We start from the raw sequence: 574,260 nt of genomic DNA on the forward strand, positions 1-574,260 counted from the left end.
CCAGCACTTTGGGAGGCTGAGGCGGGCAGATCACCTTAGTTCGGGAGTTCAAGACCAGCCTGGTCAACATGGTGAAACCCCATCTCTACTAAAAATACAAAAATTAGCCAGGTGTGGTGGCGCATGCCTATAGTTCCAGCTACTCAGGAGGCTGAGGCAGGAGAATTGCTTGAACCTGGGGGGCAGAGGTTGCAGTGAGACGAGATCCTGCCATTGCACTCCAGCCTGGGCAACAAGAGCAAAACTCCATCTTAAAAAATAAAAATAAATAAATAAATAAAGTAGTTTCCTGTGTACCCCTTGGGTTTGCAGCATGTCACAATTACCAAGTGAAATATAGTTAATGGAATAAACTATTTTCAAAATTATTTTAACAATTTTTGAAAATATATATAAATTCCACCATGATCTCAGGGAGAATTCTTGAGAAGGGTTTTTTTTTTCTATCAGTATTGACTACTCAATATTACTGTGTCATTTCTTGTGGCTCAAATAAAGTGAAAACGGTATAAATGGTATAGGTTCTACCTTCTTTTTTTTTGAATCTCAGCATGTTCTTTATTTTTTCTTGTTTGACATTCCCCTAGAATATGTCTACAATTGATTCTCTTTTACATTTTCACTGAGAACCCAGCAGGCAGCCATTTTTCGGAAAATGTATTTGACTCACAGCTGTTATCTCCTGCCATTTCTGTGATTATTGCTTCCATCCCATTCTCCTCTATAGGAATTCGGCTTCTCCCAAGTTAGCTTCAATAGATAAATGAAATAACTACATAAAAATAACTCTCAATATATAAAATCATATAAACTAAATGGCTAAATAAAAATACTTGTGAATATATAAAAAGATATCAACAAAATAAAAACAAGTATAAATGTGCAAATATGCATAAACAAAATAAATACAAATAACAAATATATTTCAATATATAAATAATTATAAATATATAAATAAAATATAATATATAAAAATATAAACTAAATAAATTATCAACATATAATACACATAAACAAAATAAAAATAATTACAAATATATTAAAATATAGAAAATAAAAATAGATATAAAAATATACATGAAAATAAAGATATGAAAAATATAGAAACTAAATAAATAAAAATAAGTATATAACAATTTATGTAAACAAAATAAATAATTATAAATATATAACAATTTATATAAACAAAATAAATTAAAATATTTATAAATCTATAAAAATATGGCCGGGCGTGGTGGCTCACGCCTATAATCCCAGCAGTTTGGGACGCCGAGGTGGGCGGATCACGAGGTCAGGAGATCGAGACCATCCTGGCTAACACAGTGAAACCCCATCTCTACTAATAATACAAAAAATTAGCCGGGCTTGGTGGCGGGCGCCTGTAGTCCCAGCTACTCGGGAGGCTGAGGCAGGAGAATGGCGTGAACCCGGGAGGCGGAGCTTGCAGTGAGCCAAGATCCCACCACTGCACTCCAGCCTGGGCGACAGAGCAAGACTCCGTCTCAAAAAAATAAATAAATAAAATAAAATAAAATAAAAATATATATCAACTAAATAAAAATAATTAAAACTACAAATTTTTATAAGCTCAATAAATAAAAATATGTATAAACCTATAAACATATGAACTAACTAAGTAAGTAAAAATAATGATAAATACATAAAAATACATATGAGCTAACTAATATAAATCTATAAAACTGTAAACTAAGTAATATAAATATATAAAAATACATATAAGCTAAGTCATATAAATCTATAAAAATATATAAACAAAATGAAGAAATAAAAACATCATAAATATATGAAATGTATGTAAACTAAATAAAAATATTTACAAAGGTATAAAGATGTATAAACACAATGAATAATAACTGAATAGCAAATAAAAATTGTTACACTATAAAGCCCTCAGAAGGAATGAAGCCTGCCAGCACCTTGATCTGGCACCCCTGGCTCCCAGCATTGTGAGAAAATGCATTGCTATGGTTCACGTCACCCTGTTGATGTTACTGCGTTGTGGTAGCCCCGGTGAACTCATCCCACAAATCATGAGTTCCCGGCTCACCTGCTTCCTCTTGTGGGGGTCGAGACTCTGTATCTCCCTGGGCAGAACCTTTTATGCTGAAAGGGAGGCCTTTGCATTGGCTGAGCTTGACCGTGAGAGCTGGAGCTCCTGGGATGTTGGACACTCCTGGGATTTTGAACCTCCGTGGATGGAGGGAGTGTAGCTGAAAGGACCCAGCCGTCTTCCATCGTTAGCACGTAAGTCGCCGAGGATCTTCCCCAGTTGCCTGCCCCAGCTGAGTTTGTCAGAATCTATTCCGAGCATCACACGGGCGTGTAAATTACTGGAAGTTCCTTGCTCTTGTTCTAATGAGAGGCAGGTGAGGAGGAGGGACCATCCACAGGTGAGAAATGGGCAGAATATTTGTGGCAGGGATGGTGATTTTTGTTGCCAGCAGACTCTGCCTGGTGGCGGTGCGGGGGACTTGTGAAACATTTGCAATTATCTTCCAAATGTTTAGAGATTTCTGGAGGAAATTAAAATAGAGGCCAGGCGCGGTGGCTCACGCCTGTCATCCCAGCACTTTGAGAGGCGGAGGCGGGAGGATCACCTGAGGTCGGGAGTTTGAGACCAGCCTGGCCAAAATGCTGAAACACCGTCTCTACCAAAAATTCAAAAATTAGCTGGGTGTGGTGGCAGGTGTCTGTAATCCCAGCTACCCGGGAGGCTGAAGCAGGAGAATCACTTGAACCTGGGAGGCAGAGGTTGCAGTGAGCCGAGATCTCGCCAGTGCACTCCAGCCTGGGAGATAAGAGCAAAACTCTGTCTCCAAACAAAAACAAAAAAGAAAAAAACAGAACTATGTCACCCAGCAATCCCATTCCTGGAGCTCTGTCCTATCACAAAGACACACGCACCTATGTGTTCATCACAGCACCAGTCACAACAGCAAAGAGGTGGAGTCGACACAGGTACCCATCCATGGTGGATTGGATAAAGAAAAGGGGCTATATCTGCACCATAGGGTACTTTCCAGCCATAAGAAAGAATAAAAACATGGCCAGGCACGGTGGCTCATGCCTGTCATCCCAGCACTTCAGGAGGCCGAGGCAGACGGACCACGAGGTCAGGAGTTCGAGACCAGCCTGGCCAACACGGTGAAACCCCGTCTCTACTAAAAATGCAAAAATTAGCCAGGTGTGGTGGCGCATGCCTGTAATCTCAGCTACTCGGGAGGCTGAGGCAGGAGAATCACTTGAACCTGAGAGGTGGAGGTTGCAGTAAGCTGAGATTGCACCACTGCACTCCAGCCTGGGTGACAGAGCAAGACTCCATCTCAAAAACAAAACAAAACAAACACATGGATGAAGTCAGAGGCCACAGTCCTAAGTGAACTAAGGGTGGAACAGAAAGCCAAATACTGCATGTTCTCATGTATGAATGGGATGGAAACAGCGGGCCATCAACATCAAGATGAGGGCATTGCACTGGAGAGTACGAGAGGGAGGAGTAAAGGGGTGAAAAACTCAGTAGCACATGCTGTGCTCAGTAGAATAGACTAGAATTAGTCTATTCTACGAAATAGACTAGAATTGGTCTATTCTACGAAATAGAGTAGAAATAGTCTATTCTATTCTACGAAATAGACTAGAAATAGTCTAGTCTGTTCTACGAAGTAGAAGATAAATAGTCTATTCTATGAAATAGAAGATAAATAGTCTGGGATATCACCAGAAGTCCTTTGTCTCAGAGCCATGGAAATCAAGGACTTGGATGCACTAAGAGTGAGGTTACGGGCCGGGCTTGGTGGCTCACACCTGTAATCTTAGCACTTTGGGAGGCCGAGGTGGGCAGATTGTCTGAGCTGGGGAGTTCGAGACCAGTCATGGCAAAACTCCATCTTTACTAAAATACAAAAAAAAAAAAAAAAAATTCGCCAGGTGTGGTGGCATGATCCTGTAATCCCAGCTACTCAAGAGGCTGAGGCAGGAGGATCACTTGAGCCTGGGAGGCAGAGGTTGCAGTGAGCCGAGATCACGCCATTGCACTCCAGCCTGGGAAACAGAGCGAGACTCAGTCTCCCCCGCCCCGAAAAAATAAACCAATAAAACAGGCTGGGCGCAGTGGCTCATGCCTGTAATCCCAGCACTTTGGGAGGCTGAGGCGGGCAGATCTCCTGAGGTTGGGAGTTCGAGACCAGCCTGACCAACATGGAGAAACCCCGTCTCCACTAAAAGTACAAAATTAGCCGGGCGTGGTGGTGGGTGTCTGTAATCCCAGCTGCTCCGGAGGCTGAGGCAGGAGAATCGCTTGAACCCAGTAGGTGGAGGTTGCGATGAGCTGAGATCACACCATTACAGTCCAGCCTGGACAACAAGAGCGAGACTCCATCTCAAAAAAATTAAATAAATAAATAAATAAATACAACAAAAAACAACCTGCGTTTCTAAGGGAGCAGAATGCAGGCAAAAGAAGAAGAAGGGGTGGCCGTACGGCAGTAAAATGTAAGGGTTTTTATAAATGAGCTAGTGGGGAGGAGGTATCTTAGCTACACAGGGCACAAAAAATGGAAAGAAATGTGCTCAGTCAGGCCCCCTGTCTTTACTGGGAGCTGTTGTACATAGGTGAAGTTTGGTGATGACGTAGGATGCTCCTGCTCTGTGCCGGACCTGCTTTTCTGTGAGTTTGGGCTCGATCTTCCAGGCTGCTCTTTGTTAGAAGAGAAGTGATTTCTTTGAGTGGCGTGTAGTTAGAAAGGAAGCAATTTCTCAAGCTGCCTTTTTTTTTTTTTTTTTTTAGGTGGAGTCTCGCTCTGTCGCCCAGGCTGGAGTACAGTGGCACAATCTCGGCTCACTGCAACCTCCGCCTCCTGGGTTCAACCTATTCTCCTGTCTCAGCCTCCCGAGTAGTTGGGATTCCAGGTGCCCACCACCACACCCAGCTAATTATTTATTTATTTATATATTTATTTATTTATTTTTGAGATGGAGTTTCGCTCTGTGGCCAGGCTGGAGTGCAGTGGTGCGATCTCAGCTCACTGCAACCTCCGCCTCTCGGGTTCAAGCGATTCTCCAGCCTCAGCCTCTCGAGTACCTGGGATTACAGGCACGCACCACCATGCCAGGCTAATTTTTCTACTTTTAGTACAGACGGGGTTTCACCATGTTGGTCATGGCTGGTCTCGAACTCCCGACCTGAGGTGACCCGCCTGCCTGAGCCTCCCAAAGTGCTGGGATTACAAGCGTGAGCCACCGCGCCCGGCCACACCTAAGTGATTTCTTTCTGTCTCCTGTATCACTAACAGGACCCAGCACACAGGCAAGATGGTGACTCTTGTAGGTACAGCCAGCCGATAGGATTGTCACCCTGCAACATGGACTCAGCCCACAGGTGAGGTTCTGAATCTCACAGGCAGATTCAGTCCAAAGTTGGAATTGTACCTGTCCTATATGGATCCAAGTCCACAGGTGAGATGATGACTCTTACACCTGGATTCAGTGTACCTGTGAGGCTGGGACCCTCGCACAGTCCATAGTTGGGACTGAGGTTCTCACGCACGCGTCCAAACCACAGCTGAGGCAGTGACTCTTGTACTTGGGCCAAATCAATCCTCTTCTGTCAACTTAAGAAAGAGAGAGGCAGGCGTGGTGGCTCACGCCTGTAATCCCAGCACTTTAGGGAGGCCGAGGCAGGCGGATCACTTGAGGTCAGGAGTTGGAGACCAGCCTGGGCAACATGGTGAAACCCCATCTCTACTGAAAATACAAAAAAATTAGCTGGGCGTGGTGGCACGCACCTGTAATCCCAGCTCTTTGGGAGGCTGAGGCAGGAGAATCGCTTGAACCTGGGAGGCGGAGGCTGTAGTGAGCCGAGATTGCACCACTGCACTGCCAACATGGTGAAAACCTGTCTCTATTGAAAATGCAAAAAGTTAGCTGGGTGTGGTGGCACACGCCTGTAATCCCAGCTCTTTGGGAGGCTGAGGCAGGAGAATCGCTTGAACCTGGGAGGCGGAGGCTGTAGTGAGCCGAGATTGCACCACTGCACTGCCAACATGGTGAAAACCTGTCTCTATTGAAAATGCAAAAAGTTAGCTGGGTGTGGTGGCACACGCCTGTAATCCCAGCTCTTTGGGAGGATGAGGCAGGAGAATCACTTGAACCTGGGAGGCAGAGGTTGCAGTGAGCCCAGATCATGCCACTGCACTCCAGCCTGGGTGACAGAGCAAGACCCCATCTTGAAAACACACAAACACACACACACACAAGAAAGAGAGAAAGATGAAGAGCACATGCTCTTACTGCTACGTGGAATCTAAAAAAGTCAAACTCACAGAAGCAGAGTAGAAGGGTGGGTAGCAGAGACTAGTGGAGCTCACGGGGAGAGATGTTGGTCAGATAATTCAGAGTTTTGGTTAGACATGAGGAATAAGGTCTGCACAACTATTGCACAGCACGGTGACATAATAATAAAACACTGGGCATTTCAAAATTGTTCAGAGTAGATTTTTGTTAATAATAAAGCACTTTGCATTTCAAAATTATTCAGAGTAGGTTTTATTTTTGTTAATTAATAATAAAGCACTGTGCATTTCAAAATTGTTCAGAGTAGGTTTTATTTTTGTTAATTAATAATAAAGCACTGTGCATTTCAAAATTGTTCAGAGTAGGTTTTATTTTTGTTAATTAATAATAAAACAGTGCATTTCAAAACTGTTCAGAGTAGGTTTTATTTTTGTTAATAATAAAACAGTGCATTTCAAAGCTGTTCAGAGTAGGTTTTATTTTTGTGACTTAAAACACTGTACTTCAAAATTCTTCAGAGTAGGTTATTTTTGTTTTTGTTAATTTATAATAAAGCACTGTGTATTTCAAAATTGTGCAGTATAGGTTTTTTTATTTGTGTTAATATAAGCTAACAAAAATAATTTAGTAAGTTAATAAAGTACTGTACATTTCAACATAGTTCAGAGTAGGTTTTATTTTTATTTTTGTTACTAATAAAAGTACAAATAGGCTGGGCGCAGTGGCTCACGCCTGTAATCCCAGCACTTTGGGAGGCCAAGGCGGGTGGATCACCTGAGGTCAGGAGTTCGAGACCATCCTGGCTAACACGGTGAAACCCTGTCTCTACTAAAAATGCAAAAAAAATTAGCCGGGCGTGGTGGCGGACGCCTGTAGTCCCAGCTACTCAGGAGGCTGAGGCAGGAGAATGGCGTGAACCCGGGAGGCGGAGCTTGCAGTGAGCCGAGATAGCGCCACTGAACTCCAGCCTGGGCGACAGAGCAAGACTCTGTCTCAAAAAAAAAAAAAAAAAAGTACAAATAATGCACATAATGCAGAGTTTTGTTTAGACAGGAGGAATAAGGTCTGCACAGCTATTACACAGCATGGTGACATAATTAATAATAAAGTGCTGTGCATTTCAGGATTGTTGAGAGTCGGTTTTATTTTTGTTAATTAATAATAAAACACTGCATTTCAATATTGTTCAGAGTAGGTTTTGTTTTAATAATAAAGCACTGTGCATTTCAACATTGTTCAGTATAGGTTATTTTTATTTTTGTTAATTTATAAAGTACTGCGCATTTCAAAATTGTTCAGAGTAGGTTTTATTTTTCTTAATTAATAATAAAGTACTATGCATTTCAAAATTGTTCAGGGTAGGTTTTATTTTTATTTTTGTTAATTAATAATAAAACACTGTGCATTTCAAAATTGTTCAGTGTAGGGCCAGGTGCACTGGCTCATGCCTGTAATCCCAGCACTTTGGATTATCTGAGGTCAGGAGTTCAAGACCAGCCTGGCCAACATGGTGAAACCCCGTCTCTACTAAAAATACAAAAATTAGCTGGTTGTGGTGGTGCTTCACCTGTAATCCCCTGTACTAGGGAGGCTGAGGCACGAGACTCGCTTGAGCCCAGGAGACGGAGGTTGCAGTGAGCCCAAATCACGCCACTACACTCCAGCCTGGGCGACAGAGTGAGACTCTGTCTCAAAAAAAAAAAAAAAAAATTGTTCACCGTAGGTTTTATATTTTTTTTAATACTAAAGTACTGTGCATTTCAAAATAGCTCAGAGTAGATTTTATTTTTAGTTTTATTTTTGTTAATTAATAATAAAATACTGTGCGTTTCAAAATTGTTCAGTATAGGTTTTATTTTTATTTTTGTTAATTAATAATAAATCACTGTGCATTTCAAAATTGTTCAGAGTAGGGCCAGGCGAGATGGCTCACGCCTGTAATCCCAGAACTTTGGGAGGCCAAGGTGAGTGGATCGTCTGAGGTCAGGAGTTCGAGACCAGCCTGGCCAACATAGTGAAACCCCATCTCTACTAAAAGTACAAAAATTAGCTGGGTGTGGTGGTGGGTGCCTGTAATCCCGCCTACTGGGGAGGTAGAGGCAGGAGAGTCGCTTGAGCTCGGGAGGTGGAGGTTGTACTGAGCTGAGATAGTGCTACTGCACTCCAACCTGGGCGACAGAGTGAGACTCCATCTCAAAAAAAAAAAATGTTCACAGTAGGTTTTATATATATATTTTTAATAATGAAGTACTGTGCTTTTCAAAATTGTTCAGTATGGGTTTTATTTTTAATTTATTTTTGTTAATAATAAATTATTGTGCATTGCAAAATTGTTCAGAGTAGGTTTCATTTTTTTTAATAATAAAGTACTGTGCATTTCAAAATTTTTCAGAGATTTTTTATTTTTGTTAATTAATAATAAAGTATTGTACCTTTCAAAATTGTTGAGAGTAGATTTTATTTTTATTTTTGTTAATAATAAAGTACTGTGCATTTCAAAATTGTCCAGAGGAGATTTTATTTTTATTCTTGTTAATTAATAATAAGGTACTGTGCCTTTCAAAATTGTTCAGAGTAGATTTTATTTTTATTTTTGTTAATAATAAAGTAGTGTGCATTTCAAAATTATTCAGTATAGGTTTTATTTTTATTTTTGTTGATTAATAATAAAGTACCGTGCATTTCAACATTGTTGAGAGTAGATTTTTTTTTATTTTGGTATGTTTTTGTGTTTTCTTGTTTTGTACAAATTTAGGGGTTCCATGAGAAATTTCGTTACATGTATAAAATGTGTAATGATCTAGGTATTTAGGGCGTCCATCACCTGAATACAGTATTTTTGTGTTAAGTCTATACACATTATTGTGCTATGGAACCCCAAATGCATTCCTTATATCTATTTTTTTTTGTTTTGTTTTTGAGATGGAGTCTCCCTCCGTCGCCCAGGCTGGAGTGCAGTGGCGCGATCTTGGCTCACTGCAGCCTCCGTCTCCCAGTTTCAAGCGATTCTCCTGCCTCAGCCTCGAGTATCTGGGACTACATGTGCCCGCCACCACACCGGGCTAATTTTTGTATTTTTAGTAGGGACGGGGTTTCACCATGTTGGCCAGGCTGGTCTCGAACTCCTGACCTCAAGTCATCCGCCCGCCTCGGCCTCCCAAAGTGCCGGGGTGACAGGTGTGAGCCACCGCGCCAGCCTAAACGTAGGATTTTAAATGCGTGCACCACACACACACACACAAAAGAAAAGTAGGTGAGGTGATGGATATGTTAATTGGCTTCATGCAATTATCCCATGATGTGTACATATATCAAAATTTCACACTGTACCCTACAGATAGATGCAATCATTGTTTGTCCCTTAAAAATTAAATTTTCCAAAGGAAAGAGACCAACAGTGGCTTCTGAAGTAGAGGACAGAGCAAGGCTTCGCCCCCTGGGTAAAACATGAATAACGGGAAATGGAATTTTAAATGTCACTGCAGGAGGAATTTACTCATTCAGGGCCGGGGGCTTCCTTTGACGTGATAAAATGATCTTCAGCTGATGGGAATATAATGACAGCCAGCATTATCAGCAGAGAACGGCAGCTTTGAGTGTCTTTATATATTCATTGTTGTCAGTATCAGGGTTCAGAACCTGGGAGGTGGAGGTTGTGGTGAGCCGAGATCACGCCACTGCACTCCAGCCTGGGCAACAAGAGCAAAACTCCATCTCAAACAAACAAACAAACAAAAAATACAAACAGCCCAGCTAAGGTGAGCTATGAAATGCAGACATTTATAATCAAGATGTATGCATTTTTATTTTTTTTAATTTGTATTGTATTTATTTCTTCTTTTTTGAGATGGAGTCTCTCATTCTGTTGGCCAGGCTGGAGTGCAGTGGCGTGATCTTGGCTCACTGCAACCTCCGCCTCTTGGGTTCAAGTGATTCTCCTGCCTCAGCCTTCTGAGTAGCTGGGGTTACAGGCACCCGCCACCGCGTCCAGCTAATTTTTGTATTTTTACTAGAGACAGGGTTTTGCCATGTTGGCCAGGCTGGTCTCGAACTCCTGACCTCATGATCCACCCACCTCGACCTCCCAAAGTGCTGGGATTACAGGCGTGAGCCACTGTGCCCGGCCTATTTCTTGTATTTTGAGACGGAGTCTTGCTGTGTCGTCCAGGCTGGAATGCAGTGGCATGATCTTGGCTCACTGCAACCTCTGCCTCCTGGGTTCAAGCGATTCTCCTGCCTCAGCCTCCCCAGTAGCTGGGGTTACAGGTGCCCACCACCACGTCTGGCTAATTTTTGTATTTTTACTAGGGACAGGGTTTTGCCGTGTTGGCCAGGCTGGTCTTGAACTCCTGACCTCATAATCCACCCACCTTGACCTTCCAAAGTGCTGGGATTACAGGCGTGAGCCACCATGCCCAGCTTATTTCTTCTTTTTTGAGACAGAGTCTCCCTCTGTCGCCCAGGCTGGAGTACAGTGGTGTGATCTTAGCTCACTGCAACCTCTGCCTCCTGGGTTCAAGCCGTTCTCCTGCCTCATCTTCCCAAGTACCTGGGGTTACAGGCACCCACCACCACACCACGTAATTTTTGTATTTTTACTACGGACGGGGTTTTGCCATGTTGGCCAGTCTGGTCTTGAACTCCTGACATCAGGTGATCTGCCTGCCTTGCCCTCCTAAAGTGCTGAGATTACAGGAATGTGCCACCATAACTGGTTAATTTTTGTATTTTTAGTAGAAATGGGGTTTCCTCATGTTGGCCAGGCTGGTCTCGAACTCCTGACCTCAAGGGATCCACCCACCTCAGCCTCCCAAAGTGCTGGCATTACAGGCGTGAGCTACCGCACCTGGCCAATATATGCATTTTTACTAAAAAAAAAAAATGTTGAAATGCTGAAATATGCGTCCGTTCCCCTGGCCTGGATGAGAAGTCACAGGTAGAAAAAGGACGGGAGATGCAAATCACGCACAAAACTGTCAGCAACAACAACAACAACAAAATGTGCTGTCATGTCCCCAGAGCGGCCTCAACACAAATCCGAGCATCTGGGGTTTCTGGAATCTGGACTCTGATACATTATCACACTTCCCCTGCTAGCAAATGACAATGGTATCCTGCAGAGTGGAAACAGTGAGAGAGGAGGGCAGTCCCTGGCTGTTTAACATAAGAATGTCCATGTGCCAGGAGGACGGGATACATTTTTTTCCTGAGAGCAGTAAGGGTTCAAGTGTAATAAGCCAGTAATTATCCTGGGGGAAGCGAGAATCGTCAGGGGGAGTAGGGCAAAGAGCCGAGATGGTGTCGATGGTGATAAAAACCGCGGCCTCTCCATGAACACCCTGCCTTACCCACGGGGCCCTCTTGCATTCGGCTGAGGGGATAATTACAAATAATGAGAAGCCTCTGATCTCAATGCATTTAAGGCTTTGGCGATTGCTAAAGGAAGAGAGGAGTGTGAAAAATACACATTTTACTATGAATGAGACAAACTAAGATTTCAGGACAAAAGAGACCAGCCAAGAAAGGGAGAATGTTAATCCTTGTCCCAGACCCTTTTATAAAAGTTATCCTTGCTCCAATAATTAATGTATTTGATTTGGCTCAAAGAGACAAGGGTTAAAATAAAAAAATAAAAAAAAAAGAAGCTTGGTAAGATCTGAGAAGAAAATGAAAGAATGAATTTACAGTCATCAAAGTGGGATACATTTGTCCATGGCGCATATGAAGTCAAAACGGAAATTCAGATCAGAAACTCACATCCTCTGGCCGCGCATGGTAGCTCATGCCCGTCATCACAGTACTTTGGGAGGCCAAGGCAGGTGGATCACCTGAGGTCGGGAGTTCGAGACCAGCCTGGCCAACATGGTGAAACCCCATCTCTACTAAAAATACAAAAATTAGCCCCAGGCATGGTGGCTGACGCCTGTAATCCCAGCACTTTGAGAGGCCAAGGCGGGTGGATCACCTGAGGTCAGGAGTTCGAGACCAGCCTGACCAACATGGAGAAAGCCCGTCTCTACTAAAAATACAAAATTAGTCAGGTGTGGTGGTGCATGCCTGTAATCCCAGCTACTTGGGAGGCTGAGGCCAGAGAATCACTTGAACCTGGGAGGCAGAGGTTGCAGTGAGCTGAGATCTTGCCACTGCACTCCAGCCTGGGAGACAGAGCAAGACTCTGTCTCAAAAAAATAAATAAATAAATAAAATTTTATCTCATGGACTAAACGACTTCTCTGAATCCAGGTACATTTGGGTTTTTCTTGGAAGGAAGCAAGTTAACCTTTTCAGACTATTTCTAAACCTGGGCGTGTCTGCTTGGTGTGTGTTTCTGGGATCCTTGCTTCCTCTCCCTTTTCTCCACCTCTTCTCTACATTTAAATAGTGGGATAGCCTCCATAGCCTTCACAGTGTCACTCCTTGTTAGGGAAACTTTAGTTGTCATCTTAAATTTCTTTTTTTGAGATGGAGTCTCACTCTGTCACTCAGGCTGGAATGCAATGGTGCAATCTCAGCTCACTGCAACCTCTCCCTCCCGGGTTCAAGCGATTCTCCTGCCTCAGCCTTCTGAGTAGCCAGGATTACAGGAGTACGCCACCACACCTGGGTAATTTTTTATATTTTTGATACAGATGGGGTTTCACCATGTTGGCCAGGCTGGTCTTGAACTCCCAGCCTCAATGGATCCGCCCACCTCAGCCTCCCAAAGTGCTGGGATTACAGGCATGATCCACCACACCCGGCTGTCATCTTAAATTTCTTACGGAAAAAAAAAATCACGATGTATTCTCACGGGAACTACCTTTCACCTTTGCCAACTTGCAATTTTGCAGTGCAATAAACAAAGGCAACTTTCAGGGGAGAAAGTGACAAAGTATTAATTATATCTTGCAGAAATCCACAGCTCTTGTACAGGAAAACTGCCTTGTCTGTCATTAGAGGGCAGAACCGTGATGAAAAGAATTGATTTCCATGGCTGAGCTTCTACTCAATGCTGGGTGTTTAAAACATGGTGTGGACTCAGCGGTTATAAACAGGCCTGATAAATCCTGTTAGAAGGGTAGCTTTCCAGGTTCATGGTGAAAAGCAGGCTCCACGGCACTTGTCACAAAATGCAAAACTGTAATATAAACATCTGCAAGACATTTAGAAATAGCAATTGACATGTTTGCTGACGAGGAGGGAAAACAAGCATAAAGGTATTCTCAGCCTTCTGGGTGTATGAGAAGTCAGCCGTTCCGACCTGTCTCTGATGGCTAAATTTTCATTACTGGGTAAGAAAAGAGCAGTCCCTGGAGATTCCATCCTGTCACCAATTGACTGAGGACCAAGTTCTTTTCTTCTTCTTCTTTTTTTTTTTTTTTTTTTAAGATAGAGTCTCACTCTGTAGCCAGTCTGGAGTGCGGTGGCACGATCTCGGCTCAATGTAACCTCCACCTCCCGGGTTCAGGCGATTCTCCTGCCTCGGCCTCCTGAGTAGCTGGAATTACAGGCACACACCACCACCCCCAGCTAATTTTTGTATTTTTAGTAGAGACGGGGTTTCACCGTGTTGGTCGGGCTGGTCTCAAACTCCTCGCCTTGTGATCTGCCCGCCTCGGCCTCCCAAAGTGCTGGGATGACGGGCGTGAGCCACCTCGCCCAGCTTTCTTAATGAGCCATGGAAAATCAATGGTTCTAAGAACAGGACCGGGATATATTATTTATGTAAATAGGGATTTATAATTTTCATGTTTATTAAAACTGTTTTTCAAAGGCAGCTTTCTGCTTAAAAAAAGGACTGAGAAAGAATTGCACAGGTCAAGGGTCTATGCTGGCTCCCGTTGGCTGTATTTTTGTATCTGCTGGGACAGGTTGCTTCCCAGGAGGTCTTCTGCCTTTTCTGTCTTTATTATTTTCTCCATCACAATTGACCTGTTCTCACCCTTTCCACCTGCTCACCTACCCTTATCCTCATTGTCCCATGCTAGAACCCTGCTGAACTGTGAGACTCTTTTTTCTAAGACAGAGTCTCATTCTGTCACCCAGGCTGGAGTGCAGTGGCACGATCTCAGCTCACTGCAGGCTCCGCCTCCCGGGTTCAAGAGATTCTCCTGCCTCAGCCTCCCGAGTAGCTGGGATTACAGGCGCACACCACCATGCCTGGCTAATTTTTGTATTTTTAGTAGAGATGGGGTTTCAGCACGTTGGTCAGGCTGGTCTTGAACTCCTGACCTCAGGTGATCCGCCTGCCTCGGCCTCCCAAACTGCTGGTTTTACAGGCGTGAGCCGCCGCGCCTGGCCCAACAGTGAGTCTCTTAAGACCCAAGGGAACTGTGAGACTCTTAAGACCCCCCCGCCCCGTAAGGTGAGTATCCTACTGGACCAGTTGGGTTTAGAGCTACCCTCTAAAATTTCTACTTCTGTAAATGAAGTAGTTTTTGATACTCACCCCTTGACAAATTGTCAAATGCCACCAGCATCCCCTCTTTTTTTTTTTTAATCGAATTCCAATGTCAAACATATTACTAGGAACAATAGCATCGGGGAAAGAATAAGTTCTTCTTGCTTCGTGTCTGGTCTCAAAAGCCCGCAGGGCCATTGTGTTTAACCATGGGGATTCTGAAGATCGTGCCAGCATACCTGTGTGAAGTTATTCTCTTTGTATGAGCTGGTATAGACTGAAGCATTGTCTGGGTAGAGAAAGGTCATTAATTGTATCAGAGAGCGTTGAAAACAAACAAACAAAATAAAGAACAGAAAAGCCCCCTGCTAGTCTATGTATTTATGTGCTCCAGCTCCTATCAGGTCAGGTTTTAATTTTTTAATATAGACCACCAATTTCTTTAAAAGCTGTATGGAAAACTAGTATTTTTTCATAAAGTTTTTTATTTAAAAACCTGGATGAAAGACTACTTTTTTTTTTTTTTTTTGAGACGAAGTTTCACTCTTGTTGCCCAGGCTATAGTGTAATGGCACGATCTCGGCTCACCGCAACCTCCGCCTCCCAGGTTCAAGTGATTCTCCTGCCTCAGCCTCCCAAGTAGGTGGGATTACAGGTGAGCACCACCACACCTGACTAATTTTGTATTTTTAGTAGAGACGGGGTTTCTCCATGTTGGTCAGGCTGGTCTCAAACTCCTGACCTCAGGTGATCCACCCGCCTTGGTCTCTCAAAGTGCTGGGATTACAGGCGTGAGCCACCACGCCCGGCCAAAAAGCTAATATTTTTAAAGATCCTTAATTAAGCCACATAATTGCAAGAAAGCACCAAGGAATATTCATTAATTTGGTCAGTAGGCTATTCAACAAATGCAGATTTATTTCCTGCTCATTGACTGATAATACAATAGGTAAAGGAGATAAAAAATCAATAACTTCTGGGCTGAAGAAGGTCACGGTTCTAAAGGGATTCTGTAGTTCATTCTCTAATTTCGAATTAATGTGGTTTAAATAACCACAGATGGTTGGTTCATATAGGTGTTCAAATTTCAAGGGTTTTGTAAACTGCTGAAATTATGGTTTTATGTCTTAGTGTTGGCAGTGACTAAAAATAAGAACTAAATATGTTTAAGGGATGTGAGTTTAAAAATAGAATGCTATAATAATTTAAAATGGGCCGGGCACGGTGGCTCACACCTGTAATACCAGCACTTTGGGGGAGGCTGAGGCGGGAGGATTACCTGAGGTCAGGAGTTTGAGACCAGCCTGGCCAACATGGTGAAACCCTGTCTCTACTAAAAATACAAAAATGAGCTGGGCATGGTGGCAGCCACCTGTAGTCCCAGCCACTTCGGAGGCTCAGGCAGGAGAATCGCTTGAACCCAGGAGATGGAGGTTATAGTGAGCAGAGACTGCAGCACTGCACTCCAGCCTGGGTGACAGAGTGAGACTCCATCTCAAAAGAGAAAACCAAAAACTTAACAATGGCCAGTGACATTCATGGTTTCTTTTCCGGTAATTACTTATTTAGTGATTTGTGACATATTATAGGGATAAAGCAACATCCTGAGAATAACTCTATTTGGCCATTACTTACAGGGTTCAAATGGCTGATAATATCTTTGTATTTGAAGAAATCACAGAACAAGCTCAGAATTAGGATTCTATTTCTGCTTCTACTGAAAAATGTATTTATTGATGAGATCAGCTGTGCTGTGGGATCTTTTTTATTGGTACACGAGAGTTGATAGATGTCTGCCTTCCATGTGATTTATTGCTGCCTGCCTAGAAAGTGTAATGATTAAGTTGGGGTATTTGGCGCATCCAGCACCTGGAGTCATTTCTGTGTGTTGGTAAAATTTCCAGTTTTCTCTTCTAGCTGCTTTCAAATATATAATACATTCTGGCTAACTATAGTGACCCTGCTCTACCATAGAACATTAGAACTTACATCTTCTGGCCAGGCACGATGGCTCACGGGCCGGGCACGGTGGCTCACACCCGTAATCCCAGCACTTTGGGAGGCCGAGGAGGGAGGATCACGAGGTCAGGAGTTCGAGACCAGCCTGGCCAATATGGTGAAACCCTGTCTGTACTAAAAATACAAAAATTAGCCAGGCGTGGTGGCGGGCGCCTGTAGTCCCAGCTACGTGGGAGGCTGAGGCAGGAGAATCGCTTGAACCCAGGAGGTGGAGGTTGCAGTGAGCCGAGATTGCACCACTACACTCCAGCCTGGGTGACAGAGTGAGACTCTGTCTCAAAAAAAAAAAAAAATAAGAACTTATATGTTCTATGTAATTGGATCTTTGTGCCCATTAACCAACCTCTTCATCTAACTGCTGTCTCCACAAACCATTTCCAGCATCTCTTATCCATCATTCTCCTCTATGTCCCTCAGATCAACCTTTTTAGCTCCCATGTATGAGTGAACACACAGAAAACGTGTCTGTCTGTGTCTGGCTTATTTCATGTAACATAAGGACCTCCAGGTTCATCCATGTTGCTGCAAATGACAAGACTTCCTTCCTTTTGATGGCTGCAGCATTGTATATATATAAAAATTGTCTTTTTTTCAGACAAAATAGACTTTAATTCAAATGCTATCACAAGATACAAAGAAGGTCATCATGTAACTCAAAATGGTTGATTCCACAGGAATACATAACAATTGTAAATATACATGCTCAAAACATCAGAGTTCCCAAATACACAAAGCAAACTTTTTTTTTTTTGAGATGGAGTCTCACTCTACCACTCAGGCTGGAGTGCAATGGCACGATCTTGGCTCACTGCAACATCTGCCTCCCGGGTTCAAGTGATTCTCCTGCCTCAGCCTCCGAAGTAGCTTGGATTGCAGGTGCCCGCCACCATACTCGGATAATTTTTGTATTTTTAGTAGAGATGGGGTTTCACCATGTTGCCCAGGATGTTCTCGATATCCTGACCTCATGATCTGCCTGCCTCAGCCTCCCAAAGTGCTGGGATTACAGGTGTGAGCCATGATACATTATAAGGGAGACATAAGACCAGTACAATAATAGCAGGTGTCAAAGTCTCCTAACACATTTTATTTATTATTATTATTTATTATTATTTAGACAGAGCTTTGCTCCTGTTGCCCAGGCTGGAGTGCAGTGGTGCGATCTCGGCTCATTGCAACCTCCACCTCCCAGGTTCAAGCGATTCTCCTGCCTCAGCCTCCTGAGTAGCTGGGATTACAGGCACCCACCACCATGCCCGGCTAATTTTTGTATTTTTAGTAGAGACGGTGTTTCACCACGTTGGCCAGGCTGGTCTCAAACTCCTGGCCTCAGGTGATTGTCTCTCCTCAGCCTCCCAACATGCTGAGATGACAGGCGTGAGCCACCACACCCGGCCACATCTTCTTTTTCTTTATTCATTGATGGACAATGAGGCGGATTCCGTGTCTCGGCTGCTGTGCATAGTACGCAGTAAATACGGGTTTGCAGAAATCCCTTCGATATACTCATTTCCTTTCCTTTGGATAAATTCCCAGCAGGGGAATGGCTGGATCGTATGGTAGTTCTATTTTTAGCTTTGTGAGGAATCTCTTTACTGTTTTCACACAGTGCCTCTACTAACTTACATTCCTACATATGCTCTGAAGTCTTAATTTTAGATGTTGGTCTCTTCAGCACTCCCAGCTGTAGAACGTACAATGGGCAGAAGCCCATCTAGCTTAGCAAAGATGCTCATTTTCCGGAAGGATGTTTATGTGGGGAGATGAAGCAAGCCCTGCCATATTTGGGGTTTCTCCTTATTATTTAGTTGTTCATTGTGACATGCCCCATCTGACAATGTACTGGAAGAAGCTTCGCCATTACTGGTCACAATCCCTACTGTAACAAAACCTGAACAAAACAAAATATTTGAAACACTTCTGGTCCCAGGCATTTCCGATAAGGGGTATTCAACCTGTATTAACTCTCTGGTTTGCTGGGAAAATAAAATGAATAATTATGAATCAAGAATTGAACACAGCCCCCGTCTCTACTAAAAAAAATACAAAAAATTAGCCGGGCGTGGTGGCGGGTGCCTGTAGTCCCAGCTACTCAGGAGGCTGAGGCAGGAGAATGGCGTGAACCTGGGAGGTGGAGGTTGCAGTGAGCCGAGATTGCGCCAGTGCACTCCAGCCTGGGCGACAGAGCGAGACTCCATCTCAAACAAACAAACAAACAAAAAATTGAACATGGCACTTGGTTCTTAGTAAGTCCTCAGTAAGTTCTTTTAAGTTCCTTTTGTCTTGTTACAATAGTCCTCAACAATCCTAAAGATTGGTATTCCACATTTCTACGTACTTATCAAGAGCAGGAACAAACCACGATGATACGAAGGGTGGTGTGTGTTGGAGGACTCTTTGTTCATTGAAGATGGACAAGGAACTCTTGGCTTCAAAGAGCAGACAACTGGACAACGATTTAAACATGTTTACTGAGGCCAAGCACAGTGGCTCACCCCTGTAATCCCAGCACTTTGGAAGGCAGAGGTGGGTGGATCACCTGAGGTCAGGAGTTCAAGACCAGCCTGGCCAACATGGTGAAACCCCGTCTCTACTAAAAAAATTAAAAATGCAAAAAAGTAGCTGGGCATGGTGGCCCATGCCTGTAGTCCCAGTTACTAGGGAGGCTGAGGCAGGAGGATTGCTTGAACCCAGGAGGCAAAGGTTGTAGTGAGCCGAGATTGCGCCAGTACACTCCAGCCTGGTGACAGAGCAAGACTTGGTCCAAAAAAAAATTAGCTGGATGCGGTCGCTCACGCGCCTGTAATCCCAGCACTTTGGGAGGCTGAGGTGGGCGGATCACAAGGTCAGGAGTTCAGAGCAGCCTGGCCGACATGGTGAAACCCCATCTCTATTAAAAATACCAAAAAAAAAAAAATAGCCAGGAGTGGTGGTGGGCGCCTGTAGTCCCAGCTACTTGGGAGGCTGAGGCATGAGAATTGCTTGAACCCAGGAGGCAGAGGTTCCAGTGAGCCAAGATTGGGCCACTACACTCCAGCCTGGTGACAGAGCAAGGCTTTGTTTCAAAAAAAAAAAAAAAAGAATTTGCCAGGCGTGGTGGTGGGCACCTGTAATCCCAGGTACTCAGGAGGCTGAGGGAGGAGAATCGCTTGAACCCAGGAGGTAGAGGTTGCAGTGAGCCGAGATTGTGCCATTACACTCCAGCCTGGACTTTGTCTCAAAAAAAAAAAAAAAAGAATTAGCCAGGCGTGGTTGGTGGGCACCTGTAATACCAGATACTCAGGAGGCTGAGGGAGGAGAATCACTTGAACCCAGGAGGTAGAGGTTGCAGTGAGCCGAGATTGTGCCATTACACTCCAGCCTGGACTTTGTCTCAAAAAAAAAAAAAAAAGAATTAGCCAGGCATGGTTGGTGGGCACCTGTAATACCAGGTACTCAGGAGGCTGAGGGAGGAGAATCGCTTGAACCCAGGAGGTAGAGGTTGCAGTGAGCCGAGATTGTGCCATTGCACTCCAGCCTGGGCGACAGAGCGAGACTCATCTCAAAACAACAACAGTAACAAGAAATCATGTCTACCGCTTTGTATCTCAACCCATAGAAACTTCATGTTCCCTGACTCAGGGCTCAGAGAATATCTTGAGTGGTGTGTGTGTCTGCCCATGAGCACAGTTGAGGTGGGGGGGGTCCTATCCTGCCTGCGTATCCTCAGAAATTTTCCTGAAAGCGTTTGTGACAGGTGAATCATGGCCACTCTCAACAAGGGAAAGATGTGAGATTCCCTTGATTTTTCAAACCAACATAAACTAGTGTCCAGCCAACATCAGTGATCTCTGTGTATTCATGCCAGACCATCATCCATCGAAACACAGACAGCAAGTGCTCCGGGCGTGGAGTGTTGAATGATGATTTTCTTTTTCCCACCACTGTGTGACTTTCAGCATCGTATAATTGGAATCTTCTGGTTGTTTTACAACAAGGATTTAGAGAAAAGAAAATCCAGACGCCTGTCTTAATGACTTTCACAAAGCTGGAGATTTAAGAACAAAAACCGGCCAGGCGTGGTGGTTCTCGCCTGTAATCCCAGCACTTTGGGAGGCCGAGGTGGACAGATCACGAGGTTAGGAGTGCGAGACCAGCTGGGTGAATATGGTGAAACCCCATCTCTACTAAAAATACAAATAGTAGCCAGGCGTGGTGGCATGTGTCTGTAGTCCCAGCTACTTGGGAGGCTGAGGCAGGACAATCGCTTGAACCTGGGAGGCAGAGGTTGCAGTGAGCCAAGATTGCACCACTGCACTCCAGCCTGGGCGACAGAGCAATACTCTGATGAAAGAAAGAGAAAGAGAAAGAAAATAAAAGAAAGAGAAAGAAATAAAGGAACAGAAAAGAAAGGAAAGGAAAAGAAAAGAAAAGAAAGAGGGAGGGAGGAAAGGAAGGAAGAAAGGAAGGAAGGGATGGAGGGAGAGAGAGGGAAGGAAGGATGGGAAACTGTCTCAAAAAGAAAGAAGAAACTGTCTAAAAAAGAAGAAGAAACTCTGTCTCAAAGAGAAAGAAGAAAGGAAAGAAAGAAGAGGAAGAAGAAGGAAGAAAGAAGGGAGGAGGGAGGGAGGAAGGAAAGGAAGGAAGGAAGAGAGGGAAGGAAGAGAGAGAAGGAAGGGAGGGAGGGAGGGAAACTCTGTCAAGAAAGAAAGAAGAAGAAAGAAGAGGAAGAAAAAGGAAGAAAGGAAATAAACTCTCTCAAAAAAAGACAAAAGAAAGAAGGAAACTGTCTCAAAAAGAAAGAAAGAAAAAAGAAGAAAGGAAGAAAGGAAAAGAAAGAAGAAAGAGAAAGAAAGAACAAGACAAGACAGAACGAACATAAGCCATTGCGACTGCAGAACCTCATTCACCTTTCACGAGGTGAAGGCAAACACCCATTCCCTTTGTCTCCAGATTGCAGTTCCCAAGGTCATAGCTTAAAGTCCCTGGAAGGAATTATTTATCTGTTGAGCCCTTTCCTCCCAAACTTGAGTAAAGCCAGGAATGTCAGTTGCAGCTTCTCACATGTCTCCAGTGAACTGTGTGGAAGGGAAGACATTTTCCACATCGATTCTTTTCGGTGAAGATAAAGATGCTGTCAAAGACGGGTGGAAAATAAGAATAACTTTTAAAGAGAGAAAGGACTTTTGGTGATGCCAGCCTAAACCTATTTCTTCTAATTCCCTTCTACAAAAAAAGAGCAGATGGGCCCAAAAATCTATTGGGGGAAAAAAAAGTACATGGGTATTTTATAGAGAAATCAGCAAACCAACAGGAATGCATATATGGAAAAGATGTAATTTGTTCCTGCTATTGACAAGTAGGTAGAAATATGGAATAATCTTTAGGATTGTTGACGAGTATAATAACAACGACAAGAACATTCTGAGGACTTACTGAGAACCAAGCCCTATGTCCAGTTCTTGATTTAAAATCATTCATTTTATTTTCCCAGAAAACCAGAAAGTTTTCTTTCATGGAGGAGGTTCTTTCAGCATGCAGGACTCTTCCAGTGGGATTTCTCCAAACTCAGGTCTGCTGTCTAATGCTAGACCACTAGGACCAGAAAAAAGGAGGACTGCTCACACCATCACTAACTGGACAGAGGGGAGGGTGCAACCAGGGATGCCTGTTGGGTTTGAAATTTTTTTACGTCTCTATTGCAAAGCAGGGAAAGATGAATTGCACCAGCACCAACAATGAAAGGAGATTCTGGAGGAGAGGATCTCATTCTGTGAGGTGCTCCCACTGCATCCCGGTATTTCCACTACACTGTTTACGTCACTTCTCATAAGGCATTCACAAGGCAGAAGCCACTTGTTGTTGCTATAGATACATTGATCAAAAAGACAAAGCAAACCCACAACAGGCAAAGTAAAATTTCCACAGTCTGAAACTCATGATGCTGGCGAGAGGCAGAGAATGCATCGTTTCCACTTCAGATCTGCTTTTCTGATAGTTTCTATGAAAATGATGGTTTCGGTTGCATGGTTTCAGGAATGCTATGGTTTGGATGTTTGTACCCCTCCAAACCTTGTGCTGAAATTTCATCCCTAGTGCTGAAAGTGGGGACTAATGGGAGGTGTTTGGGTCATGGGAGTGGATTCCTCATGCATAGACTAATGCCCTTCCTTGAGAGTAAGTGAGTTACCTCTCTTATGAGTTCCTATGAAAGCTGGCTGTTAAAAAGAGGCTGGCACCTCCCCACACACACTCTCTCTCTTGCTTCCTGTCTCTACGTGTGGTCTCTGCACACACAGCTCCCCTTCCTCTCTGTGTCCCCACCCAAATCTGTGGTTTGGCTCTGTACCCCCACCCAAATCTCATCTTCTAGCTCCCATAATTCCCATGTGTTGTGGGAGGGACCCAGTGGGAGATGATGGAATTATGGGGGCGGGTCTTTCCCATGTTGTCCTCATGATAATGGATGGGTCTCACAAGATCTGCTGCCATCCACGTAAAATGTGACTTGCTCCTCCTTGCCTTCCACCATGATGGTGAGGCTTCCCTAGACATGTGGACCTGTACGTCCAAAAAACCTCAGTCTCAGGTATGTCTTTATCAGCAGTGTGAAAACAGATTAATACACTCTGTCACTCTGAGTGGAAGCAGTCTCAGAGATTCCTTCATAGAAACACAAAACAGACTCAGACGGAGAGTTTGTGTGGAGCAAGTGAATTAGGTCAGAGTGACATGGGGCTCCTAGGAGTTGGGGATTTACCACATGCACCTGAGTGGAGGTAATGCTTGGAGATTAGCCTGAAAACCCAGAAGGTCTGTCCTGTTGGGGTAAAACCTCCCCTCCTGGAGCTCAGTCTTGATGTAAATGACACATGATGTGTCCCAGACACAAGATGCAAATAAAAATGGCCTGGGGGTTAAAATTAGCCTGTGCTTTGGGATGAGATGCACGCAGGTTGGAGTCAGTGCTTAGCTGGTATATGATTCCTGCCTGACTTTGCAGATGAGGCTGATCTCCACTCTCCGACTTTCCCTCTGTGAGGATTAAATCCAGTACACATAGTTCAAGAAGCATTAGCTGTTCTAGTGATAAAAGGTAATGATAATATGGAAATTGCTATCATTTCTATTGCAGCTCAGGTTTCTTCTGCAAAACCAAGGGTGATATGTCTACATTGGAGGACAGGGGAGCCAGGAATGGTGGGATTCTAACACTAACACAATTGAACACTCTCAGACAAGTGCATCAAACATGTTTATTGCTGCCTCTGCAGGTAGTTAGTTCTCGAAAAACGTTACCTGATGCTCTTCCTTGAACACACTCTTTCTTAGAAACTCCTTGCATATAGGCCAGGCACGGTGGCTCACACCTGTAATCCCAGCACTTTGGGAGGCCGAGGCGGGTGGATCACCTGAGGTCAGGAGTTCGAAGCCAGCCTGACCAATATGGTAAAACCCCATCTCTACTAAAAATGCAAAAATTGGCCAGGCGTGGTGGCAGGCGCCTGTAATCCCAGCTACTCGGGAGGCTGAGGCAGGAGAATCCCTTGAACCCGGGAGGCAGAGGTTGCAGTGAGCCAAGATTGCACCACTGCACTCCAGCCTGGGTGACAGAGCAAGACTACATCTAAAACAACAAACAAACAAACAAAACTCTTTGCATATAAGCCTGTGATGGAAGACAAACCCCATGAGCAACTTTCATATGTTCCCCAACAGCAGGCTGAAAGCTGTCACTTTGATGGCAAGGGGAGAACTCTTATTATCACATTGTCCAAAAATGCTCAAAGTCAAGTCTCAGTAAGGTTGGCTATAGGAAGCTCTATGTGCTGTAATAAGTTATCATTTATCAGGCTGAAACAGCATCAATTTATGGTCCTACAGTTCTGGAGGTCAGAACTGCAACAGTGAGCTTCCCTGGGCTAAAATCATGGTGTCAGCAGGGCAGTGTCTCTTCTGGAGGATCTAGGGGAGAAGCTATTCCTTTGCCTTTTGCAGCTTTTAGAGCTGTATTCCTTTCATTTCTTGGCCTGTCGCCCGTTCCTCCACCTTCAAAGCCAGCAACATCGTACCTTGTTTTAGTCCTGACATCGTGTACTCTCTTGCTAGTCCAGTCTCCCTCTGCCTCCTTCTTAGAAAGATGCTTCTGATGACATTGAGGATCCACCTCAATAATCCGATATCATCCTCCCATCTCAAGATCATTAACTGAACTGCATCTTTAAAGTCTGTTACCATATAATGTAACCTATTCGTGTTTTTATTGTTGTTGGTTTGTTTATTTTTGTTTTTGAGATGAAGTCTTGCTCTGTTGCCCAGGCTGTAGTGCAGTGGCGTGATCTCAGCTCACTGCAACCTCCACTTCCCAGGTTCAAGCGAGTCTCCTGCCTCGGTGTCCTGAGTAGCCAGGATTACAGGCTCTCGCACCACCACACCCAGCTAATTTTTATTTTATTTTATTTTTTTTGAGACGGAGTCTCACTCTGTCGCCCAGGCTGGAGTGCAGTGGTGCGATCTCGGCTCACTGCAAGCTCTGCCTCCTGGGTTCACGCCATTCTCCTGCCTCAGCCTCTCGAGTAGCTGGGACAACAGGTGCCCGCCACTGGACCCAGCTAATTTTTTTTTTTTTTGGTATTTTTAGTAGAGATGGGGTTTCACTGTGTTAGCCAGGATGGTCTCGATCTCCTGACTTTGTGATCCGCCCGCCTCGGCCTCCCAAAGTGCTGGGATTACAGGCGTGAGCCACCATGCCCGGCCAATTTTTGTATTTTAAGTAGAGACGGGGTGTCACCATGTGGGCCAGGCTGGTCTTGAACTCTTGACCTCAGGTGATCCACCCACCTCAACCTCATTACAGGTGATTCATGGGTTTTAAAGATAAGGACCTGTATATGACTGGGGGCTGTTATTCAGCATCCCACAGCATTATTTTGTGGATGCACTCTGGCTACAATTCCAAGAAGGCAGCATGAGAAATTTCACAGCCACCCTCCAGCAGGGAGCTGACAGGCACAGCCCAGCCCAGGGCATCCTACTGGCAGGGGAGCTGTTGTTGTGTTGACTTCTGTGAGATCAACATAAGTGACACAGCTTCCTCCGCACACACTGAGTGGGGCATGCTTAAGAATGTTGTTAGGAGGTCCAGGAAATCACAGCACTAGCTTAGCTAAACGGGGTTTTGGCAGGGAGAGTCTGGTGCCAACAAGATGGGGATTATTTAAGATTTTTAATAAAGCAGGGGAAACAAAGAGAACTGGGAAGGAGGAATAAAGTGCTGAAAAACATTTATCTGCTCTTAAGCAATTTCATCTAAAGGACAAAGAAACGGAGGCTCAAACCAAAGGTGAATATTGACAATGATGTTTTTTGTTTTGAGACGTGGTCTCGCACTGTTGCCCAGTCTGGAGTGCAATGGCACGATCTCGGCTCACTGCAACCTCTGCCTCCCGGGTTCAAATGATTCTCCTGCCTCAGCCTCCCGAGTAGCTGGGACTAGAGACGCCCGCCACCACGCTCAGCTAATTTTTGTATTTTTAGTAGACACGGGGTTTCACCATGTTGGCCAGGCTGGTCTCGAACTCCTGACCTCGTGATCTGCCCACCTCGGCCTCCCAAAGTGCTGGGATTACAGGCGTGAGCCACCAGGCCTGGCCCTGACAATGATATTTAAATAGGCAGAAAAGTAAGGGTGGTTTTGGCAAAGCAGAAAGCATTAAAAGGCACTGGGCTCAGTGTGTACAGCTTTGACTACAAAGGGAAAAAGTCACAGGGAAACTGGTTTATTTACATTATGAATACAAAATGTTAAACTGGTGAATTGATTAAACTTATCAGCAAAAGACTAAAGAAAGACATTTTCTGGAAGCATTTGCAAGGGTTGGGTAAGCCACATGGTCACTGGGCCGAGTTTGAAGCACCTGCTCCTTGGAGAGCTCTGACCTGAGTAAAAAGATTTATTTATTTATTTATTTATTTATTTATTTATTTATTTATTTATTTAAAAACTTGAGGGTTTGTCCAGGATGGGCTTCAGGGAAGTACATTAAGGATCCAAACATCATTTTGCTTTACAAAAAATCATTATGAAGAACTCAAAATATACAAAAAAAAATAGTCAAAAAGTAAAAAGAAACCCTCATGGAAAAAAAGAAAAAAAATTGTCTCTATTTGACGATGATATAATTGTCTTGATAGAAAATCTCAAATAATTTGGAAAAAACTTTCTAGGACTAATAAAAGAGCTCAATAAGTTCACAGGATACAAGATAAATGTATAAAAATCAATTGTATTTCTATACAGTGACAATGAACAAGGGGAAGCCAAAATATAAACTATAATACTATTTTAGGCCGGGCATGGGGGCTCACGCCTGTCATCGCAGCACTTTGGCAGGCCGAGGCAGGTGGATCACCTGAGGCCAGGAGTTCAAGACCAGCCTGGCCAACACAGTGAAATCCCGACACTACTAAAATTACAAAAAATTAGCCGGGCATGGTGGCGGGTGCCCATAATCTCAGCTACCCGGGAGGCTGAGGCAGGAGAATTGCTTGAACCCAGGAAGCAGAGGCTGTAGTGAGCCAAGATCATGCCACTGCACTCCAGCCTGGGAGACAAAGCAAGATGCCATCTCAATAAATAAATAAATAAATAAATAAATAAATAAATAAATAAATAAAAATAGAAGGATGAGAAAAACAGACACTAGGGATTTCAAAAGGAGTGTGGATGGACAGCGATAAGGGTTCAAAAACTACTAATTGGGTGGTACACTCACTACCTGGGTGATGGGATTATTAGAAGCCCAAACCTCAGCATCACACAATATACCTATGTCACACACCTGCACACATACCCCTTCATCTAAAATTTAAAACTACGTCGGGTGCAGTGGCTCCCGTCTGTCATCCCAGGACTTTGGGAGGCTGAGGCAGGAGGATCACTTGAGCCCAGGAGTTTGAGACCAGCCTGAGCAAGATACGGTAGACCTCGTCTCTATGAAAACATTTTTTTAAACATTAGCTGAGTGTAGTGGTGCACACCTGTATTCCCAGCTACTTGGGAGACCAAGGCAGGAGAACTGCTTGAGCCCAGGAGTTCAAGGCTGCAGTGAGCTATGATCACACCACTGCACTCCAGCCTGGGTGACAGAGCAAGACCTTGTCTCAAAATGAATAAATTAATTAACTAAATTTTAACATAAAATACAAAACATCTATAATATAATCATTTTTAAAAGTTAAACAATCTCTAAAAAAGGAGTTGTATTTTTCTATATGTATACCTGTAGAAATAAATATATATATTTCCTGTGTCTGTGTATATATAAAATATATTTTTATAATATAACATATATTATATAAACATTATATATGTAATATATAATATACAAGTATATAATATAAAATATATACTACATAATATAATATATAAATACATTTATATTATATATTTATATATTATATTATAATATAAATATATTTATATATTATATATTATATATTATATTATATATTATATTATATATTATATTATAATATATATTATATATAATATTATATTATAATATAAATTATATTTTTTATATATTTATTATATATTATATTTTTTATATATTTATTATATATTATTTATTACTTATATATTTTTATAATTATATTATTATTTTTATTTTTATTATATATTATTATTATTTTTATTATATATTTTATATATTTTTATAATATATATTATAGAATATATATTATATGAATATATTATAATATAAATATATATTATAAATATATTATATCATATATAATACATATGTAATATATAAATATATAATACATATGTAATATATACATATTTTATAGTTAATATTATTAACTATAATTAACTATTTATATATGCATAATATAATATATTAAACATATTTTATATATATTTGTAATATTTTTATATAATATTGTAATATTGATTACAATATTGTAATATTGTAATATTTATATATAATATACACACAGGAAATAAATATTTTATATTATGAATATAAAATACTTATATTTTTATTTTATATTATTTTATGTATATATATGCCATGCCAACTCTAACAGGTACGTTCTTTAATCACATTTTTTGTGTCTTGTTTTACGGTTCCATCTGGACTTGGAGCTGCCCTTTCAAAAAGCCACAGCTGCTGTGTTAAGTTTGGTGAATGTCACATCCTGACTAAATTCTCGACAGGAAGGAGATGAAACTCAGGGACATGTACCTGGGTCACCTGGAGAACCAGCAGTGGAGACCGTCTGTGGTTGGTTGCCTTTGTAACCTACGTGTATATATATATATATGCACACATAGCATGTACATTGCTCAAAGCCCAGGTTTTTGGACATCAGTGTAACTGACCTGCTGATTAGCATATGGTGAAGGCTGCCAGCCGGAACACACCAGGGAAAGGATAAAAAAAAGTTAGCTGAACAAGGAGCTATTTTAGTCCTGGTTCACCGTCCACCACCATGTGGCTCCATTTTAATGAATCACGCGCCTCACCCTCCCAGATGCTGAATTCACCTCCAAAATCACACTCTTCAAGGAGATGTTTAGCAGATATTATCTGAGGGCTCCACGCAGGGCAGACCTTGGTCACTGAGTGTTTTCTTAGGAAAAGATAGATGCAGAAGGTAGGGGAAGGACCTGAGTCCCAGGGGAATCAGCCACTAATAATTCAGCATCTGGCCAAGTCACTCAAACAAATTGTTCTTGTTTAGCCTCTCTCTTCAATCAGTGGATGGTTACTGGAACCTAGAAGGAAAGGGAAGACAGCCAGAAGCTATGGTGTATGTGTGTGTGGCTGAGCAGGGAAAGGAGAGAGGTGGAGAGAAGGAGAGGAGAAGAAGGAAGAGGAGAGGGGAGGAGGAGAAGAAGGAAGAGGAGAGGGGAGGAGGAGGAGGAGAGGGGAGGAAGAAAGAGGAGGAGAAGAAGGAGAGGGGAGAAGGAGGAGGAGTAAAAAGAGAAGTGGGAGGAGAGGGTAGAAGGAGAAGGAGGAGAGGGAGGCGGAAGAGAAAAGGAGAGGAGAAGGAGAGGAGGAGAAGGAGAGGAGGAGAAGGGGAGGAGGAGAGGGGAGGAGGAGGAGGAAAGGAGAGAAGGAGGAGGGGAGGAGGAGAGGGGAGGAGGAAGAGAAAAGGAGAGGAGGAGAAGGGGAAGAGGAGAGGGCAGAAGGAGGAGGAAAGGAGAGAAGGAGGAAGAGAGGGGAGGAGGAGAGAGGAGCAGGAGGGGAGAGGGGAGGAGCAGGAGAGAGGAGCAGGAGAGGGGAGGAGGAGGAGAAGGGAGGAGGAGGAGAGGAAAGGAGGAGGAGAGGGGAAGAGGAGGAGAGAGGAGCAGGAGAGGGGAGGAGGAGGAGAAGGGAGGAGGAGGAGAGGGGAGGAGGAGGTGGATGAGGAGAGGAAAGGAGGAGGAGAGGGGAGGAGGAGGTGGATGAGGAGAGGAAAGGAGCAGGAGAGGGGAGGAGGAGGAGAGAGGAGCAGGAGAGGGGAGGAGGAGGAGAAGGGAGGAGGAGGTGGACGAGGAGAGGAAAGGAGGAGGAGAGGGGAGGAGGAAGAAGAGGAGGGGGAGGAGAGGGTAGAAGGAGAAGGGAGGGAGGAGAAGGACAAGGACAGACAGTGGGAGGAGGAGAAATAGAAGTAAATGAAGAAGGAGAACAAGAAAAGATGAAAAAAGAGAAGGAGTAGAAGGCAAAGGAGAAGGAGGAAGAGGAGAAGAAGGAGTATCAAATGGTACAATTTCTACAATCCAGCCTGACCACGTCTAGCCCTTCTCCAAAAGAAATTGCCAAGTAAGCAGTAACAAGTAAAATAAAAGAGAGGATAGTCTTTAACAGACAAACCTAGTAGGTCAGATTTTTTTTTTTAAGGAAGCTTAGTTTTTATTGGATACAGTTTCATCTTTATAGCTCATTGATTCTGAAAAGGCTTATGGAATAATATAATTACCAAACAAAATAAATAAACAGTTGTAGACTTATGCTACACAATAAATGACAAAACCGCACACACACAAAAAAGGTGGGGAATATTTAAAACTTAGTTACGTTTCCTTCGACACATTTTTCACTGGGTGGAAGGAAAAGCTCAGCATCAAATACTTTCTTTGAAGTCTCTAAAAGCTTTCTCAATGATGAGATTAAACTTGCAAAAGCTTTCTTGCTGTGGGGAGGCAACAATGACAGCTCTAATTACAGGGCTTCTGCACTCAGGGTGTTATGGTTCTCTGAAACAAGGAAGAGAGGCGTGCATACATTAATCCAAGGATACATCCCAGCCAGTAATTAGCCACCGCTTGCAGTGAAAAGCAGGGAGTTGAGAGCTTGTGTCATAGAATATACAATTTCCTTGTGATGTCCCACAAAAAGCTATCTCCCATTCAGATTGTTCCCACGTGGTTGTGCCAGTCATAACAAGAACCAAGATCTACAAACAAAAGAAAAGAAAAGAGAAAAAAAGAAAAGAAAGAAAGAAAGAAAGAAAGAAGAAAGAGAGAAAGGAAGAAAAGAAAGAAAAAGAAAGAAAGAAAGGAAGGAGGGAAGAAAGGAAGAAAGAAGGAAGAAAGGAAGGAAGGAAGAAAAGGGAGAAAGAAAGGAAGGAAGAATGAAGGAAGGAAGAAGGAAGGAAGGGAGGAAGGAGAAAGGAAGGAAGGAAGAAGGAAGAAAGGAAGGAAGGAAGAAGGAAGTCCTTCTTCTTGTAAGTGCCCTATCCCAACTATTCCCTTTGTAGGCCAACTCCATGGTTAGTTTATCTAAGAAATTAATAGGAATGAAGTAATCAACATAATTGGTCTTGTTTCATATGTAATATGTCCATGGTTTAACTATTTGTGTGTGTGTGTGTGTGAGACAGAGTCTCACTCTGTTGCCCATGCTGGAGTGCAGTGGTGTGATCTCGGCTCACTGTAACCTCTGCCTCCTGGGTTCAAGCGATTCCGCTGCCTCAGCCTGCTAAGTTTCTGGGACTACAAGTGTGCACCACCACGCCCGGCCAATTTTTTTGTATTTTAGTAGAGACGGGGTTTCACTGTGTTAGCCAGGATGGTCTCGATCTCCTGACCTCATGATCCACCCACCTCGGCCTCCCAAAGTGCTGGGATTACAGGCGTGCGCCACGACGCCCAGCTGGTTTAACTATTTTTAAAAATAATTTGAAGGCTGTCTCCTGGCAGAATTTCCTCTTGCTCTGTGGATGTCAGATTTTGTTCATGTCTTCAACTGATTAGACAAGGCGCTGCCACATTATGGAGACAGGGTCATCTTGACTCAAAGTCACTGATTTAAATATCAACCCCATCCAAAAACACATTCACAGAAACATCCAGAATGACGTTCGCCCACACAGCTGGGCACAGTGGCCCAGCCAAGTGGACACATAAAATTAACCATCACAAATATTATTACTTAAATGAAATGCTTAAAAAGAAAAGCAAGAGGAAACATAAAGCAAGGGATTAGAAGTAAACAGGGGGCCTATTCATTAAAGCAGCTGGGCAGAGAAGGGGCTGATATAAATGGGAAACAACGTCAGAGCAAACTCTTGGAAGACAGGGGAATCTGGCGTGCTTGTGGGCCAAGAGTAAGAGCTTAAGAGAGGTATATTGAATGTCTTCCTCTCCTGTCAACCTGAAGCCAGTGACTGCTGTAGTTTGAAGGCAGAAAGAGAAATCCCATACAAATACCTAGAAGTCCACTGTTGTGCCAGGTTTTACGTCTACTTTGGGACACTGGCTTCAGGATAGTCTAACTTGCCCTTACAACTCTGGTTCAAGCAGAGGTAATTGATCCAAGTCAGTGTGAAATATCAGTGTGTGTGCACATATGCAAGTGTGTTACCAGGAAATAACTCAGCAAGAATGAGAGCACTACAGCCATAACGTAGATTAAAATGTAGACCTCACAGTGTTATCAGGATCAGCTTTTTTCAAGAGACCATGGGCTTCATTCATTCAAAAAGCACAATTGCATGGTAGACCATTACCTTGCCTGCTCATTTATTTGTATATCCCTAGCTTCTCACACTGAAGATATGCACACTAAACGTTGGTCAAACAAAAATGAGTGGATAAATGACTAACCAATTTGTTTCATCCTCCTCACAAGACAAGCACTGGTCATTTTACCTGGTGCCCAAAACTGACTCTAGTGTGTGCTTTTAAACCCTATTTAATAAGACCAACCAGGCCAGACATGGTGGCTCACGCCTGTCATCCCAGCACTTTGGGAGGCCAAGGCAAGCAGATCACCTGAGGCTGGGAGTTCGAGACCAGCCTGACCAACTCGGAGGAATCCCATTTCTACTAAAAATACAAAATTAGCTGGGTGTCGTGGTACATGCCTGTAGGAGAATTGGTTGAACCCAGTAGGTGGAGGTTGCAGTGAGCTGAGATCACGCCATTGCACTTAAGCCTAGGCAACAAGAGCAAAACTCCGCCTCCAAAAAAACATAAAAATAGAAATAAGACCAATCAAAGGAGATCTTGTATGAATGGCCCAAAACTAAAGTATGCATGATTTTATTTTCCAAGTCAGATGGGCCTCAGAGCTTAGCAGAATGTATCATCATTATCAGCATCATCATCATTGTCATCATCATCACCATCACCATCCTCACCATCATCATCACCATCATCTCCATTACCTCTCCCATCATCATCGTCACTACCAACATCATTATCATCATCACCATCATCATCTCCATTATTATCACCATCACCATCTCCATTATCACTACCATCATCACCATCATCATCTTCATTACCACCACCATCATCATCACCATCATCATCTTCATTACCACCACCATCACCATCATCTCCATTATCATTACCATCATCACCACCATCCTCACCATCTTCATCATCATCACCATCATCTTCATTACCTCCCCCATCATCATCACCATCATCATCTTCATTACCACCATCATCACCATCATCATCACCATCACCATCTCCATTATCACTACCATCATCATCACCATCATCACCATCATCATCACCATCCTCACCATCATCATCATCACCATCATCATCTTCATTACCACCACCATCATCATCACCATCATCATCTTCATTACCACCGTCATCATCATCACCATCACCATCTCCATCTCCATTATCACTACCATCATCATCACCATCATCTTCATTATCACTACCATCATCATCACCATCATCTCCATTATCACTACCATCATCATCACCATCACCATCTCCATTATCACTACCATCATCATCACCATCATCATCACCATCATCATCTTCATTCCCTCCCCCATCATCATCACCATCATCATCTTCATTACCACCATCATCATCACCATCATTTCCATTATCACTACCATCATCATCACCATCCTCACCATCATCATCATCACCATCATCATCTTCATTCCCTCCCCCATCATCATCATCACCATCATCATCTTCATTACCACCATCATCATCACCATCTTCACCATCGTCATCACCTTGATCATCTTCATTACCTCTCCCCTCATCATCACCATCCTCACCATCATCATCATATCATCATCATCACCATCTTCATTACCTCTCCCCTCATGATCATCACCATCCTCACCATCATCAACATCATCATCACCATCTTCATTACCTCTCCCCTCATCATCATCACCATCATCATCTCCATTATCTCTACCATCATCATCATCATCTCTGCTATCACCAGCATCATCATTATCATCACCATCATCATCATACCATACCATTGTCATTATCACATCAACACCATCATCATTATCATCATCATTATTACAATGTTGATAATCAGCTATAAGACTCTGAATCCCACATGACGAGTCAGCAGTGCTGCCACTGGGGTCTCTGAGAACAATATGCCCTGGAAGGATTTTCTCCCTTACTTTTTTATCCCAGAATCACAGTGGTTTGACTGATGTTCTCTTTTGGACTATGAAGCATCTTCTGTGGCCTAGAAACAACTTAGAGTGATGACTGGGCCTCTTTGAGAGACACCACCTAAGTGGCCTTATAACAATTTGGTCTTGTTCAAGAGTCCTAAATAATTTTAAATGCCACTTCAGTGCCTGTACACCCATTTGTTGTGCTGTCACTCTGGTTTCTTGGGAATAAATTAACGAAAACAGAATTGGAGATTGTCTCTTTCTGTCTTCACTTCCCTTCAAAAAGTATCATTTTCTCCTCCCCCACTGGAAGAACTTGTTGTCCAGAACAAGTGTAGGCATAGAAATGCTAATTTTTGTTACTTCACCTTTCTGGGAAAATAAGGGGGAGTGGAGCCATCTGTGGCTATGGCCATCACTTGGCCAATAAGTTGATTTTGAAATAAACTGATTTTGAATTAGATGTGCCGTGTGCATCTTTGAGATTGAAGTTAGATGTGCGTAGGAGAGGGAAACCAACAAAGCTGTGAAGATACAGTAGGAAGAAGGGCTCTATGAGAAAATGTAAAACAATGGCATTTATTTGGATCAGACACAGCTATGTCTGAGTGGACTAAAGACACAAATCTGCTCATGGCCACAGCAGATGTCACACCTGGGTCCCATGGATAAGCAACAGAAAATCAAAGGTGGCAAGTTTATCAAGCCTTTCTGAGCTTCTATGATGGACGTTCTATGATGGACGTTCTATGATGGACGGTTGGGTCCTAGTGCCATCAGTGAGGATTGGCAGTGTCTTCTTAGCAATGTGAGAGTTTGAACCCAAGCCTCAGTGAATTTGGGAGGACAGCCCAGCTGGAAGCTGTGACTCAACAAGGCCAGCCTGAGACTCCACAAGCTCAAATAATTGTTCAGGCAGATACATGCCATTAGGCTGCCAAGGTGACGTGGTAAGGTGTTTGTCAAGGTAGATGGGGCCTGGTGAGGGAAAGTTAGGGTGGAAAACTTCAGAAATCCAGGCAGGAAGACTTCAGGCATCTGGATAAGCCATCCATCCATCCACCTGCCATTCACCCATTCATTCACTCATGGACATATCCATCCATCCATTCATCCAACTATCCATCCCTTTATTCATCCACCTACCATCCACCCATCTATCCACCCACCCACCCATCCACCCATCTATCCAGACAGCCAGCCAGCAACCCATCCATCTACCTATCCATCCATCTACTTATCCATCCACTCATGCACATATCCATCAATCCATTCATCCAACTATCCATCCCTTTATTCATCCACCTACCATCCACTCATCTATCCACCCACCCACCCATCCACCCATCTATCCACACAGCCAGCCAGCAACCCATCCATCTATCCATGCATCCACTTATCCATCCACTCACGCACATATCCACCATCCATTTATCCAGCTATCCATCCATGTATCCATCTATCCACTCATCCATCTGTCTATCCATCCTTCCTTCTATTCAACATGCATATATAATGTGTCAGAAACTTCCTTGTCCTTGGGGACACCTGGGCATAAAGATACAGTCCAGTTAACAGAACTACAAGCTCCAGGCCAGAGTTGGAGAAAGAAGTTTCTTTCTTCTTGGGAACAGAGAGGAACGTGAGTTTAGTAATTCAGACACAACAATTCCTCACTTAAGAAGACAAGTAGACCCCAAAAGGCAGAGCTCAACTTAGCATCCATTGATACATACCAAGGCACCCCCTTCTCAGGTAGATTTATGAGAGCAATGACATCATTCTACCGTCTCCCAAAAGTACTGGTACAAGAAGGCCTTTCTCCATGGCTATCTGAAGAGATCCCTAGCTCAAGTTCAGATTGATCTAGGAATAGTCCTGAAAATGACCCTCTCAGTGGAGATGCTAGGAAGGGGCAGTGAAGGACTCTTCAGGAAAAGGTAAGGACCAAGAGAAAGAACATGAAATCCAAGGACGAAAGTTAAAGACAAAATGCAGAAGCGAGGTTGAACTTGAGTAGAAGCTGTAATGAGGGCAGCATTTGCATTGGTGGAGGGAAGAGAAAACTGCCTGGGAGGCAGAGGGTATACCAGAAACACAAGGCAACTATTATTCATGAAGATCTTGCTTGAGGAAAAATATGGACTCCAGAGAAGGTGCAAGACACATGGTACGTCGTGGTGGATGAGTGATCTGTCGAAACAAAGGCTAAAAGGCCATGAACAGATGGCCAAGGGCTTTCGCTTGTAGGCAATGAGAGAGTGGTGAAGGGGTGGAGGAATGGAGGATTGCTCTAGTGCATAGAGCCCAGTGGGGGCCCAGTGGGAGAGGCTGGAAAAAGGAGAGACCTAGAATCCAGTGGGAGAGGCTGAAAGAATGGAAACCAGTTGAGACACCATTGCTCTAATTGAGCTTTGGAAACAACTTCACGTAGTAGGTGGGCAACAATGCAGAAACAAGGGCATAAGAGAGATTTTGAAAGAAGGCATGTGAGATAAGAAATCATTGTGGAAAACAGTGCGACGATTCTCCAAAGAACTAAAAAGTGAACTACCATTCAACCCAGCAATCCCATTACCGGACATACACCCAAAAGAATATCAATCATTTTATCATAAAGACACACGTAAGTGTATGTTCATTGCAGCACCATTCACACTAGGAAAGACATGAAATCAACCTAAATTCCCATCAGTGGTGGATTGAATAAAGAAAATGTAGTACATATATACCATGGAATACTACACAGCCATAAAAAGAAAGAGATCATATCCTTTGCAGGAACATGGATGGAGCTGGACACTCTTATCTCAAGACAGATGGAAATATAGATGATAGATAGATAGATAGATAGATAGATGATAGACAGACAGATAGATTAGATAGATGATAATCACATGAGCCCCTGACGATATTGAGTTATATATGTAACTCAATCTATTAACATAAACACCCATCATGTTATTAACTTATTAACATCCATCATATGAATTATCTTCTAATTAGCACAGCCTCTCGACACACCCAGAAGGACACAGTATGTCCTAACTATTGGAGGGAAGAAGATGGGAGGAGGGAGAGGATTAGAAAAAAATAACTAATGGTATCAGGCTTAATACCTGGATGATGAAATAATCTGTACAACTAACTCCCATGACCCAAGTTTACCTTCGTAACAAACTTGCATGTGTACCCCTGAACATAATAGAAAACTTATAGAGAAGACACCTAATTTTCACAAGTGTTTTAAACTTGCTCCCCTCTTCATGGGTAGCAGTGAGTGTGTTCTTATCCTTTGTTTCTTTCGAAGAAATCAGTGTGTTTCTAAGAGAGTATAAGCTGATAGCCTATGTGGACAAGAGGAGGAGGTATTGCATTATAAGGAATTTTTTTTTGTATAAACCAGAGAGAGCAGAGAGAATTATTCTGTGAGGACACAAGACTTATCCACGAAGGTGTGTTTAAGACAAATTTGAATTTCTACAGGAAGCTGACCCTCTACAAGCCAAATGTATGGATTATGACAAAGCCTGTGATTGGGTCCAGAAATCCATCAGCTCTTTTTGAAGCTTAGTTTTTAATTTAGTTCTGAAACAAAACGAATGAGTAAAATGTTTCTCTGATACAGTGTCCAAAATGGTGAGGCAAACTACACCAGCAGAGAAAGCTGTTGGCCATCATGCAAGCTGTGCAGAGTTTATGAAATTAGCATGCAGAGGCTTCAGTGCTATATTAGTCCATTTTCATGCTGCTGATAAAGACACACACGAGACTGGGTAATTTATAAAGAAAAGGGGGTTTGATAGACTCACAATTCCACATGGCTGAGATGGCCTCAAAATCATGGTGGAAGGTAGGTCTTACATGGTGGCAGGCAAGAGAGAGTAAGAACCAAGTGAAAGGGGAATCCCCTTATAAAACCATAAGATCTCGATGAGACTTATTCACTACCACGTGAACAGGAGGAGGGAAACCACCCCCATGATTCAATTACCTCCCATTGGGTCCCTCCCATCACACATGGGAATTATGGGTGCTACAATTCAAGATGAGATTTGGGTGGGGACACAGCCAAACTATATCAAGTGCGAACAAAGTTTCTGACTTCTCTTGAGGGAAAAGATACTTTAAAGATTTGAGTAGTTGGGAGCCAACCACCATGATCTGCTGCCCTCTGAATTAACAGTGTAATCAACAACCACCATCTTTGAACAGTGTTAGAGTTGAAAAGCTAGAGGAAAAATGTCTGACTTTCCTCTAGCTTTTCTCTTCCAACACTATTCAAATTTCTTTGCTTATAAATGGTTAGGTGGATGTGAATGAGGAGGTTGAGCTGGTTCTTACAGAGGAGTGGGGGGTCTGAAATGACTTTCAGTCTGGGAAAGGAAGCGAGAAATCACTTCTACAGTCTTTTCAGGATGAAGCTTCAGATAGGTGCATCCGTGCAGCATTCTTCCCTAAAGAACTTGACAGTACAAGAAATAAGCCTGCCCGTGGACTAAACCACACATTGTCTCACCAAATGGATGCAACTGAATGTTGAATGCAGACCAAGAGACTTTCTAGAACTGTCTAACGGAAGAGTTGAGGACTTTCTAGAACTAACGGAAGAGTTGAGGACTTTCTAGAACTAACGGAAGAGTTGAGGACTTTCTAAAACTGTCTAAGGGAAGAGTTGAGGACTTTCTAGAACTGTCTAACAGAAGAGTTCAGGACTTTCTAGAACTGTCTAACGGAAGAGTTGAGGACTTTCTAGAACTGTCTAACAGAAGAGTTGAGGACTTTCTAAAACTGTCTAAGGAAAGAGTTGAGGACTTTCTAGAACTGTCTAACAGAAGAGTTGAGGACTTTCTAGAACTAATGGAAGAGTTGAGGACTTTCTAGAACTGTCTAATGGAAGAGTTGAGGACTTTCTAGAACTGTCTAACGGTGTTGAGGACTTTCTAGAACTAACAGAAGAGTTGAGGACTTTCTAGAACTGTCTAATGGAAGAGTTGAGGACTTTCTAGAACTGTCTAAAGGAAGAGTTGAGGACTTTCTAGAACTGTCTAACGGTGTTGAGGACTTTCTAGAACTAACGGAAGAGTTGAGGACTTTCTAGAACTGTCTAATGGAAGAGTTGAGGACTTTCTAGAACTGTCTAACGGAAGAGTTGAGGACTTTCTAGAACTAACGGAAGAGTTGAGGACTTTCTAGAACTGTCTAAAGGAAGAGTTGAGGACTTTCTAGAACTGTCTAACGGAAGAGTTGAGGACTTTCTAGAACTAACGGAAGAGTTGAGGACTTTCTAGAACTGTCTAATGGAAGAGTTGAGGACTTTCTAGAACTAACGGAAGAGTTGAGGACTTTCTAGAACTAACGGAAGAGTTGAGGACTTTCTAGAACTGTCTAAAGGAAGAGTTGAGGACTTTCTAGAACTGTCTAACGGAAGAGTTGAGGACTTTCTAGAACTAACGGAAGAGTTGAGGACTTTCTAGAACTGTCTAATGGAAGAGTTGAGGACTTTCTAGAACTAATGGAAGAGTTGAGGACTTTCTAGAACTGTCTAACGGAAGAGTTGAGGACTTTCTAGAACTGTCTAACGGTGTTGAGGACTTTCTAGAACGGAAGAGTTGACTTTCTAGAACTAACGGAAGAGTTGAGGACTTTCTAAAACTGTCTAATGGAAGAGTTGAGGACTTTCTAGAACTGTCTAACGGAAGAGTTGAGGACTTTCTAGAACTGTCTAATGGAAGAGTTGAGGACTTTCTAGAACAGAAGAGTTGAGGACTTTCTAGAACGGTCTAATGGCGTTGAGGACTTTCTAGAACTAACAGAAGAGTTGAGGACTTTCTAGAACTGTCTAACGGTAGAGTTGAGGACTTTCTAGAACTGTCTAATGGAAGAGTTCAGGACTTTCTAGAACTGTGTAACGGAAGAGCTGAGGAAAACCCAAAACTCTCATCGAGGGACCTGGCTCCAGTCTCCTGGAGGTAGGTGGGAGCATGACTGTGATTTCATGAGTGGGAATCCAGTTAATTACATCCTTCTGAGTATGTCGAGAGGCTCTGCAAATTAGAAGAGGATTCATATGATGGATGTTAATAAGTTACATATATAACTCAATAGCCTCAGAAGCTCATGTGATTATGTATCTATGTATCTATCTATGTATCTATCTATATATCATCAATCTATACACATAAATATATATATGCATGCAATCAATATATACATACATACACAAACTATATATTACAAGAATATATAAATCTTATATACACATGTTCATGTGTCATTTATATATACTTGTGTGTGTATATGTGTGTATATATATATATATAGATATATATGTAAATGTAATCACATGACCCTTTGAGGATTTTTTTTCCTGATATGAAGTCTCACTCTGTCGCCAGGCTGGAGTGCAGTGGCACAATCTCGGCTCACTGCAACCTCCGCCTCCTGGGTTCAAGTGATTCTCCTGCCTCAGCCTCCCTAGTAGCTGGGATTACAGGTGTGTGCCACCACGCCCAGCTAATTTTTGTATTTTTAGTAGACAAAGGGTTTTGCCATGTTGGCCAGGCTGGTCTCGAACTCCTGACCTCAGGTGATCTACCCGCCTCAGCCTCCCAAAGTGCTGGAATTACAGGCGTGAGCCACCACGCCCGGCCCCTTTGAGGATATTGAGTTATTTTTACAATTCACTGATATTCTGCCGAGTGAAGATTGTATTGTTTTATCTTTTATACATATATTGATGTGGCATATGTATATGCCATTACTTCCAATGGCAAAAAACACAATTACTTTTGCACCAACCTGATACCATTTATTTCACCTCAACCTCTATTGACACTAACTTCTTCTCTGGTCATTTGTAGCTCCCCAGACAAATCTGTCTCCCCAGAGAGAGTATGACCACCTTGGCTGGATGGCACCAAATTAAAGAGTAAAGTGTGGGTCAGAAGTTGGTCTCTTGTAAGCTGATACAACAGCTGATGGCTATACTATTCTTATCAATTGTAGCTTGTAAGCCTCCAAAACTGAGGATCATATGCTGGTTTCTGGTGAATTTATGCCGGTTTCATGACTCGGGAGCACTGGAGATTTCATGATATTGAATTGTTCCTTCTGACTGAGCTCTGATTGAGCTAACTGATGCTACATTTAATTTCAGGATGGACTGAATCAAACAGCCTTACTAATAAGAACAGGAGGCCAGGCGCAGTGGCTCACACCTGTAATCCCAGCACTTTGGGAGGCCGAGGCGGGTGGATCACGAGGTAAGGAGATGGAGACTATCCTGGCTAACACAGTGAAACCCCGTCTCTACTAAAAATACAAAAAATTAGCCTGGCGTGGTGGTGGGCGCCTATAGTCCCAGCTACTCGGGAGGCTGAGGCAGAAGAATCACTTGAACCCGGGAGGCAGAGGTGGCAGTGAGCTGAGATCACGCCACTGCACTCCAGCCTGGTCGACAGAGCGAGACTCCATCAAAAATAAAAAATAAAAAATAAAAAAAAGAGCAGGGATATTCCTGACCAGGTCTGGAAACTGGAGGTCAAAGCAAAATTATAATGATGATGATAAGTGAAAAGCTGGTACACATTGACTTAGTGGTGAAAATTTCAAGCCAAATTGGTATTTATAGAGAAGACTGGCTGGGTGCGATAGTTCATGCTTGTAATCCCAGCACTTTGGAAGGCTGAGGAGGGCAGATCGCTTGAGCCCAGGAGTTCAAGGCCAGCCTGGGCAACACAGCGAGACTTCATCTCTATGAAAATTACAAACATTAGCTGGGCATGGTGGTGTGCACCTGTACTCCCAGCTACTTGGTAGGCTTAGGGAGGAGGATTGCTTGAGCCTGGGAGGTGGAGATGGCAGTGAGCCGAGATCACACCACTGCACTCCAGCCTGGGTAACAGAGCAAGACCTTGTTTCAAAAAAAAAAGGAAAGAAAAAAAAAATCTGTGGTCTTAAGGACAGTCCAGGGCCGGGTGTGGTGGCTCACGCCTGTAAACCCAGCACTTTGGGAGGCCGAGGCAGGCAGATCACGAGATCAGGAGATTGAGACCATCCTGGCTAACACGGTGAAACCCCATCTCTACTTAAAATACAAAAAATTAGCTGGGCCTGTAGTCCCAGCTACTCAGGAGGCTGAGGCAGGAGAATGGCGTGAACCTGGGAGGCGGAGCTTGCAGTGAGCCAAGATTGGGCCCATTGCACTCCAGCCTGGGTGACAGAGCGAAACTCTGTCTCAAAAAAAAAGAACAGTGCATGGTGAGAGATAAAGTTTTGACAGTTATTTGCACGTTGGAGAGTTAAAGATTTGAAGTCAAACGCATCATATTGGAGCTCATAGTTCATGAGACCTTAGCAAGTATCAGACTTAGATGTGAGTGAGTTACATAAAGTTAGTCACTCAGTCTTCAAGAAAACCCTCTGAGTTGAATACTGTGACTATCGTAATCTACAGATGTCTATGGATAGTCCAGAGGGCAATGTGACTTGCCCAGGGTCACAGACACATCCTGGGGAGAATTCGGAATTTGAACACTAGGATCTCAAGTGCAAAAGTGTACACTCTTCATGTGGCCCAGAAGAGAAGGACCCAAGTATGAAGGAGTCCTGGCCTTTGGATGAAGAAAAGAGATAGACGGAGATCATAGATAGCAAGAGATCATAAAGCAGAGAAGGTAGAAGTGGCTCCAAGACTGAGCAGAGTCATGGCAGCCCAGACTAGGAGCTATAGGAGGATGGGGAAGTCAACAGAGAGAATGCCCAAGAGAGATGGAGTGGGCGGTTGGCAGGAAGCATATCATAGGAGCATTCAGCGATGCATGCTTGTGAGTAGAATGCTTGCAAGTCAAGTTGCAGAACATTGACTTGGAACTGAGTGTCATGGAAAGGGAGGTTTGAGTGTGGCAAAAAATAAAATAACAAATGCAATTTTCATGGGACAGTAAACTGCAACTATCGACATGGTGTTAGTTTGGAGCTTAGCAAGAACTTCTGGCTCATTAGCATAATGAGGTCATAGTATGAATTTCCAAGAGAGGTGTTACGTTTCATCCTCTGGGTGTTGTGTTGCTTGTAAACAGTTAAAATATTTCTTTTCTAGGCCAGCTACGGTGGCTCACGCCTGTAATCCCAGCAGTTTGGGAGGCCAAGGCGGGTGGATCACCTGAGATCAGGAGTTTACGACTAGTCTGACCAACACGGTGAAATCCCATCTCTACTAAAAATACAAAAATTAACTGGACCTGGTGGTGGGCGCCTGCAATCCAAGCTACTTGGGAGGCTGAGGCAGGAGAATTGCTTGAACCCGGGAGGCAGAGGTTGCAGTGAGCCGAGATCACGCCATTGCACTCCAGCCTGGGTGACAGAGCGAGACTCCATCTCAAAAATAAAATAAAATGAATGCAGTTTTCACTGGACAGTAAACTGCAACTATCGACATGGTTTTAGTTTAGAGCTTAGCAAGAACTTCTGGCTCATTAGCATTATGAGGTCACCGTATGTGTTAGGTTTCATGCTCTGGGTGTTGCATTGCTTGTAAACAGTTAAAAGATTTCTTCCAGTTGTGTCGTGAATGCATCCCTAAAACAAAGCACGGACTTCAACAAGAAATCCCACGCATGAGAAAGATGTGTGAGCTTCTTCCAAAAACGAGTGGCAGAAACTGAAGTTGCTCTGAGCTGCCAGAAATCTGACTGACAAACAGCCCACTGTCAATTACTTCTCATGGGTTTCTCGTTGCTTTGTGAAGGCTTATTTTAGCTTTCGGGAAAATCTGCGGATCCCAAAATAAACGACTGCAATGGTGCAATGGGCTGCGGTAAAGGGAAATAGAGCCGCGTGGTTGAAAGGAGAAAGGGCATGAGTATGAGCTTAGCTGCGATGGGTTGCTGTGGAGGGAAATAGAACCGCACGGTTGAAAGGAGAAAGGGCATGAGTATGAGCTTAGCTGCGATGGGTTGCTGTGGAGGGAAATAGAACCGCATGGTTGAAAGGAGAAAGGGCATGAGTATGAGCTTAGCTGCGATGGGTTGCTGTGGAGGGAAATAGAACCGCACGGTTGAAAGGAGAAAGGGCATGAGTATGAGCTTAGCTGCGATGGGTTGCTGTGGAGGGAAATAGAACCGCATGGTTGAAAGGAGAAAGGGCATGAGTATGAGCTTAGCTGCGATGGGTTGCCGTGGAGGGAAATAGAACCGCATGGTTGAAAGGAGAAAGGGCATGAGTATGAGCTTAGCTGCCATGGGTTGCCGTGGAGGGAAATAGAACCGCATTGTTGAAAGGAGAAAGGACATGAGTATGAGCTTAGCTGCGATGGGTTGCCGTGGAGGGAAATAGAACCGCGTGGTTGAAAGGAGAAAGGGCATGAGTATGAGCTTAGCTGCGATGGGTTGCTGTGGAGGGAAATAGAACCGCATGGTTGAAAGGAGAAAGGGCATGAGTATGAGCTTAGCTGCGATGGGTTGCTGTGGAGGGAAATAGAACCGCGTGGTTTGAAGGAGAAAGGACATGAGTATGAGTTTAGCTGACTGGGCGTGAGTACCAAGGAAGCTAAGCTACCATACACTTCACAACGAAGAAGAAAATGCAAGCAGTGCACTCTTGCTCTTAGAAACTGCAAAAAAAGGATTAAGTCCCTAAACTGTGTCAGGCAGAGTCAGGATTGCAGACAACTCACTGGGTCTTAGGAATCGTACCATGTGCCCATGGTTTGTCTAATCTTAACAACAGAGAGTTGAGTGCAAAGGTATATGAGATATCCATTCCTATTTCTTTTCTACTTTACTTTAAAAAAAAATCAGGTAGAATCCATCCGGTTAAAAAATGAAGTCAATGAGGTGAATGTCTGAAACCAGTGAATATTTCAAATTTCTGTCCTAGTTGAAGATGACACAAAACATCAAGGGGACAGACACTCAAATGATACCGTCAGATGTCGAAATTTTATGAGATGGCATCCCAGCTAGTGATTTTATATCTGACATCAGACATGGCCCTAACAATACAGCTTAAAATCATTTTGGAAAAGTATTGAAGATGCCACAGTCTAATTCTCAAACTGGAAAATATTCAAAGAGACCCGTAGAGACCAAACTATATGCCAACTTTTCTTCCTCATTTTATGATCAGAATCACATTTTGTCTATCTTGACAGAGTGCCCTGTCATTTTTTTTTTCCTTTTTTTGGGGGGGGACAGAGTCTTGTTCTGTCACCAGGCTGGAGTGCAGTGGTGCAATCTCGGCTCACTGCAACCTCTGACTCCCGGGTTTAAGCGATTCTCCTGCCTCAGCCTCCCGAGTAGCTGGGATTACAGGCACCCACCACCATGCCTGGCTAATTTTTGTATTTTTAGTAGAGATGGGGTTTCACCATATTGGCCAGGCTGGTCTCGAACGCTTGATCTCAAGTGACCCACCCTCCTCGGCCTCCTAAAGTGCTGGGATTACAGGTGTTAGCTGCCACACCAGGCCCAACATTCTTATTTTTTTTGAATCACTTTGTAACTGCTCTTTTCAAATCTTGAGTCCCCAAGAACGTGTCACCTTTACCTTACCAATTTTCATAAACTCTAAATCTCATAGACAGTACATCGTAACCAATATTTCTCCATCATTGCAGGACGCAGATGATGATCTGTCTACTGAGGTCACCTGGGGAGAGTGTAATTGACATAAACAGATAGTCTCCCCAAGCCAGCCTTACCTAACGCTCCATTGAGTCTGGCAGATGGATATCAATGGCCCTCTCAATATTCACTAAGGCAAATTAAGTATGGATGAATGAATATCCCAAGAGGGAAAGTCGCTTTGGTGAATTTTATGTTCTATTGTCCAGCATCCAGATAACAGGCAAAATACAGAATATTTCCATGGAGATACGGTGCCTGCTTTTGCTTCCAATACGCAAGATCTCTCTCAAGAAAGAGAGAATTTAGAGTGTTCTTTGTTCTTCAAAATGGACATTCCAACCTGAGCCATTTGAAACAGTTCCACAGTAAGCTCTTCCTGTAAATATAAATGGGGATGTTTCATGACGCATCTCTCCAATTATTTTCATCTGTGTGTTTAGGTGTCTCTTCTCTATCACCAGGTTGCAAAGCAGAGCCTTTTCTGTCTGCGTAAAATGGAGACCACCCATGGCAACTACAAAATGTCAGATTCTATTAGCATTATCCAATAACCCCATGAGAAGGTCATTCATATTCACCAGCTATGCAGTTCAGTTTCCGGAAATTGTTAATGTACTCAAGATGCCAGCTTCCACACAGCCGACTGCCATCAGGAACCAGAGAGTCAGAAGCAGAGGAGAAAACTTATCAGATCTGGCAGGAGACTGTTACTGAGGCTAAAATTAGCCTTGGACGACTCACAGAAAAAATTAATTGCTGGTGACTGCTAGATTTCTGTCAGTGGCAAAGGTTCATTATTACACAGGACACATCACACTCTGAGCATCTGCCAATTTATTTTCTGCACAGACATTTGTTTATCCTTTCCCATGCGTGAGGCATGATTATGAGGGAAGAACTAAAACCGCATTCTCCTTTTCAAGGGGTTGACATTCATGAATGAACAACACTTAAATCACCTATGTATAAAGGACCCATCTCATGTCTGGAATAGAAGTACAATAGCCGGGTGCAATGGCTCACGCCTGTAATCCCAGCACTTTGGGAGGCCAAAGGCAGGCGGATCACCTGAGGTCAGGAGTTCGAGACCAGCCTGGCTAACATGGTGAAACCCCGTTTCTCCTAAAAATACAAAAAATTAGCCGGGTGTGGTGGCGTGCTCCTGTAATCCCAGCTACTCGGGAGGTTGAGGCAGGAGAATCTCTTGAACCCAGAGGCAGAGGTTGCAGTGAGCCGAGATCGTGCCATTGCATTCCAGCTTGGGCAACACGAGTGAAACTCCATCTCAAAAAAACCAACCAAACAAACAAAAAAACCCAAATAAACTCACAAAAAAAGTTTGGAAAAAAAAAAGTACAATAAAGAGGGGTATTTCAGATGGGGGAATGATGTATATGGGGTTCAGAGGATCTTCAAAGAGAAAAATTTGGGTTGGAACTTGAGTTCCTTTCCTGAATTTGCTGTAACAAATTTATATAAATTGGGTGGTTTACAACAATATAAATATGTTCTCTCATAGTTCTGGAAGGCAGAAATCTCAGATCAAGGTGATGGGAAGCATGGTTCATTATGAGGGTTGCAAGAGAGGAATCTGTCTCATGGCTATCTCCTGGCTTCCAGTGGCCCCAGGTATTCCCTGGTGATATGGTTTGGCTGTGTCTCCATCCAAGTCTCATCTTGAATTTCCACGTGTTGTGGGAGGGATTTGGTGAGAGGTAATTGAACCATGGGGGCAGGTCTTTTCTGTGCTGTTCTCATGATAGTGAATAAGTCTCATGAGATCTGATAGTTTTATTAGGGGGTGTTTCCCTGCACAAGCTCTCTCTTTGCCTGTTGCCATCCATGTAAGATGTGACTTGCTCCTCCTTGCCTTCTGCCATGATTGTGAGACCTCCCCAGCCACATAGAATTGTAAGTCCATTAAATCTCTCTTTCTTTTGTAAATTGCCCAGTCTCGGGTATGTCTTCATCAGCAGCGTGAAAACAGACTAATACACTTGGCTTGTAGACGTATCACCCTGATTTCTGCTTTTCTCTCCAAAATGACCTTCATTTTGTGTCTTTTCATCTATCAGTTAGAATGACACCTGTCATTGGAGGTCATACCCACTATATGATCTCATCTTGTGATCTTTACCTTAATTGCATCTTCAAAGACCCTTTTCCGTCATGAGGTCCCATTTCCCAGGTTATGAGGGTTTAGGACATAGACATATTTTTAGGGATATGTGTATGTCCCAAAGGTCTGCACCTGAATGCAGACCTTGGGCAGAGTACAATTGAAAGGGGAGAGAAAAATAAATACAGAAATGTTTAAACCCATCAATCCTTTTAATTCTCCTTGGATTTTGAGAGAAGTATGGCATTTTGAGCATCCAAAAGCTACATAGAGACTTCATCGACAATTCTTAAGATTCTCATGCTTTTCATTATGTCCAGGACTTTTGAGTATGTTCATGATTGGAGTATGACCAAAATGTTAAAAGCTGCACCAACTGGTATTGACAATGTCTCCATGTCAAAATAATTCATTAGAAAGGCCAAGAATATCACTGTTTAGCAGGGAGAGATGGAAAGAAAAGGCTACCTAGAAAATGCTCAGGAAAAATCAATACACGATAAAATTAAGATACCAAATGAAGCGTTGGCATGCTTATTGATGTTCCCTTCAGGTTTGATTTCTGCCTGGTTTACTACTCTCTCCTCCTCACTCACTGGGGAAATTAACTTTATGGGTTCTTCTCCTATTCTTGCAGGTCTTTCTTTTATTATTTTATTTTTTAATTATTTTGTACTACATTTGTTATTATTTTTATTTTATTTTATATTTTTATTTTTATTTTTTATTGAGACGGAGTCTCACACTGTCGCCCAGGCTGGAGTGCAGTGGTGCAATCTCGGCTCACTGCAACCTCCGTCTCCCAGGTTCAAGCAATTCTCCTGCCTCAGCTTCCTGAGTAGCTGGGATTACAGGCACCCACTATCACGCCCAGCTAATTTTTTGTATTTTTAGAAGAGATGGGTTTTCACCATGTTGGCCAGGCTGGTCTTGAACCCCTGACCTCATGATTCACCCACCTCGGCCTCCCCAAAGTGCTGGGATTACAGGCATGATCCACTGCGCCCGACCCTTTCTTTTCATTTCTGTCTATGTGGGGCATAACAACTGCCTGTTTAGAGATTCTCAACTCACTCTTTCCCTCGGTCCTGAGCCTCTGACTGTCTCCAAAAATGGTGTAAGCCTTGATTATATTCTGCTTCTCAGCTCTAAATAAATAGGTAACGGTGAAAGGATTCCAAGCCTGCAAAGAAAGGCTAACCATTGTCTACTGGAACCTTCCTTTGCTGCACAGATGGAGAAATGCCTGCCATGAAGTTAGTTCTGTTCTGCAGAAATTTTTTTGATCTTGAAAATGCAAGTTCTGTTGAGGAGGTTGAGGTGGGGGAGTCAAACAGGAGGTGTGAATGAGCAGGAGTTGGCAGCGAGTCTGGGTGCTGACAAGTGGAGACTCAGAGACGCCAACCTCACAGGTGATGAATTGCTTCTATTACCCTGCAGAAATTTGTGACTTTCTAAATCCAATTACCCAACCGTGGAAAGTCCCCACCTTTTCTCTCTGACTTTGTCCCTGAGAGAATGAGCTTTGCTGGATGGAGAAAAAGCTAGCAATGCCATGTGTGCTGGTGTCTGAGTTTTGGGTATGACTCTGCTTCAACTTGCCTGGTGGTTTCATGCTATTCTGATTCCTCTACAATGTAATGCTTTGTGAGAAGATGGCAGACACAAGGCAGATCCTTAGAATACACTCCCGATGATATTAGCTTCTTATGCAATCAGCCAACACCCAGAACATGAAGCTTGCCCCCCATGTTTGCCACAGCACAAGTTCAGAGCTTTAGGAGCTGGTGAAAAGTAATGCTGGTGGTGGTCATGGAACCACTGGGCATGATAGCTACGGGGGTGTTATCACCCTAAAGAGATGAGTGTTGTTGAAATTGTCCCTCCGTCTCACCTCTCCCTGTTTGTCTAAGCCAGAAGATATCCACCTGTGCAGGAATCATCCTGTACCTGGGATTTGTACCTATCGGTCATCCACCTGGCAAAGTAAAGCCGCTTAATGATGTTTCGTTGGATGGTCCTACAACTCAACATCAACGATGAAACGGGCTGAAATGGTTCCTAGCCCTGTTTGTTCATAACTTTTGGAGGAGACTTGTTCCCAAGGATAATGAAGATTCTCTCATCAAAATTCCTGGACACTATGATATGCTTATGCAAGCCAACAAACCCTCGCCTCCTGAGGCAGCAAATGCATCATTAAGCAAGAGCTCTCCTGAGCACAGTGAGGCTCTCTTCCAAGTCATAAACTGCAAGTAGAAAGCTGCCTAGACCACGTTCCTCACAAAGCGTTGACATGTCTCCAGTTAGCTGGCTAGAGATGATGAAAAAAAAAACAAACCCTTTAATTTACACAATTACAGTTTGGGTACAATTTCCATACAATGCTTTGAGTGTTTGTTAAGAAGTATTCTGGGCTGGGTGAGTTGGCTCACGCCTGTAACCCCAGCACTTTGGGAGGCAGAGGTGGGTGGGTCATCTGAGGTCAGGAGTTCGAGACCAGCTTGGCCAACATGGCGAAACCCCGTCTCTACTAATACTACAAAAATTAGCTGGGCATGGTGGTGCACGCCTGTAATCCCAGCTACTTGGAGGCTGAGTCAGGAGAATTGCTTGAACCTGGGAGGCGGAGGTTGCGGTGAGCTGAGATCGCGTCACTGCACTCCAGCCTGGGCGACAAGAGTGAAACTCTGTCTCAAAAAAAAAAAAAAAAAGAATAAAAAGAATAAAAGAAAGGTGCATAGACGATGTTCCTCACAAAGCATTGACATGTCTCCAGCTAGCTGGCTAGAGATGATTAAAAAAAAAAAAAAACTCTTCAATTTACACAATTCCAGTTTGGGTACAATTTCCATACACTGCTCTGAATGTTTGTTAAGAAGTATTCTGGGCCTCAAATGTGTTTTCAAATGTTCAGAGATGAGACGCGTCTTTGTGGCTTGAAGATTCTCAATATCGACCCATTCTAGGTAGATGGGGACTTCTTTCTTGGATGGACACATGCATTGGAGATCATAGTTAGGCATTCAGGGCAGATGAAGCCAACCGGATACAACTGCTTATGCTAGGAACAACCACAGGTGGCGGTATCACATGTGCAGATGTCTGTGTCTGCATGCTGCCATCTTGCAACTGTGGTCTTGACTCCCTGCACTGGGGGGATGACAGTTATAGCAAAGTCAGCTTATTATCTTGATAGTGGCACGATCTTGGCTCACTGCAACCTCCACCTCCCAGGTTCAAGCGACTCTCCTGCCTCAGCCTCCTGAGTAGCTGAGATTACAGGCATGTGCCACCAAGCCTGGCTCATTTTTGTATTTTTAGTTGAGACGGGGTTTCACCATGTTGGTCAGGTTGGTCTCGAACTCCTGACCTCGTGATCTGCCCGCTCGGCCTCCCAAAGTGCTGAGATTTCAGGCATGAGCCACCGCGCCCAGTCATATATGTTTTTTTTTTTTTATTGATGAGCATAAGATAGGTTTGAGGCCATGAGCCCCCAAAAGCCACCCTCATGGAGAGTTTACTGTATTGAATAGTGCTCCTCCTAAGAAAAAAATAATGCATGTCCACCGGGAAGCTCAGAATGTAACCTTATTTGGAAATAGAGCTTTTGCAGGTCATCCTGTTAACATGAGGTCATCCTGGATTAGGGTGAGCCCTAAATGCAATGACAGGTGTCCTTCTAAGAAGCAGAAGACACAGAAACAGAGGACAGTCTGGGTGTGGTGGCTCACGCCTGTAATCTCAGTGCTCTGGGAGGTCGAGGTAGGCGGATCACAAGGTCAGGAGTTCGAGACCAGCCTGACCAACATGATGAAACCCCATCTCTACTAAAAATACAAAAAATTAGCCAGGCATGCTGGCGGGCACCTGTAATCCCAGCTACTTGGGAGGCTGAGGCAGGAGAATCACTTGAACCCGGGAGGTGGAGGTTACGGTGAACTGAGATCGTGTCACTGCACTCCAGCCTGGGCAGCAAGAGCAAAACTCTGTCTCAAAAAAAAAAAAGAAAAGAAAAAAGAAATGCATGTCCACCTGGAACCTCAGAATGTAACCTTATTTGGAAATAGAGCTTTTGCAGGTCATCCTGTTAACATGAGGTCATCCTGGATTAGGGTGAGCCCTAAATGCAGTGACAGATGTCCTTCTAAGAGACAGAAGAGGAGACACAGAAACAGAGGAGAAAGATATGTGGAGATGAAGGCAGAGACTGGAGTGATGCAGCCACAAGCCCAGGGACGCCTGGAGCCCCCTAGAAATGGAGAGAGGCAAGAAAGATCCTCCCCGAGAGCCTCCTGAGGAAGCACAGCTGTGAGATACCTTAATCTCAGACTCTGGGACTCCAGAACTGGAAAGGACAAATCTCTGTTGTTTTAGCACCCCAGTTAGTGGCAATTTGCTTTGGCAGCCTAGAAAACTCATCTATCAGATGATGGTCTTTTCTCTCCAATACTTTCTCTATTTTACTGATTCAGGTTATCAACTTGAAAGGAAAATATTTCCCTTCCTTCCTTCTTTCCTTCCTTCCCTCCTCCCTTCCTTTCGTGTCTTTCTTTCGTCTCTTTCTTTCTTTTCTTTTTCCTTCCTCCCTTCCCTTCCCTCCCTTCCTTCCCTCTCTTTCTGTCTCTCTCTCTCTCTCTCCCTCTCTCCCTCTCTTTTTTTTCCGAAGTCTTGCTCTGTCACCCAGGCTGGAGTGCAATGCCGCAATCTCAGCTCACTGCAACCTCCGCCTCCTGGGTTCAAGTGATTCTCCTGCCTCAACTTCCCGAGTAGCTGGAATTACAGGCACGCACCACCATGCTTGGCTAATTTTTGTATTTTTAGTAGAGACGAGGTTTCACCATGTTGGTCCAGGCTGGTTTTGAACTCCTGACCTCAGGTGATCTGCTTGCCTCGGCCTCCCAAAGTGCTGGGATTACAGGTGTGAGCCACCGCACCTGGCCTGAAAGGAAAATATTTCTTATAAATTATTGTAACATCTTCTACTATTCAGCTTAGAAAAAGCAGATGAGAGGCCAGGCGCGGTGACTCACGCCTATAATCCCAGCACTTTGGGAAGCCGAGACAGGCGGATCACCTGAGGTCGGGAGTTCGCCAGCCTGACCAAGATGGAGAAAGCCAGTATCCACTAAAAATACAAAATTAGCTGGGTGTGGTGGTATGTGCCTGTAATCCCAGCTACTTGGGAGGCTGAGGCAGGAGAATCGATTGAACCCAGGATGTGGAGGTTGCGGTGAGCCGAGATCGTGCCATTGCACTCCAGCCTGGGCAACAAGAGTGAAACTCCGTCTCAAAAAAAGAAAAGAAAAGAAAAAGCAGATTATTCCCCCGAACAATTCACTCAAGTGATGGGAGTTATTAGTGGGCTAGAGTTGGTAAGAGCCCTAAACCTCAGAGAGGGAGGATGTAAGGAGGCCACCTCGGCACGTTGGGCAGAGGCAATGTCTGTGCTGGAGTGTTCACAGCCTGCCCTCCCTTCCCCAAGTCTCTGGTTTGTCTTGACCAGTCTCTCATGCTGCTCAACTTCTGGGCCTGTTGGTGACATCAACCCCAGTGGGAAGCCATTGTAGTTGTTTCTTGAGTCCATTTTAACAAATGATTACAAGTTCTGTGGCTTTAAACAGCAGCAGTGTACTCTCTCCAAGTCTTGGAGACCAGAAGCATGAGATCAAGGCGTGGGCAGGGCTGTGCTTCCATCCAGAGGCTCTAGGGGAGGATCCTTCCTGCCTCTCCCAGTTCCTGGAGGCTCCAGGTGTCCCTGGGCTTGTGGCCACATGACTCCAGTCTCTGCCTCCATCTCCACGTGGCCTTCTCCTGTGTGTCTGTGTCTCCTCTTCTGTCTCTTAGGAGGACACCTGTCATTGCATTTAGAGCTCACCCAATCCAGGATGATCTCATCTCAACATCCTCAATTTGATTACATCCGCAAAGACCTTATTTCCAAATGAGGTCCTATTCACAGGTTCTAGGGGTTAGGACATGGACAGATATTTTGGGGATCACCATTCAATCCATTGCAGTTGTGTTTGGTTCCTTCTGGGGGCTCTAGGGGAGGATCCTTCCTGCCTCTCCCTGCTCCTGGGGGCTCCAGGTGTCCCTTGGCTTGTGGCTACATCACTCCAGTCTCTGCCTCAGTACATGGCCTTCTACTTGGTGTCTGTGTCTCCTCTTCTGTCTTTTAGAAAGACATCTGTCATTAGATATAGGACCCACCTTAATCTGGGATGATCTCATCTCAAAATGCTTTACTTAATTACATCTGCAAAGATTGTATTTCCACATTAGGTTGCATTCACAGGTCCTGGGAGTCAGGACATGGACATATATTTTGGGGGCCACTGCTCAATGCATTACTATTATATCCAGTTGCTTCTGGATGCTCTATGGGAGGATCCTCCCTGCCTCTCCCAGCTCCTGGGGGCTCCAGGCATCCCTGGGCTTGTGGCCACATAACTCCAGTCTCTGTCTCCATCTTCACATTGATCTTTTCCTCTTCTGTGTGAAATCTCCTTCTCCTTTCCTCTTATAAAGACCCTTTGAGGCCAGGCATGGTGGTTCATGCCTGTAGTCCCAGCACTTTGGGAGGCTGAGGTGGGCAGATCCCCTGAGGTCGGGAGTTCGAGACCAGCCTGGCCAACATGGTAAAACCTCATCTCTACAAAAATACAAAAATTACCCAGGCATGATGGCGGGTGCCTGTAATCCCAGCTACTAGGGAGGCTGAGGCAGGAGAATTGCTTTAGCCCGGGAGGTGGAGGTTGCAGTGAGTCGAGATCGTGCCATTGCACTCCAGCCTGGGAGACTCAAAAAAAAAAAAAAAAAAAAAAAAAAAGACGATTTTGATTATATGGAGTCCCCCTGGATAATCCAGTATAATCCCTCCATCTCAAGATTCTTAATTTAACCACACCTGCAAAGTGCAGGTCCTGTGAGATCAGAGATTAGTAGGCTCTAAGGATTAAGACTTTGATATCTTTAGGGCTCATTATTCAACCCACTCTACTTAGTCCAGGAAATTACCCTCAGAGCTGACCAACTCATTCCTGCCAGGCAGCCTAGGCAGGAAGCTCAGAAATGTGAACTGTTTTCTTCTCCATGGAACAAAGTTGCTATACTAGATCAGAGACATCGTCTTTAACAACCAGAAACATTCACTGAACTGGGATTTGGTATCTCTGAGTGTTCTCCGTGAGGCATTTATGAGTGCAAAAAAGAGCAGCATGAGGCCAGGCGCGGTGGCTCACACCTGTAATCCCAGCACTTTGGGAGGCCAAGGTGGGTGGATCACGAGGTCAGGAGATCGAGACGCCCCTGGCTAACACGGTGAAACCCCGTCTCTACTAAAAATACAAAAAAATTAGCCGGGCATGGTGGTGGGCGCCTGTAGTCCCAGCTGCTCAGGAGGCTGAAGCAGGAGAATGGCATGAAGTTTTAAGGAAGCACTAAGAAATTTGGAGCCTTCTGGATGGGCACGGGTGGCTCATGCCTGTAATCCCAGCACTTTGGGAGACCAAGGTGGCTGGATCACCTTGTGGTCAGGAGTTCGAGACCAGCCTGGCCAACATGGCGAAACCCTGTCTCTACTAAAAATACAAAAATTAGCCAGGCGTGACAGTGAGTGCCTGTAATCCCAGCTACTCGGGAGGCTGAGGCAGGAGAATTGCTTAAACCTGGGAGGCAGAGGCTGCAGTGAGCCAAGATCGTGCCACTGCACTGTAGCCTGGGAGAGAAGAGCAAAACTCTGGGGAAAAAAAAAAAAAAAAAGAAAAGAAATTTGGAGACATCCAAAGTAATTCCAGATTTTGAGGGTGTTGTAAAAACATACAAGAATGACAAAAATCTCCCTGGACATAACTAGGAAGGAATCCAGTCAATAGTCAAGGTAGGTCATTCTCCTAGTATCTAGTCATTAAAAGCCAGACATTTCTGCTGCACGAGGAAAGCCATATGTGTACGATGAGCTGTTTCCAAAATGGAGGGATAAAGCAAGTGATATGGTTTGGCTGTGTCCCCACTCAAATCTCATCTTGAATTCCCAGCTGTTGTGAGAAGGACCCTGTGGGAGGTAAATGAATCATGGGGACAAGGTCTTTTCCATGCTGTTCTCATGACAGTGAATAACTCTCATGAGATCTGATGGTTTTATACGAGGGCATTTCCCTGCACAAGCTCTCTCTTTGCCTGCCGTCATCCATGTAAGATGTGACTTGCTCCTCCTTGCCTTCTGCCATGATTGTGAGGCCTCCCTAGCCACATGGCACGTGTGTCCATTAAACCTCTATTTCTGTGTGAATTACCCAGTCTCCCAAGTATGTCTTTATCAGGTACGTCTTTTCCTGAGTGGAAATAGGCATTTATGAAAGTAAAGGAGAACAGCACAGCTCTTCCATTGCTTTGTGTGTTTTGTGGCTCTAGTTTTCTTTAAAAACAGCTAGGAAATGAGACATGGGGATTTGTAGTCACGGCAGATTTACAGAAGTGGAAGACATACCCAGGTATGTCATTATCAGCAGCATCCAAACGGACTAACACAGCAACACTCACTATGCAGTAGAGCTATGCTTTAGAAGCACAAGTCCATGTATTTTGAGAAGATTGCATTCTTCCACAATTTGGTAGATCTGAGGACCCCCTCCCCCTCCACCAAGCATCTCTTTGAAAGCAGCTAAAGATTGTGTAAGGGTCCTTTGGCAGGGGAATGTTCCTATCATTATTGCATTTCCTGATTTCTGTACGTGATGCTTTGACGCTAGGGGGTCTTGCTGCCTCTAGAGAAACTGACCATCTCAGGGTTAGGCAATTTCTGGAGAATGTGAACGACTCCTCTATGAGCATGTCTTTCATAAGCAAAACCATCAATCTAGATTCCACACCCCAACAACATTCTGTGTGGGAGTCTCGCATCCCAGGGCCACTCTCCACTTGCCCTAAGGTCTCCTGAGCCAGGTACCAGGCGAATATGGAGAGCCCTGGTATTATCGGTTTTCTTGCAGCTTATAAAGACATACCACAGGCTGGGCAGTTTACAAAAGAAATACAGGCTTAATGGACTTACAGTTCCAAGCCACACAATCATGGTGGAAGGCAAGGAGGAACAAGTCATGTCTTCCATGGATGGCAGCAGGCAGAGAGAGAGCTTGTACAGGGAAATGCCCCCTTATAAAACCATCAGATGTTATGAAACTTATTCACTATCAGAAGAAAAACACGGGAAAGACCTGCCCCCATGATTCAATCACCTCCCACCAGGAACCTCCCACAGTGAGTGGGAATTCAAGATGAGATTTGGGTGGGGACACGGCCAAACCATTTCAGCTCCTGTACCCCCAGAGCTTGCTGAAATCATTCAAACTAGGCAATCCTAAACCTGCTCATCTTACCTCACCTGTTCCTTCCTACAGAAACCACAATAAAGCCTCTCACCCATATTTTTTCTTCCTACTCCTTCTGTTTCCTGAGCTCCTCCAGGAGGCCCAGCATGATATGACACCCCCGCCTTCTTGGGACCTTCTTGGGAAAGTAACGAACCTTTCTTCTCGAGAGCAGTCGTCTCCTGGTCTGTTGACCTTACTCTACCTAAATCATGATAAAGCCCATATTTTAAAACCATTCCCTGCCCTGGATTTTCTGGTTGCAGCATCAAGAAGTTCTGCCTGGAGCAGATGTTATTCTGACAATGACAACTCACGTCACTCGACATCAGAACTTATCTCAGGAACCATCTGCTGCCAGCAGCTCCACACACATCAATCACTCTGAACCATATTGAGTAACATAGCTCCTTTTGGATATCAAAAAAAAGTCATGCAACCCCACATGATTGAAGGATATCATACTATTCTTAGAATGAGAAGATGCACAGTGCCCCCAAAAGCTACTATTCTTTTCTCATAATTTATGACGTTTGTGTTTTATTTGCAAAAATGAATGACGATGCATTGAGACGAGACATGTATTCTACATGCATATTATCAATTCTATGGAGTACTCTTGGGGTAGATAAAAATCCACAGTCCCTTGTGGCTATTTTTCACACTTTTCCTTGTTCCCTTCTCATATTACGGGTCCACAGCCTTCTGATTGAAGACCTTTCCTTAGCATATTATCATCTACGCTCACCGCCCAGTCTACACACAGCAGTAGAGATGCTATTTGCCCCACCAAGGACAAGGTTTAAAATACAGTGTGCTCAGCTCGGAGTGTTACAACTGGAGCACTCAGGAAATCAATGCATGCAACAGTGGTGTGGAAACCCTGCCTGGCATTATTGAAAGAGGCCCAGAAGAGGAGACCTTGCTCGGCAGTAACTGTCAGACATAAGTAGGTTCTCATTTGCTCATTTTCTTTTTGAATAGATGCTCCCATGATTCAATTACCTCCCACCAGGTACCTCCCACAACGTGTGGGAATTCTGATGGTCTTATAAATAGCAACTGTGATGACCTATTTCGGGAGCCTGCCCTGGCCGGAGACTCCCTTCTGTCTTCTGAGAAGTTCAGATGAACATCAGAGTTCAAGGTGGAGTCAGATCATGGCAGGAAGCCAATGAGGTGGAGTGTATGGCCGTTTGGAGCAACTTCACCTTTCTTGGGGAGCTAGCTATACTCTTTAGGAAGAATCTCTGGTAAGTCGAGGGGATCCTGGTACACACTATGATTTGGTTCAATGGCTCCACACACCTCTGAATTACAAAATGTTTTGGTTCCAGCCAGGGCAGCCTCCTGTAAGAGGTCATCACAGTTGCTATTTATAAGAGGCCAGGCATGGTGGCTCACACCTGTAATCCCAGCACTTTGGGAGGCCAAGGCAGGAGGATCATGAGGTCAAGAGTTCGGTACCAGTCTGGCCAATATGGTGAAACCCTGTCTCTACTAAAAATGCAAAAGTTAGCCAGGCGTGATGGTGCGCACCTGTAGTCTCAGCCACTCAGGAGGCTGAGGCAGAAGAATCGCTTGAACCTGGGAGGCAGAGGTTACAGTGAGCTGAGATCGCACCACTGCATTCCAGCCTGGGCAACCCAGCAAGACTCTGTCTCAAAAAAAAAAAAAAAACCATCAGAGTGTCAAGGACAAAACTTACCAGTAGGCTGGGGACTGGAGCGAACAGGGGGTTGCTTGTTAATGAGTCCAAAGTTTCCATTTTGCAAACTGAAGGGAGTTCTGAAGATGGTGTTGATGGTTCTACAGCTCTATAAATGTATTCAATGACACTGTACAGTTTAAAAAATGGTCAAGATGGTACATTTTATGGTATGCTATTTTACCGCCATGAAAAGTAATTTTTCAAAGACAAATTAAGAGGAAAACTCATTAGCAAGTTCTAAGTCAGAATGACATAAAGAAGGCATTGAGGGTGGCACCAGGGAGCAACAGCTTTCATCTCAGACTTGGTATTTCTTCTGAAATCTACAGGAGATTTGTCCAGATTTTGCAACGTTAAGACAGAGCTTTACTACATGCAGAACAGAGAGAAGAGACAAAGCTTATTATATACGTTCACATGATTGGTTTGCAGTGGGTGCCATATTGGTGTATGATCTTCCAATGAGTTTTTACCATGAGATTGCTGGAAGATGGGGAAGATAAAACGTCAGAATGTCTTCAAGGCTTTCTTCAGTTCAGCAAAAATAAATAGGCTTTACAAATGCATCACTGTGCAAGAGTGTTGTATAAGGAATCACACATATTTTGCATTTGATCTTTCAAACAACACAGCGAAGGAGGTCTTATGACTTCCATTTTCCATACAGATGAGTTCAGATGCACGCTTGAGAATATGTCATTCTACTGTGTGTTTGACAGCTCTGCAGAGCTGTGTGCTGGTCTACAAGCAAAATTAAGTTGGCATTGAGCTCCAACAATGAATGAAGGGTACGTTTCTTGGGCCACTTTAGTCAAAGTGTCTGTCACCTGAGGGCTGCTTAACGGCCTTAGGGAACGAGCTTTGGAAGCACCTTTTAAAGACAGGCAGAACGCTGCAGGAGGGACGACTGTCATTCCGTCCTAATGAGCACGGGCGTTAGAACTCAAGACAGCACAAGCCCCAGGCAGCAGAGTGAGCGGCCTCCAACTTCATGTGTGCTGCTGTGCAGACAGGATTTCCAGACACATCCTGCTTTTCAGCCGCTGCCTCAGATGAAAAGCTGGCAGCTGCATACATTTTGAATAGAGAACAAGGTAAAATGATTTTAAGCAATGCTTTCTGGCTCAGGGAATGCTGTTGTTCTTTCCTACTGAGAGTCTTTCTCGAGTCTGTCTTCCAGGAGGCAGGTGAAGGTGAGAATTCTATACTGACCATTTGAGTGAACATTTAGCCTAGAAGAACCTCAGTAAAACATTGAGGCTATTTCTGCATCCTGTCTCTGACTCCCCAGGATGGTAGCCCAGCTATTCACAGTCAGGTCCATTTTTTTCATGAGGTTAAAATCCAACAGACTGTTGGTCACACAGCGGTTGGAGGCTTGCTGGGCTGTGTCTAACGGCATCTTGGAAGATAAGGGCTGGAGGAACGGTAATATGTTCCTCCAGGTTCTCACGAGCTGTCTTGCTTTTTATTTTTATTTTTCCTTTTCCTGGTAAATGTGCACACGAGAAATGGAAAACATAGACATACATTATGAGCATGTTCCTGTACCCAACTGAGGTTGGGTATGCTATTTCTCATGGCCCAATAATGAGATGCAGAGGAACTGGGGAGGAAGAGAGTTTTTGTTGTTGTTGTTGTTTTCAGACGGAGTCTTACTCTGTCGCCCAGGCTGGAGTGCAGTGGCACGATCTCGGCTCACTGCAACCTCTGCCTCCCAGGCTCAAGCAACTCTCCTGCCTCGGCCTCCCAAGTAGCTGGGATTACAGCCGCACACCACCACACCCAGCTAAGTTTTGTATTGTAAGTAGAGATGGGGTTTCACCATGTTGGCCAGGCTGATCTCAGTCTCTTGACCTCGTGATCCACCCACCTCAGCCTCCCAAAGTGCTGGGATTACAGGCGTGAGCCACCGCACCTGGCCAGTTGAATGAGTTTACACTCCCACCAACAGTGTAAAAGCGTTATTTCTCCACATCCTCTCCAGCATCTGTTGTTTCCTGACTTTTTAATTTTAATGATTGTATTCTAACTGGCGTGAGATAGTGTCTCATTGTGGTTTTCATTTGCATTTCTCTAATGACCAGTGATTTTGTTCTTTTTTATGTCTGCATAGTATTCCGTGGTATATATGTACCATGGTTTCTTTTCTTTTTTCTTTTTTTTTGAGATGGAGTCTCACTCTGTCGCCCAGGCTGGAGTACAGTGGCACGATCTCGGCTCACTGCAACCTCCACCTCCTAGGTTCAAGCGATTCTCCTGCCTCAGCCTCTCGAGTAGCTGGGACTACAGGTGCGCACCACCACGCCCGGCTAATTTTTGTATTTTTAGTAGAGACAGGGGTTTCACCATGTTGGCTAGGCTGGTCTTGATCTCTTGACCTCATGACCTGCCTGCCTCGGCCTCCCAAAGTGCTGGGATTACAGGTGTGAGCCACCGTGCCTGGCCAAAGCACATGATTTTATTCTTTTTTATGTCTGCATAGTATTCCATGGTATATATGTACCACATTTTCTTCCTTTTTTTTTTTTTTTTTTTTTTTTTTGAGATGGAGTCACTCTGTCGCCCAGGCTGGAGTGCAGTGGAGTTAATAATTTGCTTCACATCAGGGGACTGAATACACTTTGCTTTGTGCGTTTTTCCTTCCATTTTTCAGTGCAAGATGATGAGAATGTTGCAACTCTAATGTAACAATCACAGGTGCGTGTTTTCTGCTTTTGTTTCATATTTAAATTACATGCTCCCAATCTTCCTGAAAAGGACTCTTACAAAGTTTACCCATTGAACACAAAGTTTCAAATTTATCTTCTTCCTTTTCCACCCTCCCACCTTTCCTAAGTAAAACTGACTATGGATTACAGGGAAAGAAGAGAAATAGAAAGAAAAAGACATGGCCTCAAAACCTAGATTAAGACCGGGCACGGTGGTTTGCACCTGTAATCCCAGCACTTTGGGAGGCTGAGGCAGGCTGATCACTTGAGGTCGGGAGTTCGAGACCAGCCTGGCCAACATGCTGAAACCCTGTCCCTACTAAAAATACAAAAATTAGCTGGGTGTGGCGGTGGGCGACTGTAGTCCCAGCTACTCAGGAGGCTGAGGCAGGAGAATCGCTTGAACCCGGGAGGCTGAGGTTGCAGTGAGCGGAGATTGTGCCACTGTACTCCAGCCTGGGTAACAGAGCGAGACTCCGTCTCAAAAATAAAAAAGTAAATAAAATAATAAACATAAAATGGTATTTATCTAAGAAAAGCAAGGGTGGAGATGAACAAGTTCAGCAAGTTTTTTTTTTTTGAGACAGAATTTCACTCTGTCACCCAGGCTGGAGTGCACTGGCGCCATCTCAGCTCATTGCAACCTCCGCCTCCTGGGTTCAAGCGATTCTCTTGCCTCAGCCTCCTGAGTAGCTGGGATTACAGGTGCGTGCCACCACGCCCAGCTAATTTTTTGTATTTGTAGTAGAGACAGGGTTTTGCTATGTTAGCCAGGCTGGTCTCAATCTCCTGATCTTGTGATCCTCCCGCCTCGGTCCCCCAAAGTGCTGGGATTACAGGCATGAACCACCGCACCTGGCCAAGTTCAGCAAGTTTTAAGGGACTATGAACAGAGACTGATGCAACATATATTTCTGTTCAGAGATATCGAGTTAATTTGTTTCATTATAGAAATTAGATTCTCTCTTCTTGCAAAGAGTTAGACTGGCAGAAGAGCTTCAGTACCGCCCACAGCTGTTGGCATGTTTATTAGCTCACTACGGTTTCCCCAGTAGCCGTGCTATTCATTGCATTTCAAAGACTTTCTAAGGGTCTGTTACCACAACTAGATACTATCCATCTTCTTTAAATAGAATGTCATGTGATTTTCTTGAAAATATATAATATTAGATGATAAATAACATGCTTAAGCCTTTTAAAAAATAAAAACGTGGAATGAGCAGGCTTCCATTCAGAGTCAAGAAATATTTCAGATATTCTCCTCTTAATCACTTCTAAAAGAACTAGCATGCTGGGCGTGGTGGCTCACACCTGTAAGCCCAGAGCTTTGGGAGGCCGAGGCTCAGGTGGATCACCTGAGGTCAGGAGTTCGAGACCAGCCTGGCCAATATGGTGAAAACCTGTCTTTACTAAAAATAACAAAAATTAGCCAGGCGCAGTGGCAGGAGCCTGTAATCCCAGCTACTGGGGAGGCTGAGGCAGGAGAATCGCTTGAACCTGGGAGGCAGAGGTTGCAGTGAGCCGAGATTGTACCACTGCGCACACACACACATACACACATACACACACACACACACACACACACACACACACAGAATGATCGGGAAGACAGAACAATTCTTTTTTTGAGATGGAGTCTCGCTCTGTTGTCCCAGGCTGGAGTGCAGTGGCACGATCTTGGCTCACTGCAACATTCACCTCCCGGGTTCAAGCGATTCTCCTGCCTCAGCCTCCCGAGTAGCTGAGATTACAAGCATGCACCACCACACCCGGCCAATTTTGTATTTTTAGTAGAGACGGGGTTTCACCATGTTGGTCAGGCTGGTCTCGAACTCCTGACCTCAGGTGATCCGCCCGCCTCTGCTTCCCAAAGTGCTGGGATTATAGGCATAAGCCACTGTGTCCAGCCGACAGAGCAAATTTTTAACAAACAAGCAAAACCCCCAGAGGCACTAAACTCACATCCCCTAGTACGTGAGACATGTCTGGTGTCTGTCTGGAAAACATTTGCAGTCCTGGGAGCTGAGAGAAGAAAAGTATTACTGAGACAACGCTTTGTGTCAGGATCAATTGCTATTTAGTAAAATAACGAGGGTAAACTGAAAGTAAAGGCCAGCAAGAGTAGTCTAAAAATTCAAGGACCTACAAAGTGAGGAAGGTGGGTCTCGGCTGGGCACTGTGGCTCACGCCTTTAATCCTAGTACTTTGGGAGGCCAAGGTGGGTGCATCACCTGAGCCCAAGAGTTCAAGACCAGCCTGGGCAATGTGGGAAAACCCTGTCTCTAGAAAAACACACAGAAAATAAGCCAGGCATGGTGGCATGTGCCTGTAGTATCAGCTACTCAGGAGGCTGAGACGGCAGTGAGCTGTGTTCGCACCACTGCAGTCCAGCCTGGACCACAGAGTAAGCCTCTGTCTCAACAACAACAAAGTGAGGAAGCTGGGTCTCAACCCATGTCAGTGGTAGGGCACGGAGCTTTTATGAGAAATCTGCAAACTGCCAAATGCACCTGCCATGATGTGTGTGTGTGGCACACATTTTCCAAGCATGTGAAAATTCTGTCGAGATTAATGAAGGGAAAATGTACTGCAGATATATTACCGAATGTAGTAGTTTTAGTCATTAACAATTAGCTTAATGCGGCCGGAGGTGGTCCAGAGTCTCGCTCTGTCACCCAGACTGGAGTGCAGTGGTGCAATCTCAGCTCACTGCAACCTCTGCGTCCTGGGTTCAAGCGATTCTCCTGCCTCAGCCTCCCGAGTAGCTGGGATTACAGGCATACACCACCACAGACAGCTAATTTTTGTATTTTTAGTAGAGATGAGGTTTCACCATGTTGGCCAGGCTGGTCTCAAACTCCTGACCTCATGATCCGCCCATCTCAGCCTCCCAAAGTGTTGGGATTACAGGTGTGATCCACTGAGTCTGGCCAAAACTTCTTTTCTTTTCCTTTTTCCTTTTTCCTTTGTTTTTTTTTGAGACAGAGTTTCGCTCTTGTTGCCCAGGCTGGAGTGTAATGGCATGATCTCGGCTCACTGTAACCTCTGCTTCCCAGGTTCAAGTGATTCTCCAGCCTCAGCCTTCCGAGTAGCTGAGGTTACCAGCATGTATCACAACACCTGGCTAATTTTGTATTTTTAGTAGAGATGAGGTTTCACCATGTTGATCAGGCTGGTCTCGAATTCCTGACCTGATGATCCGCCTGCCTCAGTCTCCTAAAGTTCCGGGATTACAGGTGTGAGCTACTGCACCTGGTGCAAACCTCTTTTCTTTATACATTACTGAGTCTCAGGTAGTTCTTTACAGCAATGCAAGAACAGACCAATACACTTCCCCATTATCTGCAGGACAAATTCAGTTTCCTGGTTCAGGCTACAATCTGATATGCTTCAACTTCTATTTCAAAGATATCTTCCTGTGCTCGGCCAAATGGATCTTGTGATCACTGTGTGCCTCATTGTGACTTCATGTCCAGAAGCTTGAAATGTTCTTCCTCCACCTGTCCACCTTCTTGGATTCCGCCTGTCCTTGGAGATGGAGTCAAGGGCAATCCTGAGTCAAGACCCACTGGTCTATGATGCTTTCTTGCCAGCTCATTGCACGATGAGAAGCAGTCCTGCTGTAAAAAGAATCCAGAGACCTCCAATCAAACACCAGCGTCTTCACTCACTAGCTGGCTGAATGAGTCAGGGTTAAAGCTCTACAGCGATACCCAGGAGATCCAGAAATACAGTGAGTGGCCCAGTCAAGATGAAAGTTTACTTTCCAACCATTCTCCATCCAATGAGGTGGGCTCTGTCAAGCCTGAAATATTTTCTCTCTGGTCCTTTACACAAATATTTTGCGAGTTCCTGACCTCCAGTATCTAAAATGTTCCCAAAGTTACCTTTTCAGTTAAACATAAAACCAAAAGGTTCATATTATACCCTGTGTACTGTGTTGAATTTTTAGAGACTAACAAGAAAAAACTAGCCAGGCACAGTGGCTCGTGCCTGTAATTCCAGCAATTTGGGAAGCAGAGGTGTGAGAATTGCTTGTGTTCAGCAGTTTGAGACCAGCCTGGGCAACATAGTGAGACTCTGCGTCTAAAAAAAGTAAAAAATTAGCTGGGCATACTGGTCCACACCTGTAATTTTAGCTACGGTGGCTGGAGGATGGCTTGAGCCCAGGAGATGAAGGTTGCAGTGAGTTATGATGGTACCACTGCACTCCAGCCTGGGCAACAGAGTGTGATCCCATCTCTCAATAAAGAAAGAAAATAGTGTTTTTATCAATAGTTAAATCTTTGCCTCCAAAAAGTTAAGCATTTTGGTGATTGTACTGGAAAAAGAAAATGCTGAGAAGTTCAACTTTGTTAATATACTAAGCACTGATTTAATGTTTATAATTATAGAAATGGCATCAGAAATGATTACTGTTTACAAAAACAAAATCAGGTGATATATATAACCGTCCAATTAGGTGGGCTCTGTAAAGCCTGAAATATTTTCTATCTTGTTCTTTATACAAATATTTTGTGAGTTCCTGACCTCCAGCATCTAAAATGGTTCCAAAGTTACCTTTTCAGTTAAACATAAAACCAAAAGGTTCATATTTTACTCTCTGTACTCTGTTGAATTTTTAAAGACTAACGAGAAAACACCAGCCAGGCACAGTGGCTCATGCCTGTAATTCCAGCAATTTGAGAAGCTGAGGGAGCCGAGATTAATATGCTAAGCACTGATTTAATGCTTATAATTACAGAAATGGCACCAGAATTGATTACTGTTTACAAAAAAGAAAAAAAAAAATCAGGTGATACGTGAGGTCTGTCAACAGTGGTTGTGTGTGACCTTGTGCCAATAACTCCGTTATTCCCATTTTCTCATCAGTAAAATGGGTAAAATTAAACTTTCCTCATAAAATGTTGATGGGGTATCAAGTAAAATCGTTATGTGGAAGTATCTAGCAAAATTTAAGGCAAATAACAAGGCACTGATAAATGGTAGCTCTTTTTTAAAAAACTGATCTGAAAACATAATTTTCTCTCTTTTTTTTTTTTTTTTTTTTTGAGATGGAGTCTCGCTCTGTCACCCAGGCTGGAGTGCAGTGGCGCGATCTCAGCTCACTGCAAGCTTTGCCTCCCCAGTTCATGCGATTCTCCTGTCTCAGCCTCCTGAGTAGCTGGGACTACAGGCACCTGCCGCCACGCCCAGCTAATTTTTTGTATTTTTAGTAGAGATGGGGTTTCACCGTGTTAGCCAGGATGGTCTCGATCTCCTGACCTCGTGATCCACCCGCCTCGGCCTCCCAAACTGCTGGGATTACAGGAGTGAGCCACCGCGCCCGGCCCTGAAAACATAATTTTGTTTTCACGTGTTGGGGCTCAGGTTTGTCCATCATCACAAAAACACTATCCATAAAATGTAAATGTAACAATACCACGAAACCGGAAAAACGCTTCCAGAAATGACCGAGGCAGTAATGAAAGTAATTACACCTGTCACTTCTTTTTGTTGTTGCTGTTATTGTTGTGTAAAGTTTAGCTTTCTTCATTCTTTTCCTTAAACTGTTATCTTACGTTTGGGGGTACACGTGCAGGTTGGTTGTAGGTCAATTTGTGTCAGCGGAGTTTGTTGTACAGATGATTCCATCACCCAGGTATTAAGCCCAGTACCAATAGTTACCCTTTCTGCCCCCTCCCTCCTCCCACCCTCCGCCCTCAAGTAGACCCGGGTGTCTCTTGCTCCCTTCTTTGTGTTCATGAGTTCTCCTCATTTAGCTCCCACTTATTTATTTATTTGTTTGAGACGGAGTGTCACCCTGTCGCCCAGGCTGGAGCGCAATGGCGTGATCTTGGCTCACTGCAACGTCCGCATCCCGGGTTCAAATGATTCTTCTGCCTCAGCCTCCCAAGTAGCTGGGATTACAGGTGCCTGCCACCACGCCCGGCTAATTTTTGTATTTTTAGTAGAGTTGGGGTTTCACCATGTTGGTTGGCCAGGCTGCTCTCAAACTCCTGACCTCAAGATCCACCTGCCTCGGCCTCCCAAAATGCTGGGATTACAGGCCTGAGTGACCGCACCCGGCCTAGCTCCCACTTATAAGTGAGAAAGTGCAGTACTTGATTTTCTGTTCCTGCATTAGTTTGCTAAGGGCGACTGCCTCCAGCTCCATCCATATTCCTGCAAAAGACATGATCTCATTCCTTTTTCACAGTTGCATACTATTCCATGCATGAAGCATGTAGAAATATTACAACACGATCCAGTGGCATAAAATGTGATTTGAGCCCACCCCCATCCTTTGGTTTTTCTCTTTCCTCCCTTCCCTTAACCTCCTCCTTTTAGTTTTTAGCGTGCCTCCTTCTGTTTCTTGTATGCTAAGGTTTGCATTACAGCTGGGAAAGTGGAGAAGAGACAATGTTTCTCCTCCAAGGGAGTAAACAAAATTACGGGGATTAGAATGTGCATGCTAAGAGCTCAGTAAACGTCATCTAGTGGTTACTAAGTGACCAAACAGGAAGCTGGGTATTCATGCAGTCATGCCTGGATTGACCCACATTGCAGCCGCTGGTAGGGACAGATACAGCAGGGTTGGGACAGATTTGGTGGAAGAAATCATAAGCTAAAGAGAAACCCTGGCGTGCAAAACAATCTTTCCTGGCCAGGCGCAGTGGCTCATGCCTGTAATCCCAGCACTTTGGGAGGCCGAGGCGGGCGGATCACAAGGTCAGGAGTTCAAGACCAGCCTGGCCAATATGGTGAAACCCCGTCTCTACTAAAAACACACAAAAAAACCAAAACAATTAGCCAGGCATGGTGGTGGACGCCTGTCGTCCCAGCTACTCGGGAGGCTGAGGCAGGAGAATCGTTTGAACCTGGGAAGTGGAGGTTGTAGTGAGCCGAGATCAGCCCACCGCACTCCAGCCTGGGAGACAGAGCAAGACCCTGTCTCAAAAAAAAAACAACAACAACAACAAAAAAAACACTCCTTCCTGGTAGCAGGCCTGATTCATTAGCATGCCATGAAGGAATCTATTGACTTTTTGTCCTAGGTTAACTACCAACTGTGTTCCAGAAACTGCAAAGAGGCTCCCTTCAGGGTTCCCACGCTCATCCACATATACATTCACCCATGCACACAGCTATTCACACTCGTGCATACACATATACATAAATATACATTGCAGGTGTGCACAGGTTTTCACACTCATCTGCACACAGATGTACGCAGCTAAAGGCATATGTGCATTTTACACACGCACACATACATTCACGCACGCATGAGGCATTTGCACACGTGCACAGGTGCACTCCGTGGTCTCTGCCCTTCTCTCAGCACTCCTTCTCCTTCGTGGATCCCTTCCTTTTGTGATTTCAAGAAAGCCTCTTTGGAGAAGGTCTTCGTCTCCAACACCAACCTGTCAACCAAAATCCTGCCCCGTGTTGGCGGCACGGCCTTTGTAGATTGCATGCTGGGTCCAAATCACATTCTCTGTTGTTTTCGGCAGTGCTTCCCTCGATGTGTGCCACAGCCCACATCAAGAGGAGTCCACAGCTGTCATCATCAGCGCTACGATGCTGATCCTACCTGTCTTTGCCCTCTATTCTCCTCTTTGCATACACAACCAGCTCATCTACCGAAATGAGAACTCTTGTGTGTCAGGGTCTAAGTGTTTCTCCTCTTTGCAGCCCTGCTTTCCTCATATCCACTCAAACCCAGGCATACAAGATGCATGTACAGATACACTCACACTTGCATGTACACACATGTGTATACATGCATTGCACACATGCACACATTGATTCACACATACACAGGTATGTACACCCATGCACATAAATACTGCATATATGTGTACACATTTTCACACATACATGAGGCATTTGCACACGTGCACAGATGCACTCAGTTTTTCACACTCATGAACACACAGGCACACATGCATGCACACATATGCACATACATGGATAAATGCATAGCCCACGCACATATTTACACATGCACGAAGCATTCTGATACCCATGAAGACACGTTCATACATGCACACACAAGCATCCACTCAACTACATACATATTCACACATGCATGTACACAAATGCACAGAAATACACACATACATGACACACATGCAACCCTTTCACAGTGCATGCATGGTGCATGCACACACATGCATACATGTGTACATAAATGCATATGTGCATTGAACATGCATTTGCGTATACACAAGGCATTCACACAATCGTGCATACACATTCACACCTTCACGCACACAAGTTCACATATGCATTTGCAGGCATGCAGTGATGTGTGCACACGTGCATTCAGATGTGTGAATTCATGCAAACACACACAAACAACACGCACACATACGGATGCATACACACACATGCATGCATACTGAGACACCCTGAGGCACACTAAGATGTCTATAACATAATAAAAACTGGGTGGTTACATTTGGCCTCTTGAAATTCAACAAAACCACAATACAATCCATCATCTTTGGTCCAAAGCAGCTCCTGCCTCCTGACTTCTTCTCCAGTGGTGCCTCTGTTTTCCTAGAGTGTCGTCTGGGGCAACAATGCTTCTTTCAACTTTGCAAAAAGGCTTGGGATGTGTTGACCTAAGTCCAGCTCTGCGACCTCAAATAACTTAGCCAGTCTCTTTTGTTGCTTGTCTCACTAAAGAGAATAGGTTCCACTAGAATTTGACCATGGCAACCACAATCTTTTTTGTTTGTTTGTGTTTGAGACAGAGTCTTGCTCTGTCACCCAGACTGGAATGCAGTGGCAAGATCTCAGCTCACTGCAACCTCCGCCTCCTGGGTTCAAGCAATTCTCCTGCCTCAGCCTCCGGAGTAGCTGGGATTACAGGCACGTACCACCATGCTCAGCTAATTTCTGTATTTTTAGTAGAGACAGGGTTTCACCAAGTTGGTCAGGCTGGTCTCGAACTCCTGACCTCACGTGATCCACCCGACTCTGCCTCCCAAAGTGCTGGGATGACAGGCGTGAGCCACCGCGCCTGGCTGGCAACCACCGTCTTGAGCAGTTGCTCCGATTTTATTCTCATAACTTAGGGGTATTTGTTGTTACCCCAGTGCAGAATGGAAAACTGGTGCATGGGGTGGTTTAATAACCCGTGCAGGGTCACGCAGGTGGAAAACAGCAGGTATGATTAAACCTCGTTTCTCTCTCTAGGTGCTTCTGTCAACCGTCTCTTGACCTGGCGGATTCCGAAGCTGCCTTCCAGCGCAGACATCCTACTGACCTGGCTGATTCCGAAGCTGCCTTCTGGTGCAGACATCCTACTGACCTGGCTGATTCCGAAGCTGCCTTCCGGCGCAGACATCCTACTGACCTGGCTGATTCCGAAGCTGCCTTCTGGCGCAGACATCCTACACTGCTGGGTTCCTCCTCCATCTTTTGCTCCTCAGTTATCAGCCTGAGTTAATCCCTTCCGATGTGGAGGGAATCCCTCCCTCTCAAGTCATTGCCACCTTCTGTCCACGTTACCAAATGAGGTCACTGGTCCTCATCTGTGGGTTCCTTCATGCAGCGTTGCACACCCCTCCACAAGCACGTTGCTGTTTCGAGAACTCTAGCTAATGATGTCACATCCTTGATGAGACACCACGTGGTCCTTCAGGTGGAAGCTGTGAATGAAAATCCTCCCAGCCTGGATGTGGGGAAATAGGGACGCTTTTACACTGTTGGTGGGAGTGTTAATTAGTTCAACCATTGTGGAAGACAGGGTGGCAATTCCTCAAGGACGTTGAACCAGAAAGACCATTTGACCCAGCAATCCTGTTACTGGGTATATACCCAAAGGATTATAAATCATGCTACTATAAAGACACATGCACACGTATGTTTATTGCGGCACTGTTCACGATAGCAAAGACTTTGGAACCAACCCATATGTCCATCAATGGTAGACTGGATAAAGAAAATGTGACACATAGACACCATGGAATACTATGCAGCCATAAAAAAGTGTGAGTTTATGTCCTTTGCAGGGACATGGATGAAGCTGGAAACCATCATTCTCCAGAAACTAACACAGGAACAGAAAACCAAACACTGCATGTTGTCACTCATAAGTGGGAGTTGAACAATGAGAACACATGGACACAGGGAGGGGAACATCACATACCGGGGCCTGTCAGGGGCTAGGGGCCTAGAGGAGGGAGAGCATTACGACAAATACCTAATGTAGATGATGGGTTGATGGGTGCAGCAAACCATGGCACATGTATACCTATGTAACAAACCTGCACGTTCTGCACACGTACCCCAGAATTTAAAGTATAATTAAAAGAAAAAAAAAAGAAAGAAAACAAGAAAAGAAAATCATCCCAACCTGATATGGTGTCAGGTTGGGGTGGTCATTTTATCATGTATCTCACTGGGATCTGAACTCATGCCAAGCTGGCGACAAGCCCCTCTGTGTGCAAGACACTCCCTGCAGCTTCACGGAGGTCAGAAGCTACACACACACACACACACACACACACACACACACACAAATCCTGTATAGCTCCATCATCATCAAATGTCTGGAGGCTCCAGACATGCATGGTGCCCCCAGGGTGGTCGAAAGACTCAGCCACGGGGCTCCAATTTCTGTTCCCTCCCCTAAGCAACCAACTTCCCTTTTTTTTTTGAGATAGAGTCTCGCTCTGTCACCAGGCTGGAGTGCAGCGGCACGATCTCAGCTCACTGCAACCTTCGCCTTCTGGGTTCAAGCAATTCTACTGCCTCAGCCTCCTGAGTAGCTGGGACTACAGGCACCCGCCACCCCGCCTGGCTAATTTTTGTATTTTTAGTAGAAATAGGGTTTCACCATGTTGGCCAGGATGGTCTCGATCTCCTTGAAGGAAGAGAGAGACCCTCTCATATTGTTTTATATTGTTTTATATACTCAGTACCTGTTTTAAGAAGAAACAGCAAAGAAGTAAAACCAAAGACAGGCAGCCTGGCGCCAGGCCTGAAACCAGGCCTGGGCCTGCCTAGCCTAAACCCAGTAGTTAAAAATCAACTCATGACTTAGAAACCGATGTTATTCATAGATTCCAGACATTGTATAGAAGAACACTGTGAAACTCCCTGCCCTGTTCTGTTTCTCTCTGACCACCGGTGCATGCAGCCCCTGTCAGGTACCCCCTGCTTGCTCAAATCAATCACGACCCTTTCGTGTGAAATCTTTAGTGTTGTGAGCCCTTAAAAAGGACAGAAATTGTGCATTTGGGGAGCTCAGATTTTAAGGCAGTAGCTTGCCGATCCTCCCAGCTGAATAAAGCCCTTCCTTCTACAACTCGGTGTCTGAGAGGTTTTGTCTGCGGCTCGTCCTGCTACATCCTGACCTTGTGATCCACCCGCCTTGGCCTCCCAAAGTGCTGGGATTACAGGTATAAGCCACCGCGCTCAGCCCTTCCCTCCTTTTTATCTGGTCTCTCTACTCTCAGCCGCACCCCAACAGTGTGCCTTTCCTTCCTCAGTGTTCATGCCCTGTGTTACCCTCAATTCCCAGATGCTTAGATGCCCTGTCCAGCCTGGGCAATGTCAGTCCACTGCTCCAGCACCTCCGCCTCCCCCGGCTCCTGGAATGAAACTCAGCCCAGGGCCCTGACATGCACGAGTGACTCTTGGATTTGGCCACAGTGCCCTCCCTCGCTCCTGGAATCGCTACGTCATTTCTTGCCTCGGGGTCTTTGTGTGTGCTGTTCCCTCTGATTGGAGAACTCTCCTCTCACCACCTCCATATCCGTGTGGCCCTCACCTTCTCATCAAGAGGGTCTTTGGCTTCAGGGTCAACCCTTCCCGCTCCCTCTCTCACCACTCTGTAGAAGCTTCTCCCCAGTACCTTCCTTCAGCTTTCTTCTTGGCTCTCAACATTCTCTGGCTATATTCACGTCTGCGACTATGCCTGTGTCTAATTCCACATCCACACTCACATCTACCTGCATTTACACCTGTATCTATCCATCTACCTATCCATTTATCTATTTACCAACATATCTGCCTACCTATCTAGCTATGCATTATCTATCCATCTATTTCTCTATCATCTACATAGCTATCTATCCATAATCTCTCTATGCATCATCTATGTATCTATCGATCTATTGTCGGTCTGCCTATTATCATCTATATATCTCTCCATCATCTATCTATGCATCATCTATTATCTATGATCTATCATCTATGTAGCCCATCTATCCTTTATCTATGTGTCTGCCTATCTATCTATATCTATCTGCCTATTGTCATCTATGTATCTATCTATCTATATCTATCTATGCATCATCTTTCCATTATCTGTCTATCCATCATCTATCATCTGGCTGTCTGCCTATCTATATCTATCTGTCTGCCCGCCTATCTATCATCTATCTACCTATCTATCTATCTATCTATCATCTGTCTGCCTATCTATATCTATCTATCATCTATCTGTCTGCCTATCTATATCTAATCTATCATCTATCTCTATCTAGCTATCTATCATCTGTCTGTCTGCCTATCTATATCTATCTATCTATCTATCATTGGTCTGTCTGCCTATCTATATCTATTTATCTATCATCTGTCTGCCTATGTGTATCTATCATCTGTCTGCCTGTCTATATCTATCTATCTATCATCTGTCTGCCTGCCTATCTATGTATATCTATCTATCCATCTATCATCATCTAGGTATCTATCCATCATCTATTTATCATCTATGTATCTCATCTATTATCTGTCTCTATCTCTAAATTATCTATCTATCTAATGTCAATGAATCTATCTATATCTATTTTCTAGTTATTAATCATCTAATATGCTTATCTATTATGTCATCAAATCTATTTGTCTATTATTTATATCCATCTGTCATCTATTGCCTATCTATCTAATCTATGTATATCTAACTACCTGTTATCTATTATCTGTCAATCATCTAATCTATTTTTTTTTTTTTTGAGACGGAGTCTTGCTCTGTTGCCCAGGCTGGAGTACAATGGTGTGATCTTGGCTCACTGCAACCACCACCTCCCTGGTTGAAGTGCTTCTCCTGCCTCAGCTTCCTGAGTAGCTGGGATTACAGGTGCACGCCACCACGTCCAGCTAATTTTTTGTATCTTTAGTAGAGATAGGATTGCAGCATGTTGGCCAGGCTGGTCTTGAACTCCTGAACTCATGATCCGCCTGCCTCGGCCTCCCAAAATGCTGGGATGACAGGCGTGAGCCACTGCACCTGGCTAATCTATCTCTTATCTATGACTATCAATCATCTATTATCTATGTATATCATCTGTTATTTCTCTGTTGTGCATCAGTTATCTAGTTTAAGTATTATGTATCTATATCATCTATCATCAGTCATCAAATCTATAAATCTATCTTATGTACCTATGTATCTATGTACATCTGTATCCAGACCCAATTCTGTATCTGTATCCATGTCTGTGTCTCTTTCTATATCTCAATCTATGACCGTATCTATTTTACACCTGTTTCCGTAGTCATCTCTATGCCTCTGTCTCTCTGTTTCTATGTATTTATGCCCATATCTGTATCTGTACCTAGGTCCATTTCCATTCCTGTTTCATATCTGTGTCTAGATTTCCTTTCCCATTGCCTCTCTCCCTTTTAATCCTGGCTCCATTTCAGGTGAAAAACCAGTATCTGGCTCATAGTTGACAATATTTGTGGGAAGAATAAATTCATCATTAAGTACATTCATGGATCTTCTCAATTAATTCTTAGTATTTCTCACCAGAAAACAGGAGACATGAGGTTTGGAGAAGGAGAATTTCATGCGAAGCAGAGGCTGTAAGCAGGCTGCTTCCTTGTCCTAGGGGTGACTTTAGGGTTTAAAGCATTAGCCCTGGGCCAACACTGTAAGCACCGTGAATTACAGTTTGTTTGTTTGAGATGGAGTCTCACTCTGTTGCCCAGGCTAGAATGCAGCGGCGCAATCTCAGCTCACTGCAACCTTTGCCTCCTGGGTTCAAGCAATTCTCCTGCCTCAGCCTCCCGAGTAGCTGGGATTACAGGCGTGTGCCAAGACACCCGGCTAATTTTTGTATTTTTAGTAGAGACAGGGTTTCGCCATGTTGGCTAGGCTGGTCTTGAACTTCCGACCTTGTGATCTGGCTGCCTCAGCCTCCCAAAGCGCTGGGATTACAGGCGTGAGTCACTGTGCCGGTGCCCGGCCAAGTACAGTAATTTTTATCTAACTGCATTCCTCTGTCTGAATAAGGAGCCGAGTTCCTGCCTTTTTCTTTGAGTTCTTACTGTCTTTGTGTAGCAGACTGTCTCCAGATCTCCTCCAACAAAGAAAAGGAGGAAGTTGGAAAATAAAAAATAAGAGCTTAGTGGCGTCTCTGCATGATTCCCTCACAGTGTTTTGTCCTGAAGCTTCTCAGAACCTGCTGTTCACCGCAGGACGTCTTGGTGAAACAGTCTCTGTATTATCTGCCTTATCTGTTAGGCAAATGCCAAATTCTTCCGTCTCTAGGAGGACCAAGTTGTGCTCTGCTCTTAAACTGAGGAATGTCTGGAATTCAGGGGTCAGCCGAAGTCACACCAAGGAGTAAAAGAAACTCTTAACATTCTCTACGTGCAAGTCTCCATTCCCAAAATGCTCTCCTTTAAGCTCACGTTGCCTGAAAAATGAAGACGTGTGGGATTAACACAGCCAAGTAAACCTCTTTCATAGAGGTAGCATGGGTTTGCGTTAGGTATTATGTACCTATTACATAGACGCAGCATGGACCTGCGTTATGTATTATCTATCTATTGTATAGACATTGCATGGACCTGCATTAAGTATCTTTTGCATAGGTGTAGCATGCATTTGCATTATGTATTATGTGTCTCTTGCATAGACGTAGCATGCATTTGCATTACACATTATGTACCTATTGCATAGACGTAGCAGCATTATGTATTATCTATCTATTGTATAGACATTGCACGGACCTGCGTTATGTATTATCTATCTATTGTATAGACATTGCATGGACCTGCATTATGTATTATCTACCTATTGTAGAGACATTGCACGGACCTGCATTATGTATTCTGCATCTATTGCATAGACGTAGCATGGACCTGCAGCTCTATGTTTCACGGAAGGCATCACGGTGGCAGCCTCTTTCTCAATACTGGGGTGCTGGATGTCCCCAGATCCTCTGGGATCATTTCCTGTAACTATGTGCATGACCGTGCCTCATCCCTGAATGCTGCCCGATGCTGCGGCTTTGGTGTCTCTGCGATGATTCACACTGACAGATTTAAGTCCCTAGGAGCGGTACCTCCGGTCCTGGAGGCGGGAAGGACAGACTCAGTGCCTGCTGGAACGTGACCAGAATGCATGCAGAGCTCTGCTTTGTACCTGATGCAGAGCTAGGGGTCAGCACCATGGTGTAGACAGGTGTGTGTGTGTGTGTGTGTGTGTGTGTGTGTCTGGTATGTTATGGTCAGGGGAGTCGTTCTGATATTTTTTACATGCAAAGAATACCTCATTCTATAGCAGTGATTCTCATCTGGGAGTGGTTCTGTTCCCTAACCACCACCCCTCTCCCCCAATCCCGCGACACTTGGCAATATCTAGGGAAATTTTTGGTGGTCACAACAAGGTAGGGATGCTATGGGCATCTAGTGGGTGGAGACCAGGGATGCTGTACAGCACAGCCTCTTAATTATCCATCCCACATGGCAATAGTGTTGAGGTCAAGAAACTCTGGTTTAGCATGAGAGGCTCTGTCTATCTGTTTATGTCTCATCTGGCCATCACCTAGCATCCATCTGTATCTACCTATCAATTTTCTTTATCTATCTATCTATCATTATCATCTATCTATCATTATCATCTATCTAACCATCATCTATCTATCATCTATTATCACCATCATGTGTCTAACTATATCATCACCATCATCTATCTATCCACCTATCACCTACCTAAGCATCCATCCACCCACCTATCATCTATCTATCCATCCATCTACCCATCCACCTATCTATCCATCCACCTATCATGTATCTATCTATCCATCCACCTATCATGCATCTATCTATCCATCCACCTATCATGTATCTATCTATCCATCCATCCACTTATCCATCTATCTAATTTATCCATCCATCTACCCATCCGCCTATCTATCCATCCACCCACCTATCATGTATCTATCTATCCATCCACTTATCCATCTATCTATCTAATATATCCATCCATCTACCCATCCACCTATCTATCCATCCACCCACCTATCATGTATCTATCTATCCATCTACCCATCCACCTATCTATCCATCCACCCACCATGTATCTATCTATCCACCTATCTATCCATCCATCCATCCATCTACCCATCCAACTATCTATCCATCCACCCACCTGTCATGTATCTATCCATCCATCCATCTATCCATCCATCCATCTACCCATCCACCTATCTATCCATCCATCCACCCACCTATCATGTATCTATCTATCCATCCATCCATCCATCCATCCGCCCATCTATCTATCTGTGGCAGTGGCCTGCAACCAAGGAAAATTCTGCCCTTGAGGACATACTGCCTAACATCTGAGGGCATCTTTGGTTGTCACCACCCGATGGAGGAGATCCTGGCCTCTGGTGTGTGGATCCCAGGTACACTGCTCAACACCTTACAGTGCCCAGGATAGCCCCACCACAGAGAGTCCTCCAGTCTGAAATGTCAGCGGTGCTGAAGTTGAGAAACCCTGACATCAAGGTAATGGCTGGGCATAAGAGATTCTGTCTGTCTATTTAACTATCAATCATCTATCAATCTATCAATCATCTGTCCTTCAATCTATCATATCCTATCTATGTAGCTATCTATCTTGTTTATTATCTGTGTCTCTATCGTCTATCCAGCATCTATTTATCTATCATTTAGCATCTCTGTATCTCTTTATCAATAATCTTTATCTATCTGTGTATCATCTCTCTATATCTATCCAGCTATCACTATCATTTATCTGTTGATGACAGTGGTTTTCAATTCGAGGTGATTTTTCTCCCCTAGGGTCACTGTGTTATATCTGAGGTCAGCTTTGGTTATCACAACTGTGGGGGTGCTCCTGGTATCTGGTGGGTGGAGCCCAGGGCCGCTGCTCAACACGCTACAGTGAACAGGACAGCCCCTCCCCAGAGAATCCTCCAGCCCACACATGCCAGCAGTGCTGAGGCTGAGAAACGTTGTTTCAGAAAATGAAAGCATCTTAAGAGACTCAATGTTTGATGCAAAAACAGCAAACTTGGTGACACCCCTCCTGAAAGTGGAAGTTTCAGCACAAAACTGCTGCCGAATCAGCCTCTGTGTCTCAAAGGCTCAACTTACAATCCCTATGACCTTGGAGTCACCACCTTTGGTGGAAGGTAGCATTTCCGGGCAAGTGGGTCACTGCCTTCAATGGAAGGTACCATTTCCGGGTAAGTGGGTCACTGCCTTCAGTGGAAGGTACCATTTCCGGGCAAGTGGGTCACGGCCTTCAATGGAAGGTACCATTTCCGGGAAAGTGGGTCACCGCCTTCGGTGGAAGGTACCATTTCCGGGCAAGTGGGTCACTGCCTTTGGTGGAAGGTACCATTTCCAGGCAAGTGGGTCACCGCCTTCGGTGGAAGGTACCATTTCCGGGCAAGTGGGTCACCGCCTTCGGTGGAAGGTACCATTTTCAGGCAAGTGGGTCACCGCCTTCAATGGAAGGTACCATTCGCGGGCAAGTGGGTCACTGCCTTTAATGGAAGGTACCATTTCTGGGCAAATGGGTCACCGCCTTTGGTGGAAGTTACCATTTCTGGGCAAGTGGGTCACCGCCTTCAATGGAAAGTACCATTTCCGGGCAAGTGGGTCACCGCCTTCAATGGAAAGTACCATTTCCGGGCAAGTGGGTCACCGCCTTCAATGGAAGTTACCATTTCCGGGCAAGTGGGTCACTGCCTTCAATGGAAGGTACCATTTCCGGGCAAGTGGGTCACTGCCTTTGGTCGAAGGTACCATTCCCGGGCAAGTGGGTCATCACCTTCCGTGGAACGTACCATTCCCGGGCAAGTGGGTCACCGCCTTCGGTGGAACGTACCATTTCCGGGCAAGTGGGACCCCACTGTGGGATCTTATCTGTCAGGTCTCTGAGCCAAAGCTCAGCCATTATCACCCCTGTGACCTGCACATATACATCCAGGTGGCCTGCAGGAGCCAAGAATTCTGGAGTAGCCAAAGAAAAAAACTACAAAGAAGTAAAACAGCCAGTTCCTGCCTTAACTGATTAACTAACATTACAATATTTTACTATTGTGACTTGTCCCTGCTCCACTTTAGCTGATCAATCAACTCTGTGACATTCTTCTTCTGGACAATCAGTCTTATGACCTCTCCACCATGCACGTTGCAATCCCCTCCTGTGCTAACAACAGAGAACCACCTTTTGCTGTAATTTTCCATTACCTACCCAGCTCCTACAAAGCCACCCCTTCCCCATCTCCCTTTGCTGACTCTCTTTTCGGACTAAGCCCATTTGCACCCAAGTGTATAATACACAGCTTTATTGCTCACACAAAGCCTGTTTGGTGGTCTCTTCACGGTCACACGTGACACTTATCCAGCAGTGCTTCCTGCAGAACCCTGACGTTTTACAAAAATCGACCACTTCAAAATGTATTGTGTGGACGGCTTCAGGATGGAAACAGTCTCCACTCCTAAGCTTTGGGTGAGGAAGGGCTGAAAGTGATCGCTTAAAGCCCCCTCTACCCCATCCAGCTTTCCCTTGTAAATGAGATCCTATGCAGACTTTGGATAAGGTGTTACAGATCCACAGGTGCACATGCCTTTACCTGGAGCTATTGCATCTACATTGTAAGGTTTTATTTAATTTTACAGGAAGGCCCTTCTTTTTCCTTTGCTTTCTTTTCTTTTTTTGTTTTGTTTTGTTTTTCTCTCTAGCTTATCATTCATACTGACAGATCCTGATATCCACAGTGACTTGGGGAATTTTCAAAGGACAGCGCTAAAACCTCTGCTTGGGAGGCAGGTCGGGGTGTCAGTGACTAACGTGGTTTGCAGCAAACGCCTGGAGGGGCAGGGCTCTAACTGCAGGCTCCGTGTCTGTGCCCTTGGACAGAGGCTCAACCACCGCGTCCGGGACTTTGAAGTTAGAAATGATATGTCCGTGTGAAAGTCGCTAAATTAATTTCCGAGGGACCGGCAAACACTGCGGGGCAACTGATAGGAAATTGGTAGGAATTTGAAATGGAAATCCAAGAAGGAGAGCCGCGGGAAAGGAGGAGGGGAGCGGGGAAGGAGGAGGGGAGAGGAATCATCACAGCAAGGGAGGGAAAGAGAGGAGCAGGAAAATGCGGGGGGGAGAGGGGGGCGCAGCTGATTTTCACCAACAGACTGTTTTGCGAGCTCTCCTTCCGTGCAAGGAGATCTTGCATTTTTGTGTCCTGATAGATTTCAGTGCTGGACCATATCAAGGATAAGGAGAAACTCAGGCCATAGTAAGAAATGTCCGGCGTGTGGGGCCATTTCTTCTAAACTGAATGAGCGCATTTGGAGGACTGCTTGGGCCCAGGAGTTTGAGACCAGCCTGGGCAATACAGCAAGACCCTGTCTCTACAAAATGGAGCCTCTTAAACGTGCATTACAGCCACCTGGACAGGGTGGGATTTGGGAGGCAGTTGCACGTCCAGTAACTGCTGTGACAAATGCCCACAGCACTAAGCTGCTTTAGGTGACTTCAAGCAACATCAACAGATGATCTTGCAGTCCTAGAGGTCAGAACTCCGAAATGGGTCTCCCCGGGGTAAAATCCAGGTGTTGGCATGGCTGGTTCCTTCTGGAGACTAAGGGAGATCCCATTTTCTGACCACTTCTGTCCGCTACGGAACGCTTTTTTTTTTTTTTTTTTTGAGATGGAGTCTCACTCTGTCACCAGGCTGGAGTGCAGTGGCGCGATCTCGGCTAACTGCAACCTCCGCCTCCCGGGTTCAAGTGATTCTCCTGCCTCAGCCTCCCAAGTAGCTGGGACTACAGGCATTCATCACCACACCTGGCTAATTTTTGTATTTTTAGTAGAGATGGGGTTTCACCATCTTGGCCAGGCTGGTCTCGAACTCCTGACCTTGTGATCTGCCTGCCTCGGCCTCCCAAAGTTCTGGAATTATAGGCGTAAGGCACCGCACTCAACGTAATTTTTATTAATAATGGTTTTGAGCATGCAGTGTCCCATTTGGTTATGGATAGAGGAATGGCAGAGTATGAATAGGTTGATGTGGTTACTCTGTTGAAACGCTAAGAACATTTCTGGGAATTGTAGAGGGTAGGTAATTGCAACTGTCTTCTGTCTTCTAGGTGCTATGTCTGTGGACACACCCTAGGATATATTTTCTTCTCTGTCTTTCCAATCAAGTCCACGTAAACACTAGGCAAGAATCTTAGATGGGAAAATAATGAAAAAGCAACCAGTGACCCAAGGCAGGGGTAAAGAAAGGAGAGAGAATTCCTTGGAGTTGGTGTTCATTTCGCAGAGTAAAAGCAGTGTGCAATTTTTCTAAGCACCGTCTTAGTGCTTAGTGCTTAGATGGTGGGTCCAAACACCATCTCCTTCTTTCCAAAAGGAATATCTTCCCATCCACAGGAAGGCAAGAAAAAGGAGTGGACCGTTGTTTCAGGTAAAAACTTGGCTGCATCTTTTGAGAAGTGTCTGTTCCTATCCTTTGCCCACTTTTTGATGAGGTTGTTTATTTTTTGTTGTTGTTGTAAATTTATTTAAGTTCCTTGTAGATTCTGGATATTACACCTTTGTCAGGTGGATAGACTGCAAAAATTTTCTCCCATTCTGTAGGTTGCCTGTGCGGCCAACAAACATATGAAAAAAAGCTCATCGTCACTGGTTATTAGAGAAATGCAAATCAAAACCACAATGAGATACCATCTCAGGCCCGTTAGAATGGCAATTATTAAAAAATCAGGAAAAAACCGACACTGGCAAGGCTGTAGAGAAACAGGAATGCTTTTACACTGTTGCTGGACATGTAAATTAGTTCAACCATTGTGGAAGACAGTGTGGCGATTCCTCAAGGATCTAGAAGCAGAAATACTATTTGATGCAGCCATCCCATTACTGTGTATATACCCAAAGGATTATAAATCATTTTACTATAAAAATGCATGCACGCATATGTTTATTGCAGCACTATTCACAATAGCAAAGACTTGGAACCAACCCAAATGCCCATCAGTGATCGACTGGATAAAGAAAATGTGGCACATATACATCATGGAATACTATGCAGCCATAAAAAAGGATGAGTTCATGTCCTTTGCAGGGACATGGATGAAGCTGGAAACCATCATTCTCAGCAAACTAACACAAGAACAGAAAACCAAACACCTAATGTTCTCACTCATCAATGGGAGTTGAACAACGAGAACACATGGACACAAGGAGGGGAACATCACACACCAGGGCCTGTCGGGGATTGGAGGGCAAGGGGAGGGAGAGCATCAGGACAAATACCTAATGCTTGCAGGGCTTAAAACCTAGATGACGGGTTGACAGGCGCAGGAAACCACCACGGCACATGTAACCTATGCAACAAACCTCCATGTTCTGCACATGTATCCAAGAGCTTAAAGTAAAAAAAAAAAAAACAACTTAACTGCATCTCGAATACATATTACCAAAAGAAAGAAGCCACTTTCCAAGGGGTACTTACTGCATGAAGGCATGTATATGACTTTGTGGACCCAGCAAATACAGAGACATAAAACAGACCAGTGCTTGCCAGAGGTTAGGGCTGAGGATTGGGGTTGCCTGTGGATGGCCAAGGTGAGGGAATTCTCTGCAGTCATGGACTTGTTCTGAATCCTGATGGGGTCTTGGGTACCTGAATGCATACATGTATTAAAACATATGACTGTGCACCAAACAACAGAGAATGGCATATACTGAAAGAGCGCAGGCTTGTCTTGTACCACAAGACAAGGGCTTGCAATTACCTGCCCTCTGCCATTCCCAGGAAGGTTGTTCTTGGCGTTTCAACAGAGTAAGCACATCAACATTAAAAGGTTGAAGATTGGATTCCCACAGGATCCAGCAAATGCACTTCTGGGTCTATACACCCCCTCCCCCAAGTTGGGACTTGATCCAATATTCACACACTTGTGTTCATAGCAGTGTTACTCACCATAGCCCCAACATGGCAGGCCCCCCAAGTGGTCATTGGCAGATAAATAGCTAAGCAAAATGTGGTCTGTCTATATGGTGGAATATTATTCAGCCTTTAAAAAGGACAGAAGCTCTGGTCAAGCGTTGACAAACCGTGAGGACATTACACTGAGTAAAAGAAACCAGTCCTAAAAAGGAAAAATACTCTATGATACCACCTGAGGTCAGAGTTTGACACCAGCCTGGCCAACAGGGTGAAACCTTGTCTGTACTAAAAATGGTGCCTATAATCCCAGCTACTCGGGAGGCGGAGGCAAGAGAATTGTTTGAACCTGGAAGGCAGAGGTTGTAGTGAGCCGAGATTGTGCCACTGTACTCCAGCCTGGGCGACAGAGCGAGACTTTGTCTCAAAAAAAAAAAAAAAAAAAAAAAAAAAAGAGTTACAATGGTAAATTTGATTCTATGCATATTTTATCATAATTCATTTTTTAATTAAAAAAAGACACCTACGTGCAAAACATGTTACTTCAGAGAGAGCATACAAAGTCACCCTTAGGGTTAGGAACTACATATTGGAAGTGCTATCTGCATTTCTTTATATGTCATCGTTTTAAAAGGCTTATCTATGTGTGGTGCAGCATCAGGGGCATCCATAATGGGTACGTATAACATCTGTACCCCTGCAGATGTGCACTGGGGTACAGGCTAGAAAGCTCTGCTGACAAAGGTGTGCACCAAACCTGGGAGCCTGCAGGTGCAGCCAGCACCCCACACCTAACTCTCACCGACTGGTCCAGAATCTAGCTGAGAATCTAGCACAATCTAGCTCCAGAATTGAGTTGAAAGTGCTGCCGAGAAGTTCTGACTGGAGAAAGGCCAGGCATGTAATTGTCACTGGGTGCTTGACAAAGGCCAGCCCTGATGTCTTCCATCCCCAAGTCACTCTCCCCGGAGTAGGTATGGAATCAGCTCTATGCAGATGTGGGAACTGCTTCTTAGAGAGGGATGGCGGATCCCGGCCAGCATGGATGCTACCAGGTGGGGGCCGGTGGGATGTTCACACCCACCAGCTTCTCCTCTATGCCTCTGCATCCCAGACCCTGGGAGATGCCCAGATTCCTGCCCCACTGCACTCAAGACAGGGAGAAACCTCTCCTTTGAAGATTAAGCAGTGGTGCTCAGGGGCTGCTGTGGATCTCAGGGGTATTTTCTTTCTTTTCTTGTTTTGGTCTCGAAGAGTGTGATAACTCACTTGGAATTTTAATGTGTTCTGTAGTTATGCAAGTCTAAAATCTTGCGCATATAGTTTTAAATGTTTGTTATGGTTGGTTCTTCAAAGGGAGTGATTCGGACCTCCCAGGGCTTATCTGTAAATGTCTGCAGACATTTTCGGTTGTCACAAGGGAGGTGGAGGAGATAGGTGCTCCTGGACCCTGGTGGGTGGAGCTCGGGGACGCTGCTCAACACCCAACAGTGCACAGGATGGACAGCCCCACCAGAGAGAGTCATGCATCCCCAAATATCAGCAGCACTGAGGCTGAAAAAGACTGTGTTAGCATGAGTGACTCTCTCACATTGCTCCTTCTCTCTTCTTTTCCCCTCCTTCCTTCCTTCACCCATCTCTGTGTATCAATCTATAGCTCTTTCCCTTAACCTCTCTCTAATCAATCTACCCATCCATCATCTATCTAGTCCGTCCATCCATGCATCCATCATGTATCTGTCTATCCATCCATCCATCATCTATCAATCCATCTATCCATCTTTCTATCATCTATGTATCTAGTCTATAATCTATCTATCTATCTATCATCTATCTATCCGTCTATCTATCATGTACCCATCTGTGCCTCTGTATCCCACACCAAGAAAGCTGCCCAGCTTCCTGCCTGTTGGCACTCAATGATAGAGAAGACAGGCTGGGAAACCTCTGTCTTCTATCTATTACCTAGGTATCTATGTATCTATCCGTCCGTCCATCCATCCATCCATCCATCCATCCATCCATCCATCCATCCATCCATCCACCTATCTCATCTATCTATCCACCTATTTATCTACTCTATGTATTTATCTATCTTGCTATTATCTATTTATCTATCTAGGTATCTATCTATCCATCCATCCATCTACCTATCTCATTTATCTATCCACCTATCTATCTACTACTCTACATATTTATCTTGCTATCATCTATTTATCTATCCAGGTATCCATCAATCCATCCATTGATCCATCCATCCATCTATATAGTCTATCCATCTATCTACTCTGTATTTATTTATCTAGCTAGCTGTCATCTATTTATCTATCTCCCTATCTATATCTATTTATCCACCTATGTACCCATCCATCCATTTCTCTATCATGTATCTAATTATCTATCCATCCATCCATCTATCATCTACCTACCTATCTACCCATCCATCTCTAATCCATCTATCATCTATCTACCTGCCTGTCTACCCATCCTTCTATTTCACTATCAGCTATCTATCTATCTATCTATCTATCATCTATCTATGTCTAATCCCTCTATCATCTATGGCAGTGGTTTGCAACCAGGCACAATTGTACTTCCCACAGGACCCTTGCTGATGTCTGGACATATTTGGTCATCCTGACTCTGGGGTGGAGGGTGTGCTTCTGGCATCTCCTGGGTAGAGGCCACCAGGGACGCTGCTAAATGCCCTCTAGTGCACAGGATGGCCCCACCATAGATAATCATCCAGCCCCAAACACCAGCACTCCCCAGATGGCAGATACTTTGAGTAGCCAATCATGTCATCCCACAAACGTTATACATTTTTACATATTCATGAAAGGAATTTGTGAAAAAGCCAAGGTCTAGGTGCCTGTCCACTTGCTGCTGTTTACTGCTCCGTCCTGGCCTCCAGCGGGTAGTTTATACACTCTCTGAAATGCATCCATTCCTTTGTTTGATATATTAATGCTTCATTCACCCCTTTCCAAGCAGAAAGCTGCCGTTAGTCCTGCCTGGTGACACTTTCTGTCACTTCTGCAGGGGAATTATTCTGCGTATATAACTTAACCGTGAGCCGTCTGTCCTAACACCTAAGGCATATTCTGTAAGCAATCCTTGTACCGTTGGCAGCTGCCTGAGTGCTGTCAATCGTCTGGGACACTTTACGACTTCCTCCAGCCACAGGAAGGGTACATCACAATTTATGCCACCTCCTTGGAGGCCCTGAATTCTAAAACATCGATTGCTGTATTTTTTTACTGTGCTTTCACACTTATACAAATTTCCACGGCTAGAATTTCAAAGACTTGCAGAAAATGAAGAAACCGAATTGGATCAATTCATTTCCATTTTTTTTGAAGGTTGCTAGGAACACTTCACCAACTCCTTCTCCCTTATCCTTTAGAAAGAGGGTGCTGGAGCTTTCAACGAAGCAGGACTTTTGCTAGAAATGAGCTTTGAAATCTGCTTGCCTGGGTCAGGATACCTGAAGGTCAAACAAGAAAGTGAAGGCAGGTGAAAGTCATTTATATTCCAATCTGTGGTCTGGGTTACTTTAAGGCCAACCCAGGAGATGGGGGAAGGAGGCTTGGCTCTTAGCCAGGCAAAATTGCGAGATTATATTGCCTAGATGTTACATGTTTATACATTGAGAAGGGTAAAAAGCAGCATCGTAGGAAGACAGGCTAAGACCTTGAAGAGGTAGCTATGTTTTTTTCTTTTCTTTTTTGAGACAGAGTCTTGCTCTGTCGCCCAGGCTGGAGTGCAGTGGTAAGATTTCAGTTCACTGCAACCTCCGCCTCCTAGGTTCAAGCAATTCTCCTGCCTCAGCCTCCCGAGTAGCTGGGATTACAGGAGCCTGCCACCACACCCAGCTAATTTCTGTATTTTTAGTAGAGAGGGGTTTCACCGTCTTGGCCAGGCTGGTCTTGAACTCCTGACCTCGTGATCCACCTGCCTCAGCGTCCCAAAGTGCTGGGATTACAGGCATGAGCCACCACGCCTGGCCTATAGCTATCTTTTTCTTTCTGGAGCATTGGCTTGACATGGAAATTAGCTATTTGACAGGAGTCTTCCACAACTTAATGTCTAAAGGTCAAGATGTGATTCTGTGGAGCACGTCTCAAAAGCCCCGTCAGAGGTACCCAGTATTGGAACATTCCGGATGAAAATACAGTCATGTGTCATTTTTTCTTTCTTTCTTTTTTGAGATGGAGTTTTGCTCTTGTTTTTTCTTTTCTTTTTTTTTTTTTTTTTTTTTTGAGATGGAGTTTCCCTCTTGTCGCCCAGCCTGCAGTGCAATGGTGCAATCTCGGCTCACTGCAATCTCCGCCTCCCGGGTTCAAGCGATTCTCCTGCCTCAGCCTCCTGAGTACCTGGCATTACAGGCACCTGCCACCACGCCCAGCTAATTTTTTGTATTTTTAGTTTAGATGGGTTTTTGCCATGCTGGCCAGGCTGGTCTCAAACTCCTGACCTCAGGTGACCTGCCCGCCTCAGCCTCCCAAAGTGCTGGGATGACAGGCGTGAGCCACGGCGCCCGGCCATGTGTTGCTTAATGATGGGGATACATTCTGGGAAATGTGTGATCGGGGGATTTCATTGCTGTGAAAAATCGTAGAGCACACTCACACAAACCTAGGTGGTATAGCCTACCACACACCTAGGCTATGTGGTACTGCTCATTGCCCTTAGACTGCAAACCAAATTCCAGTGTAAACCAAAAATAAAATTCTAAGCCCCAGCCATCTCAATGGACCCTTCCTCTCAGTTAACGGCATTCCAAAGTTAAGCTGAAAAATTAGTTCAGAGGCCAGGCCCAGTGGCTCACGCCTGTAATCCCAGCACTTCAGGAGGCTGAGACGGATGGATCATGAGGTCAGGAGTTCAAGACCAGCCTGGCCAACATGGTGAAACCTTGTCTCTACTAAAAATACAAAAATATTAGTCAGGCGTGGTGGTGGATGCCTGTAATCCCAGCTACTTGGGAGGCTGAGGCAGAGAATTGCTGGAACCCAGGAGTGGAGGTTGCAGTGAGCCGAGATCACGCCATTGCACTCCAAGCCTGGGCAACAGAGCGTGACTCTGTCTCAAACAAACAAACAAACAAAGAAACAACTAGTTCAGGCCATGACAGAAGTGTGGGTCAGACATGTCTCCTAATACCTTCCTCCTTTGTGGAATTCAGGAGAAGGCGAGCAGCATTCACATCAACACAGACCTCAATTCTGGTGAGAAATGTTGATAATCTATCGAAGCCTGCTACCTAGAGGCTTCATCTGCATGATAAAACCTTGGTTTCCACAACCCCATATCTTAACCCACCATTCTTCTTGATAATAACTCTTTCAACCACCAACTGCCAATCAATCAGATTTTTTTTTTTTTGAGGTGGAGTCTCACTCTGTCACCTAGGCTGGAGTGCAATGGCACGATCTTGGCTCACTGCAACCTCCACCGCCTGGGTTCAAGTGATTCTCCTGCCTCAGCGTCCCAAGTAGCTGGGCCTACAGGCATCCATCACCATGCCTGGCTATTGTTTTTTTGTTTGTTTTGGTTTTTTTTGTATTTTTAGTAGAAAATATTTAAATCTACCTATGACCTAGAAGGAACCAATGTACATCCTACACGTATTGACTGATGTCTCATTAAAATGTATACAACCAAGCTGTAGGCCCAGCCACCTTGGACACATGTCATCAAGACCTGCGGAGCCTGTGCGACAGGTGCATCCTTAACCTTGGCAAAATAAATGTTCTAAATTTTGATTGAGACCTGCCTCAGGTACTTTCTTTTTTATGTTTTCCCCTACACATACATACCTATGATAAAGTTTAATTTATTAATTAGGCACAGTAAGAAATTAACAGTAACTAATAATTGGTTTTTTTTTTTTTTTTGCTTTTTTTTTGAGATGGAGTCTTACTCTGTTGCCCAGCTAGAGTGCACTGGTGCGATCTCAGATCACTGCGACCTCCACCTCCCAGGTTCAAGCGATTCTTCTGCCTCAGATTCCTGAGTAGCTGGGATTACAGGCATGCACCAACACGCCCGGCTAGTTTTTGTATTTTTAGTAGAGATGAGGTTTACCCATATTGGCCAGGCTGGTCTCGAACTCCTGACCTCGTGATCCACCTGCCTCGGCCTCCCAAAGTGCTGGGATTACAGGCATGAACCACTACGCCCGGCCTAATTTTTGTATTTTTAGTAGAGATGGGGTTTCACCATGTTGGCCAGGCTGGTCTCAAACTCCTGACCTCATGATTCGCCCACCTTGGCCTCCCAAAGTGCTGGGATTACAGGCATAAGCCACTGCGCCTGGCCTAATTTTTGTATTTTTAGTAGAGACGGTGTTTCACCATGTTGGCCAGGCTGGTCTCAAACTCCTGACCTCGTGATCTGCCCGCCTCAGCCTCCCAAAGTGCTGGGATTACAGGCGTGCACCAACACGCCTGGCTAATTTTTTGTATTTTTAGTAGAGATGGGGTTTCACCATGTTGGTCAGGCTGGTCTCGAACTCCTGACCTCGTGATCCGCCTGCCTCGGCCTCCCAAAGTGCTGGGATGACAGGCGTGAGCCACCGCGCCTGGCCGGTGGAGAGGTTTAAATGAAATGATGCTGGAAGTATCCTGGCATAAAATAAGGGCGTCATGGGTAGAAGCAATGCCTTCTTGAAAACGGAAACCATATCTGCATTGATTATTTTCAAGGAGAATGAACCAAAAAATAACTCAGCTTGAGGACTGGCCTGTCTCTGTGACAGCCTGTGGTCATAACTCATGCGTCAATCCCTGGCACACACCGGTAAGCCCAGTGCTTCCGGAGGCCAAAGCAAGAGATTGGTTTGAGTTCGGGAGTTTGCAACCAGCCAGGGCAACACAGTGAGATCCCTGTCTCTGCTAAAAACAAACATTAAAAAATGTTTTTGTGTTTGAGATAGGGTGTGGTGGTGTGCACCTGCAGATGTAGTGAGATCCCCATCTCTGCTAAAAATAAACATTAAAAAAGTGTTTTATGTTTTGAGATAGGGTGTGTGGTGTGCACCTGTAGATATAGTGAGATCCCCATCTCTGCTAAAAATAAACATTAAAAAATGTTTTATATTTTGAGATAGGGTGTGGTGGTGTGCACCTGTAGATGTAGTGAGATCCCCATCTCTGCTAAAAATAAACATTAAAAAATGTTTTATGTTTTGAGATAGGGTGTGGTGGTGTGCACCTGTAGATATAGTGAGATCCCCATCTCTGCTAAAAATAAACATCAAAAAGTGTTTTATGTTTGAGATAGGGTGTGGTGGTGTGCACCTGTAGATGTACTGAGATCCCCGTCTCTGCTAAACATTAAAAAAGTGTTTTTATGTTTTGAGATAGGGTGTGGTGGTGTGCACCTGTAGATATAGTGAGATCCCCATCTCTGCTAAAAATAAATATTAAAAAATGTTTTATGTTTTGAGATAGGGTGTGGTGGTGTGCACCTGTAGATATAGTGAGATCCCCATCTCTGCTAAAAATAAATATTAAAAAATGTTTTTTGTTTTGAGATAGGGTGTGGTGGTGTGCACCTTCAGAATCAAAGAGCACCTTCCAGGGTCTTCCCTCCCCTGAAGGTTAATTTGTAGGCAGACGAATCAGGTATTGATCCCTGTCCTTGGAATAATCAGGATGATGTTCAGGATTCATTAGGATGCATAGAACCCAAGAGCCTCTTCCAGGGTCATCCCTCTCCTGAAGGTTAATCCATAGGCAGATGAATCAGGTATTGATCCCTGTTCTTGGAATAATCTAGAGGATCTCTGGAATTCATTAGGATTCATAGAACCAAAGATCCCCTTCCAGGATGGTCCCTCTCCTGAAGGTTAATCCATAGGCAGATGAATCAGGTATTGATCCCTGTTCTTGGAATAATCTAGAGGATCTTTGGAATTCATTAGGATTCATAATCACAGCTATGCCGATGCCGTCATCGCTGGCTTAGCCCTCTCTGAAAACACAGTCATCATCTACCCCATTGGAATCACAATGCAAAAGACCTGTCCCAAAGCAGTGGTTTCTTATGTGATTCTTGCATCCAGGACAAATGACAGAGTCAGCAGAGAGGCACCTGTTCCATCTTTTGGTTTGATCCAGTTAAAGGCACACACGTGAGCACCCAATGTTTGCCAACTCAGCACTGGGCAGAGCCTGGCCTCTGAGGAAATTGGCATCTTGGTAATCAATATATTATTATGTTTTATTGAAATGTAAGTCATGGCCGATTCAGTCAGTGGCTCATGCCTGTAATCCCAACATTTTGGGAGGCCAAAGAGAGGGGATTGCTTGAGTCCAGGAGTTTGAAACAAGCCTAGGCAACATACTGAGACCTCATGTCTATTAAAAAACAATTAGGTGTGGTGGCATGTGCATGAAGTCCAACCTACCATGGAGGCTGAGGTAGGAGGATTCCTCAACCCCAGGAGGTGGAGGCTGCAGTAAGCTGTGATTGCACCACTGCATTCTAGCTTGGGCAACAGAGGGAGACCCTGTCTCAAAAAATAAAAAGGAAATATAAGTCACATAACATAAAATGAACCATTTTAGGCCGGGCGTGGTGGCTCATGTCTGTAATCCCAGCACTTTGGGAAGCTGAGGCGGGTGGATCACAAGGCCAGGAGTTCAAGACCATCCTGGCCAACATGGTGAAACCCTGTGTCTACTAAAATACAAAAAAAAAAAAAATTAGCTGGGTGTGGTGGTGCGTGCCTGTAATCCTAGCTACTCGGGAGGCTGAGGGAGGGGAATCACTTGAACCCGGGAGGTGGAGGTTGCAGTGAGCCGAGATCGTGCCTCTGCACTCCAGGCCTGGTGACATACCAAGACTCTGTCTCAAAAAAAGAAAAGAAAAAAATTAACCATTTCATGTGTACAATTCTGTGACATTCAGGATGTTCACTATGTTGGGCAACCATCATCACTCTTGAGTTCCAAAACATTTTCATCACCCCAAAAGAAACGCCACACACGACGGCAGCCACTCCCATCCCCCGGGCCCTATTCCACAGCAACCACTAATCTAGTTTCTGTCTCTTTGAACTGAACTATTCTGGCTACTTTACAGACCTGGAATCATACAGGTGACCTATTGCATCTGGCTTCTTTCACTTACGATAATACTTTCTGAGGTTCATCCGTGTTGTGGCATGTATCCACATTTCATTCCTTTTTTATGGCTAAGTAATATTCCATCGCATGGATGTACGATGATGCATTGTTTTTTTAGAGACCAGTTCTTGCTCTGTGGACCAGGCTGGAGTGCCATGGCATGATCATAGCTCACTGCAGCCTCCACTTCCTGAGCTCAAACGATCCTCCCACCTCAGCCTCCTGAGTAGCCGGGATTATAGGTGCACATCTTCACATCCAGCCGACTATTTTTATGTTTTGTAGAGATGGGATCTTGCTATGCTGCCCAGGCTGATCTCAAACTCCTGGCCTCAAGCAATCCTCCTACCTCAGCCTCCTGAAGCACTGGGATTACAGGTGTAAGCTACTGAGTCTGGCCTATATATGTATACATATACACACACACACACAGGTACATATGTATACAATATGTATATATACACACATACTGTATATACATATATACACACATACTGTATATACATATATACACACATATTGTATATACATATATATATATATATATATATTTTTTTTTTTTTTTTTTTTTTTTTTTTGAGACGGTGTCACTCTGTCACCCAGGCCGGAGTGCAGTGGTGCGATCTCGGCTCACTGCAACCTCCACCTCCCGGATTCAAGCAATTCTCCTGCCTCAGCCCCCCAAGTAGCTGGGACTACAGGTGTGCACCACCATACCTGGCTAATTCTTATATTTTCAGTAGAGACGAGGTTTCACCATGTTGTCCAGAGTGGTCTCAAATTCCTAGACTCAGTGATCCACCCACCACGGCCTCCCAAAGTGCTGGGATTACAGGTGTGAGCCACTGTGCAAGGCCCCAAAACGTATTTTTAATTCCCGCTTTACTCTTCTAAAAATGAAATAATCCTTACTATCACCATAAGAAAATTTAATAATATACTAATATCCACATAATGCAAATTATAATAAAGGAATATGTGGCAGGGCACGGTGGCTCACGCCTGTAATCCCAGCAGTTTGGGAGGCCGAGGCAGGTGGATCACCTGTGGTCGGGAGTTCGAGACCAGCCTGACCAACATGGTGAAACCCTGTCTCTACTTAAAAAAAAAATATATATATATATATATATGTGTGTGTGTGTGTGTGTGTATATATATGTATGTGTATATATATATGTATGTGTGTGTGTGTATATATATGTATGTATGTGTGTATATATATATATGTATGTATGTATGTATATAAAATTAGCCAGGCGTGGTGGTGGGCGCCTGTAATCTCAGCTACTCAGGAGGCTGAGGCAGGAGAATCACCTGAACTCGGGAAGCAGAGGTTGCGGTGAGCCGAGACTGTGCCATTGCACTCCAGCCTGGGCAACAAGAGCAAAACTCCGTCTCAAAAAATAAATAAATAAATAAAAAATAAAGCAATATGCGTTGGTACATCTCAACTTTCGGGCCTACCTCTACCCTGGAAATAACGAGGCAGTAATATGCGTGCCTCTATGTGTTGAATCCACAAGATGACACGACCATCATCTAACCCATTACACGACTGGGTGGCCGACGGCAATCACAGGCCGCCCAGGCCTGGTGTCCTGGTAACTCGAATGCCGTGAGTCCTCTCCTGATGTCTGATTTCCCCAAATGGTGATGAAACGCAGCCAGTCCAATCGTCTCTGTTAACGCTGTGTTTTTTGACTAGAAAATCAATCCCTTGTATTTATGTGTAAGCCGAGTTAAGTGCTAGGCTCAGGTGAATTGTAAACAGGTTTTTTGTCTTTGTGGCCATCTGGGTTACACACTCACGAGTCATGTGGGTCGTGGGTGTGCTCTCTGCTAGGTAGCATTGCCCTGTACTCTGCGACGAGTTGAAGTCCCAGGCTTCCCCCAACCAAATGCCAGTGGAGGCACTTGATTCTTTTGCCCACCCAGCAACCCACCCACCCCCAACTTCCCATATGTTCCTGCAGAGAACAGCCAGCGCTCCCTCACCACATATCGAGAAAAAACACCAGATCATCAGGACAATTTCATTGAACCAAACCTCCCACTGCAGCCAAACTCACATAGAAAACATCCTTTGCAGCCTGAAAACCCTTTTAGGACCTTTCTGTCACTGAGTCTTATAAACCTATAAAGATTCATTGAACAGAACCGGAGATTCGGGCTCCTGGAAAAGCTTGACAAAGTGACACAATGTATTAGTCCATTCTTGCATTGCTATAAAGAAATATCCGAGGCTAGGTAACTTATTTTTAATTTTTTGGAGAGAGAGTCTTGCTCTGTCGCCTAGGCTGGAGTGCAATGGCACAATCTTGGCTCACTGCAACCTCCGTTTCCCAGGTTCAAGCGATTCTCCTGCCTCGGCCTCCCGAATAGCGGAGATTACAGGCGCCCGCCACCATGCCCAGCTAATTTTTCGTATTTTTAGTAGAGACGGAGTTTCACCATGTTGGCCAGGATGGTCTCCAACTCCTGACTTTGGGTGATCCACCCACCTCAGTCTCCCAAAGTGCTGGGATGACAGGCATGAGCCACCATGCCCGGCCCAAGTCTTAACACACCTATGAAGATTCATTGAACAGAATCAGAGACTCAGGCTCCTGGAGGAGCTTGACAAAGTTACACAGTGTAATATGCCATTCTTGTATCGCTATAAAGAAATATCTGAGGCTGGGTAATTTGTTTTTTATTTTTTGGAGATGGAGTCCTGCTCTGTCACCCAGGCTGGAGTGCAGTGGTGCGATCTCGGTTCACTGCAACTTCCGCCTCCTGGGTACAAGCGATTCTCCTGCCTCAGCCTCCCGAGTAGCTGCGATTGCAGGTACCCGCCACCATGCCCAGCTAATTTTTCATATTTTTAGTAGAGACATAGTTTCACCATGTTGTCCAGGCTGGTCTTGAACTCCTGAGCTCAGGCAACCTACCCCGTGAGGCTAATTTATAAAGAAAAGAGGTTTCATTGGCTTGGCTGATAGTTCTGCAGGCTGTATAGGAAGCATGGTGCCAGCATGTGTTCAGCCTCTGGTGAGGTAAGAGGAAGCTTACAGTCATGGCGGAAGGCAACGTGGGAGAAGGCACGTCACGTGGTGAGTGTGGAAGCTGGATATGGGGGAGAGGTGCTACACACTTTATTTTATTTTTATTTATTTATGAGATGGAGTCTCACTCTGTTGCCCAGGCTTGAATGCAGTGGAGCAATCTCGGCTCACTGCAACCTCTGCCTCTCGGATTCAAGCGATTCTCCTGCCTCAGCCTCCCAAGTAGTTGGGATTACAGGCGCCAGCCACCACGCCGGGCTAATTTTTGTATTTTTGGTAGAGACGGTGTTTCACCATGTTGGCCAGGCTGGTCTCAAACTTCTGACCTCAGGTGATCCGCCTGCCTCGGCCTCCCAAAGTGCTGGGATTACAGGCACCTGCCACCATGCCCAGCTGATTTTTGTATTTTTAGTAGAGACGGGGTTTCACCATGTTGGTCAGGCTGGTCTCAAACTCCTGACCCCAGGTGATCCGCCTGCCTCAGCCTCCCAAAGTGCTGGGGTTACAGGCGTAAACCACCATGCTCCCAGCCTTTAAACAACCACATCCCGAGAGAACTGACTAACTACCGCAAGACCAGCACCAAACCATGAGGGATCTGCCTCTCAGATCCAAACATCTCTCACCAGGCTCCCAGCTTTGAGGATGACAACTGAACACGAGATTGGAGCCAGGACAGATATCCGAACTTTTATCATGCCATCAGCCATAGACAAGCTTCTGTTGTTGTTTTATTTTCCTACACAAATCACATGTTCCTCCTACGATGCCAGAGACTTTTACTTTATTATTATTTTATTTATGTATTTATTTTTTTGAGATGGAGTCTCGCTCTGTTGCCCAGGCTGGAGTGCAGTGGCGCAATCTCTGCTCACTGCAAGCTCTGCCTCCCGGGTTCACACCATTCTCCTGCCTCAGCCTCCCGAGTAGCTGGGACTACAAGCGCCTGCCACCATGCCCGGCTAATTTTCTGTGTTTTTTAGTGGAGACGGGGTTTCACCGTGTTAGCCAGGATGGTCTCGATCTCCTGACCTCGTGATCTGCCCGCCTCAGCCTCCCAAAGTGCTGGGATTACAGGCGTGAGCCACCACGCCCGGCCTTTATTATTATTATTATTTTGAGATGGAGTCTTGTTCTGTCACCCAGGCTGGAGTGCAGTGTCGTGATCTCGGCTCACTGCAACCTCCACCTCTCAAGTTCAAGAGATTCTCCTGCCTCAGCCTCCGGAGTAGCTGGGATTACAGGTGTGTGCCACCATGCTGGGCTAATTTTTGTATTTTTAGTAGAGACAGGGTTTCACCTTGTTGGCCAAGCGTGTCTCGAACTCCTGACATCAGGTGATCTACCTGTCTGGTTCAATTATACAGAGAGTGCACTGTTTCTTTACTGCATGCCCCAAAAAGAAAAAAAAAATGCAAAACCTCTTTGCACTAAAGATTGTCTGAATATGCAATTACTGTAAAAAATAAAGTCTTATATATTCTGTTCAATGGGTCTGTATAGGGTTATAAGACTCAGTGTAAGAACAGAGCTAAAAGCGTTTTGAGACTGCAAAGCATTCTTTCTACATGATTTGTGCAGCAGTGGGAGGTTCAGTTCAATCATATTGATCTGACATCATAGTCGTCTTTGATTAATTACCAGCTCTAATCACTGTCTCGATGCTACTCTTTATCTTGGAGTAGCCACTGGTATTGGTTTGATATCAAAGCTTTCATTCTTAGATCTGTCTCTCTCTTTCTTTCTGTCTCTCAAATGAAAAGATTTAGATACAGACACACAGAAGGCAGAAGACAGGCATACACCAAGATGGAGGCAGAGACTGCAGTGATGCAGCGTTCTGAATTATCTGGGTGGACCCTAAATGTAATGACAAGGGTCCTTCTAAGAGACAGAAGAGGAGACACAGACACAGAGGAGAAGGCCACATGGAGATGGAGGCAGAGACTGGAGTGATGTGGCCACAAGCCCAGGGATGCCTGAAGCCCCCAGGAGCTGGGAGAGGCAGGAAGGACCCTCCCCTAGAGCCTCCAGAGGGAACTGGATACACCTGGAGTGGGTTGAACTGTGATCACCCCAAAAGAGGGGTTCATGTCCTAATCCCCAGAACCTGTGAATGGGACATGTTTGGAAAAGGGGTCTTTGCAGATATAGTTAAATGAAGGATATCAAGATAATCATTCTGAATTATCTGGGTGGACCCTAAATCTAATGACAAGGGTCATTCTAATAGACAGAAGAGGAGACACAGACACAGAGGAGGCGGCCACGTGGAGATGGAGGCAGAAACTGGAGTGATGCGGCCACAAGCTCAGGGACACCTGGAGCCCCCAGGAGCTGGGAGAGGCAGAAAGGACCCTCCCCTAGAGCCTCCAGAGGCAGCATGCATGTCTGTGTCTTAATGCCTAGAGACACCTTGATCTCATACTCCTGGTCTCCAGGACTGAGAGAGGAGAAGTTCCTGTTGTTAAAAACCCCCCTGTCTGTAGTCATTTGCTAAGACAACCCTGGGATAGTGAATCAGAAGGAGTTTTTGCAGTGGTAAAAACTGCTTTCAGCCCCCGGGGGCCTGGAGGATTTGGGGGCTGCTGCCAGACGTGAGCCTGAAAGTCAGTGGGCAGTGGTCAGAAGAGGACGCTTGTGATGGGCGTTGAAGAGGCTGAACCATGATTGACTGTCGTGTCTGCAGCTCGGCCACGGCAGCAGTGAGGGTGGAGACAGACTCGCTGAGAGAAAATTCGATGCCTCTAAGGAGCCTATGCCACCCTCTTCTGATTTCTCAGCATCCTCTTGAACACAAGGAAAAAAAAAGGGCAATGTCTGCAGTGCACAGAAAAGGAAGCAGATGGAAAATGACCTGCAGGGTGCAAGGGGACTCAGGAAGCGGTGGCAGGTACGTGTATTCATCAGGGTTCTCTAGAGGGACAGGACTGATAGGGTGGATGAATATAGGAAGAGGAGTTTATTAGGAAAATTGACTCATACGATCACCAGGTGAAATCCCACAATAGCCTGTCTGCAAGGTGAGGAGCCAGGAAGCAAGTCCGAGTCCCAAAACCTCAAATGAAGGGAAGCCGACAGTGCAGCCTTCAGTCTGTGGCCAAAGGCCCGAGAGCACCTGGCAAATCACTGGTGTCAGTCCAAGAGTCTAAATGCTGAAGAATTTGGGGTCCAGTGTGTTTCAGGGTAGGGAGGATCCAGCAAGGGAAAAAGACAGAGGCCAGAAGACTCGGCCAGTCTAGTCCTTCCACGTTCCTCTCACTGCTTTTGTTTTTTGTTTTATTTTTTTGAGACGGAGTCTCGCTCTGTTGCCCAGGCTGGAGTGCAGTGGTGTGACCTCGGTTTACTGCAACCTCCACCTCCCAGGTTGAAGCAATTCTCCTGCCTCAGCCTCCTGAGTAGCTGGGATTACAGGCGTGTGCCACCACACCTGGCTAAGTTTTATATTTTTACTAGAGACAAGGTTTTACCATGTCGCTCAGGCTGCTCTCGAACTCCCGACCTCAGGTGATCCGCCTGCCTCGGCCTCCTAAAGTGCTGCGATGACAGGTGTGAGCCCGCCTCGGCCTCCTAAAGTGCTGGGATGACAGGTGTGAGCCCGCCTCGGCCTCCTAAAGTGCTGGGATGACAGGTGTGAGCCACCGTGCCCGGCCCTCTGCCTGCTTTTATCCTAGCTGTGCTGGCAGCCGATCAAATGATGCCTGTCCAGATTGAGGGTGGGTACGCCTCTCCCAGTCCACTGACTCACATGTTAATCTCCTTTATCAACAACCTCACAGGAACAGCTATGATCAATACTTTGCTTCAATTCAGCCAAGTTGACACTCAATAGTAACCATCCCAGTAAGGAAACAGCAAAATGGAATGCAGACCCCATGGGCTGGGCACAGTAGCTCATGCCTGTAATCCCAGCACTTTGGGAGGCTGAGGCGGGTGGGTCACCTGAGGTCAGGAGTTCGAGATCAGCCTGGCCAACATGCGGAAACCACCTGTCTACTAAAAATACAAAAATTAGCCAGGAGTGGTGGCGGGTGCCTGTAGTCCCAGCTACTCGGGAGGCTGAGACAGAAGAATTGCTTGAACCCGGGAGGTGGAGCTTGCAGTGAGCTGAGATCGTGCCACCGCACTCCAGCTTGGGAGACAGGGTGAGACTCCTTCAAAAAAAAAAGAAAAAGAAAGAAAAGAAAGGAAAGGAAAAGCAAAAAGGAAAGAAAAAAAAGAAAAGAAAAGAAAAGGGAAGGAAGGAAGGAAGGAAAAGAAAGAAAAGAAAAAAAAGAAAGGAAAGAAAGAAAGGAAAGAAAGAAAGGAAGGAAGGAAAGAAAGAAGGAAAGAAAGAAAGAAAGAAAAGAATACAGATCGTATAAGGATTGTTGCTATGCTCTGCAGCCACCTCCTCCCAAATACTCCAGTGCTGAAATTGCAGAAAACAAAACTATGTGGTGTGGGAGTGGCAAAAGTCAAGGTCCTTTCTTGTGGGGAAGGATGGTGTTGATGTTGGTTATCTTGGTGGGGGGGAAGTTAGTTTGGGAGTAAATTAAAGGGAACCAGTGGAAAGGGAAGTAGATGAAAGAACAATCAGGAAGAGAAACTGAACAAATGGAACAAAAACATCGGCCAGGCGCGGTGGCTCATGCCTGTAATCCCGGCAGTTTGGGAGGCCAAGGCAGGCAGATCACGTGAGGTCAGGAGTTCGAGGCCAGCCTGACCAACATGATGAAACCACGTCTCTACTAAAAATACAAAAATTAGCCAGGAGTGGTGGCGGGTGCCTGTAATCCCAGCTACTCAGGAGGCTGAGGCAGGAGAATCGTTTGAACTGGGGAGGTGGAGGTTGCAGTGAGCTGAGATTGCGCCTCTGCTCTCCAGCCTGGGAAACAGAGGGAGACTCCATCTCAAAAAAAAAAAAATCTTCATTCATCCATTGATGCAGGAACTCTGTGTGTGTGTGTGTGTGTGTGTGTGTGTTGGTTGACAATAGTCACCCTATTGTGCTATGTCTTATTTATTCTTTCCATTTTTTGTACCTATTAACCATCCTCACCTTCCCCACTCCAACCCCCTTTGTAACTGCAAGGATAAATGCTTGAGGGGATGGACACCCCACTCTCCATGATGTGCTTATTACACATTGCATGCCTGTATCAAAACATCTCATGTAAGTATAAATATATACACCTACTATGGACCCACAACAATTTTTAAAAATAATTCAACTTTTCTTTTTTGGGTTGAAACTGAGTCTTTCTCTGTCGCCCAGGCTGGAGTGCAAAGGCGTGACCTTGGCTCACTGCAACCTCCACCTCCCGGGTTCAAGTGATTTTCCTGCCTCAGCCTGCCACGTAGCTGGGATTACAGACGCCTGCCAGTATGCTCCACTAATTTTTCTATTTTTAGTAGAGACAGGGTTCCACCACGTTGGTCAGGCTGGTCTCGAACTCCAGACCTTGTGATTCGCCCACCTCGGTCTCCCCAAAGTGCAAAATTTTTTTTTTAATTGCATAGGATGAAATACTTGCAAACACACCCACAACCACATACAAATAAAACAGAAAATCTGAAAAGGCGGCTGGGTGTGGTGGCTCATGCCTGTATTCCCCAGCACTTTGGGAGGCCGAGGCAGGTGGATCACAATGTCAAGAGATCAAGATCATCCCGGCCAACATGGTGAAACCCATCTCTACTAAAAATACAAAAATTAGCCGGGCGTGGTGGGGCTCACCTGTAGTCCCAGCTACTCAGGAGGCTGAGGTAAGAGAATCGCTTGAACCTGGGAGGCGGAGGTTGCAGTGAGCCGAGATCTCGCCACCACACTCCAGCTTGGCAACAGAGTGAGACTCCGTCTGAAGAAAAAAAAAAAAAAGAAAATCTGAAAAAGCAGGTCAGATTGTATCAATGTCCATATCTGGTTGAGCGATTTACTGGAGTTTTGCAAGATGTTCTAATTGTAGGAAGCTCGGTAAAGGTACATGGGATGACTCTGTACTACCTCTTACAACTGCATGTGAATTTACACATCTTTGCATACAATTTCTGTGTTAGTTCAGGCTGCTGGGATAAAACACCATAGAGTCGGAAGCTTAAACTGTTAACATTCCTGTATCCCACTTCTGGAGGCTGGAGATCTGAGACAAGGGTGCCAGTATGGTTGGTTCCTGGTGAGAACTCTCTTCTTGGCCACCTTTTTCTTTTTGTTTTTAATTTTTTTTTAAATTATACTTTAAGTTCTGGGGTATATGTGCAGAACGTGCAGGTTTGTTACGTAGGTATCCACGTGCCATGGTGGTTTGCTGCACCCATCAACCCATCATCTACATTAGGTATTTCTCCTAATGCTCTCCCTCTCCTAGCCCCCCAACCCCCGACAGGCCCTGGTGTGTGATGTTCCCCTCCTTGTGTCCATGTATTCTCATTGTTCAACTCCCACTTATAAGTGAGAACATGTGGTGTTTGGTTTTCTGTTCTTGTGTTAGTTTGCTGAGAATGATGGTTTCCAGCTTCATCCCTGTCCCTGCAAAGGACATGAACTCATTCTTTTTTATGGCTGCATAGTATTCCACAGTGTATATGTGCCACATTTTCTTTATCCAGTCTATCATTGATGGGCATTTGGGTTGGTTCCAAGTCTTTGCTATTGTGAACAGTTGGCCGCGTTTTTCTTGTGTGCTCACAAGGCAGTGGGAGAGTGAACTCGCTCTGAGCTCATCATCCTTTTATAAGGGCAGGAATCCCATGCATGAGGCTCCATCCCTCATGAGGCTGTACCCCCATGACATCATCATCTCGCAAAGCCGCCACTTCCTAACACCATCCTCTTGGGGGGGTGACAATTTCTACAAAGGAATTTGGAAGGACACCAATGTTCGGTCGATAGCAGTAGTCAATTAAAAATAGGAGATGATATAGAAAGATGTTAAATTAATATCTAATTGTCAGTGGATGTGTGAACTATCTGATGGTAAATATCAGATAAAAGATAGTTAAGGATAGAACATGAAAGAACCAAAGCTAAATCTATTTATTTTTTTTTTTTTTGAGACAGAGTTTCGCTCTTGTTGCCCAGGCTGGAGTGCAGTGGTGTGATCTCAGCCCACTGCAACCTCTGCCTCCCAGGTTCAAGCGATTCTCCTGCCTCAGCCTCCCAAGTAGCTGGGATGCTAAATCTTTTACAGTAATAATAATAAAATAACAAACTAATAAAAGAAGCATTACACCAAGAAGACAGTATAATCATGAACCTGTAGGTCTCTAGTACTGCAGCCCTGAAATATCTAAAGCAGAGAGTGACAGAGATTTCCAAAACTCTCTCTACAAAAGACAGGATAAATACATTACATAACATGATTAAAATTTCAATTTATAGAAATTTCAATTTATAGAAACATAAGTCTATAAAACCATAAGTCTATAAAACCAGGAGATTGTGTCCATCCTGGCTAACACGGTAAAACCCCGTCTCTACTAAAAATACAAAAAAAACTAGCCAGGCGTGTTGGCGGGTGCCTGTAGTCCCAGCTACTCGGGAGGCTGAGGCAGGAGAATGGCATGAACCCAGAGGTGGAGCTTGCAGTGAGCCGAGATCGTGCCATTGCATTCCAGCTTTGGGGAGAGAGCAAGACTCCGTCTCAAAAAAAAAATAAATAAAAAATAAAAAGGCAAAAAAAATCACTAATTTCAATTCTATGCCTTTGGAAATATTAAAATACCCTCTTCACTCATTGGTCAAATCAGGGAAAATGAAAACAACGACTTCATTGTAAGTCTATGAAATGCAGCCCCAGGGGTCAGGACAAAAAGGAGTTCACAATACATTTGTTATGATTAGAAGGAAGAAAACAAACAAACAAAAAAGGATGGCACGTGTCAAGGCAAGAAAATAGACAACATATTCCAGAATGAAGGCAAAGAATTATAAGAGGATAAAACAGCAATAACTAAAAATGATAAGTAAGCGATAAACACAATGATTAGTAAAATGTCTATTCCTGAATCCGAGACGGTGCTTCACAAAGACAGCTTCAGAGGCCAGAATTCCAAAGCTTTTTTCTACGTACAGATATTCTCCACAATGCCTGGATTAATGGCGCCCAAACAGCAGAAAATACAACCTCAACTGAGTTTTCTGCTTTAATGACAAATGACACCAGAGCACCACCACCAAACCATGGCTGGCATTTATTTAGTTCTGAGCATTGCTCTGACAGAATGCATCAGTCTTGCTTTGCTCTCAGCAAAACTGGGTGCAGAGGGGACGGCTGTTAGCCTGGTCGTGCATAGATGAGGAGTTGGAAAGATAGAGACGCAATGGCTTAACTACGGCATCTGATGCAAGACTTGCTACCTCCCCAGTTCCAGCCCAAACGGAGAAATGGGTCTGATGCACCTTCTGTGATCTGGGGATCAGTTCTGACGTCTGCGGTCCAGCCCCCCAACCTGTCCTGCCTTTGAAAATGTGGGGTGTCCCTTCTATGACAGTTTCTCCTAACAGCCAAGATGAGAGATACCACATGTTCATGACAAAGACACTCTCAAAATCAAGGTGGCATCCAGACACACATCTAGACTGTGATGTGTTCCCCACACACCAGCCTTTGTTGACTGCACAAGTTCCTGCTAAATGTCCCCCACCAGCCTTTGCTGACTGCACATGTTCCTGCTAAAAGTCCCACACCAGCCTTTGTTGACTGCACACATTCCTGCTAAAAGTCCCTGTGACTACATGAGACAATACTGCCAGTTTCCAGGCTGTTAGGACCTGCTATCTTTGGGGACTTCCTCTGTTGACTACAGCCTCCAGCTCCTTTAGGACACAAGCCCTGTTCTACCGATTTTGAGTCCCAGTATTTGGGTATAACACTTAACACTTATTTACTGAAAACATGACTACATGGATGGATGGATGGATGGATGGATGGATGGATGAATGAATGGATGAATGAGATGGTCCCATCCATTGCTGGACCTGAATAAAACCTATTCATGCTACTGAAAGGGCATAAAAGAGTACCTTCACTGGGAAATCCATGCACCCTAGGTCCAACTATTGAATCAAGGTTTGCCAAAAAAAGAAACTTATTCCTTCTGGTTCATACAGAGCCCTAATGGCACACATGACATCAGCTTCAAGCTCAAACCCAGGATCCCAAGAGCTCTGGCCACACCTTGGATTCAGCTCTACTCACCCAGCAATCCACGCAGTTTCTCTGCCTGCTGGGAAGAGTCTCCAGGCTCCAGGAAATTGCACAATCAGGTGTCAAGGAACACAGGCGAACTTCTCCAGAATCACACTCTTGGTTTCCCTCAGAGGAACGGTCACATAAGGGTTACCATGAAACACAGAGGAATAGTCTGAGGCTGGAGTTGTACAAGATTGAAATTGCTCTCAGAGCTCATCTGCTCAGCCTGGGGAATGCAGTATCTGTCATTTTCCAGAGTGCTTGTTCAGTCAGCGATATAAATTGTCAGCTTTAGGAGATAGGAGACATCCTATCACCCCATCCAGAGCCTGTACTTGGAACTACCTTTATGAGGATGATTAAGAGCAGCTGCGGCCGGGTGTGGTGGCTCACTCCTGTAATCCCAGCACTTTGAGAGGCAGAGACGGGGTGATCACTTGAGGCCAGGAGTTCGAGACCAGCCTGGCCAACAAGGCGAAACTCCGTCTCTACTAAAAATACAAAAAAAAAAAAAAAAAAAAAAAAACTAGCTGGGTGTGGGGGTGGGCGCCTGTAATCCCAGCTACTTGGGAGGCTGAGGCAACAGAATCACTTGAACCTGGGAGGCAAAGGTTGCAGTGAGCCGAGATCGTGCCACTGCACTCCAGCCTGGGCGAAACGGTGAGAATCCCCTAAAAATATAAATAAAATGAAAAATTAAAAAAAAAGCAGCTGGCACTTCTTGCAAGAGCTTCAAGCTGCAAAAGGCTCTTGGATGATGTGCAACTGTACAGAGGTGGAGATATTTTTAGAACTGAAGATTTGGTGCATAGTCCTGGCTGTTTGGAAACACTTTTCAGAGGAACGCATGCCGGGATCCTGGTTTAATGGAGGAAGTCATTCCCGTTCAGAAACACATCTGTCTGGGCTCCACGGCTTAGCAGAACCTCTGGGCAGTACAAGGTGTTTGAAATGATCGTGCATGAAAGATGCCAGAGGTGTTGATGCCGAGGGCTGGAAACTGCAGTTGACATTTGCCTGGCTCAGGGAATCTCAAACTTGGCTGAACAACAAAAAAACATGACCTGGGGCCGGGTGCAATGGCTCATACCTGTCATCCCAGCACTTTGGGAGGCCAAGGCAGGTGGATCCCTTCGAGCTCAGGAGTTCAAGACCAGCCTGGGCAACATGGCAAAACCGTGTCTCTATAAAAAAATACAGATAGTCAGACGTGGTGGTGCATGCCTCTGGTCCCAGCTACTTGAGAGGCTGAGGCAGGAGAGCTGCTTGAGCCTAGACGGTCGAGGCTGCAGTGAGCGGAGATTGCACCACTGCACTCCAGCATGGGTAACAGAGTGAGACCCTGTTGAAAGAAAAAAAAAAGGAAGAAAGAAAGAAAGAAAAAAAGGAAAGAAAGAAACAGAGAAAGAAGAAAGAGAGGAGAGAAAGAGAGAAATGAAAGAAAGAAAGAGAAAAAGGAAGGAAAGAGAGAGAGAAAGGGAGGGAGGGAGGGAGGAAGGAAGAGAGGGAGGGAGGGATAATGGAAGGAAATAAGGAAGGGAGGGAGGGATAACGGAAGGAAATAAGGAAGGGAGGGAGGGAGAGATGAAGGAAGGAAGGGAGGGAGGGAGATAAAGGAAGGAAGGAAAGAAGGAAGAAAAGAAGGAAGGGAAGGAAAGAAGGAAGGAAGAGAAGGAGGAAGGAAGGGAAGGAGGAAGGAAGGAGAGAAAGGGAGAAAGAAAGGGAGAAAAAGAGAGAAAGAGAAGAAAAAATGAGGAAGGAAAAGAAAGAGAAGAAGGAAGGAGAGAAAGAAAGGAAGAAAGCAAAAGAAAAAGAAAAGAAAGGAGAAAGAAAAATAGAAAGTAAGGAAAAGAAAGCAAAAAAAACTTGGGGAATTCAAAACAAATGCTGATGACTAGAAGAATTAACTGCAGAACTTTCTTGGGGACAGGGCTGACCGTCAGTCATTTTCAGAGGTTGGCCCAGTGAGCATCAAAAGCCCACTAGCTTTCCTGGATATTTGGGGAGACTGTCACAGATAGTGAGAGGCCTGAGCTCACCAATGGTTCTACACAAGGCTCACTGGAGAATGGGGATGTCCAGTTTCAGACCTGCTGCGTGTCCTTGAAGAGGCAAGAGGCATGAGCAGAGATGGCTACACCAATTGCAAGCTCAGTGCAAAATGAGAAGACGTACTCCTTATTCAAACCTAATTAACAATTTCCAGGTGGGGGCAGCAGACAGTTAAACCAATATGGCGCCCTTCCGTGCGCGGGGACCCTGTGTGTTACACAGGGTGCAGACTCATGAAACTTGGGGTATAGATAACAGAAGCTATCCACCTCCGTGGCTTTCCAGGTCTCTAGAAATGGAAATAATATTTTCCACACTCTCATGGCATCTGGTTCCTGTGGCCAATAGTAGATTGAATAGTGTCTCCCAAAAAGATATGAGCAAGGCCTAATCCCTGGTATCCGTGAATGGGATCTTATTCACAGAAAGGGTCTTGGCAGGTGTCATTGAGTAAAGGATCTTGAAATGAGATCATCTGGATTATCCAGGTGGGCCATAAATCCAATATCAAGGTGGGCCATAAATCCAATATCAAGCGTCCTTATTAGAAACAAGAAGAGACACAGATACAGGGAGAAGGCCACGTGGAGATGGAGGCAGAGACTGCAGTGATGCGGCCAAAAGCCCAGGGATGCCTGGAACCCCCAGGAGCTGGGAGAGGCAGAAAAGATCCTCTCCTAGAGCCTCTGGAGGGAACTGGACACAATTGTAGTGGACTGAACTGTGGTCTCCCAAAAAGATCTGTCTATATCCTAATATCCAGAGCCTGGGAATGAGACCTTATTTGGAAATACGGATCTTTGAAGATGCAATGAGTTAAAGATTTTGAGATGAGATCATCCTGGAGTAGGGTGTGCCCTAAATCCAATGACAGATGTCCTTCTTTTTTTTTTTTTTTTTTTTTTTTTTTTTTTTTTTTTTTTTGAGATGGAGTCTCACTCGCCCAGGCCGGACTGCAATGGTGCTATCTCGGCTCACTGCAAGCTCCGCCTCCCGGGTTCACACCATTCTCAGCCTCCTGAGTAGCTGGGACTACAGGTGCCCACCACCACACCTGGCTAATTTTTTGTATTTTCAGTAGAGACAGGGTTTCACCATGTTAGCCAGGATGGCCTCGATCTCCTGACCTCATGATCCGCCTGCCTCAGCCTCCCAAAGTGCTGGGATTACAGGTGTGAGCCACCGTGCCCAGCCGAGAAGTGTCCTTCTAAGAGACAGAAGACACACAGACACAGAGGAGAAGGCCATGTGGAGACAGAGGCAGAGACTGGAGTGATGTGGCCACAAGCCCAAGTAATGTCTGGAGTCCCCAGGAGATGGGAGGGGCAGGAAGGATCCTCTCTTAGAGCCTCTTGATGGAACTGGACACAATTGTAGTGGACTGAACTGTGGTCTCCCAAAAAGATCTGTCTATATCCTAACACCCAGAGCCTGGGAATGAGATCTTATTTGGAAATAAGGATCTTTGAAATTGCAATGAGTTAAAGATCTTGAGATGAGATCATTCTGGAGTAGGGTGGGCCCTAAATCTAATGACAGGTGTCCTAAGAGACAGAAGACGACACACAGACACAGAGGAGAAGGCCACGTGGAGACAGAGGCAGAGACTGCAGTGATGTGGCCACAAAGCCCAGGGATGCCTGGAGCCCCCAGAAGCTGAGAGAGGCAGGAAGGATCCTCTCCTAGAGCCTCTGGATGGAACTGGACACAACTGTAGTGGACTGAACTGTGGTCTCCCAAAAAGATCTCTCTATATCATAATACCCAGAGCCTGGGAATGAGACTTCATTTGGAAATAAGGATTTTTTTTTCTTTTTTTTTTTTTGAGATGGAGTTTCACTCTTGTTGCCCAGGCTGGACTGCAATGGCATGATCTCGTCTCACCGCAACCTCCACTTCCTGAGTTCAAGCAATTCTCCTGTCTCAGCCTCCCAAGTAGCCATGATTACAGGCATGTGAGACCATGTCCAGCTAATTTTATATTTTTACAAAATTACAAAATTCTGTAATGATGAGGTTACAAAATTTTGTAATGATGGGGTAGAGATGGGGTTTCTCCATGTTGGTCAGGCTGGTGTCGAACTCCTGACCTCAGGTGATTTGCCCACCTCGCCCTCCCAAAGTGCTGAGATTACAGGTGTGAGCCACTGTGCCTGGCTGGAAATAAGGATCTTTGAAGATGCAATGAGTTAAAAATCTTGAGATGAGATCATTCTGGAGTAGGGTGGGCCCTAATTCCAATGACAGGTGTCCTTCTAAGAGACAGAAGAAGACACACAGACACAGAGGAGAAGGCCATGTGGAGACAGAGGCAGAGACTGGAGTGATGTGGCCACAAGCCCAAGTAATGTCTGGAGCCCCCAGGAGATGGGGGGGCAGGAAGGATCCTCTCTTAGAGCCTCTTGATGGAACTGGACACAATTGTAGTGGACTGAACTGTGGTATCCCAGAAAGATCTGTCTGTATCATAATACCCAGAGCCTGGGAATGAGACTTTATTTGGAAATAAGGATTTTTTTTTTTTGAGACAGAGTTTCACTCTTGTTGCCCAGGCTGGATTGCAATGGCGTGATCTCAGCTCACCGCAACCTCCACCTCCTGGATTCAAGCAATTCTCCTGTCTCAGCCTCCCAAGTAGCTGGGATTACAGGCATGTGACACCGGAGTGATGCAACTACAAGCCAAAGGGATGCCTGGAGCCCCCAGGAACTAAGAGAGGCAGAAACGGATCCTTCCCTAGAGCCTCCGGATGGAGCAGAGCCCTGAGACACCTTGATTTCAATCTTCTGGTCTCCAGAGCTGGGAGAGGAGAAATAATTCCTTTTGTCTTGAGGCCCCTAGTTGTGGTCACTTGTTACAGCAGGCCTGGAAAACTGATCAATGTCATAACCTGCAATGGGCTGTTTGAACACACAGCCATCTCATGGGACCATCTACATCATCTTCACACAGAGACCTAAGCCCCATGGGAAGCTTGGCAGACGTGATGTTGGGGCCTCTACAGATCCAGATGTGGGGGTTTAGTCAGGCTGGTGGGGAAAATTTTAGTTATAATAGCCACAAACCCTCTGGGAAGGCCTGAGAGTTTGCATAACTTCAGTAATAAACCTGGCTGAAGGCAGCCTAGTCCCCTTCCCTTTAGTTAAATAAATTAGAGTAGAAGCAAAGGAATGTGGGGAGTTTATCTAGCTAACTTGTTTACTCATGTGGTCCTAAAACTAACCTTTGATCTATTGCAGGTGCTTAATTGCTTTCTACTTAGGGAAGTCCACAATGTCAATTTCCCTCTAGTGGTGTTGACTCACGACCTTTGTCAATTAGTCTTTACTGAATAAATGCAAGTCTTGCTGACTGATGGAAGCCACGGCTGCTACTAAGTGGCTAGGACACTCAGCCAAACGGGCAAAGCAGAATAGCTGTGTGTCAGTGTACTTTATTCATCCGTCACTTGGTCAGGGTCTGCGGGACAGACCCCCACACCATAAATCTTGTTGCAGGTTCTCACCATTGGGCTTCACGTCTCCCTGCAGCACCATGAGTCCAGCAACACTAGGGAGGTCAATATCACGCGTGTATCCTGCAAGTTTCACTGTCCTTGTAACCTCTGGCAGGCTCTCCTTCCTGGAAGCTGTTTCCTGGCCTGTTAGCCTGGTTGTATCATTCATGGTTTTCCTATGAAGGGTCCTAAGATCTAAGCAGACATTCTGCACAGAGACTGCATCTTTCTGCAGAAGGGGCTTGAGCTCATTCTCTCTGCATTGAGAGTCCTGTGTGTTGAGGTCTGAGGTCTGAGCTCTGCCCGAAACAGAAGCATACCGATTGTTAGGGTTACCCCGACCAGACCATTCCCTTCCCTTTCCACAGGCCTTACAATACAGTCCGTTGCACTCTCCGCACAGCTCCCCCAGGGCTAAAGACAAACGCCCCCCTTCACTGACCCCCTCCAGTAACTGTCTGTACAGACAGTTACAGGATATGGCTAGCATGTCTGTGAACCTCGCATAACAAACCTGGCAAAAAACATCTCCAGGATGCGGTCAAGACACCTGCACCCCCTACTCAGCTCCCCCACCCCAACCCAGTCCTCCTGCACCCTTGACTCAGCTCCCCCACCCCGACCTGGTTCTGGCCCTATAAAACCCTGCTATAGTCTGTAAGTGGGGCTGCCTCCTCGAACTGTGGTGGAGCAGCCAAGCAGGTCAGTAAAGCTTGCTTGCCTGATTTTAGGTCTCCTCATCCTTTCTCTCGGCTGACCTTACACTGATGATGTAGTGAGCATCTAATGTGAATATCTCAGGGAACAAATCCACATTTCTTATCCTTCTGTACCAAGGAAGGTCCCCTGTCTAGTGGGTCCATGACATAGAATTCCTGGTTTTCTGTAAAGGAACAACAGAAATCCAGGCATCCTGGTTATCTACCAAGGAAAATCACCATCTGTGGTGACAAACCCATTCCCGGTGGATGACTGATGTTTTTTAAAGAGGCCAAACAATACGTTTATTATTTTCATTTAAGTTGCTTATCAGGGCAACCTTACCCATCTGGGAACAATCTAGCAGTCATGTAAGAAGCACGTGCCCCCGCAATTAGTTTGAACTCCATCCTGGAATTGCAGCTGGTTATGATTCTAAGGTACAAGCATGCCCGGAGCTAATGTTGGATTTGAATAGTCAGTGGAATTTTTTCACTTAGGGGAATGGATAATAAGCCAACCAATGGTCATCAGTCTCACACATAAGGAGTGCAGGCTCGTAGGGTATACGCAGTACTTCCTCAAAAGCATTGCAAATGACTCATTTCTCCATGTTGAAATTTGAAAACCCAACACCTATCTCTCTAACACCAGACACAAGATTGAGCCTTCCTTGCCTAGCTGGTGAGTAAGAGTGAGCCTCTGTACCAAGGATGTACCCTTTGGCCGTGTGAGGCTTTCAGAAGTATCAGAAGCTGTATACATTTCCTGTGGTTGGTGTAACAAGTGACTACCAATTTGTTGGAGCCTTGAAACAAGAAAGATTTGTATCTCTGTCCGTTCTGGGGACCAGAAGTCTAAAGTCAAGATGTCAGAAGGGCCGAGATTGCTCTGAGGGGTGTAAGGGAGAATCCTTCCTGCCTGTCCCAGCTCCTGGTGGCTCCAGGCATTGCTTGGCTTGTGGCCGCATCACTCCAGTCTCTGCCTGCATCATCACATGAACATCTTGTCTTCTGTACTCAAATCTCCCTCTACCTGTCTCTGATAAGAACCCTCGTGATGGCATTGGGTTCACTGGGATGATCCATAATGACCCATCTCAAAATTCTTAATTCTATCTGCAAAGATTCTATTCCAAATAAAGTAATATTTATAGGTTCTGAGGGTTAGGGCATGAACATATATTTTGAGGGCTACCATTTGATCCATAGCAGTTCAGTGATTTACATTCTCGGATTTGACAGTGGCATGCTTCACTTGTGACTGTGCCATTCTGGAATGAGGTTGACCAGATGGTGCTGCTGGCCACATCAAAACTCATCCTACAGGCTGTGGCAAGCAAGGCTCACACCTCCCCATGTCTGACACCTGTGAATCACAGCTAGGTCTCTGAAAAATGAGTGCAGGAACAAAATCAAACAGGAGACCTCAACCACCACCAGGTCTCAGAGAGGATATTGCAGCCCCTGAAAAGAGGTCATCTCTCTTGGAACTTTTGCACTCAGTTGTACTTAACGCGGCAAGGAAAACGGCACATTTATGTTGGAAAATGTAATTATTTATGGCACCTGTGACAATCGGGCACTTTGGAATCACAAGGTTTATGGCTGAGGACCACCTGGGGTGATTATCCTCTAAAATGTTTCTTTGGCTTCTTGAAGTCCTGCAGAGGTTGAGGCAGCTGTCTCAAAACTAGTGGACAGAGCCCTTTGGGCAGGTGGCTGTGAGAAACTCAAACACCGCAGTCTTCACAGACCCACAAGCTATTGGCAGGTGCAATGTGTTTCTTGGGGCAGCAGCTAAACTGAGACAGGATATCACAGGGTCACATCAAGGACCCCAGTCATCTCACAACTCTTAGACCACAGCTGCTGCTGCAGTTTCTGGTTGTAGGTGACGTGGAGGGACTTGGTCTCTTTCTCGTTGTATAGGTAACGGCCACCAATTCCTTCCAGCTCTGGGGTGAGCACTGCGTAGATGGAAGTCCACGCTCCTTCATCAGGGGTCTGGTGGAAGAAGAAAAGAAGGCTACGATGAGTTAAATTTCTGAGCAGGAAACAGGATTCTCAGGACTCACATGGATGCTGCAGGGACAGGTGGAATATACTCATCAGCTGCACTGAGAAATGTATGCAGAAAGCGAGGTTGGGTGATCGATCTGAACCACGGCTTCTCTGCTGTTGGGTTTCTTTACAACAGGCACTGACAATAACGCACCCAAGTGGGTTGCATTTCAATGGTGGGTTAATCCATCTCACTAGGCAGATGCATATTAAAATCCCTGATGTACGTATTTAATCACGCACTCTTTATTGGACCAAAATGCTTATTAATTGACTAGAAGCAGATGAGTGAGTGCTTGGCTTCTGTATTTGATAAACAATATTTAGCAATTAGATGAAACACCAGGACATCAAAAAGATTCTTGTTTTCAATTCAGCAAGGCATGCTACATCGGAGAATTGAGGCATTTATGAGTTGTGATTGTATGCTTCATGGAAACAGACGGTTCAAAAAGGACCTTGAGATGCAGAAAAAGGTTTTTCAAAGACTGGGGATTTTACCCGAGTGGAAGGCGATAATCTTGAAACACAGCACACCCTGGTTCTCTGCAGTGGGAGTTGGCCCTTGGTCATGGTCAGTGGGATGGAAGAAATGCAGGATTCTCAGAGGAATTAGAAGTTGTGGGACCTGAGAACCTTCAGAGCTAGGATGCAATAATCCAGGAACCAACACAGTCCCTCTTAACTTCTGTCACAATGAAGATGTTTCAGAAGTTGTGTCTTGTAATAAGCTTCTGGGAATCTGGTGAACGTATCCACCATGTGAGGACACAGTAATGAGGCACCGTCTGCGAACCAGAAAGCAGGTCCCTGCCAGACACAGAATCTGCCATGCATTGATCTTGAACTTCCAGCCTCAAGAACTGTGAGCAACAAATGTCTGTTGTTTACAGGTTGCCCAGGCTATGGTGTTTTGTGATAGCAACACAAACAGACTAAGACATTTGACATCCAGAGTTTTTACTGGGGTCTCATTGCACAGGTATGATTAAGTCATCGGCCACATAATCAGATTCAACCTCCAGTCCCGCTTTCCTTCCCAGAGGTCAGGCTGGCCTGAAATTCCAACCCCCTAATGAGACGGTTGGTGTTTCTGGTGGCCAGCTCCATCTTGAAGCCATTTAGGAAACAGCAAATGTCACCTCATTGTACAACCAGGGCATTGCTAGCATTTGTGACATTGCAAGAGTTTTAGAAGCTCCTTCTTGTTACAGAACCAGGAATAAAGACCAGATATTGCCTTTGTTATGTCCCCTCTAGTTTTCTGGGAGTGATGATCCATTTGCCCGAACTGATTTCACCTCTCACCAGTGCCCCTAGCACTGCAGTGGCTCATGCCTGTAATCCCAGTGCTTTGGGAGACCAAGGCAGGAGGACTGCTTGAGTCCAGGAGTTCAAGATGAGCGTGGGCCACATGGCAAAACCTAGCACTGGTGAGAGTTCAGGCACACGCCCTCCCAAAAGGAAAAGGGCAGACTCTGTGGGGTGGCCTGTGACACCCAGTCACTTCAGAAATTCTCCTGCTGTCAGTTCATTGCCTCCTGGTCTTGACTTCAGCAGCCAGTGTGACGTGGAAAGGCATGGCAGACAATCCAGTGTGCCCACCAGCCCATCCTCTGGGTGCCGAGCAAGGGGAACAGGAAGGCTGGACCCCAGTGGAGGGACAGAGCTGCCAGACTCCTGAGATTGTTTCCCACTGACTTGCCTCTGCTCTTCTGCTGCCTAAAAAGAAATGGACGGAGCTAGAGAACTTCCCAAGTCTGGAAATCACCTAGGGGTGCCTGGAGATCTTGCAAACCCAAAGTGTCCTGGGACATTTGGAGGCTGCTATGGTTTGGCTGTGTCCCCACCTAAATTTCATCTTGAATTGTAGCTCCCATAATTCTCATAATTCTCATGTGTCAAGGGAGGGAGCCACTGGGAGGTAATTGAATCATGGGAGATCTTTCTCATGCTGTTCTCATGATAATGAGTAAGTCCCATGAGATCTGATGGTTTCATAAAGGGCCGCTCCCCTGCACACACTCTCTTGCCTGCTGCCATGTAAGGCTCCTCCACCTTCCGCCATGATTGTGAGGCCTCCCCAGCCATGTGGAACTGTGAGTCCATTAAGCCTCTTTCCTCTATAAATCGCCCAGTCTTGGGCATGTCTTTATTAGCAGCATGAGAACAGACTAATACAGAGACTGTATCTGAAAACATCTCAGGGGTGGATGCAGGCACCATGGCTTGGGTCTTGCAGGGGAGCCCTGTGTCCCGTGTCTTGCCCTGGGCATCTAAAGACCAAAAGTAAAGGCGAAAGGGATGGAAAGAGGAAGGGAAGAAGGACAGAACAGAGCAGGAGGAAAGGGAGAGGGAAGGCAGGGGGCAACTGAAGGCACCCATGGTGTTTGAGGGTCTTTCTCTGGGGCAGCCTTCAATGCAGAAAGAGGTTTTATTGATCTGTTTCATGCTTCTCTCTTTTGCAGCTGTGTTCTGCCCAATTTCCAGGCAGGATCTGCCCCCAAAGCCAGCAATCTTCTTCCTTCCCCATCATCTTGCAGTTGGAAAATACGGAGTCTTTCTGGGGGCCAGCCCACTTCCATATAATAGGCAGGGACACCAATCACTGCAGCTCTGAATCCAACATGGTGCCCCTTCCCACGCTGCTGCTCTGGACAAAGTGATCGGAGAGGCCAGAAGGGGGCCACCCTGGGTCCCCAGGAGAGACCGTGGCTCCTGGTGCGCAGAAATGAGCATTTACACCTCATGCTGGTGCCTGAGACGTTCACCCACACTGTGTTATATTTAGTGCTGTGCCTTCTTTGCAAACAAATCCTTAAATCAGCTCCTGGAAAAAGTTTTGTGTTGTAGTCTGCCATCACTGACACTGGGGATTCAAGGCCTCATGCCCCAAATACCCGACCTGTGTCTTGACCATGTAGTATGATGCCTCCAGGCAGAGAGGCCCCTGTGTTCTGCAGCTGCAGCTTAACCGCTCCTGGGTTCTCCTGCATCCTCCCTATTGTTGAACAAACTCAGCACTCTCTGGAAGGAGGCTTCCTCTTTGTGGTTTCCCTGTGGGCAGTGTCTGGGGGCTTCTGTTTCCACCATATTTTGAAAAATCCTCTTATCTGAGTGAGAGTTCTTCGGCTATGCATATTCAATTGGGGTACAAGTACTACCATTTCAGGGGGCAAGATGCCACCTGCGCTATGTTGAAAATGAGCTTGCGATTTCTAGAAAACAGCAAGTGCATTGTGCTGAAAATGTAGCTATTTCTGGGGGCACAGAGAGGATGACGTGATGAAGTTCTATTGGATGATTTTTTTTCTGTAAGAAAAATACACGCACACACGTATTCATATGTACCTGCTGACACGCACACATACATTCGTATGTACTCACATGCACACAAACACATATACACACGGACACATACTCATGCATACGTGCACACACATGCACACCTACTTGCTCATGCATACTCAGTCACATGCACACACGCTCATATAATCATTCACATGCACACACGCTCACGCTCACTCACATGCACACACGCTCATTCACATGCACACAAACTCACGTGCACACACACTCACGCTCACACACACGCTCATATACTCATTCACATGCAAACTCGCGCACACACGCTCATACACTCATGCACACACCCTCACGCTCACATGCACACACGCTCACGCTCAGATGCACACATGCTCCTACACTCACATGCACACAAACTCGCACACACACGCTGACGCTCACTCATACACACACGCTCATACATTCATTCACATGCACACATGCTCACGCTCACATGCACACACACACATATACTCATTAGCATGCACACGAGCTCGCTCCAACACACACATGCTCATACACATTCGCATGCACATGAGCTCGTGCACACACGCGCTCACGCTCGCTCCCACACACGCTCATACACACATTCGCATGCACACGAGCTCGCGTGGGCACGCGCTCACGCTCGCTCCCGCACACACATGCTCACTCATTCACATGCACACGAGCTCACGCGTGCATGCGCTCATGCTCACTCCCATGCACACACGCTCGTACACTCATTCGCATGCACACGAGCTCACGCTCGCTCCCATGCACACACGCTCATACACTCATATGCACACGAGCTCACGCTCACATGCACACACGCTCATACACTCATCCAAAAGGGCCCGAGCTCACGCACGCACGAGCTCACGCTCGCTCCCATGCACACACGCTCATACACCCATTCACATGCACACGAGCTCACACGCAGACGAGCTCATGCTCACTCACATGCACACACGCTCATACACTTTCACATGCACACGAGCTCACACGTGCACACACACTCATACACTCATCCACATGCGCCCGAGGTCGCACGGGCACGAGCTCACCCTCACTCACGTGCAAACATGCTCATACACTCATGAACACGCGCCAGAGTTTGCGCAGGCACGAGCTCACCCTCGCTCATACACTCATCCACATGCGCTCACACTCGCGTGCACACACGCTCATACACTCATCCACATGCACCTGAGCTCATGCTTGCGTGAACAGATGCTCATCCACATGCGCCCGAGCTCGCGCAGGCACGAGCTCATGCTCGCTGGCGTGCAAACATGCTCATACGCTCATCCACATGCGACCGAGCTCGCACGGGCACGAGCTCACGCTTGCTGGCGTGCAAACATGCTCATACACTCATCCACATGCGACCGAGCTCGCACGGGCACGAGCTCATGCTTGCTCGCGTGCACACACGCTCATACACTCATCTACATGTGCCCATGCTCGCGTGAAGAGACGCTCATACACTCATCCACATGCGCCTGAGCTCGCGTGGGCACTAGTTCACCCTCACTCGCGTGCACACACGCTCATACACTCATCCACATGGGCACGAGCTCACGCTCACTCGCACACACGCTCATACACTCATCCACGAGCTCACGCTCGTGTGCACACACGCTCATACACTCATCCACGTGCGCCCGAGCTCACGCTCGCATGCACACATGCTCATACGCATCCACATGCACACGAGATCACGCTCGCTCACGTGCACACACACTCATACACTCATCCGCGCACACGAGCTCACGCTCACTCGCACACGCTCACTCATCCGCATGCACACGAGCTCGTGCCACGCTCACATGCACACACGCTCATACTCATTCACATGCACACGAGCTCGCGCACACACGAGCTCACGCTCACTCACGTGCACACACGCTTATACACTCATTCACCTGCACATGAGCTCACACGCACACGCTCACACCACATGCACACACGCTCACTCATTCACATGCACGCGAGCTCACGCTCACATGCAAACACGCTCACTCATTCACATGCAGACATGCTCACACTCACTCATGCACACACGCTCATAGACTCATTCACATGCACACATGCTCACACTCGCACACAGCTCACATGCACACATGCTTACATACACTCACATGCACACATTCACATGCACACATATGCACACATGCTTACTCATTCACAAGCACACACTAATTCACATGTACACAGCTCACACACATGCTCACATTCACATGCACACACTAATTCACATGCACACTCACATGCACACATATACATGCTCACATGCTCATTCACATGCACAGGCTCACACTCATTCACATGCACATAGCTCACACACATGCACTCGTTCACATGTACACACATTCACATGCACACTCATACACATGCATGCACTCATTCACAAGTACACACATGCTCACACATTCACATGCACACACTCATACATGCTCACATTTACACACATTCACATGCACACACGCTCATCCACGTGTACACACATTCACATGCACACACATTCACATGCACACACTCATACACATGCACACATTATATTTATCCTGATATAATATTGCAAAATACGAAACCAAGGAGAGAGGCCTCAGGAGGAACCAGGCCTGCCCACACCTGGATCTTAGACCTCCAGCCTCCAGGACTGCGGGAGAATCAATGTATGCTGTTTGTAAGCCACCCAGTCTATGGTATTCTGTAACAGCAGCCAAAACTGGACTAAGACATGTCATAAGAAGAGGAGATGAGGACACAGACACACACCGGGACAACCCTGTGAGGACACAGGGAGAAGACGGCATCTCCAAGCCCAGGAGAGAGACCTCAGGAGGAACCAGCCCTGCCCACACCTTGATGTCAGACTTCCAGCCTCCAGGACTGTGGGAAAATCAATGTCTGTTGTTTATAAGCCACCCAGTCTATGGTATTCTGTGATAGCAGCCTGAGATGGACTAAGACATCTCATAAGAAGAGGAGATGAGGACACAGACACACACAGAGGGACGACACCATGAGGACACAGGGAGAAGACGGCGTCTCCAAGCCCAGGAGAGAGGCCTCAGGAGGAACCAGCCCTGCCCATACCTGGATCTCAGACTTCCAGCCTCCAGGACTGTGGGAGAATCAATGTCTGTTGTTTATAAGCCACCCAGTCTATGGTATTCTGTGATAGCAGCCTGAAATGGACTGAGACAGCTCATAAGAAGAGATGAGGACACAGACACACACACAGGTCAACCCTGTGAGGACACAGTCAGAAGACAGCATCTACAACCCAAGAAGAGAGGCCTCGGGAGGAGCCCGCTCAGCTCACACCTTGATCTCGGACTTCCAGCCTCCAGGACGGTGGGAAAATCGAGTGTCTGTTGTCTAAGCTGCCTGGTCTATGGGACTTCAGGCTGGCAACTCCGGCAGATGGAGACCTAGCCCAGGTGACTTCTCCTCTCCTGACTGGGATCGGTGCAGGCTGCTGTGTGCGTATGTCAAGAAAGCCTCTTTTCCAGGAAACAGGCAATTATATCCACACTTACCTGCTACCTCAAGAGTCAGGGAGGGGAGAGACTTCAGGTGCATGAGCAATTACTCGAGTTCCCCTCCCAAGTCATCTCAATCACCTGTTAGTTACCCGGCTCATTCAGTCTGCCACACAGCTCCACTGCAAACAGAGCCCTCTGTGTTCATGGGACTGTTCACGAACACCAAGGATTCCTGCCAGAGTTTGTCTCTCTAATGCCACGTTCTGCAAAGCAGACCTTTGACTGGCCCAGCCCTTTGTGATCTTTTTCCCCAAAGAAAACACCCGGACCATGGCCAGGCGCAGTAGCTCACGCCTGTAATCCCAGCACTTTGGGAGGCTGAGGCAGGCAGATCACGAGGTCAGGAGATCGAGACCATCCTGGCTAACACGGTGAAACCCCGTCTCTACTTAAAAAAATATAAAAAATTAGCCAGGCGTGGCGGCGAGTGCCTGTAGTCCCAGCTACTCGGGAGGCAGGAGAATGGCATGAACCCAGGAGGCAGGGCTTGCAGTGAGCTGAGATGGCGCCACTGCACTCCAGCCTGGGCGACAGAGTGAGACTCCGTCTCAAAAAAAAAAAACACCCAGACCATGGCCACGGTTTCTCGTGTTAGGGCAGCACAGAGAATGTGACAGGTAGGAAAAACAGCAAAGCATCTCCTATCGTCCTCAGAGTTGCTTTCGTTAGAGGAGAAGCTCTGGGACCTGCCTCAGAGCTGCTGCAGAATAAGAAGGGTTCGAGTCAGCCTTCCTCCTGCTGACACTGAAGTCCTCAGTTTTCCCTCCGGAGGCAGCCCCTTTTCCTCCTAACTCCATGAAAATGTCTCTCCAGAAGGTACAGCTGGAGCACCCTGCACCTGCACCCCAGCCAGCCCTACACCCACATCTGTACATGCCAGGCAGTGCTGAGAACCAGGCAGGGAGGGAGCGGACGGACGTGTCTGCACACAATCCTGCACCTGCTGGGAACAACTCAGTGTCATCAGCTATGGCCTGGGTCAAAGCACCTTTGTTTTGGGTATTCAAAGGTCAGTGAAGGGTTGAGTGAAAGGGAAGGAGAAAGGCAGAGAAAGAAAAAAATATCAATGGAAGGAAGAAAGAGAACGAGAAAGAGAAAGAGAAAGAAAAAGAGGAAGAAGAAAGGAATAAGGAGAAAGGAATGAAGAAAGGAATGAAGGAAGGAAAGAAGGAAGCAAAAAAGGAGGGAAGGAAGGAGGGAAGGAAGGAGGACACAGAGAGGAGGGAGGCAGTAAGAAAGGAAGGAAGCAGAGAACAAGAAATAAAAGAGGGAAGGAAGGAAGGAGAGAGAAAGGAAGCAGAGAAGAAAGGAGGGAGGAAGAAAAAAGGGAGAAAGGGAAGAAGGGAAGAAGGGAGGAAGGGAGGAAGGGAAGAAGGGAGGAAGGGAGGAAGGGAAGGAGGAAGGGAAGGATGAAAAAAGAAAAAAACAGGCAGGAAGCAAAGAAGGAAGGGAGGAAGGAAGGAAGGAAAGACAGAGAAAGAAAAAAAAAGAGAAACAAAGAACCAAAGGGAAAGAACAAAGGACAGGAGGGAAGGATGGGAGGGAGGGAAGGATGGGAGGGAGGGAAGGATGGGAGGGAGGGAGGGGAGGAGGGAGGGAAAGAAGGAAGCAGGGAGGGAGGGAAGGAAGGAGGGAGGGAGGGAGGGAGGGGAGGAGGGAAGGAAGGAGGGAGGGAGGAGAGGAGGGAAGGAAGGAGGGAAGGAGGGAGGAGAGGAGGGAAGGAAGGAAGGAGGGAGGGACGGAGGGGAGGAGGGAAGGAGGGAAGGAGGGGAGGAGGGAAGGAGGGAAGGAGGGAAGGAGGGAAGGAGGGAGGAGAGGAGGGAAGGAAGGAAGGAGGGAGGGACGGAGGAGAGGAGGGAAGGAAGGAAGGAGGGAGGGACGGAGGGGAGGAGGGAAGGAAGGAAGGAGGCAGGGACGGAGGGGAGGAGGGAAGGAAAGAGGGAGAGAGAAAGGAAGGAGGGAGGGAGGAAGGAGGGAGGGAGGAAGGAGGAAGGAGGGAGGAGGGAGGAAGGAGGGAGGGAGGAGGGAGGAAGGAGGGAGGAGGGAGGAAGGAGGGAGGGAGGAAGGAGGAAGGAGGGAGGAAGGAGGAAGGAGGGAGGAAGGAGGAAGGGAGGAGGAAGGAGGAAGGAGGAAGGAGGGAGGAGGAAGGAGGGAGGGAGGAAGAAGGAAGGAGGGAGGGAGGAAGGAGGAAGGAGGAAGGAGGGAGGAAGGAAGGAGGAAGGAGGGAGGGAAGGAAGGAGGGAGGGAGGATAAAAGGGAAGCAAAAGGAAGGACTGGAGGAAAAAAGAGAAGATAAGAGGAAGGAAGGGAGGGAGGAATTTATTCCTCAGAGCCTTTGCTGCATTTACCAATTCTGGTTCTGCCCCCATTTGACCAAATATCTGGGGTGACTGAGAATTCTGATTTCTAAGATAAGGCAGATATTGTGAATTTGAAATAGCAAATCCCTTTTGTGTCATTCAAACCACTATTTCCTCTTTGTTAGAGCTCCTGTTCTCCAGAGAGCACCCAGGGTACACAGAGATATTTGCCTGTCACTCTTTTCAAAGAGCTTCAGAAAGCTGTTCCCTCTGAACTCCACACTTAACTTGTATTAGACGTGCTGGGCTTTGCAGAAGAGACACACACAGGGCTTCCCTTTGTCTTTGGGACGGGTCCCCTGTGCTGTCTGCAAGGAAACTTCCTAACGCTCCACTGCCAGGAGCAGAGGGCAGTAGGAATGGCATCACCCAGGATGTCTCCTAGGGAGGAGGCTAGCAGGGCTTGAGCGGCAAACGCCCAGCTCTCTGCAAGGCACCCCAGCTCTCTGCAAGGCACGCAGAGCTCGTTCACCTTCTGTAAACGTTGCTATTTGAACGCAGACGCTGTTGGTAGATCCTTGAGATGTGCTCAGAGAGATCTGAGGGCACATGTATTTATTTTAGCACCATCCACATCTTAGGGCAGAAACTCACACTCAGGGAAGTGGCTGGCAAGTAAACAGACTCCTAGCTGAGCTTCCCAAGGAGAGTTTCCACGTCCCAAAGTTGTGGAAGAGGGGACGGAGTAATGCTGTGGTCAAAGAGAAATTCAGAGACCTCTGCCCAGGCTCAGCTGCCTTCCTGGAAGAATGTTCTGAACATTCTACAAAGGCCACACTTCTTCTCCATACCTCTGCTCCAACCACCCAGGGATCCTGCTGCTTCTGCCACAATGTCCCCTGCCTCTTGCCTCTCTGTACCTGCTGCTTGCTTCTTCTGGAATGTTCTGGAAAATAGGTTTCCCAGGGCTGGATGTTTTCTGGGATGCTGACTCACATGGAAATCATAGGGTGATATAACGTGTGCATGTGTGTGTGCACAGATATGCGTAGGTACGCATGGCTGTGTGTACTTGTGGGTAGATGTGTATTGTGTGAGCGTATGTGCATGTCTCTGTATATGGATATGTGTGAGCATAGGGACGTACATGCACGTGCACGAATGCACGTGTGCATATGTGCATGTGTGTATGGGAATATACGTGTATTTGCATCAATATGTGTGCATGTGTGTGTTTGCTCATGCATATGTGCCCACATGCATGTGGGCACAGATGTGTGGATATACGCATGTCTTTGTGTGCATGGGTTGGCACGTGTATATGTGCATGTGTGTGCATGTGTGTCTGCATGTATGTGAAGGTGTGTGTGCATTTATGCACGTGTGCATGTGTACACACAATGTGCATGTGGGGGGGTGCAGGTGCGTGCATGTGTTTGCATCTATATGTATTTGTACATGTGCATGTATATGTGTGTGCATCAGTGTGCACATGTGTACGTGCACTCACGTGCTCTCAACTCCCCAATGAGAGCTGTGGGTTGTGCTAAACTTCTAGGGATGTTTCATGTCTTCAGTGACCACCTGAAGCAGAGAGGATTAAGAAAACCTTCCTTTAACTACAATCTCATAAGACACACACGCAAACTTGCTCTTACTAGGAATAAACACTCACCTGACAGACAACACAGGGGAGATGGCTTGTGCTGTTTAATGTCAGGTAACATAGGTCTTAGGTGGTCTCTGTGATGATTGATTTCATGTATCAATTGGCTGGGCTATGGTGCCCAGACATTTGGTCAAGCACCAGACTGGGTACTTTGTGGATATCATTAACATTTACAAATCAGTTGCGTTTAAGCAAAGGAGAGGACTCTTCACAATGTGGGTGGGCCTCACCTCATCAGGAGAAGGCCTTCACAGCAAACACTGACACTAGAGAAGAAATTCCACTCCAGACTGTAACAGGGCAATCCTGCCTGAGTGTCCAGCCTGCCCTGCAGATTTTAGGCTCAAGGCTGCAATGTCAAATCTTGTCCAGGTCTTCAGCCTGCCAGCCAGCCTACCAATTTTGGACTTGCCTGCCCCTACAATCCCAAGAGTCAATTAGTTAAACTAAATCTTTCTCTATGCATAGATCCTATTGGTCCTGTTTTTCTTGAGAACTGCGACTAATATAAAATTGAACGGTCTCAATGGCAGACACTCTGGGCATTCTGAAACCAGGAAGAAATGCCAAGCTCCAGGAATGATCTTGGCTCATCTCTTAGCTTGAGGCACTGGAAGGTCTTCCAGTCAATCAAAGCACAGAGACTGCTGGCTGGTTTTTAAGGCTGCACCAAAGGAGGGCAGTTATCCACTGAAGGGAAGAAGTTTCCCATCCAAAGAGGATGCTTCTTTTTAGGGTGGCAGCCTCAGAGCCTATGACGTCTTTGTTCCTGGGGAGTCTGTTAGAGCCACCAGACATACCCTGTGGAAAGGAGAGATGGCATCTCCTCGGACAAAACGACGCTTCCCAGTTCTGAAACGTCTGTGGCATTTCCAGTGTGTACCTCAAATTGATCCAGGTGGCATCACCTCTGAGCCCGAGAGAACCTCCTTCTTTCCCTCCCTTTCTCTCACGCCCTTCTTCTTCCTCCTTTGCTTCCTCTTCCTTTTTCTTTCTCCTCTTTTTCTCTATTCCTCTTTCTCTTCCTCCCCCATCTTATCCTCCTCCTCTTTCATTTCTTCCTCCTCCTTCTCTTTTCCCCCTTATCCTCCTCCTGTTTTTCTATCCCTTCCTCTTCCTCCTTTTTTCTCTTTCTCCTTTTTCTCTCTTCTTCCTCCTCCTTCATCTTATCCTCCTCCTCCTTTTTCTTTTTTCCCCTTATTCTCTTCTTTCCCCCATCTCTTTCTCCCTTTCTCCTCTCTCTCCGCCTTCTCTTCTTCCTTCTTTCTTTTCTCCTCTTGCCTTTTCGCTCTCTATTCCTCTTTTTTCTCCTTCATCTTTTCTTCCTCCACCTCATCCTCTTCCTCCTTTCTCCCTTATCCTCCTGTTTTTCTATCCCTCTGTCTCCCTTCCTCTTCCTTTCTTTCTCCTCTTTCTCATCATTTTCTCCCTCTTCTTCCTCCTCCATCTTCTCCTTCTGTTCCACTTCTTCCTCCTCCCCCTCTTTCTTCCCCTTATCCTCTTCGTTTCCTCTTTCTCTTCCTTCCTCTTCTCTCTCCTCCTTCTCTTCTTCCTTTTTTCTTTCTGCCCTTCTTCCCTTTTCTCTATTCCTCTTTTTCCTCCTCCTTCATCTTCTCCTCCTCCACTTCTTCCTTATCCTCCTCCTCCCTTCATCTTCTCCTCCTCCACTTCTTCCTTCTCCTCCTCCTCCCTTCTTACTTCTCCTCCTTTTTCTACCCCGTCTTCCTCCTTTTTTTCTCCTTTTCCTCCTCCTCTTCCTCGTTTTTCTCTCTCCCCCTTCCCTTCCTCCTCTTCCCCTTCTTCTTCCTCCTCCTCTCTCTCTGCCCCCTCTATTATCAATTTACAGTATAATCCAGGTTTTCGTAAAAAAAAAAAAAAACTGGACAACCTTCACACTATACTCTTCTGTTTCTAAAAGTCTTCTTCTGAATCGAAATCACTCTTGTTCACTTGTGTGAGGCTGGGGGATTCCTGAATGAACTTTTATCCACTTGTTTTGAAAACAACAACAACAACTAAGGCAACACAACTTCCTTTAGGATTCATCTGGAGGATTCATATGGAGTTACCGAGAGCTATCTTCTTCTGTCCACAGCCCCAAAGCTGGGGCTCAATCCCCTGCAGTCCTGGGGTCAGGGGTCCTCACGCTTAGCACTCAAGAGAATCGGCCAGAGAGCTTGTAAAAACAACTGCACCCCTGGTATTTCTGACTCAGTGGATCTTAGGAGGCCCAAGAATCTGCATTTTTTAATTTTTTATTATTTATTTATTTTTTTGAGATGGAGTCTCACTCTGTTGCCTGGGCTGGAGTGCAGTGGCATGATCTTGACTCACTGCAACCTCTGCTTCCCAAGTTTAAGCAATTCTCCTGCCTCAGCCTCCCAAGTAGCTGGGATTACAGGCGCCCGCCACTACACCTAGCTAATTTTTCGTATTTTTAGTAGAGATGGGATTTCACCATGTTGGCCAGGCTGGTCTTGAACTCCTGACCTCATGATTCGCCCACGTCAGCCTGCAAAAGTGCTGGGATTACAGGCATGAGCCACCGTGCCTGACCCAAGAATCTGCATTTCTAACGAGCTCCCAGAGGCTGCTGGTCTTAGAGACCACGCTGGGAACCCTACTCATTCTAGCTTCTTATGCAGCTCTGCAAACTATACACCATGGGCAAAATTCAGCCCGTACCTGTTTCTGTACAGGCTACTAGCTAAGAATGGTTTTATACTCTTAAAGTGTTGTTAAAAAAAAAAAAAAAAAAAAAAGAAAGAAAGAAATATGCCAAAGAGACTAGAGGTGGCCCACAAAGACTAAAACACTTCCTATCTAGCCAACCTCCTGTATAGAGCAAGGAACTGTGGCTTCGCGGCAGAATTTAATTATCTGCCCCTGTGCAGCTGCGGCTGACAGGTGCTGTCTTCCACACATTCTTGGAATGATGAAGTGCGCCTGCTTGGTGGCGCCTTGTGCAGGGAAATGAAAGTTGCCTTCTGAATACACAACACGGTCCTGTAAATCATGCTCCCTGTGGCTTAAATAACACATCCCGTTTTATCTACAGCTTTTTTTTTTTTTTTCAAATGACAATCTTTAGAGACTGGCAAGAGGACAGAAGATGTATAAATGTGAACCCAAATCCAAGAACAAAGTGTGTTCCCTTTTAACAAACACAAGGGTATCTTTGAAGTCCCAGACACCCGCCGGGGGGCCGGGGAGACGGTGCAGCAACATTTATCGTAAAATCTGCATAAAGCCACTCTTGAGTCCTGGAGACTGTTGGAGCTGCAAGCTACACAAACCATTTCAACTTCATTCAGTCCAATGAATGTTTATTAAATGCTCACCCATATTTTGCCAGCTCTTGGGGCAAAGGAAGACAATTTTAGAAATAACCCCTGCTGCCCAGGAGCTTCCAATAGACATGGGCAGTGGGTGGATGGTGAGGCACAAGTGCAGGAAAAAAAAAAAGATGAAACACACACAAAATAGAAGATAGAATTTCAAGTGTACTAAGTAGAGCCACAAGCAATATAGTCAGCCAGAGGAATGAATGGCTCATAATTACATAATTACATAGAGCTTTACAGTGGAGAAAATGGTTTCCCATATATTCTGTCAGCAATGTTCACAACAATCTTATGTGATATTATTATCCAGAATTAACAAATTAGAAAAATGAGAGGCATAGCAGGGAAGGAAAGGAGAAGGGAGCTGTTGCAGGAAATAGCCACTGCCTGATTCTTCCAGGGACCCCTCCCTCGTCATCTCCCTTCTTTCTCTGCTTTGCTATGATGAGCCCTGATCCATGCACACAGCTGGATCCATGCACATGCATTCAATATCTCCCTCCTTGCCTTCACCCATGCACACAGCCCTGATCCATGCACACAGCTGGCTCCATACATATGCATTCAGCATCTGCCTCCCTGCCTTCATCCATGCACATAGCCCTGATCCATGCACACAGCTGGCTCCATACACATGCATTCTGCATCTGCCTATCTTCTTCCACGCACACAGCCCTAATCCATGAACACAGCTGGCTCCATGCACGTGCATTCAGTATCTGCCTCCCTGCCTTCATCCATGCACACAGCCCTGACCCATGTACACAGCTGGCTCCATACACATGCATTCAGCATCTGCCTCCCTGCCTTCATCCATGCACACAGCCCTGACCCATGTACACAGCTGGCTCCATACACATGCATTCCGCATCTGGCCTCTCTGCCGTCATCCATGCACACAGCACTGATCCATGCACACAGCTGGCTCCATACACATGCATTCAGCATCTGCCTCCCTGCCTTCATCCATGCACACAGCCCTGACCCATGTACACAGCTGGCTCCATACACATGCATTCCGCATCTGGCCTCTCTGCCGTCATCCATGCACACAGCACTGATCCATGCACACAGCTGGCTCCATACACATGCATTCAGCATCTGCCTCCCTGCCTTCATCCATGCACACAGCCCTGACCCATGTACACAGCTGGCTCCATACACATGCATTCCGCATCTGGCCTCTCTGCCGTCATCCATGCACACAGCACTGATCCATGCACACAGCTGGCTCCATACACATGCATTCCGCATCTGGCCTCTCTGCCGTCATCCATGCACACAGCACTGATCCATGCACACAGCTGGCTCCATACACATGCATTCTGCAGCTGCCTCCCTGCCTGCATCCATGCACACAGCCCTGATCCATGCACACAGCTGGCTCCACGCACATGCATTCAGCATCTCCATCCCTGCCTTCATCCATGCACACAGCCCTGATCCATGCACACAGCCCTGATCCATGCACACAGCTGGCTCCATGCACGTGCGTTCAGCACGTGCCTCCCTGCCTGCATCCATGCACACAGCCCTGATCCATGCACACAGCTGGCTCCACGCACATGCATTCAGCATCTCCATCCCTGCCTTCATCCATGCACACAGCCCTGATCCATGCACACAGCCCTGATCCATGCATACAGCTGGCTCCATGCACGTGCATTCAGCACCTGCCTCCCTTCCTGCATCCATGCACACAGCCCTGATCCATGCACATGCATTCAATATCTCCCTCCCTGCCTTCACTCATGCACACAGCCCTGATCCATGCACACAGCTGGCTCCATACACATGCATTCCGCATCTGGCCTCTCTGCCTTCATCCATGCACACAGCACTGATCCATGCACACAGCTGGCTCCACACACATGCATTCCGCATCTGGCCTCACACACATGCATTCCGCATCTGGCCTCTCTGCCTTCATCCATGCACACAGCACTGATCCATGCACACAGCTGGCTCCATACACATGCATTCCGCATCTGGCCTCTCTGCCTTCATCCATGCACACAGCACTGATCTATGCACACAGCTGGCTCCACACACATGCATTCTGCAGCTGCCTCCCTGCCTGCATCCATGCACACAGCCCTGATCCATGCACACAGCTGGCTCCATGCACATGCATTCAGCATCTGCCTCCCTGCCTTCACCCATGCACACAGCCCTGATCCATGCACACTGCTAGACCCACACACATGCATTCAGCATCTCCATCCCTGCCTTCATCCATGCACACAGCCCTGATCCATGCACACAGCCCTGATCCATGCACACAGCTGGCTCCATGCACGTGCGTTCAGCACCTGCCTCCCTGCCTGCATCCATGCACACAGCCCTGATCCATGCACACAGCTGGCTCCATACACATGCATTCCGCATCTGGCCTCTCTGCCTTCATCCATGCACACAGCACTGATCCATGCACACAGCTGGCTCCACGCACATGCATTCCGCATCTGGCCTCTCTGCCTTCATCCATGCACACAGCACTGATCCATGCACACAGCTGGCTCCACACACATGCATTCTGCAGCTGCCTCCCTGCCTGCATCCATGCACACAGCCCTGATCCATGCACACAGCTGGCTCCATGCACGTGCGTTCAGCACCTGCCTCCCTTCCTGCATCCATGCACACAGCCCTGATCCATGCACATGCATTCAATATTTCCCTCCCTGCCTTCATCCATGCAGACAGCCCTGATCCATGCACATAGCCCAGATCCATGTACACAGCTAGACCCACACACATGCATTCAGTACCTCCCTCCCTGCCTTCCAGGCACAGAGTCCTGATCCACACACACAGCTGTTGTAGGTTTTCTGCAGTAGTATTCAGAACAGCAAAGATATGCAATCAACCTAAGTGTCTGTCAGCAGAGGACTAGCTAAGATAAAGAAAGTATAGTATAGTATATACACACCATGGAATATTATGCAGTCATATCAAAGAATGAAATCATGTCTTTTGCAGTGACATGGACAAACAGTGCACGTTTCCACTTTTTATTTTATTATTTTACTTTTTATTTTTATTTTTTGAGATGGAGTCTCACTCTGTCGCCCAGGCTGGAGTGCAGTGGTGCGATCCTGGCTTACTGCAGTCTCTACCTCCCGTGTTCAAGCGATTCTCCTGCCTCAGCCTCCCGAGTAGCTGGGACTACAGGCATGTGCCACCACGCTGAGCTAATTTTTGTATTTTTAGTAGAGACGGGGTTTCACCATATTGGTCAGGCTGGTCTTGAACTCGTGACCTCAGGTGATCCACCCGCCTCAGCCTCCCAAAGTGCTGGGATTACAGGTGTGATCCACCATGCCTGGCCTGTTTCCATTTTCTAAGGTCCCTAGAGTCGTCAGACTCATCAAGACAGAAAGCAGAATGGTGTTGCTAGGAGCTAGGAACAGCAGGGAAACTGGAAGTTGTATTTTAATGGAAACAGAGCTTCAGTTTGAAAAGCGGGCCGTTCTCCTAACAACTCAGATACCGAAAGTCAAACACTGATCCTGCCATGTTCTCACTTGCAGGTGGGAGTTCACCAGTGGGTCTACACAGACAGAGGGTGGACTGACGATGAGGACCCTGAAAGGTGGGAGGTTGGCAGGAGGTGGAGGATGAAAAAAATCACCTACGGGTATAGTATTCACTGCAGCGGTGAGGGGTTCACTAGAAGCCCGGACTTCACCACTGTGCAATGCCTCCATGCAAGAAATCCGCACCTGTACTCCTTAAATGTATAATCAATAAGCAAATCAATAAATACATAAGCTGGGCCGGGTGCGGTGGCTCACACCTGTCATCCCAGCACTTTGGGAGGCCGAGGCCGGTGGATCATGAGGTCAAGAGATCAAGACCATCCCAGCCAACATGATGAAACCCCGTCTCTATTAAAAATGTAAAAATTAGCTGGGTGTGGTGGGACATGCCTATAATCCCAGCTACTCGGGAGGCTGAGGAGGGAGAATCGCTTGAACCCGGGAGGGAGGGGTTGCAGTGAGCCAAAATCATGCCACTGCAGTGCAGCCTGGGCAACAGAGCATCTCAGAAGAAAAAAAAAAAAAAAAAAGGAAACAAGAAAAGAAATCCGCACCTGTACTCTTTAAATTTTTAATAAATAAGCAAATCAATAATACATAGGCCAGGACGGGCGCGGTGGCTCACGCCTGTCATGCCAGCACTTTGGGAAGCCGAGGCGGGCGGATCACAAGGTCAAGAGATCAAGACCATCCCGGCCAACATGGCGAAACCCCGTCTCTATTAAAAATATACAAATTAGCTGGGTGTGGTGGGACATGTCTGTAATCCCAGCTACTTGGGAGGCTGAGGAGGGAGAATCGCTTGAACCCGGGAGGCAGGGGTTGCAGTGAGCCGAGATCGTGCCACTGTACTCCAGCCTGGGCGACAGGGCGAGACTCTGTCTCAAAAAAATAAAATAAAATAAAATAAATAAATCCGCATCTGTACTCCTTAAATTTATAATAAATAAGTGAATCAATAAATACATAAGCCAGTTGGTGAGATGACCCATAAAGACAAACAAAGCTTTGTGGGGGGAAAGCAAGCACCCAGGAGAAGCCCTATCTTCAGAGGTTTTGACACAGGCCTGAATGAAGCGAAGGAGAGGGAATGGACACCTGGGGGAAGGGCATGTGTGGAAGAGGAAACAGCCAGGGCTGAGGTTTGCACATTGCACGGAAGGGGTGAAGTCCCTGGTAGCTCTACCTGGAGCAATTTCTTATTTATTTATTTATTTATTGTATTTTTTTTGAGATGGAGTTTCACTCTTGTCACCCAGGCTGGAGCGCAGTGGCGCGATCTCGGCTCACTGCAACCTCCTGCTCCCGGGTTCAAGCGATTCTCCTGCCTCAGCCTCCCGAGTAGCTGGGATTACAGGCGTCCGCCATCACGCCTGTCTAATTTTTGTATTTTTAGTACAGATGGGGTTTCACCACGTTGGCCAGGCTGGTCTCGAACTCCTGGCCTCAGGTGATCCACCCGCCTCGGCCTCCCAAAGTCCTGGGATGACAGGCGTGAGCCACTGCGCCTGGCCACCTGGAGCATTTTCAGTGGAGCACGGGGGACTGGAAGCAAAATGTATGAGCAATTCCTGTATGGGGATTTGCTGCAGAAGAGACTGTGGTCAGGGACAGTCCCCAGGAAAAACAGAAGGTCCAGAGAGGGTGGTTAGATTTGTTTCTTTATTAATAAAGAAATGTGGGAGCTGGGTATGGTGTCTCATGCCTGTAATCCCAGCACTTTGGCAGGCCGAGGCAGTTGGCTCACTTGAGACTGTGAGCTTGAGATCAGCCTGAGTAACATATCAAAACCCTGTCTCTACTAAAAATGTAAAAATTAGCCAGGCATGCTGGGAGGTACCTGAGGTCCCAACTACCCAGGAGGATGAGGCAGAATTGCTGGAACCCAGGAGGTGGAGGTTGCAGTGAGCCGAGATCGCGCCACTGCACTCCAGCCTGGGCGACAGAGCGAGGCTCCATCTTAAAAATAAAAATAAAAATAAAAAAATTCCCAGTACCTGCATCCTTGACTTGATTAATTAATCCGTCACCCTCTCGGCACATCAATCCAAGTTCCAATCAACCCTAAGACACAGTTTCATTAGACCGCATGGCAGATACAAATACATGCTTAAAACAAGCAATGATACGAGTGGTCTACTTCATGGTGAAGTGGGCGCAGTCTACACTGCAAATTTGTTCATTTTGATGGCAGGCCTGATCACATGATTTCAAAGTGGTCAGGACTTGCTGGACATGAGCCCTGTATGGTGGAGCTGATACACTCAGCATTTACAATAGCTTTCTTTTTTTTTTGAGATGGAGTTTCGCTCTTGTCGCCCAGGCTGGAGTGCAGTGGCACAATCTGGGCTCACCACAATCTCCGCCCCTGGGTTCAAGCGATTCTCCTGCCTCAGCTTCCTGAGTAGCTGGGATTACAGGTGACTGCCACCATGCCTGGCTAATTTCTGTATTTTTAGTAGAGATGGGGTTTCTCCATGTTGGTCAGGCTGGTCTCAAACTCCCAACCTCAGGTGATCCTCCCCCCTCAGCCTCCCAAAGTGTTGGGATTACAGGTGTGAGCCACCGTGCCCGTCCCATAGCTCTTTTTCGTAACACCCACTGATCTTGAGACAAGCGGGGTGGGAAGAGAGGTAATAGCCACATTCATTTGCTCCCTAGGAGGGGTATACAGTGTAGGGGGTTACTGAGTTTCATTGATGAAGCTGCAAGGAGCTTCCTAGAGGTCTGAAGACCACACATGCTCTCTGAAATACTAAGCTACTCTCCTACTGAGGCTGAGACCATCTGCTTGTCTCAGCATGAAGAATGGCCTGATGCATTTGTATACAGGACAAATCAAAACCTCTCATCTTTATAAATGCACAAATCATAATCCCAACACTTTGGGAGGCCACAGCAGGAGGATCGCTTGGGGCTAGGAACTGGAGATCCGGCTGGACAACAGAGCAGGACCCTGGCTCTACCAAAAATTTTTTAAAAATTAGCCAGGTGTGCTAGTGCATTCCTGTAGTCCCAGCTACTCAGGAGGTGGAGGTGGGGTGATCGTTTCAGTCCAGCAGAGGTCGAGGCTGCTGTGAGCTGTGATTGTGCCACTGCTCTCCAGCCTGGGTGACAGGGCGACACCCCATCTCAAAAACAAACCAATCAACCTCCTAGTTTTTCTTCTGGTACTGACTGGTCGCCCAGGTTAGTGGCGGTGAATTTGGAATCGAGTCCATGTGTTCTGATGAGACAGAGGATAGAGGTTTCAGAGTGACATACAACCATGCCCTCAGATGATATGAAACATCACAGAGATATGAACTTCCCACAGATTCTTCCCAAGGACCCTGGGCAGATCCTGCAAGGTTTTTCTTCTTTCTTTCTTTCTTTTTTTTTTGAGATGGAGTTTCACTCTTGTCACCCAGGCTGGAGTGCAATGGCGCCATCTTGGCTCACTACAACCTCTGCCTCCCGGGTTCAAGCGATTCTCCTGCCTCAGCCCCCCAAGTAGCTGGGATGACATGCAGGCGCTACCACACTCGGCTAATTTTTTTTTATTTTTTAATAGAGATGGTGTTTCCCCATGTTTGACAGGCTGGTCTCAAACTCCTGACCTCAAGTAATCCGCTCACCTCGGCCTCCCAAAGTGCTGGGATTATAGGCATGAGACACGGCACCCAGCTGATCTTCCAAGTCTTAATATACAATGCATACATACATGCATACACACTAGTAAATAATACATATACAGCAATACAGAATTATCATTATAAAGAGAGCATCAAGCTACTGATGCCGTATAGCCTTTTCTTTAAAATTCTTACATTATTTTAATTTCATTTCCAGGCTAATGCATATTCTTCTGCTCTATAATTTTAAAGTTTCCACAATGTTGTCTCTTATATAAAGGCAGTATCACTCAAGCAATGCCCCGTGGTTATTTTTAATCCAAATTTGCAGATGATGATCAAAGGATTAAAGAATGATTCATGTGGCTAAAGTTCCAGTTTGCTTGTTAAATATTTAGAAAGAAATATTATCAAGGCCAGCCATGGTGGCTTATGCCTGTCATCCCAGCACTTTCGGAGGCAGAGGTGGGAGAATCACTTGAGGCCAGGATTTCAAGGTTGCAACCAGTGATTGCATCATAATCCCAGCGCACAAGACCACCGTGGGCGAACAGCAAGATCCTGTCTCTAAAAAAAAAAAAAAAAAAGCACTGCAGCCAGGGTGACAGAGCAAGACCTGGTCTCTAAAAAATTTAAAAGAGGCCGGGTGTGGTGGCTCATGCCTGTAATCCCAGCACTTTGGGAGGCCAAGGCGGGCGGATCACGAGGTCAGGAGATCAAGACCATCCTGGCTAACATGGTGAAACCCCGTCTCTACTAAAAATACAAAAACAACAACAACAACAAAAAAACAATTAGTCAGGCGTGGTGGCGGGCGCCTGTGGTCCCAGCTACTTGGGAGGCTGAGGCAGGAGAATGGCGTGAACCCGAGAGGTGGAGCTTGCAGTGAGCCGAGATTGCACCACTGCACTCCAGCCTGGGCAACTGAGCGAGACTCCGTCTCAAAAAAAAAAAAAAAATTTTAAAAGAAAAAAACAGCAAATGCTCTCCTTGGATACTGAAGTCACTCTGAGGGATTCATGGGGGTTTTATAAGAATGTATCCTAGTGTTGGTGTCTTGCTAGAGAAAACTTAGTGCTTAATAAAATAACTAATATTTTGAAATTCCTTTGCTTGAGAAATTAGAGATGCAAAGAACAATGGATAAGAAAGCAAACTGCAAAATAAGGGAGGTACAGCTGAGCACGGAGGCTCACGCCTGTAATCCCAGCACTTAGGGAGGCCGAGGCGGGCGGATCACCCAAGGTCAGGAGTTCGAGACCAGCCTGGGCAACATAGTGAAACCCCATCCCTACTAAAAACACAACACTTAGCCAGGCATGTTGGTGGGTGCCTGCAATCCCAGCTACTCAGGAGGCTGAGGCAGGAGAATCGCTTGAACCCGGGAGGCGGAGGTTGCAGTGAGCTGAGATCGGGCCAGTGCACTGCAGCCTGGTGACAGAGCAAGACTCTATCTCAAAAAAAAAAAAGAAAAAGAAAAAGAAAAAAAGAAATTCCTTTGCTTGAGGAATGAGAGATTTGAAGAACAACTGATAAGAAAGCAAACTGCAAAATAAGGGAAGTAATTAATCCCCTCAAAAAGTCCGCGTTGGGGGCGGGCAGCTCGTATCATGAGAGACTTTCAGACGACATCAAGAGCAATGCCAGGAGTCCAACAAGGAGAAAAGGGAATTTGTAACCAAGCTCATTAATTCCAAAACTTGATGAAACAGACAATTATCTAAAGGGAAAAGCTGTCTAAACTGATTCAGAAAGAGGTGGGAAACCTCAACAAAGCAGTAGACGCCCAAGGAATTTTGAAAGCTGAGTTAGACTCGCTCTTCCGAAAATTCCTCAACCCACGCAGTTTTGAAGGCGAATCGTGTCATTGTTTCAAAAGCAGACAGTTTTAAAAATGCTAATTAGACGATTCTGCAATGTAAAGGGAGAAACAGAAAAGCTTCTCAAGGTTCTTTCTTTGTTTTGTAAACAAATTATTAAAACTTTAGTATCCCGACTTGAGATAGATAGAAAAGAAAGTAAATCTATAGCTCCCAGATACATATCACTTCAAAAGACCTCAAGGGGGACAGGCACGATGGCTCGCTACTGTATCCCAGCACTTTGGGAGACCAAGGCGGGTAGATTACTTGAGGTAGGCCAGGAGTTCGAGACCAGCTTGGCCAACGTGGCAAAACCCTGTCTTTACTAAAAATACAAAAACTAGCTGGGCGTGGTGGCGCACACCTGTAATCCCAGCTACTCAGGAGGCTGAGGCAGGAGAATCACTTGAACCCAGGGGGTGGAGGTTGCAGTGAGCTGAGATCAAACCACGGCACTCCAGCCTGGGCGACAGAGCTAGACTGCATCTCAAACAAACAAACTCAAAGGAATGGCTGGGGCATGAAATCTTGCAGTGCTCAAGAAGATAATGCATCATGACAACAAAGATCGTTGCAGAAATCTGGGAGCATTCAGTTTCTGGGTCTTAAAAACCAAGACCCCAAAGTACGGTGCTTTGTCCTGCTGAACTGAAGAAGCCCCAAGATCTCTCTTGCCTCCCCCTTTCCTGGTCCCTCTGTGTCTCCCGATGTACAGGATGAAGTTGTTCTCTGAAGTTCCCTGAAGTCTGGACACGTCAAAGAAGGAAAAATGACCAGTGGCCCCTTCCCTGAGTTTCCGAACCCACATCGCAGGAGGAAAGACTGATGTCTGTCAACAGCCCTGCAGAGGCTCCTCATAAACCATTGTCTGTTCTGCCGGCTCCACAGCCTCTGTCCCTGCACAGACTCATCAGAAACCATTATCTGAGGCCAGGCGCTGTGGCTCACACCTATCATCCCAGCACTTTGGGAGCCCGAGGCGGGTGGATCACCTGAGGTCCAGAGTTCGCGACCAGCCTGGCCAGCATGATGAAACCCCGTCTCTACTAAAAATACAAAGTTAGCCGGGTGTGGTGGCGCACGCCTGTAATCCCAGCTACTCAGGAGGCTGAGGCAGCGGAATCGCTTGAACCCAGGAGGCAGAGGTTGCAGTGAGCTGAGATTGCGCCATTGCACTCCAGCCTGGGCGACAAAAAGTGAAACTCCATCTCAAAACAAACAAACAACAACAACAAAAAACATTATCTGTTTTTGGGCCACTGTACATGTTCAAACCCATTGACTTCCCTTAAAAATCATTTACTATTCCCCTGAATTCACCCCCAATTCCCCACTCCCTTTCCCCTAAGAAGAAGAGGACACAAGCATCTGTACCCCCTTGTGTAATGGGGCAATTCCTCTGACATCCTCCATGGATGAGAATACATTTGCCTGTCATTTCCTGTATTCATCTTTCAATAAAGGAAACTGTATTTTGTGCGTGGATTTTTCAGCAAACCTTCAAATGGCAAAGGGGGATGTTTTTCCCTTGACCCCTACCACAGCATCCCCAAAGGGTCTCCAGTTCCTAAGAAGATTCATTTATGGGCACTACATAGCTACACAGCGTCACCCACCGAGCTCGCAGACAACCAAGGCTTTGGGTTGAGAATGTACAAATAAATCACCGAATCCAAGCACCCAACACCGCACACGCAGCCTGGAAGTGGTTGTGTCAGAGCTGTGTGAACCAGAGTGACTCCATCTTGAACAGGAGCTGGGTAACATGAGACTGAGACCTACTGGGCTGCATTCCCAGACGGTTAAGGCATGTTAAGTCGCAGGATGAGATAAGAGATTGGTACAAGGTACAGGTCATAAAAACCTTGCTGATACAACAGGTTGCAGTAAAGAAGCCAGCCAGAACCCACAAAAAGCAAAATAGCGACAAGAGTGACCTCCGGTTGTCGTCACGGCTACATTCCCACCAGCTCTATGACAGTTACAAATGCCATGGCAATGTCAGGAAGTTACCCTCTATGGTCTAAAAAGAGGAGGCAGGAATAACCCACCCCTCGTTTAGCATATCATCAAGAAATAACCGTAAAAATGGCCAACCAGCAGCCGTTGGGGATGCTCTGTCTGTGGAGGAGCCATTCATTTATTCTTCTACCTTCTCAATAAACTTGCTTTCTCTTTGCACCACAGACACGTCCTGAATTCTTTCTTGCATGAGATCCAAGAACCCTCCATTGGGGTCTGGATTGGGGACCCCCTTTCCTGTAGCATCTTCAGGTGTAGCCGTGAATCAGAGAAGCAGAAGGGACTTACCTTGAAAAGCAACCAGCCGAGAAGCTTCTTCACCAGACGGGTGCCCCAGAACACATGCTGGTAGAGGTCCGTGTTGACCACACCGGGGTCCACCACGTTAGCAGTCACGTGGCTTCCCTCAGCCGCCAGCAGCCGCTGGAGGTGATAGGTGAACAGGACAAGGGCCAGCTTGCTCTGGGCGTAGGCTGTGTGGGGTGAGTAGCAGGCACTGTGGGGCAAGCAGGAGAAGGTGTAAGAGGCTGACGGCGTTCACGCCTAAGTGCTTCATCCTGGCAGCATCTGTACCTGCGGCCACGGCCACGTCTATAGGCAGCCACCTCCCCTAGGCCCATGTGTGATTATGCCCTCTGTTGGCCAGTTTTCCAACGCGTGTGGACTTTTCTAGTTCACCTTTTTATTACAAACTCATCCCTTAATTATATTGGGGTCAGAGATGTTAAATTATGTTACTAATTCTTTATTTATTTTTTTTTGAGACAGAGTCTCGCTGTCGCCCAGGCCGGAGTGCAGTGATGCAATCTCGGCTCACTGCAACCTCCACCTGCCCAGTTCAAGTGATTCTCCTGCCTCAGCCTCCCCAGTAGCTGGGACTACAGGCGCCCGCCATCGCACCCTGCTAATTTTTTGTATTTTCAGTAAAAACGGGAGTTTTACCATGTTGGTCAGGCTGGTCTCGAACTCCTGACCTCAAGTTATCCACCCACTTCAGCCTCCCAAAGTGCTGGGATTACAGGCAGGAGCCACCGTGCTTTTTTTTTTTTTTTTTTTTTTTTGAGACAGATTCTCACTCTGTCACCCAGGCTGGAGTGCAGTGTCGCAACCTCTGCCTCCCGGGTTCAAGCGAATCTCGTGCCTCAGCCTCCAGAGTATCTGGGATTACAGGCTCCCATCACCACGCCCAGCTAATTTTTTGTATTTTTAGTAGGGACGGTGTTTCACCATGTTGGCCAGGATGGTCTCGAACTCCTGACTTCGAGTGATCCACCCTCCTTGGCCTCCCAAAGTGCTGGGATGACAGGCATGAGCCACCATGCCTGGCCACATGTGGTCTTCTTGATGAGTCTCAAATCATGAAAGACAACCACACAAGCAATTTGGCAAACTTACCAAGCTATCATAAATTTTCCTCACATCTACTGCAAGCTCTGTAGTGTGCTCAGCACGTGTTAAACTCTTTGCACCTTGGTTCAAGCAGTTTAGAGAAATGTTTTAGTATCACAGGACATAGTGATAAAAATCGATCTGATAACCGTGGTAAAGTGAGTAACATGCCTCTCTCTCTCTCTCTGGTAACCTCAATCACCAGAAACACAGAAAACTGGATGTTTCCAGCTTTGCTCCTGTAAATATGTTCTACTTTTTTATGCCTTAGAAACACTTTTTAAAGAGATGTTATTTGCGGTGTTACATAACGTCCCTTGAAGGCGCACAACCACCATAGACTCCTTTTAGAATTTAATGCTAGGAATAGATAATTGGCCTTAGAATCAGCCTCATAGTTCTTTTCAATAAGACAAGGAGAAGTATTTGAGCAGTAATGTTTTTCTTTCCTCTGGGCTCCGAAGATGCCCAGAGGCGATCAGTTTGCTACACAATTATCGTAACAACATTTCAGGGTGGCTGAAGGTTCATATCTCTTGCTTCTTTTATATATATATATATTTTTTAATTTTATTTTTATTTATTTTTGAGACAGAGTCTTGCTCTGTCACCCCAGCTGGAGTGCAGTGGCGCGATCTCGGCTCACTGCAAGCTCCACCTCCCGGGTTCAAGTCATTTTCCTGCCTCAGCCTCCCAAGTAGCTGGGACTACAGGCGCCCACCACCCGCCTGGCTAATTTTTTGTATTTTTAGTAGAGACGAGGTTTCACCATGTTAGCCAGGATGGTCTCGATCTCCTGACCTCGTGATCAGCCTGCCTCGGCTTCCCAAAGTGCTGGATTACAGGCGTGAGCCACTGCACCTGGCCTAATTTTCTGAATTAACCACACGGTATATGTATCCTGATGGAAGCTGTGAAAGGAAAATATCTGAGCACCCCAAAATCACGAAGCTCAAAGGAAAAGTCCAGCTGGAGCCTGCTGAAGGCAAACGTGCCTCCCATTCTGTTCAAAGTCACCCCTGTGCTCTCTGAGATAGATGCAGATCTGATCACCTCCTTTGGGAAGGCTCATCAGAAACCCTAAAGAATGCAACCATCTGTGTCTCACCTACCTGTGAGCTGGAAGCCCCCTCCCTGCTTCCAGTTGTCCCTGCCTTTCAAGGACTGTACTTCTTCTTCTTATTTTTTTGAGACAGAGTTTTGCTCATGTTGCCCAGGCTGGAGTGCAGTGGCACAATCTCGGCTCACTGCAACCTCCACCTCCTGGGTTCAAGCCATTCTCCTGCCTCAGCCTCCCGAGTAGCTGGGACTACCAGCGCCCGCCACCACGCCCGGCTAATTTTTTGTATTTTTAGTAGAGATGGGGTTTCACCATGTTAGCCAGGCTGATCTCGAACTCCTGGCCTCAGGTGATCCGCCTGCCTCGGCCTCCCAAAGTACAGGTATTTACAGGCGTGAGCCACCGCACCCCCCCCACCATGTAGTTCTTACATATATTGACTGATGTCTCATGTCTCCCTAAAATGTATAAAACCAAGCTGTGGCCAGACACAGTGGCTCACGCCTGTAATCCCAGCACTTTGGGAGGCCAAGGTGGGCGGGTCACAAGGTCTGGAGTTTGAGACCAGGCTGGCCAACATGGTGAAACCCTGTCTCTACTAAAAAAAATTTAAAAATTAGCCAGGCTTGGTGGCAGGTGCCTGTAGTCCCAGCTACTCGGGAGGCTGAGGCAGGAGAATGGCTTGAACCTGGGAAGCGGAGGGTGCAGTGAGCTGAGATTGCACCAATGCACTCCAGCCTGGGCAAGAGAGTGAGACTCCAACTCAAAAAAAAAAAAAAAAAAAACACAAACAAACAAAAAAAACAAGCTGTGACCTGACCACGTTGCACACGTCATCAGGACTTTCAGAGGCTATGTCACAGGTGCACGTCCTTAAATTTGGCAAAACAAACTTTCTAAATTAACTGAGACCTGTCTCAAATGTTCAGGGTTCACAAAGCCATCTCAGATATATTTTGAATATGAGCATGATATTTATGCTAAGTAAATACAGATAAGATCAAAAAGCCTAAAAGAATGTTTAACACATTCAAAAGATTAAAAGAAAGACATCGTCATCATATGCGTTTCAGAAGAAGCATCAGTGAAAATCCAGTGCCTCTTACCAACAAAGGCTGTTCCTAAATAAGAATACAATATTGAGGGTCGGGCGCAGTGGCTCATGCCTGTAATCCCAGCACTTTGGGAGGCTGAGGCGGGCGGATCACCAGGTCATGAGTTTGAGACCATCCTGGCTAACATGGTGAAACCCCATCCCTACTAAAAATACAAAAAATTAGCTGGGCGTGCTGGCGGGCGCCTGTAGACCCAACTACTTGGGAGGCTGAGGCAGGAGAATCACTCGAACCCGGGAGGTGGAGGTTGCAGTGACACGAGATCACGCCACTGTACTCCAGCCTGGGCAACAGAGTGAAACTCTATCTCAAATAATAATAATAATAATAATAATAATAATAAAAGAATAGAAAATTGAAATAAATGAAGTAAACTTTGACCTAAGGATCTGGAGAAGAAAAATAAGAATGCTTTCCCAAGTAAAACACATAAAAGAAAACCAAAAAGATCAAAGCAAATCAGAAATACAGAAAGAAAACAGTGTAAACATAAATGATACCACTGGGGAAGAGAGCCTGATGTTGATTTTTGTTGTTGTTGTTTGAGAAGGAGTCTTGCTCTGTCACCCAGGCTGGAGTGCAGTGGCGTCATCTCAGCTCACTGCAACCTCTGCCTCCTGGGTTCAAGTGATTCACCTGCCTCAACCTCCTGAGTAGCTGGGATTACAGGCATACACCACCATGCCCAGATAATTTTTGCATTTTTAGTAGAGATGGGGTTTCATCAGGTTAGCCAGGCTGGTCTCGAACTTCAGACCCCAAGTGATCTACCCGCCTTGGCCTCCCAAAGTGCTGGGATTACAGGCGTGAGCCACCGTACGTGGCCTTGGTGTTGGTTTCTAAACCTCCTCTCCCTGTTATAAAATGTCCAATATACACTATATTTTCCAGATGAAAAGTAGAATATTACAATTACAGAGCAGACCTTGAAACTATAAAAAAAATTAGGGCTGGGCACAGTGGCTCACGCCTCTAATCCCAGCACTTTGGGAGGCCAAGGCAGGCGGATCATGAGGTCAGGAGATCGAGACCATCCTGGCTAACATGGTGAAACCCCATCTCTACTAAAAATACAAAAAATCACCCAGGTGTGGTGGCGGGCGCCTGTAGTCCGAGCTACTCAGGAGGCTTAGGCAGGAGAATGGCGTGAACCTGGGAGGCAGAGCTTGCAGTGAGCCGAGATCGCGCCACTGCACTCCAGCCTGGGCGATATAGCAAGACTCTGTCTCAAAAAAAAAAAAAAAAATTAGATAACCTCTATATTCATGTATTCATTTTTTCATAAAATAAATGAACAAAACCAATAATGCATGCCTAGTTGGGGCTCAGAGAACAATAACCTAAAATGAAGACCTCAGAAGCAGCATCAGAAGCAAACCTTTCTCGCTGACCTTCTCCCACCCTCCTGTCTCTGAGCCATTTTGCCCCAAGGGCACCACAGAAACTGCAATCCTTCTTCCCCAAGGTGGGTCACAAAAACCAAAGCATCTTTCCCCCAAGGCCAGCCAGAAACCCTATAAACAGGACTCTAACTTTCCCTACACCCTGAGTATATAAAAACTGGCCATAAAGAAATTTTCTAGCTAGACTATAGTCACGACTATAATCCCAGCACTTTGGGAGGCCAAGGCAGGTGGATCACTTGAGATCAGGAGTTCGAGACCAGCCTGCCCAACACAGCGAAACATCATCTCTAGTGAAAATACAAACATTAGGCCAGGCACGGTGGCTCACGCCTGTAATCCCAGCACTTTGGGAGGCCGAGGTGGGCAGACCACACGGTCAGGAGATCGAGACTATCTTGGCTAATACCATGAAACCCCGTCTCTACTAAAAATACAAAAAATTAATTGGGCATGGTGGTGGGCGCCTGTAGTCCTAGCTACTTGGGAGGCTGAGGCAGGAGAATGGCGTGAACCCAGGAGGCAGAGCTTGCAGTGAGCAGAGATTGCGCCACCGCACTCCAGCCTGGGTGACAGAGGGAGACTGTCTCAAAAAAAAAAGAAAAAAGAAAAAAGAAAATACAAACATTAGCCAAGTGTGGTGGTGGGCACCTGTAGTCCCAGCTACTCGGGAGGCTGAGGCAGGAAAATTGCTTGAACCCAGAAGGTGGAGGCTGCAATGAGCCAAGATCGCGCCATTGCACTCCAGCCAGGGCAACAAGAGCAAGACTCTGTCTCAAAAAAAAAAGAAAAAGAAAGAAAAGAAAAAAGAAATTCCTTGACCTGCCTTATTTGAATGTAGGTTCTACAATCCCCTTCCCAGAGAGGGTCCCGCCCCACCCCCAGAAGGAAGGTGCGCTGCTCAGAGGCCAAAAAAAATCTAGACAGGCCTATCTGTGTTTCCCCACTCAGACCATCAGCCTTAGATGAGACCCTTTTCCTCCAATCCTATTCCTACACGGATTTTGTTCAGACTTCGTTGAACCTAAGCATAAAAATAGACAGTTTCCCCTGTACCTCTGGGTCTTCCCTCTGAAGGCTGCTGTATGTATCCATCGAGTAAACTTTGTATGCCTTTTCTCCTGTTCATCTGCCTTTGCAAGTTGATTTTTCAGCTTGCAAAATCAGAGGGAATGACCCTCCACCTGTTTTCCTATCACACTGGCAATGTTCCAAGAAGTCATCATTTCCACTGCAAAGAACATGGGGAAAATTGGCCAGACAACCAAAGGAAAGGTGTGCACATACATTTGTACATCTTTTGGGAGGGCAACTTTACAACGTGCAACTCAATCTTTAAAATCATAAATCTTTTTTTTTTTTGAAACAGAGTCTTGCTCTGTCACCCAGGCTAGAGTACAGTGGTATGATCCTGGCTCACTGCAACCACCCTCTCCTGGGTTCACACCATTCTCCTGCCTTAACCTCCTGAGTAGCTGGGACTACAGGCACCCGCCACCACGCCCGGCTAATTTTTTTTTTTTGTATTTTTAGTAGAGATGGGGTTTCACCGTGTTAGCCAGGATGGTCTCGATCTCCTGACCTCGTGATCTGCCCGCCTCAGCCTCCCAAAGTGCTGGAATGACAGACATGAGCCACCGTGCCCGGTCCTTTTTGTGGTTTTTTTTTGTTTTTTTTTTGAGACAGAGTCTCGCTCTGTAGCCCAGGCTGGAGTACAGTGGCGCAATCTTGCCTCACTGCAACCTCCACCTCCCGGGTTCAAGCGATTCTCCTGCCTCAGCCTCCCAAGTAGCTGGGACTACAGGCGCCTACCACCACACCCAGCTAATTTTTGTATTTGCAGTAGAGATGGGGTGTCACTGTGTTGGCCAGGCCAGTCTCGAACTCCTGACTTCAAGTGAACCGCCTGCCTTGGCCTCCCAAAGTGCTGGGATTACAAGCGTAAGCCACCTCACCTGGCCTATGAATATCTTTTACTAACATCACTGCTTGAAATTAATCTTAAAAAATTAAACCTTGGGCCGGGCACGGTGGCTCACGTCTGTAATCCCAGGACTTTGGGAGGCCGAGGCTGGCAGATCATGAGGTCAGGAGATCGAGACCATCCTGGCTAACACAGTGAAACCCCATCTCTACTAAAAATACAAAAAATTAGCCAGGTGTGGTGGCGCATACCTGTAATCCCAGCTACTCGGGAGGCTGAGGCAGGAGAATCGCTTGAACCCAGGAGGTGGAGATTGCAGTGAGCCGAGATCGCGCCACTGGACTGCACTCCAGCCTGGGCAACAGAGTGAGAGTCTGTCTTTAAAAAAAAAGAAAAAGTTAAGCATTGATTCAAAAAGTCTTTTCTGGCTGGGTGCAGTGGCTCACATCTGTAATCCCAGCAGCACTTTGGGAGTCAGAGGAGGGCAGATCACCTGATCCTTTCAGGGGTTTGAAAGGGTTCTTAGATCTTGCGAGAAAGAATTCCGAGTGGGCCCATAGAGTAAAGTGAAAGCAAGTTTATTATGAAAGGAGAAGAATAAAGAATGTGTACTCCATAGATGGAGCATCCCGAGAGCTGCTGGTGGCCTATTTTTATGGTTATTTCTCGATGATATGCTAAACAAGGGGTGGATTACTCATGAGTTTTTTGGGACAGGGGTGACCAATTCCCGGAGCTGAAGGTTCATCCCCCTTTCAGACCATGTCATGGCATCTGTAAACCGTCTCTTAGCAGCGAATGCATTAGAATTAGCATATCATGACCAGAGAGGATGACCCGAGGTCACTCTTGTCGCCATATTGGTTTTGGTGGGATTTGGCTGGCTTTACCACAACCTGGTTTATCAGCAGGGGCTTTATGACCTGTGTCTTGTGCTGACCTCCTGTGTCATCCTGTGACTTAGAATGCCTCATTCACCTCCAGGGAAGGCAGCCCAAGCAGGTCTCAGCCTCATGTTACACAGCCCCTATTCAAGATGGCAGAGTTGCTCTGGTTCTAATGCCTCTGAAAAACTTAGGGGATTGCTTTCTGAGCCCCAACACTGTGATCTTAGCAACGGAGCAATTCTCCCGTCGTCACCTAACCAAAGACAGAGTGGATCACACAGCTTGGAAAGCTCGTACCAGGGAAATCACACCCTGCAGCTGAGATTTTCTGAGATGTCCCTTGCCATTGTGCAGAAGGCATGTCTGAATGCTTGCATAAGGACAAGTGACTCCCCATTAACCTCTCCAGGGGCTCAGTTCTGCCTCCAGACGCTGTCTCATCATACAGCCACGGGTAGCAGAAAGCCACACGCCAAAATCTGACATTGGGCCTGTAAAAAATAAAAGTTCCTGTTCAAAGACTTCCCTCCCCATCTAATTAGGAATAAATAGTAACTTCTCTGAGAAGCAAACTTTATTCAAAGACTTGTGCTAACATTCTTAAATATCTGCTAGCCGTGATAAAGAAATCAATGTACTTTATGCTCTTAGCTCCCAAAATTTAGCCTAAATATCAGCTCTGGCATGCTTATACTGGTCCAAGCAAGCATTACGTCATAGCCTGTTCCTCTTCTTTAAAAGTGCTTTTACCTTTCTCAGCATTCCACAAGTTACTTCCTCCTCCCTTTCTTCTCCTCTGCCTTTGCCTCTTTTAAAAGTTCCAAGTTGCTGGCCAATCGGGACAAATACAGAATGTGAGGTCCCGTTGCAGCCAATGGAAACCGGACACAGCAGTAGGGTGGACGCATCAAGTTGTAAATGACCCTGTCCCCTTTGTTCGCTGTACTCTCACGGCAAAACTGCTGGAGAGTGTACCCTTTCTGCAGAAAGTAAAAAAATGGCCTTGCTGAGGAAATTAATGTTCAAGTGCTATTTCTTTATGGCACTGGGGAACAAGCATTTCAAATAGACCTGAGGTCTACCCGATTTCTGCTGGCAAATAAACCTCAGGTCTGCTGCCTTAGAAATAAATAAGGGCAGGACACAAAGGGTGACAAGGGGATCCTTAGCCATGGAGACTTTGCCAAATAATAAACAATCAAAACATAACTTTTTGGGGGTTGGGGTGGGGTAGGAGGGGATTGGAAAGGCTGACTACATAATAAAGAGACTGAAAGAATTGGCTGGGCATGGTGGCTCATGCCTGTAATCCCAGCACTTTGGGATGCTGAGGTGGGTAGATCACATGAGGCCAGGAGTTCGAGGCCAGCCTGGCCAACACGGTGAAACCGTCTCTACTAAAAATACAAAAATTAGCAGGGTGTGGTGGCAGTTGCCTGTAATCCCAGCTACTCGGGAGGCTGAGGCAGGAGAATCCTTGAACCCGGGAGGTGGAGGTTGCAGTGAGCTGATATCACGCCATTGCACTCCAGCCTGGGTGACAAGAGCAAAACTCTGTCTCAAAAATAAATAAATAAATAAAAAGAAATTTAAGAGACTGGAAGAATTAAGACAGGGAAATTGAGTAGTTCAGAGCTCAAGTCCCGTCTCTGATCCAAGATAAACTGTAAACCCCCAATTACTGTCAAGATATCTTTTTATGGCAAACTTCTCCAATCTCCTCACCCCAGGGAAAGAGAAGAGTCCAGGAAACAGATAGTTATTAAGTGCAGAGAAACAAAGACTGGCTTTCCTGCTGGCACGAGCGTCTTTTAAATATCAGCTACAAGCATTCGGTTCTGAATCTCCAGCATTTGATTGATGGGTAAGAGGAATGGTTACTTGAAAAAGCAGAAAACGCATCATCCAAAGGCAGATTTTTCCAGAGTAAATGGAGGGGTTGGTTCTGTAATTATGGTTTTACACAGTAGCGTGGAGAAGAGACAACTAAGATTGTTTAAAAATACCGTGTGGGGGCAGGGGAAAAGCCAATACATTTCTCTACAGGAGGTGAAAAAATAAATCCAAGAGGGGCACGTAGTTTCAGGAGAGATTCCCTGGGGTTGGGGTTAGGGATGAAGAAATATCCACACCAGAAATGGGAAAGAATGAAAGCAAATAAGTAGGAGGACATGCCCATTAAGGTCTGTAAATGAAACCCTAAGGACTCTGACAAAAGTCGTTGGTACTAGGCCGGGAGTGGTGGTTGACGCATGTAATCTGAGCACTTAGGGACACTAAAGCAGGCAGGTCGCTTGAGCCCAGGAGTTCAAGACCAGCCTGGGGAGTATAGTAAGACCTTATCTCTACAAAAAATACAAAAAGTACCTGGGTGTGGTAAAGCACACCTGTAGTCCCAGCTAGTTGTGAGGCTGAGGTGGGAGAAGATCATTTGAGCCTGGGAGGCGGACATGGCAGCGAGCCAAGATGGCGCCACCGCACTCCAGCCTGGGAGGCGGACATGGCCTTGAGCCACTGCACTCCAGTCTGGGTGAGACAGGGAGACTCTGTCAAAAAACAAAACGAAACAAAAATCATTCAGTGAGCTTTCCTGTTGAATAAGAAACTGAACAAAAGCCACCTGCTGCTAAATCTGGACCTTATAAAAGGGTATTTGAGTTCTCCATTTTTTGCTGATTATATAAAGCATTACTCTCTTCTTGTTATTAAAAATCGTGACGACTGAACATACTTTTGAGTGTTTATAAGACCAGGCGCGATAGCTGACGCCTGTAATCCCAGCACTTTGGGAGGCCGAGGCAGGCGGATCATGAGGTCAGAGTATCGAGACCATCCTCGCTAACACAGTGAAACCCCATCTCTACTAAAAATACAAAAAAATTAGCCAGGCGTGGTGGCCGGCGCCTGTAGTCGCAGCTACTCGGGAGGTTGAGGCAGAAGAATGGTGTGAACCCGGGAGGCGGAGCTTGCAGTGAGCCGAGATCACGCCGCTGCACTCCAGCCTAGGCAACAAAGCAAGACTCTGTCTCAAAAAAAAAAAAAAAGAAAGGAGCCCTTTATAAGTTATTGTGATGGATACTGTAGGATGTAAACGTGTCATATCTCGGTGTCCCAACAGCCAGTCTCCGTAGGCGGTGTCCTTTTATATGGATCAACAGGCAGTTTTTGCATTGATTATTTATCCACTTTGAGAAGTACTTGTGTAGAAGCAAAGACAATTGAGTTTTTATGTTAACTTCCTATGAATCCGTTGCATTGCAACGTATTTCCATTGCAGGACATTGATGCATAATCAAATTGCCAATGCAATTACAGAAACTCAATCGACTGCTCATAACCTAGTTGACTGGAGCTATTTTTCCAGTGATCATTAAACCTGATGACAATCACTGTTTTAATGAGCAAGTATGGGTGGCATCCAATACATTTATAAGTATTATAACAATCCTTCATGTCTAAATTGAATTTTTCCTTTGGCAGTACAAACAACTCCATTACATTCTTTCTAGGATATCTACGTTTCATATTCTTGATAACTATTATCTACATTTAATATTCTTGATAACGATCCGCCCACCAGGAACTCAGAAAATACTGTGAATAAAGAGAGGTCTTTTCTTTTTTTTTTTGAGACAGTGTCTCGCTCTGTTGCTAGGGTGGAGTGCAGCGGTGCAATCTCAGCTCACTGCAAACTCTGCCTCCCAGGTTCAAGTGATTCTCCTGTCTTAGCCTTCCAAGTAGCTGAGACTACAGGTGCCCGCCACCGCACCCAGCTAATTTTTGTATTTTTAGTACAGATGGGGTTTCACCACGTTGTCCAGGATGGTCTTGATCTCCTGACCTTGTGATCCGCCCCCCTAGGCCTCCCATAGTGTTGGGATTACAAGTGTGAGCCACTGTGCCTGCCCTTTTTTTTTTTTTTTTTTTGAGAGGGAGTCTTGCTCTGTTGCCCAGGCTGGGCTGGAGTACAGTGCTATGATCTTGGCTTGCTGCAACTTCCACCTCCCGGGTTCAAGTGGTTCTCCTGCCTCAGCCTCCCGAGTAGCTGGGACTACAGCCACCCGTTACCACGCCCAGGTAATTTTTGTATTTTTAGTAGAGACGGGGTTTTACCACATTGGCCTGGATGGTCTCGATCTCAAAGAGAGGTCTTTGACTTTTTCCGCTAAGAGAAAACAACCAAAACAACCCAGGACATTGAAGGTATCTTGTGAATTCCAGCTGCATCCAAACACCCTGATACTTTTGCTCATAGACACAAAGTGAGTGTGTCAGCTGTCCGACGTATCTCAGAACACAGGGGGAACATGTGAAACCTTGAGTGAAATCCAAATCGAGATGGGATACCACACTCAAAACACATGTGACACAACTTACAGTCTATACAGGATGATTTCACAGGATGTGAATACATGGTTAGGAATAAAATAATGAAGAAGTCACCCAAAGTTACGTAAGTTGAGAAACTCAAACCAAGACAGCCATGTTCACGGTGAGGCACGCCCATGCCTATAACACCTCCATGACTGAGGAATATCAGAGGGAAATAAAGAATTTCTTAAATAGGTAAAGAATCTATCATGGCCAGGCACGGTGGGTCACACCTGTAATCCCAGCACATTGGGAAGTCAAAGTGGGCAGATCATTTGAGGTTAGGAGTTCGAGACCAGCCTGACCAACATGGTGAAGACCCGGCTCTACCAAAAAATACAAAAATCAGGCAGGTGTGGTGGCGGTGCCTGTAGTCCCAGCTACTTGGGAGGCTGAGACAGGAGACTCACTTGAACCCAGGAGGCAGAGGCTGTAGTGAGCTGAGATTGCGCCACTGCACTCCAGCCTGGATGCCTGGGTGACAAGAGCGAAACTCTGTCTCAAATAAAATAAAATAAAATAAAACAAAACAAATTTAAAGGTCTCACAGGAAGAAATCTTAAAGAATAGAAAATAATTTTGGAAGGTATGTGTCCCTCTTTTTTTTTTTTTTTTTTTTTTTGTCTCCAGGCTGGGGTGCAGTGGCGCGATCTCGGCTCATTGCAACCTCCACCTTCCCGGTTCAAGCAATTCTCCTGCCTCAGCCTTCCCAGTAGCTGGGACTACAGGGACATGCCACCACGCCTGGCTAATTTTTTATATTTTAGTAGAGACGGGGTTTCACCATGTTGGCCAGGATGGTCTTGATTTCCTGACCTCGCGATCCACCCCTCTCAGCCTCCCGAAGCGCTGGGATTACAGACATAAGCCACTGTGCCTGCCCTTTTTTTCTTTTTTTGAGAGGGAGTCTTGCTCTGGAGTGCAGACTGGGCTGGGCTGGAGTGCAGCAGCATGATCTTGGCCCACTGCAACCTCCCCCTCCCGGGTTCAAGCAATTCTCCTGCTTCAGCCTCCTAAGTAGCTGAGATTACAGGCACATGCCACCATGCCTGGCTAACTTTTGTATTTTTAGTAGAGACGGGGTTTTGCCATGTTGACCAGGCTGGTCTCGAACTCCTGACCTCAGGTGATCCGCCCGCCTCGGCCTCCCAAAGTGCTTTCCATTGAAATTTATTTCACCATGGGGATAGTTCGGTACAGCCAAGTTGAGGAGACAGGTTCTCTCATGTGTAAAAAGTCTTGGATTTTCCAAGCCAGTAAATCAATCTTGGCAATTAACACTAATTACTGGCAATGATTATATCAGGCAAAAGCCAAGAACCACATCTTTCATACAAAAAAAAAGCAGTATATTTTAAATTCAAGTGGTTCTCATATTTTAGCATGCCTCAGAATTCTCCAAAGACCTTCTCCTTGCCAACCCCTGCTCTCCAAACTTCAGGTTTAGCAGATCTGGAGGATGGTCTGAGAATGGGAGCATCTTCATTTCTTTTTTTTCTTTTTTGAGACAGAATTTTGCTTTGTAGCCCAGGCTGGAGTGCAGTGGCGCAATCTAGGCTCACTGCAACCTCCGCCTTTCAAGTCCCAGTTGAAGCAATTCTCCTGCCTCAGCCTCCTGAGTAGCTGGGATTACAGGTGTGCGCCACCACGCCCAGCTAATTTTTGTATTTTTAGTAGAGATGGGGTTTCTCCATGTTGGCCAGGCTGGTCTTGAACTCCTGACCTTGTGATCCACCCGCCTTGGCCTCCCGAAGTGCTGGGATGACAGGCTTGAGCCACCATGCCCGGCCCACTCACCGTATATTTACTGAACTTCAGTCATATGTGACGCAGGGGTGACATAAGAACAGAAAAATCAGGGAGATGGAGATGGAGCTAACCAAGGAAGCTGAAGCTGGTCGGCCAGATGACCCAATGCACAATAATTCAGGGAACACACATCCAGGCAACTGCACCTGACTGGGAATACCTGGCTGTCCTACCACCATCTGGTCATCTAGGGGCTCCTCTTATAGTAACGCAGAAGACGCTGGCTGAGGCATGTTCTATTCTACCAAGGGGACCTGGGCGTATCTCCTGGACTGAATTATGTCTCCCCAGATTCCTATGAAGTTCTAACTCTGAGGACCTCGGAAAGATGACCTTATTTAGAGATAGGGTCCTTTTATTTTATTTATTTATTTATTTCGAGACAGTTTTGCTCTTGTCACCAAGGCTGGAGTGCAATGGTGCAATCTTGGCTCACTGCAACCTCTGCCTCCTGGGTTCAAGCGATTCTCCTGCCTCAGCCTCCCTAGTAGCTGGGATTACAGGCACCTGCCATGACGCTTGGCTAATTTTGTATTTTTTAAGTAGAGACGGGGTTTCACCATGTTGTCCAGGCTGGTCTTGAACTCCTGACCTCAGGTGATCCGTCCACCTCACCCTCCTCCCAAAGTGCTGGGATTACAGGCATGAGCCACCGCACCCAGCTGGAGATGGGGTCTTTAAAGAGGTGATTCAGGTAAAATGAGGTCACTAGGGTAGGTCCTGATCCAATAGGACTGAGGTCTTTATAAGAAGAGTAGATGAGGACACAGACATACCCAGAGGGACAACCAAGTGAGGACACAGGGCGATGATGACATCTCCAAGCCCAGGAGAGAGGCCTGAGGAGGAACCAACCCTGATCACACCTTGATCTCAGACTCCCAGCCTCCAGGACTGTGGAAGAATCAATGTCTGCTGTTATAAGCTACACAGTCCATGGTATTCTGTGATAGCAGCCTGAGATGGAGTAACGCACTGCATAAGAAGAGGAGATGAGGACATAGACATACACAGAGGGACGACCCTGTGAGGACACAGGGAGAAGACGGCGTCTACAAGCCCAGGAGAGAGGCCCCAGGAGGAACCAGCCCTGCCCATACCTGGATCTCAAACTTCTAGCATCCAGCACTGTAAGAGAATAATGTCTGCTGTTTATAACCTACCCGGTCTATGGTATTCTGTTATAGCAGCCTGAAATGGGCTAAGACACCTCATAACAGGAGGAGATGAGGACACAGACACACACAGAGGGACGACCCTGTGAGGACACAGAGAGAAGACGGCGTCTACAAGCCCAGGAGAGAGGCCTCAGGAGGAACCAGCCCTGCCCATACCTGGATCTCAGACTTCCAGCCTCCAGGACTGTAGGAGAATCAATGTCTGTTGTTTGTAAGTCACCCAGTCTATGGTATTCTGTGATAGCAGCCTGAAATGCACTAAGACACCTCATAAGAGGAGGCGATGAGGACACAGACACACACAGAGGGATGATCCTATGAGGACACAGGGAGAAGACAGTGTCTACAACCCAAGGAGAGAGGCCTAAGGAGGAGTCAGCCACGCTCACACCTTGATCTGGAACTTCCAGCCTCCAGGACTGTGGGAGGATCAATGTCTGCTGTTTAAGCCACTGGGTCCGTGGTATTTTATTATGGCAGCCCCAGCAAAGCAATGTTCTCTCCTTTAAGAGGTCACTCCTAAGCTATGAACGATGAAAAAGGGGCCTATTTGGAAAGAGTCAGTGCCGTCAACAAAGAACAGTTTCCAGAAAGCTCAGAGAAGGCATCTGTTAACACTCTCTCATTATCCTCTGCAGAGGAATCACACAGAAATGAAACGTGGCTCAGGTGAATGCCTGTCATCAATATTTATTTTACATAATCAAACTGGTGAAGCAAAACAGGAGAACAGGAAAAGAAAAGCAGTGTAAGTTGAACTGTAAGTCTCGAAAAAATAGGGGGAAGTGGCTGGGCGCAGTGGCTCATGCCTGTAATCCCAGCACTTTGGGAGGCCGAGGCGGGAGGATCACGAGGTCAGGAGATGGAGAGCATCCTGGCCAACATGGTGAACCCCCGTCTCTACTAAAAATATAAAAATTATCTGGGCGTGATGGCGCATGCCTGTAATCCCAGCTACTAGGGAGGCTGAGGCAGGAGAATCACTTGAACCCAGGAGGCAGAGGTTGCAGTGAGCCGAGATCGCACCACTGCATTGCAGCCTGGGCGACAGAGTAAGACTCTGTCTCAAAAAAAAAAAAAAAAAAAAAATATATATATATATATACACATAAAATAAAATAAAAACAATACAATACAAATAAATAAACAAAAAATGTTAGAGCCGGCTCTGAGCTGGCTCTGGGTCTCAAGCCCTTTGACTCTGAAGTTCCTTGATCTGCTTTGCAATCTGTATTACTTTCCTGGGATTGTCCAAACAAATGAGCACAGACTGGATGGTTCAAAGTCACAGAAATTCATCCAGTGAATGGATGCCTTCTGGAGACCAGAAGTCTGAAATTCAGGAGTGGTCAGGGTTGTGCTGTCTCTGGATGGTCTTCTAGGGCAGGAACTCTTCCTGCCTTTCCCAGCTTCTGGGGGCTCCGGGCGTCCCTGACCCTCTGGTCAGATCACTGCAGTCTCTGCCTCTGTGTCCACATGTCCTTCTCCTCTGTGTCTGTCTTGTCTTCTCTCAGAAGGATACCTGTCAGTGGATTTAGGGCCTACCCTACTCCAGGATGATGTCATCTCTAGATCTCTAACTAATTACACCTGCAAAGTTCCTTATTTTCAAATAAGGTCTCATTCTAGGTTCTGGGCTTTAGGATGTGGACAGATCTGTGAACCACCATTCAATCCACTATAATTGTATCCAGTTCCCTCCAGAGGCTCTAGGGGAGGGTCCTTCCTGTCTCTCCCAGCTTCTGGGGGCTCCGGGCATCCCTGACCCTGTGGCTGCATCACTCCAGTCTCTGCCTTCATCTCCACGTGGCCTTCTCCTCTGTGTCTGTGTCTCCTCTTCGGTCTCTTTCCAAGAACACCTGTCATTCCATTTAGGGCCCTTCTATATAAGAAGTATATAAGTAGAGTGCGGTCGGAATAGTTAATATTATGTGTTAACTTGACTGGATCATGGGGCGCCTAGATGTTGGATTGAATGTTACTCTGGGGTATCTGTAAGGGTAGAGGGGAGGGTCCTTCCTGCCTCTCCCAGCTCCTGGGGGCTCCAGGCATCCCTGGGTTTGTGGCCGCATCACTCCAGTCTCTGCCTCCATCTCCATGTGGCCTTCTCTGTGTCTCTGTCTCCAAATTTTCTACTTTTTTTTTTTTTTTTTTTGAGACAGAGTTTCGCTCTTGTTGCCCAGGCTGGAGTGCAACGGCATGATCTCAGCTCACTGCAACCTCCACCTCCTGGGTTTAAGCAATTCTCCTGCCTCAGCCTCCCGAGTACCTGGGATTACAGGCGCGCAGCACCACGCCTGGCTAATTTTTTGTGTTTTTAGTAGAGCAGAGGTTTCATCATATTGGTCAGGCTGGTCTCGAACTCCTGACCTCAGGTGATCTGCTCACCTTGGCCTCCCAAAGTGCTGGGATGACAGGCGTGAGCCAGTGTGCCCAGGCATTTTCTACTTCTGGTAAGGCCACCCATCATACTGGATTAAGGGTCCACCCTAATGATCTCATCTTCACTTAATTCCATCTGCAAAGACCCTATTTCTAAATTAGGTCTCAGTTATACATATTCGGAGTTAGGATGTGGACACAACTCTTCAGAGTTCATGGCGGTCGGGTGCGGTGGCTCATGCGTGTAATCCCAGCACTTTGTGAGGTCAAGGCAGGCAGATCACTTGAGGTCAGGAGTTTGATTACAGCCTGGCCAACACGGTGAAGCCCCGTTTCTACTAAAAATACAAAAATTAGCTGGGTGTGGTGGTGCATGCCTGTGATCCCAGCTACTCGGGAGGCTGAGGTGGGAGAATCATTGGAACCCAGGAGGCGGAGGTTGCAGTGAGCCCAGATAGCACCACTGCACTCTAGTCTGGGCAACAGAGTGAGACTTGTCTCTTTCAAAAAATAAAATAAAATAATAGTTAATGGCATATAAGCAATACCGTCAAAGCCTTTCTTTAATATGTGTTTTTATAGGAATAAAAACTCTCTTGTTAATCGCACTTGGTAATATATGCTTCCTCAGCTTTCTTAGGTGATAATGAGGCTCAATTCTTATTAAGTGCATGAATCTGCTTTGTAACACCTAAAGTGTTTAGGAAGTAGCTGTCATTTCTGTTGGGTGGGGTTGTTCTGGATGTGATCTGCTTATCTTCATTATTTAAAACAGAGATCGCGGCTGGGCACGGTGGCTCATGCCTGTAATCCACCCACTTTGGGAGGCCGAGACGGGAGGATTACCTGAGGTCAGGAGTTCGAGACCAACCTGGCCAACGTGGCGAAATCATGTCTCTACTAAAAATAAAAAATTAACCGGACATGGTGGTGATGCCTGTAGTCTCAGCTACTCGGGAGGCTGAGGCAGGAGAATTGCTTGAACCCAGGAGGCGGAGGTTGCAGTGGGCCGAGATCACACCACTGCACTCCAGCCTGGGAGACAGAGTGAGACTCCATCTCAAAAAAACAGTGAGTAAATAAAACAGAGATTGCGTTGATCGACAATATCAACCTCAAAGTGAGCTCTCAAAATAACAGACAGGCGGCCCTCCACCAGTGCTGTATGAGGAAGGGGTGTTCTGTGTGTCTTTGGCGAGCGGCAATGCCTGCCAAGCAGCTCACATTTCCCAGGTTCTCCAACCCATGCCTTGCCTTGCTCAGTGAGTCGTGTCTGCAGCAAGTGCTGCTGGCTGTGCCAAGACTCCTCGTTCCCTCCTCCCATATAGCAGGCACCACACACATGCGTGGAGTCCCGAGTGGGCATCACAGAAGGCTGGCCCCCACGCGCCCAGCCCAGCCTCATGCCTGGAGTTAGGGAAGCCAGTCATGGCAGGGCTGTTCTTGCCAGTGGGTCCAGGCACACCCTTCAGCATGGAGCCCAGGGCAGGAGAGCTACACAATCCTGCAGAGAGTCCTGAGCTGAGAAGAAGCCTGAGAAACATGCATTTCTTCCTCTGGGTGTTGTCATCATGGGTATAAAAACAGGAAATGCCCCAGCCAGCACACACACCTCACCTGTGCACACAACTCACCTGTGCACACGAGCACTCATGTACCTTATCTGTGCACACTGGCACGCACCTCAACTGTGCACACCGGCACACGTAGCACACACACCTCACCTGGGCACACTGGCACGCACACTCACCTGTGCACACGAGCACTCATGTACCTTATCTGTGCACACTGGCACGCACCTCAACTGTGCACACCGGCACACGTAGCACACACACCTCACCTGGGCACACTGGCACGCACACTCACCTGTGCACACGAGCACTCATGTACCTTATCTGTGCACACTGGCACACACCTCAACTGTGCACACCGGCACACACAGCTCACTTGTGCACATGGGCACACACACCTCACCTGTATACATGGACATGCAAACCTCACCTGTGTACACAGGCACGCACATCTCACGTGTATCCATGGGCACGCAGACCTCACCTGTGCCCACGGGTACACACACCTCACCTGTGTATACGGGCATGCACGCACCTCACCTGTGCGCATTGGCACACACACCTCACCTGTACACACAGGCACGCACACATGCCCTTGCTTCCTCAGGGCACCATGATGGAGAAGCAGCCCCTCCAGGCCACAGGCCCTGCTCTCCGTGCATTCCTCTCACCCGCCCTTCCCTGCACAGCCTGGTGCTTCCTCAGCTGCCCGGAGAAGATGAAGTCCTGGCCAGCCACGCTCCTTCCCTCCCACGACCGGCAGGGTTCATACTTCATGCAGGATCCCATCGAGGCCGTCTCCCTCATCCCACACCCTTCAGCAGAGAGGCTCACAGATGCAGGAGCTCAATCCGACAAAACAGATGGGCCAAGGTATCCTAGGAGGCCCCCGCGGCCCTCCCTTTGTTACATCCTGCCCCTCACTGTGCAGGGAAATGAAAACTGTTAGGAGCTGGCAGGGCCTGTGCCCCTGGGCTCACCCTCCTCGCAGTCCTGAGGGTACTCCAGGGCCTGGGGATGGGGAGGGCGCCCACCTTGCTGTACATTCCAGAGTCTGGCCCCAAAATCTGATGCTGGCACAGCCAAGCAGCCAGGTCTTTGTGAGCGTGGCGTTAACGCTTTGTGATCTTAGGGCTGCAGAGAAATTCAAAGGCAAGTCCTACTGTGTGCTCTGATGTCTCTGTCTCCAAATTCCTACGTGGAAATCCTCATCCCCAGTGAGATGGTGTTAGGAGGTGAGGCCCTTGGGAGGTGATGAGGTCACGATGGGGGAGACTCAAGTATGGAATCAGTGCACTTATAAAAGGGACCCCAGAGAGCTCCCTCGCCCCTTCCACTGCCTGACAACACAGTGAGAAGGTGCCATCTGTGAACCAGGAAGCGGGTTCTCGCCAGACCCTGGCATACTTTGATCTTGGACTTCCAGCCTCCAGAATCGTGAAACATAAATGTGCATTGTTTATAAGCCACCCAAACTATGGAATTTTTCTTTTTTCTTTTTCGTTTTTTTTTTTGAGACAGAGTTTTGCTGTTGTTATTTAGGCTGGAGTGCAGTGGCGCGATCTTGGCTCACCACAACCTCCGCCTCCCGGGTTCAAGCAATTCTCCTGCCTCAGCCTCCCGGGTAGCTGGGATTACAGGTGTCCACCACCATGCCCGGCTAATTTTGTATTTTTAATAGAGACGGGGTTTCACCATGTTGGTCAGGATGGTCTCGATCTCCTGACCTCGTGATCTACCTGCCTCGGCCTCCCAAACTGCTGGGATGACAGGCGTGAGCCACCACACCCGGTCTGCTGGAATTTTTCTTCTATCAGCTTAAACAAAGATGATTATTCCCATAGAGGAATCGTTTTTATCCTTAAGGCGGAGTTAGGAGGAATTCACAAGAGAGACCTGTTGATGGACAGACAGTACATTGCGTGTCGACAGGAGTCCACACCAATGCTGCCTGCAGATGTACTGCCTGACATTCCCATGGGGGCACAAGAGAACGTTTAAATATATCTGTTATCCTTTTCTATGTCTGACCTCTGTGTTTCTTGTCCCTTCTAAAAAATAAAGTAACGACACCATGGCACATTGCTAAGCTGCCCAAGGACAGCAAATGGCTGGGGATGTACATATCCCACAGCACCGCGCCAGGAGCACCTGTGCCCAGCAGATGCAGGGAGCACCATTTCCAGAGCATGTGTGCCCAGCAGACACAGGGAGCAGTGTGCCCAGAGCACCCGTGTCCAGCAGATGCAGGAAGCACCGTGCCCAGAGCACCTGTGTCCAGCAGACGCAGACAGCACCATGCCCAGAGCACCTGTGCCCAGCACATACAGGGAGCACTGTACCCAGAGCACCAGTGGCCAGCAGACACAGGGAGCACTGTCCCCAGACCACCAGTACTCGGCAGACGCAGGGAGCACTGTCCCCAGAGCACCAATGCTCAGCAGACGCAGGGAGCACTGTCCCCAGAGCACCAGTGCTCAGCAGACGCAGGGAGCACTGTCCCCAGAGCACCAGTGTCTAGCAGACGAAGGGAGCACTGTCCCCAGAGCACCAGTGTCTAGCAGACGCAGGGAGCACTGTCCCCAGAGCGCCAGTGCTCAGCAGACGCAGGGAGCACTGTCCCCAGAGCGCCAGTGTCCAGCAGACGCAGGGAGCACTGTCCCCAGAGCGCCAGTGTCCAGCAGACGCAGGGAGCACTGTCCCCAGAGCGCCAGTGTCCAGCAGACGCAGGGAGCACTGTCCCCAGAGCGCCAGTGTCCAGCAGACGCAGGGAGCACTGTCCCCAGAGCGCCAGTGTCCTCAGACGCAGGGAGCACTGTCCCCAGAGCGCCAGTGTCCAGCAGACGCAGGGAGCACTGTCCCCAGAGCGCCAGTGTCCAGCAGACGCAGGGAGCACTGTCCCCAGAGCACCAGTGTCCAGTAGATGCAGGGAGCGCTGCACCCCACAGACAGAGGCAGATAAATAACCTTTAACTCACCTGAGATGCTGTTATGATTATTCACAGGGTGCACCCACCTGCTCTGAAGGTCGTCCATGTTCAGCTCAGCAACGTAATGGGTGGCAGAGGAGACGGTGACCACCCTCGCACAGTGGCCAGGGGACCCAGACTCTCTCAGCGTATCCAGGAGAAGGTTGGTCAGCAGGAAGTGCCCCAGGTAGTTCAGGCCGAAATGTTCTTCGAATCCATCTCTGGTTTTCCTCTGAGGGACCATCATCACCCCAGCTGGACAAAAGAGAATATCAGAAGGAGTCAGACTGGGGAAGACAGTGGAGAAATCTCACAGACAGATTCCCGAGATGCGCAAATGGCCCAGGATATCGGAGGGTGGTGTGTAGAGCTGGCGGCCATGTCTTCCTCCTGGGCCTCTGTTTCCTGCTTTAGGTGTGATGGAGAAGATTCTAGAAGATCACTGAAGTCCCTTCCTGCCTTCTGTCTCTGCACCTCTGTGCCTTGAGTTTAAAAATAATAACCACAGGTCGGACGCGGTGGCTCACGCCTGTCATCCCAGCACTTTGGGAGGCTGAGGCGGGTGGATCACCTGAGGTCTGAAGTTCATGCCTGTCATCCCAGCACTTTGGGAGGCCAAGGCAGGCACATCATCTGAGGTCAGGAGTTCAAGACCAGCCTGCCCAACATGGTGAAACCCCTGTCTCTAGTAAAAATACAAAAATTAGCCAGGTTTGCTGGCAGGGTCCTGTAGTTCCAGCTACTTAGGAGGCTGAGGCAGGAGAATCACTTCCTGGGAGGCGGAGGTTGCAGTGAGCCGAGATCGTGCCATTGCACTCCAGCCTGGCGACAGAGCGAGACTCCGTCTCAAAAAAAAAAAAAGGAAAAGAAAAATAATAACCACAATGATAACACAGCAACACACACAAGAGAGTGAGAATCATCCAAGTCACCAAACGGAGTCCCCTGGACAATTAATTATTCTGGGCGGCTGGGTGTGGTGGCTCATACATGTAATCCCAGCCTTTGGGTAGGTGAGTAGGGCAGACTGCTTGACGTCAGGAGTTCGAGACCAGGCTGTGCACCACAGTGAAACTCCGTCTTTACCAAAAATACAAAAAATTAGCTGGGTGTGGTGGTGCATGCCTGTAGTCCCAGCTACTCGGGGAGGTTGAGGCGGGAGGATTGAGCCCAAGAGGTGGAGGTTGCAGTGAGCCGAGATTGTGCTACTGCACTCCAGCCTGGGCAACAGAGATGCTGTTTCCCCCCAGAATTCTGGACAAGAATAGCTGCTATGGCACCCCTTCTTCACTGAGTATCCCACAAACAAATTGCTCAGATGTCCTTTGAGAAATACTGACCTCAGTATAAACATGGCCTGTCCTTACCCCTAGACCACAGGGCAGCCCTGTCGGTCATCATTCTATAGACATCATCATCACTGCAGGTTCTGTGCTTGACACGTTCTATCTGCCAGACACAGAACACCCCCACCCCTGTCAGGCCAAGCCCGGCTGAGCGCCTGCCCTGAAGTCCTTGCTGTGGGGGCCTGACCTCAAAGGTGATTTGTCCTAGAAACATGCATGAACCATATTGCCTTGTACTTAGAGCAGACCAGTTTGCTTGGATATTAATGCCAGTGTATATATGTATTTGTATGTACATGGATAACGTAGATGTGTATACACAGGCATGTTATATATGTACCTGGAATTCTGTATCTATCTACACGTAAACTGTACATGCAAATACAAGCACATCTACGTACTTGTGTTTGCGTGTATTTTATATGGAGCTATCTATACATATACGTAGGTCTAGTATTTCTCTGTGTGTTTGTATATGTAGAGGTGTATCTGTAGGTGTATACATTTTTTGAGGTATATGCATTTCTATATGCGCTTGCTTTTGTGTGTATTATCTGTATGTATTTGTGCCTCTGTACATGGACCTATTTCCCTATAAATTTTTGATGTGTGTGCATTTGTGTACATGCCTGTGTTTGTATACACAAGCTTTCCAGTTGTATTTTATGAACACTCATAAACCAAAGCTGGCTCCTCCCAGACTCAGCATTCTCAAGAACCAAGCAGGAGCCACGTGGCCTTATCAACCCAACTTTGGAACTCCTACAGAGTTGTCACCGCTGCCCATTTTCTAGGAATTATGAGACAGTTAATGAGGCCAGCCGAGATCCAAGAGAGGGAGCAGGGACTCCAGCTCCCGAAGAGACGAGTGTGAAAAGAATTTGCAGGCCTGTTTTACAGCCTCTTGAATCCGCCTTTCAAAACTGTGGATGCACAGGCCGCACTGGATGCCCCATTGCACGGATGGCCAATGGAAGACGCAGCAGTGGGTCCCACGGCTCTACACGTCCCTGGCCCCAGTGGAGGCTTGACAATTGTGAGGTCCTTGAGGAAAAACCAACGTCTTATTCTGGCTGTAGCCTCCACAGTGCTTTGGGTACAGCAAGGGGGAAATAAAAAATAAACGTGGATGGAGGTCGATTGCTGCTTTTGAGATGTGAAGCCAGCTGGACTTCCTGGGTCGAGTGGAGACTTGGAGACCTTTTCTGTCTAGCTAAAGAATTGTAAAGGCACCAATCAGCGCTCTAAAATGGACCAAGCAGCGCTCTGTAAAATGGACCAGTCAGCGCTCTGTAAAATGGACCAATCAGCGATCTGTAAAATGGACCAATCAGCAGGATGTGGGTGGGGTGAAATAAGGGAATAAAAAGCTGGCCACCAGAGCCAGCTTGGGTCCCCTTCCACCTTGTGGAAACTTTGTTCTTTCACTCTTCACAATAAATCTTGCTGCTGCTAACTCTTTGGGTCCACACTACCTGTATGAGCTGTAAGACTCACTGCCAAGGTCTGTGGCTTTACTCCTGAAGTCAGTGAGACCGTGAACCCACCAGAAGGAAGAAACTCCAGACACATCTGAACATCTGAAGGAACAAACTCGGGACACGCCATCTTTAAGAGCCCTAACACTCACCGCAAGGGTCCGCGGCTTCATTCTTGAAGTCAGCGACACCAAGCACCCACAAGAAGGAATACATTCCAGACACACACTCACAGAGAATGGTGGCAAGGGAGAGGGGCCGCCAGGCCATTCCAGGCCTGTGGCGTGCTGAAATCCTCAGGGAGAAATGAGCAGACAGTTCAGGTGCAGTCCTTGCTTCTCACCTGCACACACTTTCCGGCCAGACTCAGTGCTTCCCCCTCCTACGTGAACATCTAGCTTTCAAAAAAACTTCCAGGATACGGAGAATTTATTCCCTGAGCTTATGCCTGTAAAACATCAGGAGTATAAACCAACTGGGAGGGATCCAATATCAATCAGGGTCCAGTATCAATCAGTCCACAAGACACACGTATATTAAACATTCAACAAAATGTACATTCAACACTCCTACAGTCCTCAAAGCCCATCTAACAAAACACTTCTGAGAAGCGTGTCAGAATTCACCTCAGGAGTTATCCAGAAAAAAAGCCCAGCTGGGTGGGTCATGCCTCTAATCCTCCCAGCACTTTTGGAGGGTAAAGCGGACGGATCAGTTGAGGTCAGGAGTTCGAGACCAGCTTGGCCAACATGGAGAAACCCCGTCTCTACTAAAAATACAAAACTAGCTGGGCATGGTGGCGGGCGCCTGTAATCCCAGCTACTCGGGAGGCTGAGGCAGGAGAATCGCTTGAACCTGGGAGGCAGAGGTTGTAGTGAGCCAAGATCACACCACACTGCACTCCAGCCTGGGCGAAAGAGTGAGACTCCGTCTCAAAAACAAACAAAAACCAGTAACAAAAAAACAAAAACACCAGAATAGGTTGCTGTGGGTGGACGGGAAGCTTTGCACTTGATGAACTATAAACATGTCTTTCACGACACCATTTTCCTCATATTTGATGTGAAGAATCTGGAGACACACAGCTCAATCCGTGCCTGAGCTGTCGTAAATTCCCAGCTTAGGAGAGACAAGCTCATCATGAACACCTGGCTTATGCTTGCGTCGTTTTGAAAGGCAGCTTCAGGGGACTGTAAAGCAGGCCTGCAAATTCTTTTGACACTCGTCTCCTTGGGAGCTAGAGTCTATGCCCCTTCCCTTGAATCTCGGCCATGCTGATTAACTTTCCTGTTAACTCTTTCGTAGAATGCCACAGTGGTGTAAACACTGTGTGACTACCAAAGGTGGGTCGATAAGGTCACGTGGCCCCTGCTTGGTTCTTGGGAATGGTGAGTCTGGGAGGAGCCAGCTTTGGCTTAAGGAGGCTGAGCACCTTCAGCCTGACATTCTGGAGAGTCCACAGGTACCTGTTCTTGTCGGCCCTCCCAGCTAAGCGCAGGTGACAGGCTGTACCAGCTTCCCGCCACCAGAGAAAGCTATCCTGGACATCCAACCAGGTCAAGCCTTCAGATAAAGTCAGCCCCAGCTGTAGCCTCACAGGAGACCCCCAGGCAGAACTGCCCACATTCCTGTGCCCTGAAAGAAAGTGAATTCGTACAAGCTGTATAGAAAACAGCACGGATGTTCCTCTCAAAGAACTAAAAGCAGATCATTCGCTCGATCCAGCAATCCCACTCCTGGGTATCTACCCAAAGGAAAACAAGTCCTTATATCAAAAAGACACCTGCAGGCCAGGCATGGTGGCTCACGCCTGTCATCCCAGCACTTTGGGAGGCTGAGGCGGGCGGATCACCTGAGGTCAGGAGTTCGAGAGCAGCCTGGGCAACATGGCGAAACCCCGTCTCTGCTAAAAATAAAAAAATTAGCCAGGCGTGGTGGCACGTACCTGTAACCCCAGCTACTTGGAACATTGAGGTAGAAGAATTGCTTGAACCCAGGAGGCGGAGGTTGCAGTGAGCCGAGATTGCACCACTGCACTCCAGCCTCGGTGACAGAGCGAGACTCCATCTCAAAAACAAATAAATTAATTAATTAAATAATCAAACAAAACAAAAGAAAACAAAAATACCTGCATCTGTGTGTTTCTTGCAGCACAACTCACAATTGCAAACATACGGAATCAACCTAAGTACCCCTCCGTGGAGTACTGGATAAAGAAAATGCAACGGAATCCTGCTGAGCCATCAAAAAGAATGGATTTGTGTCATTGGCAGTAACTTGGATAGAACTGGAGGTTATTTTCCTACGTGGAGTCACTCAAGAACAGAAAAGCAAATACACGTTCTCACTTATAAGTGGGCGCTACGCTCTGGGGATGCTTCTGGCATCGAAGGGGCATATGGAATAGAGGAATACACATTAGAGACTGAGGGTGGGGCTGTGAGTGAACCTGTCACCCAGGAAATGGCCACGGTACCCAACAGGTGATTTTTCATCCCCTGCCTCCCTCCCCCTACCTTCTAGCAGTCAAGAATTTCTGCTCTTTCCATCTTTGTGTCCATGAGTACCCGCTGTGTACCTTCCAGGTAAAAGTCAGAACATGCAGTATTTGGTTTTCTGTCTCTGTGCTCGTTCTCTTAGGATAATGGCTTGCAGCTCTGAGCAAATTCCTGGTGACAACAGCATCGTTAGGGAAGGTATCTTTCGCAAGAGCACAGGGGACAGTGCTTCTGTGCAGGCAGGTGACCTGTGCTCCAGATGAATCCGAGCCATGCTGGGGACTCGCCTGATGGGGAAGCTGCGTGCGAATTCCTGCACCGTGGTGAATGCACCAGCCATGTGCAGGGGCCCTGGATGCTGATAAGTCATTGTTAGTGAGCTACTGAGAGTAATTACATTTATTCCTATTTTATTATTATTATTATTATTATTATTACTTTGAGGTAAACTCTTGCTCTGTCACCCAGACTGGAGTGCAGTGTTGTGATGTCGGCTCACTGCAACCTCTGCCTCCTGGGTTCAAGCGATTATCCTGCCTCAGCCTCCCGAGTACATGGGATTACAGGCACCTACCCTGATGCCCAGCTATTTTTTGTATTTTTAGTAGAGACGGGGTTTCGCCATGTTGGCCAGGCTGCTCTTGAACTCCTAATCTCAACTGATCCTCCCGCCTTGGCCTCCCAAAGTGCTAGGACTACAGGTGTGAGCCAGCCCTAGTAGGGCACCCAGCCCTACTAATATCATTATTTTTTTTGGAGACAGAGTCTCTCGCTCTGTCAACCAAGCTGGAGTGCAGTGTGTCCGTATTTTTTATTTCTTTTTTTTTGAGATGGAGTCTCACTCTGTTGCCCAGGCTGGAGTGCAATGGGTTGATCTCGGCTCACTGCAACCTCTGCCTCCCGAGTTCAACTGATTCTCCTGCCTCAGCCTCCCAAGTAGCTGGGATTACAGGTGTGCACCACAACACCCGGCTAATCTTTTTTTTTTTGTATTTTTAGTAGAGATGGGGTTTTGTCATATTGACCAGTCTGGTCTCGAACTCCTGACCCCAAGTGATCTGCCTGCCTCAGCCTCCCAAAGTGCTGGGATCCCAGGTGTGAGCCATCGCGCCCAGCCACGCACCCGTATTTTAAACCACAGTGTCACGGAGATGTTTCTAGGCAGCAAACACACCTGAAACGCTGATGTTTACAGAACGAAAGCCTGACACATGCTGAAGGAGAAATTGTTTTGTTGTTGAGTTCTTTGCCAATGGCTTTACGTATTAATTTTCCTCTTCCTATGTAAGCAGAGCATTGAAAGACCAGATTGGTGCCAGGTAGAGAGACTGAATGGGTGCCTGAGATGCCTGTTAGGAGGCCATTATCGTGGCCTAGGAAGAGATGATGGTACCCCAGAGGAGGGATCGACAGAAGTCAGACATGCAGAATTGAGTACTAGTTAGACAATCGATGGCAAATTCAAATGCCTGTAAGCTTTTGCATGTGTTTTAAATTTTCCATAATCATGTTTTTTTCAGCATCAATAAAATTCTATTTATTTATTGTTGTCAAGTTATTTTTTTCTTTTAAATCAAAGGAACGTATAAAAAAGGTGCACAGGGCTGGGCACGGTGACTCACACCTGTAATCCCAGCACTCTGGGAGGCCAAGGCAGGCGGATGACCTGAGGTCAGGAGTTTGAGACCAGCCTGGCCAACTTGGTGAAACCCCGTCTCTACTAAAAACACACACACAAAAAAATAGCTGGGTGTGGTGGCAGGCACCTGTAATCGCAGCTACTTGGGAGGCTGAGGCAGGAGAATTTCTGGAACCTGGGAGGCAGAGGTTGCAGTGAGCCAAGATCATGCCACTGCACTCCAGCCCCAGCCAACAACAGTGAGACTCCATTTCAAAAAAAAAAAAAAAAAAAAAAAAGTGCACTCTCCCCTCTCAGGTAACTGCCTCCCACATCTGCACCCCGTAAGCCTTTTGATCCAAAATTAATTATCACATTCTTCTAAGATAACTACAATTCCAATTTCCATTACCATAGATTTAATTTGCCTGTTTTTTTCCGGGAGGCGGAGGTTGCAGTGAGAAGAGGTTGTGCCACTGCACTCCAGCCTGGGCGACACAGCAAGGCTCTGTCTCAAAAAGTAAATACATAAAATAAAATAATAATTTGCCTCTTTTTTTAAATTTTAATTTAATTTTATTTTTGAGATGGAGTCTCGCTCTGTCGCTAGGCTGGAGTGCAGTGGCACAATCTCGGCTCACTGCCACCTCCGCCTCCTGGGTTCCAGCAATTCTCCTCCCTCAACCTCCTAAGTAGCTGGCATTACAGGTATGGGCCACTACGCCCAGCTAATTTTTGTATTTTTAATACAGACGGGATTTCACCGTGTTGGCCAGGATGGTCTCGAACTCCTGACTGACCTCATGATCCATCCACATCGGCCTCCCAAAGTGCTGGGATTACAGGCGTGAGCCATCGCGCCCGGCCTGTTTCTTAAAATTTCAATAATTTTTGGGAAACCAGTGGTTTTGGGCTACATGGATACATTCTTTTGTGGTGACTTGTGAGATTCTGGTGCACAAGTTTTAATCATCAGCAAATATACCGATGTTTCACTGTGATTTTTCTAAGGAATAAAAAAACCCTGTGGCCATGTCAGTGTATTGGGTGCCGTCCACGTGAGGCGCATTCACGGAATCTGTCTCTTCGCCAATTCTCTTCACCAATTCAAAGGTGGAGAATACACAATAGAACTATTGTTCATTGATCTGCCAATTGAACGGTGGAAAATACACAGTAAAATTATCATTCATTGATCTGCCAATTGAAAGGTGGAAAATACACAGTAAAATTATCATTCGTTGATCTGCCAATTCAAAGGTGGAAAATACACAATAAAATTATCGTTCATTGGTCTGTGCACCTAATGGCATTTTCCTGGGGAGTGGACGCTCAGGGTCACAACCACATGTTGTGCCTCAAGCAGTGAACGCAGGTGAGGTGTATCCTGAACAGGGGAGGAGAAGGGAGAGTTAACCGCTCTCCAAGCGGAGAACTCCAGAGAAAGGAGAGTGGTGGGGATGAAAGAGCAGTCAGAGAGAGAGAGGGAGGACAAAGAAGAAAGGAAGAGAGAAGGAGAGGGAGGAAATAGGGAGAAAGAGAGACAGAGAAAAAGAGACGGAGAAGGAACAGGGAGAGAGAGGGAGAGCAAACACGAGAGGGAGAGAGAAGGAGAGGGAGAAAATAGGGAGAAAGAGAAAGAGAGATGGAGAAGGAACAGGGAGAGAGAGGGAGGGCAAACGAGAGAGGGAGAGAGAAGGAGAGGGAGGAAATAGAGGGAGAGACAGACAGAGAAAGAGAGACAGACAGAAAGAGAGAGAAAGGGGGAGAGAAGGAAGGCAAAAGGAGAGAGGAGGAGAGACAGGGGAAAGGAGGAAAGAGAGAGAAGGGGGAGAGAGAGGAAGACGAAGGAGGAGATAGAAGGAGAAGAGGGAGGGTGTAAGAGAGGGAAACAGAAAGGGAGAGAGAGAAGAAAGGGAGAGAGAGAAGAAAGGGAGAGGGAGAAGAAAGGGAAGGGAGAGAAGGGAAAAGGAGGGAGAGACGGAGAGAGAATGGGAGAAAAGGAGAGAGAGAATGGGAGAAAAGGAGAGAGAGAATGGGAGAAAAGGAGAGAGAATGGGGAGGGAGAGGGGAGAAAGGGAGGGAGGAGGACAGGGGGAGGGGGGAAGGGAGGGGGGAGGGGAGAGAGGGGTAGGGGGAGGGAGAGGGAGGGGGAGGGGAAGGGAGAGGGAGGGGGAGGGAGAGGGAGGGAGGGGGAGAGGGAGGGAGGGGGAGGGGGAGAGGGGGAGGGGGAGAGGGGGAGGGGGAGAGAGGGAGAGAAGAAAGAGAGGAGAGAGAAAAAGAGAGGAGAGAGAAGAAGGGAGGGGGAGAGAATAAGGGAGGGAAAGAGAGAGAGAAAGGGAGAGAGAGAAGGGAAAAGAGGAGAGAGAATAAGGGAGGGAGAGAGAGGGAGAAAGGGGGAGAGAGGGGGAGAGAGGGGGAGAGAGAGGGGGAGGGAGGAAGGGGGGAGAGAGAGGGGGAGGGGGGGAGGGGGAGGGAGGAAGGGGGGAGAGAGAGGGGGAGGGGGGGAGGGGGAGGGAGGAAGGGGGGAGAGAGAGGGGGAGGGAGGAAGGGGGGAGAGAGGGGGGAGGGGGGAAGAGAGAGGGGGGAGGGGGGAAGAGGGGGGAGGGGGGAGGGGGGAAGAGGGGGGAGGGGGGGAGGGGGAGAGGGGAGGGGGGAGAGAGATGGGGAGATGGGGGGAAGAGGGGGGAGAGGGGGGAGGGGGAGGGGGAGGGGGGAGAGAGATGGGGAGATGGGGGGAAGAGGGGGAGAGGGGGGAGGGGGAGGGGGAGGGGGAGAGAGCAGGGAGAGGGGGGAGGGGGAGAGGGGGGAGAGGAGAGGGGGAGAGGCGGGAGGGGGAGAGGGGGGAGAGGAGAGGGGGAGGGGGGGAGAGGGGGGAGAGGAGAGGGGGAGAGGGGAGAGGGGGAGAGGGGGGAGGGGGAGAGGGGGGAGAGGAGAGGGGGGAGAGGGGGGACGGGGAGAGGGGGGAGAGGAGAGGGGGAGAGGGGGGAGGGGGAGAGGGGGAGAGGAGAGGGGGGAGAGGGGGGAGGGGGAGAGGGGGGAGAGGAGAGGGGGAGAGGGGGGAGGGGGAGAGGGGGGAGAGGAGAGGGGGGAGAGGGGGGAGGGGGAGAGGGGGGAGACGGGAGGGGGGGAGAGGGGGGAGGGGGGAGAGGGGGGAGGGGGAGAGGGGGGAGAGGGGAGGGGGGGGAGAGGGGGGAGAGGGGAGGGGAGAGGGAGGGGAGAGGGGAGGGGAGAGGGGGAGAGGGGGAGGGGGAGGGGAGAGAGGGGGGAGAGGGGAGGGGAGAGAGGGGGGAGAGGGGAGGGGAGAGAGGGGGAGAGGGGAGGGGAGAGAGGTGGTAGAGGGGAGGGGAGAGAGGTGGTAGAGGGGAGGGGAGAGAAGGGAGGGGAGGGAGGGGAGGGGGGAGGGGAGGGAGGGGAGGGGGGAGGGGAGGGAGGGGAGGGGGGAGGGGAGAGAGGGGGAGGGGGGAGGGGAGAGAGGGTGGAGGGGGAGGGGGAGGGCGGAAGGGGGAGGGGGGAGGGAGAGGGGGAGGAGGGGGAGGGCAGAAGGGGGAGGAGGGGGAGGGCGGAAGGGGGAGGAGGGGGAGGGCGGAAGGGGGAGGAGGGGGAGGGCGGAAGGGGGAGGAGGGGGAGGGCGGAAGGGGGAGGGGGAGGGGGGAGAGGGGGAGAGAGAGAGGGGGAGAGGGAAGAGAGGGGGGAGAGAGTGGGAGAGAGGAGAGAGAGGGGGAGAGAGGGGGGAGAGGGGGGAGAGGAGAGAGGGGGGAGAGAGGAGAGAGAGGGGGAGAGAGGGGGGAGGGAGGAGGGGGGAGAGGGGGGAGAGAGGGGGTAGACGGGGGGAGAGGGGGGAGGGGGGAAAAGGGGAGAGGGGGAGGGGGAGAGGGGGAGAGGGGGAGGTGGGGAGGGGGGGAGGGGGGGAGAGGGGAGGGGGAGGGGGGAGGTGGGGAGGGGGGGAGGGGGGGAGAGGGGAGGGGGAGGGGGGAGGGGGAGGGGGAGAGGGGGAGGGGGAGAAGGGGAGGGGGAGGGGGGAGGGGGAGAAGGGGAGAGGGGAGAGGGGGAGAGGGGGAGGGGCGAGTTGGGAGAGGGGGGGGGAGGGGGACGGGGGAGGGGGAGGGGGAGAGGGGGAGGGGGGAGGGGGAGAGGGGGAGGGGGGAGGGGGAGAGGGGGAGGGGGAGGGAGAAGAGAAGTCAAGAGCAAAATAGAAGCAGGGACAGGGGTGGATTGAGGAAAGAGACAGAGAGAAAGAGACAGAGATAAAAAGCAAAAGGGAGACGAAAACTGAGACAGTGAAGAAGTGGAAAGAGAGAATGACAGAGAGAATAACAGAGAGACGGGGAGAAGGAGGAGAGAGAGAGACAGAGAGTTACAGAGAGAGAGAGAGGAGAAAAGCATTTGAGTAACTGAAAAACCACTGCTTCTCAACCCACTTCCTAGAATCTGGGGAGGGCGGTGGGAAGGATGGAGCCAGTCCAGGGAGGCTATGGGACCGACGCCCTGAACATCCAGCCTTCTCTGGCAGGGAACAGCCTGCCGCAGAGTCACAGCAGACCACATCCCATGCTGCTGCCAACACCAACACTAAAAGAACATCCAAATGCCTCCTGTTCAGAGGAGGTGCCATTGGGAGAGGCAGGGGAAACCACTACAGAACAGAAAGCTACTCTATCCACAGGAGAGCAGCTCTGGAAGAGAAGCAAACAGAAGGCACGCAGAATAAATGGTCTACACCTGTGCAGACTCAAGGATCCTCTGACAAATGCATGAGCCGTGATGCAACACTTTCCGTCTTCCCAGGAGGGAGACCAGATGACTGTGGAGCCTGATTCACATAGAAAATGCCAGGCGCCCACAAAGACAGGAGATGGCTGCTCAGGTGTCTGTCCACCAAAAAGTGAGTCCTCAGTGAGGACCGGCTCCATTGCACCTCAGTCTTCTGTCGATGCAAAACTGCACACCTGGGCTTCCCCTGAATGAATCTTCCTTAACTCTCATGGGTCTTCTAGGTGCCCTGTGCCCATTTGCTCATTTGAATGAACTCATTAGAATTCATTCATTCATTTGATTTCATTCATTCATTTGCATCATTTGAATTCATTCCTTCCTTTGAATTCACTTGTTCCTTTGAATTCATTCATTCATTTGAATTTATTCATTTAAATTCACTCATTTGAATTCATTCATTCCTTTGAATTCGTTCATTCCTTTGAATTCACTCATTCCTTTGAATTCACTCATTCCTTTGAATTCATTCACTCCTTTGAATTCACTCATTCATTTGAATTCATTCATTCATTCCTTTGAATTTATTCGTTCCTTTGAATTCATTCGTTCCTTTGACTTCATTTGTTCATTCATTGAATTCATTCATTTGAATTTATTCATTCACTTGAATTCATTCCAATTCCCTCATTTGAATTCATTCATTCATTCCTTTGAATTCATTCCTTTGAATTCATTTGTTCATTCATTTGAATTCATTCATTCATTAGAATTCATTCATTTGAATTCATTTGTTCATTCCTTTGAATTCATTCATTTGCATCCATTCATTCCTCTGAATTCATTCATTCATTTGCATTCTTTCATTCATTCAAATTCACTCATTTGAATTCATTCAAGTGAATGAATGAATTTGAATGAATGAAGAACTGTACCAAAAAAACAGAGTCTTTAGGTCTCTGGCCAGGGAAGAATCATTGTTATTTTTCAGGGTCACCCTGTATCATGGATGTATTTCTTTGGTGGTAGGAAAAATAATGCTTAGTAATTCTTTGTCTCAGAAAGAAATTCATCCATTAGAGTTAGGGGAAGATGTCTGACAAGGATAAATCTATAAATCCTCTGCAGTTATTAAAAATCTATCAATTTTCAGACATGGGGATGGGAAGCTAGATAAATACAATTTTGAAGTGAATAAACCATAAATAGTGGCTCTGCAGGAGGTCTATTGTTGATTTATTCTTGTGCTTGATAAATCATCACGTTGCCTCTGAGCTTCCCACAGCAGCCAGACAGAGGCAGTTGGGTTCTATTTTCAACCCAATAGCAAATGAAAAAATATTCTATGTCTGAAGTATTTAATGTTTGCAAAACCTTGATTGCTCTAAGAATAAAAAAAGGAAAGCACAAAGTGTAGCTCCTTCTTGCTTTGGAAGTCACCCTTGCTGAGCTCAGCTGGGGCTGTTTTCCATGAGACTTGAGGCACGTGGTTGACTAGCAGGAGTTTTGGAGGGAAGGCTCTGGGGAAATAGTTTAGGGCAGCAGTCCCCAACCTTTTTGGCACCAGGGACCACTTTTGTGAACGACAATTTTCTGGAGAGAGATGGTGGACGTGGAATGTGGGGATGGTTTTGGGATGATTCAGGGGCATGACATTTATTGTACACTTTATTTGTATTATTATTACATTGTACTATATGATGAAATAATTCTACAAGTCACCATCATATAGAATCAGTGGGAGCCCTGAGCTTGTTTTCCTGTGACTAGACAGTCCCATCTGGGAGTGATGGGAGACAGTGACAGATCATCAGGAATTAGATTCTCATAAGGAGCGCACAACCTAGATCCCTCGCATGCACAGATCATCAGGCTTTAGCTTTTCATAAGGAGTGCACAACCTAAGTCCCTCACATGCACAGTTCACAGTAGGGTTTGTGCTCCTATGAGAATCTAATGCTGCTGCTGATCTGACAGGAGGCAGAGCTCAGGCAGTCGTGTGAACAATGGGGAGTGGCTGTAAATACAGATGAAGCTTTGCTTGTTCACTTGCCACTCATCTTCTGCTGTGTGGCCAGTGTCCTAACAGGCCATGGACTGGTACTATGACCTGGGGGTTGGACAGCCCTGGTTTAGGGGTCTGCAGACCCCCTACTAGCCTCTTAGACACTAAAAGTACCACCACTGGAGTCCTTCCCTGAGGCTGCCTGTAAATGGAAACTCTATTCACGTAAGTTGACACCAGCAATATCCCAAATATACAATCCAGCAATCTCATTTGCACACAACGAAGAAGAATTCTGATGCACAAACCAATGAGAAAAATCCTTGATTTCTTCTCTAAGTCAAGGTACATCTGGCCCAAACTTCACACACGGGCTGGTGATGAACCCATTCTCAGCGCTGACTGTGTAGAATCCAGCCTTCTCATTTGCACACCACGAAGATGAATTCTGATGCACAAACTAAGGCATGCAATAAATGAGAAAAATACTTTGCTTCTTTCCTAAATTCAGGTACATCGGACCCAGGCCTCCGGCACACGGGCTTGTGCTGAATCCATTCTCAGTAGTGCTGACTGTATAGAATCCAGCCTCGTCATTTGCACACCATGAAGATGAATTCTGATGCACAAACCAAGGCGGAAAATGCTTTACTTCCTCTCTAAATCAAGGTTCATCAGGCTCAAGCCTCCAGCACAAGAGCTGGTGATGCATCCATTCTCAGCACAGACTGTGCCATCCGGGCTACTTCTGGCTTGAGGAGCACTTACCCCTGCAGCTTTCCATCCACCCTGGGTACCTCAGGAGGCCCCTTTCCAAGCACATGGGGTTCACGAAGCTCCATGGTTCTGTTGCATTTCCAAGAGAACCAAGAGGATTTGTCAACAAGAGACTGCCTCTCTGCATTTCTGTCTTCTTGCGAAGAGTGCGCAATGGGTATTCAACACAGCCTCCAAAAGTGAAGTCTCCAGCTCTTTTCTAGAAGCTTCTGTCTGAACCCACAGAGGGAAAAAAAAATCCAGACCCTCTGCAACTGAGCTCTTCTCAACAGTGACCCCAGGGACAAAATGAACCTTAGTCAGCCACAAAAACCTACAGGGAGTCCAGGAAAGCCACAGCCTGAGCAACCTCCTGAAAGATGTAGAACAAAAAGATAAAAGGAAGAAAGCGCAAAGTGTTATTTCAAGCCATCATCTTGTAACAAATGGATTCTCATTATCACCTCCTGGAAATGGTGTTCTGAGCAGCACAGGCTGGGGAATTCCAGGGAGGCGTGTGACTTGGGGTGCAATCTTCTCTGTACTTTACACGACTGTGTTGTCATATTGCAAGAGGTGTGTTTTCTAAGGCAGGACATTTCACAGAATGATTATTAATCCAATGTTTGCTTCCTTTGCTAGAGTATGATTTCCATGAGGTCAAGAACCTTGTTTATTATTTTATTTTTCCTGCAAGTGAAGTACGTGAAGGGCAGAGTAGGTAGGTATGGCGGGCTAAATAATGCACAACTCAAGATGTTCAGGTCCACATTATTCATGTAGGAGACAGAATCATGACCCCAAAAATGCCCACATTGTAATCCCCATGTGGCAGACAGAATCATGGCCCCAAAGATGTCCACATCCTAATCCTCATGTGGAAGACAAAATAATGGCCCCGAAGACGTCCACATCCCAATCCCCATGTGGTACACAGAATAATGGCCCCGAAGATGTCCACATCCCAATCCCCATGTGGTACACAGAATAATGGCCCCGAAGACGTCCACATCCCAATCCCCATGTGGTACACAGAATAATGGCCCCGAAGATGTCCACATCCGAATCCCCATGTGGAAGCAGAACAATGGCCCCAAAGATGTCCATATGCTAATTGCCATGTGGTAGATAGAGTAATGGCCCCAAAGATGTTCACATTCTAAACCTCATGTGGGAAACAGAATAATGGCCCCAAAGATGCCCACATCCTAATCCCATGTGGTAGACAGAATAATGGCTCCAAAGATGTCCACAGCCTAATCCTCATGTGGTCGACAGAATAACAGCCCCAGAGATGCCCACAACCTATTCCCAATTTGGAAGAGTAATAACTCAAAACATGAAAAAATGTCCATGTCCTCATCTCTGGAACACATGAAAATGTGACTTTCACGGCAAAAGGGCCTTTGTAGATGTGAATCAGTGGAAGATCTTGAGATGAGGTGATTATCTGGGATGATCCTGGTGGGCCCCAAATAATCACAATGGTCCTTCTACAAGGCAGGCACAAGAGCAAGAGTAAGTGAAGGAGATAAAAAAAGAGAAGGCAAGATGAGAGAGAGAAGGGAAGAGAAAGGAAGAGAGGGAGGGAGAGAGAGAGAGAACAAGAAAGAGATTCAAAGGTGTCTCATTGCTGGCTTTGTTGTTGTTTTTGTTGTTGTTTTGAGATGGAGTTTTGCTCTTGTTGCCCAGTCTGGAGTGCAATGGCATGATCTCGGCTTACTGCAACCTCTGCCTCCTGGGTTCAAGCAATACTCCTGCCTCAGCCTCCCAAGTAGCTGGGATTACAGGCATGCGCCACCATGCCCAGCTAATTTTGTATTTTTAGTAGAGATGGGGTTTCACTATGTTGTCCAGATTGGTCTCGAACTCCTGACCTCACGTAATCCACCTGCCTCGGCCTCCCAAAGTGCTGAGGTTACAGGCGTGAGCCACTATCATTGCTGGCTTTAAGGCCGGGTTGGAGGCCATGGGTGAAGAAATGCTGACAGTCTTCTAAAAACTGGGGAAGGAAATACTCTCCTCTAGAACCAGTGTCAGCCATAGACTCAGGAATTTCACACTGGACTTACTGGCTTGAGGTGCCTCTGAGGCATTGAGCGAAGGTAAAAGGTCTTAGCATGGAAGAAAGATCTAGATAAGTCTAGGAAGAAGTAAACACAATATGTGCATGAGATTTTCCACAGAAGAGATAGGGTACAGAGAGAATCCAACAACAAGACCCTTTTGATTCAAATTCAACCCTCTCCCAGTTTCCAGAATATTTTTGTTTGTTTCTGAGAGCCCTGTGTGCCTTGTTTAAAATCTGTTGAGAAAAGGAACAGAGGAGAATCCTAGGAACGCGATAGCCATTTCAAAAGGTAAACGTGGTGGTTGAGTGATGGAGTATACACCGGTGAGCCTGTGTCAACTGGTGTTAGCCTGTATCCACAGTCACAGATGTGGTTCATATACACATTGCTCAGTAAAATTCTGTTCCCCCCAGAACAGAGTAAGATTCTGCTGGAGAAACATATATCTGAGATTCCTAATTTTTTTTTTTTAAACAGTCTTGCTCTGTTGCCCAGGCTGGAGTGCAATGGTGTGGTCTCGGCTCACTGCAGCCTCCACCTCCCAGGTTCAAGTGATTCTCCTGCCTCAGCCTCCCGAGTAACTGGGACTACAGATGCCTGCCACCACGCCTGGCTAATATTTGTATTTTTAGTAGAGACAGGGTTTCACCATATCGGTCAAGCTGGTCTCAAACTTGTGACCTCAGGTGATCCGCCCACCTCAGCCTCCCAAAGTGCTGGGATTACAGGGGTGAGCCACCGCGTCTGGCCTGAGATTCGTAATTTTTTCTGCTTACTGGTGGATGCAAGCCCATACCAAATGGATGGAAGTAGTTGCACAAAAGTCCTAAGAGGACAGACAGTTCTGTTTTGTGTGTCTTTGTGAAAGGGCACCATGTCATGTACGCATTTCCATCTCCAACTGCTCTGTGATAAAGTGCTCCCATTACTAAGGAGTAAGGGTGTTACACAGAAAGAGGAAACGAGACGTTGGGTTGTATAGGATCTCCACAGTGCCTCTAAGTGGTCTCCACATTTGGCGACTTATAATGCTATAATTCTAATCACTTATAATACTGATGGGTCTTCAACAAAGGAAGTCCACACCCAGTGCTGAGACAGAAGATTCCAAATGGCTGTTGACTGGGAAATCATTTATTCCTGCATAGAAGCTTCAGATCCCACCAGGATGGCAAATGTGAAAAATGTTATTCATCTCCAAAGAAGACACAGAAAGTTAAAATCATTCCGGACCTTCCAACAAGAGCCACTAGCATTGATAATACGATGTTTCTTACCAGGCTAACTACATGGAAATGGTGTTGTCTGTAGCTATTTGAGTGGCACTCACACATCACAGCTATGTCTGCACATATTTTTATGCATAAATACATATACATCATACATCAAATATGTATACAAATACATATGCACTCACACATCATAGCTATGTCTGTACAAATTTTTATGCATAAATTGGCGTCACACTCTATGTATAGTTTTATATCCCATGCTTCTCCTTTAAGCTCTAGCATAATAATTTCCAATTAAACAAGTGGGTTGAGGGGGAAGCGTGGGTATTTCATCCACTTTCCTATCCTCCAATCCCATTAATGTTATAGAAAAACATGAAACACATCGAGACAAAAAGAAAAAAAATTAGATGGAAGCTACCACATCTTGGCAGCTGGAAACAGACAGGTATTACAACTTTAGTACAAAGAATAATGCTTTCTCCCTCCTTACAGACATGTCCATATCCTAATCTCCAGAATTTATGAAAATGGTACGTTAGATAGCACAAGGGGTTTTGCAGAATTAAGAATCTTTAATGGTCTAGGTGGGTAATGGAGTAATTACACTGGGTAATCACAAGACTCTTTTGCTGATTTTTTTGTCTGCCATCTGAAGTGTCAATACTTGATAAATATTTCATGTATTTGAAAGGAATGTGCTGTCTCTATGGGCTCACTGTTTGACGTACGTCTGTTCTATCCACTGTATTAATGTCACTATTTATTTCCTCTCTGAATTTCCATTTGGTCTCCATCTGTGAAAGTGAAAGTGATGTGTTAAATTCTACTAGCACACATGTTTTTTGGTGTATTTCTGAGAGCTTTAGTTCTATGTATTTACTTAGTTTGGAGATGTCAATAACTGTACCTCCTCAGTGTGGAGGGTTCAGGTTAACTTTTATAAAAAAATAAAATGGACTGTAGCAGGGGATGAGGGTAATGGGTATCAGTATTATGAGGAGAAACATTAAGTGTTGCAATGACCTTAAGAGCTCAGCATGGCTCAAAGAATGGCTCAAGGTCAACAGTAAGTGTTGCAATGACTTTAAGAGCTCAGTGTGGCTCAAAGAAGGGCTCAAGATCAAGGGTGGTTTGTGTTGAAGATTGGCAGATGGGCAGATTGAAGATGGGGAGGGGGAGATATTGACTGCACCTGTCTGGGTGAGAATGTTGAACAGGGGGTAAAATCAAGAGATAAATGGTAAGGAGCTTCTAGTGCCCAAATAATGACTCAGGGGAATGTGGTGATGGTTCTGTAAGATAACATTTGGGAAAACCCCAACCCTTAGCATGTGCCTAATACACTTTAGTCCAAGTGGACAAGTCAACATGTCAACTCCATACAACATGTTATCGCGTTTACCATTATTTCAAAGTAACATGCTAACAAGAATGATGCTCTTCCAAAGCTATCTGTGAAATGAAGCAGTGACTAGAAATAGCAGGTATGTTCAATAATTTCCATGGATATCCTGTTTTGCTGAGACAGTTCTCTCCCATGAAAGCTAGAGTTCCTGTTTGCATTCAAATTAACCCCTGGCTTGCAGCATTTTCACCAGGACTCACCATTGTTGATCAGGACATGGAGAGGAATCTTCTTCACCTTGAATTTCTGCACAAACTGCCGGATGGACGTCATGGAAGCCAAGTCACAGTATAAAAATTCCACTGGAAAAGGACAACAACAAAAAATAGTTGGTTATCTTCCAACCTATTTCAGAGACTAAGAAAATTTCTAAACAGGTCAATTTCATCTAGGAAGTAACACTTTTTTTTTTCTGCTCTTTTTGAGATGGAGTCTCGCTCTGTTGACCAGGCTGGAGTGCTGTGGCATGATCTCAGCTCACTGCAGCCTCTGCTTCCTGGGTTCCAGTGATTCTCCTGCCTCAGCCTCCCAGGTAGCTGGGATTATAGGCACATGCCACCACGCCCAGCTAATTTTTGTATATATATATATATTTTTTTTTTCTTTTTTTTTAGTAGAGACAATGTTTCACCACATTGGCCAGGCTGGTCTCGAACTCTTGAACTCAGGTGATCCGCCCACCTCGGCCTCCCAAAGTGCTGGGGATTACAGGCATGAGCCACCGCGCCCGTCCAGGAAGTAACACTGAATTGGACATGTCAGTAGGGTACAATAAGGAGATCATACTGTAGGGAGATCAATGAGTCACATCCTTGTAGTCCCCTTCCCTTGAGTCTGTGTGGGACCTGTGACGTGAGCTGATATTTTGTGAGAGCGCCTTGGGGCCAGAACCTGGGCATGGCCTCTCTAGGAGCTGACAGCAGCCCCTGGCCAAAAGCCAGCAAGATACTCAGATCCCCAGATCTGCAGCTTCCAGGAATTGGATTCTGCATATAACCATGTGAATTTCAAAGATCCTCAGCTCCAGAGAGGACCTCAGGCCAGATGACACTTTGATTGTAGCCTAGTGAGACCCAGAAGAGAGAACGCAGTTACACCTGCCCAGATTCCTGACCCACAGCAGCTGTGGGATAGTAAGTATGAGCCCTTCCACGCTGCTGAGTCTGTGGGTTATTTTGTTACACAGCATATGTAACTGATACACAAAATGACTCAGAAGCAAGGACTTCCTTCTTCTGCAGTAGAATAATAAAAGAGGGTTAGTACTTGCTTGTATTTATTGCTTGTATTTTCGTGTGGTTCCTGCATTTTGCAATACCGAAGCACAAAGCTGGGGAACATACGCACATTTGTTTTGATTGTTATCGAAGACCATAAATAGTTCCCTTCCTCCCATACGTAGCCCATTCTCTTGACTTTCCTTTTCTAGGAGGGACTGTGGGGTTCTCACCAAGAGATGCTCCTGTGCCTCACTTGGGGATCGTAAAGGCAAATGTGTCACCTCCTTCAGGAAGTTTTCCTGAACCGCAAGCCACGCCGGGCATCCCTAGATCTGGCCTCGCACGAAAGTACCCATCATTGCACCTCCTCACTTGCACGACCAGTATGTTTTTAAGCATGTCTCATACGCCTTGGATGCTATGTAACTTTGGAACATACATTGAAATGAGGCACCTTTGAGTGTCTGGAGCTGGGCTCTCTGGGCACACCCAGAAAAAAATCAGCGGAAGAGGTAAACAGAAGATGTATGGGAGCTTGGGCCACATCCTCTGCTGTCACTCTGCCGCATGCCAGCTTCTGCCCCAGACGGAGGGGAGGGAAGGAGAGGGAAAAAGAGAAAAGGAGAAAAGAAGAAAAGCGGAGAAAGGTGAAGTGAAAAATATCAGCATGAAGCAAAAATGTGTCCTCAGACAAAGAGAAAATGCATAGACCCCAGGCAGATAGGAATAGGATCCAGGCAGATACACCCCAGGCAGATAGGAATAGGACCCAGGCAGATACTCCCCAGGCAGATAGGAATAGGACCCAGGCAGACAGGAATAGGACCCAGGCAGATACGAATAGGACCCAGGCAGATACGAATAGGACCCAGGCAGATAGGAATAGGACCCAGGCAGATACGAATAGGACCCAGGCAGATACACCCCAGGCAGATACGAATAGGACCCAGGCAGATACGAATAGGACCCAGGCAGATACGAATAGGACCCAGGCAGATACGAATAGGACCCAGGCAGATACAAATAGGACCCAGGCAGATATGAATAGGACCCAGGCAGATACGAATAGGACCCAGGCAGACAGGAATAGGACCCAGGCAGACAGACCCCAGGCAGACAGGAATAGGACCCAGGCAGGCACTGCAAGCTGTGAGCATCGTCTTGGGAATATGCAAATATGTTTGTGCTGAATTACTTTCCTTTTTAAGATTATTTATGCATTTATTAAGACACGGTCTCGTTCTGTCACCCAGGCTGGAGTGCAGAGGTGTGATCTCGGCTCATGGCAGCCTCCACCTCCTGAATTCAAGCGATTCTCCCTCCTCAGCCTCCCGAGTAGCTGGGACCACAGGTGCGAAACACCACACCTGGCTACTTTTTGTAGTTGTTGTAGAGATGGGATTTTGCAGTGTTGCCCAAGCTGGACTCGAACTCTTGGGCTCAAGCGATCCGCCCGCCTTGACCTCTCAAAGTGCTGGGATTACCATCGTGAGCCACCTCGCCTGGCCATCCTTTCCTATGGTAGTAAGAATGTGGTAGGCTAAATGATGGTATCCTCCACTCCATCCCTAAAAATCTCCTGGTCCTAATCTCTAGAACCTGTGAAAAGATTACTTGTATGAAAATAGGGTGTTTAGACATTAAAGGTTTTAAAATGAGGAAATTATCCTGTATTAGCCTAAATATAATGACAAAGATTTTTGTTTTTTGTTAGCTTGTATAGAGACAGGGGTCTATGTTGCCAAGGTAGGTCTCGAACTCCTGGCCCTGTTATCATACTGCTGCCCAAAATGCTGGGATGACAGGTGTGCGGAGTTGTTTTTTTTTTGTTTTTTTTTTTTTTTTTTGACAAAGTCTTGCTCTGTCACCCAGGCTGGAGCACAGTGGTGCAATCTTGGCTGACTGCAACCTCCACTTCCCGAGTTCAAGTGATTCTCCCTTCCTCAGTCTCCCGAGTAGCTGGGATTACAGGCACCCGCCACCACGCCCGGCTAATTTTTGTATTTTTAGTAAAGATGGGGTTTCACCATGTCGGCCAGGCTGGTCTCAAACTCCTGACCTCAGGTGATCCACCTGCCTCGGCCTCCCAAAGTGCTGGGATGACAGGCATGAGCCACCACGCCCAGCCTGGGGTTTTTATAAGAAGGAGGAACAGGGATGCTTGAGACAGATGAGAGAAAATGATGATGTGAAGACAGAGGCAGAGACTGGAGTGATGCAGCCACAAGCCCTGGGATGCCTGGAGCCCCCAGGAGCTGGGGGAGGCCAAAAGGATCCTCCCGTAGAGCATCCGGATGGAGCTCAGCCCTGAGACCCCTTGGATTTAAACTCTTGTCCTCCAGACCTGGGAGAGGATATATTTCTATTGTGCAAGTTCCCCAGTTTTGTTTTGTTTTGTTTTAGTTCAATATGATTTTATTCAAAAATGTGTACAGCTGAAGGAGGAATCTGGTCTTTTCTTAAAAAAAAAAAAAAACAACAATTTTCACAGTATGTATTTGGCCATTTTAGCTCTGTAGTGAACAATACCAGAAAAGGAAGTTTCTGTTCAAGATCCTGACTCCAGCACACTCAGCCAGGTTGATTGGCAAGATGACACATTTCCTGGTCTGAAGCTCACAGCCAATCCTCTCACCCAAGTGGAACACCAGTTCTTCTCCAGGCGCGTGCACACGCACACACACACACACACACACACACACACACACACACACGAGGTCTTATTTTCACTGCTCTACACAGGGCCCTGAGAACCCTTAATTTTAAAGTTGGGAAAAATGGGCCAGGCGCGGTGGCTCACGCCTGTAATCCCAGCACTTTGGGAGGCCGAGGTGGGCAGATCACCTGAGGTCGGGAGTTCAAGACCAGCCTGGCCAACATGGAGAAACCCCATCTCTACTAAAAGTACAAAATTAGCCGGGCATGGTGGCACATGCCTGTAATCCCAGCTACTAGGGAGGCTAAGGCAGGAGAATCACTTGAACCTGGGAGGCAGAGGTTGCAGTGAGCCGAGATCGCACCATTGCACTCCAGCCTGGGCAACAAGAGTGAAACTCTTCTCAAAAAAAAAAAAAAAAAGAAGTTGGGAAAAATGTGGAAGGATTCCTTAACTCATTGTCTGCGACAAATCCAACTACTTTTTAACTCTTAACAATTGCAAGTATAAAATACTTGAAATTGGCAAGATGCTCCATTTAATGGAATGACTCAAATGCTAAACAATTAGGTCAAGTCACATGCTTGAATACGTTTAAATGTCACTTAACACTTACTGACAGAAGATAAGATGTGCTTTTTACAGTAACCCTAAGGAACTTACACAGAACAAAAATCTTAACCCTAATGCAGTGTGAATCCATGGTAACAAATGCCTTCTGTCACTGTGATTCTGACAGTGAGACAGTATCATATGAAGACGGGAGATTCACGCACCTGCTGTGTCTGATGCCCCTTTCGGCACCTAGCACAGTGAATGATGTCCACCCTTCCCGTAGCCCACACACCAGACCCTCCAATGGAGAAAGTGATTCTACAATTCTCACTGTTGCTCTTGAGGCTGCCAATAACTCATCCAACTTTTCTTTTATTTGCAACTCAGTGACAGACGGTAAACCCTGAGACTCAAGAAGATAACCTCATCTGGTCAGGTGTGGTGGCTCACGCCTGTAACCCCAGCACTTTGGGAGGCTGAGGTGGGTGGATCACCTGAGGTCAGGAGTTCGAGACCAGCCTGGCCAACATGGTGAAATCCGGTCTCTACTAAAAATACAAAAATTAGCCGGGTGTGGTGGTGCACGCCTGTAATCCCAGATATTCGGAAGGCTGAGGCAGGACAATCGTTTGAACCCTGGCGGTGGAGGTTGCAGTGAGCCGAGATCACAGCACTGCACTCCAGCCTGGGCGACAGAGCAAGACTATGTCTCAAAAAAAAGAAGATAACTTCATCCACAGAAGAATTTCTAACATCTAAAGGGGTTTCCTGAGGGCAAGTCAGAAATACAGATTTCTGAAATTAATGCTGCCCAAGAGATGAAGTCAACTGGAAAGACACAGAGGCATGTGTTGATAAATAGGGATCAAGAAGAAAAAAAAAATTTCTTTTGTTTGGAGTTCTGGCAAATCGCCTGGTTTGGAGGAACTGAATTACCCTTTCCTTTCTTCTTTGCGATAGAGAACACTGTTATGGAATGAACTGTACCTCCCTAAAAAATCCTTTTGTCTGAGGCTCTGGCAAACCTCCTAGTTTGGAGGAATTGAATAGCGCCTTCCTTTTTTCTTTGCAATAGATACAGCACATCGTTATACACTGAGCCGTGCCCTCCCTCACTCATCATCAGAACCCTTAAACTCCAATGTGACTTTATTTTCAGATAGGGCCTATAGGAGCTCATAAGGGTGAGGCCTTCGTCCAGTAGGACTGGTGTCCTTATAATCAGAGAACCACACACCAGGTGTGATGGTTAATGCTGAGTGTCAACCTGATTGGATTGAAGGATGCAAAGTATTGATCCTGGGTGTGTCTGTGAGGGTGTGGCCAAACGAGTTTAACATTTGAGTCAGTGGGCTGGGAAAAGCAGACCCACCCTTAATCAGGGTGGGCACCATCTAATCAGCTGCCAGCACGGCCAGAACAAAAAGCAGGCAAAAGAATGTGAAAAGGTTAGACTGGCTTAGCCTCCCATGTTACAGCTTTCTCCCATGCTGGATGCTTCCTGCCCTCAAAAATTGGACTCCAAGTTCTTCGGCTTTAGGACTGGGGCTGGCTTCCTTTCTCCTCAGCTTGCAGACAGCTTACTGTAGGACCTTGTGATCCTGTGAGTTAATACTGAATAAACCCCCCTTTATATATAGCTATTTATCCTGTTAGTTATATCCCTCTAGAGAACCCTGGCCAATACAGGGTCCCTCACCCCCTACATCTATAACCCCGCTGCCTCAGTTGATAGGAAAGCAGAAAGAGCCCCTTTTTAATGTTTAATTTTATTAAGTATGCAATTTCCCCGTGCTCAAACTCATGTTGATTTCAAAAACTATCCGTTTAAAACATGTGGACAGGGTGACAATTCATAGCAGGTGACAAAAATGTTTTATAAATAATATCCACAGAAACAGAAGGTGTCACTGTCTGCAGAATGCAGCCAAAATATTCAGAAGATTTGTATCACTCTAAGTTCTTGTGCTAGTAAGAAATAAAAAAGCAGGCCAGGCATGGTGGCTCACGCCTGTAATCCCAGGACTTTGGGAGGCTGAGGCGGGCGGATCACCTGACTTCAGGAGTTCGAGACCAGCCTGGCCAACATGGCAAAACGCTGTCTCTACTAAAAGTACAAAAATTAGCTGGGCATGGTGGTGCATGCCTGTAATCCCAGCTACTTGGGAGACTGAGGCAGGGGAATCGCTTCAACCTGGGAGGTGGAGGTTGCAGTGAGCCGAGACCATGCCACTGCACTCCAGCCTGGCGACAGTGCCAGACTCTCTCTCAAAAAAAAAACCTGGGTAAATACATGAATCATTAGATATTAGCCTTTCTTTGCTAAGCCTTGCACATTTCCACAAGGTGTCTCTGGAAGCAGGTTAGCTTTGGTCTTATCCAGAGATGAGAGGGATGGGCCATGACGTGCCATCCTGCAGCATTCTGGTCTTTGCATGATCACAGCTGGTTGCACTGCAGGAGCACTCCAGGTCTTTTCACCTAGTTCTTTGTTGTTGTTTTTGTTTTCTGAGACAGAGTTTCACCCTGTTGCTCAGGGCTGAACTGCGGTTGTGCGATTTTGGCTCACTGCAACCTCCGCCTCCTGGGTTCAAGCGATTCTCCTGCCTCGGCCTCCTGAGTAGCTGGGACTACAGGCACCCACCACCACGCCCGGCTAATTTTTGTGTTTTAGTACAGACAGGGTTTCACCATGTTGCCCAGGCTGTTCTTGAACTCCGGACCTTGTGATCTGCCCACCTCGGTCTCCCAAAGTGCTGGGATTATAGGTGTGAACCACCTCGCCCGGCCTCATCTAGCTCTTGATGACATACTCAGACCAACCCCTAGGGTACTGGGTCCCCAGAACAGACGTGGGCATGGCTCCTATATCACAAGAACTGGCGCTTTCTGCAGCACACACCTGAGGTCGAGACACATCAATTAGGTTTTGTTTTATTGTGGCTGATCTAGGACACTTTAAATACCACAACACCCAAGAGTCAGCCAAACGTGGCAGCCAAAAGTGCTCCTGACCTTGTGATCTGAAATATATACTTTAACCTTCTCTTGGCAGGCATGTTTTAAGATAATCTAACAGCTTCCTCCTCATGGAGAATGAAGCCCATCTGTGCCAAGTCACCAGCCCATCAAGGAAAAGGAAATAAGTACTTTCAATATTTTCCTTAGAGAAATACAGTTGGGTGGGCAGGTGCGGTGGCTCACACCTGTTATCCCAACACTTTGGGAGGCCGAGGCGGGTGGATCGCTTGAGGTCAGGAGCTCAAGACCAGCCTGGCCAACATGGTGAAACCCCGTCTCTACTAAAAATACAAAAATTAGCCGGGCGTAGGGGCAGGAACCTGAAATCCCAGCTACTTGGATGGCTGAGGCAGGAGAATTGCTTAAACCCGGGAGATGGAGGTTGCAGTGAGCCGAGATCACACCACTGCACTCCAGCCTGGGCGACAGAGCCAGACTGTCTGAAAAAATAAATAAATAAATAAATATATTGGACGGTATGATGGTACGCACACTCCTGAATCAGACGGCTGCCACTGTGTGAACTGTTATTGCAAGTTGTCTGTGGTGAGATATGTTCAGAAATTGAAAGTAAATGTTTAGAAACTTAACAAAAAATAATGACAGTCATTTAAGCTTTGCTCAATCCAATGACTTAAAAAAAACACACTGAGAGCTTCTAGTTTCCATGTTTCTTAAATGCCTTTTTTTTTTTTTTAGTAATTCATTTTTATTGTATCTACGACAGTTACCAATCTGCTGCAGATTAGGGGAGAGGCAGTTTTGCCATGGAGAGTTTGAAAGCACTGCTTCTGAGCAGTGTCATCTGGATAGAAATTCCTGAGGTACTGCTGTAATTTTCTGCAAAAACACTTGTGGGGATGTAAGAAAGAGGAAAACCCATACTACTGCTAATAATTGGAACCAGTGATCAAAGGATGGGTAAAAGCACACGCTGAGCTTCCAAAAACAGCAGTGTGATTGGATTTTTTTAAAAAAACTAAAAGATGCATTTTCCTTGCTCCTTGAGAAAAAAGGCTTATAGCCACTAGCAACATGAACATCACCATTCTACTTGAGATCACTGGCTTGTGAGGCAGTGATATAGTTTGGATCTGTGCCCCCACCCAAATCTCATGTTGAATTGTAATCCCCAGTGTTGGAGGAGTGGCCTGGGGGGAGGTGATTGGATCATGGAGGTGGATTTCTCACGAATGGGTGGGTTAGCACCATCCCCTTGGTGCTGTTCTTGTGATAGCGAATGAGTTCTCTCAAGATCTGGTTGTTTAAAAGTGTGTGCACCTCCCCTCCACTCTTTTTTTTTTTTTTTTTTTTTTTTGTGAGATGGAGTCTCACTCAGTTGCCCAGGCTGGAGTGCAGTGGCACGATCTCAGCTTACTGCAAGTTCTGCCTCCCAGGTTAATGCCATTCTCCTGCCTCAGCCTCCCAAGTAGCTGGGACTACAGGCGCCCACCACCACGCCCAGCTAATTTTTTGTATTTTTAGTAGAGACGAGGTTTCACCATGTTAGCCAGGATGGTCTTGATCTCCTGACCTTGTGATCCGCCCGCCTCGGCCTCCCAAAATGCTGGGATTACAGGCGTGAGCCACCGCGCCCGGCCGCCTCCCCTCCACTCTTGCTCCTGCTTTGACCATGTAAGATGTGCCAGCTTCCACTTCACCTTCCATCATGACTGTAAGTTTCCTGAGGCCTCCGCAGAAGCAGAAGCTGCTCTGCTTCCCGTACAGCTTGCAGAACCATAAGCCAATTAAACCTCTTTTCTTTATGAATCATCCAGTCTCAGGTACTTCTTTATTGCAATGCAAGAAGAGACTAATACAGATGGATGCATGGATGGATGGACTGAGGGATGGATGGATGGATGGATGGATGGATGAATTGATGGATAGATGGATGGATGGATAAATGGATGGATGGATGGATGGATGGATGGATAGATGGATGGATGGATAGATGGATGGGTGGGTGGGTGGATGGATGGATGAATTGATGGATAGATGGATGGATAAATGGATGGATGGATGGATGAATTGATGGATGGATTGATGGATGGATGGATTGATGGATGGATGGATGGAAGAACTGATGGATAGATGGATGGTTGGATAAATGGATGGATGGATGGATGGATGGATGAATTGATAGATGGATACAGATATGGTTTGGATCTCTGTGCCCATTCAAACCTCATGTTGAATTGGAATCCCCAGTGCTGGAGGTGGACCCTTGTAGGAGAAGATTGGGTCACGGGGGTGGATTTCTCAGCAATAGATTAGCACCATCCCCTGGGTGATGTTCTTGCAATAGTGAATGAGTTCTCATGGCATCTGGTTGTTGAAAAGTGTGTAGCATCTCCCCAGCCCACCCCAACTGCATCTCTGTCTCTCCTTCTCTTGCTAGGGCCATGTAAGACACCTGCTTTCCTTCACTTTCCACTATAATTATCCATTTCCTCATGCCTCCCTAGAAGCAGAAGCTGCTCTGCTTCCTGTACAGCCTGCAGAACCATGAGCCAATTAAACCTGTTTTCTTCATAAATTACCCAGTCTCAGTGCAGCAATTCCTCAAAGACCTAGAACCAGAAACACCATTTGACCCAGCAATCCTATTACTAGGTATATATCCAAAGAAATATAAATCATTCTATTATAAAGGTACATGCACACATATGTTCACTGCAGCACTATTCACAATAGCAAGGATGTGGAATCAACTCAAATGTCCATGAATGATAGACTGGATTAAAAAAAAATGGTACATATACACTATGGAATACTATGCAGTCACAAAAAGGAACGAGATCATGTCCTTTTCAGGGACATGGATGGAGCTAGAAGCCATTATCCTTGGCAAACTGATGCAGGAACACAAAACCAGACACTGCACACTCACTCATAAGGGGGCACTGAACAATGAGAACATATGGATACAGGGAGGGGAACAACACACACTGGGGTGTGTTGCAGGTGGGGGTCGGGGAGGGGGAGAGCATCAGGAAAAATAGCTAATGCCTGGTCAGTACAGAAATACAAGTCAAAACCACAATGAGATACCATCTCACGTCAGTTAGAAGGGCGATCATTAAAAAATCAGGATAAAACAGATGCTGGAGAGGACGTGGACAAACGGGAACGCTTTTACACTGTTGGTGGGAGTGTAAACTAGTTCAACCATTGTGGAAGATAGTGTGGGGATTCCTCAAGGATCTAGAACTGGAAATACCATTTGACCCAGCCATCCCATTACTGGGTATATACCCAAAGGATTATAAAACATTCTACTGTAAAGACACATGCACACATATGTTTATTGCAGCACTGTTCACAATAGTGAAGACTTGGAACCAACCCAAATGTCCATCAATGATAGACTGGATAAAGAAAATGTGGCACATATAACACCATGGAATACTATGCAGACATTAAAAAGAATTAGTTAATGTCCTTTGCAGGGACATGGATGAAGCTGGAAACCACCATTCTCAGCAAACTAACACAGGAACAGAAAACCAAACACTGCATGTTCTCACTCATAAGTGGGAGTTGAACAATGAGAAAACACGGACACAGGGAGGGGAACATCACACACTGGGGCCTGTTGCAGGTGGGGTGCAAGGGGAGGGATAGCTTTAAAAGAAATACCTAATGTAGACGACGAGTTGATGGATGCAGCAAACCACCATGGCACGTCTATACCCATATAACAAACCTGCATGTTCTGCACATGTACCCCAGAACTTAAAGTATAATAATAAAAAGAATAGCTAATTCATGCTGGGCTTAATACTTAAGTCATGGGTTGATAGGTGCAGCAAACCACCATGGCACATGTTTATCTATGTACAATCCTGCACATGTACCCGGAAGTTAAAATTTTTAAAAATTACCCAGTCTCAGGTATTTCTTTAGAGCAGTGTGAGAATGGAGTAATACAGGCAACCAATGCACTTTGCTCTTTCTTGCAATCAGCATTTGTGCATTCTTGCAATCAGCATCTTTTTTTATTTTTTTTGCATCCATTCAGGAGCTTCCTTGCACCAAGGGTAACACTGGTAGGAAGGATAAGGGGAACAGGGTATGGCTGGCATCACTAGGGGAAGATGAGCCGATACATCAAGCCCTGCAGCAGGGGAAGGCAGAATGCTCACTGCGTGCTAGAACTTGAACTTCACCCCTGACATTCAGAAAAATCTGTTTGGACAAAGAGCAGAGCAGGAATGAAGCCCACTTAATTGTGATCAATTATCTTTTTTTTTTTTTTTTTTTTTTTTGAGGTGGAGTCTTGCTCTGTTGCCCAGGTTGGAGGGCAGTGGTGTGATCTTGGCTCACTGCAACCTCCACCTGCCAGGTTCAAGGATTCTCCTGCGTCAGCCTCCCAAGTAGCTGGGATTACAGGCACGCACCACCACACCTGGCTAATTTTTGTATTTTTAGTAGAGACAAGGTTTCAATGATCAATTATCTTTTTGATGCACTGCTAGATTCTATTTGCTAGTATATTGTTGAGCATTTGTGCATCTATCTTCACCTGGGATATTGGCCTGTAGTTTTCTATTTTTGTCATGTCCTTGTCAGATTTTGGTATCAAGATGATACAGCTTTCGTAGAATAAGTTAGGGAGGAATCCCTCCGCCTCAATTTTTTAGAATAGTTTCAGTCAGATTGGAACCAGCTCTTCTTTGTACATCTGGTCGAATTGAGCTGTGAATTTGTCTAGTCTTGGGCTTTTTTTTTTTTTTTTGGTTGATAGGTTTTTATAAATTACTGATTCAATTTCATAACTCATTATGAAATGAGTCTGTTCAGGATTTGATTTCTTCCTGATTCAATCTTGGGAGGCGTGAGGGAATCAAAGCAGGTGTCCATCACTTACGTATTGGATCAAGAAAATGTAGTTGGTGGACATATACCATAGAATCGTACAGAGCCATAAAAAAGAATGACATCATGTTTTTAGCAGCAACACAGATGCAGCAGGAGGCCATTATCCTAAGTGAATTAAATACCACTTCTTCTCAATTACACATAGGAGCTAAACATTGAATAACCAGGCATAAAAATGGGAAGATGACACACCTGCGCATTCCAAAAGCAGGGGAGAGAAAGGGGTGTAAAGGCTGAAACTCTACCTATGAGGTATTCTGTTCACCATTTGAGTGGCAGGTTCAACTGAAGCCTGAACCGCAGCATTACACAATGTATCTTACAACAAACCTGCACATGTACCTCATGAAATTTTTTTAAAAAGAAAACAAACAAGACCGGGTGGTGGGTGGCTCACAACCGTAATCCCAGCACTTTGGGAGGCCAAGGCGGGTGGATCACGAGGTCAGGAGATCGAGACCATCCTGGCTAACACAGTGAAATCCCGTCTCTACTAAAAATACAAAAAATTAGCCGGGCGTGGTGGCGGCGCCTGTAGTCCCAGCTACTTGGGAGGCTGAGGCAGGAGAATGGCATGAACCTGGGAGGCGGAGCTTGCGGTGAGCCGAGATCGCGCCACTGCACTCCAGCCTGGGCGACAGAGCAAGACTCCATCTCAAAAAAAAATAAAAATAAAAAAATAGAAAACAAACAAGGAAAAATAAAAGAGTAAGAGGCTTCAAGCCCACTGGACCAAGACACCAGGGTGATCTGCACATAGGACACAGGGAATCCTACTTGCTAGGAGCTCAGTGGCTGCATTCACCTGGAACTCAACCTACGTAGGAGCTGAATCTCTTCCCCAGGGCACCATAAGAGGGACCAGGGAACTGAACACAGGAGGATCTCCAGAAGACCTGAGGTATGTTTTTTCATTCCACCTGGAGTACCTTCAAGGATACCTTCATTCTATTTAGATAATTCAGACAAATGAAAGTTAGAGTGCTTGGGAGTATTTAATGCACCCCTATGAGCTACAAAATGAGTGGCTGCCACGTAGCTCATGGAATAAGATGGAGTATACCAGTTATCCATGTGGAAAGAAGAGAAAAGAACCAAGAAGTACAGCTTCAGCCAATGAGTGCACTCCCAGTTACTGGTCATGATATAAAACCAAAATGGTGGCTTCCTACACTCAGAGCCTGTGAAAAAGGTGATGTCTGTATCTTGATGGTAAAGATACAGAATATTAAAAAGGAGGAATTACAATTGTTAAAACGATTGTTTAACAATTGTTAAAACGATTGTTTAACAATTGTTAAAACGTTCACATTTATCAGCCAAACAAGCAAAAACCAAGTAGAAATGGCCCTAGTCACACAAGACAGCAATGATTCAAGTCTAAAACGTTAACAGAACAAGGAGGATCATCACCTATGAAGGCATGGTTTGGATCTGTGTAACCAACCTTGTAACCCAACAGGGCTAACTTGAAAATCATAAACCAAAAGCTGAATTGAGATGAAGCTATAATGTGCCATTTTCACAGCGTTTTCTTCAGAATAACACAATATCCAAGTATATTTTTCAAGAATTCCTAGACAGGCAGGGAGAAATGAACAAAATCAACATTGTGGGGGAGGGAAGAAAGGAGGGAGGGAAGGAGGGAAAGAAGGAGGGAGGAAGGAAGAATGAATGGAAGGAGGGAAGAAAGAGAGGGAGGGAGAAAGGGAGGGAGAAAGGGAAGAAGAAAGGGAAGGAGGGAAGGAGGAAAGGATGGGTGGAAACAGGGAAGGGGAGGGGAAGGAAGAAAAAATGAATGGAATAAGGGAAGAAAGAAAGGGAGGGAGGGAGAAAGGGAGGGAGGGAGAAAGGGAGGGAGGAAAGGATGGGTAGAAAGAGGGAAGGGAAGGGGAGGGGAGGGAAGAAAGAATGAATGGAAGGAGGGAAGAAAGAAAGGGAGGGAGGGAGAGAGGGAGGGAGAAAGGGAGGAAGAAAGGGGAGGAGGAGAGGATGGGTAGAAAGAGGAAAGGGAAGAGGAGGGGAGGGAAGAATGAATGGAAGGAGGGAAGAAAGGGAGGGAGGAAGAAAAGGAGGGAGGAAGAAAGGGAAGGAAGAAAGGATGGGTGGAAAGAGGGAAGGAAATAAGAGAGGAATGAAAGGAGGGAGAGAGGAATGAAGGGAGGGAGGGAGGCAGGAAGCAAGGAAGGGAGGGAGGGAGGGAGGAAGGATGAATGGAAGGAAGGAACAAAGAAAGGAAGGGAGGGAGGGAGAGAGAAAGGGAGGGAGAAAGGGAGGGAGAAAGGGAGGAAGAAAGGGAGGGAAGGGAAGGAGGAAAGGATGGGTAGAAAGAGGGAAGGGAAGGGGAGGGGAGGGAAGAAAGAATGAATGGAAGGAGGGAAGAAAGGGAGGGAGGGAGGAAGAAAGGGAAGGAGGAAAGGATGGGTGGAAACAGGGAAGGAAGGAAGGAAGGAAGGAAGGAGAAACAACGTCCCAGAAAATACTGTGAATAATATATTTAGTGAGGCAGGAAATGCAAAATTACAAATAGGAAACACTGTACTGTATGAAAAAGGCTTTAAAATGATAGGTTTCTGTTTCTTAGTATCTTGATAATATGTTACATTTGTAAGTAAAATGTGAAAATCTCAAGGAAGTAATTTTCTCAGAGATACTAATTATCCCAATTCAATCAAGGAAATTAGGTCTAATCAGACCAATAGCTATAAGAAAAATAGAGAAAAATAATGAAAGAATAGCATGAAGAAAGGGTAGATGAGTGCAGAGGGTATTTTAGAAAATTCTTCTAGACTTTGAAAGAACAGATAAGTGCCCTGATACTGACTGGTTGGACAAAAAGAGTCTGAGGTGGTTTGTTTTGTGAAATTTATGTTGTTCTGATAGAAATTCTGAAAAAAGCATAGCAGAAGAAATTTGCTAGGAGGGCAGGAATTGCTTGATAAGTAACATTTATATATACAGATGAAAAAAAATCATAAAAATGTAAACTTAAAAAAATCTTCCACTGAGACATAGAAAAGCAAATGTATTTAACACTAAGAAAAAAATAAGATAATTTCCAGAAATGCTGTCCATTCTGAAATATTATTAAAGAGCTCCTAGAATAAATTTGATAAGTGTGTCCCATAACCAATACCTGAAAATCAGATCTTAGTCAACCTTGTAACCCAACTGGGCTAATTGGAAAATCATCGTAGCCAGGTGTGGTGGCTCACCCCTGTAATCGCAGCACTTTGAGAGGCCCAGGTGGGAGGATTGCTTGAGGCCAGTTCAAGACCAGCCTGGGCAACATAGCAAGGCCCTACCTCTACAAAAGGAAATAATAAAAAATTATCTGAGTGTGGGGGTGCATGTCTGCAATCCCAACTACTTGGGAGGCTGAGGTGGCAGGATTGCTTGAGCATAGGAACATAGGAGGTTGAGGCTGCAGTGAGCTATGACAACGCCTCTGCACCTCTGCACTCCACCCTAGAAAACAGAGCAAGAACCCGTCTCAAAATAATATAAAATAAAAACCCATCATTTAGACAGGGAGGCAGCGCTTGTGGAGAAGGCATTCAGCTCAGAGCAGCAACAGCTTTCAAGCATCTACCAAGAGCCAACAAAGCCCCTGAATCAGTCTGCACCTGCCCTGTCCCTACACATCCTAATAAATTCACGAGTGTCCTAGGAAGCCAGAACCTCCATGATTCAGCAGCCAGAGGACAATTCTTCCTGCACTTGTGGGTAGCAAGAGCCGTCCTGCTACACAAAAAGCCCAGTTCTTGGAGCGAAGAGCTGATACAGCCACATCCTGCAAAGTCTTGAGCAGGGACAGAGCTCTTGATGGCCTCTGGCCTCTCTTCATTCAGGAGGGAAGGAACATGGGTGCCTGAATTGCCAGAATTTGCCAAGAAGGAGGGCAGATTGGTTGTCACCCCCTGTGTCTCTCGTTTCTATATATTTATCAATTTAAAAATAAAGGTGAAATACCAGTATCTCTTAGTTGTTATGCAGGTATAGAGCTCCTCTCTTGCGACCTGAAATCCTATTTTCTTTGTATGAGGCAGCTATCCATCTGCCCCTAAGACCTACTGTGAAAGAGGCTAGAGCAAGATTATTCTGTGTGTGTTTGTGTGTGTGTGTGTGTGTGTGTGTGTGTGTGTGTGTTAGAGAGAGGGAGACACAGATAAAATAAGTGAGAGAAAGAGGGAGAAAAAAGAACAAAAGACAGAGAAAGTGACAGAGAAAGAGAGGGAGAGAATGGGAGAGAAAGAGAGAGACAGAGGGGAGAAAGAGAATGAGAGAGAGAGAGAGAGAGAGATGGGAGAGAAAGAGACAGAGGGGAGAAAGAGAATGAGAGAGAGAGAGAGAGAGAGACTGTGATCCAGAAATAAAAGCAGAGAAAGAGAGATTGAAAGAGACAGAGAGTGTGCCAGAGAGACAGAGAGAGAGAGATATACAAATAAAGAGAGAGAAAGAAAGAATAAGAGACAGGCTGGGCGCAGTGGCTCACACCTGTAATCCCAATAGTTTGGTAGGCTGAGGCGGGTGGATCGCCTGAGGTCAGGAGTTCGAGACCAGCCTGGCTAATGTGGTGAAACCCTGTCTCTACTAAAAATATAAAAATTAGCTGAGCATGGTGGCGGGCACCTGTAATCCCAGCTACTCTGGAGGATGAGGCAGGAGAATCTCTTCAACCCGGGAGGCGGAGGTTGTAGTGAGCTGAGATTGCCCCATTGCACCCCAGACTGAATGAGAAGAGCAACACTCTATCTGAAAAAAAAAAAAAAAAAGACGGAAAGAGACACAGAAACTGAGAGATGGAGAGAATAAGCGAGAGACAGAGGGAAAGAGGAGAGACACAGAGAAAGTGACAGAGAGGGACAGAGAGGAATAGAAAGAGAGAGGATGTGACACAGAGAGGGAGAGAAAGAAAGAGAGAGAGAGACATACAGAGGGAGAAAGAGAGATGGGGGGAGAGAGCTGCCTGGCATAGAGGGATAAAATTAAATAAGTGGGTGACGCCTTTGTTTTCATTGTGTTTACTACGATAACCCTCCTCTCCCTCTTGAGCACTTGGGATACATCACTATGAGACAACTCAAGTTAAAACAATGCTCCTGGGATACACAGCTGTCCTCAGAAACCACCTTCAGGATAAACTCTGTAAATATTGTTGTCAGAATGGTAAAGTGTTCAGATAATTAAAATTGTCCTATGACTCCCAGGTCTAGTCTAGAAAAGAAGATTAAAATGAAAGCACCGTTGACCCACCCGCGAGGCAAAGAGCAGATGCCCCAAAGAGCTTGTGTAAGTAAAGAGGAAAGAAAGGCTTTGGAAGACGAGGCACTACTCAAGGGCGAGAAGTCAATCTTGATGTTGCTGTGGAAACGGGGACTTGTGAAAAGCTTTCAAGAACAATATTCTGCCTCCAAGGAGGTAAATCATCCTCCTGGGAATGCGTTGAAAGCATTATCCACCCACAGGACTGGGCTAAAAGTAAACTTCAGGGTAGCTTGGATGAGCAGCATAGGTTGGTAATGAGCATCGATTTAATGCTCTGACTTGTTTATACATTGGGAACATCAAAAAGAAGTTACCAAGGGTCTACCTGTCTGCTGTTTGGATATATTGGAAACCAGTTAAAACCTAATTCCTAAGAAGCCATTTCCCCCTATGTTCAAATTTATATGCTTGAAGAGTAATGCTCCTGGGCACAAAATGGAAAAAGTGGGGAAAATCCAACTGCAACAAAATCCCCACACCACCACCCACGCTGCAAGCACTGTAAGCTGTGATAGCATCAGTCTGCTAAAGGTGCTAAAGAGAAAGCTTGAGGAACTGAGACCGGGCAGGGACCCTTCTTAGGGGCCTACCAGGAACCTCCCTCCACCCCCGACCAAGCATGGAAATCAAGAGTAATCTTGAGTTCCTTCCAGGAGGAAAATTCCAGGCACTTCGCTGGTGGGGAGAAGTCAATGAGCAACTTGATAAACAAGAACGTCATAGTAGCTTAAAATAATAACTAAGGAAATTAGAGTCAGGGATGTTGCTTCCCTATAGAAACTAAAGAGAACATCTTAGCATCTGTCCCTGAGTTAGTGTGCAACACTCACACCTCGTGTAAGTTAGTTCAACCATTGCGGAAGACAGTGTGGCAATTCCTCAAGGATCTAGAACCAGAAATACCATTTGATCCAGCAATCCCATTACTGGGTATGTACCCAAAGGACTATAAATCATTCTATTATAAAGACATATGCACACATATATTTACTGCAGCACTGTTCACAATAACAAAGTCTTGGAACCAATCCAAATGCCCATCAATGATCGACTATAAAGAAAATGTGGCACATAGACACCATGGAATACTATGCAGCCATAAAAAAGGATGAGTTCATGTCCTTTGCAGGGACATGGATGAAGCTGGAAACCATCATTCTCAGGAAACTCACACAAGAATACAAAACCAAACACCGCATGTTCTAACTGATAAGTGGGAGTTGAACAATGAGAACACATGGACACAGGGAGGGGAACATCTCACACCAAGGCCTGTCGGGCAGTGGGGGGGCTAGGGGAGGGACAGCATTAGGAGAAATACCTAATGTAGATGACAGGTTGATGGGTGCAGCAAACCACCATGGCACGTGTATACCTATGTAACAAACTTGCACGTTCTGCACATGTACCCCAGAAGTTAGAGCATAATTAAAAAAATAAAAGAAAAGAAACTCACACCTCTACCCTATGGAATCCTCTGGCATGAAGACCTCAGATGTGGGAGAGCTAGGGACTGAACTCTGATCCCTGTTCCTTGTTTTAAATTTTTTCCTGAGGGTCCTGGAGGAGGTCCTGCCGATGGGCCAGATCCAATGTGCTTTTACTGCTGACCCCAAGTCTTAGACAAAGCTCCACTTCCTTAGCCAATTGCAAGTCCAAAAGTCTTTGAATCCACCTCGCTCCTGTAAGCAACCCCACTCTCGGCCCAGCTTCAAGATATCTTTTTTTTTTTTTTTTTTTTTGAGATGGAGTTTTGCTCTTGTTGCCCAGGCTGGAGTGCAGCGGCGTGATCTTGGCTCACTGCAACCTCTGCCTCCCAGGTTCAAGCCATTCTCCTGCCTCAGCCTCCCAAGTAGCTGGGATTATAGGCACCTGCCACCACACCTGGGTAATTTTTTGTATTTTTTTAGTCAAGACGGGGTTTCACCATGTTAGCCAAGCTGGTCTCCAACTACTGACCTCAGGTGATCTGCCTGCCTCAGCCTACAAAAGTGCTGGGATTACAGGCATAAGCCTCTGTGCCTGGCCCAAGATATCCCTTTTTAGGCCAAACCAATGTACAACTTCCATGTACTGATTTATGATTTTTTTTTTTTTTTTACTTACTTATTTTTGAGATGGAGTCTTGCTCTGTCGCCCAGGCTGGAGTGCAGTGGTGCCATCTCGGCTCACTGCAACCTCTGCCTCCTGGGTTCAAGTGATTCTCCTGCCTCAGCCTCCAGAATAGCTGGGACTACATGCACATGCCACCATGCCCAGCTAATTTTTGTATTTTTAGTAGAGACAGGGTTTCACCATGTTGGCCAGGATGGTCTTGATGTTATGACCTCGTGATCTGCCCACCTCGGCCTCCCAAAGTGCTAGAATTATAGGCATGAGCCACCACGCCCAGCCGTGATTTATGATTGTTGATGAAAAGAGTCAAACTCTGTAAAATATTTGAAGAGATTTATCCTGAGCCAAATATGAGTGCCCATGGCCCGTGACACAGCCCTCAGGAGGTCCTGAGAACATGTGCCCCAGGTGGTCGGGGTGCAGCTTGATTTTATATATTTTAGGAAGGCATGAGACATCAATCAAATACATTTCAGAAATATATTGGTTTGGTTCAGAAAGGCGGGACAACTCAACCTGGGGGCTGCCAGGCTACAGGTAAGTTTAAATATTTTCTGGTTGACAATTGGTTGAGTTTATCGGAAGACCTGGAATCAACAGAAAGGAAATGTCCAGGTAGAGATAAAGGATGTGGGAACCAAGTTTTATTTTGCACAGGAAGCTCTCAGGTAGCAAACTTCAGAGACAGCAGGTTGTAAAACGTTTCTTATCAGACCTAAAAGGGGGCCGCTCTTAGTTGATTATGTCCTAGATCTGGGAAGGAATGAAGGAAAGAAGGGAGGGAGGGAGAGAAGGAAGGAAGAAAGAAGGGAAGGAAGGAAGAAGGGAAGGAAGGAAGAAGGGAAGGAAGGAAGAAGGGAAGGAAGGAAGGGAGGGAGGGAGGGAAGGGAAGGGAGGGGAGGGAGGGAAGGGAGGAGGGAGAGAAGGGAGGGAGAGGAGGGAGGAAGGGAGGGAGGGAAGGGAGGGAGGGAAGGGAGGGAAGGGAGGTAGGGAAGGGAAGGAGGGAGGGAGGAAGGGAGGGGAGGGAGGGAGGGAGGGAAGGAAGGGAGGGAGGGAAGGAAGGGAGGGAGGGAGGGAGGGAAGGAAGGGAGGGAGGGAGGGAGGGAGGGAAGGAAGGGAGGGAGGGAGGGAGGGAGGGAAGGAAGGGAGGGAGGGAGGGAGGGAAGGAAGGGAGGGAGGGAGGGAGGGAAGGAAGGGAGGGAGGGAGGGAAGGAAGGGAGGGAGGGAGGGAAGGAAGGGAGGGAGGGAGGGAGGGAAGGAAGGGAGGGAGGGAGGGAAGGAAGGGAGGGAGGGAGGGAAGGAAGGGAGGGAGGGAGGGAGGGAGAGAAGGGAGGGAAGGGACGGAGGGAGAGAAGGGAGGGAGGGAGGGGGAAGGGAGAGAAGGGAGGGAAGGAAGGAGGAAGGGAGAGAAGGGAGGGAAGGAAGGGGGAAGGGAGAGAAGGGAGGGAAGGAAGGGGGAAGGGAGAGAAGGGAGGGAAGGAAGGGGGAAGGGAGAGAAGGGGGGGAAGGGAGAGAAGGGAGGGAAGGGAGGGACGGAAGGGGGAAGGGAGGGAAGGGAGGGACGGAAGGGGGAAGGGAGGGAAGGGAGGGACGGAAGGGGGAAGGGAGGGAAGGGAGGGAAGGAAGGGAGGGAAGGGAGGGACGGAAGGGGGAAGGGGGAAGGGGGAAGGGAGGGAAGGGAGGGACAGGAGGGACGGAAGGGGGAAGGGGGAAGGGGGAAGGGGGAAGGGAGGGACAGAAGGGGGAAGGGAGGGACGGAAGGGGGAAGGGAGGGAAGGGAGGGACGGAAGGGGGAAGGGGGAAGGGGGAAGGGAGGGAAGGGAGGGAAGGGAGGGACGGAAGGGGGAAGGGGGAAGGGAGGGACGGAAGGGGGAAGGGAGGGAAGGGAGGGACGGAAGGGGGAAGGGAGGGAAGGGAGGGACGGAAGGGGGAAGGGAGGGACGGAAGGGGGAAGGGAGGGAAGGGAGGGACGGAAGGGGGAAGGGAGGGAAGGGAGGGATGGAAGGGGGAAGGGAGGGAAGGGGGAAGGAAAGATAGATGGGAGGGAGGGGAGGGAGGGAAGATAAATGGGAGGGAAGGGAGGGGAGGGAAGGGAGGGGAGGGAAGATAGATGGGAGGGAAGGGAGGGAGGGAGGGGAGGGAAGATAGATGGGAGGGAGGGGAGGGGAGGGAAGATAGATGGGAGGGAAGGGAGGGAGGGAGGGAAGATAGATGGGAGAGAGGGGAGGGGAGGGAAGATAGATGGGAGGGAAGGGAGGGAGGGAGGGAAGATAGATGGGAGGGAAGGGAGGGAGGGAAGGGAGGGAGGGAGGGAGGGAGGGAAGATAGATGGGAGGGAGGGGAGGGGAGGGAAGATAGATGGGAGGGAAGGCAGGGAGGGAGGGAAGATAGATGGGAGGGAAGGGAGGTAAAGGAGGTAAGGGAGGGAGGGAGGAAAGGCGATTCTCTATAGAAGGCGGATTTTTCCCACAAGAGACTTCTCAGGGCAATTTCAAGGTATGGCAAGGAAATATATTTTGGGGTTAAACACATTGTTTTTCCTTGTCTCATAATGTTATGCCAGAGTCACATTGGAAAGTAAGTTACGATATTTAGGGTTAAATAAAACCCATCTAATGAGAACTCATGGCTTGTAAAGAATGACTCCCTAGACCCCTTAGACAGGAATTTGGGCAAGATAAAAAAATCAGAACTTCGTCCCCATGATTTTGCCTGGAGCTTCTTCTGTCCTGAAATCTACCCGACTTGAAACACTATGGCTCGGAAGTCATTGAAAAAATTGGGTCTTGGGCCAGGCGCAGTGGCTTACGCCTGCCATCTCAGCACTTTGGGATGCCAAAGCGGGAGAATCACCTGAGTTCGGGAGTTAAGAGACCAGCCTGACCAACACGGAGAAACTCCGTCTCTACTAAAAATACAAAATTAGCCAGACGTGGTGGCGCACGCCTGTAATCCCAGCCAGGCACACTCGGGAGGCTGAGGCAGGAGAATCACCTGAACCCAGGAGGCGGAGGTTCAATCACGCCATAGTACTCCAGTATGGGCAACAAGAGTGAAACTCCGTTTCAAAAAAAAAAAAAAAGTTAGGTCTTAAGCGTGAGCTGCCTGAGTCTCGTGGCTTGGTGCTGTCCAAATAAACACTATCCTTTCTCTTGCGGCGAAGCCTCATTGTGGAGGTTTGACCTAACTGCACCAGGCGAGTGGACACCAGTCCAGGTTGGTAACAAAATAGGCATCAGTAACGTGGGGTAAAGGGTGAGAAAGGCCTACCTCAGCAGCTTTTTATGAGATGAAAAGATTTCCTATCAGGAGAACATAAACAGACTTAGACTAAGGTGTTGGACTCTCTTTGTCTGAGGATCCTGTTTCTTCCTGCCTGGTGAGCAGGTAGTGAGGTCATTTGGGTATAGATAGCAGCATTAACAGCTTGAACCTAGTGAATATAGATGCCCATCTGTCTGCAGAACTTGCCTCCCTCTGCCCTCGAATGAGCCGCTTAAGGAGCCATCTGTCTTAGCTAGCTCTCCTGCGTAACAAAACAGCCCAAATAGTAGCTTAAAAAACAACACCTCTTTATGATCTCACAGTTCTGTAAGTCAGAAGATTGGGTGTAGATTAACTGGGCTGTCTCTATTTAGGGGCTCACAAGGCTGGAATTAAGGTGCCAGACAAAGCTGAGATGACACTTGTAGCTTAGGATGCTCTTCCAGGCATGTTGAATTGGGAGACAAAATTCAGCTTTTTGTGGTTGTGAGACTGCGTCTCATTTTCTCTTTTTTTTTTTTGGAGACAGTGTCTCACTCTGTTGCCTAGGCTGGAGTGCAGTGGTGCGATCTCAGCTCACTGCAACCTCCGCCTCCCAAGATCAAGTAATTCTCTTGCCTCAGCCTCCCCAGTAGCTGGGATGACAGGTGTCTGCCACCACGCCCAACTAATTTTTGTCTTTTTAGTAGAGACAGGTTTTCTCCATGTTGGCCAGAGTGGTCTCAAACTCCTGATCTCAGGTGATCCACCGGCCTTGGCCTCCAGAAGTGCTGGGATAACAGGCGAGAGCCACGGCGCCCGGCCAAGTCTCATTTTCTTTTTGGCTGTCAGACAATGGTGGCTCTCTGCACCTTGTCATATGGGAGTCTGCTTCTTCAAAACCAGCAAAAAGGGCCGGCTGCAGTGGCTCACGCCTGTAATTCCAGCAATGTGAAAGGCTGAGGTGGGGCAGATCACCTGAGGTCAGAGTTCGAGACCAGCCTGGCCAACAGGTTGAAACCCTATCTCTACGAAAAATACAAAAATTAGCCAGGCATGGTAGTGGGCGCCTGTAATCCCAGCTACTTGGGAGGCTGGGGCAGGAGAATCTCTTGAACCTGTGAGGTGGAGGTTGCAGTGAGCCGAGATCGTGACACTGCACTCCAGCCTGGGTGACAGAGCAAGACTCTGTCTCAAAAACAACAATGATAACAACAAAAACCAGCAAAAGGATCTCTGAGACCATCTCAAGTTTATTTGAAGAAGAATTACTCATTCATCTCACCCTCTTTGAGGCAGATCCACCACAGATGATCTCTCCTTTGATTAAATCCACGTATGCCTAGTGTTCCATTATTGGAATGCTAAGCATGTGGACTTATTTATATCCTACTGCTCAAGGTCATCGCCAAAATCTGATGGCAAAAATTCAAAAACTTGCAACTTCAGGCATAAATGGATTAACTCAAAGTTTTGAATCAAAGAAGATGAGAGAGGCAAGGCTCCATTAGTTTAGAGGTTAATTTTGCCACGGTTGAGAATGTGCCCCAGCCCAGGAAAAATAGACGCAAGTCACCGTAGGATGTGTGCTCCATGCTTTTTCTTTTGTTTTTGAGATGCAGTCTCCCTTTGTCACCCAGGCTGGAGTGCAGTGGTGCGATCTCGGCTCACTGCACCCTCCGCCTCCTGGGTTCAAGTGATTCTCCTGCCTCAGCCTCCTGAGTAGCTGGGATTACAAGTGTGCGTCACCATGCCTGGCTAATTTTTGTATTTTTACTAGAGATGGGATTTCACCATGTTTGTCAGGCTGGTCTCAAACTCCTGACCTCATGATCCACCTGCCTTGGCTTCCCAAAGTGCCGGGATTACAGGCGTGAGCCACCGCGCCTGGCTTTTTTTTTTTTTTTTTTGTGAGACGGAGTCTTGCTCTGTCACCCAGGCTAGAGTGCAGTGGCACAGTCTCAGCTTACTGCAACCTCCACCTCCTGGGCTCAGATGATTCTTCCGCCTCAGTGTCCCAAGTAGCTGGGATTACAGGCATGCAACGCCACGCCCTGCTAATTTTTTTTATTTTTCAGTACAGACAGGGTTTCGCCATGTTGGCAGGCTGGTCTTGAAATCCCGACCTCAGGTGATCCACCTGCCTCGGCCTCCCAAAGTGCTGGGATTACAGGCATGAGCCACTGCACCCGGCCCTGTGCTTTTTCCAAGGACGGTTTTGAGGGCTTTGGTATAGAAAGGGAAAAAAGCAGGCAGAAGAGAAAGAGGAAAGAAAAAAAAAAGGAGAGTAGATAAAAGAGGCAAATGATTACATTCTCGTGAGTCTTTGATTGGCACTCTCTGAATCCACATTTTACATGGCAAAGTGCGGGTGGAGGAACAATCAGTCACGCATTCATTTCATGCACAGTAAATCCACTTTTGCGTAAGACAAAGTCAACATACAGAAGAGGAAGATGTCAAACATGCATTTGTCTCAGGGCGGGCGGAAAGATCATTTCTAGTCTTATCTTTGTCCCACACTTGTGAAGACAAGTTGTTAATTTACATTGTCAGGGAGAAATTCAACAGAACTCTGTTTTAGGGGAAAGATTTTGTAGCCCACAAGAAATTTCCTTATGAGCGATTTGTGAGAGCATCTCCGCTGGGGAGGGATGTGCAGAAATGAAGAGGCTACAACAGGTGTCTGCAGATAGTCCTGAAGGCCAGGTGCAGTGGCTCATGCCTGTAATACCAGAGCTTTGGGAGGCTGAGGCAGAAGGATTGCTTGAGCCTAGGAGTTCCAGACCAGCCTGGGCAACATGGTGAAACCTCATGTCTACCAAAAATACAGAAAAAAAAAAAAAAAAGTAGCTGGGTGTGGTGATGGTGGTGCACGCCTGTAGTCCCAGCTACTTGGGAGGCTGAGGTGGGAGGATCACTTGAGCTGAGAAGGTCAAGGCTGCAGTGAGCTATGACTGTGCCACTGCACTCCAGCCTGGGCAACACAGTGACACCCAATCTCACACACACAAAAAAGATACCCCTCCAGCCAGATCAATGCACATGACCACTGGCAGGAGAGGCGGTCAGCGTAAGATACAGGTCATAAGGACCTTGTTGATAAAACAGGTTGTGGTAAAGAAGCCGGCCAGACCCCACGCAAACCAAGATGGCGACGAGAGTGACCTCTGGTCTTCCTCACTGTTCATTATATGCTAACTCTAATGCATTTGCTGCTAAAAGACACTTCCATCAGCCTCGTGGCAGTTTACAGATGTCATAGCAATGTCAGGAAGTTACCTTATATGGTCTAAAAGGGGAGGAACCCTCAGTTCCCAGAACCGCCCACCCGCTTCCCAGAAAACTCGCGAATAATCTTTCCCTCGTTTCACACAGAATCAAGAAATAACCATAAAAATCACCAACTGGCAGCCCTCGGAGCTGTTCTGCCAATGGAGTGGCCACTCTTTATTCCTTTACTTTCTTAATCAACTTGCTTTCACTTTACTCTGTGGACTCACCCCAGATTCTTTCTTGCATGAGATCCAAGAACCCTCTCTTGGGGTCAGGATCAGGACCCCTTTCCAGTAACAATGCCTCATGTTTTCTATAACAATTTCATTATTTTGTGTGCCCATCGACAATGGTAATGCTCTAACCCAGGGGTTGGCCAACTGCAGCCCTCCAGCAAAATCCAGCCCCTTGCCTATTTTTGTGCACCTTGTAAACCAAAAAACTATTTTCACATCTTTTAAACAACGGGTTAAAAAAAATCAAAAGAAGGATAAAACAGTTGAGTGTTAGACAACATCCATCTGAACTGAGCAAATTCACCCATTTGGACTTTCACCCCTGAGATGACTCGTCCTCCCTCTTCATCCCCCCTCCTTCCCCCAGCTTCTCCCTTCTCCTCCCCCCTCCTCCTCCCCCTCCTCTCCCTACTCCTGCAGAGTGCAGTGGCTCACGCTTATAATCCCAGCACTTTGGGAGGCTGAGGTGGGCAGATCACGAGGTCAGTAGTTCAAGACCAGCCTGGCCAATATGGTGAAACCCTGTCTCTACTAAAAATACAAAAATTAGCTGGGTGTGGTGGCATGTGCCTGTAATCCCAGTTAGTTGGGAGGCCGAGGCAGAAGAATTGCTTGAACCCGGGCGACTGAGGTTGCAGTGAGCCAAGATCCCGCCACTGCACTCCAGCCTGGACGACAGAGCAAGACTCCGTCTCAAAAAAAAAAACAAAGAGGATGAAGATGATCCACTTCCACTTAGTAAGTAGTAAAGTATTTTCTTTTCTCTTCCTTAGCATTTTCTTTTCTCTGACTTTATTGTAAGAATACAGTATATAATACACACAACATACAAAATATGTATTAATCGACTCTATGTTATGAATAAATCTTCCATTCAAGAGTACACTACCAGTATTTAACTTTTGGGGGAGTCAGAACCTATATATAGATTTTCAGCTGCATGGAGGTCAGCATCCCTAATCCCCGTGTTGTTCAAGGGTCAGCTGTATTTTTTTTTGAGACGGAGTTTCACTCTTGTTGCCCGGGCTGGAGTGCGATGGCATGATCTCGGCTCACCGCAATCTCCACCTCCCGAGTTCAAGCAATTCTCCTGCCTCAGCCTCATGAGTAGCTGGGATTACTGGCATGCAGCACCATGCCCAGATAATTTTTTGTATTTTTAGTAGAGACAGGTTTCACCATGTTGGTCAAGCTGGTCTTGAACCCCCGATCTCAGGTGATCCACCCACCTCGGCCTCCCAAAGTGCTGGAATTACAGGTGTGAGCCACTGTGCCCGGCCGGATCAACTGTATTTTGTGCCACGTGATAAATATATACATTTAAATCTCAGTGTTCCTCAAGATTCTTAGAACACAGAACATGCCCATTCATTTACATATTGAGCTGTTGTGGTAGCGATCATATGACCAAAAGAGCTTCACATATTTCCCTATGTGGACTTTTTTTTCTTTTTTTTTTTTTTTGAGATGGGATCTTGCTCTGTCACCCAGGCTGGAGTGCAGTGGCGTGATCTTGGCTCACTGCAACCTCTGCCTCCCGGGTTCAAGAGATTCTCCTGCCCCATTGTCCTCAGTAGCTGGGATTACAGACACGCACAAATACACCTGGCTAATTTTTTGTATTTTTAGTGGAGGTGGGGTTTCGCCATGTTGGGCAGGTTGGTCTCAAACTCTTGACCTCAGGCGATCTGCTGGCTTCGGCCTCCCAATGTACTGGGATTATAGGCGTGAGCCACCGTGCCCGGCCTACTACCTTTTAAGAAGTTTGTCCACCCCTGCTATGGTCAGAGTTCATAACTGGTACCTTGAAATCTGTCTGCTATGTTCTCATGCAAAACTTCAAAAGAGTTATACATTATGCCAGTAGCAAAAAAAAAAAAGAAAAGAAAAAAAAAAAAGGGCCAGGCGTGGTGGCTCACACCTGTAATCCCAACACTTTGGGAGGCCAAAGTGGGCAGATCACAAGATAAGAGTTCAAGATCAGCCTGACTAACATGGTGAAACACTGTCTCTACTGAAAATACAAAAATTAGCTGGGCGTGGTGGCAGGCATCTGTAATCCCAGCTACTCAGAAGGCTGAGGCAGCAGAATCGCTTGAACCTGGGAGGTGGAGGTTGCAGTGAGCCAAGATCGTACCACTGCACTCCAGCCTGGGCAACAGAGTGAGACTCTGTCTCAAAAAAAAAAAAAAAAAAAGAAAAAGAAAAGAAAGATGAAGTTATGAAAATAATAAGCCCAAACAAACCAATTTTGATTTTTGTCTTTATAGCACTATTCCTGGAGATTAAAAAACATTGGAGGTGTGTGCTGTGGCTCACGCTTGTAATTCCAGAACTTTGAAAGGCAGAGACAGGCAGATCATGAGGTCAGGAGTTCGAGAGCAGCCTGGCCAACACAGTGAAACCCTGTCTCTACTAAAAATACAAAAATTAGCTGGGCACGGTTGTGCACACCTGCAATCTCAGCTATTCAGAAGGCTGAGGCAGAAGGATCGTTTGAACCGAGGAGGCGGAGGTTGCAGTGAGCCGAGATTGCACCACTGCACTCCACCCTGGGCAACAGAGCGAGACTCCGTCTCAAATAATAAATAAATAAAAAGATGAAGTTATGAGATGACGTTACAAAAATAATAAGCCCAAATGAACTAATTCTGATTTTTGTTTTTATAGCACTATTCCTGGACATTAAAAAAAATTTGCAAGCTACATGCTACAAAGTTGCCATGTGTTTAAATGTGCTGGTGGCCAGTTATGGATACTAAGCACAGAGGCAGCCCCAGCCGGCACCAAAGTGACCACTTGGAGGCTGAGAAATAAATAAAATGGCTAAGCTCTCCACAGGAGGCCGTAAGGTCCAAACACAACTGATCAGTAAAAAGGTCACTCCTCCTTCTCTGAACTCCTTTCCTGACCACTGGAACAAAAACCTGCATCTTAGATTCATGTTTCATTTATGCCATCACATCCAGCTCATTTTTATATTTTCAGTAGAGGCAGGGTTTCACCATGTTGGGGGGGGGGGAGGAGGGGGGGAGGAAGGAGAGGAGCAGGGAGAAGGAGGGAGAAGGAGGGGGAAGGGGGAGAAGGAGGGAAGGAGGGGGAGAAGAGGGAGGGGAGGAGGGAGGGGAGGAGGGAGGGGAGGAGGGAGGGGAGGAGGGAGGGGAGGAGGGGGAGGAGGGAGGGGAGGAGGGGGAGGAGGGGGAGGGGAGGAGGGGGAGAAGGGGGAGGGGTGGAGGGGGAGAAGGGGGAGGGGTGGAGGGGGAGAAGGGGGAGGGGTGGAGGGGGAGAAGGGGGAGGGGTGGAGGGGGAGAAGGGGGAGGGGTGGAGGGGGAGAAGGGGGAGGGGTGGAGGGGGAGAAGGGGGAGGGGTGGAGGGGGAGAAGGGGGAGAAGGGGGAGGTGGGGGAGGTGGGGGAGGTGGGGAGGGGAGGTGGGGGAGGTGGGGGAGGTGGGGAGGGGAGGTGGGGGAGGGGAGGTGGGGAGGGGAGGTGGGGGAGGTGGGGAGGGGAGGTGGGGGAGGTGGGGAGGGGAGGTGGGAGAGGTGGGGAGGGGAGGTGGGGGAAGAGGTGGGGGAGGAGGTGGGGGGAGGTGGGGGGAGGTGGGGGGGAGGTGGGGGGGAGGTGGGGGAGGAGGTGGGGGAGGAGGTGGGGGAGGTGGGCAGGTGAGGAGGAGGAGGTGGGGGAGGTGGGTAGGTGAGGTGGGGGAGGTGGGTAGGTGAGGAGGGTGAGGTGGGGGAGAGGGGGAGGTGAGGAGGGGGAGGAGGGGGAGGTGGGGAGGTGAGAAGGGGGAGGTGGGGAGGAGGAGGGGGAGGAAGGGGAGGAGGGGGAGGAGGGGGAGGTGGGGAGGAGGAGGGGGAGGTGGGGAGGAGAAGGAGGAGGGGGAGGAGGGGGAGGAGGGGGAGGTGGGGAGGAGGAGGGGGAGGTGGGGAGGAGGAGGGGGAGGTGGGGAGGAGGAGGGGGAGGTGGGGAGGAGGAGGGGGAGGAGGGGAGGAGGAGGAGGAGGAGGGGGAGGAGGGGGAGGGGGAGGAGGGGGAGGTGGGGAGGAGGAGGGGGAGGAGGGGGAGGTGGGGAGGAGGACGAGGAGGAGGGGGAGGTGGGGAGGAGGAGGAGGAGGAGGGAGAGGTGGGGAGGAGGAGGGGGAGGAGGGGGAGGTGGGGAGGAGGAGGGGGAGGAGGGGGAGGTGGGGAGGAGGAGGGGGAGGTGGGGAGGAGGAGGGGGAGGAGGGGGAGGTGGGGAGGAGGAGGGGGAGAAGGGGGAGGAGGGGGAGGTGGGGAGGAGGAGGGGGGAGGAGGGGGAGGGGGGAGGGAGGAGGGGGAGGGGGGAGGGGGAGGAGGGGGAGGGGGAGGAGGGGGAGGGGGAGGGGGAGGAGAGGGAGGAGGGGGAGGTGGGGAGGGGGAGGGGAGGGAGGAGGAGGAGGTGGGGAGGGGGAGGGGAGGGAGGAGGAGGAGGTGGGGAGGGGTAGGGGAGGGAGGAGGGGGAGGTGGGGAGGGGGAGGTGGGGAGGGGAGGGGGAGGGGAAGGAGGGAGGAGGGGGAGGTGGGGAGGGGGAGGTGGGGAGGGGGAGGGGGAGGGGAAGGAGGGAGGAGGGGGAGGTGGGGAGGGGGAGGTGGGGAGGGGGAGGGGGAGGGGAAGGAGGGAGGAGGGAGGGGAGGGGAGGGGAGGGGAGGGGAGGGGAGGGGAGGGCAGGGAATCTCGGCTCACTGCAACCTCCACTTCCCAGGGTCAAGCAATTCTCCTGCCTCAGCCTCCTCAGTAGCTGGGATTACAGGCGCCTGCCACCACGCTCGGCTAATTTTTGCATTTTTAGTACAGATGGGGTTTCACCACATTGGCCAGGCTGGTCTCAAACTCCTGACCTCAAGTGATCTGCCCACCTTGGCTTCCCAAAGTGCTGGGATTACAGGCAAGAGCCACCATGCCCGGCCCTGCGAGTCTGTTTTGATTGGATTTGACTTTAAACCCATGCGGAAGAGTTTTCCTGGAATTGCTACACTCGGAGACATGAGGCAATGCTTACTTTTGATGTTTTCAAGTATACAGTTGAAAGTCAACAACATGGGTGAATGTGGCAACCCCTACTTACACAATCAGAGACAGTCACTGCCAAGCCGCTTCATGGATTGTCATTAGCTTTCAATGAGAAACAGGTGCATAATCAAGGTCTAAAGATAAAGAGGGTTAAGTGCAAGACACCAGCCACGACGTGTCAGTCGGCGTACAGCCTGCCTGTTTGAGGGCTCAGGGATCCAAAAAGACAAGATGCTGCAGGTCAGCACTTCAGAGTGTTCGGAACATCCAGGGTTACTTAACCCTGTAGCTTGACAAGCAGCAGAGATTTGCAAACAATGATAGCTTCTGTGCCACTTCAGCCGAACACTGGCTCTGAAAACAGCCTCAGTATCTGACAACCTCTCATTCCTGGGCTTGTGGCGTGGCTGTCAATTGAGAGAGCCTAAGTATATCCTCATGCCGAGGGGATGGGAGCATTTATATAAATAAATGTTTGCAATGATTACAGCACTGCTGCCAAAGAGCTTGATGGGCGATGACAATCCGATTTCACCATGGCAGCCTACGTTTACAGAACCCGGCTCCATTGCAGACAGGACATCGAATGTGTAACACAATATTTAAATGTCCACTGACATTTACAGCTCGTGTTAGCCCAAGAGGGAAGAGGCGTTGGTGTCCCAGTCTGCCTATGAGGGCTCCTGCTATGGAATGAATGGTGTTGCCCCGAAACTCATGTGTTGAAACCCTAATGCCAAATGGGATGGTATTTGGAGACAGAGCCTTTGGGAGATGATGATGTTTACATCAGGTCGTGAAGGTGGGATCCTTAGGATGGGATTCGTGCCCTTGTAAGAAGAGACACCAGGGCACACATGCTCCCTCGTGCTCCACCCTCTCTCTCTCTGCCATGCAAGACCATCCGTAAACCAAGAAGAGGAACCTCTCAAGTACCCAACCATGCTGGTACCTGGATGTAAACATTTCTGCCTCCAGTACTATAGGGAGATAAATTTCTATTATTTATGCCACCCCATCTATGGTACAGTTAACCCTTAAATAACACAGGTTTGAACTGCATGGGTCCACTTCTATGGGCATTTTCTTCTACCTCTGCCACCCCGGAGCCTGCAAGACCAACCCCTCGTCTCCGTTCTCGTGTTAGGCTACCCAAGGTGAAGACGATAAGGATGAAGACATTCATGACCATCCACTCCCACTTCAGAAATAGTAAATATATTTTCTCTTCTCTACGATTTTTAAACATTTAGTTTGCTGTCCTTTTTTGTTTTTAATTATTTTTCCATAAGTGATTGGGGTACAGGTGGTATTTGGTTACCTAAGTTCTTTAGTGGTGATCTGTGAGATTTTGGTACACCCATCACCCGAGCAGTATACACTGCACCCTATTTGTAGTCTTCATCCCTCACCCACCTCCCACTCTTCCCCCGCAAGGCCCCAAATTCCATTTTATCATTCTTATGCCTTTGTGTCCTCATAGCTTAGCTCCCACATATCACTGAGAACATACAATGTTGGTTTTCCATCACTGAGTTACTTCGCTTAGAATAAAACTTCCTTGCCAGGCGAGGTGGCTCAAGCCTGTAATCTCCACACTTTGGGAGGCCGAGGTGGGTGAATCACCTGAGATCAAGAGTTCGAGACCAGCCTGACCAACATGGCAAAACCCCGTCTCTAATAAAAATACAAAAATTAGCTGGGCGTGGTGGTGCGCACCTTTAGTGCCAGCTACTCAGGAGGCTGAGGCAGGAGAATCACTTGAACCTGGGAGGCGTAGGCTGCAGTGAGCCGAGATCATGCCACTGAACTCCCGCCTGGGCAACAGAGTGAAACTCCATCTCAAAAAAAAAAAAAGAATAAAAGTTCCTTATGATTTTTGATTCTCAAAGTTCCTTATGAGGCGATTCTCCTGCCTCAGCCTCCTGAGTAGCTGGGATTACAGGTGTGCACCACCACGCCCGGCTAAAAGAAAAAATAGCATTTTCTTTTCTCTGGCATCCTTTAATAATACAGTATACAATACATAAAACATACAAAATATATGTTAATCAACTTTATGGTATTGATAAGGCTTCTGCTCAACAATAGGATATTCACAAGTTTTGGGTGAGTCAAAAGTTATCTTTGGATTTTCAACTGTGCCAGGGACGTGTGTGATGCCCCTAACTCCCACACTGTTCAAGGGTCAACTCTTATTTTGTTTTGTTGTTGTTGTTTTGAGATGGAATCTTGCTCTGTCGCCCAGGCTGGGGTGCAATGGTGCAATCTTGGCTCCCTGCAACCTCCGCCTCCCAGGTTCAAGCGATTTTCCTGCCTCAGCCTCCTGAGTAGCTGGGATTACAGATGCCCCCCCCAACACCCAGCTAATTTTTCTATCAAGGTCAACTGTATTTTCTTGCGACAGCCAGAGCTGACTAAGACAGTCTTGAAGCTCAAAGAGGTACAAGAACCTGCCCAAAGTTATCCAACCAACAAGCACCTGGAAAGCAGAATAAAGACTCAGGTAGCCAAGCGCCATGCCCACACCATGGTAGAGCTATTCTGCCTTGCAGAGATGCATTGAATCTGTCACAGGGTGAATACATCTCTAAATGCATTTGAAAACTCCTAAGGGATGCTACAGAAACACATGAGGGAAGAGTGGGTGTGGACATACTCTCCATCTGTTACACTCAGAGTACTCCAACTACAGGAATGAGATGCCTCAAGACAGGCCAAGGCAGAAAGAAGCATCACTATGAACCCCAGAACAGATATGTTTTCTGGCCAGACATGGTGGTACACGCCTGTAATCCCAGCACTACAAGAGGGCCAGGTGAGAAGACTGCTGGAGGCCAGGAGTTTAAGATCAGCCTGAGCAACACAGCAAGATCCCATCTCTACAAAATATTTTTAAAATATATATATATAGCTGGGGATAGTGATGCATACCTATAGTCTCAGCTACTTTAGAGACTGTGATGGGAGCATCACTTGAGCCTAGGAGGTTGAAGCTGTCGTGACCCACAGTCACACCACTGCACTCCAGCCTGGGTGACACAGAGGTCTGGTCTTGAAAAAATCATCATTATAATCACAGTAATGTGAGGGGAATTTTAGGTGACAGGTGGTTACTACTTCAAAAATAAGGGCTTCCGGTTTCTGCTTTAATGATATAGGGGTTAAGAAGAAATTACTTAAGCAGATAGTAAAAATTAGCTGGGTGTGGTGGTGCACACCTGTCGTCCCAGCTACTTGGGAGGCTGAGGTGCGAGGATCACCTGAGCCTGGGAAGTTGAGGTTGCAGTGAGCCATGATCACGCCACTGCACTCCAGCATGGGTAACAGAGGGAGACCCTGTCTGAAAAAAAAAAAAAAAAGATTTTGCACAAACTTTTACGATGATTCTGCTCTATAATTCCAAGTAATTTCTACTTTGTTGGTGTTTTCTCACATATTTATCTGGTTGACCATATACCTGCATATGATAGAGTAAGAAGCACCCATTTCCCTCCAAGAAGAACAGCATTGCAAGGGGGTTGAGGATGCATGCGTGTGGAATCCAAACATTGAATGCACTGAGACGATGGTGCATGAAGCCTGTCTGTGAGTTTATGATGAAGCTGCACAGAGCTTCGTAGCCAGCTCTCACTCCTCTCTCTCACCCTTTGGTTTCAGTTTAATTGCATACACACCCTTCAGAGCTGCTCGGGGCCCCCACTTCCTCAGCCTTCTGGCATTTTTCTAAGAAACACCAAACCTCTTTCCAATGTTGCCCTTGGATTTTATGTGCATGTCTTCCAGCCCTTGAGCTGCTTGACCTGTACTTGCATGGGTTCCATAACACTGGATAGGACAGAAGCTGCACCCAGCCCCACGTGAGAGCTCTGTTCTCTTCAGGGACCATGTTCTGTTCACATCTCCCTCACATCTAATACATCTCCCTCACATCTGTTCACTGTCTCCCTCACATCTAATACAGCCATGATACTCAGCAATATAGTACTCCACCCAACAGGCAAGTGAGAGTCTGCCAGTGATACAGGAGTTAAGAAGAAATCACTTAGGCAGACAGTAAGGGTATGGGAGTCCTCGGTAAGGCTTTTCTTTCCTTTTTTTTTTTTTTTTTTTTTTTTTTTGAGATGGCGTCCCGCTCTGTCGCCCAGGCTGGAGTGTAGTGGCCTGATGTTCGCTCACTGCAACCTCCGCCTCCCGGGTTCAAGCAATTCTCCTGCCTCAGCCTCCTAAGTAGCTGGCATTACAGGCTCGCACCACCAAGCCCGGCTAATTTTTTTTTTTTTTTTTTAGTAGAGACGCGGTTTCACTGGTCAGGCTCGTCTCAAACCCCTGACCTTGTGATCCACCCGCCTCAGCCTCCTCAAGTGCTGGGATGACAGATGTGAGCCACTGCGCCCAGCGGCTTTTCTCTTTAATGAAAAGCAGCCCCAAGTCATTTTTTAACAATGAACAGCCTGTCAAGTCGAGCTGCAGACATACACAAGCCAACTGGGAGCTTGTACGGGTGCATGTCCGCAGGACCTAGGGACTAGACACGTTCAAGATGGCGGCTCCATCTTCCCGGGAGGAACTAAGGACTAGACACGTTCAAGATGGCGGCTCCGTCTTCCGGGCAGGAACTAGGGACTAGACACGTTCAAGATGGCGGCTCCGTCTTCCCGGCAGGAACTAGGGACTAGACACGTTCAAGATGGCGGTTCCATCTTCCCGGCAGGAACTAGGGACTAGACACATTCAAAACGGCGGCTCCATCTTCCCAGCAGGAACTAGAGACTACACATGTTCAAGGCAGTGGCTCCATCTTCCCTCCTCTTTGTCAGCCACATGTAAAGTAAGAAAAACAGGACCGAGAGCCCCGACCGACTACAAAGCCCATTTGCATAAACGATTAGGGTGGGCAACCAGCCTTTCCTGTGGGCTATGTAAATGCCATGCTTGATGGAACCAAGCTCTGAGCTCTATGTAAATGAGACACCGCCTCCTCGAACTGGACTATAAAATCCATCACATTTGGTGCCAGCTGGTCCTTTCCGCTTGGAGACCCCTTTCTCTACAGAGAAAACCATTTCTCTTTCTCTTCTCCTGATTAAACTTCCACTCCTAAACTCCTCGTGTCTTTGTCCTAAATTTTCCTGATGCCCAATGACGAACCCCAGGGTATATACCCCAGACAAGGTAGCCGCTTCACTAACGTGTAGAGAGCTTGCGCATTGTAATTCCCATCCTCACAATAGGCAAAGAGTAGAACAAACCGAAAATCAGCAACTCTTCAATCCATCAGAAAATAGAGATCACAAGACGAAATGCTGCCTGAAGACTGGACAGACAGGTGGTAAGTGGAATTCTGCTTGTCTAGGAGTTCCTGCTAGAGCCAGCACCTGATGGACACATTTGCAGGGTAATTATTAAACAGCTGCAGGCTGACAGTGGACAAGCCTAAGTAAGTTAAAAACTCCTGGCCAGGCGTGGTGGCTCGCACCTGTAATCCCAGCACTTTGGGAGGCCAAGGCAGGCAGATCACCTGAGGTCAGGAGTTCGAGACCAGCCTGGCCAACATAGTGAAACCCCATCTCTACAAAAAATACAAAAATTAGCCAGGCGTGGTGGCAGGCGCCTGGAATCCCAGCTACTCAGGAGGTTGAGGCAAGAGAATTACTTGACCCTGGGAGGCGGAGGTTGTAGAGAGCCCAGATCGCACCACTGCATTCCAGCCTGAGTGACAGAGCGAGACTCTGTCTCAGAAAACAACAACAACAACAACAACAGAAAAACTTCTCGGGGCCCATCTTAGAGGGGACCTTGTACTTTCACAAATTTTACCTCCGGGAGCTCCACCAGGTTCCCAGGGTGAAGATCAAAGAAATATCCAGTTGTGTGTTATTGGGGGAAAGTAACCACTTTGCAATATTCATAGGGAGACAGTAGCATTTTGAAATATGCCCAAAGCAATCTGTGTCCTCTCTACCCTCAAAGTAAATTACTTTAGCACAGGCAAAGCAACCTGGGGGGAAGGGAAATCTTCTATTTCATTTTTTTTTTTTTTTCAGGCAGATTTTCACTCTTGTTGCCCAAGCTGGAGTACAATGGCGCGATCTCGGCTCACTGAAACCTCCGCCTCCAGGGTTGAAGCGATTCTCCTGCCTCAGCCTCCTGAGTAGCTGGGATTACGGGTGCGCACCACCATGCCCAGCTAATTTTTTATATTTTTAGTAGAGATGGGGTTTCGCCATGTTGGCCAGGCTGGTCTCGAACTCCTGACCTCAGGTGATCCACCCGCCTCAGCCTCCCAAGGTGCTGGGATTACAGGCGTGAGCCACCGCGCCCAACCAGATTTCAGTTTCTATTAGCTTTCAACAACACTTTTCGTGCATGAGTGATGCTGGCGGCCATGTACTCAGCTGTTCCATCAAGGTTCCAAGCAGCAAAGCTGCAAAATGGTTCTGACTCCTTCACTGAAAAAGAAAGAGTCTCCCTGAATGCATTGGAAAGACTCATGAGATGCTATGGAAGCAAGTAAGGAAAGACTGACTGTGGATATGCTGTCTGTCTGTGAGGCTCACAGTACTCCAGCCACAGAAATGAGATGCCTCAAGGGAGGCAGAGTCAGAAAGAAGCCATCACTATAAACCCAAGAATAAATAAAGCCAGCAGAGCTACAGTGATGGCCTGTGTGCTGCAGGTGAGCATCACCTTGTTGGAAGGCCACAGGCTTTCCTGGCTACCCTGCTCAGTGGGCCTCCTGGTGGGAGTCACTAGACTGAAGATAGGCCCAGCCAGACCATCTGGTTGGAGCTACCCAAAGAAAGGCCATTGTCAGCACAAAGTCACTGGAGTCTTAGAATGCGCAGCTGTGATAGGCTGATTCCTTCTCCCAAATCCCTGTGTTAAAGCCCTAACGCCCAGGACCTCAGAATCTCACCATATTTGGAGATAGAGTCTTTAAAGAGGTGATTAAGGTAAAACAAAGTCACCAGGGAGGACCCTAATCCGAGAAGACAGGGGTGCTTATAAGAAGAGGAGATGAGGCTGGGTGTGGTGGCTCACGCCTGTAATCCCAGTACTTTGGGAGGCCGAGGCGGGTGGATCACAAGGTCAGGAGATCAAGACCATCCTGGCTAACACGGTGAAACTCCATCTCTACTAAAAATAGAAAAAATTAGCCGGGTATGGTGGCACGCGCCTATAGTTCCAGCTACTCGGGAGGCTGAGGCAGGAGAATCGCTTGAACCTGGGAGGTGGAGGTTGCAGTGAGCCAAGATTGTGCCACTACACTCCAGCCTGGGCAACAGAGCGAGACTCCATCTCACAAAAAAAAAAAAAAAAAAGAGGAGGCGATGAGGACACAGACACACACAGAGGGATGACCCTATGAGGACACAGGGAGAAGATGGTGTCTACAAGCCCAGCAGAGAGGCCTCAGGAAGAACCAGCCCTGCCCACACTTTGATCTCAGACTTCCAGCCTTCAAACTGTGGGAAAATAAAAGTCTGCTGTTTAAGCAGCCCAGCCTGTAGTATTTTGTTATGGCAGCCCTAGGTAACTAATACAACAGGTGTTTCATACTGTTCCTTTCCTCAGGTGGTGTTGCAAAGTACCCCACCATCTTTAGGTGGTGTTAGAAGAGATTCCAACATCTGCCATAACCCCCGGAAGAGTGTTCTGTATGTTACACTTTGGGGAGGTTTTCCTCAAAGCATTAGAGTTATCTGAACAATGGGAATCTTTGCACAATGGAGGATGAGTTCTACTTGGGGATAGTACCTACTAAGAGAGGCATGTTCTCTTCTTCTCTTCAATTGCCCTTTAATGAAGAAATAAAAAATTATTTAATTAGTTAGTGAAGAAATAAAAAAAGTATTGCATTCTTTCAACAGATTCTGCACTTTTACTCCCAGGTATTTATGAAACCTCATGTTGATGCCTGGTGCATAGGCCAGGCAGTGAGGCTGTACCTGAGTAATGCCTGGTGGCTGGCCATGGGTAGCTGGAGCACCAATAGCATACTCTAATAGTCCATGACATCAGTCTACTGAAGGGCTATGGCTCAAATAGAAGGCTTTGTTTGGAGGAATTCAAAAGAGGTTCTACTGAGAAGGAACCTATGAATCAGAGCTGCCACAATACTTTTGGATTGTGCGGTTCAAATGCCATATTGGTTTTCTTCCAGCTCTCCAGCTCCAGCAGCACTGAGGCAGATCTGACTTTCTCAAAGCTGGGCCCATCACCAACAAGATAGTGATGGTGAAAGCAATGACAGAAGAAGTCCAATTTAGAGTAATATCAGGAGCAGTGGTTTTGGTCTAAGGATGTGGATGCTTTTCTCAGCTCATCATGATCACCAGCAAGGATCAGGATGGATAGGTGGGCACATCTATGCAACCCTCACCTTTCTAAAACTACCTAGGCATAGATATTTTTCTGAAGACTAGTCTCAGCCTGCCTGGATGGTCCCTCATGGCTACTGTCTGATTTGAAAAGTAAACTTATGAAAAGTGGAAAACACTGTATGATATCCGCCACTGTTTTGTCACACCAATTCTTGACATTAAATCTCTCGAAGGACATTAGTATGACCTTCAAATCCTAGCCCCCAGGAAAGCTTCAGTTTAGTTTTTTGTTTCCTGGGTGTCCCTTCCTACAATCCACTAAGCAAATGCCACACACCCTCCTTACATGCATAGAACAGTGCTGATAATGGATGAAACACACAGGTATCAGCTCATGCCTACACTTTCAGAGAAAACACTCTTGCTTAGCCCATGGGTATGTGAAGCTGCCAAGGATACAAAAGGTAAAACAATCCAAGGGCAACAGGTGGTTCATGACAAAGAACTAAGAGGGCAGCATTGTGATTCCAAAACTTTGGATATGGACGTCAATGAGAGTGAATGAGAGAGAAAGAGAGAGAGAGAGAGGGAGAGAGAGACGGAGAGAGAGAGGGGGAGGGGGAGAGAGACGGAGAGAGAGAGGGGGAGGGAGGGAGGGAGAAAGAGAGAGAGAGACAGAGACAAAGAGGAAGGAGGAGGAGGAGAAGCAGGAGGAGGGGGAAGAGGAGGGGAGGGGGAAGAGGAGGTGAAGGGGAAGGAAAAAAAAAAAGTAGAAGGGGCCAGGCACGGTGTCTCATGCTTGTGATCCTAGCACTTTGGGAGGCCGAGGCAGGTGGATCACGAGGTCAGGAGATTGAGATCATCCTGGCCAACATGGTGAAACCCCATCTCTACTAAAAATACAAAAATTAGCTGGGCAGGGTGGTGCATGCCTGTAATCCCAGCTACTCAGGAGGCTGAGGCAGAAGAATCGCTTGAACCGGGGAGGCAGAGGTTGCAGTGAGCTGAGATCGCACCACGGCACTCCAGCCTAGCAACAGAGTGAAACTCCGTGAAAGAAAAAAAAAAGAGAGAAGGGAAAGGAAGGGAAGGGAAGGGAGAGGAGGGGAGGGGAAGGGAAGGGAGAGGAGGGGAGGGGAAGGGAAGGGAGAGGAGGGGAGGGGAAGGGAAGGGAGAGGAGGGGAGGGGAAGGGAAGGGAGAGGAGGGGAGGGGAAGGGAAGGGAGGGGAAGGGAGGGGAAGGGAGGGGAGGGGAGGGGAGGTGAAGGGAAGGGAGGGGAAGGGAGGGGAAGGGAGGGGAGGGGAGGTGAAGGGAAGGAAAGGGAGAAGTAGAAGGAGGAGGAGGAGAGAAAGGGAAGGAGAAGAAAAGAAAGAAGATGGAGGAGGAGAAGGTGGAGGAGATGAGGGGGAGGAGAGGGAGAGGGAGGGGAAGGAAGGAGGAGGAGGGGAAGAGAAGGGAAGAGAAGAGGAAAGAAGACAGGGAGAGAGAATAAGAGAATGAGAAAAACAGAGAGAATGAAGGAAAGAATAAATGAAAGGAGAGAGACAGAGATGACAAAACCTACTTGTGAAAGAGGCCTCAGTAGAAGAAAAGAGAATGAGCAAAGAGCCTGGTCCAGGCCACTCTAAATGTCTCTAAAATGTTAAAGACTGATGAAGGAGGAGCAGGAAGACCTATCACACGTCCAAGGAGACAATGTTGAGCGACCCGCAAACTTACAAGGGAGAACAGGCTCTGGAGATGTCCAGTAATGGGCTAGAGCCCAGGCTCCCACACTTGGTAGTTGTACCCTTCAACCTGGAGAGGCCTGAGTTTTCTTATCTGTGAAATGGGCCCAAGAATAGTATCTATCTCAAGAAACCAGAAACTCCTCTTCCATTGCAGTTTTATCATGAGATTGCAGGAATTCAGTCCCATCTTCAACCTGCACCTCTACTTCTTCTGCTATTTTCACCATAGCAGAAGTGACTTCCTCCACTGAAGTCTCGAATCCCCTCAATGTCATTCATGAAGATCAGAATTCACTTTTTCCCCAATTTCTGTTAATGTGGATATCTTAACTTCCTGCCATGAATCACCAAGGTTCTAAATGGCATTCAGAATGCGGAATCCTTTCAGGAAGTTTTTTTGTTTGTTTTTTTGGGTTTTTTGGGGTTTTTTTGAGACGGAGTTTTGCTCTTGTTGCCCAGGCTGGGGTGCAATGGCATGATCTTGGCTCACCGCAACCTCCACCTCCCAGGTTCAAGCGATTCTCCTGCCTCAGCCTCCCGAGTAGCTGGGATTACAGGTGCCTGCTACCATGCCCAGCTAACTTTTTTGTAGTTTTAGTAGAGATGGGGTTTCACCATGTTGGTTAGACTGGTCTCGAACTCCTGACCTCAGGTGATCCACCCGCCTTGGCCTCCCAAAGTGCTGGGATTACAGGCGTGAGCCACCACACCCAACCCTGACTCAAATTTTGAAAAAAGTTCTACTCTGGGTAAAATCCTATCAAACAGCATCGCTTGATACAGAAAAATCTTTCATGACAGAAAGGGTCAATTGATGTGACAAATTTCATTGTTGCCTATTTTAAGAAATTGCCAAAGCCCCCTCTACCCTCAGCAACCACCACCCTGACCAGTCCGCAGCCAGCAACATTGAGGCAAGACTCTCCCCCAGCAATAAGGTTTTGACTCATGAAATGTTCCGATAATTGTTAGTATTGTTTAGCAATAAAGTATGCTTAAATTAAAAAATATATATATCGTTGGAATGGTGTATGGATACACCACAAAACACTCTTAGCATAATGCTCACCATTCACTAAGTGCTCAATAACGACATTATTAACTTTGCCAATTCCTCTGTTTATTGCTCAGAAGGATGATGCATTTGTCAGGAGAAGCAAAGAAGAAGATTCTTGAAAAGGTCATGGTGACGTTGCTGCAAGGTCGGAGAGAAAACACAGACAGACTGAATGGGTCCCGTTAAGCTCAAGGGTGTGGGCAGCTCGTAAGAAAGGCAAGGAGCAGAGATTACGCTGGAGAAATATGCCAGGAAGGGAAGGGATGTTCAGAAGCTACGTAGCGTGTGCAGTGATATTTTCACAGTGCTTTTGAAATCAGGGTGTTAATTGGCTAAATGAGCCACTGGCTGGATGACAGTATGTGAGCATTAGCTGCTCTATGTCAGCTGGGATTCTAGGAAAACAGATTGTGCCAAACATTTGGATATCCAGAGGAGGCACAACAACTGTGCATTAGAAATAGGACTTATGTTTCCCACCCAGCTACCTCTCTCTGGGGCATGACCTGCCATCTAAAAACAGTCCACCCCAATGCAGCCTCCAGTCTCTCTGCCAGGTATTGACCCAGAGTCTTGATTCTATGCAACAAGTAAGATCTTTGGATTTTAACCCATTGAGTTTCAGTAAGAATCTGCGACAAGAAGATTTCTTCCAGAGAACCAAAGCAGGAGTTGCAAGATTGCAAATGGCACACTGAGGTCTTAAATATCCATCTGATTTGGCCAGGAATGTGATCGATCAAAAACTCAGGAATTTTCCTGGTCATCATTGTCTAACGTGTATTCAGAATGTACTCTGCGGTGAGCACCATTTTACAGAAAGACTCACTGGCCAAGAATATGGGCGTGAGGTAACTAACAATCAGGGGGCGTGGTTTCATTTTGTTGAAAAAAAGTTCAACAAAGATGTCCACAAAGAAATAGGTGACGGGCCTTTGCCTACTCATTTCTTTGCTCGTTTTGCTATTTACTTGCTCCCCTGTTTTCTTGCCCTGTAAAATGGACACAATACTCAAGCTTCCCCTTGGTGTCAATGTTTACATTCACAGTGGGTAAAAAAAATGTATTTCATGATTTGACAAGTGTGATGTATTTTATTCTTTTTTTATAACTTTAACAACTTTTTAATTTTTTGAATCTTTTTGAGTCTTTCATAACAACACATAGCTTAAAATACACACGCATTGTGCAGCTGTACAAAAATGTATTTTTTTAAACTTGTATGTTAGATTCAGGGGGGGTCCACGTGCAGGTTGCACAGGCAAATTACGTGACATGGGAGTTTGGTGTACAGATTATTTTGTCACCCACATAATCAGCACAATATCTGATACACAGTAGAGACAGAGTGTCACTCTGCCGCCCAGGCTTGAGTGCGATGGCGCGATCTCGGCTCACTGCAACCTCCGCCTCATGGGTTCAAGTGATTCTTGTGCCTCAGCCTCCCGAGTAGCTGGGATTACAGATGCCCGCCACTCTGCCTGGCTAATTTTTGTATTTTTAGTAAAGAAAGCGTTTCACCATCTTGGCCAGGCTGGTCTCGAACTCCTGACCTCGTGATCTGCCCACCTCGGCCTCCCAAAGTGCTGGGATTACAGGCGTGAGCCACTGCGCCTGGCCAATAGGTAGTTTTTTAATCCTCCTCTCCTCCCACCCTTCACCCTCAAGCAGACCCCAATGTCTGTTGTTCCTTTCTTTGAGGCAACCTGTATTCAATGTTGAGCTTCCAATTATAGGTGAGAACACGTGACATTTGCTTTTATGTTCTTGCATTAGTTTGCTAAGGACAATGATCTCCAGCTCCATCCATGTTCCTGCAAAAAATAATATGATCTTGTTCTTTTTCACAGCTGCATAGTATTCCATGACGTATATGTACCACATTTTCTTTACCCAGTCTACCACTGATGGGTATCTAGCTTAATTCCCGTGTCTTTGCTATTGCAAATAGTGCTGCAATGAACATTCACGTGCAAGTGTCTTTACAGTAGAATAACTGGTATTTCTTTAGGTACATACCCAGGAATGGTTGCTGGGTTGAATGGTAATTCTGTTGTTTTAACTCGGAAGTATGCTTTTTTTTTTTTTTTTTTTTTTTTGAGACAGTCTTATTCTGTCACCCAGGCTGGAGTGCAATGGCATGATCTTGGCTCACTGCAACCTCCACCTCCTAGGTTCAAGTGATTCTCCCTGCCTTAGCCTCCCAAGTAGCTGGAATTCTAGGCACCTGCCACCATGCCTGGCTAATATTTGTATTTTTAGTAGAGACGGAGTTTCGCCATGTTGGCTAGACTGGTCTCAAACTCCTGACCTCAGGTAATTTGCCTGCCTTGGCTGGGATTACAGGCGTGAGTCACCGGACCCAGCCGCCTATTTGCTTTTTTTAAGAGACAAGGTCTTGCTCTCTCAGCCAGGCTGGAGTGCAGTGATTTGAGCACATCTCACTGCAGCCTCAAACTCCTGGGCTCAAGCGATCCTCCCGCCTCAGCCTCCCCAGTAGCTGGGACCACAGGCACACACCACCATGCTCAGCTATTTTTGAAAAATTTTTGTAGAAATGGCATCTTGCTGGGTTGCCCAAGCTGCTCTCAAAGTCCTGAGCTCAAAATAATCCTCCATCTTCTGAAAGCATTGCGATTATGGGTGTGAAGTTTCTTTAATATTTTAACTTAATTCATAACAGTATTTTTGAATAGGGGACCCTATCCATCAATATTTAATTCTATAATTGTATATATTTGCAGGCCTCTCCAAGCCTTTGTGAACCCTGAATATCTGAGATGGTGTCAGTTAATTTAGAAAATTAAGTCCGGGCGTGGTGGCTCACGCCTGTAATCCCAGCACTTTGGGAGGTCGAGGCAGGCGGATTGTCTGAGGTCAGGAGCTCGAGCCAAGTCTGGCCAACATGGTGAAACTCCGTCTCTACTAAAAATGCAAAAAAAAAATTAGCTGGACATGGTGGCGGGCACCTGTAATCCCAGCTATTGAGGAGGCTAAGGCGGGGGAATCGCTGGAAACAGGGAGGTGGAGGTTGCAGTGAGCCGAGATCATGCCACTGCACTCCAGCCTGGGCAACAGAATGGGACTCCATCTCAAAAAAAAAAAAATTTATTTTGCCACAGTTGAGGACACACCCATAACACAGCCTCAGGTGATCCTGATGACACATGCCCAAGGTGGTTAGGGCACACGTTGATTTTATACATTTTAGGAAGACATGAGACATCAATCAGTATATGTTGAGAAGTACACTGGTTCCATCCAGAAACACGGGGACAACTCGAAGTGGGGAGGGGGCTTCCAGGTCATAGGTGGATAAGAGATGAATGGTTGCATTCATTATATTGTTGTGTGTGTGTGTGTGTATGTGTGTGTGTGTTGTTTTTTTTTTTTTTAGACAGAGTATCGCTCTGGCACCAGGCTGGAGTGCAGTGGCGTGACCTCGGCTAACTGCAACCTCGGCCTCCCGGGTTCAAGCCATTCTCCTGCCTCAGACTCCCGAGTAGCCGGGACTACAGGCGCCCGCCACCATGCCCAGCTAGTTTTTTTAATATTTTTAGTAGAGATGGGGTTTCACCATGTAGGCCAGGATGGTCTTGATCTCTTTACCTCATGATCTGCCCGCCCTGGCCTCCCAAAGTGCTGGGATTACAGGCATGAGCCACCGCACCTGGCCAGGAGTAACTTTGAATACAACGGGAGGCAAGTTTGCTCTGAGAAGTTCCCAGCTTGACTTTTCCCTTGAGCTTAGTGATTTGGGGACCTCAAGATTTTCCTTTCAAACCTTAAATTATTGTTACTGTCACTATGCTTCCATCTTTCATGAACTTAGGCGGCATCCATGGAGGTATCATTTGCAGATTCAAAGTAGCTCTTTGAACTTCTAAGTCATGGAGCACAGTGTTTTTAATATCACACTGTTTTTGTTGTTGTTGTTGAGACAGAGTCTTGCTCTGGTACCAGGCTGGAGTACAGTGGCACGATCTCAGCTTATTGCAACCTCTGCCTCTCGAGTTCAAGCCATTCTCCTGCCTCAGCCTCCCAAGTAGCTGGGACTACAGGCGCCCACCACCATGCCCAGCTAGTTTTTTTGTATTTCTAGTAGAGACGGGGTTTCACCTTGTTGCCCAGGATGGTCTCGATCTACTGACCTCATGATCTGCCCGCCTCGGCCTCCCAAAATGTTGGGATTACAGGCGTGAGCCACCGCACCAGACTGCAGTAGTGAGTCTTAGTCAGTCACTGTGAAGTTCCCTGCGGAGTTTCTTTTTCAAAAGCAATTTGCTGTGGATAACGCATTCTCATTATGTCAGACATCTGCAGTAACATTTGTCTAGCAACAAGGTTAATTGCCTTCACATCAACAAAAACAGGTTATGTTGCCAGCGAAGAGGGATGCCAGTTCTCTTTTCCATCCTATAATACTTGTCATCAGTACTGGGGTATCCTGGTCACCTTTTCCCATGCTGTGAGATTAATTTAGAGAACATATTCATGGTTGTTTTTGTTTTTTTGTTGTTGTTTTTTTTTGAGATGGAGTTTTGCTGTTGTTGCCCAGGCTGGAGTGCAATGGCACGATCTTGGCTCACTGCAACCTCTGCCTCCCAGGTTCAAGTGAGCCTCCAGAGCAAGTGCAGTCCTGCCCACACCGTGATTTCAGACTTCTGGTCTCCAGGACTGGAAAAGAATAAACTTATTGTAGCTTTAAGACTTCCGAGTGTGTGGTCGTTTATTACAGCAGCCCTAAGATATATATATTTTAAGTTCCGGGATACATGTGCAGAACGTGGTTTGTTACATAGGTATACATGTGCCATGCTGGTTTGCTGCGCCCATCAACCCGTCATCTAGGTTTTAAGCCCTGCTTGCATGAGAAATGGGGTTTCGCCATGTTGGCCAGGCTGGTCTTGAACTCCTGACGTCATGATCCACCCACTTCAGCCTCCAAAAGTGCTGGGATTACAGGCGTGAGCCACCGCGCCCAGCCTTTATTGCTCTTTCTACATAAAACCAGAAAAGCTAACAAAGCTATTTCCTGTAATGACATGCCCAAGTCCTAACCCCCAAACACTGTGAATGTGAACTGATTTGTGAATAGGGTCTTGGTAGATGCATTCACAGTAAGGATATCAGGACAGGATCATCCCAGGTTCAGGACTGATGGACACTTCAAACTTTCATTCTATATTCTTTCACACAAGTAGTGTTGTTTGGCTCTGAGAATCAATTTTTATTTCCAGGAAATTTCATGTCATTCTCTTCAATTCAGTGAGTGCAAAAGAAGCAAGACAGGGAATGATATAAAATTACTGCTAATAGAAAATTCACTTTTAATCTTGCTTAAAACAAGTTTGTTTTTTGTTTTTTTTTTTGTAAAATGAAGGAGAGAGCTGAACTTCAAGGATGAGAATTTATTTCCACACATGGGAGAAACACTGATTGGAGAAAATTTACAGTTGCTGTTTAGACACTTGAGCCTCAGGATCTAGAAAAGGTGCACCTCTTAGATGGGGCTTAAATTGGAGATGATGATATCTAATCACCTGGAGACAGGAAAGTAGGTGTCACTCAACGCTGAACGGTGCTACTCATCTGCGAGATTGTATGATGAAGTTTTGAAGACCGAGTCTGTACCTTCATCTGTTCTTTAACCAATGCACACTTAACAAGCACGTCATGTTTAGCTGCTCAGCAGAGCTTCCTTCTTCAGAAACAGAGATGGGGTGCGGAGGCATTTTACAACCCAGGGGGCTCCAGCTTCATAGACTGTCCTGTGGGGATGTGTGCTGTTACTCTGAGGATCAGCGTTGGTTTTGCAAGTCCTTCATGAACATAACAAGTCAATGATAATAAGACAAGTTCCACTGCTGTGCCTCAGCTGAGACCAAAAAAAAAAAAAAAAAAGAAAGCTGGAATCATTTAGAAATAACAATCCCAGGCCAGGCATGGTGGCTCATGCCTGTCATCCCAACATTTTGGGAGGCCGAGGCCAGCAGATCACCTGAGGTAAGGAGTTCAAGACCAGCCTGGGCAACATGGTGAAACCCCGTCTCTACTAAAAATGCAAAAATTAGCCAGGTGTGGTGGTGCGCACCTGTAATCCCAGCTACTTGGGAGGCTGAAGCAGGAGAATCGCTTGAACCTTGGAGATGGAGGTTGCAGTGAGCCGAGACAGCGCCATTGCACTCTAGCCTGTGCAACAGAGCGAGACTGTTTCAAAAAAAGAAAATAAAAATTAAAAAAAGGCAGTCACAAGCATTGTACAAGCAGGAGACCCACAACATTTTGCTTTAGAATCTACAGGCTCTGCTTTAAAATTCCTCCTCTCCCAAACTCACGTTAAAATATAAGCCTCAGTGCTGGATGGGAGGTCGAATGGGAGGAGTTTGAGCAACAGACAATGCATTCTTCCTGAAGAGATCAATGTCCTTTCTTGAAGCATGAGTGAGTTTTTACTCTATGAGTTCCCAACAGGGCTGGTTGTTAAATAGAGCCTGGCGTCTCCTCTCTGTCTTCCCTCCTCTCTCTTCGTGTGGTCTCTGTACACATACCAGCTCCCCTTCCCGTTCCACCATGAGTGGAAGCCTCCTGAGGTCCTCAGCAGAGACAGATGCTGGCCCTGTGCTTCTTGTACAGCCTGCAGAATCATAACCCAAATAAACCTCTTTCCTCTATAAATTATCCAGCCTCCGATGTTCCTTTCTAGTGACACAAAACTGACGAAGACACCCCAGCTCTCTCTACCATGGGGTATTTATGTCACTAGTGATGACCGTCCTGATGAGGGGCCAGCCCTGTAGTTCCCACGAGACCACCTACTTCCCACTCCCCGTATGAGCTCAGAAACTTCCAGAAGCTGGTACACTCATGGAATGATAATCCATATAATTTCTGCAATGAGATGTGATGTAGTATCATGCTTAAGTGATCCTGAATATACTCTTTTTGTGTGTTTTTTTTTCCTTTAATTTTCCATAACTTATTGGGTTACAGGTGGTATCTGGTTATATAAATAAGTTGTTTTTATTTTTTTCTGAGACAGAGTCTCGCTCTGTCAGCCAGGCTGGAGCACAGTGGCATGATCTCGGCTCACTGCAACCTCCACCTCCCACGCTCAAGCAATTCTCCTACCTCAGCCTCCCAAGCAGCTGGGATTACAGGTGTGTGCCACCAGGCCTGGCTAATTTTTTTTGTATTTTTAGTATAGACGGGGTTTCACCATGTTGGCCAGGCTGGTCTCAAACTCCTGACTTAAGGTAATCTGCTCGCCTCAGCCTCCCAAAGTGTCGGGATTACAGGTGTGAGCCACTACATCCGATCACAATTAAGTTCTTTAGTGATTTGTGAGAATTTGGTGCACCCATTACCCAAGGAGTACACATTCCACACTATTTGTAGTCTTTTATCCCTTGCCACCCCCTCCCAAGCTTCTCCCCAAGTCCCCAAAGTCCATTGTAACATTCTTATGCCTTTATGTCCTCATAGCTTAGCTTCCACATATCAATGAGAACAGACGACGTTTGGTTTTCCATTCGTGAGTTACTTCACTTAGAGTAATAGTCTCCAAAGGACATGAACTTGTCCTTTTTTATGGCTGCATAGTATTCCATGGTGTCTATGTGCCACATTTTCTTTATCCAGTCTATCATTGATGGGCATTTGGGTTGGTTCCAAGTCTTTGCTATTGTGAACAGTGCCGCAATAAACATACGTGTGCATGTGTCTTTATAGTAGAATGATTTATAATCCTTTGGGTATATACTCAGTCATGGGATTGCTGGGTCAAATGGTATTTCTGGTTCTAGATCCTTGAGGAATCGCCACACTGTCTTCCACAATGGTTGAACTAATTTACACTCCCACCAACAGTGTAAAACCTTTCCTATTTCTCCACATCCTCTCTAGCATCTGTTGTTTCCTGACTTTTAATAAAGCTGGAAACCATCCTTCTCAGCAAACTAACACAAGAACAGAAAACCAAACACCACATGTTCTCACTCATAAGTGGGAGTTGAACAATAAGAACACATGGACACAGGGAGGGGAACATCACACACTGGGGCCTGTTGTGGGGTGGGAGCTAGGGGAGTGATAGTATTAGGACAAATATGTAATGTAGATGACAGGTTGAGGGGTGCAGCAAACCACCACGGCAAGTGTATACCTATGTAACAAAAACTGCACATCCTGCACATGTACCCCAGAACTTAAAGTATAATAATAAAAAAAGTAATAGTCTCTAGTGTCTCATCCAGGTCACTGCAAATGCTGTTAATTCATTCCTTTTTGCGGCTGCGTAGTATTCCATGGTGTGTGTGTGGGGGGGGTGTGTCTCTGTGTGTGTGTGTGTGTGTGTGTGTGTGTGTGTGTGTATATATATATATATATATATATATATATGACGTCCATCAATATATACGACATCCAGTGTTCTGGAGTCCACAGGCAGTAACGTCCATTAAGGTACATACACACGTTGATGGACGTTATTGCCTGTGGACATCAGAATCTTGATCCACACCTAGGAAATGACTGCATTCAACGTCAGGCAACTGGACTCCCCGCCAGACACCAGCCATTGAGAACAAATAATAAAAGCCACAGTCCTCACCTTGAAAATTGATATTTGGACTTTTGTCATTCAAGGATGCTTTCAATGGTTCATGTCTACTAGGCTTGGGAGAAAGACAGGCTCGTGAGAGAAGACATCAGACAACTAGCAAATCAGAGGTAGATGAAGCAACAAAAGGAAGGAAAAAGGGTGTGGGAATACCAGCCAACGTGCTGGTGTTCCCAATGGGACCTATGGAAAGATGTTTTGCAGGTGGAGAGAAGAAAGAGGAGACACAAGCATTTGAGATGAGCAAGGAATATTGCCTGCATTGTGGAGGACCAAGAACGGACAATATCACCAGGTTAGCCTCCCGGGAAATGCTGCGTGTGTGGTGCGTTCAGCAAAGCAAGGCGGGGGAGAAAATGGCCGCTGCTCTCTCTCTGAGTTGTGATCCTGGGAAGTCAGGGTGCACGTGTTTACTGGGCTTTTGTTTCCTGAGAGGACTGGTTTTACTTACACACAGCATGAAGCCGTAACACAAGGGGCTCTTTTCCCACCACAGGCATCAAGCTGAATCACTGCACGTGCTTGCATTCCAGACTCAGGTTCTCCAGAACTTACAGGTTGGGATGGGACCACTGTAACCCATGACCCCAAACTAGGGAGCTTACAAAAGCAGCCATTTAACCTCTCCCAGTCCTGGAGACTACATCTGTGAAATCGAGGTGTCTACAGGGATATGCTCCCTACTCTAGGGGAGGATCCTTCCTGCCTCTCCGGGCTCCTGGGGGCTCCAGGCATCCCTGGGCTTGTGGCCCCATCACTCAAGTCTCTGCCTCCATCTCCACGTGGCCTTCTCCTCTGTGTCTGTGTCTCCTCTTCTGTCTCTTACAAGGACACCTGTCATTAGATTTAGGATCCACTGCAATCCAGGATGATCTCATCTCCAGATCCTTTTTTACATCTGCAAAGACCCTATTTCCAAGTAAAAAATCACATATACAGATTCAAGGTAAACTTGTCTCTTTTTTTTTGGTGGGGGTGGGGGTAAAATAGAGGCACCATTCAATCCACTGCAGGGTTTGAGAAGAAATAAAATATTACAAAATGCTCCCTGAATGTGATTTAGAAGTTTTTGTTTGTTTTGTTTTTAAATGGAGTTTCACTTACTGTCCAGGCTGGAGTGCAATGGCGTGATCTCAGCTCACCGCAACCTCTGCCTCCTGGGTTCAAGTGATTCTCCTGCCTCAGCCTCCCAAGTATCTAGGACTACAGATGCCCACTACCACTCCCGGATAATTTTTTGTATTTTTAGTAGACATGGGGTTTCACTATGTTGGCCAGGCTGGTTTCAAACCCCTGACCTCAGGTGATCCGTCCGCCTCGGCCTCCCAAAGTTCTGGGATTACAGGCATGAGCCACCGTGCCCGGCCGATTTAGAAGCTTTTCTTTGTGCGCATGAAGGTTCACTAAGAGCTTCCTCTAGTCCTTGTCAAGATCAAAATTAAAGGTATTATAAACAGAGATGCCCATCTGTAGGCCACATATCCAGAAAATAAATGCTGAGATGAAAATTCTGGCCTCTGAATAGGAGTCTGATATCTCCATTTGGTGTTGCTAAAGCAAGCCCTGACTTCTGTCTTCTCTCATTGAGACAGAGCACAAACCCTCACTCCTTATGTCTCTGAGTCACGTGTATCGGGCCATACTCACCTGATACCTCACGGATTGTCCCAGGGATAGTTCTATTTCTAGCTCCTGGGCAGGAGGGTGAGCATGAGTTCGACGGTGCCCACCAAGCCCATCTGGCCAGCACTTATCTGCCTTCGGGTACAGCCTGCCCTTTCTCCCAAGTGTCTGAGCATAAAAATAGCCCACCATGTCAACCCCACAGATGACAAGCATAGGAGTGGCTAGTTTCTGCCTGAGAACTCTCCCGACGTCTCCCTGAAAACTCACGGATGCCTGGGCTGGCCCAAGATGCAGCAGTAAGTCACTGACAGACTCTCTTCCATTTATTCACAGTTTCCATGACTCCCAAGCTCATAGCATTGACATAACAAGAGCAAAGTAAGCTACAGACTCTGCTCCCACCCCAACCTCTCTAATAGCTGCTAACAGAGCCATTGGATTGTTTTTTTTTTTTTTTTTGACTTGCAACTTAAACACATCTTTGCCTTCTCCCCGAGTCTTTTATTTCAAATGTTCAGTCATTCTCCATCAGGTATGCACAGGAGATACAAAATCAATATGATAATGGTCTTCAAGTTGTGGGTGACAGAGCGGGAGCATCGCCATCTTGAAAAACACCACCATTCTAGGCTCCCCTTGATTAAAAACCGCCTAAATCCAGCCCCAAAACATCAGCCTCATGACTCATGTCAGCATAACCAGAAACATTCCAACCCTAAGATAAACCCCTCTCCGACCAGAAACATACCAACCCTGAGAGAGCCTCCCCTCTGACCAGAAACATTCCAACCCTAAGATAAACTCTTCCTCACATACAAACATTCCAAACCTATGATAAGCACCCCCTTCCAAAACCCTTAAATGTGCTTAGTCTATAAGAGAGATGGGCTCTGACCTAACTCAGCCAGAAGCCCCTCTCAGGTTTCTCTGACATAAACCTGTGCTTAACTGTCAAGTGACATTTCGTGCTTCTTTCCTCTTTCTTTAATTCTTCCAGTGAGTGTGTAGAGCATGCTTGACATAAGTGACTCCATCTTAGAAAAAGATTCCATCTTACATTTCATTCAAAAGGCATCATGCCTACAGGGGCCAGATGTTCACCTGATCAACAAAGACTGCATCGAACCAGTTAAGGACACAACCAAACACCCTCTTCCCTTGTCAATCCTCACCAGAGGACTCTGTGGTCATGAAAGAACAGGGCTTCAGAAGCTCCAAATGGCTGCCTTAACAGACGCCATCTTGCTGTCACTTGTAATCGTTACCCAGCATCCACTGCAAAAGGCTCTGCCCAGTGATATCAAAGGCTCTTCCTTCCAAGATGGCGACCACTGATGGTCCTCCAGGGCCAGGCCAGGAGACTTTTTTTTTTTGTCCACATCAATATCCCTGTGCTCCTTTGTTAAGCTTTATCCTACCCCTTTTCTCTTGATAAACATTGCTTTGTTTGATGTAGAATGTTTAATCTATAACATGTATATATTGGTGAAGTGTATTAGTATGTACAGGTTGCAATATTGACTGACTTGGGTCACAGCAGGAGCCTGAGTGCCTGGAGCTTTGACTAAATGCTGCCGGCACGTAGGTTCCAGCTACCCCAAAGGCTCAAACCATTTCAATACTAAATGGGAAGTCCTAAGGAGAATTGCCTCCTTGAAAACTCCATGCATCTCAGGGCTTCTGTAAACTGAAATAGCACCAATAAAAGCCTGAACTTGTGAAAAGACACAACCATACATGGACTTGGTTATCTATCCCTGACCTTGCACCACTCATGAGAGTGGGCTCCAGCAAGCCAGCCATAAGGAAAACAGAAAAAGGTGAAAATTGATTCGACAAAGGAAGGATACTTGAGCTAAATTAAACATTGTATTACATTTTCTCTGAATTTTTAGCCCATCATCACTGGTCATTAGAGAAATACAAATGAAAACCACAATGAAATATCATCTCATGCCAGTTAGAATGGTGATCATTAAAAAAGTCAGGAAACAACAGATGCTGAAGAGGATGTGGAGAAGTAGGAACGCTTTTACACTGTTATTGGGAGCGTAAATTAGTTCAACCATTGTAGAAGACAGTGCGGCGATTCCTCAAGGATCTAGAACCAGAAATACTATATGACCATAGACTGGATAAAGAACATGTGGCACATAGACACCATGGAATACTATGCAGCCATGAAAAAGGATGCATTCATGTCCTTTGCAGGAACATGGATGAAGCGGGAAACCATCATTCTCAGCAAACCAAACACCGCATGTTCTCACTCATAAGTGGGAGTTGAAAATGAGAACACATGGACACAGGGAGGTGAACATCACACACCAGGGCCTGTTGGGGAGTGGGGGTTATGAGAAGGAGAGCATTAGTAGAAATACCTAATGTAGATGATGGGTTGATGGGTGCAGCAAACCACCATGGCACGTGTATACCTGTGTAACAAACCTGCCTGTTCTGCACATGGACCCCAAAACTTGAAGTACATATATAAAAAAGCATACATATATATTATATACATATATAATATATATAAAATGCCTATAATCCCAATATATTATATATATAATATATATAAAATGCCTATAATCCCAGCACTTTGGGTGGCTATATTTATTTCATAAAGTTTCCAGTTAATGATTTTAAAAAAAGGATTTTGAATTTTATAAATTTGAATATGACTTGGCCTATGACAGAGACAGAGGCCACAAGAGCCCTGCAGTCTACCCTATACCCTGCTGCCACAGTGACCTCCCTAACATACACACCTGATCACAAGTCCCCTCAGAACAGCTTCCATGGCTTCCCCTGCCTCTTGAAATACTGCCCAACTCGTGTTCTGTCTGGGCACTCTTGTTCTGAGGCACCCTTGATCCAAGCTGGCATGGTTGATTTTATAAGTCCACTTGGCTGAGTCATGGTGCCCAGATATGTGATCAAATGTTCTTCTGGGTGTTTCTCTGAAGTTTGAGATAAATACCGAAATTAGTAGACTCTGAGTAAAGCAATTTGTCCTTCATATGGTGGGCAGGCCTGGTCTAATCAGTTGAAGGTCCTTATAGAACAAAGACCAGGCCGGACACAGTGGCTCACACCTATAATCCCAGCACTTTGGGCAGCTGAGGTGGGTGGATCATCTGAGGTCAGGAGTTTGAGATCAGCCTGGCCAACATGGTGAAACCCTGTCTCTACCAAAAAAAAATTAAAAAAATTAGCTGGGCGTGGTGGTGCATGCCTATAATCGCAGCTACTCAGGAGGCTGAGGCAGGAGGATTGCTCAAACCTGGAAGATGGAGGTTGCAGTGAGCCGAGATCGCAACATTGCACCCCAGCCTGGGCAACAAGAGTGAAACTCTGTCTCCAAAAAAAAAAAATCTAAATCAGTACACTTTTGAGTAAAGCAATTTGTCCTTCCTATGGTGAGTGGGCCTGGTGCAATCAGTTGACTAGAACAGAAGACTAATGTTCCCTGAGCAAGAAGGCTTTCTGCCAACAGATGGACTTTGCACTCCATCTACAACATCAGCTCCTCCCCGGGTCTCCAGCTGGCTGGTCTAACCCCATACCTCTTGGGACTTGCCAGCCTCCATCATCCTATGAGCAAAATTCCTTAAAATAAATGTGCTTTCTATCAATACACACTTCGTACTGGTTGTATTTCTCTGCAGTATCCTGACTGATACACACAGTTCCCTGGTTCTGTGGTATCCTTGTTCTGTAAGAAATTAGTAAGTTTTAGGTGAACGCCAAGGAGGAATTTTGTCCAGGAAAGCTCTTTTCCTCCTTGTAGACCTGATGAATTTCTACTCTCTCTCTAAAATTCAACTCAAATACATGTATTTTCTGATAATGTTTCTACCTCTATGGGCAAAACCAGGCATCTCACTCCACGGCATCCGGACATGCAGCTACAGAGGTGCATCTGATATGCCCCTAAGTTGTTGTTATGTACCATCTTCCCCTGACTGTGAATCTCTTAGGAATGACATCCACAAAAATGCAATGTGCCATCCAGGATTTAATACGTGCTCAAATATTGCCGAGCGTGGTTTTTCTCTTCTCTGTTTTCACAGTCCAGGCTGGCACCATTTCTCTGCAAATCAGTGTATTTTCCACCCACCTGATTTTCCTGCCCCCAGCCTCCCCTCCCACAAGGCGCCTTGAAGCTGCTGTCAAGCTCAATCTCCTGAACATAGCCCAAATCCTTCCCGCAGCCTTTGGAAAGCCTCCCATAGCTTCTTCTCACAGTAAATCTAAGTAAACTACAAGTTGACTCCCAAGTTCCCCTCCCCATTTTTCATTCCTGTTTGTAGGGATGTTGTATGGGTCTGGTTTGTTGTTGTTGTTGAATACTTTAAGTCCTGGGATACATGTGCAGAACATGTTACATACGTATCCATGTGCCATGGTGGTTTCCTGCACCCATCAACCTGTCATCTACATTAGGTATTGCTCCTAATGCTCTCTCTTCCCTAACCCCCCACCCCCCAACAGGCCCTGGTGTGTGCTGTTCCCCTCCCTGTGTCCATGTGTTCTCATTGTTCAACTCCCACTTATGAGTGACAACATGCGGAGTTTGGTTTTCTGTCCTTGTGATAGTTTGCTGAGAATGATGGTTTCCAGCTTCATCCATGTCCCTGCAAAGGACATGAATTCATCCTTTTTTATGTCTGCATAGTATTCCATGGTGTCTATGTGCCACATTTTCTTTATCCAATCTATGGTCAAATAGTATTTGATATGGATAGGAGTGGATAAAGAAAGTATGAGTCTGTTTTCATGCTGCGGATAAAGACATACCTGAGAATGGACAATTTAGAAAAGAAAGGTTTAATTGGACTTACACGTGGCTGGGGAAGCCTCACAATCATGGCGGAAGGCAAAAGGTGAAAGGCACATCTCATGTTGTGACAGACAAGAGAAGAGAGCATGTGCAGGAAACTCCCCTTTATAATAACCATCAGATCTCATAAAACTTACTCACTATCTTGAGAACAGCATGGCAAAGACCTGTCCCCATGATTCGGTTACCTCCCACTGGGTCCCTCCCACAACACGTGGGAATACTAGATGGGATTTGGGGCTGGGCCTGGTGGCTCACGCCTGTAATCCCAGCACTTTGGGAGGCCAAGGCAGGTGGATCACCTGAGGTCAGGAGTTCAAGACCAGCCTGGCCAATTTGGCAAAAGCCCGTCTCTACTAAAAACACAAAAATTAGCCGAGCATGGTGGCGGGCACCTGTAATCCCAGCTACTTGGAAGGCTGAGGCAGGAGAATCATTGGAACCCAGGAGGTGGAAGCTGTAGTGAGCTGAGATCATGCTACGGCACTCCAGCCTGAGTGACAGAGGGAGACTCCGTCTCTAAATAAATAAGATTTGAGGGGGACACAGCCAAACCATATCAGATGTAATGACCTGTACATTTTCCCAGGCATTTAATGCCGTTTTATTTTTCAGTTGCCATAATGCGGTGTCCAGCAACATACGGTACATGGATGTCATACATGGGACATGTAAAATGGTAGCATCCATCTGCAGTTGGACTGTAGGCTCCCTGTTGGAACCATCCTGCTCGTGGACAATCACTGCTCTGTCTTGGTAATGAACCCCCCCTCCATATCTGCTTCACTATAGAGCTGCTGCCTCCAGAAACCCCATACACCCATGCGTTCTGGGAGTGCCAACAGCTGGAAATTGCTGCCCACTCCTCAGCCAAACCCACAGTCAGGCAGGGAACCCAAGCCAGGCCAGTTGGGTCCCTGCCTTGGGATAGTCCCACGTAACATGAGAAAAAGACAGTGTGTTAGTATTACAGGCAAAGCAAGGCAAAGGAGAATAGAGAAGCAGCTCGGGTAAGAGACTAAAGCTTCTCTGCAGGAAGGGGAGAACCCAGAGATAGGAAGCTGGCATCCTGGAAAGGTTGGACTCTGTGTTCTGGCCTCTGAGAAGAAAGTGATCACTAAGCTTGGTGCAGATTAAACATAGAAGCAAAGGCTCTTCTGGCTTAAGTGGATCAAGCTGGGGTCAGTCGCTTGCAGCCAGGGTTTTGATGCATTTGTTCATTCTTTCTGAATGGGGTCAGCCCCTTTCAGCCAGAGTTCTGAGGTGTGTGTTCCTATTGTCTGGATGTGTGGGGTTTTATTTACTTTCTTTCAAAAGAAAAGTAGATAGAAAGGCTCAAAAGGATGGGGGCAGGGGAAAGACCTCCCAGCAATAAGGAAGAGGTCCAGGCAGCAACTGTACAGGAAGAAGCAAAAATGAAACTGGAAAGTCAGAATGAAAAACTGCCCAATGTCTGCTATATTGTTTTCGTGCCTTGCAAAGAAAGGAGGTCCAAAGCCCTTGTGGGTCTCTTATTTTTATTTTTATTTTTTTTTTATTTTGTTTTGTTGAGAGAGCCTGTTGCCCAGGCTGGAGTGCAGTGGCACGATCTCAGCTTATGGCAACCTCCACCTCCCAGGTTCAAGTTATTTTCCCTCCTCAGCCTCCCACGTAACTGGGATTTCAGGCACCCACGACCACGCCCAGCTAATCTTTGTATTTTTAGTAGAGATGACGTTTCACCACGTTGGCCAGGCTGGTCTCAAACTCCTGACCTCAGGTGCTCCGCCTGCCTCAGCCTCCCAAAGTGCTGGGATTACAAGCATGAGCCACCGCACCCAGCTGTGGGTCTGTTTTTGCACAGCTGGGACAGGGAAGCAGCAAAACTTGTGTTCCTCTGCCACTGTTTCCTGCAGAAATGGGTGAATACAGTAAATGGTACGGAGGTTCCTCAAAAAAATTAAAAATAGAACTACTCGATGATCCAGCAAGCATGCTTCTAGGTATTTATGCAAAAGATAAATCAGTCTATGAGAGACATTTGCACCCCCATGTTTATGGCAGCAGTATTCACAATCACCAAGATATGGAATGAACCCAAGCGTTCATCATTAGATGAATGGATAAAGAAACTGCAGTACAGCCGGGTGAGGTGGCTCAGGCCTGGCGACAGAGTGACACTCAGTCTCAAAAAAAAAAATAAGAAAACGTGGTAACGTGGTACATACACACAGTGGGATACTATGCAGCCTTCAAAAGAAGGTAGTTGGGCCGGGCATGGTGCCTGGAATCACAGCACGTTGGGAGGCTGAGGCAGGCAGATCACTTGCAGTTATGAGTTTGAGACCAGCCCGGCCAACATGGTGAAACCCCGTCTCCACTAAGAAGTACAAAAATTAGCTGGGCACGGTGGCAGGCACCTGTAATCTCAGCTACTCGGGAGGCTGAGGCAAGAGAATCACTTGAACTTGGGAGGCAGAGGTTGCAGTGAGCTGAGATCACGCCACTGCACTCCAGACTGGGCGACAGAGTGACAGTCAGTCTCAAAGAAAAAAAGAAAATGCTGTACATACACACAATGGGAGGATACTTTGCAGCCTTAAAAAGAAGGTAATTGGGCCGGGCACGGTGGCTCATGCCTGTAATTCCAGCACTTTGGGAGGCCAAGGCGGGCAGATCACAAGGTCAGGAGATCGAGACCATCCTGCCTAACATGGTGAAACCCCATTTCCACTAAAAATACAAAAAATTAGCTGGGCGTGGTGGCGGGCACCTGCAGTCCCAGCTACTTGGGAGGCTGAAGCAGGAGAATGGCGTGAACCTGGGAGGTGGAGCTTGCAGTGAGGCGAGATCACGCCACTGCACTCCAGCCTGGGCGACAGAGTGAGACTCTGTCTCAAGAAAAAAAAAAAAAAATGTAATTGGCCAGGTGCAGTGGCTCACGCCTGGAATCCCAGCACTTTAGGAGGCTGAGGCGGGCAGATCACTTGCAGTTACGAGTTTGAGACCAGCCTGGCCAACATGGTGAAACCCCGTCTCTACTAAGAAGTACAAAAATTAGCCGGGCATAGTGGCGGGCGCCTGTAATCTCAGCTACTCCGGAGGCTGAGGCAGGAGAATCATTTGAACTTGGGAGGCGGAGGTTGCAGTGAGCCGAGATCACGCCACTGCACTGCAGCCCGGGTGACAGAGCGAGACACCATCTCAAAAAAAGAAAGAAAATGCAGTACATACACACAATGGGATACCACGCAGCCTTAAAAAGAAGGGAATTCTGTCGTTTGCCGCAACATGGATGAACCTGGGGGATGTTAACGTGAAATACACCAGACACAGAGAGACAAATACCACATGATGTCACTGACATGTAGAATCTAAAGTAGTCAAATTCACAGAAGCAGACAGCAGAATGATGGTTTTCAGAAGATGAGGAGAGAGGGACGTAGAGAGACGTTGTTCCACGAGTATAAGGTTTCCGTATATAACATGAATCAGTTTTGCAGTCTGGGTACAACTGTGCACACCACAGTTGTACAATACAAGACCGTATTATACACGTAACACTTTGTCAAGAGGGTGGTTCTCATGGTAAGTGTTTGACCGTGATAAAATAAAAATTTCAACACGTATGTCTATTGCACTACTATTTATAATAGCAAAGACTTGGAACCAACCCAAATGTCCATCAATAATAGACTGGATAAAGAAAATGTGGCACATAGACACCATGGAATACTATGCAGCCATAAAAAAGGATGAGTTCATCTCCTTTGCAGGGACATGGATGAAGCTGGATACCGTTATTCTCAGCAAACTAACAGAGGAAGAGAAAACCAAACACTGCCTGTTTTCACTCATAAGTGGGAGTTGAACAATGAGAACACATGGACACAGGGAAGGGAACATCACACACCGGGGCCTGTCGGGGGGTTGGGGGCAAGGGGAGGGACGGCATTAGGACAAATACTTAATGCACGCAGGGCTTAAAATGTAGATGATGGGTTGACGTCTGCACACGTATCCCAGAACTTAGAGTAAAATTAACAAAGAAAGAAAGAAAGAAAATCAAAGACAGTTTTGTAAATGTTCAGCTACATCGTATCATTCAAAATGAGACTGGCCAACTTTCCCTATCTGCTTTGATGAGTCCATCAGAATGCTTGTAATATGTGGACTAAGTCTTTAAATGAAAACACCTGCTTATAAATAGATGCCTGAATCACATGAGCTCTGGCACTTGCCAGCCTCAGAGAGGTCATGGCTCCGTGAAGGATGGAGCACTTCTTGCTGACTCAGAGACCTGGAGATTGACAAAACAACACAGGCCACCCAATGGGAGAAAGAGGACACGGTACAGTGAAAGGCCAGTGTGCTGGACATGGGGAGGGCTGTGCTATGTACTCTGGTGTCTGGATTAACCACTGGGACCAGCCCTGACTTCCTGCATGGCTGAAGAGGAGGCTAATGATGCTTTGGGTGTTGGCTTCCTGGCTGTCAGTGCTGGAACCCTGGACCACCTGGGTGATACCACCAGACTGAGAGCCCTCCCTGCCCTTACTCTGTCGCCAGGCTGGAGTGCAGTGGCGCAATCTCGACTCACTGCAACCTCCGCCTCCTCGGTTCAAGCGATTCTCCGGCCTCAGCCTCCTGAGTAGCTGGAATTACAGGTGCCCAACACTACGCCTGGCTAATTTTTGTATTTTTAGTAGAGACGGGGTTCCACCATAATAGCCAGGCTGGTCTCAAACTCCTGACCTCAGGTGATCCACCCGCCTCGGCCTCCCAAAGTGCTGGGGTTACAAGCGTGAGTCACCGCGCCCGGCCTGGAACATTTGTTTTTTCAATAAATAGCTGTGCATTTTTGCCCCCTAAAAGCACCATTGGACCACCACAATCCCAGGCCTGATGCTACCAGTCATAGGGGATCAGATGTCCTCCCGTATTCTCTATCCACAAAACAGGAAGCTTAGCTGATGACTCTTGGAGGCACACTGAACCCTAAACTATGATATGATCCTGCAGGAAAATAAATGGTATCCTAAGATGTTCAGTATGAAAATGCATGTGGCTTTGTGGGTATTTTGCAAAGAAGCAAACGGGATAATATCTGTTTTCTTCACTACAATCTCAGAAAATGACTCATGGAAACATCAGTGATCCGCAAGCAGATTATGGTTAAACTAAAACTCCTACGAGGCTGTCTCCAAAGACTTGAGCTATCTGAGGTGCTTCATCAACAGAGGTGTCAAAATACCTTCCTACTTGCCGGGCTGAGGCCCTGGGAGCTTACGGGTGACTCAGCTTTGCTTAGTATCACTGCTCACCATGCGACAATTCTGGCAAGTTCTTCAGACATGCAGGATCAACCCACAGTGTTACAGATCATCTGACACTTCTTCGTACCAACAAGTTTCTGCAGGCATAGCTGCTGGGCTGCCTTGCTGGAACTTATCAGGGTGGAAACTCTTTGGGGTGAGAATACCACGTTTCGGCATCTTCAGGGGATAGAGCAGAGGTGTGTTGAATGCTACGGTGATAGCTACAAGCACCGGCAAAGGCTCCTACAGCAAATCAAACAGACCTACAAGACCAGCCACAGTAGATGAAGGGCTATAGGGACCAGCATGGGCATTGAGAACAGCAGTTCAGCTTAAGCCACAAAACTTCAATTCTCCTCAAAATCTACAAGAGTCCATCTGAACCACCAAAGTTTTGGCCAAACCCAAGACCAAGAGTCCAAAACCAGGCTGGACGCAGTGGCTCCTGCCTGTAGTCCCAGCACTTTGGGAAGCCACGGCAGGCAAGATGGCTTGAGCTCGGGAGTTTCAGACCAGCCTGGGAAACATGGCAAAACCTCATCTCTCCAAAAAAAAAAAATATACAAATATTAGCAGGGCATGGTAGCACGTGCCTACAGTTGTGGCTGCTCGAGAGGCTGAGGTAGGAAGATTGCTTGAGCCCAGAGGCAGAAATTGCAGTGAGCCAAGATTGCACTATTACACTTCAGCCTGGGCGACAGAGCCAGACCCTGTCTCAAAAAAAGAAAAGGGTCCAACACCATCTTCCTGAAGCCATGTGTATGTCAGTAGAAAACCTTCAACCCCCTAGAGAATCCAAAGGGGCATGGGAAACTCAGATGCTGTCCTCATTTACCCCGAAATGAAGTTGTGCAGGAAAAAAAGAAAAGAAAAAAACATGCAGGAATTCAGAACATGCTTATTACCCTAGTGAGACACAAGTTTCCATTTGTTGCAGAAGCCTATGAAATAATTCCTAGGACAAAGGATCACGAAGAAATCATTCATCTTTTGAGTAATAGTTGAAGGAGTCAGAAAACAGTCACACCAGTAGTTTAGGGAAGGATTATAGTGATCTGTAATTTTTTTTTTTTTTTTTTTTTTGAGATGGAGTCTCACTCTTGTTGCCCAGGCTGGAGTGCAGTGGCGCGATCTTGGCTCACCGCAATCTCCGCCTCCCAGGTTCAAGCGATTCTCCTGCCTCAGCCTCCTGAGTAGCTGGGACTACAGGCATGCACCACCACACCCAGCTAATTTTGTATTTTTAGTAGAGATGGGGTTTCTCCACGTTGGTCAGGCTGGTCTCGAACTCCCGACCTCAGGTGATCCTCCCGCCTTGGCCTCCCAAACTGCTGGGATTACAGGCGCCGGGCCTATACGTGTTTTTTAAGGGCCAACAAATTATATGTATGCACACACCTGAGTTTGGAAGGAGAATGACTGAGTACCGGCGGGAGACCAGGAGAGCCCAGGAAGAAGGGAGCATATCCCTTCACAAGCCCCTTTCCATGACTTTTCTACGTGACTGCAGCAAGACTGTGCTGGGGAGGAGGAGACACAGGGCCTCGCCTGAGTATGGGTGCTGACTTGGTACAAGAAGAGAAGGGTAGGCATCGTCTCCTGGTGGGCATTCACACCCTGGAATGGCTACAACCCAATGGGGCTGGAGCTCTAGTGCTTCCAGCCACTGAAAACACCACACGTAGCACAGAAATAATGAACTGTTGTTGGACGGCCATCTACTCCAGATGTCCCATCACTGAGCAGCTGTCCACTGGGGCCAAGTCATCACCGGATGGCCATCCACTTAGGCTGCACCATGTTCCTGGCCTACAGCAGCATGGAACACGCCATCGCTGGGATGACACGCCATCGCTGGGATGACACGCCATCGCTGGGATGACACCAGGGATTCCCTCAGCTTAGAGAGCAGGGGCTCACAGACAGGGCTCATGGACAGCGATCACTGCCCACAGCCTCCACTCCCTGCCCATCCATCTTTTTTTTTTCTTTTTGAGATGGAGTCTCGCTCTGTCACCCAGGCTGGAGTGCAGTGGCGCAATCTCGGCTCACTGGAACCTCTGTCTCCCGGGTTCATGCCATTCTCCTGCGTCAGCCTCCCGAATAGCTGGGACCACAGGCACCCACCAGCACACCTGGCTAATTTTTTGTATTTTTAGTAGAGATGGGGTTTCCCCATATTGGCCAGGCTGGTCTCGAACTCCTGACCTTGTGATCCGCCCGCCTCGGCCTCCCAAAGTGCTGGGATTACAGGTATAAGCCACTGCGCCCGGCCTCTGCCCATCCATCTTAAGCAGCTAAAGAACTGAACGGATAAAACAAAGCCCTCAAAACCACAGATGTGTGTCCAAGTCTGAGGTCCATGGGGCAAGGAGAAAAAAGAACCAACTCGCGTCCTCCAGGGGTGAAGAGTGGGCATTAAAATAAATGCCTGTATGGAGGGAAAATATCCATCTTGGGACTCATGGGAAAAACAGGCAAACACAAAAAACAGCAAAGTAATAGTCCATAAAAAAGAAATGAAGAGCATCAGTTGAAATGAAGATTTATGCGGGGCGAGGCAGGACCTGAGACCACTAATCCTTCACCTTCTCAATTATAGCAAGAAATAGGTTGGAAGGAAAACACAAATATACAGCCTATAAAAGACTCCCACAGAGGAGTAATTCAGGTGGAACATAAAAGAGATTTAAAGGTAAATAGAAACAAAAAGAAAGCCAGAGTCAAAATATTATCAGGCCAGGCACAACGGCTCATGCCTGGAATCACAGCATTTTGTGAAGCCAAGGAGGACGGACTGCTTGAGCTCAGGAGTTTGAGACTAGCCTGAGCAACATACTGAGACCCTGTTTCTACAAAAAATTCAAAAATTAGCTATGCGTTGTGGCGCATGCCTGTAGTCCCAGCTACTCGGGAGGCTGAGGTGGGACGATGTCTTCAGCCTGGGAGGCTAAGGTTGCAGTGAGCCAAGATGGTGCCACTGCACTCCTGCCTGGGTGACAAGAGCGAGACCCCATCTTAAAAAAAAAAAAAAAAAAAAAAAAAAAAAAAAAAAAAAAAAAAAGGCTCTATCATTACTTTTAATGGCAAAAACAGCAATTACTTTTGCACCAACCTAATATATTCATATCAGATAAAAAATAATAAATTCAGAGCACAAAAATATTAAACACTTAACAAAAGGGTTAATGCTGTAACATAATAAGAAGGGTGCCGGAAACGAGTAGGAGATATCACATCCTAGAGAACCCCGGACAATACTAGACAGAGGGAACATCAGAATCAAGAGTGAGGAGAATCAGCTGGGTTGGTGGCTCACACCTGTAATCCCAGCACTTTGGGAGGTTGAGGTGGGCGGATCATCTGAAGTCAGGAGTTTGATACCACCCGGGCCAACATGGTAAAACCCCGTCTCTACTAAAAATACAAAATGTAGCCAGGTGTGGTGGCAGGTGCATATAGTCCCAGCTATTCGGGAGGCTAAGGCAGGAGAATTGCTTGAACCCAGGAGGCAGAGGTTGCAGTGAGCTAAGATCATGCCATTGCACTCTGGCCTGGGCAATAAGAGTGAAACTCTGTCTCAAAAAAGAAAACAGGTACACATGGATTTTTGACTGTGTGAGGGGTTGGTGTCCCTAACCCCCATGTTTTTCAAGGGTCAATTGTAAATGGAAAGGTTTCGTGCAAAGAAAAAAAAAAATCCCTGAGATAAAAACCCAGATCTGCCATTATAAGATGTATAGTAAGCCATACAATTTATTTTTAAATGCCCATATGTCCATCCACCTCATCCTGATAAAACTGTGGAGCTTTAAAGATCAAGAGAAAATCCTAAAAGCATCAAGGGAGGAACAAAAAGGACATCTGCCAATGGAAAAGCAAATCAGGTGGAAAGAGCTCTTCGTCAATGTGAGATTTCAGTAAGGAATAAAGAAAGTGCTACAGAGTCCTGAATGACAAAGGATCTCAACAAATAACCCTAGACCCGATGTGGGAAAACGAGATTTGTCTCAAACACTTTGGGACTCGGGAAATTTAAAAAAAAAAAAAAAAAAGAATCATTGCTTGTTTCTCTAAAACTGTGCCCAGACACACACACACTACAGCAAGCTGAAACTTCCACGCAAATCACTAACCCATTCATAGAGAAAGACAGGCACAGTGTGTCAGATCAAGGATTCACCTATATAACGGTGGTTATTAAACGGAAAATAAAGAAACACATGTACATCACTGTGGTGTGGCTACCATAGTCAAAACGGGGTAACTCTTGAGAAAAACATCCTATCTACAAGACGCTTATTTAAAAAAATTACAGACTGGGACAAAAAGAATCCTCAAAACACCAACCAGAACCAAGTGATAGTATGTGGAGGAGGGCTAGGGTTATGCTACTTTCTTTGTCTTCAAAAGGCAGAACCTGTCATTCTAATTTAATTTCTGAAGTTACTCAATTGAGAAACGGAGTAAGCTAACACTTGCTTTAAAGTTACAAAGGTTTCAAAGAGCTTCTGCACAGCCAAGGAAACTATCAAGAGTGAACAACCTAGAGAATGAGAGAAAGTATCTGCCAACTATGCATCTGATAAAGGTTTGATATCCAGAATTTATAAGGAACTTAAACAAATTTACAAAAAAAAACAAAAATAAAAACAAAAAAACATCCCATTGAAAGCACACCCTTTGCCATGTCAGGCAAAGGACATGAACAGACACTTTTCAAAAGAAGATATACATGCAGCTGGCCGGGCGCGGTGGCTCACGCCTGTCATCCCAGCACTTTGGGAGGCCGAGGCAGGCGGATCATGAGGTCAGAAGATCGAGACCATTCTGGCTAACACAGTGAAACCCCATCTCTACTAAGAATACAAAAAAAATTAGCCAGGCATGGTGGCGGGGTTGAGGGCTTGATATGTGGGAGGCATATTACTAAACAATTTGATTACCTTGTTTAACCTTTACAACATTCTTTTGAGGTAGATCTTACTATTCTTCCCATTTCATAGATGAGGAAAATGAGGCTTAGAACAGTTAACTAAACTGCACAATATTCCTTAGTAAATGGCAAATTTAAATCCAGTTTGGAAAGACAGATGTGCTTTGCTTAGGCATACGTTGATTTCTGAAAAAGTGCATGTAACTTAAGTCTTAAAAACCAAAGCTACTCGGGAGGCTGAGGCAGGAGAATGGCATGAACCCGGGAAGCAGAGGTTGCAGTGAGCTGAGATCGCTCCACCGCACTCCAGCCTGGGTGACAGAGTGAGACTCTGTCTCAAAAAGAAAAAAAAAGACATACATCCAGCCAACAAGCATATGAAAAAACATTCAACATCACTGATCATTAGAGACACGCAAATCAAAACCAGAATGAGATACCATCTCACACCAGTCAGAAAGGCTATTACTAAAACATCAAAAACCAACAGATGCTGGCAAGGTGGCAGATAGAAAAGAACACCTAGACACTGTTGGTGGGAGTGTAAATTAGTTCCAATGTTGTGTAAGACAGTGTGGCCATTCCTCAAAGACCTAAAAACAGAAACGTCATTCCACTCAGCAATCCCATTCCTGGGTATATACCCAAAGGAATATCAGTCATTCTATCATAAAGACACATGCACGTGTATGTTTGTGGCAGCACTTTTCACAATAGCAAAGACATGGGATCAATCTAAATGCCCATCAGTGGCAGACTGAATAAAGAAAATACGGTACATAGGCCAGGTGCGGTGGCTCACGCCTGTAATTCCAGCACTTTGGGAGGCCAAGGCGGGTGGATCACAAGGTCAGGAGTTCGAGACCAGTCTGGCCAACACATGGTGAAACCCCGTCTCTACTAAAAATACAAAAAAATTAGCTGGGCGTGGGGGCGTGCACCTGTAATCCCAGCTATTTGGGAGGCTGAGGCAGAGGAATTTTCAAGGGTGCAAGTGAGCTGAGGCAGAGGAATTTTCAAGGGTGCAGTGAGCTGAGGCAGAGGAATTTTCAAGGGTGCAGTGAGCTGAGGTTGCGCCACTGCACTCCAGCAGCCTGGCTGACACAGCGAGACTCCATATCAAAAAAAAAAAGAAAGAAAAAGAAAATATGGTACATAGACACCATGGAATACTATGCAGCCATAAATAAGAACAAGATCATGTTCTTTGCAGAAACACAGATGGAGCTGGAGGCGATTATCCTCAGCAAACTAATGTAGGAACAGCAAAACCAAATACTCCATGTTCTCACTTATAAGTGAGAGCTAAATGATGAGAACACAGGGACACAGAGAGGGGAATAGCATTCATTGAGGCCTATCAGAGGGTGGGAGGAGGGACAGGATCAGGAAAATAACTAATGGGTACTGGGCTTAATACCTGGGTGATGAAATAATCAGTACAATAAACCCCCATGACACGAGTTTACCTCTGTAACAAACCTGCACCTGTATCCCTAAACTTAAAAAAGGTTTTTAAAAATTATGAAAGTTTCAACCACAGGAATCAAAATTTCCAGAAGGTTGGGGTGATGAGGCATGAAGCTTCCCTGGGTGCAAAAGAACTCACCATTGCCACCCATAGCAAAAAGAAAAGTGACATAGAAGCAAAAAAAAAAAAAGATATAAAGCATATTAACATTTATTCAACATCTCATTAAACATTTAGCAAGACTGAAGGATGGACTATGCAAGAGGGTTATAATGGGGCCGGGCATGGTGGCTCACGCCTGTAATCCCAGCACTTTGGGAGGCCGAGGCAGACGGATCACGAGGTCAGTTCAAGACCAGCCTGACCAACATGGTGAAACCCTGTCTCTACTAAAAATACAAAAATGAGCCAGGTGTGGTGGTGCATGCCTGTAATCCCAGCTACTTGGGAGGCTGAGGCAGGAGCATCGCTTGAATCCAGGAGGCGGAGATTGCAGTGAGCCAAGATCGCGCCACTGCACTCCAGCCTGGGCAACAGAGTGAGACTCTGTTTCAACAACAACAACAACAAAATACATATCACCCACCATTTCTTGGGTATCAACATCCACCTCTGGAATGACTGAAGGGTTATTAATCTAGGACAGTAATGGAGCCAGGTTATCGCCAAGTTTGGTAAGAACATCCTGGCCATTGTCACTCACTGCTCTCTTGGTGGGGTTGGTAGCGAGACATGGCCCGACGTAGGCAGACGCTTAGACAGGGAACACGGCTTCCTTTTCCTGGAATGGCAAGGACTTCGAATTCTGCCCCTCAGTGCCAACGTTAGGTATGTCACAGTTAAATGACTAAACACCAAATACATCTCTGGAGCGAGAAATGGCGTGATGCTTTGAGAGGAAGGATGGAGCTGGAATTTGGGGAATGAGGAAATGGCTTTTCCCTCTTTGTGTGTTTAGTGATAAGAGCAATCAGTTCTGACAGCTCCTACTGGCTGCTACCTACTGGCTGGGTGGAGCGTTGGCTTTGGTTAGAGAAAATGGAACATTTCAAGAGGGGACACTTTCCATACACATTATCATAAAAATTTGTTTGTGAGATGGAATTTTCACTCTGTCGCCAGGCTGGAGTGCAGTGGCGCGATCTCAGCTCACTGCAACCTCCGCCTCCCGGGTTCAAGCGATTCTCCTGCCTCAGTCTCCTGAGTAGCTGGGACTACAGGCGCCCACCACCACACCCAATTTTTGTATTTTTAGTAGAGATGGGGTTTCACCATGTTGGTCTGGCTAGTCTCAAACTCCTGACTTCGTGATCCACCCACCTCAGCCTCCCAAAGTGCTGGGATTACAGGTGTGAGCCACTGCATCCAGACCAATAAAAGTTTTTAAAATGCTATCAGTAATGCTATAATGATCATCATAACTTATGATAGGTACAAACTATAGAATCCACAACTGCTTACCAAGGTCTTATAAAGACCTAAATCTGTGGTTTATTGAGGTTCTTTGAAACCTCTCAATTTTCTTCTTGGTATTAATGATTGAATTTTTAATGGTGGGGGGGAATCTGCCCAAGTATTAAGAGGGATGAAGAAGGATACAGAGAGCTGGAGTTCCATCAGTTCAGCCTGGTTAATGTGTCCTTCTGAGCACACAGCAAGCCCTACCCTGTTTTTGTGGTAAGGTCTCACTCCTATACAGAACGTGGCATGATTCAAATTCTAAAAAGATGTCGTCTGGATAAGCACTTTTGATTGACTGTCTGATTAGAGGTACTTTTAATGGAATAGGCAGAAAATGCAAATATCTAATGAACATGCTGGAGAAGTTCACCATCGGCAAGCATTTCATTTTCTTTTCTTCAAAAATTAATTACAGAGTGTGGCTGCGTTTCTGCAGATTCAGTGTTTCTAATTCTTTCTTCAATTAGTCCTTTAATTTTCTTCCCAAGGAGACACGTGGATATACAACACATAACACAGTGACATTTTCTTGTCACTAAAAGACATTTCAAAGTTCGTTTTCAAATTCAAAGAAAAGGAAGGCTGGAGTGGAATGGAAAAGAGGCTACAGGCTAAGAACTTTTAAGAGTCCTAGAGAGAGTGGGGTGCTGGTGTCACTGTTATTTCATTGATTTTCCTTGTCCACAGACATTTTCAAGACTCATATTTCAGGGGCTTAGATGGTTTGTCTCATATCCCTGCTGTGTGTAGCAACAATCACTCTATGGAAGGCTCCCAGGGAAAGACCCATAAGGTCTACCTTGTTTTTGTTTGTTTTTGAGACACAGAGTCTCGCTCTGTTGACCAGGTTGGAGTGCAGTGGTGTGATCTTGGCTCACTGCAACCTCCGCCTCCCAGGTTCAAGCGATTCTCCTGCCTCAGCCTCCCGAGTAGCTGGGATTACAGGAGCCCACCACCATACCCTGCTGATTTTTGTATTTTTAGTAGAGATGGGGTTTCCACCATGTTGACCAGGCTGGCCTTGAAATCCTGACCTTGTGATCCGCCCACCACAGCCTCCCAAAGTGCTGGGATTGCAGGTGAGAGCCACCATGCCTGGCCAGGTCTGCCTTGTAAGTGATATGAGCACAGGTGGAGGAGTTGAACACTGGAGAAGGATGGATCAATAACTCCACACAACCACAGGTGCTCCCATTTCTGGGTGTCCAATCCCAACCCTTGAGATCATGCCGCCATTTTGTCACTGTTCTATATCATGCCGCCATTTTATCACTGTTCTATATCATGCCGCCATTTTGTCACTGTTCTATATCATGCCGCCATTTTGTCACTGTTCTATATGATGCCACCATTTTATCACTGTTCTATGATATCATGCCACCATTTTATCACTGTTCTATGAATAATAACACATCGGCATCGAAGGAGATGAGGTAACACGCATGATGGAGCTGTGGGAGAAGAATCCCCGCCACAAAACCGGCCCAGGATCCTGGGCACAGAGATATTTCCACACTCAACACACGGGGACTGAAGTGAAAGGAGAGGGCTGGGTGGGATCGAGGAGATGGGGAGGAGACCCCTGATCCACAGCACAGCCATGTTTCGAGGGGAATCATAATGCTACGTAGGATGTCTAAGCTCTCCTCCAGATGTGACGCTGGGAGTCCCTTTCCAGAGCCTCAGAGAGCATACTGGTCTTAGGTCCAGGTTACTGCCATTGAATGCTAGTAGGCATGTCCCCACAGAACTGGGCTGGCCTCTGTAGGGATCTACATCGGTGGTTTTCCATTGGAGGCCTTTTTGTTTCCCCCTCCCCCAGGAATATATAGAAACGTCTAGAGGTATTTTTGGTTGTTATAACTGTGGTGGGGGGTATAGTGGGTACATCTATGTCAAGTGTGTGGAGCCCAGGGATCCTGCTCAACACCCTACAGTCCACAGCATGGCCTCACCACAGAGAATCATCGAGCTCCAGATGGACATACTGCCAAGGTTGACAAAGCCTGCCTTAGCATGACAGATTGTATGCATATGTGATCCATTTGTCTGTGTGCCTATCATCCAACTCGCTTCCTATCATCTATCACCTACCATTTATCTATCAACTATTTATAGAACACCTATCGACCTATTTACCACCTATCACCTACTTATCTACCATCTATCATTTATCTATTTACCATTTATCATCTACTTATCTATCTACCATCATTTATCTATTTACCATTTATCATCTATCATCTACTTATCTATCATCATTTATCTATTTACCATTTATCATCTATCAAGCACTTATTTATCTATCACTTATCTATCTTTGATTATATAGCATCTGTTTATCTATTCTCTATCTACTATCATCTACCTATCATCTATTGACCATCGATCATTTATCTACCTGTCATCTATCACCTATCATTGATCACAATCTATCACTATTACTATGTATCTAGCTATCTATTATCTATCATCTATCTAGCTAGCTATTTTCTGTCTAATATCTGTCTATGTATCCATCATCTATCTATATCACAGTGGTTTTCAACTGAGCAAAATTTCGCCTCCTCAGGGACAATTGGCATATCTATCTATCTATCTATCTATCTGTCATTTCCTCATTTATGAAATTGGGGTAATAAAAATGCCTGCCTCAAAAATTGACAAATGAGATCTAATTAAACTAAAGAGGTTCTGCACAGCAAAAGAAACTATCATCAGAGCAAACAGGTAACCTACAGAATGGGAGAAAAGTTTTGCAATCTCTTCTTCTGACAAAGGTCTAATGTCCAGAATCTACAAGGAACTTAAATAAATTCTCCTGCCTCAGCCTCCCTGGTAACTGTGACTACAGGCACCCACCACCACGCCTGGCTAATTTTTGTATTTTTAGTAGAAGCAGGGTTTGTTTCACCATGCTGGCCAGGCTGGTCTCGAACTCCTGACCACAAATGATCCACCCATCTCGGCCTCCCAAAGTGCTGGGATTACAGGTGTGAGCCACTGCGCCTGGCCAGGTTTTGGCCTTTTTCATGCCACTTTGCTTTGACCTTTACTACTTTCTCCTGTATGCCTAGAGAGTTCATCCTGAGAGCTTGTCCTCATATCACCTCCCAGAATATGCAAACTTACAATCTCTTTACTTCTTAAAATTTTACCTTGGGGCTACCAAGCTCTGAAGACGGAAGTGAGATTTCCTCAAAATGCACAGAAATGGGTAAATCCTCACATGCTTTCATAGGTATGCAATCTTTAACCTGAGGTAGCTCAGGGATGCCTATGGTTCCCAGGATACGCGACCATAGCAAAGGGTGACTGCCTTGGGTGAGCAGCAGGTGGACACTAGAGCACTGTGAACACCGGGGCCTGTCAGGGGGTTGGGGGCAAGGGGAGGGAGAGCATTAGGACAAATACCTAATGCATGCGGGGCTTAAAACCTAGATGATGGGTTGATAGGTGCAGCAAACCACCAGGGCACATGGATGCCTATGAACTAGTTCTAAGAACAGTTCACTGAACACTAGCGTTCTATGAACCCCCTCTCCCTGCCTGAAATGAATGCTTTCTTCACATGACATCCTACCTCTGCCCAGTGTCTTTCCCGAATGGGAATCTCTTCACCACACGGCCAATTTATCACAAACCCTTCTCTAAACCCTTACAATAGGCAGGAAACTGCTCATACCCCTATGACGGCTGATGGCAGAGGATAAAATATTAATTCTAAGAAAATAGGCTGGGTGTGGTGGCACACACCTTTAATCCCAGAACTTTGGGAGGCCTAGGCGGGTGGATCATCTGAGGTCAGGAGTTTGAGACCAGCCCGGCCAACATAGTGAAATCCCATCTCTACTAAAAACACAAAACTAGCCAGGAGTGGTCGGGCATGGCTGTAATCCCAGCTACTCAGGAGGCTGATGCAGAAGAATTACTTAAACCCAGAGGTGGAGGTTACAGTGAGCCGAGACCACGCCACTGCACTCCAGCCTGGGCAACAAGAGTGAAACTCAGTCTCAGAAAAAAAGAAAAGAAAAGAAAGAGAAAATATTTCAGGAAATTAGTTCAGGAAAATAGTTCAGGAAAACAGTTCAGGAAACAGTTCAGGAAAACAGTTCAGGAAAACAGTTCAGGAAAACAGTTCAGGAAAATAGTTCAGGAAAATAGTTCAGAAAATAGTTCAGGAAATAATTCTTGGAAATTGTATTTTTATACCCTCTAATATTTAAATAACCGTTAATATACAACCAGGATAGGGGGTTAATAAACAAAAGATAGCATTCTTTGCTGCATCCTGGATTTATTTTTTTCTCATTCTTTTTCCGTGACACTGTCTCATTCCATCAGCCAGGCTGAAGGGCAGTGGACCAGTCACAGCTCACTGCAGCCTCAACCTCCTGGGCTCAAGCAATCCTCCTGCCTCAGCATCTTGAGATGCTGGGACCAGAAGCATATGCCATCATACCCGGATAATTTTTTTTTTTTTTTTCCTGTAGAGACAAGATCTTGCTATGTTGCCCAGGATAGTCTCAAATTCCTGGGCTCAAGTGATGCTCCTGCCTTGGCCTCCCAAAAGTGCTGGGATTACAGGCAGGAGCCACCATGGATCATTTGTGTTTACAATATTCTCACTCCTTTGCACCGGAATAAAACCCAGCCCCCTGGAAAGCTGACTCTGAGCCTGTGTGAGGATGTGTATGTGCGATTTCTCATCTGAATGCAGCCATTTCACAAACACCAGCCATTCCCCAGGCTTCGGATAAGCCATTCCCCATCAGGAAGATAAAGGGCCCCCTTTCAAGAGGAACCACAATGGCTAAAACTACAATCTTCACAGCTCACATGGCTTCACCAAATAGAGAGAGATGCTAGCCGGGCACAGTGGCTCACGCCTGTAATCCCAGCACTTTGGGAGGCAGAGGCGGGCAGATCACAAAGTCAGGAGTTCCAGACCAGCCTGATCAACATGGTGAAATCCCGTCTCTACTAAAAATACAAAAATTAGCCAGGCATGGTGGTAGGTGACTGTAATCCTAGCAACTCAGGAGGCTGAGGCAAGAGAATCGCTTGAACCTGGGAGGCAGATGATGCAGTGAGCCAAGCTTGTGCCATTGCACTCCAGCCTGGGAGATAGAGCAAGACTCTGTCTCAAAAAAAAAAAAAAAAAAAAAAAAAAAAAAAAAAAAAAAACAGCGATGCTACATTCTCAGATAATTAGTTTTACCTTGAAGCTTCATTTGGGAATTGAAAATAAGAACAGGGAAAATACATTTTTCTTTTCTAGAGAAAATAAACAAGGACAAAGATGCATGGAAAATAATATTTTAAATGTCTATTGACCTAAGTTATAAAGTCATTTTTTATGTAATAACAAAATAATTGGAGAGGTGTACCCAAGAGCACAATAGTCTCTGAAATGTCTTATTTCATGTATACTCAGGCACACAAAGACACATACATAATTTATAACTAATTTAGCAAAACATTATGATTTGATACAACTGGATGGTGGGTACACAAATGCTGTTCAAATTATTCTCTGCATCTTTCCAATGTGTGAAATGTTTTATAATGAAACATTTTTAGAAGGCACATTGAAGTTCAAACAATTGCTAAATGATGAAAAAGATCAATGGTTGTATTCAAATGCTTATGGGAATTTACTCATTAAGAATATTTTGAGGCCAGGCGCAGAGGCTCACGCCTATAATCCCAGCACTTTGGGAGGCCGAGGAGGGTGGAGCACTTGAAGTCAGGAGTTCGAGACTAGCCTGGCCAACATGTCGAAACCCCGTCTCTACTAAAAATACAAAAATTAGCCGGGTGTGGTGGCGTGCGCCTGTAATCCCAGCTACTCGGGAGGCTGAGGCAGGAGAATCACTTGAACCTAGGAGGCAAAGGTTGCAGTGAGCCGAGATTGTGCCACTGAACTGCAGCCTGGGCAACAGAACAAGACTCTGTCTCAAAAAAAAAAAAAAAAAAAAAAGTCTCCTATTGACCCATGTTATAAAGTCATTTTTTATGTAATAACAAACTAATTGGAAAGGGGTACCCAAGACACATACGTAATTTATAACTAATTTGGCAAAACGTTATGATTTGATACAACTGGATGGTGGGTACACAAATGTTGTTCAAATTATTCTCTGCATCTTTCAAATGTATGAAATGTTTTATAATGAAACATTTTTAGAAGGCACACTGCAGTTCAAACAATTGCTAAACAACAACAAAGATAAATGGTTGTATTCAAATGCTTATGGGTATTTACTCATTAAGAATATTTTGGGGCCAGGCGCGGAGGCTCACGCCTGTAATCCCGGCAGTTTGGGAGGCCAAGGAGGGCAGATCACTTGAGGTTAGGAGTTCAAGACCACCCTGGCCAACATGTCGAAACCCCACCTCTACTAAAAATACAAAAATTAGCCGGGCATGGTGGCAGGTGCCTGTAATCCCAGCTACTCAGGAGGCTGAGGCAGGAGAATCACTTGAACCTGGGAGGCAGAGGTTGCAGTGAGCCAAGATCATGCCACTGAACTCCAGCCTGGGCAACAGAACAAGACTCTGTCTCAAAAAAATAAATAACCTGGGAGGTGGAGCTTGCAGTGAGCCGAGATGGCACCACTGCACTCCAGCCTGGGCAAAAGAGCGAGACTCCACCTCAAATAAATAAATAAATAAAAGTAAATAAATAAAGAAAAAAGAATATTTTGAAACTACACGTTGCCTTCTGTGTAAATTAAAAGCCAATGAAAGCCTTCTGATTTTCAGGGCATCTCATTTCCGCCCTATAGAAGCAAACCTACCACACCCTTCATTGAGGAGCCTTCGTGACCCTACCAAGGGGGAAAGAGCTTGGCTTCTGAATGGGTTTAAGAGCTTTGCTTCTGCAGTTGAGACTTCTCCGCAGCCAGCATTCCATGTTGAGAGACAGTGGCTAAGCTGATGTGGAAATAACAGAAGAAATCTTGTCTGAAGATGGGTGATACCAACATTAGAACTGGAGACAGCAGGTACTGTGATTCAGGCGAAACTCTCACCACTAATTGGTGGAGAGAGGAAAAGAAAATGAGCAAATGAACTCTAATTTTGAAGAACTTCATTTGAATCAGGCTTATCTTGATGTCTTGTGAGTCAACAAGATGCAGCTGGACTAGATGGGTGTGTGGAGTATTCGTGAGGGGCTAAGGGACTCTCCTATGTGTTTGTTTTTTTTTTTTTTTGGAGAGAGTCTCGCCCTCTCACCCAGGCTGGAGTGCAGTGGCACGATCTCAGCTCACTGCAACCTCCATCTCCCAGGTTCAAACAATTCCCCTGCCTCAGCCTCCTAAGTAGCTGGGACTACAGGCTCGCACCACCAAAATTAGCCAGGGCTAATTTTTTGTACTTTTAGTAGAGATGGGGTTTCACCATGTTGGCCAGGCTGGTCTCGAACACCTCACCTCAAGTAATCCACCCACTTCGGCCTCCCAAAGTGCTGGGATTACAGGCGTGAGCCACAGCACCCAGCCCCAGCTAATTTTTATATTTTAGTGGAGACAGGTTTCACCATGTTGGGTCAGGCTGGTCTCAAACTCCTGACATCAAGTGATCTGCCCGCCTTAGCCTTCCAAAGTGCTGGGATTACAGGCACGAGCCACTGCACCCAGCCCGGACTCCCCTACTGAAACGTGCATGATAGAGATCCCAAGGCCGTCTTTTCCAGCAGGAGCACCCAGTTCATGACTGAGGATAGATGCTTCCCAACCTGCTCACTCTCCAAAGAGCCTGCAAGTGGGCACAGATGAACCAAGCTCACCTTCCTGACAATGAGACCTGCAGAATGGCACACCATGAGTTTTGTCTCCAAATGCACCATTCCCCCAGTTTGAGGAGTCCCCGTTCGTCTCTTTTTTTGTTTGTTTTTTTTTTGAAACAGAGTCTCACTCTGTCTCCCAGGCTGGAGTGCAGTGGCGCAATCTCGGCTCACTACAACCTCCGCCTCCTGGGTTCAAGCGATTCTTCTGCCTCAGCCTCCCCATTAGCTGGGATTACAGGCACCCGCCACCATGCCCGGCTAATTTTTGTAGTTTTAGCAGAGATGGGGTTTCACCATGTTGGTCAGGCTGGTCTCAAAGTCCTGACCTCAGGTGATCCACCTGCTTCAGCCTCCCAAAGTGCCGGGATAACAGTCTGAGCCACCGTGCCCAGCTGAGGGCTTTGTGTTTTACAGAGACACAATCAGTCCATCATTCCACACAACTGTGCTTCTGGGAATCTGTGAAGGTTAAGAATTCCCCACTGCCTTTGTCTTCCAGAAAATGGTTTTACCGAAAAAAAAAAAAAAAAAATCCCTTCCTCATGACTCACAGATGCTTCCAAGTCAACCTAGGACAAGGCTGGCCACATCCTCCAAATTCACATTCTTTATTTGCCCCTTCAGGGATGGACTGAATTCCTCGTCTTCCTTGACCTGAACAAAATTCTCATCTAATGTGATCACATTTGGGTTGGGTTTCTCTCCTTCCTATCAGGCCCCAGGATGGTGGGCTAGCCTCACCTGGTGCAAACGTCAGAAGATCAAGCAACGCTTCCTCAGGACCTGCTCAAAATTAGCTGTGCAGCCACAGGGTTTGGCAGCTTCTATCCATGACTGAACCCCACATCGAACGACCCCAATCACGGTTGTTCCGAGCATCACGTGCCTGTCCCTAGAAAACTGTATGCTGCCTGCCCTCAAAGAGGCTCCCAGATGTCACGGCTAGGGTGTGCTTCATGGTGCTATAGGCAACGTCCACCAGTGGATGCATTAGTACCGCCTCTTCCCGTTATCATACTCCCTCCTCCTCTTGTTACAATAGTTCCTCTCCTATTACCATAATCCCTCCCCACCATTATCATAGTCCCTCCTCCTTCCATTACTATAGTCCCTCCCGCCTCCTTCCATTACCATAGACCCTCCTCCGTTACCACAGTCCTCCTTCTCCCGTTACCATAGTCCCTCCTCCATTACCATAGACCCACCTCCTTCTGCTACCATAGTCCCTCCTTCCGTTACCATAGTCCCTCCTCCCATTACTATAGACCCTCCGTTACCACAGTCCCCCTTCTCACATTACCATAGTCCCTCCTCCATTACCATAGTCCCTCCTTCTGTAACCAGACCCTCCTCCTCCGTTACCATAGTCCCTCCTACTGTAACCACAGATCCTCCTCCTCCCGTTACCATAGCCCCTCCTCCGTTACCATAGTCCCTCCTTCTGTTACCATAGTACCTCCTCCCGTTAGCAGTCCCTCCTCCCGTCATCACGGCCCCTCCTCCTCCCCTTACCATAGCCCACACTCCTCTCCTTACCATAGTCCCTCCTCCTCTTATTGCAAAAGCTCCCACCTGTGGGAATGATCTTTTCAAATGAAACTGTTGCTACCTGTGTATCTGGTGTCTCTATCACCGTCATGGGACATCCCTGCAAGGTGTACCTCACTGCTGCAGAGTAGCACTCTCTGCAGGAAAGTCCATATCTTCCCTGCCCCAGACAACCGTGCTGTCCACAGCTGGACACTGGGCACTTGCCAGACAGTGCAATGACGCACTGAGTTTTTCTTTTCCCTTAATTATCACTTATTTAATTTTCACGCATCACACGTGACCCTTGACCCCTGTTCTGGGCACCATCATCGGAGAAATTTTCTTGAGCCTCGGGTTTCTTCTTTCTTTGCTACAAACTCCCAGGGCTACTTACTAAGGTGAAGAAAACACACAGTTATGTAATCCATTATACAGTCAACGTATCTTTACCAGAACCAGAAAAATTCACAATTTTAATGGTGAATCGGGTTGGGAAATATATGCTTCTAGTTTTAAGACGAAATACATGACTGATAAAACCCTTTTGTATTCTACAAGGGAACCGGAGTGGATGGAGTTTTGCTATGGATCTCCCAGACGCACCCCACAATTCCATGATTGACAGCGTGAGTTGTCTATCACAGGAACCGCTGGAGGAAGGCAGGCAGTTGTGTCAAATTGGAACTGAATCACAAATGAAGCATAAATTCCAGGATCCCGTTGAGTACAAAAACCCAGGACCCAACAAGGGCAAACGTAAGCAGCGAAGCCCCAGAGACCCCCTAGAGTCTCTGGGGTTTTAGGTTTGGAAGCGAGGGGTTGGCATTTCTTTTCTTTTCCTTTTTTGTTTTCTTTGAGACGGAGTTTTCCTCTTGTTGCCCAGGCTGCAGTGCAATGGTGCAACCTCGGCTCACTGCAACCTCCGCCTCCCGGGTTCAAGCGATGCTCCTGCCTCAGCCTCCCGAGTAGCTGGGATTACAGGCACCCGCCACCCTGCCCGCCTAATTTTTTGTATTTTTAGTAGAGAGACGGGGTTTCATCATGTTGGTCAGGCTGGTCTCGAACCCCTGACCTCAGATGATCCGCCCGTCTCGGCCTCCCAAAGTGCTGGGATGACAGGCGTGAGCCACCGCGCCTGGCTGGGGGTTGGTATTTCTTGTAGCTCATAAACCGCGGCTCTACTTTCCATCTGTATTAGTTCATTCTCACGCTGCTGACAGACATACCCAAGACGGGGTAATTTATAAAGAAAAAGAGCTTCAATGGACTCACCGTTCCACACAATCAGGACGGAAGACGACAGCCATATCTTCCACGGCGGCAGGCGAAACGGCTCCTGCAGCGGAACTTCCTTTTATAGAACATCAGATCTCGTGAGAACACACTCACTACCACGAGAACAGTATGCGGGTCACTGCCGCCAGGATTCAATTTCCTCCACCTGGCGCCACCCTTCACGGGTGGGGATTATTACAATTCGAGGTGCGATGTGGGCGGGGACACAGCCATCCCATCGTTACAGAGATTGTTGCAAGTTTGCCAGAATCCTCACACTCTTTTCAAAGGAGACCTTTCAAAAGAAACATCACCTAGGGAAGCTAGGCTGTGTTCTGAAGCGAGGCTGGAATTTCAAAACCAGCTTTTCCACTAAAACACCTCCTACATTTCCTCTGGGGCCTCTATTCTCCCCACGCCAGAATTAGGGGGTCTTAGTCCCCTAGGTCTAATGCCTTTCCAAGCGGGGTAACCCTCTACATCCCATGGAAACCACAGCTGCTGCAAGGAAGAGCTGAGGGATTGCAGTGCCGCTGAACCGAGTCACCCTGAAGTTATAAATTATCAGGTTGGAGAAAAGGGGAAGGGGTTGTTGTATCTGGAGCTGCCGACATGTGATACTTCAAGGGCCCCTGCGTACCTGATGCAGTGTGGACAGGTCGCATCCACATAGAGTTTGCAAGCCAACAGGAAACCTAGGCAGGCTTCCTGGAGGAGGCATCATCTGGCCAGGAAATAGAGGTGAGATGTTGACAGCAGGAGATGGTGAGAAAGGAGCCCAGGAGGAGGATTATCAAAAATAGGGCACACAGGTGAGAGAGTGTGGGAGGAAGAAGCCACAGGAAGGAATAAAAAAGGTCAATGATATTGTGACGTAAAGTAAGTTCCTGTAGCATCTTAGCATAGCAAGTCTGAGAAACAGTCGTGCATGGAATGAGGACAAAAAAGACCTCTGCACCTGCACACCTGCCCTCTACTCACCTGTCCAGCCCAGGCAACGGCCTACTACCCTCATGTGATTAGTATTACTCTAAAGAAAAGGAGTCTCACTATGTTGTCCAGGCTGATCTCAAACTCCTGGGCTCATATGATCCTTCTGTCTCAGCCTCTGGAATTGCTGGGACTACACAGGCATGCCACCGTGCCTGGCTGATTTGGATTCTTGACAGAAGAGTTGCCTCTGAAATACCAACATGTGGTTCTGTTTAAAAACAAAGGCTTCTCAAAACAGACCACAGTGAGGCCAGGCTCAGGGCTGTAATCCCAGCACTTTGGGAGGCCGTGGTGGGAGGATTCCTTGAGCTCAGGAGTTCAAGACCACCCAGGGCAACATAGTGAGACCCCATCCAAAAAATAAAAATAGCTGGGTGACCGGCCGGGCACAGTGACTCACGCCTGTAATCCCAGCACTTTGGGAGGCGGAGGTGGGCAGATCACCTGAGGTTGGGAGCTCGAGGCCAGCCTGACCAACATGGAGAAACCCCGTGTCTATTAAAAATGCAAAAATTAGCTGGGCATGGTGGTGCATGCCTGTAATCCCAGCTACATGGGACGCTAAGGCAGGAGAATTGCTGGAACCCAGGAGGCGGAGGTTGCAGTGAGCCGAGATCACGCTGTTGCACTCCAGCCCGGGTGACAACAGCGAGACTCCATCTCAAAAAAAACAAAAAACAAAAAACGAAAAACAAAGGCTTCTCAAAAGAGACCACAGCGAGGCCAGGTTCAGGCCTGTAATCCCAGCACTTTGGGAGGCCGTGGTGGAAGGATCCCTTGAGCCCTGGAGTTCAAGACCACCCAGGGCAACATAGTGAGACCCTGTCTATAAAAAATAAAAATAGCTGGGTGTTGGTGGCATGTATGTGTAGTCTCAGCTACATGGGAGGCTGAGGTGGGAGGTTCGCTTGAGTCCAAGAGGTAGAGGCTGCAGTGAGCCAGAGAGCACCACTACACTCCAGCGTGGGCAACAGAGTGAGAACCAGCATCTAAAAAAAAAAACATAAATAAACAAAAATGAAAATAAACTATCCTGCATTCTTCAGACAACACTGTGACTACAGGGCAAGCTGGCCACGCTGTCATGGAAGGATGGAGCCCATCACAAGGGGAATTTCTGGAGTGTAGAAAGCAACCACAGCAGGTGGGAATACACCCTCCCAGTCAGCAGGTGCGTTCTCAAATTTCCAGCGGGTAATTATTGCACATGACACAATGAATGCGCTTCCGATAAGTGAAAGTATGGTATGCACACTGCAGCTGTGAGATGCGCTTCGTTCTTGGATATCATGGACAGCATTGAAAAACTAAACCTTTTTCTTCCTGCAGAAAAGGCTGGGGCTTGTCATCATCGTCTCCTCCCTTCCTCTCACAGTTTATATTTAGCTGGGCACACGCCGCGTGGATCCCCGTTTTCTTCCTCCGAGGGGAGAATCCTCAGCTACAGTGTTGTTTTGGTTTCCTTGTGTGTTTGTTTCTTGATTTATTCTCTCTTGAGTCAGCAAGAGAATGGCTCGATGGGATGGTTGGTTGGTTGGTTGGTTGGTTTTTGAGACACAGTCTCACTCTGTCGCCAGGCTGGAGGGCAGTGGCACGATCTCAGCTCACTGCAACGTCTACCTTCTAGGTTCAAGTGATTCTCCCGCCTCAGCCTCCCGAGTAGCTGGGACTACAGGCATGCGCCCCCACGCCTGGCTAATTTTTGTATTTTTAGTAGAGACGGGGTTTCACCATGTTGGCCAGGCTGGTCTCGATCTCCTGACCTCGTGATCCACCCGCCTCGGCCTCCCAAAGTGCTGGGATGACAGGACGGAGCCACTGCACCCGGCCGGCTCAGTGGGTTTTAGGAGCATCCCAGCATTCCCCGGAGATAAAGTGTGCCTCTCTGTGATTTTTACTAACTTGCTTGGAGTCAGCAATGTTGTTGCCATATTTTGACCAAAACAGTAATAAAAGGGGCAATTTTCCTAGGGGCTCTTGCTCTGGTAGAAGAACGACTTCCCGCTGCCTGCATTGCAGGTGCCTCTGACTCAGGAGGAAAGGCGGAATTTGGTGACCACGGGAAGTCTTTTTTCGCTGAATCTAAATTCTACAGGGTGGCTGGGGCCGATTGCAGCATGGATCTGAGGCATTGTAGATGGCAAGAGTGCCTGTGTGTGTGTGTCTGTGTGTGCATGTGTGTCTACACTTGCCATAAACGAAAGCACAAAAGGGAAATGTCAGAAAGGAACCAGCAAAGGAAGCCAGCATCATTTGCAACCCTGGTGTCTGTTATCCACAGAGGATGACATCATCATTCAGGTGGCCATGAAGAAAGGCTTTGAATGACACTCCCAGAACAAAAGCCTGGAGATTTAACATCCACTCTGATTCTGCCCCTAGCCTTGGGTGATGTGGGTTTAACTGTGACCTCACCAAGATGTGTCCACCCAGAACCTAGGAATGAAAGCTCATTTGGACTCAGGGTCTTTGCAGATGTCGTTGCATACAATTAGGTTGCATTAGAGTAGTGTACGCTGTTAACTGAGTAACTGGTGTCCTTATAAGAAGAGGAACATTAGAGTCCGGGTACAGTGGCTCACACCTGTCATCCCAGCACTTTGGGAGGCCGAGGCACGCAGGTCTTGAGGTCAGGAGATTGAGACCATCCTGCCCAACATGGAAACCCCGTCTCCACTAAAAATACAAAAATTAGCCGGGCATGGTGGTGCGTGCCTGTAGTCCCAGCTACTCAGGAGGCTGAGGCAGGAGAATGACTTGAACCTGGGAGGCAGAGGTTGCAGTGAGCCGAGATCATGCCACTACACTCCAGCCTGGGTGACAAGAGCAAAAACTCCGTCTCAAAAAAAAAAAAAAAAGGAACATTGGGACATAGAGACACAGAGATGGCCACGACAAAGGCGGATACCGTATTGATGCTTCTACATCAGCCGTCCCCAGCCTTTCTGGCACAGGCACTAGTTTCATGGAAGACAATTTTTCCACACACACAAAAAAACTGTCTTCATAGAAAGACAGTCACTGTGAGTGCAGGGGGAAGGATTTGGGGATGATTTGAGCATATGACATTTATTGTGCACTTTATTTCTATTATGATTACGTTACATGAAGTAATTCTACAACTCACTGTCATGTAGAATCAGTGGGAGCTGTGAACTTGTTTTCCTGCAAGTAGATGGTCCCATCCGGGGGGTGATGGGTGACAGTGACAGATCATCAGGCATTAGATTCTCATAAGAAGCATGCAACCCAGATCCCTGGCAGGCCCAGTTCCCAATAGGGTTCTCAATCTTCTGATAATCTAATGCCACCCCTGATCTGACAGGAGGCAGACCTCAGGCAGTAATGCAGTCCACAGCCTGGGGATTGGAGTCCTCTGTTCTACAGGACAAGAAACAACCAGGATTGCTAGCAAGCGAAGGAAGCCAGAAGAGATAGTGGAGGATCCTCCTCTAGAGCCTCCGCAAGGGGCACAGCCCTGCCTTAATACTCAAGAACGAAATGCATTTCATAATTGCAGTGTGCACACAATACTTTTTTTTTTTTTTTGAGACAGAGTCTTGCTCTGTCACCAGGCTGGAGTGCAGTGGCGTGATCTCGGCTCACTGCAACCTCCGCCTCCAGGGTTCAAGCGATTCTCCTGCCTCAGCCTCCCGAGTAGCTGGGACTACAGGTGCATGCCACCACACCTGGCTAATTTTTTGTATGTTTAGTAGAGAAGGGGTTTCACCATGTTGGCCAGGATGGTCTCGAGCTCTTGACCTCGTGATCCACCCGCCTCGGCCTCCCAAAGTGCTGGGATTAGAGGCGTGAGCCACCGCGCCCGGCCGCGTGCACACAATACTTTAACTTATTGAATGCTTATTCTTTGTGTCTGGTGCAATAGTGACCTGCTGGAGATTTGCGAATGTACTCAGTGAGTGGAAGGTTCTATTTCCACCTGGATGTGTTGGCTTTCTGCGCTCCAGGAATGTCCTTTGACACGGGCTCTGCCCTTGGATGACCAGGTGCTCAGCCTGCCTTGGCTGTGGACTTCTGGTGTCCAGAGCTATCAGAGATTTGACTTCTGTGGCTTTCAGCCAGCTGGTTTGTAGAATTGTGTTGCAGCAGCTCCAAGAAGCTAAAATATTGAGCCTCCCCTATGACAGCGGACCCTTGAACACCACGGGCTTGGATTGAATGGGCATCCCCTTATATGTGGATTTTCTTCTGCCTCTGCCACCCGAGACACCCCCTCCTCTTCCTCCTCCTCAACGTCAAGATGACGAGGATGAAGACATTTATCGTGAGCCACTTCCACCTGATAAACAGTAAAGATATTTTCTCATCCTTACGATTTTCTTAAGGAAAATCACAGCTTACTTTATTGTAAGAATATAATATATAATATTTACTATATTTTTTCTCTAGCTTACTTTATTATAAGAATATAGTATATAATATATACTATATTTTTTTCTGTTGCTTACTTTTTTTTTTTTGAGACGGAGTTTTGCTCTTGTCACCCAGGCTAGAGTGCAGTGGTGCGATCTCGGCTCACCGCAACCTCTACCTCCCAGGTTCAAGTGATTCTCCTACCTCAGCCTCCCGAGTAGCTGGGATTACAGGTGTACACCACCACGCCTGGCTACTTTTTTGTATTTTTAGTACAGACGGGGTAGCCCCATGATAGTCAGGCTGGTCACGAACTCCCAACCTCAGGTGATCCGCCTGCCTCAGCCTCCCAAAGTGTTAGGATTACAGGCATGAGCCACCGCGCCTGGCCTCTGGCTTACTTTATTGTAAGAATATTACTATATTATTTGTGTCTGGTACAATAATGACCTGCCTCATGATCTGTCACTGTCTCCCATTACCGCTAGATGGGACTGTCTAGTTGCAGGAAAGGCTTCCAGCCAACAGCAAGCTATTAGTTAAGTTTTGGGGGACTGTAGAGTTACACAAGGTCTTCACGTGCCCCTAACCCTCATGTAGCTTCAGAGTCCAGTGTAAATGAATGTGTGGCAAGCAAAGAAAGAAGAAAATGAAGAAAAGAGGGAGAGGAATACCCTACCACTACACCAGACCGTATATCACCAACGCCATTAATGCTTCTTTCTATGTGATAAGCCGGCAAAGTCCCTGTCCTTGATAACTGTGCCAATGACATCTGACTCCCAGTAGATGGATGATGACTAATTAGTCCTACATGGCAAATAAACAAAGGGTTAATTAATCTGAGCCTGCCTGAGTTATCTGTGAATGAGGATAGCCCAGCGACTTGACAGTCATCTTAAATAGGTCAACGGATGATCAATCAAAACTGAAATTCCCCCATGAAAGACATGTCCACTCAACTGGAATTTATTTCTAGGAAGTAAATGAGCGATCTGTGGGCTGGCAGTGGAGGTTGTTTTTTTGTTTTGTTTTGTTTTTTTAATGATGCTGCTGTTTCTTAAAATGGGCTTTGACTTTTTTGTGTTATTCTATCCAGTAGAGCTCCTGAAGGACCCTGTTGGTGTGGGGGCATCCAAAACACATTAAGGCCAGATTCCTAGAGAAAGTTCTTTTGCCAAAACAAAAATGATGTCTGGTGGCATCACAGGTTTTCTTTAATCCACTTGGGCTTAGTCGTAATGACAAAGCTAATGAACACAGAGGGATATTTGCAGTATAAAAACAATTAGAACAATTATGAGGGCAATTAACTGGCTCAACACACTCGTCATCACATCTAGCAGGACCGCCAGAATCTGAGACTCAAAGACCCAAGGTTTTTCTTTTCTGTTGATTCCAAAATCCTGGATGGATTTCCTGCTAAAAGATTGCATCGGCCGGGCCCATTTGCTCATGCCTGTAATCCCAGCACTTTGGGATGCCAAGGCGGGCAAATCATGAGGTCAGGAGTTCAAGACCAGCCTGGCCAACATGGTGAAACCCTGTCTCTACTAAAAATACAAAACTTAGCTGTGCATGGTGGCACGTCCCCATAATCCCAGCTACTCGGGAGGCTGAGGCAGGAGAATTGCTTGAACCGGGACCCCGGAGGCGAAGGTTGCCGTGAGCTGAGATCGTGCCACTGCACTCCAGCCTGGGCTACAGAGCAAGACTCCGTCTCAAAAAAAAAAAAAAGACTGCATTGCAGGATGAGATGTCTTAAAAAAAAAAAAAAGTAGCTGTAATCTCTCATGGAACTATACAACCTTAGAAACATATGATAAGGAAGCAGTATGTTGAAGGAATACAGGGAAAGATGGTCTCTGCAGGTCCTACTGAGTCTAGCAGGAATGGTTCAGGAAAGATGTCTAGATATGATGTATGAGTTTACTATTGCTGCTGTTATGGTTTGGCTCTGTGTCCCCACCCAAATCTCACGTTGAATTGTAATTCCCAGTGTTGGGGGAAGGACCTGGTGGGAGGTTATTGGATCATGGGGGCGGATTTCCCCCTTGCTGTTCTCATGATAGTGAGTGAGTTCTCACGAGGTCTGATGGTTTAGAAGTGTGTGGCATTCCCCCCTTGCTCTCTCTTCATCCATCACCGCCGAGCATTCATGCCACACACGTAAACTCAAAGACTCAAGGTCACCATGTGCTATGGTTTCAATGTCTGTGTCCTCTCAAAATCCCCATTTTTTTGTTACTGTTTTGTTTTGTTTTTGCTTTTGCTTTTTTGTTTTGTTTTATTTTTTTGAGGTGGAGTCTCACACAGTCGCCAGGCTGGAGTGCAGTGGTGTGATCTCGGCTCACTGCAACCTCCGCCTCCCAGGTTCAAGCAATTCTCCTGCCTCAGCCTCCTGAGTAGCTGGGATTACAGGTGTGCACCACCACACCCAGCTAATTTTTGTATTTTTAGTAGAGACGGGGTTTCACCATGTTGGCCAGGCCGGCCTCGAACTCCTGACCTCAGGTGATCCGCCTGCCTCGGCCTCCTAAAGTGCTGGGATTACAGGCTTGAGCCACGCCCGGCCCCAGATCCCTGTCTTGAGACATAACCTACAAGGTGATGGTGTTAAGAGGTGGAGCCTTTAAGAGGTGATGAGGTCACGAGGGTGCAGCCTCAGGAATGAGATGAGCGTCCTTCTAAAAGGGATCCCAGAGAGCTCCCTTGACCCTTCTGCCATGTGATGACAAGAGTGAGAAGGCACAGTCTGTGAACTGGGAATCGGGTCCTCACCAGACACTGAATGTGGCAATGCTTTGATCTTGGACGTCTAGCCTCCAGAAGTGTGAGCCATAAATCTCTTCTGTTTATCAATTATCTAGTGTGAAGTATTGTATTACGGCAGCCCAAATGGATGAAGACACCGTGTTTAGAGCTTCTAAAATTAATGTGGGCAGTGGATAAAGGATGAGTATAAAAGATGAAGAGGCGGCCGGGCATGGTGGCTGACGCCTGTAATCCCAGCACTTTGGGAGACTGAGGCAGGCGGATCATGTGAGGTCGGGAGTTCGAGACCAGTCTGACCAACATGGAGAAACCCCGTCTATACTAAAAATACAAAATTACCTGGGTATGGTGGCGCATGCCTGTAATCCCAGCTACTCGGGAGGCTGAGACAGGAGAATCGCTTGAATCCAGGGGGCGGAGGTTGTGGTGAGCTGAGATCACACCATTGCAGTACAGTCTGGACAACAAGAGTGAAACTCTGTCTCAAAAAGAAAAAAATGAAAAAAATAAAGAGGCAAAAGAGCCAGAAGCAAAATGGGCATCAGCCTATTTCCCCTGAGGGCACTGTAAGTTCCCTAAGAGCGACAGGAAGAGTGACTAAAAGCACCTTTGTTACAACAGCGGCAGGCTATAGCGTCCCCGTTCTCAGGAAGAAGCCACAACCAAAAAAAAAAAAAAAAAAAAAAGCCAGCAACACACATGAGGTGACAAAGATTTTCCTGAAAACTTCCAGCCTGACAGCTGCATGATTATTTTAAAAGCAGAGCCTAGATGTGCAAATCTGCAGGAGGGGTAACATGAAACTAAAGCATGGTACTTTTTGCAAGCTATGTGGCTTCGTAGGAGAGTCTGCTCTATGGGGGGCCGTGGCTTGCATAGCTGACAGCATCGCTTCTCCTGCATAGTGCAAAACATGGACAAGAAGATACTTGAAGAGGTCCTGGGGGCCTGCCTAGACTCATCTGGCTTAATTACAATATTCAGAAATGCAACATCTACTCTCTGGAAAAGTATTCCATTCCCTCTTTCTGGGCTCTCACAAGCACAGTCTTTGCTTGGCTGAGCAAAGGGAGCTGACAGCAGGATCCCTAAGTCTTCGGATATTAGGGCTGTTGTTAGCTATGGAAGGAGGGCAGAGTGGAGGGTGTCAGACTTGGCCAACCTACCCACCAGAAGGAGGACGTGCAAGCCACAGAGACTTGGGAGGAAGGACACAGAACAGTCCACAGATAGTCAAGTAGAGAAAGATTGTTTCAGGAAAAAGGGTTGGTTCTTTCACAGAATCCATGAACAGCAATCATTACCATTTTCATAATCATCACTATCACCATCGTCACCAACATCATAACCACCACCATCATCACTACCATCATCACCATCACCATCACCATCACTACCATCATCACCATCACCATCACCATCACCATCGTCATCATCACCATCATCACTACCATCGCCACGAGGATAATTATCACTATCATCATCACCATCATCATCACCATCATCATCACCGTCACCATCACCATCACCACCATCATCATCATCACCATCATCACCATCACCATCACCAACATCATCACCATCACCATCATCACTACCATCGCCACGAGGATAATTATCACTATCATCATCACCATCACCATCACCACCATCATCATCATCACCATCATCACCATCACCATCACCAACATCATCATCATCACCATCATCACCATCACCATCACCATCATCATCACCATCACCATCATCACTACCATCGCCACCAGGGTAATTATCACTATCATCATCACCATCACCATCACCATCACCATCATCACCATCACCATCACCATCACCACCATCATCATCATCACCATCATCACCATCACCATCATCATCACCATCACCATCATCACTACCATCACCACCAGGATAATTATCACTATCATCATCACCATCACCATCACCATCACCATCATCACCATCACCATCACCATCACCATCACCACCATCATCATCATCACCATCATCACCATCACCATCACCATCACCACCATCATCATCATCACCATCATCACCATCACCATCACCATCATCATCACCATCACCATCATCACTACCATCACCACCAGGATAATTATCACTATCATCATCACCATCCCAGAGGAATGTGTTAGTTGCTACCTTTACATGACATTATAGCAGTGACATTCCCCAAAGGAAAAGAATCGGTGAAGAGATGTATGAATTTGAAATAAGGCTAACTAATGTAGGCAAAGTTTCCTTTCCTGCAGGACATTTTCTTCAGGTAGTGAAAGAAGGAGGTATAACAGAAAGTATTTGCTTATTAGAATTCACGTAATTCAGATTTGGACAAAACAGATTTCAAGAAAAGGGGGAACCAACTATTCCCCTGGAATTTCTTTGCAATGCTAGGACTGTTTGTCCCTTAGAGAGAATGAAGAGAAAATTGATTCTCTCTGACTTGCATTTCCTTAAGGGAGGTGTCCTTTCTTTGTGCCTATGTGTCCACATGCTAAAGTTACCTGTAATGCAATTGATTTCACTGAGAAAAGGCATTAAAAATCAGCATTTTAAATATGCAAATCCAGCTACAAGAAGAATGGGGGGGGTTACAACTGCAGCTTATGTGATAAAGTTGCAAAGTGACTGAAGAACTTCATATTTTATATTGCCTTGGGGAATATTTTAGTCAATACAAAGCACCAGCTACAATATTGCCTATGAACATGTCTGATGAATACTCTTTGCAGAATCAAGTCTGTGAAGTCACAAAGGCGATTTCAGATAATATTTCTTACCAGAAGTGTTTTTACCAAGTGACAAAGATATCAATGAAATGAATATGAACATGAATTAACTCACTTCTTAGTACTGTCAGAGACAAAGGCGGTGCTCTCAGTTTGTGCAAAAGTTGCAAAAATTCATCTCAAGAGAAAAGTCTTAAAAGTTAGAAAAATGTCATGTCCAAGGTCAAACAGACAACTGTGATTAGGTTATCCCAACATTCAGTTTGACAATTATGTTCAGTGAAATACAGTTACAACACAGGATTCGGAAAAGCCACAGATTAAAGGAGTCTTCCCCAAGTCACAGTGAAAAAAGCATATTTTAGGGAAATGAACACAAATGTGACAGTGAGTGTCAGCAGACAGCTGGCATCCCTAGGGAGCCCATACATTTCTCTGGGCATCAACTCCAAAAATCTGTGATTCTATGTAACCACAACTTGATGGACAATAGAGTAGCAATCATTACCATTTTCATCATCATTACTATCACCATGATCACCACCATCATCACTGCCTGATATCACCATATTAATTATCACCATCATCACTATCAGCACCATCATCATCACCATGGTCACCATCTCCATCATCACCACCACCACCATCATCATCACTATCACCATAATCACCATCATCATCATCACCATCATCACCACCATCATCAACATCTTCATCGCCATCATCATTATCATCACCATCATCACCATCATCATCACTATCATCATCATCATCACACCATCACCATCATCACCATCATCAGCAGCAGCAGCAGCATGACCATCATCACCATCATTATCATTTCTATCACCACCATCACCATCATCACCATCATCATCAGCAGCACCATCACCACCACCACGATCATTATCATTTCTATTACCACCACCATCACCATCAGCAGCAGCAGCAGCATCACCACCATCATCATCACCATCACCAGAAATAATGATTTCTATCACCACCACCATTATCATCACCATCATGACCATCATCATCACCATCATCACTATCACCATCCTCATCACCATCATCATTATCATTTCTATCACCCCATCATCATCATCACCATCACCATCATCATCAACACCAACATCTTCATCATCACCATCATCACCATCATAAACACCATCATCACCATCACCATCATTATTATCACATCAGCAGCAGCAGCATAATTATCATCATCATCATCACCATCATCATGATCATCACCATCATCATCGTCATCATCACCATCATCACAGTCATTATTACATCACCATCACCATAATTATCACCATCATCACCATTACCACTATCATCATCATTGCCATCATCACTACCACCATCATCACAACCATCATCACCATCAGAATCACCATTATCATCAACATCATCATTGTGGCAGCTGTCATTCATTGAGATCCCACAATGCACAAAATGTTTTCCAGTATTTTATTCTTTTGGCCAGTACTTTTTATATCCTAGTGATGTTCCGTGGACCATCATGGGGCTGGGGAAATCAGTGACACAGTTAAACAACCAACGATACAATGTGTGAGGTTGGTGATAGAAGGGATTAAGAGTCCCAAGGGAGCAGGGAGTTGTAGGCACCTGGCTTCAGGACAACTGCTTTACAGCATGCTATAAAAGCTGAGAAGACTAGCATGAAAGGGACTTGGATGGTCAGGAGGCAGAGGAGGGGAAGAATGCTCAAGAACCAGGAACCACATGTGCACAGCTACAGCAAAGAGGTGGAGGCATGAAGGGCATTCTGCCCATATGGGTTTAGGCAGGTAAAACAATAGTATGACTCAGCAGGATCTCTCTGACTGCAGTGTAGACAGTCCAGGGAGGGAAACCTGGAAGCCAAGAGACTAGCCAGGAAGCAGAGTTATGAAGCAGGTAAGGGATAGGTGTGACCTGCTGTAGGAAGTGATACAGAAAATGAAGGAGTGTTTTTGATAAGCATGTAGGTGGCCTACAGAGCTCTCAGTTGCCACCAGGGAGAGGAATGCCAAGGTGGAGAAAAGCATCTCAGACACTCTAGGTTCGACTGTAGGCAGCTGAGAAAATAGTAGTCCAGTGACTTACACAGAGAGAAGGAAAATGTCAAATACATTCCTGGACTTGCTGTGGAAGCAGGGAGGTGTAGGAGGCAGGAGTTTGGAAACAAATATATCGGTAAGAACTAGCAGAGCGGAGTTTTGGAGAACACGGACGTGGTTGCAAGACCTAAGGAAAGATGTGTAGTGTGAGATGCTACGAGGAAACGCTGAGGAAAGGCAGCATAAAAGAAACAGTCAAGAAAGAACCCATACAGGAGGGTAGGTCTTGGAGAACGCAAACCCAGAGGGTGAAACCTCATGAGATGATGGAATTGAATCTTTCAGGACAGCTGTTAAAGGACACTTTTTAAGAGTGCTTATCATAATTTTGCTCACTCAGATAAGTGGATGATTATTTGATTAATTCCTCACTCCAGCTGGAATATAAATTCCACACAGGCAAGAAGCAAGTTTATTTGGTTGTATTTAAAAATATATACATTTGCTGCGCACCTGTAGTCCCAGCCGCTTGGGAGGCTGAGGCAGGAGAATTGCTTGAGCCTGGAAGATGGAGGTTGTAGTGAGCCGAGATGGTGCCACTGCACTCCAGCCTGGTGACAGAGCGAGACTCCATCTCAAATATATATTTATATGATATACGATCATCATCAAATGATGGTGATGCTGATGATGGTGATAGTAATGATGATACTTGTTGGGTGTGTGTATATATGTATACACACACACATAGATACATATATGTATATATGTATCCATATGTGTACATGTATCCATATGTGTACGTATACGTATGTATACGTATGGGTATACCCATACGTATGTATACGTATGGGTATACCTATACGTATGTACGTATATACATATATATGTGTGTGTGCATGCATACATATATGTATATGTGTGTATACGTGTATATATGTATACGTGTGTATATATGTATACGTGTGTATACGTGTGTACATATGTATACGTGTATATATGTACATATGTATACGTGTATATATGTACATATGTATACGTGTGTATGTATGTACATATGTATACGTGTGTATGTATGTACATATGTATACGTGTGTGTATGTACATATGTATATGTGTGTATGTACATATGTATACGTGTGTGTGTATGTACATATGTATACGTTTGTATATATGTATATATGTATATATGTACGCGTATGTATTTATGTATATATGTGTATTTATGTACACATGTATATGTGCACATATGTACACATATGTATATGCACATGTGTACACATATGTATATATGTATGCATATGTACATGTGTATACATGTGTGTATATGTATACGTATGTACATGTGTATATATGTGTACATGTGTATATATGTATATGTGTATATATACACACATATATACGTATTATGTATATATGTGTGTGTGTATACATATATACACACACCCAACAAGTACTATCACCATCATTACTATCACCATCATCAGCATTTAGGGAAATGAACACAAATGTGACATTGGAAATTCACATTTGAATTTGGAAATTCACCCATGAATCAGCCAGAGGGCTATGGTGGTGGCTGGTGGTGGTCGTGGTTGCTTTAAAAGATGCATGCTTTATTGTGGTTTATGAGAGAACCACCAAGAATGGAAAGAATGTAGCACACAGACCGTAATTCTCATTCCATAGCCACAGCAGGCATCACTAATTGATGACTATTCCTTGCTGCAGGATCATTCTTATCTCCGGGTGCTGGCAGCCAGAACCAATCAATCAGCCTTAGGAGGGAAAATCCAGTTGCCATCCATTGAATTTGTGATTCGGGTGTAGAGCGTCTCCTGCATTCCAGCTGCTGTTACAAGATTAGTTCCTTTAGAGGTTTAGTAATTAATGGATGTTGAATTATCCCAAATGCTTCCCTGTTACCTACTGAGAAGTATCCTTTGGTCTACAGGTGGATGAGTTGCAACTGAGTCAGGGGTAATTTTTTTTTTTAACCTGGAAGTCTATTCAGTGGATAAGATTAAACTAGATTTTCTTTATTTAGGTCGATAAGTAGAACCAGCCAATGATGCTTCTTTGAAAAGTGTTCATTTGGGAATAAAACGGTATTTAACTCAGACACAGGTTGGTGGCTCTGGTCACTTTGAAGAGTACAGCCAGTACATTTTTGGATAAATGGCCAAATACAACACACCTTAGAATTTGTGGGCCATAAGGTCTCTGTTGCAACTCTTCAAACCTGCGTACCTAGGGCAAAAACAGTCACAGGCAATAAGTAAATGAATGTATATGGCTGTGTTTCAAGAAAACTTTAATGAGAAAAACAAGTTAAGGGTCAGATATGTTCCAGGGTCAACAGTTTCCAGATTATTGATCTAGATTGTCCTTGATGGTTTGGAAAAAGTATATAGATAATCAATTATTGATTTATTTATTTATTTATTTATTTTGTGTGTGTGTGTGTGAGAGAGAGAGAAAGAAAGAGAGACAGAGAGACGGAGTCTTGCTCTGTCACCAAGCTGGAGTGCAGTGGCATGATTTCAGCTCACTGCAACCTCCACCTCCCAGGTTCAAGCAATTGTCCTGCCTCAGCCTCCCGAGTAGCTGGGATTACAGGCCTGCACCACCACGCCCAGCTAATTTTTGTATTTTTAGTAGAGACAGGGTTTTACCATGTTGGCCAGGCTGGTCTCAAACTCTGGACCTCAGGTGACCCGCCCAACTCAGCCTCCCAAAGTGCTGGGATGACAGGCGTGAGCCACCGTACCTAACCAGATATTCAAGAATTCATTAGGAACACTTGGTGGAAAGTTCTGACGGTTGAAATTTCAGCATGTTGTTTTATCTGTGATCTCTAATACCATTTGCATGAATTTAGCAAAATTCTAATTTTTTGCAATAAGACAGCCTTTCATCCTTTGCCCAGGAGGAGGTAATCAAATATGTTAGTTGAGAGTTAAGAATAAATTACTTTTTTTGCGCAAGTTTAAATCATATTTTTATTACATGTTATTTTCTCTTTCTTGTTCCAATTCATGCTAATCTGTTCTTGCTTCTTTTGTGTGTGGAATGAAGGATGAATAACGGGTGCAATATTATTCTTTCATTTTTCTTAAGGAAACTATTATCCATGGTTGTTTTTTTTGCTTCTCCGCTACTTTCCTTGTGTATTTATTTCTGCACAATGTCATTATTTTCATATTCCTGCTTCCTAATTTTACTTTCTTAGAGGCCCAGTCATCATTTGCTTTTTTATTTCTTACTAGCACGAGAACTTAGAGTGATACAAATCTTCTGAATATTTTGGCTGCATTCTGCAGATGGTGACAGCTTCCATTTCCATGGATATTATTTATAAAACATTTTTGTCACCTGCTATGCATTGTCACCCTGCCCACATGCTTTAAAAGGATAGTTTTTGAAATCAACATGAGTTTGGGCACTGGGAAACTGCATACTTAATAAAATTAAACATTAAAAAAGGGGCTCTTTCTGCTTCACTATCAACTGAGGCAGCAGGGTTATAGATGTAGGGGGTAAGGGATGGACCCTGTATTGGTCAGGGTTCTCTAGAGGGACAGAACATACAGGATATATATAGAAAGGGGCATTGATTCAGTATTAACTCACATGATCACAAAGTCCCACAATAGACTGTCTGCAGGCTGACAGGCAAGGAAGCCAGCCCAAGTCCCAAAGCTGAAGAACTTACAGTCCAGTTTTCCAGGGCAGGAGGTATCCAGCACAGAGAAAGATGCAGGCTGGGAGGCTAGGCCAGTCTAGTCTTTTCACATTTTTCTGCCTGCTTATAGTCTAGCCTCGCTGGCCTGCTGATGAGATGCTGCCCACCCAGATGATTAAGGGTGGGTCTGCCTTTCCCAGCCTACGGACTCAAATGTTAATGTCCTTTGGCAACACCCTCACAGACACACCCAGGATCAATACTTTGCATTCTTCAATCCAATCAAGTTGACACTAAGTATTAATCATCGCAGAACCCATTCCAAGGGCAGAAGTTTCCAGAGGAAATAGTTAGGACCTCAGCCAGCTCCAGAGTGTGCATGGATCAGATAAGAGGGGTGAATTTCTACACAGCAGGTGGAAAAAAAAAAAAAAAAATTCCCTACTCCGAGCCTCCACCCCCCCACTGCAAAAAAAAAAAAAAAAAAAAAAAGGGATTCCCTCAGGTACCCCCGGAACCTAAATCTTGTTCTGTGCCAGGGAGGCATGGAGTACAGGAGCCTGGCTCACTCCTGAGGAAGCCACTGCTCATAGCTACAGGGTAGCTGTGGTCCTGTGGGGACTGATCAGCCTCAGAGCTTGAGGGGACAATGAGGGCAGAGAAAACAGGAGAAGGGAGTGGTATGGGTTTGTCCTTGGTCTTACTCAAAGGAGCCATTAGGAGGCATGGAGGGAACCCCATGGCAAGATGCTGAGATGACGCCAGCTTTCTGGGAATTGCAGAAAAGTTTTCAGGTAGCCCCTTGGAAAGAAGTATTCGTTGTCATGGGCTGAATTTTGTCCCCCGCAAATTCATACATTGAGATCCTCACCCCTCAGACTTCAGAATGTGATTATATTTGGAGATGGGGTCTTTAAAGAGGCAATTAAGGTAAAATGAGGTTTCAGGGGGCTGGGGGGAGGCTGATCCAATGGGACTGGCTCCTTATAGGAAGAGGAGATGAGGACACAGACACACACAGAGGGACGACCCTGTGAGGACACAGGGAGAAGACGGCGACTCCAAGTCCAGGAGAGAGGCCTCAGGAGGAACCAGCCCTGCCCATACCCTGATCTCAGATGTCCAGCCTCCAGGACTGTGGGAGAATCAATGTCTATTGTTTATAAGCCACCCAGTCTATGGTATTCTGTGATAGCAGCCTGAAATGGACTAAGATATCTCATAAGAAGAGGAGATGAGGACACAGACACACACAGAGGAAGGACTCTGCGAGGACACAGGGAGAAGACGGCGTCTCTAAGTCCAGGAGAGAGGCCTCAGGAGGAACCAGCCCTGCCCACACCCTGATCTCAGACATCCAGCCTCCAGGACTGTGGGAGAATAAATGTCTTTTGTTTATAAGTCATCCAGTCTATGTTATTCTGTGATAGCAGCCTGAAATAGACTAAGACATTTCATAAGAAGGGAGATGAGGACACAGACACACACAGAGGAAGGACTCTGTGAGGACAGAGGGAGAAGACAGAGTCTACAAGCCAAGGAGAAAGCAAGCCTACCGACACGGTGACCTCAGACATGTAGCCTCTACAGCTGTGAGAGAATAAATATCTCTTGTTTAAACTGCCTGGTCTGTGGGTCTCTGTAACAATCGGCAAACCTACAAGATGAATACACGGACCAGAGCATTAGACGCGCCACAGGTGGTCTCTGGCAGCCACGCTTCTGCCATGAGAATCAGCTCTAACACTCTGTTACCGGGACATGGGGCAACCAGCCAGGTAGGGGTCACCTGGTCTCCTTCCTCTCTCTCACCTGGACCCAGGTAGGTGCTCCAATGGCAGCTCATGGGGGCAAAGAGAGGGAAAGGCTGGGCCAGAGGCAGCAGAAATCTCCCTTCTGAAAGAGGAAGATGACGTGAGCTCCTGCCCTGGGCTAAATCCCGGAATCCGGACTCTGTTTTGTGATGAAAATGATGGCGGTAACCTGGGAGGGGGTGGGTAGGTAGGGTTCGTGTCCACCTTTGTTTCCATGCAGGAGCTTGGGAGAGGGAGACAGGCAGGGCACAGCACATGGATGACACCCCACGGGCTGTGTGCTTGGCGTGCTGGACACGTGTCTCGCAGTCTTTCTTGACGTAAAACATGGGTACTTTTATCCGTTCATGAGTGTGTTATCAATTGACACACATGAGTCACTCACCAGCACTGCTGCACAAGGATGCTCCAGAGATAAATCTTCTCTTGCCTTGTGTTTTATTTATTCTTCTCTCTATCTCCCTGATCTGGCCTTTTCAGATTCAGAATCATGTGGGTTGTTGAGCATTTCCAATTTAAGGGCAATTACTTATTTTTTTCTTTTTTTTATTGTTTTAGATGGATTCTTGCTCTGTCACCCAGGCTGGAGTACAGTGGCATTAGCTCGGCTCACTGCAACCTCCGCCTCCGGGGATCAAGTGATTCTCCTGCCTCAGCCTCCCGAGGAGCTGGGATTACAGGCACACGCCACCACGCCCGGCTAGTTTTTGTATTTTTAGTAGAGACGGGGTTTCACCATGTTGGCCACAGTGGTCTCGAACTCCCAACCTCAAGTGATCCACCCGCCTCAGCCTCCCAAATCGCTGGGATTACAGGCATGAACCACCGTGCCCAGCCTCATTTTTAAAATAATTTTTAATTGTGGAAAAATACACATCACATAAATTTTAGCATTTTAACCATTTTTACATACACGGTAAAGTGGTATTAAATACATTCATATTGTTATGTAGCCATCACTGCCGTGCATCTCCAAAATATTTTCATCTTGCCAAATGGAAACTCCGTTCCCATTAAATATTAACTCCCCACCTTCTCCTCGCCCAACCCCTATAACTACCCCATTCTACTTTCTGTCTCTAAGAATTTAAAGGTAGTCTGTCTACCTCATAGGAATGGAATCCTACAGTATTTCTCCTTTGAGGATTGGTTTATTTCACTTAGCATTAATGTCCTCAAGGTTAGCCCACATTGCAGCATGCATCTGAATATCCTTCCTTTTTTATGGCTGCGTAATATTCCACCATTTGGATACACCACATTTTGCTTACCCATCTGCCTGTGGAGGGACACAGTTTCTCTCCACCTTTTGGGACTGGATTATTTCACTTAGCATTAATGTCCTCAAGGTTAGCCCACATTGCAGTATGCATCTGAATATCCTTCCTTTTTTATGGTTGCATAATATTCCACCGTTTGGATATACCACATTTTGCTTATCCATCTGCCTGTGGAGGGACACAGTTTCTCTCCACCTTTTGGGACTGGATTATTTCACTTAGCATTAATGTCCTCAAGGTTAGCCCACATTGCAGCATGCATCTGAATATCCTTCCTTTTTTATGGCTGCATAATATTCCACCATTTGGATACACTACATTTTGCTTATCCATCTGCCTGTGGAGGGACACAGTTTCTCTCCACCTTTTGGGACTGGATTATTTCACTTAGCATTAATGTCCTCAAGGTTAGCCCACATTGCAGCGTGCATCTGAATATCCTTCCTTTTTTATGGCTGCGTAATATTCCACCGTTTGGATATACCACATTTTGCTTATCCATCTGCCTGTGGAGGGACACAGTTTCTCTCCACCTTTTGGGACTGGATTATTTCACTTAGCATTAATGTCCCCAAGGTTAGCCCACATTGCAGTATGCAGCTGAATATCCTTCCTTTTTTATGGCTGCGTAATATTCCACTGTTTGGATATACCACATTTTGCTTATCCATCTGCCTGTGGAGGGACACAGTTTCTCTCTACCTTTTGGGACTGGATTATTTCACTTAGCATTAATGTCCTCAAGGTTAGCTCACATTGCAGTACGCAGCTGAATATCCTTCCTTTTTTATGGCTGCATAATATTCCACCGTTTGGATATACCACATTTTGCTTATCCATTTGCCTCTGGAAGGACACAGTTTCTCACCACCTTCTGGTTATTGTAAGTAATACTGCTGCTGCGAACGTGGTTTGTGCAAATATCTGTTGGAGACCCTGTTTCCAATTCTTTGAGGTATATGCCCAGCAGTGGAATTGCTGGTGCCATCTGTTCTTACTTTTTATTTCATGGAATGCTGTTTTATTGGGGACCCATGAATTTGGCAGGCTCAATCTATCCTCAGGGAGTCAGTGAAGTTCAATAATAAAGAAACCCTCCAGGTTGTCCCTCCTTAAAAGTCAGGTTCCTTCAAAACAGAATACAAGTGACCTGCCCTCAGTCAAAAGGGATGCCGGCAACGTCGCACCGTTGGTGCAACACCAGTATGCACCAAGGCATAATCCAAGATTTAAGACGCAGCCAAGAGCCCTTTCCCTTGAGGAGCCATGGGTAGGAATTCTCAGGCAGGCAGGGGACTGGGGGGAAAAATAAACCCACCTAGGGGTGGAATCCTGCCAAGTAAGAGAGGAATATAGAAGGCAGCAGACACCGGGGTCACACCCAGAAATGCAAAGGCTGATGTGAGAAGCCTGCCACGAAGCACCCAGCCCATCTTAAGTGAAATTCAAGAGGACTCCTGTAATCCCAGCACTTTGGGAGGCCGAGGTGGGCGGATCACCTGAGATCAGGAGTTCAGGACCAGCCTGAGGTCAGGAGTTCAAAACCAACATGGTGAAACCCCGTCTCTACTAAAAATACAAAAATTAGCTGGGTGTGGTGGGACATGCCTGTAATCCCAGCTACTGGGGAGACCGAGGCAGGAGAATTGCTTGAATCCAGGAGGTGAAGGTTGCAGTGGGCCAAGATCACGCCACTGCACTTCAGCCTGGGTGACAGACAGAGCGAGATTCTGACTAAAAAAAAAAAAAAGGAAAGAAATTCAAGAGGGACTGTGATAAGAGCAGTGATTGCTACACAGTCCAGGGCAATCCATGTGGATGAGGCAGCAATTATGCATCCAACAAAGTGAGGTTTGCAAAGTGAGGAAGGAGGAAGGAAAACGCTGTCGTTCACCATCCCTCACCACAGGGAGGCCACAGGCAACGCCTGCAATTCAAACATGCTGCTTCAACAAAGCATCCTGGTCCTCCCAGGGTTTGGGATCCTGGGGAAATGGAAATGGGTATGATGGTCAGGGAGGGCGACGCTAGCCTCAAGCCCAGCCCTTCACTTCAATGGGATTTAAATGCCACACACGTTACAGTTCGGTTTTATGAAATCTCTGCTTTTATCAAAGCATATATAATTTCATAAAGTATATGTAAAGCATTTATAATTTTATATATACAGCACATATAATTTTAGGAGGAAATGATGGTGCACGCCTGTAGTCCCAGCTCCTCGAGAGGCTGAGGTGGGAGGATCGCTTGAGTTCCAGAGGCAAAGCCAGCCTGGGCAACACAGCAAGACTCACGTCTCTTAAAAAATAAAATAAAATAAGTAGGTATATAATTTTATGTATATATTAATTTTATATTTTATATATTGATACGTATTATACATTACATGTTACAATGTTATATTATATATTATGATATATGCTTATTATATATTATATTTATTATATATTATGTGTTACATAGTATGATATATATAAAATTATATATACATAAAATTAAGCATCCAATAACTATAGTTTATATTTATATATTATAAATCCGTGTTTATTATAAAGTATGATATAATATATATTAAATATAAATATATACTATTTACAGAATAGCATATTTAATATAAATAATCTATTTATAATATGACATACAAATATAATTTATAGTTATTATATTTATGTAATATATATTTTATGTATATACAAAATGTATTGTGCATATTATATTGTTTTATATATAAATATTTAAATAAAATATATCAAAGTATATCTTGTATATAATTTTATATTACAAATATATTATACATTACAAAATATATATACATTACAAAATGTAACATACATATGAATGTGGATTTGTATGTACATACATTATAATAATATAAATTAATATGATGTCATTATGTATTTAGTATATACATTGAACGTAATACATCATATATAATACGTTATAATTTAATGTATATGCGTTATAATAAAATAAATATATAGTAAGTATATAAACCTAAAATATTAATATATATCAAGTATATAAATGCATATACAATAAATATATGAACCTAAAATATGAATATATATAAAGTAGATGAATATAACACATAAACAAAATATAAATGTCTGGACATTGACCATGTACAAGTGTGCAGTGTGGACAGTGAATGGAAATGTGAGCATGAAATGTGTGTTGACGCCTCCCCGTCTCCTGCGCACACACAACACACAGCGACCTCCCCGTCTGCTGTGCACACACAACACACAGGGACCTCCCCGTCTCCTGTGCGCACACAACACACAGCGACCTCCCCGTCTGCTGTGCACACACATGACACACAGGGACCTCCCCATCTCCTGTGCACACACATGACACACAGGGACCTCCCCGTCTCCTGTGCACACACATGACACACAGGGACCTCCCCGTCTGCTGTGCACACACATGACACACAAGAACCTCCCCGTCTCCTGTGCACACACGTGACACACAGGGACCTCCCCATCTCCTGTGCACACCCTACACACATGGACCTCCCCGTCTCCTGCGCACACACAACACACAGGGACTTCTCCATCTCCTGTGCACACACATGACACACAGGGACCTCCCCGTCTCCTTGCACACACATGACACACAGGGACCTCCCCATCTCCTGTGCACACACGTGACACACAGGGACCTCCCCGTCTCCTCCGCACACACGACACACAGGGACCTCCCCGTCTCCTCCGCACACACAACACACAGGGACCTCCCCGTCTCCTGCGCACACACAACATACAGCGACCTCCCCGTCTGCTGTGCACACACAACACACAGGGACCTCCCCGTCTCCTGTGCGCACACAACACACAGCGACCTCCCCGTCTGCTGTGCACACACATGACACACAGGGACCTCCCCGTCTCCTGCGCACACACAACACACAGGGACCTCCCCGTCTCCTGTGCGCACACAACACACAGCGACCTCCCCGTCTGCTGTGCACACACATGACACACAGGGACCTCCCCATCTCCTGTGCACACACATGACACACAGGGACCTCCCCGTCTCCTGTGCACACACAACACACAGGGACCTCCCCGTCTCCTGTGCGCACACAACACACAGCGACCTCCCCGTCTGCTGTGCACACACATGACACACAGGGACCTCCCCATCTCCTGTGCACACACATGACACACAGGGACCTCCCCGTCTCCTGTGCACACACAACACACAGGGACCATTTGGGGTTCAGGGCCGCGTGTCCATGGTGGGATCCCTGGCAGTTTTTCTGATTTGCCCAAGTACTCATGAGTTTCCTGACTGCTATGATTTTTCACAGAAGAAGCTTGGCTGCGGACAAGATGGGTTGGCGGACGCACGGGGAACCGGATGGGAGGCTGTTTCTGTCCGGGCTCACTGTCCTGGCAGCTGCAGGTACCTAGGCCGTGTGGACGTCTGAGCAGACAGGGCGCCGGAGGAGACGGCAGGACAAGGATGGGAGTGCAGACAGCAGGGTCCCTGTGAAGGCCAGTGGGCCCAGGTGAGGCCCAGGGAGGGGTATACCTGCCCCACAGGAGAGACCTGGACTCTGCCGCAGCAGGGAGCCAGGGCAGGAGGGAACTCGGCCCCAACCACATGCTGTAAGCAAGTCGGCCAGGTCAGAGTTCCAGGTGACGATGAGGTTACAGCTATAGGTGACGATGATGTCAGAGCTACCGGTGAGGATAGCGGGTTAGAGCTACAGGTGAGGCTAAGAGGTCAGCATGCCAGGTGAAGATGAGATTACAGCTACAGGTGAGGATGACATCACATTTACAAGCGAGGATAACAGGTTAGAGCTACAGATGAGGAGAAGAGTTGGAGTTGGGGCCGGGCACAGTGGCTCACGCCTGTAATCCCAGCACTTTGGGAGGCTGAGGCAGGCAGATCACGAGGTCAAGAGATCGAGACCATCCTAGCCAACATGGTGAAACCCTGTCTCTACTAAAAATACAAAAATTAGCTGGGTGTGGTGGCACGTGCCTGTAGTCCCAGCTACTTGGGAGGCTGAGGCGGGAAAATGGCATGAACCCGGGAGGTGGAAGTTGCGGTGAGCCGAGATTGTGCCACTGCACTCCAGCCTGGGCAACACGCTGAGACTCCGTCTCATTAAAAAAAAAAAAAAAAAAAAAAAAGAGTTGGAGTTGGAGTTCCAGGTAGTGATGCGAGGTTGGACTTCCAGGTGACAATGAGTGGTTAGCATTACAGGTGATGGAGGGAGGTTGGAGTCCTAGGTGAGGACGAGTGGTCAGAGTTACAGGTGATGGAGGGAGGTTGGAGTCCTAGGTGAGGACGAGTGGTCAGAGTTACAGGTGATGGAGGGAGGTTGGAGTCCTAGGTGAGGACGAGTGGTCAGCGTTACAGGTGATGATAAGAGGTGAAGTTCCAGGTAAAGATAAGCCGTCACTGGGGCCAAGGACAGCCCGAGGTCACAGGGCTGGCTCAACCCTGATTCCTCCAAGACCTGTGTTGTTTCCTGCACCTGTTTCCTTGGAATGAGTCTGTTCAGGACTCACACTCACCTGCTGCAGGGAGCACAGCTCTCCAGCCCACCTGCACTCTTTCCAGAACCCCTCCCTGCCCGTGTGAAGCAGGAGGTTGTCACAGATCAGCACCCAACACACCTCCGCCATTGGGGCCAGCCAGGGGATGGAGGGGCCGAGTTACGTAAGTCCCTGTGCGCACCACAAAGGGGGCTTGTACTGTGTCTGGAAACCTTTCATTTCTGTTTTGAGTTTACTTTCTCACTGGGGGTCCCACTCCTGGCAGACCTCCCTTTTTCCCATAGAGAGGATGCAGGCAGAATTTCCATGCATCTGGAACCCTGGATGCTTGGAAACATGTAGCGCCTCCTGTCATGCCCCATCGGTGGCCAGAGAGGACTGAGTAAAGGATGTTCCCGTGACTCCAAGGAAGGCATGGATGGGAGCGTGTCTACCTCCAGCAGAACCCCCAGGGAACTTGGAATTTGGAGGCAGAGTCTGAGGCCAACACTTCAGAGTGACACACACATACATGTTCAGGGTCACCTTACCACAAGCCATGCATTTCCCTGATGAGCCAGGGGGTGACTATGTCTCGCCAAGTTCTTGTCCCATGACCTGGGGTCAGGACACAGTGTGCTGATGTCACACCATGTCACACGGCTATAGTATGCCTCTATCAGCAATGCAACTAGATATCCAATTCCTGCCCCATCTATGTCTCTATTCGTCTCCCGAGGCTGCTGTGACAAATGACCACACGTGGGGAACTTAATTCAACAGGAATTCATCCTCTCCCAGCTCTGGAGACCAAAAGTCTGAGATCGGGTGTCTCAGGACCATGCTCCCTCTGGGGGCTCTGAGGAAGGGGCCTCTCTGCCTCTCCCAGTTTCTGGGGGCTCCAGGCGTCCCTGGGCTTGTGGCCGCATCACTCCAGTCTCTGCCTCCATCTCCACGAGGCCTTCTCCTCTGTGTCTGTGTCTCCTCTTCTGTCTCTTACAAGGACAGCTGTCATTGGATTTAAGACTCACCCTAATCCAGAATGATCTCATCTTGAGATCCTTAACTAATTATATCTGCAAAGACCGTATTTCCAAATAAGGTCCTGTTCACAGGTTCTGGGGGCTAGGACACGGACAGATCTTTTGGAGATCAGCGTTCAACCCATTGCAATTGTGTTTGATGCTTTCTTTTTCTTTTTTTCTTTTTTTTTTGAGACAGAATCATGCTCTGTCTCCCAGGCTGGAGTGCAGTGGCAATATCTCGGCTCACTGCAACCTCAGCCTCCCGGGTTCAAGCAATTCTCCAGCCTCAGCCTCCCGAGGTACTGGGATTACAGGCTCCCGCCACCATGCCTGGCTAATTTTTGTAGTTTTAGTAGAGATGAGGTTTCACCATATTGGCCAGGCTGGTCTCGAACTCCTGGCCTCAAGCAATCCACCCGCCTTGGCCACCCAAAGGTGTCTGATACTTTCTGAAGACTCTAGGGGAGGATCCTTCCTGCCTCTTCCAGCTCCTGGTGGCTGCAGGCATCCCTAAGTTGATGGCTGCAACACTCCAGTCTCTCAGTCTCTGTCTCCACATGGCCTTATCTGTGTCTGTGTCTCCTTTTTTTTTTTTTTTTTTTGAGATGGAGTTTCACTCTTGTTGCCCAGGCCGGAGTGCAATACCACGATCTCGGCTCACCGCAACCTCAGCCTCCTGGGTTCAAGTGATTCTCCTGCCTCTGCCTCCCGAGTAGCTGGGACCACAGTGCACCCCACCAAGCCAGAGTGATTTGTTAATATTTTGTAGAGACAGAGTCTCGCTACGCCACCCTGACTGCTGTCGAACTCCTGGCCTCATGCAATCTTCCTGCCTCGGCCTCCCAAAGTGCTGGGATTCCAGGCATGAGCCACCGCGCCCGACCCTGGCATTCACCCCTCTTGAGACACGGTGGGAAAGGAACTGTGAATAGTTATTTTCACACGTGCCACCTGTGCTCTGGTGGGAGAAGAGCAATGAGAAAACTCGCCTTGTTTCTCTACCTCGGTTCTCATTCACAGACAAAAAAAAAAACAAAAAAACAGTAACACAGCCAGGCAGGGTACAGATAACTCCCTCCGCTGGCAGAGCCATTTTTTTTCCCCATTTTAACAACATTCATTATTTCTTGTCTGTTAAATAGCACATAGAATTTGTGCCTCTAAACCCACTCGATAATCTTTTGGGTAATTAACTTGTAAAACAACCCCAGTCCTCGTTACGGGCAGGATGGAAAAATGTGAAGTGGCGCATTTGCAAAGCAGATCATACACAATTACTTATTAAACATGCCCCAGGTGTGCCGGCAAGTTGGAGGCAAGGGGAAACCCTCAGCCTTGTCTTCTAATGGAAGAAGATTAAAAAGTGCCAATATCCTCAGAGCGTGCGCACACACACACACATAAGATACATATGCCAACAGGCTGATATATTCAGGGTCTGGAGAAGGATTACACAAAGAGACGAGTTGTGGAAGGGGCCTCGCTTGCAGACCTTTGTAGGTGAACAGGGGCAGGGATTAAGGATCTCATGGTGCTGCAGAAGTATCTCTGAATGGATCAGGGCAACCGGGCATTCAAAAGCAAAATATGTCAGTATGACTCATCTCAGAAACATCCTTGCTTCCAACTGCAGGCGGTGATTTGGCCAGAGGTGGGCTCCAAGACTTGGTAAACACTTGTCAGAGCACCTCTAACCTCTACCTAACTCTAGCCCTAACCCTAAATACTAGGGAAATATGAGACTAATTTTCAAAAAAATAGCTGGGCATGGTGGCTCACTGTGCCTGTCATCCCAGTACTTTGGGAGGCTCAGGTAGGAGGATCGCCTGTGGCCGGGAGTTGGAGACCAAAACAAAGAGGCTGGGAACTACAACGCACCATCATTTCTTCAAACGCACCGACTATCTGTGAGGTCCACGTGTGGATGTGCTTATTCTTACGTATTTAAAGGCTCATGGAAAGGCAGTTTTGCTCCTTAGTGAAAACATATACTGGGCTCTATCAAGCCACGAAAAGACACAAAGAAACGTTAAATGCATATTCCTTTTCTTTTTTTTTTTTGAGACGGACTCTCGCTGTGTCACCTAGGCTGAAGTGCAGTGGTGCGCACTGAAAACTCCACCTCCCAGGTTCAAGCGATTCTCCTGCCTGAGCCTCCTGAGTAGCTGGGATTACAGGCACCGCCACCATGCCTGGCTAATTTTTGTATTTTTATTTATTTATTTATTTATTTATTTATTTGGAGACGGTGTCTCGCTCTGTTGCCCAGGCTGGAGTGCAGTGGCGCGATCTCGGCTCACAGCAAGCTCCGCCTCCTGGGTTCACGCCATTGTCCCACCTAAGCCTCCCGAGTAGCTGGGACTACAGGTGCCCACCACCACACCTGGCTAATTTTTTGTATTTTTAGTAGAGATGGGGTTTCCACCATGTTAGCCAGGATGGTCTCGATCTCCTGATCTCGTGATCTGCCTGCCTCGGCCATAGTGATTTGGAAGGTTAAAATTAAGCCTTACCGCCCTGAGATATGAAGAACCCTGAAGAGAAGGAACACAGTGAGACCTGAGAGGACAAATTAAACTTTCAGAGAGTGTGGGACATCTATGGCCACGCATGAGAACACATACAGTGACCTCAAGGAAAAATTACCAACAGGAACGCATGAGTCTATCTGTTTATCTACGCATATGCCTGTCTACAGCCTGACTCGGGACACTTCTCGAAAACATGAAAGAAACAAAAGGACTCACTATGAAAAGGAAAACGGTCAATAAGGGCCATTTTATGTTTTAAAAAAAAAACAACACACAGGCCGGGCGTGGTAGCTCATGCCTGTAATCCAGCACTTCGGGAGGCCAAGGCAGGCAGATCACAAAGTCAGGAGATCAAGACCATCCTGGCTAACACAGTGAAACCCTGTCTCTACTAAAAATACAAAAAATTAGCTGGGTGTCGTGGTGCATGCCTGTAATCCCAGCTCCTTGGGAGGCTGAGGCAGGAGAATGGCTTGAACCAGGGAGTCGGAGGTTGCAGTGAGCCAAGATTGCACCACTGAACTCCAGCCTGGGCAACAGCGCAAGACTCCATCTCAAAACAAACAAACAAACAAAAAGCAAAAACAAAAAAAACAAAAAAAAACCGTAGGGCTGAGCTTGGTGTCTTACACCTGTAATCCCAGCACTTTGGAAGGTGGGAAGATCGCTTGAGGCCAGGAATTTGAGACCAGCCTGGGCAATGTAATGAGACCCGATCTCTAGAAAAAATTTAAAAAACAAAATTAGCCATGTGTAGTGGTGCATGCTGCTAGTCCCAGCTACTCGGGAGGCTGAGGTAGGAAGACAGCTTGTGCCCGGGAGTTTGAGGCTGCAGTGAGCTATGATCACACCACTGCACTCCAACCTGGGTGACAGAGCAAGACCTTGTCTCCAAAACAATAAAACAAACAAAATAAAAAACACAAAGGTAATTTTTAATATATGCTGAACCAGAATACACATCCACAATCTGGTTAAAACTTCTCTTGGGAATAAACATAATTAATCGTTGGTTAACACATTCACATGAAGTGCTGTGATTCCAACTTCAGCACAGACGTGATGTCTCAAGGAGTCTATGCCCTAAAATCATGTCCCAAGAATTCTGTACGTGAAAAATGGATACCCAGGGGTGTGGGGAGAATTCCGTGCCATCGACACTCACATCATCCTTTTTCCAAGTTTCGCAAGCTCCTTAACAATCCTTCTACCCAATCTGAAAGTCTACAGGTAGAAGAAAAATGCTACACATCTTCTTGCCCCAAGATATGTCTGCCTCCCGACTTGGAGTTCTCGTTCTGTTTGATGATGAAGACCAGTAGACGCCTATGCAGAGACTCTTGTATGTCATCATGAATAACATATGTCCCACTCATGTGTCACAGGTGAGCCTGTAAAACAGGCACTGAGGTAGATTGTCTGGAGAGCCACTGTGTTTCAGGCACTGAATCAGAAACTCAGAAGATACCTGTGCACAGAATCCATGTCTGCCCTCACAAAGCTCTGACTTTAGCGGGGACAGGTGATGAGGAGGGTGGGTATTCCCAAAACAACAACCCTCATCTCTTGCACGTGGAATGGGTCACAAAGAGCTCTCTTACTGACAACAAGCATTCATCCTACACTTCACTGACCCTTGTGTTTTCAATCTACTAAATTACATTGATGACCTGTTATCAAGCTTCATCCTGATTTCACAGTATTCTGTTTTCATGATAAATTAAAGTATTTTATAGGTCATTGGATGGGCCAAAATGATGGTTCACAAAGATCTATTTTCAAAGTAGAAGTGCCTCCCAAAGTGGCATGCAAAATTTACCTTCTTGACACCCATCAATTGCAGAAGGCATTGACCAGTGATTTCTTTTGTTGAAAACAAACTTGATCTAATAACTGGGTAGAAGCACATGAACCAAACAGCTAGTCCCTCTTCTGATGAAGACAGCACACGCTACTGGAAGAATAATATTTGGGAAGCTTTTTTTTTTTTTTAGATGAAGCTTCTCTCTGTCGCCCAGGCTGGAGTGTAGTGGCATGATCTCGGCTCACTGCAAACCTCCGCCTCCCGGGTTCAAGCCATTCTCCTGCCTCAGCCTCCTGAGTAGCTGGAATTACAGGCACCCACCACCATACCTGGCTAATTTTTGTATTTTTAGTAGAGATGGGGTTTCACCGTGTTGGCCAGGCTGGTCTCGAACTCCTGACCTCAAGCTATCTGCCCGCCTAGGCCTCCCAAAGAGCTGGGATGACAGGCGTGAGCCATCGCGCCTAGCCAGGAAGCTAAATGAATCAGAAGATGCTGTTGGTGATTAAAGTTACACAATCATTATAGAAAATGAGGACACCATGCACCTTCCAAAGAGGACACACAGCACATGTCTAGTCTGATGTCTCTTAGGATTTAGGATTACGGGGGTTCCACCATTCTTTCTGTGCTTTTAAGACTGTTTAACTGGTTACCTCTCCCCATCTGAGTTCATTTGAACACGGCTATGCCTTTCTGTGTTTGCTTTCATTGAGCTGCTGGGGTTTGATTTATTTATATTTGGAGGAGTTGCGGTAAGTGAATGAGACTATTTGTTCTAAGTAAGACAGCTTTCATCAGCAGATAATTACGCAGGAGCCCCAAAGGTGTGGGCACAATGGCTAAATGATGATAAGGAGCGAAAACGCTTCCCTGGAAAATCCCTAGCTTGGGAAATGAGCCATCTCACCCAGATTCCTGAAAACAATCGCGCATTTATAATTCCGAGAGCTCAATTAGCCATCCTTCTGTGGGCACGTAGCTTCCCATGCCCTGCCCAGCGTGGGATCTCAGCGGAGCATGACTTCAAAGACAGAAAGTACAACAAAGTACGCAGGCCAGAGTATTAACCGAAGAACTAAGGAGAGAGAATTGAGAGCAGGAAAGGCAGGAGGGGAAAGCAGGCTAGAGAGGCGCCCAGCATGTCGAAATAATTGTGTGACTGACACTCCACAGCAATCTGTGCTCCTGGAGTCAGGATGTGTGCTGACTTGCTTAAAAATAAATCCACATGGCTGAACCGCGGTTACCCAATGCAGGGATTCCAGCAGAGCAAGAACGAAACAGCACATTCAGCTCCCTCTGTCCCTCGCTGGGCAACTGGGGGTTGTGGGGACAAGAATCAGAGTTCCAGCAGGTGCAGGCCAGTCCAGAGAGAAGCACAATTTAGAGCAAGGTTCGTACGGGTTTGGTGGAGGTGTGCCCAGGTCTCACCTGCTCAGGTGTGAGCAGGGAAGCGGATGCCTGTAGGAGCTGTGGTCATCCATAAGATGTTGTGGGCAGCAGATCCCACTCACAGGCAGAGGGCAGACCCTGCCGTGTGCCTGGACCACGGCTCTGGGGGCTCCTGAGCCTGGAGGCAGACTCACTCGAGGTAAAGGCTCAACGGCCACAGCCGAAATGTCCCCACCCAGCTGGGCCTCAGCATCATCTATTGAGGACTAGAGAGTCCCCCAGCAGTGGACATACCAGGGCCACCACTGATGGATGTCAAAACCTGTTCAGATTTTAAACTTTTTCTTTTAAAAAAAAAAAATTGCATGCATACATAGTAGGTGTATATATTTAAGGGATAATGAGGTATTTTGATACAGGCATGCAATGTGTAATACTCACATCAGGGCAAACAGGGTATCTGTCCCCTCGAGTATTCATCACTTGTTTGTGTCACTAACATTCTAATTAAACCTTTAGTTAGTTTCTTTTTTTTTTTTTTTTTTTGAGATGGAGTCTCTGTAGTCCAGGTTGGAGTGCAGTGGCACGATCTCAGCTCACAGCAACCTCCGCCTCCCAGGTTGTAAGAGATGTTTTGCCTACAAGGGATGTTACAGCTAAAATAAAGACTAGGAAATTCGGGGTGAAAGAACATTAATTCGTTTGTTTGTTTGTTTGTTTGCTTGTTTTGGAGACAGAGTCTTGCTCTGTCGCCCAGGCTGGAGCGCAGTGGCACGATCTCGGCTCACGGCAACCTCCACCTCCCAGGTTCAAGCAATTCTCCTGCTTCAGCCTCACAAGTAGCTGGGACTACAGGTGTGCACCACCACGCCCGGCTAATTTTTGTGTTTTTAGTAGAGACAGGGTTTCACCATGTTGGCCAGGCTGGTCGCGAACTCCCGACCTCAAGTCATCCACCTGCCTTGGCTTCCCAGAGTGCTGGGATTCAGGGGTAAGCCACTATGTCCAGCCACTTTTAGTTATTTTTAAATGGACCATGAAGTGTTGTTGAGTGTAGTCAGCTTTTTGTGCTATCAAATACAAGATCTTACTCATTCTATCTAAAGTATATTTTTGTGCCCATTAACCATCTCCACTGCACACCCCATCTTACAAGATGGTAAACCTTTTAAACAGCCACAGACAGCGCAAACAATTCTTTTCTTCTTTTCTGTAAGATTGACTTAAAGGCCATCAGTATTGATATGCCATAAGTAAACTAAAATTTTTTAATGGTGTGGACAAATCATGTGTTCATCATGCTACTTGTCCACAAAACATTGCACTTTAAAGAACTGATGATCGAATATTCTACACAAACTTTTCCAAGAAAACAGCAACGATTTGTTATTGTGGTCGGACGCAGTGGTTCACGCCTGTAATCCCAGCAATTTGGGAGGCCCAGGTGGGTGGATGATCTGAGGTCAAGAGTTTGAGACAAGCCTGGCTAACATGGTGAAACTCCGTCTCTACTAAAAATATAAAAAATTAGCTTGGCCTGGTGGTGGGTCTGTAATCCCAGTTACTTGGGAGGCTGAGGCAGGAGAATCGCTTGAACCCAGGAGGCGGAGGTTGCAGTGAGCCGAGATCACACCACTGCATTCTAGCGTGGGCAACAAGAGTGAAACTCTGCCTCAAAAAAAAAAAAAAGTTATTGGTCAAAATTCATGTTGTCTAAATCTGAAACATTTTCAGAATCTAATAAAATTAAGTTGGTGATTATAAATCATTGTTTCTTGGCTGTCATTTTGGTTAGGTGGATCACATATGTGAATTTTGGGGAACTATTCTTTTTTTTATTATACTTTAAGTTTTAGGGTACATATGCATAATGTGCAGGTTAGTTACATATGTATACATGTGCCATGTTGGTGTGCTGCACCCATTAACTCGTCATTTACATTAAGTATATCTCCTAATGCTATCCCTCCCCCCACCCCACAACAGGCCCCGGTGTGTGATGTTCCCCTTCCTGTGTCCATATGTTCTCGTTGTTCAATTCCCACCTATGAGTGAGAACATGCGGTGTATATACCCAAAGGATTATAAATCATGCTGCTATAAAGACACAGGCACACGTATGTTTATTGTGGCACTATTCACAATAGCAAAGACTTGGAACCAACCCAAATGTCCAACAATGATACACTGGATTAAGAAAATGGGGCACATATACACCATGGAATACTATGCAGCCATAAAAAATGATGAGTTCACGTCCTTTGTAGGGACATGGATGAAGCTGGAACTATTCTTTATATAGTTTTTAAGCCCTTCAGATTAAAAGTAAAAAGTCATGAGAAAAGAATGCCTCACTTGCCAGTTTCCAGAAACTTCTCTTTGGGCTCCGGATTGATGGTTGAATGCCTTTAGGACAGCAGCAAGTCTACCACTTGAAGGTGCGTGGGGATCCTGTAACGGCCTCATAAGAATGCAGATTCCAGGGCCCCATCCCCACCCCCAGAGGCCCCGATTCACAGGTGGGCCCTGGGAACTTGCATTTCTTGTGTACTCCCCGGAAATGCTGATGTGACAGGTCCGGAGAAGGCACTTTTGGATTCATTGTGTTAGAAAATGCCACTCCTTTGAAAACCTGCTGCAAACGAGGAAGGGCCAAGGTGGCAGGGAATAGGATCCACTGTCACAGAGGAAGCAGGAATTTAAAAAAATTAAAAAATATGTAAGCAAAAACTCAGTTGTAAGTAAGAAAACCCAATTCTCCCTGAGGAAGAGAAAGAGCTGAAGTCCTTTAAAAATTAACTGCCTGTTTTTCTGTGGCTAATAAGCCTTATCTCTCCCTTTCCCAAGCATTATAAAAACTCTGTTTCTCTAGCTGTACAGCTACAAAGTCACTAGGCAAATAATCTCAAATCATAAAACATATTGTTCCTTAAAAATAAAAAATAATATGCATGTGTCAATTAAACAACTGTCTTTGTTTCTCATTTCTATAATGTACTTCCCCCTACACAGATCTCCCCCCGCCCCACAAAATACTTAAAAAATAACCAAACTCTTTGTTCAAAACTCAGTCCTTTAAATGTTAATCCAACGGGGTCGGTACAAATAAACAATTAAATAATTCCTCTTCAACCCCTCGGTCTCTCTAATTCCTTAATTATCCCACTACACAGAAACCAATCCTTTTGCCCCAAGGGAGGTCCCAATGAGGAGAAAAGATCTGGCCAGGCTGCTGCCACTCTGTGACATTGTACACTGGGCTTGGCTCTGGCTGAGGGGGAGCCCCTACGGGTGTGTGTTCCTGAAAATCACAGGGATGCTGCAATGCTGGCTATGAAATTTCAACACACCCCAGCCCTTGGCAGAGGGAAGCACAAGGTGTTCCACAGCAGCTTAGGGTAGCAAGGAGGAGATCGGGCCATAGGCAGTGACCAGGCTCAGCTCTCTGTAGCGTTAATTTCACGCTCATCGCTTTTTAAATAGAATCAAGGCCGGGCACGGTGGCTCACGCCGGTCATCTCAGCACTTTGGGAGGCCGAGGCGGATGGATCATGAGGTCAGGAGTTCAAGACCAGCCTGGCCAAGATGGTGAAACCCCGTCTCTACTAAAAATTAGCCGGGCGTGGTGGCGGGCACCTGTAATCCCAGCTACTCGGGAGGCTGAGGCAGGAGAATCACTTGAACCCGGGCCGCAGAGGTTGCAGTGAGCCGAGATCACGTCGCTGCACTCCAGCCTGGGTGATAGAGTGAGACTCCGCCTCAAAATAATAATAATAATCATCATCATCATCATCAAAATAGGCCAGGCACAGTGGCTCACGCCTGTAATCCCAGCACTTTAGGAGGCCGAGGTGAATGGACCGCTTGAGCCCAGGAGTTCAAGATGAGCCTGGGCAACAAGGCGAACCCCCAACTCTACAAAAATTAGCTGGGTGTGGTGCTGCACACCTGGATTCCCAGCTACTGGGGAGGATGAGGCAGGGGAAACACTTGGACCTGGGAGGCGGAGGTTGCAGTGAGCCGAGATAACACCACTGTACTCCAGCATGGGCAACAGAGGAGACCCTGTATCAAAAAACAAACAAAGAAACAAAGAATCAAAATACACCCATCCCCCACTTGGGGGAATTCTCAAAACACCATCTCAAATTCAAACAGCCAAGGAAGGGATGTGCATTTAAAAAAAATAATAATAATAAGGTACCACGCATAAACATGGCTGAGAAAAGCACTTAGCAGTTGGATGGCCAACAGGTATATGAAAAGGTGCTTATAGGAAAAGGTAGTCGGCCGGGTGCAGTGGCTCACGCCTGTAATCCCAGCACTTTGGGAGGCTGAGGCGAATGGATCACGAGGTCAGGAGTTCGAGACCAGCCTGGCCAACATGGTGAAACCCCGTCTCTATTAAAAATACAAAAATTAGCTAGGCATGGTTGCGAATGGCTGTAATCTCAGCTACTCAGGAGGCTGAGGCAGAAGAATCACTTGAACCTGGGAGCCTGAGGTTGCAGTGAGCCAAGATTGCGCCACTGCACTCCAGCCTAGGTGACAGAGCGAGACTCCGTCTCAAAAACAAACAAAAAAATAAACAAAGATACTCAACATCACTAATATCAGGGAAATGCAAATGAAAACCACTATGAACTATCATCTCACACCAGCTAAAATGGATATTGTCAGAAGGGTGTTTTTGTTTCTGTTTGTTTTTTTTTTTTCTTTGAGACAGAGTCTTGCTCTGTCGCCCAGGCTGGAGTGTAATGGTATGATCTTGGCTCACTGCAACCTCCGCCTTCCGGGTTCAAGCGATTCTCCTGCCTCAGCCTCCTGAGTAGCTGGGGTTACAGGTGCCCGCCACCACGCCCGGCTAATTTTTAGTAGAGACGGGGTTTCACCATCTTGGCCAGGCTGGTCTTGAACTCCTGACCTCATGATCCACCTGCCTCGGCCTCCCAAAGTGCTGGGATGACAGGTGCGCGCCACCGTGCTGGCCAGAATGATGATTTCTATAATTGATTCCAAGTGTTGGGGAGGGTGTAGAGAAAAGGGGGCCCTTGTACACCATTGGTGGGAATGTCAGTTAGTACAGCCACTATGAAAAACAGTACAGAAGTTCCTCAAATCATTAAAAATAAAAGCACCACATAATTCAGCAATTCCACTACTAGGCATAGACTCAAAGCAAATGAAATCAGTGTATCAAAGAGACGCCTGCAATCCTATGCGCACTGCAGCATTATTCACAGGAGACAAGATAGGGAAACAACTTAGGTGTCCAACAACAGATGAAAAGATAAAGAAAATACATATCTATACCCGATGGAATACTACACACCCTTGAAAAGGGAGGAAATCCTGTCTCCTGCAGCAACACGGATGGAACTGGAGGCCATTACCCTAAGGGAAACAACTCAGAAACTGAATTTTGCACTCTTCTTTTGGGGATTTCTGGCCCCATCGTAGAGCAGGAAATGGTCAAGGCAAGGTGAAGATAGCATCACTCAGCTCTGACATCTGCTAGGAAAGGCATGTAGATGTGCTGGTAGCTTGCACTCGTACTCAAATGCGTGTTCCCCAGGGATCAGGAGCCATTGTCCTTTCTTGTTGACCTCCAGGGCACATGCCAGGAGGTGCTTCTGCTGGTTGGGAGTTCTTGACTTAAGATAAATCAGGCTGGGCATGGTGGCTCACACCTGTAATCCATTGTTCTTATGTCAAGTCCAACTTGCTGGGTCCGACCCACAGACTCTGGCTGAACGATGGATGAACAAATGCACTCAGCCACAGGTTTCCAGTGAAAGAGTGGGCTAGGGGATGGGGCTGCTCACAGACACTGAGGAGGGTGTTTTAAAGAGTCAGCAGCCACGGGTTTGACAAGCTGGCACTGCAGGTCTTTATTTAGTATAGATTTAATGACAAAGGCCTTGAGTCAACACATTCGTGGGCAATTCATGTGGTCGTCCCCCACAACCCAGAGAGAGGGAGAGAGTAGTTCTGTGTGTGGATGATTAAGGGCCAGGTTCTGAGGCCTAAGTAAACTAACTTATCTAGATCAGTTTCTTTCCATCCCCTTGTTATCCAACCTAAGCTTTCAGGCACTGGATAAGAGAATCTGGCTGCCTTCAGCCAAATCTTATTCAGAAGCTTTTGTAAAACCTTCCGGCCTCCAAGAAGGTTTGCATCTTTCTACAATTTTTCCCACCACCCTAACAGACCACCTACATTCTTGCTTCTAAGCGGGAGCTAAATAATGTGTCCACATGGAGAGAGTGGAATAACAGAAACTGGAGACTCAGAAGGGTGGGAGGTGGAAGAGGAGCAAGGGATGAGAAATTACCTCTCGGGTACAATGTACGTGATTCAGGTGTTAGCTATACTAAAAGCCCAGACCTCACCACTACGCCATTCATCCATGTAACAAAACTGTACTTGCACTCCCTACCTGTATACAAATTAAAAATAAAATAATAAATAAATAAAAGGACAGAGCATTGAGAATCTGGAAGGATATTAGAAAGTTGTGTGCACACCTTCCTCAGTGTGAACAGACAGAAAGAGCACACCAGAATCTGGTCTAGCACCTGGTTGAAAATCTTAAGGGCAAGCATATTCCTGTTTGAGTTATCTTTTTTTCTTTCTTTCTTTTTTTTTTTTTTTTTTTGAGACAGAGTCTTGCTCTGTCTCCCAGGCAATCCCAGCTTCAAGCGATTCTCCTGCCTCAGCCTCCCGAGTCATTGGGATTAGAGGCACATGCCACCATGCCTGGCTAATTTTTGTATTTTTAGTAGAGATGGGGTTTCACCATGTTGGCCAGGCTGGTCTCTAACTCCTGACCTCGTGATCCACCCACCTCAGCCTCCTAAAGTGCTGGGATTACAGGCATGAGCCACCACGCCCGGCCTGATTTATCTTAAGTCAAGAACTCCCAACCAGCAGAGGCACCTCCTGGCATGTGCCCTGGAGGTCAACAAGAAAGGACAATGGCTCCTGATCCCTGGGGAACACACATTTGAGTAAGAGTGCAAGCTACCAGCACATCTGCACGCCTTTCCTAGCAGATGTCAGAACTGAGTGATGCTATCTTCACCTTGCCTTGACCATTTCCTGCTCTACGATGGGGCCAGAAATCCCCAAGAGTGCAAAAATCAGAGCCATCTCTCCCAAATGCCACCTGGCACGTGACTGAAGCTCAGCCATGAACCACGCAAACGACCTGTTCCAAGGAAAAAAACAAAAAAAAGTCATTGGAGTATCTCTCGGTACCTTTGTCGTTCAAGGTTTCTTCTTTTATTTTGCTTACAACTTGTTTGGCTTTGCTGTCATTATTTCCAGCTAAAAGGAAAAAGAAAAAAAAAAATACGGTGACTTGTAGGATCATCCAGAAACTATTAACTGCAAAAAAAAGAGGTTTTAAGAGAAGTATAACACAAATCTGAAATGTGCCTTTGATGGACTTTCCCTTTATCGTAGCGTTTAACTTGACAGCCATTTGGGCAGACTAAAGCTATCCATTTAGGAGCCATTTTCTTTAACCTGCATTGGCAAAAAGTACAAAAGCATTTGACATATTACTTTTCAATAATGACAGGGACCCGGGGCACCTGCTGGCGTAATTTGCAAGTGAGAGCTGAGAAGAGCATAAGCATAAAAAATGTGCATTAAAATGTCAGGATGGAAACGAATTTTCGAAAGAGCTTCTATGCTAGAAACATCCCAGTGTGCACACACAGACTGCGCGATGCACGTGATCACTGACTGCGGTTCCTACTGCGTGCTCAGGATTTCTTTTTCTTTTTTTAAATTCTACTTCAAGTTCTGGGGTACATGTGCGGAATGTGCAGGTTGGTTACACAGGTGTACACGTGCAATGGTGGTTTGCTGCACCCATCAACCCGTCATCTACATTAGGTATTTCTCCTAATGCTGTCCCTGCCCTAACCCCTCAACCCGCCGACAGGCCCTGGTGTGTGCTGTTCCCCTCCCTGTGTCCATGTGTTCTCATTGTTCAGCTTCCACTTATGAAGGAGAACATGCAGTCTTTGGTTTTCTGTTCCTGTGTTAGTTGGCTGTGTGCTCCGGATTTCTTATTCCTCTCTCTGCAGCTCCGTAAAACTCTCCAAGTGAAGTTTCAGGAACGTGCCTTTAGAAGGATGGAAAGAGGTGTTTTGCTTGTTACAGCTAAAATAAAGACTAGGAAATCCAGGGTGAAAGAACATTAATTAGGTTTTTTTGTTTTTTTGTTTTTTTGTTTTTGAGATAGAATCTTGCTCTGTTGCCCAGGCTGGAGTGCAGTGGTGCGATCTCAGCTCACTGCAACCTCCACCTCTCCGATTCAAGTGATTCTCCTGCCTCAGCCTCCCGAGTAGCTGGGATTAGAGGTGACGGCCACTATGCCCAGCTAATTTTTTTGTATCTTTAGTAGAGACGGAGTTTCACCATGTTGGCAAGGCTGTTCTTGAACTCCTGATCTCAGGTGATCCGCCCGCCTCAGCCTCCACAGTGCTGGGATGACAGGCATGAGCCACCACGCCCAGCCTGGTTTCTTTAATGTCTTAGGAAGTGAACGTGTGTTGAACAGGAGACTATAGGTTGATGTTGTCTTCATCATTTTTTCAAATGTCTTTGATCCGGGAGGTTGGATTTTAAGGTGTTTCTGAAGAGGCGGCTCTTTAGGGGAAAGGAGTTTGGTAAATTCTTCCTCCTTCAGCCTCATCCCTCATTAACCTGTTGGCAACATGTGGGATTAGCGGCTTTCCAGGGTGAGCCAAGCCCAAAACTCCCTTTCAGGGAGGGTCATGGAAAAAGTGTTGAGAGAAGGGAGATGAGAACTAGCAGGTGAAGTGCACAGGCTTGAACAAGAACCTCTTGCGTGCCCGGAGAGCTGGAAGGGAGGATCAGGACACCAGCTTCACACAGCTGATCTGCAAAGAGCAGGTGCCAAGGGGATGGGGCTTGTCTATCTCCATCCTACCTGCACCCAGCCCGAGTCAGTGAGGTGTTCTGTAGTACAGCACCATCCCCGGGTCTCCATGAAAATACATTTCCAAATAATCCCTCTCTTTAGCATTCCTGAATGCTGAGTCAACACAGTGCATTGAATTTACACACTCTAATACAAGGAAGAGACCATGCTGTTTGATATCCTATCATTGTATTCGGTATTCTTTCTTCTGTATTAAGGTCATGGGCTCCCAAATTAACTATTAGAATGCACTTTTCAAAAAACAATGAAAATGTTTTCAGCAAGGAGTGAAAAAATATATAAGAAAAAATATATAAGAGAGGAGAAGCAGTGAAACTTATGAAGTTGGAAATGTCTTACGGCTAAGATAAATAGTGCAAAGTCCATCCTTTGGGGCAGAGTAAAAGGAATATCTAAATTGTCACTTCCTGGAAGGAATTCAAAGTTGCAGACATCAGAAGACTGAAGCTGCAAAGGTAATTTGCACCTTTGACTTCCTTAAAGAAACAGAACATGATACCATTATTACATTTTTGCTTTGACAGTCCTTTGGCACTGAGGAGGCAGCAGGCATTTCAGGGAGGTGGGTTTTGACGGGAGGGAGAGGAAGAAATAGCCTGAAATGTATATTCCATCTATAAATGTCCTATGCATCAAACACAAAACAAAAAAAGAAAGGATAAAAAAATTCAAAGTCAAGGTAACCTTTACACTGGGGCCTTGTACATTAATGAGCTTATTTATGAAATCCCATGAACTTTTTAAATCTAAGTAGTCATCCACTGCTGGGCTGCTCTGCCGTATCAGCCATCTCAAGATCAAAGAGTGCGGCCGGGTGCGGTGGCTCACGCCTGTAATCTCAGTCCTTTGGGATTTGGGAAGCCAAGGCAAGCAGATCACGAGGTCAGGGGTTCAAGACCAGCCTGGCCAACATGGGGAAACCACATCTCTACTAAAAACAAAAATTAGATGGGCATGGTGATGCGTGCCTGTAATCTCAGCTACTAGAGAAGCGGAGGCAGGAGAATCGCTTGAACCAGGACCCGGGAAGCAGAGGTTGCCATGAACTGAGATCACACCACTGCACTCCAGCCTGGGCGACAGAGCCCAACTCTGTCCCAAAAAAAAAAAAAAAAGTTAGCCAGACATGGTAGCAGGCACCTGTAATCTCAGCTACTCTGGAGGCTAAGGCAGAAGAATCGCTTGAACCCAGCAGGCAGAGGTTGCAGTGAGTTGAGATTGCACCACTGCACTCCAGCCTGGGCGACAGAGTGAGACTCCGTCTCAAAAAGAAAAAAAACAACAACAACAACAAAGGGAAACATGCCGGAAGCTAGGACGAAGTAAGATGGGAGCCTCCACCTTCCCACAAAAGACAAAAGTGGCCAGAAAAAGCTGGGAGCATCAAAAAAAAGCCAGGTGAAGTGACTATTTGGGAAGACCACCTTCATGGGCAGGCCATTTTCCATGGTGGCACAGTCAACACTGGCATAGGACAGAAGCACCACACTGAAGGGATGGAGAAGGTGGGCTGGCATGTGCAATATCTTCTTTGGCCAACGTCACCTTCAGCAATTGTCTCCTCAGATCTGGAGGGAGCTTCTTTAAGGAACTGGACGTGGGACATTTGCCCTCATATGCATTTGCTGGAGTGGTTCCTACATTTATTGAGCAACTACTGCATATGTAGAAACACCACACGAGTCCCAAACACAGTGCATCTGCCTTCTGCTTCATCCTCTGTATTTGGGGGGGTGAGGGGGGGCGTTGCGTGTTATATGTGCAATGGAGATTGGTATAGCCATTATGGAAAACAGTGAAGATGGGGTTTCACTATGTTGGCCAGGCTGGTCTTGAACTCCTGACCTCAGGTGACCCATTTGCCTTTGCCTCCCAAAGTGCTGGGATGACAGGCATGAGCCACTGCACCCGGCCTGGTTTCTTTCACATCTTAGGAAGTGAATGTGCACTGGACAGGAGACTATAGTTTGATGTTGTCATCATCATTTTTTTCAAATGTCTTTGACCAGAAAGGTTGGATTTTAAGGTGTCTCTAAAGGGGTGGCCTTTTTGTTTTTAAGAGTTCCTCAAAAAATGATCAATATGCCTACCATAGGATCTAGCAATCTCACTCCTCCGTATAGATCCAAAGGAAATGAAATCAGCCCCTTATAGAGATATCTACACTCCCATGTTCGTTGCAGCCTGATTCACAAGGGCCAAGATATGAAACCAACCTAAGTGTCCATCTAAGGATGGGTAGATAAAGAAAATGTGGGCTATCTACACCATGGAATACCATTCAGTCTTTGAAAAGAAGGGGACTCTGTCCTGTGATACAACATGGATCAACCAGGAGCACAGCATGTTAAGTAAAATAAGCCACATAAAACCAAATCCCACATGATCTCACCCATATGTAGAGTCTCCAGAAGTTAAACTCACAAGAAAAAGTATTATGATGACTATTGGCTGGGTGTGGTAGCTCACGCCTGTAATTCCAGCACTTTGGGAGGCCGAGGCAGGTGGTTCACAAGGTCAAGAGATCAAGACCATCCTGGCCAACCTGGCAAAACCCTGTCTCTACTAAAGATACAAAAATTAGCCAGGTGTGTTGGCATGCACCTGTAGTCCCAGCTACTCAGGAGGCTGAGGCAGGAGAATCACTTGAACCCGGGAGGCGGAGGTTGCAGTGAGCCGAGATTGCACCACTGCACTCCAGCCTGGCGACAGAGCGAGACTCCATCTCAAAAAAAAGAAAGAAAGAAAAGAAAAAGAATTATGGTGATTACCAGGTGCTAGTGGGGTGGGTTGGTGAGATTTTGGTCAAATGACACCAAATGTCAGTTTGACAGAAGTAAGTTCAAGAGACCTATTGTACTCAAGGTGACTAAATTAGTGACTTATAGTCTTGAACTTGACTATAATTAGTCATGTGACTATAATTAATATTTGAAAATTGCAAAGAGAGTAGATTTTAAGTGTTTCCAAAAACACACACAAAAAGAGCCATGTAAGGTAATGGATATGTGAATTAGCTTGAATTGCCATTCCAGATGGAAACATATATCAAAACCACATTTTGTACACCATAAAAACATGTAACTTGTTTTTGTCTATTAAAATAAGTAAATAGATAATTAAATACAACTTTAAATATTTTACATGTATCACATGTCCTATTCATGGACAATACAAAGTATATGTGGCACAAAGTCACTTTTAAAAGACAGCTGCAATTTAGATAACCTAACCCAACTAGACTTCCTGTGACCTACAAAACTAGATTTTATGATGACCAACGCAACTACACCTCATCATACTCTAACCCAACTAAATCTCATTAGGACCAACCAAAATACACCTCATCATAACCTAACCCAAATAGATCTGATTATACCCTAACCCAACTAGACCTCATCATGACCTAACCCAAATAAATCTCATTATAACTTAGCCCAAATAGACCTCAGCATGACCTAATACAAACAGATACCTTTATGACCAACACAAATACACCTCATCATAACTTAAGTGAATCTCATCACAACCAACCACACTAGACCTCATAACCTAACCAAACTAGACCTCATCATGACCTAATACAACTAGATCACATCATGACCAACTCAACTAGACCTCAACATGACCTGACACAGCTAAATCTCATTATAAACAAGCCCAACAAGAACTAATCATGACTGACTATGACTGGATTTCATCATGACCACCTCAACTACCTCATCATGACTAACTAACTCTCATCATGACCAACCCAACTATACCTCATCATAACCCAACTTAACTACATCATAACCTAACTCAACAAGACTTCATTATGACCTAATACAACTACATCTCATCAAGGCCAAGAAAATCAGTCCTCATCATGACCTAACAAAATCCCATCATGACCAACCCAAATAGACCTCATCACAACCTTATCCAAGTAAATCTCCTCATACCCTAACCCAACTAGAACTCATCATGACCTAACCAAACTAGACTTCATCATAACCTAACCAAACTAGACCTCATCACGACCTAATACAACTAGATCTCATCAAGACCAATCCAACTAGACCTTATCATGACCTAATTATATCTCATCATGACCAACCAACTAGATCTCATCATAACATAATCCAACAAGATTTCATCATAACCAACCCAACTAGACCTCATCATAACCTAACCCAACTAGATCTCATCGTGACCTAATACAACTAGATCCCATCATGAGCAACACAACTAGACTGCATCTTAAACAAACTCATCTTATTATGACAATGAACTAGATCTTATCAAAATCTAACGCACCTAGATCTCATCATGACCTAATACAACTTGATCCCATCATGAGCAACACAACTAGACTGCATCATAAACAAACTACATCTCAGTATGACAATGAACTAGATCTTATCATAACCTAATGCACCTAGATCTCATCATGACCTAATACAAGTAGATCTCATCATGAACAACCTACCGGAGCTCATCATAGCCTAGCCCAAACTAGACTTCATTATGACCTAATACAACTAATTCTTATAATGACCAATCCCACTAGACCTCATCATGACCTAACCAAACTGGACTTCATCATAACCTAACCCAACTAGACCTCATCATGACATGAGACAACTAGATCTCATCACGACCTACCCAACTAGAACTCATCACGACCTAACTAGATCACATCGTGACCAACCAAACAGATCCCATTATAACTTAATCCAACTAGATCTCATCATAACCTAATAATACAACTAGATCTCATCATGACCTAATACAACTAGATTTCATTATGACCAACTCATCTAGACCTCATCATAACCTAACTAGATCTCAGCATGACCAACCAACTAGATCTCATCATAACCTAACCCAACTACAACTCATCATGATCTAGTACAACTAGCTCTCATCATGACAAACTCAACTAGACCTCATCATAACTTACCCCAACTACATCACATCATGACCTAATACAACTAGATCTCATCATGACCAACCAACTAGATATCATCCTAATATAATTCAATTAGATCTCATCATGACCTAATACAACTAGATCTCATAAAGACCAGCCCAGCTAGACCTCATCGTAACCTAACTCAATTAAATCTCCTCATACCCTAACCCAACTAGACCTCATCATGACCTAACCAACTAAACCTCATCATAATCTAACCCAACTAGATCTCATCATGACTGAATACAACTAGATCTCATCACAACCAACCCAACTAGACCTCATCATAACCTAACTAGATCTCATCATGACCAACCAACTAGATCTCATCATAACCTAACCCAACCAGATCTCATCATGACCAACCCAACTAGACCTCATAATAACCTCACCCAATTAGATCGCATCACAACCTAATACAACTAGATCTCCTCATGACCAACCTAACTAGACCTCATCATAACTAACTAGATCTCATCATGACCAACCAACTAGATCTGATCATAGCCTAACCTAACTAGATCTCATCATGACCTAATACAACTAGTTCTCATCATGACCAACCCAACTAGACCTCATCATAACCTAACCCAACTAGATCTCATCAAGACCTAATACAAGTAGTTCTCCTCATGACCAACCCAACTGGACGTCTTCATAACCTAACTAGATCTCATCATGACCAACCAACCAGATCTCATCATAACCCGACCCAACTAGATCTCGTCATGACCTAATACAACTTGATCTCATCCTGACCAACGCAACTTGTCCTCATTATAGCCTAACTAGGTCTCATCATGACCAATCAACTAGACCTCATCAGAACCTTACCCAACTAGATCTCATCAGGACCTAATACAACTAGATCTCATCATGACCAACCCAAGTAGACTTCATCATAACCCAACTAAACTTCATTATAACCCAACTAGACCTCATCATTATCTACCGTTCCTGAGGACTGTACAAGAGATTTCTTGTATTGGAAAAAAGCAGTATAATTTCCTCTTACTAAACAAAAAGATTTTGAGCCCAAACCAGAGTCACCAATCTGCGGCTAAACCTGGCCTGCAGCTGGATATTGTACAAAAAAGTTTTACTGCAACACAGACTTTCCTGTTGTTTTAAGTATTACCTATGGGTGGTTACTCACTACTAGGGCAGAGCTCATAGTTATGAGAGAAACATATGAACACGTTTATTATCTGTCTCTTTACAGAAAAAGTTTACCCACCCCAATTACATCTTAGATGACAGTCCGTTGAGCATTATGAGAAAAAATGATCCCCCACCAAAATAATATTTTGAAACAATGAGAACTAAGATCTTGTGGACAGATGGGAATTCGAACAACTGATATATGTGTCTAGTAATATTAATGTGCTTCAGTTGGACCCAGGTTATAATCTGAATTATTTTACAAGTAATTGATTATTCTTTAAATATTAATAAATTTTTAATTAAAAATTTGAAGTTAAATATTGCCATCTCTTATTTTGTATTTAATATAAAATTCACTGTGTCCGATGATATTTTTTCATTAATTGACTTTGAATCAAACTGCCATACAAAATGAAAAAATATCTCTCTCAGAATATATCCAATTATCCTCAAAGTCACACAGGGGAAATAAGACTGCATAATTGATTGGATTGACCTGAAGGGTCAAAACTGTAACTCTCAGTGAAAATTAAACACTGACATCAGGAGCTCTGTGGGAAAGGAGACACATGTAAGGTGCAGATGTGGTGTTTACTTTCTGTTTATCTCAAGAAAAAAGGCACATTGGTGCTGACATATACTGCTCCTGATGCTCAGTAAACATCATCTAAATGAAGTGGTAACACTTGAGACTCCCATGCATATGCACCGGAAGCTTGCTCACATGTCTTCATTGCTTTGTGCCTACAAGGTCCTCAGTCAACTAGACCTCACTGTGACCTAACCAAAGCACACATCATCATGATCTAAGTCAACCTGTCATCATGATCTAATCCAACAAGATTTTATTGTGTTCTATTCAACTACCTCATGATGACATAACCCAACTAGACCTTATCATGACCTAACCCAACTAGACCTCATCATGACCTACCCAACTAGACGTCAATGTGACCTAACCCAACTAGAACTCATTGAGTCTTAACCCAACTAGACTTCATCATGACCTACCCAAACTGTAGCTCACCATGATCTAATACAACTAAATCTCATCATGACTTAATACAACTAGAGCTCATCACAGCCTACCCAAGTAGACCTCAATGTGACCTAACCAACTACATGTCATCAGGACCTAACTCAACTAGACCTCATCGTGACCTACCCAATTAGATCTCACAGTGACTTAGCCCAACTAGATTTCCTCATGACTTAAACAAATCACATATCATCATATGTAATCCAACCAGATCTCATCATGCTATTACTGAACTAGACTTAATCAAACCATACCTCATAATGACCTAACTCAACCAGTCATCACGATCTAATCGAGCAAGACTTCATTACATTCTACTCAACTACCTCATCATTACATAACCAAACTAAATATTATTATGACCTAATACAACTAGATTTCATCATGACCTAGCCAAACTGTACCTCACCATGATCTAATACAACCAAACCTCATCATGACTTAATACAACTAGAGCTCATTACAGCCTACCCAAATAGACCTCAATGTGACCTAACCCAACTACATGTCATCAGGACCTAACTCAACTAGACCTCATCATGACCTACCCAATTAGATCTCACAGTGACTTAGCCCAACAAGATTTCATCATGACCTAAATAAGTCACACGTCATCAAGTCTAATCCAACTAGATCTCATCATGCTCTTACTGAACTAGACTTCATGAAGACCTAATCAAACCATACCTCATAATGACCTAACTCAACCAGTCATCATGATCTAACTGAACAAGACTTCATTACATTCTACTCAACTACTTCATCATGACATAACCAAAGGAGACGTTATCATGATCTAATACAACTAGACTTCATCATGACCAAGCCAAACTGTACCTCAGCATGATCTAACTCAACCAGACATCATCAGAACCTAATACAACTAGACTTCATCATGACCTGCCCAACTAGACCTCTTCATGACCTAAACCACCACAATGAGGAAAAAAGCACAAAGAAATGGGGTGTTTTCTTCCCTTCCTAGTTTAATTAAGAATTAAACTAATAATTAAACATTGCTTAGCTAAATTAAGAATTAAGAAGATGAAAAAGATCATTGCACTGGAGGAGACAGAAGGTCAAATATAACCAGTATTGGATGCGAGCCCTCCCATCTTTGTTCAGCCTTGAGGGTCTCTCTTCATCCTACTCCACCATCACTGAAGCCACTAGGCTCACATCCAGCCAACCTTCAGAGAATACCTATTGCACTCCCTGTTCAAAAAATCAGCATCATTTTGACCCAGTCATCTCAAATATTGGCAGAAGTCTGAGACACAGAAAGTCCTGGAAAGTTTGTCATGTTGTTAATGATACAGCAGATATCCACCTAGCATGGATGGTCAAAACCAAGCACTGACATCCATCACCATCTCACAGTCTCCAAGCTGAATCTCAGAACCCCTCCTGCCCTACATCTTGTCTCTGATTTACTCAGGTCCCAGGGAGATGTAAACAGATCATGGAGGTGCTCAAGTTCATAAGAAGTTCTAGAAATATACTCTCAGATGGGCACCCTCTCCCCCGGGGTCTCCTCATCTAAACCCAATCCTTTTGCATCTAGAGGGGGTGCAATAAACTGAATGTTTGTATCCCTCCAAAGTTCCTATGTTGAAATTCTAACATCCCCGGTGATTCTGTTGGGAGGCAGGGCCTTTGTGGGATGATTAGGTCATGAGGGTGGAGCACAATGAATGGAATTAGTACCCTTATAAAAGAGACCCCATCCAGTTTCCGCCATGTGAGGGCACAGGAGAAAGTGGCCATCCACAACCTAGAAAACGGACTACACCAGAATCTGACCGTGCTGGTCTTGGGACTTCCAGCCCTGGTCTTGGGACTTCCAGCCTTGAGAACTGCAGGACAATAAGTTTCTATGGTTTATTGTGGAAGTCAGTGTGGCGATTCCTCAGGGATCTAGAACTAGAAATACCATTTGACCCAGCCATCCCATTACTGGGTATATACCCAAAGGATTATAAACCATGCTGCTAGAAAGACACATGCACACGTATGTTTATAGCAGCACTATTCACAATAGCAAAGACTTGGAACCAACCTAAATGTCCAACAACGATAGACTGGATTAAGAAAATGTGGCACATAGACACCATGGAATACTATGTAGCCATAAAAAATGATGAGTTCATGTCCTTTGTAGGGATATGGATGAAACTGGAAACCATTATTCTCAGCAAACTATCGCAAGGACAAAAAACCAAACACCACATGTTCTCACTCATAGATGGGAATTGAACAATGAGAACACATGGACACAGGAAGGGGAACATCGCACACCGGGGCCTGTTGTGGGGTGGGGGAAGTGGGGAGGGATAGCATTAGGAGATATGCCTAATGTTAAATGACGAGTTAACGGGTGCAGCACACCAACATGACACATGTATACATATGTAACAAACCTGCACATTGTGCACATGTACCCTAAAACTTAAAGTATAATAATAATAAAAATTTTAAAAAAAAAGTTTTTATAGTTTGCAAGGCACTCAGGCTACAGCAGCCCAAACACACCAAGACAGGAGAGTCAGGGACATGGATGAACTTGACAATTTCAAGAAATTGTCATAAAGTTTTAACTTGTCCCAGTCTACTAACAGAATGAGGCTGGGCGCAGTGGCTCATGCCTGTAATCCCAGCACTTTGGGAGGCCGAGGCAGGCAAATTACGGGGTCAAGAGATCAAGACCATCCTAACCAACATGGTGAAACCCCCCCTCTACTAAAAATACAAAAATTAGCTTGGTATAGTGGCACGCGCCTGTAGTCCCAGCTACTTGGGAGGCTGAGGCAGGAGAATCGCTTCAACCCAGGAGGCAGAGTTTGCGGTGAGCTGAGATCGCACCACTGCACTTCAGCCTGGGCAATAAGAGCGAAACTCCATCTCAAAAATAATAATAATAATAATAAAATAATAAAATAAAATATAGAGAATGGGATGAAGCATGGTGGCTCATGCCTGTAATCCCAGCACTTTGGAAGGCTGAGGTGGGTGGATCATGAGGTCAAGAGATCGAGACCATCTTGGCCAACATGGTGAAACCCCATCTCTACTAAAAATACAAAAATTAGCTGGGTGTGGTGGTGCACTCCTGTAGTCCCAGCTACTCGGGAGGCTGAGGCAGGAGAATCGCTTGAACCCAGGAGGCGGAGGTTGAAGTGAGCTGAGATCACGCCACTGCACTCCAGCCTGGGCAACAGAGCGAGACTCCATCTCAAAGAAAAAAAATGGATTAAAAAAATGCTCAAGTGGGAGTTAGACACAACTTGGAGGAAAAGAACTGCTTGATGGAAAGAAAGAGACTGAAATAGACCAAAAAGTGCTTACCTGCTCCCAAAGCTCAACAAGTCATTAACTAATCCAACAAGATTTCATTACATTCTACTCAATTACCTCATTATGACATAGCCAAATAAGATGTTATCATTATCTAATACAACTAAGCTTCATCATGTGAAACAGTACACATGTCTGTATACTATTTTACAAACCCTTAAGCCCATGAGAGAAAGATGGTTATATGAGGAATGGAACTGCGTGTACAAAATTATTATTTTAAAAGTGTCCGGGCACAGTGGCTCACACCTGTAATCCCAGCAGTTTGGGAAGCCGAGGTGGGCAGATTGCTTGAGCTCAGGTGTTCAAGAAAAGTCCAAGCAACATGTTGAGGTCCCATCTCTACTAAAACTACAAAAAATTAGCCAGGCCTGGTGGTGCACACCTATGGTCCCAGCTACTTGGGAGGCTAAGGTGAGAGGATCGCTTGAGCCCAGGAGGCAGAGGTTGTAGTGGGCTAAGATCATGCCATTGCACTCCAGCCTGGGTGACAGAATGAGACCCTGTCTCAAAAATGTGAAAGCTGGGAAGAGCCATGACATGGAAAAATTCTAAGTTTTGCATTCATGTTTTGCAAAAGCCAAAAAGGCTCAAACTTAAGTGAAGGACGGAGCAAGGAGCCATGTGTGCTGACATGAACCACGCATCTCCAGGGAGAAGAGAAGGCCACATGGGCTGAACGTGGGCTTTCCCCATCTGAGTCAAAGACTCCTGGGGATTCCTGCATGAAATTCAGGAAGTTAGCATCAGCAAGGTTAGCATTTTCTTCTTTTGTAAATGAAGATGAGAAAACACAGAGGTGTGGGCAGCAGCCGTGCATTTGCCGCAGCAGAAACTGCCATGGAGATTTTTGGATAGAGCCAACTCAAAGCCAAGTGGATGGCCATCGAGGCTCAGAACCAGAGCAGCTATTGAAATGCATGAGGCTCAGAACCAGAGCAGCTATTGAAATGCGTGAGGCTCAGAACCATAGCAGCTATTCAAACGCATGAGGCTCAGAACCAGAGCAGCTATTCAAACACATGAGGCTCAGAACCAGAGCAGCTATTGAAACACATGAGGCTCAGAACCAGAGCAGCTATTGAAACGCATGAGGCTCAGAACCAGAGCAGCTATTGAAACGCATGAGGCTCAGCACCAGAGCAGCTATTGAAGCACGCGAGGCTCAGAACCATAGCAGTTATTGAATTGCATGAGGCTCAGAACCATAGCAGCTATTCAAGTGCATGAGGCTCAGAACCATAGCAGCTATTTAAACACATGAGGCTAGCAACCCTAGCAGCTATTTAAACACATGAGGCCCAGAACCTTAGCAGCTATTTAAACGCGTGAGGCTGAGAACCATAGCAGCTATTTAGATGCACGAGGCTCAGAACGCTAGCAGGTATTGAAACGCATGAGGCCCAGGACCAGAGCAGCTATTTAAAGCATGAGTATATCACAGTTTTTATTGTATAGATGTAATGCATAATGATGTGGAGAGCTCATTTTTTCCTTATACCTTTTATCTGCATGTCAACTTCATTGATTGATAACATGATGACTTTTAGCCTGTCCAATGAGGTGTTAACAGATGTCCAGAGGTTCAACGCCTGGAAAGGCTCCTTGCTGAGCCCTGGTCACCAGATCAGACTCATGCTCTCATGCTTGAGCCTTTTGGGCTATCGCAAGGCATTGAAGGCCCAGAAAAGTCTCTGTCCTGGACACAGCTCCTCGAAGATAAGGAAGAACTGAGACAAATTCATGTTGAAATCTCCAGCCCTAAGCATTGTTTATGATCTATGATCATCTTTCCATAAATGACAACAAGGGAAAGAAGGAGAGAGAATGGCGGAAAGGAAGAAGTCAATCAATAATGGGCATTGGTTTTGGAAAGTCTTTTTTTTTTTTTTTTTTTGAGACAGAATCTCACTCTGTCACCCAGGCTGGAGTGCAGTGGCGTGATCTCGGTTCACTGCAACCTCCGGCTCCCTGGCTCAAGCAATGCTCCTGCCTCAGCCTCCTGAGTAGCTGGGATTACAGGCATGCGCCACCACGCCCAGCTACTTTTTGTATTTTTAGTAGAGACGAGGTTTCACCATGTTGGCCAGGATGGTCTCGATCTCCTGACCTCATGATCTGCCCGCCTCAGCCTCCCAAAGTGCTGGGATTACAGGCGTGAGCCACTGCGCCCGTCCTGGAAAGTGTTAAGTGAATATGATCCTGCATATCTAAAACCAGACCTACAATATGATGTTTATACAACCAGACACCATAAAAGTTATTTATTAAAAGCAAAGGGTGCCCAGGCCTAGTGGCTCACACTTGTAATCCCAGCACTTTGGGAGGTGGGAGGATCACTTCAACCCAGGAGTTCAAGACCAGCCTGGGCAACATAGCAAGACCCTGTATCTCTAAAACAATTTGTTTATTTTTTTGAGACTGAGTCTTGCTCTGTCACCCAGGCTGGAGTGCAATGGCGTGATCTCGGCTCACTGCAACCTCCGCCTCTCAGGTTCAATCAATTCACCTGCCTCAGCCTCCTGAATAGCTGGGATAATAGGTGCCCACCACCACGCAGGCACCCACCACCAAGCCCGGCTAATTTTTGTATTTTTAGGAGAATCGGGGCTTCACCATGTTGTTGACCAGGCTGGTCGTGAACTCTTAACCTCAAGTGATCTGCCCGCCTTGACCTCCCAAAGTGCTAGGATTACAGGCGTGAGCCACCACGCCCAGCCGCCAAAATAATTTTTTTAAATAAGCCAGGGCCAGGCACAGTGGTTCATGCCTGTAATCTCAGCGCTTTGTGAGGCGGAGGTAGGCAGATCACCTGAGGTCAGGAGTTCGAGACCAGCCTGGCCAACAAAGCAAAACCCCATCTCTACTAAAAATACAAAAATTAGCACGGCATGGTGGTGGGCGCCTGTAATCCCAGCTACTCGGGAGGCTGAGGCAGGAGAGTCGCTTGAACCCAGGAGGCAGGGGATGCCGTGAGCCGAGGTAGTGTCACTGCATTCCACCCGGGTGACAGAGCAAGACTGTCTCAAAAAAATAATAATAAATAAATAAATAAAATGAGCTTTGGCATGGTGGTGCATGCCTGTAGTACCAGCAACTTGTGAGGCTGAGTCAGGAGGATTGCTGCAGTCCAGGAGTTTGAGGTTGCAGTCAGCTATGAGTACATCACTGCACTGCAGTCTGGGCTGACAGAGCACGATCTTGTCTGAAAATAATTAATTAAATGCAGATGGTGTCAAAAGTGGCCATTAAGGCTTTTGTTTTTCCAAGCTCATCTCCACAAATCTAGCTAATTTAAACTTCCCCAGGTAGGCAATTGATGCTCCCTCCCCCTGCCCGCCCCCTCTCCCTCCCCCTCCCTCTTCCCCTCCCCCTCTCCATCTCCACTGACAATAGTGGAATGGGTTAATTTGAACTGTCCTCATGTTCCCAGTTGAAGGGAGACCTGAAGAGGTCACACCGGAAGAGGAGTCAGAGCTCACGATAAGCTTTTAGAGAGATTTTCAAAAAGAAGAGCAGAAATCAAACAGTGAGTGTCTATAGGTCACGGATGCAGGAAAAAACAAGTATCCCACAAAATTGTTCAGATTCTGTTAGGAGCTTGTGTTTGAACAAAATTCATAAATTGAAGTCCTAAAGCCCAGGACCTCAGAATGTAACTGTGTTTGGAAATAAGATCTTTAAAGTGGTGATTAAGGTAAAATGAGGTCACGAGAGTGGGCCCTGATCTAATAGAACTGGTGTCCTTATAAGAAGAGCATATGAGGACACAGACACACACAGAGGGACGACCCTGTGAGGACACAGAGAGAAGACGGCATCTACAAGCCAAGGAGAGAGGCCTCAGGAGGAACCAGCCCTGCCCACACCTGGATCTCAGACTTCCAGCCTCCAGAACTGTGAGAGAATCAATGTCTGTTGTTTATAAGCCACCCAGTCTATGGTAATTCTGTGATATCAGCCTGAAATGGACTAAGACATCCCATAAGCAGAGGAGATGAGGACCCAGACACACACAGAGGGACGACCCTGTGAGGACACAGAGAGAAGACAGCATCTCCAAGCCCAGGAGAGAGGCCTCAGGAGGAACCAGCCCTGCCCACACCTGGATCTCAGACATCCAGCCTCCAGGACTGTGGGAAAATCAATGTCTGTTGTATATAAGCTGCCCATTGTATGGTAATTCTGTTACAGTGCCTGAAATGGACTAAGACATCTCAGGAGAAGAGGAGATGAAAACACACAGAGGGATGACCCTGTGAGGACACAGGGAGAAGATGGTGTCTACAAGCCAAGGAGAGAGGTGTCAGGAGGAACCAGCCCTACCCACACTGTGATATTGAACCTCCAGCCTCCGGAATTGTGAAAAATAAATTTTGGCTTTTTAAGCAACCTCCAGTCTCCTTGAGACACTTTGTTCTAACAGCCCTAGTAAAGTCATAAAGATATACGGTTATTTTTTTCCAGTAAACCATGTGAAAGAAACACAGGATCAATATTTAAGCAGAATATATATCTACTTCCAAAAGGGTACAACAATTTTCTGTATTTTCTAGGTTTTGAATATCACCTTTATGAGTTTTCTGGATCTGACTGAATGTTTTATATGCAAATCAACATTTGCGTACATGTCTAAATGAACAACTAAGTAGCTCACATTAGGTATAAGACACAACTAACTCTGCCAGGCGCGGTGGCTCACACCTGTAATCCTAGCACTTTGGGAGGCCAAGACAGGTGGATGGCTTGAGCTCAGGAGTTCAAGACCAGCCTGGCCAGCATATCGAAACTCTGTCTCTACTAAAAATACAAAAATTAGCCGGGCGTGGTGGTGCATGTCTGTAAACCTATCTACTCGGGAGGCTGAGGTGGGAGAATCGCTTGAACCCAGGAGGTGGAGGTTGCAGTGAGCTGAGATCGCACCACTGCAGTCCAGCGTGGGTTGACAGAGATCCTGTCTCAGAAAAAAAAAAAAAAAAACAGAAGTAACTGTAAAAGTCATCACCTATGATAACATGCATGCCAAGTCTTGCCAGATGCTTCGCTGTACAATAGCCGATGCCATCTGTCCCTCCCGTCACTATAGCGACACGGTCAGGTTGTGGGGGAAAAACTGAAAAAGAAGAAGAGCAAATAATGAAACTAAGATTTAGAAGCAGAGCACATATTTGTAAGAATTAAGCCTCCTGAGAGGCAGGATGCCAAAGGGAGTTATGGTTCAATCATTTCTGGTTCTCTTCCTCTTGAATTCCCACAGGCTCAGGAGGCATGAATGTATTAAAGTGGATTAGCCCCGAGTAATGACAGTGCAGTAAAAAACCACCTGATAAATCCCCTGTCATCCCCTATGAGTCCCTGGCAGGCTCTGGAATATGCCGTCAATGTGACCGGCAGAAAGGTCTGCAGAATGGATACCCTTTGCGGAGGCGAGCAAGAATCCTGGAATGACCTCTGCTCTCAGGGCAGCACTGAGCAGGACATCTTCGTTTATTTGCGTTGTAAAATGTAGACTTTATTATGATGTAGGTATGGTGGGGCCAACAGATCAGGAGACTGCCGTTAAGCAAGTGGTTTGTTACTCATCGGTCCCAAGAGGAGGGGCGTGTCCCACCACTCAGGACCACACAGGGGCGCACCAAGTTTGGTGAGGTGGGAAGACAAAGGAGGCCAGAGCTCTCATCGTGGTTTCCAAGGGAAGGAACAGGCAAGTAGGCTTAGAGTTGGCTAGTGTGAAGGATTTCAGCAGGCTCTGGGGCATAGGGGCTGTCCCTGACTCTCTGGTACCTCTCTCCACCTGGTTAGGCCAGGTGGAGAGTGACGTGGAATATGCAACCCCAATAAAGGAGATGGTTGGGGGGTGGATTCTGGATTGATGGGTTTGCATGTGAAAGACAGGTTCATAGGTGGGCTCTTCACCACCTCTGGGGATTCGCTAGCTATGGGAGGGGCAGGGTCTCTAGGGTTCACAAGGCCACGAAAGTCATGCGTCAGAACACAGAAAATAAAAGACATGGTTAATACAGTTTGCTACATAGCTGCTGACGTCACACGTGCAGATAGCATCTCACTTGAATTTCTGGTTAAGACAAGTGATCCACATTTTGAGGGAGATTTATATTTCTTTTTCTTCCTTCCATTTGTCCTCCCTTCCTTCTTTCCATCTTTCCTTCCTTCCTTCCCTCTTTCCTTCCTTCCTCCTTCCTTCTCTTTTTCCTTTCTTCCTTCATTCCTTCCCTCCCTCATTCCTTCCTTCCCTCCCTCTTTCCTTCCCTCCCTCCCTTTCCTTCCTTCCCTCCCTCTTTCTTTTCTTCATTACTTCCCTCCCTCCCTTTCCTTCCTTCCCTCCCTCTTTCTTCATTCCTTCCTTCCCTCCCTTTTTCCTCCCTTCCTCCTTCCTTCCTTTCCTCCCTCTTCCTTCTTTCCTTTCCTCTTTCCCTCCTTTCTTCTTTACTTCCTTGTCTCACTCCTTCCTTCTTCTCCTTTTTCCTTCCCTCCCTCTTTCCTTCCTTTCTCCTTCCATCCTTTCCTCTTCACTTCTTTCTCTCACTTTTTCCTTCCTTCCTTCCCTTCCCTTCCTTTCCTCTTTACTTCCTTCTCTCACTCTTTCCTTCCTTCTTTCCCTCTTTCCTTCCCTCCCTCTTTCCTTTCTTCCCTCCTTCTTTCCTTCCTTTCTTCCTCCTTCCTTCTGTCCATCTTCCAACCCTTCCCTCCTTCTTTTATAAAATATGTATAGAGCCTACACTCTGTGCCCAGCATACAGGGAAATGAATTAGACAAAGATAAACATGCTGTCTGCCTCAAGGAGAATTGGTTCCCCTGGGGAAGATACCATCCACTCTAAATACACAGTATGTGTCTGGCAATAATCCAGAACTTTCCAGATCTCACATCTTCCAGTTATGAATGAACTTCAAAGGAAGCCCAGAGCAAAGGAAGAAGAGGAAAGGGAGAAGCGGTGATTCTGGATGGAAGGTTAGAGAACAATCCTCCAAGGAGGGGCTCCTGAGCTGACGTTGTGATAGTGAGAGCAAAAGTCTAGCATGCCTGGGATATTCCAGGAAGAGGAAGGTGGCTGGCTGCCTGGCTGGCTGGCTGGAGCCAAGCACATGGAAAGAGGGAAGAGCGGAGAGAAGAAGGTGAAGGGGCACCCCACAGAGTTTGTGAGCTTCTCTCTGGCAGACAGGGCGTCATCAGAGGGCTCTGAGATGAATCTGTGATATGTTTCACAGGAAGGAACAGATTCATGGAGAATCCACTAGAGCTGGAGGAAGACCGGGCTATCAAAGTTCTCCTGAAGCAGTCGCAGGGACTGACGGGGGAGCTCCGCCACAGTTCAGCACAGGTGGTATGAGAGGTGGCTGGATTCAGAATATGTCTCACAGATACAGGCAACAGGGGTGCTGGTGGGAGTCAGACATCTCGCATTCAAAATAAAAAAAAAAAAAATCACAAGACAAGGACAGAGAGGGGAACATGATGAGGCAAGAATGACTCCTTGTACTGGGCGCTGAGAAAATGCAAGAAGGGAATTTCCATGTTCCCTTGAGAAGGAAAGACTGAGGGAAAAGTGGATTTTGCAGGCAGATAGTCAGGAAAGTCCCTTTCTGTGAGTTATTATAGGCACATATGATCTGTTTCAAGCTTTGTTCAGGAGATTATTTTGTTCAACATATTTGGATTGTTCTTTATTAAAATATAAAGCCTAAGTGTCCATCAACAGACAATTTGATTTTTTAAAATATGGCACATATATACCATGGAATACTACACAGCCATGAAAAGGAATGAAGTTGTGTCTTTTGCAACAACACGAAGGGAACTGGAGGCCATTATCCTAAGTGAAATGGCTCAGAAACAGAAAGTCAAGTACCACATGTTATCCCTTATAAGCGGGAATTAAATAATCTGTACATGTCGACATAGAGCATAAAATAATAGACATTGGGGACTCAGAAGTGTCACAGGGTGGGATGGGATGAGGGATGAGAAATTACCTATTGGCTACCATGTATGTTGCTTGAGTGATGGCCTCACTAAAAGCCCAAACATTGGCACTATGCAATATATTTGTGTAACACAAGTGTACTCATACCCACAAAATGTATAAAAATATAAAGGTAATTTAAATAGAAATTAGGATTATAAATCATTCTACTATAAAGACACATGCACACGTATGTTTATTGTGGCACTGTTCACAACAGCAAAGACTTGGAGCCAACCCAAATGCCCATCAATGATAGACTGGATAAAGAAAATGTGGCACATACACACCACGGAATACTATGCAGCCATAAACAAGGATGAGTTCATGCCCTTTGCAGGGACATGGATGAAGCTGGAAACCATCATTCTCAGCAAAGCAACACAAGAACAGAAAACCAAACACCGCATGTTCTCACTCATAAGTGGGAGTTGAACAATGAGAACACAGGGGCACAAGGAAGAGAACATCACACACCGGGGCCTGTCAGGAGGTGAGGGACTAGGGGAAGGGTAGTATTAGGAGAAACACCTAATGTAGATGACGGGTTGATGGGTGCAGCAAACCACCAGGTACATGTATACCTATGTAACAAACCGGCACGTTCTACACATGTACTGTAGAACTTAAAGTATAATAAAATAAAATAAAATAATAAAGCCTATGCTGCTTTTCCATTTCACCTTTCCCAAGTGTAAAATTTTGTGTCTCCTCTCCCCCCAAAATAATTCCTATGTTGAAAACATACCATCGCCAGCATGATGGTATCAGGAGGTGGGGCCTGTGGAGGAGGCTTCAACATATAATTTGTTATTTGTCAGCCTGTACATTTCGTTGTCAGTATTGTGCGAACAATCCTCTTGGTGTGTAAGACTTTTATTTTTTTTTCTTGATACATACATGAATCAATGAAAAGGTATGTTCACTTAGAAAATTGCAGAATAAGTTTTCCATACGCTTAGGTTTTCTGGTGTATTCCTCATAACCCGAAGATAGAACCTGTACAATGACATTCCCATGTTCCCGACCCAAGCTGAGGGACTTGGAAATACTATATGTAGTATCAGTAGATGTATTGATGTTCTTAATTTACTAAGTTTACTTTAAAAATAGGAATATATTATTAAATTGTAATTACAGACACATAGGATGCATATATACTGTGTGTATACATGTGCGTCTGTGTGTGGGCATGTCTGTGTGTGTACATACGTATTTCTCAGCCCCAATGCCAACTTCCTAGTCAATAAAGAAAACACTAAAATCTTCCAGCTAAACTTAGAAAAGCAGCAAGTATCCATCCTGTTCTCTGTGATGCTTTTTTTTCTGAGCTGGGGTCTCACTATATTGCCCAGGCTACAGTGCAGTGGTGCAATCATGGCTCGCTGCAGCCTCGACCTCCTGGACTCAAACGATCCTCCCGCCTCAGCCTCCCAAGTAGCTGAGACTACAGGTGTGAGCCAGCACACCTGGCTAATTTTTTTTACTATTTTTTTTGTAAAGATGGGGTCTTGCTGTGTTGCCCAGACTGGTCTTGATCTCCAGGGCTCAAGTCAACCTCCCACCCCGGCCTCCCAAAGAGCTGGGATTCCAGGAGTGCACCCTGTCATTTAACATGCTATTGGAGATCTTATCCAATGTGGTCAGACAACAGATACAAGAACTGCAGAGGGAGAGTCAAAATATACTTTGCAGATGATATGATGGTACGCCAGGAAAAAACTAACAAAATCAACATTAAACAAATCCAAGAAGACAATTCAGGAAGGTAGTCAGATAGAAAATTCAGAAGCAAATATCAATAGCTTCCATAAACACAGAAACAATTGGCAGCTTAAAAAGGTATGGGAAGAGACAGTCCTGCTTATAATATAGGAACAACAGCAACACTGAAATGAGACTTGGTAATCGAGAGTGTGCAAAACCTATATCAGGACACCTTTAGGCCCCTCTCAAAAGACATAAAAGTACAGTTGAGGCCTTGGAAAGATGCCCTTGGGTCTCGGTGAGGATGTCATGCCACATGGTTTTGGAGGTGCCCGTGGGGTCTTCCCTAAAAACGCACAGCGAGCCATGATTGCACCACTGCACGGCAGCCTGGGCAATGTAGTGAGACCCCAGCTCAAAAAAAAAAAAAGCACCACAGATTGCAGAATGGATCCTTGCTGCATTTCTAACTTTAGCTAGAAGAGTTTAGAGTTTTCCTTATGGACCAAGAAGCTGACATTGGGGCTGAGAAGTATGTATGCACCCACACAGACACCCCTGCACACAACAGGTTGCAACAATCACCTGACACCACCCACCCGGTGCCTCTGCAGATGGGCAACATGTTTGGCAAGATTGGGCTTCCTCGGGGTTTTGGGTTTTCACAGCCAGTGACTCGGCATGACCAGAGAACCGGTTGGACGCTCCTTCTACCCAATTCCTCGCCCTCTCTTTTTTCACAGGTGTGAGGCATCTACACCGTCATCTGAAAGCCTTCCTCCACTCTTCTGCCAGGGCCTGTTTGACCCTTCAAACACAGTTCCCCTAGTAAATCTCTGGCCCATCACGTTCCTTCTTGGTGTGTGCTTCTCCAAAGACCCAAAGGGTCAGGCGCAGTGGCTCATGCCTGTAATCCTAGCACTTTGGAAAGCCAAGGCAGGCAGATCACTTGAGCCCAGGAGTTCAAGACCAGCCTGGGCAACATGGTGAAGCCTCATTGCTACAAAACAAAAAAAAAAGGTACAAAAATGTTAGCCAGGCATGGTGGCACACGGCTGTCATCCCAGCTACCCAGGAGGCTGAGTTCAAAGGATCACGCAAGCCTGGGAAGTTGAGGCTGTAGTGAGCTCTGATCATACCACTGCACTCCAGCCTGGGTGACACAGCACGACTGTCTCAAAACAAAACAAAAAAAACGACGGCCGGGCACGGTGGCTCACACCTGTAATCCCAGCACTTTGGGAGGCCAAGGCGGGTGGATCACGAGGTCAGGAGATCGAGACCATCCTGGCTAACACGGTGAAACCCCGTCTCTACTAAAAATACAAAAAATTAGCCGGGCGTGGTGGTGGGCGCCTGTAGTCCCAGCTACTCAGAAGGCTGAGGCAGGAGAATAGCGTGAACCCGGGAGGCAGAGCTTGCAGTGGGCCGAGATCGTGCCACTGCACTCCAGCCTGGGCGACAGAGCGAGACTCCGTCTCACAAAAAAAATAAAATTAAAAAAAATTAAAAAAAAACAAAACAAACTTTGTCCAACCCAGAGTTGACAGACACCTAAGTTTGATTCCATTCTTTGCTTTTATGAATAGTGCTGCAATGAACACACAGTACATGTGTCTTTTTGGTAGAATGACTTACTTTCCCTTGGGTAGATACCCAGTAATGGGATTGCTGGCTCAAATGGTAATTCAATTCTTAGGAAGATGTGGTGCATCTATACCATGGAATATTACGCATCCATTAAAAAGAATGAAATCATGTCCTTTGCAGCAATATAGATGCAAGTGGAGGCCATTCTCCTACGTGAATTAACACAGAACGAGGAAACTAAATACCACGCGTTCTCACTTATTACTGGGAGGTAAACATCAAGTACACATGGATATAAAGATGGGAGCAACAAACACCGAGCAATTCAACGGGGCAAGGAAGGGATGGGGCAAGGGTTGGAAAACTATTGAGTGCTATGCTCACTACCTGGGTGATGGGATCCTTGTGCTCCAAACCTCAACATCACACAATATACCCAGGGAACAAACCTGCACATGTACCCCCTAAATCTAAAATAGAAGTTGGGGCCGGGCGCGGTGGCTCATGCCTGTAATCCCAGCACTTTGGGAGGCCGAGGCGGGTGGATCACGAGGTCAGAAGTTCGAGACCAGCCTGGCCAACATGGTGAAACCCCATCTCTACTAAAAATACAAAATTTAGCTGGGCATGGTGGTGCGTGCACCTCTAATCCCAGCTCCTCGGGAGGCTGAGGCAGGAGGATCCCTTGAACCCAGGAGGCGGAGGTTGCAGTGAGCTGAGATCACACCAGTGCACTCCAGCCTGGGTGACAGAGCGAGACTCCGTCTCAAAAAAAATTTTTTTTTAATTTAAAAAATAAAATAGAAGTTGGAGGGGGAAAAAATCTAAACTGATACAACCCTAAAGGTGTCAGAATGACCCAAGTCGATATGCAAATTTGATGTGATCCAGTAAAAATAGTTCACAGAATTTCTTTTAGGCAAACTGGACGAATCGATTCTAAACTTGCTGTGGGGAAAAGAATTGCAAATGAGGCGGCAAAGAGGAAAATTCTGATATGTATAAAGATTGAGAACACACCGGCCCTGTAGGAGATTAAAAACATCTGAGAAGCCTCTATAATTAAACGGGAGGTACTACAGGCATTAAAGGAGCAAGGAACAGGGTACAATTTCCAGAAACAGACCAACTGCATGTGGAAACTTAGCACACGACAAAAGGGGTAAAAGATGGGCGTTTTAATAAACTGTGTTGGGGCACGTGAAGGCACAATAGGAAAGAGATAAAATTAGCGCCAGACCTCACAGTATGCATGAGTGAACTCCTAGGCAAAAACAAAGCTAAACCATGAGAAGTTCGCAAGAAAGCAGGAATCATTACTTTAACCTCCACAGAAAGAAAATGCTTCCTAAGCGAAAATTCAGAAAGATGGTTAGATAAATTTCACTATTTAAAAAACTGCGTGATTGAAAAACGGGCCGGGCAGTGGCTCATGCCTGTAATCCCAGCACTTTGGGAGGCTGAGGAGGGGGTATCGCTTGAGGCCAAAAGCTCAGGACCAGCCTGGGAAAGAGAGAGGCCTCATCTCTACAAAAAATTTCAAAAATTAATCGGGTGTGGCGGTGTGTGCCTGTAGTTCCAGCAAGCTGGGAGGCTGAGATGGGAGGATCACCTGAGCCCAAGGGATGGAGGCTGCAGTGAGCCAAGATCATGCCACTGCACTCCAGACAGAACAAGGCACTACCTCAAAAAAAAAAATCACATGGTAAAAAACAAAACAAATCTCCATAAGCAAAGTAAAACATAAATAATGAGCTAGAAGAAAATTTGCAACTTCCATCAGAAATATTAACACCTATTTTTCAGATATCTAAAAAGTTCAACTCCAGAAAACCCCAAACATGCTACAAAGAAAAGGGCAAAAATAACAGTTTATATACAGAACAGACTCAAATGGCCCTCAACACATATGTTCTCCTTTATATCTAATAACAGACATCCTAATTCAGAATGTACTGAAATACTATTTCTTTTTAAGTTCTGGGATACATGTGTAGAATGTGCAGGTTTGTTACGTAGGTATCCATGTGCCATGGGGGTTTGCTGCACCTATCAACCCATCATCTAGCTTTTAAGCTCTGCATGCACTAGATATTTGTCCGAATGCTCTCCCTCCCCTTGTTCCCCAGCCCCCGACAGGCTCTGGTGTGTGATGTCCCCCTCCCTGTGTCCCTGTGTTCTCACTGTTCAGCTCCTACTTGTAAGTGAGAACATGTGGTATTTCGTTTTCTGTTCCTGTGTTATTAGGCTGAGAGTGATGGCTTCCAGCTTCATCCATGTCCCTGCAAAGGACAGGAACTCATTGTTTTTTATGGCTGCATAGTATTCCATGGTGTATATGTGCCACATTTTCTTTATCCAGTCTATCATTGGTGGGCATTTGGGTTGGTTCCAAGTCTTCACTATTATAAATAGTGCTGCAATAAACATACATTTGCATGTGTCTTTATAGTACAATGATTTATAATCCTTTGGGTTTATACCCAGTCATGGGATTTCTGGGTGAAATGGTATGAAATACTATTTCTTATCTATCAGATTGAGAAAAATTCCAAAGCACTGGCATCAAATTTCTCTAATAAGGCTGTGGAGATCAGGCACTCAGAGACAGTGTGGGTGGGAAGGCAAAATGGCAAAAACCCTATGGGAGTAAGTTGGGTAATATCTAATGCAATGACACATGGATGCATCCTTCGATCCAGCAAAATCACCTCTAGGAATCTACCCTCAAGATACAAGGTGGATTGCCAATGTGAACCGAAGGTGACTCATTGTACCAACCTCAGGAGGGGTATGAAGGAGGAGCAGCCTTTGCAACCTCCACGCCACGAGGTATGGCGGGACAGCCCAGAGCACCTCAAGTTTGTGAAAAATTGCATCTCCTAGTCAGGGACCAGAGTCGATCCAGTTGTTCTAAAATGTTTCCAATAAGCAGAGGTATCATTGGTGTTTGCTGAGTTGACACCACGAGCACAGCCCTGCTTGCTAATAAAATGAAGAAATAACCCTACAAAGACAATCGCAAAGGATGATGCTGGAAGAGGGGGGCCTCCACAGAGACTGTGATGAATCTCCCACCGCATCATGCCTGTCATGTTTCTGATTCCCAGTGTCCATCAGAGAAACCAGGGGCAAGGCTCAGACAATGTGAATATATATAGAATGAAAAGTCTCTTCTCTTCTGACGTATTTATGGCTGTGAACGTTTTGACAAAAAGTTTCCGGAATGGCACTGCAGGCAGGAACGTTAGATCCAACTCAACCTTCCTTTTACAGATATGAGATCTTCAGGACTCAACTATCCAAGAGAGAGGAGGGGAGTCGGAGTCCCCCAACGTGGCAACCAAGACGCTCACTTCCCACGGTTCTCGCTGCAAATCACGCTTTCACCCCTTACCCACTTAGCCTCCGTTTGTCCCTGGTTAAAAGGCAGGGGAACAGGTTTGGGGTGCACTGTATGCAGTGGGAAAGGCCATCTGTATAACGTCAGGACCACCACATGCTCTCATCTTTACACGGATGAAATATGTCACAGCTCTGACTGTCAAAAACAAAAAGCACAGAAAGCAGGCAACAACCTGCTCTTTTTTTTTTTTTTTTTTTTGGAGATGGAGTCTTGCTCTTGTCACCTAGGCTGCAGTGCAATGCCACGATCTCAGCTCACTGCAACCTCCGACTCCCAGGTTCAAGCGATTCTCCTGCCTCAGCCTCCCAAGTAGCTGGGATTACAGGCGTCCGCCACCACGCCCGGCTACTTTTTTTTATATATTTTTAGTAGAGACAGAGTTTCGCCATGCTGGTCAGGCTGGTCTCGAACTCCTGACCTCGTGATCTTGAGCACACAGTCAGTCCTCATCTGTCATCTCAAAGCAAGGCAAAGAGGCAAACTTCACAGTTAACACATAATGGACCAGAACAGAGGTTCCCAAACGTTCCCATTTCATAGCATACATGCTACCCAGAAAACCTGTTCACAGCACTCTAAGCAAAAAAAAAGTTTCTTTTTTATATATATAAAATTTTTGATATATAAATAAATTTTACATATATTTTATAAAATATATTTTATAAATTTTATAAATTTAAAATTATATAAATTTTAAAATATATTTTATAAAAGTTTAAAATATATAAAATACATACATTTTATATATTGTATAATATATAAAAATATATTTTATTTAATAAATTTATATTATATACATATATAATAAATTTATATTATATAATATTTATATATAATAAATTTATTTCATATATTTATATATAATAAATTTATTTTATATAATATTTATATATAATAAATTTATTTTATATAATATTTATATATAATAAATTTATATTATTATAATTAATATTAAAATAATTTATATTTTAATATAATATATAAAATTTATATGTAATATATAATTTTATATTTTATAAAATTTTAAAAATATAAAATATGTATATTTTATATATTACATAAAAATATAAAATGTGTGTATTTTATATATATTATATACTTTACAAAATATGTATATTTTATATATTATATAAAATACATAAAATATGTATATTTTGTATATTATATAAAATACATACAATGTGTATATTTTGTATATTATATAAAATATATAAAATACGCGTATATTATATAAAATATATAAAATACGCGTATATTATATAAAATATATAAAATACGCGTATATTATATAAAATATATAAAATACGCGTATTTTATATATTATAGAAAATACGCGTATTTTATATATTATAGAAAATGTATAAAATATGTGTATTTTATATATTATAGAAAATATATAAAATATGTATATTTATATATTATAGAAAATATATAAAATTATATTTTTAATATGTATTTTAAAAATCCAGGGTGATGGTGTTGAGAGGTGGGGTTTTTGAGAAGTGATGAGGTCATGAGAATGGAACGTGACGCACGGGATGAGTGTCCTTACGAAAGGGGCCCCAGAGAGCTCCCTCACACCTTCCACCATGTAACATCACAGCAAGAAGGCACCATCTAAGAACCAGGAAGTGGGTCCCCACCAGACACTCAATCTGCCACTGCTCAGGAGGCTGAGGTGGGAGGATCACTCGAGCCCAGGAGCTCGAGGCTGCAGTGAGCTATGATTGCACCACTGCACTCCAGCCTGGGTGACAGAACAAGACCCTGTCTCAAAATAAATAAATAAAAGAAAATAAAAAAGAGTTTAAAAAAATAGAGCTTCCAGGAGTTCTGGACAATATCAAATAACCTCATACTACACATAATTGGAATCCCCGAAGAAAACAGAGGAAATATTTTAAGGTGATGGCTGAAATTTTTGCAGAGAGGGGACAGAAGAATAATTTTAATTTCGTTCTCTGTGGCTTTGTGTATTTTCTAAATCTAAGTGGACATCAATTACTATCCTTTTACAATTAACCATTTTCTCTGTCAACACAGCCTTCCAAACACATATTTAATTTGCATAAACAAACAAGATATTTCATACTAATTTGACAAGAAAGTTCTGCCTAGTGCAGTCACAAATGACAGTTAATAAACGTGTAACTTTTAAGAGGCAATCGTTTGTGTTATTTAACATCAGACTGGTGTTTCCCACTGGTATTTTCATTAGATTTTTTTAAAAAATATCTTTATCACAGCTCATGAATCTGTAGGATATAACGAATTTAAGTTGAAGCCGGGAAATATGCATTGGCTTTTGTATTTCTCTAATTTCACACGTGTGCAGGAGGTCACCCCACAGTAGAAGAGGTTTCCTGTGCAGTGGGGTACCCTGTTTGCAATGGGAGGGTCATTTTCATTCCATTTTTTTGTCTCAAACACAGGGGGTCCAATCATGCAACTTTCTGCTTGTGACAATATAAAAGCAGCCTTCATCTATTCTACATGGGGCAAATAACACAATGGGCCTCCATGGTTCTCTGGGCTGATATCCAGCCTGCCTCCCACATAAGGCCAATGATGACTGAGGACAGATACCTTGCTGTGGACTCTGCACACCACTGCCTGACATAAGACAGTGCCAGGCATAAGACAAGCACCCCATAAATGTTCACTGACTGAATGAATGAGCTCACCCATCCATTGATGAGTCAATCAGAGATGAAAGGTTGAAACTCCCTTCCCTGAAAGGGCAAGACAGATGGACTATGGACTGAATGTGTGTGTCTTCCCAAAATTCCTACGTTCAATCCTCACCCCCAAGGTGATGGTGTTAGGAGGTGGGGTCTTTGAAGGTGATGAGGTTGTGAGGGTGGTTCCCCATCAATGAGATGTGTGTCCTTATAAAAGGGACCCCAGAGAGCTCCCTCGTCCCCTTCCACTGTATGAGGACACAGCTAGAAGGCACCATCTATGAACCAGGAAGTGGGTTCTCACCAGACACTGAATCTGCCCCCACCTCAATCTTGGACTTCCAGCCTCCAGAACTGTGAGCAATAAATATCTGTAATTTATAATCCACCCAGGCTATGGTATTTTTGTTGTAGCAGCCTGAATGGCACTAAGAAAAGAAGCAAATAATACTTCTCAGGTCCTCACCCCCGTCCCTGAGGGGGGCTGTTTCACAACCAAGCTGACACTGGAAATCTTAGCCCTTTCTAAGGCAGAGCCCAAGACAGTTTTTTGCAATAGATTTATTCCATCAGCGGCTCTCTCTGCATTTCATGGAGTTGAAGTGAACAGTCCACACAGCGTCTTGGAGACATGAGTGGGAACATTGGCCCTGGGTCATCACTGAGGATGTGAATTTCAAACTAGATGACACAGTTTGGACAGACAGTTTTTGCCAACAGATTTATTCCGTCAGCAGCTCTCTCTGCATTTTATGGAGTTGAAGTGAACAGTCCACATAGCCTCTTGGAGACATGAGTGGAAACCACTGGCCCTGGGTCCTAACTGAGGATACGCATTTCAAACTAGATGATATAGTTTGCATGTGTGTCCCCACCCAATCTTATGTGGAATTGTAGTCCCCTGTGTTAGAGGTGGGGCTTGATGGGAGATGACTGGATCATTGGGGTGGGGTTCTCATGAATGGTTTTGCATTATCCTCTTGGTGCTGTTTTCATGAAACTGAGTGAGTGAGTTAGTACGAGACCTGGTTGTTTAAAAGTGCGTGGCACCTCTTCTCTCTCTTGCTCCTGCTCCCACCATGTGAGACGTGCCTGCTTGCCCTTCACCTTCGTCCGTGATTGTAAGGTTCCTGAGGCCTCCCCAGAAACCAACCAGAAGCCGCCATGCTCCCCGTACAGCCTGCAGAACTCTGAGCCAATGAAAACTCTTCTCTTTATAAATTACCCTGCCTCATGGGTTTCTTTATAGCAGTGCCAGAATGGACTAATCCACTGGCCTTTATTGCCCTTACAGGTTGTAATAGGGAGTATCGGGGCCATGGGGGGAAGAAACAGTAGAAAAGTTGGTAGAACCCCAAGTCTCTAAATGAACAGTCCAATCAGAGGAGCCCAGCTGATGTCTAGATTATATGTTAGGAATTCTTGAATGCATCTTGTTAAAAAAAAAAAAAGTTCTGGTTTCAAGGGAAAAAAAAACAGTCACAACTAGACATGTAGCAGATGTTCGTCAAAAGCTACAAAACCACCTTGCAAAGCAAAACCAAATCAAGAGAGGAGGTACTGAGAACGATGAGATCTAAAGTCAGTAACTATGAACTCTCCCCCAGAAATAAAATGCCCTGGTTAGTAAAGAAGAAAATAAAATTGGTTTAAAGGGAAAAATGACAGCCTTATAGGGAATCAGATCACCATACCTAAATGAACGCGTGGATGACTCTACACTTAAACACAGTTCCGATTTGGGAGACATTAAGAAAATTACCCAAAGCTTGAAAAACGACGCCAACAGGTTTAAGTGTTTGAGTCTTGTTTCTGGACCGTAAAATTAAAACAGAAAACTCGTTCTGCAAGAAAACGTTAAAGGGCCCCTTTTTCAAGATCTTTACCTCTTCTACATGGTACCTGCCCTTTGGAGAAGTAGCACTTATAGTTTTATAACTTCAAAGCTTGAATGACAGAGAGAGAGAGAAAGTGAACAAGAGAAAGGGAGAGAGACCGAGAAGTGAAAAAGAGAAAAGCAAAAAAGAGAGAAAGAACGAGCAAAACAAGTGAATAAGAGAGAGAGAGGAAGAGAATGAGCACCTAAAAGAAATGAGGATTCCCCTGCTGCTGCTCACTGGGACAGCCCCAGTAGGCACATGATGGGATCTCTCCATCCAGTGACCCTCAGCTTCTACCGGTTCCCATCCCAACAGGCACAGTAGGGACATGATATGAGTCTGCCTGCTTTTTGCTCCTCCAAGCTCTGAGTTCAGCTGTCCATGGCAGCCCTGGACAGAGTTTACCTCCTGCAACAGCACCCCGCAGCCTGTTGCACTCATCTCAGAGTTATCTCCTTTCTAGGTCTCCATGCTGAGCCCAAGGGATGCCCAGAGAAAAGGAACCAAAAGTTATTCCTGAGAGGGTATGACCGACAGTCCCTGATTCCTTTTTCCCCCACCCCTGAAAACATCCAGCTTGCTTTTCTGATGTTTTCTTAAGAAAGAAGTACCGACACCATTCTTGAAATAGGTTTTGCATTCAGGTGGGTTAGGACTGAGCCAAAACCAAGACCTACAGACAGTCAGTGATTTGGTTTGGCTGCGTCCCCACCCAAATCTCATCTTGAATTGTAGCTCTCATAATTCCCACATACTGTGGGAGGGACCTGGTGGGAGGTAATTGAATCACAGGGGCAAGTCTTTCCCATGCTGTTCTCGTGAAAGTAAGTCCCATGAGATCTGATGGCTTTATAAAGGGAAGTTTCCCTGCACACGCTCTCTCTTGCCTGCCCCCATGTAAGATAAGACATCCTTTACTCTTCCACCATGATTGTGAGGCTTCCCCAGCCTTGTGGAACTGTGAGTTCATTAAACTTCTTTCCTTTATAAATTGCCCAGTCTCAGGTATGTGTTTATTAGCAGCATGAGAACAAACTAATACAGTCAGAGATGTCCCAGCCTCTGAGGACACACACAGGGAATTCAGTTTATGGTGAGTGAGGCAGACATAGGCAGCTCTGGGAAATCTCTGCAGGGGCCCAGAGATTCTTTTAAATATTTCTAAAAACAGTGAGCATTTCCTGCAAATCAAAACCACAATGAGATACCAACTCATGCCAGTTAGAATGGCGATCATTAAAAAGTCAGGAAACAACAGATGCTAGAGAGTATGTGGGGAAATAGGAATGCTTTTACACTGTTGGTGGGAGCGTAAATTAGTTCAACCATTGTGGAAGACAGTGTGGTGATTCCTCAAGGATCTACAACTAGAAATACCATTTGCCCCAGCAATTCTATTACTAGGTATCTATCCAAAGGATTATAAATCATTCTACTATAAAGACACATGCACATGTATGTTTATTGCAGCACTGTTCACAATAGCAAAGACTTGGAATCAACCCAAATGCCCATCAATGATAGACTGGATAAAGAAAATGTGGCACATATACACCATGGAATACTATGCAGTCACGAAAAAGGATGAGTTCATGTCCTTTGCAGAGACATGGATGAAGCTGGAAACCATCCTTCTCAGCAAACTAACACAGGAACAGAAAACCAAACACCACATGTTCTCACTCATAAGTGGGAGTTGAACAATGAGAACACATGGATACAGGGAGGGGAACGTCACACACTGGGGCCACACTGGGGCCTGTTGGGAGGTAAGGGGCTAGGGGAGGGACAGCTTTAGGAGAAATACCTAATGTAGATGACAGGTTGATGGGTGCAGCAAACCACCATGGCACGTGTATACCTATGTAACAAACCTGCACATTCTGTACATGTAACCCAGAACTTAGAGTATAATTTTAAAAAAAAGAAAGAAAAGAAAGAAAAAACAAAAGCAGGAAAAAAAAAAAGACATACCAGAGACTGGGTAATTTACAAAGGAAAGAGGTTGCGTTGACTCACAGGTCTGCATGGCTGGGGAGCCCTCAGGAAACAAAATCATAGCAGAAGGGGAAGCGAGGCATATCTCACATGGCGGCAGGAGAGAGAGCAAAGAAAACCACACACTTTTACCATCAGATCTTGTGAGAAGTCCCTCACTATCATGAGAACAGCATGGGGGACCCACCCCCATAATCCAATCACCTCCACCAGGTCCTTCCCTTGACATGTGCAGATCACTTCGAGATGAGATTTGGGTGGGGACATAGAGCCAAACCATATCAGCCTCCCAAAGTGCTGGAATTAAAGGCATGAGCCACTGCACCTGGCCAATATCCCCCTTTTTATAAGGACACTAGTCATGTTGAATTCGGGTCCACCCTAGTGGGCCTTTTCTTAACTTGATCATCTGCAATGAACTTACTATCAAATAAAGTCATATTCACAGGTTACTGGGGGTTAAGACTCCAATTAATCTTTTTATGGGGACCTAATTTGAACCGTAGCACCCCAATGAACACACATACACACACACACATACACACAAGCCGAGGCTTGAATACACACACACACGCACACAGACACACCAGGGTCTGGGCATGGTGACTCACGCCAGTAATCCCAGCACTTTGGGAGGCTGAGGTGGGCAGATCATGATGAGGTCATGAGTTCGAGACCAGCCTGGCCAGCATGGTGAAACCCCATCTCTACTAAAAATACAAAAAATTAGTCAGGTATGGTGGCAGGTGCCTGTACTCCCAGCTACTCAGGAAGCTGAGGCAGGAGAGTCACTTGAAACCGAGAGGCGGAGGTGGCAGCGAGCCGAGATTGCGCCACTGCACTCCAGCCTGGGTGACAGAGCCAGACTCCATCTCAAAAAAAAAAAAAGACACACCAGGACTGGTGAGAGGGAGCTCCTTAGGAGGATGGATGACCCACGTGCATTCCCTCCCCGACTTTGTCTCCATGACTTTGCTGTGTTGTACTGAAAATCCCTCCCAGCCCCCCGCTAAAGCACAACTGCAAACAGATGTCATCGCTCTCAATCACCTAGAATGTCTCCCTCGTTTCTTTTCTTTTTGTTTTTTTGAGATGGAATCTCACTCTGTTGCCAGGCTGGAGTGCACATGGCACGATCTCTTCTCACTGCAACTTCTGCCTCCTGGGTTCAAGCAATTCTCCTGCCTCAGCCTCTTGAGTAGCTGGGATTACAGGCGCGTGCCACCATGCCCAGCTAATTTTTTGTAACTTTTGTAGAGACAGGATTTCACCATGTTGGCCAGGCTGGTCTCGAACTCCTAACCTCAAGTCATCTGCCTGCCTCAGCCTCCCAAAGGGCTAGGATTACAGGCGTGAGCCAGTGCACCCAGTCCGGCCCCTTATCATCTTTTCATCATGTGTTCATCACGGACTCACAGATGGCCAGTGCATCTGTCTCTGACAACACAGAATAAGTGCTGTTTCGGTTCAGTTCTGGCTGCAACTTGATCTCAGCTGCACCAGCCGTGACTGGGCACCCCATGCCAGCTGCTCCTGCCTGGACAGCTGCTGGTGTGTGTCACAGGTTATCCAGGATAGTGACACTATTCACAATCGCAAAGACATAGAATCCACCCAAATGCTCATCAACAATAGACTGGATAAAGAAACTGTGGTCCATAGACACTGTGGAATACTATGCAGCCATAAAAAAGGAACAAGATCACGTCCTTTGCAGGGACATGGATGGAGCTGGAAGCCGTTATCCTCAGCAAACTAACACAGGAACAGAAAACTCAACATGGCCTGTTCTGTTATAAGTGGGAGCTGAATGATGAGAATACATGGACACAGGGAGGAGGACAACACACACTGGTGCTTGTTAAGGGGTGGGGTGGGGGAGGGAGAGCATCAGGAAGAATAGGTAATGGATGCTGAGCTTAATACCTAGGTGATGGGTTGATCTGTGCAGCAGAGAACCATGGCACATGTTTACCTACGTAACAAACCTGCACATTCTCTACATGGACCCCGGAACTTCAATAAAAGGTGAAGACAAAAACCAAAAGGAGACTCAGCCTTTGCCCCATGGAAATGCTGCTGTCTGCTACTCTCTTTCCTCCTGAGTTCAGGGAGCTTTGCAGCCTCACGGCTCAACGAGGCCAGGCAAAGCTGCTGTCTGCAGGGTTTGTGTGTAGATAACCACACAACTCAAGTGAGAAGAAGGGTCACCGACGTCTCTGAGGGTTACACAGTTGACAAAATGCACGATGTTGGTAGGGTGAGATGAGAGAAAGTTCCCTTCCAGAACTTTTAGAAAGTTCCCTTCTAAACAAACCCTGAGCTATGTTTAGAACTCTCTCAGCTCACTGTCCTAATTTTAACAATCTAACTTGGAGGGCTGACCTCGGTGGCAGCCAAGGTTTGGGGAAGCTGCAAAAATAATAGGTCTCTACACACATAGCTCACTGCTCGCCGCGAAGGAAACCAGAGGTGGTCCAAAGGTTCAAGTGTGTAAAAATTGAATCGTACAGATAGTAGATGGAAACGGGGTGGTTGTCGTAGTTGTTTCTTAAGATATAATCAAAATAGAGGCCAGGCACAGTGGCCAACGCCTGTAATCCCAGCACTTTGGAAAGCTGAGAAGGAAGGATCACTTGAGCCCAGGAGTTCCAGACCAGCGTGGGCAACATAGCAAGACCCCATCTCCACAAGAAAATCAAAAAAATTAGTCAGGTGTCGTGAGAGTACCTATAGTCCCAATTACTCAGGGGGCTGAGATGGGAGGATCGCTTGAGCCCAGGAGTTTGAGGCTGCAGTGAGCTATGATTGCGCCACTGCACTCCAGCCTAGGCAACAGAGTGAGACCCTGTCTCAAAAACAAACAAAGATATAATCTCAACAGAATGATAGTTACCAGAGGCTGCAAAGCAGGTGGAGAGGATAACGAGGGGTTGGTTAATGGGTACAGACATACAGTTAGATCCAAGGACTAAGTCCTCGTGTCTGATAGCACAATACAGTGATGATAGTCAACAAGAATATATTGTATGTTTCAAAGTAGCTAGAAGATTTGAAATGTTCCCAGCACAAGAAAAATAATCAATGGGCTTGTGCACAGTGGCTCACGCCTATAATCCCAGCACTGTGGGAGGCCAAGGCAGGCAGATCACCTGAGGTCAGGAGTTCGAAACCAGCCTGGCCAACATGGTAAAACCCCATCTCTACTAAAAATACAAAAGTTAGCCAGGCATGGTGGCAGACACCTGTAGTCCCAGCTACTTGGGAGGCTGAGACAGCAGAATCATTTGAACCCAAGAGGCAGAGGTTGCAGTGAGCTGAGATCACACCACTGCACTCCAGCCTGGGTGACAGAGGGAGACTCTGTCTCAAAAAAAAAAAAAAAAAGGAAAGAAAAATAATCAATGTTGGAGGTGACGAATACCCTAAACACGCTGATTTGATCATTGGACCATAAATGTGTACAAATTGTCATAAATAGATCAGAGTCATATGTATCAGAATATCACAGGCACCCCAAAAACATGTACATCCATTATGTATCAATAAAAAGTTAAAAATACATGTAATCTGATGTTTAAGATGGCTTTTCTAAAAAAAAAAATGCACGAGTTTTAGAAGAAAAACTATATACCTGACCACATAAAAATGTTTAAATTCTATATAATCAAAACTGCCTCAAATAACATCCAAAGGCAAATGACAAATTGGCAGCCCACAGATAAAGGAATCACTTTTTTGTCTATAAAGAGCTCTTCTAACCAAACCCCAGTCCCTCCGCAAATGGGTAAAGGAAATGAATATGCAATGTGGAGATATGACATAAAACATAAGCATGTGAAAAAAGTTGTCTCGCTCACAATGAAATAATGAATAAAGCAATTATGAGCTTTCATCAATCAGACAGAACAAGTTAAAGAGTAGGGTTGTTATCGAGAATGGGTGCGTCTTGGAGAAGTTAGAGGTTTACATACTCAGTTCAAATGCACCCACCAAGACTGTATTTTCTTAGGAGATAAGTGGACAATGACTCCTGCAAAGTGACAGGCAGCCAGGCCTGGTAGCTTATGCCTGTAATCCCAAAACTTTGGGAGGCTAAGGTGGGAGGATCACTGGAGGCTAGGAGCATGAGGCCCAGCCTGGGCAACATAGCAAGACCCTATCTCTACAAAAATAAAAATAAATTAGCCAGATGTGGTAATGCTCGCCTGTAGTCCCAGCTACTCTGGAGGCTGAAATGGGAGGATCACTGGAGCCCAGGAGGTCGAGGCTGCGGTGAGCTATGATTGCACCACTGCGTTCCAGCTTGGGTGACAGAGCAAGATGCTGTCTCTTTAAAATAAAGAAAAGAAAATTTACATGCATTTTCTTTTTGGCTCAGCTATTCCACTTCCAAGAATTAGTTGCACAGATACACTCCCACACATATGCTAAGATATACGAGAAAACCATTCAGGGCTGCCTTAGCAACTACTTGGATGGCTCTCCAGGGAATTCTATTGAGTGAGGGGAAAAAAAGACACACGTGATTTGAAAGGGGTTACACTCTGTATGACTCCATTTATATGACATTCTTGACATGAGAAAAGGTACAGAAATAGAGAACAGACTAGTAATTCTCAGGGGTTCAGGGAGGGAGAGGAGGTTGAGGTAGGATGCAGGTTGGTACAGGCAGAGAGAGAAACAGGAGGGGTTGTTTGGCGAAAGAAATGCTCTGTGTGTTGATGGCAATGCTGGATTCACAAACCTGCACATGCTATGAAATTGCACAGAACTCCATACAAAAACACACATGGATACGAGTAAAACATAAGATCAATGCAAGCAATGGCAACAAAAGCCAAAATTGACAAATGGGATCTAATTAAACTCAAGAGCTTCTGCACAGCAAAAGAAACTACCATCAGAGTGAACAGGCAACCTACAAAATGGGAGAAAATGTTCGCAACCTACTCATCGGACAAAGGGCTAATATCCAGAATCTACAATGAACTCCAACAAATTTACAAGAAAAAAACAAACAACCCCATCAAAAAGTGGGCGAAGGATATGAACAGACACTTCTCAAAAGAAGACATTTATGCAGCCAAAAGACACATGAAAAAATGCCCATCATCACTGGCCATCAGAGAAATGCAAATCAAAACCACAATGAGATACCATCTCACACCAGTTAGAATGGCGATCATTAAAAAGTCAGGAAACAACAGGTGCTGGAGAGGATGTGGAGAAATAGGAACACTTTTACACTGTTGGTGGGACTGTAAACTAGTTCAACCCTTGTGGAAGTCAGTGTGGCGATTCCTGAGGGATCTAGAACTAGAAATTCCATTTGACCCAGCCATCCCATTACTGGGTATATACCCAAAGGATTATAAATCATGCTGCTATAAAGACACATGCACACGTATGTTTATAACGGCACTATTCACAATAGCAAAGACTTGGAAGCAACCCAAATGTCCAACAATGATAGACTGGATTAAGAAAATGTGGCATATATACACCATGGAATACTATGTGGCCATAAAAAATGATGAGTTCATGTCCTTTGTAGGGACATGGATGAAATTGGAAATCATCATTCTCAGTAAACTATCGCAAGGACAAAATACCAAACACCGCATGTTCTCACTCATAGGTGGGAATTGAACAATGAGAACACATGGACACAGGAAGGGGAACATCACACACCGGGGACTGTTGTGGGGTGGGGTGAGGGAGGAGGGATAGCATTGGGAGATATACCTAATGCTAAATGACGAGTTAATGGGTGCAGCACACCAGCATGGCACATGTATACATATGTAACTTACCTGCACATTGTGCACATGTACCCTAAAACTTAAAGTATAATAATAATAAAAAAAAAGAAAAAAAGAAAAAAAAAGAAAGATCAATGCATTATTGCCTGAATGTGAATATCCTCCTTGTGACATGGTATTATTGCTTTCCAAGATGTTATCACTGGGGGAACTAGACACAAGATTCTTTCCTATTATTTCTTACAACTGCTTGTAAATCTACAATGATCTCAAAGTAAAAATCTTAATTGGAAAAAAAAAAAGTCTAGGCAGGAAGCAGTGGGTCACACCTGTAATCCCAACACTTTAGGAGGTCAGGGTGAGACAATCACTTGAGGCCAGGAGTTTGAGATCAGCTTGGGCAACACAGGAAGACCCCATCTCTACAAAGAAATGTAAAACTTAGCCAGGCATGGCGGCTTGCACATGTAGTACCAGCTACGTGGGAGGCCGAGGTGGGAGGATTATTTGAGCCCAGGAGTTGGAGGCTGCAGTGAGCTATGATTGCATCACTGCACTCCAGCCTGGGCAACAGAGCAAGATCCTGTCTCTAAAATAAATGAATAGATAAGTAAGTAAATAAATAAATCTATGCTTATGTCATATGATATTTCATTCTTAAAAAACAGGAAAAACAACAGTCCTATCCTTCTTCATCCTAGTACAGTTGTTTTGAAAATATCTATATGTTTTATGGGGGCTGGGTGCAGTGGGTCACTCCTGTAATCCCAGCACTTTGGGAGGCCGAGGCAGGCGGATCACGAGGTCAGGAGTTCGAGAGCAGCCCGATCAACATGGTGAAACCCCGTCTGTACTAAAAATACAAAAATTAGCCAGGCATGGTGGCACGCACCCGTCATCCCAGCTACTCAGGAGGCTGAGGCAGGAGAATCACTTGAACCAGGGAGGCAGAGGCAGCAGTGAGCCGAGATCACACCACTGCACTGCAGCCTGGGTGACAGAGGGAGACTGCATCTCAAAAAAATAATAATAATAAAAATAAATAAATAAATAATAAAATTAAATTTAAAAAATTAAAACTATGTGTTTTATGATTCCCGTTTGAAGTGCTGATCTTCCCACACCCCGGTCCTTTTATCTAACACTGAGGGCTGGAGACACAGTGAGTTTTTTGTCCACTGTCATCAGCTTCAGGGGATGGCGGTACAGGTGTTGAGTTTTTTTGTTTTATCATGAGGTTGGTGCAAAAGCTAATGGCAAAAGCAGCAATTACTTTCGCAGCAACATATTATTATTATTATTATTATTACTGATAGGGTCTTGCTCTGTCACCCCGGCTGGAGTGCCGAGATGAAAACACAGCTCACTGCAGCTTCAAACTCCCAGACTCAAGCAATCCTCCTGCCTCAGCCTCCTAGGCAGCTGGGACTACAGGCACGTGCCAGCACGTCTGCCAATTTTTTTTTTAATCTTTTGTAGAGACAGGCTCTTCCTCCATTGCTCAAGCTGATCTCAAATTCCTGTTTTCCAGTGATTCTCCTGCCTTAGTCCCCCAAGTAGCTGGAACTACAGGTGTGTGCCACCATGCCCCACTAATTTATTTTTATTTTTGTAGAGATGGGGTCTCGCTATGTTGGCCAAGCTGATCTCAAACTCCTGGCCTCAAGTGATCCTCCCACTGTAGCCTCCCAAAGTGTTGCAATTATAGGCATGAACAGGCTACAGACCCCACCATCATCTCCTCCATCAAACAGGTTCCTGGACTTTGCTTTTATGTTTGGTATACGCTGCCTTGAATCCTTTCTCTTTTTTTGAGACCGAGTCTCCCTCTGTCGCCCAGGCTGGAGTGCAGTGGTGTGATCTCGGCTCACTGCAAGCTCCGCCTCCCGGGTTCATGCCATTCTCCTGCCTCAGCCTCCCGAGTAGCTGGGACTACAGGTGCCCGCCACCACACCTGGCTAATTTTTTTGCATTTCTAGTAGAGACGGGGTTTCACCGTGTTAGCCAGGATGGTCTCGATCTCCTGACCTCGTGATCCACCCGTGGCATGAGCCACCGCGCCTGGCCACAAGGTCACACTGAAAAGATGCTCAGCCGGGTCTGGTGGCTCATGTCTGTAATCCCAGCACTTTGGGAGGCCGAGACGGGCAAATCAGTAGGTCAGGAGTTCAAGACCAGCCTGGCCAACATAGCGAAACCCCACCTCTACTAAAAATACAAAAATTATCCAGGCGTGATAGCGTGCCCATGTGGTCCCAGCTACTCAGAAGGCTGAGGTGGGAGGATTGCTTGAGCCTGGGAGGTCAAGGCTGCAGTGAGGCATGTCCACATGGCTCCATCGGCGCACTCCAGCCGAGGTGACAGAGCAAGACCCTGTCTCAAAAAAAAAAAAGAAGAAGAAAAAAAAGCATCACTTCATTGTCAATATATCATTGTTTCCTGAGAGAGAGAGAGAGTGTGTGTGTGTGTCTGTGTGTGTGTGTGTGTCTGTGTGTGTGTGTGTGTGTCACAGCCGTCAAATTTGGGAGAGTAAAGTGAAGATGACCGGCAGCCAAAAACCCAACCAACTGGTCCCAGGAACACATTTTCCTGATATGCATGGAACTTAGGTTCTTATAGAAGAAACACCGTGTCACTCAACCACCATAATTAAGAACCTTCAAAGTCCAATTCATGAAAACTGACTGGCAGAACAATATGTGGCAACCATTCTAGGCGAACCTGAGATGAAGCACCTCGAAGGCTTCATGAGCCTGTGTGCTATTGGATAGCCATGGAAAAAACAAAACAAAACTGAATTCTGGCCGGGCGCAGTGGCTCACGCCTGTAATCCCAGCACTTTGGGAGGCGGAGGCAGGACAACTGCTTGAACCCAGGAGGCAGACATTGCAATGAGCCGAGATCATGCCACTGCACTCCAGCCTGGGTGACAGAGTGAGACTCCATCTCAGAAAAAAACAAACAAACAAACAAAAACTGAATGGTCATTCATTTCAGGAACAGAATGATCTAGGAGTATTGGACTGCAGAGGACAGGGAGGGAGAGAGCAGCTGGAGCTTCATATAGTCACACATTACAGAATGTATACACACACACACACATATATATATGCATTCATCTTAAAGTAAGATTGACAGCAAAGCATCAATAAAGACTGCAAACCACCCAGCTGCAGTGGCTCACGCCTGTAATCCCAGCACTTTGGGAGGCTAAGGTGGGTGGATCACCTGAGGTCAGAAGTTTGAGATCAGCCTGACCAACATGGTGAAACCCCATCTCTACTAAAAATAAAAAAAATTAGCCAGGCAAGGTGGCTGGCACCTGTAATCCAAGCTACTCAGGAGGCTGAGGCAGGAGAATTGCTTGAACCCGAGAGGTGGACATTGCGGTGAGCCAAGATCACACCACTGCACTCCAGCCTGGGTGACAGAACAAGACTCCATCTCAAAATAAAAAAAAAAAGTGGTCATTCATTTCAGGAACAGAATGATCTAGGAGAGTATTGGACTGCAGAGGACAGGGAAGGAGAGAGCAGGTGGAGCTTCACATATTCAGATATTACAGAATGTATACATATATATATGTATATGCATTCGTCTTAAAGTAAGATTGACAGCAAAGCATCAATAAAGACCTGCAAACTGGCTGGTTGTGGTGGCTCAGGTCTGTAATCCCAACACTTTTAGAGGCCGAGGTGGGTGGATCATGAGGTCAGGAGTTCAAGACCAGCCTGGCCAACATGGTAAAACCCTGTCTCTACTAAAAATACAAAAATTAGCTGGGCATGGTGGTGGGCGCCTGTAGTCCCAGCTACTCGGGAGGCTGAGGCAGGAGAATTTTTTGAACCCAGGAGGTGGAGGTTGCAGTGAGCTCAGATCGTGCCATTGCACTCCAGCCTGGGTGACAGAGTGAGACTTTGTCTCAAAAAAAAAAAAAAGCTTAAAAAATAAAAAAAAGCTTAAAAATAAAATAAAATAACATAAAAGCTTAAAACATAAAATAAAATTTAAGAGGTCATTCATTTCAGGAAAGGACTGATCTACGAGTATTGGACTGCAGAGGACAGAGAGGCAGAGAGCAGCTGCAGCTTCATATATTCACACATTACAGAATGTATCTACATATATATACATATATATATATGCATTCATCTTAAATTAAGAGTGACAGCAAAGCATCAGTAAAGACCTGCAATCCATACTCCGACAAGTTCCTTTGTCCAGTGGTCCTCAAGCCTTTTGGCACCAGGAACCAGTTTCATGGAAGACCATTTTTCCACTGATGTGGGGTGGGGGATGGTTTGGGGATGATTGAAGCGCATTCTATTTATCGTGCACTTTATTTCTATTATTATTACATTGTAATAGAGAATGAAGTAATTATGAAACTCACCATCGTGTAGAATCAGTGGAAGCCCTGAGCTTATTTTCCTGACACTAGACGGTCCCATCTGCGAGTGGGTGATGACAGCCAGTGATAGATCATCAGGCATTAGATTTTCATAAGGAGCACGCCACCTAGGTCCCTCACATGCGCAGTTCACGGTAGGGTTCATGCTCCTATGAGAATCTAATGCCACGGCTGATCTCATAGGAGGCAGAGCTCAGGAGGTAACACGAGTGATGGGGAGCGGCTGTCAATACAGATGAAGCTTCGCTCACTCACACGCTACACACCTCCTGCTGCACAGCCCAGTTCCTAAAAGGCTGGGGACCGGTACTGGATGCAAGGATAAAAGGATGCAAGAAACACTAAAATTCATTAAAATGGGTCCACAGATGCCCTGCATTCTTCACACTCTCCAATTAATCTTGTGAATTCAGCATTGAGTCACTGCAGATCACAGTGAATCCCACTGCTGATTTACCCACTTTCAAAATGAACAGAATTGCAGAAAGGAAAACAAGGTCAGTAGCATCTATTAGCAGAGTTTGCCAACGGCTGTACCCACACAAAGAAGAGAGGTGTGTCTGTTTTCTTATTTGTTGGCTATATTTCTGCTTTTTTCTTTTTCTTTTTTTGAGACAAGGTCTCACTCTTTCACCCAGGCTGGAGTGCAGTGGGGCAATCATGGCTCACTGCAGCCTCAACTTCCCAGGCTCAACCTTCCCATTTCAGCCTCCCGAGTAGCTGGGACTACAGGTGTGCACCACCATGCCCACACAATTTTTGTGTTTTTTTGTAGAGACAGGGTCTCCGTATGTTGCCCAGGCTGGTTTCGAACTCCTAGGCTCAAGCAATCCACCCACCTTGGCCTCCCAAAATGCCGGGATTACAAGCAGACGATGCCGCATCCAGCCCATTTCGGCTTTTTAAATTTTTTTCTTTTTTTCTTTTTTTTTTTGAAATGGAGTCTCACTCTGTCACCCAGGCTGGAGTGCAGTGGCGGGATCTCTAGCCTTCATCTTTCTCCCTTGCTGGACGCTTCCTGCCCTGGAACATCACACCCCAGGGTCTTTGGGTTTTGGACTGTTGGACCTACACCAGTGACTTGCCAGGGGCTCTTGGACCTTCGACCACAGACTGAAGGCTGCACTCTCAGCTTCCCTACTTTTGAGGTTTTGGGCCTCAGACTGGCTTCCTGGCTCCTCAGCTTGCAGACAGCCTATTGTGGGACTTCACCTTGTGATCATGTGAGTCAATTATCCTAGTAAACTCCCCTTCATATACACATCAATCCTATTCGTTCTGTCCCTCTAGAGCACCCTGACTTGAACAGCATGAAGAGCAGTGCTGTAACCAGCCCTGTCCTGACTGAGGCAGCCAGGAATCAGAATCAGCAATGAGGAGCTACAGATGATGCAGACAGCACCAGTAGCTACTGCCCAGGATGCATGGACACTCTAGTTTCCACTGAGTACAAGAACAGGTGGTCACAGAGCTGCCCAGAAATTGTCCAACCACATTCAAGTTCTGGAACACCACGGCTTCCGGCTGTCTTCAGTGAAGACGGAGCCTGTGTCAGTCCCAGGGTGCAATGATCATACCTTGGAGCTTTCCAAAACTCTATCTCATCACATTCACCAAGAAAGACGTCCAAGGAGCAGAATTCAAAGTCAAGGAAGCCTGTGAAATTCACAAGGAGCAAGACGAACAAAGGCTAAAGACAATTTGACAGGAGGGGAAGAGGGTTCTCCAAGGCAACACGGTGGAATGTTTTTCGACGTGTCTTCAAGTCTGAAAGGAACCTGGTCCTTCCATTCCCTGGACGCTATGTCTCTCTTAGTGGGTTTGCAATGATGTCGTCTGTGGACACAGAGTCTGCATGAGTGACGGTTCTGCAGAGAAACAACCAGTAGGATATATACAGAGAGAGAAAGAGATTTTAAAGAACTGGCTCCCAAGATGTGGAGGAGGGGCAAAGCCAAACTGGGCAGGGTAGACCAGCAGGCCAGATGCCCATGGAGACATGATGTTGCAGCTCAAGTCTGAAGGTGGATTCCAGAGAGAATTCCCTCTTCCTTGGAGGAGGGACTCTTTTTTCCTCTTAAGACTTTCGAATGATTAGGCAAAAGGCCCACCCACATTATGAACAGCTATCGGCTTCACTCAAAGTCTACTGACAATCTCATTATTGGGTACATACCCAGAGGAATATAAATTGTTCTACCATAAAGACTCACACGGCCAGGCACAGTGGCTGATGCCTGTAATCTCAGCACTTTGGGAGGCTGAGGCAGGAGGATCACAAGGTCAGGAGTTCAAGACCAGCCTGACCAACGTGGTGAAACTCCGTCTCTACTAAAAATACAAAAAAAAATTAGCTGGGAGTGGTGGCGTGTGCCTGTAGGCCCAGCTATTTGGGATACTGAGGCAGAAGAATTGCTTGAACCCAGAAGGCGGAGGTTGCAGTGAGCCGAGATCGTGCCACTGTTAATCAACACATATTTTGTATTTATATATATTATATACTGCATTCTCAACAAATATTTGTATTTATTTTGTGTTTATATGTATTATATACTGCATTCTTACAGTAAAGTAAGCTAGAGAAAAGAAAATGCTATTAAGAAAATCTTAAGGAAGAGAAAATACATTTACTACTCATCGAGTGGAAGTGGATCATCCTAAAGGTCTCCATCCTCATCGTCTTCATGTTGAAGAAGCTGAGGAGGAGGAGGAGGAAGAAAAAGGGTTGTTTTCGCTGTCTCAGGGGGGCAGAGGTGGAAGAAGATTCACATATGAGTGGACCTATGGAGTTTACACCTGTGTTGTTCAAAGGTCAACTGTATATATTATAATATATATGATATATAATTACATTGTATAATACATATTATGTGTGTCTATGTGTGTGTGTGTATATATATATATATATATATATTCAGTTCCAACCACGTATGGATAATAAAGCGCAGTACGTATGCAACACACTGGCCATCAGCGTCATGCCTAGTTATCATGCCGGCCGGTAAACAACGTGTCTTTGCAATCCTGTGCCTGAGATCATACCCTTCCCAGTGCCACGTGTCCCCAAATCACTGCATTATTTCTAGAAAAACCCAGCCACGATTTCCTAGAAACAAGAACCCCAGGAAGTCTAATCAAGTACCATCTTCTGGAAATTGAGACATCTGAGATGAAAAGTGTGACTCGTTAACTGCCACGTAGACGCTCCCAGGAATATTCCCTTTCCGAAGACATTTGTACAAAGTGAAGGGTTCTGTAGTAACAGGGAATGCTATTGCCTCTTTCCCCAAGGAAACACAGCTTAAGGAATGCTCCCCTCGATGCACCATCTGTCACCAGACACATGCGTGTTCTGTCACATGTCACCATGATAAGACAATGACTTGTGTGTGTGTCAATCTGGAAGCTGAGTATTACCTTGAAATCAAGAGGGAAGTGGAATTTCTCAACCTCATTTTACTTTTTATTTGTGTTTCTTAGAGACAGGTTCTGGCTCTGTCACCCAAGCTGTAGTGCAGTGGTGTGATCATGGCTCACTGCAGCCTCCACCTCCTAGGCTCAAGTGATCCTCCCACCTCAGCCTCCAAAGTAGCTGCGAGCAGATGCACACCACCACGCCCAGCTCATTTTTTTTTAATTTTATATAGATGGGGGTCTCACTGTGTTGCCCACACTGCTCTTAAACTCCTGGGCTCAAGTGATTCTCCCACATCAGCCTCCGAAAGTCCAGGGATTACAGGTATCAGCCACCGTGGCTGGCCCTCAACCTTACTTTAGGCCAGGGGTCTAACTCCTGGGCAGATATCCTAAGATTCTTACAGAAAACCAAAGGCAAACAAGTCCAGTCAAGGCACCAAGCAAAACCACCGTACCTGGCAAGCGATGTACATTCTCTACCCATTCTCCAAGGGGAGTTCCGCCTCTCCTGACACAGCACCCCGAAACAAGACCCTGTTACTGAAATGAACGGCATGACAGGGGAAATGATGGATCAAGCACTGGCAGCATTTGGGCTCTGCTCTTATTTTTAACTTGTATCACATGCTGGGCACCGTTACACTCACCCGGAAGCAATGATTTAAGGACAAGTTCTTTCCAACAGTCAGAATAACTCGTGTGAGGGAAGACGAGATGGTAAAAAAAAGAGCCAACGGGCCGGGCGCGGTGGCTCACACCTGTAATCCCAGCACTTTGGGAGGCCGAGGCAGGCGGATCAAGAGGTCAGGAGATGGAGACCATCCTGGCTAACATGGTGAAACCCCATCTCTACTAAAGATACAAAAATCCCTCTAAAAATCTAAAATGTGCTTATTCCACAGCCCCTCAGTAGACTGTTACTGTTTGTTTTTAGCCGTCTACCAAATTTCATTGATACATGTTTCTGCCTTCTTGGTGATCCCAAATATAACAATTTATTCACACATGAAATTGAAAATGTGATGATTCTGCAAGCGCACACCTCTTAAGATATGACTCTCAGCTCACAGGCTTTCTCCTCTAAACATCTATATTCAATAACAGGTATTTGATTCCTCTTGAATTTTAATGAGGAAGCCACTTACAGGACTCTTAGAGGCCGCGTATAAGGGTCATTCATTATGCTCTCCATTAAATCAAGCGGCAACAGCAAACCATGCAGGTGAGGAGACCTGGGCGGCACACGGGACAGCGTCTGAGGGTATGTGTTTAGCTTTCTCTAGCTGTTGAACAATTACACACATGAGGGACCGGGCACAGTGCCCCATGCCTGTAATCCCAGCACTCTGGGAGGCCCAGGTGGGAAGATCCATTGAGGCCCAGAGTTCCAGACGAAACTGGGAAACATAGTGAGACGCCATCTCTATAAAGAATTTTTTTTAAAAACTTGCCTGGGCATGATGGCACACACCTGCAGTCCCAGCTATCATGAGGCTGAGGTGGGAGCGTGGCTTGAGTTCAGGAGGTCAACGCTGCAGTGAGCCACGATCATGCCACTGCACTCCAGCCTGTGTGACACAGCAAGACTCAGTCTCCAAAAAAAATGTTAAAAATTAAAAATAATAAAAAATTAGGCCGGGTGGAATAGCTCACACTTGTAATCCCAGCACTTTGGGAGGCCGAGGCGGGCAGATCACCTGAGGTCAGGAGTTCGAGATCAGCCTGGCCAACATGGAGAAACCCCGTCTCTACTAAAAATACAAAAATTAGCTGGGCGTGGTGGCGGGCACCGGTAATCCCAGCTACTCAGGAGGCTGAGGTGGGGGAATTGCTTGAACCCAGGAGGTAGAGGTTACAGTGAGCTGAGATCGCACCACTGCACTCCAGCCTGGGCAACAAGAGTGAAACTCCATCTCAAAAACAAAGAACATTAGATAGTAACAGACACGCTGGGTTGGACACAGGGCTGAAAAGGGCTAACTATAAACAACTTTTAGGCAATTTCCAAAAAAGCTGCATGTCAGAAAAAGGAAAGGTGGGCTTTCCCAGGAACTGCGTACCACCTATATTTTGCCGTGACCAGGATTTTTATAAAAGCACAAGTCCTATGTGTATTTCACAGCACTAACCTTCACCTTCAAAACAAGGAGGGTTTCTTTGCCTCCTCCTTCTTGGAAAATTTATCAATCAAGAAAAAAAAAAAGCTTAACCATTACTGTATTTTTTTAAAGAATGGTATCTGCTACATTCTGAAAGTTTGTGTTCCTCCCCCAAATTCCTGCGTTGAAATCCTCACCCCCAAGGGACCGCCGCCGTGGGCACACTGAAGACTTTCCCTAAGAATGTGGCCAAGGGACCGCTGCCCTGTATACGATGAAGACGTTCCCTAAGAATGTGGCTAAGGGACCACCGCCATGTACACACTGAAGATGTTCCCTAAGCATATGGCTAAGGAACCGCCGCCATGTACACACTGAAGATGTTCCCTAACAATGTGGCCAAGGGACCACGCTGAAGACGTTCCCTAAGCATGCAGCCAAGGGACTGCCACCGTGTACACACTGAAAACATTCCCTAAGAATGCAGCAAAGTAACAGCACTGAAGACGTTCTCTAGGCATGTGGCCAAGGGACTGCCACCGTGTGCACACTGAGGACGTTCCCTAAGCATGTGGCTAAGGGACGCCGCCATGTACACACTGAAGATGTTCCCTAAGAATGTGGCTAAGGGATCGACGCCGAGTACACACTGAAGACATTCCCTAAGAATGTGGTTAAGGGACTGCACTGAAGACGTTCCTAAGAATGCAGCCAAGGGACTGCTGCTGTGTATTCACTAAAGACATTCCCTAAGTTTGTGGCTAAGGGACCGCCACCATGTACACACCAAAGACGTTCCCGAACAACGTGGCAAAGGGACCGCACTGAAGACGTTCCGGAAGCGTGCGGCCAAGGGACTGCCACCATGTACACACTAAAGACATTCCCTAAGAATGTAGCTAAGGGACTGCCGCCATGTACACACTAAAAATGTTCCCTAACAATGTGGCCAACGGACCGACACCATGTACAAACTGAAGAAGTTCCCTAAGAATGTGGACAAGGGACTGACACTCTGTAGGCACTGAAGACATTCCCTAAGCATGTGGCCAAGGCACCGCACTGAAGACGTTCCCTAAGAATGTGGCCAAGGGACCACCACTGTGTACACACTGCAGACATTCCCTAAGCATGTGGCCCAAGGGACAGCTGCCGCGTGCACACTGAAGACGTTCCCTAAGCTTGTGGCTAAGGGACCTCCGCCCTGTACACAAACCCTGTACACACTGAAGATATTCCCTAAGAATGTGGCCAAGAAACAGCACTGAAGACGTTCCCTAAGCATGCGGCCAAGGGACTGCCACCGTGTACACACTGAAGACATTCCCTAAGAATGTGGCTAAGGGACTGCTGCAGGTCCAGTCACGGGCCTGTGAAACATCACAGGAAAGAATGATGGGCAGGATGCAGTTATTCCACCATGAGGTGTGTACCCAAAGGAAAGGAAATCAGCCAATCAATGGGATACCTGCACCTCCTGTGCACTGCAGCACTACTCACAGTTTCCAAGATATAGAATCAACCCATGTGTCAATCAACAGATGAGTGCCTCAAGCAAATGTGGCATAGACACACAGTGGAATAGTATGCAGCCATGAAAAAGGAAATCCTACCATTTGCAACAACATGGATGGGACTGGAAGATACAACGTGAAGTGAAATGAACCAGGCAGAGAGAGACAAATACCGTATCATCTCATATGTAGAATGTAAAAAAGCTGAATGCATAAACGCAGAGAGTACAATGCTGGTTGCCACGGAAGAATGCTGGAGTGTTCATCAAAGAACATAAAATTTCAGTTGGAGGCCAGGAGTGGTGGCTCATGTCTGGAATCACAATGCTATGGAAGACTGAGGAAGGAGGACCACTGGAGGCCAGGAGTTTGAGACAAGCCTGGGCAACGTAATGAAACCCCATCTCTAAAAAAAAAAAAATTAGCTCGGTATGGTGGCAGGCACCTGTAGTCCCAGCTACTTGGGAGGCTGAGGCAGGAGGATCGCTTCAGCCCAGGAATTCAAGACCAGCCTGAGCAACATAGCAAGATCCCATCTACATGAAAAATTTAAAAATTAACTGGGTGTGGTGGTGTGCACCTGTAGTCCCAGCTACCTGGGAGGCTCAGGAGGGTCACCTGAGCCAGGAGTTGGAGGCTGCTGTGAGCTATGAACATGATGCTGCACTCCACCCTGGGTGATAGAGTGAGGCTGTCTCAAAAAAATATAAATTATATTAAAATTAAATTTTTTCAGTTAGATAAAAGAAAGAAATTCAAAGTCTATCACACCACAGTGATCATAGTTAATAATAATAATACATCGCATCTTTCAAAATGACTAAAAGTAGATTTTACATATTCTCACCACAAAAAAAAGTAGGTGAGGTGATATAGGTTAGAGTTAAGGTTCTGTGAGTATGTTAATTAGCTTATTAATATGTTAATTAGCTTGATTGTTAACATGTTAATTAGTTTGATTATTAATATGTTAATTAACTTGATTGTTAATATCGTATCTAGCTTGATTTAATCACTGTACAATGTGTACTTGGATTAAAACATCACGTACCTCATATATATGTATACAATTATTTTTTGTTAACGAACAATAAATTTTCTGTAAAAATGACTCGCATTTCCAGGAAGAAAGCAAAACAAGTCCCAGTTTCGAGGACAACTGTGACATATTTAATGGTGTCTCCTCTTAATTCAACACAGTTTACACGACCATGACACAAGGTGTTCCAAGTTTCCAAGGAAAGGATATGTGCTCAAGGTGTATCCACACTGGGCCGGGCGCAGTGGCTCACGCCTGTCATCCCAGCACTTTGGGAGGCTGAAGCGGGTAGATCACCTGAGGTCAGGAGTTGAAGAACAGCAAGGCCAATATGCTGAAACCCTGTCTCTACTAAAAATACAAAAATTAGCCGGGTGTGGTGGCAGGCGACTGTAATCCCAGCTACTCAGGAGGTTGAGACAGAAGAATCGCTTGAACCCAGGAGGCGGAGGTTGCAGTGAGCCGACATCACGCCATTGCACTCCAGCCTGGGCAACAAGAGCAATAAACCCTCTCAAACAAACAAAGTATCCACACTGCACCGTGGACCAGAAGAGATGACCTTCCAATGAGCAGACGAGGTCCTCTCACAAAGCGGCGAGTGTTCCTAGTTATTACTCTGAGGGCCAGGCCTGCTCAGAAGGGCTGGTAAGGTCAGGCTGTCCCCAACAGACACCATGGCAGGGCTCATCCTCCTGAGTACATGCAAGGTGCGCTGAGACAGCTCCCCATAGAACTCCAAAAATAGCCCAGTTGGGAAGAAATGGAATGTTCTAGAGGACACTGATTTTCATATTGAGATTTCCTATCTTTTTAAACTTATTTTGGTTGAGACAGGGTCTTGCCCAGGCTATTGCCCAAACTGGACACTGATTTTCATATTGAAATTTCCTATCTTTTTAAACTTATTTTGGTTGAGACAGGGTCTTGCCCAGGCTATTGCCCAAACTGGAGTGCAGTGGGATGATCGTAGCTTATGGCAGCCTCAGCCTCCTTGGGCTCAAGCCATCCTTCCGCCTCAGCCTCCCAAGTAGCTGTGACCACACACGTGTGCCACCACGTCTGGCTTTTTTTTTTTTTTTTTTTTAGAGACAGCATCTCTCTCCTTGTTGCACAGGCTGGAGTGCAGTGGTGCAATCACGTTTCACAGCAGCCCCCAACTCCCTGGCTCAAGTGATCCTCCCACCTCAGCCTCCTATGTAACCGGGACTACAAATGCACACCTTATGTCCAGCTAATTTTTTTATTGTTACTAGAGACAAGGTCTCACTATGTTGACCAGGCTGGTCTCAAACCCCTGAGATCAAGTGATCCTACTGACTTAGCCTCCCAAAGTGCTGGGATTATAAGCATAAGCCACTGCACCCAGCCTATTTTTATTTTATTTTTGTAGGCACAGGATCTCACTGTTTGCCCAGGCTGATCTCAAACTCCTGGGCTCAAAAATCATCCTCCTACCTCAGCCTCCCAAAGTGCTGGGATGACAGGTGTGAGCCATTGTGCCCGGCCTCATATCATTTTTGAATCATGAAACTTTATTATTCTTTGCAGTTTTTCCCCCAAGAAGTTAGACATGTAAGAAGCAAACCAACACCTTTTAAAACTTAAACATAATTCCTAGCTTGTGGATAAAGTTTTGGAAGCGATTTATATTCTAGAAAGCCTGCAGTAAACTGGCTATTTGATAAGTTCTCAGAGTTCCTGCCTTTCCAGTTAAACACAAATAAAATAGGAGTCCAGTGACCTCAAACACCCCAGGATAAGAACACACAAGATAAAAGCCAGTTGGAGCCTGAGTGTGAAAGGCAATCACTCCTTCTGCATCAAAATATCTGCACCCACGGGTCCACCCGTCAGCCAAAAGCCACCTCAGCAGTGCTACCAAAACAGGGAAAAGAAAGGCTACCCTCTTTCTTTAATGTAAGCCCTCTAAGATAACGCACAACCTATAAGCTCACATAAATTAGGGCACAAAGAACCCAACAGAAATCCTGGCAGAACAAGCACAACTTCTGCTTAATCGTGAACTTATTTATTTATTTAGAGACAGGGTCTCTCTCACTGTGTTGCCCAGGCTGGACTAACAGTGGTGCACTCTCAGCTCACTGCAGCCTCAACTTTGTGGGCTCCAGTGATCCTCCCACCTCAGCCACCCAAGTAGCTGTGACCACACATGCGTGGCACCATGTTTGGCTAATTTTTATTTTTATATTTTTAAACACAGCATCTCTCGCTTGGTTGCCCAGGCTGCGATCACAGCTCACTGCAGCCTCCAACTCCCACGCTCAAGTGATCCTCCCACCTCTGCCTCCTGAGTAGCTGGGACTACAGGCACACTCTCACTTTTTGTATTTTTAGTAGAGATGGGGATTGGCCATGTTACCCAGGCTGGTCTCAAACTCCTGGGCTCAAGCGATCCACCGGCCTCGGCCTCCCAAAGTGCTGGGATCACAGGCATGAGAGCCACCATGGCTGGCCATGCAGCTGTTTTGATTAGCAATTCTGAGAAGACACAAATGCCGCTCTGCTCTTTTGTGATAATATTAACACAGATTACTGAATTACAGTGACAAAAACTTCATATGTATTACCTAAGGAAACACAGAGCCCCCAGTGTTAGATCTGAACTCTTTCTCCACCCAGGACGAATAAGTGGATTCCAATTAGTGCCTCAAAAAAAAAAGGAAAAAAGTAGCAAGAAAAATAAAAAACAGTAGAGCAGTTTCAACAAACACCAGCCCTTATTTTTGGAAGGCCCACTTGCCAAGAACAAGGTTTACTTGTCAAAAACAGTGTTGACGTTCATAAACTTTTTTTCTGAGTTTCTCAATGGTTAGGGAAAAAAAGGCAAAAGAGCAATAATATTTATTGACACAACATTTATATAAAATTTAGTAATCCCAGCTACTCAGGAGGCTGAGACGGGAGAATCGCTTGAACCTGGGAGGTGAAGGTTGCAACGAGCCAAGATCGTGCCACTGTACTGCAGCCTGGGCAACAAGAGCAAAAGTCCATCTCAAAAAAAAAAGAATGTTAGATAGTATCAGACATGCTGGGTTGGACACAGGACTGAAGGGTAACTACAAACAACTTTCAGGCAATTTCCACAAAAGTTACATGTCAGAAAAAGGAAAGGTGGGCTTTCACAGGTACTGTGAACCACCTATATTTTGCCATGACCAGGAATTTTTTATAAGCCCAAGTCCCACGTGTATTTTACAGCACTAATATTAACCTTCAAAACAAGGAGGGTTTCTTTGCCTCCTCCTTCGTGGAAAATTTATCAAATTAAAAAAAAAAAAAGCTTAACTATTACTGCATTTTTTTTAAAGAATGGTATTTGCTACAGTCTGAAAGATTGTGTTCCTCCCCCAAATTCCTGCATTGAAATCCTCACCCCTAAGACAATGGTGTCAGGAGGTGGGAGACTTGGGAGGTGATGACATCATGGGGATCAAGCCTCATGAATAGGATCAGTGTCCTTATAAAAGGAGCCCCAGAGAGCTCCCTCGCCCTTTCCACCATGTGAGCAGGCAGAGAAAATGCATCGTCTATGAACCAGGGAGTGCAGCCCCACCAGACACTGAATCTGCCATGATCTTGAACCTCCAGCCTTCAGAACTGTGAGTGATAAATGTCTGTAGTTTATAAATTACCCAACTGAAGGTATTTTATTTTAGCAGCTCCCTACTCAGGAAGGCTGTGGCAAGAGAATCGCTTGAACATGGGAGGCGGAGGTTACAGTGAGCTGAGATCACACCACTGCACTCCGGCCTGGGTGACACAGCTAGACTCCGTCTCAAAAAAAAAAAAAAAAAACAGTTGGATGAAGAATGAAAGGTGCACAAAGGCAGTGAGGGATGGAAGCCCCTTCCACCCTGGGCTCTGGAACTGCACAGGCCACCTTCTAAGGTTTCTCTCCTGTCATCCTCCCAAGTCTAAATGAATATAAAGAAACACACTAGAGGTCTCTCATGGGATGGGGGCATCTCCAGAAATCCGAAGATTCAGGTTCTGAGTCTCTGATCTGGGTGGGGCTGGGAGCTGCAATTCCAGAAAGCAAATGAAGCCTGTGCTGTGATTCAGACCATTTCTTGGTAACAAGCGTGTAGGGGAAGAAGGATGCGGACAGGGCAGGAGAAGGAATGAATTCGGTCAGGACGGTAGCTGGAGAATGTCTGAGATGGCCACGTGCAGAGAGGAGCAGACTGGCTGCGTCTCTCACTGTGCCTGAGACGGGCGGTGACAGAGGAAAGGGATTGCACATGAGAGTCAGAGACACCCAATGAAGAAAAAAAAGCAGCTTACAGCGTGGAAAGGACACAGACACAGACACTCAGAAGAATGTGGCCAAGGGATCGCCACCGTGTACGAAATGAAGACGTTTTCTAAGAATGGAGCCAAGGGACCACCACTCTATGCACTGAAGACGTTCCGAAAGCATGTGGCCAAAGGACCACTGCCGTGTACACACTGAAGACATTCGCTAAGAATGTGGCTAAGGGACTGCAGCCTGTACACACCGAGGACGTTCCCTAAGTATGCGGCTAAGGGACTGCCACCATGTACACACTGAAGATATTCCCTAAGTACGTGGCTAAGGGACCGCCGCCATGTATGCACTGAAGTTGTTCCCTAAGAATGCAGCCAAGAGATGGCAGACGTTTCCTAGACATGTGGCTAAGGGACCGCCACCGTGTACACACTGAAGACATTCCCTAAGCATGTGGCCCAAGGGACCACTGCCCTGTGCACATTGAAGACGATCCCTAAGCTTGGGCTAATGGATCGCTGCCATGTACACACTGAAGAGGTTCCCTAGCAATGCGGCCAAGGGCCGCTGATGCGCACACACTGAAGACGTTCCCTAAGTGTGTGGCTAAGGGACTGCTGCCATATACACACTGAAGACATTCCGTAAGAATGTGGGTAAAGGACCGCCGCCATGTACACACTAAAGATGTTCCCTAAGAATGCGTCCAAGGGACTGCTGCTGTGTGCACACTGAAGACATTCCCTAAGCATGTGGCTAAGGGACAGCAGTCATGTACACACTGAAGACGTTCCCTAAGAATGCAGCCAAGGGACGGCACTGAAGACGTTCCCTAGGCATGTGGCCAAGAGACCGCCACCTTATAGGCATGTGGCCAAGGGACCTGCACTGAAGACATCCCCTAAGCATGCGGCTAAGGGACCGCCGACATGTACACACTGAAGACGTTCCGTAAGGATACAGCCAAGGGACGGCCCCATGTACACATTGAAGAATTCCCTAAGCATGTGGCGCAAGGGACTGACACCATGTGCACAATGAAGATGTTCCCTAACCATAGACCAAGAGACTGCCACTGTGTAAACACTGAAGACATTCCCTAAGAATGTGGCTAAGGGGCCCCCGCCATGTACACACTGAATATGTTCCCTAAGAATGCGGCCAAGGGACCGCCGCCATGTACACATTGAAGACGTTCCCTAAGAATGCAGCCACGGGATGGCACCGAAGACGTTCCCTAGGCGTATGGCAAAGGGACCGCACTGAAGACGTTCCCTAAGCATGCAGCCCAGGGACAGCCACCGTGTACACACTGAAGACATTCCCTAAGAATGTGGCTAAGGGACCGCCACTGTGTACACACTGAAGACATTCCCAAAGCATGTGGCCAAGGGAACAAACTGAAGACCTTCCCTAATACAAAAGCTAAGACATTGTGGTTGTACCACACAGTTCCTACAGCTGTGGGAAAATGAGGCTCTTCAGGGCACCTCCATGACTAGCCACGAACCCAGCTAGGAGAGCCACGGCAAGAATGCGGTGGTGTAACTGCAGTAATTACCAAGACATAACAGGATCTAACCTCTTTCTAAATACATGGCTCCCCTAACTCTCCCCATCCCTCCTCAATCACGCGAAAGACAGCCTGTTTAGCATACAAAATCAAGCTGTGAGGAGTAAAACTTTGACAATGTCATTTCATCACAGCACAGAGCCACTGTGAGACCAGCACCTCTTATGAAAAAACAGACAGCCGGGCGCCGTGGCTGACACCTGTCATCTGAGCACTTTGGGAGGCTGAGGCAGGTGGATCACTTGAGGCCAGGAGCTCGAAACCAGCCTGCCCAACAGGTGAAACCCCGTCTCTACTAAAAATGCAAAAAAAAAAAAAAAAAAAAAAAAAAAAAAATCAGGGGTGTGGGGGCAGGCACTTACAATCCCAGCTACTCCAGAGGCTGAGGCAGGAGAACTGCTTGAACCCAGGAGATGATGGCTGCAATGAGCCGAGATTCAGCCACTGCACTCCAGCCTGGGCAACAAGAGCAAAACTCCATCGCAAAAAAAAAAAAAAAGAGAGAGACAGAAAAGAAAAGAAAAGAAAACAGACATATTCATGCTGAGATTTCTACACGGTGAAAAAAGATCTGCAACAGTGCATCACGCACCCCAAAATTTCCCAACGCTCTTAGCTAATCAAATCTATCAGGAAATTGCAATTCGAATGACTCCACAGTTTCCCAGAAAGGCAAACACTGTTCCAATAGAAAACATTCACTGCTTTTATGCACATTGTTACATCCATTCCTCAACAGGACGCCATGTAGACTGGATAAAGAAAGAGTAGAGCATATACACTATGGAATACTATGGACCCATGAAAAAGAATGGGATTGGTTGGGCATGGTGGCTCATGCCTGTAATCCCAGCACTTTGGGAGGCCGAGGCAGGCAGATTACCTGAGGTCGGTACCTCAAGACCAGACTGGCCAACATGGAGAAGCCCCATCTCTACTAAAAATACAAAATTAGCCCAGCGTGGTGGTATGCGCCTGTAATCTCAACTAGTCGGTAGGCTGAGGCAGGAGAATCACTTGAACCCAGGAGCCGGAGGTTGTGGTGAGCCGAGATCACACCACTGCACTCCAGCCTGGACAACAAGAGGAAACCCAGTCTCAAAAGAAAAAGAAAAAAAGAAAAAATGGGATGATGCCCTTTGCAGGAACATGCATGGAGGTGGAGGCCATTATCTTTAGCAAACTCACACAGGAAAAGAAAACCAAATACCACCTGTTCTCACTGATAAGCGGCAGCTAAACATTGGGTACTCATGGATACAAAGAAGGGAACAGATGCAGGGGCCTGCTGGAGGGTGGAGGGTGGGAGAAATGAGAGGATCGAAAAACTACCTATCAGGTGGTACTGGACTTCTTACCTGGATGATGAAACAATCTGTTCACTAAGCCTCCAGGACATGCAATTTACCTGCACACGTCTCCCTCAACCTGAAATAAAAGTGAAAAAAGTAGGCCGGGCGCGGTGATTCATAATCCCAGCACTTTGGGAGGCCAAGGCGGGTGGATCACCTGAGTCCAGGAGTTCCAGACTACCCTGATCAACATGCTGAAACCCTGTCACTACTAAAAATACAAAAGTAACAGGGCGTGGTAGCACACGCCTATAATCCTAGCTACGTGACAGGCTGAGGTGGGAGAATCCCTTGAACACGGGAGATGGAGGTTGCAGTGAGCCAAGATCGTGCCATTGCACTCCAGCCTGGGAGACAAGAGCAAAAGTCCATCTCAAAAAAAAAAAAAAAAAACACTACGTGACTACATATAACAGCTACTGGGAACATTTTACTGAATTTTTTTAAGCCCTTTAAAATGTTAGGGTAGTGTCTTAGGAAATCAGGGATTTCCAAAGGCGGGACTTCATGACGCCAACTTGAGTGTGAGAATGATTCCTTTCTATGTAGAAGGTGCATGCCTGCTTTGGGCTTCCACAAATCCCCGAGACCTAATAAGACATCTGTCTCCGTCACTGATCAAACAATGGGTACAACGACTTAGCGTCCACTGCAAAGCTTCATGGCAGTTAGCTCTAGCCAGTTTGTTCACAGCCGTGATTAAGGTGCCCACAGCATCCTCACTAGCCTCCAGAATGCTGCACAGTCAGCTCGCCACACAGGTGACCCCAGAAACAAGAGACAGGACTGTAACAGGGACAACATGCGGCACACCAAACACCAGAAACAGGAGACAGGACTGTAACAGGGACAATGTGCGAGATGCCAAAAACCAGAACAAGAGTCAGGAATATTATAACAGGGACAAAGTCCAGATGACATGGAAGGTGGAAGACTCATTTGTCATAGGTGGAAACAATTTATCTGTGAGCTTCAAACCAGGTGGATCAAGAATAAAAAGTGCAGCCGGACGTGGTGGCTCACACCTGTAATCCCAGCACTTTGGGAGGCTGAGGCGAATGGATCACCTGAGGTCAGGAGTTTGAGACCAGCCTGACCAACATGGAGAAACCTCATCTCTACTAAAAATATAAAATTAGCCAGGCATGGTGGCGCATGCCTGTACTCCCAGCCACTCAGGAGAATCGCTTGAACCCAGGAGGCGGGGAGGTTGCAGTGAGCTGAGATCACACCACTGCACTCCAGCCTGGGAGACACAGTAAGACTCCGTCTCAAAAAAAAAAAAAAAAAAGTTGGGACCACGAATGAAAGGTGCACAAATGCAGCCAGGGAGGGAAGCACCTTCCACCCTGGGCCCTGGAACTGCACAGGCCACCTTTTAAGTTTTCTCTCCTGTCATCCTCCCAAGCCTACACGAATATAAAGAAACACACTACAAGTCTCTGATGCAATGGGGGCATCTCCAGAAATCCGAAGATTCAGGTTCTGAATCTCTGATCTGGGTGGGGCTGGAGAGCTGCAGTTCCAGAAAGCAAATGAAGCCTGTGCTGTGATTCAGACCATTTCTTGGTAGTAAAGGTGTAGGAGAAGAAGGATGTGGACCGGGCAGGGGAAGGAATGAATGCAGTCAGGACGGTGGCTGGAGAATGTCTGAGATGGCCACTTGCAGAGAGGAGCAGGCTGGCTGCGTCTCTCACTGTGCCTGGGATGGTCGGTGACAGAGGAAACGGATACCACATAAGAGTCAGAGACTCCCAATGAAGAAACAAAAGCAGTTTACAGGATGAAAAGTAAACAGACACAGACACTCAGAAGAATGTGGCCAAGGGACCGCCACTGTGTACGAACTGAAGCCGTTTTCTAAGAATGTGGCCAAGGGACCGCTACTGTGTATGAATGAACTGAAGAGGTTCCCTAAGAATGCGGCCACGGGACTACTGCCGTGTACACACTGAAGACGTTCCCTAAGTATGTGGCCAAGAGACCGCCGCCATGTACACACTGAAGACATTCCCTAAGAATGTGGCTAAGGGACCTCCACCATGTACACACTCAAGACGTGCCCAAAGAATGCGGCCAAAGGACGGCACTGAAGACTTTCCCTAGGGATGCGGCCAAGGGACCACCACCATGTACACACTGAAGACATTCCCTAAGCATGTGGTCCAAACGACCACTGCCATGTACACACTGAAGACGTTCCCTAAGCTTGTGGCTAAGGGACCACCGCCATGTACACACTGAAGAAGTTCCCTAGCAATAAGGCCAAGTGACCGCTGCCGGGTACACACTGAAGACGTTCCCTAAGAATGTGGCTCAGGGACCACCGCCATGTACACACTGAAGACGTTCCCTAAGAATGCAGCCGGCACTGAAGACGTTCCCCTAGGCATATGACCAAGGGACCCCACTGTATACACACTGAAGACGTTCCCTAAGCATGTGGCTAAGGGACCGCCACCAAGAACACAATGAAGACGTTCCCTAAGCATGCGGCTACGGGAGTGCCGCCATGTACACACTGAAGACATTCCCTAAGAATACGGCCAAGGGACCGCCACAGTGTACACACTGAAGACGTTCTCTAAGAATGTGGCCAATGAACCACACTGTAGACGTTCCCCAAAGTCCAGAAATGGGCCTGCGAAACATCAAAGGAAAGAATGTTGTGCAGGATCCAGTCATCCCACCACTCGGTGTGTACCCAAAGGAAAGGAAATCAGCCCATCAATGGGATACCTGCCCCCGCCCCCCGTGCACTGCAGCACTACTAAGTTTCCGAGATATAGAATCAACCCATGTGTCAATCAACAGATGAGTGCATCAAGCAAATGTGGCATAGACACACAGTGGAATAGTATGCAGCCATGAAAAAGGAAATCCTGCCATTTGCAGCAACATGGATGGGACTGGAAGATACAATGTGAAGTGAAATGAACCAGGCAGAGAGAGACAAATACCGTATCATCTCATATGTAGAATGTAAAAAAGCTGAATGCATAAACGCAGAGAGTACAATGCTGGTTGCCAGGGAAGAATGCTGGAGTGTTCATCAAAGAACATAAAATTTCAGCTGGAGGCCAGGAGCGGTGGCTCATGTCTGGAATCACAATGCTATGGAAGGCTGAGGAAGGAGGACCACTGGAGGCCAGGAGTTTGAGACAAGCCTAGGCAACATAATGAAACCACATCTTTAAAAAAAAAAAAAAAAAATGAAAAAATTAGCTCAGTATGGTGGCATGCACCTGCAGTCCCAGCTACTTGGGAGGCTGAGGCAGGAGGATCGCTTCAGCCCAGGAATTCAAGACCAGCCTGAGCAACATAGCAAGACCCCATCTCTACAAAAAATTTAAAAATTAACCAGGTGTGGTGGTGTGCACCTGTAGTCCCAGCTACCTGGGAGGCTGAGGTGGGAGGGTCACCTGAGCCAGGAGTTGGAGGCTGCCATGAGCTATGAACATGACGCTGCACTCCAGCCTGGGTGCTAGGGTGAGACTGTCTCAAAAAAGATATAAATTACATTAAAATTAAATTTTTCCAGTTAGATAAAAGAAATAAATTCAAAGTTCTACCACACCACACAGTGATTATCATTAATAATAATACATTGCGTCTTTCAAAATGACTAAAAGTAGATTTTACATATTCTCACCACAAAAAAAAGTAGGTGAGGTGATATAGGTTAGAGTTAGGGTTATGTGAATATGTTAATTAGCTTGTTAATATGTTAATTAGCTTGAATGTTAATATGCTAATTGGCTTGGTTATTAATATGTTAATTAGGTTGATAATATGGTAACTAGCTTGATTTAATCATTGCACAATGTGTACTTGGATGAAAACATCACGTTGTACCTCATATATATGTATACAATTATTTTCTATAAAATAATTCGATAAAAATAGCTCGCATTTCCAGGCAGAAAGCAAAACAAGTCCCAGTTTCGAGGACAGCTGTGACATATTTAATGGTGTCTCCTCTTAATTCAACAGTTTATATGACCATGTCCCAAGGGGCTCCAAGTTGCCAAGGAAAAGATTCCAGTTATGTGCTCAAGGTGTATCCACACTGGGCCAGGCGCGGTGGCTCATGCCTGTCATCCCAGCACTTTGGGAGGCTGAGGTGGGTGGATCACCTGAGGTCAGGAGTTCAAGACCAGCTTTACCAATGTGCTGAAATCCCGTCTCTACGAAAAATATAAAAATTAGCTGGCTGTGGTGGCGGGCGCCTGTAATCCCAGCTACTCAGGAGGCTGAGACAGGAGAATAGCTTGAAACCAGGAGGCGGAGGTTTCAGTGAGCCGAGATCGTGCCATTGCACTCCAGCCTGGGCAACAGGAGTGAAACTCTGTCTTAAAAAAAAAAAAAAAAAAAATGGTATCCACACTGCAGCCTGGACCAGAAGAGATGACCTTCAAATGAGCAGACAAGGTCCTCTCACAAAGCGGCGAGTGTTCCCAGTTATTACTCGGAGGGCCAGGCCTGCTCAGGAGGGTTGGTGAGATCAGGCTGTCCACTAACAGACACCATGGCAGGGCTCATCCTCCTGAGTACATGCAAACTGCACTGAGCCGGCTCCCCATGGAACTCCAAAAACAGCCTAGCTGGGAAGAAATGGAACGTTCTGGGGGACACTGATTTTCATATTGAAATTTCCTATCTTTTTAAAGTTATTTTGGTTGAGACAGTCGCCCAGGCTATTGCCCAGCCTGGAGTGCAGTGGCATGATTGTAGCTAATGGCAGCCTCAGCCTCCTTGGGCTCAAGTCATCCTTCTGCCTCAGCCTCGCAAGTAGCTGTGACCACACACGTGTGCCACCACGTCTGGCATTTTTTTTTTTTTTTTTGAGACAGCATCTCTCTCCTTGTTGCACAGGCTGGAGTGCAGTGGTGCGATCACATTTCACTGCAGCCTCCAACTCCCTGGCTCAAGTGATCCTCCCACCTCAGCCTCCTATGTAACTGGGACTCCAAATGCACACCTTATGTCCAGCTAATTTTTTTTATTGTTACTAGAGACAAGGTCTCAGTATGTTGACCAGAGTGGTCTCAAACCCCTGAGTTCAAGTGATCCTACTGACTTAGCCTCCCAAAGTGCGGGTATTACAAGTATGAGCCACCACACCCAGCCTATTTTTATTTTATTTTTGTAGGCACAGGATCTCGCTGTTGCCCAGGCTGATCTCAAACTCAGGCTCAAAAATCATCCTCCTGCCTCAGCCTCCCAAAGTGCCGGGATGACAGGTGTGACCCATTGTGCCCGGTCTCATATCATTTTTGTATCATGAAACTTTATTATTCTTTGGATTTCTTTCCCCCAAGAACTTAAACATGTAAGAAGCAAACCAACACCTTTTAAAACCTAAACATAATTCTTACCTTGCGGATCCAGTTTTGGAAGCAATTTAAATTCTAGAAATCCTGCAGTAACTGCCTATTTGATACGTTCTCAGAGTTCCTGCCTTTCCAGTTAAACACAAAAAAAATAGGAGTCCAGTGACCTCGAACACCCCAGGGTAAGAAGCTAAAAGCCAGTTGGAACCTGAGTGTGAAAAGGCAATCACTCCTTCTGCATCAAAACATCTGCACTCACGGGTCCACCCGTCAGCCAAAAGCCACCTCAGCATTGCTACCAAAACAGGGAAAACAAAGGTGACCCTCTTTCTTTAATGCAAGCCCTCTAAGATAATGCACAACCTATGAGATCACATAAATTAGGGCACAAAGAACCCAATTGAAATCCTGGCAGAACAAGCACAACTTCTGCTTAATTGTGAACTCATTTATTTATTTATTTAGAGACAGGGTCTCACTCTGTTGCCCAGGCTGCACTAGCGTGATGCAATCTCAGCTCATTGCAGCCTTGACTTTCTGGGGTCCAGCGATCCTCCCACCTCAGTCTCCCAAGTAGCTGTGATCACACATGCATGCCACCATGTTTGGCTAATTATTATTATTATTATTATTTTTAGAGGCAGCATCTCTTGCTTTATTTTCCAGGCTGGAGTGCAGTGGTACGGTCACAGCTCACTGCAGCCTCCAACTCCCAAGCTCAAGTGATCCTCCCACCTTCGCCTCCTGAGTAGCTGGGACTACAGACATGTGCCTCCATGCCTGGCTAATTTTTTGTATTTTTAGTAGAGATGAGGTTTGGCCATGTTGCCCAGGCTGGTCTCAAACTCCTGGGCTCAAGTGATCTGCCTGCCTCGGCCTCCCAAAGTGCTGGGATCACAGGCATGAGAGCCACTGCGCCTGGCCATGCAGCTGTTTTAATAAGCAATTCTGAGAAGACACAAATGCCCCCCTGCTCTTTTGTGAGAATATTTACACAGATTACTGAATTCCAGTGACAAAAACCTCACACGTGTTACCTAAGGAAACACAGAGCCCAGAGTGTTCGATCTGCACTGTTTCTCAAACCAGAACGAATAAGTGGATTCCAATTAGTGCCTCGAGAAAAAAAGGAAAAAAGTGGCAAAAAAAAGTAAAGTAGTTTCAACAAACTCCAGCCGTTATTTTTGGAAGGCTCACTTTCCAAGAACAGTGTTTACATTTATAAATTTTTTTTCTGAATTCCTTAATGGTTGGGGCAAAAAAAGAAGTCAACAGAGCAATAATATTTCTTGACACAACATTTATATAAAATTTAGTGCCCATGAAGTGGGAGTGGAATACACGGAGTCTTGCTCTTGTCGCCCAGGATGGAGTGCAGTGGCACGATCTCAGCTCACTACAACCTCCGCCTCCCTGGTTCACGCGATTCTCCTGCCTCAGCCTCAGTACCTGGGATTACAGGTGCCCACCACCATGCCCAGCTAATGTTTGTATTTTTAGTAGAGATGGGGTTTCACCATGTTGGCCAGGCTGGTCTTGAACTCCTGACCTCAGGCGATCCACCCACCTCGGCCTCCCAAAGTGCTGGGATTACAGATGTGAGCCACCGCACCCAGCAATGGATGCTTTTAGACACAACGGCAGAACTAAGTTGTTGAGAGACAGAGAATGCATGGTCCGCAGAGCCAAAAATATTTCCTCTCTGACCCCTTAAAGTTGACACCATCACGGTACTCATGCCAAGGACCTCCGCATCTGATTGCAACACAAAAGGACAGGCAGCCGCAGCTAGGACGGAGCCCGGCTGCAAAGCCCTGAAACCTGAAAGCTTCCCAGAAGTTGCTCAGAAAGGAATCCACGCAGTTTGAGAAAATCTGGAAGAAATGAGCCAAACCCTGCTGTTTTCGTCGTCTGAAGAAATGAGCAAAACACTGCTGTTTTGCTGCAAATAGTCCTGTGAGAGTTTGCATCCTCTGTTCACCAGGCAGGGGCATGGCGAGTTCATTTTATAAAACTCTCAGGTGAGCCCCACGATTTGACGGAGCAGGAATCACTGGGAAAGGACGGGGCGGCGTGCCTGAGATCACAGTGGGGAAAACAGTAGAAGTGCTGCCCAAGCACATCTGAGACTCGGACAAGGCGCAGGAAGATCGTCGGAACAAAAGCAGGAGCTGACTGCGCCAGGAATCCGGTCTCTGGGCCTCCTCTGCACTCATGAGCAAATCAACGTCACCACCGAGATTTCGGCGCCCCAAAAACAGCCCAACCGGCTCCTTCCCACCAGCTGCCCCTTTACTAAAACATCCGAAACCTTGTTCTCACTTTCCCCAAGCTGTTTTCCTCACCCTCCAGAGGCCTGCTAGGAAAACAGTTTGAAGCAGGCAATTCTGCAAAGGGGGAAAAAAAAAAAACAACCAGCTCAGAGTTAGGGCTGTACAGCCAGATCCAAGCGTGAAAACAAAACCGAACCAAAAAATCCCACCACTGTGCGGAAGGAGTGCCACACAGGCCCGGCTGAGAACTAAGTCGGGGTTAGGGAAATGTCTCTAAGAAATCCTCAAGGACTAGAATTACTCCGAATGGGAAAAAGGTGTAAACGTGTCCCACTTAAATGAACATCACGATGCAAATGCTTAGTTATGAGGACTGAAAATGAACCCCTTTCAACCCAAAACGTGCAAGAAAAAGGAATTCGACATTTTAATGATGCCCAAGGACAGGTAGTCAACCAACAGCACTTGGAAAGGGCAAGTCTGGGCACAGGTGCACATCTGGGCCTTCCTGTGTTTCTCGGAGGCCACTGTTTTCTTAGGAGGGAGGAAAAGAGGGAGGAAGGAAAGCAGAAAGGGAAGGAAGAGAAAAGGGATGGAAGGAAAAGGAAAGAGGAAGGGAGGGAGGGAGAAAAGGGAGGGAGGGACAGAGGGAGGGAGGAAAGGAAGGAAGGAGGAAGGGAGGGAGACAGGGAGGGACAGAGGGAAGGAAGAAGGGAGGGAGGGAGGGGAGGGAAGGAGGGAGGGAAGGACAGGGGAAGGAGGGAGGGGAGGAAAGGGAGGCAGAGAGGGAGGGAAGGGAGAGAAGGAAGGAAGGAAGGGAGAAAAGGGAAGGAAGGAAGGGAGAGAAGGAAGGAAGGAAAGGGAGGGAAGGAAGGAAGGAAAGGGAGGGAAGGAAGGAAAGGGAAAGAAGGAAGGAAGGAAAGGGAAGGGAGGGAGAGAAGGAAGAAAGGAAAGAAGGGAAGGGAAGGAAGGGAAGGGAAGGGAGGGAAGGAAGGGAGAGAAGAAGAGAGAAGGAAGGGAGGGAAGGGAGGGAAGGAAGGGAGAGAAGAAGAGAGAAGGAAGGGAGGGAAGGGAGGGAAGGAGGGAAGGAAGGAAGGAAAGAAGGAAGGAAGGATTGGTTGGCTGAAGAAAAGAGGGAGGGTTGGAGGGAAGGAGGAAGGAAGGAAGAGACAATGTGAGAGGAGGTGAGGAAGACAGGAAGAGAGGGGAGATAAGGAGGCTGGGGGGAGAGGGAAGGCACCGATGCCATCCGGATCCATCCAGGCTGCCTCGTCCATCGGGCCTCCGTTTATACAACTATCCACTAAGTGAAGGAACCGGCAAAAATCTCTGCTCCCGGGGAACGCTTTTACCAGCTGCCGGCTTTATTCACTTAGAAATTTTGATACCAAAACACCCGAAAGTACATCATAACTTGAGGATTTACAGACAAGAAAGAGGAGCACAGAACTGACCGTGGGTGCCCTGGAAAAAGTTGCTTTAAACAAGGACCGCAACAAAAATAAAAATAATAAAAAACCTCCCTCCACTCCCAGGATCAAGGGGTTCAGACAAACTGCAGTCCAGACGGACACGCGGCAGACAAATGAATGAGGAGCTAATGTATTTCTCTGGTTTATTGAACAACAGTCCAACTTTAAAGCATTAAATAAGAGGCAACCATTCAGGAGGGGAACAATGGCTTAAAAATAAAAATGAAGACAGAGCCGGAACGGTTCACATTTTTCACGTGAGTGACGAAAAGCAAATGATTGTTAGAGACATAAAGGGAACGTTGGCAATGCTACAGAATTGAGCCCACAGAGGCGTGGGCTGCCCTGCGTCCCCAGCCTCGGGGCAGAACAGAGAGCAACCCCAAAGCCTGCCCCACTGTGTCCCTTCCAGCTGCCCTTCTGCTGAGAACACCCGGAGCTGAGGCTTCCAAGTTCGCGGTGGAACCGCTTCCCTTAAAAAGAAAGCAAGTGTTACATGGATTTCTCCCGCGCTTCCTTTTCTACAGACTTAAACCGGCTCAGGACATAAGGATAAAATTCTGTGTTGCTTGTAGCCCTGAGAAGTCAGCAGCTGTGAAATGCAGGTAGCTCCTGCTTCACCCTCTGACACCCAGAGTTCTTGGGGTCTCGGCAGAACATTGCCTGGAGCTGAGTGGGGTCATCCCTCCTAGACACCGTCCTCCCCAGCCCAGCTTGTCTTCACGGAGGCAGAGAACCCACTGCAGGTAGAATCCAAGCAATATGCTAAGCCTCGTGAAGTATTTTTCCTCCAGTTAAAAAGCAGTTCTACATGTTGGAAAACATCTTTCTGTTTCCCTGAATGACTGAAAGCAACTCGCAAGAATCCAGCCATGGAAAACCCCTCCGGGGGCAATATTTTAAAATTCATTTCCCCTATGGTATTGACTTTAAAAGAGAAGAATCAAGAGTCTTTTCCCGTAATCAAATAAAAAACACCCTATGTGGAAAAGCTGGCCACACGGGGGAACTGGACTTTTAGGGCTGAGACACCGAAGATATAACCTCCGGACCCGTGAGCCACCCACTTTTGTTTGGTTTTGAGACGGAGTCTCACTCTGTCATCCAGGCTGGAGTGCAGTGGCGCAGTGTTGGCTTACTGCAACCTCCACCTCCTGGGCTCAAGCGATTCTTCCGCCTCAGCCTCCCGAGTAGCTGGGATTACAAGCGTGTGCCACCGCACCTGGCTAGTTTTTTGTATTTTTAGTAGACACGAGGTTTCACCATGTTGGTTGGCCAGGCTGGTCTCGAACTCCTGACCTCAGCGTGAGCCACCATGCTCGGCCACCGCCCAGTTTTAAGGACCAACTCCACAAAGTGAATTTCGGCAGGGAGCAGGAAGCAGGCTCTCTGGCAGCAACCTGTCGAAAATACAACACATTCCACACCTTTTTTTTTTTTCTTTTTGTTTGCTTTTTGTTAAGTGCCTGCCTTTTTGTACTCATCTGTCACATTTTTAACCGAACGTTAAAAAGAAAAGGTCTCTCTTTTTAAGAAGGGCATTTTGGCTAAAAGGTCTCTTCCCCATTTCCCAGAAGCAAGAGGTCCCTGCTTGCATGAGAATGTAAACATGAATTCAGTGATCTGGACCTCGCAGAAGTCACACATGATGATCGGGAAAGGCTCCTTCGATGCCACCCAGAATGTTCCTGTGTTTCTTCTAAACCCTCCCAGGGAGAACTTGAATCAGACATGGTGTGAGTCTTAAGTATCTGTGAAGGAAGGAACAGCTCCTCTAGGCTCTGCTGCACGCAGGGAGTTGAGAGTTGGCAATTCCCAAGCAGAAGTCGTCAGGGCCCCGGGAACAGGGGAGGAAAGGAAACCCACTCAAAGCCACCTCTCTTGTGTCTTCTTTTTTCTTTTTGAGAGAGTCTCGCTCTTGTCGCCCAGGCTGGAGTGCAGTGGAGCGATCTCAGCTTACTGCAACCTCCACCTCCCAGGTTCAAGCGATTCTCTGGCCTCAGCCTCCAGAGTAGCTGGGATTACAGGCACGTGCCATCATGCCTGGCTAATTTTTGTATTTTTAGTAGAGACGGGGTTTCGCCATGTTGGCCAGGCTGGTCTCGATCTCCTGACCTCAGTTGATCTGCCCACCTCGGCCTCCCAAAGTGCTGGGATTATAGACGGGAGCCACCGCACCTGACCCTCTCTCGCTTCTCGAATCTTTCCTTTTTCCACCTTCTAGGTGTCAAAGACAGTGGATGGTCTCTGAGGTTCAAAACCAAGCTGACTGGGTAAGTATTTACAGCAAAGCATCCAATGGGCTGCTGCGGGGATGACTTGTAAGACAACAGGCTTCCTCGCTACAGGAAGCTGCTGTCCCTGATGCCAAAGAAACCGCCGCTGACGCCATCCCCCAAGGAGAACACCTGCTCCTGGTCCAGGCCCCACTCCCCCTCGTCCTGGTCCTCGGGTTCTGCCTCCGCCCCACTCCGGGCGTTCTCATACAGAAACACCTGCTCGTCCACGTGTGCGGGAGCCAGCCGGTTCCTCTTGGCGCTGACCACGTTGGCGGCAGAACCGAAGAGACGCTCAGGCGCGACGCGCGTGGCCGTCACGCACCAGTACTTCTGCAGCACCTTGGGCAGCAGGGGGAAGAGGGCCAGGCGGTCTGACCACCACTTGAGGGGGTCTTCGTTGAGGCCAAGCACCTTCTGGGACTTGAAGTTGCTCAGCTCCTCCACCACCTGGGCATGCCACTCTTCCTGGTCCTCCACGCCGCCTGTCTGGCAGAAGATCTCGGCCAGCATGTTGTTGATGACGCTGGTGGGCGGAGGCGTGGACGTCCGCATGAGCTTCTTTACGGGAGGCTCCTCAGGCACCGGGAAGATCTTGTCCTCGGCCGGCCGGTAGCCGCCGTCTTTGACCTTGTCCAGCAGGCCCTTGGCCTCTTCCACCACGCGGTTCTCCACCTGCTGCCGCTCGAAGGCAGAGAGGAAGGGCAGCCTCTTGTAGCGGGGGTCCAGGAAGGTGGCGACGTTGAGAAACATGTCAATCTCGGGCGTCTCCTGGTAGGTCTTGGAAAGCTCCTTGGCGATGACCTCCTTGGCCATGCTGAGCTCCTTGGAGTCAGTCTCCTTGATGTTGAGCGTGGTGTTGAGGAGCATGTGCAGCAGCGGCTTCACCATGCTGATGGTGGGGTACTTGGAGGCCGACAGCATCTCGGCCACCTGCTTGAAGGGCTGCAGGAGCTCGACCAGCCCCTCAATGGTGGCCCACTCGCTGGCCTCCAGCATGAGGTGGTGGTTGTTGCTGTCCTCCACCAGGACCCCGGCGATGACGAACTGCTGCTCCTTGAGGCGCTGCAGCATGGCCAGCGTGCTCCCCCACCAGGAGACGCGGTTGCTCACCAGCATGCAGTGGGCCATGTTCTGCTGCTTCTGCTTCTCATAGAGCATGTACATGGCCACGGCAGACTGCTGGAAGTATTCCACCAGTTTGCGACAGCGCGACAGCAGTGCCCCCAGCTTCGGGAGCTGGAAGGCCTGCTGGATGCCGGCATTGAAGGTGTGGCCCAGGCAGGGCATGTGCACGGCGATGTCCAGCAGGGAGCACGCCTTCACGATGTCCTTGCCGTAGTTGGTGGTGGCCCCGAAGACCTTGGCGCTGATGCCCCACTCGATGAAGACCTCATAGAGCACCCGCGTAATGGTCTCCGCTGTGTTCTCTTCGGGCACCTCGAAGGTCTTCAGGCAGCGGGAGCCCACGGACAGGCAGTTGGGGACGCCCAGGCCCAGGAAGTGAGCGGCCAGCGTGACGTAGGCGCGGTTCTGGTTCTCACTCCTCCACATGTCGGTGGAGATGCCACACCAGGTGGCCTCGGCCAGCTCCTTCAGGATCACCTCCCGGACGGCCCCGTACTTCTCAGGGATGGCCTTGGTGGAGATGTACTTCCGGCTGGGCAGCTCGTACCGGGGGTCGGCCGTCTTCAGCAGCACCTTGAAGGTGGGCTCATCCACGATGGAGGCCGGGTACAGCCCCTCGCAGATGAGGCCCAGCACGGCGGCCGTCAGTTCCTGCTGCTTCTTGCTGTCATAGCCGTGGCCGGCCTTGACGGCCAGCGCGTCCTGCCCGGGCTGCTGGGACGACTCGGGCTTCAGCTTGGAGAAGGCGGTGGCAAAAGCCTCACGCATCTGCTCCGTGTTGCTCTTGACGAACTCGCAGAATTCCTCGGGGTGGTTCTTCTCCAGGTGGTAGGACAGGTTGGAGGTGTTTCCGGAGTAGGCAATCTGGGCCATGCAGATGCGGCAGTAGATTTTCTTCCACTGCAGGATGCATCCCTCGGCGTTGGTGTCGAAGCCGAAATACTTCCACACCTTGCTCTTGGCGCGGGGGTGGGCCACCAGCTTCAGGTCTGTCTGGGAGCTCTCCAGGCTTTTATTCTCCATTGCTTCTCCACCGGAGCCTGCCTGCTGGACGGCTGCTCACGCGTGGGGACCTGCTGAGAAGGGCCAAGACAAACACAGCATGAGAAGGGACCCAGGCACGCATGGGAGCCCTGCTGGGGAGACAGCCAGGGTGCCGGGGCAGCTCCGCTTTCAACCAAAGGGCACTGGGGCCGGACGACTGGACCTTCCTTGCGGGTCACTTTTGCAGAGCAGAGGAGGGAACCTAGCGCAGGAAGACACTCTTTCTTCCACGTTAATCCGACTGCAGCGATGCCGCACGTGTCAACATACAGGTTTGCGAATGAGCACGGCATTTTTGCAGGGCTGTACCTGACAAGTGCCTTTACTTTTTTTTTTTTTTTTTTGAGACAGAGTTTCGCTCTGTCACCCAGGCTGCAATGCAGTGGCGTGATCTCAGCTCACTGCAACGTCCGCTTCCTGGGTTCAAGCGATTTTCCTGCCTCAGCCTCCTGAGTAGCTGGGATTACAGGCGCCTGCCACCACGCCTGGCTAATTTTTGTATTTTTAGTAGAGACAGGGTTTCACCATGTTGGTCAGGCTGGTCTCGAACTCCTGACTTCAGGTGATCCACCCGCCTCGGCCTCCCAAAGTGCTGGGATGACAGGCGTGAGTCACCGCACCCAGCCTGACAATGCCTCTGTCATCGCAGGGTCTTGTTGTTCCTGTTCTAAGAGCTTTCCCAAGCACCTGCCACGTGGGAAAGCCCCGTAGATCTTTTCTGGGGACGAAGCCTACATAGAAGAGTCCACAAGCGGCCAGGCAGACCCCCCACTGCCAACCATCACAGCAAGAATCTCTGTCGAATGCCACCTCAGCTTCATTAACTGCATTAAAGAAGCCACACAGGACCTCCATCTGACTAAAGCCGGCTTTCCTATGGCTAAGAGGTATTGCACACTCTTCTGAAACTTTATGGTTTAAAATGAAGCCATGTGGAACGTCACAGGCTTTGTTTTCAGCACAGGTGCATCCGTGATCTGTAAGCACGTCTGAAGAAGCATGGATTTCTCAATCCCTGGAACTTCTCAAAATGCCCCATTGTGTCCAGTCACACCTGTGGGCAGACAGGCCCAACTGGGCAAATATCACACACCTTTGCAAACATCGGGCACTTGGTGTGGAGGCTTAGATGACCCAGAAGCCAGTCCCCAGGGTTCCTGTTGAGGTTGAATGCTCACACATACAGGCCCTTCCAGCTGCCACTCAGGAGGCCACCTCTGTGACTGGGTTGCCCAAAATGACAGCTGGGCTTTGTTAAAAGGTGTAATTGTGTCTGCAAGTGTCCAGTACAGTGCTCAGGAGGGTAAATAACAAAATGCACCACCCAGGCACGTTCAGAGTGTTGGGATACAGTCAGTGCTAGGAGGCATATTTCAATGATGACTATAGTGGGTCGAAAAGCGTCCTCCCCTACCAAAGAAAATCTGTATCCACCTGGTACTTGTGTATGGGACCTTGTTTGGAAAAAGGGTCTTTGCAGATGTATTAATAATGAAGGTAAGGATCTTAAGACGAGATTATTCTCAATTGGGGTGGTCCTAAATGCAGTGACCAGTGTCCTTAATAGAAGACAGATGAGGAGACACAGACACAGAGGAGAAGACCACATGGAGACAGAGGCAGAGACTGGAGTGATGCGGCCACAAGCCCAGAACGCCTGGAACCCCCAGGAGCTGGGAGAGGCAGGAAGGATCCTCCCCTAGAGCCTCCAGAATGAACTGGATAAAATCATGGTGGATTGAACAGTGGCCCCCAGAAAGATCTGTCCACATCCTAAAGCCCAGGATGTGCAATGAGATCTTACTTGGTTATAAGGAATTTTGTAGATCTAATGACTTAAGGATCTGGAGATGAGATCATCCGGGATTTGGGTGAGCCCTAAATGCAGTGACCGATGTCCTTATAAAAGACAGAAGAGGAGACACAGACACAGAGAAGGCCACATGGAGACAGAGACTAGAGTGATGATATGGCTGGCCTGAAGCCCAGGGACGCCAGGAGCCCCCAGGAGCTGGGAGAGGCAGGAAGCATCCTCCACCTAAGTCTCTGGAGGGAGCGCAGCCCTGAGACACTTTGATTTCAGACTTCTGGCCTCCAGAACTGGGAGAGAATAAGCTATGGTTTTAAGCCCTCCGGTTTCTGGTACTTTATTAAAGCAAGGTATTCTGAAGGTTCATTTTGCCCCAAATAATGAGTGGAGGTATTAGAAAGGCCCCCCGTCTTCACGGGCAGTCGCGGCCTGCGTTGCTGGCTTTCCGTCAACGGTACCTGCCCAGTGCTTTTTAGGGAGACGCCGCCACGTGCCGGGTGATCTGGGCATCACCAGAGCCCAGCAGCGCCACTTCCCAAGACTGGGGTGCAAGGATGGGGGTCCTGTGACCAATGGCAGCACCCTGGTTTGTTCTAAGGTAGCAAGCCCAGAGAATGAATAACATGACCGGGACTTCCAGAAAACGAGGAAACCCCAAGCTGCATGTTCTGCAGCCGAGTTAGGGTGGGGCCCCTGGATTACACAGTCAATGGAGGGGGAAAAGAATCTCAAGAGGCCTCGGTCTAGCTCTGAAATGCTCGCTTTTAAGTCCGACCTGAGTGACAGGACACAGCTGTATCAGATCGTCCATCATCATCATCATCATATTATTATTATTATTATTATTATTATTATTATTATTATTATTATTATTTGGCTGAAACAGGTTTTGGTACTTGGGAGGAAAAGGTTTACATTCCATTATTATTATTTGTGCTATTAGGCTGAAAGAGGTCCCAGTCCTCAAACAAAAGTTTACATTCTATTTAGTATTATTATTATTATTATTATTATTATTATTATTATGTGGCTGAAAGCGGTTCTGGAACCTGAAGGAAAAGTTTCAATTCCATTATTATTATCATTTTTATTATTATTATGATTACGCTGGAAGAGGTCCCAGTACCAGTAACAAAGGTTTATATTCTAATTATTATTGTTGCGGTTGTTATTATTATTAGGCTGAAAAAGGTCTCAGTACCTGTAGCCAAGATTTTTATGCTGGCGCCAGGCACGGTGGCTCACGCCTGTACTCTCAGCACTTTGGGAGGCCGAGGTGGGTGGATCACCTCAGGTCAGGAGTTTGAGACCACTCTGGACAACATGGTGAAACCCCTTCTCTACTAAAAATACAAAATTAGCCGGGCGTGGTGGTGGTACATGCCTGTAGTCCCAGCTACTCGGGAGGCTGAGGCACGAGAATCGTTTGAACCCGGGAAGCGGAGGTTGCAGTGAGCCGAGATCGCGCCATTGCACTCTAGCCTGGGCAACAAGCGCAAAATTCCATCTCAAAAAAGAAGAAAACAAAAGAGAAGATTTATATGCTATTATTACTATTATTTTTAGGCTGGAAGAGGTCCCCAATACCTGGAAGAAAAGTTTATACTCAGTTATTATTATCTGTCTGAAAGAGGTCCTGAAAGCTGGAGCAAACATCCATATTCTATTATTATTATTGTGATTATTTGACTGAAAGAAGTCCCAGTGCCTGGGGCAAAGGTTTATATTCTATTATCATTGTTGTTATTATTATTTGGCTGAAACAGGTCCTGGTACCTGTAGCAAAGGTTTATATTATTATATTATTATATTATTATTATTATTAGGCTGGAAGAGGTCTCGATACCTGGAACAAAAATTTTCATTCTATCATTATCATTATTATTATTATTATTAGGCTGAAAGAGGTTCTGGAACCTAGAGCAAAGGTTTTTATTCTATTATTATTACTTTTGTTATTAGGCTGAAAGAGGTCCCAGTAACAGAACAAAAGTTTACATTCTATTTTATTATTATTTGGCTGAAAAAGGTACCAGGACCTGTAGTAAAGGTTTATATTCTATGATTATTATTAGGCTGAAAGAAGTCCGGGTACCTGGAACAAAAGTTTATATTTTATTATTATTATTTAGCTGAAAAAGGTTCTGGCACTTCAGTCAAAGGTTTATGTTCTATTATTATCATTTGGCTCACAGGTGTCCCAGTACCTGGACCAAAGGTCTGTATTCTGTTAATACTATTCTTATTATTACTATCTGGCTGAAAAGAGGTTCTGGTACCTAGAGCCAATTTTTATATTCCACTATTATTATTATTTGGCTGAAAGAGGTCCCAGTACGTAAAAGAAAAGTTTATATTCTATTATCATTATAATTATTATTACTATCATTATTATTGGTCTGAAAGAGGTCCTAGTACTATGAACAAAGGTTTATATTCTATTATTATTATTATTTGGCTGAAAGAGCTCCCAGGACCTGAAGCAAAGGTTTATATTCTATCATTATTATCATTATTACTATTGTTATTATTATTACTGGGCTGAAAGAGGTCACAGTACCCTGAACAAAGGTTTATATTCTATTATCATTATTATTGTTATTATTTGGCTGAAAGACGTTCCAGGAGATGAAGCAAAGGTTTATATTCTATCATTATTATCATTATTACTATTATTATTATTATTACTGGGCTGAAAGAAGTCGCAGTACCCTAAGCAAAGGTTTGTATTCTATTATCATTAATATTATTATTTGGCTGAAAGACGTTCCAGGACGTGAAGCAAAGGTTTACATTTTATCATTATTATCATTATTCCTATTGTTGTTATTATTATTGGGCTGAAAGACGCCCCAGTACCATGAACAAAGGTTTATATTCTATTATTATTAATATTATTGTTATTATTTAGGTGAACAAAGGTTTGTATTCTATTATGATGATCATTATTATTTGGCTGAAACAGGTCTAGTACCTGGAGCGAAGTGTTGTACTGAGAGCCGAAATTCACAAACCCCTAACCAAGTGACTCCTGGATGGAGAAACAAGAAGCTCCCTCCCACATGTCTCCTGCTGTCAGAATTCCATGGGACTCCCAGATAAAGAACCGTCCACACAGTAGGTGGGTTCCACCTGAACCCACGTAACAGCCACAGCAGAGCTGGCCTTCTGCAGTGAGTACCCTCCTTCCTCCTTCCTCCTCCCTCCTCCCTCCTCCCTCGCAGTGCTGCCGTGCACGCAAGGCCACAAATAAAGGTTGCTGCAAACCAGCCTCTCACTGCCTCATTCTTCAAGACTGGTGCAGCATCCCCAGTGGGGGGGGGGGGTCTTGGGGGGACACTCCCCAAAACGCTCTCAGGGGGCCGGCGATTTCACATTTCCAATTGCACATCCATGAGAGGCCAGTGGATGTGCCTCACATGACTCTTACCAGAATGACACGTCACAAGAGACCAGTGTGAAGCAGAGTAAGGAGCCAGCCGCCGTCTGTCCCTTTGTGGATGAGGCTCAAAAAACCCTAAAACTCAGCCACTCTTCTCCCTAAGTTTTTGTTATTTGGGAAATGACAATCATTTTTCTTTTAAAAAACATACAGCACATGGCCAAAGGGTACCAAGTTTCTGTTCGACGGGAGAAATCAGTTTCAGTGACCTACTACTGCACAGCGTGGCGGCTATAGTTAATAGTGTATGACATATTTCAAAATTACTAAAAGAGCTTTTTATTTTTTATTTATTTATTTTTTTTTGAGACGGAGTCTCGCCCTGTTGCCCAGGCTTGAGTGCGGTGGTGCGATCTCGGCTCACTGCAACCTCCGCCTCCCGGGTTCACACCATTCTCCTGCCTCAGCCTCCCGAGTAGCTGGGACTACAGGCGCACACTGCCACACCCAGCTAATTTTTTGTATTTTAGTAGAGACGGGGTTCTACTCTATTGCCCAGGCTGGTCTCAAACTCCTGAGCTCAGGCAATCCACCCGCCTCAGCCTCCCAAAGTGCTGGGATTACAGGCATGAGCCACCCCACCCGGCCCGCTAATAGAGATTTTAAATGTCTTGCGTGCAGTGTATACTGCTCGGGTGATGGGTGCACCAGAATCTCACAAATTACCACTAAAAAACTTACTCATGGAACCAAACACCACCTGTTCCCCAATAACCTATGGACATAAAAAACAGAAAAATAGCTAAAAGAGATTTTAAATATTCCCACCACAAAGGAAAAATAGCGGGTGACAGATATTAGTTTGATTTAATTATTCTACAATGCAAACATACAGCAAAGCATCACACTGTGCCCCATAAATGTACACATTTATATATTTATATAAAAATATCAATTTTTTATTTACATCTAAATTATATAAATATAACTTATTTGTATTTTATATTTCTAGAAAAGTATAAATTATTCTAAAAATACATATATTTAATAAAAATAAAATATAAAAACAATAAATATATTACACACATTTTTGGTAGTAACATGTAATTGGCCTGTTACCATTACTTTTAAATAAATTGTTAAATGTGTTTTAAATTTCTGTTTTAATGTCTAACAGGATGACTTATTGACTGTTATAATCTACAAAAACAAAAACAGTCTGGGGTCCTCATTTTTTTGAAAGGGATTCTATGATCAAGAAGTTGGAGGCCGGGGGCAGGGGCTCACCCCTGTAATCCCAGCAATTTGGGATGCCAAGGTGGACTATCACCTGAGGTCAGGAGTTTGAGAACCAGCCTGACCAACATGGAGAAACCTCATCTCTACTAAAAATACAAAATGAGCCAGGCATGGTGGCACATGCCTGTAATCCCAGCTACTCGGGAGGCTGAGGCAGGAGAATCGCTTGAACCCAGGAGGCAGAGGTTGTGGTGAGCTGAGATCACGCCATTGCACCCCAGCCTGGGAAACAAGAATGAAACTTGGTCTCAAAAAAAAAAGAAAAAGAAAAAGAAGAAGTTGGAAAACTGCTGTTTTTACTTCTACCTGATTTCTAATAGCCACTGTTCACTACTCATAAAACCAACAAGAATTAACTTTCCCTTTACAGGTTAAAAAAAAAATAGTTTGAAAAGTAGGACTTCTATAAATAGCTTTGTAAGTGGGCCAGTTGGCATATTTTGTGTAAATACTCACTCCTGTGGTACAGCATTTACGAGTCCATTTTGCATCCCAGAAAGTGAAGGAATATTCTGCGGCCTATTATTTGCAATAGAACTTTTAAGAAAAATTCTGTAGCAGTGTGGGAACGGGACGTGACTGCAGGTACCATCCATTTTCTCTCCTTTGCAAAACTCATTGATGCATCAGAGAAAATGTAATTTCTAAACAGATCACCCTGTTATTAATACTGGTGGGTAGAGACTTTCTTTACTCAATAGGATCATTTTCAACAGATTTCAGGCCATATCAATGTTCAAGTTTTGATGCCATATTAGGATATTAAATGCACTGATTAAATCATCTATTTTAAAATCCAACCAACAGATACACCTTATTGAATGGGCCGCATGGATACAGTCTTAAGAACACAGAGACAGACCCTCTTATGGGAATTCTCAATTTGCTTCTAAACCCCCTCTGTAAAGGCATGACCAACATCTATGATTAATTTGTAATTATCTTGTTTTTCCATGATGAACTGTAAGAAGACACCATTTAGGAGTGGATTCCAGCCACAATTTCTTCCTTCTCATACCATGTAAGTCAACTCATGTGGAAGGTGTAACCCAGGCATTTCCTTTGTAAGATACCTAAGAACACGCTCCACTTGGAAGTTCTAAGAAAAAACTGCCCTTGCTTCCAATCTGCAGTGGGGAAATTGGCCCTCTTGGTTATTCAAACAGCTTAGCTCAAATGCCCTGGACAAAGTTCAATGTTTCCTCATCAACAGCGAAGGCCTACCAGAGAGAAGCAAATAAAAAATGCCGTTTAGGAAGCTGGCCACCAGCAGACCAAGGAAAACAGCATTCCTCCACCGGTATCGGAAATTATTTTTAATCCATACATAGGAAGGGGCTCGATGAGGGCAAGCCACGGAAGTTAATCTTTAGAGAAGGCCATTCTGTTTCAACACACACACATACGCGGGTACAGATTCCCTTGGCAGACACGTGACTTCACCAGAAGCTTGTCCTCTTTAACAACCTTCTGTTGTTGTTTAATCAGTAAATGGGGAAAAAAAAAACAAAAACAAAAAAGATTCCAGCCCTCCTTTCTAATGCACAAAGAGCAAGTTTTTCAAAGGCCAGCATTTTGGTGAGCTGCTGCAGGAACCCCGGCCTCTTCTGCAAGGGCCCAAACAGGCCCTTAAGGAGGTTTAAGGGGACGTTTCTGTAAGCAAAACTGCCCAGATAAACATAATCTTCTGCCAGACTCCACACAATTGTTGAGCTGCTGTAAACCGTTCACCTTGCAACTGATCACTTACTTCAAACAAACAAGCTCTCCCACCCTCCGAAAGCCTGACTACAGTTCCCTTTACTCTTCTCCTTCTACGCACTTGTAATTATGCTAAGTGGGTTCAAAAAAAAATACTGAAGGCCAGTTTGGCAGAAAAAGAAAAGCTTAGCTCACAGAAAACTCAAAGCTCTTTTTCTCTGGCTAGAGGCGGGAGAGAGTGAGGCTCATTTTAAAACATCCACTCCAGGCATGCTTCTCAAAGTGTGGCACTGGGACCCCTGGGGTTCCCTCAGTGGGTGCACAGTGGAAGTCAAAAGTCATTTCACAATAAGGCACCCAAGCACTTCGCCTGGCTGACTCCCAGTCTCCCAGAGGCGTGCAGCAGTGTCTTCCAGAGGCCTCCTGACATGCCATGAAACTGTCTACAGAGGCAGAAATAACAGCTCTCTTCTTAGGCTGGACATTTAAGACATTCGGGGCAACGTACACCACCACCCCCACCACACTGACCCTCTGAACGCTCTGTTTTGGAAAACTGTTATTTTTGAAACAAAGTATCATTCAACCTAACATGGAATTAACATTCCCTTTATTCCAGTTCACAAATAATTGTTTACAGGTTTCTAGGTTTAAATTGAGAATATGGACCAGCACAGTGGCGCTCTGTCTGTAATCCCTGCAGTTTGGGAGGCCCAGACTGGAGGACTGCTGCAGGCCAGGGGTTCAAGACCAGCCTGGGCAACATGGTGAGAAGCCATCTCCACAGAAAATTTAAAACATTAGCCAGGCGTGGTGGCTCACGCCTGTAAACCCAGCACTTTGGGGGACCCAGGTAGGAGGACTGCTTCGGCCCATGAGTTTCAGACCAGCCTGGGCAACGTAGCAAGACCTTATTGCTACAAAAAAAATTTAAACATTAGACAGGTGTGGTGGCTCACACCTGTAATCCCAACAGTTTGGGAGGCAAAGGCAGGAAGATCGCTTGAGTCCCGGAGTTTGAGACCAGCCTGAGCAACACAGCAAGACCCGGTCTACAAAAATTTAAAACATTAGTCGGATGCAGTAGCTGGCGCCTGTAATGCCAGCACTTTGGGAGGCTGAGGCAGGAGGACTGCTTGAGCCCAGGAGTTCGAGAGTAGCCTGGGCAACAGAGCAAGACTTCATCTCTACTTCCTATTACAAAAAAAAAAAAAATTAATTAATTCAGAACCTGCAAACCTATGAATAGAAGTAATCTGCATACACAAAACACAGTGGCGGTCATCAGTGATGAGTTCAGACAGTAATCGGGTCCTGCAAAGTTGGAGATTATGACTCAGAGATGTTTACACAGGCCAAGGAAACAAAGTTGCCACTTAACGGGCCTGCCCTCCCCACGAGACCTCCGGGGCTCCCCAGTGCCCGAGAAGCAGCCTCTGGGCCCCCTCTGGAGACGTCCTCCGGAGAAGGGCCCATCTTCACTTACCCTGGGGTGGGTAGGGGTCGAGGTCCCCGGGACACCCGCTCCTCCCCTCCGGGGCCTGGCGGGGGCGCGCGGTCACTGGCCGACCGCAGGCGGCAGGCAGAGCCGCCTGAGGTCTTGGGCGCGGGGCGTGCGAGCCCCCGGGTCCGCGGCCATGGCCCGGAGGTGTCAGGGTGCGCGGGGGGGCGGCTGCACGGGGGCTGCTAGGTTGGAGCCCGACCCGGGACAGGCGGGGAGGCCACACGCGCGGGGAGGGAAGGGTCGGGCCGGGTCGGGCCAGGCGCGCAGAAGAGCGGGCGGGGACGGGAAACGCGGGGCGGGGAGGTCCCAGGCGCGCACGCCCCCCCCAACCCCGGCCCCACCGCGACCCCCGCCCAGCCCCACTTCCGGGAGCGCCACCGCCTCGCCAAGGTCACGCGGAGCCCCCACGCCCCCGCCCCCGAGCCAGCCCGCGCCCACCCGGGTCCCCGGAGCCCTGACCCCCGCCCCGCCCCGCCCCGCTGACCTGGCTCCACGAAGCCCCCGCGGCAGCGCCGCAGCAGCTGCGCCAGGATCACCGCGGCGCCTGCCGCGTAGACCCGCAGGGCCGCCCGCGCCGCAGACAATGGCGACATGGCTGCCCCGGCCGCGCCGCCGCCGCTTCCGCGCCGCCCGCGGGACTCTGCGCCCTCCCGCCCGGACGGACGGCGGAAACGCGCGCGCCCCGGACCGCCCCCTGCCCGCCCCGGACCGCCCCGGCCTGCGGGGAACCCCCAACCCCAGACCCCGCCCGGGCCCTCTGGGATCCCGCACCGCCTGCAGGACTGGGGACCCCGAGCGGACAACCGACCCCAGCCAGGACACCCACCCAGGACCACAGACTCCAGCCAGGAACCCCCCCCTGCAAGGACCATAGACTTCAGCCAGGACCCCCCCACCGCAGGACCACAGACCCCAGCCAAGACCCCCCCGAGAACCACAGACCCCAGCCAGAACGCCACCCCAGGACCACTGACCCCAGCCAGGACCCCCCCCTTCAGGACCACAGACCCCAGCAGGGACCCCACACACACACACACCCAGCCAGGACCACAGACCCCAGCCAGGAATCCCCGCCAGGACCACAGACCCCAGCAGGGATCCTCCACACCTCCGCCAGGACCACAGACCCCAGCCAGGAATCCCCGCCAGGACCACAGACCCCAGCAGGGATCCTCCACACCTCCTCCAGGACCACAGACCCCAGCCAGGACCCTTCCCCCTCCCCGCAGGACTGCAGACCCCAGCAGGGATCCCCACCACCACAAGACCAACAACCCCAGCCAGGACGCCCCCAGGACTACAGACCCCAGCGAGGACCACCCCAGTACCACAGGACACCCCCAGGACCACAGACCTCTACCGGGATTCCCCCCAGGACCACAGACCCCAGCCAGCACCCAACTCAGATCCATAGACTCCTCCCAAGAACACCCCCCAGGACCCCGGACCCCTGCTGGGACCCCCAAAACCACAGACCCCCCACTGGGGCACCCCCAGACACCCCCCCAAGAACCCCACCAGAACCACAGACCTCCACCAAGACTCCCCAGTACCACAGATCCTCCCAGGGCCCCCCAGGACCACAGACCTCCACTGGGACCCCCACCACCAGGACCCCTCTCCACGATCAGACCCCAACTGGGGCCCCCTTCTAGGACCTCCACCTCCATCAGAACCACCCCCCGGACCACAGGCCCCAGCCAGCACCCCACAAGACCACAGACCCCTGCCAGGACGCCCCCCAGGACTACAGACCCCAGCTGGGACTGCCTCCTCAAGACCCCACACTCCAGCCAAGACCATGGAACCCCATTCAGGCCCCAGCCAGGACCCCCACCATGGGATCACAGATCCCCTACCCAGACCCTGCAGGGGACCAGGACCACTACAGGAACCACCCTCCCCATCTTAGCCAGAATCATGTAACCCCACGCAGACCTCAGCAGAGACCACAAGGACTTGGACCCCATAGAGAACGCCAGACAACCACCCAGAGCCATGCCAGGATTATGGACCAGGACTCCCACAGAGGACTCTGGACAGCTGCAAGGACCATGGACCCCACACCCCAATTCCTACCGACACCACAGAACCTGCCCCAAGCACGGACCCCACACCCCAGTTCCTACTGAGACCACAGACCCCACCCCAATTCCTGCCAGGCCACAGACACCACCCACCAAACCTATCCCTCCACTTCCCTGCCCCCAACAACCCTGCAGGGATCACAGACGCCCTTCCCGGCCCCTGCAGAGAACTCCAGACTACTTCAGGGACCACGCGCCCCCTCCCCACCCTGATCCCTACTGGGACAGCAGACCCCTACTCGGACCTCGGTTGGGAACCCCAGACAACCACAGAGTTACCTGGGCTCCCTCAGGGAACCCCAGACCAGCACAGAACCCCCACCCAGACCCTTACTAGGGCCAGGCTGAAAACCCAGAAGGACCCCCTACCCAGACCCTTACCAGGACCAAGGCTGAAGTCCCACATGGACCCCCCAGCAAACTCCTATTGGAATTCTTCATGGATCCTCCCACCCAGACACTCAGACCTTCACCCCACCACAACCCTCCCAGTCCCACACCTGGTCCCTCAGGGGACCCCAGACCTGGCATCCGGGACTCCACACGGATCCTAACACCCACTGTGTTTGGGAGACAGGAGCCTGGGAGAGCTGGGGTGACACCATTTTAATCATCAACTCCATCTTAAAAACCAGGAAGACACATTCCTTGCCGGTCACAGCCCATGGTCATAAGATGTTTACGGCTGAAGAAATGACTTAATAATGCCTCCAAGGACAAACACAGACGACAGCAGAATGTCTGGATGTCGCCATATCGCGTAACCACATATGCTTTTAAAGATAATTACAGTAATGCTTTGACGTGCTTGGGCGCAAAAATGCAAAGGATGGCTCTCTCTAAATCAACTAAGGAATAAATGTCACGCCGTCAGACGTAACCTAGCTTTTACATAGATAAGACAGACCCCTATAGAAGAAAGCTTTAAAACAAATGCAAGGTGTTACACGTCTATGACAAAACAGTTTCTTTTTTTTTTCTTTTTTTTTTTTTTTTGAGACAGAGTCTGGCTCTGTGGCCCAGGCTGGAGTGCAGTGGCGCAACCTCAGCTCACTGCAGCCTCCGCCTCCGGGTTCAAGAGTCTCCTCTCTCAACCTCCCTGGTAGCTGGGATTACAGGCATGCACCAGCACGCCCAGATAATTTTCGTATTTTTAATGAAGACGGGATTTCACCATGTTGGCCTGGCTGGGCTCAAACTCCTGACCTCAGGTAATCTGCCCGCCTCAGCCTCCCAAAGTGCTGGGATTACAGGTGTGAGCCACCACACCCGGCATGTAATGGAATAGTTTCTAGTAAACTGAAACTTCCCTGTACTCTTATGACTTACCTTGAATTACTTCTTGAGCAACATCCAAGAACCCACTCTTGGGGGCTAGATCGGGACCCCTCTCCCGCAACACTGGGACCCTAAATCACCAACCCTGTCATCCCCAGGACCCGGACCTCCACCTTCACTCTAGGTCTGCACCCTCACACACATGCCGATGGGCACCCCCAGCCCCTGCCAAGGTCCAGGAATGAGAATCTCCACCAGCAAGTCACCTGACCCTAGCCAGGAACCCTATCCCTGCTGGGAGCCAGAACCCCACACTCCACATCTCACTGGGACCCTGGCACCTTGCAGGGCCACAACCCATCTGGAACTTTGGCCCCCATTGGGATGCATCCCCACTCCCATAGGAAGTGAACCCTCCAGGCCTCACTCCCCACAGAACCTCAACAGGCACTAAGGGGCACCCCCAGTGTGCAGGTTGCACCCAGCCACTGGGCGGGCTCTGGTGCAGATCTAAGGTGATTGGAATACAGAGACCTACCTGGCGACCTCAGGTGTGACCAGGTGTGCTCAGGTGTGGCCAGGTGACCAGGCTGGATTAAGAAGGGTCTTTGTGGCCTTTGCAACCCTCTGTCCTACAGATGAGGAAACTGAAGCTTTCTCGTTTGGCCATGTGTGCCAGATATCCTGAGGCGTGCCCAGGTATCCTCAGGTGTGGCCAGGTATGCTTAGGTGTGGCCGGGGCACCCAGCCAGAAGCATTGGGAAGATCCACAGTCACCCCTGTCCCCACCTTAAAGTTTTCCCAGGAGAGCTGCCGTTGCATGGGGTGTGAAACCGTGACCTCACTGCCAAATTCAGAAGGACCAAGGATTCCACCAGGAGCAGCAGGAGAGTGGGCTTATTGTAGCCCAACATGCTCCTCCCTTTGGGGACTTCTGGTAGTTATCTAAAAGGATGTTTGTGAGCAAAAGGATAGTGATGTCTAGAGCCAAGAATTGGGGGCTAAAAGCAGAATGCATCACCTGGTGCTTCCAGCAATGGTTTGGGAGACACCCCTACCTTCCCTGCAACCCACTTATCTTCTCAGAGGCTCATTTCATCATCTGTCATATATTGGCTTTGATTTCCATGTGAATGTTTTTACCCACTGCTGTAATAAATGGCCACGAATGTAGCAGCTTTAAACAACACAAAGTTATTATCTCAAGTCTGCAGGTAAGATGTCCCAAAAACGGGCTCAACCAGGTCACTTGCTCAAGGTCACTGATATGGTTTCGCTGTGTCCCCTCCCAAATCTCATCTTGAATTGTAGCTCCCATAATTCTCATGTGTTGTGGGAGGGACCCAGTGGGAGATAACTGAATCATGGGGGCGGTTTCTCGCACAGCATTCTCATGGCAGTGAATAAGTCTCATGAGATCCGATGGGTTTTTTTTAATTTGTTTTGTTTTGTTTTGTTTTGTTTTGTTTTGAGACAGAGTTTCACTCTCGTTGCCCAGGCTGGAGTGCAATGGCAGGATCTCGGCTCACTGCAGCCTCCGCCCCCTGGGTTCAAGAGATTCTCCTGCATCAGCCTCCCGAGTAGCTGGGATTACAGGCATGTGCCACCACGCCTGGCTAATTTTTTGTATTTTTAGTAGAGATGGGGTTTCACCATGTTGGCCAGGCTGGTCTCGAACTCCTGACCTCAGCTGATCCACCCACCTCAGCCTCCCAAAGTGCTAGGATTACAGGCGTGAGCCACCGTGCCCAGCAATCTGATGGTTTTATAAGGGGAAATCCCTTTCGGTTGGCTCTCTCTGTCTTGTCTGCAGCCATATAAAACGTGCCTTTCACCTTCTGCCATGATTGTGAGGCCTCCCCAGCCACATGGAACTGTGAGTCCATTAAAGCTCTTTTTTTTTTTTTTTGAGATGGAGTTTTCACTCTTGTTGCCAAGGCTGGAGTGCAATAGCATGATCTCAGCTCACTGCAGCCTCCGCCTCCCAGGTTCAAGCAATTCTCCTGCCTCAGCCTCCGGAGTAGCTGGGATTACAGGTGCCTGCCACCATGCCTGGCTAATTTTTGTAATTTTAGTAGAGACAGGTTTTCACCATGTTGGTCGTGCTGGTCTCAAACTCCTGGCCTCAGGTAATCCACCCGCCTTGGCTTTAACCTCTTTTTCTTTATAAATTACCCAGTCTCAGGTATGTCTTTATCAGCAGCGTGAAAATGGACTAGTACAGTCACAAAAGGTCAAAATGACGATGTCTACCCCCTGGGCCCTTTGCAGGAGGCCCTGGAAAGAATTGGTTTGCAAGCTTATTCCCATTTTTAGAAAATGCAGTCTCTTGCTGTCATGGGACTGAAGTCTTCCTTTCCTCACTGATTGTCATAGAAGGGGTGTGGGGAGCACAGCCCTGAGCTCTTAGAGTCCTATCTCTGGTCCTTGAAAGTGTCTGCTCCATCCGTAAGCCAGCTCTGCTTCATCTTGAAGCCAGCAGGGGCCACTTAGAGTCCAGCTCACCATTAGAATCTCACTGATTTCGTGTGCCATGTCCCTCACCTTCTCTCCTCCCTCCAGCCAGAGAAAGTTCTGTTCTTTCAAGGGCTCCCGTGTGATCGGATAAGGCCCACCAAGGAAATCCAGCATACTTTTCCTATTTAAAGGTTCATGCCTGTCATCTCAGCACTTTGGGAGGCCAAGGCGGGCAGATCACCTGAGGCCAGGAGTTCGAGACCAGCCTGGCCAACGTGGTGAAACCCCGTATCTACTAAAAATACAAAAATTAGCCAGCCACAGTGGCATGCACCTGTAATCCCAGCTACTCGGGAGGCTGAGGCAGGACAATCGCTTGAATCCGAGAGGCAGAGGTTACAGTGAGCCGAGCTGGAGCCACCGCACTCCAGCCTGGACAACAGAGCAAGAGTCCATCTTAAATAAATAAATAAATAGATAGATAGATAGATAGATAGATAAATAGTTTATAACCTCAATTGCACCTGCCATGTTCCTTGGTGCCATATATGACATTACCATAGTGACAGGTTCTGGGGGATTCAGGTGTGGAAATCTTTGGGAAGGACAGGACATTATTCAGCCTACAGTAGCATGGTTTACAAATTCCTGTCTATTTCAGGATTTCATAAGCACGTTTGAAGTTGCATTCACCTAAACCAGAACAGGCCAGGACAGCAGGGGCAGGAGATGCTCCCTGGAGGAGCTTACACGAAGGACACCCCTACTGGAAGAGAGAAAAGGATATTGCAGGGTGGGGGCCTTGTCCTTAGGACTTCTGGTTGACCCAGGGCCAACTTCCCCAACACGTATCCTAAGCTGAGTGTGAGGATCTCATGAAACTCTTCAGGGTCCACAACAATGCTTTAAGTTAATGTCTCTCAAATCAGAAAAAATATATATTATAATAATAATGAATATAAATCATGCACACAGTCCAGAAAATATGTGTTTTTATCAACACAGTTGTAAGATTTATGAGGTCATAGGCTGGAAGCAGTGGCTCACACCTGTAATCCCAGCACTTTGGGAGGCCTAGGTGGGCAGATCACCTGAGGTCAGGAGTTTGAGACCAGCCTAGCCAACATGGTGAAAACCCGTGTCTACTAAAAATACCAAAAAAATTAGCTGGGTGTGGTGGCCGGCACCTGTAATACCAGCTACTTGAGAGGCAAAGGCAGGAGAATTGCTTGAACCTGGGAGGCGGAGGCTGCAGTGAGCCGAGATCAAGCTATTGCACTCAAGCCTTGGCAACAAGAGCAAAACTCTGTCTCAAAAAAGAAAGAAAGAAAGAAAGATATATGAGGCCACACTGTTGCTCAGGCTGGAGTGCAGTGCTGCGATCTCGAGTCACTGCAGCCTCCATCTCCTGGGTTCAAACAATCTTCCTGCCTCAGCCTCTCAAGTAGCTGGGACCACAGGTGCACATCACCATGCCTGGCTCTTTTTTTTTTTTTTTTTTTTTGGTAGAAATGGGATCTTGCTATGTTGCCCAGGCTGGTCTCAAACCCCAGGGCTCAAGTAATCCTCCTGCCTCAGCTTCCCAAAGAGCTGGGATTACAGGCATGAGCCACCGTATCTGGTGTATTTTTTAGTGGAAGAGGCAAAGATGGCCACAGTGTGGCCCTTCAGGGGGCCTGATCCTAAAACATTACTGTGGGGTGGGGTGGTCAGTTCCTGTCAAACCCTGGTCATGCAGGAGGGCTTCAGTGATGTTAGCCACATTCTAAACAGAAACAGCTTGAGGTTTCTCTAGGGAATCTTGTTCTGTTAAATAGCACCTGTGGGGTCAAAGTTCAGCCCACTAGCAACAATTCCTGATAGCACAGTGCCTCCCTCCCATGAGATTCTCCTTGAAATTTAGCAGCCTGGAAAGCAACATTCCTGGTTGTTGTAAGATATGTGGGCCAGTCTCCCTGTGCGTGGGGACACAGCCTCTGTATCTCTCTCCTATTCCTGGTGCTAATTCTCTCGTGCACATAGTAGAATCCCAGTAAATAACCATATAATTCATTAGTAATAATATAATAGACTATTGTAATCCATTTTGATGTCCCAGTTGACCTTAGCTGAGATTCATGTTTCCTTTATTCTTTTCTTTATTTTCTTTGTTTCTTTGCCTGCCTTTGTTTCTCTCTTTTCCGTCCTTCCTTCCTCTCTTTCTTTCTTCTTTCTTTTCTTTCTTCTTTTTCTTCCTTTCTCTCTTTCTCTCATTTTCTTTTTCTCTTTTTCTTTCTCTTTTCTCTTTTTTCTCCTTTCTCTTATTCTCTTTTTCTCTTTTCTTTCTCTTTCTTTTTCTTTCTCTTTCTCCTTTGTTTCTCTTTCTCCTTTCTTTCTCTTTCTTTTTCTTTCTCTTTCTCCTTTGTTTCTCTTTCTCCTTTCTTTCTCTTTCTTTTTCTTTCTCCTTTGTTTCTCTTTCTCCTTTCTCTTTCTTTTTCTTTCTCTTCTCTCTCTCTCTCGCTCTCTCTGTCTCTATGTCTCTCTCTTCCTGTTGAGGTCTCATTCTGTTGCTCAGGCTTAAGTGCAGTGGCACAGTCATAGCTCACTGAGCTTCAATCTCCCAGGCTCAACGGATCCTCCTGCCTCAGCCTCTCAAGTCACTGGTACTACAGGCACACGCCACTGCATGTGACTAAAAAAATTTTTTTTTGCTGTAATCCCAGCAGTTTGTCAGGCTGAGGCGAGTGGATCACTTGAGGAATTCGAGACCAGCCTGGCCAACGTGGTGAAAACCCGTCTCTACTAAAAATACAAAAATTAGTCGGGCGTGGTGGTGTGCACCTGTAGTCCCAGCTACTCAGGAGGCTGAGGCAAAAGAATCACTTGAACTCGGGAGGCAGAGGTTGCAGTGAGATGAGATCGCGCCACTGCACTCCAGCCTGGGCGACAGAGCAAGTCTCCATCTAAAAAAAAAAAAAATTACAGAGATGGAGTCTCACTATGTTGCCCAGGCAGGTCTCAAAGTCCTGGCCTCAAGAGATCCCCCTCCTTGGTTTCCCAAACTACTGGAATTACAGGCATGAGCCACCACACCTGGTCTCACTTTTTATTTTGTGTTTCAGTGTTTAATTCCTCAAAGTCATGGGCCCTGTGGCTGAGCACTGGTACGTGCCTAGGCAGAGGTTATCCCCAGAGTAAACTCTCATAAAGAGGTATTCTGGGCCGGCTGCAGTGGCTCACGCCTGGAATCCCAGCACCTTGGGAGGCTGAGGCGGGTGGATCACCTGCAGTCAGGAGTTTGAGACCAGCCAGCCCAACATAGTGAAACCCTGTCTCTACTAAGAACTACAAAAATTAGCCAGGCATGGTGCAGGCACCTGTAATCTCAGCTACTCGGGAGGCTGAGGCAGGGAATCACTTGAACTTGGGAAGCAGAGGTTGCAGTGAGCCGAGATCATGCCTCTACACTCCAGCCTGGCGACAAAGTGAGATTCCATCTTAAAAAAAAAAAAAAAAAAAAAAAGTTGTTCTGTGCATTAGTGGATGGTTTCCGTAGAATTCAGGATACAATGTCTGGGAAGTGCTGAAAGATACTGAGCTGAATTATCCGCCATCCGCTTTATATAATGCTTCACAGTATCAGACTCCTCACACCTTAATGATCCCTGAGCACATCTTTGAATATCTTTGGGAAAAATCCCCAGAATTCATAGAGTAAGATGTTAATGAAAAGTCAATACCATTTCATGTATATCTCAGCCCGTGTCTTGGCTGGTGTTCTCAGCTGGCTGTGAGCATGAAAAATCCTCAAGGCTTTTTCTTTTTTCCTTTTTTTTCTTGTTTGAGATGGAGTCTCGCTCTTGTCTCCCAGGCTGGAGTGCAGTGGCAGATCTCGGCTCACTGCAACCTCCACCTCCCGGGTTCAAGTGATTCTCCTGCCTCAGCCTCCCCAGTAGCTGGGATTACAGATGCCCATCACCGCGCCCAACTAATTTTGTATTTTTAATAGAGATGGGGTTTCACCATGTTGGCCAGGCTGGTCTCAAACTCCTGACCTCAGGTGATCCATCCAACTTGGCCTCCCAAAGTGCTGGGATTACAGGTGTGAGCCAGTGCACCCGGCCCTCAACGCTTTTTTTATCAAAAAATTCTAAATTATTTGGGCAACTCTTCGACAATAAGGAAATTCTACAATACATGCCTGTGATACTTTATATTTTTAGAGTGCCAAATATCAAATCTGTTTCCATCACAAATAATATCCACCAGCTGGAATGTGTGGAGACAGCATTGCTCTGTTAGGTTCCATTAAAGGTGTTATTAGCATCTATAGTAATCTGGGTTCTCCAGAGAAACAGTACCAATGGGGTGGATGGATGGATACATAAACCAATAGATAGATATATAGATACATTGATAGATATTAATAGATAATACATAGATGATAGACACAATGGGATGGATAGATAGATATTAATAGATAATACATAGATGATAGATACAATGGGATGGATGGATAGATAGATAGATTTTTTTTTTTTTTTGAGACAGAGTCTTGCTCTGTCACCCAGGCTGGAGTGCAGTGGCATGATCTCGGCTCACTGTAGCCTCCACCTCCCGGATTCAAGCAATTCTTCTGCTTCAGCCTCCTGAGTAGCTGGGACTACAGGCGCCCACTACCATGCCCTGTTAATTTTTGTATTTTTAGTAGGGACAGGGTTTCACCATATTGGCCAGGCTGTTCTCAAATTCCTGACCTCATGATCCACCCACCTCTGCCTCCCAAAGTGCTGGGATTACAGGCGTAAGCCACCATGCCCAGAAATAGATAGATATGAATAGATAATACATAGATGATAGATACAATGGGATGGATAGATAGACAGATATTAATAGATAATACACAGATGATAGATTAATTGATTGGTTGATAGATTGATAGATTAATTGATTGATTGATAGAATAATTAATTGATTGTTGCAGGATGTGCAACAAAGTTGTGGTTCATCTGTTTGGTTGCTGCGTGCTCAAACCCCTTACAGGACGGAGAGCATGCAGACGGACATGCAGAAGCCGGGGCAAACACTTTGGGGCTCCGGCCCCATGGTAGCATGAAGGGCTAGGTGCCTGCAACTCCTGAAGCCCAAGTTGTTGTGTGTTACAGTGCATTCTTTTAGCTTTGCTGTCCGCAGACAACTTGAGTGTTTGCTCTCTGTGGACAGCTTGTGCCTCCTTGGTGGCCAACTCCTTGTCAGTGTCCAGGAAGAATCAGGTCACCCATGGACTTGAAGGATGATGAATGAGAGGGTTTTATTGAGTGGTAGAGGTGGCTTTCAGCTGGATGGATGGGGAGCTGGAAAGGGAATGGAGTGGGAAGATGGTCTTCCCCTGGGGTTTGGCCATCCAGCAGCTGATCTCTCCAACCGTCCCCAGCTAAACTCCTCTCAGCATTCAGATACTCCTTCTCTTCTTTCTGCCAATCTTTTGCTCTTCTGTTTGTCTCCTCCTGGAGCCAGGGGTTTGAGATTTATATGGGTACAGGATGGGGGCGTGGGGGGCCAAAAGGCAACATTTGGGCATGAAAACAGGCATGCCTGTTCTCATTTCAGGCTGTGGGTTTCCAGGCGTGAGGGTGGGGCCTTTGCTGGGGAACCACCCTCTTCTACCCAGTATTTCCCTGTCCCCTGCCTGTATCACCTTCAGGGTGATCATTTCCTCATGACTTGGGGGACAAGCCTGACAGCTCATTGTTGGGATTGATGCTATGGTCATTAGTATGTTTATTATTATTATTAATCAGTATCACAATTGCATCTCTTGAGCCCGCAAAGCTTTGGTGGGCACAGAACTATGATTTTCATCCAAAAGGACATGAAAGCATCAAGGAACTGCTGTTTCAGGACAGAGATTTATTTTCACTTTGATTTTGTTTACAAGGAGTTTTAGAGATTGGAGTTCCCGGAATACAAATCGTAGGTTTCCATCAATGAGAATGAGATGCTGAGACAGCCCCCAGCCCAATCTGGCGGGTGTGTTCCCAGACCAAACCATGTGTCGGACTGCTTATTGTCATGGCCCCATAACGAGATGCAGATGAATTGGGAAAGAACAGAGTTTATTTCTGTAACTGGGTACAGGGAGAAGGCCGGGAAAATAGCGCCGGACCAACTCTAAATTACAAAATTTTCCAGAGCTTATATATCTTCTAAAATATATGTCTACATGTAAGTGTGTATTCATCTAAAGACATAAGTGAGGCTGGGTGCGGTGGCTCATGCCTGTAGTCCCAGCACTTTGGGAGGCCAAGATGGGCAGATCACCTAAGGTCAGGAGTTCTAGACCAGCCTGGCCAACATGGTGAAATCCCATCTCTACTAAAAATACAAAAATTAGCTGGGAGTGGTGGCATGCACCTGTAGTCACAGCTACTTGAGGATGGGGGTGGGGGCCGAGGCAGGAGAATCACTTGAACCCAGGAGGCGGAGGTTGCAGTGAGCTGAGATCGCGCCATGGCACTCTAGCCTGGGGGACAAGAGTGAGAGGTCTCAAACAACAACAACAACAAAAAAGACAAAAGTGATTAACTTCTTCTAATCTGTAACTAAGGTCTGAGTCCTGAAGACCTTCCTCTGGAGCCTCAGTAAATTGACTTAATCTAGATGGTTCCAGGTGCTGGGGTGTTAACCCTTGTCTTCTGCTAAATCATGGAGGTTTGGGGAGTTCCTTTAGACCCCCAATAAAACTTGTTTGTGGAGGCCTGGAGAGTTCCTTCAGAATCCCAGTAAAACTTGTTTAATCTGAAACAGGTCCTGTTATGAATTCCTTCCTTATCTTTGCATGCTTCAAGGCCCAGGAAAGCCCCGGGCAAAACTCTTGGTGGGCTTTTGTTACATTCCAGCCTTTGTATAAGGGCACTGGTTGTTTCAGCTTTTAATATGTAACTCCACTGGTCAGTCAGTGCTGAAACTGTTGCCATGGAGTCCTGCCTGTTCAGCTGTTAGTGAGACCTGGCCTGCCACAGGTGGGTCTGATGAAACTTTCCAGCCCCTGTCCTGAAATTTGACTTTAGAGAAGTTGCATACCAGCTCAGTTTCTTGTTTGTTTGTTTGTTTGTTTGTTTTGACACGGAGTCTCCCTCTGTTGCCCAGGCTGGAGAGCGGTAGTACAATCTTGGCTCACTGGAGTGCGGTAGTACAATCTTGGCTCATCTGCCTCCCGGGTTCAAGCAATTCTCCTGCCTCAGCATCCTGAGTAGCTGGGATTACAGGCACACACCACCATGCCCAGCTAATTTTTGTATTTTTAGTAGAGACAGGGTTTCGCCATGTTGGCCAAGCTGGTCTCAAACTCCTGACCTCAAGTAATCTGCCCACCTCGGCCTCCCAAAGTGCTGGAATTATAGGCATGAACCACCACACCCGGCCCCAGCTCAGTTTCTTAAGGACTCTATAACATGGGAGGGAGAACATCGCCAATTTGGGGCATTCCTTCTGATGCTAAAGGTGCATGATTCTTCCTATTTCTGAGTTCTAGAGGTGGTTTTTTCAGAAGCAGAGCCTCAGCCGGGCACGGTGGCTCACACCTGTAATCCTAGCACTTTGGGAGGCCGAGGCAAGAGGATCACTTGAGGCCAGGACCTCGAGACCAGCTTGAGCAACAGAGCAAAGCCTCACGTCTACAGAAAATTAAAAAAAAAAATTGAGCTGGGTGTGGTGGCCTGCACCTGTGTTCCCAGCTGCTTGGGATGCTGAGGTGGGAGGATGGCTTGGGCTGTGATGGTGCTATTGCAGTCTGGACAAAAAAGCAAAACCCTGTCTCAGACACACACACACACAAAGGAAGCAGAAGAAGTTGTTTGGAGCCAGGATGGCTCATTTGCCCACAGAAACTCACAGGAAGTCTGCAAATAGTCAGGTAGAGCACATAGAAGCTGCAACAGCTGTGAGTTCCCCCCAAAAGTCCCTGAGCACATCTCTATTGTGTGTGGGGGCTGCTGATGCTGGTATCATTTCCAAAACAATATGTCAGGATCTCCCAGACAGATGGGAGGGCTGCCGACAGCCTTCTCTGTTTTTCTTTTTCTAAAATTTTTAATTATTCTACATATGAAAACCAAAAAGTACCTGAGACAAGTCTCCATCAATTTAGAAAGTTTATTTTGCCAAATTTGAAGATGCAGCCTCAGGAACTCCTGACAACATGTGCCCAAGGTGTTTGAGGCACAGCTTGCTTGGTTTTATGCATCTTAGGGAGACATAAGACATCAATCAATCTATGGAAGATGTACATTGGTTCTGTCCGGAAAGGTGGCACAACTCGAGGCAGGGAGAGAGGCTGCATTTCATAGGCTGATAAGAGACAAATGGTTGCTTTCTTTCAAGTTTCTGATTAGCCTTGAACTGAAAGCACAATTTAGAGGAATACTCACTTATGCCTTAGTCTGGCTTAGTGAAACAAGAGGGTAGAGGAAGCAATCAGGTATGCATTTGTCTCATGTGAGCAGAGGGATAATTTTGAGTTCTATTTATTTATTTATTTATTTATTTATTTATTTATTTTATTTTAAGACAGAGTCTTGCTCTTGTTGCCCAGGCTGGAGTGCAGTGGTGCGATCTCAGCTCACTGCAACATCTGTACCCTGAGTTCAAGCGATTCTCCTGCCTCAGCTCCTCGAGAAGCTGGGATTACAGGCACCTGCCACCATGCCCGGCTAATTTTTGTATGTTTAGTAGAGATGGGGTTTCCCCATGTTGGCCAGGCTGGTCTCGAACTTCTGACCTCAGGTGATTGATCCACCTGCCTCAGCATCCCAAAGTGCTAGGATTTACAGGCATGAGCCACCACACCCGGCTTAACTTTGAGTTATTTCTGTCCTTTGTCTACAAGGAATTTCCCTGTGGGGACATTATGAGGGAAGCATGTAGCTTTTAAACAAATCTTTGTAACTATCTTATTTTAGAATAGAATGGGAGACGGATTTGCCCAAAACAGCTCCCAGATTGACTTTTCCCTTTGGCTTAGTGATTCTGGGATCCCGAGATTTATTTTCCTTTCACACATACATAATAGTTGTACAAATTTATGGGGTACATGTGAGAGAGATATATATACATATATAGATATATATATATATTTTTTTTTTACTTCAAGTTCTGGGATACAGGTGCAGAACGTGCAGGTTTATTACATAGGTATACATGTGCCATTGTGGTTTGCTGCACCCATCAACCCATCATCTAGGTTTTAAGCCCCGTATGCATTAGATATTTGTCCTAATGTTCTCTCTCCCCTTGTTCCCCACCCACCCCACATGTGATATTTTGATATCAGCATAGAATGTGTCATGATCAAATCAGGATAATTAGGGTACCCATCACCTTAAGCATTTATCATTTCTTTGTGGAAATCACATTCCAATTCCACTCTTTCAGTTATTTTGAAATACACAATAAATTATTGTGAATACTGTCACCCTATGGTTTGGCCAAACATGTATTTCTTTTATCCAACTGTATTTTTGTACCCATGAACCATCCTCTCTTAATCGTCCCCTCCCACTAACCTTCCCAGTCTCTGGTCACCATCATTCTACTCTCTATCTCCGTGAGTTCAACTTTTTAAGCTCTCACATATGAGTGACAACAAGCAATGTTCTCTTTGACTTTTTCCCCGTCCTTCATTCGATCAAACAAACCTCATTTTACCATGACACCGCCATGATACGATAACAGCTGCACGTGCAAAGCCATTGATTGTAACACGACTTCATGATCTGTGCATAAAAAAGCACGCTAGTGTCATCCCAGCACTTGGGGAGGCCAAGGCGGGTGGATCACAAGGTCAGGAGTTCGAGACCAGCCTGGCTAATACGGTAAAACCCCGTCTCTACTAAAGAAAATACAAAAATTAGCCGGTTATAGTGGTGGGCGCCTGTAATCCCAGCTGCTTGGGAGGCTGAGGCAGGAGAATCGCTTGAACCTGGGAGGCAGAGATTGCAGTGAGCCAAGGTCGTGTCACTGCACTCCAGTCTGGGTGACAGAGTGAGATTCCGTCTCAAAAAAAAAAAAACAAAACAAAAAACAAAAACCATGCTAGTTATGGCCCATCCTTGCTTGTGAAGGATAAAAATGATTATACATTTTTCCCTTTCTGGCCAGGTGCAGTGGCTCATGCCTGTATTCCCAGCACTTTGGGAAGCCGAGGTGGGAAGATCACTTGAGCTCAGGAGTTCAAGACGAGCTTGAGTAACATGGCGAAACTCTGTCTCTCAAAAATACAAAAAATTAGCCAGGCATGGTGGCATGCACCTGTGATGCCAGCTACTTGAAAGCTGAGGTGGGAGAATCATTTGAGCCCAGGAGGCGGAGATGGCAGTGAGCCATGACTGCATCCCTGCACTCCAGCCTAAGCCACAGAGCGAGAACCTGTCTCAAAAACAAAAACAAGAACAAAACAAAACAAAAAAGAAATGCTTCTTTTCAGCCTCAAGCTTGATTGGTCTTTCCTACTCTGGGCTTTAGACAAGGGATGGTCAGTTTTCTGAAGCTGTATTTATTCAAAGTTCTGCACAGTTTTACTTTAGCAAATTTCAGACAATGAACATTGTAGGGTTTTTTGTTGTTTTTGATCTTTTGAGATCCTTAGTTTTGGAAGCAGCTGTGATAGTTTCAGTGACTATGTGGGCACTCATAGAATGTTTATATCTGAAGTGTCTGGTGTTGCGGGGGGATGAAAGAGATGGTGTCTTTGAAATCTGTTTCTAAATCTGTTACCCAGTTTAATTCTCTTTCATTGTAATGAGCAGAAAGACAATAAGAACAGGTGCAGAGAAGGCAGGCTGTGTTGTTCTTTCTTCAGAGTGGGAAGCTTCATAAGATTCAGGGGCTGGCAGTCACCAAACCCCACATAAACCTGTCTGTGTGCTTTCATTGAAAGTATACTTTAGGCTGGGCATGGTGGCTCACACCTGTAATTCCTGTAATTTGGGAGGCCGAGGCGGGTGGATCACCTGAGGTCAGGAGTTCAACACCAGCCTGGCCAACATGATGAAACTCCATCTCTACTAAAAATGTAAAAAATTAGCCAGACGTGGTGGCAGGCACCTGTAATCACAGCTACTTGGGAGGCTGAGGCAGGAGAATCACTTGAACCCAAGAGGAGGAGGTTGCAGTGAGCTGAGATTGCGCCACTGTACACCGGCCTGGGCAACAAGAGGAAAACTTCGTCTCAAAAAAAAAAAGAAAAAAGAAAATGTACTTTAAACAGCTAATGATGACTACATTTTTGTTTCAGCTCCAATCTATCTTTCTAAGGTCAGATTTCTTCCTTCCTTCCTTTCTCTTTCTCTTTCTTTTCTTTCTTTCTTTCTTCTCTTTGTTCTTTCTCTCCTTATTCTTTTTTCTTCTTCCCCTCCCTCCCTTCCCTCCCTCCCTCCCGTCTGTCCGTCTGTCCTTCCTTCCTTCCTTCTTTTCTTTTTCTTTTCCTTTTTTTTCTTTCTTTCTTTCAAGATGAGGTCTTGCTATGTTAACCAGGCTGGTCTTAAACTCCTGGCCTCAAGCAATCCTCCCGTCTTGGCCTCCCAAAATGCTAGGATTACAGGCATGAGCTACCATGTCCGGCCTGAGGTTTCTGTCTTCATTCTCCATTGCATGCTTGTCCACCATAGATCTATTCAACTACATGTTCTGTAAAAGCATCATAGTGGAAAAACACTTTTTTGTTTTACATTCCCATATGTTCCACGTATAAAATCCAGAAAAGGCTAAGTTCTCAGACATGATCTGCTCTTGTCGGAATTCTAAGGACTGAGGGAGAGTACATTATTCTCACATTCTAAGTCTTAAAGTCATTCTCAGTGCTTTCACTTTCAACATTTTTGTCTGAACGATGACCGCACGTTCATTTTTCAGGGTGCATTTTGGTCTCCAGTTTGAAAATCCTATCTGTGAGGCCGGGCATGGTGGCTCATGCCTGTAATCCCAGCACTTTGGGAGGCCAAGGTTGGTGGATCACGAGGTCAGGAGATCGAGACCATCTGGGCTAACACGGTGAAACCCTGTCTCTACTAAAAATACAAAAAATTACCTGGGCATGGTGGCGGGTGCCTGTAATCCCAGCCACTCAGGAGGCTGAGGCAGGAGAATCGCTTGAACCCGAGAGGTGGAGGTTGCAGTGAGCAGAAATCGCGCCACTGCACTCCAGCCTGGGTGACGACAGAGCGACACTCTGTCTCAAAAAAAAAAAAATCCTATCTGTGTTCCATCTCTTCTTTATTTCTATAATATGGAATGTGACATGGTTTGGATTTGTGTCTCTGCCCAAAGCTCACGTTGAATTGTCATCTGTAGTGTTGGAGGTGGGGCCTGGTGAGAGGTGGTTGAATAACAGGGGTTGTTTCTAATGGCTTAGCACCATCCCCCTAGTGCTGTCTTGTGATAGAGTTTTGTTTGTTTGTTTGTTTGTTGAGACGTAGTTTTGCTCTTGTAGCCCAGGCTGGAGTACAATGGCACAATCTCCACTCACTGCAACCTCTGCCTCCTGGGTTCAAGCAATTCTCCTGCCTCGGCCTCCTGAGTAGCTGGGACTACAGGTGCTCGCCACCATGCCCGGCTAATTTTTCTATTTTTAGTAGAGATGGGGTTTCACCATGTTGGTCAGGCTGATCTTGCAGTCCTGACCTCAAGTGATCCCCCCACCTCAGCCTCCCAAAGTGCTGGGATTAGAGGCATGAGCCACCACCCCCAGCCTTGTGATAGAGTTCTCATGAGATCTGGTTGTTTAAAAGTGTGTGGCACCTTCTCCTTCACTCTCTCTCTCTCTCCTGCTCCACGATGTGAAGATGTGCGTGCTTCCCCTTTCCCTTCACCACGATTGTAAGTTTGCTGAGACCTCCCCAGGAGCAGAAGCATGTACAGCCTGCAGAACTGTGGGGCCTCCACAGCCATGCTTCCTGTACAGCCTGTGAATCTGTGACTCAATTAAACCTCCTTTCTTTATGAAATACCCAGTCTCAGGTAGTTGTTTATAGCAATGTGAGAAAAAACTAATACAGAAAGAAAATTTTTTCCTGATGAGAAAATGTCTGACAGTTTTCTTAGAAATTTGTATCATTGTACAGATGTCCAAGGTGGTAGCTCAGGAAGTCTGTAATTATCAACAACATTCTTCATCATCATCACTGTCATCATCACCATCATCATCATCATCATCATCCTCACCATCACCATCATCACTGTCACCATCATCATCACCCTCATCATCATCCTCACCATCATCATCATCCTCACCATCATCATCCTCACCATCATCATCACCATCATCATCACAATCATCATCACCATCATCATCCTCACCATCATCCTCACCATCATCATCCTCACCATCATCATCCTCACCATCATCATCATCCTCACCATCATCCTCCCATCATCATCATCCTCACCATCATCCTCACCATCATCATCACCATCATCACCATCACCATCATCACCATCCTCACCATCATCATCACTGTCACCATCATCATCCTCACCATCATCCTCACCATCATCATCATCCTCACCATCATCACCATCATCATCATCCTCACCATCACCATCACCATCATCATCACCCTCATCATCATCCTCACCATCATCATCACCATCATCATCATCCTCACCATCACCATCTCATCCTCACCATCATCCTCACCATCACCATCATCATCCTCACCATCATCACCATCATCATCACCATCATTAGCATCCTCACCATCATCATCCTCACCATCATCATCACCATCATCATCATTATCATCACCATCACTATCATCATCCTCACCATCATCATCCTCACCATCATCATCACCATCATCATCATTATCATCACCATCACTATCATCATCCTCACCATCATCATCATTATCATCACCATCACCATCATCATCCTCACCATCATCAACACCATCATCACCATCATCATCATCATCCTCACCATCATCATCACCATCATCACCATCATCATCACCATCGTCACCATTCTCATCATCATCACTGTCGCCATCATCACCATCATCATCCTCGCCATCATCATCCTCACCATCATCCTCACCATCATCATCACTGTCGCCATCATCACCATCATCATCCTCACCATCACCATCATCACTGTCACCATCATCATCACCCTTATCATCATTGTCACCATCATCATCACCATCTTCATCATCACCATCATCATTATTATCACCAAGCTTGAATGCTTGCTTTGCCCTCTTTTCCTGGGACTCTTGACCTCTGGTTTTACTGTGTGTACCAGAAAAGTCTTCGTAATTATGTGGCCTCTGATCATTTTTTCTAAGAGAGTAACAGGAATCATGGTGGACGTATTCTGCCTGAATGTGTCGAAACCATGCTAAGAGCTCTGAACATGAATATTAACATTGGGTATTTACTTTTCCTGTTCCTACATGTCTATTTTTTTAATAAACAATTTTATCATTGACACTGAGGATGAGACGTTGTGGTGCAGTCAATTTTCCTTTATAGAAAGAGTCTATTCCTCTATAGAAGAGTCTATCAGACAGTTAGCTTCGATGGATATACACTTTAATCTTTGTGTTTGCTGAAGTGGGCAGGAGTTTAAATATCTGCTCAGTTCTTTCAACATCACACGGATGGATTCTTCTTGGTTCTCTGAGGTCTCCCCACACATGCATAATCCAGATGACCAAATATTTGGGCAGCATTCATATCCAGACTTGGAGTTCCCTTAAACCATTGCATATTCCGCTTTTAAAAATTTCCTTATCGTGTTGCAGGGTCTCTGGCAGCTGCCAGCTCTCTCGTGACTCTTCAGGCTGATAAACCTGCAGAAGTTCTCACTTCCCCAGAATTAACCGACTTTGGGAAGCCCCCTGCAGAAAGACCGTGCAAATGCTAATCTTCACAGAGCAGTTCCCCATTTGTCAGAGAGTTCCTCTGCTCACATTTCTGCCTGTTTGGGGCCAAGGGTCTTCACATCGTTTTTTAAAAGGCTTCATCCAGAGTTTATCCTTATGATCTCCGGGATGTTCTGTCCAATACACACTATTGTTCAACGACTGGAAGTGAGAGTCAAGAATTAAGAGCAACTTTAAGGATTCAGATTTGCCAGGCACAGTGGCTTATGCCTGTAATCTCAGTATTTTGGGAGGCTGAGGTGGGCAGATGACCCGAGGTCAGGTGTTCAAGGCCAGCCTGGCCAACATGGTGAAACTCTGTCTCTACTAAAAATACAAAAATTAGCCAGGCATGCTAGTGCATGCCTGTAATCTCAGCTACTTCAGAGGCTGAGGCAGAAGAATCACTTGAACCCGAGAGGTGGAGGTTGCAGGGAGCTGAGATCGTGCCACTGCACTCTAGCCTGGGTGACAGAGTGAGAGTCTATTTCAAAAAAAAAAAAAAAAGAAGAGAAAAAAAAAGATTCAAGTTTCAAGTGGTCAAGCAAGAGAAGGCTTTGGCCTCAGAATTTGAGTCTCAGCACTTTCATCTGTCATGAAAACATTACGTCATGTCTTGTGACTTAGCTCCTGGTATGGCGAGGCCTTTGAAATGAGATGATTTGAGAGAAATCTCACGTTCTAAATGTGAGGTTTTTAAAATTACATAAGTAATATTATATAAAATATCGGCCATAATGATTGTATGCAGTAAGTGCTCAATAAATACTAAATGTGATTTTTGTGATGTGCGATACATTTCAATGCTTCACTTTAAAAATTGGTCGAATTACACTTGTAATTATTTTACTATTAAAAACAAAATGTGCCGGGCGCAGTGGCTCACACCTGTAATCCCAACACTTTGGGAGGCCAAGGTGGGTGGATCACTTGAGGCCAAGGTTCAAGAGCAGCCTAGCCAATATGGTGAGACCCTGTCTCTACTAAAAATACAAAAATTAGCCGGGCATGGTGGCGTGCACCTGTAGTCCCAGCTACTTGGTAGGCTGAGGCAGGAGAATTGCTTGAACCCGGGACACGGAGGTTGCAGTGAGCTGAGATCATAGCACTGCCCTCCAGCCTGGGCAACAAAGCAAGACTGCATCTCAAAAACAAAAGCTAAAACAAAACAAAACAAAACAAAAAAACCCACAAAATGTGATTATTATTATTACACAGAAGTTTACTAATTGTTAAGGCTTCTCATACTCAATATTGGATGTTTTCTCCACCCTAATAACACCAGAAACGTATTATCCACTGTTTAAATAAGGAAATTAAATCATTTAAAAGTGTTTCCTTTTCAAAAATCTACTTACGTGTTTCTTAAGTGTGTGTAGGACATAATGATTTTCTCCTAAAATGTAGAGCATGGGAAAGAGGCTGGGGGAAGAACAACTTTATAGTGAAGAAAGCTGACAAACACCATCTCGACCAGATGACTGAGGTCAGCACGCACTGTGAGAAGTCTTGTGGTTGTGAGAGTATGTCCCCTTGTCAGGGTATGATGAGAAGGGCCTGTCCAACTTGTGGTCTTTCCCCCAAAAAACCCACAACCCGCATCTTTTTTTTTTTTTTTTTTTTTTTTTTTGAGATGGAGTCTCCCTCTGTCGCCCAGGCTGGAGTGCAGTGGTGTGATCTCGGCTCACTGCAACCTCTGCCTCTTGGGTTCAAGCGATTGTCCTGCCTCAGCCTCCTGAGTAGCTGGGATTACAGGTGGGCACCACCATACCTGGCTAATTTTTGTATTTTTAGTACAGATGGGGTTTCACCATGTTTGTCAGGCTAGTCTCGATCTCCTGACCTCCTGATCTGCCCGCCTCGGCCTCCCAAAGTGCTGGGATTATAAGTGTCAGACACCACGCCCGGCACCCAAATCCCATCTAATCATGAAGAAAACATCAGAAAAGGCCAGGCGCGGTGGCTCACTCCTGTAATAATTTAAAAATTAAAATTAAAAAAATCAGCTGGGCATGGTGGCGGGCAGCTGTAGTCCCAGCTACTCAGGAGGCTGAGGCAGGAGAATGGCGTGAACCTGGGAGGCAGAGCTTGCAGTCAGCCGAGATTGCGCCACTGCACTCCAACCTGGGCGACAGAGTGAGACTCCATCTCAAAAAAAAAGAAAGAAAACATGAGAAAAATCCCAATAAAAGGACTTCCGTCAAAAGGCTTGCCCAGTGCTTTTCAAAGCTGTCCAGGTCATTCATCTAAATCAAGAAACGTCTGGAAAACTGTCCCAGCCAAGAGGAACCCAGGTAGAAGTAACAACTAAACGCCCTGTGGAACTGTGGGGCCTATGAAAGGAAACTAACTCGGGCCCCTTCAAGCTGGGAAGTGCCCAGGGCAAATCGGCCTCCCATTTTATTCAAGGTCACCCCTCTGCTCACTGAGATAGACGCATATTCTAATTGCCTCCTTTGGAGAGGCTAATCAGAAACTCAAAAGAAGCAACCATACGTTTCCACCTCCCTGTGACCTGCAAGCCCCCTCTTTGCTTCCAGTTGTCCCCGCCTTTCTGGAAGGAACCACTGGACTTCTTACATATATTAATTGATGACTCATGTGTCCCTAAAATGTATAAAACCAAGCTGTGCCCCGACCACCTAGGGCACATGTCATCGGGACCCCATGAGGCTGTGTCACAGGTGTGCGTCCTTAACTTTGGCAAATAAGCTTCCTAAAATGATTGACACTTGTCTCCTAATTTTCTTGACTGACAGACCCGGGATGGGATCCTAAACATTGGAAAAAAACTAAAGAAATCTGAATAGGATATGGGCTGGTTAATAGTAATGTATCGAGAGTGGTTGGTTAATTGCCACAAATGCACCATACTAATTTAAGATGTTTATGACAGGGGTATAAAGGAGCTCCTTGTGGTATGTTTGAAACTTTTCTGCAAATCTGAAATCATTCTGAAACAAAAAATATAACTTAAATCTACATTAAATGTCAAATTGCACTCTGTTAAAGAATCAACATTAAGATTCAAGTTCCTCTCAATAAACTACAGATTAAAAACCCCTCAAAGGGCCGGGCACAGTGGTTGATGCCCTGTAATCCCAGCACTTTGGGAGGCTGAGGCAGGTGGATCACCTGAGGTCAGGAGTTTGAGACCAGCCTGGCCAACAAGGTGAAACCCCATCTCTACTCAAAATACAAAAATTAGCCAGGTGTGGTGGTGTGTACCTGTAGTCCCAGCTACCAGGAGGCTGAGGCAGGAGAATCGCTTGAATCTGGAGGTGGAGATTGTAGTGAGCTGAGATCATACCGTTGTACTCCAGCCTAGAGACAAAGCAAGACTCTGTCTCAAAACAAAAACAAAAACAAAAAACAAATAAACAAAAACCCTCCAATGATCTCCTCAATCTCTTCTAACTCTATGCATGCATGGGAGTCTGTAATATTATAGCAGCAGGCAGCATTACAGAGCCCCAAAAGACCTATGTTCGTTCAACATGCCCTGATTCACTATTTTGCCCAAGGAGACTCTGATAACAGAGGCGACATGTCAGTTCATCTTTTATTCAATGCAGAAGTGTCCCAGATTGATTCTGTCTTCAGAAACCGTGCTGACTGCAATACTCTAAAAACTGGGCCTATACATGGGTAAGCTGGTTTTCTGTGAAACAAGTTTATAGGAGAAGCATCACAGATCACCCAGTGTTTAAAATATCACTGCATTCAAATATCATTATTTAAAAGAAATGAATGCAATCATAATAATAAAAATGCAATCTTTGCAGCATGAGTTTCTGGGGAATCTGCATATTTGTGATCCTCTTGGGTCCTGTGTCATCCTCCCTGACGTGGAGATAACATTGTAAACGTGAGGTTTTTGAAATTACGTAAGTGATATTCTGTGAAATATCAACCATAATGATTGTATGCTGTAAGTGTTCAATAAATACTAAATGTGATTTTTGTGATGTGCGATACATGTCAACGCTTCACTTTAAAACTGGTGGAATTACTCTAGTAATTATTTTCCCATAAAAAATGTGGTATTTAGCACTTGTATTGGCATCTTACACGCAGTGTGTCTGAGTTATTCCCCCAGACATTGTAGGTTAGTCTTCACTTCCCTCCCATTTCCTCTCCTCTCCTCCTCTTTCCTTTTCCCTCACTCTCTTCCTCCCTTCCTCTCTCTCTTTCTCACCCTCTCTTTCCTTCTTTCTTCCCTCCCTCCCTCCCTCCCTTCCGTCCTTCCTTCCTTCCTTCCTTCCTTCTTGACAGGGTCTTGCTCTATCACCCAGGCTGGAGTGCAGTGGCACACTCACACCTTACTGCAGCCTCAAACCCCTGGGGTCACTTTGTCTTTCCATCTCGGCCTCCTGAGTGGCTGGAACTATAGACATGCACTCACCATGCTCAGCTAAATTTTTTTATTTTTTGTAGAGCCGGGGGTTCTCACTATGTTGCCCAGGCTGGTCTTGAACTCCTGGCCTCAAGCAATCTTCCCACCTTGGCCTCCCAAAGCACTGGGGTTATAGGCATGAGCCACTGCACCCAGCCTGAGTTATTTTTTTCTTATATTTCATCACACATCCATGCCTGGGTTACCTTCCATAGTGTTATTTTACAACAACAACAACAACAACAAAATTCCTTTTAAAATTTTTTTTCTAGAAATCCATAAATACATATGTCAACAAAGTTAATCTGTCGAGTTAAGCCTAGTTAGGTGAAGGTTTGCCTTAGAGGTAGTGTGTTTAGACTTGGCTTGGGAAAAATAGACACATATTGGAGGAATCCTTTGGAATTTGAGGGCACGGAAGAAGGTTGGTGATATGGTTTGACTGTGTCCCCACCCAAATCTCATCTTGAATTGTAGCTCCCATATTTCCCACGTGGTGTGAGAGGGACCAGGAGGGAGATAATTGAATCATGAGGGCGGTTTCCCCCACACTGCTCTTGTGGTAGTGAATAAGTCTCAAGAGAACTGATGGTTTTATAAGGGGAAACCCCCTTCACTTGGCTCTCATTTTCTCTTGCCTCCACCATGTAAGAAGTGCCTTTCATCTTCCAACATGACTGTGAGGCCTCCCAGTCACGTGGAACTGTGAGTCCATTAAACCTCTTTTCATGATCAATTATCAGGTCTCCTCAGGTATGTCTTTATCAGCAGTGTGAAAACAGTTGGTTTCCTGATAATTTGCAGTGATAGCCCAAGGGCTTGTGCAGTGCATAGACACATGGTTCTAGGGCAAGAGGGCAGGGGCTGTGCACACACAGATGGGTGTAGCAGGAAGAAGGTGGTACAGACAAGCTGAACAGTGAAAGAGGATTTAATACAGAGACTCTTTACTGAAGTCTAGCCAGAATGTTAGGGAAAGCATTCAGAGATGGTGCAGAACCTGCAGGCTGGGAAACAGGAGAGCTCACCCCCAACTCGAGAATGATGGCAAAGGCAAGAGAGAGAGGCTAGAACCCAGCGAGGGAGAACTCAATGAACAAGGCCACCTGACAGGTGCTAGGACACTGGATTAGAGGAGAAAGCCAATGTCAGATGGAACCCAGGGCTAAATCCCTCCAACTTTACTCTCCTCCTGTCTCCAACCTCAGTGGCAATTCCCCAGGGTCAGAACCAAAAATGGCAGCCAGAAGGCAAGAGAACCCTATGGATGTAGTACCTGTGAGTCATCCTCAGCCTCCTTGCCTCCCCATTCCCCCCGCCACTCTCCCCTGGGTTGAGAAGGTTGGAGAAGTGTACAAAGTGGGTCAGAGGAACAAAGGAAGAAAGTTGGCACAAGCATTCAAGAAAAGTGATAGCAGGTATAGGAGAAAGGGATGTACCATGCTTTTGTACCATTGAAACATTTTAATAGGGGAACAAAGAACTCTAATTAGTATATAACAAAGGAAAAACAGAAGGGACTGAGGAAGGCAGGGAGGGAGAGCGTTCATTCATTTAGCAGAGATGTCTGACTGCCAGGCAGATGCAGGAACTGAAAAAAACCCAGGGACTGGGTTTGAATGAAACTCAGCCCGGTTTGTTTCGAATGCACTCAACTTTAGCCGACTCCAGTGAGATTTCATCGTTTTGGGAAAGATTCGTTGGCATCCTCTCTAAAAGCATTTGCCCAAATATGTTTTTAGAAAGCAAGCATGTTTTTTTCCCCTTGGATCACTACATGAAAAAATACTTGGAAATAGTGCTAATATGTAAATGTAATTAATGTCACTGCATGGTACACTTAAACATGATTAACATGGGGCACTGTATGTTTTATATATATATTATCATAATTAATACATATTACATTTTAGCATCCCTTACCTCCCTCCACGTATTAGTCCATTTTCACGCTGCTGATAAAGACATACCTGAGACTGGGTAATTTATTTTTTATTTTATTTATTTACTTTTTTTTTGAGACAGAGTCTCCTTCTATTGCCCAGGCTAAAGTGCAGTGGTGTGATCTTGGCTCACTGCAACCTCCATCTCCTTGGTTCAAGCAATTCTCCTACCTCAGCCTCCCTGTTAGCTGGGATTACAGGCGTGTAGCACCACACCTGGCTAATTTTTTTATTTTTTAGTAGAGACGGGGTTTCACCATGTTAGCCAGGCTGGTCTCAAACACCCAACCTCAGGTGATCTGCCCACCTCGGCCTCCCAAAGTGCTGTGATTACAGGCGTGAGCCACTGTGCCTGGCCAAGACTGGGTAATTTATAAAGAAAAAGAGATTTAACGGACTCAGAGATCCACGTTGCTGGGGAGGTCTCACCGTGATGGCGGAAGGCGAAAGGCACGTCTTACATGGCAGCAGGCAAGAAAGAAAATGAGAGTCAAGTGAGACGGGAAACCTCTTATAAAACCATCAGATTTCATGGGAGTTATTTACTACATGAGAACAGTGCGGGGGAAACCGCCCCATGATTCAGTTATCTCCCACTGGGTACTTCCCACAATAAATGGGTATTATGGGAGATATAATTCAAGATGGGATTTAGGTGGTGACACAGCCAAACGGTATCACCCCCAAAACACAAGACACACAAATACATAGACACAAACAGACACACACACACTCAAGGATTTAATGATTCTATTTTTTGAATATGTGCTTACTTTCCTTAAACTATATTATTAATCTTCATACAAATCAAATGTGTTCTCACCTTTTCTGGAAGAATCACATGATCAAAGATTTGAGTTCTCCATGAGAGAATCGGGGGAAGAATTCACACCACAATTCCCAGCCTAATATCAGACGTCCAACTAGAAGCTAAGGTGTTTTTACTGAGGCAGTTTATTTTTTGAGACCACACATATTGGCCACTTATTTTTTTGAGACGGAGTCTCGCTCTGTTGCCCAGGCTGGAGTGCAGTGGCACGATCTCGGCTCACTGCAACCTCCACCTCCCGGGTTTGAGCAATTCTCCTGACTCAGCCTCCCAAGTAGCTGGGACTACAGGCACCCGCCACCACGCCTTGCTAATTTTTGTATTTTTAGTAGAGACGGGGTTTCACCATGTTGGCCAGGCTGGTCTGGAACTCCTCACCTCAGGTGATCCGCCCGCCTCCCACAACGCTGGGATTATAGGTGTGAGACACTGTGCCCAGCCCATTGGTGAGTTTTATTAATGGTGTTTTCCAAATGTTTCCTCTGCATGGCTGTATATCTATTGAGGCTAAAACTGAGATAAGGTTTGAAAATTTACTAGAATGGGCCAGGCACAGTGGCTCACACCTGTAATCCCAGCACTTTGGGAGGCTGAGGTGGGTGGATCACCTGAGGTCAGGAGTTCAAGACCAGCCTGGCCAATATGGTAAAACCCTGTCTCTACTAAAAATACAAAAATTAGCCGGGTGTGGTGGTGCGTGCCTATAGTCCCAGCTACTCGGGAGGCTGAGGCAGGAGAATCCCTTGAACCCAGGAGGCAGAGGTTGCAGTGAGCCAAGATCGCACCACTGCACTCCCGCCTGGGCGACAGAGTGACACTCTGTCTCAAAAAAAAGAAAAATTACCTGGGCATGAAGGTGTGCACCAGTAATCCCAGCTACTAGGGAGGCTGAGGCAAGAGAATTGGCTTGAACACAGGAGGCAGAGGTTGCAGTGAGCCGAGATCATGCCACTGCACTCCAGCTTGGGCAACAGAGTGAGACTCCATCTCAATAAATAAATAAAAACATAAAAATACAAAAATTAGCCAGGTGTGGTGGCGCATGCCTGTAGTCCTAGCTACTTGGGAGGCTGAGACAGGAGAATCGCTTGCACCTGGGAGGCAGAGGCTGCAGTGAGCCGAGATGGCGCCATTGCACTTCAGCCTGGACAACAAGAGCGAGACTGTCTCAAAAAAAAAAAAAAAGCCAGGTGTGGTGGCTCACGCCTGTCATCCCAGCACTTTGGGAGGCCAAGGCTGGTGGATCACGAGGTCAGGAGATTGAGACCATCCTGGCTAATTTGGTGAAACCCTGTCTCTACTAAAAATACAAAAATTAGCCAGGCTGGTGATGTGCACCTGTAGTCCCAGCTACGCAGGAGGCTGAGGCAAGAGAATCACTTCAACCCAGGAGATAAAAGTTGCAGCGAGCCGAGATCATGCCACTGCACTCCAACCTGGGTGACAGAGTGAGACTCCACCTCAAAAAAAAAAAAAAAAAAAAGAATAAAATCATATCTTTTGCAGCAACATGAATAGAGCTGGAGTCCATAATCCTAAGTCAGTTAATGCTGAAACAGAAAACCAAATACCACATATTCTCATTTATAAGGGTGGGGCTAAGCATTGGGTACACGTGGACTTATGTCATGGGAAGGGTAGTCACTGGGGAACACAAGTGGGGGTAGAGAATAGGACGATAAGGGTTGAAAAAGCTCCTTTTGGGTACTATGCTCACTACCTGGGTGATGGTTTCATCCGTACTCCAAATCTCAGCATCACACAATATACCTTTGTAACAAACCTGCACAGGTACCCACTGATTCTAAAATAAAAGTTGAAAAACAATTAAAAAAATAAAGTGGTGCTTGCTGCTCTTGGAACAGGCCTTGGTCCAGTCTAAACCAGCCTTTGCAAATGAATTGGTAACGAGATGCAAAGTTTCTACTCTAAATAGGTCAATAACGCCTCCTGGAATTGTAAGAAATGAGGAAATTCTCGGCCGGGTGTCGTGGCTCATGCCTGTAATCCCAGCACTTTGGGAGGCCGAGGGGGGCAGATCACAAGGTCAGGCGTTCGAGACCAGCCTGGCGAACATAATGAAACCCCCGTCTCTACTAAAAAAACACAAAAATTAGCCGGGTGTGGTGGTGCGCGCCTGTAGTCCCAGCTACTCAGGAGGCTAAGGCAGGAGAATCCCTTGAACTAGGGAGGCAGAGGTTGCAGTGAGCTGAGACCATGCCATTGCACTCCAGCGTGGGTGACAGAGTGAGACTCCATCTAAAAAAAAAAAAAATGAAATTCTCCTAAAAACATGTTCAAAATCTATATCTGAGGCTCTGCATTGTTGACCCGAATGCTAAAAAGATCAGCATGAAAGGATATGAAACTTCCAAAGAGTCTCCAATATTTTCTCATCTCCTGGCGTCTCCTTTGTAATTTAAAATAAAAGTACTGGACCTCACACCAAAAACTTAGGCTTCTCTCAAGCCAAGTACCTACATTACATTCGACAGGCCTCCACCCCCAGCTGGCCTTGGTTTTCTTGTCTGCAAAATGGAACAGGATGGACACATGCCCTTTGAGATGTCCCCAAGACCCAAATTCGATTTGTGCTTTTACTAAAATGTGGCCTCGGGCCAGGCATAGTGGCTCACACCTGTAATCTCAGCACTTTGGGAGGCCAAGGTGGGTGGATCACCAGAGATCAGGAGTTTGAGAGCAGCCTGGTCAATATGGTGAAACCCCGTCTCTACTAAAAATACAAAAATTAGCTGGGTGTGGTGGCGAGTTCCTGTAACCTCAGCTACTCGGGAGGCTGAGGCATGAGAATTGCTTGAACCTGGGAGGCAAAAGTTGCAGTGAGCTGAGATTGCGCCACTGCACTCCAGCCTGGGCAACAGAGCAAGACCCTGTCTCAAAAAAAAAAAAAAAAATATGTGGCCTCTATGATTTTACTTCCTTGTTTTCTGCATTGCACCTCACAGCTGCGAATATAAATTCTAAACAGGCCAAGTGCGGCAGCTCATGCCTGTAATCCCAGCACTTTGGGAGGCTGAGGCAGGAGGACTGCTTGAGTCCAGGAGTTCCAGACCAGCCTGGGCAATATAGCAAGATCCTGACTCTACAAAAAATTAAAAAAATAAAAAAAAGTAGCCGGGCATGGTGGTACATACCTGTAGTCCCAGCGACTCAGATGGCTGAGGTAGGAGGATCGCTGGATCCCAGTAGTTTGAGGTTGCAATGAGCTATGATCAAGCCCCTGCACTCCAGCCTGGATGACAGAGCAAGACCCTGTCTCAAAAAAAATTATAAATATTCAACTTATTTTGTTTGATGTTTGCCATATACCCATGTGCACACGCACACACACACGGCTAGAAATTCCACAACAGCTTTCATTGCTGTAAGTTGTTATTTACAATATTCCCAGTGCTCAGAACCAAGCAATGCACATAGTAGGTGGTAATTAAATATTTATTTATTTATTTTTGTGGTGGAGTCTCACTCTGTCGCCCAGGCTGGAGTGTAGTGGTATGATCTCGGCTCACTGCAACCTCCGCCTCCTGGGTTCAAGTGATTCTCCTGCCTCAGTGTGCTGAGTAACTGGGACTACAGGCGTCCTCCTCCATGACCAGCTAATTTTTGTATTTTTAGTAGAGATGGGGTTTCAGCATGTTGACCAGGCTGGTCTCAAACTCCTGACCTCAGATGATCCACCCGCCTCAGCCTCCCAAAGTGCTGGGACTACAGGTGTGAGCCACTGCACCCAGCCGGTAATTAAATATTTGATGCATGAATTGGTTATGGGTTGAAGTATATTTCCTGTCCCCCAAAGATATGCTAAAATGATAACGCTTGGAACCTATGAGTGTGACTTTCTTTGAAAGCAGAGTTCTACATATTATTAATTACATGAAAACGAGATCATACTGGATTAAGGTTGGCCCTGATCCAATCACCTGTCTGTGCTGCTATCACGAAAATATCGTAGACTTGGTGGCTTGTAAACAACAGACATTGATTGACTGGGTGTCTTATAAACAACAGACATTTATTGACTGGGTGGCTTATAAACAACAGATATTTGTTGACCGGGTGGCTTATAAACAATAGACATTTATTGCTCACCCTTCTGGACACTGGAAGTGCCAGATCAAGGTATGACAGATTGAGTGACTCGAGGGGACTGTCTTTGTTTCCAAGATGGCGCCCTGTTGCTGTGTCCTCACATAGCCTTAGAGCCCAGCCTGTTCCCTCCAGCTCTTTTACAGAGCGCTAATCCCATCCATTAAGGCAGATCCCTCATGAGTTCATCACTTCCTAAAGGTCCCACCTCTTAATAAGATTTCATCGGGGATTAAATCTCAACAGGACTTTTGGAGGGAGGCTGTTGTCATTTCACCTTTCAGCACAGACCAAACATCACCCCTTAAAAAACCAGGAAGCTTCCCCAGAGAGAATATAAATTATGTCACTAGATTTTATCTGTGTGTCCTGCATCTCTCTGTTTCACGTTCTGTGGGACTTCTTATCCTTCAGTGAATTATTTGAACTGGATCTCTAGGGCATGTTTCTGAAGGGCTTGACTTGTTTTAAAAATTGAACAAATACATTATTCATCTTAGCTTATTTCCTGTTCTGAGTTTTTTTTTCTTTAATGGGAGACAGAAGAAAGCCAATTTATATAACAGATCTGATTGCCAAATCAGTAGTCTTTACATGTTCTTGCCTTTCAGCTAAAACTGCAATTTAAAACTAGAGTTTTTTTGTCTTTTGTTTTTGTGCATTTAAATCCTTCTATTTTAAAATAATATGCTTAAAAAATAAAGAAAAATAGCCATCCATGCAACTCTCTCTCATTTGATATTTTCATTCACGGCCAGTGTTGGTCCCACTCGTCAGATATCTAGACTGTCATTTGGTGATGAGACTTTCCCACCTGGGTGCTACAGAGACCACCAGGTTTTTCACTGTGTTACTCAACCACGGCACTTAGCTCCAATTTTCAACGTGGAATAGCACAATAGACAGTTTTCACAAGGCCTGTTGTTCACAGGGTCTCTGCAGAAATATTTTGACATCCTAAAATCTGCTTCCTGTTGGTGTACCTCCTTCTGTTGAAGAACAAGAGGATAAAAAGCACATCTTTCTTAAAACCCAGTCTTCATTTAGTAACAGAACATCTTTATGGAGTATTATTCATCTCCTGAAGACCAGATGATGTTGCTGATTCATCAAGTTGATCATTAAAAAGTCAGGAAACAACAGATGCTGGAGAGGATGTGGAGAAATAGGAACGCCTTTACACTGTTGGTGGGAGTGTAAATTAGTTCAACCATTGTGGAAGACAGTGTGGCGATTCCTCAAGGATCTAGAACCAGAAATACTATTTGACCCAGCAATCCCATTACTGGGTATATACCCAAAGGATTATAAATCATCCAACTATAAAGACACATGCACATGTATGTTTACTGCAGCACTGTTCACAATAACAAATACTTGGAACCAACCCAAATGCCAATCAATGATAGACGGGATAAAAAAATATGGCACATATACACCATGGAATACTATGCAGCCATAAAAAAAGGATGACCTCATGTCATTTGCAAGGACGTGGATGAAGCTGGAAACCATCATTCTCAGCAAACTAACACAGGAAGAGAAAAGCAAACACCGCATGTTCTCACTCATAAGTGGGAGTTGAACAATGAGAAAACACGGACACAGGGAGGGGAACATCACACACCAGGGCCTGTCAGGGGGCGGGGGGCTAGGGGAGGGACAGCATTAGGAGAAATACCTAATGTAGATGACAGGTTGATGGGTGCAGCAAACCACCATGGCACGTGTATACGTATGTAACAAAACTGCACGTTCTGCACATTTCCCCAGAACTTAAAGTATAATAATAAAAAATAATAATAATTTTTTTTGATGAAAGGACATAGTTGAAACTGCATCTTTAAGTGGTGACCTCCCTGGCTTTGGTGTCTTGCCCGTGTGTGGACAAGAGGAGAAAGACATTCTGCTTGCATGGAAACCGAAGGTTTTTCCAAGCATGAAGGAAGAAGAGGGGGGTTACCAAAGATTGTTAGAAGTCAGGACTTACCTTGACATATAGCAGAAGCAAGGAACCAGGGTTTCCTTTCTGTGAGTTTGGAAGAAGCCGAGCAGGAACAAGAGAGATATACCCCTGAGGGTGGACCTCATTCTTGGTGGTCCTATGCTAGCAAAACAGGTGCTGGAGAGGAGGATGTACTTATTATTGCTTTATTTCATTCTACCTTTTTTTTTCTTCAGATATGATACTTACTTCTATCCCCTATGTTTCTTAGCTTTGCTTTTATACTTCCGATTTCTTTTTCCTTTTTCTTTCTATGAAATTTCTTCAGTCTTGTCCGTAATTTTGCTGATTTCTGCCTCACCTATATACATTCTGCTGTTTATCTACTGAAAAGTTTATTTCATTGATTATATTTTTGCAACCTAATATGATTTCCTTCCTCATCTTCTTGTGTACTGTTTCATATTGCTTATATCTTCCTTTTTATTATTTATTTATTATTATTATTTTTTGAGACGAAGTTTCACTCTTGTTGCCCAGGCTGGAGTGCAATGATGCGATCTCGGCTCACTGCAACCTCGACCTCCCAGGTTCAGGCGATTCTCCTGCCTCAGCCTCCCAAGTAGCGGGGATTACAGGCATGCGCCACCACACCTGGCTAATTTTGTATTTTTAGTAGAGATGGGATTTCTCCATGTCAGCCAGTCTGGTCTTGAACTCCTGCCCTCAGGTGATCCACCCACCTTGGCCTTCCAAAGTGCTGGGATTACAGGCGTGAGCCACTGCGCCCGGCCCCTTTTTTATTTTTTAGTATGCTTACTCGATGGATTATATATTATTATCCGGATAAAAGAAAAACTTAAGCCAAACTAAATTTAAAGGAGTTCAGTTAAGCAATGAATGATTAACAGATCGGGCAGAATCACTGCAGATTCACAGAGACTCCACCGCAGCCATGCGGTGCAAGAAGATTTATAGACATACAAAAATAAAAGGGAAATGACACACAGAAATCAGCAGTGAGGTACAGAAACAGCTGGCTTGGTTACAGGTTGGCATTTGCCTTATTTGAACACGGGTTGAACACTCAGCAGTGTATGAATAGTTGAAGTATGGACGCTGGGATTGGCCAACACTCAGTTACGGTTACAGCCACATAAGCCTAAGTTAGGTTTTCAATCTTGCCGGCCTATTAAGCTAGGTAACAGTTCATCCACAAGGACTCAAATATAGAAGTACGGACTGCTTCCCAGGCAATATTTACTTTGATTTAACAATCCTCAGGGCGGGCACGGTGGCTCATGCCTGTAATTCCAGCACTTTGGGAGGCCGAGGTGGGCGGATCACCTGAGGTTGGGAGTTCAAGGCCAGCCTTACCAACATGGAGAAACCCCATCTCTACTAAAAATACAAAACTAGCCGGGCGTGGTGGTGCATGCCTGTAATCCCAACTACTTGGGAGGCTGAGTCAGGAGAATCGCTTGAACCCGGGAGGCGGAGGTTGTGGTGAGCTGAGATCGCGCCATTGCACTCCAGCCTGGGCAACAAGAGAGAAACTCCATCTCAGAAAAACAAAACAAAACAAAAAAAAACAAACAAAAATCCTCAATATTCTAATATGTTTGCTTTTGTGAAATCTTTATCTAATATGCTAAATTTTTTGAAATATTGATGCTTTTTAAAAGCATTGTTATCTTTGCCTGTGAGCATTGTTATCTTTCCCGGAGTATTTGGCTTTTCTGTGAAGTAACCCCATGTCCTTTTGAAAGACTCTTTCTTGAAATGCAGCTGCCAAGTTGGGAGAAAACCCAAGCAACCATTTGGGAATGACCCCACGGAAGAGAAACAAGGCCTCTGGCCAATATCCCCAGCTCTTCCCAGGTATCTGCCAGCAACTACTTTCATCCACGTGAATGAAGTCACTTCGGACTCTGCACCTGCCTCAGTGCTCCAGCCACCACCACATTAAGCAGAAGAACTACCTGGCCAACCCACCAAATAATGAGAATTCATATATTAAGTCCTTAAAAAAAAAAACAAAGCACAAGTTGATGCTGTCTTTGCCTGCTGGCACCTTCGCCACGCCCTTTGCTCTGAAAAATTCAGTTGACAAAATTAGTTTGAAACGCGAATGCCAGGGCTTTATTTATTGTTATTATTTTGGACAATATTCCCAGTATGATTGGGACATTTTATCACCGTTCAAAGGACCTCTTAGTGTGGAGAAAACTGAGCCTATTTCGGATTTCAAATAAGTAGGAGAGAGATTTAAAATTACTCTGACCTAGTAAACTCTTAAAAAAAAATGTAATGCATTTCCCTAGAATGAGATGACATTTGAAAAGCTGATTATAAATCATTTCATTCTACTCACTAAATCGGGGCTCCCGTCGCTCTGCTGTCTATTAGGACTTTAATAATGTGTTACCTTTTGAATGTAGTAAGAATTCAATCTTTGAAACTCTCATAATACAAAGCTTAGAATAATATAAACTCAATCAAAGTGAGATTCTTTGACATGAACTATTCATGTTTTTTCATTCAAAGAGGAGAACTCTGTCCTTTCCTTCATTCTCCCTTTTTTAGCAGAAAAAGTAATTCTTGTAGAAGATACATATTCCTTCAGATCTCTCAAATTTCCTCTCTAGTGACATCTTTACCAGCATTCCTTTTTTTCCCCTTTTCCTTGTTCTTGTTCATGTTCCTTTATCGTCAGTGTTTTTCTCATACTTAATTTGCTTCGTCATTTAGGAATTTTTGTTTTATTGGGATTTATTACTTAAAAGTCCCAATCCTTTCACGGTGTATCCAGGCCTTTCAACCGTGCCAATAACCGGCTAAGCCTGCAGTAGTCTGGATGGAATTGTTTTGCACAAGGTCCAGACGGCGTCCAGTCTTTGTCTCTGCAAGCCTGCTTCTCACTGACTCTTAGATCGGCTCTTCTGTTCCAGCTGCAGTTTTCCACAGTGCCTCTTTGTTTTACAATTGGAGCACTAACCCCTTTTCTTTTTATTTCCAGTCAGCTTTTTTTCCTGCCCCCAAGTAGCAGAGACTGCAGTGCACATAAAGTTAGGGACTCAGCTTGTGTCTGTATAAATATTTGACCTGAATCTAGACAAGATGCAGGTGTGTGGTTTTTCTGATTTATTTTTACACTCAGGCAACTCATCTTTTTTGCTGCTTCTACCCTCGTGAGAGGTAAGAGCTGGGAGTCACACCAGATTCAATTCAGCCAGTGTGCTGCTATCCGTTTCTTTTAGGCTGACTCTCTCTACTGTTTGACACAGCTGCCTTGCTAGCTCATGGCCATGGATAAAACCAGCATTAAGGGGGCTGGGTATGGTGGTTCATGCCTATAATTCCAGCAGTTTGGGAGACCGAGGCCAGCAGATCACCTGAGGTCAGGAGTTGGAGACCAGCCTGGCCAACATGGCAAAACCCCATCACTACAAAAATACAGAAAATTAGCTGGGCATGGTGGTGCATGCCTGCGGACCCAGCTACTTGGGAGGCTGACGCAGGAGAATTGCTTGGACCCGGGAGGCACAGGTTGCAGTGAGCCAGGGTCACGCCTTTGCACTCCAGCCTGGGCAACAGACTGAGACTCTGTCTCAAAAAACAAAAAACAAAACCAAAATCAACATTAAGGGAAATTAAACAATATATTAATTATTGACTGGGCTTTCAGGCACCATTGTTTAAAAAGACTTGCTGAAAAACAAAGCAAGCTTACCCCATTTCCTCTACTCCATCTGGAGTCAACTGTCACAGCTAAGAGTTGTGATGATCTCCAAAAAGTGCTGGATATTGGAAGCCTTGATGTTCGAACTGCAGAGAGATTTTTCTACAGCAGAAGTGGAAGAAGGTTTTCTGGTGAAGGACAGACTTGAAGATGGCTCACCATGATTCTTATATTGTAATATTCATTTCTTGCATGATCCCCTCCCATTGAGTATGGACAAGACCTGGGACTTGCTTCTTTTTTTTCTTTTTTTGAGACAGAGTTTCACTCTGTCACCCAGGCTGGAGTGCAGTGATGCGATTGCAGCTCACTGCAACCTCCGCCTCCCAGGTTCAAGGGATTCTCCTGCCTCAGCTTCCTGAGTAGCTGGGATTACAGGCACATGCCACCACACCCGGCTAATTTTTGTATTTTTAGTAGAGACGGGGTTTCATCATGTTGGTCAGGCTGATCTCGAACTCCTGACCTTGTGATCCTCCCGCCTTGGCCTTGCAAAGTGCTGGGATTGCAGGCATGAGCCACTGCGCTCGGCCTCAGTACCATACGTTTTACGATAGATATCATCTCCAAGGAGGGCAGAGAGAAGAGTAAAAACAGCAAAATTCAGAGATCGTTACACACTTTCTTTTTGTTGTTGTTGTTTTCATTCCTTTGTCCTCTGCTACATCACAGACTTTCAATTCTCCAAGTGGGATGCGCTGTGGTGCTTATTTAATTTCAGTCTCCTTTTCCCAGTCACCTGTTAGGAAGCTGTGGGTTCATCCTTGTTCAATTAGTCATGGAATTTGAACACTGATAATGGCTTCTGAAATGTAATTTAAATTGTAGATTTGTGATATCTGCTAGTATGTATTCATTCTCAAAGCCAGCCTCATTTTTATTAGTCACAGTTTTGAATTATTTACTTGTTCCTTTCATTAGAATTGAAAAATGGTATTTTAGATTGTTTCAGATGTCTGTGCCTTAAAGTAAATGAAAGTGGGAGCTGAAAGAAATCTATATCTTTCTCACTCTGAGAGCAATTCGTGGACATTCCCTTCTGCTTATAGCTTCATAGGAGTTTTAAGTGATTTTAAAATACAGGACTTCCAGTTATATTGGGGGAATGTTTTGTTTTGTTTTGTGATGGAGTCTTGCTCTGTTGCCCAGGCTGGAGTGCAGTGGCATGATCTCGGCTCACTGCAACCTCCACTTCCCAGGTTCAAGTGATTCTCATGTCTCAGCCTCCCAAATAGCTGGGATTACAGGCACAAGCCACCATGCCCGGCAAATTTTTTGTACTTCTTTAGCAGAGACAGGGTTTCACCATGTTGGCCAGGCTGGTCTCGAACTCCTGACCTCAGGAGATCCACCCGCCTCGGCCTCCCAAAGTGCTGGGATTACAGGTGTGAGCCACCGCGCACCCAGCTGATTTTTTTTTTCTTTTCCTGAGTCTCAGTCTGTTGCCCAGGCTGGAGTGCAGTGGTGCAATCTTGACTCACTGCAACCTCCGCCTCCCAGGTTCAAGCGATTCTCATGTCTCAGCCTCCCATATAGTTGGGATTACAGGCACGAGCCACCACACCCGGCAAATTTTTTGTACTTTTTTAGCAGAGACAGGGTTTCACCACGTTGGCCAGGCTGGTCTCGAACTCCTGGCCTTAGGTGATCTGCCCGCCTCGGCCTCCCAAAGTGCTGAGATTACAGGCATAAGCCACCGCGCCCGGCCGGGAGAATGATTTATCAGTGCAAGTTGTTTTATTACTGATAAACTACTGGAGAATGGATGCACATTTTTCTTGAACTTTCTTTCTTTTCTTTCTTTCTTTTTTTTTTTTTTTGACAGGGTCTCATTCTGTCACCTAGACTGGAGTGCAATGGCGGGATCATGTCTCACCTTAGCCTTGACCTCCCAGGCTCAATGATCCTCCCATCTCAGCCTCCCGATTAGCTGGGGACTGCAGGCACACACCATGATGCTCAGCTAATTGTTTTTTCTTTTTCTTTTTCTTTTTTTATTTTTTTTGAGGCGGAGTTTCACTCTGTCACCAGGCTAGAGTGCAATGGCTTGATCTGAACTCACTGCAATGTCCACCTCTCGGGTTCAAGCGATTCTTGTGCCTCAGCCTCCCGAGTAGCCAGGATTACAGGCACGTGCCACCAGGCCCAGTTAATGTTTGTATTTTTAGTAGAGACAGGTTTCATCATGTTGGCCAGGCTGGTCTTGAACTCCTGACCTCAGTTGATCCTCCCACGTTGGCCTCCCAAAGTTCTGTGATTACGGGCATAAGCCACTGCATCCAGCCTAATTTTTATATATTTTTTTTTGTAGAGATTGGGTTTCACCATGTTGTCCAGGCTGGGCTCAAACGCCTGGGTTCAGGTGATCCTCCCTCCTCGACCTCCCAAAGTGCTGGGATTACAGGCCTGAGCCACCATGCCTGGCCTCTGGGGCTTTCTTTACTTGATTGTTGAGCTGTTTTCCTTGTGGATCATTGAAAGCTATGCCCTCAAAAGGCAAAAACGGGCAGCTCCCTGCATCTTGCATTCAGGTTTCTAAAAACAAACAAACAACAACAACAACAACAACCAAAAAAAAAACGCGTAAGTCACACTGACTGCTGGCTTTTTCTTGTCATATTGAATCTCCAAGATGTGCCTTCAGACATTTCCTCTGGGTCTGTTGGAGGATAGGTTTCGTTTGACCTGAGATTTCATTAATTTTCTCCGAGAGGCGTTTGCTTAGATGTTTCCTTCTCACGTGAACCCCTCCTCTCCGTGGTTTGGGTTTTGTTTGGGGGTTGCTTGGGGTTTGTTTGGGGTTTTGTTTGGGGTTTTTTTGAGACGGAGTTTCGTTCTTGTTGCCAGGCTGCAGTGCAGTGGTGCAATCTTGGCTCACTGCAACCTCCACCTTCCAGGTTCAAGCAACTCTCTGACCTCAGCCTCCTGAGTAGCTGGATTACAGGTGCCCGCCACCCCTCCTGGCTAATTTTTGTATTTTTAGTACAGATGGGGTTTCACCATGTTAGCCAGGCTGTCTTGAACTCCTGATCTCAGGCGATCCGCCCACCTCGACCTCCCAAAGTGCTGGGATTACAGGTGTGAGCCACCACACCCGGCCTGCTTTCTTACTTAACCTGATGTAATGTTTTTCACGTGAGTTGGAGTTTACGGAACTTCAATTTCATTGATGGCCGACTACCCCAGGCACTTCCATTTTATTCCTTTCACCAGATGTTCCTGTTTAATTCACACATATTAATGTCAAAACATGCTCGTGTTCTTTTGTACAGATAATAAACGTTCATTCATGGGAATACCTCAATGCATAAACATGTGTACTCACCATCCTTCCTCAATTTAAGTGCTTAAAAAAATAACCTCTAGGCCGGGCGTGGTGGCTCATGCCTATAATCCCAGCGCTTTGGGAGGCTGAGGCAGGTGGATCACAAAGTCAGGGGTTTGGGACCAGCTCAGCCAACATGGTGAAACCCCGTCTCTACTAAAGACACAAAAAATTAGCCAGGCGTGGTGGCATGGCGCCTGTAATCCCAGCTACTCGGGAGACTGAGGCAGGAGAATTACTTGAACCCGGAGGTGGAGGTTGCAGTGAGCCGAGATGGCACCATTGCACTCCAGCCTGGGCGACAGGGCAAGACTCGGTCTCAAAAAATAAAATAAAATAAAATAACCTTTAGGCTGGGTGCAGTGGCTCAGGTCTGTAATCCCAGCACTTTGGGAGGCTGAGGTGGGCGGATCACTTGAGGTCAAGAGCTCAGGATCAGCCTGGTCAACATGGCGAAAACCCATTTCTGCTAAAAATACAAAAATTAGCCAGGTGGGGTGGCAGGTGCCTATAATCCCAGCTCCTTGGGTGGCTGAGGCAGGAGAATCGCTTGAACCTGGGAGGTGGTTGCAGTGAGCTGAGATCGCACCACTGCACTCTAGCCTCGGTAACAGAGCAAGACTTCATCTCAAAAAAATAAATAAATAAATAAATAAGTAACCTCCAAGCCATAATTTTAGTGATGGTTTTACTTTGTTTGACATGTACGTTTTAAAAGAAATTTAAAATAAGAAAAAATTATTGAACATAATTATGTTACTCATGATGTGTCCATCCTCACTCCCCCAAAAAATTGGCATCAAAATCTCACTTTGACTCCAAATGTTTACCAAAATGCATTCACTTTCAGCTGAAAGATGTTTTGTGGCCAAAAAGAAAAAAATAACCTGGAAATAAACCAATGCTTCCTCATGCTGCAAAAGGTCTGCTTCAGCTTGATAAGGCGGTCAGGTGTTTGCAAAACATTTCCACCCTCTTTTTTTTTTAGTAACAGAAAAGTTGGCACTTCTGCTAGCCCTACATTTTTGCACACAGAAGTTTTCTCAGTTAAAAGCTGCCTGGGACGGTGCCTCCAGCTTGAAATTCTTACGCATCTCTGCATAACACAGTGCTGAATTTTGCAAGTGCCGCCAACAAGAAGCTGTGGCAGGGTGCTGGGAATTTCACAGAAAGCTACTCCCTTTTTCCTACCTGGTTATAGAAATTGCTTTTTCTTTAGAATGTTATAGTTACCCTTTGAATAGTGGCTTATCATTTCAATACATTTTTGTATGAATTTTAAATGCCTATATTCAACCCAACTTTTTCCTTTCTCCTAGGGGACTGCATACCATCAGGACAGTAGCTTGCTGAAAGTTTTAACAATGAATTCTGCAAAAAAAAAAAAAAAAGAAAAAAAAAAAGAAACCCTAGTTAGAGCCTATGCCAATTTCTCTGGTGTAAATTTTCCTCTTGCGGTTGATTTAAAGGTGCTCAGGTGAGATTATGGAATGCGGATTTGGAAAGAGATATGGCCTGTTGGTTCTCATGAGCTTATACAAGCTACTCCTAGCACCCCTGTATGTCAAGGTGTACAAGGCAGAGAAAGATGACAAGCTGGTGATCTTGGGAGGGAAAACCTTAGTCTCCACAGGTGATTGGTTCAAAGGGCGCTATGGCCACAGCAGCAGGAGCACAATCTGATATGGTGTTCAATGCTCCTAGGAAGATGTGTTTAGACCAGGGGTCTCCAACCCCCAGCTGCAAACTTGTACCAGTCTGTGGCCTGTTAGGAACTGGGCTGCCCAGCAGGAGGTGAGCACAGGGCACCTGTATTTACATCTGTATTTACAGCATCTGTATTTGCAGCTGCTTCTCATCACTGCCATTACCATCTGAGCTCTTCCTCCTGTCAGGTCAGTGGTGGCATTAGATTATCATGGAAGCATGAACCCTATTGTGAACTGCCCATATGAGAGATCTAAGTTGCATGCTCCTTATAAGAATCTAGTGCCTGTTTTTCCGCCCGCTCCCCCCTCCCGCCGAGCGCCGCTGCGGCTGCACGGCGCTCGTTCCGAGTTTCAGGCTAGTGCTAAGCTAGCGCCGCCGTCATCTTCCTTCAGTCGCCATCTCATGATTATCTACCGGGACCTCATCAGCCACGATGAGATGTTCTCCGACATCTACAAGATCCGGGAGATCGCGGACGGGTTGTGCCTGGAGGTGGAGGGGAAGATGGTCAGTAGGACAGAAGGTAACATTGATGACTCGCTCATTGGTGGAAACGCCTCCGCTGAAGGCCCCGAGGGGGAAGGCACCGAAAGCACAGTAGTCACTGGTGTCGATATTGTCGTGAAACATCACCTGCAGGAAACAAGTTTCACAAAAGAAGCCTACAAGAAGTACATCAAAGATTACATGAAATCAATCAAAGGGAAACTTGAAGAACAGAGACCAGAAAGAGTAAAACCTTTTATGAGAGGGGCCGCAGAACAAATCAAGCACATCCTTGCTAATTTCAAAAACTACCAGTTCTTTATTGGTGAAAACATGAATCCAGATGGTATGGTTGCTCTACTGGACTACCGTGAGGATGGTGTGACCCCATATATGATTTTCTTTAAGGATGGTTTAGAAATGGAAAAATGTTAACAAATTTGGCAATTATTTTGGATCTATCACCTGTCATCATAACTGGCTTCTGCTTCTCATCCACACACCAGGACTTAAGACAAATGGGACTGATGTCATCTTGAGCTCTTCATTTATTTTGACCATGATTTATTTGGAGTGGAGGCATTGTTTTTAAGAAAAACATGTCATGTAGGTTGTCTAAAAATAAAATGCATTTAAACTCAAAAAAAAAAAAAAATCTAGTGCCTGATGATCTGTCACTGTCTCCCATCACCCCCAGATGGAACCATGTAGTTGCAGGAAAACAAGTCATGGCTCCCACTGATTCTATGTGATGGCAAGTTGTATACTTATTTCACTATGTATTCCAATGTAATAATAATAGAAATAAAGTGCATAATAAATGCAAAGTGCTTGAATCATCCTGAAACCATCTGGTTGCTATAAAGAACTATCTGAAATTGGGTAATTCATAGAGAAAAAAGGTTTAATTGGCTCATGGTTCCGTAGGCTATACAAGAGGCATGGCTGGGGAGGCCTCAGGAAACTTACAATCATGGCGGAAGGTGAAGAAGAAGGAGGCACTCATAAATTCCCCTTCATATATACGTCTATCTGATTAGTTCTGTCCCTCAAGAGCACCCTGACTAATACATACTAGAAATGGCCTCTGTTACCCAGACACGTGCCTCCAAGGAGAAAGTTCTTGGAAGCCAGATGAGTTCTCTCCATGACCTTCAACTCAACACGTGGATGAAGGTGTGGAATGAGGCAGTAGGAAGGGCTCTGAGCCAGGCATGCTGAGAGCTTATCATCACATAACAACACTGGGATTGTCAGGCTCTTCAGAGATACAGAACTAATATAGTTTGAATATCTGTCTCCTCCAAGTCTCACTTTGAAATTTGGCCGCTAATGTTGGTGGTAGGGCCTACTGGGAGGTATTTGGGTCATCATAAATGTCTTGGTTCTGTCTCTACAGTAATGAGTGAGTTCTTGCTCTGTTTGTTCACATGAGAGCTGGTTGTTTAAAACAGCGTGGCACCTCTCTCTCTCACCTCCTTTCTCACCCTGTGACACGCCAGCTCCACTTCACCTTCCACCACGTGTGGAAGCTTCCTGAGGCCTCACCAGAAGCAGATGCTGGCTCCACGCTTGTACAGTGTGCAGAACTGTGAGCCAAATAAACCTCTTTTCTTTATAAACCACACAGCCTCTGGTATGCCTTTAGAGCAATGTGTATTAGTTCGTTCTCACATTGCTATAAAGAACTATCTGAAATTGGGTAATTCATAGAGAAAAAAGGTTTAATTGGCTCATGGTTCCGTAGGCTATACAAGAGGCATGGCTGGGGAGGCCTCAGGAAACTTACAATCATGGCGGAAGGTGAAGAAGAAGGAGGCACTTCTTACATGGTTGGAGTAGAAGAAACAGAGTGAAGCAGGAGGTGGTACACACTTTTAAACAACTAGATGTCTTGTGAACTCACTCACTATCACACAAACAGCAAGGGGTGAATCCACCCCTTGATCCAGTCACCTCCCACCACGCCCTTCCTCCAATATTGAAGATTACAATTGGATGTGAGATTTGGGTGGGGACACAAATCCAAATCACATCACAATGCAAAACGGACTAAGACAAGAACCAGACAAATAAATATATAAGGCAGGATTCATTCTGGGAATTGGCCCACATGATTATGGAGGCCGAGAAATTTCATGATCTGCCATCTGGAAGCTGGAGAACCAGGGAAACGGGTGGCACAACACATTTGGAATCCGAAGGCCTAAGGGTGGGTGTGGAAGGTGTGGGGAACTGAGGGGCTCTGCTCATGTAAGTCCTGGAGTCCAAAGATGCAAGAACCAAGAGCTCTGCCCTCCAAGGAGATGGATGTCCCAGCTTAAAAACAGAGAGGAAGTTTTCCCTTCCTCTACCTTTTTCCTCTACTTGGGCCCTCCATGGATTGGGTGATGCCCACTCCTAGTGGTGAGAGTCTTCTTTACTCAGTCTGCTTGTTCAAATGCGAATCTCTTCTGCAAACACCCTCACTGACACACCTAAGGGTTTTACCAGCTACCTGGGCATCCCATAGCCCAGGCAAGTTGACATGTACAGTTAACCATCACTTCCACCTACACATCGGCTGAGTTCTTCCATCTGCCAGGACTCCCTGGGCCAATATGGAATAACACTCTCTTGGCTTCCTTCTGAGGCTTGCTGAGGGAATCAAATGAGAATTTGCAAGCGTGAAAGTTTGTATTAAAGAGTGTGATGCCAGTTTTTGATATTTGGTTGCTGAGAACTTTCAAGTGCACCCTCTCCATTCCCCTGGAATGGAGATGTGTTTATTTGTCTGGTTCTTGTCTTAGTCCGTTTTGCATTGTGATGTGATTTGGATTTGTGTCCCCACCCAAATCTCATGTCCAATTGTAATCTCTAATAATGGAGGAAGGGCATGGTGGGAGGTAACTGGATCAAGGGGTAGATTCCCCGCTTGCTGTTTATGTGATAGTGAGTGAGTTCACAAGACATCTAGTCTGTTCTCCCCACAAATAATGACAAAGCACATCTTAGCAAACTGCTGATAAAGCCCAGGCGCTCGCTCCTTTGGTGCCAGTAGGAGCTTGAAATCAGGTAAGGCCGAGTGTGGTGGCTCACGAATGTAATCCCAGCACTTTGGAAGGCTGAGGTGGGCAGTTCACTTGAGGTCAAGAGTTCGAGACCAGCCTGGCCAACATGGTGAAACCCCATCTCTACTAAAAATACAAAAATTAGCCAGGCGTGGTGGCATGCACCTGTAATCCCAGCTACTTGAGAGGCTGAGGCAGGAGAATCACTTGAACCTGGGAGATGGAGGCTGCAGTGAGCCAAGATCTCACCACTGCACTCCACCCTGGGTGAAAGGGTAAGACTCCATCTCAAAAAATAAAAAATTACAAAAATTGAAACCAGGCAAGCTGCTGTCCTGCATTTGGGAATCTCACCCTACCCTGCTCCTTACCCGCAATAAAAATTCAATCTAGAGTTTTTTCTTTACCATCTTGGTCTATTCTGTATCAGCTTGGAAGATCTTTCCTGCTCTCCCGCAAAAGCTGTATTATGTAAGAAATATGTGTTTGCATACTCTGTTTGTATGTGTGTATGTGTGTAGGTGGGGGTGGGGGTGGGGGTGGGGTGGGGTGGGGGTGGGGGTCATAAATCTTGACATCCTGACCAAATTTGTGAGGAACAGGTGCATCCTATTATTTCAAGATGGACTCACCAGCCCAGCATGGTGGCTCATGCCTGTAATGTTAGCATTTGGGGAGGCCAAGACAGGAAGATCGCTTGAGACCAAGAGTTTCAGACCAGGCTGTGCAACATAGCGAGATCTTGTCTCTAAAAAAAATTAGCTAGGCCTGGTGGCACGCACACCTATAGTCCCAGCTGCTCAGGAGGCTAAGAAGAGAGGATCACTTGAGCCCAGGAGTTCAAGCCTGCAGTGAGCCATGATTCCACCACTGCACTCTAGTCCCAGGCTCTTAGAATGAGACCTTGCTTTAAAAAAAAAAAAAGGCTATGGCTACACTAGTGTCCTTGGTTAAAAGTAAAACGATCTAGATCGACAAGACTATAATTCTTTTTTTTCTTTCTTTTTTTTTTTGAGACAGAGTCTTGCTCTGTTGCCCAGGCTGGAGTGCAGTGGCGTGATCTGAGCTCACTGCCATCTCTACCTCCCAGGTTCAAGCGATTCTCTTGCTTCAGCCTCCTGAGTAGCTGGGACTACAGGCATGCACCACCATGCCTGGCTGATTTTTGTGTTTTTACTAGACACGGGGTTTCAGCATGTTGGCCAGGCTGGTCTCAAACTCCTGACCTCAAGTGATCTGTCCGCCTAAGTCTCCCAAAGTGCTGGGATTACAGGCAGGAGCCACCACACCCAGCCCACAAGACCATAATTCAGTTGTGAAGTTCCCAGTTGCCGATGATCCTGGCTTCCCTTCCTCAGTTAGAACCTTGTAGGCACGCACACAGTTGGGGTGGTCTGTTTTTTTCTTTTCCTTTTTCCATTTACATGGGATTTTAGACACACTGTGTAGTTGGAAGACTAGGAAATTTCTATTTGTAAATGAAATTCGACCCGAACGAGAAAGAGTCGTAACTCTACGGGGATCATCCATCAATGCCTAAGTTCCTTCCATCCCCAGTTTGAACACATCTGTTATGCATGAGACTCCTTAAGCTGCACAAAAAGCACGCACTCATTTCATGTGATGGACAGCCGGAAGCAGTGCATCCTGCAGGCTAGGATGTGTTGCTTTGTTGAAAGCTTTGCCGGACAGCCTGTAATTTGGAGGGAGAACGGCCTGAAGCATTCAGATTCAGCAAAAGGCTCCTCTTTTGAAACCAGATCATACTGTTATCACCAGAAAGAGGTCCCGATCCAGATCCTCAGGAGAGTATTCTTGGATCTTGCGCAAGAAAGAATTTAGGGCGAGTCCATAAAGTGAAAGCCAAGTTTATTAGGAAAATAAAGGAATCAAGAACGGCTACTCCACAGCCAGAGTAACCCCAGGACTGATGGTTGCCCATTTTTATGGTTATTTCTATGGATATGCTAAACAAGGGGTGGATTATTCATGTCTCCCCTTTTAGACCATATAGGATAACTTCCTGACGTTGCCATGGCATTTGTAAACTGTCATGGTGCTGGTAGGAGTGTAGCAGTGAGGACCACCAGAGGTCACTCTTGTGGCCATCTTGGTTTTGGTGGGTTTTGGCTGGCTTCTTTACTGCAACCTGTTTTACCAGCAAGGTCTTTCTGACCTGTATCTTGTACCAACCTACTATCTCATCCTGTGACTTAGAATGCCTTAGTCATCTGGGAACGCAGCCCAGTAAGTCTCAGCTTCATTTTGCCCAGCCCCTATTCAAGATGGAGTTGCTCTGGTTCAAACACCTCTGACCATACTTTAACCTGATTCTTCAAAAAGCCCTCTCATCAGATACCTCTGCAGCATGGAGGGTCGCAGATTGAATATACTCTTTTCTAGGTCCTGAGTGGATTTGTTGCAGAGCCAGTGAGCAAATGCAGTTATCACCACCTTGGTTTGCATGTGACTGTCATCATGATGAAACAGCTCCATTGTCTGGAGTACATACCCTGGGGTTCATTGTCTCTCACCAAGAAAGAATTCAGGACACAGACACATGTGGGTGGATTAAGGAGTGGAAAGTTTAAGAGACAAACAAAGGAAAGAGGAGAGCAGCTCCTTGCCAGAGAGAGACAGAGAGACATCTGAAAAGTAGGGAGGTGGCAATCAGCAGCAGATTCTATAGGCAGGCTGGCGAAGGTGGTGTTTGATTTATGTAGGGCTCACAGATTGGTTCCATCAGGTATGTTTACATAGCGCCCGTGGGGAAGGCTGGTTGCCCCACCTTAATCTTATTATGCAAATGGGCTTTCCATTTGATAGGCGCCATCTTGTCTGCTCCTTACTGTACAAGTGGCTAACAAAGAGGAGGGAAGATGGAGCCACCATCTTGAACGTGTCTAGTCCCTAGTTCCTGCCGGCATTCACCCGTGCAAGCTCCCAGCTGGCTTGTCTATGTCTGCAGCTCGACTTGACAGGCTGCTCTTTGTTACAAAATGACTTGGGGCTGCTTTTCATTAAAGAGAAAAGTCTTACCCAGGACTCCCATACCCTTACTGTCTGCTTAAGTGATTTCTTCTTAACTCCTGTATCACTGGCAGACTCTCGGTTGCCTGTTGGGTGGAGTATATATTGCCGAGTATCATGGCTGTATTAGATGTGAGGGAGACAGTGTGAACAGGACATGGTCCCTGAAGAGCACAGAGCTCTCACATGGGGCTGGGCAGAGCTTCTGTCCTATCCAGTGTTATGGTACCCATGCAAGTAAAGGTCAAGCAGCTCCAGTGCTGGAAGACATGCACACAAAATCCAGAGGGACTATTGGAAAGAGGTTTAGTGTTTCTTGGAAAAATACCAGAAGTCTGAAGACGTGGTGGCCCCGAGCAGCTTTGAAGGATGTCCATGCAATTAAACTGAAGCCAAAGGGTCAAAGAGAGGAGTGAGAGCCAGGTAGGAATCTATGTGCAGCTTCATCATAAACTCACAGACAGGCTTCATGCACCATCGTCTCAGTGCATTCAATGTTTGGATTCCACACGCATGCATCCTCAACCCCCTTGCAATGCTGTTCTCCTTGGAGGGAAATGGGTCATTCTTGCTCTATCATATGCAGATATCTGGTCAACCAGATAAATGTGTGAGAAAACACCAACAAAGCAGAAATTACTTTTAATTATAGAGCAGAGTCATCGTAAAAGTTTGTGCAAAATCTTTTTTTTTTTTTTTTTTTTAATGACTGGGTCTCCCTCTGTTACCCAGGCTGGAGACCTGGAATGCAGTGGTGTGATCATGGCTCACTGCAACTTCGACTTCACAGGCTCAGGTGACCCTCGCACCTCAGCCTCCCAAGTAGCTAGGATGACAGGTATGTGCCACTGCACCTGGGTAATTTTTATATTTTTTGGTAGAGATGAGGTCTCACTATGTTGCCCAGGCTGGTGCTGAAATTCTGGGCTCCAGTGATCCTCCCACCTCGGCTTGCAAAGTACTGGCATCACAGGTGTGAGCCACGGCACCTAGCAAGATTTTTTTTTTTTTTTGAGATGGAGATTTGCTCTTGTTGCCCAGGCTGGAGTGCAATGACGCGATCTCGGCTCACGGCAACCTCTGCCTCCCGGGTTCAAGCGATTCTCCTGCCTCAGCCTTCCCAAGTAGCTGTGATTACAGGCATGTGCCACCACACCCGGCTAATTTTGTATTTTTAGTAGAGACGGGGTTTCTTCATGTTGGTCGGGCTGGTCTCGAACTCCCGACCTCAGGTGATCTGCCCACCTCGGCCTCCCAAAGTGCTGGGATTACAGGCGTGAGCCACCGCGCCTGGCCAGCAAGATTCTTTTTAAGGCACTTATTTTTATTTAGGGAATGAGAGACTGTACGATATTTTAAACAAATAAAATCAGAAAACATATTGTGTTTCCACGGTTCCAACACGTATGGGTCACATGAATCACGTGAACTCACTGTTAAGTGCATGGTAAATATCATGCTTTAAAAAGAGAAAGATGTTTCGGCATCACTTTTTTTTTCTTTTTCTTTTTTCAGATGGAGTCTGGCTCTGTCCCCCAGTCTGGAGTGCACTGGCACGATGTCAGCTCACTGTAACCTCCGCCTCCTGGGTTGAAGTGATTCTCCTGCCTCGGCCTCCTGAGTAGCTGGGATGACAGGCACCTGCCACCATGTCTGGCTAACTTTTGCGTTTTAGTAGAGATGGGGTTGCACCATGTTGGTCGGGCTGGTCTCAAACTCCTCAGCTCAGGTGATCCGCCCCTCTCCGCCTCCCAAAATACTGGGATTACAGGTGTGAGCCACCGAGCCTGGCCCAGTATCACTTTCTTAAATATTTTAGAAATGTGTAGAACTTTCAGGAAGTTACAAAAACCATGTTCCATGAGCTATTTTAATATATTTACTTGACAGCTGTCACATGCGGCTTTTGTAAATAAAAGTACAAGTACGGCCGGGCACAGTGGCTCCCACCTATAATCCTAGCAATTTGGGAGGCCAAGGTTTAGGATCCCTTGAGACCAGGAGTTGGAGACCAGCCTGGGCAGCATGGTGAGATCCCATCTCTACAAAAAAAAAAAAAAAATTAGCTGGATGTGGTAGGATGCACCTCTATTCCCAGCTACTGGGGAGGCTGAGGTAGGAGGATTGCTTGAGACCAGCAGGTCGAGGCTGCAGTGAGCTGTGATTGCACCACTGCACTCTAGCCTGGGTGACAGAGCAGAACTCTGTCTCTAAAAAATAAAAATAAATAAATGCAAGTGTATGGAGCATTCAGCCTAGGAGTGTTTTTAGCACGAGCTGCAATTATAGATGGGGTCAGCTGCATGACCCAAGATGAAACCTAGAAGAAAACATTCACATTTACCACCACCATCAACAGTGCCTTCCACAACACATCCCTCCATGGGAACTGCCAGATGTTTCTTTGTCTCTATTATGTAGCTAAATATTTTCTGAACTATATTGGGCAATTCTTTCCAACACAAATGTCTTGGAATGCTAATAAAAGTGCCTGGGGGAAAAAAGAGGCTCTAAATTCAGGGAAAAAAAAAATGTGGAAAAGACTGAGCTTCTCAGAGTTGAGCTGTTCTTTTCAGCAAGATTTCTCAGTCTTTTGTTTGCTGAAGGGCAATTAAATCTCCCCAGGAGAGATACTGTGGGTACTGTGATCCGCGTTCCCCAAATTCTTTAACCACAGAACTGTTTTTGCTAAAGTCAGTTATTAACATTTCAATCACATGGGATTCCAGAGAGTAGAACCGTAAAAGTCCGAAAGTCATTGAAGCATTTGTTCAATAATCCCAGTCAGATAAAATTTACTAGTTACAACTTTGGACAAGAGTCGGATGCCTTTTCTAAGGAAGTTGAATGGTGCAGTATAAATGTGCCATGCACCCTCCATGGAAACACAAGATTTATGTTTCATGCACATGTAGGTGAAAATTTTCACATGCTAAGTGCTGTGTTATCTGAGTTTGTCGTGTTTTCTCAACAAGTGGGTTTCTTTTTTTTTGAGTTGTTTTGTTTTGTTTTTTGAGATGGCGTCTCGCTCTGTCACCCAAGCTGGAGTGCTGTGGCACGATCTGGGCTCACTGGAACCTCCGTCTCCTGGGTTCAAGCAATTCTCCTGCCTCAGCCTCCCAAGTAGCTGGGATTACAGGTGCCCGCCACCACGCCCGGCTAATTTTTGTATTTTTAATAGGGATGAGGCTTCGCCATGTTGGCCAGAATGGTCTTGAACTCCTGACCTCAAGTGATCCTCCTGCCTCGGCCTCCCAAAGTGCTGGGATTACAGGTGTGAGCCACCGTGCCCGGCCAAATTTGAGAACTGACTGCACACTCTGAGGATTTTAGACTTCAGCCAAGGCAAAACTCTAATTATTAGTTTTCTAATCATTTTACTTGTCAGGACATAGGTGCAGTTCCAGTTAACAGGGAAGAGTGGCACACCTGCTTATGCATAATTATAAAGTAATTGAGGAAAACCATCAGTGTTTTCCAGGAAGTTGACAAAGTCCTGGTTCTTTATGAATGAGTTCAGAATCTGCCATTGAGGTTTCCAGAGATGCTAGACCTAAGAAATCCTGGGGAAATAAAGACACTTAAAGAGATAAAAACCGGCTGGGTGTGATGGCTCACGCCTGTAATCCCAGCACTTTGGGAGGCTGAGACGGGCCGATCACGAAGTCAAGAGACAGAGACCATCCTGGCCAACATGGCGAAACCCCGTCTCTACTAAAAATACAAAAAGTAGCTGGGCGTGGTGGTGCACACCTATAATCTCAGCTACTCGGGAGGCTGAGGCAGGAGAATCACTTGAACCTGGAGGTGGAGGTTGCAGTGAGCCGAGATCTGGCCACTGCACTCCAGCCTGGTGACAGAGTGAGACTCTGTCTCAAAACAAACAAAAAAAAGAAAGTAGAGGAATAAAAGAATGGCTACTCCACATGCAGAGCAGCCCTGAAGGCTGCTGGTGGCCCATTTTTATGGTTGTTTCTTGATGATATGCTAAACAAGAGGTGAATTATTCATGCCTCCTGTTTTTAGACCATAGAGGGTAACTTCCTGATGTTGCCATGGCATTTGTAAACTGTCATGGCGCTGGTGGGAGTGTAGCAGTGAGGATGACCAGAAGTCACTCTCATCACCATCTTGGTTTTGGTGGGGTTTGGCCAGCTTCTTTACTCCAACCTGTTTTATCAGCTAGGTCTTTGTGACCTGTAGCTTGTGTTGCCTTCCTATCTCATCCTGTGTCTTAGAATGCCTAACCTCCCGAGAATACAGCCCAGTAGGTCTCAGCCTTCTTTTACCCAGCCCCTATTCAAGATGGAGTTGCCATGGTTCAAACGCCCTCTGACACTGTCTGTATTAGTCTGTATTTATGCTGCTGATAAAGACATACTTGAGAATGGGAAGAAAAAGAGGTTTAATTGGACTTACAGTTCCACATGGCTGGGAAGGCCTCAGAATCATGGCAGGAGGCAAAAGGCACTTCTTACATGGTGGGGGCAAGAGAAAAGTGAGGAAGAAGCAAAAGCCGAAACCCCTGATAAACCCATCAGATCTTGTGAGGCGTATTCACTACCAGAAGAATAGCATGGGAAAGACCATTCCCCCATGATTCAATTACCTCCCCTGGGTCCCTCCCACAACATGTGGGAATTCTGGGAGATAGAATTCAAGTTGAGATTTGGGTGGGGACACAGCCAAACCACATCACTGTCATTTTGTAAAAGACGTGCATTTTTGTCTTCTCCAGTTGCCATAACAAATCACCACCAATTTCGTGGCTTTAAAAGAACAGAAATATATTGTCTTCTGATTCTGGAGTTCAGAAGCCTGCAATTAGTATTGCTGGGTTAACACCCAGTTGTTGTCAGAGCTGATTCCTTCTGGAGTCTCCAGAGCAGAACCTACTCCCTTGCCTTTTGAAGCTTGTAGAGGCTGTTTTGCATGCCTTGGCTTGTGGCCCCTTCCTCTACCTTAAAGACATCAGCACATTTCCCTCCTCTCAGGCCTCTGTTTCTATCCCCACATCTCCTTGTCTGACTCTGACCCTCGTGCGTCCTCTTTCCGGTATAAGGATGCTTGTGATGACATTGAGATACCCTGATTATAATCCAGGATAATCTTCTCATCTTAAAATCCTTAACTTAATCACTTTTGAAAAGTCACTTTTGCCATATAAGGTCACATATTCACAGATTTCAGGGATTCGGATGTGGGCGTCATTGGGGCCATTATTCTATCACATGGAGATTAGGACGTGGGCATCTTTGGGGCCATTATACTGACTACCACATGGGGATTAGGACATGGACATCTTTGGGGATCATTATTCTGTCTACCGCATGGGGATTAGAATGTGGACATCTTTGGGGGCCATTATTCTGTCTACCAAATGGGGATTAGGATGTGGACGTCTTTGGGACCATTATTCTGTCTACCACAGGGGATTAGAAAGTGGACATCTTTGGGGCCATCACCTGTCTACTACATGGAGATTAGGACGTGGACATTTTGGGGGTCATTATTCTGTCTACCACATTAGGATTAGGATGTTGACATCTTTGCAGCCATTATGTTGTCTATCACATGGGGATGAGGACATGGACATCACTGGGGCCATCACTTTTTCTACCAGAAGAGGAAAGAGTATTGGGTTTAGGGTGAGGGAACATAAGTATGTGGTCCCAGAACTACCATTGGTTAGGTCATTACACTGGACAATGGACCTTGCCTCTAGGTCCTTGGGTCCTACATCTGTATTGTAGGGGTAATCCATCCTACATCAGATCTATGGTATTCTAGTAACGGGAACAGGCTAATACAGTCAGCCACTCAAAATGGCTTCATAACATCCTTAAGCTATGGAACCATGAGCCAGACATATCTGATTTGACAAAATTAAGAAAAGGGTCAGAAAACTTTCTCTTCTGGCTCTCTGAAGCAAAGCCTTTATTTTGATCTGTCTAGCTGTCAATGTCTTCTCATTTTCAAATCACAGTTACCAGTCTTTCACCTTTACATATATTTTAATGGTTTAACATCATTAATATCAGCAGGAAATTGATTTTTTTTTTTAGATGGAGTTTTGCTCTTGTCACCCAGGCTGGAGTGCAATGGCGAGATCTTGGCTCACCACAACCCCCACCTCCCGGGTTCAAGTGACTCTCCTGCCTAGCCTCCTGAGTAGCTGGGATTACAGGCATGCACCACCATACCCGGCTAATTTTTGTATTTTTAGTAGAGATGGGGTTTCTCCATGTTGGTCAGGCTGGTCTCGAACTCCCAACCTCAGGTGATCCGCCCACCTAAGCCTCCCAAAGTGCTGGGATTACAGTCGTCAGCCACTGTGCTTGGCAGGAAATTGTTTTTACTAAGAGAACGCTGAGCCAGGTGGAGAGGGATCAACATGAAAACATGGTGGCATTTGAACATTATTTTCCAAAATCAGATTATCCCCTTAAACACACATTTCTCTAACTCATGGGAGGCCAATGTCAGTCATGGCGTGAAATTATATTTCCCACGTTGCATCTTAGACTAGAACTTCTATAAATCTGCAAGCCAAAAAAACAGAACTTCCAAGGCTCCATAGCAAAGTAACCAAGCCAACCCCATACTCACCTAGAATCGACTCTCTACAGCTGTGTTCATTCATCACACCCATTACTTCCAAATTAGATGTTTTTTTCTGCAACAGGATCAATGACTACTTAATTTACATTCCAGCCACAAAATCAAGCCTTTGATCTTACCTACTCCTGTTTCAGGCATAAACATAATTACGAATACAAAGTATTGCAGATCAGGTAATGCATTCAGTCTAGGATGGAAGACTCAGGTTGTACTTGGTGCGGGAAAGTGTTTACAACACCTGTCTGCTGGATTTAAACATGCAGCTGCCATTGGGGTTAGGGTTGGAAACTTCGGTATCTGGTAGCTGAATTCCTGACTAGTTGGGATAATCAAGGGTAGTTGAGAGCCAAGTACTTAATGATTATCTCCACTCTGCAAATGACCAATATCTTGTGGCATACATTACCCAAACTTCTCATTCTACTTGGAATACACTTTCTGTAGCAAGTCTAGGTCCTTCTAGAGCCGTCTTCAGAGTTGAGGTCTGGCAAACTCATTCCATGCCCAAGATCAAAACCAGTAGGCTTACCACTTTACCATTGGCATCCAAGCTTGACTTCTTGATCTTCAAGTGACATGCTTTCTGTATCCTCATTTCTGCCTTTATTCTCTCTTCTCCAAGATTCCCAAAGTGGTCTTGGGCAGAGAAGATAATGATGGGTTTTGGTTGTCCTTAAAAACTCTGCATGGATATCTTCATAAGAAAGCAGCATGCTTTTACCTAATTTTGTTTTGTGCTCTCAGGTACATGGTGATTCCTAGTCTATCATGTGTGTGAATTTCTTGGGGTTCTGCTACAAGGCAGATTCTGTTTCAGTGGGTCTGGGTGGGGCTTCACATTCTATGTGTCTAAGTCCTGGGCAATGCTGATACTGCTCATCCATGGACCATATATTGTGTCTTGAGGTTTTATAACACACGTGTATATAGGTTTATGTATATAGGTGATGCCCTACATAAACTCACTACAGAAAATGACCTGGGCTAGAAATGGTAGCAGAGTGCAACCTAGGGGTCCCTGGGTTGGCTTAACTCAGTAGGTAGGCATGGAACTTGGGATGGCCACTTTCTTGACCCTTAGCAGGAATTGCATGGGTCCAGGCAATTTATCACAAGAAAGACAAAGTAAATGCCCCAGATGGATCAACACAAATGCATCAGTAGAAACAACTAAAATGATGGCTACCTGGCTGGATTCATGTTCTGTGGTAGCATCTTCCTGTACTGCTGATGTGAGGTTCTTGAAGCAGAAATGGCTCTTGTTGCCCAGGGACAAAGGAGTCTTGGCTGGGCACGGTGGCTCATGCCTGTAATTCCAACAATATGGGAGGCTGAGACAGGAGGATTGCTTGAGCCCAGGAGTTAAAGACCAGCCTGGATAATATGGCAAAACCCTGTCTCAAAAAAAGAAAGAAAGGAAGAAAGGAAGAGAGAAAGAGAGAAAGAAAGAAACAGAGAGAGAAGGAAGGAAGGAAAGGAAGGAGAGAGAGAGAAAAAAAAAGAAAGGAAGAAAGAAAAGACAGAAAGAAAGAAAAGAAAAGAAAAAAGAAAAGAAAACTTAGCTGAGCCCCCCAGGCTTGGTGGCTGAGATGAAAGCATCACTGGAGCCCAGCAGGTTGAGTCCACAGTGAACTGCAGTTGTGCCACTACACTCCAGCCTGGGCTACACAGAGAGACCATTTCCAAAACCAAGAAAGAAACAAAAAAGGGAGTCTTGCTAAGTTGATGCCTTCAGAACTTGTTGTTCGTAGAGACAAAGTTGGTGTGTGGGAGCTCCCCATGGACTTCTCTGGAGGATAAGAGAGGGTAGCTCCATTCTTCGTCAAGAAAAGTGCATTTCCTCAGAGAGCTTGGGGGCTCAGGTTTAAAAAGAAAAGTCTGACGGTCAGTGCTTGCTGATGATAAGTGATGCTGAAATTATCTAGCATCTAGATGCTAAAATGTCACCCTTTTACCGTCTTTTCAACATCCTTCTGTCTCAGTGGTATGAAATGATTAATTTCACCCAGGGTAATTGGCTATTTAAACTTACTGGCACTGGCAAAAAATGCATTAAGGTGGACATTCTAAAATCAAAGATATTAATATTAAGATCTATTTTATTTCTTTAAAAAATTACATGAGGTCTTCCAGGGACCATGTAATGAGCAATAGTTAGGATATAAAGTACTCCAGACCCATCCAAACATTTGTCAACACTAGAGTATAAACATTATTCCTTTATTTTCCAAATTTCTGGTGTAGAATGTGTTGCAATTGTTGGAAACTAGACTGAGATTAAACAGTGAGTAATACTCAGTATTGCAACCTGTCGTTTCCAATTTCCTGAACCATCAGGAGAATACAGTGCCTCTTTTTAGTGTTATTTATGAACCATAGCTTTTGCATCCATTTTGCAATTACACATGGCCAACGTTTAATATATAAAGTCATGAAAACTCTTTGGAATCTAATTATTTTTTTCCCCTCTGGCTGGAACGAATAGTTAAGCAGAGAAAACTGTAAAGAGGTTCATGCACATTTCACAGAATGCGTTTTGTGATCTTTTTGCGTCAAGAGCTTGCCTCTGTCTCCAGGGGAATGCAATTCCCCCAAAGAAATGGGGAACTCAGGCTTCCTCCAACCAAGTTGTTCTCTTTCCTTGAATTTATTCCATGGCAAAAATGGAATATCCCTGCAAAGATTCTCTAGGATGACCCAGACAAAGTCAATTCATTCATTCATGGGTGCATGCATTCATTTAATGAATATTAATGACCTAGACTGTGCCAGATATTGGAGTAGGCCTGCATATATATGGGTCCCAACATTTGGTCTCAGAAAGTAATAGGTAGATAGACAAATAGATGGATGGATGGACAGGGTAAGTGGATGAATGGATAGCTGGATAGAAAGTTGGGTGCATAGACGGATGAATTATTAGATGGATTAATGGATGGACAGATAGATGGGTAAATGGATAAGTGGGTAGCTAGGTAGTTGGATTGTTGATTAGATGAATGGATGGCTAGATAGTCAGATAGATGTTATACAGAGAGATGGATGGATGCACATATGGATGATGGATGGACAGATGGATGGGTGGATGGATGAATGGGTAGATACATAATTGGTTAGTTGTTTGAATGAATGGATGGATAGATAGTTGAATAGATAGTTATAGGGAGAGATGAATGGATATATGGATGATGGATGGGCTGATAAATGGGTAGATGGATGATGGGTAGATAAATAGTTGGATAGTTGATTGGACGAATGGGCGGATAGATAGTTGGATAGATGGTTATGTGGAGAGATAAATGGATGATAGATGGACAGATTGCATGGGTGAATGGATGCATAGATAGTTGGATAGATACTTGGTTGGATGGATTACAGATGGAAAAATAGATGAATATATGTATGGATAGATAAATAATTGCATAGATGGTTGGATGGACAGATGGAAGATTCTTAACTTCATGGCTTAATGCCAACTCCTGTCCACCTTTCATGTCGATTGGTGGTCCCAGGGGGTGCAAAATGGGTGGTCCCATACAGTAGTTCTAAGCAGGTGTGCTGTTCTCAGTAGCCTCAGGGACCAGCTGTGTTATCTTGTTCATGCAACTCAACTTCTCTGCTCCCCTGTCACATCTTTAAAGCAGAGGACAGGATGGCTGCGAGAACGACATGAGAAAATCTGGGTCTCAGTGGCGTAGGGAGAGCTGAAGGGATGCTACTACAATTCAGAGAGTGATCATTAAATGTGCCTCTTCAAATGTGCTTCAGGACAGTCCTCTTCTGTGGCTGAAAAAAATGAGGTCAGTCATTTCCCGACCGCAAACCCTGTCCATTTGTGTATCGCTTAAAAGCAAGTGACCTTACTTTTGAATTTACATCTCTTCCAATAAAAGAAACAGGAGTCCAAAGTTATCTGGAATAAGACATGTCATAAAAACACAGGGGTGTCAACCACAATGTGGAAGATGAATAACCCTGTATAACATGCAGGAAGAACAATAAGCTGTCTCCATTCAGCCAATGAATGAAACAAATCCAAATGCAAGTGAGAATAGGGGTAGGGGTCATTACCAAGCAGGTTCACAGGCTTGCTGATGATTAAATGAAATTATATTTATCCTGGGAGCACTGACTCTTACACTGTGGCAATCACTATATGTGTGCGTGTGTGTATGTGCGTGTGTGTATATATATATATATATATATATACTTTTTTTTTTTGAGACAAGTCTCACTCTGTCACCCCTGCTGCAGTGCAGTGGCATGATCTCGGCTCACTGTAGCCTCTGCCTCCTTGGTTCAAGCGATTCTCTTGCCTCAGCCTCCCGAGTAGCTGGGATTACAGGCACCCGCCACCATGCCCTGCTAATTTTTGTATTTTTAGTAGAGACGGGGTTTCGCCATGTTGGCCAGGATGGTCTCAAACCCCTGACCTCAGGTGAACTGCCTGCCTCAGCCTCCCAAAGTGCTAGGATTACAGGTGTGAGCCACCATGCCTGGCCTGCAATGACACATTTTTATTTAACATCATGTTACAACATGATGTTACCACAGACACTGTGCTCTGTGAAAGCGCTTATGCCAAATCGATGCCTTGTTTTACTCTCTTAGAATTGACCCTAGGAAATGGAGCTCTCTACTTCTTCATTTGCAGAGTAAGCAGGGAGCACGTCAGCATAGTTCCTTTCTATTTTTTCAGAACACTCTAAGTTTTCTCAGCTGGGTGCAGTGGCTTACACCTGCAATCCCAGCACTTTGGGAGGCTGAGGTGGGAGGATCACTTGAGCCCCGAAGTTTGAAACCAGCTTGGGCAACATAGCAAGACCCCGTCTCTCAAAATATCTTTAAAAAATTAGCCAGTCATGGAGGTGTGTGCCTGTAGTCCCAGCTACTCAGGAGGCTGACATGGGAGGATTGCTTGAGCCCAGGAGGTCAACACTGAAGTGAGCTATGATGTCATTCCAGCATGGGTGACAGACTGAGACCTTGTCTCAAAATAATAATAAATAAATAAATAAAAGTATTACCCAAAAGTACTTAATTTTAAACATTTTCTCCAAACTCCCAATAGGGCATGAAACAGCTATTAACAATAATTACCTTAACAATTTCTTTTTGCTATGGTCATATCTGCAAATTACAGGAAGGGTGCTGAGTCCACTGTAGCCAGTATACTTAGTATATCTGAGATACCCAAATCAGTGTGTCTCATCAGAGCTGCTCATACACACGATAGGGGTTTCAGCAAACCCCCGATAACCCATGCATGACTTTTCTTTTTAAATGTGCCCGGTTTTCATTCATATTCGGAGTTTTCAGGTCAATCTCAAATATACCTGTCTTCCCGTCTGTACAGAATATATATATATATTCTCTCTCTCTCTCTCTCTCTCTCTATATATATATATATATATACACACATAAAGGGGAGTTTATTATTATTATTGTGCGATTACAAGGTTGCACAATAAGCTGTCTGCAGGCTGAGGAGCAAGGAAGCCAGTCCGAAAACTGAAGAACCTGGAGTCCAATGTTCAAGGGCAGGAAGCGTCCAGCACGGGAGAAATATGCAGTCTGGGAGGGTAGGCCAGTCTCTCTTTGCACATTTTTCTGCCTGCTTATATTCTAGCCAAATTGGTTGCTGATGAGATGGTGCACACCCTGATGAAGGGGGGTGCGGGGTTTGCCTTTCCAGCCCACAGACTGAAATGTTAATCTCCCATGGCAACACCCTCACAGACACACTCAGGATCAATACTTTGCATCGTTCAATCTAATCAAGTTGACACTCAGTATTAACCATCACACCATCTTTTCACAGCGGCTGCCAAAAACACAACTTCAATCTTCAACAGAATCTTTTCAATGAAAAAGAAATATCTTTGCCATTCAGAGTTTTAGACAAAGTTCAAGGCCGTTTTCAAAAAAAAAATAAAGTTTTTAAAGAGGAGTGTAAATTCTTATCTTGTTAGCTAGTATTCAAGGATAAAGTTGCAGCTGTGACTTAATTACAGAATCCTGCCCACTTAATTCAACAAGATTCACACTTAAGTTCACACACATCTACTTTTTCTCATTTTGTTCTTTGGTGAATTTAAAATATTCAGAATAATGGTAACGGTAATGGCTGTGAGTATCCCGGGCTTATACTGTGCTGGAAATTTTTAAACAAATTCTGCTTGTATTAATATATCTCTTTATTATTATTATTTTTAAGACAAAGTCTCAATCTGTTGCCCAGGCTGGAGTGTAATGGCATGATCTTGGCTCACTGAAACCTCCGCCTCCCGGGTTCAAGCGATTCTCCTGCCTCAGCCTCCCAAGTAGCTGGGATTACAGGCGTGTGCCACCATGCCCAGCTAAATTTGTTGTTGTTGTTGTTGTATTTTTAGCAGAGATGAGGTTTCACCATGTTGGCCAGGCTGGTCTCAAATCCCTGATCTCAAGTGATCTGCCCGCCTCAGCCTCCGAAAGTTCTGGGATTACAAGTGTGAGCCACCATGCCCGGTCCGTATTAACATATTTCTGTGTGATATGCATGTAGAAATACTGTGTTGTGGTAGGTATTATATTATCGTTATCATCGTTTTTCAAACTGGGGCACCTTAGGTAGGCAAAGGTTAAGGAATTGGCTCAGGTTGTGTTACAATTGTATGCCCAAGCTGGGCTTTAAGCCAAAGCAACCCGATTCTAGATGCAGACTATGCTCTTTGTCCAGACCTTCGTACTGAGGGGACCCTGATCCCTTCCATTAAGAGGGGCTTCTCCCCTTCTTTTATACCTAAGGACAAGCAGCAGAGAGATCAAATCTGTACGCAATGTTGAATGTAGGGTACGCACCCATGAGTCTGCCTGTGTCTTATGACAATACTCCATCAACCCGTCAGGAAGCTCTGCCTTCCTCTAGTGCTCTCTCCACCAATGCTTGGGCCCCCATGCTACCACCAAGCCCGCCACTTTTATTTCCTTTTTTTTAAATTTTGAGACAGGGTCTTGTTCTGTCACCCAGGCTGCAGTGCAGTGGTGCAATCATAGTTCACTGCAGCCTTGACCTCCCAGGCTAAGGTAATCCTCCTGCCTTGGCCTCCTGTGTTACTGGGACTACAGGTGCACACCACCATGCCTGGCTAATTTTTTTAATTTTTTTTTTTTTTTTGAGATGCAGTCTCGCTCTGTTGCCCAGGTTGGAGTGCAGCGGCATGATCTCGGCTCACTGCAACCTCCGCCTTCCCGGTTCAAGCGATTCTCCTGCCTCAGCCTCCTGAGTAGCTGGGATTACAAATGTCTGCCACCACACCTGGCGAATTTTTATATTTTTAGTAGAGATGGGGTTTCTCCATGTTGGCCAGGCTGGTCTTGTCTTGAACTCCTGACCTCAGGCAATCTACCCGCCTAGGCCTCCCAAACTGCTGGGATGACAGGCATGAGCCACTGTGCTGGGCAATTTTTTAAATTTTTAGTAGAGATGGGGTTTCACTATGTTGCCCAGGCTGGTCTTGAATTCCTGGGCTCGAGGGATCTTCCCTCCACGGCCTCCCAAAGTGTTGGTATTATAGGCATGAGCCACTGCACCGAGTCTCAGCCACTTCTTGATGATCTTCCCACATTCTCTTAGATGAACAAAAATTATCTTATGCCATCTGTCACCCCAAGATTATAAAGGTCCCTTCCCAGAGGAATGTGCCCTCCTCACAGCTCCCTCAAACACCCAGCCATCTTGTTAGCTATGTAGATATGAAAACTAACCCTTAGCCATGTGTCTGCCACATTTTCCTTCTTGGGGCTAATAACAAAATAAGTGTATTAAGACATGAGTCGATGGGATTCGGTGGCTCACGCCTGTCATCCCAGCACTTTGGGAGGCCGAGGTGGGCAGATTACCTGAGGTCAGGAGTTCGAGACCAACCTGGCCAACATGCTGAAACCCCGTCTCTACTAAAAAAAAAAAAAAAAATACAAAATTAGACAGGTATGGTGGTGTAAGCCTGTAATCCCAGCTACTCAGGAGGCTGAGGCAAGAGAATCCCCTGAACCCAAGGAGGTGGAGGTTGCAGTGAGCCGAGATCAGGCCACTGCACTCCAGCCTGGGCGACAGTGCGAGACTCTGACTCAAAAAAAAAAAGAAAAAGAAAAACATGTTGTTTTTAAATCATAAATACAATTAAAATTGTACTTATGAAATATGCCTTTTCAAACTTTGTCTCTTAGCTTTTGACCCTGTTCTGGGGTAGGTGAGGTACTTGTGTGAATCTTACAGCAGGCTTTTCTGCCTAGTGGTCTGACTGGCACGTTGAGCGCCTGCCCAGTGAAAGCTGAGACCAGCGAGGGTGGAGTGCTGTGTTCCCCTGTGCAGAGGGTGAGGAGCCTTCCTGAGTTTTTCCGAGACACAGAGAACCCAGACCTCCTTTAGGAAAATGACTATAGAATAGCTCGATTGTTAAAATCATCATGCGAGCTTTGCCAGCCGCTTTTTGTTGTTGTTGTTTTAATAGAAAGCATCCCTTCCCATAGCTACGGACACCACGTGAGAGGCATCTCATTCTATAGAATGCACCAAGAGGCCGGGCGCAGTGGCTCACTCCTGTCATCCCAGCACTTTGGGAGGCCGAGGCAGGCAGATCACCTGAGGTCAGGAGTTCGAGACCAGTCTGACCAACATGGTGAAACCCTATCTCTACTAAAAATACAAAAAATTAGCCAGGCATGGTGGCGGCCACCTGTAATCCCAGCTACTTGGGAGGCTGAGGCAGGAGAATTGCTTGAACCCGGGAGGCGGAGGTTGTGGTGAGCTGAGATCATGCCACTGTACTCCAGCCTGGATGACAGAGTGAGACTCCGTATAATAATAATAATAATAATGACCAACAGCAAACTGTGCCAACATCAGCTGATAAATTCGTGTCCACCCATGCTCCTCTGCAGGGCCAGTGAATACTCTGTCTGTTATCCAAGTGCTGCCAAGCTAATGGTATACGGGCTAGGGTTCTATTTTCACAATGACACAAAGAGCTATACCTGAGCCATGTGGTTTCAAAAAATATTTTATTTTCTGGAATAGCCATAATATCTCAGCTCTGTCTTTATGCCCTCTCTCCACATGGAGGAGGCAGAAGCTATGACAACACTGAGGTGCCACATATCACACCTGCAAAACAGAATAATGGGAGCGTTTAGGAGACTGTAGAAAATGCTCACCAGGGTGCATACAGACAGGATGGGGGCTGGGCATCGCTGGGCTGCTGCTGTCTGTCAAGGACATTCAGAGAGATATACATGTCCCCTGGTGCAGGGCCCGCCTCGATCTTCATCTCTTCACTCTCATGTGTTAAATGAAGCAGAGGAAAAACAGCAGAGAGTCCTTCGCGGCTGCTGGACTAGGCAATGCAACTCTCACAAGTGATAAGATTGAGAATGTGCCTTACACATCCCGTAGGTCTGGTGGTCACGAATGCGAGATTTGCTTCTAGAAATTTTTGGGACTCTTGTTTCATGTGCAAAGTGTCTAGTCTGTATCTGTAGGGCGATGCTGTTCTTCCAAGACATGATTTTTCCTTTTTACAACAGACAGGATAGGAATATTTGGGGTCACTTGGCAACAATGATGATGGGGAATCCTTTGTGTCTCTTCCCTGGAGCATTTGCTCTGCACACAGAAGGAAGCCACTTGCACTGGATGGAGTCTGTATGAAGCTGGCAGCATGGATTGCATTGGAGAGTTAAGTAGAGCAAGGCCCCCCAGTTGCACCTACTCTAACGACAGTATAATCTGAAGCTGATTTGTCCTCTGGACGTCTCTAGCCAGTAATAAGAGTAAATAGTTCCACTGGGCTTCCCTTGGGCATGGGAACCCCTGTGAATTCCGACTCTGCACAAGAGCAAGGCAGACGAAAACTTCACAACAGAATGGGCCAGGCAAGGGGGCAGAGATGGCTGGATGGGACCACAAGGATGGAATGGAGGTTACAGATGCCAGCATGGCCCCAGAGGTGACACTGCCCATGAGTCCTGGTTGCCCAGTGATGGCTTGGCAGAATGAGTGACGGGCGGGGAAGATGGCCTTTATCCTTATTGACAGTCATCTCACCCTTCACTCCTGCAGTGCAGCTGGGCTGACATGCTGGTGGACGGTCTTCAGAGAAGGGCCAAGCAGTGACCTTCAGAGATCCATCCCTCCACACTGGAGTCCTGGCCTATTGGTAGCTTATGAGGGGGATGCTCTTACACCTCCCTGGCTTGCACCTGGCATGCAGGCAAACTGAAGACTCCACAGCCACTCCATCACTTTAAGGGCCCTAAGCAGATGCAAACAGAAGGAAAAAAAAAGAGTAAGAAAAAAAAAATCAATGGTGATCTGATGAAGGGTTACCCCCAACCGCCGCCTCCTGCTCTCTTTAGAGACAGGGTCTGGCTCTGTTACCCAAGCTGGAGTGCAGAGATGCAATCACAGCTGACTGTAATCTCAAACCCTTGCACTTTTTAATTTTTTTTAGAGATGGGGCCTGGCTCTGTTGCTTAGGCTGGAGCACAGTGGTGCAACCATAGCTGACTGTCATCTTAAACGCCTGGGCTTAAGCAATTCTTTTATCTCAGTCTCCTGAGTAGTTAATGCTACAAGTGTGTGCCACCAAGCAGATAATTTTTAATTTTTTTTTTTTGTCTCATTAAGTTTCCCAGGCTGGTCTTGAACTCTTGGACTCAAGTAATCCTTCTACCTTAGCCTCCCAAAGTGCTGTGCTGACAGGCATGAGCCACGGCATCCAGCCAGTACATCTCTTTAATACTACTGAGAAGTCATTTCACCCAGCACTTTGGTTCCTAGTATCATGTTCAAAAAAAAAGAACCAGGGCTCTCTGGAATAATGGTTAATTCTAAGAATGGAGCTTGGGTGATACAGATATGCCTGGACCATCTTGTAGTACAAGAAAATAAGAAAATGCTCAAATACACAAAAAAATGGGGGTGTGAAAGATAAGCAAAAGCCAACATGAAAGAGCTCCTGGTGCTCAAAGCTGGAACAATTTGGGCAATAAAATAAAATAATATTAGATGGTAACCCAAAGCAATCAATTATTGAATAAAAACATAAATGAAGGAGGAGATACAAATCCCCTAGGCAGAAGAGTCCCATCCAAATAATTGATGTAGATGTTTTATTCTCAAAAAGGTGAAACATAACTCCCCACTCCTTTAAGTGTGGGTTGCATGTAGAGACTTCCTTTCAAAGAGCATGGTCAGGGAGATCAATAACTTTTCAGTGGAGAAATCTGACAAACACCGCCTCAGACGTGATCAAGGCCAACGTCAACAATGGTAGGTCAGGCTGACAGTATGTACCTTGATATGACTCTTCATCTCTGCTGTCATCCTCCCCAAAGCCAACCACCCTAGTCTCACCACAAGAAAAGTTGCAGACAAATCCCGACAGAGGGACCGCTTGACAAAATACCTGACCCGTTGTCCTCAAGACAATGTTTCTCGTATAGTCTGCAGCACCGTGAGCCAAATAAACCTCTTTTCTTTATAAATCACTCAGCTCAGTTACTCCTCTATAGCAATACAAAATGGACTAATACACAAGCCACATCCAAGTGCCATTTGTGGCAAGGGGCCCTTGTATGGTCTGCAGGCCTTGCTTTGGATGACCTTGAAGTAAGGTCTTGTATTTGACTCTTGAACAGTCTGCAGAACCGTGAGCCAAATAAATATCTTTTTAATAAATAAACCCATACAAGAATCACGTACAAGACCTTGCTTCGAGGTCATGAAAAACAAGGCAAGTCTGAGAAACTGTCACAGCCAAGAGGAGACATGACTCAATGTAATGTGGGTTCTGGATGAGATCCTGGGACAGAAAGAGGACATCAGGAGGAAAGTAGTGAAGTCCAGTAAACAGAAGAGTTTAGATTACAAAGGGTGCGGGGTGGGGGGTGGGCAGGAGACCCTAACAAGTACCTGCATAACTAGAATTTTTCCTTTTTTTTTTTGAGATGGAATCTCGCTCCGTTGCCCTGGCTGGAGTGCAGTGGTGTGATCTCGGCTCACTGCAACCTCCACCTCCCGGGTTTAAGTGATTCTCCTGCCTCAGCCTCCCGAGTAGCTGGGACTACAGGTGCCCACCACCACGCCTGGCTAATTTTTTGTATTTTTAGTAGAGACGGGGTTTCATCATGTTAGCCAGGATGGTCTCGATCTCCTGACCTCATGAGCCGCCCGCCTTGGCCTCCCAAAGTGCTGGGATTACAGGCCTAAGCCATTGTGCCTGGCGGCATTTTTCCATTTATAGATTACTTTTATTCTGCATATAGTAGAACCAAATGGAAGTCAAGACACAAGCATCTGGGGTGCTGGAGCCTGAGAAGACCTGTCTGGAGCTTGACAGAAATTCTGAATCCCCACTCACTGTCAGTCTACCCAGAAAGACAATGACCCAATAAAGAAACAGACTTTAGTCCTGTGTGAATTTGCTCGGGCTGTGTGCGGGGAGGCCCCTCCATCAGGGCTAGTTCTGGCTAAATACCATATGTAGAAAACTACCAGATGGTTGAGAGTGAAGATGAGAGAAGAGCCAGGGAGGGAAGAGATGTTTTCTTCAGGGCCAGGGGAGAGAAATTCCATAAAAACAGCATAGGGTTAGCTGGAAGACAAAATGAGACTTGTGCTATCCAGACTGGGGGCACCAGCCACAGATGGCATTTGGATGTGGTCTCTTAGTCCATTTTGTATTGCTATAAAGGAATACCCCAGGCTGGGTGACTTATTAAAGAAAAGGGGTGTATTAGGCTTACCGTTCTGCAAACTGTATAAGAAGCAAGCATGGTGTTGGCATCTGCTCAGCTTCTGGTGAGGCCTCAGAAAGCTTTTACTCATGGAGGAAGGCAAGGGGAACCAGAGTGTCACATGATGAAAGAGGGAGCAAGAGAGAGAGGAGGAGGAGCGAGGCTCTTTTTAACAATCAGCTCTTGCATGAACTGATACTGTGAGAACTCACACATTACCATGAGGATGGCACCAAGTCATTCATGAGGAATCTGTTCCTGTGACCAAAACACCTCCTGCCAGGCCTCACCTCCAACACTGGGGATGCTATTTTAACGGGAGATTCGGGAGGGACAAACACCCAAAGGATGTCAGTTCATTTGAATTGAGCTGTGCTGTAAGTGTACAATAGACACTGGATTTGAAGACTTGGTGTGAAAAAAGAATGTGCGCTATCTCACTTATAACTATACATGCAATTCTAATATATTCTAAATAGCTATATATACTATTCTAAATCTACTCTAAATAACTACATATACTATTCTAAATAATTCTAAATAACTACATATACAACTCTAAATCTATTCTAAATAATTCTAAATAACGATATATACAACTCTAAATCTATTCTAAATAACTACATATACAATTCTAAATCTATTCTAAATAACTATATATATAAAATTATAAATATATTCTAAATAACTATATACACAATTCTAAATAATTATACCTATATATACAATTCTAAATATATTCACACATATATTTTTAAAATATAAATTTGAAATAAATTATGTGTATATGTATACAATTATTTTATATACTTATAAAATATATTCATTTATGACATTTATAAATATATGTTTATATAGAAATATATCGTTTTTTTTTCTTTTGGACACTGAGTTTCACTCTTGTTGCCCAGGCTGGAGTGCAGCGGCGTGATCTCGGCCCACTGCAACCTCTGCCTCCCGGGTTCAAGCGATTCTCCTGCCTCAGCCTCCCAAGTAGCTGGGATTACAAGCATGCACCACCACTCTCGGCTAATTGTATTTTTAGTACAGATGGGGTTTCTCCATGTTGGTCAGGCTGGCCGCAAACTCCCGACCTCAGGTGATCTGCCCACCTTGGCCTCCCAAAGTGCTGGGATTACAGGCATAAATCACCATGCCTGGCCAGAAATATATCTTAATAAAATGTGTACATATTTTACATTTAAAAAATAAATAAAATATAAATTTATATATTTATATAAATATACATTTTGAAATGAGACTATTTTATATAGTGATAAAATAAATATCTTATATATAAATATATTGTAATAAAATTTGTACAAATTTAATAAACTGAAAAATATACATAAGCTATAAATTTGTTTATGTAAATATAAATATATACATGTTGAAATGAGACTATTTGATATAGTGATTAAATATATGAAAATATATTTTAATAAAATTTGTATATATTTGATTTTAAAAATACATAAACTGTAAATTTATATATTTATGTAAATATAGAAATACGCATACATGTTAAAATGACACTATTTAGTGTCATTAAATACCATATTTATTATTAAATACCATATTTGCATACATTTTTAATAAAATTTGTACAAATTTAATAAATTTAAAAACATACATGAAATATAAATTCATATATTTATGTAAATATAAATATATATACCCGTTAAAAGGAGACTGTTTCAATATAGTGATTAAACATATTATTAAAATTGATTTCACCATTTTCATTTTACTCCTTTGTTAATGTGTTTAACAAAGAGTTTTCAATTGCTTATGTGGATCATATTGTATTTCTTTTTTTTTTTTTTTTCAGACCGAGTCTCACTCTGTCGCCCAGGCTGGAGTGCAATGGCGCCATCTTGGCTCACTGCAACCTCTGACTCCTGGGTTCAAGCAATTCTCCTGCCTCAGCCTCCTGAGTAGCTGGGATTACAGGCGCCCGCCACCACGCCTGGCCGATTTTTGTATTTTAAGTAGAGTAGGGGGTTTCACCGTGTTGGCCAGGCTGGTCTCGAACTCCTGACCCCAAGTGATCCACCCACCTTGGCCTCCCAAAGTGCTGGGATTACAGGTGTGAGACACCGTGCCCAGCCTATATTTTATTTCTGATGGGTAGAGTTGTTCCAGACCCTGAAAACCTGGGGCATCCAAGGAAAATACAGAAACAGGGCTCCGGGTACCACAGTGGAGTACTAGGTGGGGCTGTAGCCACATAGCTGTGTTCCCCAGAGGCCCCCAAAAGCCCCATGATCTCCAGGGACACCAGGCAGGGCAGGCTGCTACTCCACCTCTCACCCCTTTGAACTCCAGTCCCTCCACCTTTCACAGTGGCATGAAGACTCTTCCCAATTAGGATGACCCAAACGTCTGGGTCAAGGAAGATCCAGTGCCCCAGGGACCCGTCCTTGCTCCAGGCAAATCAGTTGGAGCAACTTGGAAGTGACTAGTTATTTATTCTGAGCACTTGGGACGAAGCTTGGGGGTATAGGGAATTCCTTGATACCTTCTCAAAGAATTCAAAGCCTACTGAAAAGGGCTTTCCTTCACTTGAGTATCTCAAACGTTCAGCTGGGAACGCCATCTACCACCTCCTGAATCGCTGCTGTTGGTAAGAGAATGGGTTGATCCCCACAAATTATCATGATGTTCACATTTGCTAGCCCCAGGAACCAGCCGCATCCAATTCAGCTTTTGCAAGGAAGCTAATTCCTGTCTGTCTTTTCCCCAGCTGTAACTCTATAAATCTTATCTTTAAGGATGGGTGGGGGCTGGCCGAGGTGGCTCACGTCTGTAATCCCAGCACTTTGGGAGGCTGAGGCAGATGGATCACTTGAGGTCAGCAGTTCGAGACCAGCCTGGCCAACAGGGTGAAACCCCGTCTCTACTAAAAATACAAAAATTAGCTGGGCGTGGTGGCATGCACCTGTAGTCCCAGCTACTCGGTAGGCTGAGGCAGGAGAATTGCTTGAACCCGGGAGGCGGAGGTTGCAGTAAGCTGAGATCACGCCACTGCACTCCAGCCTGGGCAACAGAGCTAGATTCCATCTCAAAACAAAGAACAAGCAAACAAACAAAAAGAATGGGTAGGTCTCCACCCGTTACTGTGTCTTTCCACGAGACTGACGCCCAACAGGGCTGAGTCAGATGGCCAAGAAGCTGGGGTAACTTGAGAGGCACAGAGAGTACTCTTTCGGCTGGCCTTAGAGTTGGGGTTGCCACCTTCACAAAAGCATCCCTGGCTTGCTTTCAGACACAGAGATTCCGGGAGGCCCCAGGAAAACCCGAAAATACTGCAAGAGGTGTAAACATATCCACTCATGCTGTCTTGTTGAATGCCAACATGGCTCCAGGGAGCAGGAAGAAGGGCCAGAGGCAACAACACGCAGGATGATGGGTTTGCTTTTGACCTGCACTAATTATGTTCCAGGTATGGCACCGCTTTCAGAGTCAGTTTCCAGATGTGCGATTTTAGTATACAAGAACCTTTATCAGCCCCTTTCTCTGTTTATTCATGAATCCTTGAGGCAGAGGTCCAACATGGAGAATCATGGTGCTCAATGAGTGGTGGACCTTGGCCAGGTGACTTGGGCCTAAGGCAGCATGTCTATCGAGGGATGATCATGTTACTTACCTGCCAAACTTATGTGTGGATAAGGTGTTGTCATAAGGTGGGTTCCCCAGACACAGAGACTGAGGTTGGGATTCAAAGACATAGAGCATTTGCAGAGGGAGGGAGGGAAGCCCATTTAAAAAGGCACTAAGCTGGCCAGGGGTGGTGGCTCACGCCTGTAATCTCCACACTTTGGGAGGCTGAGGCAGGTGGATCATGAGGTCAAAAGATCAAGACCATCCTGGCCAACATAGTGAAACCTCATCTCTACTAAAAATACAAAAATTAACTATGTGTGGCGGCGTGCACCTGTAGTCCCAGCTACTCGGGAGGCTGAGGCAGGAGAATCACCTGAACCTGGGAGGCGGAGGTTGCAGTGAGCCGAGATCGCGCCACTGCACTTCAGCCTGGCGACAGAGCGAGACTCCATCTAAAAAAAAAAAAAAAAGACACTGAGGCATGATTTGGTCTCAGGACATATCTCAAACCTGGTCAACAGCAGGCTCTGGAATACAAATTGGGCTGCAGAATTTGCTGCCTTTGGGCATGGAATTATGTGTGTGTGTGTGTGTGTGTGTGTGTGCGCGCACATATGTATGTGTGCATGCATGATCTCACGTGCTGTGGCTTCCTCTACCTGAAATGAATCTTCGCCTTAGCGTTATCTGGATAACTGTATCTTGACCTTCAGGGCTACACCAAGCATCACGATGCCTTAAACATCTCCTCCCAAGCCCACCTGGGTTCTTCCTCCATGTTCCTGTAGCACAGAGACTCTGAGATCTGTCTGCCAGGTGTTTTATGGCACGTGGCCCGGACTTCTGTTATATCTTGGACCAAAATGTACCACAATTATCAAATAACCTTGCCATCTCCCCAGCTGGGAATTTACACTCAGAGAGCAGGAACCAGGTTTGTCCAGTATTATAACTGCTGGTACATAAGAGCCAGGAAAGGTTTGTTAAATGAGTGTTTCAGGCTAAATTGTGTCTCTTCGAAATGCCTGTGTTGAAACCTTAGCCCTCATTGTGATGGTGTTTGGAGATAAGGCCTTCGAAGAGGTAATTATGTGAAAATTATGTCATTAGGGTAGGGCCTGATCCAATAGGACTGGTGCCCTTATAAGAAGAGGAGACGAGGACACAGACACACACAGAGGGATGACCCTGTGAGTACACAGGGAGAAGATGGTGTCTAGAAGCCCAGGAGAGAGGCCTTAGGAGGAGCCAACCCTGCCGACACCTGGATCTCAGACCTCCAGCCTCCAGGCCTCCGGGAGAATCAATGTCCCTTGTTTAAGCTTCCAAGTTTGTGGTCCTTTGTTATGGCAGCCTTAGCAAACTAATACAATGAATGAATCAAACAGCACATATATTACAATTCTAGTTGTGCTATCCAATAGAATAGCCACCAGCCACCTGTGGCTGTTTATGTTTAAATCAATATAGCTCAATAAAAATAAATATTCAAGCCTTGAATGAAACCATACTCAATAGCCACTTGTGGTTGGTGGTTCCAACGTTGCAGTTGTCTTCCTCCTCAAGAGTTGTGTTCTTGGTTGAATTCATCTCCCCTGCCCCTGAGGAAAGCACCCATTGTCTCTCTGCACTTCTGAAGGTTTACTGCCCCACCATCTGTCCCCAGATGGAGAACCCTTGCAGGATGCAAGGGGATATTGAAATGATGTTTGCACTGGGCAGGATGGCTCAGGCCTGTAATCCCAGCACTTGAAGGCCAAGGCGGGTGGGTCACCTAAGGTCAGGAGTTTGAGACCAGCCTGGCCAACATGGCAAAACCCCGTCTCTACTAAAAATACAAAATTAAGCCAGGTGCAGTGGCACATGCCTGTAATCCTAGCTACTCGGGAGGCTGAGGCAGGAGAATCACTTGAACCCGGGAGGCAGAGGTTGCAGTGAGCCGAGATTGTGCTATTGCACTCCAGCCTGGGCAACAGAGTGAGCTCCTGTCTCAAAAAATAAAATAAAATAAAATAAATTAAAAATAAAAAAAGAAAAAGAAAAAGAAATGATGTTTGCAGTGGTTAGGGTGGCTCACACCTGTAATCTCAGCACTTTGGGAGGCTGAAGCAGGAGGCTCAGTTGAGCCCAGGAGTTTGAGAACAGCCTGGGCAACATGGCAAAACCCCATGTCTACAAAAAAATACAAAAATTAGCCTGGCGTGGTGTTACATGCCTGTAGTCCCAGCTCCTCAGGAGGCTGAGGTGAGAGAATCACCTGTAGTCCCAGCTACTCAAGAGGCTGAGGCAGGAGAATTGCTTGAACCAGATCTCAGCTCACTGCAACCTCCACCTCCTGTGTTCAAGTGATTCTCCTGCCTCAGTCTCCTGAGTAGCTGGGAGTACAGTTTCCTGCCACCACATCCAGCTAATTTTTTTTTTTTTTTTTTTTTTAGTAGAGACAGGGTTTCACCGTGTTGGCCAGGCTGGCCTCGAACTCCTGAAATTCAAGTGATCCCGCCTGCCTTGGCCTCCTCAAAGTTTTTTTCTTAAGCATCTTTTTTAGATGCCTTTATTCTCATATTTCGGTTTGCCTCTACTATTTTATTCATTTAGATAGTTTTTTGTTTGTTTGTTTTGTCTTTTGTGGTCTTGACATTTTTGCTGACGGTAGGAAAGATCCAATTTCCATGTTATTGTAATTCCCGTTAGACTTGTCCATTGGTGTCATGCTAAAAGACGAGATACTAAATAAAATTGGCTGGGAGCAGTGGCTCATGCCTGTAATCCCAGCACTTTGGGAGGCCAAGGCAGGCGGATCACCTGAGGTCAGGATTTCGAGACCAGCCTGGCCAAAACAGTGAAACCCCATCTCTACTAAAAATACAAAAATTAGCTGGGTGTGGTGGTGGGTGCCTATAGTCCCAGCTACTCAGGAGGCTGAGGCAGGAGCATCGCTTGAACCCGGGAGGTGGAGGTTACAGTGAGCCGAGATCTCGCCACATCCAGCCTGGGCAACAGAGCAAGACTCCGTCTCCAAAAAAAAAAAAAAAAAGAAAATCATATTTAATTCACTTAGCTTTCATCGTAATTACAGTCACACTTCACAGACATGGGAATTAGGGAGCAATGAAGAGTAATGCAGCAATGCCTTGTGTTCAGACCATCATTAATGGGTAGGCTTTGGGGATACTTTGCTTTTCTCTTTCACTAATGATGTCTGTCCATTTTCCCTGAGGATCTTTCCGTGAGCCTTCTGTGTGGTGGGCTCACTTACAACCTGAATCACTGCATTCATGCCAACAGTACCAACCCATAGGTATGCTTAGTCATCTGATGACTCAGAGACAGGGGGTAAGCGGATGAAATGGAAGGATGAGTCTGGTCAGATGGTAAGAGATAGTACAATGACATGAAAAATAGCCACTGCTGACCGCTGGCAACCTGGCCTTGAGATCCCTAGTGGACAGTTATTTATTTACTATTTATTTATTTTGAGACAGGGTTCCACTCTGTCGCCCAGGCTGGAGTGCAGTGGCACAGTCTTGGCTCATTGCAACTTCTGCCTCCTGGGTTCAAGCAATTCTCCCACCTTAGCCTCCCAAGTAGCTTGGATTACAGGTGTGCACTACCACACCTGGCTAATTTTTGTATTCTTGGTAGAGACGGGGTTTCGCCATGTTGGCCAAGCTGGTCTCAAACTCCTGACCTCAAGTGATCCTCCAGCCTGGGCCTCCCGAAGTGCTGGGATTGCAGGTGTGAGACACCGCGCCCGACCATGGACAGGTTTTTGAGCGCATAATTACAGACAGTCTTCACCTTCCCCAGAGGAAAACATAACAGCCTATCCCAAGGTTTCATAATAAAAGCGTAAAATTGTCATAAACCCACAGTAGGTGTTCAATAAATGCATACATCTTGCTCCCCCACCCGAAAAATCCTAGTTAGGAGGTGACCGAGGAGAGATTACAACACAAATTGCACCTGAGGTTTTGCACACGAGTGAGTTTGATCCCTTTCCTCCAGAAGGCCGGCTACTCATTCAAAGGGCCCAGTTTGCTTCAAACTATTTTTGGAACTGTTTCAGAATTGCCTCCAAGCGCCTGTCTAGACCTTACCTTACACTGGCGCTATTTTGAGCTAAAAGCCATATTGATTAAATTGGCTTCTAAAGTTATCCCCCAGACTTGGCGCTGAAGGAGGCTTAGGTATTTCCAAAAATCCTAGCCTCTGCCTGGAAGGCTCCCTAGCTAAGGATGCAAGACAAGGACCAAGGACAACATTTCTTGAAAGATCCTGCCTCTGGGGATAGTTTCGGAAAGGAAGCTCTCAGGTTTGTGAGACAGCAGCAGGGCCCTGGGACCTTTCTCCGATGGGGGAATATCCCCCTCTAGGTCAGCACGCCCCATCACAGCACTGCATCGACTGTAGGTACCTCCAAAGTCACCCTTTCTATTTCACTCATGTTTCCCTTGAATTTACACTTTACATGTTGCTAGACCAAATCGGCAGAGGGGAAAAAATAACTCGTGGAAACATGATCTTTTTAGAAATGGCATTACTCAGAAAGCACAGCAGGGGTTTGGCTTATGGTACGGTGTTGTTTTCCTGCTTTGAGGCGCTGTTACAGATTCTTCTTCCCACTGTACAGCTTCCCGGCCTGACACGCTGCCTTGGGAAGTGCGTGAAAGTGAACGCAGCCTCCTCTTCCTCTTAGGAGTCCTCCGTTTCGTGTATCTTACATCCTGAAAGGATCCAGCTCTCTGAGTCAGGCCGCGGCACTGCCCCTCCTAGCTCCAAATCTACATCTATTTCCTACTTCACTTTCTAAGTGGGATTTAGCTTGATACTGTGGAGCTCGGAGTATCACAGAGCTAATATGTAAGACCCAGGCTGGTCTTTCCTTCTCTGTCGGCACCTTGGAATTCTCTATTATCTTTCAGCCTGCCTCTCCGCTCTCCCCACTTTTTTTTTACAGACATCTGCAATGCAGGCAAGTTCCAATATGAACATCTGTGGAACAGAGCCTGAGAAGAGGAGATATAAAAGGATCTTAATTTTAGGTTGAAGGAGGAGAAGAATGGTTAAGGAGTGTCTCAATAACCTGAGCCACATCCTCAGGCTCCATCTTCATTAACTGAGAACAGCTTTGAAAACAACAGTGAGATTTTCAACTCAATTCTTTTTCCCACAGGTCACTTATCTTGAATTCCAAAATGTTTACTTCTGCTAAAGAACCTTGTTTTTTTTCCTTTTTTTTTTTTTTGAGACAGAGTCCTACTCTGTCACCCAGGCTGGAGTACAATGGCGCGATCTTGGCTCACTGCAACCTCTGCCTCCCAGGTTCAAGTAATTCTCCTGCCTCAGCCTCCCAAGTAGCTGGGACTACAGGCATGTGTCACCATGTCCGGCAAATTTTGTATTTTTAGTAGAGACAGGGTTTCGCCATGGTGGCCAGGCTGGTCTCGAACTCCTGACCTCAGGTGATCCACCCACATTGGCCTCCCAAAGTGCTGGGATTACAGGCATGTGTCACCACGCCCAGCCTAGAGTGAGATTTTCAACCCAATTCTTTTTCCCCCATGTCACTTATCTTGAATTCCAAAATATTTACTTCTGCTAAATAATCTTTTTTTTTTCAGTGATATAAATTTGGAAGGTATGTAAATATTCTTATCGAGTGTGAAGTCCTATGACCCAAACACTTGCGTATTCGTCTCTCCTCCCCGCTACACTTCCCTTGGGGAAGTACACACGAGGCAAACAAACACCTCTGACCACTTCTGAGGCAGCCTGTTCTTTTTTTTTTTTCTTTCTTTCTTTTTTTTTGAGATGGAGTCTCACTCTGTCGCCCAGGCTGGGGTGCAGTGGCGCCATCTCGGCTCACTGCAACCCCCACCTCCAGGGTTCACGCGATTTTTCTGCCTCAGCTTCCTGAGTAGCTGGGATTACAGATATGCGCCACCATGCCTGGCTGATTTTTGTATTTCAGTAGAGACGGGGTTTCACCATGTTGGCCAGGCTGGTCTGGAACTCCTAACCTCAGGTGATCTGCCCGCCTCGGCCTCCCAAAGTGCTGGGATTACAGTCATGAGCCACTGTGCCCACCCTGTCCTTAATGATCAGCTTGAGAAAATTCTCTCTCATCTAGTTGACCACATCCCCCTCTCGTCACTGCCACCAACTGTCCCTCATTATGGTGTCTAGATGTTTTGTCTTGCTACATCTCAAGCTTCATTACAGATCGAATTTACCCTCTTCCCTCAACTCTTCTTGCACAGAAGCTGAGGTTTCCAGGAGGCCCTCTCTGCCCCTTGGGGGACCTTCCCCTTAAGTTTGGAAGCTGCCAAAACCATATAAGGGAGATTTTAGAAGGGTCTTCACACTATATGGGATCCCAAGAAAAATGCATTTAGGGCCACTTTTTCAGCAGCTTCGCTTTAAGGTTCATTTTTTTTTTTTAAGACTCATAAAAATCTTTACAGTTTGGAACACATAAAATATATTGGCTGGACGCGGTGGCTCACACCTGTAATCCCAGCACTTTGGGAGGCCGAGGTGGGTGGATCACTTGAGGTCAGGAGTTCGAAACCAGCCTGGCCAACATGATGAAATGCTGCCTCAACTAAAAAGTCCAAAAATTAGCTGGGCATGGTGGCTCAGGCCTGTAGTCCGAGCTACTCGGGAGGCTGAGGCATGAGAATTGCTTGAGCCCAGAAGATGGAAGTTGCAGAGAGCCAAGATTGCACCATTGCACTCCAGCCTGGGTGACAGAGCCAGACTCTGTCTTAAAAAAAAAAAAAAAAACATAAAAAGTTTTAAAAATGGAAACCTGTGTGAGCAGTGTGTAGAAATAGATAATTAGCAGTTATTCTGTAATCAATTTTTTAAAAACTTTAAAGAGAATGATTAATTTTAAACCCTAGAGTTGCAAGTAGAAATATAATTTAAAACTTTTGTGTAATATCACTGCAATGGATGTGAGATTTTACACAGACACCCCCCCCATAAACACACATGTGTGCCACAGGTCCGTTGGTAAAAGCTTGGTTACTGATGATTGAGTTTTTTCTTTTATTCTTGGGGAAGTTACATAACCTGTTTTTTTCCAATCTTATTTTTCTATTCTGTGTAATTGGGATACTAATTATATTCATGTTGCTGTCAGGAGGGTAAAATACAATGTATATAATATTATTTTCACTCCAGATCTGGTGTTTAGTAAAACACTCAGCAACTATTAGGTGTAATTGTTATTTAGAGGAAACCATAGGTCTTTTGACAGTAATCATAGCCACCCTTGCATGTGTGGGTTGTCCATAGAAAATTACGATAATAGTGCAGAGGTTTCTGTCTCATCATGCTCTTCCCAGCTTCACTGAGATTGTCCTTTTTTCCAGTCAGGGCTTATCTTTCTAGGTTCCAGGAAAGCATCCTGAGTGATCATGCTGCTGTTTGAATACTCATATCTTCTTTAGGTGTGAAATACCCAAACAGGCCAGGAGCAGTGGCTCACACCTGTCATCCCAGCACTTTGGGAGGCTGAGGTGGGAGGATCACGAGGTTAGGAGTTTGAGACCAGCCTGGCCAACATGGGTGAAACCCCATCTCTACTAAAAATACAAAAATGAGCCAGGCATGGTGGCATGTGCGGGTAATCCCAGCTACTCAGGAGGCTGAGGCAGGAGAATCGCTTGAACCTGGGAGGTAGAGGTTGCAGTGAGCCGAGACTGCGCCACTGCACTCCAGCCTGGGTGAGGGAGCAAGACTCCATCTCAGAAAAAAAAAAAAGAAAGAAAAGAAAAAAAGAAAGAAAAGAAATACCCAAATGGTCACCATGATCTAAGGACTCCCTTGGAGAACTGATGGATGTCAGTGTGCACTGATGGACATAAAACAGGACCACAGAGAAGAGTCACACTTGTAGAAAGAAATGCCCCCCAATCTCTAGCCAAAAGCTCCAAGTGGGAGTCTATGTCACTTCCAGTGACAACTCTGCACTGACTCACTGCATGACCTTGGGCAAGAAGCACTTCTACCTGCCTTGGTTTGTGTACCTGAAACAGGGATGTTAGCACCAACCTGGCATCTTCCCAGGACAGTGGCGTAGATTTGGAGGAACACCACACGGGAAGGTCTTTTGTAGATCACACAGGAGGCTACACAGACACGAGTTACTGCGATTTCCTTTTGTCTAAAGGTTTCTTTCTGGTTCTAGCCTTGTCTCTCTGGGGGAAGGAGACTATCTGTGATGGGGATGAGAGTTCTTTTCCAAGAGCATTAATTAGCTGTTCACTTTGTGACTTTGTGAGCGCCCTACCATTTGAATTCTGAATCCCTGCGTTTTGTTCTCATTTGGTGATGAGCCTTTCAGCAGACATGGTAGAGACTATTAAGTAGGAATTTTAATGCAATCGTTCATAGAATCAATATGTAGATGGCTAGTTTCTAATTTATGAGAAGGCATTCTCTGGGAAATTGAATAAACAGTGCTCGATTGGAATATGGAAATTTTGTATAAGAAAAATAATCCGAGAGAGGCTGAGAATGTACAAGCTCTAAGGAATCATCAGATGTGAACAGGACTTCAGCTATCATGTTTAGGGTGAGCTTGGTTAGTGGCTCACATCTAGTTTCAGCTGCAACTGTATTTTCATATCGTTCCCAGACAAGCCCCACTAGTGACTGACTCCACAATCCTGTTTCTTCCCAAACCCTCACCTGAGAAACAGGCTTCTTGGATTAAATCTTCCTTTTTCTATTCAACTAGCCCGTTGGGTTTGTGCTTGGCATAATTTTGGATCCCCTGGGTGGGATGTGCTTGCGTGAAGCTCCAGTAGCCTTTTCCTCTGTGCCGGGAATAATTTGCAAAGCGTCCCATTTTGGATTTTCATAATCAAGCTTCTACTCTGTTTCTTTTCAGTTAATTTAATACCTGGAGCACACGCAGTACTTCAAAAATATTGGTCCGTTCTGGCGTCAGAGAGTCTTTTCGGACTGAGCTGTAAAAATCGTACATTTGGGTATGTGACCTGGGAGTTGGGGGGTCAGGCTGAGGAGAGGCAACAAATTCCAGAGACAAACTTGGCATCTTGGGAGATGTAATACACGTACCCAGCCACAGAGTCCCATGAGAATGTATTTTAATGGAGAATGTGGGGGGACTTTGAAAATGTTTTCATTTTCTCAAATCATATCTGTTATCCTGAAAGTGGTGTCTCTTCCCCCTAATGCCTCCCTGCCCCAACCCCGCCAACCCTTTGCAGACACTGGCATCTGTGGACATGAGTTAGGTGCTGCAGTACCACTCACTGTGTCAACTACAGTGTGTGGAAAACAGACACACACACAGTCACATTCACACTCACACCCTAACCATCCCAAATCAGACATTTGCAGTCCCACTGGATTTCCAAAGATTCCCGGGACAAGCAATCTATAGATTATCCTGGGACCAAAAAAAAAAAAAAAGTCCTAGGATTTTTAGTTTCCTTAACCCTTAAGTGGCTGGAAACTGTTAATCAGAGAGGAATGAACGAACATAAATAACACCAAGCCCAGCTCCGTCTGATCAGAAGTGAGCCCCCAAACAGCTTCTGTCTGCCCTGATTACCAAAGGAAGCCATGCCCACGCATAAATTGGCAGTCTATTTAAACTGGGTGTTTTTCCTCACAGTTTTTTTTTTTTTTTTCCCAGAGAAATATTCAAAGGGAGGCATTTTTGTGGCTAAGAAGATATTTATTTAAGTCACAGATTGCTTCACCTTCCCAAACTTGCCCGGCACACTTGGTGTAGGGCAAAGCCTCATCCTTGTCACATCTGTCCCTCTCCCTTCTGGAGCAGGGGCCAGAGGACTTTGGAGGACACTTACTCCCCCCACCCCCAAGGCTTCGGCTTCCCTGGGGGCGCTTGGCAGCGTGAGAAAGGCAAACCGCCTTCCGACCTGGTTGAAATTTTGTTTCCCATTGCTCCCTAGAGGTGTCCCTTGGCCGTGGATAACGCTCACTCGGTTCCTAGCCTCGCGCTCTCCGTGTTTGTCCATGGAGGTTATAGGAGACTTGAGTGCGGGGTCCCCACCGCCGGAGCAGAGGGCTGGGGACCCGATAGCGCCTGGTGTGCCATAGCGCAGCGGACCCACCCGAGAGCCCGCGTTCTGCTGCATCGGTGGCGGCCACAGGCGGGAGCGCCTATGCTCCTCGGACCCAAGGCGCCCAGGGGGTGGGTGGGACGGACCTGGAGGGGGCACGGGGGGGCCTGCGCCCACCTCTCTGCACACGCATCTGCCGCTTCCCGTGCCCCATGGGGGAGCCCTGGGCTCCGTGAATCCTCGGGTTCAGTCCCGCGTTCAGATTCCGCGCCCTCCCCGAAGTTGGGGCTCCCCAACCGTGGCCCCCCAAAGCGCCCGCACGAGCGCACTCACCCGCTCTCCCCGGTGCGTCCCTGAAGGTCAAGGCCAGGAGGCGGTGGAGGTGCAGGGCGCGCGGTGGGGCCCGGAGTAGGGGGCGCGGGCGTCGAGCTGGGGGGCACCGCGGGACGGCTCAGTCCCCATGGCCCTGGCGCTGGGGGCGCCCCCCGCGTGGCGACCCCGGGGGTCCGCGGCGCTCAGATGCCGTGGTCACAGTCCACATCGCGGCAGATGTACCAGAGGATCACGTAGAGGATGAGGAGGATGGCGAAGATGAAGAGGGCCACCAGGATCGCCTTGGTCACCGGCGAGATGAGAGACTGCATGGCCCCAGCGGGGCGCGCGGGAGGGCGGGGGGCGCGCGGGGGCGCGGGGCGCGGCGCTCACGACCCCCGAGCGCGCCCGGAGCCCCGCGCCAGCCCCGCGCCGCATCCGCAATGCTCCGTGCACGGGACGGACGCTGCCTGGGTGGCTGCTCGGCGGCGGCGGTGGTGGCAGTGGTGGCTGCTCGGAGGCCGGCGCGCTCGGATGCAGGCGGCTGCGCGCGGGGCTCCCACCGCCCGGGTCCCCCCAGCTGCTGGCGCTCACCGGGCCCGGTGGCCGCTGGGCTGGGCGGGGGACCCGGGGGGCCCGGGGGGTGGCCGGGAGGAGGGGGCGGCGGCCATGGGGGAGAGCCGGAGGAAGGCGGCGCGCCGGGCAAGTCCCCCGAAAACTTGGGGCGGAGGCGGCGCGGTGACAGGTGGAAACGCCAGCCCCGCGGGCAGCAGCGCGCAGCCGTCCACTGGCGGCGGGGGGCGCGGGGGCGCGGGAGGGAGGCGCGGGGGCGAGCGCGCGGGGAGGGGCTGCGGCACTGGGCGGGGGGCCTCCCTTTGCAGATGGGGAGGGTGGGGGGAGAGCAGGCGTCCCCCACTGCGCGCCTTTCCATCACCTCTCCCACCTCTCTGATTTTGCCGGCCCCCTCTCTCCAGCGCAGCGGTGGATGTCTCTCTCGTCCAGGTCTTGCATCTCACCCCTTCTTTGGGAGTCCCCTTTCTTTCCTCTTTCCCTCACTCTCACCCTGCAACCCGGTATGGGTGAGCTGCGATATTCTCATCAAAGAATGAAGGTGCTCATGGAGAGAAGTTGCCCCTTCTCTCTCCCTCTCTCTCTCTCTCTCTCTCTGTCTCTTGTACAGGGAAGGGGGTTTCAAGTTGGAACTAACTCATTGCTGACACCAAGCAGGATGGGCCCAGGCGGGAAAAAAGCACACACCCTTGCCCAGAGTCACAGCTTACATAAGGGGAAGGGGGAGACTGGGTTCTGTGATGAAGGGGTGAGGCAGACGCCTTGGTGTGAGACTCACAGTCCTGTGATAAAGGGGCGATGCACACAGACGCCTTCCTCCACCCCACGTTTGTCTCTTACTCTTTGGGGCTTAGCCCTGGGGAATGGAGAGACAGGCGTTGTGGCACGTGGGTGCACACACATTTTTTCCTGAAGTGTGAGCTGTGTTTAGGGCTGATGTCTGGTGGAGACACGAACAGGTCAGGGCACAGCACAGAAGGCCGAAGGAGCCCAAATTCTTGGGAAAGGAGGTGGTTCCTCCCTAGCTGGGCATCCTGAATACTCTCTTTAAGGGAGGGAGGGAGCTGGGGGTGTTGGACAGGGGCATAGGGCTTGCACCAGGAATCCATGACATGGAAGAACAGGGACCACCCAGTTTCCCAGCAAATACACAATTCGGGCCTTTCATACCCTAATTTTTGTCTCCGCTACCTGTGGCCCCTAACACCGGTGAGCAGGAACCGTTCCACGATGCCTGGTAGAAGTCTTCGCTTGCCTGCAGTGACGCACTACTGAGGGAAAATTATATGCCTGCATGCAGTGACCGCAGCACCAATGCTCCACGGTTCTGGGAGGCAGAAAGAGCTTCAGGGTTGGAGAGCCTTTGTCTGAGAGCCTGGCTCCCGAGGGGAAGGCATTCCTGACCTTCAGAAACAGGAACAAAGGAGAAGATATGACCTGACCCAGGTAAAAATAGCCTCCCCTGCTATGGTCTAGGATGGATTTGCAGCTGAGGAAGGATGCCAGGAAAATGTACCATGATATCAGAGGGCTGTGTGGGTCGGGGAAAAAGGAGTTCGTCAAGCACTAAAGTGGGGATGCAATCTCTCCTCTGCACCCTTCTACCCGGTGTTTCCATTCCAGAGACAGCTCTTCCCCCAGGATGACACAGGTGGGAGGGAGGAGACCCTCTTCCTACTGACGGCAAAGAGAAGAGCCCACCTCAGGGTCTCCCAGCAGATAGCGGGGTGGCTGGCATGGCTTTCCCTTGAATCTGCAGTCTGTGAAAGGTTTTCGAGCAAAAGTGGGGAGCAAGCGAACAGTTTTGTAGATGGCATGACCCATGCCAGCAGGGCTTGCAGCCAGGCAGCTTCTTCTTGCCACTTTAGAGAGGAAATCAATTGTGTGTGTGTGTGTGTACGCGCCCCTGTGTGTGTGGGTGTGTGTGCACGTGTCCACACAGTGAACTGTCAATGTGCTGCATGAAAAGGTCCCCGCTCAGCGATAGTGTGTACATTTCCAGGGCAGCAGCTTCTAACTTTCAATTGAACCTGCGTTTCCAGCCTCTAACTGTTCATCGGCTGAGAGAAGAGGGATAATTGAATTTCTGTACTTCCACTTCCCTGCATATGAAGAGTTGGTATTCCTCAGGGGAATTCCTCAGGGGAAGAAACACAAAGTTTCAGACAGTTTGTAAACTTAATTTTGTCTGTACAATTTATCAGACACCCACAGTGAAGCCAAGAGCAAAAAGAACATCCAGATGCAAAGGTATAAGGCAGGTGTCAGAGCCAATACACCACGATTCCTTTCTCACAAATAGAATTTGATTTTTTTTTTTTGAGACAGAGTCTCGCTCTGTCACCCAGGCTGGGGTGCAGTGGTACAATCTCAGCTCACTGAAACCTCTGCCTCCTGGGTTCAAGTGATTCTCCTGCCTCAGCCTCCTGAGTAGCTGGGATTACAGGCACCCGCCACCACGTCTGGCTAATTTTTTGTATTTTTTAATAGAGATGGATTTTCACCATGTTGGTCAGGCTGGTCTCGAACTCCTGGCCTCGGGTGATCCACTCACCTTGGCTTCCCAAAGTGCTGGGATTACAGGCATGAGCCACTGTGCCTGGCCTATAATGTGATTTTTAATGTAGGAAGACACAGAACAGAATACACATCCCAGGAAAAAAAAACATGGATTTACACCCAACTGACTTTTGACAAAAGCAGCAGGGAAGTACACAGGGGAAAGAACCCTCTATTGAATAAATCGTGCTAGAAAAAACGGATACTGTACTCAGAAGAATACAACTAGCCCCCATCCCTCACCATATACAAAAACAAACTCCACATGAATTAAAGACTGAAATATAAGACCCCAAACGATGAGATGACTAAAGCTAAAAGAAGAGGAAATGCTTCAGGACCTTGGTCTAGGCCACGATTTTGTGGGCAACAACTCGAAAGCACAGGTACCACAGACAAAAATAGATAAATGGGTCTATATTAAACCAGAAAAGCTTCTGCTCAGCAAAGGAAACAATCAACCGAGTGGAGAGACAAGCTGTAGAATAGGAGAAAATATTTACAAATATTTGGGGACAATAATTACTCATTTGACAGGGGATGAATCTCTAAAATTACAAGGTTCTCAAACAACTCAAGAGTAAGAAACAGTAATCCAATTTAAAAATTACCAAAAGGGCTGGGCACGGTGGCTCACACCTGCAATCCCAGCACTTTGGGAGGCTGAGGCAGGTGGATCACCTGAGGTCAGGAGTTCCAGACCAGCCTGGCCAACATGGCAAAACCCTTAGCTGGGTGTGGTGGTGGGCGCCTGTAATCGCAGCTACTTGAGAGGCTGAGGCAGGAGAATCACTTGAACCCGGGAGGCAGAGGTTGCAGTGAGCCAAGATGGTGCCAGGCCTGGGCGGCGACAGAGTGAGACTCTGTCTCAGAAAAAAAAAAAAAAAAATCAAAGGATCTGAAACAAATTTCCCCCAGAAAAGACAGACTCATGGCCAACTCACCCTAGTTAGATTCGCTATTATCAAAGAGACAAAAAGTGAAAAACGCTGGTGAGGATTGGGACAAACGGAAACTCATATACTGTTGGTGGGAATGTAAATGAATACAGCCAGGATGGAAAACTGTATGGCACTTACTCAAAAAACTCAAAGTAGAACTGCCATATGATTCCGTAATCTTACTACTGTATACATTTTTAAAAGAAAGCCTGTCTATGCAAGAGATATCTGCACGCCCAAGTTTATTGCGACACTCTTCATAATAGCTAAGATGTTCATTAACACATGACTAGATAAAGAAAATATGATATCTATCCATCAAGGAATACTATTCGGCCATAAAAAATGAAATCTGCCATTTGCAACAACGCAGATGAACTTGGAAGACATTATCTTCAGTGAAGTCAGGCATGGAAAGATAAATACCCCATGTTTTCACTCATAAGTGGGAGCTACAAAAAAGTTAAGCTCATAGAAGTAGAGAGTAGAATTATCATTATTAGAAGCTAGTGGCTGAGTGCAGTGGCTCACCCCTGTAATCCCAGCACTTTGGGAGGCCAAGGCAGGTGAATCATTTGAGGTCAGGAGTTCGAGACCAGCCTGGCCAACATGGTGAACCCAAGAGGTGGAGGTTGCAGTGAGCCAAGATTGCGCCACTGCACTCCAGCCTGGGCAACAGAGCGAGACTGTGTCTCAAAAATAAAAATAAAAATAAAATGCTGTTTCTGCCACTTAATCCTTCAGTCATGCACATATCCTTCATTTTCCTCATCCCTGAGTGACTTCTTGAACTAAATATGGTGGGAAGGCAATGTTTCAGGGCAGCCACTTTCCCTAGAGTGAATTATTTTAGAATCAGAGAAGTGGTTGCTTCCTAAATCACAATGTGTGAACTACTAAATGCTGTCTCCATATATGGCTTGTGGTTGTTTGGTCCTGAGATGCAGAGCTTCTAACGGGGGCGGTAATCTATTGATTTACTATGAGTGATTAGGACTTCTCCTTTTTAATCTGTGTATATGGGTTTTTTGTTTGTTTGTTTTTGTTTCTGTTTTTGAGACAGAGTCTTACTCTGTCGCCCAGGCTGGAGTGCAGTGATACAATCTCAACTCACTGCAACCTCCACCTCCCGGGTTCAAGCAATTCTCCTGCCTCAGTCTCCCAAGTAGCTGGGACTACAGGCGTGTGCCACCACACCCAACTAATTTTTGTATTTTCAGTAGAGATGAAGTTTCTCCATGCTGGCCAGGCTGGTCTCGAACTCTTGACCTCAAGTCATCTGCCTGCCTCGGCATCCCAAAGTGCTCACAGGTGTAAGCCACCGTGCCTGGGTCGGTTTGTTTTTTTTTAGCTCATAGTTGCATGTAGAAACTCATGGACAAGATGAACCATGAGCCCTGGGGCAGGCAGATGAGGGCAGGAAAAGTTCCCCATTGACCAATTCATTCCTGGGTGATTAGAAATATTGGAAGGATTTTATCACTTCTGATTGGCTTAGTATCTGTGTGAGTAAGAGCTGCTCATGGGCTGACCAGAATCTGCTCCAGGTGGACAGCTATCTCTGGGTCTGTTTATTGAAGAAATGTGTATACTTTCTTGAATGTGCTACAACTCTTCAGGGTATCCCTGGAGAACTTTGGGATAGGTCCAGCATTCCATATAAAAGATGGAACATCTTTCCCAAGAGTTTTTGGATCGTGTCTATCTCTGGCTTGACTCAATTGCCTAAAGTAATTGAATAATAAGTGCTTTTCCTCTGCTTCACTTTGAATGCTGAGACATGCATTTTGTTATTTAACCAGAGGAAACTTGCCCAAATTCTTGACAATCCTGGGCTCCTTTGAAGGATTGAAAATCTTGGGTCCTGGCTCTGTCTCCTGGATCTGCACGTTGGGTCATCAATATTCAAAATAATTCAAACTCAGGTGATCCAGTGACCAGCTTTCACAATTTGCTATATGAAACTGATTTGGCCAGGCATGGTGTCTCACGCCTATAATCCTAGCACTTTGGGAGGCTGAGGCAGGTGGATTGCTTGAGGTCAGCAGTTCGAGACCAGCCTGGCCAACATGGTGAAACTCTGTCTCTCCTAAAATACAAAAATTAGCTGGGCGTGGTGGCGGGCACCTGTTGTCCCAGCTACTTGGAAGGCTGAAGCAGGAGAATCGCTTGAACCCAGGAGGTGGAGGTTGCAGTGAGCCAAGATTACGTCACTGCACTCCAGCCTGAGCGACAGAGCGAGACTCCGTCTCAAACAACAAAAAACAAAAAAGCAGGAAACAGAACAAAACAAAACAAAACTGATTTGGTTTACAAATCAAGGTCAAAAATCAAGATTTGGAAAAAATCTTGGTCAAAATCAGGATTTTGACTACTGTTTCTCCATGCCCCGCTCACATGAGAAACCCTCTCTCCCTCCAAGCCTCCAACTCTGTAGTCACTTCTCATTCCCCAATCTGTGGGTCAAATCAAGGTCAAAAATCAAGCTCTGGGTTGCAGCCAGGCTTGGTGGCTCATGCCTGTAATCCCAGCACTTTGGGAGGCCAAGGTGGGTGGATCACCTGTGGTCAGGAGTTCAAAACCAGCCTGACCAACATGGTGAAACCTCATCTCTACTAAAAATACAAAAGTTAGCCGGCCGTGGTGGAATGCGCCTGTAGTCCCAGCCACTTGGGAGGCTGAGGCAGGATAATTGCTTGAACCCGGAAGGCGGAGGTTGCAATGAGCTGAGATTGCATCAGGGTACTTCCAGCCCGGGCGACAGAGTAAGACTCTGTCTCAAAAACAAAAAGGATTTGGGTTACAAAATCAAGTTAGTAACCCAAATCAAGTCTGTGGTATGGATTTGTGTCCAGTCCCTCTTTATCTGTGCCTTTGTGTTGGGGTGGAGGTGTGGCTATTGTTTTTTCTGATAGTTTTTCCTAATGTGTTATTATTTTTAGTGAGGTTAAGTCTACAGGTTAACTGAGGCATAAACAGACTTGCTATATTTGCTAATTTAGGCAAAACACAAAGCCAGTGATAAAAACCGATAAAACCCAATGGACGAAAACAGATGTTTCTGTAATAGCAGGAGTTGCTTAGAGGTTCAAAAGCATTTTACCTTCTTAGTTCATGGTTTCTGCTTTTCTTTAGTCTGCCAGTGTTGTTGTCTTTGGGATATGTCTTTTTACTATTTGCTCAAATTATTTCAAATATGATACTGGGTAGTGTTGTGTGAAATAGCTAAGATTTTATGTAGATGCTATTAATAAATTTAAACTAACATTTTAGGTGTGCAGCATTTTTTATCTATGAACAGAGGAGCTAACACTAGAAAGAGTTCTCTTTACAGGGAAGCAGATGTAACCCACCTGCTTTTTAGAATGGGGTGGTTTTACAAGGAAACATCTCTCTAGATTTTTTTTTTTTTTTTCTGAGCTGGAGTCTCACTGTGTCGCCAGGCTGGAGTACAGTGGCACAATCTAGGCTCACTGCAACCTCCGCCTCCCGGGTTCAAGCAATTCCCCTGCCTCAGCCTCCCAAGTAGCTGGGATTACAAGTGCGTGCCACCATGCTCAGCTAATTTTTGTATTTTTAGTAGAGACGAGCTTTCACCATGTTGGCCAAGATGGTCTCGATCTCCTGACCTTGTGATCCACCCACCTCGGCCTCCCAAAGTGCTGGGATTATAGGGGTGAGCCACCGCACCCGGCCGGAAACATCTCTCAAGTTCCTAAGGTAACTGCTTTGTTCCAAAACACAGATTCATTAAACTCAGTGTGTGTGAAAACTAGTAATAAGTTAGCAGAGCTGATGGGGAGTTCAGACTTTATGTTTTTTACTACCTTATTCCAGCAAATACGGGTTGGTGACAAAACCATAGAAACGATAGAAGAAAGGACATTTTATTTTTAAAATAGCAGAGTGGGAGCCAGTCAGCCATAGATTCAGATGACGAAAACGACCAAAGAAATATGCACAAACTCTCACAGTGTTATTTCAACAATGAGTATATATTTCCAGATTGTCTAAATGGGTATGCTTTTTAGCTTTAAGCTTTGCTTTCATTTTTATTTGGTTTGTGGAAAAAAATATGAAAACCAACAGAGCTGGGGAACATAACATTGGCCATGCATTCTAATTAACTTGTTTTTTTGGTTTGTTTTTGTTGTTTTTGTTTTGAGATGGAGTCTTACTCTGTCACCCAGGCTGGAGTGCAGTGGCATGATCTCCGCTCACTGCAACCTCTGCCTCCCAGGTTCAAGCGATTCTCCTGCCTCAGCCTCCTGAGTAGCTGGGATTACAGGCACGACCACGCCTGGCTAATTTTTGCATTTTTAGTGGAGACAGGGTTTCACCATCTTGGCCAGGCTGGTCTCAAACTTCTGACCTCAGGTGATCTATCCACCTCAGCCTCTCAAAGTGCTGAGATTACAGGTGTGAGCCACCATGCCTGGCAACATTTAAAATTTTTGAAATTAAGTTGAAGCAAACAATTGCTTTGTCGACCAGTGGTTTCAGCATTGGTTCGAGGGGAATTTTGTTAAGGGCTGTACATTGCTTTTTGATGTCGTAGGTTGTTTAAACTGACATCTCAAATAAGTTAATATTTCTTCCTGCCTCTGTGTCTTGGAAGTGAAAGGCCTTTTCACTTGGAAAAAGTTGAATTATTATCACACATTTTTTGCTTTCTCTTTTGTTTGTATTTTGAGATAGGGTCTCGCTCTGTTACCTAGGCTGGAGTGTAGCGATGCAGTCATGGTTCCTTACAGACTTGACCTCACAGGATCAAGCCACCCTCCCACCTCAGCCTCCCAAGTAGCTGGTACTATAGGTGTGCACCACTATGCCCAGCTAATTTTTTATTTTTTGTAGAGATGGGGTCTTCTATGTTTCCAGGGCTGATCTCCAACTTCTGGGTTCAAGTGATCCTCCTGCCTTGGCCTCCCCAAATATTGGGATTAGTAGCATGAGCCACCACACCCGGCGATAAATTTCTTTATACAGCGTTTAGAAGCTGTAAAACACTGTGTGCTGATTGAATTTATCGTCTCAATTTAAATTTTTTTTATAAGTTATATGCAATCATGATATTTTATTTCTCAGGCTACTGTGTACAGAATATGGGATTTGTTATGATTTGCATGCAAATCTGTGGCTTCTCAATTAACATTTGAAATTATCTTTAATTATGAGGTGTTGAGACCCAACTTCAATCCATATTTTATAGCTTTGCCCTTTATGTAGATAGGAGAGTGGCTGCCTGATAAAAACGGATGGTCTGTGTCTGAGTTGTGAGAAGGGGGCGAAATCTCTAAGTCCAGGAGAGTTTACGTTGCTTTCTTGTTTTTTGTTTGTTTGTTTGTTTTTTGAGATGGGGTTTCGCTCTTTCACCCAGGCTGTAGTGCCGTGGTGCGATTTCGGCTAACTGCAACCTCCGCTCCCTGGGTTCAAGCCATCCTCCTGCCTTAACATCCCAAGTAGCTGGGATTACTGGCGCCTGCCATCACGCCTAGCTAATTTTTGTATTTTTAGTAGAGATGACGTTTTGCCATGCTGACCGGGCTGGTCTTGAACTCCTGACCTCGGGTGATCCACCCACCTTGGCCTCCAAAAGTGCTGGGATTACAGACATGAACCACAGCACCCAGCCAATTTACATTACTTTCTATAATCATTATTCAGGATGGCTTTCCAACATACTGAAAAGTAGAGAATATCCTGGGTGGGGGTGGAAGCAGATGCAGGTTATTGTCACACACTTGCGTGGGGACAGCTTGTATGAAAACGCTGAGTTGGAGAAGAAAAGTTCAAACAAGCTTAACTCTTCTCCTTTAATTCCTTTAAGACAAGCTGTCCCTCTTTCTCAACTCCATGCCTTTCCAAAAAGACAGGCATACCAAGAAGATCTCATGGCTTTGTCAACTGGACATTTGACAACAATATATTTTTTTTTGAGATGGAGTCTTGCTCTGTTGCCCAGGTTGGAGTGCAGTGGCGCGATGTCAACTCACTGCAACCTGCACTTCCCAGGTTCAAGTGATTCTCCTGCCTCAGCCTCCTCAGTAGCTGGGATTACAGGCACTCGCCACCACACCCATCTAATTTTTGTATTTTTAGTAGAGACGGGGTTTCACCATATTGGCCAGGCTGGTCTCAAACTCCTGACCTCAGGTGATCCACCCACCTCAGTGTCTATTCTTAGTAACAAACTTGTGCCTTGATTTAAGAATTCCCATGTGGTCAAGCTTCTTGACCATCAGAGCAATTGTAAGATAAAGTAAGAATGAGACACCTTGAGGTCTCATTCAGGCCAGTGGGGATGTGTGGGGAAAAAGAACAAACAAACCAAAAAAACAGGAAATATGGGTTAGTCACTAACCCTTTAATAGTGTTTCCTGTGTGTTAAAACTTTTTACGTAGAGCCACTGCCTCTCAGGTAGGCATGACGGTGTCATTTTTCAAATGAAACAGTGGGGGCAGCAAGTTGAAATCACCCGTGTGATTTAAACTCGTGCATTACTTGGGGGAGAACTGTTGACATAATTCATTGTCAATAGTGGAAGGAACATGTTCTGTTTCCAGAAGGGTATAAAGGTACTGACTGGGTGCAGTGGCTCATGCCTGTAATCCCAGCACTTCGGGAGGCTGAGGCAGGTGGATCACCTGAAGTCAGGAGTTCGAGATCAGCCTGGCCAACATGGTGAAACCCTGTCTTTACTAAAAATACAAAAATTAGCAGGGCACGGTAGTGGGCGCCTGTAGTCCTAACTACTTGGGAGGCTGAGGTGGGAGAATCGCTTGAACCCGGGAGGAGGAGACTGCAGTGAGCCGAGATTGCTCCACAACACTCCAGCCTGGGCGACAGAGTGAGTCTCTGTCTCAAAACAAACAAACAAACAAATATATATATATATATATATATAAAAAATATAATATCAGACCAGCTAAAATCACATATATATGTGGGTCAAACATAAATGTGGTGTTTGAAATGTCCATTTTCTTTGACACAAAACTTCATTTTTCAAGTAAAAAGCCAGATTTTAATGCCCATTTGCAGTGTGCAAGTCCTCATTATTCCAGTGCTTCAGAGTCTGTGTTACAGGCAGAAATGTAAATATTTATTCTGTAATCATCCTTTAATTTTTTTTTGTTCTTTCCTGCATTACAGTTTTTGACTGGCTGTTTCGGAAGACTATGTGTTAGTTTCCATTAACAGTGGGAGAAGAGCCCTTCATGTTGGCGCTGAAGAATGATGATGCCTATGTGTATGGGGACCTGACCAAATTCTCAGGTTTGGGGTTACCCTCTAGATAAAGATTCTGATGGGGAGAGGGAGCTGTGATTTAGTTAATGCTTATCTGACTGCGCCACCTACCGGCTCTGCAGGGAATATGCTGCCTGCCTCAGGTTTTCACCGAGGCCGGGTGCGGTGGCTCACGCCGGTCATCCCAACACTTCGGAAGGCCGAGGCGGGAGGATCACGAGGTCAGGAGTTCGAGACCAGCCTGGTCAACATGGTGAAACCACATCTCTACTAAAAGTACAAAACATTAGCCTGGCGTGGTGGCGGGCGCCTGTTGTCCCAGCTACTCGGGAGGCTGAGGCAGGAGAATGGCGTGAACCCGGGAGGCGGAGTTTGCAGTGAGCCGAGATCTCACCACTACACTCCAGCCTGGGCGACAGAGCGAGATTCTGTCTCAAAAAAAAAAAAAAAAAAAAAAAAAAGGTGTGTGTACCCCTGCATCCCTGCAAGGGGACACGAGGCACCATGGCCACCTGTCATCGTTCTTAGATCTGAGAAGAGTGAAAAAAAAATGTGCTTACTGTGTTCAGATAGATTTTGGAGTTTTAAAGCCTGCTTGCTGTGGGAGACTTTTCAGTATTCAAGCTTTTATATTTAAGTACAATTTTTGATGATGTTGTGTCTTTTTTTTTTTTTTTTTTGAAATGGGGGTCTTGTTCTGTCACCCAGGCTAGAAAGAAGTGGTGCCATCACAGCTCACTGCAGCCTTGACATCCTGGGGGCAAGCAATCCTCCCACCTCAGCCTCCAGACCAGCTAAAATCACAGGCATGTGCTACCATGCTCAAATAATATGTTTGTTTGTTTGTTTGTTTTGTAGAGACGAGGGATCACTATGTTGTCCAGGGTGGTCTTGAACTCTTGAACTCAAGAAATCCTCCTGCCTTAGTCTCCCAAAGTGCTAGGATTACACACGTGCGCTACCGCGTGCAACCTGATATTTTATCTGACAATGGTAGGGAGGGGCCAGAAGAGTCAGGGAGAGGGAGATGGAGACAGAAAGGAAAAGGAATAAAGAGAGAGAGAGAGAGAGAGACAAGGAGAGAGAGACTGATAGAAATTCGTTTTCCACCAACTGAGAAGAGAAGTAGCATCGCATCAGAGGGGGTTGATCCAAGCCATCTACTGTATTCGTTCATGAGAAATGACTGGCTGTAACACATGAGCCCCAGAATTTCTGTGGCTTAACAATTAAATAATTATTTCTCACTTATGCAGTTGTCCAGCGTAAGATTTAGGGACCCCTGAGCAGGCGGCCAGCTCTCAGCGCGGACAGCACAGTACCAGGGAAGGGCCACAGGAATTTTGGCACATGGCCAGCTGGTTCCACTGCACCTGCCCAGGGACGCTGGTCTCTAGGCTCCTGGCTTCTCAGCCTCAGCACAGATGTCTGCGTCCCCAGAATTTTAAGGCTGCTGGAAGTCGGGGCAGGAGGTGGGATGAGAATGAAGCTTTTCAGAGCAGAGACCATGACGGACCAATTTTCAAATCGCCTGAAAATGGAGCATGACCCAGATTCTTAGGAGACTCTAGGGAGGAGAGGGAACCGCAATAATAGCCGACATCACATTTCCCAGGGGAGTGGAGTCTAAGAGTCAGATTTGAGTGCATTTAGATTGAAATTGGAAAGATACAAAGATGGAAGAGTCTGATGTTTCCTCAAAAGGTTAACCGAAGACATACCATATGTAGTAGTCTGTTTTCACACTGCTGATAAAGATGTACCCAAAACTGGGCAAGTAACAGAAGAAAGAGAGGTTTAATGAACTTATAGTTCCATGTGGCTGGGGAGGCCTCACAATCATGGCAGAAGGCAAGGAGAAGTAAGTCACATCTTACATGGATGGTAGCAGGCAAAGAGAGAGCTTGTGCAGGAAAACTCCCTTTTATAAAACCATCAGATCTCATGAGACTTATTCACTACCATGAGTACAGCATGGGAAAGACCTGCCCCCATGATTCAATTACCTCCCACAACACATGGGAATTCAAGATAAGATTTGGGTGGGGACACAGCCAAACCACATCATCCTATGAGCCAGCAATTCTGCTTCTGGGCATGTACTCAAGAGAAAAATGAGAACACGTGTCCACCAAATAGCTTGTACATTTGTACACATAATGTTGATAGCTGCACTACTCACAATAGCCAAAAAGTGGAGGTGACCCAAATATCCCTCAGCCGATGAATGGATTTAACAAAATATGGCATATCCATACAGTGGAATGTGACTCAAGCAGAAAAAGGTTTCAAGTACTGACACATGCTACAATGTGGGTGAACCTTACAAACATACACTGGCCAGGTGCAGTGGCTCATTACCGTAATCCCAACACATTGGGAGGCCAAGGCAGGTGGATTCCTGGAGGCCTGGAGTTTGAGACCAGCCTGGTCAACATGGTGAAACCCCATCTCTACTAAAAGGAAAATGCAAAAATTAGCCAGGTACGGTGGTGCACACCTGTACTCCCAGCTACTCAGGAGGCTGGGGCACGAGAATTGGTTTAGCCTGGGAGATGGAGGTCGCAGTGCGCAGTAAGCCAAAATCATGTCACTGCACTTCAGCCTGGGTGACAGAGTGAGACTCTGTCTCAAACAAACAAACAAAAACAAAAACAAAAAAACCCCAAAAAACCCCACTAACACTAATGATTGCTGTTGAGCTTTTTATAAAAATCGCAATCTTGGTCTCCTAAGTCATATTTTGGGTGGCGTATCTTCGTCTCCTAAGTCATATTTTGGGTGGCGTATCTTGGTCTCCTAAGTCATATTTTGGGTGGTGTATCTTGGTCTCCTAAGTCATATTTTGGGTGGCATATCTCGGTATCATATAGGACATTCCTTTAAGTATTGCTCATTCACCCAAGGTGGCAGATTCCTATGGACTCCATCATAAATCAAGGACATGAATGAAGCCAATATTCTGTTCCCTCCCATTATGAATAAGCATCATAAACAAGACACAGGAAAAACCGTGTTTTGGCTCACGCTTTCCATAGAACTCCCATAGCCCTGAAATAGTCTGCTTTATTCGTAGCAATGTGCCGCCAGGACATACTTGTTTATTCCTTGCAGAAATTAAGGGTAATGACAACCACTTTCAGTTTAGCATACCATTTTGAGCATGTAACTGAAAAGTGCATTCACTGTATCTCCAAAAATAATGATACCCATGCATATTTGTTTCTTGCAAACAAATATAAGTGCTCACACTATATCTCCAAAATGATATGCATGCATATTTGTTTCTTGCAAACAAAGTGCTCACGCTATATCTCCAAAATAATGATATGCATGCATATTTGTTTCTTGATAGGAGAGATGTAAATATTTATGTGTGCTAAGATGTGGGGGACATTGAAAGGCCGCTGGGGTTTTTGCAGGTCCATTAGAAGTGTTGCATGTGTTAAGAAGATGGGAAATACCCTCTTCCATAATTTATGGATGCTAACTACATTCTCTGGCTCCCTTTCAGAGCCCGTCAGATACAAATGTAAAATTGTGCTTTCCTCTCTCCCCATTATTTTTCCATGGATGTCATTTAGGAAATGAAAATGAACTCATGAGGACATGAGGATTGGATTGGATTCAACCAGGAGGGTGATGGAGGGGTTTCAACAAAGTTCACCAAACTCCAGGCTCTTCCTGGTGTCTGTCCGTATGATTCAAAGTATGATACACCCAGGCTTCCTGGAATTTAATTGACAGGTAACGTTTCAACATGTTTTCTGGAAGCACAGAAAGTCTAGATTTCAAGGAGGTGACTCTTTTCTCCCCAAAGCAGACCTTGAGGCCGTGATTTTACCGCAAAGCCTTTGTGTTTGGGGAGGGTGGGCGGGGGTGGGTCCCAGGGAGCAGTGGGAGGAGAGAGGGAGTGAAGACAGAGTGGAAGGTATTATCAGGCCAGTGACTGCAATGAGAGCTTGGAGAGACAGGGTCATCCCACTGGAAGAGTGAGGAAGGCCGGGGTCTTTTTCTGTCATTTCCCAACATGTGTTGGCTGAGGTTGCTTCCAGGATTGGGGGCATGTGCTAGTTTTCTTGCACTTCCAATCTGCTCAATGGGTGATGTATTCGGCCCTTCTTGCACTGCTATAAAGAAATACCTGAGAATGGGTAATTGATAAAGAAGAGAGGTTTAATCGGCTCACAGTTCTGCAGGCTGGACAGGAAGCCTGACTGGGGAAGCCCTAGGAAACTTACAATTATGGTGGAAGGCAAAGGGCAAGCAGGTGCATCTTACATGGTTAGAACAGGAGCAAGAGAGAGAGTGAGAAGGGAGGTGCCACACACCATTAAACAACTTGATCTTGTGAGAACTCACTCACTAGCATGAGAATAGCACCAAGAAGAGGATGCTAGACCATTCATGAAAAAGCACCCCCATGACCCAACCATCTCCCAACGGGCCCCAGCTCCAACACTGGGGATTACAATTTGACATAAGATTTGTGTGGGAACAGAGATCCAAACCATAGCAGGTGGGAAAGCAGGCTCAAGGGATAAGAGAATGGCATTGGGAAAATGAGTGCGTGTCTTGGCACCCAGAGGTTGGACCATCTTGCACTGACTGATACTGTTGAGGAGATAAAGTCCACGCCATATTGGTGAACTCCAAGAACATGCTTCATTTTTTTTGCAAGCAAGCAACAGCATCTTTTATATCTAAGCAGCAAGACAAGCTGCCATCTTGTTTATCAATAGATCTAACATCTGAGTTGAATGTCTGCCTATGAATTCCTACATCTCCTATCTGTGTGTCTATGAGAATAGCCAAGTTGCCTCTTTGCCTTGAGAGGAAAGGATGGATGGAAAAGAGTTTGAACACTCCAGGTTTGCTGGAGGAAGTGATGACATGTGAACAGAGGAGTCAAAGTGTTACTAGAAAGGGGTCCCAATTCAAACCCCAAGAGAGTTCTTGGATCTCGTGCAAGAAAAAATTCAGGATGAGTCCACAGAGTGAAAGCAAGTTTATTAAGAAAGTAAAAGGGCTGGGCAGGGTGGCTTATGCCTGTAATGCCAATACTTTGGGAGGCTGAGACGGGCGGAATGCTTGAGCCCAAGAGTTTGAAACCAGCTAGCCAACATGACAAAACTCTGTCTCTACCAAAAATAAAAAAATTAGCTGGGTGTGGTGGCATGCACCTATGGTCCCAGCTACTTGGGAGACTGAGGTGGGAGGACTGCTTAAGCCCAACAGGTTGAGGCTACAGTGAACTCTGATTGTGCCAATGGAATCCACCCTGGGTAACAGAGCGAGACCTTGTCTTGTGGGGGGGGAAAAAAAAGAAAGTAAAGGAATAAAACAATGGCTGCTCCATAGACAGAACAGAAGCGTGGGCTGCTTGACTGAGTATACTTATGGTTATTTCTTGATTAAATGCTAAACAAAGGGCATTTAGCACATAATCTGAATGCTATATTATATGCTAAATTCAAGAGTTTTCTGGGAAACGGGAGTTTCTATAACTGAGGGTTCCTCCCCTTTTAGACAATATAGGGTAACTTCTGGATGTTGCCATGGCATTTGTAAACTGTCATGACACTGGTGGGAACATCTTTGAGAAGCGAATGTATTAGAATTAGGGTATAATGAGCAGCGAGGACAACCAGAGGTCACTCTCGTCGCCATCTTAGTTTTGGTGGGTTCTGGCCGGCTTCTGTACTGCAACCTGTTTTATCAGCAAGGTCTTTATGACCTGTATCTTGTGCTGACCTCCTATCTCATTCTGTGTCTTAGAATGCCGAACCTCCTGGGAATGCAGCCCAGCAGGTCTCAGCCTCATTTTACCCAGCTACTATTCAAGATTGAGTTGCTCTGGTTCAAATGCCTCTAACAAGAGAACGTGTTGGGCCGGGCGTGGTGGCTCATATCTGTAATCCCAGCACTTTGGGAGGCCGAGGTGGTGGATCATTTGAGGTCAGGAGTTCGAGACCAGCCTGGCCAACACAGTGAAACCCTGTCTCTACTAAAAATATAAAAAAATTAGCTAGGCGTGGTGGCGGGCGCCTGTAATCCCAGATACTCAGGAGGCTGAGGCAGGAGAATCACTTGAACCCGGGAGGCGGAGGTTGCAGTGACCCAAGATCGCACCATTGCACTCCAGCCTGGGGGACAAGAGCGAAGCTCTGTCTCAAAAAAAAAAAAAAAAAGAGAGAATGTGTTGGTCATGTGCTTCTTTGGCCAAGAACCTATGTGTGAATGTAACAGTGAGAGAATTCTAACATAGTTCACTCCATCTTGCTTCTCACCTCACAAGCTGACTGCATTTGCTCATTCCTACAAATAGGTCAAGCTAATCATGAATTCAGTTTACAGTTTAACTTTAAAGCAAGAATGATCATAGTCCCTTCCCAAAAATAACCCCCGAGGGGATCAGGAGGATGTGCACAGAAGGAACAATGTTATGTCAAAGATTTATAAGAGCATTGTGACCTGACCAAGGATGAGGAAGTTCCACAAGGCCCCTTGGCCCATAATAGCCGCCCAGATGTCTGTGGTCATTGCTCACCTCTTGCCTTCTATCACCCTCCCTCTCCCCCTAGTATAAAAGCAGCCTAAAATTGTATTAAGATGGTTCTTTCAACCCAAATGCCCATCAGTGATAGACCGGATAAAGAATATGTAGTACATATACACCATGGAATACTATGCAGCCATAAAAAAGAATGAGTTCATGTCCTTTGCAGGGACATGGATGAAGCTGGAAACCATCATTCTCAGCAAACTAACCCAGGAACAGAAAACCAACCACCACATGTTCTGACTTGTAAGTGGGAGCTGAACAATGAGAACACATAGACACAGGGAGGGGAACATCACACACCGGGGCCTGTTGCGGGGTGGGGTGCAAGGGGAGGGAGAGCATTAGGACAAATACCTAATGCCTGCGGGGCTTAAAACCTAGATGATGGGTTGATGCGTGCAGCAAACCACCATGGCACATGTTTAACTATGTAACAAACCTGCATATTCTGCACATGTATCCCAGAACTTAAAGTATAATAATAAATTTTTTTAAAAAAAGATGGCTTTTTAGGACAGCAGTCTTCTGTCTTCTTGACTTGCTGGTTCTTAAAAATAAAGTTGCTGTCCTTAGCTTCACACCTTGTGTCTAGACTTACTGGCTATCATGTGATGTGTGGAGGGAACTTTAGACGTGACGACAGGATGGTGAAGGGGTGGTCACACGTGGAAGGAGACAAAAGGAAAGGTGCAGAGAACTGGGCAAGGCACTTGGCACAGCTGACCATTTTGTGTGATTCTGGGACAGAGAGAAGTGATGGTAGGTAATCTCCCAAAACTGTTCAGCAGCTGAGAGACCTGCTCCTTCCCCCAGCCGGCTCCGAGGAGCTGCATTTCTGCACAATGTACAGTAGCCCCCCCTTATCTGTGGTTTTGCTTTCCATGGTGAAAGAGTTTGGATATTTGTCCCTGTCAAATCTCATGTCAAATTGTCATGCCCAATGCTGGAGGTGGGCCTGGTGGCAGGTGTTTGGGTCATGGGGGCAGATTCCTCATGGCTTACTTCTGTCCTCGAAATAGTGACTTAGTTCTTGCCAGATCTGGCTGTTTTAGTGCTGTGGCACCTCTCACCACCCCCGTGTTGCTCCTGTTTTTCCCATGTGATATGCCCACCCCCACTTCATCTTTCACCATAACTGGAAGCTTCCTGAGGCCCCCCTAGAAGCTGAGCAGATGCCGGTGCTGTGCTTTCTCCATAGCCTGCAGAACCATGAGCCAATTACACCTCGTGTGTGTGTGTGTGTGTGTGTGTGTGTGTGTGTGTGTGTGTGACAGGAGTCTTGCTGTTGCCCAGGCTGGAGTGCAGTGGTATGATCTCAGCTCACTGCAACCTCCACCTCCCAGGTTCAAGCGATTCTCCTGCCTCAGCCTCCCAAGTAGCTGGGATTACAAGTGCCCATCATGACCGCTGGCTAATTTTTTTGTATTTTTGGTAGAGACAGGGTTTCACCATGTTGGCCAGGCTGGTCTCAAACTCCTGATATCAAGTGATCCTCCCGCCTCAGCCTCCCAAAGTGCTGGGATTACAGGCGTGAGCCACCATGCCCAGCCCACCTCTTTTTTTTTTTTCATATAAATTACCCAGTCTCTAGTATTTCTTTGCAGCAATGCAAAAACAGCCTACAACATGTGGTTTCCGTTACCACTGGTCAACTATGGCTGAAAATACTAAGATATTTCAAGAGAGAGAGTGAGACACACACATGAAAGAGAGAGAGCACACTACATTCACATAACTTTTACTACAGTATATTGTTGTAATTGTTCTATTTTATTATTAGTCTGTTGTTGTTAATCTTTCACTGTGCCTAATTCATAAATTAAACTTTACCATTATAGGTTTGTTTGTATAAGAAAAGAAACAGGCTGGCCACAGTGGCTCATACCTGTAAACCCAGCACTTTGGGAGGTGGGTTGATCACCTGAGGTCAGGAGTTTGAGACCAGCCTGACCAACATGGCAAAATCCCATCTCTATTAAAAATACAAAAAAAATGAGCCAGCTGTGGTGGCAGGCACCTGTAATCCCAGCTACTTGGGAGGCTGAGACAGGAGAATTGCTTGAACCCGGGAGGTGGAGGTTGCAGAGAGCCGAGATCACACCACTGCATTCCAGCCTGGGTGACAGAGCAAGACCCTGTCTCAAAGAAAAATAAATAAATAAATAAAATATACTAAAGGAAATACAAATATTTTATCTCAAAATATATTTCTTTAATATATTGGGGAATACTCCTGAAATGCTATCTTTCCACTTCTCAAAAGAAGACATTCATATGGCCAAAAAAAAAATATGGAAAAACCTCAACACCGCTGATTCTTAGAGAAATGCAAATCAAAGCCACAATGAGACACCATCTCACACCAGTCAGGACGGTGATTATTAAAAAAGTCAAAACACAACAGGTGCTGGCGAGGTTGTGGAGAAATAGGAACACTGTTACACTGTTGGTGGGAGTGTAAATGAGTTCAACCATTGTGGAAGGCAGTGTGGCGATTCCTCAGACACCTCAAGGCAGAATTACCATTTGACCCAGCAATCCCATTACTGGGTATGTACCCAAAGGAAAAATCATTCTATTATAAAGATACATGCATGCGTATGTTCATTGCAGCACTGTTCACAATAGCAAAGACATGGAATCAACCTAAATGCCTAAATAATAGGCTGGATAAAGAAAATGTGGTGGCCAGGCACAGTGGCTCATGCCTGTAATCCCAGCACTTTGGGAAGCTGAGGCGGGCAGATCACTTGAGGTCAGGAGTTCAAGACCAGCCTGGCCAACATGGTGAAACCCTGTCTCTACTAAAAATACAAAAATTTGCTGGGTGTGATGGCGGGTGCCTGTAATCCCAGCTACTTGGGAGGCTGAGGCAGGAGAATCACTTAAACCCGGGAAGCAGAGGTTGCAGTGAGCTGAGATTGCACCACAGCACTCCAGCCTGGGTGACAGAGCAAGACTCCATTTCAAAAAGAAAGAAAAAAAGAAAAGAAAAAAGAAAACGTGGTACATATACACCATGGAATACTATGCAGCCATACAAAAGAATGAGTTCACGTCCTTTGCAGGAACACGGAAGGAGTTGGAAGCCGTTATCCTCAGCAAACTAATGCAGGAACAGAAAATAAAATACTGCATGTTCTCACTTGTAAGTGGGAGCTGAAGAATGAGAGCACATGGACACAGGGAGAACACACACTGGGGTCTGTGAAAAGATCGGGGGTAGGGGGAGGGAGAGCCTCAGGAAGAATAGCTAATGGATGCTGGCTTCATACCTGAGTGATGGGTTGAGCTGTGCAGCAAAACACCATGGCACATGTTTACTTAGATAACAAACCTGCACATCCTGCACGTGCACCCTTGAATTTAAAATAAAAGTTGAAGAAAAAAAAGAAGAAGAAACACTGTCTTTTGTGGGGGAACTTGCGTCTGTCGATCTGCAGAGGGTCTGCTGTAAGGCAGCCAACTCTTCTCTTGTCCAGATCTAGGAGAGATTAACTGAGAGTATGGTGCCTTTAAAGACCTGAAAAGAAATATTCACCATCTCTTCTCTCTGGGGGCTGCTACCTGTGAAGCTGCATCTACATAACAAGCCCACTTTTGCTAGGAAAGCCTTTTCCTTTCTCCCTCCCATAACCTGTCTTGCAGCTAAAACCTGGTTTTGGCTGTACTCTGAGTCTGCATTCTTGTTTTTTGTTTTATTTTGTTGTATTTTGAGATAGGGTCTCAGTCGCCCAGGCTGGAGTGCAGTGGTGCAATTACATCTCTGCAGTCTTCACCTCCCAGGCTCAAGCAATCAGCATGCCTGGCTAATTAAAAAAAAAACAATTGGGCAGGTGGGGGAGGTGAGCATGGTGGCTCATGGCTGTAATCCCAGCACTTTGGGAGGCCGAGGCAGAGGCATCACCTGAGGTTAGGAGTTTGAGACCAGCCTGGCCAACATGGTGAAACCCCATCTCTACTAAAAATATAAAAATTGGCTGGGCGTGGTGGTGCATGCCTGTACTCCCAGCTACTCAGGAGGTTGAGGCGGGAGAATCGCTTGAACCCGACAGGTGGAGGTTGGAGTGAGTCGAGATTGCGCCACTGCACTCCAGCCTGGACGACAGAGGGAGACCCAGTGTCAAAAAAAAAAAAAAAAAAAATATGGTTGTGGTCAGAAACAAGGAAATGTAGGGAAGCCATAAACTCAGTAATGAACTGGACTCCTTTTAGGGAGTAGATTAGGCTGTTCCTGGTGTGTGTTACCAGATACTCTGAAATATTCCTCGGTCGAATGCCTCTAAGAATGATGTAGTCGACCACAAACCTCCCCCATCTGTTATATCTCCTTGTCTTGTCCCCCCAAATTGTTTTCTCCTTGCTTTGCTTTTCCTGATGGGGCTCAGGAAACATTCCAGCAAAATATGGAACTGTGGCATTTGAGAAAACAATTTAAGTACGAAGGTCACTTTCACCTTTACCCTCATGGTTCTTCCTTAACATCGGTCATCAAACCTCGGAAGGACTCTCTGACCTTACCCGGAAGGACTCTCTGACCTTACCCGGAAGCAGGTCAGGGGACCCTCATTCCAGAGGTGCCCTCCCTATACCAGGAGGAAGAGAATATCCTTAACTCTGAACATGCAGGGACGCAGAAGAATCTGAACAAACAGGCCCTGCTAAGTTCCCGCAGTTTATTCTCATTAGATCAGATCCTTTTGCTACAGGTGTGTAAAACAGAGCCACTCCATCTTGAATAGGGGCTGGGTAAAATGAGGCTAAAACCTACTTGGCTGCATTCCCAGATGGTTAAGGCATTCTAAGTCACAGGATGAGATAGGAGGCTGGTACAAGATACAGGCGATAAAGACCTTCCTGATGAAACAGGTTGCAGTAAAGCAGCCAGCCAAAACCCACCAAAACCAAGATGGCCACAAGAGTGACCTCTGGTTGTCCTCACTGCTACACTCCCACCAGCACCATGACAGTTTACAGATGCCATGGCAACATCAGGAAGTTACCCTACATGGTCTAAAAAGGGGAGGCATGAATAATCCACCCCTCATTTAGCATATCTTCAAGAAATAACCATAAAAATGGGCAACCAGGAGCCCTCCGGGCTGCTCTATGGAGTAGCCATTCTTTATTCCTTCTGTTTCCTAATAAACTTGCTTTCACTTTACTCTATGGAATCACCCCGAATTCTTTCTTGCTCGAGATTCAAGAATGCTCTCTTGCGGTCTGGATTGGGACCCCTTTCCTGTGGCGCTTTTCTTCAATAATCATACTTCTCCATCACTGTCCACTCTTCATTAAAACTAAACATATCACATCTGTAATCCCGGCACTTTGGGAGGCCAAGGTGGGTGGATCAACTGAGGTCAGGAGTTCGAAACCAGCCTGGCCAACATGGTGAAACTCTGTCTCTACTAAAAATACAAAAATTAGCCAGACGTGGTGGTGCTTGCCTATAGTCCTGGCTACTCGGGAGGCTGAGGCAGGAGAGTCGCTTGAACTCAGGAGGTGGAGGTTGCAGTGAGCCGAGATCCCATCACTGCACTCCAGCCTGGGTGACAGACTGAGACTCCATCTCAAAAACAAACAGAAAAACCAAAAAACCTAAGCATAAAAATACTCAGATTTTCCTGTTTCTTTCTTTATGATGGCTTCTGTGTCACATAAAACCTAAATACATGGGCCTGCTTTTCTCTTGCTATTCTGTCTTTTGTTCTAGGGGCCTTAGTCGTAAACCCGATGATAGGTGAGGAAACATGTTTCTCTCTCCCTGCTACCCTGCCATTACGACAGGCCACAGGCAGCACTTCCAGCTGCTCCGTGGATGTGCTGCAACTTGAATTTGAACTTATTTCAAGTTCTTTGCCTTCAGAATGGTCAGGAATAGAGCCCATATTCCAGGTGAACCACAGCCCCATCATGTCAACAGGTTTAGACGCAATGACATTGGGGAGGCTCGACTGCTGAAAGTGAAGAAGGAAAGCGCTTCCTAGGATAGGGTTTGTAAAGAAGCTTAAATCAGTGATGTCTCCTTGCGTCCGGTCCATGCCAATGCGCAATTCCATTTTCTTTCCCTCTTTACAGAAAAGTCTGGTCCCTGACTCTGGAACTGTATGCATGAGATGTTTCTCCTGAATCTACAGAGAAGCAAATCCCCATGACTCAAAGACAGAATCTGTGAAATTTTACTGTCTGATCTGGGAACAGTTTTTAGGATGTCATTGTCATCTGTTGATTGGATTTTGAGTTGACCCCCAAAAGTTCAGATTAAAAAACATGTGTCTGAGCAGATCTGGTAGGCGGTACCCCTCTTCTTTTTTTTGAGATGTAATCTTGCTCTATTGCCCAGGCTGGAGTGCAGTAGTGTGATCTGAGCTCACCACAACATACGCCTCTCAGGTTCAAGTAATTCTCCTGCCTCAGTCTCCAGAGTAGCTGGGATTACAGGCACTCACCGCCATGCCCAGCTAATTTTTGTATTTTTAGTAGAGATGGGGTTTCACCATGTTGGCCAGGCTGGTCTCGAACTCCTGACCTCAGGTGATCCACCCACCACAGCCTCCCAAAGTACCGGGATTACAGGCATGAGCCACTGTGCCCAGCCTGCCTTTCTTTTCTTGCATGTCTCTGGCTGGTATTTAGTGTGCGAACATGGCATCACTGGTACTCTACTAGCCAGCTGAAAAGACGCATACACAGGCTCGCACATCAAGTTACTGCCAAATTAATTATTGCTGTAAAAATGCTTTGCACCACTGAGGGGGCACAGACCACGAAATTTCCAATGTATGAACTCTAGGCTACCAAATACTGTTTACCTTTGGGCACCGTGAACCCCGAGGAAAATTCCAGTGATTTGGGGGCAGTCACAAGGCAAAGTGGTCCAAATGGCCTGAACTCAGAATCAAAGAGCCCTTCGTCTTGATCCCAGCCCACTGCTAATGAACTCTATGGCCCTGTGTTGTTTTCTTATCAGCAGACGTGAGCTAGTAAGTCCAATATCCATGTATCACAATTGTTTCCCAATGAATGAACACACAGAAAGTTATATGACCATACAAAAATGTCAGGTAAAAATTTAATTGTTTGTCCATCAATCCATCTATTCACTCATCTATCCACTCATCCATCTATTCTTTTACCCACCCATCTATCCAGCTATCTATCCGTCTGTCCATCTATCTATCCATCTATCCATTTGTCCATCCATCCATCCATCCATCCATCCACCCACTCATCTATCTCTCTACCCATTCATCCATCCAGCCAGTAATCTGTCCATCCATCCATCCATTCGTTCATCCATCTATCCATCCATCCACCCACCCACCCACTCATCTCTCTACCCCTCCAGCCACCCAGTAATCTGTCCACCCATCTATCCTTCCAACCATCCATCCACGCACCTATCCACCCACCTATCTATCTGTCCATCTATCCATAGATCAATCCATCTATCCCCCCTTTCATCCATCCATTTAATCATCTGTCCATTTATCCATTCCTCCACCCACTCATCCATTCAACCATTTATTCATCTATGTATCCATCCATTCATCCATCCACCCAACTATCTATCCATCCAATCATCCACTCATCTTTCCATCCATCTATCCACTCATCCCCTCATCCATCCACCCATTTGTCCACTCATTTATTCATTCATCTAGCCATCTATCTCTTTATCCATCCTTCCAGCAAGTGATCCATCTATTCATGCATCCGGATGGCTGTCTGTCCATTCATTCATCCATCCACCACTTCCTACCCCCAGACCCATGTATCCACCCATCATCCACTGACTTCAAAAGCTTCATTTGATCGTCTGTGCAGCAGACATGGTGTGTGATGCTCTGACACCTCTTAAGTGCTATGGTTGCCCACAAGAACCTCACGGGAGGTCTCTAAGTTGGGCTCAGACCTTGGTAATGAAAACCAGAAATAAAAGTGATTTAAAGAAAGCTGACAGAAACCTAACTTTAGCAAATGGTAAGATAAAAATGTACTCCTTTGTCCTGTAAAAGAAGTTGGGAGAGTGAGTCGGGCTGGCACAGCCGTCCTGCTGTATCACCAGCCACCCTGATACCTTTGCTCAACGTGTTCTGCCATGCTTAGAATACAACTTCTGGCTGGGCGCGGTGGCTCATGCCTGTAATCCCAGCATTTTGGGAGGCCGAGGTGGGCGGATCATGAGGTCAGGAGTTCGAGACCAACCTGGCCAACAAGGTGAAACCCTGTCTTTACTAAAAATACAAAAAGTAGCCAGGCATGGTGGTGCATGCCTGTAATCCCAGGTACTGGGGAGGCTGAGGCAGAAGAATCGCTTGAACCCAGGAGGCGGAGGTTGCAGTGAGCCAAGATTGTGCCACTGCATTCCAGCCTGGGCCACAGAGCAAGACTCCATCTCAAAACAAACAAACAAACAAACAAACAACACACACACAACTTCTATCCTGTAGGAGAGTTCCTGCTCCAAACTGGCTGCTGGGACTCCAGCCATCACATCGTTATTCTAGGCAGGTTCAGGATGAAGCAAAGACAAAAAAAAAAAAAAAAAAAGAAAGAAAGAAAAAAGAAAAATTATTCTGCCTCCAGGAGTGGAGTGCATAGTTAGACTGCTGCATTCCTCAAACCCCTGAGGTGGGCCCCGGGGTGCGGGGCCAGCCCCTCTGGCCTTGCCTGTGTCTGATCCAGGGGCACAGGTGGCCTGGGGAGAGACGGAGTTGCCGCAGGCCTGAAACAGCACAAGACCAATGTTACCGAAGGGCCCCTGACGCAGCCTGCTGGAGCGGGTCGCCAAGGACCAGGACTTAGCCAGGCGACCCAGATAGGGGTCTTATCCCCAACCCCAAACCACGACCACAAGTCCTCACTCCCAACCCTGTCTCTGAGCTTGCGGCGGAACGTCCTTGGTCCCGCGCAGAGGGGGTATCCGCAGTGTGTCTCAAAGCCCCCCACCCCCGCCATCCTTCTCCACTGAGCGCCCCCAGTTCGGACGCTCCAGAAAGGACCAGGGGCCATGGCTGCCTGTCGAGGCCTACGCCTTCCTGAGCAGGGAAGGGATTGCACTTTGCACCCCTTGGGGATCGCCCTGAGCGCCCCGTGAGCAGCGGGAAGGGGGCCCCATACTTTTCTGAGCAAAGGAGCAGGAAGAGTTTCATTTCCTCCCCGTTGGGGCTGCCTGTTAGGAACAGAGAGGGGACAGCAAGGGCGAGCGCGGAGAGGCCCACAGCTCTCCAAGAAGGGCGGCGGTTTCTCTTGGCTCCAGGTAGGGGCCGCCCTGGGGCGTGCATTTAAGGGGCTGTAGAGAGGGAGGGACCCGCACTTTCCCGAGAATGTTGGGGGTTGCACTTTGCTCTAGTTGGCGGCGTCCTGGCGACGGGCTTGTGGGCGGGGGGCACTCACAGTTTCCTGAGAAGGGAAGCGGGGCGTCCCGTGGTCCCCTCGGCGCCGCCCGAGCCACCTCCGCCCGCCTCTTCTTCTGTCCCCTCCCCGGGCCCGGCGTTCTCTCCCCTTCCGTGCGCAAGTGGAGGCCGGGGTGGGGCGGGGCGGGGCGGGGCGGGTCAGGGCAGGCGCAGCCTGGGCTGAGTTTGCAGGGCTGCTCCCCTCACCCAACCCCTTGGAGTCCTCTGCGCGCTACGCCCCACCCGACGCGTGGGGGAGGTTCCGTCCCGCCGCCTTCGCCCGCGCGCTGCACTCGCGGACGGTCTCTGCTCGCCTTGGGCGCGCCCTGGGGCGCCGGGCTGCGCTGGCGCTGCTGCTCCTCGGCCTGCTGCGTCCTCTGGTGGCCGCCCCGGGTGAGCGAGCGGCGGGATCCGGGTGGGGGACGGGGGGGACGGGGGGGAGGTGGCGCGGGCTGGGCCTGGGGATCCGCTTGGGGATGTGGGGTGCGGGGGCGGGGCGCCCCGCGGGGACACCCGGCCCCTCTTCAGTGCCCGGCGGGACGCGCTGTGCCCACGGGGGCCCAGGTCCGGAGGAGGCGCCCACTTTCTTCCCAACGCTCTTTCTGGGGCCAGGTGGGAGCCGTTTCAGAGGAAAAAGTCAGCGTTTCTTTTGTAAACCAAAAAGTATCTGGGACAAGTCTCAATGTGTTTGAGTTGATTTGGCGAAGGTCAGGAAGGAGCCCAGGAGACGAGTCTATGCCTTTCTCAAAGACGATATTGAGAGCTTCGGTATTTAAAGAGGAGAAAGTACACTGGACGGGAAAGAAGGAGGAAGGCTCATTTTACCGAATTCACCTGTTGCAAAAGAAAAGGAGCAGGTAGAATAGTCAATTATGTATTTGTCTTGCGCTCACTCAGTTGGCACTTTACTAAGATAAGGTCAACAGAGAGTTGTTGCACTCTTTCTCTGCATCTGTCTGCTTGGGAACAGAAGGAAAGACAGCTTCTTGCCTGACTCAGCTTCCAGCTTTATTATTATTATTATTATTAATTATTTTGGCAGAGTGAACTGGGATTCCAAGTTTTACTTTTCCTTCTACAGTTTTCAGAATCGCAAACTCTTAAATTTAGGGGAACCTGGGGAAGAGGTGGCATCCGATTCCCCCCAACCCTGGTGACGTTCTTATGGATCTTATGGATACTGCATTCTCTCTTCTCTTTCTCTCTTCGCTCTTCTCTTTCCTTTCTCTCTCTCCTGTCTCTTCTCTCTCTCCTCCTCTTCTCTCCCTCTTCCTCTCTGTGTCCTCTCCTCTCTCCCCCCACGTCTTCTCTCTCTCCCCTCTCCTCTCTCTCCTTTCTCGTCTCTCTCCTCTTTCCTCTCTCTCTTCTCTCGCTCTCCTTTCTCTCGCTTTTCTCTCTCCTCACTCTCCTCTCTCCCTCTCTCCCTCTCATCTCTCTTTCCTCTCTCTCTCGCCTCTCTCTCACCTCTCTCCCCTCTCTCTCTCCTCTCTCTCCCCCCTCTTCTCTCTCTCCTTTTCTCTCTCGTCTCTCTCTCCTCTCCTCTCTCTCCTCTTTCCCATCTCTCTCTCCTCTCTCTCCTCTTTCCCATCTCTCTCTCCTCTCTTCTTCTCTCTCATCTCTCTCGCCTATCTCTCTCTGTCTCCTCACTCTCTCCTCTCTCTTGTCTCTCTGTCGCCTATCTCTCCTCTATCTCCTCTCTCTCTCCCCTCTCTCTCCTCCGTCTCCTCTATCTCCTCTCTCCCCCTCTTCTCTCTCTCTCCTCTCTCTCTCTCCTCTCTCTGTCTCTCTCTCTTACTCCCTCTTTTTCTCTCATGCTCGTCTTTTACTGTTTTCACCTGAGGGAAGAGTGATGCGAAGATAGGAATTCACGTTTTCTGAAGTATTTGGAAACGTGGGGCCATGGTGTTTTCTCCACCTGTTTTTGGGTCATTCCTTCCTCATTTCTCAGAACATTGGTATTAACAGCTCATTTCCCTCTTTTAAGGGCTGACTTTGACTTAGCGATATCTTTCGTGATGGAGGAAACAGTGAGTAACTTTTTAAAGTCTCCTCTGTTGCTGACTTTGTTGATTGTCATTGAATTATCATTTTCGAGACATCTCTTTTGCATGATAAATGGATTGAGTTTGGACAGTGGGAACATAGGAAGTATATGTGTTGTTTATTTTTGTTGTTGGATTTTTGATTTTTTTTTTTTTTTTTTTTTTTTACCAGCATGGTGGCTTTTTTTTTTTTTTTTTTTTTTTTTGAAGTGTAGGTTCAGAGTCTCACTCTGTGGCCCAGGCTGGAGTGCGGTGGCGCGATCTCGGCTCTCTGCAACCTCCGCCTCCTGGGCTTAAGCGATTCTCGTGCCTCAGCCTCCTGAGCATCTGGGATTACAGGCACCCACTACCACGCCCGGCTAATTTTTGTCTTTTTAGTAGGGGCTGGGTTTTGCCATGTGGAGCAGGCTGATCTCAAACTCCTAAACTCAAGCTATGCACTCACCTTGGCCTCCCAAAGTGCTGGGATTATAGGTGCAAGCCGTCACGCCCAGCCAGTATGCTGGCTTTTATTTTAAAATGTAAGTCAAATGTGACTCCCTTGGCCAGGTCAGGCCTCATGGGCATAGATCTGTGCAGTCACACAGGGACCTGTGCTTACAAGGGTGCCGTGTTGCTTTATTGCTGTGTTGCTGCCATCTTCAAATTCTTCATACAGTTGGAACAATGGGTCGCACATTTTCATTTTGCACAGGGCCTCCCAAGTTCTGGAGGTGGTTTGGACATCTGGTTTAGCTTTCTTTGAAAATACTTGAAGTTAAATCCTGTACCTGGAAGACGACAGAAGGGAATTGGCAGGAGGCTACGTGTATGGGTATCCCCACCGTGACAAAAACAAGGGCCAGTTTTTACCTGTTTAGTGAACAGTCTCTGTGCAAATTGATATTTCATTTTCTTTTCTCATCGCTATGGAAATTGATTTTTCATTTTCTGGTCGCTGTGGAAATTGATTTTTCATTTTCTTTTCTGGTCGCTATCGAAATTGATTTTTCATTTTCTGGTCGCTATGGAAATTGATTTTTCATTTTCTTGACTACTAGGTACTGATGACTGCAACTCTCATGTTTTACAAACAGGTGACCCAGCACCACCTAATCCTCCCAAACCAAAGCCAGATCCAAACCCCAACCGACCTGGTTTCACTGGTAAGAGCCTCTAACCCTACGGGTGGTCTCTATATTGTTTATTGTAACTTTATTTTATACTTATTAATAAGAATATTCACATTTTCTCATGTTTTCTCATTTCTATCATATGACATTTACTGACAATTAAATACTATTCTATCTAAATATATAATAAAATACATTAATTTCTTTAATCCCTAATGTTGAAAACATTGTGTCTTCTGACATTTTAGAATTATGAATTACAAAGCCAATTTGAGTCAACTTTGTCTACTCTTTTTCATTCCTTTGAAGAGATTTCTGGCATTCAAATTGTCTAGATCAATGCTCGTGAGTACTTTTATAGCTTTTAACCTGGTTGTTTGCCCCAGAATTGTACCAATTTGATTTGATACCAGGGTATCTGCAAATGTCCCTGTCTTCGAACCTTTTCCAGTAGCAATTATCACCAACAAAACCTTTGTCAAATAGTGTAATTATTATATCAAACCGGTCTTAGTTTTACATCTCTCGTTCTGAAATGTAAAAAGCATAATGCATCCCAATGGGCCAAGGAGACTTCTTCTTTTGTGTATTGGATGCTTTGACCTTGATCCTTCAATTCATGGTGCCCGCCACCAGGCCCAGCTCATTTTTGTATTGTTAGTAGAGATGGGGTTTCACCATGTTGGCCAGGCTGGTCTGGAACTCCTGACCTCAGATGTTCTGCCTGCCTCAGCCTCCCTACCTACTGATGTATGAGCCTTCTTCAGTGATTTATCGATATTAAAGATTACCAGCCACTTATTATGAAAATGGTTTTGCACTTTATTTTTGCCTTTGAGTATTTTTAACAGGAATGTTTTACAAGTGGTATGTTTATTTTTTTATGGTGTCTTACGTTTGTGTGGATATCCTGCTTTTTGTAACTTTTTTTCCTTTTAAATTGAGAATCATTTTGCTATTGTCCCTTCTCTTCGGAGAAGTAAAACCTTCTTTTTAGTTTCATTTGAATTGTTTATCACCGTAGGTCGATTCAAGGAATGGTAACGCGTTTTCAATGTTGAGTTTTTTCTTTTTTTTTTTTTTTTTTGAGACAGAGTCTCCCTCTGTCGCCCAAGCTGGAGTGCAGTGGCATGATCTTGGCTCACTGCAACCTCCACTTCCTGGGTTCAAGTGATTCTTGTGCCTCAGCCTCCCAATTAGCCAGGATTACAAACACGCACCACCATGCCCAGCAAATTCTTGTATTTTCAGTAGAGATGGGGTTTCACCATGTTAGCCAGGCTGGTCTTGAACCCCTGACCTCAGGTTATCTATCTGCCCACCTCAGCCTCTCAAAGTGCTGGGATTACAGGTGTGAGCCACCATGCCGGCCTGAGCTTTTTCTTTGAGATTCGATTTGTCTCTTTCTCTTGTTCATTCTGTCAATGGGTTTCTAAAGTGTTTTTTTCCTTGTTTTTATTACTCTGAATCCATTTTCATGTCCACTATTTTTCTGTTTATTTCTGTCATGTAGAAGATATTGTGTGTATATTTTTTTACTATCCATGAAATGATGACCCTTTGTTAAATTCCAATTTTTTTCTTTTCATTTCTGACCTTTTCTAAGAAGTCGGTATGTTATTTGGTAATGGGTTTTTAAAATTTTCCCTGTTCCTAGATTTATACGTTCTCTTTACAGTTTATTTGTAATTTAGTTCTATGGCCTTTGCTAGAAAACTCAGGACAACTTTTAATATGTAGAGCTGTAAATACGGTAGACAGCTTTTTTTCCAGACATTAGGACAAAAACCCAAAGAGATTCACCTTTAAATAAACTAAATCATTTCAATAAGTGTCTTTCTCTTCTAGTATACTTTTTTTTCTGAACACATAGGTTCTCATACCATGAGATTTCTTCTTTCTATACAATATATGTGAAAAATCATGTGCTTTTTATTCATTACTTGTGTATTTTAATGTGGTTTTGAAAAAAAGATTCATTTTGATGTAGCCCCTCATGTTTCTTTCATTTGAGCCTCCTTGATCACTCCCAATATAAAATGTGCCTCGACCTTAATTGGGACTTGAAAAGCTTGGAACTAGAAGGCTGGGCCAGGTAAGGTGGCTCACATCTGTAATCCCAGCACCTTAGGAGGCCGAGATGGCTGGATCACTTGAGGTCAGGAGTTCAAGACCAGCCTGACCAACATGGAGAAACCCTGCCTCTGCTAAAAATACAAAAATTAGCCGGGCATGGTGGCGCATGCCTGTAATCCCAGCTACTCGGGAGGCTGAGGCAGGAGAATGGCTTGAACCTGGGAGGCGGAGGTTGCAGTGAGCTGAGATCACACCACTGCACTCCAGCCAGGCAGAAGGACAAAACTCCATATGAGAAAAAAAAAAAGAACTAGAAAGCTGGCTTTGAAACTAGCATGAATGTCACATTAGTTTGTGGAGCCCAGCTGGGTGGTTAGAGCTACTTTTCAGACACAGATCAGAATCTGTCAGTCACAGATCAGATCACAGTCACCTGCCCTACCTCTTATGGTCTGCCTTGCTGAAGGTGTTGGGGACCTGGGAGGAGATAATGGGGAATCAACAGGACAGAGTTGTGTGCAGGCAGATTCGGAGTCCCAACTGGGTCCAGGCAGCACAGTTGATTTACAAATGACATTACTTCTCTCTCCCTCCCTCTCTCGCTGTCATCTCTTACTCTTTTCATCTGGGGGAAGAATGATGTGAAAATGGTCAGGAATTTACTTTTTCAAATGAGATCCTGCTCAGTGTGATATTCAGAAAAGTCTTTAGTCATGTGGGTCTCTGGTGATTTCTCCATCTGTTTCCAGGGTCATTCCTTCCTCATTTCTCAGAGCTTTACTATTAACAGACCGTTTCCTTCCTTTAGGGGCTGACTTTGACTTAGCAGATGCCTTTGGTGATGGAGGAAACAGTGAGTAACTCGTTAAAGTCTCCTCTGTTGCTGATTGGTTATTGTCACCAAATTACTGTCATTTCCAAGAGACTTATCTCTTTTGCATAATCCATGGATTGGGTTTATACAGTGGAAATATTGGAAGTATATGCCTTGTTGTGCTTTTTGTTGTTGGATTTTTGTTTGTTTTCCCACCAATATGGCTTTTATTTTAAAATTGTTACAGTCTTTGGAATGATATAAGGCAAATGTCACTTCCCTGGCCAGGTCAGACTTCATGGGCATGTGACCTGTGACGTCACACAGGGACCTGTGCATACAAGGGCACCATATTGGTATATTACTCTGTAGCTGCCATCTTGAAATTCTTCATAAAATTGGAACAGAATCTTGCATTTTCATTTTGTGCAGGACCTCTCAAATTCTGGAGGTGGTCTGGACACCTGGCTTAGTTTTCTTTGAAAATACTTGAAGTTAAATCCTGTAGCTGGAAGATGATGGAAGGGAATTGGCAGGAGACTATGTGTATGGGCATCCCCACCATGACAAAAACAAGGGTCATTTTTTACCTTTTTAGTGAACGGTCTCCATGCAAATTGATTTTTCATTTGCTTTTCTGGTCGCCATGGAAATTGATTTTTCATTTGCTTTTCTGGTCGCCATGGAACTTGATTTTTCATTTGTTGACTGCAAGGCACTGATGATCGCTAACTCTCATGTTTTACAAACAGGTGACCCAGCACCACCTAATCCCCCCAAACCAAAGCCAGATCCAAATCCCAACTGACCTGGTTTCACTGATAAGAGCCTCTAACCCTACGGAGTGGTCTCTGTGTTGTTTACCTGGCAGTGATGTCCGTGTCATCTGAGAAGAGGAGATTTCAGGTGAGCCTGTTCCTACTGTTGAATTACAAGGTAATTCCAGTGTTCAAGTAGTGGAAAACCTAGATTACGAAAATATGTTTTTGGTTTGGATTTTATTTTCCTTTTCTTGATTTTACTTCAAAGATAAATGGAACTTCCAAATAATTGAATAAGAGCTTTTAGATGTAGACTTGATATGAGGAAAAGAATCTGTGTTTCCCATGGAGAAACCAACTTGTTTTAAATAATTAGATTTTTACTGAGTGTTTTTCTTTATATGTTTGTTTAATTTTTAACACAGAAAACTATCAAGATGCTCTAAATCCTGTTGACATTTTTATGGTTTGTTGCTGGTAATGTTATTATTGGCATAAGAATATTCCTTGACCATTTTGTCATGTCATTTAATCATTTGTATCATACGACTTTACATTATTATACTACATACTTAATTACATACTTTGGTTTCTTTAACTAATCCCTAATTCTGAAGTTATGTTTCTTCTGATGTTTTGGAATTATAAATTACAAAGCAAATTTGACTGCCCTTCATGCACTTTCCTTTATGTTTGAAGATATATTTCTAGAGTGCAAGTTGTTTAGATCGATGTGTGTGAGTACTTTTGTAGCTTCTGACATGGTTTTGAAATTGACCCAGAATTGCACCAATTTATTTTGATGGCGGCGGGGTGCGCAGATGACCCTTTCCTCACCCTGTCTCCGATATTGGTGTTCACCAAAACATCTTTGTCCAGTAGTACAAAATGTCATGCTAACCTTGTCTTAGTTTCATGTCTTTAATTCTGAAACTTGAAGCAAAAACAATGCATCAGTGGGCCGTGGAGACTTCTTCTTCTGTGTATGGGATACTGTGTCTTTTATTCTTCTATTCTGGTGTGTTCTCCCTGATTTGTAGTCATTTTTGAATTATTTATAGACAATAAACATTGCCCAATATATTATGAAAATGTGTTTCCACTTTATTGTTGCCTCTGAAAACATTTTGAACAGAACCATTTACAAGCAAGGCTTGAATTTTTCTTTTTTATGTTGTCTTAGGTTTGTGTGAGTTTCCACTTTTGTGTAACACGTTTTTCCTTTAACTTCAGAACCATTTGATCACTGTCTCTCTTCCCTCTTGGGAAAAAGAAAACCATCTTTTTCTTTTCATTTGAATTACTTACAACTGTGAATTGATCTATAGAGTGCTAAAGTATTTGTAAAATCGAGCATTTTCATTGGGACTCAAATTCTTCTGTGTGCCTTTTTCTCCTGGTGATTTATTTAAATGGATTTCTAAGATGTTTTCCCACCAGTATTGATTTGTTTTGGTGAGTACATTTTTATGTGTGCTATTTGTCTCTCTATTTCTGAACTATAGCAACATTTTTGTGCATTCTCTCTTACTCTCCATTGAATGATGAACCCTTAGGAACTTCCAATTGTTTTCATTTCTTAATGTTTCTAAGACCGACATATTATTTGTAAGTGATTTTAAAATTTGTCTCCTTTTCAATGTTTTCTCGTTGTCTTCAGAGTGCATTCGTATTTTTGTTGAATTGGCTTTGCTAGAGAACACATGATGGCTTTAAGTATGAGTGAAGAGAGTAGACATTTTTTATTCCTGATTTCAAGGTAAAAACCTAAAGAGGTTCACCTGTAAATAAAATAGATTGTCTTTACAAAACCAGATATTCATTCCAAGAAGATCTCTCTATTCTAGTATACTTTTTTTTCCTAAACATACAATAGTATAGGTTCTCATATTGTGAGACTTCTTATTTCTTTATACACAATATATTTGAAAAATCATTGGATTTTTAGTGATTACTAATGTACTGTTACATGGTTTTGAAAAGTGTTGGATTCAAAGTTTCCTTCATTTAAGCCTCTTTTTCTCCCTTCCCCATATAAAAATTTCATGATGGCCGGGAATAGAGGTTCACACATATAATCCCAGCACTTTGGGAGGCTGACATGGGAGCATCTTTTGAGCCCAGGAGTTCAAGACCAGCCTGGGCAACATAGCAAAACCCCCTCTCTACAATGAAATGAAAAATTAGCCAGGCATGGTGGCACATACCTGCTGTCCCACCTGCTTGGGAGGCTGAGGCAGGAAGATTGCTTGAGGCCAGGAGGCGGAGCCTGCAGTGAGCTGTGGTCACACCACTGCACTCCAGCCTGGGTGACAGAGGAAGACCCTGTCTCAAAACAAAACAAAAATGGTTCCTCGACTTTAGTTAGGATTTGAAAACCTTAGAACTGGAAGGCAGCCTCTGAAATGATCAAGAATGTCACAGCAGTTTGTGGAATACACCTGGGCGGGTAGACCCACTTTTTAGACACTCTCTAGCCCAAATCTGATCACAGTCATTCTTCCTCACCTCTTAGGGTCTCCCTCACAGAAGGTGTTGGGGGACTCGAACGAGATGTTGATGGGATGGAAATAACCAGTCCACTTGCTTCTGTTTAGAAACTCCTACAGTCTTTGGAATGATGTAAGGCAAATGTGACTCCCCTGGCCAGGTCAGGCTTCATGGGCATGCAGCTTGTGAAGTCACCCAGGGACCTGTGCTTACAAAGGCGCCATATTGGTTTACTGGTCTGTAGTTACCGTGTTGCTCTTCTTCATACAGTTGAGATGAGGGATCCCACATATTTGTTTTGCACGGGACCTTGCCAACTCTGTCACTGGTCTAGACACCTGCTTTAGTTTAATTTGATATTAAGCAATGTAGCCGGAAGATGATGGAAGAAAGTTGGCAGGAGGCTGTGTGTACGGTTATCCCTGCCATGACAAGCAACAAGCTCCAACTTTTACCTGATCCATCAGCCATCTCTATGCAAATTGATGTTTCATTTTCTTTACTCCAAGACACTCACGATTGCAACTCTCATTGTCACAAACAGGTGACCCAGCACCTCCTAATTCACCCAAGCCGAAGCCAAATGCGAACCCTGAGCAGCCTGGATTCATTGGTAAGTGCTTCTCACTCTATAGGTTGTCTGTATATTGTCCACAGTAGAGTGGTATCCACATCAGCTGGACGAGAGGCTTTCCGATGAGCACGTGCTTGCTGTTGACTTTCTGTACAGTTACTCCAGTGGGCAGGGGGTAAAATACACAGTTTTCTGCAATAGATATTTGACTTGCATTTTATTTTTAGTTTGCTGATTTTACTTCCAAGATTGTATGGAACTTCTAAAACACCAAGCACAAGATTTTCATATGAACTTGGTATAGAGAAAGTGGCCTGTGCATTCCCTGTAGAGAAGCTTGGGTGTTTTCAATGTTTTTGCCCTTGAATATTTGTATCAGCTATTTTGACACGTGACAGCATTCTCGGGTAATCTGACTAGCAACTGTTTTTTGAACTGAATTGTTGTGAAACATTCAGGTTTTTAGTTCTTTTTTATTTTTGTTTTTAATTTTTAACACAGAAACATAAATAATGTTCATATCCTCTTGGCATTTTGATGGTTATTTGCGCTTACATTTTATATATCAGTTTAAATGAAGCAAACATTAAGTAGTAAAGCCAGTCTTCATACTGCATTGTAACATTATTTTTATTATTTTATTATTATTATTATTTGAGATGGAGTCTTGCTGTGTTGCCCAGGCTGGAGTGCAGTAGCGTGATCTCTGCTCACGGCAACCTCTGCCTCCTGGGTTCAAGCAGTTCTCCTGTCTCAGCTCCTGAGTAGTTGGGATTACAGGCATGCACCACCATGCCCGGCTAATTTTTTTGTGTGTATTTTTAGTAGAGACAGGGTTTCACCATGCTGGCCAAACTGGTCTCGAGCTCCCGACCTCAGGTGATCTGCCCACCTCGGCCTCCCAAAGTGCTGGGATTACAGGCATGAGCCACTGTGCCTGGCCTATTTTATATTTATTAATAGTCACTGAACATTTGCTCATGTCATTTTATCATTTATATCATATGACATTTACTGTCAATTATATACTATTCTATATAAATATATAATACATTAATTTATTGAATCCCTAATGTCTAAAATATTGTGTCTTCTGACTTTTTAGAATTATGAATTACAAAGCAAATTTGAGTCAACTTCATCTACTTTTTTTTTTATTATTCCTTTGAAGAGATTTCTGCATTCAAATTGTCTAGATGAATGTATATGAGTCCTTTTATAGTTTTTGACCTGGTTCATCATTTGCCCCGGAACTGTCCCAGTTTATTTTGATGATGGTGTGTGCAGATGTCTCTGTCTTCACACCATCTCTATACTGGTTATCACCTGCAAAACCTTTGTCAGATAGTATAAGGATTATATCAAACTTGTCTTAGTTTCGCATCTCTAATTCTGAAATTTAAAAAAAAATAGTGCATTCCAGTTGGCCATGGATACTTCTTTTTGTGTATTGGATGTTATGCCCTTTATTCTTAAATTCTTATATGTACCTACTGATTTATAAGTCTTCTTCAGTTATTTATGGATATTAAAGATTATCAGCCACTTACTATGAAAATGTTTTTGCCATTTATTTTTGCCTTTTAATATTTTTAAGAGGAATGTTTCACAAGCAAGACCTATTTTTTTATGGTGTCTTATGTTTGTGTTGGTTTTCTGGTTTTGTGACTTTTTTTTTTAACGGAGAATAATTTTGCCATTGTGTCTCCCGCTTGGGAAAAGTAAAACCGTCTTTTTAATTTCATCTGAATTGTCTTCAAACATAAGTTGATCAAAGAAGTTGTGAAACATTTTCAAAGTTGAGCTTTTTACTTGAGATTTGATGCATCTGTTTCTCCTGATGATTTTTGTCAATGGATTTCTCAATTGTTTTTTGTTTTTGTTTTTGTTTTTTGTTTCTCTGAATCTATTTCTGTGTCCGCTATTTTTCTGTTTATCTCTATGCTATAATATACAAAGGATTTTGTATATTTTTCTTTATGATCCACAAATTGTTTGCAAATTTTTTTAATTTCCCCTTTTTTATATTTGTACATTTTGTTTACAGTTTATTTGTAATTTGGTTGTACTGTCTTTGCTAGATAAACCCAGGACAGCTTTTCATATGTAGAATTGTAAATACAGTAAACAGCTTTTATTTCAGGCTTTAGGGCAAAAACCCAGAGAGATTCACCTTTAAATAAAGTAAATCACTTCAAAAAGCCTCTTTCTACTCCAGTATACTTTTTTTCCTAAATATATAATAGCATAGTTTCTCATACCATGAAATTTCTTATTTATATACAATATATTTGACTATTTGATTTTTCTTGATTACTCATGTACTCTTACATGGTTTTGTAAAAATGTTGGATTTGATGTAGCCCCTCATGTTTCTTTTATTTAAGTCTCCTTGTTATCCCCTTTCAGTATAAAAATTTCCCCAACCTGGCCGGGCACAGTGGCTCATGCCTGTAATCCCAGCACTTTGGGAGGCCGAGGTGGGTGGATCACAAGGTCAGGAGTTCGAGATCAGCTTGGCCAATATGGTGAAACCCCATTTCTACTAAAAATACAAAAATTAGCTGGTTATGGTGGCGGGCACCTGTAGTCCCAGCTACATGGGAGGCTGAGGCAGGAGAATTGCTTGAACCTGGGAGGAGGAGGTTGTTGCAGTGAGCCGAGATTGCGCCACTGCCCTCCAGCCTGGGGAATAGAGCAAGACTCCGTCTCAAAAAAAAAAAAAAAATTCCCGAACTTTAGTTGGGATTTGAAAAGCTTAAAACTAGAAGGCAAACTCTCAAACCATGGTGAGTTTTCACGTCAGTTTGTCCAGCACAAATGGGTTGGTAGAGTCACTTTTTAGACACCCTCTAGCCCCTCTTAGAGCCTCCCTGGTGGAAGGTGTTGGTTACCTGGGGGGAGATGATATTTGGACAGGAAATCAGCAGGAGAGAACCATGTGCAGGTTAGAGCTGGAATTCCAACTCTGTCCAGGCAGCACAATTGATTTATAAATTGTTTTATTTCTCTCTCTCTGGCTCTCATCTTTTGTTCTTTTCATCAGAAGGGAGAGTGATGTGAAAATGATCAGGAATTCACTTTTTCTATTGAGATTCTGGTTAGAGGGATATCCAGAAAAGTATTTAGGAACGTGGGGTTATGGTGTTTTCTGCATCTGTTTACGAGATCATTTCTTCCTCATTTCTCTCAGAACTTTGGTGTTAACAGCCCGTTTCCCTCCTTTAGGGGATGACTGTGACTTAGCAGATGCCTTACATGACAAAAGAAATTGTAAGTAACTCCGTAAAGTCTCCACTGTGGCTGACTTGCTTATTATCACCAAATTATTATCGTTTCCAAAAAACATATCTTTTGTGAATGATCAATGAAACCTGTTTGCACAGTGGAAAGTTAGGGAGTAGGTGTGTTGTTGTTTGTTTTGGATGTTGTTGGACTTTGTTTTTGTTTTTACCAGTGTGCATAGTTTTATTTTAAAACTCTTACAGTCTTTGGAATGATGTAAGGCAAATGTGACTCCCCTGGCCAAGTTAGGCTTCATGAGTGTGTGACTTGTTCGATCACCCAGGGACCCGTGCTTACGACGGTGCCATATTGGTTTATGAGTCTGTAGTTGTCATCTTGAAATTCTTAATACAGTTGAGCAAGGGTTTCTGCATTTTCATTTTACACAGTACCTTGCCAATTCTGTAGCTGATCTGAAAAGCTGCCTGATGGGTTTTATTGAAAATGCTTTATAAGTACTGTAGCTGGAAGATGTTGGAAGGCTATTGGCATGAGGCTGTGTGTATGGGTATCCCCACCATGACAAAGAACAAGGTCCAATTTTTATCTGTTTAGTGAACGTCTGTATGCAAATTGATGTTTCATTTTCTTCATTGCAAGGCACTCATAATCGCAACTCTCATCTTTTACAAACAGATGAGCCAGCACCACTGAACCCACCCAAACCAAAGCCAAATCCAAACCCCAAGCAGCCTGATTCCACCGGTAAGAGCCTCTAACCCTATGGGTCATCTGTATGTTGTTTACAGGACAGTGATGTCTATGTCAGCTGGGAGGAGATTGCACATGAAACCTGTGCTCACTCTTCACTCCTTGTACAAGGAAATTCCAAAACCTCGTTTTCAACTATATAATTTTGATTTGGATTATATTTTTAGTGTCTTGATTTTACTTCTAAGATTTTAAGATTTAAGTCATAAATCTTAAATAGAATCTTAAATTCTGAGATTTTTTGGATTCCACCTCTAAAAAAGTTGAATACGAGGTTTTAAATACAGACATGATATGAAGGAAGGGATATTTGCTTTCCAGTGGAGAAGTGAGTGCTTTTCAAATAGTTAGATCGTTAGTGATTTTTTTTTTGTTTACATGCTTGTTTAACTTGTAACACAGAAAAATATAAATAGTGTCCAAATCCTGTTGACAGTTTGATAGTTATGTGCTAGTAACGTTATTTTTGGCATATTCATATATCTTGATGATTTTCTCATGTCATTTAAGTCTTTCTAACATGACTTTTACTGTCAATTTTATATTCTTATTTATTTCACACATAATTATATACTTCAATATTTAATTTTGAAAATGTTATGTTTCTTCTAACATTTTAGAATTATGGATTTCAAAGCCAACTTGGATCAACTTTATGCACCTGTTTTTATTCCTTCAAATCAATTTCTAGAATGCAAATTGTTTAGATCAATGTGTATGAGTACTTCTATAGCTTTTGACCTGGTTCTGAAATTGGCCCAGAATTATATGAATTTATTTTGATGCCAGGGATATGTGCAAATGTCCCTTTCTTCCCACCATCGTTACTGCTGCTGATCACCTAGAAAACCTTTGTCATGTACTATCACATGTAACATTAATCTTTGCCTAGTTTCAGTTCTTTAGTTCTGCAATTAAAAAAAAAAAAGTAAATAGTACATTTTTTTTGGAGATAGAGTCTCACTCTGTCACCAGGCTGGAGTGCAGGAGCACCATCTCAGCTCACCGCAACCTCTGCCTCCTGGGTTCAAGCAGTTCTGCTCCCTAGGCTCCCAAGTAGCTGGGACTACAGGTGCACGCCACCATGCCCGGCTAATTTTTTTTTTGTATTTTAGTAGAGATGGGGTTTCACCATGTTGCCCAGGCTGGTCTCCAACTCCTGAGCTCAGGCAGTCCACCCGCCTCGGCCTCCCAAAGTGCTAGGATTACAGGCATGAGCCACTGTGCCCAGCCTACTTCTTCTATATGTATTGATTACTTTGCCTTTATTCTTATCTTCCGATATGTCTGTATTGTTTTATAAGCATTCCTCATTTTTTAATAAACATTAAATATTGCCAACCATTTACTATGAAAATGCTTTTTCATCTTATTTTTGCCATTGGATAATTTAACAGTATTTTTTGACAGGCAAGTCTTCAAATTTTTATTCATGGTGTCTTATATTTGTCTGAGCTTTCTGATTTTGGTGACTTTTTTTTTTTTTTTGAGACAGAGTCTTGCTCTGTTGCCCAGGCTGGAGTGCAGTGGCATGATCTTGACTCACTGCAACCTCTCCCTCCCGGGTTCAAGCGATTCTCCTGCCTCAGCCTCCCCAGCAGCTGGGACTACAGGCATCCACCACCACGCCCAGCTAATTTTTGTATTTTTAGTAGACACGGGATTTCACCATATTGGCCAGGCTGGTCTCGAACTCCTGACCTCATGATCTACGTGCCTCAGCCTCCCAAAGTGCTGGGATTACAGGCGTGAGCCACCATGCCCAGCTGACATTTTTTCCTTTGAACTTCAGAACCAACATGCCTGCAAAATTGAGATTTTTCTTGATATTCGATGTACCTCTTTCCCTGATGATTTCTTTTAATGCATTTCTAATTTTTTCTTTTTTTTTCATTTCTGTGGATATATTTTTATGCCCACTCTCTTTCTGTTTATTTTTGTTACATAGAAAAGATTTAATATATTTTTCCTTACTATATCCTGAACTACGATCCCTTATTAAATTTCTATTTTTTTCTCATTTCATACCTTTCTAAGAAGACAATCATATTATTTGCACGATTTTAAAATATTTTTCAATTTTCTATCTTTATATGTTTTCTTTACATTTTATTTGTATTTTTGTTGTACTACCTTTGATAGTAAACCCGGGACAGGTTTAAATATGAGTGAAGAGAGCAGATATTTTAAATTCCCGACTTTAAAGCAAAAACCCAAAGATATTCACCTTTAAATAAAATAAATTGCCTTTTAAAAAATGTAGTCATTTCAGGAAGGGTCATTCTATTCTGGTATACTTTTTTCCCCAAATATATAATATTATTGGTTTTCCTACCATGAGGTTTCTTATTTCTTTATATATATATTTGGATACTCATCTGGTTTTTATTGATTACTCATTAAAACTATGTAAGTTATTGATTACTCATTGAAACCATATAAGTATATTCTTACATGGTTTTGGAAAAATGTCGGATTTGATGTGGCCCCCTCATGTTTCTTTTATTTAAGCCTCCTTATTATCCCCTTTCAGTATAAAAATTTCTGCAGCCTTAGTCGGGATTTGAAAAGCTTAAAACTAGAAGCTGAAACCACGGTGAATTTTCACGTCAGTCCAGTGACTGGGTTGATAGAGTACGTCTATCCAGTACTCTGGGTTGATAGAGCCACTTTTTTAGACACCCTCTAGCCCAAATCTGATCATAATCATGTGTCCCCACCTCTTAGGGCCTCTGTGGCAGAAGGTGTTGGTTACCTGAAGGGAGATGGTGATGGGATGGGAAATCAACAGGAGGGAATTGTGTGTTGGCAGAGTTAGAGTTCCAACTTCGTCCAGCCAGCACAGTTCATTTATAAATTACTTTGTTTCTCTCTCTCTCCCTCTCTTTCCACCCCTGACTCTTGCTCTCATCTTTTACTCTTTGCATCTGAGAGAAGAGTGATGTGAAAATGATCAGGAATTCACTTTTTCTTATGAGGTCCTGGTCACAGTGATACTTAGAAAACACTTAGAAACTTAGGCCTGTGGTGTTTTCTCCATCTGCTTCCAGGTCATTTCTTCCTCATTTCTCTCAGAACTTTGGTGTTAACAGCCTGTTTCCCTTCTTTAGGGGCTGACTTTGATTTCACAGATGTTTCTTCATGGTGAATGAAACAGTGAGTAACTCTTTAAAGTCTCCTCTGTTGCCGAATTGCTTATAGTTTGTTTGTGTTTTTGGAGTGCTGTAGGAAGAGCAGTGATGAAGGTTTGAGGCTTCTAGATGCTTCCATATTAGTTGCCTGGGGCTCAGGCAGGGGCACACATGTGGACCCCTGAGGGAACATGACAGTTGAGATGACAGCTGAGGAATGAGGATGACTTATATCCCAAGGAGTGGGTCAAAAGGAGTTTTGTGTAACAAGTGTGGCATGTGCAAAGGGCCTGTGGTCAATGGAACTGAGGGTGCCTGTGGGGCTCAGTGAAGGGGAAAAGAGGAAGTCAGGCATGGCATGGGATAGAGGGGAAGAGAATGAGGCTACAGTCAGTGCCCAGTCTTGAAAATGTCCCTTTGAGTGTCCCTAGGGGCCATCCTTGTTTTCAGTGCTTATTGCCCCTGCTCCCCTCTGCTTGCTCCCAGAGAGCTCTCTCCTGCCTCCCAGCTCTGCGTCTCTCAGATCCTGGCTCTGATCCCATGCTGCTGTTGCTTACACTCATGTACCCATTGCTAATGTCATCATTCCCTTCAGCAGCTAAGTGCAAAGTTAATTTCCCATTAGAAAAGCAGTCTGTACTAATAACAATCAACTGGGAGACCCAAAAGAGTGCAGTTAAAGAAAAAAAAAAATTCAAACTTTCCCTCGAAAAGAAACCAGTGATACCATTTGGGTCCACCTCCCTGAGGTTTGAAAGCCTCTCCCTTAGTGTTAGTTGCTTTTAGGCCTGTTTTTGCTGCATTAGCAAGGTGTATCTTTCTCTTTATATGCAGACAGTGCCCTCTTCTGGTGGGAGGCTCTCAGTGTCTGTCTACAAATCCATGACCCAAGAGGTAGAGGGGTCCCCAACAGTCTCACTTACTTCTGCCGAAGTGGTGCCCTTGGGAATCACCAACTTCCTGTGCTCACCTGTTCTAGCTACTTGGTTCACTTTGACCCAGCTCTTCAGGGGTGACACCCTCCCTCATCAGGCTCCCAGATCCCATCAGGTGTTGAAACCCCATGTGATAGGCGAAATACTGGTCCCCAGAGATGCCCACATCCTAACCCCTTGATCATGTAAATGTGTGACCTTATGCAACACATGGGACTTTGCAAATGGGATTACATTAAGGATCTTGACATGGGAAGATTATTTAGGATGAGCTGTGTAATTACAATGGAATCACAGGTTCCTTAGAGAGGCCTCCGTCAGAGGATGAAGGAGGTGTTCACACGTGGAAAGAGACAGAAATAAAAGTGGAGAGGACCATTGAAAAAAAAAAAGTCATTGAAAGACTTTGGCACCCAGGTTGCCATGGCTGCCCCCAGCCCTTCAAATTCTCCTAAATCCCCAAATGATCTTTCCCTGGAAGTTGCACCAGCCCGTTGGATAGCTTAGATGCAGCTGTTGGAGGGTGGATCTAGCCTGTGAGGACCCAGTAACCTGGATCCAATACGTGACAAGGATTGAATGAGTGGTCGTTTGCTGCTGAGTAATTGCTGGTTTTCCTGGCTACCTGGGCCCTGGGTCACAGGGATGAGAGGGCTGGAAAAAATGATTATCAGCACAGAGTCCCAGAGTCTCTGTGACTTCTGGTCACAGAGATTTTGAGTGTATATATAGAAAAAAGCAGTTGTTCCTACACATTCAGTGTCAGAAGTGAAGGATGAGAGGGGTATGCGTGTCAAAGGAAAAAACAGCTTTTCCCCCCTGTATGTGAGGTCACAGCAAATTTGCAAGATTCAGTGCATGGTGAGAGAAGCAGGCAGCCGCTGACATTCAGGGGCTGGCCTGGCTCCCACTACCTGGCTTGGGGTTTCCTGTTGGACCTAAGAAATGTCACAGACAGGACGTTTTTAAAGTCAATAAGAAATGTCAGACAGGAGCACTGTGACAAAGTCAAGAGACTGTGAGTTGTGCTTTGGCTGGTTCTTGATTTATTTCTGCTCAAGGCAATCAGTATGCCAAGGTGGCATATTTCAGGGTGTCACATAATGTTCTACATTCTTATTCAGGGTGGGGTGTCCTGTACCCCATCAACTGGAAGTTTGTAGCACTTCCTGCTTTCTAGACATGGTAAATGAACTCCCTGGGTCACTGGGAAAGTTGTAGCACTTCCTGCTTCCTGGAGATGGTAAATAAACTTCCTGTGTCACACGGGAGGTTGTAACACTTCCTGCTGCCCAGAGATGGTCAATGAACTTCCTGAGTCACTGGGAAGGTTGTAGTACTTCCTGCTTCTTGGAGATGGTAAATAAACGTCCTGGGTCACTGAGGAGGTTGTAGCACTTCCTGCTTTCCTAGAGAGATGGTAAATAAACGTCCTAGGTCACTGAGGAGGTTGTAGCACTTCCTGCTTCCTAGAGATGGTCAATGAACTTCCTGGGTCACTAGGAAAATTGTAGCACTTCCTGCTTCCTGGAGATGTTAAATAAACTTCCTGGGTCACTAGGGAAGTTTATAGCACTTCCTGTTTCCTGGGGATGGTAAGAGAACTTCCTGGGTCACTGGGGAGTTTGTAGCACTTCCTGCTTCCTAGACATGGTAAATGAACTGCTGGGTCATTGGAAGGTTGCAGCACTTTCTAGTTTATAGGGACATTGTAACACTTCCTGGTTTATCTGGAGATTGTAATGCTTTCTGATTCATAGGGTCGTTGTAAAACTTTCTGGCTCACATTGTTACATTTCCTGGTTCAAATGGATAATAGTAGCACTTCCTGGTTCACAGGGACATTGTGACACTTCCTGGTTCTTATGGGTAGTTGTAGCACTTCCTGGTTCACAGGGACATTGCAACACTTTTTGGTTCATACACATAATTGTTAGCACTTCCTGATTCCCAGGGACATTGCAACACTTCCTGGTTCATAGGGATAATTGTAGCACTTCCTGTTTCATAGGGACATTGTAATACTTTCTGGTTCATACGGATAACTGTAGTACTTCCTGGTTCATATAGATAATAGTAGCAATTCCTGGTTCACACGGACATTGCAACACTTCCTGTTTCACAGGGACATTGCAACACTTCCTGGTTCATTCCGATAATTGTATAACTTCCTGGTTTGCAGGGACATTGTAACACTTCCTGGTTCATATGGATAATTGTAGCACTTCCTGGTTCATAGGGACATTGTAACATTTCCAGGTTCATACATATGGATAATTGTAGCACTTCCTGGTTCATACGGATAATTGTAGCACTTCCTGGTTTGCAGGGACATTGTGACACTTCCTGGTTCATAGTGACACTGCAACGCTTTCTGGTTCATGTGGATAATTGTAGAACTTCCTGGTTCATAAAGACATTTGGAACCCTCTGGTTCATAGGGATAATTGTAGCACTTCCTGGTTCGTAGGGACATTGCCACACTTCCTGGTTCATCTGGATAATTGTAGCACTTCCTGGTTCATAGGGAAATTGTGACACTTTCTGGTTCATAGTGACATTGCCACACTTCCTGGTCCGTGTGGATAATAGTAGCACTTCCTGGTTCCTAGGGACATTGCCACACTTCCTGGTTCATCCAGGTAATTGTAGCACTTCCTGGTTCATAGGGATATTGCAACACTTTGTGGTTCATATGGATAATTGTAGCACTTCCTGGTTCATATGGATAATAGTATCACTTCCTGGTTCACAGGTACATTACAACACTTCCTGGTTCATATGGATAATTGTAGAACTTCCTAGTTTGCAGGGACATTGTAACACTTTCTGGGTCATATGGGTAATTGTAGCACGTCCTGGTTCATAGTGACATTGCCACACTTCCTGGTCCGTGTGGATAATAGCACTTCCTGGTTCATAGGGACATTGCCACACTTCCTGTTTCATCCAGATAATTGTAGCACTTCCTGGTTCATAGGGATATTGCAACACTTTGTGGTTCATATGGATAATTGTAGCACTTCCTGGTTCATATGGATAATAGTAGCACTTCCTGGTTCACCGGTACATTACAACACTTCCTGGTTCATTCAGATAATTGTAGAACTTCCTAGTTTGCAGGGACATTGTAACACTTTCTGGTTCATACACATCCTGGTTCATAGGGACATTGTAACATTTCCAGGTTCATATGGATAATTGTAGCACTTCCTGGTTCATAGGGACCTTGTAACACTTCCTGGTTCATATGGATAAGTGTAGCACTTCTAGTTTACAGGGCCATTGCAGTACTTCCTGGTTCATACGGCAAATTGTGGCACTTCTTAGTTTTTAGGGATATTGTGGAAGTGCTACTATTATCCATATGAACCAGGAAGTGCTACAATTATCCATACGAACTAGAAAGTGTTGCAATATCCTTATGAACCAGGAAGTGCTAGGATTATCTGGATGAACCAAGAAGTGTGGCAATGTCCCTATGACCCAGGAAGTGATACGATTATCCATATGAACCAGGAAGTGTGGCAATGTCACTATGAACCAGAAAGTGTCACAATTTTCCTATGAACCAGGAAGTGCTGGTTCGTAGGGACATTGCCACACTTCCCGGTTTGTAGGGAAATTGTGACACTTTCTGGTTGATAGTGACATTGCTACACTTCCTGATTCATATGGATAATAGTAGCACTTCCTGGGTCATAGGGACATTGCCACACTTGCTGGTTCATCCAGATAATTGTAGCACTTCCTGGTTCATATGGATAATAGTAGCACTTCCTGGTTCACAGGGACATTGCAACACTTATGGTTCATTTGGATAATTGCAGAACTTTCTAGTTTGTAGGGACATTGTAACGCTTCCTGGTTCATATGGATAATTATAGCACTTCCTGGTTCATAGGGACATTGTAACATTTCTAGGTTCATATGGATAATTGTAGCACTTCCTCGTTCATAGGGACATTGTAACACTTCCTGGTTCATATGGATAATTGTAGCAGTTCTGGTTTGTAGGGCCACTGCAGTCCGTCCTGGTTCATACAGATAATTGTAGCACTTCTTAGTTTTTAGGAATATTGTGACACTTCCTGGTTCATAGTGACACTGCAACACTTTCTGGTTCATATGGATAATTGTAGAACTTCTTGATTCATAAAGACATTTGCAACCCTCTGGTTCATAGGGATAATTGTAGCACTTCCTGGTTCATAGGGAAATTGTGACACTTTCTGGTTCATAGTGACATTGCCACACTTCCTGGTCCGTGTGGATAATAGTAGCACTTCCTGGTTCATAGGGACATTGCCACACTTCCTGGTTCATCCAGATAATTGTAGCATTTCCTGGTTCATAGGGATATTGCAACACTTTGTGGTTCATATGGATAATTGTAGCACTTCCTGGTTCATGTGGATAATAGTATCACTTCCTGGTTCACAGGGACATTGCAACACTTCTGGTTCATTCCGATAATTGTATAACTTCCTGGTTTGCAGGGACATTGTAACACTTTCTGGTTCATCTGGATAATTGTAGCACTTCCTGGTTCATAGGGACATTGTAACATTTCCAGGTTCATACAGATAATTGTAGCACTTCCTGGTTCATAGGGACCTTGTAACACTTCCTGGTTCATACGGGTAATTGTAGCACTTCCTGGTTTGCAGGGACATTGCAGTACTTCCTGGTTCATAGGGATAATTGTAGCACTTCTTAGTTTGAGGGACATTGTGACACTTCCTGGTTCATAGTGACACTGCAGCACTTTCTGGTTCATATGGATAATTGTAGTACTTCCTGGTTCATAAAGACATTTGGAACTGTCTGGTTCATAGGGATAATTGTAGCACTTCCTGGTTCGTGGGGACATTGCCACACTTCCTGGCTCATCTGGATAATTGTAGCACTTCCTGGTTCATAAGGATAGTTGCAACACTCCCTGGGTCATCACCCACATCCTGCCATCTGCTCCAGCCCTATGCAGCCACTCACGAATCTACTTCCTATCCCATGGATTTGCCTATCAGGGGCATTTCAAACAAATGGCCTCCCATGTGGTTTTGTGCCTGGTTTCTTTCACTCAGCATAATATTTTTGAGGTCCATTGATTTTGTATGATGCATCAGAATTTCATTCCTTTTGATGGCTGAATGACATTCCATTGTATGGGTAGACCACATTTTGTTTATCCACACACTTGTTGATGGGCATTGGGTTCTTTCCACTGTGTGACTACCATGAATAATGCTTAGCACTTAGCATACAGTTAGGACTTCTATGTACATAGTTGTCTGAGTAACTGTCTTCAATTTTTGGGGTAAATACCCAGGAGGGGAATGGCTGGGTCATATGATAACTCTATGTTTAACCATTGAAGGATCCGCCAGGCTGCTTTTCAAAGCAACCGCACCATTGCACCATCCCACAAACAATGTAAGAGCGCTCCAGTTTCTGCACATCTGAGCCAACACTTGTCACTGTCCATATTTGTCATTAGAGCCATCCTAATGTGTTTGATGGGCTATCTCATTGTGGTTTTGATTTGCATTTCCCTGATGACCAGATAGGTTGGCTTTCAAATTTTCATGTTCTTTCTTCTTCTCTGTCAAGTAGATGAGTAATACTTAAATAAATATTTCTTGCTCAGCATTTTGATGTATTTATTCATAGCCTTATTAATGCTTGACCTTATTTGCTTATCTCTCAGATATGGGTCTCTAAATGTCAGTTTCAAGAAGGAACTGTGTTTTGTTCAACTCCAAAATCCCCAGATCTATCTAGGACACTGCCTGAAACACAGAAGGGGTTAAAAAAATATGGATGAAATATAATAGCAAATGCATGTTCTATTTTAAAATATCAACAGTTATTCCATTTGCAGAACAATAAATTCAATGTGAAGACTAAGACACTGTTGATTATTTGTGTATGCTTGTATATGTATATATACATACATATATGTGTGTATATACCTCTACATGCATGTATAGGTATACACATATATATGTATATATACACACATATATATATAGGTATATACACATATCTTTATAAAACACAGACCTAGGATATTTTCCCTAGAATCAGGTCCAAGGCAGATAGTTGAAAAATGTCTGATTTCTAATTTGTGGTTAAAATAAAACTAAGAACATTTGATTATTTTCATCATGATTTATTTTGCTGACTTGTTGAACATATGCACGCTTGTTACCTGGGTGGACTGTGTGATGCTGAGGTTTGGGGTATGACTGATTCCGTCACCCAGGTAGTGAGCATGGCACCCAATAGGTAGTTCTTCAGTTCTTACCCTATCCCTCCCTCCACCCTCTAGAAGCCCGCAGTGTCTGTTCCTATCTTTGTGTCCATGAGTACCCAATATGTAGATCCACTTAGAAATGAGAATGTGCAATCTTTGGTTTTCTGTTTCTGGATTAGTTTGATTACAATAAGAACCTCCAGCTCCATCCATGTTACTGCAAAGGACGTGGTTTTGTTCTTTTCTGTGGCTGTGTAGTATCCCACAGCGTCTATGGACCACATTTTCTTTATCCAGTCCACCATTGATGGGCATTTAGGTTGATTCCATCTCTTTACTGTGGGGAATAGTGCTGTGATCAACATGCTTGTGCAGGAGTCTTTTTGGTAGGATAATTTATTTTCCTTATGTATGTATCCAGGAATGGGATTGCTGAACTAAATGGTAGTTCTCTTTTTAGTTCTTCGAGAAATCTGGGTGATATGTTTTGGAATGAACTTCGTATAGCTTTTTACTGCCTCCCTTTTAAAATGCTTCCAGAAGGCTGTCCCTTCTTTGGTGCACAGAAACTGGCTAAAAAATAAATGTGACCAGCTGGGAGTGGTGGCTCACGCCTGTAATCTCAGCACTTTGGGAGGCTGAGGCAGGTGAATCACCTGAGGTCAGGAGATCAAGACCATCCTGGCCAACATGGTGAAACCCCATCTCTAGTAAAAATACAAAAAGTTAACTGGGCGTGGTGGCAGGTGGCTGTAATCCCAGTTACTCAGGAGGCCGAGGCAGGAGAATTGCTGGAACTTAGGAGCCAGAGGTTGCAGTGAGCTGAGATGGCTCCACTGCACTCCAGCCTGGGCAACAGAACGAGACTCCGTCTCAAAAACAAACAAACAAACAAACAAACAAAAATTAGCCAGGCATGGTGGAACACGCCTATAGTCCCAGCTACTCAGGAGGCTGAGGCAGGGGAATCACTTGAACCCAGGAGGCGGAGGTTGCAGTGAGCTGAGATGGCACCATTGCACTCCAGCCTGAGCGACAGAGCAAGACTCTGTCTCAAAAAAATAAATAAATAAAAATAAATATAAATACAATTAAAATAAATAAAATAATAAAAAAAAAAAGTGACCTGCAGCCACCTCTCCAAGGGGCCTGGATACCAATGGAAGGAAGTGAAAAGGAGGAGATGAAAAATTTACACCTTGAAAGCTGAAAGTGTTCTAATATTATTACCAATGCTGTGTAGTCAGACACATCGAAAGTGACTCTAATACCTCCTGACACCCTTATGTTATGAATATGTAGATGGTAGCAAATTATTCTCCACTTTTTTCCAGCTCATTGAAACATTTTAGGGAGGAACATTTCTGCATTGACAACAGCTTTAAATATTTAATTAGTGCTTTGAAGAAACACAAGAATCTGTGACGCAGAAGGGAAATGAAAAGGAAAGCTTAGTCTCCATTTAGTTATGTTCCTCATAAATATTTCCCAGGGGCAAAGATGTTCTCTTTCATATTAAAAATACAAATAAACACTTGACTTCTCATTAGCCCAAGAAAATATTGTAGAGATTTTCGTTATCCAAAAAAGGTACACTTTCAAAACACACGGAACAGAAATGGCGCATTGCCTTAGCTTGCTTCTGGCTAGCATGTCTGGCTATTGACCGGATTTTATTTTTAAATGACTAAAATAATATATTAACTAAATGGTAAAATTCATATTCAGCATTGGCTTGAGGGCATCGGAGGGTTTTGGCTGGCCCAGTCGTCTCTACCAGTGAGGAAAGCAAGGAAATAGGTCATTTCACTCAGGGACAGCTTGAAAACAGAGATTTCATGGAGCTTCCTCATTCCGTCAGCCTAGAGTGGGATTTTGGCTGTCACCCTTCAAGGATGAAAAGGTGCAGAGGACATTGGGCTACAGAGTGCTCGTTTAAATGATTTAAAAGTTTTGGTCAGGTGTGGTGGCTCATGCCTGTAATCCCAGCACTCTGGGGGGCCGAGGCGGGTGGATCACCTGAGGCTGGGAGTTCGAGACCAGCCTGACCAACATGGAGAAACCCCATCTCTACTAAAAATACAAAATTAGTCGGGCGCGGTGGCTCATGCCTGTAATCCCAACTACTCTGGAGGCTGAGGCAGGAGAATTGCTTGAGCCTGGGAGGCGGAGGTTGCAGTGAGCCGAGATCGTGCTATTGCACTCCAGACTGGGCCACAGGAGCAAAACTCCATCTCAAAAAAAAAAAAAAAAAAAGTTTCCATCTGGCTGGACACAGTGGCTCATGCCTGCAGTCCCAGCACTTTGGGAGGCTGAGGCAGGTCAATCACTTGAGGTCAGGAGTTCAAGACCAGCCTGGACAACATGGAGAAACCTCATCTGTACTAAAAATACAAAAATCAGCCAGGCGTGGTGGCGGGTACCTGTAATCCCAGCTACTCTGTAGGCTGAGGCAGGAAAATCACTTGAACCCTGGAGGCAGAGGTTGCAGTGAGCTGAGATTGCACCACTGCACTCCAGCCTGGGCGACAGAGCAAGACTCCATCTCAAAAAAAAAAAAAAAAAAAAAAAAAAGTTTCCATCTAAGCGAGCTCTGTTGGTTCTCCCACCTCTGACCTTACGAGCTTTCTTCTTTAACCTGCACCTTGTTCTCTGAGTCACTTTGCACTTTAAGGCACAGCTACAGCTTCCCCATCAGACTTGTTGGTCTTTTATCAAAGGATGAAAAAGTTCTTCCTCCTTTGGGTCTTTAACCCTGTTTCCTGGTGTAAGACAGCTTTTACGTTTGCTACCTGCTGGAATCAACTTGAAATTTTCTCCCAGAAAATTTGTGAATTTATCTTGTTCAAGTTACTTGTGGTCAAAAAGTTAATAAAGATAGGTAGACAGACAAATACATTGATACAGATAGATAGATTCATGATAGATGATTGATAGATAGATAGATATTACATAGATACATAGATAGATACATAGATTAGACCTGATATATACAGGGTGGGTAGATAGATAAATGAATAAATGGCTAGATACATGATTGATTAATTGGTAGATAAATGAATAAATGGCTAGATACATGATTGGTTGATTGGTAGGTAAATGAGTAAATGGCTAGATACATGATTGATTGATAGATGATAGAGATTAGATAGATACATAGATACATAGATTAGACCTGATAGATATATAGATATATATACAGGATGGGTGGATAGATAAATGAATACATGGCTAGATACATGATATGGATAGAGCCAGTACATACATAGATACATAGACAGGGTAGGTGGATAGATAGATGAATACATGGATAGATAAATATACACAGAGATAGATCAATGATAGAAATGGGTATATAGATATATGAATGATAGAAGATATTTTGAGAGAGATGATTAATAGGCAATTGATTGACATATTAGATGATAGATAAAAAGTGGGTAAAATGCAAGTAAACTGTAAGCCAAAAGTCCATGTGGAATAGCGTGGGAAGCATTGAGAAGACACTTTTTGGCAGTACCTGTTTAAAAATGGAAAAACTGAGCTAATACCCTCCACAGTAAGATAGAGGGGAGGGCACTGGGAATTTATACCTCCCAGGAAAAATAAATCATGATAAACAGGCAGAGATCTTTCCAGATTCCAGTTCTTGGGGGTAAAAGGTCCCCGAGATGCCCAGTTTGTGACAACCTGTTCTGAACTATTCAGCTCAAGGTTTCTGTTTTTTCTCCCAGGGGACTTGCCTCGACTCTGATGTGTTTGCTTCGGTCCTCTGTGTATTGTATTCATCCCACTCTTCAATTCATAAACTCTGGAGATTGTTCAATTTACTGGGCAAACCATATGCCTAAGTCTATCCTCTAATGGAGGCTCAGGACCCAAGAGGAGGCTGGCGTCAGGCTCTCGGTCACCCATCTTCACATTCAGGTTTCCTGATGCACTTTGCAACTCTTTGGGCAACCTCTGGACTCCTTGTTCCCAGGGTCCACATTTAGTTGTATCTTTACTGCATTGCTTTTATGAAAAAGAATAAAATTGGATGAAACAGATACAGAGTATTGGTGTCAACCTAAGTATTGGTGTCAACAAAGAGATGGTTTGGATCTGGTTCCCCACCAAATCTTAAGTTGAGTTGGAATCCCCAGTTTGGAGGTGGGGTCTGGTGGGAAGTGACTGCATTATGTGGGTGGTTTCCATTGAATGGTTTACCACCGTCCCCCATGGTGCTGTTGTGGCGGAAGTGAGTTATCATCTGATCTGGTTGTTTAAAGGGTGCAACAACTTCCCCACCCCTGTCCTGCTCCTGCTGTGGCCACGTAAGACGTTCCTGCTTCCCCTTTGCCTTCTGCCATGATTGTAAATTTCCTGAGGCCTCCTCAGCCATGCTTCCTGTACTGCCTGTGGAACCGTGAGCCAATTTAAACCTCTTTTTCTTTATAAATTACCCTGTCTCAGGTATTTCTTTATAGCAGTGTAAGGACTGACGAATACACTCTGTAATAGAAAAGATGTTTATTTGGGAGTAGTAGTGCCATAAGAATAGATGTGCCATATTAAACTATGTGCATATTCAGGGAGGTAAAAGGGAAAAAAGGATTTTAAAGGAAATAATGAAGAGGATTCCATAATTCTTTTGAAATGATTATCCTTGGCTAAAAAGATCAATAACATGGTGACACCAGTCTGAATTTGGACAGCCAGTTTTTGGGCAGATGTCCTCGTGGAAGTATTTTTTTTGCAAGGGTGAGATTTTTGCAGTCTCTTACGATGGTTTCTGTTATCAGGCATATAAGCATAAAAACCATTAATATACACTAGAGATGCACTGAAGAGCTTATAAAATTGTTAAGTTTTTCTTCTTTGGTCAGTGTCTAAAATATGAGTCAGATATTTCCTTGGTTATCTTTGAGATTTATATGTTCCCAGGTTTCTCCTGGGTGAGTAGAAATTCCTGCAGCGTGTACAAAACTGTCCTTCATGCCATACTTCTTCCTACCATTATACGACGAAAACTAACAAAAGAGAGTTTTATAAAATGTTCTTCCTCTTTCTCTCTGGTACCAATAGGAAGCACAATTGTTTTCCCATGGTTCTTCACAAAGGTTCTATTGCACTAAGTTTTAAACCCTTGTGTATACACAATCACATTCACATATACCACACATATACACAGTTACACACATCCGTAAAAATACATACATGCACATGTATACACAGATAAACACATATGTGCACAAATATAGACACAGATACACATTCACATGCACATGTATGCAGACATACACACACAGATATACACATATACCTATGCACATAAACCATACACAGATATACACATACATAACATACGTACAGAAGTATACATACATATACACAGATATGTGCATACACATATACACACATAACACATGCATGCACACACATCCACAAGCCTGCAGATATACACATGTACACACAGATATGCATATTCATACACACCAAACATACATTCATACTTACACCTATACACACACATACACAAACACACACAGAGATATACACATACACACATGCACACAAAAAATACACACATACATACACAGATACACATGTACATACATACCAGACATACATGCATACTTACACCTACACACATACACAAACACACATACACAGGGATATGCACATGCACACAAATACCTACATACACATGTATATACACGCATATAGTTATACACACACACACGCGCACACACACACAGGTACACACACACATGCACACACAACTTTGGCGTAATGGAAATTTGATGATTGGTCATTGGACTCAACCATACAGCCCCTGTCAGAAACAAAGGACCAAAATCGAAGGGGACATGGATGTCACAAACATCTCAACATCTACGGAACCACGTAACTTGGAGAAACATGCAACCGACTAAGGACAGAAGATTCGAGTGAATGCAACTCTTTTTTTTTTCTTTTTTTTTTTTTTTGAGTTGGAGTTTTGCTCTTGTCGCCCAGGCTGGAGTGCAATGGCGTGATCTCGGCTCACCACAACCCCCGCCTCCTGGGTTCAAGTGATTCTCCCGCCTCAGCCTCTTGAATAGCTGGGATTACAGGCATGCGCCACTACACCCGCTAATTTCATATTTTTAGTAGAGATGGGGTTTCTCCGTGTTGGTCAGGCTGGTCTCGAACTCCCAACCTCAGGTGATCCGCCTGCCTCAGCCTCCCAAAGTGCTGGGATTACATGCGTGAGCCACCATGCCCATCCTGACTGCAGCTCTTACTTTGGAATTCAGGCAGCTATGGAGCCAGGATTCCTGGAGCCCGCAGGCGTGTGGCTCTTACATTTCCCTTCCTTTCCATAGAATTGGGTTAGTTTTGTTGCACTGGGTGTCTGGTAGCTCCAGAGAGAACAAATATAAATGTGAAAATGCATGTCTTGGTCATTAGTGTTTCTCAACAATTCTCCATCCCACCCCACTTAACAAGGCCTCTGCTAGAACTCTGGGGTCAGTTCCAAGAGAAAAAAACATCTCTGCCTAAAAGAAGCAAATGGAAGAATGCGTTCTATGCTGCCATGTGTGTTCTTATCAGGCATTATCTAAGTTTCTCACCAGGAGATGTTGAAAAATATTGCTTGATGTACGAAGGGTAACGTACTGCAGTTGTTTATTGAGAAATGCCAGCCGTCATCTCTTGCTCGTTAGCTGCTCTGAATGCTCTTAGAAGGCACCATTCATGCCGCTGTATTCGGGACTGCTGAATTGTGCCGCATTCCTTGATGTTACGCATGTCTCTTGTTGATGAAGTTCTAACCACAGTGCTATTGTGAGGCCGAAAGTGTCCTTGGGTGAAAAAGCGGCCCCTGGGTCACATGCCCCATGATTCAAGTGCATGTGAACCCCTCTAGTGCTTCACTGCCAGGGTCCAGGAGAGAGGGAAAGAATGTCACTGTCCCAGCATCCTCTAATTTACTTGACAACACAGTTGTTCTAGTGTCAGAGTTTTGTTTCGTTTTGTTTTTGAGATGGAGTCTCGCTCTGTCCCTCAGACTGGAGTGCAGTGACACAATTTCGGCTCACTGTAACCTCTGCCTCCCGGGTTCAAGTGATTCTCCTGCCTCAGCCTCCTGAATAGCTGAGATTACAGGCACCTGCCATCATGCCTGACTAATTTTTATATTTTTGTAGAGATGGGGCTTCACCACGTCGGCCAGGCTGGTCTTGAACCACTGACCTCAGGTGATCCGCCTGCCTCTGCTGCCGAAAGTGCTGGGATTACAGGCGTGAGCCACCATGCCCAGCCAGGTATTTTTTTTTTTTTCGCAGCTCAAGAATGAACTTTTTCTTAGTATCCTGTAGCTAAAATGATGCTTCTCCAGTTTTATTAAAAACACCTAATGCTGGCCGGGCGCAGTAGCTCACGCCTATAATCCTAGCACTTTGGGAGGCCGAGGCAGGCAGATCACGAGGTCAGGAGATCGAGACCATCATGGCCAACATGGCAAAATCCCGTCTCTACTAAAAAAATACAAAAGATTAGCCGGGTGTGGTGGCGGGTGCCTGTAATCCCAGCTACTCAGAAGGTTGAGGCAGAAGAAGTGCTTGAACCTAGGAGACGGAGGTTGCAGTGAGCTGAGATCTCACCACTGTACTCCAGCCTGGCAACAGAGCGAGACTGTTTCAGAAAAACAAACAAACAAACAAAAAACAACTAATACTAATGATCACATTTTTGGGCTCAAACATCTTAATTATGGAAAGAGGAGATGCCACAATGGATACCACACTAAAGAGATGCTCTGGAGAATTTCGCAAGGGAAGAAATTGTCATCTTAGGGAGGGCAAACTGGGGAAGCTTTTCATACACTGGTCATTCACGGGTATGATTAGAAGAAATGCCACACAGACCTCAGGATACCTTGACCCAGATGGGGTCACTCTGATGTCTTCTGAAGTGAGAATTGATCACCTTACCACAGCTAGTCACCACTCACTGGGTGACTTCAGACAAAGAAAATTGATGTTGTCACTGTTCCAAAGGCCAGAAGTCTGAGATCTAGGTGTGAGCAGGGCTGCGCTACCCCGGAGGCTCTAGGGGAGGACCCTTCCTGCCTCTTCCAGCTCCTGGAGGTTCCAGGTGTTCCTGGGCTTGTGGCCACGTCACTTCAGTCCCTGCCTCCATCTCCACGTGGCCACCTCCTCTGTGTCTCCAAATCTCTATCTCCTTGTAAGGACACTAGTAATTGGATTTAGGGCCCACCCTAAATCTGGGATGATCTCATCTCAAGATCCTTCACTTAAGTATGTCTGCAAGGAACCTATTTCTAAATAAGATCCTGTTTCTACATTTTGAGGGTGAGGACATGCACATCTTTTTTTTTTTTTTTTTTTTTTTTAAGACAGACTCTCACTCTGTTGCCCAGGCTGGAGTGCAATGGCATGATTTCAGCTCACTGCAACCTCCACTTCCTGGGTTCAAGTGATTCTCTTGCCTCAGCCTCCCAAGTAGTTGGGATTACAGGCGTCCACCACTACACCTGGCTAATTTTTGTATTTTTAGTAGAGACGGGGTTTTGCCATGTTGCTCAGGCTGGTCTCGAACTCCGGACCTCGTGATCCGCCCGCCTCAGCCTTGCAAAGTGGTGGGATTACAGACGTGAGCCACTGCGCCCGGCCGCAGATACCTTTTTATGACTCACAACAATATGCAACTCTGGCATGCAATCATGCTAGTGGTTTACTTAGGCAGACCCTCCAGGCCTGCATGGCAAGGGAGTGGGGGTTCACGCCACAGCAAAGGGGAGGAAGGAAAACCCCTGTGCTTCAGCTTTTTCAGATCACAGGAAAGAGCAAACCCAGCAATTCAAGGGCAGCGGTCAAAGACTGCAGGTATAGAGCATGAGAAGCAGTGAGCACAGGGCTGGAGGGGAGCACAGAAGTGGTAACGGAGGTCGGGGGTATGAGGGGGTAGCCTGAGGTGGGGCTGACCTTCATGGGAGGGATGGCAGAAGGTGATTGAAAGGGAGGATGGGGCACCAGTAACATCAGCTCCAGGAGCTCAGGAAAGTGTAGAAGGGAGCTCCTTCTCCATCCAAGACTGACACCGTGTCTCTCACGCTTTGGTGCAAGGATGCATGGATGCTCAGACTCATAGGAAGGGTGTGTGAGGCGCGAAGCATGTGGGAGGTGGAAAAAGGGAAAGAGGAGGAGAAGGGCTGTGGGGAAATAAGTGAGTAGAATTGCAGAAACAGACCATTGACTTAATTCTCGAAAGGATTCAAAGGCCAGGTGCAGTGGCTTATGTCAGCAACCCCAGCTACTCAAGAGGCTGAGAAGGAGGATCACGTGAGACCAGGAGTTTGAGATCAGCCTGGGCAACATGGTGAAACTCCATCTCTACTAAAAATACAAAAATTGGCTGGGCAGGCTGGTGGGCACCTGTAATCCTAGCTATTTGGGAGGCTGAATCAGGAAAATTGCTTGAACCAGGAGGCATAGGTTGTAGTGAGCTGAGATCGTGCCATTGCACTCCAACCTGGGCGACAGAATGAGACTCTGTCTCAAAAACAAAAAAACAAAACAAAAAAGATATAGGTTGAGCACAGTTGCTCATCCCTGTAATCCTAGCATTTTGGGAGGTTAAGGCAGGAGGGTTGCTTGAGACCAGGAATTCAAGTCCAGCCTGGGCAACATAGTGAGACCCTATCTCTAAAAAAACAAAAAACAAGAAAAACACAAAAATATACATCATGACACCTGTATTCACACTCCTCATACACTGCAGACAAATGCCATTTTGAAGAGAGGGAGCTTTATTCCTGAGTGGGCGGAGGAAGAAGGATGAATTGAGGAAGTGTGTGCATTACTTGTTGCTGTGGTAATGAGCTGCCAACACTGAAGACAACACATGTTTATTTTCTTACATTTCTGTAGGTCAGGAGTCTGAAATGGATTTCACTATTTTAAAATCAAGGTGTTGGGAGGCTTGCAGTCTCTCCAGAATCTCTAGGAGAGAATTCATTCCTTGCTTTTTCTAGTTTTTACAAGCCACCTGCCATCCTTGGCTCATTAGCTGTTACCCCATCTTCAAAGCACATCACTCCGACCTCTGCTTCCATCCTCACATCCCTTTTTTCTGCGGTTAAATATCTCCCTTCCTCTCTCTTATAAAAGCCCTGGGACCCCACTGCGATTACATAGATCATGCAAAAAATGTCCCCATCTTAAGAACCTTACCTGAATCCTATCTGCAATTCCTCTTTGTCCTAAAAGGTCACAAGTTCTAAGAATTAGGATGTGGGCATCTCTGGGGACCAGGATTGTACCTGCCACATAGGGTTTGAACACCTGATGGGATCTGGGAGCCTGATGAGGGAGGGCGTTGCTGAGTCAAAGTGAACAACTAGGTAGAACAGGTGGGTACAGGAAGTTGCTGATTCCCAAGGGCACCAGGTTGGGAGAAGGAAGGGGGGCAGCTGGGGACCCCTCCACCTCTAGGGTCATGGATTTGGAGCCAGGCACTGAGATCCTCCCACCAGGAGAGGGCACCATCTACATATAAAGAGAAAGATAGGCCGGGCACAGTGGCTCCTGCCTGTAATCCCAGCGCTTTGGGAGGCTAAGGTGGATGGATCACCTGAGGTCAGGAGTGCGAGACCAGCCTGGCCAACATGGTGAAACCCCGTCTCTACCAAAAATACAAAAATTAGCTGGGCGTGGTGGGGGGTGCCTATAATCCCAGTTACTCGGGAGGCTGAGGCAGGAGAATTGCTTGAACCCAGAAGGTGGAGGTTGCAGTGAGCCAAGATCACACCACTGCACTCCAGCCCGGGCAATAAAGTGAGACTCAGTCTTAAAACAACAACTAACCGGGCATGGTGGCACACACCTGTAATCCCAGCTACTTGGGAGGCTGAGGCATGAGAATCGCTTAAACTTGGGAGGCGGAAGTTGCAGTGAGCCGAGTTCACGCCACTGAACTCCAGCCTGGCTGACAGAGCGAGACTCCATCTCAAAAAAGGAAAAAAAAAAAAAAAAAAAAAAAGAGAAAGATACACATTGTATATGCAGCAGGACCAGGCCTAAAAGCAACTAACACTAACAGAGAAGTTTTCAAACCTCAGGAAGGTGGACCCAAACCATATCACTGGCTCTTTTCAAGGGAAAATTTGATTTTTTTTTTCCCTTAACTGAACTCTTTTGGGCCACCCTGTTGACTGTAATGAGTACAGACTGTGTTTATCATGGGGAATGAACTTTGCAGTGAATTACTCCAAGAAATGATGCCATTAGCAATGGGTACATGAGTGGAAGCAACAGCAGTGTGGGATCAGAGCCAGGATCTGAGAGACGCAGAGCTGGGAGGCAGGAGAAAGCTGTCTGGGAGCAAGCAGAGGGTGCCAGGCACAATGAACATGGCAAGCAAGGCTAGACCCTGAGGACAGTCAAAGGGCCATTTTCAAGGTTGAGGACTGACTGTAGCCTCACTGTTCCCTGCCATGCCACGCCATATCTGAGCTCCTCTTTCCCTCCTCACTAAGCCCCACGGGATCCTCAGTTCCATTGACCACTGGCCCTTTGCACGTACCACAGTTGCTACACAAAACTTTCTGCCTGTACCTTGTGCTGTCTTCATACTTCAATTGTCAGCTCCACTTTCAGCTCCATTGTCACTTCCCCTTAAAAGTTCACATCTGTGGCCGGGTGCGGTGGCTCACTCCTGTAATCCCAGCACTTTGGGAGGCCGAGGCGGGCAGATCACGAGGTCAGGAGATCGAGACCATCCTGGCTAGCATGGTGAAACCCCATCTCTACTAAAAATACAAAAAAATTAGCTGAGTGTGGTGGCATGTGCCTGTGGTCCCAGCTACTCAGGAGGCTGAGGCAGGAGAATCGCTTGAACCTGGGAGGCAGAGGTTGCAGTGAGCGGAGATCGCGCCACTGCACTCCAGCCTAGGCAACAGAGCGAGACTCTGTCTCAAAAAAATAAAAAAAAAATTAAAAAGTTCATATCGTGTCCCTGTCTGACCCAAGTTGACCACATTATAAGCATCTAGAAGCCTCACCTCCTTACTGCTGCTCTGACCACAGCACTACTTTTATGTCCTGTAGGCAATTTTGTTTAAATATCTGCTTTCCTCGTTAGACGCTAAGCAACATGAGAGTGAGTGTCTGGCCATGGTTTGCTCATCTGTGCATCTCCAGGACTGGCTGGGTTCCTGGGTGTGAAGAAGCAGAGGTCCACACACATGGGTGAATCTGTGCTGCTTCTCACCACCACACTGCTTGGCTTCCTTATTTCCTTCCTGTCACCTGGAATGCCTACCCTGTACTTCTCTCCAGCGCCAACACCATCATTTACCACCTCGTTCAGCTCCCAGGCATCCTAGAAGCCTTTCCTGACCACAGGGATGCATCGTGGTGCACAATTCCTGCAGCTGCCACTATGGTGCAAGATGAGTCTAGAAGAACAGTTTTGCTGTGCAGTCACCCTTACTCGCTATTGTGATTTTGCCTTTAACATATTGAAAAAGACACAGAAAACACACACCATCCAATCATTTAGTTGCAGGCATATCGTGCGATGCTAAGAATGTGCTGTGTTTTAAATTGGTGTCTGTTGACTCTTCAGCTTCTGCTCCGGGCTTCTTATGTCCCCACTCAGCCCTGAATCCCATTCCCCCTAATCTCGGTAACTTTGGTGGCTTTTGCACCAGCCAAAATCAGATCCTAGGTCTTGAGCAAAACCAAGAGCAAGGAAAAAAATCCCCCATGGGAATCTGAGACCTCACTCTAATGACTTCAGTTGCTGTTGACTTGATTTCCTTCAACTGCTGAAGGAGGTTAGATCAGTTTCCTCTTGCTTCTAGGATAAAGCATCACAGACTTTGCAGCTTAAAACAGTGCACATTTCTTTGCTTACAGTTCTGGAGGTAAGAAGTCTGAAATTAGTTTCCTGGGGCTCCCATCAAGGTGTCAGCAGGGCTGGCTTCCTTCTGGAGGCTCTAGGAGAGAAAGGGTTTGCTTGATATTTCCAGCTTCTAGAGGCTGCGTACATGCCTTGTTATGTGGCTGCTCCCTCCATCTTCAAAGCCAGCAGTGTAGCATCTTCCAATCTCTCTCTAACACGGACCCTCTTGCTTCCCTCTTTCAATGATAAAGACCCATGTGATGACATTGGTCCTACTTGGGTAATCCAGTAATGTCTTCTCATCTCAAGCTCAGCTGATCAGCAACCTTCATTCCATCTGCAACCTTCATTTCCCTTGCACAGGTTCTGGGAATCAGGACATGGATATCTTTGGGGCCTGCTATTGCTTCTACCTACAACTGGTGTTACAAGACTTGGCCCACTTAATCTTGCAAATCCTTTCTGCCCCTCTTAATGAGATCTGTTCTCTATGAATGTTCAGGACCTCAGGAGTAGGGACCCCAAAGGCTGGGAGCAAAGTAGATGTGACAGGTACCAAGCATAGGATGTGTGACCAGATTCGGTCATGTGATTACATTGTGAGGTGACCCAGGCATTTTCATTAGGAAGGAAAATGGTTGTAGGAGGAGGAAATTGAACACAACCCACACATGGGTGGTTGGAAAATCTGAGAGCTCTCGTGGGCATGCTCACCCATTTCACTCACCATGGTACAGGGGAAATTCTTAGACCTGTCAGTGCAACTATTTGAAATAAACATCCAAGAAAGTCGGCAAACTTCAGGTAGGATGAAGTCAGAGATCCACCCTGAAGCACAGTGAAAGCCACAAGACAGAAGTGACTGATCCCATCCCAGGGATCCTAAAGAAGATTATCATCAGACTTCCCATTGGAAACTTTGGAAGCCGGACACCAGTAGTAGTCTGATAAATTCAAAATGCTAAAAAACAAAACCAATGAAAACATGCTAACCAAGAAAAAAAAATGCTACATGGCTGAAGAAATCATGCAGAAATTTTAGCAACATTTTAAATGATCCAACAAGGTCTGTTGTTTCTGCGCAGATATGGGCAAACATGAGCTTGTATAGCTTATTTTTATGGGTGCAAGGAGCATGCAGTTATCTCCACTAGCATGTTTTTTGTTTGTTTGCTTTGAGATGGATTCTCACTCTGTCGCCCAGGCTGGAGTGCAGTGGCACAATCTTGGCTCACTGCAACCTCCGTCTCCCAGGTTCAAGCAGTTCCCTGCCTCAGCCTCCCGAGTAGCTGGGATTACAGGTGCCCACCACCACGCCTGGCTAATTTTTGTATTTTTAGTAGAGATGGGGTTTCAGCATCTTGGCCAAGGCTGGTCTTGAACTCCTGACCTCGTGATCCACCCACGTCAGCCTCCCAAAGTGCTGGGATTACAGGTGTGAGCCACCGCGCCCAGCCTGTTTTTCTTTTTAACTCATGCATAGGTTCAGAATTTAGTTCCAGGTACGTGAGAGCTCCTTGTAGATGTATTTCATGGCGAGTCAGCTGGCTTACCAGACCTTGTCTGACTTCTTCCTTTATCTTCCCAACAGTTCAGCACCTTGGTGCGGTACAGGGTCCCATTAGCAGGTCTCATTTCCCACCACTGACTGAACATCAGCAGGCTCAATCCACAAGTCAGGGGCTGGGGATGTCTTGTCAAGAATTCCCTCTTTAGGGGCAGGAATGAAATTTATAACAACATCCATGCTGCTTGATGGAGCCCTCTCTACATGGCAGGTGCTTTGCAAGCACTTTCAGAAAATCTGCACCAAACTGTATAGTAAGAATGATCACTGTCATTCTACAAGTCAGAAACTTGAAAATCAGATTGGTGATGTATTCAGCTAATGCACTGCAAATAAACAGCAGAAGTGAAATTCAGATATCAAGACATTTGTCCTCAAAGTCTATGCTTGCAACTAGATTATGGCCCTGATATCCTAGGGATGAATCAGTTTCAGTTTCCCTTCCTGGACCCCCAGCAAGTAGTACATGGGAATTATTCTAGTGCGGTATAGCGGGGAGCAGTGTAAACAGATAAACAAGGTTTTCCGGGGCCCTGGTTTAGGCAAATAAATCTTACAACATTATCTGGCTCTTTCAAGTAGATTTCAGACTTGGCCTTGCTTTCTAGACTGTTTTGCCCAATGGAAAATAGTGTTTGTATCTTTAGAAGATGTATTATGTGATTTTCCCCTCTCAATATTTTGCAGGGCAGAGATACTGCTTTGATCTATTTTCACATAATAATTATTATTTGAGGTCTCAATTAAGACCAGCATCTTCATCTGTGTGGGGCTCTGAGTTAAGGGCTTTCCATAGACTCACTCTTGCCATTTCTTCTAACTCCCTTGAGCAGAGGCCAGCAGTAGAGAAACTTGATAAATAACACAAGTGCTACAATCCCTGAGTCCTCTAAGAAATGAGACACAAAGGAAAGATCCAGGGACATTTTCACAGATGTGCCCAATTCCAGTGGCCCCAGGTTTCCCACCCTGCTGTTGATATTCTGCCACCCATAGTCATGATCATCTGGCTACAAAACAGCAGGCAAGGCTGTGCATGAGTGATGTTACAGGTGGGCTCATGGCTACATGGATGTCTAGACATGTCTAGGTGTCCATATGCAGGAACTGAGGGAAAGTGAGAAGGAGGGAGGGATGGGTGGACAGATGGATAGATAAATGGATGGAAAGGTGGACAAATGGATAGATGCATGAATGGATGGTGAATTGGTAGGTAAAATGGAGGGATGGATGGATGGATGTTTGGATGGATATTTGGATGGATGGATAGATGGATGGATGGATGGATGGATGGATAGGTGGATGGATGGATGGATGGATGAGTGAATGGCTGAGTGGATAGGTGGACAGGTGGATGGATGGAGAGATGGATAAGTGTTTGATGGATGAATAGACACATACATGGATGGAAAGGTGTTTGGGTGGATGTGTAGGTGGAAAGGTGGATAGATAGATTGATGGGTGGATGGATGGGTAGATGGACGGATGGATCAGTGAATAGATGTGTCAATGAATAGGGGGATGTATCATTGGAGGGATGGGTGAGTGGTTTGGTGGATGAGTAGATGAATGGGTGGGTGGGTGGATGGATGGATGGATGGATGGATGGTTGGATGGATGGTTAGGTGGATGAGTGGATGAGTAGATGGGTGGATGGGTGGGTGGATGGATGGATAGATGGATAGGTAGATAAGTAGATGATTGAATGGATGGATGGATGCATGAATAAACAGGTTCGTGGATGAGTGGATAGATGGATGGGTGGATGTGGGTGGCTGGCTAGATATGTAGATAGATGCAAAGGTGAATGCAAAGAGAAGGATAGATTTATGAGGATGAAAGTGAGAATTTTTCTCCTTAGGTCATCAAGGGAAAATTAAATCCTTACCCACGGAGACATCTTTCATTTGAGTCAGGCGGAGGCTCTCTTTTTCTCTCTCCTGGTGACCAGGACAAAGAGAAATGCAGGTGTAGAGAGCTCTGATCAGGGAGCCCTGCCTGCCTCCTGTCCTGGGTGACTTTTACCAAATCCTCTCCTGTGTTGGGTCTCCCTAACCTTGATTTTCAAACGGTGGCTTCAGGGCTTTGCCTTTTCTGTGTCTGTGGTTCTCTGTCATCCATCAAGTCTCCCAGGGAGTCCCTTCCTGCCTCCCCTCTGTCCCTTTGGTCCCCACTCCAGACCCCAGATTGGGTTCAGGGTTCTTCTGTAGAAGTCACTGATGGGAGTCCACACCCTGAAAATGCCTTTAGTCTTCATTCCAGCCTCTCCTCTCTGCCAAGTGAGCTGCCCTTGCCGGCAGCAGTCACTTCCTCATACAGGGATGCTTGTTCCAGCACACTGAGTAGGCGCTGTCTCCTGAGTGGGAATTGGCTTGGCACAGGCAACCGTATGACATTGTTTCAAAAAGTCATTCAAATTATTTGTCTTGTACATCCTGTCTGGAAGCACGTATATACATTCCCGCCTCCCCACTGGGCACGCTCTTACCCTTGCCCTGCCATTCTGGTGCTAGGAGCTGTCTGTGCTGTCCACTGGGTGGACAGAGTTGTCTTCCCCATGAAAAGAGGAATCAGGGTTTTCATGTGTCTCTTAGAAGCCAGGCATTTGGCACCGGGCCTCATGAACAGCTGATTTTTGAAGTGGTCCCAGGGGAAGCTGAGTTGGTGACTGATAAGAGGAAGGTCTGGGCTGGGTGCGGGGGCTCACGCCTGTAATCCCAGCACTTTTGGAGGCCGAGGCAGGCAGATCAGTCAGGAGATTGAGACCATCCTGGTCAACATGGTGAAACCCCGTCTCTACTAAAAATACAAAAATTAGCTGGCCATGGTGGTGCACGCCTGTAATCCCAGGTACTCAGGAGGCTGAGGCAGGAGATTCGCTTGAACCCGGGAGGTGGAGGTTGCAGTGAGCCGAGATCATGCCACTGCACTCCAGCCTGGGTGACAGAGCGAGACTACATCTCAAACAAAAAAAAAAAGAAAAAAAAAAAAGAAGAAAGGAAGAAGAAGAAGAAGAACATCTGAAGAATTGGGATACTGAGGCATCATCTTCCTTGCCCAGTGGATTTGCGGTTTCATACCCTGGATTTCCTGAAGCTTTGGGGTTTCTTTTTCTCATTTTTTTTTCTTTGAGATGGAGTCTTTTTTCTTTATAAATTATCCAGTCTTAGTTATTTCTTTATAGCAATGTGAGAACAAACTAATGGTGCTGGTCTCCTCAAGGAAACTCCTGCCATACCCCCTCCCTCATCTTCTTTCTCTCTCTCTTTTTGTTTTGAGGTGGAGTCTAACTCTCTCGCCCAGGCTGGAGTGCAGTGGTGTGATCTTGGCTCACTGCCACCTCTGCCTCCCGGGTTCATGCCATTCTACTGCCTCAGCCTCCCGAGTAGCTGGGATTACAGGCGCTCGCCACCACGCCCGGCTAATTTTTGTATTTTTAGTAGAGATGGGGTTTCACCATGTTGGCCAGGCTGGTCTTGAACTCCTGACTTCAAGCGATCCACCTGCCTCAGCCTCCCAAAGTGCTGGGGTGACAGGCATGAGCCACCGCACCTGGCTGGGGATCCTTTTTCATCTCTGGTGGATGACAAGGTGTATTTTCCTCTTGCTGGTCCAGGGGGCAGCAGAGGGAGAAGGAGACTCCAGTGTTTGGGGGTCCGTGTGTGTGTTCTTTTCCCCGCTGGTGCCCGCTGTGGGAGGTCACATAATGCAGATGGATAATGATGGCACAGACATATCCTGGCTGGTGGCCTCTCCTACTTTACTTCATTTGTGATGGATGCACCACCCATTGAGTTGATTATAAAAGGCTGATAAGGCTGGGCACGGTGGCTCACACCTGTAATCCCAGCACTTTGGGAGGCCAAGGCAGGCGGATCACCTGAGGTCTGGAGTTCAAGACCAGCCTGACCAACATGGAGAAACCCCATCTCTACTAAAAATACAAAATTAGCCGGGCATGGTGGCGCATGCCTGTAATCGCAGCTACTCGGGAGGCTGAGACAGGAGAATCGCTTGAACCAGGGAGGCAGAGGTTGCGGTGAGTTGAGATCGCACCATTGCACTCCAGCCTGGGCAACAAGAGGGAAATTCCATCTCAGAAAAAATAAATAAATAAAATAAATGAATAAATAAATAAAAGGCTGATAATAAGCAAATTGCTAACTATGGGGTCTGTGACTATGGACCCTTTCTTGTGTTCAGAATAGCTTTTCTGCAGAGTTAACTGTGCAAACCCAGGACAGCAGATTCTGTATGTGCCCTTCAAGTGGTTTAGATTTCAGATTACCAAGATAGAAAAATATGTTTGACTACCTGTCCACAGTTCTGTATTTTCAGTTCTTGTCCACAGTTCTGTATTGTCAGTTCTTATAATGGGACTAAAAATAAGACAACCTGAGCCTTGTTTCCCACACCCTTGAATGCACAGAACCACAGTTGTGAACGATGTTTTTGTTTGTTTGTTTGCTTATGAGATGGAGTTTCACTCTTGTCGCCCAGGCTGGGTGCAATAGTGCGATCTTGGCTCATTGCAACCTTCGCCTCCCAGGTTCAAGTGATTCTCCCACCTCAGCCTCCCGAGTAGCTGGGATTACAGGCACGTGACACCACACTTGGGTTATTTTTTGTATTTTTAGTAGAGACGGGGTTTCACATGTTGGCCAGGGTGGTCTTGAACTCCTGACCTCAGGTGATCCACCCACGCGGCCTCCCAAAGTTGTTGGGATTACAGTCGTGAGCCACCGTGCCAGGCCTGAGCAATGTTTAAATCCTCAAAGCATCACTAGAATTCTGATAATTGTTTTTACAAAGAAGAAAAGGAATCATTATTGGCAAGGATGTGGATTCATTAGAATTCTCCTGCTTTGCTGGTGGGAAGTTAAAATGGTATAGCCACTATGGAAGGCAGTTTTATGGCTCTTCAGAAAATTAAACACAGAATTACCAAGTGATGTAGCAATCCTACTTCTACCTAATACCTAAAGATACTGAAAACAGATGTGCAAACAGAAATTTGTACACAAATGTATGTAGCAATATCCAAAATGCCAGAAGGTGAAAACAATCTGATGTCCATCTGATACTAAGTGGATAAACCCCATGTGTTCCGTCCATACAATGGAATATTATTGAGCAATGAAAAGGAATGAAACAGTCACATGCTACAACATGAATGAACCTTGAAGACATTATGCTAAGTGCAGAAAGACAGACACAAGACGTCACATATTGTAGGAGTCACTTTATATAAAATGTCCAGAATAGTTAAAGCCATCAAGGCAGAAACTGACTTCGTGGTTGCTCAGGGCTGGCGGGGGCGGGAATGAAGAGTGATTACTTGATAGATACGAAGTTTCCTTTTGCAGAGATGACGGGTTCTGGAACTAGATAGCGGTGATGGTGGCATAACACTGTGAATGTACTAAATGCGCCTGAATTGTTCACTTAAAAATGGTAAAAACAGGCCGGGCGCGGTTGCTCACACCTGTAATCCCAGCACTTTGGGAGGCCGAGGCAGGCGGATTATGAGGTCAGGAGTTCGAGACCAGTCTGGCCAACATGGAAACCCCGTCTCTACTAAAAATACAAAAATTAGTTGGCTCTGGTGGCGCATGCCTGTATTGCTAGCTGCTCAGGAGGCTGAGGCAGAAGAATCGCTTGAACCTGGGAGGTGAATGTTGCAATGAGCCGAGATCGCGCCACTGCACTCCAGCCTGGGCGACAGAATGAGACTCCGTTTCAAAAAAAACAAAAGGTGAAAACAGGCTGGGTGCAGTGGCTCACGCCTTTTAATCTCAACTCTTTGCGAGGCCAAGGCGGGAGGATTGCTTGAGCCTAGGAGTTCAAGACCAGAGTGGGCAACATAGTGAGATCCAGTCTCTACCAAAAAATTTTTAAAAATCAGCTGGGCATGGTGGTGTGTGCCTGTAGTCCCGTCTCCTCTGCAGGCTGAGGTGGGAGGATCACTTGAGCCCAGGAGGTCAAGGCTGCAGTGAGAGGTGTTTCTGTCACTGCACTGTAGCCTGGGTGACAGAGGGAGACCCCCATCTCTAAAACAAATAAATACATATATACACAAATGAAAAGGTTAAATGATGAAGTTAATGTTATGGGTATTTTTCTACAACAACATCCTTCCCCACAGAAATCTCAGTGGAGAAGACAGGAGTGTGGCAGACCAACATGCTTCTGGAGCCCCACAAAGCTGTCCCTTTAATTGGCAGCGTGCCTGGTAAAGGCTGTTTGCTTAGTGGACGTTGACCTCTGACCTTGTCCTCCACCTGCTGGCCCAGCAACTCCTGCTATCTTCATTTTGTCCAGTTCACCTCTCAGTCCCCAGAGCCGTAGAACCATCTATAGGTTCTTGCTTCTCCCTTTTCCCCTAGAAGCATCTCCTGGGAATCACCCCTGACCAAAAGCCCCAGGCACCTCTCCTCTCCAAGACCCCCTCCAGAAGCCTAAACAGCCCTTACATTCATTGCCTTTGGACCTACCCGAAGTCAACAAGTTCCAAACTCGTCAGGAACTGGGAGAAGTCTCAGCCCCAAATCAATAGCAGCTGTTGTCAGCTCCTCCCAGCTCAAAGTCCCACAGAGATCGGTTCCCTGGTCTGAGTCAGGAATGAGAGACTGAAAAGCACGGGGATCTGGTGCTTTTTCTTTGTAGGGTTACTCCCTCTCCCCACCAAAAAACCTTCCAACTGAAAGATCACTGATTGGATGGGTCAACCAACCTCAACCACCAGATGTCTTTGAGATGGGGAGCCAGCCCCCTAAAGCTGAGTCTCTGTGTGTGGCTTCCAAATACCTGGTCCCCTGGGTGCAGACAGAAGAGAGGACACAGAGGTTGGACATCTCCCAGAGGAGGGGGAGACTGGCTGGGCACCAAATAATCTTGCTTTCCTCTCTGATGTCATAGGAACATGAACAGACTTGGAGCTGCTGATTGGAAGTACATATCACCTGAAGGAGACATTGGTTCCAGAGCCATTAGTTCCTAACCTCCTACCATACTCTCTGCATGGTGGAAGATGCCAGAACATTCTCAGAGCTTGGAAAAAAAGAGGAATTGTGGGAAGGGATGGGGGTCAAGAGAGAGAGAAGGGGAGGAGGAATGTGAGAGAAGGGAGGGACGGAGGAGAGGTGAGGAAGAATAACTCAGAAGCTCAGGTCTAACTTCACCCCACTCCCCTTAGGACCCCCCCCCGACTCTAACTGTTGTTTCTGAGAGTTTCTGGGGGCCACCCATAAACAATGAGGTTAAATGTAAATGGAAGGGCAGGACTCTGTTGAAGTCTGCAGAAGGTACCCTTTTGGCTGCATAGTCACCAGCTCTCATGACCCAAAGAGGAGAGTGAGCAGGTGACTGGATCATCAGTGAGGGTAAATCTGGAAGACAGAATTGGGGCCAGGTGCAGTGGCTCACAACTGTAGCCCCAGCACCTTTGGAGGCCAAGGTAGAAGAAGCACTTGAGCCTCAGGAGTTTGAGACCAGCCTGGGCAACATAGCCAGACCCTGTCTCTACAAATAATTTTTAAAAATTAATTGAAGGATTTCTAAAGACTGCTTGAGTGGTTTATGTCTCCTGGAGTCAGAACCCAGGGAGGGTTTTTGCTGAAATACCAAAGCCACAGGAAGCATGAATAGAGATGTTCAGACAGAAATTAAGTTTGAAGAAATAGATTTTGGCAGAGAGGCATGTGGCCACAGACAAGAACTCATCATGCATTCATTCTTTCATTCACTCAACAAACATTAAATGGACTCCCTCTAAGTGCATTTCCCTCTCTTGACAAGAGGGATACATCAGAGAGAGACAGGCTGAAGGAATGTAGAGTTGATATTGGACCTGGGAGCTTTCCAAAGGCACTGTGCTCTCCTGTGCCCTTCTGCACATCCCAGTCTCTACGATGTTGACGGTGTTCGTGGGTATCACATCGCTATTGAGATACCAGAAAGAATATGCATGAACCACAGTGACAAATGTCATTCATAATCCTTTTCAGCACAGAATAACCTACAGAAATGTCTTCTGTGTACCTTCCCCTGGAATAGTTTGTGATTCTGATGCAACTGGAGACAAAACATCTCTTATCCATGGCCTCTCTTGAATCAATTTTATCTCCAATCTGCCTTTTCATGGGCACTCTAACAAGAAAGCAAACAAGGAAAGTTCAGCTGGTCTAGCAGTTTGGAGACAGCAAATTATCTTACTGTTGATGTGGACAAAGAGCCTCTTGCAGAAAGACTATACTTAACTCTGAGAACCTGGGTCCCAGCTTTCTTTTTTTTTTTTTTTACCCAGAGAGGTGTAAATCTGAAAGAATCCGGGTCCCAGCCGAGCTGAGAGAGGGGTAAAATCACAGAGGCATGCCTCCACTCAGAATACATCATTATCGTGCTTTTATATGGAAGGCACAGCCATTCACTCATTGTCTGATAGACATTTCCATTGAACGCTGGATCTCTTCAGACCAAGTGTCTGCAAACATGATGGGTTTTGCACTGATGCTGAGGATGAATCCAACAGGAAAGATACAGAGAAACGTCACATTGCACCCCAGAGACATATGCAATTACTGTTTATTGATTAAAAATATAATGAAAGTTAGGAGGCCAAGGCAGGCGGATCATGAGGTCAGGAGTTCAAGGCCAGCCTGGCAAATATGGTGAAACCCCGTCTCTACTAAAAATGCAAAAATTAGCCGAGCGTGGTGGCACACATCTGTAGTCCCAGCTACTCGGGAGGCTGAGGCAGGAGAATCGCTTGAACCCGGGAGGTGGAGGTTGCAGTGGGCCGAGATGGCGCCATGGCATTCCAGCCTGGGTGACAGAGCAAGACTCCGTCTCAATAATAATAATAATAGTAATAATAATGAAAAATAAAAGAGGAACAAGGGAAACCAAAAATAAGCATATAGAAGAGCAGTTTAACATGCAATTTCATTTTAATTATTTCTGCTTTAAGTTTGTTATTTAAATGGTATCGCAAACGAACAAGGCTGGCCACTCGTTCCCTCTTCTGTTACCCTATCGTTGGAGGTTTTGTTCTTTGCCTTGGTATGTTGAGAGAACCCAGAAGTCTGTGAGTAAAATTCCAGGGCTCTGTCAACTCAGATGGGACAAAGTCTACATCTCTGGGTTCACTCACTTGTAACTGAAATTCAGCATTGCCTGTGGACATAGGCAACATCCCACAACAGTATTAGTCTTGCCTGTAGATTTCTCAGCAGCCATTATCACAGATACTTTCCTATCACTGTACAGGAGTTGCAGATGAAATATTCTTTATACTCATGACCACTTCAGCGTTACTGTGCTCCTTGGACCTACCTCCAAATATTTTAATCTTATGAGTATCTAATGCATTACTGTGTTTCCATTACACGAAATAAAACAGTGACTTAGCAGTTGCCCGGGTGAAGGGCACCACTTCCAACAGGGGGAACTAATCATTCAGGGTTTTCAAAAGTTCTCTGTGTAGTTGGATTTTAAGCTCCAGAGTTAATCTGATAGAACTTGCTCATCTGGTTTTAAGAAGTGTGGTTAATGGGGATCTCTTGACTGTAGAATCAGTTTTAAAACACCACATTTACTTCTGACAGTAGGTAAATTTTACCTTGGGCAGAATTGTATGGCCTTGGTGGTAGTTAGTATAAATTAGTATGAATTAACTTGGGCATATGTGAAAATTAGTATAGCATAAATTAATGAAGGCCTATGTGAAGTTTTGCAATTATTTTCTATATTCACCTAAAATGGAATTGCACTGGAAATATAGTATGCTTCTTTTGTGATTTCTACATATCTCTGTTTTTTTCTCATATCAGATTCTACTTTACCCCTCAGTGGCAGTCATTTTACACTCCTCTCTGTCTCAATGTCTGAGGCACCCTGGGACCATCCTGGCTGGAAAGCATAGTGACATTGCTAGCCTGAGCTGAAGTGCTGATTAAAATAAATTGAAAGCTGAATTACCTTATGAAGAGCTGCTTTACCCAGGAACAAATATGGAGAGGAACTCCTCGAAACTGTGTTCTCAAGTAGACCACTTTTGAGAAATTATACATTTATCATAACATCTCAAGTCCTGCTCTGCATAGAATGACCATTATTATCAAGAAAAGTTCTTCATTCTCTGTAATTCATAAGGAAATGCAGGCCTAACCAGAAAACAGGAACTGTGACAACCTTGCGTCAGACACATTCAATCTCTCTATTCACAGTTGCATTCTCTCTCTTTCTCTCTTTTTTTTTTTTTTTTTGTTTACAAAGCCAATCACCAATAACTTGGAAAAAAAAACAAAAACAAAAAAACATGAACACATTGTTGAGCTCGCTTCTGAGAAAGATTCTGCATTGTGAATGTCAGGATTCCACATTTCTGAAGCACCTTTGCTCCTCCAGAAAGCATATCTCTAGTTTCGTGGTGATACGAGAGAGAAGTGACAATTGTCTATATTATCAGGATGGCCCATTGTTGTCTGTGGATCTCAATCAATGTGGACACCAGCCATGATCAAACTCTTTCTTTTTTATCTCTCTCCTCCCTTCCTTCCTCCTTCCCCTTCCCCTCCCCTCCCCTCTTTCCCTTTCCTTTATCTTGTTTCTTGCTTAGTTTTCTTTCTCCCTTCCCTTCCCTCCTCTCCTCTCCTCCCTTTCTCCCCTCCCCTTCCCCCTCCCCTTCCCCCTCCCCTTCCCTCCCATTCCTCCTCCCTTCCCCTCCCCTATCCCCTCCCCTTCCCTCCGCTTTCCCCTCCACTCCCTTCCTCTCCCGTCCCCCTTCCCTTATCTTTTCTTTTCCTTTCTTTTCTTTTCTTGAGACAGGATCTCGCTCTGTTGCTCAGACTGGAGTACAGTGAAGTTATCATGGCTCACTGCAGCTTCGACCTCCTGGGCTCAAGCCACGCTCTCTCCTTAGCCTCCTGAGTAGCTGGGACTACACACACACACCACCATGCCTGCCTAATTTTTAAAATTTTTATATTTTTTTGAGACAGGGTTTCATGCAGGTTTTCATGCCCAAGCTGGAGTGCAGTGGTACAGTCTCTTGGCTCACTGCAGCCTCTGCCTCCTGGGCTAAAGCGATATTCCTACCTTGGCGTCCCAAGTAGCTGCGACCACAGGCACTAGCCACCACATTTGGCTATTTTTTTCTTTTTTCTTTTTTAAAGACACAGGGTTTCACCATGTTGTCCAGGTTGGTCTCGAACTCCTGAGCTCAAGCGATACACCCACCTTAGCCTCCCAAAGTGCTGAGATCACAGGCATGAACCACCATGCCCAGCCTGGTTAATGTTTAAATGTTTCCTGGAGATGGGGCTTCACTATGTAGCGCAGGCTGGTCTTGAACTCCTGGGCTCAAGTGATCCTCCCACCTCAGCCTCCTAAAATGCTAGGATGACAGACATGCGTGCCCATACTCAGAGACGTTCTTTTCTTTCTTTTTTTTTTTTTAATTGTTTTTATTTTTTTGAGAGGGGTCTTGCTCTTGTCCCCCAGGCTTGAGTGCAATGGCTCCATCTCAGCTCACTGCAACCTCCACCACCCGGGATCAAACAATTCTCCTGCCTCTGCCTCCCAAGTAGCTGGGATTACAGGTGGCTGCCACCACACCCGGCTAATTTTTGTATTTTTTAGTAGAGACAGGGTTTCATTATGTTACCCAGGCTGGTCTCGAACTCCTGACCTCAGGTGATCTGCCCACCTTGGCCTCCCAAAGTGCTGGGATGACAGGCGTGAGCCACCACACCTGGCCGACCATGCTTTTACACAAACATCCCAGACCCTGGGGACGACAGCTGACCAGAGAGTGATTGAACTATGCAGAGTCCCAGCCTCATCTCCCAAATCCCTTCTCTCTCGTTTGCCCACCTATTACCCCTACCTTAAAAAAACACCCTGTAGAAATACCCACTAGGGCCAGACGCATTATGTGAGGCTCTTCATTTTTTATTCTTTTTTTTTTTTTTTTTTTTTTGAGATGGAGTCTCACTCTGTTGCCCAGGCTGGAGTGCAGTGGCATGATCTTGGCTCACTGCAACCTCTGTCCCCCCAGATTCAAGCAATTCTCCTGCCTCAGTCTCCTGAGTAGCTGGTATTACAGGTGTGCACCACCACGCCTAGCTAATTTTTGTATTTCTAGTAGAGACGGGGTTTCGCCATATTGGCCAGGCTGGTCTCAAACTCCTGACCTCAGGTGATCCACCTGCCTCGTCCTCCCAAGGTGCTGGGATTAACAGGCATGAGCCACCACGCCTGGCCAACCATGTTTTTATATAAGCGTCCCAGACCCTGGAGATGACAGCAGACCAGAGAGTGATTGAACTATGCAGAGTCCCAGCCCCACCTCCTAAATCCCTTCTCCTCTCTCCTTTGCCCACCTACTACCCCCACCTTAAAAGAACACCCTATATCAATACCCACTAGGGCCAGACGCATTATTTGAGGCTCTTCATTATTTTCTGAGACATCAATAGACCATATGTGTTGGCAGAATAATTGACTTTGCAATTTACATTGGTGATATAGGAGGGACAGATCCTGCTTCTCGGAAACCTCCATGATTTGCACATATGTCTGCGTCCTCCTTTGCAGGCGTGGTGTTTGGGAAGGAGCAGTGAGCCACGGGGGATGGGAGCCCAAGGTGTGGCCCTGCAGGGAGGGTCCAATGGCCCATGAGTGTGGGTGATTCAAGAATGTCAGAGCGGCTGGGCACGGTGGCCCACTCCTGTAATCTCAGCACTTTGGGAGGCCAAGGCGGGCAGATTACCTGAGGTCGGGAGTTGGAGACCAGCCTGGCCAAGATGGTGAAACCCCGTCTCGACTAAAAATACAAAAATTAGCTAAGTGTGGTGGCAGGTGCCTGTAATCCTAGCTACTTGGGAGGCTGAGGCAGGGAAGTGCTTGAACCTGGGAGGCAGAGGTTGCAGTGAGCCAAGATCATGCTACTGCACTCCAGCCTGGGCAACAGGGTGAGACTCCGTCTCAAAAAAAAAAAGAAAAGAACATCTGTCATTTGCAACAACACGGGTGAATGTGAAGGATATTGTGTTCAGTGAAATAAGCCAGGCACGGAAAGACAGGTACCACATGATCTCATTCCTATGTAAAAGTCTAGAAACCTTGATCTCACAGAAGCAGAGAACATAGTGGTGGTTACCGGGGGATAGGTATGGGAAGATGTTGGTCAGACTATTACAGGCCACTAGACAGGCATGGGCGGGCAGGAGAGGGCTCTTCCCCCACCCACCAGCAATGCCAGGTGATGGTTCAGCGATGATCGCATTGCCTCTCTGAAAAATGATAAATTGGCGGCTGGGCACGGTGGCCCACGCCTGTAATCCCAGCACTTTGGAAGGCTGAGGCAGGTGGATCACGAGGTCAGGAGTTCAAGACCAGCCTGGCCAAGATGGTGAAACCCCATCTTTACTAAAAATACGAAATTAGCCAGGCACGATGGTGCATGCCTGTAATCCCAGCTACTCGGGCGGCTGAGGCGGGAGAATTGCTTGAAACCGGGAGGCGGAGGTTGTTGCAGTGAGCTGAGATCGTGCCACTGCACTCCAGCCTGGGCGACAGAGTGAGACTCAGTGTCAAAAAAAAAAAAAAAAAAAAAATTGGCAGCCTGTGGCAGGGAGAGACCATTTCCTGATGTTCCACACCTGTCACACTCAATTGTTCATTGAGTGCAAGTGCCGTGGAGACACAACTTCCTACACATGCACATTAGGAGAAAACATGGCGGAATATGACCTTCTGAGGTCACTCCACTGGAAACAGGAAGGAAGTCTCAGATATGGGCATGCTACAACTTCTTAAACCTCATGCTCACCTCCCAAGCATAAGGAGGGCACTCTGCATGCGGGCAGCTCACCGTAGGGGAAGAATCATGGGAAAGGGATACGAGATGCTAGAAGTGGACCAGCCTATAAGGTCCTATAAAGTTAAACACCACACTTGTTCTTCAGGGTGCCTGCTTGGGTCTCTTTCAAGTGTACTTCCATTCTTTTCTGTTCTAAAGCTTTTAAAATAAACTTCCACTCGGCTGGGCACAGTGGCTCATGCCTGTAATCCCAGCACTTTGGGAGGCTGAGGTGGGTGGATCAGAAGGTCAGAAGTTCGAGACCAGCCTAGCCAATACGGTGAAACCCCCTCTCTACTAAAAATACAAAAATTAGCCATGCATGGTGGCACACACCTGTAATCCCAGCTACTCGGGAGATTGAGGCAGGAGAATTGCTTGAACCCGGGAGGTGGAGGTTGCAATGAGCCGAGATTGCACTGCTGCACTCCAGCCTGGGCGGCAAGAGCGAGACTCTGTCTCAAAACAAAAACAAAAACAAAAACCTTCCACTCCTGCTCTGAAACTTGCCTGGGTCTCTCTCTCTCTGCCTTATGGCCCTCAGTCAAATTCTTTCTTCTGAGGAGGCAAGAATTCCAGTGGCTGCAGGCCTGTATGGATTCACCACTGGTAACTCAGATACCTTCCACCGCATTATAATAAAAGGACAGAACATTTCAGTTAGACCTAAGGAATAAGTTCAAGAGATATATTGTACAATGTGGTGATTGTAGTTAATATCAATGTACTGCATACTTGAAAACCACTAAGACAGTAGATTTTAACTGTTTTCACCACATTAAAAAAATAAGTATGGGCTGGGAATAGTGGCTCACGCCTGTAATCCCAGCACTTTGGGAGGGTGAGGGGGGTGGATCATGAGGACAGGAGATTGAGACCATCCTGGCTAACACAGTGAAACCGCATCTCTACTAAAAATACAAAAATTTAGCCAGGCGTGGTGGTGGGCACCTATAGTCCCAGCTACTTGGGAGGCTGAGGCAGGAGAATTGCTTGAACCCAGGAAGCAGAGGTTGCAGTCAGCCAAGATTGCACCACTGCACTCCAGCCTGGGTGACAGAGCCAGACACCGTCTAAAAAAAAAAAGTATGTGTGGTAATATGTTAATTAGTTTTAGTTACCCATCTCATAATGGATACATATTTCAGTATATGAATGGATCATGTTGTATATCAGAAGCATATCTAATTTTTATTTGTCAATGACAAAAAGAAAATAGTCCTTATCATTGTGACTGGCTCAGGCTAAACACACATACACTATTTTTATTTCTGCAGTTACTCTTCTATTTCTGTGCTATGTCTTAAAATTATCCATTGCAAATGGCATGTAGCTTTGAAAATATAAACTTGCCACCTGACTAAAACTTTTCAGTTCTGTCATAGTTTTTTTTTTTTTTTTTTTTTTTTTTTTGAGATGGCGTCTCCTTCTGTTGCCCAGGCTGGAGTGCAGTGGCATGATCTCGGCTCACTGCAACCTCCACCTCCTGGGTTCAAGCGATTCTCCTGCCTCAGCCTCCCGAGTAGTTGGGACTACAGGCGCACGCTGCCACGCCCGGCTAATTTTTTGTATTTTAGTAGAGACAGGGTTTCACCGTTGTTGCCCAGGCTGGTCTGGAACTCCTGAGCTCAGGCAATCCGCCCGCCTCAGCCTCCCAAAGTGCTAGGATTACAGGCGTGAGCCACCGCGCCCAGCCTCTGTCATGGTTTCTAAAACACCGACACCACAACAGTAATCCTTACTCAACTTCAGCTCCTCCTCCTTTGTCTAAGCCAAGTTTAGCCGAAGAAAACATCTGCCGAGAAAGTAAAAACAAAACCATCTGCCAAAGGCAAGAACCCGGTGGGAAGCCCCCTGAGCCCAGTGGCCTGCAGAGTCTGTTCTAGTGACAAAGCAGGCAGCTGGAAGAGAGCAGGGCTGTGAGACAGCGTGGGTGGGTTTTATCTGCTGCTTTTGTAAATTCATTGCATGATGCGTCTGTTTTTCAGAGGTCCCAAAGCAAAGAAACAAAGCCCCACAGAGTTCACCCAGAGGGAAAGCCTTCATTGGATCAGGCTATAAGAGAAGGACTCTCCCCTGAGAAAGATAAATACTTATTTCGGGGCCTTGTTTAGAGAAAAAGGAAGAATGATGGCTTTCCCGTAGAAATGTTTACTTATTTTGTGATTTGAAAATGGACTTTTGTGTTTTAGGAATTATGTGGACGGGATGTTTTCTTGGGTGATAGGATTTGAAATTGCAGAGGGGAGCAGGTGCCATGTGCTGGCAATGGCCGCCTGCCTGCCTGCCTGCCTTCTTTCCTTCCTTCCTTCCTCCCTCCCTCCCTCCCTCCCTCCATTCCTCCTTCCCGCCCCGTTTCTTCCTTCTTTCTGTGTTTCTTCTTTCTCTTTCTTTCTCTTTCTTTCTTTCTCTCTCTCTCTCTCTCTCTTTCATTTTGTTTGTTTTAATGAGTGAGAGTAGAGAGAAAGAAAAGAACTGTTTCTATTTTTTGTCTACCTTTATTTTAAGGAGAGAGTGAGGATACCATGCCACACATGCAGGGTTCTGAGCAGAGGGCTGCACCCTGCTTAATTCTAAAGACACCTAGACTTTATCCTGAAAGCCGCTGAGAGGCCCACATTTTGAAACACTCAGACTCTCAGAAGAGGATAGAATGGGTTGCCAGTGTAACAGGGAGAGAAATCGAACATAGCTGACTCCATCTTGCTTCTGACTCCTCAAGCTAACTGCTTTTAGGTACTTCTGCACACGGGCCAAGTTAATCATGGAAAGAACTTTGATTACAGTTTAACTGGAAAGCAAGGATGATAAGAGTTCCTTTCCAAAACTAACCTCTGAGGAGATAAGAAGGGCATGCACACAAGTAACAATGTTATGTTGAAGATTTGTAGGAGCACTGTGACCTGAGCAAGGACAAAGAAGTTTTGCAATCTCCTTGGGCCCCTGCTGATACCCAAGTGTCTGTGGTCACCAGCCACCCCCCTCACCTCAGTCTCCTCCTTGTTCCCCTTCTCAATGTACAAAGAAGCTTGAGATTCATGCCTTTAAAGATGGTTCGTTAGGACATGGGTCCGGTATCTTCCTGACTTGCTGGCTCTCCAAATAAAGATGCTTTTCTTGCTCTTTTTGTCTCTTGAATGATTGGCTGTTGTGCAGTGAGTCTCAGGAACTTTGGACTCCACAGCACCAGGACAACTCTCAGGACTCCCAGTCTCTATGGGGTGCAGGAATCACTGGGGAGTCTGGCTGAAATGCAGACTCTGATTGAGGAGGCCTGGGACATGAGGCCTGAGATTCTGCATCTCCAGTAAGCACCAAGGGAATGTTGATGCTGCTGATCCAGTGACCACACCTTGGAGAGCAATGCTGAGAAGCTGGTGGAAGAGCCCAGGCTGATGAGGATCTGAACATGGTCCATAGCAGGGAGGTTGGGGAAATGAGATAAAAATGTTAAAAATGGCAGTTACCTTCCTGGAGAAGAAATGGCTTTTCCATTCCTTATTAGGCTCATGTCTTTGGAAATAGCCCCCAGTGGTCTCCTTCCTGTTATATACCTGCAGTTACCATGTTCTTGTTAAGGAAGAATTGCAAATGCAAAAAAAAAAAAAAAAAAAAAGAGGAAGTTGATCATGTTTGGTTGCTTTTGGTCATGTTTAGTCATCACAATAAGTAAATAAAATCTGAAATTTCCCCCTGACTTTGCAAATGTTTTCTTCAAGGAGAGCAATAGACATGTGTCAGCCTTATTGGATTTCTTTGGTTCCCGAACAGCCTGCCATGAGGTATGAAGGACACGTGATCTTTTATGTAATTGGTGAGACCCAATGTCTTCCAGATGTTGGGTGTCTCGTCCCACTGTGAGGATTTTTTTTTTAATTATTTTTTTGAGATGGAGTCTTGCTCTGTTGCCCTGGCTAGAGTGCAATGGTGCAATCTTGGCTCACTGCAACCTCCACCTGTCAGGTTCAAGTGATTTTCCTGTCTTAGCCTCCCGAGTAGCTGGGATTACAGGTTCGTGCCACCACACCCAGCTAATTTTTTGTATTTTAGTAGAGACGGGATTTCACCGTGTTGCCCAGGCTGGTCTTGAACTCCTGAGCTCAGGCAATCCACGCCCCTTGGCCTCCCAAAGTGCTGGGATTACAGGCATGAGCCACCGTGCCTGGCCGAGGGCGGATATGTTTTTAAAACTTAATTTCCCTTTAGAAAAGAGAATTAACCTACATGTTGGTTCTTAATTTATCTTGAGTAAAAGTTGTCTTTGCTAATATGAATTTTTAAAGTCATCAATTGGTTCAAACAGTTTTGTGTGATTCACCTCTAAATGTTTTCAGCAGACGGAGTAACAAGAAAGAAAAGGTTTTTTGTTTGTTTGTTTTTTGTTTTTTGAGATGGAGTCTCACTCTGTCGCCCAGGCTGGAGTGCAGTGGTGCAACCTCGTCTCACTGCAACCTCTGCCTCCCAAGTTCAGGCGATTCCCCTGCCTCAGCGTCTCGAGTAGCTGGGACTATAGGTGCCCGCCACCACACCCGGCTAATTTTTTGTATTTTTAGTAGAGATGGGGTTTCGCCATGTTAGCCAGGATGGTCTCAATCTCCTGACCTCGTGATCCGCCCGCCTTGGCCTCCCAAAGTGCTGGGATTACAGGCGTGAGCCACCATGCCCGGCCCAGAAAAGGTAATTTTAAAGGCAAAGAAGTGAGATGACTTGAGTAACAGTATTCCCCATGCATGGTTATTAACAAATGTTTCCTGAGTGCCTACCTGTCAAAAACATTGAACAGGTAGAATGTGTGGTCCCAGGAGGTGACAAACTTCCTATTTTAAATGAAATATTAAAAAACAGATTAGACGTCCAAGTCAAAGGAGTGACAAGGAATTTCATGGGAGTTCAATGATCTTGTAAAAAAAAAAAATAATGATGATTGTAAGCCTATTAGGAAGTAGCATATAAAGTTTGCTATGGTCTGAATGTTGATATCTCCCCAAAATTTCTATTTTGATATCCTCACCTCCAAGGTGATGTTCGGACATGGGGCCTTTGGGAGGTGATGAGGTCGTGAAGGTGGGGCCTCATGGATGGGATGAGTGCCCTTATAAAAGGGGCCCCAGAGAGCTCGCTCGCCCCTTCCACCATGTGAGGACACAGCCAGAAGGTGCCATCTAGGAACCAGGAAGTGGGTCCCCACCAGACAGTGAATCTGCCACGTCTTTGCCTTGGACCTCCAGCCTCCAGGACTGTGAGCAATAAATTCTCCAGCGTTGTTAGAGTGCTTGCTCCTTCATCACAATAAACTGCATGCTTGTTTTTCCCCTAAATTTCTGTGCCATAAAGTGATGGTGCTAGGAGGTGGGGTCTTTAGAAGGTGATGTATCATGAGGGTGGAGCCTCATGAAGGGGATCAGTGCTCTTATAAAAGAGACCCCAGGGGCTGGGCGTGGTGGCTCACACCTGTAATCCCCAGCACTTTGGGAGGCCCAGGCAGGTGGTCACCTGAGATCAGGAGTTGGAGACCAGCCTGACCAACATGGCAAAACCCAGTTCTACTAAAAATAGAAAAATTAGCCAGGCATGGTGGCAGGCACTTGTAATCCCAGCTACTCGGGAGGCTGAGGCAGGAGAATCGCTTGAACCCGGGAGGTGGAGGTTGCAGTGAGCTGAGATTGCACCATTGCACTCCAGCCTGGGCAACAAGAGCGAGACTCCGTCTCAAAAAAAATAAAAAAAATAAAAAAGAACATCGACTCAGACTTGCTTTGCTGGAAAGTATATTAGAATGTGTCTCATCCCCCTTGTATCCATTTCCCAGGGCTGCTATAGCAAGCCGTCACACACCAGGTGGCTTACCACTGGGATTCATTCTGTCACAGTTTTGGAAGCAGAAGTCTGAAATCAAGGTGTGGGCAGGGTGGGTTCCTTCTGGAGGCTCTAGTGGTGGATCCGTTCCTTACCGCAGCCCTGAGCCTATTCACATGGCCTCAAGGGCTTCCCATACAGTGCACAGGACAGCCTTACCTCAGAGAGTGATCCAGACTCAAATGTCCACGGTGCTGAGGCTGAGAAACCCTGTCTTAGCTTCAAACGCACACACACACTCTCTCTCTGTTTCGTTCTCTCTCTCTCTCTCTTTCTGTCTCATGTATTGATCTAGCTGTTTCTCCATAGGTATCTACCTATATCCATCTGTCTATCGGTCATCTACTTCTTTTTCTTTTTTGTTAGAGACAAGGTCTTGCCCTTTCACCCTGGCCAGACTGCCGTGGTGTGATCATAGCTCACTGCAGCATCAAATTCCTGGCCTCAAGCAATCCTCCTACCTCAGCCTCCCAAGTAGTTGTGACTATAGGTGTGCACCACCATTTCCTGCTAGTTTTTAATTTTTTTGTAGAGATGGGTCTTGCTACGTTGTCCAGGCTAGTTTCAAATTCCTGGGCTCAAGCAATTCATTTGCCTTGGCCTCCCAATATGCTGGGATTGCAGGTCTGAGCCATAGTACTTGGCCTCTCATGTATTTGTATCTCTATCTATCTACCTACCTACCTCTCTCTCTTTCTCTATCATCTATGTATCCATCCATCTATCCATATCTATCTATATATCTATCCATATCTATCTATATATCTATCTGCCTATGCATTTATCTATCTATATCTATCATCTATATATCCATTCATCCATCTATATTATATATCCATATCTATTGTCTATATCTATATATCTAACTACCTATTATTTCTTTCTATCTATATAGCTATCCATTCATCCATTTATCCTTATCTATCATCTATATATCTATATCTATGTATCTACCTATCTATCCATTCATCTATATCTATCTATCTGTCTCCCTCTCTGTCTACCTACCTACCTGTCTGCCTATTCATCCATGTATCTACCTCTATCCATCATTTATCCATGAATCTACTTCTTCCTATCAATATATCCATACATGTATCTGTATCTATTTAGCAATCTATCCATGTATCTATTTGGATCTCTATCAATCCATGTATTGATATTTACCTATCTATGCATTCATGTATCTATATCCATTTATCCATGTATCTCTATGTATCTCTGCATTTAATATACATTTGCGCTTCTTATATATGCTGTCTCAAACACGTGCCCACTCACATATGCATTTGTGTGTGAATGTATACACACATACACACACACACACATTTTAGTGAAGGGGCACCCTGACTTGATTTGTACATATCTCAGTGGTGACAGTCATCAGCAAGAAGCAGCCCCAGGACCTGGGCTGATTGCACCCTTCTCAGGCCCCAGCCTGAGTCCCCAGCATCGCTGTGGAGGCTCACAGAAGAGTCCACCCAGCCAAGGCCACCCCTGGGACCTCTCCTCACTGGAGGAGCCTCATGTCTTTGGCTTCTATGTCTCTTCAAACGGCATAATAAACACCCACACTCCTGGCGTGGCCTTGGGATATAAAATTAGAGCCAGATTAAGCATGCTTGCTGGCCCTGGGGTGACCACTAAAAATGAGGTGTTTTCCACTTCCCATCATTTCCATGCAGTGGTATTTAAAAAGGAAATGATTTCCATTGCAAAACATTTTCTGTGACTTTTGGCGGCAATATTTTGCTTCTTATGCTTTTTTCCTCATATTTTCCTTTCCCTGCATATATTTTCTTTACATTAAAATTTTTCTTTACATTAAAAATATTCCTTTCTTTTTTTTTTTTTTTTTTTTTTGAGATGCAGTCTCGCTCTGTCACCCAGGCTGGAATACAGTGGCACAATCTCAGCTCCCTGCAACCTCCGCCTCTGGGTTCAAGTGATTCTCCTGCCTCAGTCTCCTGAGTAGCTGGAATTACAGGCATGCACCACCATGCCCAGATAATTTTTGTATTTTTAGTGGAGACAGGGTTTCATCACGTTGGCCAGGCTGGTCTTGAACTCCTGACCTCAAGTGATCTGCCCGCCTCGGCCTCCCAAATTGCTGGGATTACAGGTGTGAGCCACCGTGCCTGGCCCTGCAGTGGCATCTAAAAAGGAAATGGTTTTCATCGCAAAACATTTTCTGTGACTTTTGGCTGCAATATTTTGCTTCTTATGCTCTTTTTTCCTCATACTTTTCCTCCCCTGACTACATTTTCTTTAAATTTTTTTCTGTACATTAAAAATATTCTTTATATGTTAAATATAAAGAATATTTCAAACACTCTTCTGTAAATTAAACAAAAAAGAAGCTGAATTTTCCGACAGTGACATGCAGTACAACAGCATCTCCGCAGAAAGACGAGAAAAAAAGTGATCTCTCCCAATAGAAAGTGCTGACAATAAGTAATTAAGCCCCATGTTTTTACGTGAAAACTCCCAGTTCAAAACCGTACAAACATTGAAACCTCATGTGAAGAAAATTGTCCGCCAAATTCATCTTTATATTTTATTTGCTCTTCTTGAGGATAATTTGGAATACAATCAGTCCTCTGCCAGAATAATGTTTTATTTCTGTATTTATCTATTCTTACTCCATTTATTCCAAAAAGCATGTGAGAAGGCTTTCAGACAAAATGGCTTTAATTTGACTTTTAAAACAGAACAACAACATTCTAGGAATCAGAGCCAGAAGTCAATGCCTTTTATAGTTATCTATTTTCAAGAGTTGAATTTTCCTGGCACAACAGTACTAGAAGATAGAACCCCAGTTGAACGGGCTTTTCATTCTTAGTCCTATGACTTTCTTTTTTTGTTTGTTTTGAGTTGGAGTCTTGCTCTGTCTCCCAGGCTGGAGTGTAGTGGCATGATCTCGGCTCATTGCAACCTCCACCTCCCAGGTTCAAGCAGTTCTCATGCCTCAGCCTCCTGAGTAGCTGGGATTACAGGCTCATGCCACCATGCCTGGCTAATTTTCGTATTTTTAGTAGAGACAGGGTTTCTACATATTGGCCAGGCTGGTCTCGAACTCCTGACCTTGTGATCCACCCGCCTCGGCCTCCCAAAGTGCTGGGATTACAGGTGTGAGCCACCGCGCCCAGCCTTGTCCTGTGACTTTCAAGGAGGGACAGCCCTTGACATGTAATTTTTGTGCTTAATCTATATCCCTGGACTATAGTCCTCTTTTCACCCTTCTACGTCCACTTTCTGCCCTGGGAGTTGATTTTTAGAGACTGTATCAGAGGGACTCAGCCCTGTTTCTAAATAGTGTTCGCCAATCTAGGGGACTGAAATTGGACAGTAAAACCTGTATTGGGGTGAACAGTGGCCCCTCCAAACTCCTGTCTCCCAGGGACTTCAGAATGATACCTTATGTGGAAATAGGGTCTTTGCAGATGCATTTGTTAAGATGAATGAGAGTGAGCCCTAAATCCAATGACAGGCATCCTTCTAAGAGACGGAAGAAGAGACAGACAGAAGAGAAGGTCACGTGGAGACTGACGTAAGATGGCCACAAGGCCAGGGACTCCTGGAGCCACAGGGGGCTGGGAGAGGCAAAAAGGAGCCTCTGCTAGAGCCTCTGGAAGCAACTGGATGCAACTGTAGTGGACTGTACAGTGGTCCTCCTAAAAGATGTGTCCACGTCCTCATCCCCAGAATCTGCAAATGGGAACTTATTTGGAAAAGAGGTCTTTGCAGATGTAATTGAGTTAAGAATCTCAAGATGAGGGCCGGGCGCGGTGGCACACGCCTGTAATCCCAGCACTTTGGGAGGCTGAGGTGGGCGGATCACCCGAGGTCAGGAGTTCGAGACCAGCCTAGCCAACATGGCAAAACCCTGTCTCTACTAAAAATACAAAAATTAGCTGGGCGTGGTGGCAGGCGCCTCTAGTCCCAGCCGCTTGGGAGGCTGAGGAAGGAGAATTGCTTGAACCCGGGAGACGGAAGTTGCTTTGAGCTGAGATCACATCACTGCACTCCAGCCTCGGCGACAGAGTGAGACTCCATCTCAAAATAATAACAACTACAGCAACAAATCAAGATGAGATCATCATGGCATAGGGTGGACCCTCCACTCAATGACAGGTACCTTTGTAAGAGACAGAAGAGGAGACACAGATGCAGAGGAGAAGGCCACGTGGAGATGGAGGCAGAGACTGGAGTGATGTGTCCACAAGCCCAGGGACGCCTGGAGCCCCCAGGAGCTAGGAGGGGCAGGAGGGATTTTCCTGGAGGGAGCTCATGTCTGTGTCCCAATATCTTCTTCTTATAAGGCCACTAATCATATCACATTAGGACCCACCGTAATGACCTCATTTTATATTAATCACGTTTTTAAAGACCGTATCTCCAAACACAGTGACACCCTGGAGTCCTGGGAGTTAGGGCGTCAACTGATAAATTTAGAGGACAGAATTCAGCTCATAACAGTCTTTGCAGTTGAGGTCACTAGGGTGGGCCCTGATTTAGTGACTGCTGTATTTATAACAAGAGGAGATGCAGACAGACACAGAGGAGGAGGCCAGGTGGAGACGGAGGCAGAGACTGGAGTGATGCGCCCACAAGCCCAGGGACGCCTGCAGCCCCCAGGAGCTGGGAGGGGCAGGGGGGATCCTCCCCTAGAGCCTCCAGAGGAAGCACAGCCCTGCCCACCCCTTGATCTCAGACTGCTGCTCTCCAGAACTGGGAGACAATAAATTCCTATTGTTTTGTGTTTGAGACAGAGTCTCGCTCTATTGTTCAGGCTGCAGTACAGTGATGCTATCTCGGCTCATGGCAACCTGTGCCTCCTGGGTTCAAGTGATCCTCCTGCCTCAGCCTCCCAAGTAGCTGGGATTACAGGTGCGCACTACCACAACCGGCTAATTTTTGTATTTTTAGTAGAGACGGGTTTTGTCGTGTTGGTCAGGCTGGTCTCTAACTCCTGACCTCAGGTGATCCACCCACCTCGGTCTCCCAAAGGGCTGGGATAACAGGCGTGAGCCACCATGCCTGATCAGTTCCTGTTGTTCTATACCACTGTTTGTGGTCATTTGTTATGCCACTCCCAGGAATCTCATTCATACCCTCTAGTCTCCTCTGAGTCCCTCAGGCGGCAGCACACCCCTCCCAACGGCTGCACCACCTGATTATGAGCCCAGGCTCCACACGTCCCCCCAGCTCAGCTCTCTATGGCCCCAAGGCCCAGCACAGAAGCTCCTGACCATGGCCTCCCCATCCCTGAATGGCCCTTCCCACCACTGCCTGACTGGACACTGACTGATAGAATCCTGCCCTCCTTGTCATCTCCGTCATCCCTTCTCCTTCCCAGGGCTCTGTTCCTTCCTGCCTTTGCTCACACATCCCCTGGTGTGTGACAGATTTTTTTTGTTAATTTCAATTGTTTTGGGGGTAGAGGTGGTTTTTGGTTTCACGGATAAATTCTTTAGTGGTGATTTTTGAGATTTTAGTGCACCAGTGCACCTGTCACCAGAACAATGTACACTGTATCCAATATGTAGTAGTTGTTGTTGTTTGTTTGTCTGTTTTTTGAAATGGAGTCTCGCTCTGTCGCCCAGGCTGGAGTGCTGTGACGTGATCTCGGCTTACTGCAACCTCCACTTCCCAGGTTCTAGCAATTCTCCTGGTTCAGCCTCCCAAGTAGCTGGGACTACAGGCACACGCCACCACGTCGAGCTAATTTTTGTATTTTTAGTGGAGATGAGGTTTCACCATGTTGGCCAGGATGGTCTCAAAAACTCCTGACCTCAGGTGATCTGCCTGTCTTGGCCTCCCAAAGTGCTGGGATTACAGGCATGAGCCACCACGCTCAGCCTGAATATGTAGTCTTTTATCTTCACCCACCTTCCACCCTTACCCCCCGAGTCCCCAAGTTCCATAATATTATTCTTGTGCCTTTGCATTCTCATAGCTTAGCTCCTACTTACAGATGAGAACATACAATATTTGGTTTTCCATTCCTGAGTTACTTCACTTAGAATAATGGCCTCCAGGGCCAAGCGCGGTGGCTCACACTTGTAATCCTTGCACTTTGGGAGGCTGAGGCGGGCGGATCACCTGAGGTCAGGAGTTTGAGACCAGCCTGACCAACATGTATTTCTCTACTAGAAATACAAAAAAATTAGCTGGGCGTCGTGGCGCATGCCTGTAATCCCAGCTACTCGGGAGGCTGAGGCAGGAGAATCGCTTGAACCTGGGAGGCAGTGGTTGCAGTGAGCCAAGATTGCACCATTGCACTCCAGCCTGGGCAACAAGAGCAAAACTCCATCTCAAAAAAAAAAAAAAAAAAAAAAGATAATGGCCTGCAGCTTCATCCAAGTTGCTGCAAAAGACATTATTTCATTCCTTTGTATGTCTGAGTAATATTCCATGGTGTATATATACCACATTTTGTTTATGCACGCATTGGTTGATGGGCACTTAGATTTGCTTCCCTAGCTTTGCAATTGTGGATTGTGCTGCTATAAATGTGTGTCAAGTGTCTTTTTCCTATAATGACTTTTTTTCCCCACTGGATAAATACCCAGTAGTGAGACGGCTTCCCCGAATGGTAGTTCTACTGTTGGTTCTTCAAGGAATCTCCACACTGTTTTGCATAGTGGTTGTGCTAGTTTACATTCCCGCCAGCAGTGGAAAAGTGTTCCGTAGGATGGTTTTGATGGGGCCATTTTACATCTACCCTGGTTTGTTTGGCCCAATAAACAAACGAGAACTAATTCCTGAAAGTAACCCAAGGGAATCTAAATTCTTCTTCCTTCTCATGAATTCCTGGAACTATCACACAGCCTTTTTTTTTTTTTTCTTTTTGAGACGGAGTCTTGCTCTGTTGCCCAGGCTGGAGTGCAATGGCGCGATCTCAGCTCACTGCAACCTCCGCCTCCTGGGTTCAAGTGATTCTCCTGCCTCAGCCTCCCAAGTAGCTGGGATTACAGGCACCCACCACCACGTCTGGCAAATTTTTGTATTTTTAGTAGAGACGGAGGTTTCACCATGTTGACCAGTCTGGTCTCGAACTCATGACCTCAGGTGTTCCACCCACCTTGGCCACCTAAAGTGCTGGGATTACAGGAATGAGCCGCTGTGCCTGGCCCTAGCACAGCTTTTTATTACTGTGTGTGCGTGGAGCAACAAGACCCTTCAGCATTGACCTGCAAGCACTCCTTCAGCCCTCAAGTTGGAAGATGTTGCAACATGACCCTATGAAACAAGTGCTAGGTATTTCTCCCAGAATCCAGCACAGAGCTGACCATTCCATAAATAGTTCTGGATTGGCTGATAAATATTCTTCTGTAATGCTTTGTGTATATTGGAGTTAATGAAGATGTGTTGACTTAAAGCTATTAAACTTGTGACAACCAATCGATGTCTGTAGTCTTGTTATCAGAAGTGCACCAGTGTTGGTGACCTGGCTCTGATATTGCACCCCAATCCTAATAGAAAATGAAGCTGGGTTAAGGGCAAATGAAACTCTAGGTGGGGGTCTTGTGTACTTGCATCTTCCTTAGACTCTTTAATTACCTCAAAAGAAAATTTAAAGAAAAAATATAAAATTACAATTTGCAAACATTATGCAGAAAACTAATTTGGAAAAGTGATACATTTTACCATGTCTTGTTATATTTCAAAATCTAAATTTGCTTGGGCATCATGAAATAATCCTGTCTGGAACAAAAAACTTTCCCATCTTTATTTTTTATTTATTTATTTTTGAGATGGAGTCTTACTCTGTCAGCTGGGCTGGAGTGCAGTGGCGCGATCTCAGCTCACTGCAACCTCCACCTCCCAGGTTCAAGCGATTCTCCTGCCTCAGCCTCCCAAGTAGCTAGGATTACAGGCATCTGCCAGCACGCCCAGCTAATTTTTGTATTTTTAGTAGAGATGGGGTTTCACCATGTTGGCCAGGCTGGTCTGGAACTCCCAACCTCAAATGACCCACCTGTCTTGGCCTCCCAAAGTTCTGGGATTATAGGCGTGAGCCACAGCCCCTGGCCCCATGTTTATCTTTGAAGTTGACTTAACATCATTCCCTGTTAAGGAGAGGTAGTTTTATTACATTGAGTAACAAATCTGTCTGCTTCTTTGAAATCAAGGTTAAGCATTAACTAGAACCCGTGATGGGGTTAAAGTGATGGATGCATAAACACACACACATACACAGACATGCATGCACACGTGCACACACATCAATTAAAATTTGGTTCATTAATTTGCTGGTGACGAGAACCTGCAAACAGAATGTGCAGGTGTCCTGATCTGACCCTGGAAAAGAGATAAAGGTTCAAAGATGAGCTCTTTTTATTTCAAGATATGAGTCAACTGCTTTGGATTCATTTCCTTGTTTTTTTTTTTTAAATATTAGGGATGTCAATGACTTCCTCATAGGATGATGAGGAGAGAAAGATGGCATAAAGTGTATTGTAAATGGTGGTTCTTACTGCCTGCTTAAGGTTCTAGTGCAATAAAATATGAGAAATACATGGCTTATAATTCAAGCAGCTATTAATGTGATCCTGTTGGATTTTTGTCTGCCCATATATGGCCAACCAAGACTGAACAAAGGATATTCCTTAAATGTTGGAAGAATCTGCAAACCACAGACTAGCCAGTTTGGCGTTAATCGCCAGAAGATGATTAAGCATGGAAATCAAAGCCAGATAAACAGTTTCTGATCATAAACTGAACATGTGTGTGTACCTCACCTTTCTTCAACCCCAAAAAGGATTGCAAAGCCCTTAAGGATGCTTTATCTTGTGTCGCTCAAGGTGCCTAGAAGAGCGTTGAAAACTGGCAAATTCTCAATAATGTCTGTGTTGGAATGGGGAAGTGGGGACGATGGGAAGCTCATTAGGTACACAGCGATTAGCTTTTGCAGCATAACAAACCACCCCAAAACGTGGTGCTTTAAAACAATACCCATTTAGTTCATTCCCGACTCTGTGGCTCAGCTATTCGGGTTTGGCCAGTGAGGCAGCTCTGGGGTCAGCTGGATTCACTCATGAGTCAGTGCTCAGCTGCCGGGTGGCCAGGAGCAGGCTGGTTTGGATGACTCAGCTGGGGCAGCTTGGTTTAGCTCCAAATGGTCTCTCAGCCTTCGCTGAGGCAGCTCAGGCTTATGCATATGGCAGCCAGGAAGGTTTCCAAGCCAGGGAGCTAAGGCATGAACAGCCTCTAAAAGCTCAAGTGCAGAAATTTTTAAAAAATGCTTATTTATTTGTTTTCAGAGACAAGATCTCACTCTGTCACCCGGGCTGGAGTGCAGAGGCACAATCATATCTCACTGTAACTTTGAACTCCTGGGCTCAAGTGATCATCCCACCTCAGCCTCCCAAGTAGCTGAGACTCTAGGTGTGCACCACTATGTCCTGCTAATTTTTTTTTTTTTTTTTTTTTTTTTTTTATAGAGGTAGGGTGTCATTGTGTTGCCCAGGTTGGTCTCAAACTTCTGGCCACAAGAGATCCTCCCCCTTAGACTCCACAAGTGCTGGGTTTACAGGAATGAACCACTGAGAGCACAATACTGTTGATCTGTTTTCACTGTATTCCACATGGGGATTACAATTCGAGATGAGATTTGAGTGGGAGCAGAGAGCTAAACCATATCAACTCGGTAAGGCATACAAGGTTCATCCCCACCTGATCCCAGACTACCTACCCACCCTCACCTCCCAATTCTCTTCCTACTCATTAAGGTCATAATTTTTTCCCTCAGTGTCTGTGTTTTTGCTCATGTGTGTATGCTTTCTGGAATAGATGCCTGTACATTTTCTATCTGGAAGACTCCTACACGTTCTGCACAACCCAGCTTAAATGCAGAATCCTTCGTGAAACATTTCTCAACCAGCATGGCCTCCATTTTTCTCCTTTTTCCTCGCACAGCACTCTGTGTCCATCATCTGTAGACTACATCACGTTGTGTGAGATACACTGTTATTTTTGGTGGTGGTGGTGGTGTTCTGTTTTGTTTTTTGCTCTTCCTCAATGGAACAATTGGGCTATTTGATGAAAGAAAAAGCACTTACTCACCTTGGCATGCTTTGCGTGTAGGAGACGATGTATAACATTCTATTTGCTAAGTCAATGTTTATTGGATAAATAAACATAATTTTCATTTTATTACATTACAGTGCTTAAATGTGCTTGCATCAGCTCTGTAGCTACAATGATGCACATATTGTTGTTGGAAGAGATTATATTTTTCATTAATGGCCACAGCAATATTTCTGTCCCACACTCTCTTCCAGAACCTTGGCACTTCCCATCAAGAGTGGGAATCTAATTCCCCTTTCCTTGAAATTGGGTGGATATTTGTGGCTGGTTTTGTGCAGAGGGGTTGCCACATGACTTCAGAAACCAGGTTGTAAATGTGCTGTGACTGTCACCTCACTTTCCCTCTCTCCTTCTGTTTGCTCACTTTTGGGATCCAGCCAATATGCTGTGAAGAAGCCCAAGCTGTGCAGAGAGGCCATGGGTGGTTGTTCTTGATGATGGCCACACCAAATACCTAAGCCAGGGGCAACTTCATGAGCCCACAATCTATGCAGCTGGACTTGTGCTCAGAAGGGGACCCCATGCTTGGATGAATACTCTGTTTCTGCCATCTTGAAATTCTTAATAAAGTTTGGGCAAGGGACCTCATGTTTTCATTCTGCATTGGACCCTATAAATCCTGTACCTGGTCCTAGTCTTTTTCAACAGCCAGCCTCAAGCATCAGAAATGTGGATGAGCAAAGCTTCCGTGATTTAGCCCCAGCCTTCTAATTCAGCAGAAGAGTCACCCATGCTGAGCTCTGTCTACATTGCAGATTCATGAAGAAAATACATGCAGTGGCTCTTTTTTTTTTTTTTTTTTTTTTTGTGATGGAGTCTCGCTCTGTTGCCCAGGCTGGAGTACAGTGGCGGAATCTCGGCTCACCACAACCTCCGCATCCCAGGTTCAAGCGATTCTCCTGCCTCAGCCTCCCGAGTAGCTGGGACTACAGGCACGCACCACCATGTCTGGCTAATTTTTGTATTTTTAGTAGAGATGGGTTTCACTATGTCGGCCAGGCTGGTCTCGAACTCCTGACCTGGTGATCTGCCTGCCTTAGCCTCCCAAAGTGCTGGGATTACAGGTGTGAGCCACCACACCTGGCTGCAGTGGCTTTTTTAAACCAGTAAATTTTGGGATAGCTAGTTATACATAATAACTGAAACAATCAGGCATTTTAGAATTCATATGTAAGCTAACTTTGACCATGTAGCATTCTCACACATATATAATTGTGTGCTTTTATGTGTGTGTGTGTGTGTGTGTGTGTGCACGTAGGCAAAAGAAAAGAGATAAGGAGCTTTGTTATTGCATAGTGTTTTGTGGTCAGCTCACTTTTGCCTTGCCTGCATTCAGTTGAGCAATTAAGCATCTAAAGTACCCATTCTGTACATTGGGCTGTCTGCCAGCCAGGTACCATGTTAAAAACAAAGTTGAGCCTGCTCCTAGCTTGTTGGAAAACTCAGGTAAACACAAATTAACAAACACAAATTCCAACACCTCTCCTGTCACATTCTATGTTTTGGAACACCCTAGGATGGCTTTCTCAGATTCAGCACTGTGACCATCATAATCAGCACTTGTCATGATCAAGACTCAACCTTAGGTCTTGGATACAGTCCTAACGGGCCACTGATTCTAACCCACAAGGTTGTTTACCTATCTAAGCAGACTTAGGAGTAAACAGGATTCCTGCTTCAAATACAGGATTCTGGGAAGTTGATTCTTTCTTGACTCTGAGCCAAACTAAATGCAAGCATAAGCTTCATCAACAAAGTAGTTGTTTGTATATTATGCAACTTCCCTAATGCCTTTTAATTTCTTCTGAAGACTCAACCAATGCTACAGGTAAGAAAATTAAAAAGACAGAGACATAGGATCACACATCAAGTTTTTGCCAAATTAAAGTACTGTTTTAAAAATAATTTGCAGCACTGATGGGCACAAACCATAAAATTTCCAATGTATGAACTCTGGGCTACAAGACACTCTTTATCTTTGACTGCTGTGAACACTCTGAGGAAAATTCCTGTGGTTTTGAGGCAGTCACAAGGCAATGTGCTGCAAATGGCCTGGACTCAGAAGCAAAGGGCTCTTGATTTTAATCCCAGCCCACCACTGACAAGTTCAATGGCCCCAGGATGTTTCCTCATCAGCAGAGGTGGGCTAATGAATCCAGAGCCCCTGTTTCACAGTTGTTCCTCAATGAATGAATACCTAGAAAGTTATACAACAATACAAAAATATCAGGTAGAAATTTACTTGTTTGTCTTGCTGTGCAGAAGCTCTTTAGTTTAATTAGATCCCATTTGTCAATTTTGGCTTTTGTTGCCATTGCTTTTGGTGTTTTAGACATGAAGTCCTTGCCCATGCCTATGTCCTGAATGGTAATGCCTAGGTTTTCTTCTAGGGTTTTTATGGTTTTTGGTCTAATGTTTAAGTCTTTAATCCATCTTGAATTAATTTTTGTATAAGGTGTAAGGAAGGGATCCAGTTTCAGCTTTCTACATACGGCTAGCCAGTTTTCCCAGCACCATTTATTAAATAGGGAATCCTTTCCCCATTGCTTGTTTTTCTCAGGTTTGTCAAAGATCAGATACTTGTAGATATGCGGCATTATTTCTGAGGGCTCTGTTCTGTTCCATTGATCTGTATCTCTGTTTTGGTACCAGTACCATGCTGTTTTGGTTACTGTAGCCTTGTAGTATCGTTTGAAGTCAGGTAGCGTGATGCCTCCAGCTTTGTTCTTTTGGCTTAGGATTGACTTGGCAATGCGGGCTCTTTTTTGGTTCCATATGAACTTTAAAGTAGTTTTTTCCAATTCTCTGAAGAAAGTCATTGGTAGCTTGATGGGGATGGCATTGAATCTATAAATTACCTTGGGCAGTATGGCCATTTTCACGATATTGATTCTTCCTACCCATGAGCATGGAATGTTCTTCCATTTGTTTGTACTCTCTTTTATTTCATTGAGCAGTGGTTTGTAGTTCTCCTTGAAGAGGTCCTTCACGTCCCTTGTAAGTTGGATTCCTAAGTATTTTATTCTCTTTGAAGCAATTGTGAATGGGAGTTCACTCATGATTTGGCTCTCTGTTTGTCTGTTATTTGTGTATAAGAATGCTTGTGATTTTTGTACATTGATTTTGTATCCTGAGACTTTGCTGAAGTTGCTTATCAGCTTAAGGAGATTTGGGGCTGAGACAATGGGGTTTTCTAGATATACAATCATGTCGTCTGCAAACAGGGACAATTTGACTTCCTCTTTTCCTAATTGAATTCCCTTTATTTCCTTCTCCTGCCTAATTGCCCTGGCCAGAACTTCCAACACTATGTTGAATAGGAGTGGTGAGAGAGGGCATATCCCTGTCTTGTGCCAGTTTTCAAAGGGAATGCTTCCAGTTTTTGCCCATTCAGTATGATATTGGCTGTGGGTTTGTCATAGATAGCTCTTATTATTTTGAGATATGTCCCATCAATACCTAATTTATTGAGAGTTTTTAGCATGAAGAGTTGTTGAATTTTGTCAAAGGCCCTTTCTGCATCTATTGAGATAATCAGGTGGTTTTTGTCTTTGGTTCTATTTATATGCTGGATTACGTTTATTGATTTGCGTATATTGAACCAGCCTTGCATCCCAGGGATGAAGCCCACTTGATCATAGTGGATAAGCTTTTTGATGTGCTGCTGGATTTGGTTTGCCAGTATTTTATTGAGGATTTTTGCATCGATGTTCATCAAGGATATTGGTCTAAAATTCTCTTTTTTGGTTGTGTCTCTGCCCGGCTTTGGTATCAGGATGATGCTGGCCTCATAAAATGAGTTAGGGAGGATTCCCTCTTTTTCTATTGATTGGAATAGTTTCAGAAGGAATGGTACCAGTTCCTCCTTGTACCTCTGGTAGAATTCGGCTGTGAATCCAAAAACTACCAACAGAGTGAACAGGCAACCTACAAAATGGGAGAAAATTTTTGCAACCTACTCATCTGACAAAGGGCTAATATCCAGAACCTACAGTGAACTCCAACAAATTTACAAGAAAAAAACAAACAACCCCATCAAAAAGTGGGCAAAGGATATGAACAGACACTTCTCAAAAGAAGACATTTATGCAGCCAAAAGACAGATGAAAAAATGCTCATCATCACTGGCCATCAGAGAAATGCAAATCAAAACCACAATGAGATACCATCTCACACCAGTTAGAATGGCAATCATTAAAAAGTCAGGAAACAACAGGTGCTGGAGAGGATGTGGAGAAATAGGAACACTTTTACACTGTTGGTGGGACTGTAAACTAGTTCAACCCTTGTGGAAGTCAGCGTGGCGATTCCTCAGGGATCTAGAACTAGAAATTCCATTCGACCCAGCCATCCCATTACTGGGTATATACCCAAAGGACTGTAAATCATGCTGCTATAAAGACACATGCACATGTATGTTTATTGCGGCATTATTCACAATAGCAAAGACTTGGAACCAACCCAAATGTCCAACAAGGATAGGCTGGATTAAGAAAATGTGGCACATATACACCATGGAATACTATGCAGCCATAAAAAATGATGAGTTCATGTCCTTTGTAGGGACATGGATGAAATTGGAAATCATCATTCTCAGTAAACTATCACAAGGACAAAAAACCAAACACCGCATGTTCTCACTCATAGATGGGAATTGAACAATGAGAACACATGGTCACAGGAAGGGGAACATCACACTCTGGGGACTGTTGTGGGGTGGGCGGAAGGGGGAGGGATAGCATTACAAGATATATCTAATGCTAAATGACGAGTTTATGGGTGCAGCACACCAGCATGGCACATGTATACGTATGTAACTAACCTGCACATGGTGCACATGTACCCTAAAACTTAAAGTATAATAAAAAAAAAATTTTTACTAAAAAAAAAAAAAAGAAATTTACTTGTTTGTAAGTCTGTCAATCCATCCATCCACTCACCCTTCCATCTATTCATCCATCTATTTTTCTAGCCACCCATCCATCCATCTATCCATGCACCTATTTATCCATCCATCCAATTATCCATCCATCTATCCACATATCCATCCACGCACCCACCCATCCATCCATTCATGGATACAACCATTCATCTATGCATCCACCTACCCATTCACCAAACTATTCATCTATCCATCCATCCATCCCTGCATACACCCACTCGTCGATCCATCCACTCATCCATTCACCCACCCATCTACCCATCTGTCTGTCCATCCATCCATCTACCCATCCATCCATCCATCTACCCACTCACCCATCTACGCATTCATCCATCCATCCATTTATTCATCCATCCATACATTCAGCCACCCATTCACCAAAACCTTATCTATCATCCATCCATCCAGCCAGCCAATTATATACCCACCCGTTCTTCCATCCATTCACCCACCCACCCATGTATTTATCCATCCATTTATTCATCCACCCACATATCCACCTACCCAGTCATCCAACCCTCCATCTATTCACCCATTCATCCATCCACCCACCCATCCATCCACTCACCCACCCATTTTTCCATGCATTCATTCATCCACCCATTTATTTATTCCTGTACCCATGTACCTCTAAATCAATCCATGCATCCAGATGTCTGTCCATTTATCCACACATCCACAACCCCCACCCATCCACCCATGTGTACATCCATCCTCCCACTGACTCAGGAAACTTCATTTGAGCATCTGTACAGCAGACATTGCGTGTGGCTCAGACACCTTTTAACTGCCTTGGCTGCCCACAAGTACCTCACAGGAGGTCTCTGCTATAAATTGGGCTCAGCCCCTGGCAATGGAGACCAGAAATAAAAAGTGATTTAAATAACACTGAAACAAACCTGACTTTTTCAATGGTAAGATTAAAAACGTACTCTTCTGTCCTGCAATGAGGTCAGGAGAGTTGGTCTGGGCCTGGCACAGCTGTCTTGCAGTGTCACCAGCCACCCTGGCACCTTTGCTCCATATATTCTGCCATTCTTGGAATAGGACCTCTACCCTCTGGAGTACTTCCTGCTCTGAGCTAGCTGCTGGAACTCCAGACATCACGTCATTATTCCAGGCAGGCCCAGCATGATGCAGAGAAAGCGAAAAGTGGGCTTGTTGGCCTCCAGCCCCCCTCTTAAGGGACTCCTCAGAAGTTTCATCCAATAACTTTGGTTTACATTGATTTTATTAACCAGAACATAGATTTTTTGTTACACCTAACTGCAAAGGAGAATGAGGATATCGTCTTTCAGCCGTCACATTGCCAAAATCAGTAAATTCAAGGTCTCTTAATATAAGGGAAGAAAGAAAGGATATAGGATAGGCAACTGTAGTCTCACACGTCCATGAGAAATGGATGGATGGATGGTGGACAGAAGCGCGTATGTAAATACTATATTAGTCTTCTCAGGCTGCCATAATAAAATAGCATAGACTGGGTACTTAAACAAAAGGAATTTATTTGCTCACAGCTCTGGAGACTGGGAAGTCCAAGATCAAGGGGCTGGTTGGTGAGGGCTCTCCTGGTGAGGGCTCTCTTCTTGGTTTGCTGTGTTCTCACATGGAGGAGAGACAGAGCAAGCATGCCCTCTGGTATCTCTTCTTATAAAGGCACTAACTTTCCTGCATAGGGTCCTAACTTTATGATTTCATTTAACCTTAATTATTTCCTGGCTGCAAATACAGACACATGGGGAACAGAACTTCAACACACGAATCTGGAGAGTAGATACAACTCTGCTCATGGCACATATAAACATACATACTAAATGTGTGTGTGCATGTGTGTCAATGGAAAGACTGGAAGCCTCATTAATAGCACATATATGCATGCATACTATGTGTGTGTGCATGTGTGTCTGTATGGAAAGATAGGAAGCCTCATTATCTAAATGCCTAGCCTTTCGAGTGAGCTAATTTTTGTTGTGTATGCATTCAATTGAGTAATTAAGCTTCTCAAAGACTGCCTCTCTTTGTTGGGCTCTCTGCCGGGTGCTGAGGTACAAACAAAGATGTGACTGCTCCACAGCTTATTGGGAGGCTCAGATAAACACCAATAAATCTAAATAAACACACATAAATTAAGGGCTATTTAAATAAACACTTGCTGCTCTGAGAAGCAGAGCCACGGCTGTTTGATTTTACTGCTGTATCCCACAGAGCAGATACTCAAAAAGCTTTGTTGAGGCCGGGCATGGTGGTTCCTTCCTGTAATCCTAGGACTTGGGGAGGGCTGAGACTGGGGGATCGCTTGAGGCCAGGAGTTTGAGACCAGCCTGGGCAATATAGTGAGACCCCGTCTCTAAAATAAAATAACCTGGGCATGGTGGTGCGGTCCTGTGGTCCCAGCTACTCAAGAGGCTGAGGTCAGAGGATCACTTGAGCCCAGGAGTTTGAGACCAGCCTGGGTAACATAGACCCCATCTCTAAAATTATAAAATTAGCCGGACATGGTGGCACATTCCTGTGGTCCCAGATGCTCAGGAAGCTGAGATGGTAGGATCTCTTGAGTCCAGGAGTTTGAGACCAGCCTGGGCAACATAGAGAGACCTCATCTCTACAAAAATTAAAAATAAGCGAAAATAAATACAATATTTTTAAAAACATGAAAAAGCTTTGTTGAATAACTGGGCATGTTGAGAAATCACCACGAATAGAGCACTGTAGGAACCTGGGGAGAAAAAAACTGAGTTGATGGTTCAGGAGCCAAGCAGTTAGGGGTACATGAAAGAAAATCGCTAGTGGGCTGCACCCTGGCAAATGTAGCTGGACGAAAGATCTGATGCTACTCATTCCCAAAAGTCACATTCTTAAGCTCGAATGGGTGGCAGAGTTGACCTGACTCAGGGTAATGGTACAGGAATATACATGTGCATATATATCATACTGCAAATGTATCGATTTTGAATCTGACTCTCTAAGAATAATCTAGAGGCCAGGTGCGGCAGCTCCCGTCTGTAATCCCAGCACTCTGGGAAGCCAAGGAGGGCGGATCACCTGAGGTCGGGGGTTCAAGACCAGCCTGACCAACATGGAGAAACCCTGTCTCTACTAAAAATACAAAATTAGTTGGGCATGGTGGTGCATACCTATAATCCGAGCTACTCAGGAGGCTGAGGCGGGACAATCACTTGAACCCGGGAGGTGGAGGTTGTGGTGAGCCAAGATCACACCATTGTACTCCAGCCTGGGCAACAAGAGCAAAACTCTGTCTCAAAAAAAAAAAAAAAAAAAAAAAAGCCAGGCACGGTGGCTCACACCTGTAACCCCAGCATTTTGGGAGGGCCGAGGTGGGCAGATCATGAGGTCAGGAGATCGAGACCATCTTGGCTAACACACGGTGAAAACCTGTCTCTATTAAAAGCACAAAAAAATTAGCTGGGCATGGTGGCGGGAGCCTGTAGTCCCAGCTACTTGGGAGGCTGAGGAAGGAGAATGGCATGAACCCGGGAGATGGAGCTTGCAGTGAGCCGAGATTGTGCCACTGCATTCCAGCCTGGGTGACAGAGTGAGACCCTGTCTCAAAAAAAAAAAAAAAAAAAAAAAAAAAAAAGAATAATCTAGACATCACAAGAACATCTGCTGGTCACAATTTGGGAGAACAGGGAGATAAGAACATCCAGCCATCCATCCATCTATTCATCCGTCTGTCTATCCATGCACCCACCCACTCATGTATTTATCCATCCATACATCCATACATCCATCCACCCACCCACCCATTCATCCAACCCTCCATCTATCCACTCATTCATCCATTCATCCATTCATCCACCCACAATCCACTCCATCCACCCACCCACCCTCAATTCATCCACTCACATCCACCCACACATCCACCCACACATCTACCTATCTATCCATCTATCCACCTATCCATCTATCCACTCATCCTATCTGAATTGTGTCTGTGAGACTCCTCCATAGTGAAATTATTCTTTTCCTAATTTTTTATGTCATACACTTTGGAAGAAGTGGGGATCTGTGTCCACCTCCTTGATGGTGAGAGCAGCAGTCCCCAACCTTTTTGGCACCAGGAACTGGTTTCATGGAAGACAGTTTTTCCACAGAACCAAGGGTGGGAGGGATGGTTTCAGGATGATTCAAGCACATTACATTGTGCACTTTATTTCCATTATTATTATTATTATATTGTAATGTATAATGAAATAATTCTACAACTCACCATAATGTAGAATCAATAGGAGCCTGTATTAGCCCATTCTCGCACTGCTATGAAGAACTACCTAAGACTAGGTAATTTATGAAGGAAAGAGGTTTAATTGAGGGCGGTGGTGCAAAACCATTCATGAAGGATCTGACCCCATGATCCAGTCACCTTCCATCAGGCCCCCCACCTTCAACAATGGGGATTTCAGTTTGACATGAGATTTGAGCGGGGACACCGGGCCAAACCATATCACCACCAGCACAGCACCAAGCATCTTGCCACTCAGAAAGAATGCTAAAATTTCTCTCTAGACATATTTTATTTTTATTTTATTTATTTATTTATCTTTGGAGACAGAGTCTCGCTCTGTCACCCAGGCCGGAGTGAAGAAGCACGATCTCGGCTCACTGCAACCTCCGCCTCCCAAGTTCAAGGGATTCTTGTGCCTAGCTGAGATTACAGGCACTTGCCACCACGCCGGGCTAATTTTTTTTGTAATTTTAGTAGAGACGGTGTTTCACCATGTTGGCCAGGCTGGTCTTGAACTTCTGACCTCAGGTGATCCACCCACCTTGGCATCCCAAAGTGCTGTGATTACAGGTGTGACCCACCGTGCCCAGTCTAGACATATTGACATATTTACTTTTTCTTTTTCTTTCTTTTTTTTTTTTCTTTGAGACAGAGTCTTTTTCTGTTACCCAGGCTGGAATGCAGTGGCGTGATCTCGGCTCACTGCAACCTCCGCCTCCTGGGTTCAAGCGACTCTCCTGCCTCAACCTCCCAAGTAGCTGAGATTACAGGCATGCACCACCACACCAGGTTAATTTTTGTATTTTTAATAAAGACGGGGTTTCACCATGTTGGCCAGGCTGGTCTCGAATTTCTGACCTCAGGTGATCTGCCCGCCTCAGCCTCCCAAAGTGCTGGGATTACAGGCGTGAGCCACCATGCCCAGTCTAGACGTATTTTCTTCAAGGATGCACTTATCATTGGAAGTGGTTCTTTCTGACAACTCCCCTGCCCCGATGCTTTCCTTCCTGTTCCATGGAGTTCCGTGTTCTGTGCTGTGTAGTTTGATTTTCAGTCCTCCTTTGAATTCTGCAGCTGTGTATTTAGACCCATTTCCCAGGCCAGTAAACAAAGCCCCGTGGGCAAGAAACCACAGATCCTCCCCTAGAAAGTGGGAGAAAAAGCCAGTCTGCCATAGTGTGTGCATGTGTGTGTGTGTGCGTGCATGTGTATGTGTGTGCATGCAGATGGAATATAATTATAACCCGCATGTGTGTGCAGTATAAAATATATAAAACTGGTTTGGAGAGCAGGGTATGAAAAGTCCAAAGTCAGAAGAACTAATCCTTGGCCGTGGGTGGTGGCGCATACCTGTAATACCAGCACTTCGGGAGGCCGAGGCTGGCAGATCACTTGAGGTCAGGAGTTCGAGACCAGCCTGGCCAACATGGTGAAACTCCATCTCTACTAAAAATACAAAAATTAGCCAGGCATGGTGATGGGTGCCTGTAGCCGCTGCTACTCAGGAGACTGAGGCACAAGGATTGCTTGAACCCAGGAGGTGGTGAGCTGAGATCGCGCCACTGCACTCCAGCCTGGATGACAGAGTGATACTCTGTCTCAATAAATAAATAAATAGAAGAAGAACTAATTCTTAAAAATTAAAGACACATGGAAGGTTTCCGCAGGAGGCTGGGAGCTACCAAGGGTTAGGTTGAAATGTGCAACGTGGCCACGTGGGTCCCTTGGAAATGGTCAGAACATGGTTATTTCTTGAGGTTCCACTGGTGAAATAAACAGGAAACATGGAAGCTGCCCCAGCGGTGAGTTCCCCATCCCTTCTTCAGCCTAGTTTGTGGCCTTCAAAAGATGCTTTCCGTGGCACCTGGATACAATTCAGAAGGCTTTTTCAATTAATTTAATTTTCATTCTGGAGGTTACAGCCTCTTGGTGCCAGTTCCAGAGTGTCTGCAGAATATTATGGAAATTCGTATTCGGAGCCAAAGGATGGTAGCGTTAAAAAAAAAATAAAGAAAAAAGGCAGAAGGCATCTAACTAAATGAATTAGAAACAGAAGTCTTCCAAATGCTTATCTGTGTGAACATAAATAAAACGCCTCAAAGCCTGGCTTTCAGAAGCTGATGTTGCATCTTTATTATGGCTGGCAAGAGTGACCTGCGCCCTCCCTGAAAGGCAGCCAGAGTCTAGACTCTACTGGAACATAATGGACGGTCAGAGGAGGGAAGCTTCACCTGCAGTGCTGTCCAAATGTCAGAGGCTGGAGATTGTCCAGGGTAGGGCCTTTCTTTTGGAGGTAATGGGGGTGAAGCAGGAAGCTCACAGGGAGAGGGGTCTTTGGAGTCTGAGACAGCAGGAAGACCCTGCTTTCTTTTCATCTCTGCTTCATCCCAAGTCAGACTTGCCTCAGGATGCCAAAATGCCCGGGCAGCTCCAGCATCCTCTTGCTCCTCAAAATGAGCCCCCAGGGTCCTCCTACTTGCCCTGACCTAGGGTCCACACCCTCCCTTGACCCCAGCCCAGGACTGTGGCCAGGGAAAAAGAAAGTGCTAATTGATAGAGTGGTCAATGCCATATGGGGAGGTCGGGGGAGAGGTGCAGGAGAAAATACCAGGGAAGGAGCTCTGGTTGGGTAGTTCATCCGGGTTCACTCCAAGAGGTAACACTTTAAAGGTGGTGTTCCCATGAAGAATGATTACATTTTCCTCATGCTTCTAAAGTGCAATTATGTTGCTGGGGTTTTGCTGGCCGAAAAGAAAATGAAAAAGAAAAGAAAAAACCTTCTGGTGTGCAAGCTCACACTGTTACTTTTTAAGATATGCATCACTCACACCACGGAGCTCACACTGCTGAGCAGGTCTCTGGGGCACAGGCCCAGCCCCTCTAGCCTTGCAGGTTTCTGACCTAGGGGTGCAGATGACCTAGGGAGGGGTGGGTATGGCCGCAGGCAGGGGATAGCTCAAGACCATTTGACCCAGCAATCCCATTACTAGGTATATACCCAAAGGATTATAAATCGTTCTACTATAAAGACACATGTACACGTATGTTTTTGCAGCACTAGTCACAATAGCAAAGACTTGGAACCAACCCAAATGTCCATCAAGAATAGACTGGATAAAGAAAATGTGGCACATATACCCCATGGAGTACTATGCAGCCATAAAAAAGGATCAGTTCATGTCCTTTGCAGGAACACGGATGAAGCTGGAAACCATCATTCTCAGCAAACTATCACAAGAACAGAAAACCAAACACCGCATGTTCTCACTTATAAGTGGGAATTGAACAATGAGAACACATGGACACAGGGAGGGGAACATCACACATCAGGGCCTTTTGGGGGGTGGGGAGCAAGGGGAGGGAGAGCATTAGGAGAAATACCTAATGTAGATGATG

The 574,260-nt window shown here is 45.8% G+C and overlaps 3 protein-coding genes, 3 long non-coding RNA genes and 1 pseudogene across 13 annotated transcripts; 2 read left to right on the forward strand and 5 right to left on the reverse strand.

The window, feature by feature from the left end:
* Positions 1–106,210: 106,210 nt before the first annotated feature.
* Positions 106,211–383,905, reverse strand: DHRSX (dehydrogenase/reductase X-linked). Of its 5 annotated transcripts, none has more exons than XM_063721055.1 (7): positions 383,736–383,867; positions 318,346–318,453; positions 301,107–301,175; positions 180,588–180,689; positions 161,309–161,516; positions 139,492–139,699; positions 106,211–106,843 (listed from the first exon to the last, which is right to left on the reverse strand). In XM_063721055.1, exons 1-7 carry the CDS (start codon positions 383,842–383,844, stop codon positions 106,799–106,801), a joined length of 849 nt encoding a protein of 282 aa, XP_063577125.1. In that variant the 5' UTR covers positions 383,845–383,867; the 3' UTR covers positions 106,211–106,798. The 5 variants fall into 5 exon arrangements, with proteins under 5 accessions (XP_063577125.1, XP_024097314.1, XP_063577126.1 ...); XM_024241546.3 differs by lacking the exon at positions 106,211–106,843 and adding an exon at positions 113,443–113,912 and having other exon boundaries at positions 383,736–383,905; XM_063721056.1 differs by lacking the exon at positions 106,211–106,843 and adding an exon at positions 113,443–113,934.
* LOC134760916 (basic proline-rich protein-like) lies at positions 209,980–211,453 on the reverse strand (annotated as a pseudogene).
* ZBED1 (zinc finger BED-type containing 1) lies at positions 369,237–383,868 on the reverse strand. 4 transcript variants are annotated; one of them, XM_054544273.2, is made up of 2 exons: positions 383,736–383,868; positions 369,237–373,587 (listed from the first exon to the last, which is right to left on the reverse strand). In XM_054544273.2, the coding sequence occupies exon 2, from the start codon at positions 373,532–373,534 to the stop codon at positions 371,450–371,452; it is 2,085 nt and encodes a 694-aa protein (XP_054400248.1). In that variant the 5' UTR covers positions 373,535–373,587; positions 383,736–383,868; the 3' UTR covers positions 369,237–371,449. The 4 variants fall into 4 exon arrangements, with proteins under 4 accessions (XP_054400248.1, XP_054400249.1, XP_054400251.1 ...); XM_054544274.2 differs by having other exon boundaries at positions 369,237–373,584; positions 383,736–383,863; XM_054544276.2 differs by lacking the exon at positions 383,736–383,868 and adding an exon at positions 383,234–383,567 and having other exon boundaries at positions 369,237–373,584.
* Positions 383,906–426,358: 42,453 nt separating the features above from the next.
* On the forward strand, positions 426,359–427,111 carry LOC129052878 (translationally-controlled tumor protein-like). The gene has a single exon (XM_054544277.2). The coding sequence runs from the start codon at positions 426,373–426,375 to the stop codon at positions 426,889–426,891; it is 519 nt and encodes a 172-aa protein (XP_054400252.1). The 5' UTR covers positions 426,359–426,372; the 3' UTR covers positions 426,892–427,111.
* Positions 427,112–448,183: 21,072 nt separating this feature from the next.
* LOC129053355 (uncharacterized) lies at positions 448,184–466,320 on the reverse strand. Its single transcript, XR_008517995.2, has 2 exons — positions 465,941–466,320; positions 448,184–449,449 (listed from the first exon to the last, which is right to left on the reverse strand). It is a non-coding gene; the product is annotated as an uncharacterized LOC129053355 (long non-coding RNA).
* A 27,039-nt stretch (positions 466,321–493,359) lies between these two features.
* Positions 493,360–541,663, forward strand: LOC129053353 (uncharacterized). The gene is made up of 10 exons (XR_010138974.1): positions 493,360–493,600; positions 495,192–495,234; positions 496,326–496,394; positions 499,246–499,290; positions 500,004–500,157; positions 503,047–503,115; positions 506,305–506,349; positions 506,998–507,066; positions 510,183–510,228; positions 538,780–541,663. It is a non-coding gene; the product is annotated as an uncharacterized LOC129053353 (long non-coding RNA).
* On the reverse strand, positions 497,163–499,498 carry LOC134760902 (uncharacterized). Its single transcript, XR_010138975.1, has 2 exons — positions 498,880–499,498; positions 497,163–497,863 (listed from the first exon to the last, which is right to left on the reverse strand). It is a non-coding gene; the product is annotated as an uncharacterized LOC134760902 (long non-coding RNA).
* Positions 541,664–574,260: the final 32,597 nt, after the last annotated feature.

The sequence above is a fragment of the Pongo abelii genome, chromosome X (assembly GCF_028885655.2).
Source record: "Pongo abelii isolate AG06213 chromosome X, NHGRI_mPonAbe1-v2.0_pri, whole genome shotgun sequence".
Classification (NCBI taxonomy): domain Eukaryota; kingdom Metazoa; phylum Chordata; class Mammalia; order Primates; family Hominidae; genus Pongo; species Pongo abelii.

What these genes read in the sequence shown, in the direction of transcription:
- DHRSX (XM_024241546.3), bottom strand. Translation starts at nt 383,844, where the DNA reads ATGTCGCCATTGTCTGCGGCGCGGGCGGCCCTGCGGGTCTACGCGGCA. An exon ending in CGGGGGCTTCGTGGAGCCAG is followed by an intron (nt 318,454 to 383,735) that starts GTCAGCGGGGCG and finishes CTTCTTTTTCAG; the next exon opens with TTTTTCCCCCACAACCTGAC. An exon ending in ATGGACGACCTTCAGAGCAG is followed by an intron (nt 139,700 to 161,308) that starts GTGGGTGCACCC and finishes CTTGCCCCACAG; the next exon opens with TGCCTGCTACTCACCCCACA.
- LOC129052878 (XM_054544277.2), top strand. Translation starts at nt 426,373, where the DNA reads ATGATTATCTACCGGGACCTCATCAGCCACGATGAGATGTTCTCCGAC.
- ZBED1 (XM_054544273.2), bottom strand. Translation starts at nt 373,534, where the DNA reads ATGGAGAATAAAAGCCTGGAGAGCTCCCAGACAGACCTGAAGCTGGTG.